Source organism: Lonchura striata, chromosome Z, assembly GCF_050655825.1.
Source record: "Lonchura striata isolate lonStrDom1 chromosome Z, ASM5065582v1, whole genome shotgun sequence".
NCBI classification, from domain to species: Eukaryota; Metazoa; Chordata; class Aves; order Passeriformes; family Estrildidae; genus Lonchura; species Lonchura striata.
Genome location: NC_140740.1, coordinates 32,703,644 through 33,280,359, shown reverse-complemented (window position 1 = coordinate 33,280,359; position 576,716 = coordinate 32,703,644). Strand labels below are relative to the sequence as shown.

Here is a 576,716-nt window from a genome sequence, read left to right as displayed (position 1 = left end):
TACAAAAGATGGAAAATGACCATTTTAAATGACAGCGGCATAGTATATTAATATTTGTGAGGAAGTGTTGGGACCACCCAGTGCCATACATGTAGCAACCATATGATTAGAGATGAAAATTAAGCTTTCTGAATGAACATTTTGAAGTATACCTTTTTAATTTAAGAAATACAAATTATATGTAATACCATCATCACAAAACATCCATTTTTTAACCAAATTATTTTATGCCAAGTTTCATAAGGTATTTGTAGATAAATGGATTTTAAATTAGATTTTTTTCAGATATAAAAATATTAGTTGGTCTGCTTTATAAGAAGGGATACAGACTACTCACTATCAAATACACATGTTGCTGTTTTACACACAGTCGTATCAGCTGTGGATAACCATGAGGATATCAGCTGTGTGGATGAACAAACTGAAGATAATGAGATCAGTTTGGCACAGAATAATGTTGCAATGCATATATTTGAACATCCACTGAATCTAGTCTGACTAGCCTTTCCCTACTATTTGGAAGACTCCTGAATAAATTCAATGTTCTTTAAAAATTTACAATTCATTATTTTTATAGACAGAATCACAGAATCACAAGGTTGAAGGGACCTTCAAGATCAAGTCCAACCACTGAGTGCCCCATCCAGTCTTTTTTTAAACACATCCAGGGATGGTGACTCCACCACCTTCCTGGGCAGGCTATTCCAGTACTTGATCACTCTTTCCATAAAGAACTTTTTTCTTATATCCAACCTATATTTCCCTTGACGCAGCTTAAGACTGTGTCTTCTGGTTCTGTCAGTTGCTGCCTGGAGAAAGACACCAGCCCCCACCTGACTACAACCACCTTTCAGAAGTTGTAGAGAGTGATAAGGTCACCCCTGAATCTCCTTTTCTGCAGGCTAAACACCCCCAGATCCCTCAGCCAGCTGCTCCTCATAGGGTTTGTGTTCCAAGCCCCTCACCAGCCTTGTAGCTCTCCTCTGGACATGCTTCAGCTTCTCAACATCCTTCCTAAACTGAGGGGTCCAGAAATGGACACCGCACTCAAGGTGAAGCCTTACCAGTGCCGAGTACAGGGGAAGAATGACCTCCCTGCTCCTGCTGACAACACCATTCCTGTTATAGGCCAGGATGCCATTGGCCTTCTTGGCCACCAGAGCACACTGCTGGCTCATGTTCAGCCGGCTGTCAACCAGTACCCCCAGGTCCCTTTCTGCCTGGGCAGAAAGGGACCTGTTCAGCCACACTGTCCACAGCCTATAACACTGCAGGGGGTTATTGTGGCCAGAAGGCAGGACTCTACACTTGGGAGTTATTAAATACCATCTTATTGTACTCTACCCATCCATGCAACTATTCCAGGTCTCTCTGCAGAGCCCTCCTACCTCCCAACAGATTGACACACACTCCCAGCTTAGTGTTATCCACAAATTTATTAATGAAAGACTCAATACCCTCATCCATGTCGTCAACAAAAATATTGAACAGAACTGGCCCTGGCACAGACCCCTGAGGGACACCACTGACGACCAGCTCCCATCTCAATGCAGCATCATTCACCACCACTCTGGGCCTGGCCATCCAGCCAGCTCCTAACCCGGCAAAGACGGCTCCTGTCCAAGCCATGAGCTGCCAGCTTCTCCAGGAGTGTGCTGTGGGACACAGTATCAAAGGCCTTGCTGAAGTCTAAATAGACAGCATCTTTCCTGCATCCACCAGACAAGCCACCTGGTCATAGAAGGAGACCAGGTTGGTCAAACACGACCTACCCCTCCTAAACCCACGCTAGCTGGGTCTGATGCTCTGGTCACCCTATAAGTGCTGCATGATGACACTCAGTATAAATTGCTCCATTATCTTGCCAGGTACTGAGGTCAGGCTGACTGGTCTGTAAGACATTAGTCAGACATTAAGCTGGGTAAAAATATTAGACATTCTGAGCCACTGCTAGTTTCCAAGACATTTCTCCAAGATGGACTCAAAATTTTCCTTTTTTCTTCTTCATTTTTCCCACTACTATATGTCTCAGATTAATCTCTTTTTCAGGTAAGCCAAATACAAGAAACTACATCAGTTTGTAGAGCTGTAAAAATAAGTATGTCAAGCTGCCTGAAATGTGAAAATATTGAGCTCCATGTCTGGATACTATAGTATAAAGGAGATAATCAGAAATGAGAACTTCCATATGAATACATCTTGAGTAGAGCGAGAACCAGAATTTGTTACTGCAAAAGATGAATGACTACAAAATGTGACAGAAACCTCTGAAATGCTAAATGACACAGAGGCTGTAGGTATGAAGTGAAGATTCACATTTAACAGAAGAATTAACAACAACACAAACAAAACTACTAGGCTTAAAGCTAATAAGGTGTGAAGAACAATGGAACCTACCAGTGCTAGTTATCTTAAATGACAAAAATATTAATGTACGCCATATGCAAATGGAACAATTAGACACATTCCCCCAGAAGAGGGATTTACCAGGATGCCCATGCAGAATTGAGTGTTATGTATAGTGGTCTATGATCCTCCATTAGCAAGCTGACAACAAATAAAAGGAGGAGGAGCTATGGTAGCTTTGATTCTCATACTTCTTCCCATAGCAGATGTAACAGACCATGATAACTAGCGGAGCACAGAACCTAAGAGTGCCTGATGGCACTATTGTATTCTTATAATTGAAGGACTCTGATATATTAATTTCTCAGACAACATATGAAAATACTTTTGACAATGAAGCTAGGAATTATGGTTCTACAAACAGGTTAAGGTCTGTAGAAGCATCCATGAGTATGAATGTTTTAATAAAACCAGAAAGTGTTATACATTTCTGGCTGAATATAGAAGTAAGAGTCATTGAGATTTTTCAGTTTATTTTTGCATCTCCTTCTGAACACCAGGTTTTACACTTTCCACATTCTTCTGAGATCCTATCAGTTCTTACATGTGAGTATTTTGTTCCAGAGCAGCTACTGAAAACAAACAAAAAAAACACGTCCACATCTCTCTTTTGCTACAGAATGTTTTTGTATTAGTTGTGCAGGCATGTGAGTCCAGAAGGACTGAGCTGAACAGGAGTGATTCCTGGCTCGTATGAACTGAAAATACAAAGAAACCTTTCAACTTAATTTAGGGAAGATAGATATTTGACCTTGAATGCAGTTTCCTAAAGTAATTCGTAGCGTGTGGTGTGGCTTATCTTTTGTTGTGTCTGCACAGTTTCTCATAAAATGATAGCCCAACCTGTTGTCTTTAGTAAAAAATGATCAAACACAGTACAAAAATTATATTGGTCATTCATTGTGTCATGAAACAGATCATAGCTTCAGAAAAGATAGATGTTAATCCTTGCTAACCTATACCACCTAAATACACAGCTTGTTAAAAAGCATGGATATCACTGCAGAGCTTTTAAAATTATATTTCCTAATCCCAGCTACACCTGCAAGAGAAATTTTACTTTTCTGAACTCAAACACATCTGCAAGATTGTATCTGAAGTCTATTACTTCCTACTTGAAGGTCCTGTAAATTTTACAGTCCTTCATAAAAATAAGTCCTGTTGACTTGAAATGGCTGTGGTCCTGCCTTGTAGACAGATTGTACAAGCCAGTTAAGAGTAACATGAGAGTGGGATGAAAAATAAACAGAAAAAAAAACAACAACAAAAGGAGGAAAATTATCTAAAATGTTCCAAGGCCCTGCTTATATAGGCTGATCTGTGGAAAAAGGAAATTACTCTATAGAAATAAAAGTTAGAAATCAAAAGATGTTGATTAATTTAAAAAACGTAGAATCTACTTAATGAAAAAGATAGATGGTAATGTGTGATGGTAAGTGTGAAGATTTTTCAGAAATTAAAAACCATTCTCTCTAAGAGTCACCAAAGAAAGAAGAGGAAAGTATTTCACATAAGAATGAAGCCACCGTGTCTGTCAGACATGCCACTAGGCAGGTAAAAGAACCTGTAAAGATGACTTGTTGAAATAATGTCTCATTTCTTAAGCAGCTTGCAGAAAGAATTTAAGAAACATTTCAGAAACAGGGACATGTGAGGACTGGTGCAGTACTGACAATAGAGGTAGATCATCATGTGAAAGATTCACCTTTGGATGTTTTAAGATTGTTTACCCTGAAATATGAACTGCTGTGTGATAGTATCCACAAGTTAGTTCAGGTGCTATGAAACTAATAGGCAGGGATGCAATTCTGCTAGCAATTGAACAAACTATTGAACAAATTTTCAATTGTTTATATTTGTTACACAGTAGCACAAGTGAAAGCTTTTTCCTTTTATCTCTAGTATGTAGTGTGTGCACAGTGTATATGGCATGCAAGTTGAGGCAAATTCTAGATAAAAGAGTCTGAGCCAAATGATTTGGTGTAATGATATGATTGTACATTTGGATTAAAACCAATTTTGTATTTGGAAGAAGTTGCCAAAAAAAGTTATTACAGACATTTGCAGATGTGCCAATCCAGCCTTTGAATATTCCAGCCTAAAATTAACCCTATCTAAAGGGATCCATACTCATGTAAAGTGCTTTTGGTGCACTCAAAAGCTAACGTTGTTACAGTTGTTATTATGATTTTTAATTTCTACTTTGCAAGAATTTTGTAAGCTTGCAGTGTGACAGGTATTGGTAGGAAGACAGTTAATGGAAATTAAATAAAAATGAGAAGGGCTTGGGGGGTGTTGGTTGATGAGAAGCTTAACATGTTTCAGTAATGAACAAAAAGTCCAGCACTTGCAAAACTCAATGTGTCATAGTCCAGAAAGCCAAACGTGTCATGGGCTGCACCAAAAGCAGCGTGGCCAGCAGGGGATTTTGCCCCTCTGCTCTGCTCTGCTCTGGTGAGACCCCACCTGAAGTGCTGGGTCCAGCTCTGGAGTCCCAGCACATGAAGGACCTGGACCTCCTGAAACAAATCCAACGGAGGCCATGAGGACAATAAGGGAGCTGGACCACATGTCTTATGAAGACAGGATAAGAGAGTTGGCACTGCTCAGCCTGGAGAAGACAAGGCTCCAGGCAGAAGTCATGGCACCTTCCAGTACTTAAATGGGGTCTACAAGAAGGCTGGACAGGAACTTGTTACAAGGATATGTAGTGACAGGAGAAAGAGGAATGGGTTTAAGATGAAGGAGGTAGATTTAGATTAGATATTAGGAAGAAATTTTTTACTGTGGGGATGCTGAAACACTCTGATAAGTTATCCAGAAAAGTTGTGGGTGCCCCTGCACTGCAAGAATGCAGGGCCAGACTGGACAGGTCTTTGAGCACCCTGATCTAGGAAAAGATCAGGGGATTTGAACCATAAATAGTGCTTTTCAACCCAAATCATTCCACGATTCTATGACTCTGAAATCCTATTTGGATCAGTAAAACACAAAAGTAAGCTCTCTCTCCATCATGGCATGAGCCATTGTTTAGAGCCACACGCTTACGAAGTTTCCCCATGTAAATAACTTACAAAGTTTCTCCATGCTTATGAAATTTCCCCATGCAATAATAGAATAAAATGATGCCATGGGTTAATGTAAGAAAAAAAAAAAAGGCAATTGCTTGGCAATGGATACCTAATGTATAATTGCCTGATAGCTGATTTATTAATTTACATCACTGCAGAAAATTGACATGTTTTAATAAAATTTTGCTCTTCATGAGTTACATCGAAAGTGCATACTTTTAAAGCTGGCTCATTTAAATTGGATGATTTCTATACTCTCTATGCCCTTTTTAACTTTCTGATCAAAAATTTATACTGTAATATTGTTAGGACAAGATACAAGGTAAGTTTGTATAGTCCAATACAGCCCCGTCTAACATAGTGGTGTGTTTCTCTGTCCTTTTTGTATGTCAGGTATTGAGGTTTTTGTGCATATGTATATAAAGGTGTGTATAGCGCTTCCTTAATTTTTTGATGATAAAGTTGTTGCAGCAAGTACTGTCGTATAAGGGAGAGCATCTGAAGTCTTATGCAGTCCTGGTTTATCTCTTATGCTTAGCAGAGAGGTGCCTGGAGTGTGGAAGAAGAGTTAGTGGTAACGAAAAGCCAAAGCAAAACAAAAGAAAATAAAAAGCCTTAGTGAAAACAGCAAAAAAAGACTTCTTGAGATTTCTGTTTACGTATGTATGTCTGCATATATGGCTTTCCTGTTTTGACCATCAGCATAAATGTAGGTGAGCCCAAAATGACAACAAAGTTATGATTAAACTAAAACAGCTCCTTTTTAATTTCAACATCCCTTTGATAGAGAGGAATTTGTTTCATCTAGCTTACATCTGAATGATTTGCTGAACTGTAGAATAAACCAACATTCTCAAGCACATGGACATATAATGGAGCTTAAGACTTAGTCCACCTAATATCAGCTAGCACACGCCCCACAGCTACATTCTTTTCTAGTCACACAGTCCTCTAGCTGCCATCTGTTCAATATAGCGTGGAATAAATCCCTTTTGATGTGCGTTAACACTACCCCTGGATAAGCATTAAAAAAAAAAAAAAAAAAAAAACAAAACAGCTCAGCAAAACAAAAAAGCAAAACACAGCAAAAAGGTGGAAAATTGAAGTGAAACTTTAACACAGTGTGAACAGCAGTTTATTGATCTTAGTGGTTAGGATTATGAAATCTTTTTGACATCATTGGTTGAGCTCTGATGAATGGAATGCATGTATTTGCCCCTGAAAACAAATATAACTTATGATTTTTTTTCTTCTACTGTATTTTAACAGAATAAATTTGATTTAAAAAAAACCCTTATTAAGACCTTATGCAGCTGCTGAAGAATCCAGTACTATTATTTACATTGATTTGTCTATTTTCTCAGTTGAAAACTGAATAGAATATATTTTTTTCTCATGCCTTTTTCTCAAATGTTAAATGACTGCACCCTCTTTTACATCAGTGGCAGCAACATATCTATAGGCATAAACATTTAGAGCAAATGTATTTTCAATAAGTAGGGATGAAGATAGCTGCAAAATTATATTTCATGTCCTTAGTGTGCAGCTAGGACACTTAGGACTTGGAGTAGACTACTGTGATGGTTGATACTGTGTAGGAGATCAACACTGTCACCATGTTTATTACAAACTCAGTTGAATTGTAATTCAAATTCTCTTGAGGCATTAAGAATGATCCATTTCTATAGCAAAGGGGTCTCAGAATTTTAAAAAATTTTATTTATTTATTTATTTATGTTAACTTTTTAAAAAATATTATTATTATTTTGGACAAGAGGAGGAAGTTGCCCATAGAGAAATCAACAAAAGAGTCACAGTGCCTACTGTGTTCTGGGATGTGCCTTTTTGGAGATGCTTAACAGCATTCTCGACTGAGCCATTAAAAATCTTAGTTAATGGCTCATTATTAAGTTTCATTGTTGGCATTTTGCCATCAACTAGGACACAGAGTAACAGAAAGCTTGTCTAAATAAGTGTTGCATTTCCTACCCACTTTGGCAAGGAAAATTGTGTGGGAGTGGGGGATAAGGAGATTGATGAACTTGCTTCTGTAAATTGTAAAGGGAACAAATTATACCATTGTACAGTCAGTTTGAGATGGGTGCAGCCCATGAGTCTCACTCCTTTTTGGTGGAATGGAATGTGATATCTCAAACACTTCAAAATATTGTTTCACAAAGTATGAGAATATCCAGTTCCCCAAATAAACACCCTTGCTATTCTTTGATGAGCTTTCTTTGGGATATATATATATATGTACCCTTTGACCTATAACATTTAAGAATTTCTACAAACCTCCATAAAGTCTGAAATCTGCAAAAGCCCAGCATAGTTTGTCTTGAAATCATTTTGATGGGCTGTTAACAACTGGGGATGAAACCCATAGTTTGAGCTGTTTGTATGTGAAGGAACTGGCTGTTTCATGGGCATAAAAGCAAAGAGATCAGCTGCCTGTATATGACAAGGTCAAAAGTTTCCCAGTTTTTAGGAAATTCTGAATTTGGGAGGTGACTGGAAGAGGGGAGGGAATTGCTCCGCCCTGAAACACAAATGATGCATTTGAGACTTTCCCATAGAAGAGGAAACATAATATTTAAAAATAACCTCTAGATTTTCCATCTAACCCAACCCTGGAAACTCCAGCCAAAGGCTCTCAACTCTCTATTTTGGCAGATTTGTGAAACATTTGTCCATGGACAGCGTAAGTGCTTCTAGGATCCTAAACTCATTTCAGGATTCCTAATGCATTCAGGACACAGCTTCATCTGTGGATGAGGACAAAACATTTCATCGGGAATATTTGGAAAATACCAAGATCTTCCTGTGTGTTAGGTCACAACTATGTAAAAATCAGCATCCATCTAGCATGGAATGAGTATTGTTTCATAGAAATTGTTGACTGGGAAAAATAATATACTGTGTTATTTGTAATTTTAAGTATGTTTTAAATCAGTTCAGGATAGTTTGGCTTGGCAGACATGGTTGGCAGATTGTAGGATCAATTTTAGGAAAATTATCAATTTAGGATCTTGTTTAGTATCAATTTTAGGAAATTGATTAATTTTAGGAAACTGTATTCTGTGTCTTAGAACAAGGCTGAAGATTTTGCTTCAGCTGTGGCCAGTGCTCTGTGTTCAGCAGTGCTAAGTCTACAGCTCTACCCTTGTATAATTCTGGATAAGTCAGTGAATTCTCTGTTTGGATCTTCACAGTTGGATCATCACAGTAGGAAGCAGTTTAGAAATATTTATGTGCCCTAAGAAAGGTTTTGGATCTTCGCTTTGCATTTATCCATTAAGAGCTTTGAGCTTTGTAACAAACCTCTAGAAAATGCCAGCATCTGAAAATGTAATTCAGTTCATATTTTCTTTACCTTTTTTTTTTTTTTTCTTTTTTTAAATTGTTCTAGTTAGATTCAGGGAAGTTTTGGAGCATATTTTAGGGATAGTTTCAAACCATATGATTGCAATGGCTTTCAATTATACTCTTTGTGATTTTGTGACCAGTTATAGATACAGTCAACTGATTGCATCAGAGATGTTTCATTTTATTTTAGTTTTGTTTGTGAATAAATTTATTTTTTCTTTGTGGTTTAGAATACTTCTTACATAGTCCATCAGTGCTTATATCAGTTCAGTCTATAGTTATTCTACACCTCTGCCTCAGGACTCTAAAGAAAATGTACAGAAATGTACAGTGTGTGCTATGAGATCTTACTTCATTAGAAGACAGAAAGAAAATTGGTCAAAACCATGATACAAATATAACTTGTGCATCACACAATGAGGTTGAAAATATCATGAAAAGAAGAGTCTTCAGATTTTGCAGAATATTCTGCATTTCCAATCGTTGGTAAGGCATACACATAAGCGGCATCGAAAGCCAAAAATCCCTTCAGTTTATTGAGAGTTGATAAGACAGACTTTTTCTTTTGTAGATTTTTAACAGAAAATTATTTTCTAAGAAGTAAGCAAATTAAATATAAATTATTATATATATTTTTTGATAGTTTTTATTCAAGTGTTTACCCAGTCAAGCAACTATGTCAATATCACATGATTTGTTTGATCAGTCACAGCCAGGCAACACACATAGAAGAAATACTGAGTGCCAAGTATACAGAAGCTTTCATGGGATACATTTTCAGAATAAATTAGAATAATGAATATGTTAATGGGGATGATGACCAGCAATATTCAATAGTCAGGAAAAAAGGCAAATACATCTGCTGAATTATTCATTGAAAATTATTAGTTTAACTCTAATAGTCTTGATTAGTGCTTCTGTGATCTAGAAGGATAACAGCAAAAAAGCCATGGCAATAGAAAAGAAGATGGAAAAACAAATATTACTGCTATTTATTTGATTCACAAATGTCTGTCACTAGAAATCACTCACACACACACACACACACTCACACACACACACACACACACACACACACACACTGGAAGTACCTCTTGCACTCTCTTTGCAAGAGAGCACCAACTGGCTTTAATCAGTAAGGGATTTTGCTGTGGCTATCAATGGTAAAAATCTCTAACTATAGAGGGTCATATCTGACATTTATTTTCCGAGGCTTGCTTTAGATTGGAAGCCCTATTTTCCCCAATCCCTGTCTTAAATGAATATTAAGTTGGTTACCAGTATTTTGAACCTTTCCTCCCTCTCCTCCCAGGCTTCAAACTTGGGATAAAACATTCTCTGTGCTACCACTACCACAACCATTCTTGGTCAGGAACCAGTAAAATAAAATCATAGAATTGTTATGGCTTAAAAAGATCTTGAAGTTCATTGAATTCAGCTGTTCAACCAGCACTGCTGTGTTCACTGCTAAGCCACATCCCCAAATGCCAGATCCACCCCTTCCCTGGGCAACCCAATGCCTGACCACCCTTTCAGTGAAGAAATTTTTTCCTAAACCAAACTAAACCTCATCTGGAACTGTCTTGTTTCATGTTTAAAAATAAAAGAAAGAGCAAAATGTTTTGCAACATGTAAAATAACTATAGATCAGACATGTTTTTAACAAAATTTGACAATTTTGACAGACATAAGCATGATCTCAGAGTTAATTAATACAGAAAATGCTTGAGAGAGACTTGTACTTGAACTGATTAACAGAAAGACAGGTACTCACATGGTCTGCTATCTACAATTCCTTTTCCTCCTGCCAGTAAAGCAACAACTCAATACACTCCAACAGACCCAACACATTAAATCTATTCTGGCTTTCTTTTCTTAGAAAATTTATTTTACATTTTCCTTTCTGCTGTCCACAATGCAAGGCAATAACTCTGTTTTCCTCCTTCCCAGTGCCTGCTAGGGATTTGACTACAGTATGCCACTTCCACCTCCACAACTGCTGACTTTCTGTTGTATATGGCTTTCAAAGCACAGTTGTGTCATTCTGCCCAGTGACTCAAACATAAACAATTTCAGGCCCCTAAGAAATTTAACTTGATTGTGTTCACAATTTTCAGCACAAGGACTTTGCTGAATAATCTAGACAAATGCTCTGAAAACTCAATTAATTTTCTTGGATTCACAAGCTGACAGAGAGGGACTTCCAGGAACTGATCTCCAAGAAAGAAGGTGCTGGCTCTGTACTGAGGTGTGCTTTTCTCCAGAATAATGAGTGTCTTTCAGCATATGGGCTGAACAATATTTCAAGGCTTTATCATTATGATTCTGCTGTCAAATGAGTCAGTGGTATGCCAGGAAGCTCACAGTGCATTAAAGCTGTAGTGCTCTCTTTAGCCATGATAATATATTGCATGTCAGGCAGGCAAAACAACTCAGAACAGGATAAGCTGGAAATATTAAAAAGGTATTAGTGGACAAGAAGCTTATTTCTATGTTCTAGCACAGTATAGGGCTTTGTGGTCTTTAGTGACTTAAGTGGCCTTGAGAAATGTCTAAACTACAATTTCTTCCAAGATCATACTTCCCTGGAGTACATAGGTCTAAAACTGCTGTTCTCCAGTTTAATTATGCATATTCAGTCCCAGTTCATTTCCTGTTTTCTGCACAAATGACACCCCAAAGCATTATTTGATTATACAGTAGTCTGTTTAATGATTCTTTTTCTCCACTTCCAAAGTCAAATAACAAATATTTGCCTTTAGCTAAAAATTGAAGCTCTGTTTATGGTGCTGACACAAATGCATAAAAAGTACTATATGTTTGCAAATATATATATCCAACATAGAAATATACATGCATATATATATAAAGAAATTTAATTTGTTTAATTTCCCTTTATAGAAATCATGTATGCATTCTACTGTGGTAGATATTCTGTTCAGATATTTTCAATTCAGTTGTGTTTTCATTGGCATTCCAAAAGCATTTTTTATTGTAAAGCCCTCCACTGACACTGTTCATGCTTGCCTATTATCCTTCCAGCTTTGCTTTCAGCTGAACATACTCCTTTTTTCCTTCTTCACATGATTGCTTGCATGAGGATTTGCATTTAAATGGATGGGGAAAGTGCATTAACAACACCTACAGTAACAAAGCAAAAGCTGCTCAATACTTGTTACTGTCAGATATGAATTCAAAACAAATCAATTAATGTTTAGTATAGCTGTTTTCAGTGTTTGCATTTAGCTGGAAACTCTTCTTTGTATTATGCTTCACACAGACTGTGCATATTTAACACAGATTATGCACAGAGAATTATTTATGTGTCAGTAGTCTGAACAGAAAAAAGAATGATGTTCAAAATCTAGAAGTCATGGAGGAGATCTATTTTCTGTATAGGTGATTTGGATTCTTAGAATATCAAGATTAGGTTATTTATTTCCAGTTTATATCTTCATTTATTTGGTAATAAAACCATCTTAAATTATTTAGGGATTTGGAAATCTAAGTCATTAAAGTATTAGTAATGTCTGTTTTTTGTTGTGCAGATCATGGAAATTTTGCAAATATCTGGTATATTTAAAAGAGACACAGCATGGTTATGAACAGAACTGTTGTGACTTGCATATAAAGTATGAATGTAAGATGTTCTTTTAGTGCTGTGAGAAAAATTAATTAAACTAGGCCAAGCCATTATATTGCAGAATAGTGCTGGGTTTTAAAAAATTTTCTCGTGCTTACACTAGCCTGCTTAAGTGTATATTTTTTGTGCAGTAAGACAAATAATTTACCAAAAAATATAAAACTAATTTCTAGTTAACCTTTAGCTCTGGTGGCTTGTAAATTTGCTCTGTTTTACTGCCAGGACTTTGAAGGGTACAAGTCACCGTAAATGCAAACATTAATTTTTTAATGTATAATTAAACTAAAAATGTGGCACAAAATGGAAAACAGAACAAAAGGCTGGGAGTCAAGAAATAATTTATATTTTTATTTCTCCAGAAAAAGGTAGAAGAGAGAAATTTGTCATGATTCTGAACATATTATGGTACTGACACCTGCAAGTCCTAAAATTCAATTATTGTTTATTACCTAAAATAGCTTGCTATACACTGTGTGTGCTAAAGAGAAATCTATAAGGTAAATGGATTTCAGAGGTAAATCAGTAACGTCTTTCTTGTTTGTACAAAAAAAACCCAAACAAATCTCTATTTCTTTACCTATTGGTGTGGAATAGGTCTAAATAAAGCAAATTCATTGCTTTCAATGAAAGCTGCATTGCAGCAGTGAAAGAACATGATTTCAGATATCATAGTAAATGCCTTCTATGTCTGTACTTTAAGAAATGTAATAGGTATGGCAGGTTCTAAAATTAGCCCTACAAAACCAGTAATTGACTTGTGGTTGGCAAGAGAAAAAATAATTAATAGTGAAAATGTATAAGTGGAATCAGAGTATTAATGAATATTCTCTTCAGATTCTGTGACACTAAATCTTCCCCTGTAATCTTCCTTCCAGCTCTTCATAATTTCAAGGCAGCAGCTAAGAGGAAAGGTAAAGCAGCAATGGTAGGAGTGGTTGCATGCGCTACCTTCACCCACACAGTGGGATGACGCAGGGCCAGTCTGTGCAGGCAAGACAAAGTATTGATGGCAAACACTCATCTCACTTACACTGATACCCACGCTGCCTGCAGAGGACACATGCAGCAGGCAGGGCCAGCCCTGCCACAAAGGCCCTGTGTGCTCAGAGCGACTTCTGAAAGGTTGCTGTACAAGGCACATGTGTTGCACTACTGCAAGTAGAAATTAGGCTGGCAGGCTTCCTTTCGTTGAATAAATAAAGCAAACACCTCCTTTCTCTCTCCCTTTATACCAGTCTCCACCTCTCTCAAGCAATAAAGAACAGTTGATTTAAACTAACCTAGATTTACTGAAATCATCAGTATTTTAGATCAGAGGGAACTCTGCCTCCAATGTCTTCACTGATGTTTTTATGTCCATTTAGTTTTCCTGATGTGAATTTAATGGCCAGAGTCCGTGAATATCCTGTGCTCTTCCATCTTCAGAGCTGCCATCATGTCAATGGACTGAGAGGAGTTCTGTGTATTATTTTTCATATACTTTCACAGTGTGCAGTGTAATTGCTCCTTTGGAGCTGATAATGCATTCTTATTGCCTAAAAAACAATTTGCTGTACAGCATGGTAATATAATCATTGGTTTATGTTGTGAATACATGTCATATATAGTGGGCCAAATTACCAGTTAGAGTTTGTATCCATGTGCAAGAAAAGTAAAGCCACAGAAGTAAAAGGAGTCTACCTCATAGCCCAAAGACAATCTACCTCATAGCCCAAAGACCAAATTTAGAGGCACCCTGGGTTGTTTAGCCTGGAGAAAAGGAGGCTAATGGGAGTTATATCACTCTCTACAACCGCCTGAGAGAAGCTGTAGCCAGGTGAGGGTCAGTCTCTCTTCGCAGATAACAAGTGACAGACAGGTCAAGAGGAAATGGCCTCAAGGTACACCAGTGGAGGTTTAGATTAGATTTGAGGGAAAATTTCTTCATGAAAAGGGTTATAAAGCATTGGAGCAGAAGGCTCAGGAAGCAGTAAAGTCACCATGCCTGGAAATGTTTAAAAAACATGTGGATATGGCACTTGATGACATGGTTTAGTGATGAATATGTTAGGTGGCAGTGGACAGTTGGACTTGATGATAAATGCCTTTTCCAACTTTAATGATTCTATTGTTCTATTACTTTGGCCCTTATATCTTATTGGCTTCTGGGCTGCACAAAGAAATGTCAGTCACTGTGTGCCTCATTCCCAGCTGAGAGCACTGGTGCCTGGACAGGGGTGCACCAGGAGATGAACCACCTCCTTCTGCCTCTTTTGTGGTGCTCGTTAGAGATTTTTAGGTCATGTCTCACTAGGTCAAGGCCTGAGATTAGTAAAGGATGGGTCTGAGCATGCAAACAAAGTGCAGAAGACAGCCTGGAACAGCCTGGAAGACTAACTAAAACTTAAGTGCTGGGAAGCTTCAGAGTCGTCTCCAGGACTATGTGTGCCAGTGTCACCTGGAAGATGAATGTGATGTCTGAGGCTGCATGCCTTCCTCCAGATTCATTTATTGGATAAATAAGGAATGAGATATGAATGCTTCAGAGGAAAATAAAGACCAAAGAAAATAATGAAGAATGTGTTAGCTCATCTGAAGGCCTGAAGAGAGGCACATTATTGGTAAATGATTTCCAGCTTGAATTCAGCAGACCGGGGGATGGATTCATCCTCTGATCCATTATACTTCGAAATAAAGTGAGAAATCATGCATTCAAAGCAAGAAACTCTGCCCCATTCAGGGCTGGCAGTGGGTGCCAGGGAAAGAAATCTTCATGCCTTCTCAGCCTCATCAACAAAGTGAGTACTCTGAAAAATCCATTGTCTTTTTCTTTTATCCTGATACCAGAGAAAATAAGAGGGCATGAGAAGAAACTTCTGTATCTGATTTTTAAAAATATTAAATTTATCAAGGAATAAGTGTATGTTTTATTTGCTCTACAAATGAAATGTGTTTGATTATCATTAATTGTCCCATCAGAAAATAGCATTTTGTCATAACAAGACTGCTATATTACAATATCAAACAAAGAAATCTAAGGAATAAGCAGCCTTAGGAAACATAAAATAAATAAACAGCAGTAGATTGCCCTAGGCAGATGCTTTTAATAATTTTGGTTTGTTGTTGTTCATGTCAAGTAGGTTCAATAAACCAGCTTTCTGGTAATGATTTTGTTTCTTGTGTGACACTTTAAGAACCAGCTGACAGTTTTCTGTGTTGTCTTTAGATTTTCCAGCTCCATATGGGTGTGTAAGGTCCAACTTGCCTAATTCTGTTAGATTCCTTACAGTTAGTTTCGAAAGATGCTTGGAACAAAGCCAACAGCCGAAGCCTCTACATGTAAGTGCTACTTCTGTGTTTTGCCTCACAGAACGTTCAAAGGGAAATTGAAAATGTTGCCTGCTTCACCAGTTTGCAAAAATATGCTAATTATTGCTAGCTAAAGTGTGACAAAAATATCAGACAGTCAAAAATATATATAAAAGGAAAAAGAGAGAGAGACGGGGGAAAAAATCTGCTTTCCAAATGTTTCTTTCTCTGGGAATCAAGAACTATCTTTAGAGTATTAGGTATTAAGAAGTAAAGGCTGTTCCTGGTTCTTTAAAAATATTCTTTCTTGGAAGAAACTGTAGAAAGTTGATTTCATTCTTATATGAATTCCTGTTCCAGCCAGTTTTTTCTCCCTGCATCAAGCATATAAGGGAAGTGTAAGGCCAGCAGTTTTCCAGACCTCTCAGTGCAGCCATTAAAATCTAGTTGACTGTAAGAGTTAGTAACTGGACAGCCAGGACCTGTACAGGTGTTATGAATATGTCTCTCACCCAAAAACATGTTCTTATCCGTACTTTGCCTGGACACAATTTTCACCAGAATAGATTTACATTATTTTCCTCAAATCTGGAATAGTGTTTGCATTTGCCTGCAAAAGGAAAAGGAAAAAAAGGACAAGGAAAGAAAGGAAAGGGGCAAAGGTCTGTGAAGCCATCACAGAATTAAGGAAATAAGCAGGGAATGCTTATTCATTCTCTAGCAATACAGGGAGTAGTGTGCACAATTACTTTATTGAGCAACATGTTTAACATGAACTTTTCATACAATGAATGCATGGTTGGAGGGGGAAATTTTCTGGCACAGAATATTGTAGGGTTGGAAAAAAAGGGAATCTACTCAGCCAAGGACATAGTGGGTAAGTTTATTAATGACAGCTGTGTACAACACTTCTGCTGAGGTAATCATTCACCCACTGTTGGGTAGATGCTTTTTCAAAGTGAGTTAGAATAAGCTATTTTAGGTGAGAGTAGGGCCATAGTAAATTTTAAAGGTCTTCTCAGGATCAATAGTGTAGTGCAAGTGAATGAAAGATAATGTCATATATTGTAACAGAAAGAAACTGTCCATCATATCCCAACCCAGGAACTATTAATTAAGAAAAATATGCATGCCCCTATTAATGACATTAAAGAAAACCTGAAGAAATTAGGAGAAAAAACAGCAGAAAGCAAGATGCAGTCTCATGCAATTTCAGTGCATGGAATATTTCAGGTACAGAACTGCTCTGTCCAGCTGTCTCAGACAATACCTTACTAGCTATCAACAGGAACATGAAAAGGTCTAGAACATGGCAATTAAAACGGTTATGACATAAAAAATTCTCATTGAACAGTTATTTGTAAAGACTCTTTAGCTCAGGAAGAAAAGGCATAAAAGAGGACTTAGTAGATTTATGTGTAATGGAATTAATGCAAAAGGCTGTTTTGCAACTCCAGTTCTCCAGCAAATCAATCAGAATACACAGAAGATGATTAGTTCTAAGTTCAGAAAAGCTATTTTTCTGCCAGTGTTGCTTAGCCCATCTGATTGGAAACAACCATATGCTCAGTCAGGGGAAGAAAAAAGGATACAAATTATGTACTGAGTAAATCAGGATAAAGAGAGTATTATCAAATCCACATATGTTTTATTTTTTCTCATGTGTCCTCTTTCTATTACTGTAATGATATCAGTAGAAGCAACCAGTTTAAAGATTGGAACCTACAGCACTCAAAGGAACAACCTTTTTAGGATGTTTGCCCCTAGCTGACTGTTTTATAGGAAAATAGATAGTCAAGAACAGCTGAAGCCAAATTCATTGGTCTGAACCTTTTTTTTTTTCTCAAAAAAAGGGACCACAGAAAGACTGAAGAGGGTGATAAAGAGAGACATTTCTTAAATTTGGGTGGTATGGCTAGTAAAGTTAATATTAATAAAATATTAGAGGCTTCAGTTTTATCAGATTCTCTTTTCAAGGCTTGCAGAAACAACCAAGTAAAATTTTTAGCATATAGTTCCCCCATCCACTATGACAAAGTTGTTTCATTATTCAACCTTAACTGATTTTTATAGAAAATTTTCTACTTCTGCCTTTTCCAAATTTTTATTGTAAAGAAACTGTTTGAAAGGATCAAAATAATTTATCTTAGAAATAGATAACTGAATCTCCTCCCTCAAAAATGCAACTGACAACCTGCTTTGACTTGGAACAGTTCAATTTGTCTCCTTTCTTTATTATATCTTATTTTACATAATCTAATGTTAAAAAAATTAGCTTCTGAAATTGTTAAGGATTAATTTCAGCATTTCCTCATTAGTACCACTGTTTATTTCTGATTCTTGTTAGCCTGTGAAGTAACAGTCTTTGAATCACCAATTGTAAGAATCTAGTAAGTTGGAAGTTCTAGTAAGACCTAATTAAGGTGAATGGAGTGTCAACATTATCTCTCAGTTTGTATATTAGTGGATTGATAACTTCCTGCTCAAATTCAGTTGCAGATACATAAGTTTTTTCACTTGATCATATCATACCTCTGTTCACAGAAAGGGCAGGAGTATTAGCCATAGAGAAACAAATTTGTTATGAAATAAAGTGTCGTGTACACCGTTTAGCAGAGAGGCCATTGCTAAGGAGAGATACAAGTATTTAGAACAGTCCTTTTGTAGAAGTACACACTTCACACTTGTATCTGTCAGCAGTTTGGTGGGTTCAGACTACTGAAGGCTTTGGATTTAAATTAACATTTTGCATAAGGAAGCACAAAGAGCTAAACTTTATATACAGCAAAATGACAGAGTCACATTTAAAGCTTCTAATCACATCTGGTTCTGATCAGCTTCACAGCATTGAAACATTCTTAAGGCTCTGTCACAGAGATCACTGATTTCCTTGGGAGAAACCTAACCGAGTCCACCAAAGTGGGTAGTTTAGTGTTCCTGTGCTATCTACAGGAAAAAACCCTGCTTCTATTGTGTAGTCATGAAGCTCAAGTAACATTTTTATTCACATGGGTGACCAGTACACTGTGGAGATCTCTTCAGAAATACCTTATGTTTGACTAAAGAGAAAAAGGATGAGGATGACTTGTGGCCATTGAGATGTCATGGTTTCATCCCAGCCAGCATCCAAGCTCCAGGAATCCACTCCCTCATAGCCTACCAGCAGGACTGGGGAGAGAATTGGAAGGGTAAAATCTGGAAAACTCATGGCTTGAGATAAAGATAGGCTAATAGGGAAAGCCAAACACACACACACAAACAGAGTAAGACAAGTAATTAATTCAGAGCTTCCCATGGGCAGGCAGGTATTCAGCCATCTCCAAGAGAGCAGGGCCCCATTAGACATGACAGTGACCTGGGAAGACAAGCACCATCACTCCAAACATCCTCACTTTCCTCTTTCTTCCCTCCACTTTATGCACTGAGCATGGTGGTCTGGAATACACCTTTGGTCACTTGTCACAGTTATGTCTCCTCCCAGCTTCCTCACCAGTGTGGTAGTACTGCGGGGATACTGAGCTCCTGGATGGTTTGGATGAATGGAGAGAAGAGATCTCTGAAGGCTGCTCTTAGAATATCAGGTTTATTATAGAGGCTGAAAGGTCTTGCTTGGAGCTGCCAGACGCAGCACATGGCAAGGCCTGAGGAATAGAGGAAGACAAGAGGATGCTCCAGGAGAGGGTGGAAGTTCCAAGAAGGGGGGAGTTCCAAGAAGGCATCTGGCTCATCAGAGACTCCTTATCAGGGGGCTTCAAGGGTCACAGACTTGAGCCAATGGGGCCACAGACACCTGATGTTTCAGGGGAAGCTTACAGGTGTGGAATGAACCATACATTTTGGGGGGTGAGGTAGAACAGTCCCATTTGACTTTCGGACCTATCTGTAGGTAAGGGCATTGTCCAGCCAGTAGGGAGGATTGTTTTCATTCTGGCTGTATTATTGTGAATCTTTTGCCAGGCAATCATATTTATTCATCCTCCCCAACACGTACAAACAGCATGGATTCTGTGTAAGCCTTGCTGAGCAATAACAAAAACATCTCTGTATTATCAACCCTTTGTCCAGCACAAATCCAACACACAGCCTCATACCAGCCACTGTGAATAAAATTAACTCTACCCTAGCCAAAACCAGCACATAGGATGATTCAGTTCATTGCCAAGGATTCACCTGGTTTAGTTCACTTGAGAGAGTTATAAGAGAAATGGAATAGCAAATAAAGTTGCATGCTAAATTAATGGCATATAGTGGACAAATTAATTACAGATAAGCATTTCTGAAAATGTGTCATTCATGGCATAACATACTTATGGCCATTAATCACATTTTTTAGGACATTCTATCAATTGGATTTGGTGCCCACCTCTCTTCTGTATTCTCTTCTCCCCTTCCTTAGCTGTCCTCACAAACAGCTGAACAGATGAGACAAGGTACACATTAGAAAACTTTGTTGGCATTAGGCCCATGCAGGCAACTCTAGTGCTTCTACTTCAGTGAAATCAAAATTTTGCTTTAATGACACTAAACACCTATGACTGCATCTTTCAAGCCATGAAATTATTAAAGAGCTTATTGCTTCACAGGTATCAACAGATAGCTCCAGAAACAACAAATACTAGCCAATGGGAGGAGGGATGAAAGACGATTACTAATTTGGAAAAGAGGCAAAGACAAATTGGTAACTATGTTAGATGGGAAATAAAGAAAGAGAGAGAGACCAGAATGCCAATGAGGTGGAAGAGACATTAGGAAAGAGAGATGAAGGTAGGACAAAGATTGAAAATTTTTGCTCTTGGAAGTACCTGCTTTAAGATGCTCATGTTCCAAATTCTCACCTTTCTGCCGCATGATTATACATAACTGGTTTCTGTTCAAAGGTAAATTTCCCCCGCTTCTACAGTGTGGGTAAAACGCTTTCATTTGTTTATGATTTTTGCCTTTGTGAAAATATTACATGTTTTAATAAAGGAAGAAGAAAGTTGTTTCAACTTGATTTTTTCTCTTTAGAATAACTTAGAAATTACTAAAGTTTGGTACATGAAACTCAGGTACATGTAACTAGCCCCCAGTGAATAGTACATATTTTTGCTAAGTTGTATTAGAGTTGATTGTAAAATAATGAACTTATGAACAATTTAAAGCATGCCTCAGAGCAAATGCAGTAAAAAATTCCACCAGTGTTAAAATTGAGTTGTTAACCAGAGATGCATATGTGCATAAACCTGATTCTCTGTGTAACGTAATACTAAAGCTACAACAAAGGTAACTTTTCTACAAATATTCAAGTGTTATTTTGAATTACCTCAATAGGCTTTTTTCCTGTTTTGCTATGCACCTGCACCTCAATGGGTTTTTGATCAAAACCAAAGAGATCTTTTGACACTGTCCACCATACATGACACAACAAGCTGCTCTGGAATGAATAATGAGTAACCATAGGTGAGGCCAGACACATGAGCCTGGCCCTCTGGGAACTTGGAGCTATGGTCCTCTCTATGTGGTTTAGTGGAGTTAAAACTAAATGTACATGACTATGAAAATAAAAATACTGCTTTTGTATAAATAAAGCAAAAAAATATAATTTTTGGCTAACATTTTTAACAGAACTACATTGCTGAGAGCTTAGTTTTATGTTCTATAGGTTTGATCTCATTTCCTTTTAAATCAAGGACTGAATTGAGGCTCAAATCGGTATGTTGAAAATAGCTACAAGAATGTAAATATTTCATGAGGTGAATAAACTGTGATTTTCTTCTAATAATTTATCTTGATATAAATAAAAAACCATTGGGAAAAAAAAGCTCATTTTGAAAAATTAGTGAGTCCATTTCCTGACACAAAACTCCTCTTGCCTAAGTAAGTATAGCTGAACTATGTTGTACTGCAAGCTATTTAAGATTTTATAAGCTAATCAAGTTTGAGTCTGTTTTTTAACAAGATGGACAATTTCCAAAGAAAACCTAGGTGCTGCAGGACATGATGTTGATGAAATGATAGGTGGAAAGTTTCTCTGCACTACACTATGTACACTGTGGTGTACATAGGCCTTCACCAGTTTTAACCCAAACACATGCTTAAGTTTAAGCAGCAAATGAAATTAAATCCCCACTGAAATGAATGAGTTTATTCACGTGCTTAAATTTAAATAGGTGCATAGGTGATTTTCTGGATTGGGGTCTGAAGCCCTGGAAAGGTGTCTGCTGCAGGAGATGTGCACTAGAAGATGCTGGGTAAGAGGGCCCTAACCATACACAGTAATCTCTTGTGTTTATGTGATGTTTTGTAAAGATAGGGTAAGTAGTACCACTCAGTAACCACCTTGTTATCTAGAAATTATTGTGCTAGTAACCTATTATAACACTGGTGCATGTTCCTCATTAAAAAAGAGTGTTAAGCCTATGAGATTGTCATGGAAAAGAGTGTTTCCATTAATATATTTAAAGTTAAGTTCAAGTGGACATTTCCTCTCTGTGTTTTTTTTTAGTTTCTTTTTTTTTTTTTTGTTTGTTTGTTTGTTTTTTTTTTTTTGTTTTTGTTTTTGTTTTTTTTTTTTACTTATTTTGGACCATTGCACTAGGACTTGCCCAGGCTTTTAAAATTCCTATTTTATTTTTGCAGAGAAGAACAGGTATGCGATCTATTTTTTAAAAGTTTCTGGTAAAGTTCTAGGTATGGATAAAAAAATGAATACAGCATTCTTTTTGATGGTACTACAAAACTTGCTGAGGCCAACCATGTCTGTGGAGTGAACAGTAAATCAGTATTAAAATTTATACAATTAATTATAAAATTTATATTATAACATGTATAGAAAACCACTACAAGCTACTGTTATGACAGTAGGGGCTCTGTATTTGTTACAACTGATGTTAATGTAAGCAAGCAATGTAAACTTCTACTGCCTTACTAAGAGAATAAATTGTAGCAAGTATTTTTACTTATTTTTCCAAATAACTATTCTTCCACTATCCTGCAAGAGCATTAGCTAAGAATTTTTAAAAAAATATTTTCTGCCCTTGTTCTGTGTGGTTTTGATTATAAAGCATTTTTATTCGGCAACAACCACAGCTTAAAATTGTATTTTATGCATGTAATTTTATATTAGTTAGAAGGAGAAAACCCGGGAGTGCACTTTTCTGGGCATCTATTTTTATTGTTAATTGAGATGTATGAAATTGAAATGCATCTAGCATATGAAAAGATTTATTTGGAAAGATTAAGCTTTAATTACAAATGATGCAAGAAAACTCACCATGTGGAGTATTTGCAAAAGAAAGCAAACTACTATTTATCATGGTGGCAAAACAGCCTTTGACAATCAGTAATGTTAATTGACTGGCCATGTTGGATACACTAGAGCACACAGACCAGGGTTTATATGCTAGAGTCGTAGCACACAGAGAACAGAGAAAACACAAAAACACCCATCATTTTGACTTTAGCTTTAATAAAGTTTCTTGATAATGTAGCACAAGCAAGAATAAGCCTGATTAAGTGACTTTATTTCATTGGGATCTTTAAATAGCTGACTAGGCAATTTGTAGTTTAACCTGCTCACTTGTCACCTTTGTGTTACCATGGAAGTAAATGATACACTAGAATGACATTTGACATTCTTTTAATTCTTTCAGATTTGCAATCAAGACAGTTCTACGAGTATACGTTATTTTAAGGTCCCTTGAAAATAACAGAAATGTAAATCCTATCTTCCCAGCACCACTAAATGATAGTATACTGTATGTGATGGTTATGTTTGCTTTTGAAAACATGTGTATGGCTTAGAGTCACTTGAATAGTTCCCTGTGGACATCAGTTTAACGAGAATAGAATATTGGCACTTAATTGAAAAGGAGCTGGCAGGTAGATAGCAATCACTATGTTGGTCATTGTCTAACTCAAATTTCTTGAACAATGCACATGAGATCTGATTGCTTTTCTTGTGTAAAACACAGAAACACAACCAAGAAAGGCCACATGCATGATCAGATGTGTGAGGCATTTTCATGTGCAAGTAAAGTAGAGACCTATAAAATCATGAAGAGAGGTAAGATTATTCATGGATTCTCAAAAGAAAGAGGGCACTGCAAGTTTAAAACAAATAAAAGAGTACTCTTTCATAGGATACATAAAAATCAGGACAATAGAAATAGTCCCACACAACACTGAATGCGTAAAAGAGTTTAAAAACGAAGTAGAATATAGATTTGCTGCTGTCTATTAAATGTAGCTGTCTATATGCAATTCTGACAGAGAAAGTCAGTAAATCGTTGTGGAGAAAAAAGCTGGAAGAAGATGAGGAGGGCCAGTCATTTCCTATATGAACTACTCCTTTTTCTAAAGTGTCTGTCTGCTACAGGTATTTTTCAGACATCAACTACATTGACGTATTTGATGGACCTTTCATCAAACACTGGTTAGTGATTTTCAGGTATCTTATTTGCTAACAAAAAAATATACACTTGAAAGGTTAGTCACATCAAAATCTACTCTAGATAATAACTCAGCTTTTAAGGACGCCTAGTTTTAGACCAGAATAGCTCCTGCATCAGTATACCACATTAAGTGTGATGACTGGAAAACAGGTCCTGAAAATTTGCATCCAAAATCTCACTCACTCAGTTCAAACAAGTTTTGCAAGGTCAGTTTTCTAATTTCAAGTTACTATTGTCTGCCAGGGTAATGCCTAAATATCCTTTGAGGCCCTTCAGATACTTTTATGGGGAACATGATTGGAAAATATCAGCTAGAGTTTTTGACTCTGGCTAGTTATTTTGAGATTCCAGTCAGAAGTGGCAGTCTAATCAATTTACTCCTTTTTACAGACAGAAGAATGGTCCCCTATGTGAAAAGTTGTTGACACAGTCAACAACAGTCTGGTAAACAGATCTTCAAGTAAACCAGCACTTTCAAGGTACTTAATCTGAATTCAAGGTCTGGGAAATTTATAGCATCACATAAATGCTTTGAAATCCACTTGTCCTATTCAAATACAAATGTCATGATCATAGACCTAATGAACTGAAACAGAATGGGGTTCCTCACCTCAAATTTTATGGTTCCAACTGGCTTTTAAGTATGACTTCTATCTTCCCTTGGATCAGCCAGGTAAGAACAATGCTAAAAAATCTAATTAGCTTCATTTCGTTACATTAATAAACATGTTACTGAATATCAATACCTTAATTCTCACAAGATACTTATTAGGCAGGTAAACAAACATTGGTTTCCCTCTGCTGCAGATGAAAGAAATTAATGCTTAAGTAATATGTGCAAGGCCATGCTTTGAGAAAAATGGTAAAATATTATTTAAATGTGAAGACATGTAAGATAATTGAAAACTTTGTCTGGAAAAGCATAATAAAGCTGAACAATATAATCACATGGCAATCTTTGAAAACATACAGCCCAGAAAAATCAATGTTATGCTTTTAAATACAATTTGAAGTATGTTCATAAAGATGAGGCAATTTTTGTTACTATGAGGTGCTTCTGTTTAGCAAAGTATAGTACAAAATGATAGCTTCCAACAGCACTATCCTGCAGTACTTTGGCTGCATCAGCATTGTCATGGTTTGACACTGGCACAATGACAGTGCCCCCATGAAAATGCAGCCCCTCAATTGAATGCTGTGAAATGTGATCAGGAAACAGAGCAGAGCAGGCCCAAGCTTAATAACAAGGGGAAAAACTTTATTAAGCTACTACTACTATACTACTATAAAAAAAAAAAAAAAGAAAGAAAATCACACACAAAATTCAAAATTAAAACCTTTCAAAACATTCCTCCTCCCACCACCCAACTCCAAGAAAGCACAGCCAGACACAACCTGGACCCCAATCAGGTTCCCACCCTCCAGATAATCAATACTCAGTCCATCAAGGGAGAGAGGAGTCTCTCCTGTGCCACAGACCCCCCAGGAAACACAGCTGCTACATCCTGTGTTTCCATGTCACACATGGCATTGCCTGGAGAAAATCCACCAGTGTGACACTCTCCTTTCCATGCACAGTGATCTCACCACCAATGCATGGATGGACAGACTGCTCTTAGGATTTTTCTTTCAAGGATGCTCTGCCAAGAGGGAAAAAACAATAGTTCAGTTTTTTCATTTTTGGGACCGCAGTTCCCCCCAACTGCGGTCAAGGGTCCAAGGGTCCAAGAACAGAGATCTTCTTCTCTTCTTCTTCTCTGAAGACAGGGGGCACCACCACCAACCTCCCCAACTTTTTCTCTGTTCCCTCCACTCCTGTCTTTTCCCAGCTGAAGCAGGTCTTTTGGCTCACCAGCATCCTCCTAAAATACAGTTTCTCTTGGAGGAGAAGATCGGTTCAGTCTATGGCCAACAAGAAAAAGTCCAGCCAAAAGCCACTCCATCATCTCCCACCTGGAATTTCTCCTTCTAACATCCCAGGGTCCAGGCTGTCTCTCTTGCTCTCTTTCAGACCAAGGAGGAGTAAAATTTCACAAAGCTTTCATTTCTCAAGGAAGGGTAAAAGTCCCGACTCCCTGGCTGGCTCTCTGCCTGGATCTCCGGCTCCCATGGGCTGGGCACCTTGTGGCTCTCGGGCCCCCCACTCTCCTCCTTCCCCGCGGCGTCCTGCGGACAGAACTCCGGCTGTCTCTTTCTCTTTCTCTAAAGAGAGAGACTCTGGGGGGGACAGAGACATCCCAGATTTCTCCACCCTTCCATCTGCAGGGGCCAGCCCGGTTCCAGCCCCTCCACCCCTGGGCCCCCCTCAGTCAGGCCATGGGCCTTCCCCTCCCCACCAGCCACAGCCGGGCAGGGAAGAGGCTGCACTGCACCCTGACCGGAACCCTCTGTGTTCTCAGAGGCATGTCCATCCTCAATTGATCACTCCAAGTGTCAATATCCAAACCTGACCCCTGACTGGATTGACCTCTTCCTTCCGAGAAGATTCTTTTTCCCATGTCAAACCATGACAAGCATTTTCTCTAATTCTGCAGTCCATCCCAAAGTCAAGTTTTACATATTATAATGTCAGTGAAAAAAATGTTAGCATTTTGTAATGTTGTCAATTGATATCTGACAGAATTAGAATAAGGAGTCCAGGGACCACAGCTGCTGTCACTCTGACATTGTCATATTGTGGAGCCAAGGAGAAAGGAGGCAACAGTCATCTTCTTTACACAGAACAGGTAAACTACATAATTCATTGACACCAAAGGCCTGGCAGTCATTTTCAAGCATTTAAAAAGTAAATTTGACAATTAATTACTTAGGCAGATTTTCAATTACAAATAGCCTTTAAGTAATTTCTGAACTCCCTGGCTGCACTGATGGGCATAGCCCTACTTAGTTTTCACAAGTGCTTTGGTAAGGCAGATACACTGAAATTCTGAGAACTTGAGTATAGAGCTGACTGCCAATATCTGCCTTGTGATTACCCAAAAATAAGTTTTGCTATCATAAAAGGCTGTAGATTCTGCATTTTTTCCCCAAATAATCGTGAGACAGAAAGACTGCATAGAGGGTGGGAGGAAGGTGTAGGAGGCATGAAAATGGGGGAGGTTCCTGCGTCTTCCAAACAAGGGAGGGATGGCAGGTTGGAATAACCAAGAAATGCTGCAAAGATTATCTGAATTTCCTTTTTGGTTTATATTCCTTCTTTTTCTTTGCCTGGCAATCTTCATAGTTCTGCTACTTTGTCATATTGTTCTTACTAATTAAGCATGAACTAATAAGGACAGTGAAAAATTAACTCAAGTGACCAAGCCAATATGCCAGAAAAAATGGATTTGATGAGCTCTACTTCCATTCAATATCAGGATATAGGAAACAACATGAAACATTTTGCCACTCCCTTTCTGAGACTGTTCCCAAGTTTTTTAATATACCCAATGATAACAATCCAACAAACTTCCACATTGCCATCAAACAATAAAGATTAATGCTGACACATACTGCAGTCATATATGAGCAATTTCATATAGGATGCTATTTAACACACAGAAGGAGAGATGAAATGTCTTCCTCACCAGGACTCTGATGTGGAAGGTGTTACAGACATCATGAGCACTGCTTAATCACATACACACTCATTCTTCACCCTCAGCAATAGCAGCAGAATTATTGGCATTTGTTCATAAAGGCACACAACATTTCATCCAGTGTTAGTTTGGGTGATATCCATGGATTCTAGCAAACCGCACATGGTTAAAATGCTTTAATGTGATAGATATTCAGTGTATTGTTGACCTCTGATTTATAATGGTGCTCAGTATTAGTGAGAGACAGTGCTCCCAGAACCAATAACCAGCAGGCTGATGGAGTTTATGGGGTGAAGAAGATAAACATAAGCATGACCTTCACAGCAGGAATAGGCCAAAACCCTAGCCAGAGCCTTGATACAGAGTTAATTAAAAAAAAACCAGACAAACTGACTGTTGGAAACACAATTTATTTGTGTTAATATGAAGAAGGAAAATTAGTTGGAAGTCTGACCCTGACCTGCAATGTCATAATAAAACATGTTTTCAAGCTTTGACTTTTCTGTTAAAGGTTACATCAAATGGCAGATTCAGAACTTCATAGTGACTGCTTAATCCTGATTTTCCAGGCTCTGCAGTTCCATATTCTTCCCACAGATAATCAAAGACCCAAAGAGCTGATCCTGTCATCTTTACTAACTGCAAATATATTAATCTAATCAAGGGAAAGTAAAACACATCATTGCAGAGTAAATTTTAAAGTTCTCCTGACAGAATGAATATAAAATAGATTGAAAGGTCTAGATTCAGCCCAGCTGAGATGACAGTATCCACTGGCAGTTCCACTCTTTTCAATCAATAATGAAAGGATGGAAGAGACACAGACTTCCAAGTTAATAGCATTTTTTTAAATGCATGTAGTACCAAATACTAGAAATTGATACGTAACTTTACATATCCTTTCATTTGGTATTTTGAAATAATTATGAACAAGGGCTACTGAAGATGGTAAAGAACATCTTTAGGGAAAACAATAAACAGATTTTTTTTAGTGACAAGAGCTTTCTTTATATTTCTTTGTGAACTGTCCCCAAACAATATTCTCACTGATGTGAAAAAAACACAAGAATATTTTGTGGCAAAATGACTTTGTGAAAAGGTTTTATTGCTCACCTCTCAGGTGATTGGAGCTCCTTTTCCTTATTTTTTCCCATATATCTATTTTGGTTAGAATGTCCTGAAAAAATCTTTGCAAGCCAATATGAAAAATAAAAACTCTATGAGAGGGAGTTATCTGATCAGAAATGACAAAAAGAACATCAATAAGCCAATGGATGCATGACATCACTAAAAGTGTCAAAGTCATTGGTGAAAGAGAAATGGCCAGACTTGTTGAATCAGAATTATATGGAATCATCCTTTTGTGTGAGCTGGAAGGCAGTGGAATACAGGAAAACAGAATAATGGGACGGCTCGTTTGAAAAGGGTCTTTAAAAAACATCTTGTTCAACCCCTCTTGGGCAGGATGGCTTTCACTAGACCAGGTTGTTGAAAGCACCATTTGACTTGTCTGTGAACACTTCCACTGAAGGAGCAACAGCTTTTCTGGGCAACTTCCAGTGTCTCACCACCTCCATTGTAAACACATTTTGTAGGATGTCCTAAGATCTGGAGTCAGATGGTTTGCATGCTGCCTCTTCTTGCAGCTGTAATATCCTTCTAAGGCACATATCCTTAAATTCAAGGAATATAGTATGATATATAGTTGGATTTGGGATGGAAAACATAAGAGCACTAATATCTCATTTCCTATATATAAAAGTTTGTTTCCTATATATAAAAGTACTTAAGGAAAAACTCTGTACTACAAAAAATGTTCTGCCAGATGATCTTGAAGTTTGAGATTAGACAAGGAGATTAGATCTTCACTGTTAAGTTCAGTTAACAATTATCAGTCTCAGTTATTGCTTATGATATGTGGGGATATGTGGGGAATCAAGAACTTGAACCTATGCTCTTGTATATAAATATAGAGGAGAGTGTTACAAAGTCTAGGTTGTTTTTGTTGATCTCAAGGTCAATGCCAGATTTGCCAATAGCTTCAAAGTTCTAACATCAGATTTACAAGACACACTCCTTCAAACAATAATGATGCCTAAAATTGTGTTTCTAATATTAGACTGGAAATGTTGGGAGTTTTCTCAATGGAAATTTTAGCATTAGAAGAATACTATCTTTAAAAATGTTATTAATTATAGTTGCATTGTATGAAACCACTTTTCAGAGAACAAAAAAAAATATAATTTTATGGATTTGAGTATATTAAGAAATTCATAGCAACAGTTCCAGTTCTCTAAGGTTTGTTCTTAGGGACACTGAGTATGTAACATGAATACCAATATATAGCCATCCCTCTGCAGATAGAAATTTGTTAATCTAGGCTTTGTACAATTTTCCTTCATCTCTTGTGTCAAGTAATATTCAGATTGATTAATTTTATAATTACTAAATTGTATTCTGGTGAACTATAAACTACAGAAAAAAAAATTGTCAATCTTTGGATAAAGAATTTATTAGAGGTAGAAAAAAAAATAGATCCATGAGCAAAGGAAATAAAGCAAATAAGCCCTGGAAACAGCAAAGGAAACATTATTTCAGTCAGCACCCTTTCAGTTTGCCTTAGGAATCATAAGTAGCAATTTGAAATTCTGTTTTTCTCCTGGGAAGAAGTGATGCTCTAAACTATACTGATCAAAAAAAAAGGGAAGCCTCAGGCTAAAACACAGGGAAAGAAGTTAGAACAAAGAAAAACAGCTAGTTGTACGAAATGACACATTTATACACCAGCAAAGAAAAATTAGAATCCTCTCCGTTTACTTTATATCAACTGCAGAAGAGGCGTATTACAGATATCAGACAGCAGAATAACATAAAATAAAGGATTATTTTGAATCATCACAGAGGATATTTTCCAAAATATGCACTTAGGATATGCAGTTAAAATGATATCATTATGCAGTTTTTGGATATCAAAAAAATGCAATAATCTCAAACATATTAAAGAGATTTAAAAGACAGTCTAAGTAAAAGTCAAAAGTAAAAACCACGTAGGAAAAAAAGCTATGAAAGAAGAGAAAATGTTCTTTATTTGTAAGAGAAAAATTACAACGTGAAGGTTTCTTAATCTCTGATAGCCTGAAATGTCTCCTTTACTCTAGTTTGACTGATGTGCAGTCTTTAGACCTACAGTATCTAAAGACAGAAGAAAGGTATTCTTAAGAAGTGACAGTGCCATAGGAAGCCACTGAAAACTCCAGAACCTGGGACACAACTGTAGAGGTGAGAGAAAACAGCTAATTTACACAATGTCTTTGAAATCCATTGTGTGCTGAAACATTCCTCTTCTATATTCAGTCTGGCACCATGTTTCCAGTACAGAGGAAACAATGCCTCAGTAATGCTCTGGGTATTTGTATTTGCTATAATGAAATAATGGCTTATTCTATCGCATGTGGTAGTTGGAAAAAACCATCCTGTAGCACATCTTGGAAGTGACACAGCACAGCTGGGCCTTCATTTCAAAATTTTTTGACAAACACATCAGTCCCAAATTTTAGATCTGAAACAGATATCTCTGCTAATTGAGGAGCAGCATACAATGGATTAGTTCGGCTTCATAACAAAGAAGGTTTCAATGGGATCAAACACTCAGAATGATAGGAGAACCCCAGGTCAAGATCTTACATCTACATGAAAATTTATGAAGAATATAAATTTAGATGCTTTAAGCAAATCATCCAAGAGTTTAATAGAGGTCACCTTAACAACTGTTCTGATCCTTCAGAGCTGTGAGAATAAGTATCGAGGCAGATGGAAAAAGGAATAATCCACATCTGTGTTATGCTTTAATCAGGGTATAGCAAAACTGAATTTTGCTCAAGCCAAAAAGAATGTACAGGACTTACACAGCATTAGGTGCTTTTCTAGGTTTCATAGATCCAATATAAGCAAAATACAGTATTTATTTTTGATTTTCATTTACTTCCCTTATAAGAATCCACAGAGATGTCTGTAATTTAGTAAGAAGTATAAAGAAAAATAATTATTTTCATTAGTTTCTGAGGTTATCTGGACTTTGTCTGGCACATGATTGTTTAAGAAAATATATGTAAAGCAATTTAAATTATAATTAGGATAATTCAGTTTCACAGTGGATGAATAAATGTAATCTATGGACAAGTAAGTGATATTGGTCTTTCAATTCTTTTCTAATCTATTTGGAAAGATATGTTGGCCACAGTGTGAAATTAGATGCTATTTTCCTTCTACTTATTATTACAAATGAGAGTTGTACATTGGAAAAAAAACCCTCTCTCTGTTAATTTGCTGCTTTTGCTAATGTTGTTTTTCCCTTTATTCAAGTTATGGTCATACTTATTGCACACTACCTAAGGTTTCCTGTCTCTGTAGAACCTCAGACTTTTGCATCAGGGGTGGCTGTAAAACCTCTCTAGTTCACCTGTTCTAAAGATAGAGCCTTCTATCTCAGAGATATTAAGGCTGAATCCTGAAGTATGTGGAGTGCCTAGTTTGGAAAATATACAGTCTGATTCCTCACCATATTAAAGGTTTTTACACCACTTGGTAAATGCAAAAGTCTCCTTGATATCAGAGAGAGCAATGAGCTCTGAAACATTCAACTCATCAACAACTTCTTGAGCTGAGTGTTTAGTAAATGAGAAACTTTAATGACCTTCAGATAAAAAATTGATTTAAACAACTAGCTGGTACCTCGGGGGAGACTCAATAACTGGCTTGACTTTCAGCTAAATTAAGTAATACTGTTTCTTGTCCCAGTCACTGTATAGATTCCAAAACCTTTAAAAGGTGGGGACAAGTTATATAGGCAATTGTTTATTAGAATATTCTGCAATATACCTCATTGCAGAGGTACCACAACCATACTTTGAAGCTAAGGAAATGTGTCACAAAAGTTAACTGTAGTAGGAGATTCATAGAAAATGTGAATATTAGTTGATCACACTTGTATGAAAGTTTACATTCTCACAGAATAAAGAGTCCAATGTCCACTTCTTTCTGTAAACGTACATATGTGACTGAATGCATTTATAGGTGTGTTTGCATGCTTTCACCTATCAAATTTATGTCTAAATTAATGTCTGCACATATTTTTCTAGAATAAATCAATAATATATTTTGAACAATGTTGCAGTACTGCATATTTGACTTTTAAAAATAGATATGCCAAAATATCTAAAATTAAGTCACAACACGTATTTACTGATTTATTTCATATACACAGTAGAAACAGCAGACCAGTTTTCTATTGCCTGAAAACTAATCCATGGGAAGACATCCAACTTCCAAATGAAGACTGATATCCCTGTGATATTAAGGTCAAAACTTCAAGTAACACCACATCTTTTTGGTAACCATATTGAAACTCATACTGTTTTTTCGAATATTAAAGAGTCCTGCAACATTACAAAGACAGCAACTTGACAAAAGCCTTAGAGTGTGCAAAGGAACTGATTTATCTCCATTGCTATGTTGTATGTCTCCAGCAGAATAAGGTCTATAACTTCAAAGTATGTTATGGGGCAGCAACATATAGATTAATCTACATAGAAAATAGGATCTTCTGATCCAGCTGGCAAAGTATGACTCAGAGGATGATTAACAGTTGTTTCATATGTCTGCCAAACGATATGAAAAAAGCATCAAGACAGTTCTCCAAAGATTAGGTTTAGAGAGAAGCTCTTCTTCACAGTACCTGTGAATGAAAATTTCTAAATTGTCAAAACTTACAACTGGAACACGGAAGAGGAACTGACTGCTTCATGTTGAGTTCAACATTTAAAACTGAAGGATCTTTAGGGCTGCACTGTTAACCATCTTCTATGGAGAACTGAAAGTAAGGGGCTACAAATTAAATAAAAGGATCCCTTGCTTGCTTAACCTTCTCACTGCAGTAAAAACCATAACAAAAATAGATCTAAAAACACCCCCAAAGATACCACATTCAGATGTTTGAAAGTAGCTATAATGAGGGCTTGTAACATCTCATTAGGAAACTGTCAAACCCCAAGTTGCTTTATAAATTGGACAATCATGAGCTGCAATTACAAAAAAGTGGAAAATACAGTGACAGAACCAAATATTGTGGCAGGAGAGGATAAGGTGCATAGCATGTACTGGGAATTGAATTTGAGTTTCTTCCTCTAAGTTCTTTAGAAAAATCTTTTAAAGGTGTCCTGGGTTGTAAAATAAGCTTGTATTCTATTTGCCATCTGTTGAAGGCAAACCTGTCGGACAGGTTTTGTTATCTCTCTCAGAGACAATGGTTTGCCCCGTAGAGGCAATGGTTTGTTTATACACTATTGACTGACTCACTGCCGGGCTGGTAAATGTAACACCGTGAGGGGTCCCACCCAGAGGGGGAAGCCAAGCACTCTATTATGGTATAAAGGGGTAGCTTTTAGGGAGAGCAGCAGCTCGCTCTCTCTCTCTTCGCGGGATTCCCAGAGAAGCAGCTCTCTTCGGGGCACTCGCAGCGAAGCAGCCGGCGCGCGCTGAGGCGACGGCAGCGGAGCTCAGAGGCAACCCCGGCGCAGAGGAAGACCGGCCCCACTGCCACCAGATCTTCAGAAGAAAACTATACCCTTCTAAAGATCACCACTGCAGCTGCAATTCATCAACCACTGCAAGGGGAGCAATCGTCCCAGCAGGACTGTTACTGGCACCCCGAATCCTCAGGTTGTGGACTTTTTCACTGGTTTTGTTTGTACCGATTGCATTTGCCTTTTTAAATTGTTGTCTAGTTTTCTCCTAGTAAAGAATTGTTACTCCCATTCCCATATCTTTGCCTGAGAGCCTTTTAATTTAAAGATCCTGGTAATTCAGAGGGAGGGGGGTTTGCCGTTCTCCATTGCACAGGAGGCTTTGCCCTCTTTCACAGACTCCTGTCTTGTCGAACTAAGACAAAAGGAAATACTAGAGCATAAGGCAAAGGAAGAAGATCATTTTAGCCACTTTTCCATTGAGAATGGAATCTCTGAATGACACCACCAGTATAGCAAAAGTCTCAGGAGAAGACCAACAGGTACCTGACACCAGGAAAGAGAGAATTTTATGGTTTTACCATAACAATACATTTAGCATCAAGATAAAAGTGCAACATATGGATAGTTTTTACTAAGTTTATATAAAAGAAGGTATAAAGGATTTTACTTAAGTGCAAAGAAACCACAATCAAAGATTTATAACTAACTAAAAGCCAGCAAAACCAATGAATCTTTAAGAAGGAAATACTTAGGTGATATCTAAAATCAGTTCTTCTCCCTATTTTATCCAACTGAATTGTAATTTTTAAGCTGAACTGTATTTTTCCAGCAAATGACTAGTAAGGGGGAAAAAAAGAACTACTACTTCTTGCACAAGAGAAATTACAGTTAGTCATTCAAGGACAAATTTATGTATACACCCACATGGAATCCACAGTCTCTACACATGGCATGACAGAAAATACATTCTGGGTAAATCAAACATGTATTTGGGCTCCCAGTTCAGAGAAAATAGCTGCTTCTGAAACTCAGCTAATAGGCATCTTTATTAAAGAATTGTTTGTGAGATATCCAGCTACCCATCGGGGACTGTCTGGCAACAAGCAATTCCTAGAGCTCACTGAAATATGGAGGGAGATGTTAATACATCCTGTAGTAAAGAGTCCGCAGCGGAAAGCATGACCTCAGGGAATTCTAACAGTGGTGTCAGATCTACCTGCTTTGGAAAAACAGGCCTTCTTCCAATTTTCAAGGTCTATTTATGTTATGCTGGGGACTTAACTGTGGATGTGGCCTCATCTGCCAGAGGAGTGGTATCTTGTTTTCCTTGGATCAGTGAGATAACAAGCCAGGCAGCCCAAGTCTTGTGCACATTCAAGGCAGGAGGATGAAGGAAGCAAAGACAGTCAGTGCAAGAAACCAGTGCACACCTGAAATGACAGCCAGACAGATTTGCTCCCTTGGAAATACACACCAATAGACTGTACTAAATTTCACATTAAACACATAGAAATTCCAGAAGTGGAAGAGAATTGCAAAGAGATAACAAAAGGAACTTAATTTACTGCTGTTCTTTTGAGGTTGTAATTTCAACCATTTCCTTTATTTACTAATGCTGAGTACTTTACTGTTGAAGAACTAAGTTACTATGGGAAATAACTCTTTAAAAACAAGTAAAAATTTAAAAAGTCTTCCACATCACTTAGTTTGACTATCACATATGATATGGTTGTGTGCACTCCTTAACTTCAGCTAATTTTCCATTTATCTGAAAGATAATTCCTTGAATTATGTGCAGAATAGATTTCTTAATTAGAACAAGTTATTAGAATTTTCTCCCTACATACACCAAAATGAATCAGTCAAAAACCCAAAGTACTAATTGTCACCATTTTAGTAGTGTTTGTGACAGTTTCTCACACACCTTTATTCTTAATAGTTATAACTAAGCTTTGTACAGACTTGTAGGATTTTGACACCACACAGACAGTTTTCAAGCATTTTGAGGCAGGGAAACTGTAAGTGGGAAACTGGGACCCTAATGATGTTGTTCTGTAGAGTAAATTTACAGCTCAGACCTTGACCAAGCTATACGTGCTTCAGTGCTTGAGATCAGCCACCATGTCAAATGTCCAGAGCCCAGGTTTATGTTCTGAGTTAGATGAATGCTTTTTCTTTGTGCAAACCATTTTCTCTGGAGCATGCTTTCTCCAACATAATAATTAACTCCCTAAGTGACACATGCAGTACGTAGCCTAGCATGTCAAGATACTAGGGTACTAAGGTCTGTTTCTGGAAATATCCAGTGTATTACATCATTCACTATGAGTTTAAGTGTTCTAAATTTCTCTTAAAAAATATATCTGTTCTTTGTAGTGTCTTTGCTTCTAGTCCTAGCTCAGTAGTAAATAGAATCTTTCAGTTTTGAGCATAGCAGCCCATAAAGAAAAAGATACAAAATGTTATTCAGAAAATAATCTACTAAATGTGCAGAGCACAGCTCTTTGAAAATATTCTTTCATACTTTATTGTCTCTGCATATTTTCCAGCTTTCACTTTCTCTCATCCACATCCTCTTTCTAGATATTTTATCATATATGTAGTTACGGGTACACCCACATGGAATCCACAGTCTCTACACACAGTATGACAGAAAATACATCCTGGATAAATCAAACATCTACTTGTACCCTTATTCCAGAGAAATAAAATTAGCTTTTGGGGACCAACCAGCAAAATTTCTGTGTAAATCTGAAGCAACTTAGTTTTCTAAAAGATGAAAGAAGTACATGTGTTTACTGATCATTTTCATATTGTAAGAGCTAAACTAAACTTGACAAAAAATTCCAAGTTTTATCCTAAAAAAATACTCAAAGACATATTTTTATTCTAAAACACATGATACTGATAATTTTAAATTAAAGACCAGTCTGAAGACCAAATGACACACCCCAACAGGCTTTGTTTTATCACTGTTACTCACAGATAACAGTTCAGCAGAACTTTTATTTCTTTTTTCTGAGAAGATAAGATCAGTCTTTGCTGATTATTCTGTTTGTCTACCAGCAAAAACTTTGAAATGTTTTTGCAAACTTAAATTTCTGGAAAGTGCTTCTATACTAGCTGAAGCTGGATTTCACCCAATTCTTTTGGTGTACATGTGTTTCAACAACCAGCTCTCAGAGTGATGTTCTTATGGAAACTGGAATGAAAGACCATATACATGTCTGAATTCTGTGAGTGAACCATTACAGTTCTAATACTACTTCAAGGCCTTCTGATCAAGTAGGAAAAACTCAAATCACTTGGAACAGGCCATAGGACCCCTTCCACATAGGAAACAACAGGACATCTGGAGTGGATCCAGCAAACAGTGCTTCCAAGACAAAACTAGGAAAAAAAGAACAGCAGGGGAATTATTTGTGATTGTTCCATGTTGCATTATCCCCTTGTGGATCTCCCTATTTTGTTAAAACTTGAGGCCATTCATGGTAGTATGTTTCCACATTATTATATAAATAGGTACCATAACATGGTGAACAGCTGAAATAAAAGAAGAAAGCAATAAAATATTATAACAATGTAGAGGAATCATAGCAATGTAACACTACTGCAATTCCTGATTTAAAAAAAAAAACAACTGTGTCATGTTATTTTTGTTTGAGGTGATTATGAAATTGCGGAGTATTAATTTTGTTTGGAGTGGGCAGGACATAATGTTTTACTGCAAATTAAATCCTGTCTACAATTTAGCTCAGCCCAGAATACTTATTATCAGAGATTGTCAATCATATTGAGGGAAATTTGTCACAGCAATGCATTTCTATCATTTGTATGAATGGCAGACTAATAGAGGTTACAACCTAGGCTGAGACACTGTTCAAATCTCCTGAGGTTAAGAACAATCATCATTCCTAAAAGGCTGAAAAAACCTGAAACTCTAAGAAGGCCTAATCTGAACCACTTATATTTCAACTTGGATCTACTATGAAAACTGAATTACAATTTTGTGCTATTTCCATTTATTGCAAAACCATAATTTTACTAGAGTAAAAGGATGTACAGTTTGCAACAGCATTCTTCTGTTGTGCATTGTGAATAAGAAAGGGATCATCGTGTTCTTGCATTCTAGACAAATATTAATGATTATTGTATTTCTTTTCCTATTGTGCTATTTATTGCCCTGCTTATGCTAGCAGATTCTGTCCAAGGAAATACTATACACTAAAGGTGGTCAGAGTAGTGTTTCTATTTAGTGTGGAGTTGTGTGATTTATATGTTTTAATACCTCTGTATTATCTGTTGGTTTGTCCCTGTACACCCCTATTACAACTTGGTTTGTTCCCTGTTTTCCCGCCTGGTCCTCCCTTCCCGCCTTCCCAGCACTTGTCCATCACCCTGGAAAGTGCAGAGTCATTCCCCTGTCCCCTCCCAGGTGCCCTGTCCGTCACCCGGTGTTCCTTCCCCTCCATCTAGAAGCTTCTGCTCAGGGCACCGAGTGATTGGACGAGGGCCTGGGGCCCCTCCCATTCCCCTACCCCATTGGACCAGGCCGAATCACCCCATCCCGGAGCCACTCCCTTCCCCTTTCCTCATTGGTTCCCCAGCATCCCTCCCTCAAGGTTTACCCCTCCCATAAAAGTTATAACCCGGTGTCAGACCCAGTTCGGTGTTCCAGTTGGCTAGCACCGCTTCTGTGTACTTGGCCCTGTTGGCCCGGAATAAAGAAGATTTAGCCCCCAGCTGGATCCGCCTTTCATTTACACCAACGAGGCTTGCCAGCGCTATCCCAGGGACCCACAAAGGCACCTCCCTAACCCTACCAAGGAGCAGCGGGGGGTGCCTCCACTGCCCACTCTCGCCCCAGGAAGAGCTAGCCGGGGCTAGAGAGAGAAGGGATCTGGGGCGGGAGTGCGGCAATTTAGACTATTCCTGACGTGTGGCCTACCTATTAGTAACAATATATATTAATTGTCAATGTGGAACACTGGTACTTCAAAACTTAGATATGGTCAATTTCAGATTTTTTGTTTAGGCTACTTCTGGACTGAGATGAAAAACATGAAAGATTGAAAAATTATACTCTAGATAAGAAAATAGGTTCCTTATGTTTCAGTGTGGTATTCTGTATGCAATTACATGTGTCCAACTTCATAAATAAAGGCATTTTAACATTAACATTTTCTAAAAAATCATAGCTAGAATTTCAGTTGGCTTCATTTGAATGACAGATTTCCACAAGTTCATTTTCTTGATGGTCTGGACATAATGTTCTGGTTCTTCCCACTCTAGGAAGAATTTGACCAGGCATTTAGAGATAAGTTAAGTCTCCAGTGTCCACTATGGTATATCTAATGATTTGTTTGGTTCTGTTTTTTTCAGCAATATAGTCTACATTCACCATTTCACTGTCAGGTTAGGTGGTATCATATCTAGGGAAGTCAGGCCTAACTCTGCTTTCCCACATTTTCTCTTATATACAAGTAATCAGACTAGGGCAAAAAAAAAAAAACCCAAAAAGAGACTCCTCACACTTTCTACTCAACAATTCACCTATAATGTTTTACATAATGAACACCTGGCACAAATTTTAATGGAAGCAGCAATATTTAAAATGTGTTAGCAACATTTGTTAAACTCAAATTTCATAATATCCTGATAATTCAATATAATGATATTACCATCATCTGAACAAGCATAGGAAACAAATCCTTTGAGAAGCTTGTAACATTCTGGTATTGGGAAATACTGTAATAGTATGAAAACTGAGGTTTGAAAAGGAACAAGCAATGAAAAACCTATGTTTTAATACTCTTTAGGAGTTTGCGTGGCAAATGAATATATTAAAGACAAGAAAATTAATTTATTCTATAGAGTTGTCACATCAACAAGAAAAGCAATGAGAGAGTCAAACACTTGCTATGATTGAAAAGAAAAGGAAAAAAAAAAAGACCTAAGGTAGGTGCTGTAAGAAATTGATGGCTTTTGGCTTCATGTGGTGGAGGTTATTCAAGCAGATATACCACAGAAGAGGTCCAGGAATAAGAAAGAATGAATCATCAACAGGGTCTGCAACCTGATATATTAACCAACCAGATGGGAAGGAAAATGCCACTATATCTTTTTCCTGTAAACATCATTACCCTTCAGCCAAACATAAGCCAAATTTCTTATCCATATTTGTCTTAGCAGCTCCCCTGACATCAGCAAAGCTTTCTGATTTCCTGTTGATGTGAGAGCACTGATCCCTTTTTCTTAGATGCAGTCTCCTGACTTTAGAATATGTACAATAAAGTAGGTTAATAAAACAATATCAGATACTGAATAGTATTAATAACACTCCAGTTTAGGCCCATCTGCAAATCTTCAGGCTATTAACTGTTTGACATAAAACACAAAATGGATGAAAAATTATTTATGCAATTCCCAGAAACTGTAACAAACCAGCTACACTAGTCTACAGATCTTTAGCTTTCACCCAACTGCCACAAAAGATCTGAACAGTTTTTACTGACTATATTAACTAGAAAAAAAGCATGCTATTAATAGCACATTAGCACAACAGGACTGTAATCATTATCTGATCCTTGGCAGATGAGAAGTTCATGTTGTTATCCTTCTCACGTTCTTATATGAAAGATTTTCCATGAAAAAAGTATGATATAGGAGACTCCAGATAATTTTGTCATAATTAAAGTTTAAAGGATAAAAACTATGTAGAATATAGTGAAATAAAATGTGAGAAGACACAGGCATGGTGCTGTTGATAGTTGTATCCTCAACTGGAATAGAAGAAAACAACAACAACAACAACAACAAAAGGGTAAAGGCTGTTCTTTTGTTTCTTTTTGTCTGTTTCTGTGAAAACTTGTCATCAAAGCTTAGAAATAAATAACACTTTTTTTTCCCTTAAAATACTCTTATTATAGCAACTTATTGGGAAGACTGAATTTCTAGTATCTAACAATCTGAAGCACTGGCATTTAACCACAGCTCTTTAGTGTCTCATCAAAAATAGGCTCCAACTGACATCTTGAACGTTGTCTCACGACACAGATAACAGAGAAAGTTTATTCTTATTATTTGTGTTTTTTCTTTTTATTAATTTTAAAAAAGTCAATGAAATGTTAAATTTTATTAGAGAGAATTTTACTTTTCAGTAGTAATGCACTCATTTGAAGAGATTTACCTTGTCCAGTTCAATTGCTCAAAACAGTTCTGAGATGTTTACATAAATTCCACTATTCAAAAGTATTTGTGAAAGATATTTCAGGTCTATGAAATTAAAAATTTTGTTGAATTTATAGGTAACATCATTTTCTGCCTCTCAGCACCATGAATATTGCCCTTGATGACTTCAGGATTTAAAGGATTTAGCAGAAGATTTACACTTCAGCAGACAACTCTGCAATAAATAAAAGGTAGAGAGTCAGAATTTTTGCCCAGACTTTACATCTCCAAAGTATAAGTGGTACATTTAAAAAAGTGCTTGAGTGCATAAGTTTGTCAAAAATATTTACCATTATTAAAACTGCATATTGGGATATATATATATATATATATATATATGAATGTGAAATAAACCAGATTTAAAAATTTGTTAGTATGGAACTGCCCTTTTTTACAGTTTTTGATAAATCTCCTTTCTTGTTCCAGTCATGTTTTCCCCAAATTTCAAAGCAGACTAAGGAAGTTGCAACCACCCCTCTGGGACAGCACTATTCAATTTTTGCCCTAGTTACTCCAATTCAAACCAAGCAAATTTTACAGAAGGTTCATTCTACTAAGTTTGGAAATACATACTAGTATAATTAAATTTTGATGGAAAATTTCTTATAAAACAGTTCTGTGTTGTATTAGTTGAGGAAAGAAATGTCTGACAATACTGGCTGTTTCTCAGTATCACTTCTGAACACAACAGAATCTGTTAATCAGTGTGCATGTTTTCCAACCTGCAACACTGACCTTGTGATTTATGCAAATACTGGTTATGTTTGCTATTTCCTATATACATCTAACTTCCCATTACAAGTATCTTCACTTCCTAGACCTATACAGACTGCACTCTGTCAAAGGCTTCTAGGTGTTGAGGCCATACAAAGTTCTAAATATTGTGCCCTATTGTGAATTTTTTTACCAAACAGTTACTATTCAGAGACAGACAAATGGTATTTCAGCCTGACTTCCAGTCTTCATTTTTTAACACACATGAGCAGAGACTGTTGAAATAAAAACTTCTGCATATGATACCTGTGTACTGTATTTGTTGCCACTAGTCAAGGACTGGATCAATTTTAGCACCTTTTCTTGTCTGTGAAATAGCTATATTTTTCAGCCCGATTGCTATCTGAAAGTCTATATACAATCTCATGTGACATTTTAATGCTTCCGTAAAAAAGAAGTTATAATGTAAAATGCTATTTTCATTTTATTTCTGTATATTCATGTAATGCTGTTTGAGTGTCTTAAGTGTTTGCGGGATACACGTTGAGCATATCTTTCACTTTTGCAACATGGTATTTATGCCATTTCTTGCAGCTGGCAGAGTCTTTGCTCTTGATTAACTACTGTTCTTCCAGCAAACCAAGTAAAAGCTTGCTTGGGTGAACAGTGAGTGGTATAGTTTCATAACCTCTTCTTATATTATTGTTTTAAAACACATTGCTTTGGGAAGCCAGGGCATTTTTTTCATAGACCAGCACAAATTTCATAAGCTCATGATGAGGAAAATGCAACTCATCTTTATTTCTGCTTTTTTGGTTCCATTTGTTCACGTAATTGCTATAACCAGTGATGAAACCTAAATGACTAATTTCCTTAGTAAGCATAATGTTGCTGCATTTTCAGTAGTTTAATTTAAAGAACAGACTGTAAATAGAGTGAAAGCTTTTCTCCACTACACACTTCACTCTTTCATGTTCCAAAATGAGAGAAGGTCTTGACAAACAACTTCCCTCATGCTATCCCGAAGACAAGACATTACAAAAAAGCACTATGGATCAAACTCACAGAATTTCCTCTGTTCACTGTGGATTAACTCATACACAAGGTTTTTGTCAGAAGAACGACCAAAATATTTGTTATGACCAGTAACTATAACACTGAACTTAAACAGAAGGAAAACAATTGCCCTGGAACTCAGCATGTTTTCTTGCTGCAAACCACAGTGGAAAAATCAGTAAAAAAAAGGAGAAGAAGATTCGATAACAGTGAAAATCAACACCTTTGCTCTCTGGTAACTTCCTCTTGACTCCAAAGGCAAAGCCTTCTTTCTCTTATGGAAGTAATTCAGTAACCTGCTTCTCATCAACCTCAGAAAGGTTGCATCTGAAAACTAGAGTTGACATGCACAATTATTTTGGCAAGAAAACAGCAATATGTATTTTTTTTGCAGTTTTTAGAATTGCTAAGAATAAACCTGCACAAAAGATTTATCACTTTTATAAAGAAAGTCAATTGAGTATGACTATAATATATTGTTACAAGTAAACTTAAACAGCTAAAGTGAGACGGTAGGAAATTTAAAGGGAAACAATTCTTGTTACCAGTTTTAATGAATGATATTTTGTGATAACCAAAAACAAAGGGAAAAACAAGATAAGGGATTGCTCAGAAAACATCCTTCCTACTACTCTAAATTATCATGATACCACAATCATTGGCTGTGAAGTTAATTTCCTCAGTAATTACATGCTCCTCAGAAGTAAAAGCACTCAGAAATGCCTGCTTGGTATGTCTTCCCAAGGTATAACAAAAATCATGTTTTCAATGCCACAGCAGAATTGCAGGGAAAGGAGGAAAACCTCTTGCTACTCCATTTTCAGGACCTATAGTATATCCCTATGATGTCCGGACTCCATACACAAAGTCTGTGTTTTGACTGCAATATTCATTACAAAACTGTTCTGAGAAGCTATCAGTAGCATCCAGTCAGCTAAAAGAGTCACCTTGGAAGGACTCATATGACCTTCTAAATTACCTTCAATAGATCCTTTTGTCCCTTAGAAAAACAGAAAAAAAATATAATTATTAATAATTTAATTTCTGTTTGGATGTGTGCACAGAATATAGACTATAAAACCAAATGATTCTTAAATGCTACTTGTCACCAGAAGTACAAACCCTAAATCTATGTGAACACTGTCTTTGGGAAAAGAAAAAACAACTCACTAGTTATTAGTCATAGCCATTGTAACTGGCTCAGAGACAGCGCTGCTTCATCAAAATCACACTTGCAGGGTTATTTCTTTAGTCTTGGATCTCTGCCATGGAGATTTAGACACGCTAAAGACCAGTATATGTGGGCAAAGAAATATTTATTTTGAAAAACCACACGACAACATCATTCTGCAGCCACAGTTACCCCCGTTCCTTGTGGCAAGTCCTACCATGAGAATAAAGCTCAGACATGTTGCTAATAAAGAGAAGTGGCATTACTAAAAACTATGAAGTGTCTTCTCATTTATGGAAACTCAGAGAAAATTACAACCCCAGGTCAATAAGTTACGGACTTAGGGGCCAATGAAAACAAAAATAGAGGAAGGATAATATGTATGTGAACAAAAGATAGCAGCCTTACAGATTTCTGGAAAGGTAAAATTTACGGCAGTAAATGACAGAAGTATCACTTGAGGATATTCATATCTTGTCCCTAATAAGCAGGTTATACTGAAAGTTCTGTAAGACATCCTGTCTTTTGTGGTATCAGATCCAAAAGTCACGTAGCTTGACAATTATCTGCAGTGCTCTCCACATAGATTACTGTACCAGGTCAAAAGGAGCAGCTTGAACTGTAGATGACAGGAATGTAACAAATGTAGATGTCCTTAAAAAATCCAAACCACAGCAAGCCAGAAGGCTAGTATGGAATAATACCTCTTACATTTGGTAATACAATTCAATTTTGAACAAGATCAGGTTCTCAACATTACCCACTATTTTCGTGTGAGTATTATATAATTAAGCACGCAATGAGATGAAGATTTTTAGTATAAATCCTATTATTTCCTTATGGTGGAGCTCTGCAAATGAACAAACAAAACTTTCTTCATTTATAAAGGGCCCCCTTTTGTGCAAGGAAAGCCATGTAATTCTCTAGACAAATAATTTTTATCTGTTTTCCTGAGGCTTAAGGTAAAAACAACAGAAGATTCATAAAAAATATTGAAATCCTTTCAGAGCTGTTTGAAAATGCCAGCCTGTCTTCTTGTATGCTCTGGCAGAAGGGTAATGTCCTGTTACCCAGCATTAATGTCAAAAGACAAATTGTATTTTAAACTGTCTGTTCAAAGACTCCCCAGAGGCTCCAGCAATACAGCAGTCCTAACACTAAATTCCAGCTCTAGAGTCTATACTATAAGTCTTAATAACTAATTTATTAATTAGTTTTCTAGTTACTTAGAAATCAAGAAGCAATTCTAAACTTGTCTACACATTGAGTGGTAAGGAGCAGCCACGTCTCATGGCAAGGAAAAAAAAATTGTTTATCCCAGGTATGGTTTTTGCTGACTCTGTGTAGAAGCAAACAATTTAGCAAAATTTTGGAAGACAAGGACTAAAAAAATAATCAGGGGCCTTTGATATATGGAACTTCAGTACACTTCCATTGCATTTTATACCTAATTCTATAACTAGTGCTCAGTATGATCTGACTTGAAGTGCTCCACCTCTCTGAAAGTCTGTTTTCTTTACCAGCCATTTTATCACTTTGATATTTTCATCTTAATATCTTAAAATGCTTTCCCCATTCTAAGCCATTTACATAATAGTCAGCTAATGTCTTCTCATTAACTGTTTCTGAGTGTCATTCAGTTGCACTAATCGTTCATGCTATTACAAATGTTTCAAAAGAGTCAAAGTACATAAAAACAAATATACACTTTTCTAAAAAAAACCCCAAAACAACATTTTAAATCAGTGTTGATTTTTTAAAAGACCTCTTTTTCCAAACTGATTTTTTTTTTAACAGGAATTATTCTAACTTGACAAGCAGCCTGTGTACTTTGGAAGAAAGTGAAGAACAAGGCAGGGGGCAGGACATCAGAGAAGCTTCAAGAATATTCTCTCTCAAAGGAGAACATAGCCTTTGCATATGCCCTATACATAGACACTACTATGGACTATATGTGAACAAAATTCCAGGGATGTCACAAAACAAACAGAGACATCTCCTTTCCTCCCTGCCAGCTGTGAAAAGGAAGGTCCCTGTGTTATGAATCATAAAAGAACAGATACATGACACAAAAGACATATTCTTTTTTGATTTCCAAAGATCAGTAACACAAGAAGAATCTGTCCTACACTGGGAACAGGCAGCATCCATTAATATCTAGTTCTTGGCAGCCTGATAGTTCAAACATCTTTTAAAAAAAGACAAAAACCAAAAAACTCTGTGTGTGTGTGTTTTGTTTTTATTTTTCCAGTAATTTTTATTAATGACTGAAAAGTTACTCCACTGCTCGGAACCAACTCTGAATCTAGCCAAAACTTTCCTTTGTTTAAGCCCACTGCAGAAAGGATAATGGTCAGCTGAAGCACTGTTTTCCAGTGGTATTAAACTATTAAGACTCTCTTGATGCATGCAACATCTCTAATCCAAATTGCGTGTGGTTTTGCAAGTCTACTAATGTAATGTCTCACCACGGCTGAGGATAGACTGTGTGCAGAAGGCCAGATAGCACCTCTTGGTATAAACAGTGCTTTTGTTTTTAATTTGCACTCCTGTCAAAGGCTATCTACTCCAAACTTGTTAATTTATTGACAAAAACCATCAGCTCTATCCTTTCTGTGCTTGTTCCTACCACAGACAGCTCTTGCTTTACCAAAGAATTTGAGAGATGTACTGCCTCTTTCAATGAATAAAGGAGAACACAGAAAACAAAACATCTTGTTTATGATGGTCTGAGTGCTGGCACATATTTCATTGAATCTCTAATTCCATTACTTCCTTACACAGCCTGTTTATATTTGCTCATTAATGAAACAGTATCATGACTGAACATGTGGCAGTCATAGTAATTAGCAAAGCATCTCCTTCTATTCTTCAAAATGTCGTCAAAACACTTGTCAGGAAACAAACTCATTTTCAGTCTCTGCTGCCATTTACAGGATTTCAGGCACTGATGATAGCTTGTCTGCTTAGTTTAAAAGAGCTCTTGATATAACAGAACCTGACACTGTTTACTTCAGCCTATTATGCCTGCTGCATTCACCAAATGCTTCAGTGGAAAAGAAAAATCGAAAGAAAGCTACTCATTATAATGCCATCTGCTTTTTAAAAAAAGGAAATCAATTTTTGTTTGAGTTCAGAATGTACTCAGCAGGCCCAGAGTGACCGCCACTTCTGATGTCAACAATAAAATAATCAATCTGCACTTTCCACAACAATCACAAAACATCTAAAGAACATCGTATTTTCATCTTATTTTGTTTTCAAAGTGATACCTACTACTACAGACAGTATCTCAAATTTGAAAAAACTGCTATTTCACAGGTTGCATGTAGAAACATGATCGGGCCATTTTTGAGCATTTTCTCTCATTAAAAATTACCTGACAGTACTATTTTAAGGCTGAATTTAAGTTATATTTAGTATTTATAGCTGGTATCACAGTGACTTTTTGCACTGACAATTCATTATTTTATGGCAGCTTGTTTCAGGTAAAGTTATCAAATTATGAGAATGATTACAATGTTTTGAATTTTCATGACAGCCTTACATAGATATGTAATTCAAAACATCTTGCTTTACTGAATGTAAAACCAATCTCTTTCTCTTAATAATTTTTTATATAAACTTGATTGCATAGTATGAATGAGTCTACATAAGACATAAGACTAGTAATTATTACTATTATCATTACATTATTATTACTCTTATAGTGTAGTCAAGTACAGATAAAAATCAGGGCTGTGCTACAGGTAAAAGTCAGGGCTAGGCTATGTAGAACTTCAGATGTGAAAAAGTAGTCTTTGCACTAGACGCTTTGTAACTTAGACATCCAGAAGTCAGCAAAGCTAACAAAGCTCCTGGATCAGCCTACTAGGAACCTCTGTTCTGTGGCGTTCACTAAACTCGTAAGGATAAAAATATCAAAGTGAACCCCCTCATCACCAAATATCTTGACTTCTATACTTCTTGTCTTGTGTTTCTGGCTAGGTTAGAGATATAACAAAACACTTTCAACTCTAGAGAATTTTCCACAGAAATAAGCAAAAGAAAAAATAAAGACAACCCATTTTTTTCTCCCATATCCAGAAAATAATGATTTTATCACTTAATGCCTTTAAAAACCCATGCAGCCTTTGCAGCAGTTCAGTGTGGTTTATTACTGTGCTAACCTCTGTGGTGTCTACCAGTGCTTACACTTTAGTTTTGTAATAGGATTTGCATGACTCTAGGTATAACCCTTACCTTTAGAAACCTACCTTACACATTTGTCTGAGTCACATAGCTCCCCTACTGCCAGTTGAGAGTAACAGATTAGATATATTGCACCCTAAGAGCAGTTATTTTAGGTGTCTAAGTCAAGATGAATAGTGCCCTAGAAGGACCTATTTTATTACGTTAATTAGCTGAAATGGAGGCCTGTGTGCTTTGACAGAATTTATATTTGTTTTCTCTTGTTCAGTTATTTATTTAATTTAAAATATAGATTTTTTTTTTTTGCTAGATGTTTGTAATTGTTGGGTTTTCCCTGTATATTTTCTTAATATAGTGCTTTGCCCACATTTTCTTAATAGAATGAAAAATAGATTTTTAAATTCAGAAAGGTAAACATTTGACCTTTGGGTTAAAAAGTTTAATAGGTTTTCAACATAATATTTAGAGTTGATGGAGAAATACCCCAAAGAGTTGTATATTAAGTTTTTGTCATTTTTGCGTCTTACTTCCTTTTTTATTTCATTGAAATAGAGAGATAAAAAACCTCAAAGGCCAATGTCTGAGGACTGAAGCATAATGTTTTGATTTTCTTGTTGTGAAAGAAAAAATAAAAAAAAATGCACAGGAAAACATACTTGGACCAATTATTCCCTCTTTCTCTACCAGAAGTAAACAATTTTCCCAGTGAGTGGAACATATGTTACTAAGTATAACCAAAGAGTCCTGTGAGGTTTAGAGGTCTATTCCACTGTGCAAGACAGAGTCTCACTACTCTTTTGCAGTGGAATTAGAAGAATGGGATTAAAAGCCTTTGGCACCTCTGAAATACAGAAAAAAAAATATTTCAATGGTAAGCAGAAGGGAATAAAAAATGAAGGAAAAAAAAAAACGAGAAAAGGAATTATATAAGCACAATGAATGGGAAAGAATCTCAGTTATTAAAAACAAAAACAAAACAAAAACACACACACAGACACAAAAAAACAAAACCCAAAAAAATCCAGAAAAAACCAAAATCCTATCTAGATTAAATTCACAATTCAATTCCCTGATATTTTTCTACTAATTTGATATTCTTTCCTATACAGTGTTTGGACTGGCAAGAAGTAATTTGGAAGAGAGGCCATTTGATAACATTTAATGAAGAAGACTCAATTCTAAATTACAGAGAATAAATTCCTAGGAAACTAGTAACAACACACAGAGTCTCAGAAATGCTTTTTCACTTAGTTTGTAGTCAAGAAAAAGAACAGCTGTACTCAGCTGTCCTCAAAAGTTTCTTCCTGTTTCTTCCTAATTTAAGTTACAGCAGTTTGGTCATCTTCCCCAGGACCTCCCATAAAATTAGTAAGAAAAATGCTTGAGGAGCTGGAAAGGGTGTTTTGATGAGAAGGTCAAACATCTGTTAGGGTGTTCTGGTAGTGCATGGACATTTTTAATGGTATTATTGCTCTCATTTTCACAAAACAAGGGTTCACAGTGCTTAAAAATCTGTTAATCTGCTGCAAAACCACTCACCTAAAGAACAAATTACCCTAAAAACCAGGACGACTGAGGAAGGGAAAGAAAGATATTAGGATCATTCTGACAGGTACTGTGTGAGTTAAATCTCAGGATGCTTCCTACCTTGTTCATCCATAAATCCACAAATGACTGTTGGTGCTGTACCTTCCCAAGTCTCAGCTAGCACAAAGTGCCTTTTTGCTGGGATTCAAACCCAGGCTGCTGACATTGCAGGCAGGAATTCTACCACAGAACCACCAGGCTCTTGCTGTCACCACGTCTCGGCCAGCCCAGTACCTGTAGCACTGCGGCAGCAAAGGCCACTCTCATGTGCCGCTGTGGGCACAAGGTACGGCCAGTGGGAAGATGAAGCCACCAGACTGAAAGACACGCAGAGCGACCCAGACAAAAGCAAGGAGCCGTCCTTCTGGGGGTACCTGTGTTCCAAGTTTATGGGCTCAAAGACCATAAGCTCCAAAAGGCGATGGGCACCGTGTGCCCTGCTTGTTAAAGGCGGGTGGTACCAAGGGGAGGAAACAGCAGCCAACCAATGGGATAACACCTGGGGTGGTAACAGGGGTGACACGCAGGGGAAACTTCCAATGAGGAAGGAGGGAGGGAGGGGACCCCGGAGACCAGCCTATCACTCGAAGCCCTGGATGGAACTTTCTAGGTGGAAGGGAGAGGTCTCCGAGAGACAGACAGGCTCCGGGGTGGGGTTGGGGGGATAACTCAGCAGGAATACAATGAACTGGGTGGAGGGAGGAATGACAGGCAGACAGAGAGGGGAGGAGAAGGGAGGCTGGACCATTTTACAAAAAGAGAGGGAGAGGGAGCAGCCATAACTGGGGGGAAACTTAAAACACACCCCAACACACTGTCATCACTTTTGATCAAACAGATGTAAGCAGAAAAACCCAAGAAATTACTGTCTCTAAAACTATCAGGTACTAAGAGATAAAGTCTAATTACTTTCTTATCTTTGAGAGAATGGCAAGAATGCTGTTTAAGAACTGTCCCATTAGTCTATACAGGGTGCACCCATGCCTTAAGAGGCACATGCCACTGGATAGGCTTGACCTTTACAGGCTGCATCGATTTTCAGTCAGCTAATATTTTACAAATATTACTTTAAATTTTCTCATTAGATTAGTTTCTGTCTCTGAGTTTGCCTGTTAATTAGGATTAAGATAGAAATACTTTAATTTTTGTATGAGGTAACAAAATCTAGTTAAAGTAGTAAGCCAGACTTCCTGAATTTCCCTTTCCCTTCTTCTTCAGTAGATACAAAATTATTGACAATCAAATCAACTCAGTGCAGTTTCACTAAGAGTCTCTTACCACATAAGACTTTGAGGACAAAAGGAAAAGTTACTTTTCAACTTCAGTACTTTTTTGTCCAGCAACACATTTATAGAAATATTTGACTTACTTTCTGCCCAGAGATGATAACAGCCCTAAAAAAATCCAATTGAATCCACATGATCATCTAAGAGAAAAATTCTTTTTTTTAACTATTGATTTGATCAATTTCTTTTTGAGACACAGCAGATTTATCACTTGAGAGTAGTTTTAGAGCATAATTATATATCATGTGAAAAATACTTCCTGGAGTTGGATTTGAATCTGGTGGATTTTTCAATTTCTATTTTATTATAAGGCCAAATTCTCTATTACAAAAAACAGAAATTGCTAATTTCCTACTCGGTTTCTTTATGCCACACAGCTTTAATGAATCTCTACAATTTCTCCCTTTTTTCAGTGTTCCGACCCTGTTCATACCTCTGGTCATTCTTTTCTCAGTCTAGTCACATTAAATAGGTGTCTTTCAGACTCTAGATGATGATGCACTGCATTGTCATAGTTGACCATTCTCCGTGTGCTTTGCAAATGAGTGTCTCTGCAAGAGGAAGAAGAAGAAGACACTATTATTGAGAAATTTTCAGGGGAAAAAGTAAAAGGAAGAGTATTTCTGAACCAGGTGTACCAGTTATTTTAACTTTAGCCTAAGAAAGGAAGGAAACAGACAATCAAGAGAAGAGGATGGATTAGATAGAAATATGAAACTATTATATGACATAAATTATTAAGTGGTTAACAATTATGCTTCTGCTGCAAGTTAGAGATACTAATTTAAGCCTCAGATCACAGTGGATGGTAGTAATACACATATCCATAGCTTTTTCCTTCTGGTGTGCCTTAAGTGTTTTCAAATAGCAGTAAAATAAGTAATCATGATGAGTACCTAATTTTTGCAAATACGAAACAGAGGATGTCACATAGGTTCTTCTAATCTTTGTTTGATGTATTTGAGACTAGTTGTTTCTCTACAGCACAGCTGAGAGAAACAACAACCTCTTGTTGCTATGATGTAGCTACTGATGCTTACAGTAAAGCACTTAGAGTATACTATATTCAGATATGCAGTATCTAGACCCTCTGTTCACTGGGGTTTTGTGGATGTAAGGTAGTAACAAACAGTTTCTGCATAATTATACAATTACAAGTGTCTTTGGAGAAAAAAGAAAAAAGACAGTATTTCCTCATATGTACTCACAGTGTAAATGCAACCTACCTTTTGTTCAATTTTAGTCCACTTATTGCCTGGATACTCAGAGAAATGGCAGTTGTCTTACACAAAATTTTACTTCTGCTCACCTATATGCAAATGCTTGTCCCTGAGCTGCAAAGAACAGAGTTAGAGTTCCTAAAGCCTTCACTAAATTCTAGGTGCTATAACAACTGCTTGTTTACCTGTCACCAAAGTAAAAATTTATTTGAATAGGCATATTTCCATGCAGTAAAATATCTTTTCTATTTTTTTCTTCATGATTGCTATGTTGTATGAAAAATATTGTCAAAATTTTTGAAATGTATTCAAATTTATGTTCTTATTTACAAAACATAACCATTATGAGTTATTATCATAAAAAAAGGATAAGTTTCCTTTTTTATTCTCTTTGGCTAGAACTGCTGGGAATAGACATGGTGTAGCCTGGAAAATAATGCACACCATGTGTGAGAAGTTCCTGTTTTCTTCAGGCAAAAGCACAGCTAAATTTATTTTTAGTTTAAGGGTATCCATAAGTCAAGCTATACTTGCATGGTGTGCGTGCATATGTGTACTATGTGGTAATTTTATTGTCATCTGATTTCTCATCACTTTATAGATATAGGAAATATATTGATTTTTGAAAACATTTTGCAAAGACTTTGGCATTTTTAGGTGGAAGCCAGTGCCTTGGAAGAAAACAAGTAATATAGTTCATATCATGTGGTTATGTTCATTTGGATGCTAACCATCACAACTGCCCTGATAATTCAGAATAATGATTCTGAACACAGAATCATCCCAGCAAGGAGACCTAAGGACTAACAGGACAAAGAACTAGTATATATATATATATATATACGAACTAGTATATATAGTATATATACCAACACAGTCCTTCATTTAGCTTTGAACTAGCTATATATTTGTTTTAATACTTGTTTTCCCAAAACTGGAGGAGGTTCTGGAAGCGCCCTTCCAAGCCTCACATCAACTCCACAGATTGTATTATATCTTTACACATGAAAGAGCTCTTTCTATCATTAGCTAGTAAGTCTCTAGCTAAAAAAATCCAAGCAAATTTAGTTCTTACCCTGACTACAAGAACTCATCTTAAGGTGCTAACATTTAAATTAACGACTTCAAAATCCTTTCAAAGTCTTTCTGTTTTATCATTAACAAGATGCAGCTGGATGAAGGAGTGATAAGGAGATAAACATCAATGGAATAGAGAAACATAGGTCTGTTTGGAGTTGTATTTAATCTTATATCTAGAGGTTTGTATGACAGTTTTAGTATTTTCAAATCCTGGCTGCACATGGAATTCATTAGGAGGCAGAAACTTAGCAGTACTTTCATTATGGAAAGAGAAAATATTTTAGGGTTTTTTTTCAAGTTGTTTTCCAATTCGTTTCTCCATGTGGATTCTCATTTATGAATTAGTGTGAGGCAGACAGATATTGTAGAACTAATGTAGTACAAACTACAGAAATTATTCACTTTTTTATATGGCTTATTTTCTCAAGGTAGGATGAGGACTCTGGAGGTGGCAGTGGTAAGAGGTTAATCTTAAGGATGGGAGAAGAACAGGGAGGTACAGAGTGTCCTCTGTTAACTACTCGGGGGTCTCAGACCATCTAAGGCATCTGAGTTTCTCCTGAAGTGCTGTTTGAAGGTGATGACAATAGGACAGGATGATGTGATATGGAGGAACAATCTTCTCTACAAGTGGAACCAGCTCATGCTCACTGTGATTTATGGAGCAGTGCCAGACCACACTCCAAGACACTTCTGAGGTCAGTGTGAAGAAGCTGTATGACTAATGTCTTTGTGTGCAAAGGTGGTTGAATTCAGTCTCTAGCTCCTCCAAAATGTCATTTTTACATTTATAAAATACAAAGTCCAAGAAACATCTTCACCACTTTTGCCACACACAATGCCTCAGTAGAACAAACACAGAATTCTCAATGGAATAGTGCCTAGAAATAATAGAGGAAAATAATTTAAATATTTATAAATAAATGTAAGGGGGTGAGTATAAAAGACAATAAGGAAAATTACAAACTTAAAGAGACAAAATCAGACTTACAATTTAAAAGATGTTCTCACTCAATGAATTAAACTTCCTCACTTTAAATATTTTAACTAAATGAAAGGATACAGAAAGCCTGTTCATGATTAATGTCTTCTCTTTTAGCACCTCAGAGTAATGATTGTTTTGTGGAATTATAAAAAGTAATATTTGTTTTAACCAAAGAACTTTCACCAGAGTAGAAGTTTGAATCTTAAGATTTGCTATGTATTGATGTGAATGTAATTTGACTAGAAAATTCATCATAATGCAACATTAACCATTAAAATATGTGTTAACACTTGAAATAAGTAGAAAGAATTTTACATCTTCTGGCACATACTTATTTTTCTTTCAGCCAAAGTTGTAATATTTTCCTTGCAATGTTATTTTTGTTTCCTTCTGAAATGATCAGCAAAACACAGGAGCCATTGAAGGAAACAGACTGGCTGCATTTCTTAAGACTTACTGTTTTGTTCTCCCAAATCGATTTAAAAGAATACTTCTGAGCACCATTCACATTTTTAATAAATATAATACCAGACATATTACTTGCTTTACTTAATAATATCCCAGTAGATCAAATGTGTACACTTCTACAGCATGTGAGAAAAATCCCAGGAGTGATCAGTTTATCATTACATTTGTACAGCATACTGCTGTAAAAGATTAAAAAAAATCATCAAAAATTAAAGGCCTAAGAAGATCTTCCAGCTTTTCCTGGATACAGAGGAAAATATCACTGTGGCTGACTTAATAATGCTTTCTTTGTCTCAGTCCTTGACAGGAACATGAGTCATCCTCTGGGCACCCAGGCTCTGGAGCTGGAAGAGAGTTAAGAGAATAAGAATGAAGCCCCTATAATTCAAGTGGAAATCCAGGTGGACGCACAAGTCTGAGGAGTTGGAAGGGGTCTACACACGGCTACTGAGGGGGCTGGCAGGAGAAACACTTACAGTCTTTTGCCAGTATGGGCAACCAGGAATGTCACAGCTGATTGGAGGCCACCCAGTGTGGTGTCCACCTACAAGAAAATTTTGAAGGAGGACTTGGAGCACTGCAGGCCTGACAGCCTGCTCTTGGTGTTGGGGAAGTTCATGGAGCAGATAATTTTGAGTGCTGTCATGTGGCATGTACAAAAAAACAGGGAATCAGTCCAGCCAGCATGGGTTTAAGACAGACTTCTTGACCAGCCTGATCTCCTTTTATGACAAAGTGATGCACTTAGCAGAGGAGGAAAGGCAGTGGATGTGCATACCTGGGCTTTTGTGAATCCTCTGACATTCTCCTGAAGAAACTGGGTACTCATGGCTTGAAAGGCTCTACTGTTCACTGAGTGAAAATCTCACATGGCACAGAATGGAATTACATTCAGCTGATGTCTGGTCACAAATTTTCCAAAGTGTTCACCAGGGCTCAGTACTGGGGATAAGCAGCCATGTTCCAATATTTTTATCCATGATCTGGATGAGGACATGGAGTGCCCTTTCAGCGAATTTGCAACTGCCCCCAAGTTCAGCAGGAGTGTTGATCTGCAGAGGGATCTGGACATTGTATCAGTGGGTTGAGGCCATGTGGAAGAAGAAGGTAAATAATAAGGTAAATTTTCATGTCCTGCCCTTTGTAACAGTAATGCCAGGCAGTGCTATTGGATGGGGCAGAGTTGCTGAAAAGCTACCTGGTAGAAAAGGACCTGGGGTTATTGGTCAACAGCAGCTGAACAGGAGCCAAGAAGGCCAAGGACACCCTGGCCTGTATCGGCAATAGTGGGGCCATCAGGGCCAGGGCAGGGATTGCCCCCCTCTACTGGGCATTGGTGAGGCCACACCTCAAGTGCTGTGTCCAGTTTTAGGGCCCACCCCATAAGAAAGACACTGAGGCACTGGAGAGAGTCCAGAGAGGAGCAGTGGCACTGGGGAAGGGTCTGTCCTATGAAGAGGGGTTGAAGGAGCTTGGCTTGTTCAGCCTGGGGAAAGGAAGCTCAGGGGTGGTCTCATCACTCTCTACAACAACCCAAAAGGAAGATGTGGCAAGATGGGGATTAGTCTCTTCTCCCAGGCAACCAACAATAAGACAAGAGACCACAGGTTCAAGTTGTGGTAGGGAAGGTTTAGGTTGGATATTAGGAAAAAATTCTCCACTGAAAGGCTGGTAGGGCATTGGAACAGCCTGCCTAGGGATGTGATGGAAAAACCATGAATGGAAATGTTCAAAAAAAGCATGTGGGTGTGGTACTTGGAACATAATTTAGTGGTAAACATGGCAGTTATACATCAGTTGTTAGACTAGGTTGTCTTAGAGATTTTTTTCCAACCTTGAAGGTTCTATGATCCTTCCTTTAAACTGAGACAAGTGATGGGCATAAAAAAAAATCCTGACTGAAAACATGTATGAATAAAATTGCAATAACAGCATTTTTTAATATTATAATTAAAGTTTTTAGCCTATCTCACAACTTTGTGTTAGGCTTTCTCTTCCTCCTGTTCTGCTTTTGGCCCTTAGAACAATATTCTGAAATGGAAAGGATCTCATGTCTTACTGCAGTCAAGATTTCTCCTTGCATGATTTTATTTTCAAGTCCAACACCACATCCAATTAGACTCTAGAATAGGATGTCTCAATGACTAATATCTTTCAATGTTTCTAATAATTTGCTTTCTAAAAGACAAGAATCCATACTACATTGTTAGATCTCATAAAATTACTTTTTGATATAAAATACTATTTATTTTGCCTTAAAAAAAGCTGGTAGAATTTGGTAGACTTGCAAATATATGTAGTATAAGCTGTTAGTTTTGTAGTATAGCAGGGATAGCACTGCCTTCCTGACAAGGGTCGGCCCTGAGTTCTGTGGCCAAGCCTCATCGGTCTTAATAACAGGCTCGCACCAAGGCAGGATGTCTCTCTAAAGCTGCTTTATTCGTCGAGGGCTGGGTGTCAGCAGGGATCTGTGACACGTCCACTCAGCGAGGGAGCAGGCTCAGAGAGCCCCGAGCAAGGGGCGGGGTAGGGTTTATAACCACGTGCAAGGTAGGAGGAGCAGGATACAAAAGATCCAATAGGAACAGGGTTCGGAGGAGGAGTTAGGATGGGGTGATAGGGATACAACAAATGAGGATGAGGGAAGGGGGCGGTAACCGGGGAAGAACCAATTACAACCAGTGAACTTAAGAACATTCCAGAACAAAGGGTAAGTACAAAAATGACTGACATAGGACTAAAGGCGGGTACAACAGATGATTATATAACCCGGGGGGAGTGGTAGGTTTGATGGACATCCAGGGATGCGGGAATTTACACCACAGCCTCTTCCCATGACATATTAGGGGGAACTTCTCTTAAGTCCCCTACCACACCTTCCCTAGTAGCCATGATCTTATCAGTGTTAACTCAGATGAAAAATTATATAGGAAATAAATTTGTATCAAGCAGTTTTATTAGAAAATTCTTTTCAAATATATGTATGCAGTCAAACATTCATGTTTACTAACATTTTGCTTTTGATAGCATGTACTAATTCTCCTTTGTTTCTCAGCTCCATTCTCTGCTTTATTTCAGCATCTATATTCCTTATAGCATTAGTCTGTGAGCACCAATGCTTCAACTATGGTCAGCTGTGACACAGGAGCTGTAGGCTATACAAGTAACTCAGCATCATGTGGAGAAAAATGGGAGAAGATAAAGTCTCCTTGGTAAATTTGTATGGACTCATAATAAATTTCTCTTATTTCTGAATTCCTGCAGTCAGAGAAGGATGCTCTAGCGTCCTAGTATGAGAACAGTTACCTTGTCTGATCCTAGGCAAGCCAGTTGCTGTCATTCAAAATATTACAAAAAAACCCCAGCATCACCATCACAAAAAACCAAAACTAAAACCAAAAACCCCAAAGCCCAAACCCAACAGTTTTTAAACTTCTACACTGATTACTGGGGAATTGGGGATTTACTGCCAAATTTACGGGAATAGCAAAATAGTGCACTATATTCTTTGGACTGTAGCTTTTTGTCTAAATAGATACTGAAGTATTTTGAAAGCTTACAGTGTCTAGCTTTCCACTCTTCAGCCACTTAACAGGAAAAAAAATAGTAAAATACAAGCTTTTCTGTCTTCATATGGGAACCAGGAAGATAAATGTATTTCCAATACATTTGTAAATATAAAAAGCATTCAAATGTTATGTGGAACCAATAGACATTCAAGTTTTTATAGCACTAACAGGGCAATAAACTGCTGTATTTCAGGCAGATTTCATTGTTCTTTTTCAGTCAAAATTTTACATTGACATCCTGTCACACTGCCTTTCTCCAATGGTTTATCCTAAATTCCTGAGACATCACACTTCATACTTCTTTTATGAGACTGCATTCCTAACCCACAGAGATGATTTCCCTCCATAGTTCTTAGAACAGCCAGCATAAGCATCTCACCATGCATAAAAAGATGTTCAGTTCTTCTGCAGGACTGAGTAGATTCAGCTCACACTGAAATCACTGGGGTATGAAAGGTTCAGTCCCAGCAAGGTCTGGAAATACAATGTACATTTGTTAGAATACCAATAATAGCTCTAATAACATTTTGGTTTTTGTTCAGAAGTCTATTAGTCAAATTTTCTTGTTTTATATAGTCCTATTCTTTTCCAGATACCTTTCTTTGCTTTAAAATTTCAGTTCTGCAGAAAAATTGTGTGACTCACAGACCCTTTGAAAAAGGTCTGGTGCTCATCTTCATGGAAAACAAGTGATAAAAAAGAAAGAGGTTTTAAGAAATTGCTTTCCCTGCCCATAAATAGCTAAGATTAAAATCTGAAGTTCTATTTCGTGGCTGACAATTGAGTTAGGAAGGTTTTGGTTGGTAATATTAAAGCTATAATCTTCTATCCTGCAGGAAAATTCACAGGCATTCCTGCCTTCTCCTCTGCAGTATTTCAGCAAAATAAATGCCTGCAGAGATACAGGCCTTGGCACTAAAGGTTTTGAAGACAGGACAAGGATCAAGGATATCAAATATAAATATTTTCAGCTGGACTGGGAGATGGGAGGGATGAGAACAGGAGATGAAAGGAGAGCTAAACATGTGTATTGTGTCATTGCAGAAAAATCACCTTGTAGTTTTGCATCTTGTATTCTTCCTTCCAGACTCATGTTGTCTCCCCTTGAATGTCTGCATGTGCTATGTAAGCACTTAATTTAATTAGTTTTTAATAAAAACCTTGGGCTAAATTTGACTCTGTCACATCTGTTAAATCTGAAGTGAACACCACTGAAATGATCAGCGTTGCTCTGGAAATTGCACCACAGTCAGATCAGAAATTGTCCCCCTGAACCTCATCTTGTAAAAGTTTTCTTCCTTGACTATTTGATGGAAAATTAGTCATCTTAGAATAACTGACATAGTGCTATCATCACAATGTGCCTGAATCTTGTTATTAGAAGTGTGAAGTTTAGAAGAGACTTTTTAAAATTTGAAATATTTCTAGGCCTCCTTAGGAGCTATTGTATCAGGGAAACAGCTTTACACTCTTGAACAAATAAAAGCCTGGCCCTTAGGATCCTTTTCATGTCCAAATATGTAATATAGGAAAAGTTGTGTGGTTTTATTCTAGGATGCAGGATCTAACAACTTGCATCAGAAGTACTAGAAAGTTTCACTTCCTGAAAGTGTTTCTCTGTGCAACATTTCAACATTAATATAAATAAATAATAATAATATATATTAATAATAAATAATTTTTCACCACTCCTTATTCTTCAGGGCTAGCAAAAATGGTCCACTTATGTGGACCATTGATTTCAACAGTCATTCCAACAACAATTTCACACTGGTATTCCAAATTTGAAGCAATGATATAAGACCATTATAGCATAGAATTTAAGAACAATGAATAATCTATCTGAAATAGCTTTTCAATCTTTACTGCAATGATCATGATCTGTCTATATTGCTAGGCTTAGGACAAAAACTCAAAAAGCTCATCAAAGTTTCCATTTTTTGTTAACTGGACATTATCAAAGGCAAATTAACAGTGAATTTGCTTTGAGTGAATTATATATAAAAAAAAAGCCTTTCTTGATTTTGTCGACAAGGTTTTAAGCAATAGAAGCTTAATACTTATTGTTCTGTATAAACACATTCTAATGTCTAGAAAATACTTCCTTACATTTAATTATCCAGGTTTTTTGAAAAAAAAATTAGGCAGATATCACATAAACATTTTCTACCAAGACGAGATGTGTGTTATTGAAAACTCAATATTTTTACAAAAAAAATAATGAAAATATTTTAAAAAATTTTTAGATAGTTACAGAAAAAAAAACCCTAAACAAACACTTTAAGGAATAAATTCTTCATTTTGAAAGTGTAGGTTAAAACAAGGTATCACTCTTTGACTTATGTTATAATCTCATAAAGCAAAGCAGAAGGTACATGGACTGGTCATAAGTCCAAGTGTCCTACTGCAATATAGCTAATCATGACCTTCTTGCCCAGGTGCCTACTACATGGACTGCAGCTGAAAGAGCAGAAAATTAAAACTTAATACATGTTATCAGGAGAATGCCTGTTGTCAGTGAAAATGCTTCAGTTTTTATGTGATGAATGCAGAATAGCTCATGAACTGTTCACATTTTTAAAATTAAGAACCGTGAACATACACATGTTTTGATATGGCAGAACATAATACAAACTGCTCCTGTGTTTGAGAGTATCTTACTTTGCTAATGAAATGATTGGAAATATCTATAACAATACTATATGAAAACTGAATGGTTTTAAATTTGAAGGAAAATTAAAATTTTGTAAATTTTATATAATTAGCATGTATTAATTTTTCAGTCTCTAAATATTTCAAAGATAAAATGATAAAGATAAATTTTTCAAAGAGCTTTTAAATTTTACAGACACAACTAACACAGAGAAGAACATAATATTGGTATTTCTAGTGTTTTCAAACCAAAAATTTCAGAATATTTCACAAGTACATAGCAAATAACTTCCTTATTTCCATAATTAATGGGCAGGGAGGCTACTACATTGTTTCTTTGTAAGAAACTCTGTGACGCTCCCCAACAGTTTAAAATTGAATAGAAAACAAAATTAATTTTTTCAATAAAAAATATGAAATAATCTATTCGGAGTTTGATGGTTTCAAATAAAAAGGAGATATGCAAAAATGTCTGTTAATTGCAAACATTAGATGTAAAACAAGATTTAATCAAACACATTAAATATTTCAAAGTAGTGCAATAATTCATCTTTTTTGTTCTTGTTGTTTTTGAAATATACTTCAGGAAATTGTCAACAAAAGCATTTCTTTCACCAGGCAGTCTCAAAATTACAAGTTCTGATTATCTGTAATTACAATAATAACTCGTCATTTACTGGACAGCAAAAAGAAGAAAACGAGACCAATCCTTACTTCCCACCTCTGTTTTTGTTTGGGTATTAGCTTTCACCTGTTAATATCACCAATATCAATCATACTTTGTCAAGAATGAGGTTACTAGAATAAATAAACCTTAATCTCATTTCCAACAAACATAATCCAGAAGAAAGTAAATGCAGTGAGCAAAATCTCTTACAGTTTGTTCTGTTACTCCATGAAGCAAATCCTCATTGAAACCAAGAAATCTGATTTTAAAAATCATTACATTGTCTGTTCATACTTTAAACAAAATTCAATTTAGCTGCTGTCTGTGTGTCTGTCTTATGTGTGCACACACAGTATATTGGTGTTGCCTTTTATTAATCAAAGAGATTCCTTTCTCTTCTAAACAACTTTTCCTTTTGTTTGCTCATACAGAGAGGTCATAATCCCTAGTGGGTTTAGGTATAATGTGTTGCTATGGGAATGACTGTGGTGCTATAAAAGGAGGATTATGATCCTTCACTATATAAAAATTAGGTTTCTATTACCTTCTTGAATAGCACTGAAGAATTTTCATCTCAGTGTTGGGAGTTATTTTTCCTAAATGGATGCAGGGCTAACTATCCATGTAGGTGATAAGTGTTATCCCTAGTTATTACTGATTGTGCCAATGCTTTGATTTCCAAGAGATAATGAATAACTTAACAAAGAACTGTCAGTGGATGAACTGAAGCTTTTAACCAGGCAGTGAGAGGCCTTGACTGCTTAAAAAGGATTTATCAAGTACATGATAGAGGCTGAAAAATTTCTACAAATTCCTGGCAAAAATAACAAAAAAACATAGCAGGGGAAAAACAGAAATTAGTTTTACATGTTTTTTAATTCATGCAAATTTTCATGTTGCTTCATTTTCTTTCATTATATGGTTCAGGATTAAAGAAAGAAACAAGCCATCACTTGACTCCTTATTGCAAGACATCTCTGGGCTTGACTGATAATAAAAAGAACTGAATGGTATGAAGCCTAAGGAACAAGGCTCAATCACTCCCAGCAATTACTGTGTCTTATTGATAACTTGCAGCTCTATCCTGCAAATGCCATCTCTGGAACAAAGCCTGTCACAGATCAGACTGAATCCATTAAAAAGCTTTGATTAACATGTCCCTAGGGTGTGCTGGGGAAACTTTTTACACCAAATGACAGCCTATTGCTACTGCTTCTGAATTGACCTCGTGCAATACTCTTGTGTTTTAATCTAGTGCACAATTTAAATTAAAAAACAGCAATGACTTTGTGTGACCTAAATATGAGCTGCTTTTATTCATTGTGGGATTTATCAACTGCTTGCAGATTAAGTATTCAGAGAAGCAAAAATTAACCTTACTGTGTGTTAGCTAATATTAATTATATATCTCCTGTGCTTTCTTGTTCTAGTGTACATGTGCCCAGAGAAAGGGTTATATTTAATGTGCTCTGTTTGGTGGACAAGAAGCTTTGTACTTGTCTTCCCTTGAAAACAATTTGACAAGCATAACATCAACAATGTTGGCTTTCTTTAGCAGGAGCTGACATTGATGTGTAAATGGATTTCAATCCTTTTAAAACCGACACACAAAAGCTCCATCTTTCTGGGCTTCAGATTTCAAGAGTGCAAGGAATTGCCCTCCACACACCAATCATTTTCCCATCATCCACTGGGGAAAACACCCCTTATCTATTGTGAGTATTATTTTTTTTTATCCTGCAGTCCCTTGTAAGACATATGTTGAATGGTATGTATCAAGACTGGCAGGAAATAATACATTACAAACAAAAAAAAAAATTGTTTCCTTTATAGTCCATAAAAATACATCTTTAAAAACACCTGCAGGTATGAGAAGCACTTGGACTTGCCAGAAATCTGACGTGATGTTCTAGAATCTAGGAAAGAGGCATAAAAGAAAAACCCAGCCCTGTTCACATTCAGGTCAGTGTTAAAATCACATTAAACCAACATTAAGAAAGAGTTAAATCCACAGAGAATCAAGTGTCAAAATGCTGAGCCATTTGACACAGTGGTCATTTGTTTAGTGCCAATTCAAACTTCCCATGTTCTGAATCTGTAATGAGGGCTGGTTCTCTTGAGCTGTACTTGGGCTCAGGCTCACAAAGACCAGACAGAAGCAACTGGGCAAGACAGAGATAGTCACTGAGGCATGCCCCAGCCCTTGCCATTCTTCTGGGCACAGTTTGTGTCTGATGTAGATGAGGGGAAGCAGAGAGGCAGGCAAGAGCTTAGTGAGCACTGTGGCAGATCTCTGCCAAGCAAAATTCTCCCTGCAAAAGGGGGAAGAAGGAAGACAGATATTCATCACTTCAATTCTTTTGAACATTCTACCCTATCTTGAGAACTGCATTACAAAATGAAATGGTGTATAAGGTATCTCTGCTTACTAGTAAAGTGCTTGATGGCTCTACTGGGATCATGGAGGAGGGAAGCCGGCTAGCTTCTGTACCTTAAGAAAAGCTAAAGAGCAATAATCCTCTATGCATCAGCATTTAAATCTGAAGGCAACGATGGAGAAATAAATCCCCTCCTTGTTGTCTACCCTTCAAGTAGTCGTGGTTGCAATATTTCATGGAAGCAGCACCTTATCCTAGCTTTTCATTGCTTATAACATCACTTTTCCACATTCTAAATGGGATTAATTTTCCAAGAATTAAGACAGTCAGCACAAAGACATAGACACCTGTCCCTAGAGCTCCTTTGAATGTTTCTGTGTTTATGGTTATGTATTTTTGAAGGATGTGCATGCAGATGGTGACTTAAAGTGTGTTTTACACTGTTCAGGAGTTGCAACCATAAATCTAACAAAAGACAGAGCAGCAACAGAAATACTTAGCTGCTGAGAACAAGTATGAATAAATATTCAGGGTTCTCAGAAAATAGGTGCTATTGCTGTCACCAATTTGTGCCATTCATATAAAATTATAGAGCCATATATTTTACCACTCCTGACAATATTATTTATTGACTTTGTAGATTGACCATTTATGTTTTCTTGACAACAATTGTCTAAAGCCTTTCTATACATGATAATTGTGACTACAAATGTGCTTTCAGTGCCTCTATTACCTTCCTTTTAGCAGGTTTGTTGCTTGATACTGCCCTCCCTTTTAGAAGTCTGGCTCCAAGCCTCCTTTGTTTCAACCCAGATGCCAGGTTCTATTTAGCTGTTCATTAAAAAAATAAAGAACACCCCACCTCCAACCATCTGGAGTAGAACTGATAGGGGAGGAGACTCATTTCTGTACTTTTTTAGCTCTTAAGGTGAAAGGATTTGTCAAATCCATTAATGACCTATCTCAGATCTAACAGACAGTTCACATTCAAAAAGTTTTGTTCAGAATCAGGTTCAAACAAAGGCAACAGAAGCAAGGAAGAACATGCACAAGGGGCAGAATGGTTTGGGAAATATAAATGTACCCAATTATAATTCAAACAAAAACAAGTGTGAGACCATATTCTGCTGAGGCGCTATTGGCCAAGCATCTCAGCTTTGCATTCATGCATAATTAAGCTTTAGACAGCTGCAGGCTCTTCCAGTGTGACAGGGAACAGGCTATCACAATACAAAGTAAGTTACATATTAGAGCCTAAAAAAAATAGGTTTATATTTAGACACAGCACAAAAACAAAACAAAGAAAACCCTTCCACAAAAAAACCCCAAACAACAAAACAAAACAAAAAAAAACCACAAAAGAAACCCAACAAAAAACCAAAACTAACCCAAACAAACAAACAAACAAACAAACAAACAAAAAACCCAAAACCAAACCGTAAAAGACATCAGGAAAATGAAAATCACAGAATTCTCCTCTTGCCATCAGTGTGTTGTGTATAATTTTCCACAATGTACTAGATCAAAACAAGCAAGAACACCGAACAAGTTTTTGGCACAATGTTTTTGCAATTGCAGTGATATTTTAAGAATCCAAACCCATATTTTAGGATCCCATTACATGCATGGGAAGAAATGAAGAAGATGAAATATGCAAGAAAGATAAAGTCCCTCAGTGGGATTTTTAATTGAGCACTGCTTTGCTTATAGGAGCCGGTCTCTTTCTCTATTACAAATCACATTGGGCATAAAGGCTGAGAAGGCAGTGTATTGTAATGCCAACCACTGATAGACCACTGTTAGTAGTAGCCCCAGCTGTGGTGATCTCTGTGATGATCTCAGAAAATATTGTCAGCTGTAGAGAATTTGGCTATCTTTTTACTCTAATCTTCCTTAGAGACTGTTTTTCTTGAGAAAAACTACAGGTTTGTGTCCTGCTAATTTTGTTAAGCCTCTGGAAAAAAAATGTCTGCTTTTTAAGATGAATGTAAACCTTGGTTATAATGTGACTGAGAATAGGTTGCTACTAAAAACAAAGAGATACTTTCCGTTATACAGGCTCAGTATTTTGTAAAGATATCATTTGTCTATTAGACACGGGATCAAAGCTTCTTCTTGGAAAATTTTAATGTGATTAATCACACATGGATGGGAAATGTAAAATCATAATAGCTGGGGACAGGACAAGCACAAGCCACCAGTCATTTCACGCTTCTGAATGAAACCATGTAAATGCAAAACAACAATGTAAAGATCTTTATTTCTGTAGAAATCAACATAAACAATCTAATTAGCTTCTCAAGGAAGCCTAAATAAAGATTCAGATACTGAGCAAAAACAAAGTCGATATTAACACAGCAGGCTGTAAGAAGTATATTGCCCTTACCTAAAAGATGACAAATGATTAAGGCAGATACTGAATTTACCAAATTTGATACCTAGAGAAATCTGGGTTGCTGTCAATTACAATAAGTTTGAATGGCTTCTTTCTAACCTTATTTAAAGGAAACTGACAAGATTTACCCTTGTGTCTGAGATACGTATTTCTTTTCTTTTACAGTATAATCTTTAGCAGCAGAATGAAGATGTGACTTTACTACTTTTTTCCTGATTTACGCCTGACAAAATATTATATAGAGATGTGGTTGTTGTTTTCTTTTTCAGTCTTCTTTTTTAACTTGTAGTCAGAATTATGATTTAAAATAGCCAAGACAAAAACAGCAGCACAAGGTGAAGTTAAGGTTAATTGCATTTGTACTTACAATAATTATTTTATAAGTTCTGCTCATGGTGTTCAGTCATAATTCCTCTTTGTTTCATCTTTGTCCTTTTAGTGCATGATTTTCAAAGATACCCACTTTCTATCTGAGTTTAACTAAAGCAGAGTGCTTTGGAATTGTCATTTTTAGATTCTTGAGTATTTGAGAATGTTGAATCCTCATTTTCTGTGAAGGAAAAAGGCCATAATTTCCAAACAGCCTTTTGCAGAACTATGGAATTAGAATGCTTTTTGTTACAGAAGTTGTAATACAACTAACTAGCTAACTATTGTGACTAAACTATTTAATCACGTAGAGTAATTTCTTGGGTGTTAGAATTATATTCACAGTGGTTTCTCTGCATGTTATGCATATGTCAATGAGAACTGACAAAATTACTACAGGTATATAATATAGAGTGAAGCTTAAAATGCAGCATGCAATCATATTTCTACCATAAGGGTAATGCTCTTAACTTTTTATCTCATACTAATGTAAATTTCTAGTAACTTTGCAGATGTAATCTAGAATAAATAAATAATTAAAATCAATGAAAACATTCCAGACACACATACTTACACATGAGATGACACCTCTATTCAGCTTGTTCAAGTTGTCTAGCAGGACTTGCAGGGCCTTTTTAAAAAGGCTGTTGGGTTGCCAGCCTGCCTGTAGTAATGCATGGAATTGTTCACTTCAGCTTTTAATTTGCCCCTGTAGTACTCTGTAAAGTTCCTGTTGGCCTTTTTTCCTGCCCACCTAGGTCACCTTAAGTGTCAGGCCTGCTCTCCAGACACTTATGCTGTCCCCACCATGGTGTCCTTCAAACTTGCTGAGGGTCCATTTCATCCATTGACTGGACTGTTAGTAAAGTTGCTGAACACTTTCTATGACAGTTCTAACCCCAAAGGGTGTCACTCGTGACTGACTGATAGGTTGACTTCAAACTGTTTGCATCTATCCTGGGAATCCAATTGTCCAAAGAGTTTTTTTCTCTCACTTTGTGTTCCAGTCACAGTCTTCTCTTTCATGTTCATTATTTGCCTGGAGATTGACATGAAGTTGAATAGTTCATACTTCCAGATCCTCCTCCTTGCATTTATTGAAGAAGTGCCAAACATTTGGCTTCTTCTAGTCTTTGAGGGTCTCTCCCAATTTCTATGACATTTCAAAAAGTGCAAACTAACAATGCCATTGTACAGCTCTTACAGAATCCTTACACATATGCTATTTGGACTGTGAAACTGCTCATATTAAAATTCCTGTGGAAGTCTCTAATGCACTTCTCCTCCATTGCTGCTAGCATCTTTCACCTCAAAGCTTGCTGCCATGCACTGAGGCTTGGGAAGCCTGGGAGCAGGCATTGTGAGTAATACTGGGATAAATAAAGAAATTCTTCAATACAAATAGCTGTTTCTTCACACTTTTAAAAATCTAAATATGTGTTTCTTCTAGTAAGATGTGGAAAGGCAAGTTTTCTCATAATTATACTTTCTGATTTTCTAAATCAGCTGAAGTGAAGAATTCAGGAAATATAATTAAGTCCAAAATACAGGCATATTTAAATTAAAATATTATTTCTATGGGAATTGCGTTCTGCTTTGGCAACATACTTAAGGCAGAGGCATAACTTCATAGGATTACTCAAGTGTTAGCTCTATTAATGTGTTAAAATATATGTGTGGCTGAGCTGAATAGACCTACACAGGTGAATTTGTTTCAAGTATTAGGTAATTAGCAAGATCAATTATACAGATCAATACTTCTCATCTAAACTGCAGGTATGCTTTTCATTTGATTTAATTTATTTCATTGCCTTCACAGAAAGCAAAGCACAAACATGCAAGACATTACATTTGAGCTGTTGCTACATCGTTGTATTTCCTCCAGGTATTTGTTCTCTCTTCTTCCGTTGGACAGAGCTAACTAAAAGCTTCATCTGAACGTATACCTTCTGAACTAGTGCAGTCTGCCAGACAGAAGTGATCATAATTGTCTTTCTTGTGTTACCATGTTAGATCTACAGGAAACTAGACCCTTAACAAGATTACCTGCAGATGCATAGCTCAGTCAGGAGCTTTCAGCTCAAGTTATGATTAAATCCCCTAGAGAACAAATTTATGAAGCAGTAAACCCTGTACTTCTGTTGACTGTCTTTTCTCATTGCTGCTTCAATATTTTTATGCAGCATTTATCTTGTTATAAAACAACAGCAAAAAAGATAGAAAACTCCTTTGCCTCTACACTTATTGCTTGTTGTGCTGTGGGTTCAAAAATGCTTAAAATTAAGGGCATAGATTAGAGAGTTCTTGTTCTGAACATGGCAGATCTTTCTATTTCTCCCATAAAGAAGGCATTTTCAGTCTCTCTATGTGATCAAGAAATGGTGCTGTTAGATGTCAAGCAACATATTGAAGATGATAAATAACAACAATCTTACATAAGATAGCTATATAAAATTTATTTTCTGTAGTCAGGTAGCAAAAACACAGTGCTATTTTGAACAAAATCAGAATCATATGGTTCAAAGGATTCCCCAGATACTGATGAAGCACATAAGCTCCCATAGCATGGAGCTGCATTTGTCTACTGGTTTTGGAGACAAGAATTAAGATAAGGAAATCTTGAATTGTGACATAGACACACCCATGAAAGAAAAAGTCCAGGAGATACTTTTGGGCAGGATGTCAGCCACATCCTGTTACTGGACTTCTATGTTAAAGGAAGCAAGACTAGATATAATAGTAAATAGAACAGATTACACAGAGAGATGTAACTTCCTCATGAAGTTTTGCTTTTACAGAAATACCCTTACAAGTTCAGACCTCACAAAGTGCTACACATATAATATGTGTAAAAAAACCCTTCCTGTGACTATCCTGTTTTCTTTCACTCATAAAGGAGAATAGAGTCTTCTTTTGCTGGCAACGAATGCATTTAAACATTGCAACATAGATCAGCCTTTATGGGTTTGTGTATATGTGTGAGAAAGGCTGTTTATATATATCATCTGGTGAATAATTCATAATTTACTGATATAATTATTACTATTATTTATATTTCTATTATTCAGGAAGTCCCTAGGAGGCAAAATATTGGAGGATTGGAAAGTAATCTAGGAACACAATATATGCTCTTTTGTTCACACACCCACTATTGAAGGCAGTATCCTGGTAAAGACAGATACATGTTAACGTGCATTCTGTTGTATACCTGCTCCTGTATGAGGACTTGACTTTCTCTTTTCCTTAGATTAAGTTCAGTGATCTAGAATCAACAAATATTACTTTTCTGGGGCTAAAATAAGCAGCACTGCTCATGACCACCCAAGCACACTGATTAAATTAAAGGCTTTTGGAACACTTTTACACAGTTTTTTTTTTTGTTGCATGCTTTCTTATGCATAATGATTAGACTTCTTGCAGTAGTGATTACTATCCAAATAATTTTTTTTTTTTTATCACTTTGATGAGTTCTTTTTTATATTTCCTGGAAATTTCCATGTGGACATTGCATTCAGAGAGTGCTTCTGACTCTTTCATTTATGGATGCTTCTGAGATGCTTCATGTCCTAAACACAAAATCCTTGTAGGATGGTAAAGGAAGCCTTCAAAGGCTATTTTCTGCAGATACAGGATGAGGAGATTGTTCCCTTCATTGGATGTGGGGCTTTTCACAGCCTTGATAGGCATCTCTAGCTCTTATAAAAGTGATAAAAAAGGGATTATCAAGAGACACTTTTATGTTGAATTCATTTTTCCTAAGCTTAGTGCACATATGCTCAGTAGAAAACAGCAGTTAACTGATAATTTTAGCTACTAGTGACTGACCAGTGCTGCACACACCACATCATAATCAGCATTTGAGAACAGTATTCTCTTGTGGAGAAGGACTTGAGACTGTTGAGGGTCAAAAAGCTCAACATGACCCAGCTATGGGCACTCACAGCCCAGAAAGCCAAACATTCCCTGGGCTGCAACAAAAGTAGTGTGGCCAGCAAGAGAGGGAGAGGATTCTGCCCCTCTGCTCTGCTCTGCTCTGCTCTGCTCTGATAAGACCCCACCTGGAACACTGCATCCAGCTCTGGGGTCCACACTGTGCGAAGGATATGGACCTGCTGGAATGAATCCAGAGGAGAGCCATGAAAATGATCACAGGTCTGGAGCATCTCTCCTATGAAAATGGACTGAAAGAGTTGGTGTTCTGCAGTCTGGAGAAGAAAAAAGGTATCTGAGGATACCTTTCAGCATCTTCAAGTACCTAAATTTGGCCTACAAGAGAGCTGAAGAGGGTATTTTTAAAAGGAGATATAGTGATAGAGCAAAGGACTTTAAAGTGATGTAGGGTGGATTTAGATTAGATATTAATAAGAAATTTGAAAGAAGTGCTCAGTGTAACTGGGACTGCTTCTATTTGTACATAAATTATGCTTATTTGAGCAGAATATGTAGATTTTTGTACCTCTTTTGTGTTTTTTATTCCTTGTACTATACATGTAATAAAATGATTTTGTCTGTTAAATGGATATGAAAGTTACATTGTGATCCTTGTCTTGTACTCTTCTGTCACATTATTTCATAAACTTTTCCAGTAAAGTACCAGAAAATAGTAAAGAATTTAATCCTTCCATAGTAAAATCATTCTGTATCAAAACAAAATAAATTCTTCTTGTAAGATATTTACATTTGTAAATCTTAAGGAAAAAATAACCCACAACATAGTGGAAAACTACAATTTTAGAAGTAGTTCAGATTAGTTTTTATGCAGTGTATAATTTCTATTTGTTGCCATTTTACAGATAATTAATGAAAATATTTTAAAGTCTTAATAACTGAAAAAAATTGGGAAAAGGACACAGCTTGATCTAATTCCATATCTCAGGAAGTTGAATTCTTACAATCACTGAGTTCATTAAGAGAGACTAAAGACTGAACAGAAAGACAAGGGTAAATATGTGCTCTTTATACATTTGATCATACCACAGCTTTTAATAACTTAATGAGTTTATCACAGAATGCTGTGTTTTCCACCCTGTTGTGTTGTTTTTGAGAAGATAATCTAAATCTTCTTGGAACCATTCCCATTTCCTGGATTGTAGCAACATTTTTTGTGGGTTAATTTAATGTGCTCTGCTGAAATATGGCAGTTCTGGGTGATACATGAAGATAGGGTAGAGATGATATGATTCTTCCTGAAGAAGTCCAGCTTCAGGAAATATATTCCTATCTTCTGCTGAGTTATATTTCTGTTATCAGGACTTGTAAACTTGGGGTTAGGCCAAAACTATCCACCATATGTTATAGATTAAAATAAATTTGTGGGACTTTCCTCTTGGAATATTCATTTCCACTTTAAAAAAACACTTCAAAACCTATAATGAGGGGCCTTTTGGAAAATGGATTTTGGCTGCAAAGACATGTCCTTTCTTCAAACTCTAAAGACCAAAAAACCCATAAAGGACAATTTTTTTCCTCAACGCCATGTCAGAGGAGGTATATCAGTGAAACAAAACTCCACAAGGATATAGCTTGTAGTAAACCAACATCCCTAATTAATACAATCTTCAAGTACTACTAAAAAAGAAGGTCAGATATTACTGAAAAAGAAGTAGAACTTCTACTGATATTTAGGGGACCTTTTGCATGCATATTTGAGTGTCACTTTTAGTCAACAGAGTCATGGCCCTGTTAATCTTACTGGTAAAGTTTACGAGGGCTCCCAATTAATTGTTTAATCATTACTGCAGTTAAACTTGTAAGACTGATTGGCACATCACTTAACAACAGTTATGAAAGAGCCTTTGCCTTCAAATAAACTGTAAATTGGTGACTTGTAAGGATTAAGTGCTATATCCCCCTTTTACTTCATGCCAGTATCTAAGGGTTTATTTTCTGAAATTAAACTATTACATGAAGTTATGGGCTGAGCTAGAGCACCATGTCTGTGGTCAAGGTTCCTGGTCTCAAAATGGTGAAGTGAAACCAGAATATAGCTCAAATATAACCAGAATATAACTTGTTCTTATAACTAAAAAGTACGATTCTTTACTTCCTGCATTCACAAAATAGGATTAGACTCTAGACTGAGTACAAGTTATCTGTGGCACACACATCTGATTGTTTACAGATTTCCCTTAGTGATTGTGCAAATGTTTGAAAATATGTATGCTGTTTAAGCATTTTCAGATCTTTGCTTAAGCTATTGCACAGCTCCTGGAGTATAACTCTCCGGGTATAGAAGGTAGCAGAGTTTTACATATCAGCAGCATTAATAAAGATTCTGCTTCAGAGCCCAATATCTTTCAATGAAAATTTCTGTAGTTACCCTACACTGGCCTGAGAACTGGGCTTAAATTTTCAAGCAGAGTGTACAGTATTATTTTCATTAGCCCCATCCATACAGCTAATGTTAGCAACAACTTTATACTTAGGTGGCAATTGTGCTTTATTGAGATTCACATTAAATTCTCTTTTTGCCAAGAGTGAGAAAATGATTGATTATATTCCATTAATTCTCCTAACTCCCTAAAAATTAATTCTGAATGTTTTTTGACTGCATTTACATCAGATGCATTTCCCATCACAGACCACACAATTTCTTCTCTCATGTTGTCAGAGGTGCCAGTGTGCAGTACTAGCACACTATGCCACCAAAAGACACATCAGGAATCTGGGGAGGGCAAAGTCTGTGCTTCTCTGCTTGCCCTTGCAGGTTTAATAGGATGAACAATAAGTTGAGGCTCACTGTGAAAGACCACCTAGACCTAGAGTGACACAATGCTGTTAGAAGCAGGTAATCTTTTATATTCTTCATTTTGAAAAGAAGGAGAAGAGGAATACAGCTGTCAATAGAGATAAAGTAAGAAGCAGGCAGTCTGAATCACAACAGCCCTCTGTAAACATAGGGTCTGTGATTGATTCCTGTGTATGGATGACATAAAAAACTTGGATTGGTAGAAAAGTTGGTTTACAAAATTTTAATTTTATGACAGTCTTCAATGCTGACATTAGGGGACTAAAGGCCTTGTTACCTTTTTTATCCACACAGGATGTTGTAGAAAGCTTGTGTGGCTGAGCTGCACCAATAATCTTAGAAAGCCCAAGTTCAAGATCTGAACAGAAGTTTTAAGTGAGATGTGGGGGGGAGCCACCTCATTTAACATTTTGTAGGGATTCCATCACTGTAGGAAATCAGTTAAGTGAAAGAGTAATTTCCAAGGCCTCCTTAATATAACCCTATTGAAAACTAAAATCCCCAAAATCAGTATTAACAAGGACCCGTTTCTCTCCTGTGCTTAGGACGAGAGACCAAGGAGACAAATTTTAATGTTTGTACTAGAGAAGTTGCAAGAAGCTGAATGCTATTTCCAGGTACTGTGACTAAAAGGCACCACTAATAAGGAATCAGGTTTTCTGAGATATCCACATGGGCTCCATTAGCACAGTCAATAAAAAATTTGTTTTATTAACTTGAAAGATGAGAGGCAACTTGAGATAAACCCTAAATGTCATGAGAGGTGATCCATAGCTGAAACACTATGCAGATTATTTTTCATTACCATGAAAATTGCTTATTGTTTTTATGCAATGTCAAGACCTACGAATATTCCAACAAAATTTCATAGGATTATGTATTGCACTCTTTCCTCTTATGATGTTTTATGAAGAAAAACCACTGTTTTTCCCATAGGACAGTAGTCACAGTCATTTCACATATACTAAAGATCCCTTTGGGTTTTTTTTTTTTTTCTTCAGAAGAAAGGGAGTATTTTCCTTTTGTTTATTGCTCCAACAGATGTGACAAAAAAAAATTAATATTAATGGGTAAATTCAGTACTGATGTAAGGCACTGAAGTTCATATTGCCAAGAGGATTAATATAACAATTACAACTGAGAGAATTTGCCACTGAGATTTATCTTTAGTATTCACAGAGGTACAGTAATAATTGTCATTGTTTCTAGAAAGCATTTGCTATTTTCAAAAAACAAAACAAGCTTACACAGGCAATCAGAAGTCATCATTCCTTGCCAAAGAAAGTAAAAAAAGCCTGAGATTTCACTGCGTATCAATGAAATGATTTGTAGGTTTCCCAGACCAAAATACACTGCAGATATAATTCTGAATAAACAGGAGAGGAGAAAATGTTAAAAAAAAAAAGCAAAAAAAAAAAAAAAGCTCATAAGCTCATTGTAATAACAAAAGACTAGAACATCTGTGTTAGGAAGATGAATTTGACTTGCACAAAAATCTCCCAACAAATTAAATAACATCAGAAACATTTTAGGAAGTTCTTGGTCTTTGTTCTCAATTTAAAAATATAAATTTTTATAAAATCAAGATTTTATTGAAAGTTAGTGAAAAAGCACCATCTTACTAAGTAAATATTTAAATCCTGACAGAAGGTTTAATGAAGGTGTCCTAGGGTGACATTATGATGCTTGTATCCCCAGTAATCTGTCCTGTTTATGCTGGATATTATGTTCTGTGCCTTCAGGACTGGCTCTGAAAATTGAAGTTTTGTTTTGTCATCAGCCTTCTCACTCCTCCATGGTCTGCTGGACACAGACAGCAGTACACAGTGCTGCTTTTGCTTTTTGAGTTTTGCTTTTTGCTTTTGCTTTTGCCTTTGCTCTTGCTCTTTCCTCTTGCTCCTGCTTCTGCTTGCTTTTGCTTTTTTCACTTGTTAGTTAGTTTAGCTGGGCAGGCTGAATTTCTCCCTGGACTGCTTTTCTTTCCCTTTTCATGGAACCATTCAAACGTGCTCTGAACTGGGATCTGGAAAACACCAAGAGTCTGCATTTTGTGGCCTGCAGCAGCCATTCTCAGCACCAGAGGGACTGATAACAGAATGACCATTCCCAGGAGAGACTTTCTGAATTTGTCATCTCTTCAGAGCAGTGAAAGAGTTTTGTCATCTGGTGTTAATTTTTTTTGCTGGGGAGTGCTTTGCCTGTTAAATAAACAGATTTTTTCCCCACTTTTCTCAGAGGAAAGTCTTCCTGAAGCAGGTGGGAGGAGAGGCCATGTGGGTTGGCTTTCTGGGGGCTCCTTCCAGAGGTTTTCTCCCAAATTTACCCTAAACTAGGAGAGAAGACTAGTTGGATTAACTTAAGAAAATAACCATTATTGGATTGATTATTACAATTAGACCCATTCATGTCAGAGTTCTATGGTTCTATTAGATAGTTTTACCAAAGCTAGTGGGATTAATACAAAAGCAATACCCAAATTTGAGGTCATTATTGCAATTAGAGTTGTACATGTCAACATTTCATGGTTTTATTAGAGAATGATTACTGTTTTGATGCTGGAGAAGGGAATTCATTGTCTTCTCTAAGCCACATGTCATCAAACAAAAATTTAGCAGTAATGCAATAATATTCCCCTAACTGTTGCAATCAGTTATGTTAAAGCAGCTCTTAACACACCGAAGTATGAAAAGGTTTGTTTTTAGTTGTACCAAGCTACAGGTTGTGATCTTGCCAGAAATATGTTAAATAGACAGCATGGCCAGCAAGGTTAGACTTAAGTGTGTCACACACAGATAAAATGGAATAGACACTCACAGTCATATTACCACCAAGACTTGTTGATGCTGGCAGGTCAGTGTCCCATAGCTGTAGTACAGACTGATTTCTAAAGCCTTTTTTTGGTGATAATGAATTACTCACTATTACCTTTGGGTGGGCTGTTTTGTTGATTTGTTTGTTTGTTTGTTTGGGTTTTTTTTTTTGGTGGAGGTGTTTTATTTTGTTTTTTGTGCATGTGTTTATTGGTTTTGGTTTATTTGGGTTTTTTTACTTTTTTAATGACTTTCCAAAGAATTGATTTGATCAGGCAGCACACTGAGTGATGATGTGCCAGATTAATCAAGATGCCTGAATTCATATGATGAGACATAACTTGGCACTGCTTCTTATCATGAAAGCCAAAAAGTGTAGAATATATTGCATAGTAATGGAAATGAGAAAGACTGGCTTTTCTGGCTTTCTGAAAGACAGAATCCATCACTGTTTTCTCTGTTTTTAATAAAGCAGGCTCCACTTTATGCTTCCCAAAACATCTTCATTCAAATTTGCAGTTGGAAGAATTGTGTCAACCATGAAAAGAAAAGTGTGAAAACTAAAGTCTGCTTTTTTAAGTGGTAGTTTTAATTCTTCTCCCCCCAAAGCTGTAGTGAAATTTTAAAAAAATATAAATCAGTGTAAATTTCCTATGTTCAAAACTCACAAATGAAACTCCTATGAAAATCATGACTGGATCTAAAAACTAATTTTTAGAAATATTAAAAATATGTTTATTTTTATTCTTTCCTGCTTTCCAATTTTGAAGCTCTTGTGTATTGCCATAACCTTTAAATGTAATGTATGACTAAGTATTCCCATTTCTTCTGCCATACTAATTGCACATGCCAAATTATGATCTGGGTCTTTGGCTGCACATTAACTCCCTGGTGAAAAACTGTTGGATTTCTGCATGTGCTATCCATCAGAACATGCTCTTTATCAGGTCTAATCCATTCAGGTTTCTCTGCAAAGACATAAAATTCTGCTTTAATCTCCTTTCTCCTGTCTTCGTTAAACTACTATACTCTTCTTCATACCTTATGCACCCTCATACTGTCTTAACTCTCTCCTTTAGAGAGTCACAGCCCACATGCTCCTAAGCCTGAGTCTTGCTCATGAAGCCATATTTCTTCAGACTCCTTTTGGCCCACACAATCCACTTCCCAGGATGTCCTTTTATGGCCTGTGTTCCCTGCTAGTGGCAACTACCCATGTCTTATCCCTTTAACACTCTGTTTTCTTTCATGTCCTGAGCTCTGACTCTCACTTTCCTTTAAGGTGCTAATGGGTTTTCATACCTCCCACACCAAGATACCTTTTCTATTTCCTAACATCACTGTGCTTCCTTGATGGCCTTCCCTCTATTTTAATTGCTCTCTTGCTGCTCTTTGGTTTTCCTGTTTGTCCTTTCACACTCTTCCCCCCGAGTGTCATAAGCCTCTCTTCTCTGCTTTACACTGTCTTTCTCCTCATGGGTGTCCATTCGTCAAACGAGCAGCTCCCTAAGCAGCAGGAGGCAGAGTTCTAAGATGTCACATTGGCAGAGCCAGCACTGCCAAGGTACAGGACTTTATCAAGACATGTAATGACAGCTAATGTGGTACCTTAAAATGTGGGTCTGGAAAATAACTGACTATGTGAAAAACCTCTCCTTGTTTTATTCTCTCTTTTTGAATTTTTTTTTTTTAAGTGATATCAGAACTTCAGCCAAATAACATGATATGCAAACCCATTGTACCTTGCAGGGTTAAGGTCTGGAAACAAACAAAAAGAATGTGCAACATTGATTTTGTTCTTGCATTAATCTATAACTCTGGTGAGCACTTTGAGGATGTCACAATCTGTGAAAAATCAGATTGGCAACAGAAGGTTCACAGCATATAACAAGTAGCCTGAAAATTCTTGAAACCAGCAACCTGCTTTGGACCAGTACTCTGCTGTAAATGGATCTACAGCTGCAATGTTTCCACAGCTTGCTGGAATTGTCTCATCATTCTCTGTGAGACCAGTTACCCTTGCTACTTTGAGATATAAATTTGTTAATTTCTGTCTCTTGCACTTCTCCTTGGGTAGGTAAAGACATTTCTTATGGAAAGGGAGAAAATATTTTGGCTCTGCTTTTTGCCGCTCTTCACATAAATGATCACATGCATACTGTATGAACATTTTCACTTGCCACATTTTTGTGATCTAGTTTGAAAATTCCTGAAGTGTGAAAGTGGAATGTTTCCACAGCAGTCCCATCCCATTCGTGATATGTACATAGCCCCCGGCTGGCAATAGAATGTCACATTTGAACATGGAGCATTTTCTATAAGGTCATTCCTCCTTCAGGTATGGTGAATTTTCTTCCAGAAGTCATCTCTAGTGCTTTAACTACACAGGAGTACTGTACTATCTTCTTCTTTATAATGTGATTAAATATAATTAATTCAGTTCTGACAGCATAAACCTCTGCCTGCATGTTTATATACTCATAAATTATCTGAAGAGACTGTTGTTTCAGTTTAAACTAATTCTGAATGGTATAAATTTAAGTGAAATGTATTGTGTGGACAGAAAGGACAGCTACATACAACATGGATACAGTTCATGGCTTATTGCATAGTGGGCACAATTATCTGAAACAGTAAAAGTAAGATAACATATATGTCATGGAAACCATAAGAAAATGTTTTCTTCATAGTCTTAACAGTGGGCACATCACTTAGTTTGGAATTTGGAATGTTCTAGAAAGAGGCAAAAGAAAAACAATCAGTAAGCACCACATTGCTGCAATTCATCCTCTGGACCAAGTTCAGCTGTTCTTGCCCACAAGTTAGCTCTATGCCAGTCATCTAATAAGTAAAAGCCTAATTTGGAAGAAGACAAATTTAGAAAAATAGGTTGGAAAATAGGTTGGTCCCAAAACAGGTTGGAAAATGGCTGAGAGATCAGCTGCAGATTATGGGCCTGGTTAAAGCAACCCAGTAGTTTTCTACTTGTGCAGAAGGTGTTACCATCACAGCCATTACACAGGTACGCCTCAAATCTTCAGTGCAAAAAACAGGTGGAAAACTGCAAGGCTCCAGTGACTATGAGCTTAAACAGGTACTGCAGAATGTGTATGGGTCTGCTGAGGTCTTACCATGTTTTCTGGGCTTCTGGGTCTGCTGAAAGAGTAGTGGTGTGATGCAGGACAGTTGTAATGTATGTTGGTAGGTAATGCCAGTAATTTCTTAAACTACTCCATTTGCCTGCTCCACAGGTCTCTGTCAGGTGTGTTCAGTTCTTATAGATCTCATATATAAAACCAGAATAATTGCATTTCTATTGGATTAATTTCTTTATGCATAGAAGCCATTTTATTGAGATAAATTCTATAAATAAATATAACTATAAATAAATATTTTCAATAGTAGTGGTAAATGGCAGTGAGTTGCTTTGCTATAATTCTGCACATGCCTGTGTTCAGTTGCTACATCTATCTGCTGTCATATATGGCTAAATTAATTGTGGGTCAAAATTAGGGCTGGTTCTCAAACTCAAGCACCTAATGTTGTTGTCTTCATTGTGCTAATGTGTCTAACCAAAGCAGTTAATACATCTCTGTAAATGAAGGGGGGAAAAATCAAAGAGAAACAACTCTTGCTGACAAACTGATATCTGTCAAATGTAAGTCCTTGTAATGAATCATCTTTTGGGAATATTTTAGTCTTACTACTTTTAACTCAGAACTTCTCAGTTCTTTTTTCTTCCTTAGGAGTTTACACATGGCATGTTGTTAATATAAGTTTAAGTTTAAAATATTATATTTTATAATAGAACTATGAAAATTTGAATATGTTAAATAGATAATTTATGGACTACAGCATACTTTTCAGGGCCTTGCAAGACATTTTCTAGGCAAAAAGAGTTACATATTTTCAGAATTACCAGTGAATCCTCATCTCTGCTGGACCAGCCTGTTGATACTTTCCAAGTGCAAAAAAATGAGGATAACTTCCTATAAGTTTACATATCATCATTGTAACTAGGCAGAGAGTTTGACAAAATCTCATAGTATGGACACCTTCAGATTTTTAGTTTGAATCTCAGTGCAAGTAAAAGTGACAGTCTTTAGGCCATCTGGTTATAGATCATGTATTTCACCTAAAAGGAAACAGAAACAAACAAACAAAAAAATTTACATTTATTTTAAATCACAATGCCCAATTTTGCAGTCATAGTGGTATGCTATGAAACATTATGACAGGTGGATGGATCTCATTAAATGTTTGATTGGTCTCTTTGTTCTTCTTGTACATGTCTAAAGTAAACAATAGAAAGACTTTTCTCTGTCATGTTGGGTCTCAGTAGATTAAGATGGAAAGTAGAATAAGTGCAAAATATAAATATTATGGCAGGCTTAAAATAACTTTGCCTTGATGTTTGACTTCATTAATTTTGTGTTTTATTTTCTGAAGCAAAAATATTGTACTACATTTAGCATTTGGATAAAAATATATGAAAAATATCAAAACATAGGGAAAATAATACACCTCAAGTTGGCCAAACCCCAAACACACACATCACAAATTAGGGCTTTTTCTGTAAATTTCATTGAATTCACATAACTTCTTGCTTTTAGGTAAAACTTAGCAATAAAAAAAAATCCACAGGATGTTAAATCATGCATAAGGATAGTGATCGTAAATGGAAAATGTTACTCCACATCCATTATCAATTTCTAGTAAATTTCAAAACCTGGATATATTTGTGGTTTTCTTCCTTTATTCAATTTTTAGCCTTCAGTTTGCTAAGCAATTAAAACCAACTAACCTAATACCAAAGTTGTCTCATTTTAATATAAATACATTTTATAGTTTTCATTATTAACTTGCAGATTTTAAATTGTTTTAAGGCTATTCCAACATGACAAAGATAATAGTGCAGAATGATGCAGGTCCTATAATCAGTGCCCGTTAAGACTTCATGTTTGACCAAACAGCCTCTGGTGCAATGGTGCAGATGCTTGACTGCTGAAGTGTGTCTGAAGGCCATCACAGTCCTGCTAAATTACAGGCAGACCATAGAAGTAGGATGATTGGAGCATGGGCTGAAGGCAGATAAAAACAATTTCATTTCTATTCAGTCATGTAACACGTACTCAGATTTTACCTGGGTAAATTATGCTTCAAAGCTGAAAGTTTTGGCTTAGTTCTATATAAGCAGGAAAATCATGAGCTTTACTAGACAACAGTGAGGGATGTAAGGGGCCTTTAATGGTCACTGAACAAAGCCCTCTTGATCTACACAATGGAAACTATACACTTTCTTTAGATGTACCACCAGTGGATGAAAAGACAGAATTTGGTATTGCAGTAATCTCAATGCAAACAAGACAAAAACCAACCAACCAACCAAACAGACAAAAATTGTTTACCTCTTTGCATACTAGATATACTTTGATTTGCAGTTTTAAGATATATTTCTTGGACTCTCCACTGAATCACAGAATCAGGCTGTTTCTGTGAAGAACCCTCATAGGAATTCAGCTGTGATAACACGAAGTCTTGCTGACAAATACCATGTTTACATTATAAATGTAATGAGAAAAATTGTGATGGAAAAATAATTAAACCAGAGGAAATAATTAACATTATGGAAAACTTCTTTGACTATTAGTTCCTCTTTCTGGCTAGTAAGAAGAGTAGCTCTTAGGAGCTAATTCTTGTCCTTTGACATGGTAAGAGAAAATCATACCTATCCTGGTGCAGCTATTTAAAGATAGAAATATAAAAGAAAAAAGCTAACCTGATATATTACTTGATGATATCTTAATGAAAAAAAAAGGAGCTTCATAATCACAATGGTTTTCATGTAAGAAGCAGGAATTAACATTATTGTGACCACTAGTAAAATATTTAATTTTTATGTCCTTTCCTCCCACTCCTTCTGATCATATTTTGTTGCTGTCATATGTGAGTAGGTAACACTTTCCCAAATTAATGTGAGAAACTGAATTCTTTCACAGGTGCTTTTTAAATGTGTTTCAACAAACATACTGTACTCATGTACTCATGCTACTGGCTTTAATCTTGGCAAGAACACGAAGTATACAAATGCAGTGCCTAGAAGCCACAGCCATGCTGAGCTCTTCTTAGAGCAAGACTCTGGAGGGTATTGCAGACACATTGCAGGCACTTTACCGCACTTCACACCACCAGATTTTTGTCTCTTACAGCACTCTGCAGTTAAAGGAAAAAGACATCAATTCAAAATCAAACATGAGATGCTGTCCAGTTGAAAAGGTTACTGCAGCAAATGAGCAATTAGTGCACCCTGCTGCAGTGACTGCTTTGGGTTGAGAAAGGACTTAGACAAAACACAATAGCTGAACACACCAGCTTTGTAATCTGTTTGTCACAAGTCAACAGTCAGTGCTGCACAATGAGTTGGCAGGGTATAACCCTCAGGGATAGTGTAAAGCCTGTTCTGCACAAGAACACCAGGCTTATGACACATTTATGCCTACACTTGAAAAGACTGTTTCTTGTCAACATATACCAAACCCAACTCTCAAACAAAATTTGCTGGGAAATAAATTTTCTGGTGACAAAATTCTATGTACTATAAGTGCTTTGAAGAAATGCCAGAAAAATAACTTCACTAATCTGCACAAGAGCAGCCTCATCAAAGGGATACATTTATAAACTTAATCAGATGTTTATTACCTGGTCTATGGTTCATCACAAACAAAGTATGTAGGAATAGTTTTCTGTACCAAAGTCCGATAGTATGTTGTTTAAACATTTTGTTTTCAAGTGTTGGTTTGGCAGTCTCATATCAGCATGATTCTATCAAAAGAAATGAAATCTAAAAGATCAAAACTGCTATTTAACATTTAATACTTATATAGTAGTTTCCAAACCTCAAAACACTCTCTGGGAGAAGGTACACAAAGCAACAAAAGTTAGGAGGCAGAGGAAAATAACTAATACAATGGAAGAGTGACATAATGTCAGAAAAAAAGGATAGACTAGCCACTTAGGTGACATCTACAATGACAGAAAATCTACATGCTGGAATTTGTAGTCAGTTGTTACAAGCCATTAATCTATAATTAATGTGTGTTTTTCTCATTGCAAAAGGGAACGGGAGGGGAGGGGAGGGGTTTTTTGTTTGTTTGCTTTTGTGGGTTTGTTTTGTTTTGTTTTGTTTTGTTTTAAAGGAAACAATACTACTAATCTTATTTTTGGAAACATTTATGAATGTAAACAGATGTATGCTGGTGAAAACACTTGGGAAAATTTTTCTGGAAAATCCTGCTTGGCTTTTTTCCCTCTTCAGTGAGTGCAGTTCTTACAGGGTGGATTGAATCCAGAATTGAAAAAAAAACAGTCTAAATTAATGCTTTGCTTTCAAGAGGATTTGGTTCTTTTTCTGAGTATACCAAGGTCTCAGTAATGCCCAAAGAGAGAAAGCTTGCTTTCTTACTCTTTCACAGCACTCAACACAATTAGAATGTGACTAATAATGCTTTAAATTTCGGATTTGTCTATTTGTCAGCAGTTACTACTATCCAGTACTTGCAATACTGTTTACATTGCTTGCTGAGGTAGCTCTGACAGCAGAGATGACTAAACTAATGCTAAGAGGTATTAGAGAAGGATGATGCTCTTAGGCAATTCCTTTACATATTGTTAAAGAAAATTGAATCAAAGGAAATCCCCAAGGAGCTTTTAGGAAGAGGTTTTGCATTTGTCTCTTGATATCTCCAACTCAAAGACAAAAACAGTCCTGTGTAATCAAAGGACAGCAGATAGCTTAGAAATAATTTATTGAAATGTCATGGGTTAGTTTTAATAAACTACCTTGTAACATGAGGATCTCAGAGAACGGTCATTCTAATTTAGGAATCATGGGCAGAACAGCAAATAAAAATATTATCTGGGGGTTGGGGATAGTAATCAATAATTCAGTTATAAGTTTAGGTACAATTGTCTATCTAGAAATAGAGGAAACCCAATGACAATACAAAGTAGAAAAGCACAGCTAGAGAAGTCATTGCAATAATTAGATGTAAACTAGATGGCTGATGTATACTTCAGATTGTTCTAATAAAAACAGTATTTTACAGGATGCAGAACAATAACTAATATTGTCCAGAAGAACAACCTTTTAATTTTTAAATCTCTGAGGTTTTTGCATATTTACTTACCTAATTTCTGGCTAATGGGGATACACTCTTTTTAACACAATGTACTATGTAAATAAGATCATTATTTCAATAATTTTTTTTAAAGTTAATATAATCTCTAATTTTTTTCTCTTTGCTGAACTGAACTTCTTTATTCCAAAATCCCAATTACTCTTTTTACAAGTGGAATAAAAATCCACAAAACATCAAAACTTACAAGACCCAACATATCCTGTGCTACACACAAGGACTCTGAAATTCAAAGGATCAAAACCAAAAAAGGTACCATCAATCCAGTGGAAAGTTAGAAATCATGCCTAAGAAAAAGTACAGTTTGCAACTGTTTTTACAACGTATCATTTTTAGTTGTTGTTGCTTTTGTTTCATTCAAAGAATAACAGTCTGTAGTAAGATCAAGATTTCCATGCTTCTTTGCTCCTTTTCTCTTGTTCCTAGAAGTTTCTTATGGTCCTGAATTTGCACTTTTTAAGATGTTATATCAAATATGCAAATGGATTGTTAAATACATGTCACAGAGGGTTTTTAAAGCTTTCAGTGTAATTATAAGGTTTTAATACGAACATACAGAAAGAAGAATAAAATTAGAATATTCACAGAAAGTATAAAATTATTTTTAGACAAGAAAGGTTTATTCAGAATTCAGAGACTATTCAAAGGAATGTATTAAGCAAAAGAAGATATTAAATATAAGCCATGGACACCCAACTGCAAAGGAATTTAAAGTAACAAAGCATTTTCACTCTGAAATACCAGGAAAAGGTTTTTCACTTAGTTCTTTTCTATATTGAGATCTCTTACACTTATTTTTTTTTTAACACAAAAACTCCTGTTTGAATGAAAAAGTCTGAAAAATTAATATCCTAATGTGTTATAGAAACTTCCTCCCTTCTCTCTTGCTTGCTCTTTCATCCCCACATCCCTAGAATAAAAAGTGGCTGAAAGGCAGGAAGGTAGACTCTGCACATTCCCTTTCAAAGGCTTTTGTGGAAGGGTTTAGGTACAAGTGGCTTTAAATTCCCTTTTCACTACAAAATCTCAAAGTCAAATTTATACATACAAAATATCCTTTCTTCATAAAATGTTAGTGGATGGTAATCAGGCTTTCATTGCACTACACAAATTAAGACCCTTTGACAATATTGGCAGTAAAAGTATTATGGGAAATGAGAAAGATTTCTCAGTTCTGTCAGTTTGTATCAGCATGTCTTTCCTGCTACTAGTTCTCTATTTGCCATGTCAACCTGATCCATTCAAATGGATCCTCATCCTTGGTGCATCATAAGTTCCTCTGCAGTACTCCTTCCTCCTTTGTGGATTACCTGTTTGCTCCAAATCCCTGTTACATTTCCAGTCTCAGTGTGGATACTCCACTTGGTTGTCCAGTGCCAGAAACCTTATATGAAAAAACTGGTAGGCAAAGAGCTTTCCAGAGATTTGGGTTAATTAGTGAGAAATATTAATGCAACAATGATTTTTATTAAAAAAAAAAAAAAAAAAAAGAAGAGAAGAATGCAGCATGAGTTTTCTGTTTGTTTACTTGTTTTTCTTAAAAAACTTAAGAGTCTTTGGGTAATTTTTTTCTGTAACTTTAGAAATAGTAGATTCCATTCTGGCTGAGGGCTGACCACTGGTGGAGACAGCTCCGGCACTGAGTGAAAAGTCCAGCTGTTCTGCAGAGAACATCTTGCTTAGCAAATGCATATATACACAGTGAAGTTACTGACTGTCAGGTTTACAGTGCTAGAGGAATTCCCCAAAGAGAGGCAAGATCTTAACCGACCTTTCCAGCTGTGACCTGTGGCTCTGACCTGAAGCACCTGTAAGGTACAATCTGTTGAAACACATTCTCTCCACCCAGACTATCACATAGAAAACAGTCTTTTCCATTTGATCCAAATAAAAATTTGCCCACAAACTTGCTAAATAAGCTGTGGAATGGTATGGATATTCTCAGTTCAGTCAGAGAGAAAGGAGAGTTTCTGCCAGGCTAGAGCCTGGGAAAGAGTTGGAAAGGAATGTAAATAATTCTCTATCTCTTTTGTTGTTCACATTGTTTATAGATATGTTCTGCCACTGTGTGTCATTCACTGCACACCAATGGGTGAGATGTTTTTACTTTAAGACCAATTAAATTTGTCTGCATGATGCTTTCTATAAAAGAGCAATGTGTTTGAAATAAATCAGTTGAGTTCAATTCATCTAGCCTTCTGAATTGGAGTTCTGTTCCTGTCCTGCCTCAAGAGTGACAAAATGGCACTCCATATAAGCAAAAATCAGATCTTGCAGTAGCTGTGTGAACACTGAAAGAGTTATTGAAATCAATCAAAGATAGACTCAAACTAGCTTTATTTCCTCTTATCCTCTTTCCTAATCACTTAAAAATAATTTTTTAAAAAATAGCTTATTTTTTGCTCCCAAAGGTCTAATCTATTTCTCACATAGACTGGTACCACATTGGTGAACCTCTACTGAGTGCCTTCAAATCCTTATTAGTGTAAACAAGAAAGTTTTTTTGCCTTATTAGTTCAGTTACAGCACTCTTCCCTCACACTGGACTTTCTGCAGAAGAAGATGTCATCTATATACTGGATGACGTGCAGTCTGCAAGTATAGAAAACTGGGAAAGAGAAACAGAACTAGATCTGATCTGTAGGTGTTGGAGTCCAGAACATCCCTCTGGCTGCCCTGGATGACTCGAGCCCCTGGCAAAGAGCCCAGGAACCTTGGAAAGAAATGAAAAACACCTGTGGATTAGATTTTAGCCCATGGGAGAGGCTGCTGACCTTATATGAGGAATTCCAAGCAAAAAGGATTTGAATGATGTAGTAAAGAAATTGACACAGAGTGGAAAAGTAGAATTTTGGGATTTTTTAGAATGAAATTCAGGGGTACAAGATGGAGGAATCTGGGTGTGCCCTAGCTTCTTCTTCCTTCCTCTTGTCCTCATGTCTTGGTGTGATAGTGACACTTTTCTATTGGTTTAGGATAGGAACACCTTGTCCAATGTAGATTTTAGGTATTGGTATGGTAATTGTAAACATGGTACGTGTAATTTTGGGTATATAATGTGGGAGCCGCCTGGGGAGGGAGGGAGACTGCCATGGTTTCTGTACTAGCTGGACCTTGGCAGGTTCAGAAAGAAACTATTATAGATAAGAAAAAATAAACAACCTTGAAAACTCAGCTTCACGCACTCCAGACCTCTTCTTCAGCAGACAGGCTAGGGACAAATGGACTTTCACACTGTTGGAGTCTTGCCAAGTGACAGAAGGAACAATGGAGCAATTTTTAGACAGGTGCTTTTCTTTTGAAAATGCCATCTTTTCTCCTTGATAATGAAATGCCCTGGGAGGGCTTTTTAAATGTATGATAAGGAGTTTTCATTGGAACACATTTTGGAAAAAAAAAAAACCAACCAAACAAACAAACAAAAAAATCAACATAAAAGAAGATTAAAAAAGCTTATTACCCATTACACACCCGTCCAGCATATAAGCCATTCAAATTAGTTCAATCAAGCCAATTTACATACAGAGCACAAAAAACGGGAATGCAGTTTGCACATTTCATTGTAAAGTAAAGCAATTCTCTTGTCAGTATTCAAAGTCTTTAAAAGGAAAATTCTCTATGCAGTTGAGTATTTCACAGAGAAGACTATGGATAGATAGTATTCATAAAATAAATTTTATCTAAATTGCTAACTGTCTTTAGCAATAAAACCATCTGAAATAGATGTTAACAAGTGGAAATTATATTAAAAACTCTGCAAGAATTCAACATATTCAGAGCTATATTACTGTAATTTCAATAATCTGCTATATCTTTGCTACTTACAGAAAGTATATTTACCCCCAGCTGCACTTTAAAATAGCAAGACTTACATTTTTTGCATCCCTTTTGACCTCTATGGAACTTCAACACTGTAAAGACTAAGAAATCAGCCTGTATATGTAGGTAAAAGCCAGAAAATCACAAAATTATGCAATATGGCTAATGCTAAATATTACACCACAAAAATAGGAAACTTTGCTTTTTTGGGATTTGGGGAGATCTTAACTCTTAGTTCCTCCCTTCTTTCTCCCTTGTGACAATTTATTTAGTTTTACTTCTTCATTATCCTGTTTCAGATATCCTGACATTATCAGTTCTTGTCTACCAAACCCAGGTTCAATTTCTATGTTTTATTTCTCTCTCCCTTAACTTGTCTCCCTTAACTTGTTTTCTACTCAGGCTTTTTTCTCCTTCATTTGGCCTGGGACCAGCCTTTGTTAAAGAGTACAGAGGAGCGCTAAACTAGTGGTATGATACTGGGAAGGACACATTGCTCATCTTTGGGTACTGAAGTTCCATTTTGGTGGCTCATGTCTAAAAATAACCTATGTTCCAAACTCAATTTTTTAACAGCTTTATAATTTGCCTAACTTTAGGGATATTCTTACAGTGACGGAAGAAAAACAAACCTATAAAATCAGGTCTGGTCCTCAGCCTTGTTACAATCTACTGCTACAAATGGCACCATTCTAAAGAAAAAGCTATGAACATAGGCTTAAAGTCTCCCTAACCCATTACTGGAAATGAAAAAACCATGCAACAATAATCATTTTGAAAACAGTCTGAACAGGAAAAGGCAAAAGTTGTATAAATAATAAAAAATAAATCTTTAGAGCAGAAGCACATTATGATACAGGACCACATGACCTCATTATTAACATCCCCTCCTCCAAATGAAGCCTGAATAGAAAATCACATTGGTTAACAGTGAATATATATTTATAAACCAACAGCAGATTAAGGTCTCTTGCATCTGAGGGAAAGCAGAGGAAGACTCAGGTCAGGAGGTAGCTCAGCAGGTTTCTGGTCTAATATATTCCTCAGCAGCATCAGCCAAGGAGACAAACCAAGCACTTCAGGGAAAGAGTTCACTATTCATTTGTATTTCTGGGGAGAGGTTTCTTTATGGCCAGTTCCAGACTGTAATGTCCCTCACCCTCCCTCTGTGGCCTGCTTAGAAAAGCCTAGCTCCAGCTACACAAACCCCTTATAGGCAGTGGGGTCTGCTTTAAAAGTCCTGCAGCTGCCCCCTCTCTAAGTTGAGCCAGGCCTGGTCCTCTAGCCTCTCTTCACGGAGCAAGTGCCCTAAGCCCAGCCACATCACTGGCCTTCTATGTTCAATCTGATTTATTTCTCACATTGGGCAATCCAAAACTGAATACAGTATATGGATGTAGTCAAAAAATGCTGAACAGAAGGGGAATTCCATCCAGTGATTCACTGGCCATATTCCTGACAGCCCTGGGTGTGTTTGCTGGCTCATGCTCAGCTTGCTGCAGTCAGCAACCCCAGGACACTGTTCAACCAGGCATTCCCTACCATCTGTCTCTGCAAAAGGCTATTCCTTCCCATGGCAGATGTTCCTCTCTGTCCTTGTTCATTTTCATAAGTTTTCTGTTGACCTATTTCTCCATTTTGTTTAGTTTCTGAAAATTCTTCAAGGGAATTCTCAAATATTTTGTCCCATAACTATTACAAGTTTCAAAGAAGGACCTTATGCTTGTACCTCATGAAAAAAAATCAGAGGCAAATCTAATTGGAAAGGCAATTTTAAAGGGATATTGCAACACACAGATACATATGGTGACAGTAGGCACCATGATCAAAGTGGGGAATAGAAGACAATATATGTTTCCATTAGCACTATAATGGTTTCAGTCACATCAGCATGGCATGCTGCTTTTCCAGGTAAAATGGTGTGCTTAGGAAATTACTGCAGTTTGGGTGCCTGAATATGATGAGACCTCTTGAGTGGCAGAACTAAAAGGGAGCAAGGAGACAACGTCTTGCTGCTAGTGATTTATGGCAGTTGTTAGGTGAAAGGGCCAAGGTATCAGCACCTGCTGGGTGTGTTGTGGGCCAGACAGCTCCTCATTGTGTCAGAGACTTAAGACTCTTACACACAGCTGATCATCCCACCCTGTCCTCTTCAACAGGGCCTCCAGACTTCTCTTGGACATTACCCTGCCTTAAATGCTAGGCATAAAGTCATACACAGTGGTGTTAGTAAGCAATGTCATGAAAAATTAAGGTCCAGAATTTCTGAAAACTCAGACCAAATGGTTTGCCACAGAATTCCTACAACAGAGTTTGTTTTGAAAATCGGATACATGACAGTAATTAGGGTTGCTGACAGGATGCTGCTTAGAAATCTTTCCTTACATTTTCAAAATTTAGCCAAGGATGTGTCTGGGAACTCTAAATACAGCAGAATGTCAGCCTTTTTGTATATTTCCCCAGGCTATTTTCAACAGCTCATTCAGATGTGCTGACCAGGAAAAGTTATGCAAGTTTAAACTCTCTCAACTATTTTTCATGTAATATCAAAAGAGCCATCAAACTGAGATTTCAGTAGTGTGGTTTATTTTGCAATTAGTTGGATAATTAGCAGCAGAGTAGGTAAGTGAGATCCAGGAGCAATCATTTGTATTTATGATTCTGCCATCACCTACAGCTGCAAGTACAGTGTTCAGCTGCTCTGAGTCTTTCCACACTCCAACCCAGTATAAAAAAGTATGTACTAGTGTAGTACTGAAAAATAAGAATTTCGTCTATCTCCTGTGGAAGCTAACAGATGTGCCTCTAGTAATTTTTACTAGAGAGGCTCAAATTTAAAGACCTTGAATCTGACTGTGAACTATACTGTGCCAGCGTACCTATACTGTCTGTTTAACCAGAAAGTGGATAATATACTCTCTTGAACATGGGACCCATGAGACTGCAAAATAGGCTTCTCTAGGGTTTGTACATTATAGATATATCCTCCTATAGAATCAGATGCAAATATCACATGAAGAAGAGAGGATAATTAGTGAGATATAGACGTCTTTGTGCCTGATGGTCTGCAGAAATCGTGCCTAAAAATATTTATAGTTCTAAGCCTAAGAATGCATTCCTGAGCATCCAAGAGTCAGAGAGTAAATGGAAGCTCCCACCGTGGTCTTTAGAGCTGTCAAGCACAATTCAATGTGATTCTGATGAAAAGAAATTGAAACTAACTGTAAAAATTCACAGTTAGTAGCAAATGTACTATGTAAGACCAAGAGGAAAATAATTTCTACATTTAGTAGAAATTCTCTCTGCTTTAAAAAACAGTAAGAGAAGGTACTTCTATTTAATAGAGACTTTAGCTTGTAAAAAAAAGCATCTACAAGTTGCAAATTTCTGTGAAATGGTAACATATTTAATAGATATTTAACAGCCTTCTTTGTAGCAGCAGCCAAGCAGTATTTGATGTCAGTGAAATAAAAATTCTGGTATTGGGGCTGATATTGTTGTTGTTTCTTTTGGGTTTTTTTTAATCTTTTATTGCCTAGTACATTGTCAGGGCCACCTCCAAGGGTTCTGACACTCCTTCTGACTGGGAGATTATGGACTTCCCCACCTTATTGCGTGGTGATCCACAGCCGGGTTTTCAAACACAATTATTTCTCTGGGTAACAATGTGAAAGGCAGCTGCAGTGAGCGTGGAGGTCAGGCAAAGCAGGCCATGGATACAACAACACCTGCCTTTTGCATGTGGAGACAGAGCAAATTACATTTGTCACCAAGGAACTGAGCAGCAGCACCATGTATGATGGCCTCGTGAGCACCATTTCCATCATGTGTATGGGTATATATTTTCAAATATAGAGCAGGGAACACATGTTTCATCAGAAGACACATTTAAAATAAAGATAATTATGCAGTAAGAAGCTTAATTACATAGGATTATTCAGGTCCACTTAATTGCTTGACAGGCTAAGAGCCTCCTATGTATTTGTGACAGAAGCACCCTTCTCACTGGCTTACCAAACTCAGTCGTGGCTTCAGGACAAATGTAATTGTTTTAGGAATCCAACAGATTCTAGTTTCTGATTTTCAGCTACAAGCAGGAAAAGTAAGAAAACTTAGCAAGCATTAAAATACCATTTTACTCTCATAGACATTGCAATTTTTTCCATAAAATATTAAGAGCCTGAACTACAGAAACTTAGTGGTTTTAACACTGTGTAGTATGAAGGGCATTATTTTCATTTAGGCATGATTTAGATAAAGAGGAGACTCTCCTCTGGTCTTACTCCTCACACATGCCTACTCATCTCCAGTTTCCAGAAATTGGTTATGACTTTGTTATAAAAATAGCCTTTCACCACCTCAAAAAGGGATACCTTCTTTCTCCACAAGCCCTAATACTATAAAAAAAAGTGTTTCACTCTAACAAAGGAACTTTTTTTTAAAATTTTTGCTTAAACAATATAGTATACACTGTGGCGCAGTACAGCCATTCTGTGGGACTCTATTCTCATGGTAGCTACTGAACTGATCATACTAATACATCTCACAGAAAAATAATGATTTGTGTGAAATTATGCTGACAGGCTTCCAGTGTGATTCTGTGGGGTCCCCAGCTGCAGAGCTTGGATTCAGCACTACTCCAAAATACAAAATTAGTGATGCAGATACGGCATGTGAATCATGCTGAACAGGCAACCCCCCTCATTTACAGTCCATGCAGCTGGGGCTTTTAAAGAACACAGAGCATCAACCCAGGTGTGTTTTTACTCTTTACAGGTTCCAGACAATAGTTCAAATTATTATTTTTTAGAGAGCTTTGCAATTAAATGTCATTGTTCCAGCCCTAAGTGTGTTAGTTCCCCATAGTTGACATGTTTTTTGATAATGTACTGTAGGGCATTAGCAAAACCATACACATAAGGGGTGTAAATGTGATACTGAAAGCCTGAGCACTAAAATGATCTCTTAGTTCTCATCAAAGAATGTACTATAATATTTGCATCTGTCAAGCCATTGCAGACTTTTCTTACATAGACAAACTTGGAATGGTTTCATTGTGCATTACTGAAAAAAAACCCAAACAAACAAACAAACAAACAAACAAAAAAACCAACAAAAAAAAAAAAAACACAAAAAACAACAAACCAAACCTACAGAAGAATAACTTCATAAGAAGTTAAAGCATCTAATTTAGAAAAAAACCACCTTAGTTTAGTCTAAGCCAGTAAATGTAACTTTAAGCTTGGGAAAGACTATTACCCTGTAATGGCTCCATTCACATTCACAAACTTGGGGTCATTTTAAACTCCTGCTATGTTTTGGAATGCTGCCCAGAAAACGTTGGTGTGAAAAATCTGCTGAATGCCTTTGTGCTACATTAGCTAACAGTATTTAAGGTCAATAATGCAGGTGCGGGCTTTCCTTCATTCATATTAAAAACTTAAAGACTTCTTCCTAAACCTCTGTTTATAATTCGCTTTTGCTCAAATCTCTAAAAAGAAGAAAGAATTGGGGAAGAATAAGGAATCTCTCCTGATTTTGCTGTTATCAGGAGAGAAAACATGAGAGAGGTGCTAATAAATCAGAAACCAAGAATATGTTTCAGTGTGGCAACTTAACTTTTAAAAACATGTACCAGCTCTTAGTGCACTTGCCAAGCAAATCACAGGAACCTATGCTGCTTTCCACAGTCATAGTCAAGGTGCACTGAATGTTTCCCCCTGCTGCTTGGGAGCGATACTAAAGAGCTCTGGTGAAGCATATGCCCGAGCTCCTGCTTTGCAGCAGCTATCGTATGCTAGGGCGACATTATGACTGATCACACCCAGGCACTGCTGCTGTCGCTGCAAATGGTCTTTCTGTTATAATGGAAACATTTAGTTCAAAGCACCGTATACATTACACGTGTTATTACTGGCTGAAACAGATTCTTCTATCTACTGAAAGGGTTTCTTTTTATATAAAGCACATCCTCCTATAAATTTGGATCTTTTATTGGGTTGCACATCAGTTTGAGGGATAGTAATATGAAAAGCCCCTTCTACTTTGTCTTATATTACAGAAGAATTTAATTTTTTAATTTGTGTTTCATATCAACAAATTTATATGCATCTACACACATTTCATTACCCATTTTATATGGGTCTGTTTGTTTCTGCTGTAAATTGCATAGTTTCTTAATCACTGCTAAGCATAAAATTCCCCATCAGTAAATTATTCCTACAATAAAATACATGATGTGGTTTATAAATTATGCTTATTAATTTCAAGACAGAGATATTACATTTGTATAGTGGTTTATGTTCAATTAACACATTGCTGTGTTAATGCAAACTGTCAACACAGAATTGAACCAGAGACTAAATGAAATTGAAGCACTTTGAAAAGGAATTATTGCCTGGGCTAAACAGTAAAAGCCAATTTCTTTGTGAGTTTGCTTGAACAATACCACCTGAGGTATTCATGAGCAAGTCCAGAAGCACAGATCATGTTTTCAAAAGGAAATTGTCTGATTGCTCTACCTTTTTATGCACTTTTTGTGGAAAGTATTGTGCCTCTGCACACATGATTGATCAATGATTCTACAGCTGCAGCAGGTGCAGCTCATGAAAGCCACATTACAAGTGGAATATATCTTTAAAAATAAGTCACTCATTTCTTATTAATTATAAACAATAATGTTTCCTAGGGTGCATGCAGCTCATGAAAAAAAAGGGTGGCCACAGTGGAAACAATAATTGTGATCTTTTAGATGCAAAGCATAACATTAATATGATTTTGCTAGAACAATTCTGTAAAGTACTCTGAAAAACTCCAGGTAAAAAAAGCAGATGGTAATGGCTCAAAACCAAAATGCTGAATTAGACTTTTTTTAGAACAGGACAACTTTGTAGGACAAAATTGCTTATATGTTTTGAATTTGAATTGTGCAGAGGTTAAAACTAACCCGGACTGCAAACTAAGTGGACTAGGACTATGTTCTTCAAACATGTGGTATATCTCACTTTGTCTTCTGCTCTGTATGAATTGCAAAGCTATTTTTGCCCTTGAATAAAATCTGAATGGTTGTAAAATACTGGCATCAGAAAACAAGTTGGCAGCATTATAAACATTCTGGATTTCAGCATACTGAAATCTGTTTAATATCAGAAAAGTTAATTTGAATTAAGTGTCCCTTTTTTAGTAAGACATCGAGCTGTACATGTCTAAGAGTAACCCCACAGAGGTTCCTTGGAAAACTTCCCAAAAGCTTTGTGAGGTACAACATTTCATTGTGGGGATTTAGCAGTAGTACTTGTGTATTTGTAGAGAAACTTTAAAGTCCACCTGGCACAAAAGTACCACAAAACTGGCACCAAAATCCTGAATAAACTCCCTTTGAGATTTACATGTCATTCATGTGTATTACTTCTGCTTAATCATATTGCCCCAAAGCACCTGAGCTCCACCCCCCATCTCAAGTGACTGCTGGAGGAGAATATCACCCATAGGCTTTCTTCATGTTTAACTCCTTATCAGCAGCAAGGTGAGAGGCAGGATTTTCTTCCTCACAAAACAGCTTTTAGGACACAACTTCACAGCTGCAGGGCAAGCCATGTAGATGGCACATACCTAGGCACCATTGCTGGTCCTCTAGTTAAAATTTCTCTGCTGGACCGTGCTGCACACTCTCCATTTGGGGAACCCTGCATGAAGTCTGGCAATAGAAACAGGGAAGAAAATACCACTCTGCTATCCCCCAGAAACCAGGCAAACCTTGATCATATAGTATTACCATAGCATGGGCTAGGCTGGGCTGCAAAATATTTTTTGTATGGTTCATTATTAAAGTCTAATAAGCAGTGCTAGAGATAGAATAATTTTCTAATACAAATATTTAATAGAAACTCTGATTTGAAAGTTAATCTTATTGAAGAAGGCATACAGCATGTATTATTACACTTTTATAAGCCACTGAAGAATATATACTGTTATTATACAGTCAGCAAAAAACACAGCTACATTGACTTCTTAGTGAGAGAAAGGTGTTTTCTGAGGTATGGCACTTCCACCTATAAAAGTCAGTATGACCTGAACAACAGCTACAAGCTACACTACAAGAATTTGTGCATTTCCACTGCTTAGAACAGGATTTTTCCTTAGCCTGTGCTTCTGGTTAGGCCCTACCACCTGGGAATGAGGTTATTAACAAGCACATACTCAGTCTTAAAATTCACTGATATGCTGCTACATGCTTAAGCAAGATTTCCCCAAGAGTTGCATCTCAAAAAAAAATTATAAGACTATCCTTTTTTAAACTTTCTAGTTCTAAATTATTTATTCTTATATTCCTAGATCTACCACAGTGTAAATCAGCATTAAAAAAGTTGTTATTTTGTTTTTTATTTTAATAAGATAAATAATTTAGATCTATCCACAAATAAGAAAATGAGGGTACATGGGAAATTACTATTAAGTTATTAATTCAGTTTTGATATTTAATCTGTGGGCAACATATTCTACAATGAATTGTTAGGATGAGGCTGTATGTAGTAGTTCAATAATTATGCATGCATAGCAATCTGATAAGGAAAATCTTACTGGAAATTTGGAGTAATAGTAACTGATACTGTAAATACTATTATTCTGGTAAAAGTGAAAGAGTGACATTTATACCTTCTATAACTACATGAAAGAAACTTTTATTCCTCTGACCCCCAGTCTGCAGTGAATAATATGAACTTTTCTTGAAAATTTTGTTGAATTTGCCGTGCTAAATTTGTTTGCACTGAGGTCCTTTCTGAGGCCACATTGGTACTAAATCATTTGTGTATTATGACTGTATTGGAAGTAACTTCCTGGTGTAAAAATAATAGGTAAAACTGGTAAGAGGAACTGCCTTGATTGAGTTGAACATTCTTTAATGGGGCAAAGATATTTCTAGTACTGAAAATCAACTACTTTATATAACAATAACAATGTTCAGTGACCTGTAGTTCATATTTCACTACGAATTTGTTGCATGATATCCATTCATATGCATGGACTATCTAAGTTCAAATGATGCACATCAGCTCCAGGCAACTCTGCTGTTGTTTAGAACTAGTTCTGAATCAGGATTTACTCTATGTTTTCTTCTACTTGATAGTTTAGCTAAAGGAAATTCATCTAATGGATTGCACTTACCCTGAAGAACTTAAAGTTCCAGATGATAAAACTTTGAATAAAAAATGATCAAATGAGACAAGGAAGGATGAAGCATGCAAAAAGGAAAGATGTTTTTCAACAAGAGGCCAAGAAAAGCTTTTGGCTATATAATCCTTATACAGACAATTTTTTAATTTTTCTTTTCAAGATTGACTTATTGTATGAAGTATTCTAAGAATATGGTCATCTCTGACAGCCAGGATGCAGTAAACAAACTCACTGAAGTACCCAATCTGTTCATGGACATGTTCTTGAGGAGCAGGCTGCAAAATAATTTTGTCTTCCAAAGACTGCTAACATTTACCTGAGGGTTATACACTTGAAAAATATGACTTCGCATTTAATACTTGAATGTTGTATTTTTAAGTATTCAGGAATGGCTCAAAAATTGCTCAGCTGGAAGAAAAAGAAAGCTAAACAAAACATCTCAGACTTGTGTTTAATGCAGTGTGATTTAAGGAAAAGGTTTCTTTTGTTACTGTTGTGTCCTCAACATAATGCATAGACTCATTTTTGAAGCCTTAGAGGTCTCACTCTCACAATGCTTGCTAGTTTTTCCCTTTAATAATAAATGACTATAGATAACAGACTTTCAGTGTCACAGATTCCAAACAATCTCATGCTTATATACCAGAAAATGCCACTTTCCTTCAGATATGTATTTAGTTACAAACACCTTGCACATTTCAGTGGCTTTCTCATGCTGAGTGCTTCATTCAGGCTTGGATCTGATCCAACTCTCACCACAGGGAGTGGCAAGAATCTTCCTGGCTTCAGTACGGACTAAATGAAACTCTGTGGGTTTTACTCTCATTTCTATGTGCTCAGTACCAAATGCAGCACTTAAATAGATGCTTGCATTTGTGAGTAGTCCTGTACAAATCAAGGGATCACTCAAATGTCTGTAATTAAGTACAAGCAAAAGTGGGAGCATGTACACATGTACGTGTACGGTTATATATATGTGTTATTAAATTACTGAGGGCTGCATAGTTTATGGAATATGACTTATCATCTTAAGTGTTAGAATTACAGAATCAAGGAACCATACAGTATCTCAAATTAGCAGGGGACCACAAGAATAATCTAGTTCAACTCTCTGCTCCTCTCAAGATTACCTAAAATTAAACCATATGACTAAGGGCATCATCCAGTCACTCCTTGAACTTTGACAGGTTTGTTGACATGGCCACTTCCATAGAAATCTGTTCCAGTGGACAACCAACCTCTCAGCGAAGAACCATTTCCTAATATCTAATCTGGACTCCCCTTGAAAGAGTTTTATTCTAAGTCTTCCTGTCTTAGTTCTGATCAGCAGAAAGAGAACATCAGTGTCTCCACCTCTGCTCTTCCCCTTTGAGCAAGATGTAGCCTGTAATGGGGTCCTTCTCTTCCTCAGGCTGTACAAGCCAAGTGACCTCAGCTGCTCCTTCTAAGTCTTGCCCCTGAGGCCTTCTACAATCTTGGTTGCACTCCCTGGATACACTACAATAATTTGATGTCCTAAAATTGTGGCACCCAGAACTGCTCCCAGCACTGGAGGTGAGGCTGCCCCAGTGCAGAACAGAGTGGGACAGCCCTTGCCTGGCTGGTAATGCTGTCCTTGATGCCCCCCAGGACATGCTTGGCCCTCCTGGCTGCCACGGCATTGCTGGCTCATTGCCATCTACCCAAAACCCTAGATCTCTTCCTACAGGGCTGGTCTCCAGATAGTCTCTATTCCCAGTATTTTCCAGAAGTCAAACACTTGAATAAACGAATCCTATTTGAAGAGGCTTTTATTATATCTGACATTCTTCACAAGTAAATTTTTTGTTTTGTTTATTTGCCTTATCTCTAATGATCAGGTGAATAGTTTGGGTGCACTATTTTAAATCAATAGTTTATTTAGGCATTGTTTAACCTTAGTTTGTTTGCAATCTATGATTAATTACTTGAATGTTTAAGTATGGTTTTTGAATGTTTTCAGTATGGATGCCTGAAACTTCTGAGAACAGGAAAAGAAGGGGTCAAACAAATAAGTAGTACATAGTCAAAGTGAGCACACATATTAACATATGACTGACTTGGTATAATATGAAAATAGATGTTAATATGAACAAAATGTCTTGACAGTACAATTATAAAACTGTCTGTGTAAAATACTTAAATCAGGATTTTTGCTATATTCAACCGTCTGTACTTAGTTCTGTACATCCATTATCAAACTGATGCACAGTAGTAAAACTGCTACACTGCAAAAATGAGAAATCAATTTTTGCAGGGACAAAGGGTATGGTGTAGGTATAGCATGGAAGCAAAAGCACAGGCTCTTAAGCTGTTGTTAGTGCAACTGACAGAGGATTTCAGTGACACATTGCAGACGGTACTGTTATACTGACAACTTAATTAGTCACTAAGAAAAAGTAGTTTTAATTAAAATGGTCTAAACATTCTAACATTCTTTTCCTACCAATGTGACAAGACATATTAAAAAAAAAAAAGCAGTAAAAGTAATAACAATTACCTGCACTTAAAACCTAATACAATTTCAAAAGATTTTGAATAATGGCTAGGATGCAGAGGGTAGCTATAAGCAGCACCAGGACTGCAGCTGGCTTCTGTGCATGAGACAGTAGAACTGTAAGCCCTTCAAGTTTTTATTCAGACAATTACAGGAAAAAAAAAAAAGGAGCCTAAGAAAGTAAAATAAATCCTTCATGTGGAAAAGAATGACATAGAGAAAGGAGCCCTGAGATGAGAGGTCTGTGACCAAGGGGACACAGGTCTGGACCTGGTTTTCTCCAGAAGGCTGTTGCAGACTTGCAAATAAACTCCAAATCTGGAGTTTGATGGCATCTCACAGGTTCCTGGGGAAACAGCCTACCCTGTGCAGGATAGACATATTTGTCTTCTTCATTCAGAATTGTAGGACAGAGATTCCAGACTGAGGGAAAGCATACATAAAAAAGAGATGGGAAGACATAAAGTATTTGGTGTCTCAATGGTCACAGAATTAGTCTATCACTCAAAAAGAGAGCAGAAGGCAGTGGTAAATGTATTGCTTTTTTCTTTGTTGTTTTTTTTTTTTTTTTTTTTGTTGTTGTTGTTTTTTTTTTTTAATATTCTGATATTTTGGAATTGATTGAGTCAGGAAAGCAAAAATATGTTGGGGTTGGCTTAGCAGGTATGAACAAGTGCTCATGGGAAGAAAACTAGAATCTGGCAGTCTTAGGTCTCATGTAGTGTGCCTGGAAAAATGCAAAGCTTTCAAAATAGATTTTTCTCAAACTGATAAAAGCAAGAAGCAACTTTACTGGGAAGTGAGTTGTACTACTGCACAACTTTCGAAACAGAACTGGGACTGTGTCTCTTGTCAAATACACTAAGACTAACTCTGATTGTAACTGAGCACAGAATTTGAAGTTGTCAATTTACTGCTGAAGTTCTGCTTATTCCTTAAACATTTGCTTTGTCTAAATATGCTTATGCAAATTTAAGAACAGAATCAGGGTTTCAGCATATGCAAATATTCCTCTAGCTAGTAGAAAATTAAACATCTTTAAGCAGATGTTGGAGCATGTTATACTAAAAAATATAGCGCTCTCAGGAGAGAACACCTAACATATATAGAATGCTAATCACTCAGGAAGAAAATTGTTGCTCTTTATCTCAACATTTAGCTTAAAGTATTTGTAAAACCCCAAGATTTAACATGGGCTGCCATAATTTTGAAGCCAGCTTGTCACTATGCTACAGAAACCATTGGTGCCCTAGATGGTTTCGTGTTCTAGAATTTAGTTGATCAGAAGGCATTGATAGGCATTCCAGTGAAGTGGATAGTATTTTAATGAAAGTTTATCCAGCTAATGATCTTGACAGGAAGTTGCTTTTCTCCTTGAAACCAAAGCATTTGTAACTATTGAACAATTTTTTAACCACTACAACTATAAAATAAACCTTCTCTATTTAAGTATTTTCTGGTAAAAAATTAAAATTATTTATATATATATTGATTTGTTTTGTTTTTTTAGTAATTAATTTTTCTTTGTTTTCTAGGACTGTTCTTTTCAGAATTGAGGTAGATAGAACTCATTCCTAATCTGAAAACCTCTTTTGTGTTTTTGTCATGAACAATAAAGTTATTAGAAAGTGTCTTGAACTTTTTTTGATGCTCTAGCATATCCTGAAAAGGTTCTGCCATGAAAATATATATAATATCATATCTTGAAAATGTTCTCATCATAGCAGAATGTCAACTTCAAGTATATGGTAAACAATTAAGTTTCATTTGCATTTTGTCATTAGGTGTTACTTACATTTTGCTGTGACATTAACAGGCATATACTTTATTTCTCATCCTTACTAAATTCATAAATCATTAATTCAAACATCCCACATTTTTGACATGTTATTCCATATGGTGTCAGTTTTTTGAACAAAACCTAAGAATAACACAAGATTAAGATCAAATTGAAATGAAATTAGTCTGAAATCTAAAAGCTAAGCTAAGTCATTTACAGCAGCTTCATAAAAGGATGAGATATGAAATGCATATTCTCTCTGGCATTAAATAAAATAAGTTTAAATCATGTAATATATTATAAAGGTCTCTGTTGGTAGATTTTTGAAAGACTGTCATTTTATTAAAGCATAGATATTAATAGGAGATCAATTTGTAGTGCTGGATTCTAATTTTAAATTGTTGGATAAATGTATATGACAATTAAATAGAGAATTTTGTGAAATGGTGCAATTTTAACTAGGCAGCATTAAGTAATATTTTTTAATCTTTAATTATATTCTAAGATTTTAATAATAAGATAACAGACTATCCAAGAAAGAATTACTGTCAGTCCTTTTCTGCTCTGGAAAGCAGTGCTCTGTTGAACACATATGGAGCATTTATTTCTCTCAATTAAGACTTTCTCATTTTTAGCTTATTTTCTTTTTATAGTCATCTTACAAAACAGTACTAAAGGGTACTGATTTTGCTTTTCATCTTTTTATAAAAAAATTTTATCTGCTCTGAGCATTTCCATTTACCAACTCTCTGATTTTTTTTTTCTTCAACACAAAAGAAATGCTCATCTGCAACTGACTTTTGTTCAGCACAGAAATGTGAGGATTCATGTGGTGAAAATCACTTGTTAGGTACACTGTGACACATAGACTTGTGATGTTGTGACTAAGTTCTTGATATCACTGGGTTTGTGACATGAGTTCCTATTGTCGATATTTTAATAGGACCTAATAGGAATACTGGCAAGCCAATAGTGGGAGACAATACATTCTATTCTGATCTGTGCCATTGCCAAATTTCAGGCTAACGATTGCATTTTTTTTTCTGTTCTAGTCTGCTCTTCTTCAGAAAGGGACTATGTACTTGTGTAAGAATGACAAACTTTAGCTTCACCCCTTGTTTTCCAGGTGCCCATGGACTTCCAGTACCAGGTGCCATCAGCATTGTGGTACACCTGAGCTAACAACCCATGCCAAGAGTCTTTCTTTCTTGCTGCACATTTTTAATTTAAAATGGTGTCTTGATTCTGATGTCACTTGTCACTGTAAACCAGGAATATTTGCACTGAAGTCAGCAGAGACATACTACTGTGGCAAGGTCAGAAACCAGCTTTTCTTGGGAGTCATTCCCAGTCTAGTACAAAAAGCTGTTAGGTATGTTGTATTCAGAACTTGGCACAAAGTTGTAAATATAGGGTCAAAAATACATATTTTTGCCATTATCTGACATACATTTTACTCTTTCTAAAAGAAAAATGTTGATCTAATTGGCTCCAAAATACCTTCCAGCAACAGCTGCCAACTTCCTTTTAATGGAGAACATGGAAGAATTTTATTTTCTGTCATTGTCTTATTATAAGCATAGAAGGTTGATCAGAGAAAGCATAGCCAGCTTTTTAAACCTCTTTTTTGTCTGTTCTAGGGCACCTGATTTGACACTTACAATACATCCTACCAAAAAAAAAAAAAATCTTTATTCTAAGAAGTGAATGAGAAAACTTGTGGTTTATATGTTAATCCACTATTCATTTTTCCATTTTCCCAAAAATTTTCTTGTATGTCTAATGCAAATAAGTGATTATATAGAAAATCTGCCCAAATATTCAAAAGTAAACTTTCAGTTTCTGCTGGTCTGTATCATCATCTGGACAGAAAATGGAGCGATGTTCAACCTCTGGAAAAGCTCAGCATACTTGGAACCTCAGCAGCACTCACTATGGCACAACATCAACATCAGTACAGGAAAAGCATACCTAGTTTATTAAAGTACCGTTAAGGGATAAGTGGGGTGCATCATCCCATTCCCATTGCAGCCATTTCCTCCAGCCAGGAGATTTTTCTGTCCACGTGGAGCAGAATAACATGTTTAGAGACAATTTCTGCCTGCTTTGTGGAAATTAGGCCAAAACCTTCAAGACCTATGAGAGCAGGAAGAGAGAGCAAAGCATGTTTTCTAGCTAGCTAGTGAACATAGACACTCATATCAAAGGAATTCCAGCTTTATTGGGTCATCTAGTTGGTGTTTGGTCACTAGCAGTGTCCCACAGGGACGCTGTCCTGTTTATTTGGCGCAGTCCCATTTATTATTTTTATTTATGACGTGGATGAGAGGATCAAGTCTACCATCAGCAAATTTTCAGATGAAACCAAGCTGGGTGGGAGGATAGGAGGGGTTTGCAGAGGGACCTGGACAGGTTGCATCAATGGGCTGAGAACTGCCAAGTGAGGTTCAACAAGGCTAAATGCCAGGTCATGCACTTCATAACAACCCAATGCAGCACTACAGGCTCACATTAGGGTGTCTGGAAATAAGCCCAGTAGGAAAGGATCTGGGGATCCTGATCAGCAGCAGCTGAATGTGAGCCAGCTGTGCCCAGGTGGCCAAGAAGGCCAGCAGCATCCTGGCCTGTATCAGGAATAGTGTGTTCAGCAGGATCAGGGAAATTATTCTCCCCCTGTATGTGTGTGTTCAGTTTTGGGCCCTTCAATTCAGAAAGGACATTGAGGTGCTGGAACTTGTCCGAGAAGGGTAACAAAGTGTCTGGTGTACATTACCTTCAAGGAGCAGCCAAGTGAACTGGGGTTGCTTACCCTGAAGAAAAGGAGGCTCAGAGGAAACCTTACTGCTCTGTACAATTCCCTTAAAGGAGGGTTTAGGCAGATAGGAGTTAATCTCTTCTCCCACAGAACAGCAATAGGATGAGGGAACATAGCTTCAAGCTGCACCAGAGAAGGTTTAGCATGGAGGCTTAACATTAGGAGGAATCATTTCATGCAAAGGGTGGTTAAGTACTGGAATGGGCTACTTAGGGAGGTGGTGGAGTGTGAGAACCCCAGCCTTGTTTTGGGGCCACATGTGGTGGTGAAATTCCTCCTCCAACCCGTGCTTCCAAAGAAAAACTCCGCAGGCTCTTGCTGTTCGGTCTCAAGGCAGTTTATTGCTAGTTATCTAACAGATTATGTTCTTGGACTGCAGCTATTTGATCAGCGGCCTGGGTAGAGGCACACACACCCCCTGACATCCTCTCTATCTGCTGTCTTCTTCGTCTCTCTCTCCGCCCAGGGTTGCTGCTATCTTTTATAAGATATATTACGTATAACATGTTTACAATTATTCCCCAATACCTACTACCTACGTTGCCAAGTGTTTTTCTACTCTAAACCAATCTGTGAGTGCCAACATCACCAAGAACATGGAGGTAAGGAAGAAGAAGGAAGAAGGATGGGTTCAGCCCACTTTCCTCCATCTTAGAACTTCTGACCCCCATGTACAAAGTGAAAACCCCCCTGTACATGTGTTAAAACCCCCCTGTACAGTACTAAAAAAATTTCCCCTCTACTTTGTAACTACTTTTACTATACTCTCTAACCTTTTGTGATTGCTTGTTCCACCTCCAAAGTTGGTAATTCATTCCATGGCTCAAACTCAAAATCACAGTTGTTTTTCAGCTGTCTGCCAGGGTCTAGAATGCTTCTGACCAAGGCCTGGAACCTCTAAAAATGTCTGAGAGACATTTTGAGTTCCCACAGTGGAGTCACTGTCCCTAGAGGTGTTTAAGAAAAGGCTGGATGTGCCAACTTAGTGCTGTGGTCTAGTTGACAAGGTGGTGATTGTTCACAGGCTGTACTTGATGATCTGGGAGGTCTTTTCTAATGTAATTGTTTCTGTGATTCTGTGATTTTGTAATTTGCATGGAAGGATTTTGGTAGCAGGAAGGCTACAGGGGTGGATTTTGTTCACAGCTACTGGAAGTTCCACAGATGTCCAACAGAGCCAGTGCCAGCTGGCTCCAAGACACAGTCACCACTGGGCTAGGCTGAGCCCATCAGTGACAGTGGCAGCACCTATTGGATAGCAGGTTTCAGAATGAAATAAAGTTATTGCACAGAAGCAAGCTGTGGACAGAGAAGAGAATAATAAGATTATGTAAGAGAAAGATTTCTGTGGATATCAAGGTCAGTGGAGAAGGGAGGGCAGCAGCTGCTCCAGTTGTCAGACCAGAGATTCCCCTGCAGTCCATGGTGACAAACATGGTGAAACAGCTGTGCCCATAGTGGAACAGAGATCCACCTGCAGCATCCAAAGGACTCAGTGCTGGAGATGGTCAATACCCAAAGGAGGCTGTGATCCCATGGGAAGCACACACTGGAGCAGGTTTCTGGCAGGACCTGTGGACCGAGGGACAGTGGAGTCCATGCTAGACAGGTGTGTTGTTCTGTTTTTTTCAGAGTTTTGAAGTTCTTCTAAAAGTTTTCTTTACTTTTTGATGTTTACGTATTTCCACTGAATCTTTTCACACTGTTTATATAAATAATGATTGTTTTGTATTCTTTGTAGTCAAATAGAATTAATGGACTGTTAGTTTGACCAGTATGGTTGGAGAGGTGGCAATTTCACTGTCCAATTCACTGTCACTTTTGAGATTCTATATATTGCAGAGTCAGAAAAGCTCTCTTTTAGTTATTTTCTTCCCTCTTTTGCATCTAGCATCCGTGTGTGAGTTACTTCATGTCGTAGTGTGACACAGGTGTCCCATGGGGATTCCAAATTGTAGTAGCCTGTTCCTGAAGGACTGCACCCCACAGAAGGGACTCATGCTGGAGCAGTTTGTGAAGACCTGTAGCTAAAGGACCCGTGCTGCAGAAGTTTGGGAAGGACTGTCTGCCATGGGAGGGACTCTATACTGGAGCAGGGGGAGAGTGACTAGCCTTCTCCCTGCAGAGGAAGGAGCAGCAGAGGCAACATAGATGAAGTGCCCATAACTCAGGACTTGGATTACAGATGCACAAAGCCCTGAACTGCAGCAGCTTTATCAAGTGACCCAAACCTAGTTACCTTTTTAGCAACTATTTGCAGCTGTACTGTATGAAAATGCCACTTCCATCTTGTTCATGTTAGTGATGAGAGTAGCTCTCTCTACTCTCTACATCTACATCTCTACATCTCTACATCTACATGAGAGATCCCATGTAGCAGGGACTACAACGCACTGCTCACATCCCGTGGTAGTTGCAATTGAAGTGGCATATGGGTATGCTCACAATGTAAACAACATGCAAAGCATGGAGAATTCTTCTTTCATAGCTTCCTTCATCTGCTGTTTTTCATTTTTCAGCAACAAACACAAGTTTTACTGCAATGCTTTGACTTAGTTTATGCAAATATTTTGTAACAAACCTGGACTTTTATTATTAAAAAATTAATACTAATCCTGGTAATCAGGAACAAGAAAAATACAGTTTGGAGCTTTGTACACAAATAAACACTCTCGGATAAATTTGCATCAGCTCTTATATGTGTGCTCTGAGTTCCCTATATTGAAGCTGTTGCCACATTAGTTTTGGCAACATGCTGCTGAAGGAAACACAGCAGTTGTGGGGAAGTTCATTCTTTTCCATCAAAAATGTATACCTAATTAAACGGAACTGCTTGTGCTTTCATTTTACCTTAAGCCCTCATTTAACAGGAAAGAACAAAAAAATGGGATCATGTACCATGGCAGTCCTTTGTACAACAAGCTGAAAAAAACCCCAAAAATAGCTTTTTATTTCAGCCTAATCATTGATTCAGGTGTTCACAGGCATTATTTGTTAGGAAATCCAATTGAAAGTGTGTAGTTCTTCTTCATAAAAGGAGAGAATTTGATATTAATTATTGCAGACCTTTGAGTCAACCCAAGGTTCTATTCTAAATTTTGACTTTAAAGGCAGTATAACATGTCTTAGAATAAAATATGTGCTTGCATTTTGATGAGAGCTCAAGTCCTTACATATAATATTTATTTCCTGCCTTGGTTTCAATTTATTTTTTGTAGTGTTAGCAGAATTATTTTCTTAGTGTTAGTTCTTTCTAGTGTTAGCAGAATTGCTAACACTAGAAAGAACTAACACTAAGAAAATAACTGTTATTTTCTTTGTCTGTTCCAAATGTTCAACAATTTACAGGAGAAATTTCAGGTCATGGGTTTTTTCACACTTCAAAAATATAAAGATTAAAGAATGAATATGCAATCAGCATATAGAGAATCCAGCTTTTACAAGAATGAAATCAATGGTTCAGCTTCTTAAATCCCAGTGGAATTCATAACATCTCCATTCACTGTTACCACTTCTTTGTGTCTCCTTCAACTAAATAGGTTCTTTAGAGAGACAGTTTGGTAAACTGGAAAATACAGTGATAAAACTTTGTTTTTCTTTCATGACATGGAAAATGTCTAAGCACTTGTTTCTATTAAAAAAAAAAATAACACTTTCTATTATGGTTTAATTTTTCTCCTTACTGTTTCCAAAGGCATATGTAGTAGATAGGGACAGGCGAACGGAAGATTTCGGGATGTGACGGAAAGAAAGACCCCCTTCCCCCTCTCACCCTGCAACATGTTATCCATTACCCCAGAGAATGTAACCACACCTAAACCAGTAGTTTTCCACTCCTGACTAACCCTAGAGACCCTACCAACCCCTCCTGACATAGCAGAGTCCCCCAAGACTATTTAAACCCATGAGATAAGATAATAAACACTTTTGACCGTCCACCACACTGGTGCCTGTGTGTGTCGTTAGCCCAAGTGGCCCAGGGGAGACTGGGCTGCCGTGCTGTTCCTTGCAACCAGGTCGCCGTTGTCTTCCATGAAAGCAACATAACTGGTGCCGAAACCCGGGAAAGATTAGCTCGGGTAGCGGGTGTCGCCTGGACAAGAGCAGCGGCCAGACCGGTGAAACCGTGTTCTCGGTGAGGGAGACGTCCCAGGACCCGCAGTCATCATGGACGCCATCGCCAGAGTCGTAAGTGAGGTTCATAAGCAATGGGGAATTGAGTGTAAGCTCAAAGACTTTTATCTTGCTATAGCAAGGCTGCTTGAGCTTGGGGCAATTGAACGCCCTGTGGATGTTTTGCATCCGGAGATATGGGAAAAATGCACAGCCATGCTGGCCGAGGACACGAAATCCTCAGGCAGTGGCAGAAGCCTTAAGGCATGGGGCAAAGTCGAGAAAGCCCTGCGCAGAGCAATAGAAGAGCAGGAGACATGGAGCGCAGCGCGTACGTGTTTATTAGTTACACCCAAGCTAGGCGTAGGAGCGGCAACACAAACCGCCCCTGAGGACGATCCGCCCGGGAGCGGGGATCCGGGGGGGGCCCGGCGCGTCGCCCCCCTCCCCGGGCCGGGGCCCGGGGCCCCCCACGGAGCCTTCCCAAAGATCCACGGCTTCCCCATCTGCCCCGCCACCGCCGGTCAGTGACCCGCTACCAGAGGTGCAGCAGCTCGCAGAGCTCTTTTGGCAAGGACTGGCGAGGGAAGCCAGAGGCGCGGGAGCCGCAGCTCGGGGGGAGATCCTACCCATACCACCCCCATATCCCCTTGAAAATGGCGCCGGCAGCCAAGGGGAGGGGCGGGACGTGGGCAGTCTCGTCGCGAAGAGCCCAGAGGCGCGGAGTTTCGCTAATGCGCGTGTGCGGGAGAAAGAGGAGGAGAGCGGCAGAGGGCTCGGAGCCAATCAGCAGCCGCGCCTGACGCCGCTACCATGTAAGGGAGAAACCCCCCCTGCAGGAGGCAGGGCGAGCCCGGGGGGCGGCAGCGGCGCCACCCCCGGGGGGAGGAGCGGGCTCGGAGCCGCGCAAAACGGCACCGAGCCCCGGAAGTGCTCTGGCATTCGACTTCCGACTCTGAGTCCAGCAGCAGCTCCAGCAGCTCTTCCGAGCTGCCGGAAGCCAGCTGGGTCTCTGAGACAAAGGGAACAGAGCCAACACAATTTAAAACAAAACCGAGTAAAGCTTTAAGCCGCACCGAAAAGCAGCCACAATACGAACCAGCCCAGTTTACCGACTGGGGAGAAATAAAAATAGCCTGTGCTGAATGGTCCCCAGCGGCTGCCGTACAAGCCTTCCCGGTGAGGATCACCGGCCCGGAAGGGAACCAGCAGAGGGTATATGCCCCGGTAAACCCAAAAGATGTACAGTCAATTGTCAAAGCCACTGCAGAAAAAGGAATCAATTCGGCCTTGGTCTCCACATTAATCGATGGTCTTTGTAGTAATGACGACCTGCTTCCCTTTGATATCGAGCGAATAGGTTGCATGATACTTGATGGTGCCAGAATGATTGTGTTTAGACAGGAATGGGAGGATAATTGTACAAAGCTATTAGCCCAAGCATCTGGCGCGAGGCAGCCACTATGCGGATCGACTTTATCCAGGCTTATGGGAAAGCACGATGATATGATCACGCCTCAGCAACAAGCCATGCAGATGCGGGCTGAGGAGGTCAGGGCGACCACTCAGGCTGCCAGGGAGGCTATTCGTGCAGCCTCTCGGGTCGTGGCTAAGCCGTCGCCGTGGTCCACCGTGAGGCAGGCAGAGAGCAAAAGCTTCACGCAGTTCGTAGATCGCCTGCAGGCAGCAATAGACTCCTCTACCCTGCTGGCAGAGGCAAAGGGCTCCGTGGTAGCTGACTGCTTGCGCCAGCAGTGCAACTCTGTCACCAAGGATATCTTACGTTCCCTGCCAGCCGGAGCCAGCCTGGCTGACATGATCAGACATGTAGTGAGGGAAGAACACCTGACACCCATTCAGGCAGCCGTCCACACCCTGACCAGTGCCATGGCGTGTTTCAAGTGTGGTGAGGCAGGTCACATCGCAGTGAGCTGTCCCCAGCCGGCACGGCAGCCCGCCGCGATGCCTCCACCCCAAACACGCCCGAGAGGAGCCTGTTGGAGCTGCGGGAGGAAGGGGCACCTCGCTAAGGAATGCAGGTCCCAGCCCCAGGGAAACGGGAGAGGGAGGGGGCGTGCGGGCCGCACTCAGCCTCCTCCTGCCACAAATGCAAGGCGGCCCATCTATGCCAACCCCCAGTGGGGCGGGGTGCCCTTATACCCCATACCCCCACAGGAGACAGCCAGCTTCGTACCCTCACCAGCGAATTTCGCAACACAGACTGCGGTACCTTCGTACCCACTACCACCGCAAGCGGCGCCCGTGCCGCAGGGTCAGCAGGGGATGCCCCAGAACGGGACCCCTGGGTGGCCCTGGCCATGAAAATAGGGAAGGAGCCCCCGAAGGTGTGGGGGACATGCCACCTTTATGGCAGTCAGGACCTGCACGTCATAGGGCTTCAGTTTTGGGCAGACACAGGAGCAGACTGATCGATTTTTCCCCAAGCACTGTGGCCCCGACACTGGCAATGCAAAGAAGTCCCCCCAGTGAACGGAGTGGGAGGGCCGTCCCGAGCTTGGAAAAGCACCCAATTAGTAGCCATAACGCTTCATACAAAAAAGGGACCAGAACAAACAGTAGCAATCCACCCCTACATTTTGCAAAACTCTTCACCCCTGATAGGAAGGGACATCCTTGCTATGTTAGGAGTCAGGATTAAAAATTTATAATAAGGTCCACTGCCGTACACCCACTGCTGCCAATCAAACTGACTTGGAAATCACCAGACCCCGTATGGGTCGAGCAGTGGCCCCTGTCAAAGCCTCGAATGGCAGCCTTGCTAGAACTAGTCAACCGCGAGCTGCAAAAGGGTCACATAGAACCCTCCACCAGCCCGTGGAACACCCCCGTGTTTGTAATCCCCAAGAGATCTGGAGAAGGTTATCGTCTCATCCACGACCTGAGGGAGGTGAACAAGACAATCCAGCCCATGGGTCCAGTTCAAACACTGTTGCCCGCGAACTCAGCCATCCCCGAAGGGCAGCCATGCGCAGTGCTGGACATCAAAGACTGTTTCTTTTCAATACCCCTGCATGCTGAGGACAAAGAACGATTTGCCTTTTCCGTCGTGTTCCCAAATGGCGAGCGACCCAACCTCCGCTTCCAAAGGAAGGTGCTACCACAAGGTCTCGTAGACAGCCCAACCATATGCCAAATCACCGTAGACAGGGCACTGATGCCAGTCCGACACTCCCACCCTGCTGCAGCCATCATTCAGTACATGGACAACATCCTCGTCGCTGCACCATCAGCAAGCCAAGTGGACCACCTAGTGTCCACGATCATAGAAACTCTCCAGGCCAACGGCTTTGAGATCGCGAACACAAAGATCAAGAGAGGACCGTGCGTGACCTTCCTGGGAGTGGGGGTCACAAATTCCTATGTGACTCCACCCAGGGTGAAGGTCCACCGAGACATCAAGACCCTCCATGACATGCAGCGCCTTGTGGGATCTCTACAGTGGCTCTGCAACATCATCCTAGTTCCTCCAGAGGTCATGGACCCCTTATATGACCTCCTGAAAGGAAAGCACCCCTGGGACCCCAAGGAGCTGACACCGCAAGCAACGAAATCCCTCGACTTCATAGAACATCAGATGTCCACTGGTATGCTTGCCAGGTGGAACCCAAATGTACCACTAGATTTATACGTCCACTTCATGCAGAAGGGAGGAGTGGGAGCACTGGCCCAAGGACCTTCCAAAAATCCCAGCCGATCCAATGGGTGGTCCTCGGAAGACCAACTCGAGCGTTTTCCCCAGGAGTCGAATGCGTTGCTAACCTCATCATGAAAGGCAGGAAGCTCGCCCTGAGACACCTGGGGACCGAGCTGGCAAGGATCCAACTCCCCTTCCGCAAGCAACCGACCGTAGAGTCAACTGCGATATCGGAGCACCTGACCCTTGCTCTCACTGGCTTTGGAGGAGAAGTCTCCTATGCCACCAGACCACCTTGGACCCAGCTACTGACCATTGTCGACATAGACGTGCCACTAAAGGTCATGGACAGACCACAGCCGGGACCGACGGTTTTTACAGACGCCTCCTCCACTACTTCTACTGCAGCAGCGGTGTGGCAGGCAAAAGAAACATGGCATTGCGTCAAAACATGTGACCCCACACTGTCTGTCAGTGCAACAGCTGGAAGCAGCAGCAGTGGTCTTGGCATGCGGACTCTTCCAAGATGAACACCTCAACATCGTAACAGACTCTATATTCGTGGCAAAGCTTTGCCTAGCCATGTCGAGACCAGGTGTGTCAACATCTACAGCGGCCTCGATGCTTGAAGAGGCACTCTCCTCATGACAGGGCACTGTGTCTGTCATTCACATCAACAGCCATAACCCAGTCAAGGGCTCCTTCCAGACTGGAAATGACAAAGCAGATGCCGCGGTGAAGGGTGTGTGGATGTTGCAGGAAGCTTGTCAACTGCACGAGTCACTCCACATCAGAGCCAAAGCTCTGGCAAAGAGATGTGGGATCTCAACAGCAGACGCGAGACACGTAGTGGCCACTTGCCCTCACTGCCAGAAGTCACCCCTATGGACTGGTGGGGTCAACCCGAGAGGTCTCAAGGCCTCAGAAATCTGGCAGTCAGACTTCACTCTCTGCGAACTGCTGAAGCCCCGAGCATGGCTTGCAGTGACAGTGGACACTTACAGCAGAGTGATCATAGCAACACAGCACCTCAAATCCAACTCTAAGGCCACAATCCAGCACTGGCTGACAGTTATGGCATGGCTTGGTATCCCCAAGCAAATTAAAACTGACAATGCTTCCAATTTTATCTCCAAATCAGTGCAGGAATTCGCCTCGGTGTGGGGCATCACCTTAGTACAGGGAATCCCATATAACAGCACCAGACAGGCCATTTTTGAGCGAGCAAACCAGACCCTAAAAGCCAAGTTAGAAGTATTGGCAAAGGCAGAGGGCTTTGCCAATTCCATTCCCTCAAAGGACCAAACGCGTATGCTGGCAACCGCATTGCTAGCACTGAACCAATTCCCTAGGGGAGATGAGACAAACAGTCCCATCCGAAAGCACTGGGCCACCCAGACACTAGAGGAGGTCCCGCAGGTCATGATCAAAAACGAGCTAGGTGAATGGGAACGGGGCTGGAGACTGGTGCTTACGGGACGAGGGTACACGGCAGTTAAAAAAGAGGGCAAAACCAAGTGGTGTCCACTCAGGTCAATCAAACCTGACCTTCAGAATGAAGCTAATGAAAAACTGTGAGTTTCTACTTGCAGGACATGCTTGTGGACCGTCCCCGTGATGCGTACACCCCTGTTCCAGAGGGAGATGATGGGCCAACAAGCTGCCAGACAAAACCCAAGAGTCCCACACCGGTGAGACCCAGACATGCTCAGTGTCTTTGTGCGATTTTGCTGTTGGGGCTTGTGGCCGGGGGGCAAGCCAACCCAGGCCACTACCCTCATCAGCCATTCAGGTGGGTGATGCAACATCTCTCAAGTGACAAGGTGTTCAAAGAGGTCACCACAGCAAACACCCCATCCTTCGTGTTCCACATAGCCGATCTGTTTCCAGGACAACCAAAACTACGGCCCATAAACCCACGTATCGTACTCATGTACATAGCCTACTGGTGCCCAGCGTCCAACCCAGGGAAAAGGTACTGTGACTACCCGGGGTGGGGACATTGCGGATATTGGGGCTGCGAAACCATTGTTACAGATGCCAGACCATGGGGAGATGGGTGGCAACCACAGGAGCCCGACAAATTCTTACAGTTCACCTGGGCACCCTTTGGCTGCAGAGATCACAATGCACAGCCTAGATATCGGGGATGTGTAAGTTATAACATGACCGTTCTACAGCCAGACCACCCTAGTTGGACCACGGGTAGAACGTGGACAGTGGTCCTCAGAGGACCGAGAAGGTGGGTGAATGTACGAATTATCAGACTCCAACCACCAGCACCTCGACCAGTAGGACCCAATAAAGTTATCAGGAATGTGCTAAAAGGGAAAAACACAACCCACCCCAAAACCTTGCCCCCAAAAGTCACCGACACCCCGGCTGGCCATGCAGATGCATTCCAGATAAACCGCACAGCTGAGTCCGATCCAAACCCAATCTTTCGTATGCTAGAAGCTACCTTTCTAACCCTAAACGAAACCAAACCGAACCTGACTAACTCCTGTTGGCTTTGTTATGATGTTAAACCCCCTTTCTACGAAGGCATTGCTTTAGACACCCCCTTCAGTTACTCCACAGCCAGTGCCCCCCAGCAGTGCAGATGGGACACTCCCCGCAGAGGAATCACCCTGAGTCAAATCACAGGACAAGGCAAATGTTTTGGCAATGCAACTTTAGCAAAGCAGAAAGGCAACTTCTGCACTAAAGTTGTCAAGCCGAACAGAAAGACCAATAAGTGGGTGGTCCCATCCGCATCTGGGATGTGGGTTTGCCAGCGATCCGGAGTGAATCCTTGTGTGTTCCTTGCCAAATTGAATGACTCTATCGACTTCTGTGTCCAAGTTCTGATTGTTCCTAGGGTCCTGTACCACTCAGATGAAGAAGTGTACCACCTTTTCGAAGAACCTGACAGACTCCACAAAAGAGAAATAATCACAGGTATAACTATTGCAATGCTGCTCAGCCTGGGAGCAGCTGGCACAGCCACAGGTGTCTCAGCCATCGCAACTCAACAGCACGGATTCTCTCAGCTGCAAATGACCATCGATGAAGACCTGCAGAGGATCGAGAAATCCATCTCCTATCTAGAGAAATCAGTCTCTTCGCTTTCAGAAGTAGTTTTACAGAATAGGCGAGGACTGGACCTCTTGTTCATGCAACAAGGAGGACTGTGTGCAGCTTTGAAAGAGGAATGCTGCTTTTATGCAGATCATACGGGAGTCGTTAAAGACTCCATGGCAGAACTCCGAGATAGACTGGCTCAGAGAAAGAGAGACAAGGAAACCCAGCAGAGCTGGTTCGAATCCTGGTTCAATCAATCACCTTGGCTCACCACTTTAATTTCCGCCCTGGTAGGTCCTTGTGCAATACTGCTTTTAGCTGTTACCATAGGACCATGCCTGCTGAACAAGCTGGTCTCATTTGTTCAGGCCCATCTAGAACGGGCGAACATTCTGTTCGTGGGCCAGCAACAAATGCTGTAAACCAAAAGCTGCGAACACAGTCAGTTGCAAAAGCCTTCGAAACTCACCTTGCGAGAATTACTCAGGTTTACTAAACCCCTTTTTTCCTTACGAAGTTACAAGTTTGTACCTCACTCCAGTGACTATATCTACGACTAACTCATTTTATTTATGAAAAGGAGGGGGGAGATGTAGTAGATAGGGACAGGCGAACGGAAGATTTCGGGATGTGACGGAAAGAAAGACCCCCATCCCCCTCTCACCCTGCAACATGTTATCCATTACCCCAAAGAATGTAACCACACCTAATCCAGTAGTTTTCCACTCCTGACTAACCCTAGAGACCCTGCCAACCCCCCCTGACGTAGCAGAGTCCCCCAAGACTATTTAAACCCATGAGATAAGATAATAAAGGCTTTCGACCGTCCACCACATTGGTGTCCAGCGCGTGTTGTTAGCCCGAGTGGCCCAGGGGAGACTGGGCTGCCGTGCTGTTCCTTGCAACCAGGTCGCCGTTGTCTTCCATGAAGGCAACAGGCATAAACTCTTGTCTTTTTTATTTTGTGTGGGTTTTTTTTTTTTTTGTTTTGGGTTTTTTTGGTTGGTTTTTTTTGTTGTTGTTGTTCTTTTGTGGTTTCTTTTTTTGTTTGTTTGTTTGTTTTGTTTTTGGTTGTGGTTTTTTTGTTGTTTATTTTAAAGAGGAGGTAGGTCTACCCTTCACCACAGGAGTGGAGGTGCTAGAAGAGAATCTATTCTGAGTGGTGTCTTCATGGTTCTGTGCACAAGTTTGGGCTTGTGGGATCCTCAGCACAAGTCAAGACACAAAGTTTTGGAGACACAAAGACTTGTGTTTCCAAGTCTCTGCACTCCTCTGCACTTAAATTTCATTACATTGAAAATCTCCCTTGGCCAAACTGTATCCTATCTGACAGTAATTGAGAGAGGAATGTGCACAGAAGTTCAGATACAGGTTCTTGGCCTGCTGAAATCACCAAGTCCATGAAGGACCTACTCTAGGACTAAGGAAAAGGTTTTATTTTGTTTTTCCAAATGCAGTTTCAAGACTTGTCCATAATTACATTGGTATAGAGAATGTATTTGGCAATGGGAAAATTTTAAATCTCATAAGCAATTCTTCCATAATTTCTTTTAGAATCTGTGTTATTTGACCAGGACTTAGATCCTTATCCCAGCAGATCCCTCTAAATCAAATGATGGAAACTTTGCAAACCCAAGAACCACTTTCCTTCTTACACCCATATCATCCAACAAGTAGGAAGAATTGTCATTAAACATACCTGCTAACAATGTGCTGAATACTGCATTAAATATGCCATTAAACATACCTGCTAATATGTGCTGAATATCCAATACACATAGGTAGTAAAATAAAAGTCTAAAAAAATTACTTGGGTTTCTATGCATGTCCTGTAGTTATATACCAGCCCAGCTGTGGTACTCTATTGTTGTGCATAAATATACACAAATCATGCGAATAATCCATTTGTAGGTTTTGATGCAGGCATTCTAATATTATCACGTGGAGTAAGTGATAAACGTTTTTTTTTCAAATTATGAGTTATAAAATGCATCAGAACAATTACAAATCATGGATATTTATATTGTGCATTGCTTTCTTTATCAGTCTATTTCTTCCCATTCTTTTTAATCATAAGATACATAAATGTTTTGTAATACAATAAAGCATATTCATTGTATATTTAAAATTGAGATTTATTCAGATAATGAAAAATTTTAGTTATAAATATACATTAATTATACTTCTAAATATAAATGGTTGTTACCTCTGCTCTTTATGAATTTTAATTCTCATTGTATGGTCTCTAAAATAACTTAACAATAGCAAAAGTCCTAGAAAGCTATTTTTATGAAAAGAAGTATGTTGCAGTATCAGATATCATAATTGATCAATCCATTTAAAAGACACCACCCCATTAGATTATCTGAGATTTTAATATCCATATAGAAAGAAGATTAAATGAAGAATCTATTTCTTATAAATTAATGCTATAGACTTCATGTAATATAGATATTTAGAGAAAAATATATAGCTTATTAACTTCTGTCACTAATGGAGATATTGTAGGAGATAAGTAGGATGCAACCCACTGACTTCTACATATTTTACTGAGACAAGATATTTTTGAAATAGTTAATATTGTCATTTATATTTCATGATCCCACAGACCATTCGATTTGAAAAGTAAGGGAATCAGCAGATAAAAAAATAAGTTTGGAGCTGGTGACACTTTACAATGAAATCCCTGGAGTTCAAGTAGTAAATAGTAAGTTTTTCCACTATGTCCTTATGCTTGTGGCTATTAGAATTATAGCGCATGTTCAAGAATAAGAAGAAAAATAAGGAGAGTAGGATCACCAAATAATTACAATGCATGTCCTCCTATCTAGGACATACACACATGCACTAGTGTGCACACTGCTAGTTCATCAGAGAACCAATTGCATCCAGAAGCCTTTTGGAAGAAAGATGTAGGAACATCTTTGCTCCTATTTGAGGAATGATACAAGGGGCTATTTTTGAATGATTAATTAAAGGGAATCAATCTTCATTGCATTGCTACTGACATGAAAAGCACCGTAGCTATGCAATAATCACATGCAATTATTCAACTACCCCTTTGGCAAGGACAACATAATTAGTCCTGGTAGTGTCAAGAGATTTTCTTTATCCCCAACAAACTGGCAGTTTTAATCAAGTGTTGTGAAAATTTATCATAACACAGGGAAAATAATAGGTGAAAGCACAAGGCCCCAAGCTGTGTGAATCCTATCTATGACAGTACAAATTTACAATACTAACAACGTGATGAATGCTATCAATCCTTGGATAAACTGGTTAGAAATCGGCACCAGTATCACACACCATAGTTCCTGTGTGTTTAAAATCATGGGCATGACCCTTCTCATGCCTCATTACTTAGCTTGCTTCAAACCTTCATACCTGTTACTGTGGTCACATGTTATCACAGCTATGTGATAGTTGAGGTGATCCTGAGCTGTCAGGAGGTGTCATGTAGGTCCAAGTCCCAAGGCCTGGCCCGCTGAAAACAAACACAGCTAAACCCAGGATCATTCAGTCTCATTCAGTCTCATTCAGTCTCATTCAGTCTCATTCAGTCTCATTCAGTGCCTGAGCTCTGAACTCCCATCAGTTGAACCTCCCACATTCAGAGGCAACAGAGAAATAGAAACTCTTGTAGTATGTGGCAAAATGAAATCAGTCTGTAATTAAGTCAGTTAGCTGTATCTTGCATTCTGTAGCCAGACTCTTGTCAGACATTTAACAGGCACTGATGTTTAAGAACCCCTGAACCCCTAGACCATGCCACATTTTGTCAGATTGGCTTGCTCCTGCTATTGGAATATTTGTAGTCACATTCAGCTATGAGGTCAGTCATATTTCTGCTAACTATAATATCTTTATGCCAATACTGAATTTAGCTGGAACTTTTTCATTAGCACAGCTAGAGGAAATGCCTTTAAAATTTCCATATTACAGACAGTTCAGTGTGTTCATGTATTGAGAGAAATCAGAACTATAGAGGAAGACACTGGAAAAGACAACGTGTTAAAACTGTTTGCATATCTGAGATACCACCTGTCTCAGTACAGATAGATTCATCTGTATCTCACGTATTCTTATATGAGGCAAATATGCATTCTGGGTTTTTTTGCTAAATCTTAAAGGGATATTGCATGTTAATTTTTATATTACATATTAATTTTTACATTACATTCAACATAAATCCAGTAAGAAAGACAATATGGGCAGTTCTTGTCAGTAAATCTCTGACAAGGTTGTTTTTATTGTTACCTGCCATTCTTATTGTGGCTATTTGAATACTAGTAAGTGAAAGAAAAATATGCCCTACAAATAATTTACAATCCAGAAAAACAGTCCTGTACAGCAAGCCTAGAAAGGTAATGTTTAGCCAACAGTTTTCTGACTGTCTTGGAAATTAAAATTTATTTTAAGCTGAAAATTTTAACAAGGATCCATGATCTATTCTCTACAGAGTAGACTTGGTAAACTGTTAGTTGAGGTTATATAAACCTGTAATATTTAGGGCCAGGATAAGGGGAAGAAAAGTCCATTTTCCCCCATAAATGTGGTCTATTTTTTCACCTCTTTTCAGATTGAAAAGAGGAAGAAAAAAAGTCTTTTCATTCTTCTCTTATTTTTCCTTTTCCTTTTTTTTTTTTCCAAAACAGTTATAAGCACATCTCTTACAAATGCCTGTATCACAACACAAAGAAATCACTAAGATAACAGCACAAGCATTGTTCTTTCTGCCTTCAAGGGTTGTGTTCAGCTTTATAAACTATATATTTCTGCTAGATAGGTTGCCCAGTGACTTCATAACTTCTACTTTTCCTTGTCTCTTTCTAAAGGGAGGAGTAGTATGTTGTCTTTTTAATATTGCTGTCTCTGAGATTACTTTTGAGCTCAGAATGCAAAACTTTTCCTCAGGCTACATTTCCATTTTCAATGTGTTATAACCTCATGAGTGGAACTGTATTGCACACTGACAGAGGCATACATTATTTGTGGCAATGTGTTGGTTTGCTGCATTGTATTGCATTTAGTTAAAGGAACATCTACCTCCATGCCTCCACTCACCCCCCACTCCCACACTCTCTCAGGAAAAAGAAGGGGAAGGAAAAGAAAGGGAAGTAGAGAGAGAATAGAGAAGAAAAAAACATAGTACACATACACAGGAGGTTTTGTGTATAATCTGAGTAATTTCTAGCCTTGCAGAGGTCTTTTATCTTAATGACTTCCTTAAAAATTTGTCTTGTCAAACATAGTTAAAAACTTTTGTATCATATGAACAGGAACAATTTGGAAACAGCATAGCAGAAGATAAAGAAATGCATTGGTTTGGCAGAATCATGCAAACGATGAGCAAATACAGTTACCATCAGAGAATTTTTATTCTTCAGTATTACATTTCCGTGAGCATACTGTATTCTTGAGCTACATAAGTAACAGTGCATGAGTACGTGAGTGTGTGTTCTGTTCTACATTCCTATGAGACATTATTACAACAAGAGTAGTCCAAAAAATTCAATTTCTCTTCACAGACATATATAGAAAATATACAGACTCAATCCATCTTGCATTGTCTGATGTATATATATATATATATATATATGTAGATAGATATATATGTATTTTTTATTTTTAGTGTGTTACTCACACTTCCATCAAGGTTTGTCATTCTTTTCATCATCCTTTCAATGTCTTCTCAGTTAGTATTTCAATAACATGGGTAGCCACAAAAAGCACAAAGCAGAGATGAAAATTAAATAACCCATTATATTGAAAGAAAGAGAAATAGGAGAAAGCAAACTAATAGGAGGGAAGATGTGATGAAATGTGGAAGGAAGGAGACAGGAAGGGGGTAAGCATAAAATAAACTACTCTAAAGTAATTAGGAAGAAGAGAGGAGCTGATTGGAGTTTGGAGCTGTATTCTATCCTAATGGCAGTAAATGAGTGCTGAATGAATTTGTGAAAAACTGAACTGATAATAGTGTTAGCAAAACATATTACAAAGGACACGAAACATCAACAAACAAAGGAGAATTTATCAGTGGAGAGGTAGAAAAGAAACAAAAATGTATAAAGTGGATGGAAAACCTAAAAAGTCAAAATCTCAAAGTAAATATTATTTGCTCTTGTGTGTTGTCTGATTGTTTTATTTTTAATACATGAGTAGAAGGGTGGGTGGTGGTGATGGTGGTGGAACCAAAAGTCTGAACCAACAAAAAGACCCGACAGGAATTTGACTAATCGTAGGAAACTGAGAAAAGTGCTCATTGATAGAAGGAAAAAATTGTATAAAGTTCAAACGTGGATTTGGAATTTTTTGAGTTATATTTTTGTCACTCATCTATTAATTTTTTCTTGACCAATTATTATTATTATTATTATTATTATTATTATTATTATTATTATTATTATTACTACTATTCATAAGAATTTAGGTTGTAATTTTTAAGTACACATAAGTACTCAAGAAATAAGATTTAGACATTCTTTATCAGACAAACAAGTGTTCAGATGCTGAAACTGCCTACGTGGACATCATCTGTTTAGGGTGGTCAGCTTGGTCAGCTGCTCACTGGAAATATGACAAGAGAATATTGAAAGAAAAGTCTTCTAGACAGAAAATAAATCAGGCTTATGTCTTCCTCCCTCCCTTTGTTAGCGCTCAGAAACACACATAATCATGGGATACGATTATATGCAGGTGCTTTTATTAAGAGCTCTAGGAATTGGGTTACAGACCCAAATCTGACTCTGACATGGCTTTCGAGCTCAACATATTTTATATTCTATTGTTACATAACTCACATATTAATTATTAAACTTATATTGTTCTCTTGTATTCATTGACATGAGTTTCTCGTGATCTTTCTTAGGTCACTGACCACAGTTTCTCATGATTGTTCTTATGATTAAACAGTAATTATATTTAATTATTAAACAATCATCACATCTAACAATTATATAATTTATCATGTACTAGATACACAGTGCAGTTCTAGCAAGTACTAGGTCTCCATGTGCTTAAGGTATTTATTTTTCCAGGGCCTATTAAGCTTATTTTCCTGTTAACCCTAAATCCCCATGATTTTAAACCCCTTTTACTATCACCTTGGCATGTAATGACCTCAGGTATTTTAAATTTCAGGATTTCTAAATTCCAGAAAAACAGACAACAAAAATGAAAGTTTACAGGAAAAGGTTTTTTTATAATGATTTTTCACCTGTATTTTAAAAACACTTCTCTTCTTCTGACAAATTCTCAAAATCTTCTACCTGGAAAATGCAAACCTAGATGATTTCTCCTTCAATTTACTCCCACTTCAGAGGATTAAAAAAATTGTATCATAAAAGAGAGGTGATTAAATATAGATGTAGAAAAGCATAACATATATGAACAACTCATCCCTTCTAATATGATAGGTATTAAATGCATATATTGTCAATGAATTATGAAATGTGGAAAAATTAATAAAAACTAAGTTTGGTACTCAGATGCTATAATGAATTAAGAATTAAGATAGTGGAAAAATAAAGTCCTGTTTCTAAGTATGATGTGAGCTCTTAGAGATCAGACTCATGAGGTCCTGAATTAGATTTGAAAATGCTTGGGTCACTTTTAGAGATTGCTTCCTGGCTTTTAAGTCACTGAACACTCCTGAAAAGAAATCTTAGTAGATGTGACAAGCTGCTCATGATGAATAGTTCAGGCATCTCCAGATATGAGGGAGGAGGTACAACAAGAAAAATTAAAGAGCATAGACGCATTTCTGAATTGTCAGGAGAAATAGAAGACATGATTATACAGGGTTATCGTCTGAGATTACAACATCTTATATGTTATCTCTATCTCACCCTCCATGCCAATTTATGGATAGAAATTCTTGCTATTAATGAGGATGATATTTAATTCTGCCATTAAAATGTTAAACTTCACATCAGTAAAAACTGAGGGGCCATCTTCGGATTCTCCTTTTCTCACATTCCACACAAGACCATCCTGCACTGAATGAAAAGGTTCAGTTAATCACAAATGAAATTTTATTTTACCAATAGTTATATCATAGAATTGGTTTTGTTGCTGGAATTCAATTGTGTTTGCTATTCTGGAGCAACCCATTGGGCCCCAAGTACACAAAGTGACAAGAAGAACACTGGAATCTGATGATGTGCAATTTAGCTAAGCACATACAGTGAAATCCACTGGGGTCCTCTGAAGATTTTATAGTCAGGTTAACATTAAAAGGGAAACTTTCAGTTATGGCCCATTCCTGCTCACTTTCAAGGTAATCAAAGGATTTGCAATAACATCACATGGAATAGTTTTAGATCCTTTTTAAAGATTAATCCTAGATGTTTTATGGCAGGTGGTTCATCCATCATCTCAGTGCCAATTCTGAAAGAAAACATGCAGAAAATCAGTATGTGTTAATGTCATTTTATCATTCACAGTGGGGTTTAATATTATGTGTCAATGTTACAAACAAATGCCTCCAGGAAAAGTAAAATCTCATCTTCTCTTAGAATATTAACATTTACAGATATTTGCTTCAGGTCTTTGGAGATGATAATATACTTCAGCTGTTACCTTTTGACAAGTTATAGAAAAAAAAATAATGTGTTCAACTCTTCCTTCTTACATTGCTATGGATTAGGAATAATTCCAGTAAGTGAAAGCATTTACATCAAGCTAAAACTAATTAACAAGAGCAGAACAGAGCCTGGAGTTACACTGTAAGACTCACACATAAGGGCAATCTGCAACTAAGAATAAATGTGTTTAATGTGACCTTCGTAAGTCATCAGCACAGATTCCTTTTTTTTTTTTGTCTCTTTATTCATATAACAAAATGCCTTTGTTTAAATATTTCACTGACCTAGTTTAACAAAAAAGCACATCAATAATGTAAACTCTAACAAGTGAACTGATACATTGTATTTGTAAACAGTGGCATGTTTAATCAAATTGCACTGGATGATAAATTCAAGTGCTTGCTTTCTTCAGCAGGAAAAGAGCTCATGTTTGTGCTTGTTTTATTTATATTTAGTTAATTTAATCTACCATCTTCTTTCTTCTTTCTTTTTCTTTTGTTCAGCCTAGAGGATGTTGCATTTGCTGTTTGTATTTTCCTGTGGAGTTTAAAGAAAACAGGATTTTAACAATAAAACAGTTATTAAGGCAGATAATATTTGAATGATCTTCGCTATTTTTATTCTGAAAAATTATTAATCAGGGTTTGGCATGAAGGATGCTTTATCATCTATTTTATTAACTGTTTATTTGAGCTAAAACTTAAGGAGCATCAATGTAAATAACTATTCCTTACACTCTTCATGTTACAGGCTCAAAGTAAAGAACAGTGTGTGAACTGAAGAACTTCCTACCTAAACAGAGAAGACAGAGGAAGTTCATTCTCAGGAATGAATAGGTTTGCCTTTAAAGTTTCTTGTTGCTTTTAGATAGATATAGGGAGCAGTACTCCAAAGACAAGATATTTTTTCCTGTTTATTCAAAATGGGTGGGGCATAGTCAGGAGCTGCAGCTGCAGCCCTCTCCATGAGCACCAAGCACAGGTATGCCTCTTGGGGCAAGTAGCAGGTAAGCTCTATACCTAAATTCTTACTGTTTGTAATAAACAATATTTTTTTTACTTAAGTTTTAAACACTATCTTGAGAAGATACATGTTTTAATTTAAAAACCTGCTTCAAAAGAGTGAAACACTTCAAAAATTTACCGTAGGAAAGTACAAATATTTAAAAAAAATCTTTAATCTTTACACTTGAAATAATTTTTAGCTTCAGTTAAAAGTGAATTTTAAGACAGTTCCATTTTCTTGGCATCCCAAAATGGATTACTTGGAAGATAGTTGTAATTGGGTTACTCAGAAGGTTAATATATCTAAGTTTGTAGTTGAAACTTGGGTTCAGACATAAAGAAAAAGTACAATCAATGAACAATGTCTATCTTTATTGTTATTTTATTTAAGCAACACATTATTTCAAAAACCCTTTCTCAATGTTCTCTAAGTTATCAGCACTAACTTTTAGTAGTGACTTCCCACCCTCCACCTACTCTGAACATTTTATATAATGTTCATATAATTTTATAACATTATAAATATAATTCATATAATTCATATAATTATATAACATTTTATATAATGTTATATAATATATAAGGCCAAGAAGCAGTTCTTCCACACCTTTTATCACAACTGGTCATTGATCCAAAGTCTGGACTGATATTTAGTCTGCAGTTATTACATTATGCATCATTACTCATAAATTAAAATTACTAGAGCTATTTGTTTTAATTTGCTACAAATTAGCTTTAGAAACGGGATTATATTAGAGACATAGCTTCTCATGCTATTCCAGGCTCACTGTCTAAATAAGGCAGGGGATTTTCAGAGGATTCATAATTGCCTTAAATCAATGCCAAAGAAGATTAATAAAACATGCCTGCTCTCTTCAGTCCAGGTAACCACTACTGGCAGTTATGGTGAACAGTTTCTACAGTTGAACTTGATGATAACAGTAACATCTTTCACTAAAGGAAAAAAAGAAGTCATCTTCTCAAGCTCATATTGCAAGTTACTATTGAAGCTAAATGAAGGTCTTAAAGTTATCATGAGCCACCTGCAACCTTCCTCTTCCTCTAGAATCTCTGGTCTTTGCATGGTGCTCTGGCTGGAAGTTGGCATTGTTACTGAAGAGTATCAAGGCGTCTCTCATGGGCCATGGATTCCCGAATCCAGAACAGGTGCAGTCACACCCACTCTACAAACAGAACTACTTTGTTTGAATAAGCACAGCAGAGAAGAATGGGATATATTGATAGTTAAATAGTGTCTTTATTAACAGTGGAACAGCTGGCAGTTCTGTATGACAGCACTAATTCCAATCTATTTTATCCAATTGCAAAACCATAAGCATGCCGCATCAGGGAACTGAGGGGACCACACACAAGCAATCAGCCATTCAACAGCCCTATAATTACTTCACAGTTGGAAATTTGTTCTGTGCAGCTACTGTTACTCTTTTAGTTTGAATTGTTGATGCACTGCAGCTATCTGGAATCTAGTATTGTTAATGCAGATAAGCTTGCTCAGAAAAACTCCCTTTGTTTTACAAGCTAGCTGCTGCAGGAACTGCTGCTGTGCCTCTGAGGATCACAGAGGCCTCAAGTGCTAGGTACCAGGACTGAGACAGAGTCAGGAAGTCTGAACATCTTGGCTCTATCACCCATAAAATGGTTATCCTGACAAGAGGAAAGAAATCCCAATAAACTCTTAAAATTCTGCTAAGATTCTGTTGGGGAAATATGAAAGCCTTATAAATATAATTGTCTGGCAAAAGACTTAGAAAAAACAGAAATTAAAGGTTAAGTGGAATGTTCTGTCTCTCCCCCACAATGTATGGTTCATCCCACACCTGTAACCCTCCCCTGAAACATCAGGTGTCTGTGATCCCATTGGCCCAAGTCTTGCTCCAGCCCACCTTGAAGTCCCCTCATAAGGAGTACCTGAGGAGTCAGATGCTTTCTTGGAACTCCCCCCATCTTGGAACTTCCCCTCTCCTAGAACATCCTCTCCCTCTTGGGATCCCCTCTCCCTCTACCCCTTGCCTCTCCCTTTCCCCACACCCTAAGGCCTGCCACATGCTACTTCTGGTGACCCCAAGCAGGGCCTTTCACCCTCTCTAATAAACCTGATATTCTAAGAGCAGCCTTCAGAGATCTCTTGTCTCTATCCATCCAAACCATCCTGGAGTCCAAGCATCCTCACAAGACTCTGTTGGTGAACATTTGCTGAAGATTTCCTACTGAGCAGAAGAATAGACTCTGTCAGTCCCTTTGAGATGTGTAAATGGCTGAAACTCTACTAGTAACAGTGATGCAGCAAAGAAGTTGTCCTGCAAGGAATTGGTTTCAAGTACAATAGGGTTACAGATATAGATAACGAGTGTGTGTATGGACATGTCTCAGTGTCAATGTAGAGAAAATACAGCAAGGGGAGGAATAGGGAGGGATATTATATTTACCAGGTGATAAAATTCAGCTTAATACATTTGTGTTCCTAAGGAAGTAAGAATCTGTGGAATTCTATGTTGCAACTTGCAGGACTGCTGTTGATTACTGTCTGATCTCCTAGTTGTTTACAATATGCACACATCCTAATGCTAACGTTGTTCATTGTAGCTTGATTTCACAATTTCTTTCTTTATACCTATACATTAACACCTTTTCCCTTCCTGCCACAGCATAATGCTTATTTGGTAAGTTCTCAAAGTATCCTCCAGAGAGAAGATTAAAAAGCCCTTGGTTGCAGCTAGGCTAGCAGAATCCATACAGATGCAAAATTATAAAATCCTTCTACTTTGCAGGGTTTTTAGCTTTCTGTTTTCTATCATCTTCTGGGATTAAATACTTGGAGGACTAATTATTTTTCAAAGTTTACTATTCAGTAGATCTCTCTCAACCTTTACACAAAACAGCATTTCAGTACACTGTTGTGATTTCTTTGTTATGGCTTGACGCACAGCTCTAGGTAATAAAATAATGTGCTGTACCCACCTGTTATCTATTGCAGCTGTTTCAGGTTGTCCTTTTTTTGCTTCATCTCTACTGATGCACCTTGTGGATAAATGAGCAGCTCTTATAGGCATAACAATACATATGTATGAGCTAAGGATCACAGTTAAAACTAAAATTAGTCTCAGGACAGCTTGGAAAATTCTGAATAGTAAGGAGTATTTCCTTAAGGTTGGTGAAGAAACCACCAACCTTAAGAATGACACAATTTTTTAATTGAAATTGAGTTGTGAACTAGAATGTCCATATGAATGGTCAATAAATTAAAAAAAAAAAACCCTATACAAATGACAAAACAAGACTAATTAGGGAATCATCTAGGGTCATCTTTGAAAAAAATTATAATTGCCAAATGTAGGAATAATATGTAGGTGCCAGCTGTAATTGTGCACACAAAATCAACAGTGAACAAAGTAATTAATAAACAACACCATTTTCACACCAGTGTTAGAATTATTACATTAGTAACCAAGAATGCAATTAACAACTAAATGTTCATTTTGCTTGTGTTTCTAGACTTTTTGCTCTCTGCTCCAGGGGTTCACATTTATGCTAGATTTCCACATTAGGTTTGTACCCTTCTAGCTAACAATGCTTGAGGATTTCTTCCTTGACAAGGGGTGAAGCACCTTAGAAGCAGATCCATAGTAAAACTTGTGATTCTGAGAACGCAAAGAACATTTTACACCTAGTTCAATGAGACCAAATCCAGTTGCGTTCTAATTATTTAATGTCGATTAGCAATGAGAGTGCATTAAATGCACATGCCATAATCCACTACCTGCACTACAACACTGTTTCACCATGCTTCCCCTAGTAAATTCCTAGTAAATTCCTTGCCAGAAACCAGGAAATGTGCTTTCAAACTGTGATAAAAAGGTAGTAAAAATGATACCATTATGATGTAAAATAGTATTAAGAAGAATATTTGGAAAAATTCCTCAGCAAACCACGCTGAATATTTATTTATTTAGGTTTATTTAATACTAAAATTTAGGGAAATTAAAATGTCCTATTGGCCTCATTAGAGATTTTAAGAGTCTTGTCAGTTAAATATGGAAGGTTCTTGATAATTATAGATCAGTATTCCATTTCCTTCTAATCCTTCCAAACAAGCCACTGAAGAAATTACTATTTGGTTTAGATTGATTTACAGTAATGGTGCAAATACAAGGAATTAAGCTAAACTTATACTTTGAAAGGTAGAGTTGAAGAGGATTTTGAGTATTTGGTTCCTTCAGGTAACTGCTTCTAACAGTGAAATTTTACAAGGTCATGTAACCATGATGCACTATGCTGTATCTCACACAACTTTCTTCATCACTACTATATAACTGTCTTGGTTTGACAAGACAGGAGTCTGTGAAGGAGGGCAAAAGCCTCCTGTGCAATGGAGAAGATAAACCCCCTCCCTCCGAATTACCAGGATTTTTAAATTAAAAGGCTCTCAGGCAAAGATATGGGAATGGGAGTAACAATTCTTTACTAGGAGAAAACTAGATAACAATTTAAAAAAAGGCAAATGCAATCAGTACAAAAAAAACTAGTGATAAAGTCCACAACCTGAGGAGTCGGGGTGTTGGTAGCAGTCCAGTTGAAATGATAGCTGCTCCTCTTGCAGTGGCTGATGAATTGCAGCTGAAGTGGTGATCTTTAGAAGGGTATAGTTTTCTCTGAAGATCTGGTGGCAGTTGGGCCGGTCTTCCTCTGTGCCGGGGCCGCCTCCGAGCTCTGCCACCGCTGCCTCACTGCGCTCTGGCCGCTTCTCTTGGGAGTCTTGCTGAAGGAGCTGCTTCTCTGGGAAATCTCGCAAAGAGAGAGCTGCTCTGTCCCCCAAAAGATACCCCTTTATACAATAAAAGAGTGCTTGGCTTCCCCCTCTGGGTGGAGCATCTCACAATGGGATGGTGTTACGTTACCAGCCCTGCAGTGAGTTAGTCAATGGCCCATTAACAAACCATTACCTCTTCGGAGCAAACCATTGTTCTTGGAAGAGATAACAAACCTGCCCAACCTCCAACAGATGGCAAATAGAATACAAGCTTATCTTACAAACCAGGACAATCACAAAGGCAAAAATGTAGAGTTCTAGAGTTATCATAAGAAAAACAAAAACAAAACCAAAAAAACCCCTATAAACCAAAAACTGTTCCTTAATTTACTTGAGAAGAGAAAAATGAAAGACAGTCTTGGTGATAATCCTGGGAATATCCCTCTAGTAATCTATATAGTTGGAATATTGAAAAAATGTCTCCAGAGAAGCCTGAATATAATGGCTCTGTGTATCTGTACATCTTTCTTAAGGAACCCATAAAATATGCACAGAGACACCACCTTTGTGTCCAGGAACTGTTTAGAATTCTTTTTTAATAAAACCCCATGTATTTCATGTATTGTAAAATCCTGCTAGGCACTGATTCCTCTTATTTTTCTTATTAATCTCTGTTCTTGGTTTTCTAATAGTTCACAAAGCAAAAGAAAAGCTCATGGAGCTTTTGCCTGCTGGAAAGGAGCTACTGCCATAGGCAGGGAGCAGCATATTCATGTGGATGCCCTTTTCATGAAGGGTGCACAGTATAACTATGTATTTGTGAGACACACACTTCTTACAGCTTCTATTTAGGTTTCAAGATAGATTAAATATATATTATATCCTCACAAGAGATTAAAAAAAAGTAAAAGAAAGAAAAAGAAGAAGCAAGCCTTCCCATTTTCTAACTGAACTGGAAACTTTGCTTCCATTCCAAGAGAAAGAATAGGATTAATGGCATGAGTTCAATGCTGTCTACTAATTAACATGACTAATTTACATAAAAGCTAGGTTTAGAAATGGTGTGTGTAGTATAAGCTGTCAGAGCATATTGAAAAAACTAAAGCATACTTTGCAATTTATATCTCTTTTTTCAAAGAAGTCAGTCACCTAAGCGCATTTAGTGGGGTCTTGAATTCTCTCCTTCTTTCAGATTTTAGTGGAAAGGTTTATCATCTGTTTTTAATCACCTTCAGCTTTCTAAAACCTCCATCAAATCCTTCTGTCCCTTTTCCTTATATTGTTCAAGCTAAGAGGAAACTTGCAGGTGTACACCTGTATTTAGGCAGAACAGCTGAAGCTATCAATGCTTACTAGAGCCCCTTGTGCTGCTCTTGCTGTAAGTATTGTATTTGGTAATATATCCAGCTGTCTTGGGCTGGTTACAACCAAAGCTTGTGACATCTTATATTTTTCCTGCAGAAGGCTAATAAAGATTTCTTGATTGATAAATTAGAGGCATAAGTAGTGTAGTGACATACCTCTGTTACTGTGCCCAGTATTTTTTTCCAATTTTCTTTGATTTTTCCTGTTCACTTTATCTGAGATAGAATATTAGAGAACATTTTTAGAAAATGTTAGCCTCTGACAACAGGAAAATGGACTGCAGCTATTGTCAGGAATAGGGTACATACAACCCATGCTGCAAGATAAGAAGTTGAAAAGGCAAGAGGCTTTTGCCTTGTAGAGTTGTAGATTTTCTTCTGGTTAAACTACAGTATTTTCTATTCTCATCATTCTATTTCATGGACTGGACTGAATTCAAGAACCCATGCTGTGACCTCAGCTCTGACAAAAAAAACACTGCAAAAGTCAGATCAGATTTTGTTCTCTGGTTGGTATATTGATAGAAATATTCTCAGTCAGGAAATTTCTCATACAAGATAGGATGAATCAGCAATTAAAAAAAAATTGAAATTATTTATAGTGGGTAATGGGACTAATGGAACTAGTTTAGGATGGTGTGGGGGTTTTTTGGTTTGGTTTGGTTTGGTTTGGTTTGGTTTGGTTTGGTTTTGGTTTGGTTTTTTGGGTTTGGTTTCTTTTTTGTTTGTTTGTTTGTTTGTTTGTTTTTTGTTTGTTTTTTTTTTTTTTTCCCTGAACTATATCAGAAGACTGAGTGATATTTCTCTTACCTGAAGAAAAAATGAACCTGCTTTGGGATGCAGTTACTAGTCCACTCTTTTTCTGCTGGTATGAGAAAGGGAAAGAGAATTATTTTTGCTTCAGGGTTTCTCAGATGTTATATGGCAACCTAATTGAAAAACCCCCAAGATTTTCATGAGCTTCAAAGAATATGGGCAGGTATTCTATATGACTATTAGCCTGTACAAACTGTTAAGGAGAATGAGGTCCAAACAGGACTCGTGTCCATCCTGAAGAGGAGAGGCCAAACAGAACTATCCAAACATTTCTTGCTTCCTCAGAAACTCAATACACAGGGAACATAAAGTCCTGACATTTTTGAGCTTTCTCATCATTGATTACCTGTTTTTTTTTCAAACTCTTTTCCAGCAGATAGTGTAAAAAAAAACTCTTCTGAAATATCTTCAGTTTTTTCTTCTATCCTAGAGAACCTGACTTCAAGCCTGTTATAAGACAGGCTTTTAAGACAAACAACAACACTCTCAGTATTGTCTTGGCCTGAAGGAAGATCAAGTACCCACTGTGATTTTTTTAAAAAACATTTATCAGCTGTTTTCAGTTCTGTTGATAGTTTGGTTTTAGATCAATGGCATTAGACCAAGATGAACTTGGCCCACCTCCTTCAGCATAACAGCTTCCAGACTTAGAGTCACTTCTGCAGGAGTTGCAAGTCTTGAAATGTGTAGATTTTTTTCTACAAGCAATTTGAATTGTGGTAAATAAGTTTTTTCTCCTTTGACCCATGGCTTTTCAGTGCTGTATATTTTTTGTCATGAGTCTAGCAAGAAAGTTTCAGTCATGTTTGCAGAGATCCTAAACCAAGAAAGAAAGCTGCTGGCAAAGCTCTGCAGCACTAATCTAAAGATACATTTACTGCATTTATTCATTTATGGCTTTCACTGAGTGCAGTATTGTGTGTAACATCTCTCCCTGAAATCTGAGAATGCATTCATGCAAAGATAAAGCCAAATCCACATTACAAATATGTTACACTATAGGAAGAAACTAATTAAAACATGGTGCTCAAAACTTGCTTTGCTTGGAAGAGGGTTGACTGAAGTTGAAATGGACAAACTATGTTGCAGCTGTTTTGTAAGCTGAAAATCTCTCTCTCCCTTGTAAGAGACTTAGATTGTTTAAAAAGTAAGAAAATATACAATTCATAAAGGCAAATAATAATAAGAAAAAATCTGTAGCTATCCTGAACAATGGCAGCTGAAAAAGGAGAGTCAGGTTTGATGTGAATTTTAATATGCTGCCTAGATATTACCCATATGTATGCGCACAATACTAGAATTGCATAAAACTAAAGACAGAGACTCTATCAAGCTACTAATTATAGATCACATGTGCAGGAGAAACAACTATGAAAAAGTCATACTCCTTTCAAACAAGGCCAGAAACAGTGGGCTAAACCTGTGCTTTTAGGCACATGACCTTTGTCTCATTATGTGTATCTTTAACTGTGATAAACATCCATTTAAATTAATATAATTTTCTTACACTTACAGAAGCGTCATACATATATACTAGGTTCCCTTGGCAGCATATGTGCTAGTCATGCATATTTCAAGAGCAGTTTTATTCCTCTAGTCAGCTTCAAGCGATGCTCAAGCTCATAGCTTTGGTGTGTAGGAAATTAAGGTCTTGCCCATAAAAAGATTGTAACTGCACATTAGCAAGAAGTGCAGCAGAATGATCTCCTTGTAACATTTGATGGGTATTGGTATCAAATTTCTTTGTGACACACACTAAATCCACTTATTTGTCATTTGCTATAGAAAAAGCATTATTTCCACAAGTGTTTGAGTCTAAAAATTATGATGGTTCCTCAGCACTGAAGGCCAGTTAAGAATGTTGTAGTTGCATTAGAAACAAAAGAAGAAGAGATGTGGGGAAGACTTAGATAAGTCAATACCCTTTTATAGGGCAGGCTGCAAAAAATGTATTGTGATCCAGCACATTATTTGGGTAGGTAAAGTAGCATCTGTTTGTACACTGTGATAGCTTTTCCTGATGCAAAAGGGGAATGGTGTAAAAGGTTGGAGTGGAAACAGGAGTAAAAAAAGGCAGTATGAAACTTGAAATTCTCAACACCACCAGAAGCAATTTCCCCTTTTCTCTTTCCAAGAAAATCTATTTTATCAAGGCAGTTTTATCTAGCTGAATATTTTTCACCATGGTAAAACACTATTTGGAGCCACATAAGTCACAGATGTCAGCTTAGACAGTGAACACATTCTGCTGTTGTAGCAGGACAGTTTGGTCTCAAGTCAAAAGGAAAGGTTATTCTCTGCTAATGTTTAAAACAGTGCAGAGCCATGCAACATAAAATCCAGCAGACTCCCCCCTCCAAAGTATGGCTAATACTTAGAGAGTGAGATGTCATGCTTGATGCCCTATGTTTTTGGGAGATATTTTTTGTTTGAGTTATTGCAGTGAAGAAAGCTGTTCTCCTTGATATGCTGAATTAATATTTATGTAGTTAAAATATCAGAGACACCACAGAAAAAATATTAATATAAAAAGGTTATAATTATCTTTAAAATTGTGGCAGCAATTGAAATGTAAATCCTAGTGAGCTGGGAGAGAGACTTGTTTGCATTGTGCCTGGGGCACCCTGCCTGCCTGCCACAGCTGTCATTGATCATTTCAAATCAAAGGAAGCTGTAGATGTCTCTGGTGGCTCGACTGCAGAAAAAAAAAAACGACTGGAGAAAGATGCTCTGTTCTGCTGGACTGTTATCAAAAAAATGAGCTGGAATGTGTTTTAAATCTTGCACTGTTGAATATGGAGCCCTTCAAAGCTTTGCTACAATAAATAAAGTTTTCAAAACACATAGAATCTAAAAGATATGTTTTAAGTCTCCCTGAACTAAGCATCTTTCCCTTTCTTGTTGTCATTAGAAAACAATAGCATGAAGCTAATGCACATGTGATTATTAAATCAGAACACCATGCAAACAATCAAAAACCATAATTTTAGAGTGGAGTTTCTTGTTTTAGATTCCTGCAGGTAGAAAAAAAGAACATTTTCAGGGGAAAGGACACACAACACAGGAAGTAGAGATGCAAATTGATATCACTACTTTCTCAAACAGAATGTCTCCACAGTGTACTGGGTATCAACAAGCAATATGCCTTCAGCTCCCTTTGCTTCAATAATAGGAGATAAAATGCATCTTCACTAAACCCTGAATATTATTATGTAGACATTTCTTGAGGTCCATTAAATTCTATTTGACATACATTAAAAAGATTTAATCACAGATGCCAGTCAGCTAACCAACCCATTAATCTAGCTGTTTTTCCTATGAAAATTTTATTTAAAAAGGTCTTTCCCCCCACCCAGTTTAATGTAGTCATCCATTTAAATTTCATGTATTTATCATGTAAATGTGCCTTATTTGCAAAAGAAAAGCTCAGGACTCAGTGAAATAAATAGTTATTTCATTAAAATGGATAAAAAACCCCTGTGATTAGGGTAATTAATTTGCACACTAAAAGCTATCTTTCTAGTTCAGATCATTAATATTGATGGTGTTCAATTTTGTTCTTAGTAATGTTCCTTGAAATACACTAAGAACTGGAAAGCAAGGATGAAGAAGCAGCCGCTTAAACTAGAAATGAGGGTTCAATAAGCACTTGGCTACTTTTCCTCCTCCACCACTCAAAATTGATAACACAAAATCATCATGCTTATGTCCCAAAGTGAACTGGATTATTTGGATGGCATGGGATTATGTGGTTCATCACAACTGAATCTTAATTACATATACAGTTCTCACTGCATTTCTCTGACTTTATTTTCTTAATTGAAAAATAACATTAGTAAAGCTTATGTCTAGGTATTCATGCTGCTACACACATCAGTGCCAGATAACAAGGCAGAGTTTGCCAATACATTCTTTTGTCATTAGCTTTTCATCTGCATAATATGCAAATTGTGTTGAACAATATCCCAGTTTGAGTCCTTTCTACCACAAGATTTAGTCAAGCCTCATATTTTGTTTTCCCACTGTACAGCAGACGTATTTCACAAAAGACCTTGCAAGGTGTCATATCACTGTTGTGCACTATCAATTATAGCTGTAGGCAGAGTGCTACAAAAACCAAGTTCTAGAAAAATTTCAGAGACTTTATGCTGTGTATGTCTACAACCTCAGGCATACTTTGTGATGGAGAAGTCAGATGTGTACTGTGGTATGAGTGCTGTATGGTTTATGTTTACAAACAAATTATAGGCATGCGTGATACATTATCTATTTCAATATCTATGTGAAATATTTACTTTCTGTTTGTCTACACAGCCCAGTCTCTGTCCATTGTCCATCTCTGGCACCTATTTGAAACCTCCTAGAGTCATCAGAAAGTTTTGATGCTTTGAATACAAGTTAGCAAAACCACTTTTTCCCTCTTCACCAAATATGGAGTTTTTGTAGCCCCTTATCCATCTCCAAGGTCACATTTGGATAACTTTTGTCCTTGGTCAAAGACAGTTTTGGAAGTGATGTAAGCTTATCTATAAACACTTTTTACTAATGAAGGATTAGACAAATGCATCTTATCTTCTTAGGGAGCATGTTGGATTTACATCTGGTAAATTTAGTACACTGAAAAATTACTTCATAATTATTATATTTATTTTACATAGTCTGTACAGATATGTACATCTCTATTTTTTTTCCTAAAAAGTCACATGTTTAGAAGTAATTTCACATTTATTTTACAGCTTCATAATTCATGATTATATAATCTAATAATTTTCTCATTCTCAGTCCTTTCTCAGGCATCATATTTTCACCCTTGACTTTCCAGGCAGTCACATACCAAAACCCATGAAGCAGTTCTCCTCATGCAACAAGTGGGCAATTCTTCTGCAATGTACATATAATATATAAATAATATACTAAAATACTAAAGGATTTAGAACCATTTATTTCTTCACAGTTTGTAAATTCAGTCATGGCTTTACTACCAATGAGTAAGAATTAATCCTTAGCTAATACAATAACATCTTTCTTTTTTTATTTATGTTCGACCACAGTATCCAAAACCAACATGTGATTTAACAACCTATATGTTGCACTGCTAGCACCATACAGATTTTCAGACTTGTACCATCTGAAAATCCAGCCCCATCAAAAAACAGCATGCAGAATTACCAGCTGTCTTAAAAAAAAAAATCCATATGTTTACTATGCACAGATATGTGCAAATATTTAAATATAAACATATGTGTAAATTATATATATTTATATAAAAACCATTATATTTTTCCACTTTTACTGTATTGAACTGAGAAAATATGTCCAGTATTTTAATTCCTACACTGTATGGATTATTGCACATGTACATATGTGTGTTCCAAGAAAACACTGTGGTCTTCTAGAATTCAAAAAATTTTTATTTCCTGTGAGGAATCTGGCATTTGCCTAACTGCTCATCCTGCTCATCTAATGGTTTTAAAATGTGAATTTCCAATGTCTCTCATTTAAAAACACACACACACACACACACACACACACACACATATAGATATATATACACATATATACACACACATATATATATATATATATATATATATATATATATATATGTCCTCACTGTGAATAATGCAGCAAATACTTTCTGATTCTTCTGCCATGGAACTTGCTGAAGACCAATAATTAATTTTAAAAAAAAGAAACTCCTGTGTAAAGTACAGTGAATTTCTCTAATATATTTCTGTATTATTTCTTTCCACAGGTATTTATATTAACACTTACCTATCCATGATTTAGAAAGCACAGGTCCTAAGACAGGCTAATTTCTATTCACTCTGGACAGTATCCATCACACTCTAGGTATTTGAACAGTCATGATATTTTCTTAAGAATTTGTTTTTAACATGTGATTTCTCTCTTATATATCTTGATATAAATCATAACTCAGGAGATAACATTCCTTATGCAGTAATGCAGATGGGTTTTGCATTTTTCTGGTGAGGATCCACTACCAGAAATTCAAACCCAGTATTCATGATTTGTGTCTTTTTTCCTAGTTTTAGTGAACCTTACATGGAGACACATACAGAGGCAGATTCCTGGGCCAAAGAATCACAAAAGTAGCAGATGACCACTATGCCTACATGGAAAAATGTCAGGGGAAAAATCTTTAATAATCCCCAAATGTGAAGAATAAATAAATTTGTTTAAAGGTCTTCAAATTGAATGTTTTCATGAAATCTGTAGAAACAGAAGAAATTTATGTTTGACTTAGCCATTCTATTATATTCTTTTAATCTTTTAATGATTTGTCTATATAATATGTGTGATATGTATTATCTTGAAAAAGATATTTTCATGAATCTGTAGAAGTCTCCATTAAAAAGTGCAGCTGCAATCAAAATATATTCACTTTTGTCAACCCTTTCTTTTCTTTATTGTTTCATTGCCTGAAGCTTCTGACAAATTTTCTGGTCATTCTCCATTCTCCCTTACATTCAGCTATTGCTGTAATGTTTTTCTACTTCAATGTTACTGCTGCTTTGAAATGCTGCTCTGTCTAGAATAGCCGTAAGAGTTTTGAAAGCCATTTAAAATATTACATCAGATAAATTTAACAAAAATATGGTTTTAATAAAAATCTTTTTCATCCTATTCAACTATGAGACCCTGAAATATCACTACATTTAAGGCACAGTAATAAGTGAATGCCCTAAAAATGCTTTGTTTTTAAAAGTGCATATACACATTCCAGCTATAAAATAAACCTTTCCTAAGTATGTTTATGAAAATGTAATTTAAAAGCAGTTTTATACAATACCTATCACTGAGTTTATTCAAAGCATTAGCAGCTAGTTCTTTCTTTAAAAAAAGAAAGAAAGAAAAAAAAACAGTGAAATATTGAAGTGTTTTAAAATAATCCAAAGAATATTCCATGGTACATTTTCTTTCATAACTTTCCTGAATTCCTCCAAGTGATGTAATCTGATGCATGATAAAACAGTACTCATCCAAACAGCAACAACAGCAGTCAGGTTATAGCAATGTACTAATTAAAGAAAGGAATTCACCACAAATCTATTCGTTATTATTAATGGCAAGCATACAGCAAATCACTTAGCTGTTTGTTTTTAAAATAGAAGCTTTTGTCTGTCTTGTTTGATAAGACAGACATGGGCTAAAAAGACTTTTATTAAAGCATGACATTGAAAAGACATTGCCCCTAGGTTTGATTGAACAAAATGCTGAAACATTTATAGTTTAATGTTAGACCTTATTTTTTTCACAGCTATTCACCTTCCATACGTTTCCTTTAATTCACTCCAAATCAACAGCTAAGGGAGCAGCGCAAGGAGTCTTCTAGGATATATTTTGTTCCAAGGAAAATGATAGGAAAAGCACACTTGCTGATTAAAATAAAGAGATCTCTGATGCCTGACAGTTAAATACTGTTCATCCTTATTAGGCCATGAGGAGAACAGCATTGCAAATAGTCAAGAAAATCATTAGTCTCTTGGGCTGCCCTGTAAATAACTGACTCATTGAAAACAATACAGTGTGAAGAATGTGAAGAGCTTTATTCCTAGAAATGCACAACACAGAATACTTAATATTATTTAAAAAGTAAAGAAAGAGAAGATTTTCAGCAACCTATTATTATACAAGGGAAGTTAACTGAAACAAGGGAAGAGTAAGAAAAATCATGGCATATCAAAATGTTAATTAAATCAATATTTAATAGTAATAATAAAATAAAATTAATAAAAATAAAAGATGGCAACATACTTCCCTTCAAATTTTTTTAGAATTTATTTTCAAATAGAACAACAAACATATGTTAATATCCTCTTTGAACATGAAAAAATCAAACACCTAACTAGACTAAAGATAAGATTTCCACCATTTTCTGAATTAGACTAAATTCTTGGCAGTGTCTGAAGTTTTAATCCGAAGTGATCAGATTTAGGATAATCCTTACCATGTCTGAAACATTCCATTCCACACCATGGGATTTACCATGGATGGCATTTACCAGCAAATAGAGAGAGAAATCTTTTTGTGAGACAATTCTATCAGTTATGTATCTTTTCCTTAATAGAATTTACATATTTTTCTCTTGTCTCTATGTAGTCTGGCATAGATTTGTAGGAAAGTACATAATTGAAAAAACTTTTGGCTCTGCGTTTGTTCTTCACTCTTGCCCCCACAATGGCAGTGCCTGGTACAATTTACATTTAGCTGGAACCCTGATCATTCCAGTGCCATGGCATAGTCAAGGCTAGTGTCTGGTGCTGGCAAGTTGAACACAGGTCTCACTTCCACCATATATCCAATACACAGTGGCTGCAGGATACTGATCTCTATTTGAGTTTGCACCTGCTCATGCACATATCCTAACAGAATACCTATATCAGCTTTTAAATCTGTATTTATGCAACATAAGGTGTAAATAGTGACCTTTACTTAAGGACACACTGATTAAAAGCCACAAGAAAAGCAGAACAGCACAGATAAAATGTGGAAGTTGTTGAGGGATGGACATTTTTAGGCTATGGGACATGCTCTTAGTGAATATGTTACACTTAAAAGGATTGAGTGGACTAGTGTGTGGTGACTGAGGAGAGCAACAGCAAAGCATGAAAAATAGCCAACCGTATTAATAGGAATCATAACAATGGGTAGAAAAATTCACCAAAAATTAATTAAATTCTGAGGTTTTTCTCTTCTTGCTTCTTGAGATGAAAGTGTGTAACTGGTAGAAGCAGAGAGCAGGGTGACAGAAATATTATCAATTCTACAGGCTGTCAGTTAAACAGCATGTGGCCCTGTGTCTGGGAGGGGAATGGGCAGTAGTTGTATCATCAACAACACAAGGAAATGAGCCTTGGCATCAATGGCTGTATATGATTCTAAATATTTGTCTTATTATGATAAAAAAAATGAATAAAAGTTTTCTAAAAACAGACAAATCAGCACAGAGAGTGGATGGGGTGGGTGGAGCAGACCCTAGATTGCTGTTTGCAGAGGGAAAGTTTTTGGAATATAGCAAAAAGAAGTCAGTGTCTTATGCAATTTGCTGCAATGTTTCTGTTAAAAGAGCTTTGAATACAGGCAAGGTTAAGGGATAGGAGACAGGGAATTCAATCATCTTAACACTTACTGCTTTCCGCAGAAACTTTAAATAATAGAAGTCCTCAAAGAAGTGTCCTCCTAGAGTATTAATGCCTCTTGTGCTGTATCCTCTCTTGCTGTGTTACTTGAAATGAAAAGTGTTTGGAAATCAGTTGCACCACTACAGTATGCAGTAATAAATATAAACAGAAATAAACAGTAAGGCTGGGTGCATGATGCGTACATGTCACTTAAACCTATATCCTATAACCACCCATATCTCTGAAACTACATAAAGATTTTGCTATTCACAGCAATAAATAAATGTATTTTTGTAGCTGCTTGCCATGCAAAACACACTTCTGTTTTATGAGGAGAAGAACTATCATTCCTACTTGAAGCAGAAAGCTAATTTAGGCAGAATTTGTGAGAACACTTACATTATCATGTAATTTGATAAAACTTTCAAAAATATCTAACTGAACAAACTGAACAAACTTAATTTTAATTAAAGTTTCCTGCTATTAATCTTATCCCACAAGAGGAATCTGTCCCTTGTATTACTGGATTTAAAAATAAAACAACCACAAAGCAAGGTAGCAATTTGTGCATAACTGCAAGAAGTTTTCTTCACTCCTTTTTTGAAGAGTGAAGAAAAATTATATTTGTTTGTTTCTCAACAAACAAAAAGACAGACAAGTGTTTTTAGATCAGAATCAGTGACAAATAAAGAATTAAAGTAAAACTGGAGGTGGACATGATCAACATGATCAACACTATAAGAGTCTCACAGACTAAGGAAATATGTGTTAATAAAACAGCATTTTCCAGCAAATACAAGTTCTGAAATGATGTTTCAGAAATATGTTTTACTATTGCCCCTTAACACATCTAACACAAAGACACTACATTAATTTTCCTTTACATGTGAAACCTTTGACAGAAATTATGTATAGCATGAAGCCTACTTATAATATGCTACGTTTTTTCCAGCTTGATTGTATAATGATCTTAACCAGTGGACATTTAACAGAAGGACACATAAGCTGTATGTACATATGAAGAAGTGCAGGAGGAAAAAGAACTCAAAGAGCTGTTGGAAATTTTCCAATAAATCTAAGTCCCTGTATATTAACGGCAGTTATCTATGTAACTATATCTCTACAGCTGTCTATGTGAGACATAATTTTCAAAAATCTGTAATTTTTGTAATCCCCAAATGATTAGGCTTCTGCAAGGCTACAAATCATGAAAAATTGCCTAAGCAGAATGCTGAGATATGAAGAAAGAATTCTAAATGGAAGCACATCTTTGAAAGCTGAAGATGGTTTTGCTAGATGTGGAAAAAATTGAAGTGTATAACATCAAGTGTTCCTTTCTGTAAATTTTTATTCTGTAATTAGTTTTTACCCTTATCCCAAACTGATCTATTAGTTTATGAAAGATTGTTGACTGCAACATTTGCACAGCCCCTCTAAATGCCACATAAAAAAGAATTATACTGACTGCACAGCAAAACCAAAAACTCTAAGTTAATAAACAGAGTATGTAAAGGCTACAAGTCTTGTTATCACTCCCAACAGGACACTTTGCACCAGCACTTTACTCAAAGAGAGCACTTGTTCCATGCAGCAGTATCTCTTTCATTTCAGAATATTAAACTGTGAAAACTGAGTAAGGCTATAGAAATGGGATTAATTTTGTGTTGTCATGTCTATTCAGAACACATGCTCCCTTGCCACCCACAGGAATAGAAAAGTTAATCTACATGGTAACCAGGCAGACATTACACTACTGTGAACTCACTCCCCAAACTGCATTTACACCTCAATTGCAGCAAAATGGTAAGTTAGGTTGCAGTGTCTTATCCAGCAGTAAGAAATACTGAAGGAAAGGTACAACAGAAAGAAATGGCAAGGTCTCTTCCCTTTTATTCTGCCCCAGACCCTCTAGATGTTATGTTAAAAGAGGTGTTTGGATTCTTTGGATTTCCAAAGCATATCCATAAGCAATGCATAACCTCTTTCCAGTAGTAATTGTCTATTTAAAAAAAAAATATATATATAAAATTGCACACAAATATTGTGACATGATACCTATCAAATTTCAAAGTACTTGGGCACAAATGTGTGTTGAGACGCGGCAGGCACTCCCCTCGCCGCGGCACCCCGAGCGGTGCCGTGCTGGGCTGCGAGAGGGAAGAGAACGGGCGGCCGCTCCCCCGGTGAAGCTCTGCTGTCCCAGTTGGTGGTGCGGGAACAAACGAAGGCGACACGGGACTTGGGGGTGAACAGGATGGTTTTATTCAGTGAGCCCCAAGACCTCTTCGGGAGCGGGAGCAGAGGTTTTATACAAGAATTCAGGAAGAGGGGTACAGGAACAGCAACCAATAAAGGAATAGCAGGGGAGGAGTTTAGGGCAGGACTAACATATGACAAACCTATCAGGGGAAGCAAGGGAGTGGAATAGCACAAAGTAATCAATAGGGTGTTGAGCCTCATTAAATAGACAGGGAATGCTCTGGAAGCAGAGGAGGGGGCTAGGATGAGTGACAGGGAAGGTTCCAGGGAAAGGGGCAGGGAAAGGGAGGATTGACAACTTGGAGATGAGGGGGTTAGGGGAGAGCTAGGGAAGATTGACAACTGGGGAGAGGAGGAGATTAGGGATGGGGGGGGGGTGAACAGATATTGAACAAATAACAAATTAAAGAAAAAACACACCACCGCAAATGTGTCCTGAATTTCACCCTCTATACAGATATATTGAAATAACATCTTATATCTGAAATGGAAAAAAGAGCATTCCAGATTTTCAATATTTTTTTCTCTAAAAAAATATTTATGTTCCAGAAATTGTCATTCACATGTTAAGGGGAAGTAAACATAGTTTAAAATCAGTTTTAAATCTCTTCCAGACCTCTCCACTTGTCTGCAGCGGAAAGATCCTTAACATTAATAGATAGATTTACAATTTGTACTGAAGATGAGTAGAGATTCATTTAGTTTAAGAAGAAAAGGATAAAGAGGACAGCACCCACTAACTGGACAAAATTCTCTATAAATTTCATCATCTATCTATGAGCTTGAGTCATGTCCTTGTCTAGTAGGCTCTTCTTCAGAACACTTGACATGCATGCTGAACTGGATAGGTTTGACTGTCATGATCTGGAAAAGTATGAAATGGATATGAAGTGACAAAAGTGATAGCTTACAGCATCTGGGGAACTGGATATGCCGAAACAATTAAGTAGCAATGATTCAAAATCCTGTCAGAGAATACTGATGAAAAAATAATTGGGATTAAATTGCATAATAAACAATAATCAGAAAACTGCCAAGGTAAAATACTTTTTAGAAAGGTAGAAGAGAAGACTCAGCACAGACAATTTTAGACAATTTTTTTCAGTTTACTGGGTACAAGAAGGCACCAGTTCAGAGTATTTAAGAAACTTCTACACAACAGTATATTGTGTGGTATTTCCAGGTATATGTCTCCTTCAGTCATATATAGTTCACAAAAGCTAGTGTTTTTCAACCTCTTCCCATCCAACCTCCTGGACTGGGGAAAAGAATCAAAGTAAAACTTGTATGTTGAGACAAGAACAGTTTAATAATTGAAAAGTAAATTAAATGCAATATAGTAATAATAGTAATAGTAATAGTAATAGTAATAGTAATAGTAATAGTAATAGTAACAGTAATAATGATGCTGTGAAAGTGATGCGCAATGCAGCTTATTATATCCAGTGATTGATGCCAGACTTCCCTCACTGAACCCCGGTCAGCCACGCTTCTGGGTGACAATTCATGTACTGTAGTGTAGAATATTCCTTTGGCCAGTTTGGGTCATCTGTCCTGGATAAGCTCCCTCACGGGTTTTTTTTTTTTTTGTTTTTTGGGTTTTTTTTTTGTGTACTTCCTCACTGGCAGAGCATAAAATTTCTTTAAAAAAGTCCTTGACTAAATATGACTTATTGAAAACCTAAAACATCAATGTGTTGCCAACATAATTCTCATTCCAAATCCAAAACACAGCACTGTAACAGCTACAGAGAAGAAATTAAGTCTACCCTAGCTGAAACCTAGACACCTGTAGATGCATGGTATAAAGTGCTTCTGAAAACAAAAAGAGAAGTGTGAGGCATTGTCAAAGCTGAATGCACTGAAATACAGTTCGAGATGGACCAGGATTTCTGAAATTGCATGTGATGCAGATAGATTTCTCAAATGTCAAATGAAATCACATCTTTTGATGTCAGCAAGTGAAAATAGTCTTGAAATTACTAGTGTACATGCAAAAAGTCTAAGTTATTTGCTTTAACTAAGTCTCAAAAGGCAAGAAAGTATCTGTCTCAGACAATAACACTTTAAAAATGAACAAGTTATGAAAAAATGTTACTAAAATATTCAGGATTTTGAAAATTACGTGGTTTGAAAGACCACAGGAAGAGTAGGTAAACCGTACAACTAATCATATTGCACCATGGACTGTGAATAACTGTGGAGTCTTTAATTGGTTCCCAGTGAATTGGGAATTTACTTGAGATTTTCAAGTAAATTCTAGGTCAAAAGATATGTCGCAAAATTGGTCCTAATGAGAAGGGCCCAGTGTAAATAATTTTATAGGAATACCTCTCAGAAAAAAAAAATTAAGAAAAAAACCCAGTCATTCTGCATGTCCTGAAGGACTATATGAAGCTGCAAGCAGAGGTGCTGCAGACATGCAGCATCATGGCTGGTGAGGTATGAAAGCAGGGCACCGCTTCAGCTTCCACCCAGCACAAGGGACTGGTGTGCCTGGTGCTGCTTCACCCACAACCTCCTGGTCCTCTGAGTCACATGTCCTGAAAGAGGGCAGGCAAGGCAGCAGCTCAGCCTGCAGGTTTCACCTGTGTACCAGGCTCACTATGGCACTACTTTTGCCTGCTTTCCCCTTGCTAAGGTGACCTCACCCCAAACATTGCCCTGCATAATATTGCTAAAAAAAACTACTAATGCTGGCTTTCTGCAAGGCAATGTGACCTTCAGTGAACTGTAACACTGGAACTCAAAAATAAAAATCATCTTGCTGGGAGATGAAAATAACTGTGATGTCCGGTAAAGGCATTACTGGATCCACCTTTTTAAATTTACATTTACTGAAGACCTCAAACTGGAGGAAAAACAACAGTTTCAACTGGATAGGATGCTCATAGTCTTGACATTAAAAACTGTGTATCAGACTAGGCTGAGAAGAAATAAGAGATCCATCAGGATGGTGTTCAGAGCTTTAGTAATTAGAGTTAGTTAAAGATGTTGACATTCCTGCTAGGAAAATACTATCAAATAATTTAATAGGGGAAAGCAATAATTAATGAAAGTACAATTAGCCTGGGCATGGTTTCATGAAATGCCAGGCTTTAATAAGAGGACAGCAAATGTCACAAAGTGAAAATGAATGTCATGATGACATTTTCTCAGGCTAGAATTATTTGCATTTCCTCTCCTTAATTCTGCATAACACATACAGTATTCAATGAACAGTTGAAAGAGATAAAAAATGGGGAAAATCTGTTGAGATCCACAAGTACCATCCTGCATTTAATGTGCTCCATGGACAAAAAAATGAAAGTCACATTGTGACACATTGTGAAAGTAATGTGCCACATAAGAAGCTCACAAATTATTGACCATCAGTCTCTAAATTTCTAATTAGAAGTTACTTGTAAATTGTGGACAATTCCAGTGCATCGCTATGTGAATTTTATTATTATTGTTTAATTTCTTTTTTTTAACTCAAATATGAGTGAAAGCTTTCACACAAATATGTCACCAAATTTTCTCAGTGGTTAAAAACTGCAAGAAAACTCCTTATCCTTGAATTATGCTCAGGTTTTTGCCTCTTACAGTTACAGAGAAAAAAAGTAGGGAATTTCTCTATGTAAAACACCCAGCAATAATTTTTGAGCATAGTCAAGCAAGCCAAAAAGTCATGAAATGAAGTAGGTTTCTTGGCATTATCTTTGGTAATTAAATATTAAAAAAAAAAACCAAACTAAATACAAGGTAGAAAAAATTGTCCTTTTATTAGATCTTTCTAAACAAATTGAAAAGTATGAAACGGACAGCTCTTTTTTTTCAAAAAGGTGAAGATTTCAACTCTCTTATCAGGCAAGACTAAGCATATATAATTCCAAATAAAAGCCATTCGGCGCTCCAAAAAATCTTTTTGCTCAAAACTATTTTTTTACCTTGTGTATAGAAGTAGAACAGTTTGTCAAATTCTCTGCAGAAATCTTTTTAGTTACCACAAAAAGTATATTTGCTACAGAGTTACTTGACTACTCATATATGAGCAAAAATTAACTTTGTCAAATTTTGTTCTTCAAAAAGGTATTTTAGCTGAGTTAAATATTTTTTCTGTGCAAAAGAATGACTACACATCAGCTTGGAGTGACTGCACAGTAGTTACTTAGCCTGGCAAATGGCAGCAAAATGTCAGCTGAAATGAAAGACACACAGCCCTGGCTTATCACAGAAAGTGCAGATGATTCATGTAGCATTGTAAATAAATAACACAGGTTTTGTGTTAAGGTAGGTTTAATAATACAAGTTCTCTTTTCATCACCAGTTCATTTCAAGGGACCCATAATAGAAGCCTTACTTGGGGGCACTGACATACAGCAAGACACAGTATTGTCATGCCAGTGCCCCCATGAAAATGCAACCTCTCAATTGAATGCTGTGAAATGCGATTGAGAACAGAGCAAAGCAGGCCCAAGCTTTATAACAAGGGGAAAACTTTATTAAGCTATTACTACTATACTACTATAAAAGAAAAAAAGAAAGAAAAAACACACACAAAATTCAAAATGGAAACCTTTCAAAACATTCCTCCTCCCACCACCCAACTCCAAGAAAGCACAGCCAGACACAACCTGGACCCCAATCAGGTTCCCACCCTCCAGATAATCAATACACAGTCCATCAAGGGAGAGAGGAGTCTCTCCTGTGCCACAGACCCCCCAAGAAACACAGCTGCTACATCCTGTGTTTCGATGTCACACATGGCACTGCCTGGAGAAAATCTGCCAGTGTGACACTCTCCTTTCCATGCACAGTGATCTCACCACCAATGCATGGACAGACAGACTGTCCATGCAAGGATGCTCTGCCAAGGGAGCAAAAAGAAAAACAGTTCAGTTTTTCATTTTTGGGACCGCAGTCCCCCCCCATTCCCCCTTGGGGCCGAGGGTCCAAGAAGAGAGATCTTCTTTTCTTCTTTTTCTCTGAAGACAGGGGGCACCACCACAAACCTCCCTAACTTTTCTCTGTTCGCTCCATGTGTCTTTTCCCAGATGCTGAAGCAGGTCTCTTGGCTCACCAGTTCTGCTATGTGAGACCAGCTCCGGGCAGACGCCTGCAGGAGCACGGTGGGAGGAGGGGAGAGCTGTCGCCACTTTCCCCTTCGGCTCCGCGAGGCTCAGTTCTAGCACGGGAACAGACAAAATAGCGATATGAGGCTCGGGTGAAGACACAGGTTTATTGTGGGACCGTGTTCCCGAGACACCAGGACAGTGACCGGGTGTTGGTTATACCCCATGCCGTGGGCGGGAGGGGAACATGAGTTGCGGCCAATGGGGATAGGGCGGGGGGCAGGGGCAGGGAAACCCCGGAGACCCCAGGGAGGCAGGAGCGGCGATGGGAAAGGCGGGGAGGGGGGCAGGGTCAGACCACGTGGCGAGGGGAAAGGACAAAAGAATGCAGGATTGGGACAAAGGACCATGTGGGGAGGGGGGAGGGGGAATGGGGAGGAAGAAGAAAAAATTACAAATCCCACACACTGGCATCCTCCTAAAATACAGTTTCTCTTGGAGGAGAAAAATCAGCTCAGTATGTGGCTAACAAGAAAAAGTCCAACTGAAAGCCACTCCATCATCTCCTCCCACCTAGAATTTCTCCTTTTAACATCCCAGGGTCCAGGCTGTCTCTCTTCCTGTCTTTCAGACCAAGGAGGAGTAAAATTTCACAAAGCTTTCATTTCTCAAGGAAGGGTAAAAGTCCCGACTCCCTGGCTGGCTCTCTGCCTGGATCTCTGGCTCCCATGGGCTGGGCACCTTGCGGCCCTCGGGCCCCCCACTCTCCTCCTTCCCCGCGGCGTACTGCGGACAGAACTGCCGCTGTCTCTTTCTCTCTCTCTAAAGAGAGAGACTCTGGGGGGGACGGAGACATCCCAAATTTCTCCACCCTTCCATCTGCAGGGGCCAGCCCGGTTCCATTCCCTCCACCCCTGGGCCCACCTCAGTCAGGCCATGGGCCTTCCCCTCCCCACCAGCCACAGCCGGGCAGGGGAGAGGCTGCACTGCGCCCTGACCGGAACCAAAGAGAGCGAGTTCCCCTGGGAATTCTGCTTTTAACCCCTCTGTGTTCTCAGAGGTGTGTCCGCCCTCAATTGGTCACTCCAAGTGTCAGTATCCAAACCTGACCCCTGACTGGCTTGACCTCTTCCGTCCGAGAAAATTCGTTTCCTGTGCCAAACCATGACAAGTATCCAGTCTTTAATGCTCATATTTCAAGGTCACAGAGTGTTACATTCCTAGTGAACATGCAGAAACTCAATCAGATAGGACCTACATTAATGGATCATCAAAATATTCATAGTAGATTCTCTTCCCTGCCTGCAGGGAATGTTTACCCTGGCTGGTAATTATGCAGGGTAGGGAGGGGAGGGTGTTGGTTTGGAAAGACATGTCAATCAAGATTTGTCTACATTTGTCACAAAAATTAGGGGCAATTATTTGGCAATGGAACTTGAACTCAGGAGTTTTAGATAGTCAAAGATTCTACTGACTGATCTCAGTGATCAAGTGTGGGGACCCTGGGGGGCATCCCCTAGGTTGTGGAGACGCTTCCCTCAAAAAGCTGTTAAGACCCTATTGGCTCCTTCTTGTGTTTCTATGTCTGTTCCTATGTCCCTGAGCCACTCCCTCCCTATTCCCTGATTGACCCTCATCTTTGTACTGTCTCGAGACCAGGTTCAATCCCTGATCCCTCTGGACAGGGAGAGGGTAGACACATATGTGCTGGACTAACTCTGAACATCTCACCGCATGGCTGAATTAAACATCTGTGGATTGTATGCAAAGGCCCTTTCTGCTTCTTTACCCTGGACTTTACTTGTAGTAGTTCAGGCTTCTACAAATGGTGCCCAAACAGAGACCTCTTTGTCGGAATCTGTGATATTGATGATTCTGAGATTGTAGAAAGTCTCTGTCTTTCAGCCCCACTGCCAAAGAAGTCATAATTTTTCTGTGCTGGTTTTCAAGGTTCTTTATTCTTGCTTATCTATAACATGTTCTGCTGCCCTGCCACAGGCCTGTCCTCCATCTGACCCCCATGTACAAAACTGAAACCCCCCTGTACAGGACTCAAAACCCCCTGTACAGCAATAAAAAATTCTTCCCTCTACTTTGTGACTACTTCTACTATAATATCTAAATTTTTGTGTTTTCTTGTTCTTCCTGCAAGGTTGGTAAATCATTCCACGGTTCAAACCCAAAATCACAGCTGTTTCCAGCTGCCTGCCAGAGTCTCAAATGCTTCTGACCTGGGCCTGGAACCTCCAAAAATGTCTGAGGGACATTTTGAGTTCCGACACCTCTTCTCTTGGAAAACATCTGCATTAGAGAACCCTGAGAATTTGGGGGTTTTTACCACAATGTGGTGAGTTTGAAATTTTGGTTCCTTTCTCCTTTTACTCTTGGGAGTTTGGAAGAGACTGGGCTAAGATGGAAACTATTCACTACACACAAGAAGTTTATCCCCACCTTAAAAAGTCTTTTATTCAAGAAAACTTTTGTTTTCCAGAGGGGAAGTTGAAGTGTTTTGTACAGAGGTTATTTAAGAATTTTCCTTATATTTTGCCAAATTCAGAACAGTTAAAAGTAGCTTGGGAAAAATTAGGAACTGGGAAAGAACTCCATAAAGAATTCTATCCTTTATTTAATATGATGATGAAATGCATTCTGAATCTTGAGGAACATCTAAAAAATTATGAACCCCAGCTGAAAACCCCTCCTCCTCTTTGTGCCCCTGCACCCCTACCCTGTCGCAAGGAAAGACCCCTCCAGGTTCTCCCATCATTACTCCTGCCCAGGTCAGCTCTCCCCACATGGCTGCAGCTGCATAGTCACATTCACATGCTCAAGATGGCGAAGACCATGTGGCATTAGCCCTCTGGTCCTCACGCCTCCTCCCATGGACATGTCTACCTCGGTTTCTATAGCACTGCAAGGTGCGGCACAGGTGGCAAGAGCTGTCTCCCCTCTCACCGAACTGCTGCCTGCATAGAAAACCCGTGGCCGCCCTGCTGCCACTCCACATGGCCAGAGCGAGCAGCTGATATTGACAACTGAGCCCACGCGGCACCAGCCCGGTGCACTGGGGTCAAAGGTGGACAGAGGAGGCTGGCAGACCTGGGGTGCCGCTGTCACTGGGCAGGGGGCAGCCCCACCGAGAGACAGCTCAGAGCCACAGTCCTGGCAGTGAAACTGCCACCCCCCAACCACTTCCAGTGCACTGGGAGCCCCCTGCTGGCAGTGCCCATGGCCACCAGCCGAGACAGACCCCTGGAAAGTGGCTGGGCCTCAGGCTGGCCACCAGCACCAGTAGCAAAACTCACAGCAGTGCCTCAGGGCCAGCGCCAACAGTATGTCCAGCACCAGCAACACAAACACAAAACCACTGGCAAAAGAAAAAAGGTCCTGTCTATGAATATTTTGGGAACAGTGAAATGGTTCAATGTAAAAAACAGATACGGTTTCATCACCTGGCACAATAACAAAGAGGATGTGTTTGTTCATGAGACTGCTATAGAAAAGAATAACCCCATTAAATAGCCCCACAGATTAAGAGATGGAGAAATTGTGGAATTTAATATAATACAATGTTGCATCCCAGGTTGGCGAGGGAGATGTAGAAACTGGGATGCCTTGGGAGGACACCCACTTGGCAATAGGGTGACACAGTGAGATACTTTCCCACTGTTCTCTGCTGCTTTATGTTAATGGCCCCAGTTACATCACCTCTTTTCTCCTCCTCAAATCTAGAATGTTCACTGTTTTTGTTTTCCCCATTGGTTCCCATTCCCTGCAACTCCTCCTTTGTATCCCTGTTGACTGTTTTCCCCTGGCCCTGCCTTTGTACCACCCCTGGTCCCACTACCCACTGGCCCTCAGAGTTGATCTGCCTCCACCATCCCAGATATATGTCCTGGACCCTCCTTTGTTCTGTGTTCTTCTGTCCCTGAACCCCTTCAGTGTGCTGGTCATTAAACTGTTGCTGGAACTTCATACAAAGAACGTCTCCTGCCTCTTTTATTCTTCAACCTGCACTCTACACCAAGCAGCATGAGCATCTGGTGCTCATCCTGAGCTATCTGCCTTTCCCTAAAGGAGACACTCTTGGGAAGGCAGTGATCTTGGCAGCTTCTGCAATACAATGAAGCAAAGGCCCCCAAGCAGCCAATGTAACAGAACCTGGTGGAGTTCCAATGCAAGGTAGTAAACATGCACCAAACTACAAATTCAAAAATTACCCACATTGTAGAAGTCCTCCACACACCTACCAAGGAAATAAGACCAAAACCAAACAACCATCAAGCCTCAGCAACAGCCTAAAAGCAGGAAGAGCACAGAACAACAAGCTGTCCAACATCCAAAAGTCCACCTTGATTATAACTGAACCTTCCAATCAGATAAGTCCCAGTTCTTCTAATACCCTTCCTCAATTCCTGTGGCCTCCCTGCTTCCCTCCCACTTTCCCCTTTTCCTTTCCATTGTTCTTACGTCCCCGTTGTATGTACCCACAATTCCCACCATGGCCTCCCTCCACTAATCCCTTTTCCCAGAGTTCCTTCCCAATACCAGAAGGATGGTGACTGGGAGAGAAAGAAAGGAAAGTTTCCCTAAAGTAACCATCTTTTCCCTAAATGTTAATGATTTCTATTTGGAGTTTCCAACAGGCACACCACCCCATACACTTGCACAGAGTGTATCACAGCTGACCACTATACAGGAGACAAAGAACCAGTTCCTGCTGAAGAAACTTCCTCCTGACTCAGTTTCCTGATAAGCCATACTAAAATCTGTTTGGACATTGAGGACTCAAAATTGTTTACATTTTGAAAATTGTCTTATATGCGCTTTTGATTGTTTTTGTCATTTTGTGTTGATTCAGTTGTTCCTTCAGAGAAGCTTTCTTAATAATATCAAAACAGGGAGTTGTGGGGACCCTGGGAGTTATCCCCTAGGTTGGGGAGATAAAAGAAGCTTCCTTCAAAAAAGCTGTTAAGACCCCCATTGGCTCCTTCCCCTGTTCCTATGTCTATTCCTATGTCCCTGAGCCACTCCCTCCCTATTCCCTGATTGGCCCTTATCTTTGTACTGCCCAGAGACCAGGTTCGTGCCCAGTCCCTCTGGGGAATGAGAAACCTAGACTCACCACATGTGTGCATGCCTCGTACTCTGAACATATCACCGCATGGCTGAATTAAATACCTGTGGATACTGTGCAAAATCCCTTTCTGTTTCTTTACCTTGGACTTTACTAGCAGCAATTCAGGCTGCAACAATCAGGTCTATGAATTTACAGTGCATAGCCAATGACAAAAAAATTTTGTGTACCTACAAGGGATGTGAGATAAAACATTCACTTCCATTGCTAAAAATACCTGTGATTTTTGCCTAACAGTTATGAACTTCAGAGCCTCTTGTTTTCTTTTTTCTAAATTTGCTATTGGTCCAAAGAGAAAGCAGGGATGGAATATTGAGAAAAACAAAGTATATATTGATAAAAATGCTATGAGAAACACTAGAACAGAAAATTTTTCTTGTCACCTTATGGCTACTATTGCCCAAGTTGGTCATTTTTCTAAAAGCAGGTTAAGCCATGAAGTTTGGCTTAACTGAACTAGTTCTGAGTGATGATCAGACTGTTTGCTAAGCTGCTATTACTTATTATTTAGGCTATGATATGCCCAGGTGAGAGAATGCAGCAGATACAATGAGAATTTTCTTTTGTATTTCAGATATTTGTGCAACTTATACTTAAAAAAGCCAATGTTTTATATGAGAGTACTTAAATAACATATACTGTCCATTCAGATTTTGTATTCTCTGAAAATTCTTACAGTAAGTCAGTGCCTGGTAACAGGCACTTCTGTTCAGCAGTTACAAGCATTTTTACTTTATTGATGGTCACACTCCATTGGGGAAGAGATGGTAAGAAGAATGTGGGTTTAGTAAACATATATTACTCTTAAACGGAATTATTTCTGTTAATATCTGCACTTATCAAAATCTCTGCAGCTTCATTAGAAGCACTTGTTCACCAAATGTTGAATGTTTTTCCCCACTTTCAACAGTTTGGTGAGTACCATTGTGTAACCTTGTCATCCTTCAGATGCATGGTTTGAAATGTTAGTCTGTCAATTTTCAGGGCTTCTAAACAGAAAAAACAACAGGCTGTCTGCCAGCAGTAATTTCCTCTCGGGCTTCCAGAATATCTCAGATACAGAAGACTTCAGAAACTTTCTGCTGTGACACAGAAGGTTGTGGTAAGCCACCTTTTGTTCACTGACATAAAAGGCTTGAATACCTTTTAAATTTAAACCAGTAAAATAGATTTAACCATGTAAAATTTCTAAAATTTCATATGAAGTACTCAGATATTTTTCTGTGAGGCCATGTGTCTTAGCTGAAGTTTTCTTTCCTTTGTTCATAAAATCATAACTTCCATCAGCAATAAAACATCTCTCAAAAACCAGTTACTTTTTCACTCAGGATAATGTCACAAACTAACCCTTCTTTCTGTAGTGTTCGTCACAAAGTAATCTCTTTTCATTCTATCACATTAGTAGATAAGGGACTGGGATATTAAATTCCAAAATTTATCATTATATTCTATATTCTAGTAGTAAGACCTTATGCACACTTTATTATATATGTGACAAATTTACGAGTTGTCAACTGCCTTGCATCAGAAACTAAAATTTTCCCTAGAACTTTTTATCCCTAAAAATTGATACTGAACTGCTATCTTGAAACTATGTCTATTTTTAAATTCTCAGTATAGATTTATTGATGATTGTTTTGTAGATAAATTAAAAATTCAGTCTGATGTTAGGTTAGAAACCTGCAGATGATGATCAGGACCTTGTTATCTTACATTAGGTCTGCTTGCCTGATGTGGGAAACAAATTCCAACAGATGGAAGGCACTCAAGAAAATTGTGAATAGGAATACAATTACAGTGAAATAAGAAAGTTCTGTTTTGTTTTTTTTTTTAATCTCAGAATTAAACAAAGAATGAAACAGTCATGATTTTTGGGGCAGAATTATCTAAAGAAAAATTTTGAGGTCTGAAACAATATCCTTTTCTGGGGGGAAAAAAGCCTAAGTGAGTGAAAATGGGAGTAAATTTACAGCAGGGACATCTAGTGAAACAAAATATAAAAAGAGAAGTATAATCACAGCTGGACTGCAGGGGAAATTAGGCCTGAAAGAAAGATCTTACAACAAATGTTGTAGGAAGATAAGGGAAGTATATAAGGTGAAGATGGAAAAGCCATTCTTAAAGCAGTCACTCTCTACTCTTTTTGTCACAGATCAGAGTTAAGAGAGATACAATCCAGTCTGCTTATTTTGGTAGATAATTTACACATATCTTTCTGCTTTCCATATTCTTACAAGATGGATGCCATTGTTCTTGATGTTCTTAATTGCAACAGGCTTACATGGTTCTTTGTACACTTACTATTAAATTCTTTAAAAATATTAAATATTCTTAAGGATAAGATCTTCAAAGCTAACAAAAAGTCTGTCCAAATTCTGCAAACCACTGCAGTTCATTGTTCACAGTTTTAAGTCTAATAAATGTAAAAGTTAAATCCTAACCCCACCTCCAGACATTTTTCAGATGCACTGCCTTAAGTTTATGCTCCAATGCTTTGAACTTTCACTTCAATCCTTTCTTGAGAGATATGGTAATCAGCAAACATCATCACTGCAACAGAGATTAAAGTACATAACTAAGAAAAATTCATTATGCACAATTTTATATAAGCCATGATAAAATATTTCAGTCCTAATTCTACTCCTAATGCAGGAAATTGGCATTTAGTGGAAGTTGTGTTTATGTGTATCAGATGGGAAACAATAAAACTTAAAACAGTTTGAAGTGAATGTAAATGGCCTGAAGCTAGAATTTAATCTGAATGGCCAGTTTGCCAACAAGCTTAATGAATAAAATATTCTCAAGTACAAGGTCAAGCAAATAAGCAGAGAGAAAAAAAATTGTAGCAAAGTTTTTGTTACCTAAACTCATTCTCAATAGCAAACTTAGCAATTATAATCAACAGTTCTGAAAGCCTGGTACAAATTTGTCTGCTTTTTGCTGGAGAAATAAAAAATAATTGTAGGGGTTTGTAAATATCAGAGGATTTCAAAATTAGTGATCTGAAGGATTATATGGAAATATAAAATAAATGCTCCAAGGTAAAATGTGATTGTTTTTTGCCTAAAAATTCTTCTGGTTCACATTTCTGTTATAATTCTGCTACATTATGTTTTCTCTTATTGAAATATTACATATACAGAAGGAAGGAAGAGACCTTGGGACTTGAAAATTTGCCTACATTTAATTCTAACAGTATAATTAGACAGGAGAATCAGTGACACTGCAACTAAAAGCTAGAGATGAACTAACCGTCGCCTTATCTTCTGTTGCCATGGACTACATGATGAACTCTGCAGTGACCTAAATTTATTACAGAATAGTGCTCGTTGCTACTGTACTAAGCATTCCATTGCAATTACAGCACATTAGCCAGAAGAGTGAATCTCTAGGGAAAATGTCTAGTCTTTTAATCAAGCAGTAGAAAAGTCAAAGTGAACAAAAATTACATTGCTGTATATATCTGCAGTCAATCTGTAAATGTACATCTAACAGCCATCTTAATTTTGCCCAGAAAAAAATTTCTCTTATATACAGGGGTCATGATTCTAGAGTTCACACACTTAATCTTTTTTGTACTTCAGTGAATCTTTTCCTGTATTATATTCTCAACCCTTCTGAACTTTGTTTGGAACACCAGAAGATTAAAATAACCAGTCTTAGCGTTTTACCTTTAGACTGACCAATTTCAAATTAGAATAATCCTTTTTTATTATCATTTCACTGGTGTATGTTACAAATCTGAAGGTATAGGGAAAGAGCACAGTGAGCTGAGCACTTGAAGACAGGCACAATTTTCTTGAAAACAGCGTTTAACATTTAATGTGATCTGTAAATCTCACTTTACAAATATTCTGAAATTGGATAAGTCATTCATTTGTTCTAATGGATAAGACAAAAGCTTTTGTAAACAGAATGTTTCAAAACATTACTAATGAGTTTTCAAAAAAGCAACTGTCACTTAAGTAGCAATAGCTTAATGTGCTGAAGTTTAAAAAAAGACTAATTTGAATTGCAGAAAAAATAGGTCATGAAATTTAAGGTATATCTTAAAGTCTGTCTGTGGGCTGGGTGAAGGAGTAAGATCTCAAGCCCTTTTTCTTCTATTCAGGTGAACAAAAGAATTCTAATGCTTTTAGGGAAGGCTGGAGCAGGCAGAGAGGTGATTCACATGACCCAACCTTAAATACCTGTCTGAGACACCAAAAGCAGGAATTTTTCTCACTCTGGTCTGCCTGTAATGTAACTGCAGAGGGCTGATCACCTTCAAAGTTCTAGTCAGCACTGTGCAGCTCTGAATCACCATCTGAATGCACTCTTTTTCCTGCAGAAGATACTATTTAGGGGCAATTAGGATCCTGACTTGGGTACATAATATTAGATGTCTGAAGGTGACTAATACAAATTTTTTCTGTGCTCAGTGAAAAGAAGGGAAATCAAAATAAGGAGTACCTCTTATGGCAACATAGGAATATAATTTTGAACACCTAGCTGGAAGTCAGGTTTCTTGGTCACTCATCTGGGTAAGGATTTGCAGAGCTGCGGAATCAAAGGGCTTACTCTTGTTTTTCTCATTCTCCTCTTTTTGATGTAGATAAGAACATGCTATAATCACAGTAGTAAAATAATGTGTATGCAGAATGAAGTAATTTACCTCCCAACACTTTTCCTATTTTTTCATTGTGAATTCAAAACCATCACCCAGGGAAAGTCCAAGTTACATACCTTTGTGACCCCAGTAAATAACTGACTTATATTTTCTGAAAGAGCTCAGTTCCACAAGACTTGTAGAATTTTATTTGTGATCACAATTTCTTTTATGAACTGTCAGTTCTGTTGATAAAATAAAAATTAAGAATGACATACTGTACTTGTGCCATTCATTTATGCTTTTCTCCATTAATCTATTTCTACAATGGCTGCTAAATGCCTTATATTTCACAGTAAGCATTTTGTGGTATATTCTGTGAAATATATGGGTCTAAAACATCTTCTAAAAGGTGGGAAAATATATGCCACATGCATTATGGTGAATTGTAGACATTACAGGCTCATCTCTTTGCAATCTATTTCTTCCCATTACTGCTTTAAGTCCTAAACAGAGAGAACTTGAATAGCATGTCAGAAATATGTACAAAAATGCAGAGGGAATTATACCCATATTTGCAGACTGAATAATGTGAGAGAACTAAACTATTTAGCACAGAGAACAGATAACACTCTTTAAGACTTACTGTATCTAAACTGTCTGCATGTTCAGAGCACCTTAAAAAAATGCTGTCTATCTCAGATATTTTTAAGGTGTAGCTGGTATGTTGCATGAAATTTCCCTTCCCAGCACAATGGAGGACCCATTATAACGGAGGACCCATTGAGGAAAGATGTGCTGCTGAGCTTTAGCCTAACAAGAAGGGAAGATTTTGTTATAGATGTGAAGGCTGGGGATAGGCATGGCTGTAGTGAGCGTGAGATTGTGGAGTTCTTCCCATCTGTGTGGAATAAGAATTGTAGAAAGCTTGAGGAAATCAGCCAAAAGTAAGCCTGTAACAGTGTTGTCAGAAAGATTGGATAACTGGAAAAAAGTGAGATGCAAAATATTTCCTGGAGTGTAAGTAGAATTTTAGAAAAAGAAATCTAGATTGTTTGTAGACAGAGCTTAAAAAAAATAAACTTAGATAAAGATGCAAACAAGTGAAGAGAAATGGGGACAAAAAAGGAAGTTTACTGAAAGCAGAGAGTCATGTCAAATGACATTTTCTCACAGTAGAAATTAAGGGAATTAAATGAGTCTTCAGGAAGAGTGATAAGTGCAAATAGCTTTAGAAATCAGAGGTTCAAGTCAATACACTAATTTAACAACAGCACTTGCTTGGCACATTTATATAATTTTCCTTCTTTAAAGGGAGTCATATTTTTAATCTCAATGAAGGCTTGTGAGGTAGAATAACAAAATGCCATTGCACAAATGGTTCCAACACAGCCTAAAACAAGACAATAATTTTCAGCACTATTTCACTTAGCTCCCAAGTTCACCTGGAATTCTTAACAACCTCAAATAAATTTAATATTTCTCCATAGAACTGTATTTGTACGAGCAGCCAAAATTAAGCAGAAGGACTAAAACAGACGTCTCCTCCTTGGTACATTTTCACCTTTAAAATATAGAAAACCTTAAGGTAAAAAAGAAAACATGAAAACATTTAAGCCTATAAAAAAATACCTGCTTCATTGTTGTGGAACTAAACATATATGTACACTTATGTATAAGTGCATTCAACAACATAGATGATTTTTTTTTCTGGTACACTTTACTGATCATTAGATATAGATGAAAGCTAATTTATTCTTAGGAGAAAAGCTTCAGAGATTTCAGAGGAGCTGAGCTTGCTGTTTTAACTACATTCTACATCACAAAATGATTATAATGATGACTACACTCTAGTTGCTTGATAGGAACATTTGGCAGTATAGTAATTCCCCTGCTGTTATTATTTGATGTGCTTTCATGATTATTTGTATAAGGACAAAGCACTATAAAAGGGTTAGACATAAGTAGGCACCTACATTAACCCACACAGAAAAAGATTCTTAAGATGCCAGTAAAAGAAAGGGAATATAGCAAGGCTTATGCAGCTTCTCAGTCTAATTTTTTTTTTTTTTCTGGTTTTATTATGGCATATAAAAGAGTAATTTGGGGTGAGATGGAGGGCAGTGTATAGAAAATAGTTGTGTATTTGGCACTCATTTTCAAGTACTGCTAAATGTTTTGGAATTGCTTTGATGCTACAAATAATATTTCAGAGCTGTATTGCATGTATCAGTAATACTAAGAAGGATTTGTTCTATGGGTTCTTTTTCTCCATCTTCCCATTCAGAATTACTCTTATTATTCTGGCTCAAGGAAATTAGATCATCTCAGTCACAGAATCACAGAATAGGTCGGGTTGGAAGCTACTACAAGGTCACCTAGTCCAACCTTGCTCAAATAAGTTTCCTAGAGTACATTACTCATAAGTGTGTCCAGACAGCTTTTGAATAACTCCAGAGAAGGAAACTTCTGGACAACTTGTTCCAGTGCTCAGTCATCCAATAAAGTAGTTCTTCCTCATGTTTAGGTGGAACTTCCTGTGTTTCTGTTACTGTCTATTGTCTTTCATGTTGCTCAGAATCACCGCAAAGAACTTGGCTCCATCCTCCATATTGCCACTCTGTCTTCAGATACTTAGATAAGGTCATCTCTCAGTCATCTCTACTCCAGGTTAAACAAGCCAAATTCCCTCAGCCATTCCTCATAAGCAAAGAGCTCCAGTCTCCCATTGTAACCCTCCAATGGACACACTCCAGGAGCTCCACGTCTCTCTTGTGTTGAGCCCAGAACTGGACAGAGCACTCCAGGTGACGCCTCACCAGGGCCAAATAGAGGAGCAGGATCACATCCTCCAACCCACTGTTACTGCTCCTCTTAGTGCAGCCCAGGATACCATCAGCCTGCTTAGCTGCAGGGATATATTGCTGGCTCTGAGGAGCTTGTTGTCCACCAAGATTCCCAGGTCCTTCTCCGCAGAGCTGCGTCCTAGCAGGTTTGGCATCCAGCCGGTGCTGCTGCACTGGATTATTTTTCCCCAGGTGTAGGATCCTGCACTTGCCTTTGCTGAATTTCAGGAAGTTCCTCTCTTCCCTGCTCTCCAGCCTGTTCTAGGTCCTTCTGAAGGGCTGCACAGCCCACTGAGGTCACTCCTCCCAGCTTTGTGCCATCAGTGAAATTGCTGGAGGCATCTGCTTCTTCATATAAGTCACTGATGCATAAGTAAAACAAGAATGGGCCCCGTATCAATAATTGGGGCACAGCACTAATGTGTGGAGTTGCGTTATGTATATGTTTTATTATCCCTGTATTATGTATTGGTTTATTCCTTTGTACCCCCGTGTGCAACTTGGTTTATCCCCAGTTTTCCCGCCTTGTCCGCCCTTCCCGCCTTCCCAGTATCTATCCATCACCCTGAAAGAGGCATTTTACCCCCCCCCCCCGGGTGCCTTGTCTATCACTCGGTGCCCCTTCCCATCCATCCAGAAGCTTCTACTCAGGGCACCGGGTGATTGGGCGAGGACCTGGGGCTCCCCCCATATCTTTCCCCCATTGGACTCCACCATATCCCCCCATCCCGGAGCCACCCCCTATCCCTATCCCCATTGGTCGTTGGATACCCCTCCCTTACAGTTTATAAGCCAGTGCAAGCACCTTGTGCTTGTTCCTGTTGGCTGGCATCGTTCTAGGATATTTGGCCCCGTTGGGCTACAATAAACTCAGACTTAGCCCCCAGCAAGATCCGCTCTTCATTTACCACCGCGAGGCTTGCTAGCGCTGCCCAGAACCCACAAAGGCACTCTCCAAACCCCAGCTGGGAGCAGCGGAGGGTGCCTCCATCGCCCGCCCTCGCCCCACAAGAGCTAGCCGGGGCTGAGACAAAGGGAACCGGGGCAGGAGCGCGGCACTAATGAAAAGCCTTCAACTAGGCTTGTCATTAGTGCAACTGATGCAATTGATCACAGCCCTCTGAGACCCATCATTCAGCCACTTCAGTACATTTCACTGCCCATCAGCATGGTCAGTCCATGATTCCTGAGCTTGCTTATGACGACATCCTGGGACAGAGTGTCAAAAGCCATGTTGAAATCCACATAGACAATATCCATGGTGCTCCACTCAACTATGCAAGCAATTGTCCAGTCACAGAAGACAATCAAGTTGGTCAAGCACTATGTACCTTTGGTACATCCATGTTAACTTCCTTGCTCACCTTTTCATCTTTCACGTGTTTAGAAAGGGCCTCCAGAGTGCCATTTTACTGCCTTTTCAGGGACTGGGGGGAGGCTGACTGGCTGGTTCTTCCCTGTGTTCTCCTTCCTGCTATGTTTGATAGCTGAGGTGACATTTGCTTTGTTTCAGTCCTCAGGCATCCCTCCTGACTGTCACCATTCAGAGATGATTGTCAGTGGCATTCCTAAGATTTCTACCAATTCCCTCACCACTTATGGTTATATCCCATCAAGGGCCCTTGGACTTGTGGATGTCAATGAAACAGTCTCTAACCTAACCCACCTCAATCAAAGTAAAGCCTTCCTTCCTTCAGACTATCTCCCTGTCCTATGGGTCAAGGATTCCTGTGAGCTGGCCATGTCAGTGAAGATCAATGCAGACTAGGCATTCAGTATGCCTGCCTTCTTTGAAGCCTCTGGTTCAATGGTCCCTATTACATTTAGTAGTAGGCCAGTGTATTTTCTAGTATTCCTTTTGTTATTGATGATGGAAGAAGGTCTGCTTGTAATCCTTGCCATCCTTGGCCAGATTTAGTTTCAGACAGGCCTTTGTCTCCCTCACTGCTTTTCTGCAACAACATCCAATATCCATCCCTGCTTTCACCTTGTATATTTCTCACTTATGCCTGAGTTTTAATAGGAGTTCCTTGTTTATCCATGCAGGTAGGTCTCTTGTCCCTTTTGCTCAGTTTCTTATCCATAGGTATGCAGCATTCTTGGGCCTGGAGGAAGTGACCCTTGAATATTAGCCATCTCTCTTGAAATATTCTTCCCTCTAGGGCCTTTGACTATGGCATTTTTTCAAGAAGATCCCTGACGATACTAAAGTTAGCTCCTCCCATAGTCCTTGACTGCAATCTCATTTGCTGTGCTGTTTCCTCCATAAAATATTCTGAACTCCACAATCTTATAAAATATACTGAACTCCACAATCTCATGCTCACTACAGCCATGCCTATCCCCAGCCTTCACATCTATAACAAAATCTTGTTAGGCTAAAGCTCAGCAGCACATCTTTCCTCAATGGATCCTCCATTATTTGTGTCAGGAAGTCATAGTCAATGCTTCCCAGGAACCTCCTGGACCCTTCTTAGTTGTGTTGTTCCTTCTGCTGATGTCGGGCTAGTTAAATCCCCCATGAGAACTAGGACCAGTGACTGAGTCTGTTGTTACAGCTGTGTGTAACAGGCCTCTTCTACTTCCTCCCCCGATCAAGTGACGTGCAGCAAAGGCTCACATGACACTGTTGCTTAGTCTGCCCTTTAGTCATAACACAGAAAAACCTCAAATTGCTCATTCTCTGAGTACTGGTCTATAAATGTTCCCATTTTTATCCTATAGTTTGTGCAGTGTTATACAGGCATTTGAGCACTTTCCAGCAGCTAACAGAACTCACCCTTTGATGCTTCTGGCATGTAGGTAGGTACTAAAATAGACAGGCATAAAATTATTAATTTATTTATTTAAAGCTGCAGTCTAATAGGACTGGGAAATGGGCCAAACGTTCCTGCAAAGCTGAGTTCTTATCTTAAGTTCTATTTGCTAGACTATTCCTCATTGACTCATATGTGCCTCTCTGTGGGAGTGATCAAGAGCTAAACCCTGAAAGATGCCTGGCTTTTGCACTAGAATTACTGCCAGAGATAATCTTGAAAGACTACTTACCGTGTGAGAGGGCAATGGCCTTATTAATTCCACAATGGCTTTCTTCCCCTTTGTATTTTAAAATTTTGTAATTAATTCCCCAGGTAAGTTATCCCAGACCTTTCTGTGCCACACAGCTTTCCATATTAGCTGACCAATACATCGTTTTTTTGCCCTTCACCTATCAGAGTTTCCAAGCTGTAAGTAAAACAGATTTAATTTCTTTTTCAACTAGCCCCATATCTTCTGGGCACAGAGAGATTCCCTGCATTGTTTGATGGCACTTGCTAGAGTTCAAAAAGAGAGCAATAATGTCAACATTACAAAAATAATACCCACAATCTGCTTTGTTTTTCAGCACAACAATGTTTATTCTTGTAACTGAATTCAAGCACATTTGGAAATTTGGCAAAATTTTAGATTACTGTATTATATTTTACTTTTTATTGAAGGTCTGAGCATCAGTATATTCACAATTCAAGCTTTTTAAGGCCTCAGGATGTAATATGACAGTTAGTGCCCTGACCAACAGCTTTTTACAGAACACTTCTTCAGAAGACATGAAATTAATTCCTTAAACAGGAAGGCAAAAGGTACTAGCAAATCACCTCTTCTCATGCTTTTATGTTTCTAGAGTATAATCATTATGCCACTGTATAATACTAAGGGTTATAGATAGGAATAGACACCATTTTAGGTTAAAAATCAGACACACTAGTTTGATCTGGAATTAAGGTTTATGACAGCATAAACACATTTAGTATTTTATAGTGAGAAATATTCTTTAGATCTGAATAGTCATCTACTATTTGTTCAATATACCTTTTTATTTCGAGGTCAATACTGCAAAGAAAAAAAGTAAAAAAAAAACCCAACTAATTTCTCTCCTTAATGCTTTCTATGTCTTTCAGAGCCTAATGTATTTTCTAATCACATTACAATGAATTTGCTTTCTAAATGAATCTCCAACCGAGAATTCATTCAGACTTACCAGCCTGTCATCTTTCAGAAGCAGACTCAAGATGCTGAGATTCTGAAAAGATTCAGTGGTAATAGACCTGCTACTTTACTATTTTGCACCTCTGTGTTATGTATATTTTTAATTCTCTTCCATTACCTACATATTCAAACCTTTTCAAAGGCAGAACAGGTGTCTGCTCCCTTCCAGACAAGTAGATTCAGGGAGGTCACCTTCCAAGTAACCCTTTTCTGCAACTCATGATCTTAAGTTGTTTTCTTCTTTCTTTGATAACACTGTCTTAATAGTGATGAAATAACTGTCACTGTAGGTTTTTTTTCCCATATTTTATCCACAATATATATAGGTCACAGATAAAAGCAAGCATGATCCTTCATTCTATATGACATAAATTGATATGAATACTGAATTTTTAAATCTACTGGTCTTTTCTATAGTGTAGTCAACAACTTCCAAATATGATAGCAAGAACTGGACAATAGAACTGAATGCAAGGACACCAACTCCTTATCGCTTCCTTCCTTACTATGTCATTCCACCACATAGTGTAAGATATTAATTGCTGCAAGTAGAGATTAAAGACTCACAAACTTTTCCTAGGCTCACTGTAGGTAAAGGGCTTGCAGAGCTCCTGTGTTTGTTTGCTTGCCCTCAAAACAGAAGTTTTCAGACTAGTACTGAAAGGATCACCTATATAAGATAAATGGCTTTCTGAAAATTAAGTTTTATGTTTTTCTGATGAAGGACATCATACTCAGCCATAGATAGCATCACACCATGTCAGTGATAATACCACTGTTTTGAAACACGAATACTTGTCTGATGTAACTTATATCGATACTATCTACATTATAGTTTGAGCCTTATAGTTTTCACATGAAAATATTTGTTCTTTATATATATTGAATAAAGGCAGTTAGTAAGTATATGAAATATGGTTTGAATTTGAATTTATTTTAAAAATAGTCCAAAATTATGTTGGAAAAATAATTTTGTTAGCATTCTCTGTAGTTCTTCAAAAGCAGATACTACCAATAATATTGCTTGATAAAATTGTTATACATCTTCATGAAACAACATTCATTAAAACTGGATATGCTTTTAGCTGGAAATGATGCTTCACCATCTAGTCATTTTTCCAAAGTAATATGTACTTTATAATATGTATTTAGCAAGGCAAACAATAGCAAAACAATAATTTTCTATGGTCAAAATACAAAGAAAATATGTCAATTAAATGGATGCTGTCTGCAGTTAGTACTTATTGCCATCCAAATTCATAATATGTATTCTTATTATTCACATGCTAAAGTTTCTCTTCTTCAAGACATGTTCTCAAATGTTGATTTAGAAATAAAATTATTAACCTAGAAGTTTCCAGGAGAATACATGATATACATTCCTTAATCTATTTATATGAAGATATTTTGGTAGTTATTACTTACTTAGGAGCACAGTAGGGACTGACCAACAACCCAAACCACAGATTTAAATGTATGTACCAGATGCTCAGGTAATACAAAAAGATCATGTCTCCCTCACATACAGCCCAGCTACACAGCATTGTACCAGGAAACCTTCTGTCACAGTGTTTCTGGGACACTAGTCACACATGTCAGGACTAGCAAAGGCTGCTCAGTTTGTATGAAGAATTTTAATAAAAACAACTGGAGTAAAAGTTATACTGTGGTATATTTGAATGATCTGGGAGACTAATCATGATGGATCGGGCATGGTTTTACTGTAAACTGCCATGAAGCCCTAGTGTTGGCTGGGAGGGGCAATAGCATGTGTGCTCCTGAAACCACTGAGTGGTTCACAGGTGTGTGATTCTCCTCTCCTCCACATTTTGATTGCTGAGTCCAGCCCTCTCTATTCAGAAAGCAGAGAAAAGACAAAAGGAACTATGTCTTGCCTTTTAGTTTTTCTTGGGCATTTCTCTCAGAGGAGAGCTGTAACAGGATCAGGTACTCAGGTTTTGAAGGACACAGCATGACAACAGCAAATGGGGAAGAATTACAGTTGTCTAAGCAGCTTGTTTTATATTGTTAATCACCTGCTTAAGCAAAGCTGATGGTTTGTGTGATGTCCCCTGCTTTGCAAAGCAGAATTGGTTTTTATTCGTGAGTGATCAGTTGTCTCCTCAGACATCCATCTGTGTTTTTCCTGCTCCACCAACATGTACTGAACAGAAGGTTCACAAAGCAAAAACTGAATATTTGGACAACTACATTTTACTGCTATTTATATGTTAAAATACTGAATGAGTAATGACTGCTTACCTGGCAACCTGTTATTATGAATACTAGCAACATATTTTGTATTTATATAGGTCACAAGAATGAGAAGTGTCATCCTTGAAAGCTCCAACTTTTCTGTTTCTGGACACTTTGTGACTCATTGACTGTACCTTTTGTTATTCAAGAGGGTGTTCCGAAAGCTATTATCATCACTGCAAATACACCTAGTTGTTTAAGATGTGTTGAGAATACATGATTAAATTTTAAACAGATTTCATTTAACAACTGTTTCAGCAGACCTTTCTTCTGACTCTTAAATATTGTCTGTTTTTACTTGTTGACTGTGTTTTAGCACTGAAAGGAAACAATACAGTTGGTTAACCACAGTTTAAAAATAATTATGAAGTCCTTGAAAACCAACATATCCAGGGAACTAAGGGGGGCCTCAAGATATCATTTCGTTTTCTTCCTGCCCAAAGGTAGAATTATTTATGCTATTGTCAGCGGTGACAGATGTGAGTCTGCGTTGTTTTTATATTCTGTGGGGGAGGAGGGGAGGTCCCTGGCTCTCTTTTCCTGTGCTTTGCTGTCCTTATCCTTTGAAATGTGACTTTTTCTACTGGTGGTTTACTCTCTTGTTCTGCCTGTCACAGGCACAGAAATGAGGCACAAGCAGGGTCTGACTTGTGTCTCTAATCTATGTCTTTGTACCCTCTCTGTTCCTTAGCCAGAACACTTGTCCTCTTCTTAAGGGTTCCTGACATCTATCCCTGAAACTCTAGGAATGAAAAATGCAGTAAGTGTAAAGTATATGCCAACCAATTTGCCAGGAATTATTCGCTATTATGATTACTCAATAGATACTGCTATTAGATATCCCCATTAAACATTTCAGCATTGGAAGAGATTATACAACTCCTGAGACCACACTATAATATAACAAAAAGGAAAGAAAGGTATCAAGTGTTCCTACTTTTGTTTTACATAAAGATTTGTAAATATCCTATATAATGCTTTCCCGTTTGCAAACTATCATGTGCATGTAAGGTATCATTACATGCATTAAGTTGGGCCAATACCACCTACACTTTTTGCCAGCAACAGAGTATTTCAGGCTTCTCAAATATTTGCTCTCCCCCAGCCAAAAACCCCCAACAGCTGAAAACATAAATCTTGGAGTCAGCAAATTATAAAATAGACAATTTGTTATACCACAGCATTTCACTCTACTTTCTCTGTAGTATCATTTGAAGCCTGATTTCTAAAACCAAAGTTGAACAAATGGATCCTTCTGTCCTCACTTTCAGTTGTCAGCAGTGCTTCAGTGTCAGATGAAATAAATTTCCAGTCTCTTTCATCTTCTATAATCAGCTCTGCACAGCTGAGTACACCCACAGCCCTGCAAGTTACCTCTGCTATCACTAATTCTGTGTAGAAAGAAAGTCTTTGTTAGTGCCATGTTTCTAAAGTTCTACACGGGAGTGGGTTTTATTATTTTTATTTCTTCCTTTTTCTCCTGTGTACTCTTCTCTAACTGATAAGCTATTGTACTATTTATTTTCTGCAGGAGACAAGCTTTTAGGTGGGCATGTTATTTTCAAAATTTTCTTGATGTAGGGTGCTTTTGTTCCATTGGTCACACCATCAATGCTTTACAATATAATGCTTATACACTGGCATTTGTTTGAAGAAGGTCTCAAGCAGACTAATAGCAAGACTAAACATTTCATTTTTCACTTGTGTGAAAGCTCTAAATTCATTGCTGCTACATCAGTGTAGGGCATTATGGAGATTTACTTATCATATGGTTGTTTTTGTCTTTTTACCATATTTGCCCTGCTCAAGAACTTTTATATCAGAGAAGGGAACACCAATGTTTCTATATCTGTATGCACCCTTAAATTCCAGGCTGTTATCTTGTGTGAAATTAATCCTTTGGGGTAGTGAGAAGCAATCAACAGAAAATCTGGACACTAAACATACAGAGATGTGGAGATGGACTTTGTTAATGCATTCAATGGGCCAAGTGATGGGTAACACAGTTGTAGCATCCTAGCCATCTGGACATCAGCTCAAACTAAGGGCAGCTCAATAGAGTGAAACACGTTTTGGGCTTATATGCAAGTCCCAGAGGACAGACTGGGAGAATCATCCTACTCACCCTCTTGCTGTCAGCCTCTGTGAATGTGGGAAAGGCTTATTTGTCACAAAACCTGAATTATGTTGTTCTCCTTCTTTCTCAGTGTTAGCCCTTGAAGGCCAAACTCATACAACCTTTGATATTTGAATGCTACATTCTACAACCAGGCTAAGGACTGAAGTTTTCAGTCCCTTAACCTATCCTGGTAAGCATTAGATAAAGATAAAAAAAAGCACAGCATGCTACATTTTAGTTGAAACAATCCAGTAAAAGGAAAATAAGGCAGAGCAAAAGATCAACTTTTCCCAGCATTTTAACCTAAAACAAATAATTTTCTGCATGTTAAAAAATGCCAGTAGTAGAAGGCTAAAATTTGTCCACTGTCTGGTTTCTCATGGGCTGGCATGTTCGGTGCCAATGATCATTAAGCAGTGACCTAGAAGGCGGTCCTGCTTTATCATAAAATAGTAATAACAATGGCCAATCATGAGGCAGAAGAAGAACACCTCACTACCCCATGGAATTTACTTATCCTAATACATGCAAAACAAACATTTTTATTGAAATTATTTTTACATCTGTTTATTAATGATCTTATAATTTAGTAGCTAGTCTTAAGAAAATTTATATTTTAGCATTTGATTGAGAGAAAACTCATTGTTAAAAAAGTATATATTTTCGTGAAAGTCTGTTAAAGACACCCAGCCTGGATGAAGAGGCTGAAGTATCCAATAAGCAGTTGCAAATGTCTCACAATAGCTGCCCTTGGTCTCAGGGGGGACTTCAATTTACCAGATGTATGCTGGAAATACAATACAGCAGAGAGGAAACTGTAGTAGATAGGGACAGGCGAACGGAAGATTTCGGGATGTGACGGAAAGAAAGACCCCCATCCCCCTCTCACCCTGCAACATGTTATCCATTACCCCAAAGAATGTAACCACACCTAACCCAGTAGTTTTCCACTCCTGACTAACCCTAGAGACCCTACCAACCCCCCCTGACGTAGCAGAGTCCCCCAAGACTATTTAAACCCATGAGATAAGATAATAAACACTTTTCGACCGTCCACCACACTGGTGCCTGCGTGTGTCGTTAGCCCGAGTGGCCCAGGGGAGACTGGGCTGCCGTGCTGTTCCTTACAACCAGGTCTCCGTTGTCTTCCATGAAGGCAACAGGAAACAATCCAGGATATTCCTGGACTATGTAGAATGTACTCTCAACACAGCTGGTGAATGTATCCCATTAGACCTGTTCTTTGTGAAAAGATTTGGATCCATGAATTAGAGAATCATGGATTCATTTAGGTTGGAAAAGACCTCTAAAGGGATGATCATTCAACCACTTTCCTGGGCAGCCTGTTCCAGTGTGTAATAACACCTTCAGAGAAGAAATTTTTCCTAATAGCCAATCTAACTCTCCCCCAGTGCAACTTGCATCTTTTTCTTCCTATCCTATGGCTTGGTACTTGCAAGATGAGACCAACTACCACCTTTCTACACTCTCCTTTCAAGTAGATATAGAAAATGACACGGTTTCCCCTGAGCCTGTTTTTCTTTAGCTTACCACCTCCAGTTCCATCAGCTGCTCCTTATGAGACTTTCACTTTAGATGCTTCATCGACTTCCCAGCCCTTATTTGGACACAATCCAGCATTATCCGTGGGAATATTTAGAATGCAAGTAGGCATAGCACTTAAAGATATGGTTTAGTGCTGGACTTGGCAGTGCTGAGTCAATGCTTGGACTTCATAATCTTAGAGGTCTTTTCCAACTTATGTGGTTGTGTGATCAAGGTTGTTGTGTGGCAAGAATTGTATGATATTTATAGCAAGGCTTATATACTATTCTACCTTTTAAAAAAGTTTTAAGAGACAATAAAATTTCTCACTGTGACAAGTAGTTTTCAGTCTTGAAATCACAGTTGAAAATGCTGTTAATATTTTTTAAATTATTACATATTTACTGTCAACCTCTAAATTGCCTAGTTGATCTTTGGGCACAAAGGGAAAAAAGGTATTAATTTTTCCAGTATTGTGTATCATCAGTGTACTGGCTTCCACTCTTCTCAGAGATGAGAGGTGCAGCAGGCAATCACTGTGCTTTTAGAACTGTTAGGAGAGGGGAAAACATTCTGGGAGGTCTCATTCTCTGCTCACTGACAAATTCTGAGATGAGGACTTCTGAAGAATGCATTTCACCTCCTGGCTCTGATGATTTTGTGGTGTGCACAATCCCACTCAGCTATGTTGAACTACACTAAGGAAGACATGCCACTACAGTTTGACTTCCAGAGAATTTTCTTCTGCATGAATGATGCAAGCATGGTGTCATGGTTTGACACCAGCACAATGCCAGTGCCCCCATGAAAATTCTCAATTGAATGATGTGAAATGTGATTGAGAACAGAACAGAGAAGGCCCAAGCTTAATAACAAGGGAAAAAAACTTTATTAAGCTACTACTACTATAGTACTATAAAAGAAAAAAAAGAAAGAAAAAACACACACAAAATTCAAAATGGAAACCTTTCAAAACATTCCTCCTCCCACCATCCAACTCGAACACACCCTGTGAGACACAACCTGGACCCCAATCAGGTTCCCACCCTCCAGATAATCAATACGCAGTCCACCGAGGGAGAGAGGAGTCTCTCCTGTGCCACAGACCCCCGAAAAAACACAGCTGTCATATCCTGTGTTTCCATGTCACACATGGCACTGCCTGGAGAAAATCTGCCAGTGCAACACTCTCCTTTCCATGCACAGTGATCTCACCACCAATGCATGGGCAGACAGACTGCTCTTAGTATTTTTTCTTTCAAGGATGCTGTGCCAAGAGGGGAAAAAACAACACTTCATTTTTTCATTTTTGGGACTGCAGTCCCCCCCATTTCCCCTTGGGGCCGAGGGTCCAAGAACAGAGATCTTCCCTTCTCTTCTTCTTCTCTTCTTCTTCTCTGAAGACAGGGGGCATCACCACAAACTCCCCTAACTTTTCTCTGTTCCCTCCACTCCTGTCTTTTCCCAGCTGAAGCAGATCTCTTGGCTCACCAGCATCCTCCTAAAATACAGTCTCTCTTGGAGGAGAAGTGAAGATCGGTTCAGTCTATGGCCAGCAAGAAAAAGTCCAGCCAAAAGCCACTCCATCATCTCCTCCCACCTAGAATTTCTCCTTTTAATATCCCAGGGTCCAGGCTGCCTCTCTTGCTCTCTTTCAGACCAAGGAGGAGTAAAATTTCACAAAGCTTTCATTTCTCAAGGAAGGGTAAAAGTCCCGACTCCCTGGCTGGCTCTCTGCCCGGATCTCCGGCTCCCATGGGCTGGGCACCTTGCGGCCCTCGGGCCCCCCACTCTCCTCCTTCCCCGCGGCATCCTGCGGACAGAACTGCCGCTGTCTCTTTCTCTCTCTCTAAAGAGAGAGACTCTGGGGGGGACAGAGACATCCCAGATTTCTCCACCCTTCCATCTGCAGGGGCCAGCCCGGTTCCAGTCCCTCCACCCCTGGGCCCACCTCAGTCAGGCCATGGGCCTTCCCCTCCCCACCAGCCACAGCCGGGCAGGGGAGAGGCTGCACTGCACGCTGACCGGAACCAAAGAGAACGAGTTCCCCTGGGAATTCTGCTTTTAACCCCTCTGTGTTCTCAGAGGCGTGTCCACCCTCAATTGGTCACTGCAAGTGTCAATATCCAAACATGACCCCTTACTGGATTGACCTCTTCCTTCCAAGAAAATTCTTTTTTAATGTCAAACCACGACACATGGCATTTAAAAGCTGAATAGACACCCCAAGGAAAAACAGTTTTTGTTTAAGGATAACTGTGTTTTCACATAGGCTGCCAAATACTAGCAAATATGTCATTAAAAAATAGTAAATGTGAAATGTTCCCTCTATTGTAACATCACTTATAGATCAGAGTAATAATATCTTGTTAACATTTCATGGTTATAAGTATGCAAAGTGGTGGAAAGTTCTTAGCTATGTCATAAGAGAAAAGACTAAATGGATTACCTAACTACCAGGTATGTCAGAACCTAAAGCCAGATTTTAATTTCGTTCTTCTTAAGAGGCCAAAACAAAATTCCCAGATTTGAACTTCCTTGAACTTAGGGATATTTCAAATCTGAATTAAAAACAGGAATGCTGAGTCCATTTGCAATGTCATGAAAAGTTAAGTATAGGTAATACAGTGATACTAATAAAGTGTAAGGAAGTTCAAAATATTGTTGTGACTTCAGACCATTGCACAGAGAATTTTAAATTTTTCACCACAGGTTTATCTTGCCTGTTCTTCAATTAGCTATAATGTGCTTTACAGAAATCACTATCATGTGTGTAAATGTTATCATGAAAAAGAGTAGTGTAATTATATCAGAGTTTATTTGTCTCAGAAAATGAGTAATTGGCATTTATTTCTGAATCAATAAAACCTCCTGTGCTTCTAGAAAGTTGTTGCTTGTTCTCTATGACAAAATCAAACAAAGGTCAATGATTTCATCCACAGGCTCAAGATTATCCTGGAAAACAGGGCTGAAGAACTTGGACCTGAAAAAAGAAGCAGGCTTTTTCCAGCCATCTTTAAGAGGAACTGAGCATGCAGGTGTGAAGGCTCAGCTCCTGTCTGTGGCTGCTCACAGGATGTGATGGCCCTCTACCCAAGGGTCAGGGACATCCAGCCAAGATACAAGTACAGATCAAATATAATTTTTCTTTGTATTATTTTTATTTCTGTAATTGTGAACTTGGACCTCAAAAAAACCAAGACAAAGAAACAAAAACCACAAGAAAACCAAACCAACCAACCAAATTAAGCCCCCAACCCTGAAACCAAAAAAACCCCCACCCACAACAGAAAGACAAAACAACTAACCAAACAAACAGAAAAAAAAAAAAAAAAAGAGCAAGAAGATCCTATTTATAGCTATGACAGAGGGGATGCTCATGTCCATAACATATAACTTCTCCTTTTCCCCAGACTGATAAAGAACAACCACCTACCTGCTTTTGGTAAAGCTATTAAAGCCCGTCATGTTAGTCAGGCAGGAGCTAGATTGCAACTGTATTGTTTTTGTCCAAATTTAATTCAAACAGTCCTTCCAACCACTAGAGAAAAGAAAGTCAGGGTAACACTTACCTGGAAGTGAATGAAATCACTGCCTTTCTCCCAAAGCAGGAAGTTTAACAGCATCTGGGGTAAATGATAACCTTCTTTGCACAAAAATCTAATTGCTTCAGGCTATCTATTATAACAAACATTAAATCAACCCCATATGCATAACATGACAAACACACATGCAGTAGCTACATTATTGCTGCTGTTGAAATATTTCAGAAACCAGATGCAAAGGGGTTTCTTCAAGCTTCATCACAGATGTATTTGAAAAGTATAAAGCAAAATTAAGATGCAGTGTGACTATTGTTATGTATTGCAGTTATTGAAAATCAGAACATTAAATATTAGTAGGGGATATAGCCTAGTGCCATTATTTGTTCTTTGTATAACACTAATTTCATCATTAACTTCTAATGAATAATTTTATTTGTTAAAACAGGCAATTTAATACCCAGAAAATGGTTATGTTCCAGATAATTTTTTCCAAATACTGATCTGTCTCATTCCCACATGTCTGTTTACTACAAAAAAAAAAAAAACAAACAAAAAAACTCTTTCTAAACCATATGAATTGAATTTATCTTTTCTTAATGTGGTTTACTAAAGAGGAATACACTTGGTATAATAATATCCACCTAAATGAATATTTAATAGCTGGAGCAGGGATCTAAATAGATTAAATGAAAGGAACTCAATGAGCAGGTGCATAGTTAGATCTTGGCACATTAAATGTCAGTAAACACAGCATTTGCTTTTCTAGGTTGTGTTTAGAAAGAAGGTTTATTTTTGAAAAACATGTTTTAGAATCCTCACAGCAGTAGACTGATAGGCAGAATTTTCTTTCTTATCTTTCTTTTGTATAACTAGCTATTAGATCTTATTGCTGCTTCCTGTGTTTGACAGTGGTTTTGTTTTTGAAGTCAAAAGAAACTTTCTCATTAGCTACAGCTGGCACAAGGCTAAGACCATTGACAGAGAAATTTGCTTTCAATCATATATTCCCATTATCAGTAATATATAGCATATGGATGAAAGAGACACAAGAGGCAACCAACATTTTTGGACAATGAGGAGTATCACAATCTTGACATATTGTACATTAAATTTACATTATATCCAGCAGCCAAAGAGAACATTAAATAAGTTGATATTACAAGTTCATAATATCCTTTCTCCCGAGGTGCTAATATGATTTTATCCTAGGAGGATTTGTACAATTCTAGATGGAACCATGGATTTATTAATGGTCACAGTAAATTTCTGAGGTTCCAAGTGTTCTGCAAGGCAGAGTTCATAGACTGGCCAAATCCTGCAGACTCTGTAGGGAGTCTACAGAATGAAGTGCACAACATGTTATCACTGGAAAAATCTTTTACAAAGTACATTTTTTTTTTGCCTTATTGTTGTATTTTCATTACTACAGTGTTGACAGATGTTGTTATATTCACAAGGCTTCTACTGAGGGAAATATCTTAAGCACATTAACATTTCTGTGTACTGGAAAAACTGCTTCCATAGGTGTAGATATCATTCTCAGAGAATTAAAAGTTTACAGAGATACATTTGAATCCCAGTCTGAACTTCCTGATAGTTTAAGACTTTTTAGAATTAACCTTTTTGCAGTACTTATTACATAAGTGGCACCCAAGTGTAATTCGTGGTCCCAGACCTATTAATGCATCAAAGTTTTCTGTGCTTGGTTCTTGATGTAATTTCTTCTGAGGCCAATGGGAGACCTTCCACTGATTTCACAAAAAATACATCAGGCTGTTGGCTGAGAAGATATTTACATGGAGGAATTCACTCTACCAATAATTATAATATTTTAAATTTTTTCTTACAACATTTTCCATTAAGAAGAAAAGCTAACAAAATGAAATGCTCTTTTGAATATTAATTCTATCTTGACAATATATTGTAAAGACTTTTCTCAAGACACATTTAAAAGATCACATGAAATACATCTGCTCATTTATTATACACATTCTGTTAAGACTTGCAAAAGAAAAAATGTATCACTCAAAAAATCCACAAAAAACATTTGATCATTCTACCTGTGTTTAAATGGTGATGGAAAACCACTAATTTATATATAGTTTAGATCCAAAAAAATTTACACAAACTCAGATTGCATTCCATGTTAATTTTAGAGATTACAACTCTATACAAGTCTCCTGGGAAAGTGAGAGCTAGTCTTTTATCTTGTAAATTCTTTGTGAAAAGGTGCAGTTTGTATAGCTAAGATTTTCTGCATCTAACAATATTTTTTTTTACTAAGAAACAGAGGAAATTTCCTTAGAATATTAAAATATAAAGAATCTTTTAAGAAAAAACCCTACTATGAAAACAAACTATCCACAACTGCTGTCTTGCTAAAACTAACAAGTTCCAACAACTGTTAATTTTGTCTGGTTCCTTGGTGGAAGGTTTATATTGCAAACACATTTCCAGTTATGCTGTAATCCATCTAAAGGTGGCATAATATCAACACTCCCACAGGGGGCCAAGTCTGTGGGCATGAGGGTAAAAGAAGTGCATCAAAAAAGAAACAAATCTTGGTTCCTGCAGTTCAGACACTGGTCCCATTAGAGAAAAAGGAGCATATTTTGATTTTATGTTTTGTTAAGAAAAACTGACATAGGTTTGTTTGTGCCTATTCGATTTCTGCCAGATGGAAAGGTTTACTCATCAGAGGCAGCTGTTTTAGCAAATTACCTCACTGTGGTATAGTGACTGAGTTACAACATGCTATTGAAAAAAATCCTTTCATTTCTCAGTGAGATCATAATAACTAGAAACAATTTCAATAAGATTTTTATTTACTTTGGAAAGTAAATAAAATACCAGTTGGAAATACTGGTAAATTCAGTTGGAAGTACTGGAAATACTGGTAATGCATTTATTTTGTTCATATTTGGTTTTTATATGTATTAAGCATTTGGGTTTGTTTTGAATTAAGGTATTTATAATTTTCTCTGGTGCAATATATTTCATATTAAAAAATATAATTGCAATTACACCAGGAAGGAAGTTACTCTATATGCAATATGTTTTACTGAAAAAAATTATTCCAAAGCTCAAAGAATTTATTCTTTGCCATTTATACAACTACTTTGTGCTTACATGGTTAAAATAGTTACAAGAGAAAATGTAAAGCAACACAGATAGCACAAGCTACATACACTCTGAATCCAGAATGGTTATTTGAAGAGACAAACTTTTTGGGGAGAGTTAAGTGAAGTAGACTTAGGTGACTTGAAGAGCTGAAGTAAAACAACTCACATTTTCTCTGTGTCAATTACATTTCTGTAACTTTTTCTAGAAACAAGATTAGCATGTTGGAGAGTGAAGTACCACAGAACCCTGGCATTTGGCAGGATCTTGGTCCCCTGGTCACAGAGGTGCCTTAGGAGTTCTAGTAAAAATTGGCTGTGATGTGCTCTGGCAGAAGCTGTGCTTCCCGTGGTTGCTGCAGCTACAGTTGCCCAGCGCTTTCATTTGTTGCAGCAATGTCAGATTGGTCAGCTTTTTTTTCCCAGCTCCATTTTGTGATATTTGTTACAGGCTGTACTTTCAAAATGAGACCTGAACTGGATACACAAAAGGCTTTCCTTGCTCTTAAATTGGCCTAAGTGTCCTTCCAAGTAAAGGTGGTTTCACAAAGCCTTGCCCACGCATACAGTATCCCTGGCAGCAACACTCTTCATAGAACCCACACCTTCAACCAGTGAAGCTAAAAAGAAAGATCCTTGCATCTTCCTTTCTGATCAAGCTGTTTATTTCAATCATCTTTCCTTTGACTATTGGAATGGAATATAAATTTTCTCTGCTCTCCATTAATATTTTAGGACACAGCTACAGCGATTGACTAGATGCTATGAGCTCCCAGCCTCTTTTTAAAGAGCCACTTTCTTCTGCCAAACACTTGCAGGGTACTTGGTAAAAAAAAAAAGAAAATTACAATTAACATAAAAAATCTTTCCCTGCACTAGTTTACAGGATAAAATGAGCAGCAACAGCCTACATAACAGCACTAGAGACTTGATTACAAGGCAGTTTGACCCTGTTTATGACATCTGGCCACAGGCAGGGCACTCTGTACACACTACAGCATTATTTTAGGACCTTCTGGAGAGGATATAGTGCTTCAGCTTGGTTAGCCAGCTCTATGGTTGCACAGTTCATTGATCTTGGGCAGCCTCTGTTGGGCCAACAGCCACAGTAGAAAATTTAGTCTAGACAGAGCTCTTCTTTACTTTTATGGCTGCAAGTGTATATTTAAAATGGACAACTTCACTGAGCTGATTCACAGTGAAGACCACACTGTGTTTTTAGGAACACTGAACAACACAAAAGCCACCAGTAATTTAAAACTCCTTCCACCATATATGGTTGTCTTCAATTTTATTTCTCACCAACTATTTTTTTAACAGTATTGTGAAGCTCTTTGCAGTTTCCTTCACCACTGAATCACTTCAGCACTTGTGCCATCTGCTGTGCATATTTTCACCATATATTTGCCATTTCTATGATTATAATAACAATTTCTCATTATTATAATGTTTCTTATTATTAAGAAGAAATTGAACCTCCCCTGTCACTTTTTGCCGGTTCAAAATGAATCATTTATTAATATTCTACTTAATGTTTTTATACAGACTCTACAGCTGAATATGAACTATAGGGTACACTCAGCACTGTGTAGCAGCAAGATACATAATATTTGTGCCTCGTATTTTTATCTGGATCTTCAGCTGTAGAGTCTGTATTTTGCTTACATAATTCACATATTCTGAGACCTGAGAAACATTATAAAAATGCTGTGTATTTATCAATAGCAAAGAACATAATCAGATACAACAAGGGAGTCCTTTTTCAGGAATATCTTATTCAATTCCCAGATCAGAGAATACCTTCATCATTATCCTATCTCTAGTCCACCTGAGAAACCAGCTCAGTTTAATAACTTGTTTTTCCCTAAGCATACATTAGGGATTTATTAACCTGCAGTGTTTCCTTCTTTATATCATCAAGCATATAATTTGGGGAAGGATCTTTAGATAACAGCACTACCTGGGAAATCTGATGGAAACTTGCATACTGGATACTTAAACTTCTGATAAACCTTGCTTTTTGCTGATTGCTGGGATGGGAGGTGGTTATGTGAGCAGGCAGGACTGAAAAGTTACAGGCAAAAAATTGGGATGCTGTCAGGGAAGCTGCTGGGAGCCAGGGGACCATACTGGGAAGAACTCGTGGGAGTGAACCCTGGCGTGTGGGGCTGGCAGTGACTACCTGAGCTCCTGTTTCTGGCCCCTTGTAAAGGCAGACAGTCCTGCAAACAGCCAGTCACCAAAAGGGTCCACAAAGATTCCCCCACATGTTCCACCAGCCATAAAACCACTTTCCAACACCCCACAGCAAAATTAAAACCTTTAATACAAAACCAAAGCCACAGAACATATAAAGTGTCACAGGGAATGAAGCAGAAAAGGACACTTTTAATGTATTATATCCATGAAGTAGCAGGAAATATGGAAGTTAACAGGTGATTTTAGAAGACAGATTACACCACAGAGGTAGAAAAAACAAGTGCAATAGGCCTGCCAGTATGACCTCAGGAAAATTTTTAACTGAAGATATTATTTGACAAAATATGTGCGCAAATAATACCAAGATGGAAACCTTGCTCTTGAGCCACATTCAAATTTGGTAGCTCTCTTCTCCACAGTACCCAGGTTCAACAAATATTTTGTGTATCTGTGAAATGAATTCCTTGCATTTATTTAAATGTTCATTTGTGCATAGGGATTGCTTGAAAATTCCCATTTGGTCAAGGGATAAGATCTGCCAGTGATGAATGAATTTCCAAATAAACTAGAAAACACTGCTGACTGAGAAATAAACTATTTTTATAAGGTCTTATGGGCCTTGGTCACTGTTCACAGAGGTGGCAAAACATACTGCTCTCATTAAAAAACCCCCACATATTATTTCTTCCCTATGATATGTGGGGTGCTAACTTTTCAAAGGGAAGTTTAGTAGAATTTATTTTACACAGGCAAAGCAAGACAATTTTTCTTTTCCTTCTCTAAAGTGACTAAACTATATTCCACAGAAGTGAAGAACTTTCTATCCAAGACAAATTGAGTGTTTCAGACTGAGCTGTTACAATTTATTTCCAAATGTTTATTAATGTTTATTAGTGAGAAGGAATAAGTGTGTTTAGAAATAGGGAATGGTCTTATCACAGAGTTTATTTGTTACTGGATAGCAAATAAAGGAGTATTATTAAACTATGAAAACACAGTGTTTTTTGAAAAGACACTCACTGCCTTCCAAGGGATTTTAGACAGTATTTCACAACACTGAATGGCAGACAAACTGGAAATATCTGGATGAGACAAAGGACTTTCAAATGTGCAAGGTTTTCATTTTATTAACTAGAACACATGTAACTAATCTTGGAACCCAGATAACTATTTTTTTCAAAGCAATTAGTCCTGTTTCATTAATATGCTGTTTAACAATTGCCTGGGACTTTCTTTTGATTTTTTTTTTCCCCTTATGACTGAAGTATATACATTTTGAATTTTTAAAAAAAGATAATTAGAATAGATTGCATGCATTAAATCTACAGGCAGGTAGTCCAGAAAGCAAGAGATTGACATTTGACCTTGTGGCGTTACAGAAGTCATAGACATTTGGACTGAGACATAAGTGTCTCAATTTCCCTTGTATATTACAAAGAAGAGATGGATTCAGCAATGTGCAAGGAAGAAAAGCTAATCCTGGCTGCTCATTAAACTTCTACCTTCCTGTGGCTCTCTAATTTTGCAGGAAAAAATGTAAGGCAACAGTACCATAAATGAATCAGGAGTAATTTTGCAGAGTCATAATATATAATTTGGAGAATTCTTTATTATGTTATGGCATTACCAGAGGTTACATAATTCCATCCCTATTCGAAATTAATAAAACAGGCATTCTTATGAGTCCTGCTATGAGCTAAGAGTGTGACTGTTTTGTTTTTATTTTTCCTTAATGAAATTCAGTAGTTATAATTCTGTCTTGATCTTCTTGGAATCTCTTAATTGGTCTTGGTATGACAGAAGACATGAAGGTCATGGCATTTCCTATTAGCCAGCTGAAAACCTCAGAGTGAACATCAAGCAGTAATGCAGAAGCCTGGATGAATCTTTATTTCACAGCACCTAAAGCTGGACAGCTTTTTCAGATCTCATCTGCCATGATGGCAACTAACTCTTAAAAAGTCAAATAATATGATTTAAATAAAAAGGTTTTTAGTCCAGTGCAGAGAAAATGTGAGAAACTGAGGTATCACTCCCAGAAGTCCTTTGACAGTAAAGGAGCAGCATTGGAGAAGCAGCTACAGTAGGAAGATGCAATTTATCTCTTCATCCTATGAAAGACACGTGTCCACAGACTTTTCCAAATATACAATATTTTTCTCCTTACCTTATTTTTAAGTGACCTTTGATTTGATACTGCACAGGTGCCCTGAACACTCTAGTCTGGAGAGATCACTCCCTCTGCCATTGGAGATAGGTAGTAGCTCCATTTCATATTTAGCAAGGAGTAATTTCAGATGAAGGAGGAAGTTAAAAGAAAGCAACAAGACTATTGGAATGCCTCATAAAGAGGTTTTTCAACCCAAAACTCCCTGTTTCACATTATCAGGCAGTAGCTGAATCTATTCCCTCTCTTTTCTTTTCAGTGATAAATAGTTTTTATTGATAAATTCCAAAAGTCTGCAATTCTATTACCACTACCACTGAAAATACAGAGCAAATAGTTGCTTAATATCACACATGCTTTTGAAGAAAATAGACAAAACTGTGAGCTCTGATTGTCTCTCCTGGATTCAGTTGCATTTTCTGCTGCTGTGGCTTGTTCTGTTATGTGAGCTTTGAACAAGGGCAGCTGAGGAACCAGTACATATTCACATCTGCCATGCCCACTTCAGGGCAGTAACCTTTGGCAGCAGCACAAAGGGATAGCTGAGGGCAATAACCTTGTAAATATCCCCCTTACAACTTGCCAGAAACTGTGAGTCAGAGTCCCTGATATGAAAATGTTTTCTGGAAGATAATGGAAGATTTTTGATGCATTTTTTTCATGTCTCAAAATAACATCCCATCTTTCCCTGGTCTGTGTGCCTCCTTACTCCCACAAGCACATCATTTCTCATCATTTCTTTCCTTAAAACAGCCACTGCAACTAATTCACCTGGAGCAAAATCCTGCTCATTCTTGTTGCCAATCCAGCTGATCAGCACAATGCAGTCTGAGGGTTACTTTCCGTTTTTTTTTTTTCTTCTTGAAGTGTAGATAACTGCGCAACCCCCTATGCCCAGCAGCATTGCAATTGACAGCCATTTCTTAGAGGCAGTCTCCCTCCCTCAGCGTGCTGAACCACTACACAAGCTAAACTCATCATGTGTGAGGGCCAGGTCAAAAACAGAGACCCAGGCTTCTTGAAATGCAAGCCAATGTGTTAAGCAGCTAAGCATTCACCCTGACTGCCCTGTGCTGTAGCTGTGACCATATTGTGGGGCTCTCTGTAAGTGACCTGCTGCTTCCTAACTGATATGCCTTGGTACAGTATAATCATGAATCCCTAACAACAGCTCTGTACCGTATATTGCTAGTTCAATCAGTTCTTTTGTTGGTAGAGTATACTTCTTAAAGCTAGCATTTCTTTTGCCCCCTTTGCCTTGTAGAAATCCTGCTGCTGAAGCAATGGATAACTGTAAAGCTAATGGTCTTTCTCAAACTCCCCCTTCTGAGAGAGAAAGAAAGAGAAAGAAATCATAGTAATCTCCAGCCTTTTGTGTTAAAATAGAAAGAAAACAAGAATCATTCAAAAATGATGTGCCAGGCAGCCTGTATTAATATTTATGTTGAAATTAATATTTATAAGAATGCACGTTATGCTTTGTTGTCTATCCCCAGCATCCCTAAGTCTCCTATTATTCAAGCTAGTAGCCATTACCTTGCATCTCCCTCTGTACACAAAGCTTCAAACAGCCTTGGCAGGGCTCCAGCTCACTTACGCTTAAATGGACACTCAAGCTTTGACAGACACACAGCTAAATAGAGGCCAATAATTCAATACAGTATGACTGTACTGGGGCTTCTAGTAAATCCATCAGGCAGTAAATATCATCTGAAGCCAATGCAAGCTTTTATCTTTCCAATTTTGTGTATGTCTGTGTGAAGCCCAGGCATTCAGTGAATCATGTAATTTATTCTGCAGTGCAGAGCCTGGGCTGTCTCAGACATCATATTGACTTTTTTTCCATCTGTCAGGGGCAGTGAATGATACACTTTCATGCAAATGCATCACATTGCATTTATTTATTTATTTAATCCATTTTCTAGCATAATTGGGCAAGGACACATTTTTGCAGATCAACAAATACTAAGAAAAGCATCTGAATATCATTACAACAGCATGTTAAACATTTGTCCTAACCAGTTTGTTAAGTCAGCAAATCCACTTCCAGAAAATGCTTTTAATGGCTTAGAAAAGACTCCCTACTGCAATGTTTTATTAAGCCTCAAATGTGCCCTGTTATTTTCTTTTGCTCTTTAGGTCAGTGGAGATGCCAGTATAATGTAAATAATACCAAACAGCTGGGCTTATTGACTTGTGTTCTGTATTTGAGGCTATTCAGGTACAGTGGATGATAGCAAAATATTTAGCACAAATCAGGGCACTGTTCTCTCCCAGAATTGTAGGGGACAAAACTGCCCTTTCAGGGAGAAGAGATGTGGACACTCCATGAGAGCAGCTGGGCTGGCCAGAACCTTCATCCCAGGACTGAGAATGTGGCATCAGTGCTAACTTCATCCTTGGGGAGGATACATCACGTGTATACTGGGAGAGGTGACAGGAGAAAAGCACTAAGTCTAGCACTTAAAGCTAGCATTTGCTAGCACTGAAGGACTATTCTGCCTGGGAGATAGAAAGCCATAAGGCCTTGTCCAGGAGGTTCAAGGTCAAAATGACACACTGTGGAAAGCTTGTGACAGCATGGCATATTTTAGCAGCTGGACCATATATCGTTGCTCTATCAAAGGAATTAGTCAACTATCTCATTTCCCTGAAATAAAGCTAGCTTTTATTTTCAAGGGAGACAGGTGAGACTTACCTAGCTGTCTACTTTAAAAAATAGGTCATCTTTTGGAAAAACTCACACATTACTTATATATTTTTTTTCTCAAATTTCCCAAACAATATTGTTGCACAACAATATTGAGTACATATCATACTAGTATAAAAAGCTTCAGGGTTACAGACACAAGAAACATGCATCTGTGGGAGCTCAGCAAACACAGAGCCCAGACCTGTGTGTTTCTACTGCCCCTTTAGTGTTTGTGACTTATTTTAAGATCAGGCATACAGGTTTTAGTACAGATGTATCCAAACAATAGGCATAGTTTTTAACCAGCAGTAATCAAATGGCAAGGCCAAATTTGAGGTGCTAGCATCCATCTTTGCAACAAGAGATTGCAAGGACATATCAGGAGTGCTTGGTGGTTGCAATACGATGTGGCAAGATTTCTGGCACCTGGGCTGAGGATGGAAACATAGAGAAATATGATGACTACTGTGACCTTCATCATGGCAATGCAGAGAGATGATGACTACTGCAGCCTTCATGTGCACAATGCAACAGCAAAAATTGCAGTCACCCTAACACAGGAGTTACAATTTTTTTTCACTTTTTATTTAGCCCAGGAAAGCTATTATACCAGCCTGTGCCCCTCCTGAACCCTGTCATTCAGCAATTGATCAGAGATTCTATATTACACTGATTGAGTGGGCATGGGAGATGTGTCCTACCACAGGCATTTTCTTGACAACAATTCTTTAGTGATGCAGGAGTCTAAGATTCATACTCCAATCTGGTACTCACCAGAGGGCAATGTCCATAATCAGATATCCAGCAGCTGATGTTGGGCTATAAACTGGAACACTGAGGACCACTAAGACAAATTTATTACCACTGGCATGTAGCTGATGTCTGGATTTTCAGATGTTTTTTTTTTTTTTATTGGGCCAAACCAGCATCCTTTCCTCAGTCAAAGGCAAAGATACCATGGACTCAGGTTAATGAAAGCTCCAAACACTTCCGGGAAATACATAGGTAGACCAAAAAAAAAAAAAAAAAAGGCTGACATCTTAAAACCATGAAATATACTTATGCCTTCAGGAATTCTGAGAAAGGCCAGTCTAATCATGCTACAACTACATAAAAAGGTAACTGGAAGACAGAAAGTAGATTATTTGCCAGGACAGAAAAAGGAAAACAATAATATAATCCAATGTGATCTTCCAAAAATCATAAAATATTTGCAAAGGTCATGAGTCACCAAGCTGTCCCATAGAAAATTGAACCAAAATGTAAATTTCTGACTACATCTAGCCAAAAGAGACAGCTCTCCTTGTCCTTGATCAATTCCAATAAAAGTGAAAATCACAAATCCATACTGCCTTGTGGGAGAAGGCTTGAGTTCAAAGCAACCTATACCTTCATTTGATCTTTGCTGCCAGATAAACCTTTTGGCTTACATCACTCTAGACTCAGACAAAATACAAGGCTCTCTGCATCACCAGAAAGTGTAGGTGCAGTGGAAGAACATCATCAATATAGCAAAAGAACACAGACACAGTTGTTTAAATAAAATAAAGTTCTATATTTCCTCTCAGACAGTATACTGTTGCGGTTTGTGTTGACTTAGTCAGTTGGTTTAATCAATGTTAATTAGCCTTATGCTCCCCCATTTGTCCCGCTACTGTTGGTTTGATCCAAGTTTTTTACCCCGAAAGTTCCCGCCACTTGGCTCCCCAGTTATATGTCAATCTTCTCATCTCTCCCTGCTTTTTCCTTATTTGGTTCCATCAATCCGAGTTTGTTTATACCCTTTTGGCTGTCAATCCTGTAACCACCCCCAGTTTCTTCCAGAAAGCTCTGTATCAATCACTCCAGTTTAGTTTTTCTATTTGTCCCCTGACCTTGTACCAACCCCTGCTACATTATCATAGGTTGTTGTGTCCCTCTCTGGTTTATCCTTATTAGGCAAGACAGATTTACAGCCCTGTCCGCCCACCTCCTATTTAACTTATTGTAATCATTGATTTCTTCAGCATTTGTCACTGCACCCACTCAGAGGGCACCTTTCTTGCCCCACCTGGTGAAATAAAGGACTCTTTGGGCTGGCATACATCTCTTCATCTCCTCTCAGTGTGCAGAGTTACCCAAGCTGCACATCCACGAGCAGCACTCAGCACCATCAGGGGGCATACGATTCTCCCCTGAGGTGCCACTCACGCGAGTTGTGCCAGCCAAACCCATCCACCCGCCCGGGGCTGGGGCAGGTAACCACCACAATGTACCTCCAGCACAATTTGAACCCCACTGACAATCATAAACAGTAGAAACTCTGCATTTGAATAGGAAAGGGCACATTAAGGAAGAAAAAATTAAAGATAATACTACTACTATTCTGTACATATGATATCTGTAAACCAGTTTTGCTTGAATTTTCAGTATCTTTCATTGTTTTTGGGGTCTTTTCCTGTAACAAATCAGAAAAATCCCACAAGAGAAATGAAAAATCAAAATTATCTTATTCCTGGTCCAGGTCCTTGCAGATGTTGATTATTTGAATGATACTGGCTCTAATGAAAACAACAGCAGTTGAGTACTCTGGGCTTTCCTGAATTAGACCCTCAATATACAATGGAACATAAATTATACTTTTAACATTTGCACAGATTAATCTGAGTCTCTTCACTGCCTGCACTCCTTCTCTTCATCCTCCTCTCTTTCCACAAGCTCACACATGCACACATACAGGGAGGCAATAGCACCCAAACATGCAGTCAGTGCACCCTTATTAACTTCCAGTTTGAAAGTACTGTCTTGAACACATTACTCACAGTACACAGAAAAGCAGCATGATGCTTTTCTAAAGAAACAAATTAAAAGGCAACTTACTGAGCAATTCTCCAACACCCAAGAGCAATTAACATAAGCAGAAACAGGAAACATCATCAATTATTTAAAACAAAATGAATACATAACATCGACCTTCTCTAGCACTAACCAGTTTTATACCTCCACCTGAATAAATTCAGGGGAGACAAAGCCACAAGACAGTCACATACCACAGGCTAAAAACTGCAGCAATTGCTGAAAGAGAGGTCTCTGTCTCCATGACTGTTCTCAACATTTTTAGTTTTGCAACTGAGACTTAGGCTGTCAGTCCCTCAGTTTTGGTACGTGCATCCTTGCCTTCTATATTTTGAAATCCTGTATTATTTACTGTGCATTTCAGGCTTGTCTTGTCAAAAGAAGCAAACCATACTATTCAGACTGCATGAGAGTGATCAAAGAACAGTAGATATAATCTTCTGTGTGTTGTCAGTCCCTGAATTTAATGAACAAAAAGAAAACTAGGTATCCATAGGTCATGCTGATTTGGTCTATACAGAGAAGGTGTTCGTAAGGCTCCAGAGCAGCTTCTTTCCAGAGCTCTGTGTGTTTTTTAAATGTGGAATTAATGGTCCTGAGGAAAATATTATAGTGCACTGTAGGAAACAGTGCACATTATTATAGACTTGGATCTGGGCAGATGGGATTTCAAGGGAACATGGAGTTTATTAGCTGATGCAATTGCTGAACATAACATACAGCAGGAGGAGAAGGATATTTGGCATGCTAATGTCTGTCATTCCCCCAACTCCTATTAGTTTCAAGGAAATTCACAAGTGCTTCACACCAAGTAATACAGGCTTGCACAAGGTTATCTGTTTAAAATCCTCCTATGGACATCCAGAATCTTGACTAATTGTTTCTGATCAAGTGCACTGTGTTCTTACCATGAAGTCTAAGTACATTACTAGTCCTAAGATTAAAGTTTTTATTGCTTTTAGGGTGCTATTAAGGACATTTCAGGCTTTCCATCATTTTTTTACTCTGTTTTGGAAGGATAGAACTGCAAGAAGTGGCAGGGAACCAAGGAATGGTACATAGGGTGTTAGCATGCAAGCTACTAAAAGAAGTGCTGCTTAGTTTTAAAAGAGAAATAAGTAAATTATGCCAAATACTGCCAGGCATTTTACTTATATATTTATGTACTCTAGCTCTGTCACTTCCAATGATTTCATTAGAAATTTAAGAATACAATATTTCTTCAGTGTAATCTAAATGCCTCTTGGGGGAGGAGGAAATCTGAAAGAGCTGTCTCTGAAGAAGCCTAATACTGCATGCAGATACCACATTCAGCATCAGCACAGTGAAACACTTTTCTATGCAGATGCTCTTGTCAAGTTGCTGCAACCAGTGTCAAGCAGTGACAGGGCAGGGGTATCCCAGGAACCATAGGAGCTAGGGGACATGCAAGGATGGGAAGAAAATGTGGGCAACAGCTCTCCAGGATATACAGAGTGACATTGCAGGCAGGGCAGGCTTGGCCTTTCCTTGGTGAGCCATCCTCCTTCAGCAGCAGCAGCAGCATTGTGGCTTCCCAGAGCTGGCTCTGTGGTGCAGGATGCTCTGGGGACTTACCTGGGCCAGGTTGTCCAGGCACCTGCCAGGAGATACACTCCTTGCACTCCTCCCACCAGGACTCCTGTGCTGGCTATCCTGCGCTGGAGGATGAGCTACAGGAACTGTGAGGTGTAATCTGTTTAGTGGGTTATGCACAGCTGGAGCCTCAGAAAGGTAAAGAGAGCTTTATAAAGGAGATATTTAGGAATATAAAAATTGAGTCATGTCCAAAATATTAGATCACTCAGTCACAGCATCACTCAGGCATACCTAAAGAAATCCTTAATTGTGCTAAACATGTTTTAATAAATAACTTTTAAATAATTAATCCAATTCATACCGCCCTTGGCAAAGAAAGAGATCGACTTTTTTTGCAGCTGCTAGCATGGACCTCTAATCCCTGGACCTCTTTCCCCAGTGCAGTGTGAGCCCTTGGAACTCAGTGCAACAATATATCTGGAGCAAAGACTTCAGCAGGATCCAAGAGCAGATTGGATGTTTGCATAGATATTAAAACTTGTTGAGTTGAAAAAATATTAAAAATTATAGCTTTGGAAGGAATGTTAATTCTCATAGTTCAGGACTTAACTAATGGGAACATCCATTCAGAACTTAAAGAAGGCTTGTCCAAAAAGCCAGGAGTCCAAAGAACTACAGAAAACTAATACCAAGACCAGAGTTTTTCAGTTTTAAAAATATTTTCATTCACTTATTTCAGAAGCCAACTAAAATGTACCTAGAGGCCCTTGGAGGAGAACTAGGAGGCTGTGATTTACTGCTGACATCAAAATCAAAAATTCTCTGACTCTTATCTAGGTGAATGTTCTAAGTTAGAAAATCATTATAAACTGCTAAGAAATAGATGGGTTTAAATAATAAAAAAAGTAATTAGTATTTTTAGTTTTATGCTGTTGGAACTCAAAATGTCTCTCAGACATTTTTAGAGGTTCCAGGCCTTGGTCGGAAGCATTTTAGACCCTGGCAGACAGCTAGAAACAACTGTGATTTTGAGTTTGAGACATGGAATGAGTTACCAACTTTGGAGGTGGAACAAGCAGTCACAAAGGGTTAGATAGTATAGTAAAAGTAGTTACAAAGTAGAGGGGAAACATTTTTAGTATTGTACAGGGGGGTTTTAGCACCTCTACATGGGGGTTTTTACTTTGTACATGGGGGTCAGAAGTTCTAAGATGGAGGAAAGTGGCCTGATCCTGTTCTTCCTCCTTCTTCCTTGCCTCCATGTTCTTGGTGATGTTGGCACTCACAGATTGGTTTAGAGTAGAAAAGCACCTTGTAATATAGGTAGTAGGTATTGGGGGAAAACTGTAAACATGCAATACGTAATATATCATATAAAAGATAGCAGCAGCCCTGGGCAGGGGGAGAGAAGAAGAAGACAGCTGACAGAGAGGATGTCAGGGTGTGTGTGTGCCTCTGCCCAGGCCGCTGACCAAGCAGCCGCAACCCGAGAAGACAATCTTTTAGCTAGCTAGCAATAAACTGCCTTGAGACCGAACAACAAGAGACTGTGGAGTTTTTCTTTGGAAGCACAGGTTGGAGGAGAAATTTTACTACCACACGAGACCCCAGACCAAGCCTGGGGTTCTCACATTATGCAGTAAACTGATATTATGGTAAATATTCTTACCTATGATATATAATAGCATATCAGTATCTCAGTTTCTAATAACAATTCTCAATTTTTTCCCTCTCACTTAGTATAATAATATAATTTAACATAACAACACTTGAACTAAAGCCAGAGATGTGTTCTATGCTCACCCACTCCAAAATCATAACATTCAGACCAATCCATTCTGATATTCAGGCCATTGTATCATTATGTGATTTTCATCTGCCAAAATGTAATTTGAAACCACAAACTAGAACAGTCCAGAGGAAAGAATGGGACTGAGGCTCAAAACCTCATGCAAGTTCTAACCTGGCTGGAGATCACACCCAGTTGCTTTGTAGGGACAATACCATGCCCCAGACTGCAGCAGTTAATCTAAATAGTTATAAAGTCTTGATTTCTAGGGTAGCTGCACCTCAAGTCCCATGTTCAGTATTAGGCCACTCACATTAAAAGGGACATAGAGGTGCTGGAGTTCACCCAAATAAGGGCAACAAAGTTGGTGAAGAGTCTGGAAAACTAAGTGTCATGAGGAGCATCTAAAGGACTTGGAGTTGTTTAGTCTGGAGGAGGATCAGAACCTCATCACTTTCTACAGCTGCCTGAGAGAGGCTGTAGCAGGTGGTCACCATTCTCTTCTGCCAAGCCTCAAGTGAGAGAACAAGAGGACTTGGCCTCAAAGTTACATCAGGGGAGGTTCAGTTTAGAAAGGTGTTTTTTCACGGAAAGGGTAGTCAGGCACTTGAAATAAGTTACTCAGGGTGGCAGTAAAGTCACTGTGCCTGGAAGTATTCATGAGGCATCTCAGTGTGGCACTTTGGAAAGCAGTTCAGGAGTGATTATGGTGGTAATGGGTTGAACTAGATGATCTTGAAGATCTCTTCTAACCTTAAACATTCTGTGCCTCTGTGACTGTACTACACATCTTTGATGGGCATGTGTATATCCACCGTGTTCAAGCACTGAGCAGCTGTTTTGGGCCTTCCTTCTCAGTCTAGAATCATCTCCAACTGATCTGCAGAGGAACAAACTCAAGTCTGAGGCCACATATGCAAGCAGATAGGACTAGGTTGATCCCACAGCTGTGTGCCAGATGGCTGCCACAAAGAGTAGCTGCCGGTCTTCTGCTGAGTTCAGCATCAGTGAGGATTTTCTAACCTTTAGTTGAAGGTAACCTTCAATTTCAAGAGCAGGAAATAAAGATAATATTTTCAAAAAGTCTTCAGACAATGTTTTTTACAGTAAGATAAGGTTAGGTTTAGTCTGGACTTATCTTGAACTATCAAGATTGACTGAATGTGATCATTTTCCTGGAAGAAAATGCACAGCAATATCTTCAGTCAGGCTTTTTTTAATACAAGTTAATAATGGCGTGTTAAAATCTACAATTTTAATTTAGCTGCTGAACAACTGACAACAGCATTCCTAGTAGTGGACAATCATTCTGTACCAAATATTTCTTAGCAACACATAGAGTAGAAATTGAATATGTACAGGCCTTTCCTATGATACAGTTTCTATGTATGTGTGCTTGCTTGAGCAATTTTTAGTCTACATACATACTACATACATAGGATACATAACTCTAGGGATTAGTCTAAGCTATTTTTAGGGCTAACAAAATCTTTTTTCACTGTATATAGTGAAATAGACATTGTGTTTTCATGAACAAATGTAAGACAATGAGTCATGGCATTAGTCTTCAGACAACTGTTACCTATATTTTAATTTTAGGGACATAAGTGTTTGGTATGAATATCTGACTGTGGTTTAAAGAGCGACATGCTTTCTAGAAATGTAGCATTAAGCATTATAAACCTGATGTTTGGCCAAACTATCCATGCATGCAAAGTAAGCATGTGGTGCTTGTTGAAATAGACAGTTTAAGCCCTTTACCTTTTTTCACCTCTTACATCAGTGTTTAAGTTAAAATTAAGATGCCACTGTTTCTAAAATGGAAGCTGTGTTTTTGATATATCTGTATTTTGATATATCTGTATTTTGTACTTACATTTTGTTTAGCTATATTCACAGTACATTTCATTTTACTTCAATTAGACCACAGCCCAGTATTATTTCTAGTGAATAGCAGTATGTTCCTGGGAAATAATTTCAATATTGTAATGTGTATAGAAGTAGATACTGCCTAGCGAGTTAATGAACAAATCCTGTTTTGCAACTCACCAAATGACTGCAAAAATTTCCTCAGTGCCATGTAGTAACTTGATTGTTACATGCCGTTTTGATTGTTATATATTGTAATGTTATTACATTACTGTTGCATATAACTGCTTGAAAAATAGAGCTGCTTTGAAGCTAGAAATTCACTTTTCTTAAAAATTATAAACAAATGCTGGCATGTGAAAGAGTTTTAACTATTTTGGAATTAGCCTAAAAATAAAGGATATGTTTACACAATTTTATTTTTTAAAATTCAATTCATCTTAAACAAATTGAGTTTTGCCAACAATGCATTCTAAATTTGAGTCTCTTCTTATAGAAATTTCTAACTTAAAAAATCTTTGTCATACAGAATAGAGTATTTCACCAGACTTTGAAGCTTGTGCTCTGTTCTTATGGCAAAAAATGCCTTTTAGGCATAGCAGAAAATTAATCAATTCTCCCAGGTAAAAATTTAGAGAGCAATTTTGTCAGACTTGTTGTTAGGGGTGTCTTTTCTTAACCGTCATCATAGCTGTTCTCCAATCTGTTCCTATTAGGAGGAATTTACTGCATTCAGGATCTGTGCATACTATGCTGGAATTCAAAAACAATAGATTAAAAAGTTAGTACATGTCAAATTTTCAGAATATAGCTCTAAGGAATTAATATATTTTCCCCCAAACTGCTTTGTGGAGCTTAAATGCCTGCCTGTCTGACGTGTCAATTTTTTTCTGGTCTAATAATTTCCAGCATGCCATTTGCCCTAGATCCTTGAAATAAAACAAGGATGGCATTTGTCAGCAAGTTTCTTATCTCTGCTACCTCTCATTCCATGGAATGAGAGGTAGCAGAGATACCTGTCATTTGAAAAGGTACATTTAACTTGTGAAAAGATCATTTTTCAACTAAGAAGAGAGCTTGATGTTTTAGATTGTGTCTTCATCCAAATTCCATTTGACTCTACAGAAATAGCTTGCACATGTGTAAGTAACTATACATCTCTGTGTGCATGTGTGCACACACAAATGAGGAACACAACAGGCACCCTCTCATATTAAATAATATTTCCTCCTTGGGTTTCAAATATACACATAATCCTATGGCTTTCCACCAGGACCCTATATAATTGCTCTTGCCATATCCAGGTCAGCTTACCATGCCTCTGTGTGTCTACTGTACCTTCAGATTTGATGTCCTATTACAAAGCAGATGAAGAAATACTTTGCAAGAAATACATAACTGGATTTAAAAAAACAAGGAAGACATCCTCAATTAAGTTACTCAGTGTTTTTCTTTTCTGTAAGCACTCCAGAAGAGACTGTAAGAGCACTGCCTCTTGTGGCTAACTGGCCGGCAGACAAGCCATCTGGGCAGAAGATGGTAGTAATCCCACAGTTCACCTGGAAGCACTGCCTCAGTCACCACCAGCACACCACTGTCACAAACAATAGTTACAAGCAGGTTTTTGTAGCACACAGATACATCAGATATCTGTATCAATTCTATAAGCAATGAGAAAAGTCACACATAAGCACAAGAGAAACCTCACATCAAACAGGTCCACTTGCCTCATAGTTACTTGAAGAATAGGGATGAGATTGGTTAGTTTTCCCATCTGTTGTTCCTGATGCTTCTGGTGGTCATTTCATTATCTGAGTTAGAGCACATATTTTTCAAAATCATCCAGAATTCACCCAGGCCATCAGGTGTCTCTGGCAATGTGTTAAATCTCAAAAGAAAAATTGGTAAAATATTGTCCTACTGGCCAAGAGAGCTTTGGATCACCTCTGTCACCCAAATGACACCTGGAATTCTTCTCACCCAGCCAGAGAAGCCTCTTTGTCCCTCCATTTCACAGTGGTACCAACTGCACAGCATGTTGCTGGCTGTGTGTGGCCTCTCTGATGAGCAGAATATAACATAATCTATATGTTCTGCAAGATAAGTCTTTGCAGTAGGTAATTTTCCTGCCCCTCTGACTGATATATGAGAGTTTGAAAGACTGGGCCGATGGGTATTGGGCATCCACTGTCATTAGAACAAGCCTTGTGGAAAGGTCTTTACAGCACACAATTGTTTTCCTTTCTAACAGCTGCCAAACATTTTTTCTGGAGCAAGACAATGTAAGTAACAGCAGCTCAGATGTAGCTCTTTAAAACTGTTTGTGTTTCATGAGGTGAAGAAAACTCCTTTTGGTCCAGTGGAGACTCTTAACTGAGTGTATAATAAAGGATTTTTTTTTTCTCTCTCTCTCTTTTATATCATGTACAAATGTAAAAGTAATGGTAATGGGTTTTCCTCTTTGCTGAGGATGTTTCTGACAGGAACGAAATTCAAGACGACACATTCCTGGCTCAGGCTACCCTGACTGATGTGGTCTGGTTACTTTTTCCCCCCTATTTTCTTTTTAGAAATATATTATCACCTGCACCTCAGAATGAGCCATGTATTTCTGCTACAAAGGTAAGCCCATTAAATAATTTTACACATATGCCCAATACAAATCAATTCTCTTTGGCTCAAGTGCACCTAAAGAGGTCCAGATTACATTCAATCCAAATTGTACCACATTCTCCTCAATCAAATTCCCAAGAATTTGATTTTTTTTAGTCCACTGATGCTAAAGAGCATTAAAAGCCAACTAAGTGCGAGATAGAAACATATTTTAGCAGGTTGACTGGAATACTCAAAGATGAGACAGGCAAATAGGACCAAAATAAGCCATGGATTTTGATGACCTGCAAAACTGCACTTGGCACATGGTAAGACATGACATAATAATTGAAATTTCATCATTCTTATAACGTTTTCTGTAGAATTATCACTTTTTAAATCTAAAAATCAAAATATTTTGCTTTGTTCTATGTGGATAGCATTTATGAATCTCATTACTATAAGATGAATGTGTATAATTTAGAGTGAAGTGTTAAACATTTTATAACACAAAGTGAATCACAGAGTCATTAGGGTTGGAAAATACCTCTAAAATAATCAAGTCCAACCACTAGCCTAACTCCGGCAGGTCCAACACTGAACAATAAAATCATAGAATCATTAAGATTGAAAAAGACCCTTTAAGATCATCATGTCCAACCATCAATGTAGCACAACCATGTATTCACAAATAAACCATGTCTCTAGGTGCCACATCCACTCAGTTTTGGAACACTTCCAGGGATAAGGACTCATCCACTTTGACAGTCAGCCTTTCCCAGTGACTGACCAGCCTTATGGGAAAGAAAAGGGATTACTAACTTCTGTAATAAAGTGTCTGTTGATTTTGATTTTTCTCTTCAATAGGTATCCAAAGCAATCTACCAAATATTTTTGTCAGCTCAAGAAAATTCTGTCTTTTCCACTCCAAGTGGATATCTACTCCAAGTGGATATGCTACCTGAAAAAGCTCCTTGGCAGAAGAAAACAAGCTTGTCTGCTGGTACCAGGTGCAGGGCTTGTTCACAGGTATGCTGGGCAGAGCCTAACTATGAAATCCCAGATTTAGCAGTCAGGGCATAGCAGCCTGTGGGAAGGCAGCTGCTGGCCCAGGGTTGCAGCAGGACAACTCTGACTACCCAGCCTGTGCTTCTGCAACTCTGGAGCAGATGTTGTTCTACTGATTATGTGTGGGATTTGTTAATATAGCACTTTTGACTGAGCACACAGCCTAACTGTGCTTGCACAAACCGCATCTTTGTTACTGGTTACACTCGTTCTCAGAGGATCATGTCTTTCTGCCTCAGACCAATGCTGTGTGCATTGATAGCACCTTAGCAAAGAACAAAGACAATTGTGAAGAGGCAGACAATCACTAACAATCATAAATTATACAAGAACAAAATTTTCAAGTAATAATAACCTAAAGGTATCATCACCCATTTTTCTTCAATTAATGAAATCATCTAGTTAGTATTCAAGTGTTACTACCCAAATAATTTTTTTTTTAACTGAGCAGACTGGGGAAAATTTCATCAGGATGCCCTAATTCTGTTCCTTCATGCTTAATCAATCACACCTCTGCTAAGTTGTGCAGCATTTTGTTACAAAAGTCTTAGCAAAGAAATTGGTCTGTGGCAAAATGAATAAAACATTTGCCGTAGTGATAGAGTAATGATCCTTAAGTGCCTCTAGAAAAATGAGTTGGAAAGACTTCTTCCTTTAACAGAGAGACTTGAAGTAACTGCTAATAAGATAAAAAGGGCCATATTTAAGGGTGGAAATAAAAAAGGGAATACACCTCTTATTTGAAGTGCCAGCCCAGTCCCTTGCACACATCCATGGGATCCTGAAGTAAGAGTTTGTTTTTATCCAGTCACCTCTTTCCTACTGCAGTTTTTACACCAGCATTAATCATCTTAATCTTTTCTCATTCTGTTTTCATGGAGCTTATTGTGTCACCACAAAGACATTGATCAAGTGGTGGCTGACAGGATGCAACTATTTACTTTGAAGCAGTGGAAGCATACAGGGCAGTGAAGCACAGTGAAAATCTGTATTGGCTGGCACTTGCAATTCCTGAACAATTCATACATCTCCTTGAGCATGTCCCCAAAGGCAAAGAATAATGACTTATGTTTCCTTACAGAAATGTCATTTTAATCTGAGGCATAAAGTAGTAAAAAAAGAAAAAACTGTTACATATTAAGAGTGCTTTAAAAGATTTATTTAAAGATAATTACAGATGAATGTAAAACCAGTGACTGAATGGTGGGGGATTATTTACCGTTATTTCAAATTACTTACTTTAAATCCATCTAAAGCATACTTGAAGTTAAGATGACGCCTTTCTTCTTATTTCTATTTTAAAAATAGAAAGGGAGAAACAAGAGCGACCATTGGTTTAGGGTGTCTATTTCATTAAATAATATAATTGGTAGACAGCTGCTGACAACAAAATCCTCCTTTAAGAAAGCACTGATTTGAAAACTAGTGTGAGGTCATGTAACCTCATTATTCTCTCTACATCTTCCATTAGGTCAAAATACCAATACCTTTTGCAGTAACTTTCATCTCAGGCAGCATATGCCAGAATTTCACTTTCAACTCTGGCTTTTTTATTCTTCAGAAGGATTACAATCTGCAACAACACCGCTTCATTTTCATTACATCTTTTAGGGGAAATCAGTTTCACATTGTGTTATTTTTATACTCCTTAACAAGGTTTAGAATGAAAAAGAGAAAATGAATCCTTTTAAATTAAGAGGTCCCAGTTTGATAGCACTTTCCAAATAAAAAAAAAATTAAAAAAAAAAAAAAGAAATAAAAGAAAGCTCTATTTTATGAATAGTTTGCTTGAAAAGGATATGCAGCAGTGGAACATTGAAATCCCAGCTGTCTAAGCTGAAGTCATTGATGTGTATTATCTGCTATCTGCGGGCTGCTATCATTAACAAGGCAGATTTAAAAGGACAATTCTTAAAGCCTGAAAAATTTCTTTGGGCTAAAACTCTGAGGATGGCCTCTCTATCCTTTATCTAAAAAAATAAATCCTCTTGTGTGTGAACATATATAAAAAATTTGTCTCCTCTCGCTGGACTTTCATAGTATTTTTCATTTTCTTTGCTTGACTCCTAATACTTTTTCTGTGCAAGGCAAAGACCATTTCTGAATATTTACACATAATAATAATAAAGTCCTCTGGCTGATTTGTAGCATGCAAAACCCTCCTTACAAATCTTCCGTCGGTATCTGCTACTGCTTTCCTCAACCTCCTTAGAAGGAAAATTTTAGGGGAAAGCCTAATGTATTCTATCCAATGATTTTGTAGGAGTTGATGTGAGTGTACTGACTTTTCTTATTTTCATAGTTTTATTTTGAGTAAGTTTGTCTTTTCTGATTCCTTGATTAACTTTGATTTTTGGGAGGAGGTGGGGAGGGAAGGGAAAAGAGAAGGTAGGACCATTCTGGAGCCACAACAAAATCTGATCCTGTAAACTGGTTACAATAAAATAGCCATTATGTGTTATCAGGAAAGCAGATTTCCATCATAGTCTATTGCACATTCAATGCAATAAATTTCAAATGATAGAATATGAAGGGAAAGAGGTCTTAAAACAGTGATGATACTAAGACTGTTTAATTTATACTTTTTTTCAGGTAAAGGTTGGACAAAAGATGAAATTATTTTTATAGACTTATTAAGGTCTTTTAATTGTCATTGTCAGATGTTTATTTGATTGTAACTCTTCTTGTATCTGGCTACAAAATCAATATGGATTCCTGGAAACAGAGTTATATCTTTAAGGAGAAACTCTAGCAAAAACTTCTGATAAAACTCTTGTAATAAATGCTTAAGTTACACAAGTTAAAGAGTTGCTCACCTTAGTCAATATACAATATAACCTGAAATGCCCAAGGTTTTGCAAAAAAAAAAAAAAAAAGGCAATTTTATGCATTAAAAATTGAACCAATCAAGAAAACAAAGAATCAATACCTCTGCCCTGAAGAGGAATATGATAATTTAAAAAATTTACATCTCAAATTATTTGAAATTTAAAATAGTCATAATACTCTAATTTTTTTGGCATCTTTAAAAATTAATTATTCCAAGAACTGTGAATCCCTGTATTATTTTCAATGCCTTGTGAATCAGTGAAATAAAAAATTATGTTGATCGTATAATGGCAGCTATCATATGTAGTAAGACCATTAATTTGGATGACAAAATTCAAAGCAGGAAGCACTGTGCATAACAGAGTACTAAGAAACACACTAGAATATGAAGTTCATCTCCTGGGAGTGGTCTGAACGACCTCTCCCTGTCTTCAAAGTCTAACTCTGAAACTAGATTTGAGGAGATGTTGGTCCCAGACTGTAGCAGCACTTTGCTTCTCCCTAGAAACAAATTTGAGGAAAAATAATGCATGAAACAATTTGGACAAATTTAGCAACAGTCTCCAGACCCAGGTCTCAAAATTAATTAAAATTTCCTCAAGGTTATTTGCTTTTAGTTTTTTTGCATAATCTCAGCTCTTTATATGTAGAGATGGAATACAGAAGTTGTGCTCAAAAAGACGAGAGTTGGCAGTATTTCACTGAAAAAGGGTGTCCAGTCAGTCCAGGACTGCGATTTCAATGAAGATATTTTCACCCTGGTGAAACACTGCCATGAAATTTGATTATTACAGCTGTGTTTTGGATCAAGATGTGAGAGTTCCACACTTGGTAATAGGGACAGTATCTGTTTGGACTTCACAAAACCTACAAGCTATCCTACTATTTTAAAATACTGTGAATGAAGCCACATTCTGAATTTTGTTAGCTGCAAATGGACTGTGAGTAGTCAGCATGGTGGATTTACCTGCATAAATTAAAGGTAAATACATCTGACCTTGAGAAAATATACCTCAATATTATCCTATCAGGTTCATATTTGTGGTCTGCCTTACACATTCACACATTGAAAAACACATAACCTGCAAAAAAAAAAAAATAATCTGCCTTTCCTTGCTTAGACAGAGCTCCACTTTGCTCTTCAGGCCTCTAAAATGAAATGGATTTCATCACTACCTCAAAGATTAAGATTACTTAAACTATACTTTAGGGAAGGAATGTATAAGGAGTATGTTTTGGTAAGTTTTTGCAGACTTCAGTCAACAAAATAATGTCCTTTCTAGGCATGTCAAAAACATACATGGTAGGTCTTGACGTAACGGATGCACTCTTTAGATAAGTAAAAAAGCCATTCTGTTGTTGCCGTGTGAGACTGGCTCCAGGTAGACACCTGCAGGAGCATGGTGGGAGGAGGGGAGAGGTGGTGGCCGTTTTTCCCCTTCGGCTCTGTGAGGCTCAGTTCTAGTGAGGGAACAGATGGAATGGCGACACGGGGCTCGGGTGCAAACACCTGTTTATTGTGGGACCGTGTTCCCGAGACCACCGGGACACCGACCGAGGGTTGGTTATACCCCATGCCGGGGGCAGGGGGGGTAACATGAGCTGCGGCCAATGGGGATAGGCCGGGGGGCAGGGGCAGGGAAACCCCGGAGACCCCAGGGAGGCAGGAGCGGCGATGGGAAAGGCGGGGAGGGGGGCAGGGTCAGACCATGTGGTGAGGGGGGGAGAGATAAGGGAATGTAGGGTCGGGACAAAGGACCACAGGGGGAGGGGGGAGGGGAATGGTAGAGGAAGAAGAGAAAGTTACAAATCCCGCAACTCAGTCTTTTGAATTTACATAAAGGAAAGGGAGTTCTGAGGTAAAAACAAATTAGCAATGTTACAAATTCAAGAGACATCAGAAAGTGATACATCAATCATAGTTAAAATGAATGAGGCAAAAATCTTTTCCACATTACAATTTAAGATAAAGGGTACAAAATTATCATAAACACATTCCGTATCAAGGATGAAAGCAGGATTCATAACGAGATGCTTGTGGTTTTTAAAATTCTAGCAGAGCAGAAGCAGCGATGTGCTTTCTCCAATTTGATTATTTGATTGCAAAGTTGACATAGCATTGTGGGCAGTACTTAGAGAGGAAGATCTTTCCTTCTATAAGATATAACTCAATCCAAGAAGTTATTTCCAGAATATCACAAGCAATGGGGAAAACTTGTATTGAAATAATAAAGGAACTTTGGGCAAGGTACATTTAGGAGATGGGATAGAGGGTGAACCTGGGCACCACTGTTTCAGGGGAAAAAAACAGTGGAGCTCTGGTCCGGGTTTCCAGCTCTACTCCCTTAAAAGAAGGCCCCCCCGCCCCCCACAGGAAAGGGGAAAACTCTCTTACAAAGCAAGGTCCTCTAACAGAGGGGCCCCTCTGGCAATTCCTCCCATCAGAGGGGAGCCAGAAGAAGGACTGAGGGATTCATCCAACTTCACCTCCCCCCCAGTAGGGGCTGGCCTTGCTGCAGTATGGTGCAGGGTCATTGGGGGAGGTGTGGGGCTGGTGGGAAAACTTGGGCAGAAGAGAAGGGTTACGGTGGGAAAATGAGGTCCCTGTAGCGTGGCCAGCACCATCTTGGGAGGGGGTGCCAGGTACACCACCTCTCACCCAGGGAGACACAGCCAATGCCACCCCTAAGGGAGGATAACAGCATCCAGCAGGGAGCTTGGGGCAGCTTGGCCGCAGCCATCCCCAAGGGAGAAGGTTTGGGGAAGTCCATGAGGAAAAGGGAAGGGAGGATTTTGCAGAAGCCGAGGGGGAAAACTACAGGAGAGGGGGCCTAATGTAGCTGGAAGCCGACAAAATGCGTGGATGTGAAGGGCCTCTCTTAGGATGTTAACAATTCTCCCATAGCTGACATGTTGACATTTACAATTATGTCCCATTGGTGTCCTTTTGACCCCTCCTGCCCCCATAGCCCAGAGTAGGGAGGAGAGGGTAGAAAAGGCAGCTTTCCAAGAAAGAGAAGGAGCTTTCCAGTATGAGTTACCCCAAAAAAAGACCGAGCGAGCAAGGTTGCATCCTCCTTGGAAAAGAAAAAGCCTCCCAGCTGCCGGGGGCATGAAAGCCTACAATCCCTGTCTGGGCATGGACAGTGGTTAAAACTCAGAAAAGAAAAAAAAGGTAGCTCAGCCGCCCGCCAGGGTCCCACCCTGTTCTAACCCTACTTACCCTCTGGGCTCAGGCAGTGAAATCTCTATCTCTCTCCTTGGTGGTGGAAAATTGTGCTGAACTGAGGACGTATTCTTTCACAGTTTGGCTCTCCCAGAAGCCTGGGTGTTCCCGTTAACCAGGGGTCACCCCTGAAACCCTGGGTTCGGCCACTGTCAGCCTCTGGTCTCCATTCAGATGTTGTCCTCTGATGGGCCACTTTTCGAGCTCAGTCCATCAAGCCACTGCCAAACTGTCCTCTTTGTCCTTGGGTAAGTCTACCCAGCTCCCGGCCCCTGCAATCCGGCTGCATTCAGCAAAAAACAGGATCTTAATAGATGCTACATGCAACACCAACAACATCAACAAAAAGGGAGAGAGAAAAAGAGACAAGTCTTGACAATATATTCTATTCTAATTTGTTAGACTGCCTTTTATTAGCACTTTCCAAGGGTACAGGGAAGCATTTGACAGACCTGCATGTGCCAGGGCTGCCCCACAAACATTTTCTCTGTGATTAACTGTTAAAGACTTACAAACTTGCTACTTGTCTAGCCTGCACTCACTTTTATAAAGGTAAAATTGCTCAATACCTTTCTCCAAGAATTAAGACAATATGATTTAGATGTTTCCTAGATGATCAGTAGCATTCAGGAAAAAAAAATTACTTGAAAAGTCTGTAAGTGCAGGGGGAAAGAAAGGACATTAAGTTTTTATTAAAATAGATAACAGGATTGTTATCAGCACATCAGTTTCCTATTGCCTGCTGAATGAGAATTCAGGACTCTATAAATAATACACTGTCAAAAAAAGCCTCTGGGTGCACAGCAATAGCAAAATAACAGTTCCATTTTCCTGTAGCACTTAATTTTATGAAACATTTTTTTAAGAAATGCAAGGTTATTAAAAATGTGTGAATATACATTTATGTGTGTGGGCATATGAGTATGGATATGTTTTTTTTTAAAGGTTCATTTTTTTAAGCTTGAATATGCACTCTTGTGTATCACTCTTGTATGTATTAAGTAGCCCTAGAATTAAAAGAAAACATGCTAGAGCTTTTAGTCTATTCTCTAAAGAGGTAGTTTTTGCCCAAAATTATGAAAACCACAAGTTTTGAGGTTAACAACATGTGCCAAATGTACAAAACAGTGATAGTCACTTCTTGTCTCATGTAACATCTCAGTTTCTGCTCACAGAGGAAACATTGGCCAGAGTTTTCATAATGTGACTATAAACCTGAATATAAACCTATCAGGTTTAAACCTTACAGTGCAGATAGGGTGTAAACTGCAGAAGACATTTGTCCATCAGAACTCATCCCTTCTGAATATTTTCACTGACTTGCAGTTTTTTCTCACTCACTCTCACTTGAGATTAAAATGAGACCCAATGATTTTGTGATGCTCACATGAGTTTTAAACCCATTCAAACTCATTCATCTTTTAGCAAATATAGTCGCACCATGAATTTTTTGCCTGCAGCAGCTCCCACTGTCATCCTTCTGATAAGAATTAGGGAGGAAAAAAGTATGCCACACTTCTTTTCAACTTCTCTGGATTAGAATTAAGACTATGTATTTGGAAATATTGAAGACATTGACATTATTGATATTGCAGATGGGAGAGGAAAGTTTTTGTCACTGTCAGTCCAAGCCTATCCCTCACAACACATCCTTTCCAGTAGCTAGAAGTTTAAGTCACACATGAGTACTCGACCTACCTTCCTTAGAGCAGTTTGGCACAGCCCCAGATTAGGTGGGGATGTTATACTACTGCTAGTTATACATGTGACAGGTGAAAAACAGAGATACACAATCTGGGCTTCATCTAGCTGCAGTGAAAAGTGCTAAGCACAAGTGCTCATTCTTGACAAGGCCTTTGTCAAAGTCTTAACCTTCATGAAGAGGAAACCATGAAGGTAAAATCTAAATGAGTGTCCCAGGATGCTCATCCTAAATTGTAGAATAATTATGTTTTTCCATTCTAAATACAGACCCAGCCCATACTCCCTTTGTTCCCATTTCTATCTTCTTCCTAAAGACAAATTTTTAACTTTTATAATTTAAACCATTTTACTTGCATTTTCTCATTTCCTCTCATGGGACAGCTTATAAGTGCAATGTGGGTTGCACTTGATCAGAAGAAGGAAAATTATCCCTCTTTTGCGCATAAGAAAATCTTTCTTTTCATCCTATTCATTCCTCAATGACTTTTCCTCTCTAGTTAAGTCTAGTTCTCAGTTGTTCTCCTCACTTTTCCTTATGTACTTGTATATCTACATCCAAACACCAACAGAAATGCACATTAAACTGGGAGATCAAGAGTAAACCATTGAGAGGTGACTGTAGCACTCAGGATTCCCCTTTGCTGCTTCATCAGGTTTAGATGATTTGGTTTTGTGGAGTACTATAACAGACCACAAGCAAAGTTGATCAGCTTTTAAGGTTTCATTTAAAATTCAGAGCACTCAGTGACCATGCATTCACAATGAGACAAAGCAGCAAGCATGAAGAATGCCAAATCTATTAGTCTTCATTTAATACCAGCAAAGTCGCTATTCCTCTATCATGTACTTGATTGGCAATTCTGTATGCATTACTTTTACAAAGTAATGTTTTGTATGAGCAGACTTTTACCAATAAAATGTCACAATGACTAAAATGAGGAGAGTAAAATATCCCTAGTTCCTTTTTTTACATAAAATCACAATATATTCAGTATTACGTAACTACAGAATCTGGGAGAAATAGAGTGTAAAGAATGTGAGTATGCCTTGTGCCATTACAATAAAATTTATTCAATTATTTATTTATTTATTTAATTTTACTTCAAACACTCCTATGCAAAGCGTTAAATTCTAGAATAATGTAGAACTGTAGGAAAAATCACAAAAATCAGAGGGGATCACAAGACCTAACATAATTTCATTAAAGCTTTTATGAGTGAGGGCACTTAAAAGAAACAGTAAATATTCAAATAGTTTTTGGGTAGAGTTGGTTGATTTGCTAGTGTTAACATCAAGTTGTATGGATAAATGAGGAATGTTGCTGGCTGCTGGCTTTTAGACAGTGATCATTACCGTCCTGTCAGGGTGTCTCTTTCCAGTCTGTGATAAGTCCACCTTTGTGTATTGCCATTTAAAGTAAGGTGCTGCTGTCATCTATAAAATGTATTTTTTTTGGGAAATCATCCAGTCATTTAAAATTTTTAAAACTTTTAAAAGGAACAGTGATGAAAATTCATCATCCAGGCACAGAATGTGATAATGACACTTCTTCACTCCAGTTCATAACACCCAAGAGACAAAATAACATATTTTTTTGATGAAGATACATGTGACCTTGGTACCTCCCTGGGCTCAATGAAGAAATTCCGTAATTTGTGTCTGATGAGTACATTTTTCAGTAGTTGCTGGTAAGAAAATATATTTCTCCTGGTTTCTAACTGAGAAGAACTTTACTGAATGCTTCAGTCTGCAGAAGCAAACCAAAAGCCAAAGCCTGTTCACAGACATGTTCAAGACACATAATTAAACTGCATCTGTGCCTAACAGAGCACATGTTATGCATAGATGCAAAACTCTGGGGTCAAAGCTTATACAGTGCTTTGAAATTCTTAAGGTAAGGAGGCAATAAATACCATGATAATAAACCTTGGTCTGCAACAGTCCTGCAAGGATAATTGGCCATGATAGAAAATAATAAATAATAACTATATAGATAATATAACAATAACAATAACAATAACAATAACAATAACAATAACAATAATAAAAAATAAATAAATAATAGCGAAAATAATAAATTGGCTATGACAGGAAAAGCTGCTGTGTAAAATCTACCATGAATGTTTTGGAAGGAAGTAAAACGTCAATAAATTTACTTTATAAAACATGTTAAGTATATTATTTTACAGACTTACACAGTCAGAATCTTAAAAAAGAAGAATGAAACTTGTTTAAAATTAAGTCTGAAGCTGGAAGACTACAGAGGAAATAGTGATAGTTTGCATAGATAATTTCCTCTCTCGGACCATAGAAGCAGTGAACTGAAATACATTCACTGGAAGATGTTGGGAATTTCACATACCGAGCAGAAAATAGTATTTCCAAAGTGAAGATCCTTCTGTCTAGTTTTTAAGCTTTTCAGCACTTTGTGTTTGATTTTAGGCCACTGACTTTGGACAGCAGTTTCAATCACTGCGAGTGACTTGATGCCAAGAACAACTTTGTTTGGCAGCAGGATCTGATACATATGCTTTAGTTCTGCAATACCACATGTGTCTTCCAAAAGCTGTGGTTACAGACTGCAATAAAGATCTAACTGTTCAGCATATTAGTGAGGAAATATACAGTCTTTGATGAAAGGTCTGGAAAAAGATCCAAACTTGGAGCTCTGGTTTTTATTCAAACGCCTTTTTCTAGGTAGCATGTTTCACTCTGCTTTTGACAGACTTTGTTGTTATCATTGTTTATTACAGCTGGGTGAATGTTAAAACATAAGGTATTTTTAGCAACTTCTGGATAAAAACAAAGAAGGGAGAGGAGGGAGTCCCAGTTGCCGTATGGCAAACCACTGCCTGGTGATTATGGAACTCATGAAGGACATGGGATAACTATCTGCTGTAAACTATTCTGGGATAGTTAAAAATGTTTTCAATAATATTTTTAGGAATATTTTACTTTGCTTCCATTGCATGCTCAAGACAAGTATACCTAGACATACCCAAATGTTCTTTCAGAATTCTTCTTTTTATCAATCTAATGATTTCTTCCATCTAATATGAAAGCATAGTACTCTATTGTAGTTCATAGTACTCTATTGTAGGTATCATCCTTGAGTAGTATGTTAATTTAGAAATTAAAACAATTAACACAAAGAATAAACTCAACTTTATATCTGTTGTCAAGAACAGAATAAAAAATTACCCAAACCAATCATCTGTGTACCTGTTTAGCTATCGACCTCACAGCAGAGCCTCACTCTTTAATTCCTAGAATGGCGGCTTCTTTAACAACTTAAAAACAATTTCTTATTTATCTTAATTTATTTTATCTGTAGTTTCCAGAAGTAATTTTGTGGTGAATTTACACATTTTTTGTTGGAATTGAATGGTTACTATTGTCATTATTTAGGCAACAAGAGAAACTAACTACAGTCTTTCAGTATGTGTTACAATTTTCATAGATTATTGATTTTTTTGTTGTTTTATCAAATATGAGTGCAATTTGGGAGGTTTGTGGAATCCATTTGTCTTTCCTGTACAAACTTCTTTGAATGATAAAAGATATAGGTTTGTGGCAAGTGAAAGCAAAAGACAATCTAAACAAAGTGTCTAAATAGATTCCATCTAGCCTAATTTATGGCTATACCAATCAATATTTTAACTGAAAATCTGAGGCCTTAATCTTTGAGTAAAATATGTGCATGAATGGCACACAAGAAGAAAATTCAAAAATTCCTTTTTTTCTAATAAGTTCTAACACAAAGTATCTCAGGAACATTATAAATCAGTAGCTCAAAAACTTACACTTCATAGTGTCTTTGTCATAGTAATAGCTTTCTCTAAATAATGTTAGTTGTTAGACAAGCAGAGAAGAAATTTCATTTCACTGATAATGAAGCAATCTTCAGCAAGATATCAAAACATCCTAAGTGGTTAATGACATTTCTTGTGATCCATCTGTTGGCAGTCCTTCCCCCTGGGACAAAAAGAGAATCCTTTTTATTAAATGTAAATCGGTATTTAGATAAACACTAAACAGATGAAGAGAAAAATACTCTGACAGCCTTCAAGCTTAGAGACTGTAAGTGTGCTCAAGTACAGTATAATTTTTTCTTTTTTTTCCACACAGACACCTCTGTGAATACCTAGCAGCACAGGTGCCTTGATCTCCAACTAAGAAGGAAACACACACTGGTCTGTATATCCACACACACATATAGATAGTTACTATGATAATGTGCACTCATATCTTCTGTCTACTGTTTTATCTTTGTTTTAATCCCCTGGATGCCAACGGCAAGGAGAAATGCACTGTGGACTTACAAGAAAAAGAAGCAGGAAGGATGTAACACTATGAGCAGATACTTTAAGGAGAGAAAACAATGGCTCCTCTCCATGGAGACTGCCATGGGCAGGCTAGCATATGCCAGCTCCAGCCCAAAAAAAATGGACCTGGGGTTGTCAGATGTCTCTGTGGTGTACAAGGATTGCTCAGTGTCTAAGTCTACAGACAGATTTTATGGGTTGTGCCCTTCTATGGCTTGTGTCTCTACTCCACCCACAACAGCAGCTCGGATAGCCCTCACCTTGCTTTAATTCCCCCTTTCCAAATCATTGTCAGATCTTCCTTCTCCAAGACAAAGTTTAATAAGAAAAGTAGCTTCAAAATGACAGTTTAATAAAAAATCATAAAACTGTGGAATCATAGAATGATTTGGGTTGGGAGGGACCTTAAAGATCATCTAGTTCAAGCCTCCCTTCCATGGGCAAGAACACCTTCCATTAAACCTGGTTGTTCAGGTCCATCTAACCTGGTCCCCATCCAGCCTAGCCTTCAACACTTCCAGGGATGGGGCATCCACAGTTTTTACATGCAAATTATTCCAGTGCATCACCACACTCACAGTAAAGAATTTCTTCCTAATATTTTTTCTAAGCCTACCCTCATTCAGCTTAAGGCCATTCCTCTTGTCCTCTCAAATACGTCCTTATAAAAAGTCACTCTCCACATTTCGTGTAGCTGCCTTAAGGTACCAGAAGGTGCTACAAGATCTATTTGGACTTCTCTGCTCCAGGCTGAGCATCCCCAGCTCTCTCATTCTATCTTCACAGGAAAGATGCACCAGCTCCTTTATCATCTTTGTGGCCCTATTCTGGACTTACTTCATCAGCTTATGCTGGAGATCCCAGAGGTGGCTGCAGTGTTCCAGAAGGAGTTTTACACAAGCAGAGCAGAGGAGTAGAACCACCGACCTCAACCTGCTGGTCCTGCTGCTTTAATACAGCCCAGAGTGTGCTTGGTTTTCTGGACTGAAAGAGTGCCTTGACACACTGTGTAGAGCTTTTCATCCACAAACATCCCCAGTGTTTCTCTCAAGGGCTCCTCTAAATCCATTCCTCACCCAGCCTGTATTTATGCTTGGAATTGCCCCAACCCAGATGCAGGACCTTGCATTTGGCCATGATTTTCACACAGCTCTACCTCTCAAGCCTCCAGATAGCCACGTTCAAATACTCATAATCATTAAACTGCATTTCACTTTTCTAAATATCAGTTAGGGTCTAAATAATTGGGATTTTCTTTGGGCATTTAACCACCACTTTTTAACCATTATTTGGAGATTAAAAGGAGTACAAATTGTCTGTCTAAACTCCTACCTCAGATTAAATCACTTAAATTCACAAACATTACAATATGACTATCAGAGAACACTATGCTGTACTTGCCAAATTCCAAAATAGAAATTACTTGAGAGATCAGTAAAATTTGCTATAAGACTACTATTTCAGAATAGTGACAATCACATGAAAATGCTTTCTGCACTTGGGCCTGCTCTCACAGCCATCTTTCCTAGCAGGAGTGGGAGATTTTGAGAAATGGCAATAGATGTGTCACCACATCTCAGCACATCTCAGACTCCTTCCTTTACACAGGACCTATCCCAATAAATCTATTGTATATATACTGTCTATATAGCACAGTGTCTTGGTTCAACAAGACAGGAGTCTGTGAAGGAGGGCAAAAGCCTCCTGTGCAATGGAGAAGGTAAACCCCCTCCCTCCGAATTACTAGGATTTTTAAATTAAAAGGCTCTCAGGCAAAGATATGGGAATGGGAGTAACAATTATTTACTAGGAGAAAACTAGATAACAATTTAAAAAGGCAAATGCAATCGGTACAAACAAAACTAGTGAAAAAGTCCAGAACCTGAGGATTCGGGGTGCCAGTAGCAGTCCGATTGGGATGATTGGTCCTCTTGCAGTGAATGATGAATTGCAGCTGCAGTGGTGATCTTTTGAAGGGTATAGTTTTCCTCTGAAGATCTGGTGGCAGTGGGGCCGGTCTTCCTCTGTGCCGGGGTTGCCTCCGAGCTCCGCCGCCGTCGCCTCAGCGCACTCCGGCTGCTTCGCTGCGAGTGCCGCAGAAAAGAAAAGCTGCTTCTCTGGCAATCCCCCAAAGTAAAGAGCTGCTCTGTCCCCAAAAAGGTACCCCCTTATATCCAATACAAGAGTGCTTGGCTTCCCCCTCTGGGTGGAACATCTCACAATAGGATGGTGTTACATTACCAGCCCTGCATTGAATCAGTCAATGGCCCATTAACAAACCATTACCTCTTAGGAGCAAAACTGGTTCTTGGAAAAGATAACAAACCTGCCCAACCTTCAACAGATGGCAAATAGAATACAAGCTTATCTTACAACCCAGGACACACAGCAACCAGTAAGTCACTAACAGTGAAGTGTACCCTTTCCTTAAAATATTGAATTTACTAAACATAGACAGAAAGACAGTGCAGAACTGCACAGCAGGTCCAGTGTTTCTTGGCATGTACATCTTTGATTATGTATGTTAGTAAGCAAAGCCATTGACTCCAGAAATGCCAGCAGTAGAGCTGTGGCATGATACCTTCCCTCCATGATGTTAAAACATAAAACATGCAACCTCAGAAAAAAATATTTGGATGCTAGTGACTATAATGATGATAACTCTCCTTCTGAAAATAAGTTAATTCATGTTTGTTCATATATAATCTATATTTCCTGACCTAGCAGCAATAACATTTTTTTGCTTTGCCTGGTCTGGAGGCTTTTGGCAGTTGCTACAAGCCTTAAAGATCCCTCCATGCTCCTGTTCTGTGGCTAGTATCTAACGTCTCAAAATTTTCTCATAGACTTCTCAGTCCTTAAACAACTTTCTATATGGTCTCCAACATATTTGCATCAATACCTCAATGAACACCATCTTGTGGTCCTTAAACAAATCCTATAAAATATAGTGTTTACTGGTAAGAATGTAATATTGGCTTAAAACAGCCTGTCCAAAACTCCATGATTTAATACACATCATTGCCTTTGGGGGCTCTTATCCTTAGCACTAGCTCTGGCAGTACAGTAGTTCCATTTTGGTCAGAGGTAAGGTATCACTTTTCTTCAGGGCTAACAAATCTGGAATTGACATATTTCAAGCACTAAGAGTAATCCTGACGATTTGCATATAACCTCACAACCATCAAATCCCTCCTGAGTTTGTATTTGATTTTTAAACCCCAGGTTTGTACCTGAAACAATAATGTCTTCATTCACATGTGTTTCATAGCCCTCTTTTGGCCATCTTAATAATCCATTTATGGTTGGTTTCAGCTCTCAGTAAAATATCCATGCATTAATGGGTGAACAAAAATAAGAAATGAAAATTTTTACACAAGTGAACTAGAGACAAAATATTCTCCTTTCTCTTAATTTATTAGTATTGATTTTTTGTTAGCACTGAGAATAGGTACTCTTGTCTATTTCTGAAAAATAAGCAAAAGTACATGTATTAGAAGCAGCTCACTATCTTGGCTCTTCTCATTGCATTTCTAGTTACGTGAGCAGGGTTGTTTGTAAAAGCAAAACCTTTCCCTCTCTCTTTTTCTATTTTTGCTGTCTTGTCTTAATATTTCTAGTCTTCAGGCTTTCATTCTCTAATCTTATTTTGATTCACATTTCTCTCCAGCAAATTGCATCTGTTGGGTCTTTTAAATGTGAGATTGAGGATTTCTGGTAAGGTATGTCATCAGTGTTGACAATCTGTGCTAAAACCCATGTGAAGGTCAATGAGTGTGGAGGGCAGGTCTCATCATACTCCTTGTGTGAAGAGTGAGATCATGTTTGCATCAATTGCCTTGTCACTGTAACAGGCAAAATCTGTGAGGTTTGGATTCATAATGCCAGATTCCTTGGCATTTATAATTTTATTGGAGATTGTTTTTTTTAGCTTCACTACAGCTATACAGGTATTTCCAGAGATATGCAGGAAACACCGGAGCACATCTCTGTGGAACATCAGTTAAAAATTCAAAATTTATTAGGCAAAGCCTGATGCTGTTCAGCTTTTAGCTTAAAAAGCATTCTACCACTTGTCATTTTGGTTAGGAGGGATACAAAGCACTAACAAGCTTTTGAGCAGCATCTGTAAAACTCATTGTAATAAAGTATGCAAAAAAAATGGGTAAGAGGGAAAAATCATTGATTTTAATTCCTCAACATATTTTGGTAATGTTTATTAGATTTTTCAGTCATTAGCTAGAAAGATTCTACTTTACTGGTCCTTCTTCCATTTATTTTTATAATCCATTCTCTTCCAATTCCTGCACTTCACTGGTACACCTCATTAAAACCTCTCCCTGTTCTGTGAGCATGGTTGCCTGGGTCAGTGATGAGCTGACTGCTGGACTGCAGCTGATGTATTTTGAAAATGTACTGCAGAGTTTTACCACTCATTCTTCCTCCAGGACCAAAGACTACACCTCATCCTGCCCCTGTCTGAGGAGTCTGGGGCTTCCAGCAGCTTCAGACGTTCTGAGTTTAATAGGATGCTGTAAAACTTTCCTGTGATTTGATTAGAACCATAAAATACAGGCAACTACAAGGGAAAACATACATCTATCACAGCTGGAGAAAAAACCCTCCTGCTTCTGTTTGCTAAACACATGAATTTTAGAACTGCCTTTCTAATGCAATTAGTCAAAGAATATCAGCTTAAACTATCTACTTTTTTATCACCTTGTTTGCAAGATGTGCTGATAGGTGCTACATGATTATATTAAAGATGTCGACATAAATGCATGGCATAAATATTGACTATTTCAAAATAGTCTTAGTTGCTGAAACAGCAACATTGCATCTTCTCCCTTAGTATTCTATACCAACTCCCACAGAAAAATAAATTCTAACATTGTTTATCTCATAACAAACGTATTAGAAATATAGTATTTAATATGCTTACTATGCTACATACTACATGCTTACAAATCTACATGCTCACTATGCAATTTATACTTAAAACTGTGAAATAATATTTATGTACATGGACTAATCTTTCCAAGAATACATCCATTAAACTCTGCACTTATTGTCTGTATGAAGAGAAATTTTTCAGTTATATTTTGGGGAATCAATTCTGTATTAGTTACACATATGTACAGTATGATCTCCTCTTTCATATTAAGACACTAAATTTCCCAATAGAATGCCTACAGTTCAAAGGTTTATGGAATTTTTTGTCACATACATTTTCCTTGTGTACTTAAAGTAACTACAAGGGCATAAGGTTAAAGAGGATTTTTTTTTTAAATTAAGATTTCTTAGAAAAAAATAGAATACTTTGAGAAGAGTATAATAAAAGAGAAGTGACTACATTTACACAGAAGATTTATTTCATAAGGAACCTATCTTCTACAAGGAAACTATGAAAATGGAAAAACTTCAAGAACCCATAGGAAAATATGGAGGTCAAACACTCTGGAACAGTTTTTCATCATAAAGCTAACAATAGGAAATACCTATGCTCTTTCTACTAGTGCTGATGAAATCTGTGGAATTCTTTCAGCTCTGGGCAAAGTGCTGTTTAGCATAAGCAGAGAAGTGTTGAATCACACACAGATTTCTTTAATTGAATCAGTTCTATGCTTAGTGGACTTAGTAACAATTCTGTAAATCTTTCTGACAGTTATCTGCAGTTGGTGGGTGACTGAAGGCCTAACTCCTAGTAAAATAGGGTTAACTTTCTCATTCACTCCAAAGGATCTGTGACCAAAACCAAAAAGGCCATATTTTAAGATTGATTTGTTTGTTTGTTTGTTTGTTTGTTTTTATAGTAAGTAAAGAAAAGGGTAAGTGAAGTAAAGGTTTTAAAAAGAGTGGATAATATCCTGGATATTTCTAATGGTGCAAAAAAATAATACAAATGCTACAAAATAGTAAAAGCAATGGACACCTTCATGATTTTGTCCAACTACTATTCGTTATAGTTTTAGACACTTTTCTGATTGCAACATTTAGCTTTTGGCTGAAAAGAGGAGCTGGCAGTAGAGAAGGAGAAGGTCCCACTAGCTGAGTGTAAAAAAAAAATGGTTCTGTGTACACAATCTAACTACTGGTACATTAAGTTCTATCCCAACCTGGAAATGGGTTCCTCTAAGTATTGGCAGGCAGTACCATTGAGCACATAATTTGATTAATACTGCAGTCAAAGGCAAAGTCATTCATGCATGCAAAATGCAGTGGGGACACATCGCAGACCAGGTCACTTTAGACGAAGTTATTTAAAACTGACATCAGGTCTCCAATCCAAACCACCAAGTGACCCACACATACCAGGACAGGGATGTGGAGATCTCTTAGGAATAATGAAAGATGCCAAAAAATTGCTACCAAAGTACATTAAAATGCCTCTTATTTAAGATATGTCTGCAAAGAAAATCCCAAAATAGGACAGAGGACAGAGGACAGAGGACAGAGGACAGAGGACAGAGGACAGAGGAAGAGAAGGTAAGGTGGGCAAACTGGGACTTGTTGAGTATTCTTCTCTTAGAGATAGGGATTCCTGAGGCTTCTACAAAGTCTTTTATGGCACTTTACTCCCAAGAACTGCAAATGGCCAAACCACAGCTTCCGCCTTAACTTGAACACAACAGCAACAAGAGGCGTGTTTGTAAACAGATTTCATATACAGTTCACAGCTACAGACAGAACTGTAGGAAAATAAGTAAAATTCAGATTTATTCAAAAATCCCAAAATAATCCCAACAGCAGGAGAGGAGAGAACAAAAATTGAGCTAACTAGAAACAGTACTTCTTTGGCCTGGCACAACTATCCTAAAAGTGATATATGTCCTAAGCTGAGGGATAAGACACTGATCTCCTTAATCAGAATTATGGATCCTGTTGCTTCTGGCATGTATTTTAGCAGCCATTTTCTGAAAGTAAAATTCAAGTGTAACACTTGTTTTTTCCAACAAACACACAGAAAGACTAAATTATTATCGTACAATGAAAACAATAGTTTTTTATTTTAAAAAATGGTAGTATTCCTCTTGCTGCCCCACCAGGATGTGGTTCCCTGAAGCACAGACAGTTAAAAGGATTTTATTAAGAAAGAATGAAAAAATAAGACATGAAAAACTACTTCATGACAAAAAGAAATGTTAACGATAAATCCTATACCAAAGCATATCACCCTGCCCTGAGACAGGTGTGGGTGTCCCTCACCCATCCTGTGGCAAAGCCACACTGCAAAAGCCAGCAGATAGACGAGTATTAGTGTTGGCTTGGGATTACTGGAAGCACTGTGGTCACATATCTTGAGTCAGTTTTTTTCCATCCCAAAGATTACTTTTGCAGTGTCTTTTACACTACAGGGGGTATAGGAGAAGTTCTATGAACACACTGGATGGCCCCCAGAACTAAGCAGATTATAGCCTGGTCAGATTTTCTAGTAATAGCCAGTGACTATAATCCAAAAAAATGCTAAAAATTACTAGTTTAGTAAGAAGAATGTAAGGGATTTTTATATGTCAATAATAGGAAATGAATGCTATTTTGAGAAATGACGTCATTTGCACTGAGGCCCTAGAAGAGGGAGAAAACATTTACCAGAAATGTTATATCCAGTACCACTCTGGAGTTTCTCATCATTACACACGCCTTTTTTCTTGTTTTTAAATGCTTTTTTGGCTCATTTTAGGCTACCTCTCCCTCCTGCCCCCACACAAGACATATATAGTGTTGGAAACCTAAAACTCACCTGAAACTAAAAAAAAAACAAGACATTATACTACTGAGGAAAAAAGACAACTACATTTCTTTCCTATTTTTCTAATTTTCTTCAAAGCCAATGGTTGCAAAGTAGAATTTTGACTTATTCCTTTGTTAAACAGTAGAAAATGATGGAACATGAGACCATGTGTAAAATGAATTTAGAAGTGCCATTTATCAGACTTAATTCAGGTCAAGGTTGCCTTCTATAATGTCTAAGATGGACATAACCTCAATCTTCATAACTAAGGGGTAATAAAATATTTAGAATAGAGTTGTGAGTTTGTGCAAGTGTTACTTTTTTTTTTTTTTTTTACCAATAATCTGGATTCAAGAAAAATTCTGAATGGGAAGGGTTTGGAAGGGAGGCAGAGAGTTCTACAGCAATTCACACCTTGATTTCATGGCTCATTCACTTCAGTATCAATAGTGTCCACACAGAAAATACACTATTATTTCACATAATGGAGGGGGCAGCCTGACAACTGGCTTCATTGCACACTGCAGTTACATTGACATTTGTGGAAACATCCAAATCCAAAGGGATAAATAATTCACAGCTTTACTGAAAGATAGTACTAAAGGGGTTTGATAGCTTGATAAAGGATGCAGCTGTAAAAGTCTGGCACATCCAAGCTTCAGGGAATTTGGACTGGCCTACTACATCCTCATATTTCTAGAGAACTGTTAAACTAACACCCCCTAAATTTCCTTTTTTAACTTAAAATGATCCCTATGATAAAGTACAGGAAGATTAAAAAAATGTATCAAAAAATACCCAAGGAAAATGTCTCTGTAAAAGAAGTTACAGAAAGGCAATGAGAGAGGGGGTTGACTTGCAGTTTTCTAATTACTTCTTTAAACACATTCTTAAATTGGAATGGCATATCTTAGAATTCCTTTCTCTGTGGTTTGACAAATCAACAGTTTACCCATTGTAAAAATAATTACATGTTTCATTTATTTTCCCTGGTTCTTTTCATAGAATATTCTAGTCTTAAATTTGCAAGGACAGCTGAAAAGCTTCTTTGAGAATGCTGAAATCTGTGCATTACAGAAATATCTGTGATACCTAATTCTGTTAATTAATGTAATGGATTTATTTATTTCTCATGGTATCCTCTGCATTCCAAACGTTTGAGGATATTCACTCAAATAGACATTTATCTGATTTTAACTCTGGAGGGCCCTTGTCCTGTTCACATTCCATGCAGCCAGAGCTGGGACGCATTTCAAAACCAATCCTCATCAGATATGTGGATAACAGTTGCAGAATAAAAAAACAGGGTCAATTCTATGCAAAACACAAGTTTTCCCCTTTAAGCGCTTCTGACCTGTCTGAACTGACAGTAGGACTAAGCAGTAACTCATTTTCCCACATGTTGATATGTCACATAGGCTTAAGAATCATGAAGCTCAATCTCCCATATTACAGGCAGTTGTGATCAGTCCCCTTGCTAACAGGTCCTTCTCACTGCTGAAAATATTTCTAGATATTCTTTTAATTTTTATAGTTTTTCAGGACTTAAAAGCTTGTTTATATCTATGGTAAATACTGTGAAAACAATAAAACATCTAGTGGTGTGGCTTATATTAAAAAATGTGCCAAATTTGTTTATTTTACATTTTTTCTGCTTTTCCTTCTACAGGGAGAGGACTTAAACAGGTATGAACATGTTTTGCCTTCTCTTTTCTCTCCATTCTTTTGGTTTTGGACTTTTAAGGGTTGGTGTCTTCCTCTGTCCTAATTTCATCTTGGGGTTCCCCAGTGTTCCACTCTCCTCTCTCTCTAATGCATAGGCATATCCACCTTCTTCTTTGGACATTCATCTATATCTGAACCACACAGTCACAAATCTACCCTTTTATTTCAGACCTAACTAATTTCCAAACTAAATTCTCAGCATGTCTCTCTGAGGTCCCGTGGATACCTGTCAAATTAAGGTCAAAATTGTAACTTCTTCTTCCTCGGGTATTTGAGGCTAATTTCTTCCTCATTTACCATGGATAATGGTATATATATTCATATATCAAAGATGTCATCTTTAACTTGGCTTGTTCCTAGTTTTCAAATGTCAAGGATGTGGAATATGCTTAAGTTCTATTACACAGCACCTGCCCTTCCACACCTTCACAAGACAATTTTTTTTCCAGATGATCATCTATTGTCTTGCTATTTGCAACTTCCTTTTGCTTCAAATCGAATAAAGGAACATCAATGCTTCAATGTGCACAAAACAGTGATGCTTACTAAGATTATTTACCTGTCTCCCTGATACAAGCAATCCATGACCTGGCAGCATAGCCTCTCTCTCCTCTACCATGATGTGACTTATTGAAGTTGTTCACATCTTTTCCTCGCTGTATTTAAATATTATCTGACATTCAGCTTCAAGAGTTTGAAGCCCATCTCCAGCTTATGATTTATTTTCTTCATGTGGCAAATTTTCAGAGAAGCTATAGGGTCACACTCAGGATCCTCTTTATGTTTGGTTTTTTTTAGTAAATCTAACAGAACTGCCTTATTATCTTTCAAGCAATTTCTACCAATGTCCTTCCCCTAACAGAAGCTGGATAATGTGCAACCCATTGGTGCACCTGGACCTTTAATATCTTTTTTTTTGACTGTGTCATTTCCTTATTGCTTTTTGCTCCCAGCCTCCTATGTAGACCAGATGGTGAACTGGCCATGGACCTAATTCACACTTTGCATCTTAACAGAGAGCTCAGCAGAGGAAAACCCCATCTCATAGGGCACACACATCTGTGGTAACACAAACTTGTGAAAACCTAATTCTAATACACAGCATGACCATAAAAATAACCATAAACTCTTTGGAGTTCCAAAGAACATTGGTTTTAATACTTCTACAATCTTTTTTACAGCACTGAATGTTCTCATTGGAAACCTTACCACATTTAGCCTACACAAAACAGGATGACATTCAGATGACCTGACATTTAGACACCTCCAGTGTAGTAATTTCATTCTGTAGTAATTCTCTAGACTTCCCCTCATGAAGAAAATAGATGAACAAACATTTCTGGGCACAACTTATCTCATCCTGAATAGTCATATATGGTAGATGTGAGTCATGGCCTCATTTGGCTTATTTCCTCCTATTGTGTATGAAGATGGTAAGAACTGCAGTGCAGAAACACTTATAGGCAGTGTAGATATCTAAAGTTAGGGGATATAAACCCCAGTCCTGCTGGTGGCACAAGGCAGCACCATACTTTTCACTGGGTATTTAAATTCCATCCTTATTTAAGGTGCTCTTAGCACTAAACTTGTATCAAGGACACATATGCGGGGAAAGTTCATCTCATCAAACACAGCCAAAAGAACACAACAATTATTTTCTATTCCACAAAAGAAATAGCAGCTGTTCATTTCTGATATAGAAAATACACGGATCTAGTTTCAGCTGGCATGAGAACAATGAGAGCTTGAGTCTTGCATTTTCCTTAATATTTATTTAGTTTTAATTTGTTTTAAGGTGTATTCACCACTAACCTCCTTGCCAGGTTTCCTCTACATGACCGAAAACTAATCCTTGGACAAATGTGAAAGCAAAGAGAGCTCTTAAATAGTTTCTGTATGTTCTTTTGTCTCAGAAAATGTAAATTAGGGCACTGGGTGAATAACATGCTTGGCTTTGTGTCATGAAATGTGATTGTGGTGCTATGTCAGGGTCAAGATTTATGAAGCTATCAGGACTGGAGTGGACAGGGGCCAGCTTACACCTGCAGCACAATTTTTGCTGCTTTTCAGACAAGAAACTCTGGAGTAGGGGGCACTGGCTACTAAGGTGACACTATTTAACAGATTGGCAGGCACCCCTTTGAGATGGACAGGAACAGTGCAGATTGGGAAAGAAAATAAAAGACAAACAAATTGCTAAGCTGAATTTATATAAAGTAAATAGAAAGTATACTTCAATAGGAACAAAGACAGTAATAGAAATAGGAAATCACTTGAGCAACTCCACAAAATCCTTAACTACACATGAATAAGAGGGAAAGAGGAGTTATCTTAAGGAAGTATAGGATTTTTACACAGTGGTATATCTCAATAACAACTTATTTTTAATCCAAGGAGCTAGCCCAAAAAATGCCTCTTTGCTGGTACCCAATGTGGCCCATTAAAAAAAAAAACAAAACAAAAAATCCAAAAAAACCTTTACCAAAAACCAAAAGAAAACAAGCAGCAAATAAATAAAAGCACCAGTGTATGTGTCTCTGCTTCAATGACTAGGATACTAGGATTCTATTACTGTCCATCATATTATTCTCTTTCTTACTTATTCACAGCTCACTGACCAGATTACAAAATCACCAGTTTCAGAGGCTGCTGGGGAAGGCAAAATATTATTCACAAGAGTGAAATGCACAGAATTAAAGACTACAAAGCAAAGATTCAGCATTTTTTCTGTATGCTCTGTAGTACCTTTCTGGTTAATAAATGGAGCTTACAGTATTGTGGCAGAAATTTGACAAGCCATTTGCCACCAAAAAAACTTATGTATAGAAAGTGAGTTTTTTGTAGTGAAGCAATATCTGAGAAGCCCTAATTTACTTGAATGTATTCAGTTTACAAGTTTATATTTCTTCATATTACACTGTTGATTTCCATTATTCATAATTTTCATTGAGCAGAAATGTCAGATAAATAGAATTTTTCCAATTTTTCACTTTAGGAGCATAAATTCATATATCACATGTTAATAAAATTTTATTAAGTGCTAGAATCATTGCTTCTCCTGAGTATTTTTCCTCAATCACAACACAAAATGCAGATGTGCACATATTGAAAGAAACCATCAAAACATCCAGCAAAAATGTTGCCATTTTTCTCTAAATGTATAATTACTTAAAGAACTTTTTTCAATATTGTAATCTATATATTAGGAAGGTTAATAAAACCTTCCTAAAGAGAAATTATTATTATTTTCTGTGACATTTAAACCCAAAGGGGACAAAAAACTATAGTGAGTTCTCACAGTCACACAACTGTGCCTCTGCTTATGTGCTCAGACCAGGTGGATATGCTAGATATCATTGTTTCATATGCTAGGAATCTAAGCCTGTCCTACCCTACCAAACACACCCCTATTTCTAGAAGACAGCTGTCAAACACAAGAGTCAGCTACTAAGCTAGAACAAATTGATACAGGAAATTTTGAAGTCTGTATTTTTCAGGTGCCAACATATTATTAATGCCCCGTTGCTGTTTCCCACTTTGAACTCCCCATAAATCTTGGTGCAAAGCATTTTTTGTATTTACAAATTCCCAAAGTCCACCCATCCAACATCATAATGAAACTATATACCCTTGGTTCTTTTAATCAGGGCTTGTTTGTTTTGTGTTGTTGTTTTTTTGTTTTGTTTTGTTTTGGGTTTTTTTTGTTTGTTTTTTGGTTTTTTTTTGTTTCTTTGTTTTTGTTTTTTTTTTATTTGTTACATTTAACTTAGATTCCATATGTTAATGTTAGAATTCATTAGCAAGATTTTCTATGCTCTTGGCCATTAGAGTGCAAATCTTTATTAAAACTACATAGAAAGAGAGTGAACAAATTATCATTTAAATCTTTCTATGTGAAATAAAATTATCTATTTAATGCTTTAGTTCCATTCAGCTAGAATGTGATTTCCATTGGCATCCTGAAAATTCAATATGCCAATCTGGCATTGTGTTTCTTATCAGAAGTTTCTGCTGCAGTAAAATGCACTATAAGAGGTTAAAAATTGGATGAAAATAATCTCATTATTTATGTTTATAAAAAGTCAGAGAATTACCACGGCACAGGACTCAGAAAGTTGATTCTGGAAGGAAGATTATGTATTAAGCCTGGACTTCAAGTTAAATGAAAGTGAGCATACCTAAGGTCTCGGCACTGGATTACTCCAACACATTTTCATTGCTGTTGGCACTAACCAGACAACAGGTGTGAAAATAACAATTAAATTGAAAAGCCTGACTACTTAGCATGGTACTTATATGTACTTTTGTATTTCCCTGCTGTTTGTATCTAAATTTAAAAATAATATGAGAACATTTTACATCTAATGTTTGATGGATCCTATTACAACTCCTTTCTCCTCTTAGTGTACTCTTCAACAGTGTGTACAGCAGAAAAGGGCAAGGAATTAATCAGAATGCCAAAAGAGTTGGGTTACATAGTGTGTAGAAAGCACTTCAGCTCATTATTTGCTCGATTTCTTTAGGGAGTTGTGAAATAGAGGTCTTAAATTTAATATGTCTGGCTTACTTCCACCTGGATTCACTTCAAACCTATTGCCTGAAGCTTGCTGAATACAGAGTGGGAAATCAGTCATTACATTAAGAACTGATGGCAAATGATTCCAATTCACATTTTTCAGCTGGTATGTTTTTTAACCTGGAGCAACACCAAATTGAAAAATTTTGCAAGCTGGGTATAAAAGCTGTGTTGCAGACTAAATATATTTCCAGTTCTATGAAGTCCACAAGGGGATATTTCTCCAGCATTTCTCCAGTTGCTATGCTACCCACTGAAGGTGCACCATATCTTCAGTTCTTATCCTGTTTTTTTCTTTCTGTTACCAGTCAGTGTCAAAGCCGCTCAGCTGCTGTGATCTACAGTTTAGCACTGACCCAATTTCAATACTTTTATAAATGTCTGATGTAGGTTTATAGGTTATTTGCTGCTAAGATAAAAACACACCTTTGAAATTAACCTGCTGCACTTTCTGTTTTGAAGTATGCATTTTGGTTCAATGATATTGCAGGAGTTGTATATATTTTCTGTTCTCTATCAAAAATATAGATGTTAATGCATTTCAATAGCACTTGGGGACATTACACTGCTCTGTAAAGCACTGATACACATTCCTTAATTATTTTTATGAGAAAACTCTGACAATTTCTAGAACTTACATAAGTGAATGGAAATTTTACCTCTCAGAGTCTTATATAATTTAGAAGCCAAATCAAGTACAGAAAGGAAATCTGTCAGACCTGAACTCTGCTACTGATGTCATTTTAGCCAGGCGACCCTAGTGGCTGTGTAACACTATATGTGTTTAGATGTGTATTGATTTTGTGATGCTGACAAATATAAATTTACAAGTTACAGGAAGGTGTTTTTATAATGTCACAAGACAGCAGGGCCAAAATACATTTCCAGTGTATCATAACATGAACTGGATACAGAAAATTTTGGATACAAAATGCATTAAAACAAGTCCCCAGCCCCGACTGATTTTTTTATTATTTTCACTTAATACAATTTAACCAAGACACAAGTTTCATCCCTGTAACAACTTAGTACATACTCTCTATTATCCCCATAAAAGTATTTATAATTCAGTGACAGCATAAAGAGAAAAGTGTTTCATTTAAGCTAATCTTTCACAATAAATGCAACCATGACAAATACATATCTGGAATAGCGCCATTCAAATCAGTTTTGCAAGGACAATGTTATGAGTTGTTATATACTCTGACTAACTCATCAGGGATTTGTTTCAGTATATTTTCTTATTTGTGTTGCTGTAGAAATTTTGTATGTTCAGAGAGATTTGGTTATAAGTATGAAGACATTGGTCAGTGTAACATTTTCTATCAATAGATCTCAGTATGTGAAAGGACATCTTAGCATGTATGTGGGAAATTGGAAGAGAGAAAGAGGGAATTTAGTAATAGAAAGAAATTGATTGAAATGTAAAAAAAGAGGAGCTCTAGGTACAGTTTTATCATAGGTTTACAATGAGTGAAGAGTTTCTTTCCATCTCTTCCATTATGAAAGACCCCCCAAAAGTAACTTGATCATGGAGTGAAAAGGGTCAGCATTCTTGTCATACCTCATTCAATGGCCTGGGATAAACTTTCATCTGTCCCAGGAACAAAGTGTGTTTGTATATTGAGGTATCTCTTCAGTAGGTTTGAGGGATGCATTTTAATAGAAGGAAAGATAAGGAAAACATATAATTTATCACTTCATTGGAAATGCCTCAAAACCTACAAGGATTTCAGCATGAAAATTCATTGTTTAGAGTTCATGTTTATCTACATGATTTTCAAATTGAATCTGAAGAAAAAACCTGAAAGGCAAACGACCTTTTAAAAAATTTATTACCCAGAACAATGGCTGTGTCAGTGACACAGAAGAGTTCTAAATTTGTTTAAGAGCTGCTGGGGACTTGAATCCAACTGAAATGCACATGAAGGGTTTGTAAAGCTTTTGTTCAAGACCAAAATAAGAATGTTCTATTTCTAGATTTGATACCGACGTAGCCCAAAATTATGGAAGTCCTGTGATAAAGGCTGCAATTGTGAGAAAATCACATCTGAGATGCTTTGTTAATACAAATTTTACATTTGTGTTTGTGGATCCAGAAGAGAAATAGATGTGTCTCTCAAAAATCACATAAAGAAAGGGACCATGTGATGCTAGTTAAGCTAATAAACAGCACAGGAGCTTTCTGCAGTTCTAACACATTGTTCAGACACATTGGACCAGTGTGCTCCTAGTACATCCTAGCTTTAAATTATTTTCTTAAATTTTGTCTTAAAACTGTCGCTACAGTAGTCACAAAAGGAAGGAGCATCCATTACCACAGGTGTGCCAAAATATTCTTGCCTCCATAGACAGAAGATAAAACATGTCTATGATATAGTCACACATTTTGGTGGAGTTGCAGAAGTTGTGTGCATTATGTGTTCACTTTGCAAAGTGCTTTCTGCTTAGGCAGAACTCCAATCTTAGACTCAGCTATAATTTACTCTCCATTGACTATTGATTAAAATTATGTCAGATAAGACTTTCATTATTATAAAACATTAAAAGGAATAAATAGAACAAATGTTTCTCCGAATAAACGGCCATGATATCTCCAATTCTATATTTGTAGAATACATTTGTAGAAATAAAATAAATCATTTTTGTAATAGCAACTTCTTTTGTGTTGGGTGTGCTTAAAAAAAAAATAAAATCTATTGGAGAATCATTTAAAACTTGTTGAGCTGCAGAAAAAAACATAATCTTCCTCAAAATGTATTTTCACTGCAACCTTGTCAAGCTGATGCTACCTGTTCTTGGTTGTAAGCAACAATTGAATCAAATAGAATACATTTCTGAACATATTTGACAGAGAAAATTTGCTCTTTATGTTGCTGTTCTGAATTTTGCAGATATTTATTTTGACATCCACTCATTTGTTAATGAATTCAACTGGCAAGTGGAAGCTTTTCACATGGAAGTCCATGCATTTGTTGTCCTAGGACAGTGTTTAAAGGAAGGTAGGATGCTCTTGAGAATCTAAATTAAGCCAGTTTATTATTTTTTCTATGCTTACATGTTTCAAGTGTTTCAGATTCAGCATCTTTTTAGGATGTCTCTGAAAAGGCTAATTCCTGCATAAACTGAAGAATCTGCTATATCCTAGATAAGACTTTTTGATAATATAACAATAGGCCTGGAAATTAAACCAAGACATAGTGCTTTACTTCCAATTACAGGGGTATTTTTCTTGTCAATTATTATTAACATTATCAATTTCTATAGCTAATTCATCTGTCTCTGCATTCTAGGGTACAAACTAATTAATAAATCTGTGCCAGATATAAATTAAAATGAAGTAAAGTTTTTAATTTTCAGATATGTCTATTTCTTATTAATTTTTTTTTTTCAGAAAGGCACCATTCTTAATAATCTCCCTGGTAAGACTATATTTCTAACATTTAATTCATCTTGCTCCATCCAGTAGCCTAAAGACCAAAGTTTATTGGAAAATTTGGCCCATTCTTTTGTAGGACTTTTTCCCTACCAGCAAAATCAAGTTTTCAACACAGCTGATGAAATACTACAGTTTACAAAACCTTACCTCAATCTCTGTGCACAAGTTTAATGTTTGGGGTTTAGAAGCAATTCTGCATCTCTAGTTTCTACCTTATTTTATGCTTCAGTAACCAATCTGGAAGAACAAGAGGCCAAATTAATTTCTGAAGTAACTCCTTTTACTGAAGTTGATTTACGATATAGGAAGGCATCTCAGAAAGAACTCATAAACAAAGTTGGGGATTGACAACTTCAGCCTTAACCATATAACACCAAAAAAAATCTTAGAAGTGTATTCCTTTTTGTCTGTATTGAGGTATGAACAGAGGTTTTAATTCATTTTTCACATGTCAGTATATCAGCAGTACCCTGATGACTAAAAAATATGTCATCTCTATCTACTTACTTTGTTGTTCACTACAACTTATAAAAGATTTGGTCTATTGAAATGTCTGCTTGAGGTTTTTAGAGATTGCTCTCTGCCTGGTAAAAAAAATACTTATTTACTGCTCAACACAAATTTTTCATTTAGCTTTGGCTTTAGCATAATTTTAGCACCTTATAATTTTAGCACATACTTCATAAACAATTCATTTTCTAGAAACTACCAATAGTTTCTGTCTCTTGTGATCTGATATTGTAAGTACAGTCAGCAAACAGAATGCTACATTTTAAATTTTCAGATAACTATTTCATAGTTCACAGCAATAATTCAACTATGGAATTAATAGCAACTGGCCAACTTGGAACATGAAACTGCTTGATAAAATATCAAAAGCATATGCCTTGGCACAGCAGTTTTGAATGAAGTTTTGAGTGCCTGAAGCTGTGAAAAAGTTTGAAAAGCAACATGTTCTGACAGGTCATTCAATATTTTCTCTTACTTAGGTATAAAATAATACTTAATTTACTCTTTGCCTTTCATATAATGTGATTTACACCATAATGAAGTGTATTATTTCTTTTTCTATTACACATGGAGTTTACTCAGAATTTGCATTTTTTTTTCTTTTGTTCTGTTTAGTCAGGATGGTTTGAAACATCTTTTAAACATCTTTCTCCTTACTGATGAAAGCCACATAAGTGCTTAAACCAACCATTACAGTCAAAGGTCATGAAGGTTTAAGACTTTAATGCTGATCCTCACATAAAAAAACCAAAAACCCCACAAAATAACAGACTGATCTTCCAACAACACAGAAATCAAAATGTTCAATAACTTTATAACTTTGTTTATTCTCCTAAATAAAACGTTGTATTAAAGTGTGGCTATCTGTCATAAAACCTCAGCTATAAACTAACAATTTTAAAGCAATGACCATCATTATGTCTTCTCTTTCAAAATACTAGCTTCAGAATGAATGGCTGATAACTGAGGTTTGTACATGCTTCCACAAGGCAATAATCAAAAGATTGAAGAGAAAGTAAAACTCATATTTTTATTGCAAGATGATATATGAGTGATTATCCTATAATTATTATCTGTACATAGAAGCTGGTTGAGTTTTTATTTGGTTTTTAACTGGGTAGGCTTACACAGTCCTGATAACATAAAGCAAGTAGGTAATTAGGTAATGCACTGTAAGTTTGCCAGGGGGAATGATCAGTAATGTACTAGTGTGTTTGTACTTTCACCTGAATTTCTGTCAGTGGTTGTCACTGAGCTTACTTCAGTAGCATCTGTAGAAATCAGGCAGGTGCCTTTTCTGCCTGGAGGCATTTCACCTGGAATCAGTGGACCTCATTAGGTAATCCCAAACCTACATTGTGGTGGTGCTCTTTTACTCTCCCTTGTTTTCAACGTTTATATGTCCACAGCTATGGCAGATGTTTTTAAGACACATGGAGTATACTCTCACTACTCCTCAGAGAAAATAGTGCATCTCTAATCTGCACAGTAGAATTTCAGTTAAAAGTATATAGCTAGTTTATGGAAGAACTGAGATCAACTAGACATGAGTTGACCTGTCCCAAAGTTTCTGGTTTACAGAGAAGAATTTAGAGAGGAAGAAATAAAAAGAACTGAAAACAAGAAGGATTCATATAAAAGTATTTTCCTTGTAAAACTTCATCTGCAACTCATTCTGGTCAAGTCAAGCTATAGCAACCTGACTAACAAAATTCAGCAATTCACCTAATCCTCTCTATAACAGTTTTGGAGCTTAAATAAAATATTAAAAATTGAGTAAACAAATTAGAAAAAGTAATAATTTAATTTTCCAAAAGAAATGTTGAAGGATAAATGCATATAAATAAAATACTGAAAAAATTAAAATTAAATATTGAATTCATTAAATACTGGAACATCCATTTTTGCAGACATCTTTTCAGTTTAGAATAATGTTTCTGAATATAGAAAACATTTTTCTGCAATACAGAAAGCTTTCCTGCAAGTATATTTGTATAGAAAATAAATTGTTCATAAAATGTATATCTCAGACTAAAGAAATCATTTATATGGCTGGGCAAAAGGAAACAAAATTCTGAGGATTTAAAACTTGGATTCACATCTGGGACAAGAATGTGGCTTGCATTTATAACTTTCAGAGTCAATAAGGTAAAAAAAACTTATTTACAGGGTTTTGTATTTCACTCAATTTCACTAATCTTAAAATAAATCAGCTATTTTACCCATTTAAACCCACATGCTAAAAAAATATTGCTGATATAGCACACAGGAAGGTCGAGACAAACCTAACTGTTTCTTTTTCCTGCACACCCCCTCCACATCAGTTCACAAAACCACACCAGAGACCTCTGTCTTGCTTCAGCACAGAGCTGTGCTGGAAGTTAATTGTTTTAACACCATGCTCTGGGATGCCTATAGACCCTGCCCTGTTTAACAAATTTGTGTTCTTACTGTGGCCAACATAATTGATTTAAAAATAACTCAAGTATATTTTCACAGCCATAGTAACACCTTTTAATTACAGGAAGGCAAAGCCCTGGTGCTGCAAATGTTCCCTCTCAGTAAGAGCATTAGAGGTAGCAATGAGGCCAGCTACTCAAGTAACTTAGAAAAGTAAGGGTCAGAACTGTTGTTTTAACAACTATGATCAAAGCAGTGTTGAGTGAATGAGGGAACGTGAAGCTAATTTACAGATAACAAGGACAGAAGCACCACCCCAAGCTTTCAGTGCACCACTGTTTGCAGGAATTTGAGTCACAAAGAGCACAGAACACTTTAGTTCCAGGTACAGTCTGTCGTGCAGTTTTCAGAATTTGATATTGTTTCTTCATCAACAAAGTCAAAAAAGTTTCAATAAAATTGAAGTACAGACTTCAGCATCTCATAATATAATGTGTAGAAGTAAAATCAAAACAGAAAATACTGCAACTCACTGGAATGTTTTCCACAAAGACATTAAAGAAATCAGGCCAAAACAACATTTTGGATGGATTGTTTTTCTATTAGAAACCATTTCAGTAACTCCAGTTCTTACAGGTCTAGGTTTATGTTACTGTAAGAAGCAACAATATCTCTTTTAAAAAATGGTGTTGTTTTTAGCAAGGATAGAGGAGTACAAAGTGCTTGACCGTGCACAGTGTACTGAACAAGACACTCAGAGTTTTTCCTGTTCTCTGCAAAAGGACAAAATTACCTGTTACAGCTATTATTAGCTCCTATTCAGTTTTAGCAGCCTCTTACAAAACAGACCTTTTTTTATTGTGTTTTTGGTTCTAAAACAATATTCAGGCATTAAATAAGCATTTATTTAACATACACAAAGGCAGCTCCAGGGGCTTTAAAAAAAACAGGTCCTTGCTGACAAGGCAAAACACTTTACTCTTCACCTCTTTTATGAAGTGCTACCATCAGAGTTCAGGCCTTCAGCTTTCCTTTACCTGCATAATCTTAAACAATGGAGATCTTTAATGAAAAGGATGAATATTTCAGCTTCCTTTAGTCACCATTCAAAACAAAGATTTTGAAAACCATACTTTCAAAGGACCCATGTGAATTACAGGGAAGGAATTTCTCAGAATGATCAGCCATAATAAGAACTTTGTGACTTGGGCAAAATGACAGTGTTAGGGCTATTAATATCAGATAACATTAGTTATATTAATGCCTTCTGCCTAAGAGTGAAGCACACCTAGAATGTAACTTTGTGGACAATCAGTATTGTATCCTGAAGCTGCAAAATGCTGGGCACAAGGGGGTTCAAATCCCCCACCAGCATTTTTAAGTGCTAAAGTAACACAGTAATGGCAGATATGATAACCCTTCAATAGTTCATACACATTTATACAACAGAAATGCATTCATTTCTGAAATACAATATTCCATAAATAACTAGGATAGGGCCTAGAGTGTCAGTAGTAGCATTACTTATATTTTAGAGGATTCAACAAGAGTTAAGAAACTCACTGATCACCAGGTGGGCATTAGAACATGTACAAGAAATTAGGCACCCTGAAGTATGCCTTCTTGTAATGCATTTTAGAACAACTCAGAGTCCCTGAAATTGTGCAAGTAGGGCCGAATTTGTCACAGGCAGAAAAAATCAAATAAATAAATTCCATACAAAGATATTGAGACTGCACAAGCTCCCCTGTTCAGTTTTTGCTGCAGAAAAACCATTTTGGTTTTATCAGTATAGACAGAGCACCCAGGCACAAAAAGAAAACACACAAATGTATATATAGAAAATATTGCAATAACAATTAAATATTAAACTGGTGAAATTTTTAGCAATCCATACATTTATAGCAGATTGGTCACATTAGTGTGATCAAACTCTGAGGAGCCTTAGAAGAAAATCTTATTCAATTTTCTCTGTAAGTTTTCAAAGTAAATTTTTTGAAGCATTTACTAAAAATATCCTTCCATTAATGTGAAGAAGAAATGGCTGTGAATCACTCAGATTTGCTTTACTGTGAAATATTATTAAATATCACCAAATGTTAATTCTTTTCACAGAAATAATATTGGACTTCCAAGAAGAGTCTCCACAGGTTTTCTTTTTGCTTTCTGCACAACCACCACCACCACCCACTTACAAATTTGTGTATGCTGACTGACTCTGCTCCATGTGTCAGTTCAGGAAATTAATCTCTTTTCATGAAACCAGGCATGTTAGCATGTTTTTTTCCTGTATATACAATTTGTTCTTTTGTTCTGATCACCTTTGACCTTAAATAAGTAAATGAAGTTTCACTTATTACTTATAGTTGAAAGGCTCTACAAATTTTGTTCTACACTTTAAATGCCTGAGCTTTCCAGTTTTCATATAACAACCCAAAGCTGCACAATTTTAAAACTGAGAAAACAAGCTGGATCCCCACTGAACTTCTTTTCTATTTTATATCAAGGCTCTGGGACAAGGATAACTCTAAATTTATATAAGCATGCCACCACTACTTTGAGATCACAGTTCAGCTTTGCCAAGACTTCCCACAGAGGATTCCCACTGTTCATTGTTAACCCACATATTTTATTTCTGATTGATTCTTCAATATGTTGACTAATAGTTCCAGCACCCCAAAAGTTTTGCACAGAACTGCTGTACAAATAACCATTCATTTATGGAATGGCCCTACTATTTCTTATAGAAGACTGAGAGTGCATACCTCTTGTGGTGCCACCCGGCCATACAGAAGCTCTTGTCCAGCTGTCCATCACAAGAAGTGGTACAGAAAAGTGCTTTCATTTAATAAAAGGCCAAAAACATTATAAAAATAATATTTTGGTTTCTCAGAGAAGATTTTTGGCAAACATAATTTTATCCTTTGGCTTTGCCAAAGTTTCCAGAGGAAGAAACAAGTGTTTTGCCCAGCCTTCACCAACCATACCATCTTCTGTTGCATATACCATACCTGACACTGGAATAGAGTATGTGTCATTAATGCACAGGCATTATCAAGGATCTTTATCGTTGAAATATTTAACTCACAGAGATTGCAAAACTCTTGGCTGAAGATTGAAAACTCCAGGACTTGCTGAATCCCCCAGAGCACCTTAGTGCAATTGCTGCATTAAGTCATTACCATTGCACACAGAAAACATTGCTGTGGGGTTTGCTAATGTTAGAAGATGGTATTTTACCACACTGCTCAATTTAAAAACCTTTCTGTATACAGGCTTTACAGACCCTCTGCAATAAGGCTTTACAGATTTGGCAATGTAAGAGAGGAAGATTTTTTTTTTTTTTGTTGGAATAACAGATTAAGTTGCAGGATAGCATTTTACTTACAAATCAACCATTTATTTCTGCCTGCACGTAACAAACTCATACTAAAAGCTCATTCAGAACATGAGAAACAGAAAAAACAGAATGCCTAAACCAAAAGCAGATAGATAGAAGTAAATACAGAATATTTATTCCCTTAATGAAGAGAAAATAAAATCTTAAAACAACAACCTGAATGGCATTCCTTATTTTTCCCCATTGACATCGCTAAAGATTGCACTTTAAGGAAATATAAAACTGGTATTGTAAAGTGAGAATTCATCTTTTCATTTTGTTTGTTTGCATTTTTTCACATGGACACCTGGAGTGAGGAACATGTCATTTTGAGACTGGGGAAATGACCATGAGGAAATAAATACAATTTTCTATGATTCTCCTTACCAGAATCAGTTGAAGTATAAGCTACAAAAATATTTTTGAAAATAATTCCACATAGTGAAAAATACTGTTAAAAGTTTGGACCACAAAACAGTGCAAACAAGAAAAATCATAACCATCCTGTTAGCAAAATATTTCAAATTACCTTTTTGCCAAGGAATCACACTGTTCTTGTTAGACAAGGACATGCAGTATCATCTTACAAATAAAAAGGAATTAAATTTGGTTTATGACAAAAGAAATATCCTTTTATAATTATATTGTGAGGTACTGTAAGGTTTAAAATGTAGCTGTAAGTGTACAGTTAAAAAGAAAACATTATTGTTTCTTTCCATGTAAAAAGGCAGAACTAACAAAGGAATATTGCAGTATTGAGAGGAGGGCAGTGTTAGCTCTTTGTGCATGCTGTGTACAGAGGCCTCCACATCTTCCTGAATGACCTGGTCTGGTTCTTACACTGTCATGAAAACTGTGAAATTGCAGAAATGTAAAATCATTACCCTGTGGACAACCTGTCTGGTTCAGGGCAAGGATTTGATCTTGTCTTTTAATTTGAACTGTGTGACCTAACCAACAGGCCACCAAGAGGATGTCCTTTTTCTAAGGAAAATGCATACAGACATATGTATGTGTATTTTATATATATATATATAAATACACACAAAATATATGCATGCACATACGTATGTATGTTTATGCACATATATGAGATTCATCCTGATAAAGAGTTTTTCTTTTTTGTGTCCTTAGAAGACTCAACTGAAGGTAACATTTTCTCACATTACTCCAAGATGAGACAGGTTGGCAACCCACATGCAGATTGTGTGGGGAGCTGTAGAAAATATCGGGCTCCAGCATGGTGTGGATGAAAGGAGGCAGAGATCTCTGAAGTTTGCTCTTGGGGAAAGAGGTTTATTGGGGGTGCAGGAAGGTCCTGCCTCGTGCTCCCAGACGCAGCACGTGGCCGGGCCTGAGAGGGTGGGGCAGGGGAGAGACAAAAGGATGCTCTAGGAGAGGGGAAGCTCCAAGAATGGAGGAGGTTCTAAGAGGGGAGGAAGTTCCAAGAGACCGCGTGGCCCCACGAAGCCTCCTTATCAGGGGCTTCTGGGTGGGTTGGAATAAGGCATGGGCCAATGGGGTTACAGACATTTGATATTTGAAGGGAGGGATAGAGGTGTGGGGTGAACCATACATCTTTTGTGGGGTGGGATGGAACAGTCCATTTCACCCCAGGACTCATCTAAAGGCAGGGGTGTCATCTGGCTAGCTGGGAGAACTGTTCTCATCCTAGCTGTATTATTTATGAACAATCATATTTATCTATCATCTGCAACAGGGAGCCCCAGGCTACTTAAAACCCCAGGTCAGACCCATGCATTAGCATCTTTATTTCATGGAGTAGTTGTAGAACCTCTACCTCCTCACTGCAGTACCTACTCTAATTCTTGTCTTGGTAGAGTTGCTGTGATCCTTGTCATAAACGTCAGAACCAATGTGAATATGGAAAGTGATATGTATGGCGCCACATTTGCAACCTGTATCTGAAAAGTCTCCCTGAAAAACTAGCAAGCCTTAAATTACAGAGGAATTCCTTGGTAATTATTGGTATTGATTAATCTCTAATAATTTCAGATCCAGGGCACACTGGCATGCAGGCAATCAGAGGAAAATCACAGAGGCTGTGTCTATGCCCAAGAATAAGTCTGTCATGTACCCTACCTTGGCAGAACTGTAATGCTAAATGGGAATATTTCTTAGTCACAGTAACTCCCAAACCATGCTGGTGAACCCTTCTCTCACCCATCCACAGTCTGTAGGACAGGATCTCTGTCGACTTGACAAAGTGGATAAAGAGGTCGAGGTCAGCAGTGCAGGGAAGACCCAGGTATGGGTCAGCATGTGGAGTGACAGCCAGGAGGCACCCAAAACAGCGGATTACAGCACAAATACCTTTCCTCTTACTTCGAGCTAATTCAGCTCATCATTTTAAAGGCAAAGACTATCTCAAATGAGCTTTGATTATCCATAATGGATTCTTTCTGACTGGCTGTCAACCTGAAAATTAAAATGGCTGGTTGAGAAAGCACAACAATGTGCTGCAGCAAGGGGAGATTTATCATTTGTTCTGACAAATGAAGACATCACCACCAGTGTAAGTCAAAGAGGCTAGATATCATTAGCCACTGATATTTTCCTTAAAAATCAAAATGCCTTTCTCCACAAAAGCAAAAGCCAGCATACAAATTTCAGTGTATTTGTTTTACTAATGGCAAAACTAAAATTGTTTTCTTTCCTTTTCAGCAACACACTGGACATAGATGAAATCAACAGACTGCACACATTTTTTAATAAGATAAACAAAGACATAAAATGAGGAGATAAAAGAGAGATGTATTAATGAATGCTAAGTTATTCCAATATTTAAATTAATTATATGCTTAAAGAGTGATTGCCTCTTTTTATCTTCTTCTAACTTACAAGCCAAAAAAGACATCAAGAAACACAGCTGGGCATTTATTAATTCTACTCTTCCCTCTACAATTAAACTTTAATCTGTTTCAAAGGACATTTGGGTTCTGTCCAATGCAGTTGCCACTTAAAGCAGCAATTAAAGATAAAAGTTATGAACATTACCTGTAGCAGCAATTTAGAGGAAATTTTGTCTCTGTAAGAAATACACTTTGCACCAAAAAGGGTTTTGTCCAGTGGGTTATACACAACATTAGTTCTAATAGATGTTTCTACAAACTGATAGATAGCTTTCCTTTTTGAAAAGTAACATCTGTGAAGTTTTATTTAAATATTTTACCTAATCTGAATTGTCTTTAGAAAAATCAAGAACTAAAATCCTTTAATGTCATTAGCCTTCAGCTGAGATTCATCATTAATAACCCCTCTATAGCTTTAAAGCTGATGTAAAACTTGTACAATCAAAACCAAGACTTCAATCACAAGTAGCAGGTTTTTAAATCCAAATGTTTATCAAAAGATATCAACCCTTTCTTCTCACAATGAGGAAGAGTAGCATCAATGAAAAGCAGCATGGTTTCCCCCTCCCTGTAGACATAGTACCCGCTGTCAGTGGTTGCACACATCAGTCTTCACCTTGGGCTGGGCAACAGGATCTGTCTGCCTTCCTCTGGAGCTGAAATGCAATCCAGAAAGGAGGGATCTGTAATCGTGCTACTGTGAAATTTAATATCTGCCAGGCTACGAGAAGCTATGGCTGCCTCAGATACCAAATTAGATCAATTGGCTATCTGGGGTGAACACATGGAAGAACATACAGAGAGCAGTGAGCAGCAATTAGTCTTCTGAGGGTTTCAGGAAGGAGACTAATCAGTAACACAGAGATCACATCTATAACAGTACTATAATTTGAAGAACTTTTACCTTTAATAAGATTTAAAAGCCCTAAATAAATAAGAATACCCACCTAATGAGACAGCTATTGGTCTGAGCTAGCAGATACAAGAAATGGAGCCTCAAACCTTGATCAGCTGCCCTTGGCTGAAGGTACTAGGAGCCTTTGTTGCAGGCACTCCACAATAAGAGAGGGTCAAGCACACTTTTAGCTGGTACAGTGGAGACCCTTAATAAGGGTCAGACTCAGATCACAACACACAAAGTCAGCAGTTTGGACAGAAGAAGGGATCCTTCTCCAAGTTCAAACAAGCCTAAGTGTTCTTGGGCATAGTAGTGACGTTCCACAGGGCATACTGCCCAGCAGGAATTGGAGCAGCTGTCCCTGCCAGGACAGAGGATGTGTGGGTGCACTGCCCTCAAGGCTGAGGAAACTGGCTGTGCTTTCAAGTGAAGTCTGGGCCAGCTGACCCTGACCTCCTTAAAGCCACCATGAGGCAGCAGTGGCAGCAGCAGTGGCAGCAGCAGGTGACTCCCTGTTGCAGGGGACAGCAGCACTTCTGCCAACCTAACCAGATGGTTGCAGAAGTCTGCAACATGCTGGGGATCTGGATGTGGGTGTTGGGGTGACTTCCAGACCTTGCCTGACCCCCTGACTATTACTCCATGATGTTCTTAAATGTAGACACCAATGACAGTGCTAGAAAAGCTGGAGAGTATCCAAAGTGACTACAGAGATGTGGGGGTGGCAGTGGAGGACACGGTGATCCAGAGTTCTCTTCTCCCCTGCCAGCATGGAGAGAAGAGGTCTCTCTGATAGTGCATGTCAGCCATTGATTGTGGAGCTGGCAAAAGGATTCTTGCTTCTGTGGTCTTAGGATAAACGTGTGCTTGAGCAGGGGTTAGGCCAGATGACCTCCAGAATTCCCTTTGGGCCTTAGCCTACCTGTGATTCCATGAATATATCATAAAGTACAGCAGATACTATTCTTATTACAGGTGAAGGATGCTTGATTCTGTATTTTTTGCTAAAGCTATATCTGGTAAAAAATAAGACCTAAAGTATGCTCCTGAGAAAACATTGCCAGAGAAGATTTTTATTTAAATTATGATAGAAAAAAAAAAAACTATTTGAAACTCAGACTCAACAGCTAGTAGTTATGGCCAGGAATGGACAGTTGGTCCAATTCCATTTCTTGAAATGATATATAACTCTCTGGAAGGCTTACCCTGTGGGAGACAAAAGAGCAAAAGCTGCTTCTTCGCCTTCTCAAACCCAAGTTCCTTCTGCCCCAGTTCCTCTCTTTTCTGCTGAAAGAGTTTTCTACCATTCACAGGAGAGCAGCTGAGCAGAAACTGGCACAATTTTGCTGCCTGCCACCACTGTCCCTCTACAGATTAGTAGCAGAGTTATACCCTGCCTCCTACTGAGACATAGGGTTACAGACAGTAAAAGATGCCTGTGCACTTATAGTGAAAGCAAGGAAGTTTAGCTGAGATAAATGATCCCTGCTTCCACCTGGGGCGTTACTGAAAGCAAAAAACTATGTAAAATTACTTAGGCCTATTAATTGTCTCCCCTGACTCATGTTAGTCAGGAATAACTTCTCAGAGATTAGAAACTACACTGTAAACTGAGGTAACCAAGAGACGTCTCTCCACAGTAGGAATTTGGCAGCAAATATCTTTTTATAAAAGCAAAAGCAAAAAGAGACCTCACATCTCTGAATACAAGGCTATCTATTTTTTTTTGACCCTAGCAAAAACTTGGGACCACTTCTATATTATTTTAGAATATAAGAGGTAGCTTGATCTTCTTTCTGAATGACCTGGTAGAAAACAATGAAACACATAATGATACCAATTTATACTCAGATTCTAGCAAAATATAAATATTGAATTTTATGTCTAATTGCCACCTACTCATTGCCTCATAAATTAGAAAATGCTATTCAATAGCATACTATTTGCTACTTAACATGGTGTTGCGCATTTTATAACAAACAGTTGTGGGCTTTTTTTCTTCCCCTACTTTGGTTAAAATATATACCTCCCTTTGGAATTGTTAGATTGATTTGGTTTGTTTTATAGTTTGGAAGTGAATGGCTCACAATCCATAGGGTCTAACTTTCCTTTTATAAATAATTCCCTTTTTATGGTGCAATTAGGATGCACTGTGTTTTTGCAACACACCTCAAAGGGAAGCATGACAAATGGGAGGTACTAAAAGTTCTGTTGCTTTTCCTCCCTGACAAAGCAGAACCTCAGGAATCCAGAAAAAGGACTATAATGGTGTTTCTGCATATATTCAGTTCACAGTTTCTACTGTGTACCATAATTTTTATTCTGATGCTTTACCATGCTGCTGCATCTGTACTTGATATTTACCTCTGTCAAGGGGCTTCTCAGTATTACCTATTTATCTATGCAAGCATAGAACAATACATGCATTTTGTAAGGAATTCGAAATTATTTCTGTAAATGTTAACAGGTGTTTACAAAATATATACAGATATTTAGATTACATTCAACTCATGACCAAAACTGAATTTATGGCAAATGATAAGAATAGAGATGATACAAATGAAAACTGAAATTATAAGAATGAGATTCCTTGTAACTTAAAACAACTGCATAAAAGATGATGAGATGTTGCGAGGGGTTTTAAATGAGCAATTACAACAATACCCATTCCAATGATATTTTTATTCTTCTGCCTACATTGAAGATGTATAGCTGAGGTACCCTCAAGATACATGTAAGCCATTTCACCAAACAATTTATTTTTTACATCAAGCCACAAAAAAAGGCAACAAAACAAACAAGCCAAAACCAAACCAAAACAAAAACCATCCTCAACTCCTTTATGTAAAGGAACACACCTACACAAAAACAAGCTCCTTTATGGAACAGATGTTTGTGAAAAGGCTTTGCACCAAGATTTAAATAATGTATGTAGAAGAAAATAAAGAAAATAGATAAAATGTAGAGAAAAAAACATTATTTGTTACTGTGTCCAGCTATCACTTTTTCTATGATAAAATCAGCAAGTAATTTCCTTCATTGATATATCACAATGAATGTGGTAATGTGAAGTCTTTTATTGAAAATGTTCCCATGCCCATACTCCCATTCTCCCCTCCTGTCTGGAAAAGCTGCAATTACAAAACCATAAAAGAGAAACAGCATCTCATGACAAAGGTAAACAATCACATATTTTACATGTCAAAGACATACTATTCTTTTTCATTATTCCAAAATTGCTTCAAAAATTTTAAATAAAGAACAAAAAATGCATTCTAATCTATCTGCATGCTGTTAACAACATGCAAACAGAAAGATGAACTACAAATAATAAATACATCATTTGCACTGACGTGTTCAGTTTGTACTCTTTTATAAATGCATCAGCTTGTTGAAACCATGAAATCACAAGTCAGACATTAAGAAATAAAGTCACCATTAATATTCAATTTGCCAAGAAAGGTAAACCCAGTCAGCATCATTTGCTACATGAACTGAAGCTACATTCATGTCATGAAAAGTCAGAAAAGCACAAGTTCTGTCTGTTCCTTTACAACTGTATTACAGTTCACATTCCAGGTAAGCATAAGGAGTGAACATGTAAAAGAAATCAAAATGACTTGGGGTCAGATTTGTTTTGGCATATAAAGTGAGAAGCAAATAGTACTGATGTCACTTTCCCAGATCTTGCCCTAATAAGGGCCCCTTATATCTTCCAGGGGAGTACTCAAATTTCATAAGACATAAAATTTCATTAGACATCATTGTTCATATAGCCAACTCTGTGAATTAAGCTATCTAAACCTGTAGGCTCTTAAGATGAACTCTACTCCCCACCAGGCTCTCTCACAGACACACACAAAATCTGTTATTACTGCCTTGTAATTTTCTGGAGCTATCCAAACTCATCAAAACCACATGAAGGGAAGCTAGTTGTCCCATTAGATTTTCTGATTGGTCTTCAACCAACTTTATTCAACTACAATCAGTCTATTTAGTAGATGAGAACAATGTTGCCTATGGCACGATTGGTGATAGGGTATCAAATAGTTTTTTTACGAGCAGTTTCTTAAGCATGGGACTTCTGAGTTCCTACCTGCACTCTTCAACATCAGACAGAAAACAGGTTCAGCTGTGTTTGGAAATGCTGTCTTGAACTCTTCACTCAGAAGGGATGCTAAGCCTTGGGAGAGTTCACTGTTAACCTTGAAAGAGAATATTTCATTACCCAGGTTTTGCTGGCTCCTCATCATGGAAAGTTTGATTCTACCCTTTGAGCATCCCCTGAAGCTCAGTAAAAAATATCCTTATATATTTGCTGTCTTCATGTGCTTTGAGAATGCATATCGTCATATTGTCTTTCATTTCATAATTTTATTTTTCTCACTGTCTGTCCTAGTGTGTATATATATATATGATGTGTAGGCATGCTTCTTACTGGGTTACTAGGGACTTCCAATTTCTAATTTCTTTTTTTTTTTTTTTTTTTTTTTTTTTGCTTAAATGCAGAAAGAGCGCTCATGAAGAAAAGAATGCCTGAAGACTTAAACAGGGCTTTACAGTGAGGGGAGAACCTGGGAAAACAAAGCTGGCAAAGAGAGGATGCACACTCTATTAATATACTTTTTCAATACTATTGCTTAAGATACACTCCCTGGAACTAAGCACATTTTCTGGCTTTTTGTTTTGTTTTGTTTATACTATTTTTGTTGCAAGACAAAAGGAAAACTATCCATCAAATTGAAAAACAAAATGAAAATCATCACACTACTGAAGAACTGAGGTAAACAAAAATACTTCTGAAAACAAGTACTTTTTGGGAGTAGGAGTAATTTTTAAAAAATAATATGCTTGTTCTATTAATACAAAAAAAAAGCCCTTTTGTGCAAATGACAAATACATAGGGTTTTTACTATTTAAAATAAGAATCTGAGTTCCACATGCACATATGTGGACAGCTATGTGCCTTCATTCCTATGACTGCCACTGTGGATACTATGAAAAATAAAGAGGAAAGCATGCAGGGAGCAAGTAAAATCATGGTACATGTACATACAGCATGAAAGCTAATCTTATTATTCAGCTTCACAGCGCTGTGTCTTTCTCCTTTATGCGTTTTTATTAAGCCCTCCAGAGAAGCTATTGCCTTCCGTTGATCTTTATGTTAGTGAACACATTCTCAGAGCTTAATAAATAGTCAGGGATGCTGTGCAGATTTGTGGCTCACAGTGAGAGGGCAGCTCAGTAGGGGAGTGTGTAGAGATATGAAAAAACTGTTCAGACACTGAAAACTCTGTGGACTGGGCATGTGTGAAGAGGCTGCATTCTTAGTTTACATCTGGGTGGACACAATATTAAAAAAAAACATCAAAAAAGTCTTCATGTGCTGAAAAATGCTGAGATGTTGAAATGGAGAACCTCTAGAAACTAGAGGAAAATAAAGATTTTTACTGGAGTACTTATTAAACTGTTAATGTACAAAAGTCTTCTAAAAATTCATAATTCTTGGCAATTTTTTCCCATGTAAATGCAGCATGGACATCATCAGTAGAAATACAGGCTTTTTGTGTGTTTCCTAGTTGAATAAGAAAATAATAATCCTCTTTCCCTTGTGAACAAAAATATTATTCCTGTCCTTTTCCATGGTTTTAATACGGAAATAGCCTCATCTCACCTGTCTTTGGAGGACAATATACAAAAATCCTACTCCTGGGAAGCAACAGCAACAGCAAAGCAAAAATGTTCTACCATGCGACATGTTCATGTCCAAGAAACACAAAACCACAGGAGACTCAAACTGCAGCTGTATTGATCCTGATGGCATCAGTGAGCCTCTACACACACTGGGCTTCCTAATGGAAAACTACTGAGAAACATCAATGAAGTGAAACAAATTTTGTTTCACTGTCATTTTTCAGAAAGGAAGATGGACTGCAACAGGGTAGAAAAAAAAGAATTGGAGAAGAAAATCGAAACAGACTCAAAGATGTAATTTTTTTCACATTTTAGACTCAAACTCTATCATTTATTTTGATAGTTGTACTCAAATAAAATGAAAATATTTCTCTTTAACACTCATACTCTCACTGATCTAAGATCATCCTTGTTGACAAAAAAAAGTGTCAGAAAATCTTCAGAGGCAAAATGCATCAAGAGGTCATACTGTTATTTAATGTGTTGTATTACCTTATCATGACATCATAATAAATCCAGGAAATATAGTCATATTCAGGACTCAGTAGTGTGAAATCAAAGATCACATCACAATCTCTCAGCTATGCTCTCCTCTGCACCTGTACCAGTAAGCTGATGCACTTTGCAAGGTAGGCTTTTATGATTACAGGGTGGAGAGAAAGCTCAACAACAGTAACAAATTATGGAGTGGCTTTTGTAGTATTTAAAGAGGCAGGAATCTCTGAAATTCAGTCCTGATATCATTGTCTGACACTGCCTCAAATCCTCTTAGTCTCCCCTCCTCAGATTTGAAGATATAAATAAGCGGTCGATGTAGAAATTGCACAAATGGTTATGTGGACAGCTAAACAGATGAATAAGGAGGGAGTTCTTCTAGGTAGTAATTTTTCTGGCTTGTTACTGGACCAAGAAGTAGGCACTGTGAGAGGAGCAATTTAGGAAGTTAAAGTTGCACAATTAATTTGAACAAGCATGATAAATTTCACAAGATTTTTATAGCTGGTATGATATGCAAACCTCAGCTAAGATTAAATCTGTCCAGCTCCTCAGTGTTTTTTGCAGATAGCATGCCTGTTCCTTGGTTCACTCAACAATGGCATCAGTGCTTATAAACTCTTTAAAATAATGGAGATTATTTTTTTAGATTACCTTCAAGCTCAATACAGAATTCTAGCCATGCCTGCACCTTAGATTTGCTATGTTCAGAAATAACTAAAATGGGAATTTCTGTGGAATATCATGCTTATGACAGTATTTGAGAAGGTGTTTTTAGGCAAGTGTTAGATAGGTACTTCTCATGACAATTAAAATCTTATTTCATATTTGAAAATCAAAATTCCTTTTGCTTTTACCTTTGAAGCATACCATATAGATAAAAAGTCTTGTTTCATTCTAAACATTCATTTTGGATGCAACATTACATAATAAGAAACCTGTAAAATATCTCTCCATTCCTTCAGAAAAAGAAAAAACAAAAACAAACAGATCCTTACGGGACATGAAAAACCCTGATATGCTGTGTGAAAGTCCTGGCACAATGCCTTTTTTTCTAGACCTCCTTTTTTTTAATCCAAGATAGGAGCACAAGCCCGAGGTTGTTGTTCAGTTAAACTGGATTTTGTTTTGAGCTCTCAGTGTTTTTCTATTAGTCTCTCTTAGTGCATGACTGCAGGTGCTGTGTACGTTCATTTTATCTCTCCATGTGGTTAGCTCTAAGCTTGAAAATCTTGATCTAGACACATCTCTGTCCCTGCAGCATATAACAAAGAGCGATTGCCAGTGGTCTAGTTTTTACCTTTTTCTTTTATAAGGGAGAGTAACAAGGGAGATGACACAGTGAAGAGTGAGAAAGTGCAAAAAAAGCAGGAAAGAAAGCCTACCAATCTCACTCATAATCTGAGACTGATGTCAAAACAAATGTCTGGTGAGTGAAAGGGATGAGGTTTGCCATTTCACTCCAACTCTAGTTGTTCTGTAGCCTGCCTCAGTGCTGTGATGTGTGGGTCCACATTGTCCACAGCCGTACATTTGCAGAATATCTGTCTGTAAGCATCAGTTTCCCTGTCAACAACACACATTTGCTCTGTGCTGCAGTGAGAGTGGGCACAGGCATCTCAAAGAGTAAAATCTGTCTCTTTGGCACATAACATCTTGTAGTTTTTCCCATTAGATAATATTTAAAGTGTTTTCCCTCCACCCATCCATCTAATTCTGCTTTCTTTTTTTGCACTATTATTTTCTCCATTGTGATGACCAGAACTATGAAACCTGGCAACAAGCTTGTTTTTACCAGTGATGGCGCAATTTTTCTGAAAAAATTTTGCAAAAGATGTTTCTTTTTTTTTGTGAGACATAAGTTACAGCTAACTTGGTTGCCAGCAGAGGTGCTTCAGAGAAATAACAGTGAAAAGCACTGTTTATGTCCCTAAGCCTGAAGTTAAATAATCAGAAAGTTTCAGGAAAAATGAAGAGACTTTAACTCCAGAGGACTGGAGATTAAATTGTAAAATCTCTGACACATCATACCTGTTTTGCTTTGCATATAACCTTCATTTTTTTAGCATTTAATACCATTGATTGGTTATTTTCACTAAAACTTAGGAGCCCATTGAGAGAATTGGTATCTGTAGGTGAAATCCATGTCCCAGTTTTGACACATTACAAAGAGCATGATAGCAATCTTGAAGTTATTGTTTTTTCACCTATTTGCCATTAATCATGTCCTCCTTCCAGATTATTTGCAATTTCATGTGTCAGAAGTTGAACTCTCAGGAAAAACATTTTCCATAACAGGAGTAAAACAAGAATTATAGAATCACCACCTAGTACTTGAATTCCTCTCTCCTAATTATCCTGATTTTAACTGTTTCTACTCTGACAGTTATTAAGTATACATCTGGTTTCTGAATTTCTAAGTTAAGTGTCTACATAATGTTTTTAATTGTTGCATCTAGTCGTTTTATCAGGAAACACTGGGTATTTGAAACCATACTGCAGACTGTGGTTCTATTTGTTTTGGTAAAATGTGTATTTCTTTTGTAAACTAATTCGTTCTACTTTGGTTTTAATGAAAGATTTTTTAAAAATCCTTTAAGAAATAGGATTGTATTAAGGATACATATATAAGGAGTTATCTTGTGTGTTTTCCTTTGATGGAAATCATTCTGATACTTAAAAGACATTTGGTGCCCCTACCTGACCTGGATACTGGAAACTCTGTGCTTTGCCTCTAGATTTTACTTTTTCCAGTTTGCCATTCCCTTCAGACTCTTACTATCAGTGATATGAAATGCTGTGCACTGATATGTATTGACAGGTCCTGATTAAAATTCATTTCACATCGCCTGCTATTACTTCAAAGGATCAAAGATCTTTTTTGAAAGAAAACCTAAGTTTTCTTTGAGGTGCTGAGCATGAAAACTGTCTTTGTTTGATAAGCAGCATCTGATGATTCCTCTCTTTTTAACTCAGTGACTGGTCACTACTGAAAATCTGTAAAAGCTGTATTTTGCTTTTGTCACATCCAGGTGCTGCTGACAGCTAACAAGCTGCTATTTCGAAAGCAGTGCTTATCCTTACCAATTTCCTTAGGCAGAAGAAATAGAAAAAAAGGTACTACACCTTGAAGCACAGAATTTATTTTTAGGCTAGTTCTGTATATTTTGACCCAAGGGAAGCAGCTGTTTAATTTCAGTGCAATTTTCTTCTCTTCATGGACATTTAGAACCTGGTAGTTAAATTTTATTCCCCTTTCACTCTGCTTGCAAGTTGCATGTAAACTTCCAGTAACTTTTGCATCCTTTTCCTGATTCTGAACAAGCCCAAGTCAATTTTGCATTACAGGCATGTGGGACCTAAATGGAAGACAGTACAAAAACTTGCCGTCTGAAACTGAACTGAAACAAATTAAATCCAAACAGAACACTTCTCTTGAATTCACTTCCTTACCTCAAATACTCTTGATCAATTTCCAATAATCAAATTGCAACCACAAAGTTTAACTGTCAATCCTGACTCAGTCACCAGGGTCATGTGGAAAATAAAAACATAGATCCTTGAGTCTTATCTCTTCCTTGGACTATCTCTCTTCTGATTTCTCTGTACTCTGTTACTGCCGACATGTACGAAATGCAACTGACAGCTGAGAAAATATCCCTTTTTAAAAGTGATACTGTGTTCAGGAAAGATGTGAGTCCTATATTTTCCAGGTTTGCCAGAGAAAAGTAGTATATTACTAAAGCATTATATAACTCATGGGTTAATTAAATAAATATATTACTTTGGCCAGTCTCCAAACACTTTGAAAATCTTAGCAATAAATGATAGCATTATAGTTAATCTGCACCCTGCATTGAATCACAGGTGTCCAGATTACAGCTTATTAGTTGTTCCTCAGTGTTACAATTATGGGTGATGGTGTCAGTTCATATGGATAGCAAAGCTAGCAACTATTCCTGTCATACCCATTTATTGCACCTTGTTTTATATTGCCACCATTCTGTACAAGGCCTTTAGGGTGCCTTCTAGACAAAAGACTCATTCACCTCTTGCAAGGTGAAACACCTTTCCTGTAACCTCTGCTTCCTTCTGACTCTATTAGCTCTATTTGTCAGAATCAGATTCCTTACCAGAAACATCAAAGTGGTATTAAAGAGGTAGAATGAGAGAACAGTAACAGGAATGGCAAAGCATTTGAAAAAGGGACCGAAAAGGAAAAGACATGGTGGTAAGGATTTAAGATCTGGCAAATAAGTGGGCTCTGCTGCTGACTGAAAAATATTCTATTAATCAACTGCTGGAATAAGTCATCCAAGGTAGCTTTGTTTCCTGCATTTTATTTGCCAGAGTAACCACATTAACATGGGTCAATAGTTACAACACCTATAATGTCTAGCACATAAACCACCATCTAACTGCCTGACTTGCTTATTACCATCTGTCATTCAAAAAGCTCTTATTTGAACTCTGCTGCAGTCAGTTCCTCATCAAGGCTTATTTTTATAATTAGATTTTTAAATAGCATGAAAAAATAAGATTCCTGCAGGATTTTTAGCTCAGTGATGATTCATAAGAGGATGGCAATATTGCTAGCTATTTCAGTATATTAAATACAATCTCCTAAATGAGCAAAATTAAAGACCAGGAAACCATCTATGACAACAGATTTCCACAAAATGCTGATCACTGTTATTATATTTTCATCTCTGTGCATCACAATCTATGTAATACTTGAAACAAAACACCAAAAAAAAAAAATAACCGTATGTGCTTAAACACTCGTACAGAATTATGGGGCTCTGAAAAATTACATGCTCTGAAAAATACATACCACTACTAGGTATAAAAAAATCCCAGCTGTTTGATACCATGAGGGAAATATATTGGTTTTACATTTTATAATTTCAAACCCTGTTGTCAACAGGTAACTTATGTTACTTTATATTCTACTCATCACAGCACACTATAATTCCTTATGGCAGGAACAAGTAAAATATATCCCTCTGTGCTGACGTTACTTATTGTTTTTTGTCTTCTATAAATGATTTGTGGCTGTGTTTTGAATTTTTGCAAGAGTATTTTCAGAAGGTTTAAAAAGAAACAGTACATTCTGCAGAGCAGGCATACCAATATTTTAGGACACAGGAGAAAACCTTTGGTTCATTATCTGACCCTGCTTAATTTTCCTCTTGCTACTTCTTGCCAGAGTCCCCTTGGCCCCTCTTTTCTGATCAGGCTCATCAAGTAGTCATGGAATCCATTAAATTACTAGCTCTAGGCTATTTGAGCACATGAGTGCTGCTCACTACAGCCCATATGCTACACACAGAAATGAATTGAGAATCAGTTTTTCTGTTTCAGTAATGAAATGCTGGTTAGGCACACCTATGTCTCATCAGTGGAGGAAGGAAATACCACACATGGTGAAAACAGCACGAGCACAAAAAGGGGTCTCTTTCATCTTGGTACCTTAAGCTAATTAACAGACTCCATTTGCAGTTTCTAGCCCCAGCCGTTTTCAAACATTTCTTTGACTACTAAGATACTGAATTGTAGACCTCTGCTTGGGTTTGGCAAGGCTATCAGAGCAAGTCTTTTTAATTACCAAGAAGGCCCACTTGATTTGAAGCCCAGAAAACTGGTTTGTTGGTGATTTTTTCCTGTCACTTTTAACACTGGGGTACTTTTAAAAAGTAATTTTGGTCAAATACTGTAATTTCACAGAATTATAGAATCACAGAATGGTTGAAGTTGACACAGTTCTCTGAAAGTCATCTGGTCCAAATCCCCTGCTCAACATAGTGCTGGTTGCACAGAAACTTGTCCCAGTGACTTTTGAGTATCTCTAAGGATGAAGATTCCATAACCTCCCTGGACATCTGGTGCCAATGCTCAGTCACCCTCACCTCAACGCAATGCACCCTCACCCTCAGATTTGCAATATTTAGAGGGAATATCCCATGGATCAGTTTGTATCCATTGCCTTGTTCTGTTCACCGAGAACCACTGAAAAGACACTGGTTCCGTTGTCTTTGCACCCTTCTTTCACAACCCTGCGCAGATTGATGGGATCCCCATGTGCCTTCTTTTATTCAATTCCAACATTTATACATGAGGGATATTTCAGCCTCTTGTAAGCCTGTGGTCCTTCCCTTTGGTGAAGCCATGCTGACATCTCCTGATGACTTTCTTATGCTTTTCTGCCTGGAAATTGTTTCCAGGATTAGCTGCTCCAGCTCCTTCCCAGAAACCAAGGCAAGGCTGGCTTTGTCTGTAGCCCTCTGGGTCACATATAACCTTCTTGAAGAGAGAGGTGATGATATGACATTTTCTTTCCTCCAGTCTTTGCATACTTCTCCCAGTTACTGGGATCTAGCAAAGATTGTTGAGAGTGCCCCCTCAGTGATACCTGCCAGATGCCATAAGTGCATTCCATGAACCCACAGATTTATGTATTCCTGGTTCACTCATAGTTTCTGACCTGATAACTCTTTCACCAAGGGTATTTCTTCTTTCCCTTCCTGCAGGGAATATGGCCTTCATAAAGGCCAGTCTTTCTGTAAAGGCTGAGGCAAACGAGGCAGCTCAGCCTTTCCCATGTCCTGTATAATCTGTCTCATTGAGCACTGGGCCCACATATCCCCTAGTTTTGCTTCTACTTATATACTTACTAAAGCACTTCTTGTTGTCTTCAATTACTCTGGCTAGGTTCAATTCCTTTTACTTTTCCTAGGTCCATCCCAGGATGCACAGGCATGTTTTACTACTCCTCCCATATTACTTACTACCACTCCCATGTTAATTCTTCAACCCGTTTTATGCTTCCTTTAATGTCTTTGAGTTTGGCTAAGAGCTTTTTGTTCATACACACTGGCCTCCCATCTTTTGTGTTTCCTACAATGGAAATGAAGAATCCATTGTGCATTGCTTGCAATAATAAAGCATTTTCCAAGATAATATTCTAGGTCACAAAGAAATCTTCTTCACTTAAACCACTTCATTTCAACACATGACTTAATGAAGACCAGACAATTGGTTGACTTAAACACCATTACTACCTGTATAATTAGACTAATATTTATGGCACTAATTTATCAGGCTTCACAGCAGGTTTCACTACCTAATTGAAAGAAAAAAAAAAAAGAAAAAAGAAAAAGCATTACCCCTAGAAAGGAGAAAATCAAGCAACTATTTTGCCAACATTAGAGACATTACCTTTGACCTTTGATACTTTCAAGAGTTGTTCCTAAGGAAATCATCTGCTGTAATGCTGATCTGTTGCTTCTCTGACCTTCTACACATGTACCACATTATTATTACAACCATATGCTTCCCTTTTCATGCTGTCATTTTGATGATGGGGCCAATGGGCAATTCATCTCCAGACCAGATAGTTGAAAGAAAGTGGATACCAGTAAATGAAATTAAATTGAGAATGGATATTTCTAAAATCACAGTAAAACTGCTTTTCAGAAAGAGACCCAGCTTTCTAATTATACACTATGTGAGGTAAAAAGTGTTTGGCACACATATAACAATGATTTAGAGATAATGCATGGAATGATCACAGCTCTGGCATTTCTTTCAAGCTTTTCACAGCTTATTCTTTAAACACACTTTTCCCTTTGAACAGCATCTAGGAATTTATTACTTGATTTTTCCTAGTTCCTATCATAGCTCATTCTTTCACCTGACATTTGTTTCATCTCCCAAACTTAGAATGACTGGCACTACCTAAGTGTGTCTCTAAAACAAAAATAATAACAACAATAAGCTTTAGCATGGGCATTGTTAGAAAATAATGACTTGCTGACAATCAGATGTTGTGTCGTTTATTTCCACTTAGACGTGAACAATATTCTCATCTCACAAGCCTCCTCATATGAGGGGCATATAGAAGCATCTGTCTGCCCTTTCAGAGGCAGCAGCTGCAAAGAGAAAGGCACAGTTCTGTGCTAGTTAGTCCACTTCTTGAATTTCCTGTGTGCTCGTGAACTGCATCAACCAGCAAGCATGCTGTAGTAAAACTTAATTGTTGAAAAAGATTTCAATATTTTAATCTGGTTTGATTTTTTATTAACTTCACCTTATTTGAGACACCAAATGTTTTGATATTTCATTATCCAATAGTTTCATTTTTAGAAGTCTTCCAAATACTTGGTAGTCTAGGACAACAATCTGAAAATATACCTAAAAGCAAAATTAAATTGTATAGTTTCTTTAACTGTATGCACTGCAATTTTGAGTTCTAAGCCCTTAAGCCTAAGGGAGGTTTGGTCCCCAAAGCTGTTCAAACATTTCTGGCCAGTAATATAGCAATCATATTTAACACATATCCCCAGTTTAAACTACATTGAAACAGCTTGTTTTGAAACTGTAACTACAGAGGAAAATTATCAAAATGAAGTTCAAGTCTTGAGTTTCTAAAGTTATAGAAACATTAAAAGTAACTTTTATGCATTTTTCCTTCTAAAACAGGAGCTAAAATGTTTTCTAAGTCAAAATTAAAATAATCTTTCCGGGCCTTTTATTCTGAGATCACAGTGATGAAGAAAAGAACACTTCTTAAGAAAAAGAATGGAGGAATAAAGGTCAGTAGATGAGAGAGTTCAAATTACATATCCTGGGCAAGAAAAAGGTATGGCAGAAGAATATCAAGAATGTTGGGCTTTTGTCTTACTTTTAAAGAAGCATTTCAAATACTACACCTCTACTGTAGCTGCAATAAAGCTGAATGACATATTAAATTACTGAAAATGCAATCTCAAGTTTTGAGGCTTGAACATACTAACAGGCATTTCAGCATTTTGGAAAATTTCTCTACTCTTCCTGTTAGGCAAAGAGATAAGAAACCTTGGTAAAGAGTCAAAGATATGTCACAAAATGTGTGACAAATCTACAAGTCAACTTAATGTTTAGACAACAATTTGGGGATCAGAGAAGTCTTTCTTCTGAGTTGACCTGAAACTTTAAAATAAGTAAGATTAGTTTAAAAATAGCCATTAAAAAAAGATTGTTTAAATGTTGTTCTATGGACTTGACCCAAACTCCAGTATCAATTTATTGCCTTTTTTTCACTAGTGATAGCATTAGAATTAAAATGGTATGGAAAATTATGACAAAGTAATAGAATGGAAATTAAGTAGAAGGGGTTTCATAACAAAGTAAAATGCATTTGAAAAAGATAAGGCTTTTAAGGTGTTAAAAATGGCAGATAAAAACTTTCATTACAGCAGAAATTTAAATTTAAAATAATTTTTTTAGAGTATAACCAATTTTAGCCCATACCTAATTTTTCCATTGCAAAGATAAAGAAATCCCTAACCACAAAGCACAGTACAAAATAATAAATCTTTCATGAAAAAATATTTAAATTGTGGGGAGGGAAATTACTGAAAAATTTGATAATTTGGTCATTTGGCATAGCATTAAGCAGTGGCAGCACTGGCAAGAATATAGGATGTGTTGCATCCAGAGAAACAGCAAGTGAAAAATTATTAATCAGGGAGATCTTTCTGAAACTGGAGTGTCATAGAAACTATAAATTCATAAAGTCTAAACCTCTATGTTTTCAAGAAAATTGACTGAGACCCTATTTAAGGATAAAATAGTACAAGACCAGGATAAAACTAATTCTGAAAGGTCAAATGAACAGAGTTTAAAAAAGAAATCCTGTCAGTCCTTTTGAAATCAGTTGTTTGTGCTTTAAAGGAGTTGCTAGCAGCAGCTTAGCTTTCCTTGAGGCATCTAAAAAATGGCTCAAAACCAGATCATTAAGTGGCGTAGCAACAGAAAATGGGGCAATATAAGACTTTGAACCAAGAATTAATGAAGGAAGAAATATACAGCAAATGAGCCACATAGAACTTAAGTCGTTTGCCATAGTTCAGCTACATAAGACTTCTCAATGTCAGACAATGAATACAAATAAACAAGAACAGGGTTACATAAGAAGAGCAAAATTGCAAAATATTCAAAGAAACATAAATTGATACATTAGAAGTGTTATGTGATCTTATAAGCCTTTAAAATTTACAAAATTTGGTTATTTAATTTCTGACAGTATTCCCAGGCACTAAAGAAGGCCAGAAGTGTCCTGGCACAGTAATAATGTGATTATCAGGAGCAGAGCAGTGACTGTCCTCTGGTACTTAGCGCTAATGAGACGACACCTTGAGTGCTGTGTTCAGTTTTGAGCCTCTCACCGCAAAAAGAACATTAAGGTGTTGGAGCGAGTCCAGAGAAGGACAATGAAGCTGTTGAGGGGTCTGATGCACAAGTCTGATGAGGAGCAGTTGAGGGACATGGGGGTGTTCAGCCTGGAGAAAAGGAGGCTGTAGAGGACCGACCTTATCACTTTCTACAGCTACCCAAAAGGAGGCTGTAGTGACATAAAGGTTTGTCTCTTCCCTGAGGTAAGAAGTGACAGGACAAAAAATGGCCTCAAGTTTCTCCAGGGAAGATTTAAGTTAAATATTAGGGAAAAATTCTTTCTCAAGGATCTGGTCAAGAATTGGAACAGGCTAACCAGGGTTGAGGCACCATAACTAGAGGTATTTATGTGTAGAAGTGGTGTTTAGGGTTTAGTAGTGGACTTGGAAGTGTTAGGTTAATGGTGGGACTTGATGATCTTAGGAGTCTTTTCCAACCTAAATGATGCTACAGTTATGTGGTACTGAAGCCTTTAAAACTCATCTTCCCAGGCTCTTATCTGCAAGTCAGAAACACATTTCTAAAAGAACTGAAAGACAATTTTAAGACACAGATCACACAAATCCAAGATCTGAGGTTTTCAGAGGTGATGGTTGCAGGAACAGATTTTTCTGGTGGCTGAACTGTGGGGTGAATTGCACATACCAGGTTTTATTACAGTTACAGCTGGGTAGCCCTTCTTCCAGGGGAGGACTGCTACCCCCACTGAGCCCTTACTCTCTTCTCTGATGACCTTCCCACTTTCTCCCACAAATGCTTATGCTGGAAAATAGAAACATCTGACCTGGACATGGAAAGGAGGTATCATGCAGCATGACAAGTGTTAGCTTGGCAAAGAGGATAGAGTAGGAAAAGGAAATCTCAATAACAGCATCAGAAAGAAATGCTTCCTGAAGGCTGGCACAAGCCTCTCCCCAAAGACTGGTCCCTAGCAGAGCATAAGCTTGCACTCTGGTCAGTCTTTGCTCTCTTTGCTGGCACTACAGCAGAGCTGTTCCTGGCCACTGCAAGAATGATGTGGGGTGAAAAGCTTTGTTTTCTTCCCAGTTCTCTAGCAATACCATGAGGATGGGGGGAATGTGTTTATTCTTGCCTCACTAGAATCAAATCAGAGGGTAGGAAAGAAAGCTGTGTCCTCAATGCTTGTACTTCACTGCTGTGTTTTTAGGTGCTACCTTGGAGAAAATCATGCCTAGACTGCTTCAGGACGTGACCTACAGCCCCTGTGCAGGTTAGAGGCCTTCTCAGTACAGACAGTACCCTTCCAGTATTATTCCAGTATTAGAAACATGCAGCTAGAACAATCACCTAAACAAAACATTTATGAAGGGATTGAAAAGCATTTACCACACATAATGTCCCAATTCCTCTGCATAGAAGAAAATAACACACATTTCATTGCAGCAACCAAATGCATCCAGACACCCCTGCTTTGACCTGTAATGTGTCTGGGACAGCACTTCCACTGCCTGTGGCTGTCTCTCCTAAATAATAGGTAGTTATTTTTTTCCTCTGGTTTGCCTCTGTACTTTGTCCACTGTAAGGAAGATGCCCCCAAAAAAGTGTGCAAGCACTCTGGAAGGTAGCAGACAATCCCTAATGTATTGCCCCCCAAAACACATACATCTTTATTGTGGCTTTTAACTTTTCCTCTAATGTCCCAGGGGACTACTGTGCTGTTATTTTCACCTAAACTGTTAATGGTATTCCTACTTAATTACTGGGCTATTTATCCACTCCATATATAACCAAACCACTCCAGCTGTCAGATTGAATGCAAAATGTTTGCTTCCTGATGCTGCTGCTGATATACTCATTTCAGGATATTGGTTGCTTTAATACCTGTGTGGATTCTGTATTCCCACTGTGCACATTTTGTTCATGGAAGAACTGGCATTTATTTTCATCCCTGAGAAAGGTCATAACTCATGAACCACAAGAATAATTAAGAGAAATTAAAATATTTTTCCCATAGCACAGATGGTAAGGGTCCTAAAACTTATTAAAGTATATTATCTATAAAAAATGACATTTCATAAAGCAACTATTCATAAAGCTGATTTTTTGCAATAATTTTTATTTGCAATAGAAGTATTAGTTAATATCTATTAAAATGACATTAATCCCCTGAAATTATATTTATTAATTCAGGATTTGAGAAATTACTTTCCAAGTGGCTTTCTTGTAATGCCAGAAGACAAAAAGGAAACATCAGTTATTAATGGATTGAGATACAATTATGCTGGAATCAAAGTATGTTTATGTCACATTTCAAAGTACAACTTTCAGACAGACATTGACATCAGTTTAAACCAAATACCAACAACAATTGTGTGGCTCAATCTTAAAACATAGTTGTCAGAAGACAAACAGCAAAAAACTAAGAGGTGAATTTTAAAAAATGGAGGTGAATGAAAAAAAAGTATAGAAGCAATGTTTCAGAAGGAAAAAAAAAAATAGCAGTGTAAGGAAAACCTAATTCACCATTTTCATCATGTGCTATCTTGGCAATTATGCCATAATATCTGTTGTATGTATAAAGAATTCAATATTATTATTATTTTTGGCATTAACCCATAAAAGTAAGTACATTTATTCACTGATTTGAAGTTAGACAATTGTTTAACATCTTTGCTGGAACAAAATTTTAAGGCAGATCTCAATTTCAATGACATGAACAAAACATTTTACTTCAAAAGTAAGGAAATTTATTAGTCCTGCTGGTAACCACCTTTTGAAGCTATGCCACTTTTATTACTCTCCCATATTTGTGTTTTTACATTTTCCTTCATCTCCACCTGAGCCACCTGTGTCTTTGTCTGATGAATGTATATATGATTCAGGGTTCTTCTATACTTACCATAGGTTTCACTACATGGGATTTTTAAATGTATCTATTTAAACTTCTGGAAATCTCTGTTTAGGGATATTATATTATATACTTTGGTATAATTTAAGCTAATGCAAAATGCTATTTAAAAAAAATAACAATTCCTACAAAAAAATTGTCTTCCCATGGCATCTCCAAGGATGCTGTCTTTGTAATATATTTGTGCCAAAAGTGTATTTTCATATTTAAAACCTGCAGATCACATAACAATAAGTAACAGAAGACACATTCTTTGAATATAAATCCTAAAAAAATCCACACAAAATTAAAAGTCAGAACAAATAGTCATTTCAAAGAGCTTGGAGGCAAATTTGTATGTCCATACAGACCTTGCACTTCTAATTAGCAAGCTGAGGGCTTGAAATTCTTGTTTTGCTGGGTTTCTTGATGGGTTTGTTGGTTTGTTTGCGCTTCTGGTTTCAGGTGGGATGGTTGGTTGGTTGGTTGGTTGGTTTTACATAGCTTCAACTGCATACTATATAAATACAAAACACCACTGTCCTTTTACAAAGCATACTACTCCTTCAGGTGGACTGAAAGTGAATGTGAGCTTCACTGAGATCATTACTTAGGCCACAGCTTACAACAAATAGAAAGCATGTTCTCACTGAACTCTTGTTCAAGGAGAGTCAAAAGTAGCTCAGTAGTGAGGGGGACTTATTTTTCATTAAAATGGTGCAGGTTGGAAAAGACCTTTGCAGAATACCTTGTTCAAGTTCCCAACCAAAGCTAGTTTTGAATTAATCTAAAACAACTCTTTGACATACCCTGAAGCTCCCTTCACTGCTTTAATATTTTCGTGGCAATGTTTTCTTAGTATCTCACTGGAATTTTTCTTGCTGCATAATGGGGCTGTTGCCTGTTATCCTACCACATCTCAGAGAACAGCCTGTCTCTTTCTTATCTGCAGATTGCTGTGAGATTTTTAAGACAGCAATAAAAGTCTAACATTATATTTCCCCTTAAGTTTTATGCTGTGTGGAAGAAGTCTCTATCAAAATGGCACAATCAATTTTAAGAATAAATTGGGTAGGAGTAAAATGTAAGAAAAGTAAAACCTACAGCAAGGAAAGATGGAGCTAAAGGTAGACTGAACAAAGCACTTTATATCCAAAAACTAAGCAGCTAAGAAAGTGGCTGTAGAGAGGTGTATCTGCTGGGGGCAGTCATCAGAGGGCTGTCAAACAGGAGCAAATGAGAAAGCACAGACAGCATATGCCCTCTGAATAATAGATGACCCAGTTGCTAATGGCTTCACAGAAGCTGGAGGATTTGCGTCTTGTAAAGATGCATATGTATCAGTCATGCCCAGAGGAATTAGGTGTTCCACACATGGATTTCAAACCTTCTATCCTCAGAACACAGGAAAGTATGCCAGACATGTTGTAATAAGTTCATTTTCCCAAGTAAAACTCTTTCATTCAATGAGCATACTATGGCTACTGCAGGCATGATCTCTAATTCTGAGGAGTGAGACCTTTGTCATGTCCAAGAGTTTTACGCCCTTATAAATATAAAACAGATACCTATTTTAAAAATGTGTTCTTCTGGAAATGATGTTGTTTAAACTGTTAAATAATAATATCTTCTAAGCAGATCAGATTTTTCTGTCATCTGTACCACTACAAAAACTCTTCTTACAGCATTTCAAAAGCACATAATTCTTTCATTTGTAGGTTTTGATTTTCTTCAAAGGGAACCATCTTATTACCTTCCACAGAGTCAGAGCCTTCTAAAAGTGCCTCATAAAAGTATTTGATAAAGCGGAAAGCCTTAGATATATTTTGACTCATTCTTCCTCATGCAAGAGCAGACAATGTATCTTTTTAAAGACGCATAATCAACATAGCATCAATATAGAGGCTCTTTTTCCCATTTGCTGCTGAGCTAAAGTAATTGCAGTGGCATTAATTTGCAAAATAAATTACTGATTATTAAAATAAAATAAAAATACATAACAAGCTAAGCTTCACCATTTTGTTTAAAAACTCCCCCCAAAAAACTAAGGATGCAAGCATTGCATTTAAGCAAGGAATATTAATATGCCCAACACAGAAAAAAAATGCATCATCGAACAACAGGAAGGGGATATCAAGATGCCATTTTTGATCTCAGAAGGACTAAAAAAAATTAGTTTGCATGAAGTTTCTTGTCAAACGGACTTTTCTTATGCTAGTTTTCATGGACTAGCAGATGGCTGTCAGAAGACTTGAGGTAGACTTTTGAGGAACTGAGCTGCAGATCAGGGAGTAAGCATGTTTTCTCATAGAACACAGCCTGGTATAGAGATGGGTATGTCTGTATATTTAACGAAAGACCGCAGACTCTCCAACAGCCCTGAGTGAACATTCATGCACTCACATTCTTCAAGTCTTATAAAAGGTACCTGAAACATTGTTTTGTTGCATAAATTTAAGACTAATATTTATCATCAATATTTTCTACTTTCTATTTCTTCCTTTTTACATTATCTTTTTTGTGTTTCTGCTCACTTGCTCTCTTTTTCAATACAGTTCTCTATGATTATTCCAGTTACTGCATTACACTTTTTCTGGTACAATTTCATTTGATAAAACATATAGTTTTCAAGCTAATTTTATTATTTGAAACTTGTGATTATTTTCACTGTTAGGATAGTCTAAAATTGCATGTGGGTCACAAATCACACCAATACATAATACAGCACGAAATTTCAAGAGGTTTTCTCTGAGAGGCCATCTTTGCTAACTGCCCTCTGCATCATCAGATTTCTTCAAACTATACTTCCAGTGAATAGGGAAGCACGTGAAATTCAGGCAAGTGCTACTGCACCTCCTGATGCCAATAAACAAGAATGATGAAGTGCTCACCAAGATAGAAGGCATGAGGTTAAGTGCGCAATCTAACTACATTCCTCTTGAATTGCAACAAATACTTGAAGACTGCTTTGTCTTCTTTTTCAAGCTTGACTCTTTAATTTGTTCTCAACCTCTTCACTGCATCTCTTTTGCTCCCTTCCTCATTCTCTCCCTGCCTCTGTGTTGTGTGACTGGCCCCTGTGTTTTTTTCCACACATGATTCCAGCAGAAAAACACTGATTAGAAACATTGATTATGGTGGACATCAGAGAGAATCCCAATGCGGCATCAGTCCTGGTCCTGATCCCCACCAAACAGCGGAGAAAGACAGCGATGCTGGGTAATAAACAACCAAAATTCAGTGGCTGATGGTAACTTCATAACCTTGAATTATGCCCAAAAACTTGACTATTTTGAAATTAGGATATTACTTCATGCTAAAATCTGTGCTATGGTAAAGAATGGCAAAAAAAAAATCTTATAATTTTGAGAGTCCACATAAACTTGTTGTTTTTTTTATTTTAGGGAAGATTTAAGGATAGGTGTGTAGATCTGTAACCAGGGTTTAGCTGGTAGAAGAGCTCTCCTGACAGCAGATCGGGCTGGCTCAAGAATTTGCTAGTGAAGCTTCAGCAGAATTTGTCTCTGCTAATACAATCTACTGCATTCCCCTGTTAGAGGAGCTACTTTGCTTCTCTACCTGCAGAGAATAATTATCAGTGAAGTTGCCCTTTCTATCATGAACTTCCTTCAGGTTTTCAGTGTTTTTACCAGGATATACTGGATAATTCTCAAATAAAATCCCATTACAAGCTATCTTATCAGTGTAAGACATTATGGAAGGGGTCAGTTACATGACTGAGTTGCAATAGCATGATGAATTCCCTACCAGCCATACTACTGTAATAAGCTGTGTATTGGCTCTCAGCCCACTGCAAGTGTGAGGTAACTTAAATCTCTTCCAATTAAATTTTAAGGAAAGGACTTTCACCTCACTTTGCCAAAAGCTAGAAGCAAGCACACAGCCTGGAACTGCAGTTCAGCTGATATGCAGAAACTTAATATTATGTTTGTAATTGTGGAAGAAGCCAATGCACTGATATTTATCAGGCTCAGGAAGGATGAATTTACTATCATTCTCTAATCAAGAGTAGCATTTAATACTGGCTCAGAAGGGTGAGGTTCCTTCCCAGCCTCTTTCCTACATGGAGGAAGGACAAGTCCTACTGCCCACATCGCACTGCAGGGACACAGCACCAAGACCCTTAATTTTTACTGCAGGTGGCTTGTGGCAGCTTCCCTGGGCAGGTGCTGTTGGGGTGCCTGCAGCACCAGGAGCAACCCTGCTGTGGTCCATGCTGACAACTCCCCCACCCTACCAGACACCTGAGTCCCAATGGTGTAATTGTGCCTCACCAGGAAAAATGAGAGAGTCCTTTGCTCAGTAAAATCCAGCAGGATTTATTTAGGAAAAGTCCAAGGGTCCAGGCAGGGTAGGAACATAGCGCACAGGCAGGGAGAGCAGGTTAACAGCTACCACTGAAAGGAACCAGAAGCAAAAGGAGCTGGGAATGGGGGTGGAATTGGGGTATATAACTGAAGGGAGGTAGGCGGGGTTGGAGTACAACTTGTCCAATGGGGAGAGAAGCCAGGGGAGGGGTTGGAGTGGTGTCACTAGGACCTAACCAATGGGGAAGCGGGGAGGCAATGGTGCTGCAGAGAGGACCGATGGAGGAACAGATGGTATAGAGCTTTCTGGATCTGGGGAGTGTGCAGCCAGGGACTGGCAGCACAGCATTTATATTAACAACAGAGGATGATGGGGAATTTTGTCAATCTCTCACCCTAAGCTACACTAGAGTGTTTTCCAGGGCATCCTGACCCTGTCTTCCCCATAAGTGTCTCCCACATCTTCCCCTTTCTTATTAATTAAATAAATGTTCTCCAATGTCTTATTGATTGTCCTCTTGAAGCATATCAGTTCACCAGAAACTATAAAAATTATAATAAGAACCAACAGGGGGCTTCTGAAGATGCAAGCCACGCACCCGGGAATACCCCACTGTGTCAGAATCTTGTCCATTACATCCACAACATTATTCTCTGCATGTATGGTCTTTAATTGGTCTTAGATTTGTTTGATGTTGGCTTGGATAGATGAACTCCTTGACGTGATGACGCTGTTGTGGCAGGACAGGAATGAATTGACTTTGTTCAGAAGGCTGAGAGCATAACTCTGTTTATTTCAAAATACATTGCTCTTTTACACAGTTTCGTGCAGACCAATTCCATTGGTCCTGAAGTGAAAACATCCCACCTATTGGTGTGCAGTGAATGACGTACAGTAGCAAAACCTAACTATAAACAATGTGAACAACAAGAGAGAATAAAGAATATTCTTCTCAACAGTTTCTCAGGCTTCTGCCCGGTTAGAAACTTTCCATTTCTCTCTGAGAATACCCACAATGTGAGATTAAAACAACAGAGTCCTTTAAAGTCCTCGCAGCTGTGGCCATGGGCAAGCAGTAGGAAGTCTATGGCCACTTGGCTTTGGAGAATGGCATGCCTGGTGGTTTCTTCATCCACCAGGAGGTCTGATAGAGTGGTGGATGTAGCATTGACATGCTTCCTAAGCCAGCACCCCAGGTGAGAAAGCTCACTGAGGCCTTCACAGCAGCAACCTATGGTAGAAAAATAAACACTGCAACCCTCTTCATTTTGCCCCAGATATAAATTTGGTCATCACAATTGGGATCAAATTTGGTGTATGATCTCTTTTGGCATGCCAGTTTGGTTTCTCATCACCAATCCTTAATTTGGGTAGTGTTTGGGGTGAGGATAGTGGGCTGGCCAAGGCTGCAGGGGCCCCCTTCCATCTTTGAGGGGATCCCTGACCACACCCTGTCACCACAAATGAGAAACACTCCCCTGGGGAGCACCCTGGGTTAAGGAGAGGACTCAGATGGTGTTTCACTAGTGTAATTGCACCAATCGACCATGTATCTCTTATCATTTGGTAATACATTTTTCCAGGCAAATGCCTGGGGCTCTTTGGTGTCAATGCTCTGCCAATCTTGTTTGGTTGGTTTGTAGTGAAATTTTATACAATACATTGCTCTGGAGGAGCCCAGTAGATCCAATTCCTGGGGCTCCTATGGTGCATGGGGCAGGATCCTTGTCCACTCATCCCAAGAGTCGACCAGATTGGGTTTCTTACCTGTACAGGGCTAATCATTTGGTGACAGGGGATTCCCACCAGGCACATTGACAATAGGTCATTCACGCTTCCCATGGTCTGACAGAAGTTCTTCTGTTTGAGGGCTTTTGCAAGTGTCATCTATATGTTTTTCTTCAGCTGCGGTACAATCCACCTGGCTGCTGTTTGGATGTGTAACAGGATGATGGTGATGGCAGCAGCTCTCACAGCGGTCTGGGGTTTCCTGGGAGGTATTACCAGGGTGGCCATCACATCTCCAAATGGGTCATGCATGCTCTGATGCACTAGTAATGAATACACAGAATGGGAATTTAGATGTTCAGATGTTGTTATTAATAATTTCTCCCCTCTCAAAACTCCTTCAATCCCTCTTTCCTTCCAACTTGTTTAAAATTATAGATTAAAGTAGAAGGAGATCTCCTTAGGGGTAATGGGTAGGGGGGTTGAGGGAATAGGTATGAGGGAAATGGGAATGGGATAACAGGGGAAGGTATGATGGGGGTTGTAGTCACATCTGGCATACATAGGTATCTTCTTGTTATTAGGACTCTGGAGACGATGTTTGGGGTATGTGGTCTTTTTCTTCCTCCGTCTGCAGGCGACTGCGTTGTCTGAGGCATTCTGCAGTGGTGGTGTGGTGGGACAGTCTGCTGGTGAGTCATCTTTTGCTGTGGCATCTTGATACAGCTTAATAAACTTTCCAGGTATTCATTTGGGGTCCTTCTCAGTGGAAACACACCCATACTCTCTTCCCCAAGTGATTAGGGGGTATGGTCCTTTAATACATTTGTAATCAGGACCTTTGTTAAGTACAGGAGGCCTTTCTTTTAAATGTGCATAGTTTTTCATGTGAAAGTGTTGGAGAATTGGTGGGTTTGGCTCTTACCAGAGCAAATAATTAAATTCATTACATAAAGTACTTTAAAAAACCTCTCCACCAGGGTTACAGTCAAGACCACATTGTGCTGCTATTCTAGTATTTTTTTTTATCTCTTTGTGTGCCCTTTCCACCACTGGCTGGCTGGTAGGGTTGCAGTACAGTGGTTGATGGCCCATTGTTGTGTAAATTCTCTAAAATGTTTTGAGATGAATCTTGGGCTTTTATCTGTCTTTATTGATTTCAGGACACCTAATGTGGCAAATACCACATAAAAGTGTTTTATGATGTCCTTTGATTTTTTCTCCCGTGTGCAGGTGAGTGAACAATGTCCCAGTATTGACACATGTATGTATTTCAAGCATCCAAAGGGGGCATAATGCATTATGTCCAATTGCCAAGGCTCTAGAGCTCTTAAACTTCTCAGGTTTACACTTGTCATTACTGATGGAATGGCCAACGATTGGTAGTTTGGGCAGGTGGAGATGACTGCTCTGGCTTGATCTTATCTTAAATTGGTGCAACAAGGCTGGTGCGTTTTGGTGGTAAAATGTGTGGCTCAACTACGTTTGCTGAAATGTGTTGCAATGGCTGGTATTTGAGTTGTTGGTGCAACTTGAGCTGAAATTGTTGTCATGGCTAAAGCATCCACCATCTGGTTAGCCTCTGTTATTTGTCCAGGCAGCCCTGTGTGCAACTGGACGTGCAATATGTGATAAGGTTGCTCTCTGTGGGAGATGAGCCAGATTAATTCTGAGAGAAAGCTGTACAATTTTTATTTTGAACTTCTTTGAGCAGGGCATGTTCTGCCCACTCAGCTATCCCAGCAAATACACTGAATCTGTTACCAAATTAAGAGGCTGCTGAAATTTTTTGAGCACTCTCACAACTGCCCTATGTTCTGCAGTCTGGGGAGAACCTTCAACAACCTGGACATCAGACACCCACTTCTGAGTGTCCAGGTTTCTCCAGGTGAACACTGACTTGTGGGACTTGCCTGAGCCATCAGTGAACACTGTGACAGTATCTTTGATGGGGGTTTTGTTTTTATATGACTTTGGGACCAGATGGAAAGTGTCTTTAAAAAGTTTATGCTTGGGATAGTGTATTAAGATTTGACCAGGATAGCTGTCTAAATAGATTTGGAGATGTTCATTAGTTTGTAATAATGAGTCTATTTTTTCAAATTAAATGGGAGGTAAATGCACACTGGATTACAAGCTGTGAGGGTCTGGAGGCGGTGTTGGCGTTATGAGTTTTGCAATGAGTTCAGGGTAGTGACAGTTTTGCAGGGTTGATGGGGTAAGAAAATCCACTCAATAATGACAAGTGGGTCTTTTGAGGTGTCATCCCACTGGAAAATCAGTGTGTGAAAATTGGGGCACTTACCAAAATGCTGATGTTTAACAGAAGGCAACGAGAAACCCTGTGCACCTGGTGAGATGTGATGGCGGTGGTGACCCTCTCCAATGCCTCACGAGCTTCATGTGTTAGGGAATGCTGTGAGGCCAGGTCTCTGTCCCCCCACAGGAGGTCGAAGAGAGGCACCAGTGCTGAGGCCAAGGAGAGGCCAGATCCAGGTGATAGTGCCACATAATTGTTACATGTGTCGCAACATCTGGGGATCCTTGTTGATGTTCAAGTTTTGGGGAGTGATGGTTATCCCAGTAATTAAAAATCTGAGGTATTTCCAGGAGCTTCACAGTTGGATTTTCTCTTGTGATATTTGAAATCCCACACTTTCGACAGCTGCAATAGTGTCCTGGTTTGTAAGATAAGCTTGTATTCTATTTGCCATCTGTTGGAGGTTGGGCAGGTTTGTTATCTCTTCCAAGAACAATGATTTGCTCCGAAGAGGTAATGGTTTAATGGGCCATTGACTGACTCACTGCAGGGCTGGTAACGTAACACCATCCCATTGTGAGATGCTCCACCCAGAGGAGGAAGCCAAGCACTCTTTTATGGTATAAAGTAGTACCTTTTGGGGGACAGAACAGCTCTCTCTTTGCAGGATTTCCCAGAGAAGCAGCTCCTTCGGCAAGACTCCCAAGAGAAGTGGCCGGAGCGCGGTGAGGCGGCGGTGGAGGAGCTCGGAGGCAGCCCCGGCACAGAGGAAGACCGGCCCAACTGCCACCAGATCTTCAGAGAAAACTATACCCTTCTAAAGATCACCACTTCAGCTGCAATTCATCAGCCACTGCAAGAGGAGCAGCTATCATTTCCACCGGACCGCTACCAACACCCCGAATCCTCAGGTTGTGGACTTTTTCACTAGTTTTGTTTGTACTGATTGCATTTGCCTTTTTTTAAATTGTTATCTAGTTTTCTCCTAGTAAAGAATTGTTACTCCCATTCCCATATCTTTGCCTGAGAGCCTTTTAATTTAAAAATCCTAGTAATTCGGAGGGAGGGGGTTTACCTTCTCCATTGCACAGGAGGCTTTTGCCCTCCTTCACAGACTCCTGTCTTGTCAAACCAAGACAAATAGTCTTTGTCAGGGCAGCATCTAGGTAAGTCTTGGTGGCAGCACATTTTAAAATATCATCCACATAGTGCAAAATGATAGCATCCAGGAATAATTTGCGCACTGGTGACAAAACTTATGCAACAAAGGTCTGGCATAACACTGGGGAGCTTTTCATCCCCTGCAGCAAAGTGGTCCAGTGATATCTTTTCAAGTGTTCTCCATGGTTGACTGATGGAATGGAGAATGGGAACCTGAGAGCATCTCCAGGGTGCATAGGAATGTTTAAAAAGCAGTCCTTGATGTTGAGAACTGTGAGCTGCCAATCCCAGTGTAGCATGGAGGGAGAGGGGAGGCCAGGCTGCAGGGGACCAATGTCCTTGATAACCTCATTCAATTTTTGAAGGTCTTGGAGCAGGTGCCACTTGTCTTTGCCAGGTTTTTTGATTACAAAGACTGGGGTGTTCCAAGGGCTAGTAGATGGCACAAGGTGCCCCAGGCATACCTGCTCCTCGTTTGGAAGGGGCTACTGATCCACCCACACCAGTGTGTTCATTTTCCAATTCAAAGGCAGGGTGCTGTACTCTGCAGTGGCCCATACTAAAAATCCCACTTGCGGCCAGGGATATTGAGGCGAGCCCCTCACTGGGACAGTACATCCCTGCCGAGTAGTGAAATGTTGGATGAAACAATGAACAACCGAATGGTAGCAATCGGCCCCTCAGGTCCCTCTACACTTACCACATGTTTGGATCTCATCGAATAGACAGCTTCCTCGATACCAGAGATTGTGCCACAAGGGGGCCCAACTCCCAGTCGCGGGGCCACTTTGCCTTGGAGAGGATTGTCACATCCGCACCAGTGTCTGCCATCATTGGTAGGTTCCCTCTGTGGGAAATGGAAACAGAAATTATGGGCTTTTCCTTACATAAGTTCTGGGAGAAGAAGACTTTTTAGTTATCTTTGCCATTTAAATAGTCTGTTCCTGTTAAAATGTACATCTGAGCGAAGGGGGCTCCTTTGCATAAAGTGTAAGACGTGGTTTACAAGTCACTGACACCGTTACCTCATTCCCAGGGTCCACAGATACCACCTCAGAGATGATGTTGGTCTCCTCAGGAGTATGCTGGCTGTCCCCAAGAAGGAGCATGAAGGTGGTGTGCTGTTGATGAGGGGGGCCCAGGTATCCTGCAGGGACTCTTACCAGGTCCTCATCAGGGAGCAGCAGATGGATGGAGCTGTAGAAGACCCAGCGAATTCCCTGGACTTGTTCCCTTGTTCTGAAGAAGAATCTGAGACCCTCCTCATGACTTTGATCCTGGGAGATGTGCTATCCAGGAATTGGGTCTTCTGGATGGTCGGTAGACCCTGGCGATGCAGCCTGCCACTTGGAGTCTTGCACAGGGTCGCATCACAGTCCGCCACATATTTCCTGAACTGTGCAAGGGCTGTTGGTAATAATTCCTAAGTGGTCTTGGGGAAGGCTAATAAGATGAGTCCAAGCACCCAGGAGGCAAATGGGGACAGTTGGCTTGGAAGTGACCTAGTTGGCCACAGCTGAAACATCTTACGTTATTAACATTGACCATTGCCTCCCCCACCCCTTTGCTCATGGCCATTGCCAAGGTTGTTTCCAAAGAATAGGCTTTGGTGCAAGCATTGACCATCTGGGGGATGGTTGGCTCGGGGTCTTGGGGTAGAGCTCTGAGGAACTTTTTGTTTTCTAAATTGGCATTGCTCATCACCATTGTCCTCAAAAGCTCTTCCCTGGCCTCTGTATTGTATATTTGTTGATCAATGGCCTCTCGAAGGCAGTCCACAAACTTAATAAATGTCTCAGCAGCCCCCTGGTGTATGGAGGAGAGGTTTTGGAGGGGGGTGGTCCCATCTAATATTTTTAAAAGAGCAGTCTTTGCTGCAGCTTTGATGTCATCCAAAATATTGGTGGGCAGCATGACCTGATCATCTGTTCAGCTGAACTCCCCCTCTCCCATCAGTGCCTCAAGGCCCTCCTCGCCTTCACCCAGTACTTCACTTAAGTCAAATTTGGTTAAAATTGGTTTTTACAGTTTTTTCCATTAAATCTCCCACAGAAGAAACTCTGTGCAGAACAGCATCGCTTTGGTGATATAACAAAGGTCATGCAGGATCAGAGTATGTCCCATAAAGGTTAGGTCCAGAGTGTTTCTAAAATAGGGTGAATTGCAGCCATAGTTCTTTGCCACCTTCCTCAACTCCTTCACTTCTGCATATAAAATCTGTTCCCACCACAGCTCCTTTCCCTGTTTCATGATGACCAGTCAAGTTCCTGCACCTGTTCCAAATCCCCAGTCCCTAAAGGCCTCCTCACTCAATCTACGTCCAGCTCCCCCTGGCTTGTTGTTATTGCTGGGGGCGCTACTGTCCCCATCCTCTTCAGAGGATGAGGCAGGGCAAGCTAGAACGCAGGACCTCCAGCTGGTTGGTGGGACGCAATGGCTGGGGTCCTGGCAAGCCAAGATGGCCTGCCTCTGGCCAAGCCCACTTTGGTCCTGCCAGTGTGAGAACTGGAAGTGGCAGCAGAGGGAGGGACATGGGCTGGTGTTAGGCCTGACCTACCCACTGGGGTATGGCCTTCCTGGAGGCTGGTACCACCCACAGGAAGCCCACGTAGGGGCGTGGTCAGAGGGATGGAGGGCGCGGGTCCTGATGATGACACCATCAACACGATCGAAGGGGAGGGACCCGGCATGGGGGCAGAACTTGATGTGGGAATGGATGAAAGGGGAATGGCAGGAATACAAGGAGGTGAAGGAGGAGGGACACCATTTTGAGAAAGTCCAGGAGCAACCCTGCTGTGGTCTGCGCTGACAACTCCCCCAGCCCACCAGACACCCGAGTCCCGATGGTGTAATTGTGCCTCACCAGGAAAAAATGAGAGGGTCCTTCACTCTGTAAAATCTAGCAGGGTTTATTTAGGAACAGTCCGAGGGTCCAGGCAGGGTAGGAACATAGTGGGCAGGCAGGGTAGAGGCAGGAGCAGGGAGGGCAGGCTGACAACCACTGCTGAAAGGAAGCAGAAGCAAAAGGAGGCAGGAATGGGGGTGGAGTTGGGGTATATAACTGAAGGGAGGTAGTGAAGTGGTATGTGGAATAAATAAATAGACTCCACAGCTTGGGGTAGTTATGAAGTGGGTATGTATTGTCAGTGCCCAACACAAGTGAGATCACTCTCCAAAAACTTTTGCCCTGATCCTTAATTTGACCCACACTTTTATTTAAAAAGGTGTTCCATATGCAGTACATTTGTCATGGTTTGACACAGAAAAAGAATTTTCTCGGAAGGAAGAGGTCAATTTGGATATCGACCAATTGAAGGTGGACACGCCTCTGAGAACACAGAGGGGTTAAAAGCAGAATTCCCAGGGGAACTCGCTCTCTTTGGTTCCGCTCAGCCGCAGTGCAGCCTCTCCCCTGCCCGGCCGTGGCTGGTGGGGAGGGGAAGGCCCATGGCCTTACTGAGGTGGGCCCAAGGGTGGAGGGACTGGAATCGGGCTGGCCCCTGCAGATGGAAGGGTGGAGAAATCTGGGATGTCTCCGTTCCCCCCCAGAGTCCCTCTTGAGAGAGAGAGAGAGAGAAAAGAGGCAGCTGTGACTTGTCAGCAGTTCACTGCAGGGAAGGAGAAGAGCAGGGGAGCCACAAGGTGCCCAGCTGCCTGTGGGAGCCGGAGAATCCGGGCAGAGAGCCAGCCAGGGTGTCGGGACTTTTAACCCTTCCTTGAGAAATGAAAGCTTTGTGAAATTTTTCCCCTCTTTGATTTGAAAGAGAGGAAGAGAGACAGCGTGGGCCCTGAGATGTTAGAAGGAGAAATTCTAGATGGGAGGGAGTGAAGGAGTGGCTTTTGGCTGGACTTTTTCCTTGGTAGCCACTGACTGAATCAATCTTCTCCTTCAAGAGAGACTGTATTTTAGGAGGATGCCTGTGAGCCAAGAGACCTGCTTCAGCTGGGAAAAGACAGAAGTGGAGCGAACAGAGGAAAGGTAGGGGGTTTGTCACTGTCCTCAGTGAAGGAGAAGAGAAGAAGATCTCTGTTCTTGGACCCTTGGCTCCAGGGGGAAAATGGGGGGGACTATGGTCCCAAAAAAAAAATGAAAAACTGAACTGTTGTGGTTTTTTCCTCCTCTTGGCAGGGCATCCTTGAAAGGAAAAATCCTAAAAGCAGTCTGCCTGTCCATGCATTGGTGGTGAGAGCACTGTGCATAGAAAGGAGAATGGTCACCATGGCAAACTCTTTCTCTGGGCGGTACCATGTGTGACATGGAAACACAGGATGTGGCAGCTGGGTTTCCTGTGGATCTGTGGCACAGGAGAGACTCCTGTTCCCTCGATGGACTGATTATCAATTGTCTGGAGGGTGGAAACCTGATTGAGGTCCAGACTGTGTCTCACTGTGGTTTGCTGGAGTTGGGTGGTGGGAGGAGGAATGCTTTGCAAGGTTTCCATTTTGATCTTTGTGTGGTTTTTTCCCCTTTCTTTTTTTCTTTTATAGTTGTAGCTTAATAAAGGGGTTTTTTTTCTGTTATTAAGCTTGGGCCTGCTTTGCTCTGTTCTCAATTGCATTTTACAGCATTCAGTCAAGAGATTGCATTTTCATGGGGGCACTGGCATTGTGCCAGTATCAAACCATGACAACATTGCACAACTTTTTCATGCATATTCAACCCCTGGCCCCACTTGTCCTCACCTCTCATGCTAAATAGGTCCACGCCCTTCTGGGCACGCGTGGTTTGCTGTGGTGGTCTTGCAGGGGTCTTTGGTGGTCTCGAGGGTGAAGATTGTGGTCTTCTTTATGGTTGAACTTTTGAACTTTTCTCCTTTGCGCATGTGCTTTTGGTCCTTTGGTGCTTATCTGAGTACCATCTGTCAGTCTTGGTAGGCTTAGGAACACAGTAGCCTCTTTACCTGGGTTCTTTGCATCTTTGGTCATTTCTGGTATTGTTCTTTATGCAAGAAGCTTAGGAAATTTGCATTTTCTTATGCCCTTTTGTATTGTGGCAGAGGTTTCTTAAAAGGTTAAAAGTCAATACATAACTCTACAAGCTAGAATATGAATGCTTAATTCATTTTGCTAACTTAAGTGAACTCCAAAAATCTCTGTTTCAGTAGGAGGGGTTGGAGTACAACTTGTCCAATGGGGAGAGAAGACAGGGGAGGGTTGGAGTGGTGTCACTAGGACCTAACCAATGCGGAAGCGGGGAGGGAGTGGTGCTGCAGAGAGGACCGATGGAGGAACAGATGGTATAGAGCTTTCTGGATCTGGGGAGTGTGCAGCCAGGGACTGGCAGCACAGCATTTATATTAACAACAGAGGATGATGGGGAATTTTGTCAATCTCTCACCCTAAGCTACACTAGGGTGTTTTTCCAGGGCATCCTGACCCTGTCTTCCCCATAAGTGGCTCCCACATTTTACATTTCTTCAGCTCCAGGAGTAAAGAAAGGATGCATTCCACCAAGCAGTTGTGAGGGAAAGTGAATAAAAGCAAGACACAGTTTGGGATTTTTCTTGTCTGTTTTCTTTGAGGTATAATTAAAATAGTAAGTTCACTTTATTTAAAAAAAAAATGCTGATTTTAAAATGCAGTACCATAAATAGGGCTAACATACATATGTTATAAAATAAGAACTAGGTCAGTACTGACACCAGTGTTTCAATTTGAGAGACCTCCAATTCATCTTTTGTGTGTTTACTTCATCTGGCTTCCTCCTCTTTTATTATATTTTGCTTCACTCCTTTGAGAAAGAAAACTCAATTAGTTGGCAATTCAACAGGGGACCAATTTTCTAACAAGCAGAAGTTTTGAACTCAGTTATGATGGAATTTATTCTAGTTTAAGAAGTTAGTATGCATATCACTAGAGGCTGTCACTCAATCTTCCCAAAACATTTCTCCTCCTCCATTTTTAAGAATTACGAAACCAAGGAAAGAACCTAAAAAAACAACTGGAAAAACAAAACAAAACAAAACAAATAACAAATAAAACTAAAATAAAGAAAAAACAAAACCCAGTCTAATCAAAATCAGTAACAGGGAGACATAAAATTTGAACCAAGTTGTACATTTCAAGAAAGGTCTTGGCTGCTTCTTTCCCTCCATCTCCTTGACTCTCTCATTAACATAATCAATCATCAGGCTCCACAGACAATAGCAAAGATGTGATGCAGGAATGAAATGTGATCACAGAACAAAAAACAGCCTTTGGACAAAGGAGATTCAGAAACGGTCCTAGACCGCGTTGAACTTCAGCGTGAAGCGTCATTCAGCTATTTCCGATGTCCATTTCACAAAGAAATTCATGAATTGTAAATAATCTTGTATTTAGAAATTAAACCTTCTGTTCACCAGAAGTCAGAGTTCTGGCAAACAAAGAACTTCTAGAGAGCAAGGGGAAATCTAGATTCCTGCTGTTTATCACTTCATTATACTCTCTGTGGGATTGTGCAGTTAGTTTAAATGTCTGTAAAGCGTGGGTATGGGACTGTTCATGTTAGCAGACTTTTGCAATCCTTTCCCTTTTTTGTGAGGAAAACTTTGTGGTAGGGGACTTGGGAAAAGCCCCCCCGAATATGCCTTGGGAGGAGGCTGTTGTATAAATTCCCGCCTCCAAGCTGCCCATCGAATCTACCACCCCCCTTATGTTATGTAACTGTCAGTTATGTCCATCTTTATGTCAATCATTTTTGTACTTGCCTTTAGTTCCAGAATGTTCCTAAGTTCTCTGTCTGTAATTGGCTCTTCCCCGGTTATCGCCCCCTTCCCTCATCCCCATTTGCTGTACCCCAATTATTCCATCCCAACTCCTCCTCCGAACCCCATTCCTACTGGACCCTTTGTACCCTGTCCCTCCTATTTGCCACCTGTTATAAGCCCCACCCCGCCCCTTATTCGGGGCTCTCGGAGCCTGCTCCCTTGCCGAGCGGACGGGTCGCGGATCCTCCCTGACACCCAGCCCTCAGCGAATAAAGCAGCGTCCGAGAGACGACCTGCCATGGTGTACGCATTCTTATTACCACCGTATCGGCGGAGCCTCCATACCGGAGAGCCGCGCCCCGATACTAAACTTCATCTGAAAAAGGAGAAAAAATGGAGCAATAAGAGCTAAAGAATAACAGTGGGAAAGAAAAGAAGATAAGGAAAAATTAGGAAAGCAAAATAAAGCCAAAAAATCCTGCCACAAGAGAGTAAAAAATAATTGTCACAGTCTCCTGGAGAAAACTGGCAAAGTGATGAGCTTCAGGGTGTGCAGCACAAGAGTAGAAAGAGAAGACTGGAAAAAAATTACTGAGTGAATAGAGAAACGGGAGAGTGTGCAAAGGAAAGTAACAGCATATGCTCTTTCACTATACATCTCCAATTCCCTCACATAAAGAGATAACCATTATTACTAGTCAGAGATAGAAAGCAAAAGCTCAAAGGATAAGATACTTGGAGGAAAAAAAAAAAGAGTAGATTTAATAAGATGTTTGGATATGCAAGATAAAGGAAGGACATATGAAAGACTGCAGGGAAGAATGAAGCATAGGAAAGACAATGCAGCAATAGAAGAAAAATAAATTTAAAAGGGCAGGAAAAGGACTGAGCAGAAATGGATAGGCAAGTGAGCAGACAGAGACAGAGACAAGAGCAGCAGAATTAACATGAAGGAGCAAAATCAAATTTAAAGTGAGGTGAAAGGGACAGCCTCTCAGAAACTTTATAGTGGATCATTATTTCTGTCATTTTCTGATCAAGATAAAGGTCAACACACCACACTGCCTTGAAGACTGACATTAATAAATGGAGTGAAAAAAGAGGAACCAGAGTTTCTACAATGCCCAGGGAGCAAGAAGAGCAATGTCTTTTAGTTATAACAGCCATTTAGACTTTATGCCAGATTATATTGCCAAAAATCAATGCTTTGCTTTAAAACATGCAGACTTACAACAAGGTAAACCACACATTTACTTACTTCTGGGCATCACATCAGACACCTTGGAGTGTCACTTCAGGATGCAAAGAAAACTGAATATCAGTTGCCTTCTTATAAATAAAAACGTATCAAGTCCATTGCTTTTTCACACATTGATCAGATTTGGCTCCTAGCTAGCTGAAGAGACAGATTGGGCTTGCTCCAAATCCACAGGATCTTCTTCAAACAGAAAAAGTTGTATTTGTGTGGCATGCAAAATCCCTCATCTCAAGCTCTCTGATTTAATTGTGCTGCTCAGTTACAATCTCAGGCAGTAAAATGAGTGTAATCTTTAATTTGAGTTTACTGAGTTCTGAAGCCTTAAAGCCTTTCCTTTACATCAGTTTCAAAACTCTCCGTGCACTTTACTTTTTCTACTTTGTGTCCACAGATTTATCTAAAAGACCAATCAGTTTACTGCTTTGCCCTGTGTTTGTATTATCTCATCATCATTCCTTTTTAACCTTGTCTGACCATATATTTATTTTAGATTAGGATCTCAAAAACACTCCTCCCCCCACCTCCCTGTTTCCACAAATCCAATTTGAACTGTTTCAGTGACTTTCATTTGTTTTTCCTTTCCCAAGAAGAGAATTAGTGAAAAACAAGGAGGAAGTGAGTAGGCTATGTAGTATTCGAGAAAATGAGCAAGAGGTCAAGAGGTTACTCTCAGAGATGTTACAATCTCAGGAGTCTCAAGCCTCCACTGTAGCAGAACCCGCAAGTAGTCAAAGATGTGTTGAACATAAAAGCCAGAAGCTGGTTACTGCCCATACTGGGAGGAAGGCAGAAACTTGACAATGGCAAGTAGGACTGGCACCTCTTATGACAGGTATGAGGCCGTGGAACTAGAAGGACAGTCAGCTGATAAGGTGGAAGAAGATCCTTCTGGGATAAAGGGCCCACTTAGGGCAACACAATTTAACCTCTCCTTCACAAACTCTGTTAGGAGCAAAAGAAGGGTAGTTGTCAGAGGTGGCTCACTTCTAATGGAAGAGAAGGCCCAATATGCAAACCAGACACAACCAACAGGAAAACCTTCTCCCTTACTGGGGCTCTGGTAAGAGGTATTGCTAGAAAGCTCTCCCGCCCAGCAAGGCACTCTGGTTATTATCCCTTACTAGTTTTTGAAATCAGTGGTGATTAGATACCAAAGAGAAGTCCAAGGGCAACCAGACTGGATATCAGGACCTTAGGACAATTGGTTGAAGGATCAGACAAGCACAGGTAATGCTTTCCTTTATTCTTCCAGTAGTAGGAATTAATATTGAAAGGAACAGGTAGATTCATCAGGTCAGTACATATCTCTGAGGCTAGTGTCACTGCAAAAATTTTGATGTTTTTGACCATAAGGTAATCTATACAGCACTTAGTTTAATAATACCTGATGGGATGAATCTATCTCAGAAAGGAAGAAGGGTTCAAACACAGGAGTTATCTCAGCTCTTTGAGAAATCTTTAAACTAGATTTGAAGGAGGAAGGGGCAAACCCATGCTTGCCAGATCAATGGGAAGTCATACCAAAATTTGAAGGAGGAGGTGCCAGTGGGATCTCTCAAGCTTCTCCATGAGGCATCAGTTGCAACAGACCATAACTGAAATGTTTCTACACCAAGGCACACAGTGTGAGGAACAAAGAGGAGCTGGAGGCTTTGGCCTGGTCCCAGAGATTTTACATCATTGGAATAAGTGGAGGATGAGCCCCTTGATTGATGTGCCATGTTGGATGGTCATAAGCTCTCCAGGAGGGACAGGCAGGGCAGGTGAGCTGGAAAGGCTGAAATATTGCCTGAAGCCAGCAATGGCAAGCTGACAGTCTCTGAGTAAGGATTAAGGGGCAGAAAAATAATGTGGATGTCATCGAGTCTATGATAGGCCACCTACCCAGGACAATGATTCCAGAGAATTCTTCTTTGAGGAACTAAGGGACAACTTCAAAACAGCTGCCTTTGTCCTTATAGGAATATCAACTTTTCAGACATTAACTGGGAGCATGACACAGCTGGCACAAAAAAGTCCAGAACAGTCCTAAAATGTCTGAATAATAGCCTCAAGATATAGCTACTAAGGGAGCCAATTAGGAGAGGTACCTTCCTTGGCTTGTGGCTTGTTAAGACACAGCCCTCAGGTGTGAAGATTGGCGGCCACCTTGGCCACAGCAACCATGAAACAATCTAAGTTTAAAATCTGTTGTCATGTTGCAGTTCTTGGGACTGTCCTGTACCAGGCCAGGAGCTGGACACTGATGATCAATGTGGGTCCCTTCCAATGCAGGGTATCCATGATTTCATAATAAACAAACAAACAAATAAATAAATAAATAAATAAATACACACACATATAAAATGTACATCTATATCTATAATCTATATTACATATTACACATTACACAAAATATATCTATGTACAATACCTGTATATTTTATGTTTCAGAGCAGGACAATGGAAGCAATGAAGTGGCTGAAGCATAAGTCTTATGAGGAACAGGTGTGGGAACTGGGGTTATTTAACCTGGAGAAAAATGAGGGTCAGGGGAAACCTTTTTATTTTCTGTAACTGCCTGAAAGGTGGTTGTACTGAGGTGGCTGTGAGTCTCTTCTACCAGGTAATATGTGACAAGGCCAAGAGAAAAAGTTTTGTCATAGAGTTTTAGATTATATATTAGGAAAAATTCTTAATTGAAAGGGCTATCAAGTATTGTAATTCACCCAGGGAAGTGGTGAAGCTGGCATCCCTAAAGTATTCAAGAAACATGGATATGGCACCTGAGGACATGATGTAGTGGCAATGGGGCTAGGTTGTTGTTCAGACTTCTCCAACCTTAACTTTTCATTATTCTATAGAAGTGACCACATACCTTTATGGAGTACTCCTCAGATAGCTGCATTGCCACTCTTGCATACCTCCCTTGGTGACAGTTGCACTGGATAATCTGATTATCTGAGAAGCCACCACCACCAGGCCAATAGGCACAGGATTTTTGGGGACAGTTCATTAAAATGCCTCAGAGTTCCAAAACTATGCTTTGAAGTTGAACAGTAGGAACTTGCTTGAGTTAGAGGGAGATTGAAGTAGCTGTTCCCATATTCAAAGACTTTTTTTTCATTTTAGAGACTTTATGGGGTGAAACTTCTCTACAAAAGGCAGAAGTGTGGACAAAGTTTTTCCACATTTCACTTATAATTTCTGCATGTCAGATCTTTAAAAAACTTTAAATCAACTTACTTCTTATTTCCAGTCATCAGCTCAAGTGTAACAAATGTCCCCTGACATTTACCAGTTATTGATCTTCTTTCCACATCTGCTCCAACAGTAAGGGCATGACAGATTTGCTTTACACAGCGCAAAGTCAAACCTAATGTCACACATGTGTTGCTGCCATAATATTCAGACCATGTTATGTGGCTTCTTTGTAGATTGCAGCACTCTAGCCCTTAAGGACACCCTAAGAAAATAAAAATAAATAAGCTAACTAAAAGACAATTTTGTTACTTCATCCTATAAATAGATTATTTTCTTAAATAACCCCTCCTATTCTCCTTTGTTGTGTCAGTTTTGGCAGAGGTAGAAATCCAATTTATATTTATTGTGCTGCTATCTGTACAAGTTTCCATCTCTCTTACTGTCTCCAAAAGTCTGATGTTTGTACACAGGAAGAAAAGAGATAGAAACTCCTGGGAACTGAACACTTTTATCCTTACATCCATTTACTGCAGAAGGAAATTTGTGCCCATGCTATGACCATTCCTGTTCTTCGGCCAACACATTGGCAAAAACATTCTGTCCTTGAAGATGAGGCTAGAACCTGGGACCGAGCCCCTGAAGCTGGGAGCATGCGGTCCTGCCCTTCTCACTGTAGTTCCTGCAGTGGCAGGCCCTGTCACACAGCCAGGGCTGATGTTACAAAGGGACTTTGGACACAGGCTCTCTACCAGAGCCCTAGAGGAGAGTGATGGTGAACAGAAATTGCATGTACCTGGCTAGCTTAAGCTCTCTTCCAAGGGCTTTTTCATCTGGTCAAAGGCAGCTCCTTGACTTACATTCTTTAATAAGTTCAGCAGGATCATATCTTCAAATGAGGCACCACTTCCATCTAATCACAAAACATACAGTTTTTATTGCTTGATTTTACTGTCCAGGAGAAGCCCAGGATTGTTCACAGCTGGGGCCTGTGATGAAGGCAATAATATTAATTAACTTCACCCCAAAGAGCATGAGTAGACTCAATTAATTTGCACTTGAAATCCCTTTAAAACTCTCACATAAAAGTAAGTGTTCTCCATTGATTATTCCAAATCAGTTATTACTATTTATTTATATTATTCTTATTATTCTTAAGTTTATGTTTTGCAAAAAAAAAGAAAAATAAAAAGAAACTAATGAAATGGATCCCATAATTTTTAAATTCTCACGAAAATTTCTTAAGATCTGTAAATCACAGATGGTACAAAGCCTAAAAAGATTAAAATAAAATCAATTAAATATTGAAAAAAAAAGACAAAAATACCTAGTACTGTATAATTGAATCAATCCTCCAGAAAACCTAAAAAACAAAAGATGTGTAATATTTAAAAAACACGGATTTGTTTTTGTTGGGTTTTGTTTTAGTTTGGTTTGGTTGGTTGGTTGTGCATACTAATCTACTCAGTAAACCACAGTCTTACAAATATTCTGTTGCTAAGCAAGATAATAAAATAATAAGAGGGTAATTCTCATTTCTACAGTAGTGATCTTTAACAGGCTCTATTAAATGGTGACGTCATCTATGTCCACAGGCTGGAAAAATATCTGTCTCACCCAGCTGGACCAAAATTACAAAAGAAGGAATATGAACTGTTCATCTCCTTTAATTATCTGTAACAGTTGCCTACTTCATTATGTTAGTTAAATGACTACCTGGACTTAAATACTGCTTACATAATGTGAATGTTGGAGAAGACCCTGCTAACAATACACAGCACAAACACATTTTCAAGGCTATAGCAAAAATGAGACACTAATACCAAGTTTACAGGCTGGTTTTGAACACCTCTGTGGCAACACAAGGCTTTAGCTTGCTTCCCACTTAACACATGCAAATATAGCCACATGCAGAGATTAATGCATCTTTAAATACAGAGGTGGGGATTCACTTGTGTCTTATCACACATTCTGTATTCACAGGAGCAGTAGTGTATGGGAAATATCAAAGCAATAAACAAATCACAGTGTTCCCACTGTACAGCTTACTTTCACCTTCAGTAGTCTTTGTAAGGACAGAGTTGAAGAAAAGAATTAGCTGCAGACATCAAAAGGATGAGGTATATCTTTGAAATCCCTTCACAGTCCAGTATTTTGTTTATGACCAAAGCTCCTGAGCTGCATGTGAAAGTCAGTTTCCATGGATATTTAAATGACACTTTTATCAGGTGTATCAGATCAACATACTTTGATATTTCAAAGACTTGCAAGGTCACCTTTGAGCCATCCTCAAATTCATTTCTGTCAAGCAATCAACATTTCATGTAAGCAACAAACAGTGCTTGTGGCTTGTCAGTGTGACCAAACTGGAAAAGAATTGAAATTGTGGAGTACTAAAGCAAAGATTAACAACACCAGCAACCTGTGACAGAAAACCAAACATCTTTGCTATCTGTTCTTTCCTTACTTCCTGCTCCTCCACACTGCTTTGTTCTCCCTACACTGCAGAACAAGCCACAGGTATTTTATGTGCAGTGATTAGTCTCTGAACTGAGGCACAAGACCAAAGCATTAGCTCTGTGAACATGTCCATCTAGCTGTCCTACGCTGATGTGCCACTGAAATAAATAGGATTTCTCACTTTGTAAATCAGACATTTTTGATGAATTGAGACTTTTATTTGTGCATGACATATTTTATGGGAGAATCATTTCAAGGCCAGCAAATTATGAAATCTCAGGACTTTGGTTCAAGTTGTCTGTCATCACATAAAGAAAAAATCTGTTGTAATAAAAGCTGAAATAAAATTATTGAGAAGAAATTAGCAGCAATTGAAATACTTTTTAAATTAATGTTTCAATTTTGAAATAGCTATTAAAAACATTTGTGCTTGCCATGGCTTGCAGTTAAATTTTAAAAATAGCACTTAAATATGCATGTTAATACCATCCGGAAGGCATTTCTTTCAAGCCTGTTTGGGCTGTTGAAGGCTTTAATTTAACCACAGCATTCATTTATGTCTAGCAGTTAGAATTTTCTTTTAAGCTCAAAGGAGCCAGAAGTTGTAACTATGATCTAATTGGTAAGAAATGAAGAATGCTTTTCATGTTTTATAGACAGCATGAATCCTGATCATTTTACTGCAGTAAATTATAGAGTGCTCTGCTCACTATGGAAGTATGGGCCTATATCTCATTAAACTATAAAAATAACTTGCAGTGTTCGGCACTCCTCAAAAGCTATTCTGCCAAGATATGTTATTTTTATATCACTAATGCATGCCAGAGAGTCAGTCCAGAGAAAGTTAGGTTTTTTACAGCCTAGAACTAAATTAATTTATAGCTACATCCATATGTCTGAGGGGACACATAAGGAACATAAACTTCTATAGAAAACAATAATTTATTATTGATTTTCAACTCCTTTTAAAAAGCAGCTGAAATTTATTGGCTTCTCAGTTCTTTCCTCTCTGGTACAAATAATCTAAACAATGCTAGCAATGAAGCAAAGCAGCTCCTGTGGGTATGGCAAATGACATAAAAGTCAGATATGCTTTACCTGTTTTTGGCTTAAGAGAAATGGAGCATCACTGAAATGAGAAGAAAAAAAAAAAGATCAAAGGTGGAATGTAATGGATGTAATGCTTTTCTGCACTTTAAATTCTCCTTTTAAGGCGTGTATAATTATGCAAGATATCTCATTACATTAATTGTTCGACTTTAAAATACAAGCAAGCATTTCACACATTTTAAAGCTATGTATATTGTTATTTGGTTGTACATTCTAGCTGAATTTAGCTGCAGTAAAGTCAGTACACTACAAATGATTTAGTCCTATGGTAATACCTTCGGTTTGTGTTTAAAAAAATAAATCTAAAAGGCAGATGTTACAGAATTGCTACTGCAGCCACTGAAGTCTAAAATGCCATCCGTTAAAAGCAAGGGTAGAGTGGATTGGAAAAGAAAAAAACTAGCTCAAGAGCCAAGGTAGGAATGAGCACAGCACTAGGAACACTCTTCAAGTAGTGCAACAGTAAGATAAGAACAGTAATCTCTTTTCTCCCAGCAGCACAGCGATTAACCACTGATTTCTCCTTTCAAAGCAAAATAGTCTACAAAATTGTTCTCATTTTAGGAGCATACAGGAGTACACTAAAAATTACAGTAATAATTTTGAAAATACAGGCATATTTGATATTTCTTTCAATAAATTAAAAAAACCTACTCTGTTGCTAGGTAATTTAGCTCAAATTAGTTCTTCTGTACAAGGTTTTATTGCCAATGCCATAGTTCTTTCCCTGAACAGTCCAAGGGCCTGGCCCCAGTGCCATAGTTCTTTGCCTGAACAGTCTTAGTCTGAGGGCCTGGCCTGGCCTCTTGGCCACAGTCCTTCTTTGAGCAGGGTTTTCTTCTCAGAAAATTAATGGCCAGTATCCCAAAAGAGGAAAACAGGCAAATATCACAGACTTACATGTGAAACCTTTTGTGTTTTGCTCTTTGGTTATTACTGCACACCCTTCCTTGGCCCTGGAATTGGTCCCTTTGGAAAGAACTCCCAGAGCTAAAGGATATTCATAATTCACCCCAAGGTCTGACCATGACTGACGAAGAGCACAAGGGAAGGTCCTCCAGTTACACCAGAGAGGAAGTCAGTTTCAAAGCAAGTAATTCCATTCTCAGGTCAGGAGTTGTAACACACAGGGTCCTGGACCAGAACAAACAAAGAAGATGAGAAGGGTAAATAAAAAATGACAAAAACTCTGTCATGTCTGCCAACACCAGCCAGCTCTCACAAAGAAATGGAAAAGTTCTGAAATGAAAAGCAAAGAATGATAAAATTTACAGGAATATTTATACCCATAAAGAGTAATGGAAACATGGAAATAGAATCAGAGAGGATGCTGAATGACAAAGATCCTGGTTTATTAGATGTAACAGAATATGTCTGGAGTAGTTACATCCCAGTTAGGATAGTTAAATCTACATTTGGAAAAAACTAGAAAAAGAAGCAGTAAGGTCTAGCTGCCACCCTACCCATTTTAGAGAGCTGCTAGGATCACTGTGAGAAGTCTTCCTTCAAAAATAGAAGGACTAGGAATAAAGATAAAGTTACAGGCACTTGTTACTGACCAAAGGCTCATGAGAACAGCTCCTAGGGTGATGTGCAGGCTGCTCTCACCTACCAGCCACTATGCTACAGGCCAAATTTCACTACCTCCCCTACTAGATGGAATTACAAATTGGGAATCAAACCCCACTCTGCTGCTCTCTCTGATCTGGCCTGTAACAGAGCATACAAAGAACTCTGCATAATTTTCTTTAATCTACAAAAAAACCCCAGCCAACAAATTAACCAACAAAATAAAAACAAACAGACAAACAAAAACCAAACAAAGACCCAAGCAAACAAAAAACAACCATACAAACAGCAAAATTGGGCAACAGAGGAAAGCATAGTATGCCAATTTTGCGGTATGCAAATAGCTGGATTTTCACTAATCACTATATGATTCAACTGTAAGAGAAGCTGATCAGAAGTGTAACCTTTTGCTCACATGCAGCTAAAAATTTGTCCAGACTTCAGGGTAGAGAGGAAGAACATCATTAGGAAATGTATTCAAGCACAGTGCACAGGTTCAAACAGCCTGTACAGAATCTCATAGTTCAAAAAGAAGTTAAAAGTAGCATCCTCCACAGCGTCGAGTTCAGGCAGCAGCTGACACACATTCACCACAGAGTCACAGATGTAGATTTTCTCAAGATAGGTTTCAGACTGCTAACAGCTTCTCTCATCCCAGACACATGCAAAAAATACATCCTTAACAGAGTTTGAATCCACATATAAAGATTTACAGGAGTGCCACTGAGCCACATATGAAATTTACAGATTACTAATTACCTCAAGCACAAAAGTACCAATATGAGAAATGAGAAAGTATATATAAATCTTTAGAAACTTGATTAATATTGTCTCAACATTACCAAATATAACCATTTAGTATGATCCCATACAATTATAGATTACAAAACTGAAATTTACTCAAATTTGAAAGGGTAAAGATACAGTACTTCATAAAAAATATACAGATGTTGCCACTCAAATATTTTCAGTGCTCTTACTCCAAAATATTTTGTATTTAATTTTGTTTAAGTCTATGTGTTTGTAATCTATCTGAAAATTCAGTGTGAATGAGTCTGAAATAAGTCTTGTTCCAGCTGAGCTAAATGCCTGTTGAATTTTAATGAGACAAATTGTCTCTTTTAATGTGTTTTTGTAAAAACTGATTACATTAAAGTATGCTAAAATTGAATTATATGTTAGGCTATTATTTAGAATGATTTGTGTAATTAGCCTTAGATTCATGTATAAACACTACAAATTATAAATATTTTAAGTAACATCATTCAGAGTAGAAAAAGGTAAATTACATAAAATTGAGTTCTTTGTGTTATTTGAAAGTGAAAGTAGGGGATATGTCATTTCCCACACACACTTTTTATTTTACATTTTTCCTTTTGTTCTGTGTAAATGAATCTGATAGTCAACAAGCAAGGCCAAAGCCTTGGAAAGTTATCTCTGTAAAAGACAAATTGTTATTTTTCAATACATTATCATTGTTGAAGATCAGTTTTTCACAGCTCCAAAATTCTCCCCAGTGGGAAGTTAGTCCATATTACTGAACTACCTACCCATAATTCAACCCAATTTCATGCAATTGTCTTTTTTTTTTTTTTTTTGTTTTTGTTTTGTTTGTTTGGTTGGTTTTTTTTTTTTTTCCCTTCTGAAAGTCCATTGCTGAACTGCAATGGAGACTATTTTCCATAGCTTCCAGGGAGGCTATGGAAAATATGGAAAATAGATAATTTTGTTGGCTGCCTCCATTCCATTCATCTTCTACTAAATAAAGAAGGGATTGCCTTTTGCCTAATGCTGCCTGCTTTCTGAAATCCAAACATTCAGTGGAAAGTACCAAATTAGTACAAATACTTAAATGCCTGAGCAGAAAGCTTTTCATTCCCATGCAAGCTCAGAATCAGCCTTCACAACTTGAAGTACTTATAGCTTTTTCAGCCACAGGACTAGGTCTCCAGAAGCCAAATTCTAACATTAAAGTCTTGTGAGAAAAATCCATGGTCACAGTGAAACTGAACAAATGTTCTTCAAGAAACTCATCTTTTCTTATGGATACACCACAGTTTATATACAAATGAATAAGAAAATGAGGCCGTTCAAAATCTTCTTTTATTTTCTAATACTCAAAATATCATTTAATTCACTGCAGAACAGGGAATTATTCCAAATCAGGTCATTTTGAGTCTTTTAAGCAACGATTTTTAACCACTGCCACAGAATTAACAGTCTGAATAGATTTGTTCATATTTCCAAGTTATTCAATTCTGTTTTGACATACTGGTTTGCCATGGAAAAGTTTGATCAGTGGCAATAAAGGAAAATAAATTAGTTGAAGGAATTGATTTGAAATGCTAATATTCTTTCTAAACATTAGATAAGCTCTTTTTCTAGATCTAAGTCTACAATTCTCATAGAGAATCAACAGACATGATAACTGATTTTTTCTTGCACAAATAAATAAGCTGTAAAATATTTGAAGCTTTTGACCCTTATTCAGTCATGGGCAATAAAAGATCTAATTAAAAAGATATATGCTCTCTTATTTCCATTTACACTACTGGAATAGACAAAAATTCTTATAAAGGATAGCTACATTAAAAGATTTTAAAAGATTAAGTCCATGTTATTGTACAAACAATTAAAAAATTAAAGCAACAACTTATCAAGTGCAAAATAAAGTTTGCTTCTATGTGAATGTATCCATGGACAGAAGAAAAATAAAATGCTTTCTGAATAGAAGTTGTAAGCATTGGGTTAATTTCAACATTTTCTGCAAGAGGCTGTGATTTAGTGTTCCAGCAGTGCTGTTTTCCAACAAAAGCTAATGTACTACAGCTTCTAGTAGGTTCTGGAAACTTAGAACAGGATTTTACTACTTCCTCCAGACCACATTCAGTAGGGAATAAAAAGGTTTCATTCTGAAGTAAAAGAAATCACACTGTAAGTTTAGCCAAGCAAGAGGATTATAGATGCATAGTCAATACTTAGGCTTTTTCAGTGGAAGACAGTATTTCTGTAGAACTCCTAACATGTATTTGGCATCAGAACATCTGTACCTGGCTACTAGAAGAAACAAATAAATATTTTTTTTGTGTATACATAGATCTATCAACAATATCTATTTATTTTTCCATATAACATATCAATAAGTAACAGGTTCAATTACACTTTGTTAATTTCATCTCTTTTGTGTCAGGACAGTGACATTAATTTTAAGCCTCTACACCTAATTTTCCTGTCACTGAAGTAGCTATTCTGTCCCATGACATGAAATAAACAAGGGACCTACATCTTTACCACTGTCTCTAATGCAGCCACTTTCCAAAAATGTGGCTAAATGGATAGGCAATGCAGAAGATTAAATCAGCTGACTGAGGGCCTACTGGCTGACATTGCAAAATCAAGTGTCCCTCATTGAAATTCCCTGCCCGAAGTCCCTTTGCATTTATAACTGTGGGAAATCAGATTGCCACCTTAACTGGCCTCAACTGCCATGGCGTCACACGAAGATAGATGTGATCACTTACAGAGGTACAATAGGGTGCACTCTTCTGATCTGCTTTCATCTCGCTCCCTGATCTCAGATCAAAGCAGGGAGGCAAGCAGAGCGGGGGCATGTCTACATGGGGACATTACATCAATCTAGTTTGTTTGCTCTAAATGCACCAATTTAAATACATCTCATTGAAAGGCTTATGCCTCAGTTTGTCAGGCCAGCTTAAAATATTTTCCTTATTAATCATAACACCCGAACAGCTCTGTACTTGTCTGAAACAGCTGCCTCATTTTCCCAGCCAGTGTTTCATGTCTAGTGCTTGCAGCTGTGATTTTTTTTTTTTTTTTTTTTTTTTTTTTTTTTTGCTGTGCTGTAGGAGGCCTATTTGAAATTAAAGAAATTTGTGGGTGGGTGAGGAAAACAAGTCAAATGAATGCACTCCTTGAAAACTTTCCTGGTGTCCATTAACATCATCAAAAACATTACTCTTCTGCTGACATGCAATATAAATGACCCATTGCTAAATATGATAATTATTGTAATATGAGCTGAGCAGCACATACATATTTGCTATAGCTCCACTGTGCAGAATTTCTCTTCTTGCAGAAACAAATGACTGTCGGTACAATTTCAGTACTGACAGTCATTCTGCCTTCCTCATGTGAAAAAAAAAAAATGAGCAGAGATCATCTGTGCAGCAAGCACAAGGAGCTGCAGCTTCACATCACTGTAGAGCTTTTCTTAGGTCACAGGAGCACTGTTCTCCCAGGGGGTAGAAGTTCAGCACTTACAGCCACACATGAGTTAATTCCTTTGGTGCTGATAGATCAGCTATCAGGAGTTCTGTTCTGGAGCATTTCTACGTCACCTGGAGAGTGTTGTCTTGTCTGAGGTCACTGTTTAGATGCAGGCTTTCTCTTCTGCTACTTAGAGGTCTGTCAGACCACAAAAAATTAAGGCATTTAAGAACAGCATAATGAGCTGCCATTACAAGACAACTCTAGGAGAAACTTAAATTATGAGTTTAAAGTGAAGTGATTTTTTAATGTCTGCTCATGAGCAATCCAAAATAAATCCAAATAAGGAGCCATTAAAGTTTTTAATTAGATCAATATATTTCTTTAAAATACTGCATTTTCCTATAGGCTTAGAAAATGCATTATGTCAGCTAATGCATACAAGGTTTTTAAACAAAAATAACTCAATCTGCTAACTGACCAGGAAAGCAACAGGTTTCTGGTATCTGCTGCTGAAAACACACATTCAGTCTCTGAAACTTCCTAGCTGCATTTGGGAATCCATAGGGGCAGATATAATTTTACACCATGCAGGGTATAACTCCAGATATAGCAGCTATTCAGTTCAAGACACTTATTAGCATAGACTTATTTTCTCTTTCCCATTTAATAGCTTCAAACCTGTTCTCCATGGATAAAAAGTGACATTAAATGACACAACAATTGCAGCTACATGTCTCTTCAATGTCAACCTATATCCCACATCTGTCCACAGTTCTGAGTGTGAGCAACAGTAGATCTGGAGCTGGACTGGCACAAAATTATTTCCAGTCAATCAGTAATGAAAATATTCCTACTGGATACTTCTAACTGCTTGAGGCAGCAAGTGTCCCAAAAAGTGCACATTTTAATAAAAGTCATTGCAAGTTTTAATGTATGTATATATGTTTTCACAATGTGCCATAAAAATAATTCATGATATTTCAAAGAGACAAATCAAATGGGTAGAGGAAACATTTATTACATTGTATCTTTGATGAAAAACAAACCCAAGTAAAAAAAATCAGAAAAGCTATAATAAATTAAAACGGCCAGTTATCATCTTTTATATGCAATATAACTCATTTAAATTTAGAATTAAGTCAAGGAAAGCATTACCAGAGGGGAATGTTTTGACAATAAAAGGTGCCCTAACAACTTTATTTATACTTACTATATTCTTGATATAAATCTTTGTCTTTTTAATACTTATCTGTAGACATTCTGGTCCCAAAAGAACTTTAATTTCATCTCTTAACAAGCCAGATAATAATTAAATAAACAAAACTAGTCATTTTGATTTTAAAACCTGCATGCCAGGAGTCACTTTAACTTCTACAACAAGCTGGAACATGATCAGCTGTACATGCAAAAGTGCACTGACAGAGCACATCAAAATCTAAATATGTCATGCAGGTAGCAACAGGCATATGAGAATTGACTGAGTAAAAATATAAAAATCAAAGTTTTATCAAATGCTTGATTGGGTCAACCTGAATTATTATCTGACACACAATAAGCCTAGATGGAAGGCTTCACTAGCAAAAAGTGGTGGTGTGGAAAATGGACAGAATAGGAAAGTGAAAAGCCAGAAAGACAGCTTTTTGAAGAGCTGCAGTGAGTTTTTCTATGTGCAATAAATAATCTTCATATCACTTAGCTGTTTACTCCTTTCAGTTCTTCTGACAATTTATGGAGAAGCTACATAAAGGATTTTCCAGTCCTATTCAGGCCTCCCTAGGTAATCTTCAGTGCATATAAATAACATTATTACAGCTTCTAAACAGAGAACACAAATTTCTGGTCAATAGAATATTTTATTATGCAATATAGAGATCAGGGAAACCTTTCCCAGGGTAAACTATCAATAATTCTCTATTAACATGATCAAAAGGGTTGTGTGTAGTTCATCATCACAGCTCATGTAATTCATCTTGTCAAAACTTTTCCTTTCCCATAGACACAAAATCAAGGAAATCTGAGCTAGGAGTAGTTTAGAAGCTTACCTATGAGAAAAATTCTTGTGAAAGCCAGAAGTTGAGTTTTGTACTAAAAAATAAAATAACATAAATAATCCCAACCAAATAACCCATATAGAAAGATAGCTTCTCTCGAAACACAGAACCATCCCCTAGTGGGTTACTGCCTTAGAAAGAGCAATAGACTCATGGCCGTTATGAACTGAAGGCACAAAAGCGGAGATGATGTTCATATACACAAACATAGCTATTTTGTGCAATCACTATAAAAGTTCCTCAGTTGGCTTTTTATAAAGTTTCAATGGAAGAAAAAAGTAGAAACCACTAGAGAAACACAGATATGCTTTTATCCTTCTTTGAGACCATACTGTAATCAAATTGAGTTAACTCAGACTAATTTCATGGACAGAGATGCATAATCTATTTTCAGAACCCCTATGTAGAACATTCACTTTCTGCATGCGCTGAAGGTCGGATATGTTTCTATCTTGATATTTAGTAAGCATGTCTTAAAATCAACATGCATATCACTTCCTGAGGCCACTTGCTAGAATATATTTAGTAAAATTATTTGTGAAATTGTGACCTTCAGATTGAAATACTCAGTTATAGTAGCCCTGACACATAATATTGAAGTGATTTTATGTCCCTTACATTCCTCAGAAAGAGCCTAGTTTTGATTCCTTCGGGGACTGAAATTGCTCATGTAGCTGTTGCTTTGAAGTAGCAACTTACATGGAATTAGTAAACTGTTCATAGCTAAAAAATAAAAGTATGATAAAAAGATGCTAATTATAATGATTTGTTAGCCTTTCCTATTCCAAATGTGTGAGGTGACTTGGAAACAACCTTTAGTCTTTTTAAATTACCTCACAGCCACAGCTTTGTTCAAGTTTGACAGTGAATATTTTTCTGCATTATCACAATTACGCCAAACTCTCATCATTGCTAATTTTTGGGTCATTGCTGGTCTTTCACATTTCTAAAAACCAGACAGATTTCTGTTTCCTGTCAGGGCAAATTTTAGAATATGAACAAAATGACAAATTAACTAATTGGCTAAAAAAAAAAAAATGAAAGGCATTTTCTGGCCTCATGAATCTGGTTTGTTTATTTTTTTTTTTTTTGACTAAGTATAGAATATCTATTTGTTCAGTGTCAGTCACAATTGCCAAGGCAAAATGGGTACAATAACTGTCTTGGATGCAATGAATTATCACAATCTTACAAAACTATACCAACATTCTATACTCATAAAAAAAAAAAAAACAGATTTATTTTCTTATTTAGCATTTATTTTTTAAATATTTGCAGGGAGATAGAAGTTACCTAAGCCTGGCATTGAAAATGTTCATTTAGTGTATACTGCAGTAGCAACAAGTAGAATGCTAAAAGTAGAAGGCCTTGTAAAAATATTTTTGTGGTTTTGGTTTTTTTTAAAAATTTCCTCCATAGATTGAAAGAAAAATAAAAAACCCTTTCCTGAGAATTAAATTGGAAATGGAGGCCTGTCACTGTTGCATATGCTCCTTTAACTTAAGTAAGTCAAAAACATTATTCCTTCATGAAAAATCTCAAGCCAGGTTTCTCTGTGTTGAGAAAACCCACAGGGAGGCACTGAACAGGATGCTTCAAATTCCTTTAGCTATTATTCCTAAATTCTCATTTATTTCTTGCCATTTAATGTGTTTATATGTGGTTCCATAGTTTAGAACAAAATGATCATAAGAAAATTTTGCTAATTGTTTCAATAATAACCAATACATTTCTAAGAGCTTATATGTTTTCGTTCCAGGAATGGAAAAAGTCATTATCAACAGGATAAAAAGTACACTCTAATTTACATACGAAGTGAAAAAATGTGAGCTATAGGGGGGAAAGGCTGAGGAATTTTTATATCATTTCATGACGCATCTTGAAGTTGTTTGCCTCATTTGCTTGAGGTAGATTACTTCAATTAAGGCACATCTGTTTGAAACATTCCTACTGCAAGGGGATCCTGGTGGAACTGTCACAGATTGTGTTACAAATTCTTTTTGTAGAAAAAGTGAGCAGTTGTTGCTGTTCACGACCAGCTCTGGGCAAGCACCAGTAGGACACAACGGGAGGGGGAGAGAGGCGGCGCCGCTTTTTCCCCTTTGACTCTGCGAGGCTCAGTTCTAGCGCAGGAGCAGACAAAAGGACGACACGGGGCTCGGGTGCAAACACGTGTTTATTGTGGGAGCGTGTCCCCGAGACGCCAGGACAGTGACCTGCGGGTGAGTTATACCCTGTGCCGGGGGCGGGGGGAACCTGAGCTGCGGCCAATGGAATGGGAGGCAGGGTACAGGGGCAGGGAAACGGCAGGGACAGCTATGGGAAAGGCGGGGGGGTAGGGACAGACCGCGTGGTGAGGGGAAAGGAGGAGGGGACAGGGACCGGACCGCGTGGCGAGGGGGAAGGATAAGAGAACAAAGGGTTGGGACAAGGTACCGCGGGAGGGAGGGGGAACACGCGGGAAGGGGGGAGGGGGAATGGAGGAAGAAGGGAAAATTACAAACCCCACAGCTCACTCTTTTGTATTAACATAAAGGAAAGGGAGTTCCGAGGTAAAAACAAATTAGCAATGTTACAAAGAGACATCAGAAAGTGATACACCAATCATAGTTACAATGAATGGGGCAAAAATCTTTTCTACATTACAACTGCAGATAAAGGGTACAAAATTATCATAAACACATTCTGTATTGAGGATGAAAGTAGGATTCATGATGCAATGCTTGTGGTTTTCAAATTCTAGCAGAGCAGAAGCAGACAGCGAACAGCAATGTGGTTTCTCCAATTTGATTATTTGGTTGTGAAGTTGGCATAGAATTGTGAGCAGTAATTACAGAGGATGATCTTTCCTTCTATAAGATATAACTCAACAAACAGATTATTCCAAAAATAATCAAAAGCAATAAGAAGAATTTGTAGCAAAATAAAAGGGAACATCGGGTAGGGTATATTAAGGAATAGGATAGGAACATCAGACAATCACTTAATTAGTGATTGTCATGAATAATAAGGGAAATCGGTAAGGGGTGTACCAGGATGCCACCATCCTAGGGGGAAAACAAAATGACGGATTCCCAGTCCCGGGTTTTGACTCCATTTCCTCGGAAGAAGGTCCCTCCCGATCCTTCCCCCTGGAGGAAGAGCCAGAAGAAGGATTGGGGAATATCCAACCCTGCCTCCCCCAACAGGAACTAGCCTCGTGCAGGGATGGTGCAGGGCCCTTGGGGGAGGGATGGGGCTGGTGGGAAACCAGGGGCGGAAAAGAAGGATCAAGGCAGGAAAGCGGGTTCCAAATGGTGTGGCCATCGCCATCTTGGAAAGGGGTGCTGGGTACACTGCACTTGGCCTGAACAGTGTCCAGCAGGACACTTGGGGCGGCTTGGCCACAGCAATCCCCAAGGGAGGATAGGAAAACGTTTAGGAAAGTCTGAGGGGATGAGGGTATGGGGAGCTCACAGAAGCCAAGGGGGAAATCTACAGGAGAGGGGCCCAATGTGGCTGGAAGCCAACAAAATGTGTGGATGTGAAGGGCCTCTCTTAGGATGTTAACAATTCCCCCATAGCTGACGTGTCGCCGTTTAAAATTCTGTCCCATTGGTGTCCTTTCGACCCCTCCTGCCCCCATAGCCCAGAATAGGGAGGAGAGGGTAGAAAAGGCAGCTTTCCAAGAAAGAGAAGGAGCTTTCCAGTATGAGTTACCCCAAAAAGACCAAGCGAGGTTGTGTCCTCCTCGGAAAAGAAAAAGCCTCCCAGCCACCAGGGACATGCAAGCCTACAGCCCCCATCTGGACGCAGATGGTGGTTAAAACTCAGAAAAGAAAAAAAGGTAGCTCAGCCACCCACCAGGGTCCCACACCCTGCTCTGACCCAACTTACCCTCCAGGCTTGGGCAGTGAAATCTCTATCTCTCTCCTTGGTGGTGGAAAATCGCGCTAAACTGAGGATGTATTCTTTTGTAGTTTGGCTCTCCCAGAGGCTTAGGTGTTCCCGTTAACCCAGAGTTCGTCCCCTGAATCTCTGGGTTCGGCCACTGTCAGCCTCTGGTCTCCATTCAAATGCCGTCCCCTGACAGGCCACTCTTCGAGCTCAGTCCATCGAGCCTCTGCCAAACTCTCCTCTTTGTCCTCAGGTAAGTCTACCCAGCTCCCGGCCTCTGCAGTCCGGCTGCCCCTGCAGCGCGGCTGGTCCCGAGCAGGTAGAGAGCATGCTGGCGAGGACGAAGAGGATCCCGGAGCTTCGGGTTTGTTTTCCGCCCGGCGTGTCAACTCCTCTTGGCGCCTGCAGACCTCTTGTGGTGGCAGAGTTCCTTTCTCTCTCCCACTTTTCACAAATCGATGGGAAAAACCGTCCTCTGCTACCATTTGTTGCTGTTCGTGACTGGCTTCGGGTGAGCACCAGTGGGATACAGCGGGAGGGGGAGAGAGGCGGCGCCGCTTTTTTCCCTTTCGGCTCTGCGAGGCTCAGTTCTAGCGCAGGAACAGATGAAAGGACGACACGGGGCTCGGGTGCAAACACGTGTTTATTGTGGGGGCGTGTCCCCGAGACACCAGGACAGTGACCAGGGGTTGGTTATACCGCGTGCCGCGGGCGGGGGGAACCTGAGCTGCCGCCAATGGGATGGGGGGCAGGGGACAGGGGCAGGGAAACCCCAGGGACAGCGATGGGAAAGGTGGGGGGGGGGGGCAGGGACCGGACCATGTGGCGAGGGGGAAGGATAAGGGAACAAAGGACTGGGACAAGGTACCATGGGAGGGAGGGGGGAATGCGCGGGAAGTGGGGAGGGGGAATGGGGGAAGAAGGGAAAATTACAAACCCCACAAGCAGTCTTCAGTTTACACAAAAATATCAGATCGTTAGGGTTTTTTTAAGAATTCACATTACTTGGGAAAAACTGGTAGTTTTCTATGCATTTTAGTCCTCTGGCTGAGTCTATATCCCCATCACAAATGTTCTGTTGAAACACATCAGTCAGTTTTGTGATCACCTCTGCTAAAGGAAAAGCACACACACTACACTAGCTAATTCCAGTACAATAGCATCCTGTCTCAGCAGTACTAATTTTTTTTCAGCAAGAGCACAACCTGCCATACCCCAGTTTCTCCTATCATTTATGGAAACATGATCATAAAAATGCAAAAGCACATAACATATGTTAAAGTATTCATATGTAATTTCTATTCAAATATACTATTTCCCCCCTGTTAAATGTGAACATTGATCTGAGATTCTGTTCAAATACAGCAGCAGAATAATTTTTATTATTTTGCTGGGAGAAAAAATAGCTATTGTTTCCTACCCACAGGTAAAAAAATCTCAAATAAATTAGATCTGGTATGATTGTATCTCCCAGAGATACCTCCACACTAAATTCTTTAGTGACAAAACTGCTAGTATGAGTTACATGTCCAACATTAAAGAGTGAGAAAAAGGTGGTAAGTGGGAAAGTAACATCATTGTCACTGATAAAGTAGGACCACAAGGACAGCTGTAATATACTGAAAAGATAGATGAAGACAAAAAGTAGCAAATATGAATGCTGAAACTATTTGGAGGCTTTTTTTCCTTCCTGTTATACTCACACACCTCTTCTAACAGCCCCTAAACACCACATCTGTAATATGACAAAAAGAAATCCATGGTATTCTTCAAAAACACTCATCATTTACTTTAAAAACATTTGCTTTTTAGGTGAGTGCATTTGCACTTCTCTGCAAAGTTTTTGCAAGAAGGGAAGCTTTCCCCATGTCCAGCAGAGCCAATGTCCTTTCGCTCATGCTGGCCAAGGCTAAACTCAATAGCAATGGCAGGAACATCTCTGCCATTGTAGTTATAATGTAATTATGAAGGGCACAATGGCAATTGCAGCCAAAGAAATAAGTGACAAAATGTGAGAGCAGCAGCCCTGCAGATGCCAAGGTCAGAGGAGAAAGAGGGGCAGGAGGTGCTCCAGTTGATGTGAAGATCATCCAGGGGCAGCCATGAGCCTGCAGCCCTTGGGAGGTCCACAAGGGAGCAGATCAGTGCCTGAAGGAGACTATTCATACCAAGCCTTCATTGGAGCAGGCTCCAGGCAGGACCTGTGGACCGATGGAAAAAGGAGCCCATGTGAAAGCAGGTTTGTTGGCAGGACGTGTGACCCCATGGGCAACCCACTCTGGAGCAACACATTCCTGAAGGATTGAATCAGATAGGAGGGAAGCCTGTGGGGAGGATCCAGGTTGGAGAAGTTCATGTAGGTCTGTCTCCTGTAACAGGAGAAGAGTACAAGGAGTATTTCCCCTGAGGAGGAAGAAGAGACAACATCTCCCTATTCAACAGTCCCTATTCCCTGTGCCATTGCACTGATGAGGAAGGGAAGGTAGAGAAAATCAGAGTGAAATTAGGTGCAGGAAGAAGGGAAGGATGGGAAGATGGTGTTTTTAACATTTGTTTTGATTTCGCACTATCCAATTCTGATTTGATTGACAATAAATTACACTTTTTTTTTTTCCCCAAGTCGAGTCGTCTTTGCCCATCACAATAACTGCTGATTTCTCTCTGTCCTCTTCTTGACCCATGAGCATTTATTTCTATCCCATCAGCTGTGGGGGTGAAAGGTAGAGCAGCTTTTGTAGGCACCTGGAATCCAGCCAGAGTCTACCCTCCACTGTGGGTAATTATTAACACTATTTTTGAAGGAGTAAAACTATTTAAAATTTCAATGCTGTAGTGCAGCAATACTGCAATAGGAGTACATTGAGGAGAATTACATTTCCTTCCCACTTAGAAAAAAAATCAAGCCTTACTGTTAAATGCAAATTTTTAAAATTACAATATAAGATACACACACCATGAAAAGAGGGTCAGATCAGAGAAGGCTTTAGCAAACAGGTCATATATAAGTATGTGGGACAGGATTTCATGGGATGCAATAATGAGTGTGCAGGGACCTGCCAGATGACATTGTGAGGCCATTTAAAATAATTTTTAATTAATCCTAGCGACTGGGAGAAATATCTGAAGACTGGAAAAACGCTGATGTCAGTCCTGTATATTGCCCCTACAGACTTTATTGCCTCCTATAAGACCTTTGTAGATAAGCTGTTGAAGTACGGGATGGATGACTGATTGATGGAACACTGGCTAAAGATCAGTGCCGATCAGTGGTATGAGGTCTAGTTAGAATCTAGTGATTCAAAGTGTACAGGAAGCTTCAAATCTGAGTGTGATACTCTTTACCATTGTCCTTATGGCCTGGACGATAAAGAGCACCCCCTCAGCAAACCTGATATGCTTGATATGTCAGGGGATCATACTGACAACCAGAGAACACTCAACAAGGTGGATAACTGGGAGGACAGGAATGTCATGGAATTCAACAAAAAGTCCTGCACCTGGGGAGGAACCACCCTACATAGGTGTCTGGGGGCCACACAACTGGAAAGCAGTCCAACATTAAAGGACCTGGATGTCCTTTAATGTCCTTTAAAGGACACGAAGTTGAATGTGGATGAGCCCTGTGCCTTTACTGCAAAGAATAGGAATTGCACCCTGGGCTGCATTACAGCGTTGCCAGAGATTTGAGGGAGCTGAGACTGCCCTTCTATTTAATTTTTCTAAGGCATGGATGGAGTGTTGTTCCCAGTGCTGGGCTTGCCACTAGCAGACAGCCATCAACATGCTGGAAAATAAGATGCTGGACAGCAGTGTCTCTTTATGAAGAAAGACTAAGGTAACAGAGCCTGTTCTGCCTGAGTAAGAGCAGGGTCAGAGGGAAGTCATCAATATACATATAAATATCTGCAGTAACAGTGCAAGGACAGAGCCCGACCTTTTCCAGTGGTGCCCGGTGACAGGACAAGAAGCAACAGGCACACAGTGAAACACAGGAAGTTCCCTCTGAACATCCAGAAACACTCTTTCACTGTGAAGCTCACCAAAAACTGGTAAAGATTTCTCAGCAAGATGGTGAAGCCTCCTATCTTGAAGCTATTCAAAAGCCATCTGGATATGGTCCAGAAAAATGGTGTGGGGAAAACATTTTGATGGATCCACTTAAACTTGGGGTTTGGACCAGATGTCTCTTCCCCAAGTCCCTTCCAACCTCAATCATTGTGTGATTCCGTGATATCTTTTAGCTCACAAAGGAAGTACATTTTTATTTACACTGAGTCAAAGTGGAATGCCCTATCAAGTCCAATTTCAAAATCACCTTGTAGGTCAACAATGACAGATTTGGGGTTTGATTCTTTCCCTTGAAACCTTGTTCTTAACTTCACCTAAACAATCCTTTGTTAAAATATGTCCCATTTAAGCTGTATCCCTGACATTCATCTTTAATAAAGCCAGAGTGACAACTAAGGAGGGGTCTCCTTATGCCTGTTTTCCAGCCAACAGAAACCAGTGTGGCAGGTCTGGCACTTCAGTGGTAGAGAAGTAAGTCAGACTGAGGCTGCTGCTGTAGTTTGTATCAAGGAAAAGTTTTGCTCCCCAGAAAGTCCTGCTCCCCCTTGTAACGATTGCAGGCGTCGGGATGGTGGTGATGAATGGAGATGAGAGATCTCTGAAGGCTGCTCTTGGGGTACAAGGTTTATTAGGGATGGAGAAAGGTCCTGCCTCGAGCTGCCAGACGCAGCACGTGGCAAGGCTTGAGAGGATGGGGGAGGGGAGAGATGAAAGGATGCTCTAGGAGAGGGGGAGTTCCAAGAGGAAGGGAAGTTCCAAAAGGTTGTGTGGCCCCTCGCAGCCCCCTTATCAGGGAGCTTCAAGGTGGACTGGAACAAGGCTTGGACTAATGGGGTTAAAGGCACTTGATGTTTTAGGGGAGGGATACAGGTGCGTGGTGAACCATACATCTTTTGGGGGTGAGATGGAACAGTCCACTTGACCCCTGGACCCATCCGTAGGCAAGGGCATTGTCTGGCTAGCAGAGAGGACTGTTCTCATCCTGGCTGTATTATTTATGAATAATTATATTTATCTATCCTCTCCAACACCCCCTCACAAAGCCAGGCTTACAGGCATGGGGAGCAGTAGCCCTGAAGGGCACTCCTACTATCCTATGGTTGACCACTTACCCACAGCACTTTAGAAACATTTTCTATTAAAACATGATACAAGCCTATTCCTTGTAAGGCTCTTTACCCTAGTAATGACCTGAAACTTGGTCCGTGCTATTCAGTGCGTGCAAAACTACACAATTGCTAAGACCCTGAATTTACCTTACCTCAGAGCATCTGAGAAGACCCTTGCACTGATTAGTTTATTTTGTGCTGCTTTTATTTGGTAAGCCCGCATATAGCCATCTTTTGACCGAGGGAGCTCCTTAAGTTATATCCATAAATGTCAGTGACCCACATGCAGCATACAAAAAGGCTTGATTTTTTTAATTAGCAAAATTAACCAAGATCAGTGTAGTAGCAGCAATTTTTTTCTTTTATTTTTTTTCTCTTGGGTAGCATATGATGACTGGTAATGTTTTTCAGAAACTAATCTCTATCTCAGAGCACAGTTCTGATTAACAGGTTAATAAATGTACAATTTATTTTTAAGCTTAGGTACCTTTTTTCCTTTTTAAACACTGTTCTATCTATCTATCTATGCTATCTTAGAACTCATGTCAACAAGAAAGAGACCTTTCCCTGTTGTCCCTTGGCATTTAAGGCTGCCTTCAATGCAGATAAGGTTTGTTTGGGAACATACAGGGTTTGCTGAAGACAATCACTGGAGATAGAATCTTAATTTAACCTCAAGCCTGTAGTATTTCCCCTGGGACGTGGACGACTGATAACACAGCAGAGGGCAAGGAAAGCACAAAATTATTGAGAAGTAGAAGCAGCAAATCTGGAATGCTGAATGTCTTCCTCTAAATCATTGGTTGTGAGGACAGTCATGCATGTCTGTCTGAGTCAGGAGACACTATGAAGCAATCTTAAAATGTACTGACAGTGAACATTTTTGAAAATCATTTTCAAGGCATACAAAATCCAGTTGTCATATATTCATCTTAAAAGAAAATGCCATTACAGGATCAAGCTGCACTTGCTTAGAGTATCCTATGAACAAGGTAGGTCAACAGTTGTTAATTTAATTGAAATAAGTCCTTAACAGAGAGCTTGATAGCATTTCCCACAGGAACATTAGAAAATGGCGTTAATGAACATTATTATTGCCTGCTTCTGTAAGAAAATAGATCATTATTAACTGACGCTATATGTGATGTTTTCATGTGTGTTATAGTCCTAAATGGACAACATGAAAAATTAGAGAGCATTTTGTTTTAAATAAAAAGGCTTTCTGTTCTCTAAACTTACAATTAAGCTCTTCTATTAGGGTTAAAGGTTAAATAACCCTTTGCTTTCCTAATGATAAATTTAATTGTCTGAAGCCAAAATGAATACTAGCTGATTTATGTTTTCCTTTCTATAGGGATAAAAAATCCTTAGTAGGCAAGGCTAGAAAATGTTACCCTAGATTCAGAGTCCTTGCTTTCAGAATGGATTATTTTCTTCATTTAAAACAGAACATGTGTATACCCTTTATCAGACAAAAAGGTGTAAAGAAAAACACCCTATTTACTACGAAAAACCCCAAAAATCTGGCATTTATTGCAATGTAAAATCTGGGTTTTCTTTTAATCACATCTTCTGAGTCACTAAAAAAAGCTGTTTTTCTTCCTCCAATCAACATAAAGAATCCTAATCCCTGAACATACCTCTCCTACAAAAACAAACAAACAAAAAAAAAAAACCAAACAAACAAAAAAAACCAACCAGCCAACAAACCAACCAAAAACACAAAAGAAAATCATAAAAAAGGGGAAACAAATGAAACCAATTATTTGCAGTTAAAGAAGCATTTGCATTTCACTGCTAGAAGTCATAACTTTTATTTCCTGATAATAAAAAATTCCAAACCAATACCTCAGCTGATACTTTAAAATATTTGCATATTTTAAGGAAAAAGAGTAATAGCACTGTGAAAAGACTTCAAGCTCAACAGAATAGCAGGACAAAATGTAACCCCTTCAGATGGCATTCTGCACTTCATATTGAGCAATGGCTAATGAAATCCTAAGAGGGTTTGTTACATAAACCAGTGGACTGAAGAAACCTTTAACATGTAGGAGACTAGAGTTAATTAAAGTGTTATGGGTATCCTATCCATCATCACACCAGACCGCTCTATTCTAAACCTATTTACATTTTGCAACTGAAAAAGTGTATTTGGCATGGTTGATAAACCATGTATACTGTTCTTATTGATTTGACATTTGTGCATAACCCTTATGCTTTAATTATCTAACAGCAGTTCCTGTATCTTTCTTTGCCACAGAAAGTATTTGATTTCCAAGCAATTAGACATATCTGAAAATTAGCAGACAGTAAAATGTTCCCTTCAACAAATTAATCAGGAAAAGCCCTGGTTCACTACTGCATTGAATTTGGTGAAAAGGTTGCTTTATTGAATCTCATTTCATCCTGCTTTAGCACTTATAATCAAAGTGCATTTCAACTCTGCTCATACTTCGCTCAGAGGATAAACTGCTTCTAAGGAGTTTCCTTTCTCGTGATAATTTGGAAACCTAAATGCAATATGAGAATTTAAACTTAAGGTTAACAGCTATTTTCATTTGTAAGCACCAGCAGAGGAAATGAGATCAAATATTTTCTAATATAGATGGAGTCAAAGAAAAGAAGAAAGATGGTTTCTGCAATATAAGTTTGCCTTCTTTTCTGAATATTTAACAAGAAGATAATTTTTTATTTCCTGTTTGAGACAGTTTTTGAGATTTGCTTTTAATACATTTTTGTGCTAAATCAGTTCATGATATTTTAAAACTTTTATCCTTGACTATTCTAGCACTTATATCTGCCAAAAGTCTTCACACTGCAGCATTAAAAATGACTGGAGTCAGCTTATAAAAACATTCTTTGGTTTCGGAGATATTTTTCAGAGAGAAAAGGTAGCAATGAAAATTCAGTCATTAAAATTTTTACATGTTTCTCATTTATGAAAGAATATGTTGCAATTCTGTCTTATCAGTGAAATTAGATGGGTGACCCGAGATCAAACTCTGGAGCTCACATTTGTGAAAGGCAGTATTTTATCTTTTCCTGCATTAATGGCTCACCACATTGTGAAAGGGATTTAAGGCATCTGAATGTTTTTCCCACTGTAGGTGCGGTGTGAAACTGCTATACCATTACAATACCTCCTAACAGCCACCAAAATATGCTGAAAGCAGAAGTCACATTTTACTCTAAGACTGTGAATTCCTGGTCATCAATGATAACTTTCAGCCAACCTGGATATCTGTCACAATTTAAATAGCTTCTCCCTTTCTCAAGATTATCAAATGTCATTACAAAGAATGGGTGTAATTCCTGCTTCAGAGAGGGGCAGGAACACAATGACAGATATTTGGCTCAAAGCTTTTCCTGGGCTTCATATCTTACACTGTACCTCTAGACAGTGTGGAACAGATCTTCCAGTCAGAAGAGCTACAGGGTTACACCATGCACACACCTTGTGGCTCACAGGCACCCCCAAAATACAACACCATGATTTAAGCACTGTAACAGTATGTATTTTAGCTGGTGTCACTGGAGGAGTATTTACAGAAGAATTTTACTACAAATGAGTTATCGACTAGAGCAGAAGAGGGATTAACTTCTTTCAGGTGGAAGGGAAAGACTGTAATCTGTTTCTTTTCTTCATTTTTTTCACACTATGCAAGCGAGAAACAAAGGGAAGCATACAGTGATTCTATATGGCAAGTTAAATAAAAGTTGAACAAGAACCTAGAGTTAAGATGGAAGAAATCAGTCACTGCTTTTGGAGAGCAATCAGTAACTCTGGCTGGTTCATCTTGTTATTCCTTTATGCAATAGTACTTAGTCATCAGTTCTCATCCAAAGAGTTCTTTCTGATAAGAATACATTTATTTCATTCAATAAGATGATATTCTGCTTTCAAATCTAAACTTTTAGTAATTTTTATCACCTTTTACTCAACTTTAAACAATGTCTTTAATTTCAAAAGGAACTTCATATTGCTTCAGATTATCAGAGCCTAGATTCAGTCCCAAAGTTCATGTCTAGGCAAATTTCTCCATACCCACTAAATAGATTTTATAGATTTCAGTGAGATTTTGGCATAAATATGCTTTCACAAAGAATAGCCCTTGGTGGAAATCAATGAAAAACTTTTTTTGCCCTGGTAAAACAAGTTTCTTAATAGTTCAGAAATAACTAAATTTCATATCTTGCTATAATTTAAGAGTATACATACACACACACAAATAATTCCTTCACAGACTGTGGGTTTTTTCCCCAACATACTATACAATACTGTACACCACAACATAATTTAAAAATTTGTAAAAGTATTTTTTTCTCTTTGCTGATTTTTAAATGGAAATATCTGAATATCCCTCTCTGTTGAAGTGAATTAACTCAAGCAGCAGCCTGTCTTGCAGTGGGGCAGCTGCATTGCTTGATGTTTATGACATCTTGTATATGGAAAGTCCTGGTTTGGAAGCCTATTGTTTGTGTTGGCACCCAAAAACAAGCCTAAGTGCAGGCTTCCGTTTTCCTCCATATTAATGATTTGAAGATGCCTCCTTTCCACATACCATTATTTAGCTAAAGGCGCCATTCAGAATTGGTTTTTGATAAATTCAGCCTGTTGCCTCTGTGATTACTGCATAGGTACAGTAGTTTTAAATATTTATGTTGTGCTGGTGGTGATAATTATTATTCCAACTCAGTATAGCTTTAATACATTTAAACATCAGTGTTTCTCAGTTTAATTCACCATACATACATTCAGATGCTTGTATACATATATTCAGTAAGTAACTCCAAGGACCTAAAAAGACCTATTCATATTTTAGCAGCTATGAGAAAGTGAGGACATATTTCCTTTACATTCCTAACTGTAAACATTAGTTAGGTGCTTCACACACATTAATGATTAAAAATACTCTTTATAAAACAATCCATCATAATTCTTTTATCACAATGTCAATCCAAAGAACTATGTCATTGTACCACAGTATCTCTAATGGGAAAGCTTAAAACTATGTGATAAAATAAAATCCACTTATTTACTCAGTCTTTTTCCATGAGAAAAATGTCCATTTACTGTGATAGCTAGTATGCTTATGAATACAAGAATGTCATCCTTTATTATCTGTTTGTATGCATTTGTTAGAAAGCCCCTATGCAGTTGCTCATAAACTCAGTTGCCTTCTTATGCTTAACCATCACAGCAAAACAAAATGTTCAAACAAGGACTTGAATGTTGTGGCGCGGCATGCGCTCCTCTCACCACGGCACTCCGAGCCGTGCTGTGCTGGGCGGTGAGGGAAGAGAACGGGCGGCCGCTTCCCCCTGCAAGCTCTGCAGTTCAGTTTGTGGCGCGCGGGGACAGACGAAGGCGGCACGGGACTTGGGGGTGAACGGGATGGTTTTATTCAGTGAGCCCCAAGACCCCCTCGGGGGCGGGAGCAGAGGTTTTATACAGAACTCAGGAGGACGGGTGTAGGAACAGCAACCAATGAGGGAATAGCAGGGGAGGAGTTTAGGGCAGAACTAACATATCACAAACCTATCAGGGGAAACAGGGGAGTGGAATAGTACAAATGGATCAATAGAGTGTTGAGCCTCACTAAATAGACAGGGAATGGTCTGGAAGCTGAGGAGGGGGCTAGGATGAATGACAGGGAAGGTTCCAGGGAAAGGGGCAGGGGAAGGGAGGATTGGCAACTTGGAGATGAAGGGGTTAGGGGAGAGCTAGGGAAGACTGACACTGGGGAGAGGAGGAGATTAGGGATGGGGGGGGGAAACAGATATTAAACAAATATCAAATTAAAGACACACCACCGCACTTGAACATTTTCTACAAATTATTAGGAACATTTTATCAGAAAAAGAAAAGAAAAATAGAAAAGAAAAAAAAATAAAAGAAAATAATAATTAAAAAAAAGGCAGCTCCTGTTTGAAAACATGACTGGAATGAATTTAACCTTGGCTTTCTGAGTGGTACTATTTGCAATTGTTTCCTTAAGCAAGCCAGAGAAAAAAGAAAGAACTTTGAGTTCCCAGGAGGCCTAACAAATTATTTCTAAGGTCAGATATATGCACAAAAGAAACAACTTCTCACTCTGTGTTCTGTTACAATATCTCTCCTTATGCTACCTGTGACACCACCTTTGTTTGGTCCTCTTGAAGGGTTATGAACATAGAATGGGTCCAGTGTTGTCCAAAACACTAGACTGAAGCTGCCACTTGTCAGTACACAGCTAACAGTTCAGAGAATCCATGTATTGATTTTCTTGGTGTGACTCCACCCCAGCTGTTTTCTCAGATTAATGCTACATCTCCAGAATGTATAATAGTAATTGACGAGAAGAGAGTGTCAGGACTAATTAATGTACTCTCATTATTGGAGAGAGCACTGATTTTCAAAGAATGTCCTAGCTGTTATTTATGGCTTTTAATTAAGGTACAATCTTATCTAAATAATCAGTATGTTGTAAAATAGAAGAGTCAAACTACATAGCTGCAATAAGCCAAACATAACATGCACAACCACATTTTCACAGAACACTTAGACATTTTGCAAGTCATGAGAAATTTGGGAAATTACCAGGGTTTTATAGCTTTTACAAGGCATGTGAAAGCATTCTATGCCTTCTAAATGGATTTACTCTAACTGCCTAATTCATTATGCTAAAACCATGAAGCAATTTCCTATTCAAAGTCAACTCACAGGCTCTCTGTTGTCAAGTATTTGAATTTCAGATTAGAAATGTGTTCATTTGGATAGTGTGAAAGGAAAGCTTTGTTGTCAGCTTTGCTTTATGTTCTGCCAGCAGCCAAATCTCTCTTCTTCAGCAGTCACCAGCAAAATACCAGACCTTCACTCTGGTCTCCACTATCTTGAAACAAACACAAATGTTTTTGGCCTTTATGGCCTAAACTTTGGTTTGAGGTTTGCTGTTCTTCCCCTCTCTTAATATTTTTCTGGAGATTATTTGTGGCATACGATATCAGCAAATGTTTAGATTGCAGTGAGGTTTTCTCATCCCTGCAGAAGGGATGGGGGCGGGGGGGGGAGAGCACTTCTGCAGTGGGAATATTTGGTTCTCTGAGAAACTCTGTAGTTTGTTACGGAACAGCGAGCTGAAGCGGCTGCAGCCCTTTTACCCTCAGCGTGTTTGCAGCTATGATCCACACTGAATTTTAACTATGCCGCTGCTTGCTTGTTAGCAGCTATTTGCTGTCTTGAAAACTATACAGGCAGCTGTCAAAAGTCAGGGGCTGCATTTCACACAGAGTGTAACAAAGTTATCTAATACAGCCTGTAGGACAAAACCTCCCAAGCATCCGTATCTTTAGCTAGTAGTGTGGAAATCAAGGAATTCCAGCCACATTTCTCACATGAAAGAGCTTTTCAGAGCTCTTACGTTACTGTAAGCTGTTTCTGGCAGGTTTAGGGTCTACACTGTGGATGGATAAGCCCAGCACATCCTTCTATTAATTAAAAGCAAACATTCGCACGGGGAATGTTGTAACCTAAACATGAACTTTAATGGTTGTAACATAGCTGGAAGCAAAAATAATTACTAGCAGCTATAAAAGACATTGAGATATTTGTAAGCCCTTTGCTTCTGAATACAATAACCCCTATGTAGTCATAATAAGCTCTCCAGTATAGGAAATTGTAATAGAAGATCTCTCACCTGATACTGAGGCTGTACAAATATTTGATTTCTTAGTCTAACATAAGAAGGGGGGGAAAAAAAAGTGGGGGGAGGCAGGGGGAGAGAGAAGACTCAATCCAGCCATAATTTAAATGTTATTTCCTGTTTTGGGGGGGGGGGGGGGGTTAGCCTGTGTTAATGAAAGAGAGCAGAACCATAAATCATTTCATCCAGTTTAGACAGTCCTGCGGGACTCCGAGGGAAACATCTTGGGGAGCAAAAGGAGGGGTGACCCAAAGGACTGGTAGTGGCTCCTTCACCTCTCACCTTTGTGGGATGTCCTGGCATATGCCTGCACTGCACTCCCAGCAACAGGTCAGAGGATGATGCTACCTCCAGCCACATCACACTGTGCTGAAGCACATGGGTCCCTTGGGTACCAAACACACATCTTTTCTCCCTAACTTTTTAGGTAAAACTCAGCCTGGCAAACCAAGCTATGGGTGCCCCAGGTCCTCATCTTCTCCACCAGGAAGATGACTGGATCAAAACTTTCCTTCCTATATAAAGAACTAATCAAACAGCTGAAGATGAGGGCTCTAATTAGCCACTTAGAATCACCTGACTCTTTAGTTTTTATACAAGAGTGGCACAGTCCCAAAAAGCCCAAATGCACTGAGGCTGCTGGGGAGTTCATCTGAGTTCATTGAAAGTGGGAGGTTTCTGTTGAAATCCTTGTCCAAAACTGGGCATAAAGCTGGTTTCTGTTTCCACTTCTGGCTCCTGGGAGAGTGAGCATCAGCTGTTTCACCCAGCTCTAAATGACACATTGTTCCAACATGTGTTTCTGAGTGTTAAAAGTGAAGACAAATGAAGTCAGCTATGTTCATTGATAAGGATCCTGGCACCCTGTTTCATGGTTAGCAGAAATGAGCTTAGAAGCCTACAGAGTTTAAATTCTCTTGGTCTCCAATTGTGCATGCTTTACAATATTTAAATGCAAATAACATTCAGATCAGGTTTCTGACTGGTTGCTAAATACCCTCTAGTGCTCTAATGGAATTTGTTTCCTTAATGTTGGATTATAAGAGAATTACAAAGCATTAGTATACATTATATAAAAATTAAATGTGAATGGTAAGAATTTAGGCCCAAACCATTTTAAGTTAACAATGACAGAAAACTATTACACTGCAAACAACATGCTAAAGCTATTAACAATGCTCATATTTATTTTTTACCCCAAAGCACAACAATTTTACTTTATGAAAAAGCTGGTTTTCTACAGTGCTATAGGTAAAACCAAGCTCATAATTCCTAATGGTTTTATCAAACTCTATTATTAGGTACATTCTGCAGCTGTCAGAGTAGTGTGCTTGCCATTAGATATGACCCTTGTGGAAGAATACATGCTATAGTTTAGAGGACCAAATACTGAATTCTTTTTCAGGACTTACTCAGAGAGAGGCAGAATTCAAGTTATCATTACTTTGCTACACCAACAAGATTGCAAAATATTCCATTACCAGAGAAAAAGAGAAAGGGATTCCCACCATTAGAATATATGAAACCTTTTTCTCACTATTTTATCATCCATATTGAACAATGGAGTAACAGCAGGCACAGAGAACTCTTTCTTCTTAAAATACAGAGGCACAAAAATATTTAAAGGGCTTTATTTTCAAATGGTAGCCCAGAGAAACTTTAGTTTTATGCAGTCTAGTTAGATATCTAATTAAAAGACACAGAATACAGGATCCAAAGCAATCAAACTAAAAACATTCTTCTCCCTCTTCAGAAGGCAAACAGGAAAGAAGTGACTAGGCTGCAAGTACAATATCTCAGTCTAGGCAAAACACCATTCCTAGCCAATTGTTAGGAGATGCTTCTAATGGGAAGGTGATGTTGGAAGGCAGCTGTGGAGAAGTGAATCTCATGTACTTCCTCTCCTGGTGGAACCAGTGTATGCCAGCAAGGTGCCCACACCTTAAAAACAGAAAATTTTGTCTTGCACTGCATTACACATAGTATTGCCAGCAGGTCTAGGGAAGTGATGGTTCCCTCTGAGCATCAAGAACACCTGCTTGAACCACACATTGGCAGAAGTTGCCCAGAGAGGTGATATGACCAGATGTTTCCTTCCAAACTAAACTGTTCTCTAATGGTGTGTTGTCTGTGCTATTCTTTGATACATTCTCCAAACAGGATCACTATTTAGGACCTGATGGACTGAGGCTTTGGATTATCTGGCATGCTGCTAGAATGTGTTAAGTGACAAATAAGAGGTATGCATATAGATATACATACTTTCTTATTTGTATATGTATACATAGATACACAAAGACTTGTCTGCAACATAAATTAGTAAAGAAAAATGTTAAGCTTTCAATGCCAGTGTCTCAGCAGAGGAAAGTTCTATTTTCATCACCATTCTTTTCATACAAGCACTAGAGTCCCACTGCCCCAGATTTTTAATCTTTAAGAAGATTTAAGAAATCCCTGGCAAATCTTGGCCCATGGAGAGCTCTCTCAGCACCTCATGGAGTTAAGGAGTTAAATTCAGGTAGTACAGAGACAGAGCAGTGAGAAGTTATAAGAAAATCCTGAAGTAAGGGTGATGCTTATAAATTCAAAGAATGAACTTCAGTTTTCTTCAGCTTAATTGTCTGGTCAAGAACCCATTACACTCTCTAGTACTGTCTTTAAAGTGCATTTACAAATTGCATCAACAATTTAATTAAAGAATAAAAGACTCCATGAAAATGCTTTCTGATACAGAGTAATGATTTTAGCCTGACAGTGAACATAAACACTCATGTCTTCATAACTTAAAAGATGAGCAGGCTCTACTTTAAAAGGAAGGCAGCCTTTTCAATAATATGCAGGGAATTTGTTTTTGTACTCCAATATTGCTCTTTTCCAAATAAAATGAGACATAAACATCTCTTTGTGTGATCTGTGTTGATATCCTGTGCTATAAACTCCTTCCTTACAGAGTCCCTGATCCTTATCTTTCCCTGCTTCTATAAATCACATGAACTAATCTGATTAGTGCCTTCCCCATCTCAGCACAGTCTTCCTGGAAGATCAAAACCAGACTAGTACCATGCTCTCAGGATGAGAGGCACCATGTTTTTCAAAGAAGTCTGTTCCCACACAAAAGGACAATTTAATCACTCTACAGAAAATTGCCTCCAGATGCAAAAAAGCAGAGAATGGATTTGAGGGTCTCATTTTACCAAAACCAAAAACAAGGAATTACAGTATAGCCTGCACTAGCTTTAGAAACAAATTGTGGTACAATAGCACAATTTGGCTATTACACCAGGCATTGGATATTGTATTTCACTGAGATATAACAATGGAGAAGTTATTTCAGCACCAGCAAAATTCAAGTCCGGACATTTAGCTCACCTACCTTATGTGTCCACTGCCTTGTCTAGAAAAGCCTTCTCCCATATAGCTTACAGAAGAGCTCTGTGTGTCACAGTATTTTTGCTGTTAAAAATAAGCAAGCCACATTACAGTAGTTCCAGATGACACAGAGGCAAGTAAATAAATGTCACAGTGCCCTATCATTCTCTTTCCTAGTAAATGGAATGAAGAAAAAAAAGCGCTGCCTGGCTAGAGAACTCCTATTCAGAACAACCTGTCAACACAAGAGGAAAAGCTGAATGACTAAGGTACAGAACACATGAAAGAGTCATGGGAGGAAGATTTAAAAATATTTCTGTGAGTATACACACACAATAATACATTTAGAAATGTTAGGGTTTTTTTTAATCTTGCTCACATATCAAAGAATACAGGAAATACCACAGAAAGAGGATCAATGCAACATTGATCTTTTTAAAGCAGACTGGCAAAGTAACATATTGTGCCGTGGGCTTTTTAACAGAAACGCACAACTTGCATAAGCAGAAATTACTGTACATGCTGTAGTTGTGAGAAAGCATATTAACATGCCAAAGAACATATTTATGCAGCACTGAGTTGCTTCAAACCAGTGAAACAAAGTTTCATTGATTTCGGAATGAGATTTTCACCAGTGTTCAAAGAGAGCCAGCTGTGGCTTCAGGTGTGAACTCAGACACTTTCAAAACCCCACAGATTTACAAAGCCTTTGGAGAAACAGCTAAGTTCTGAAAACAAGTACAGCAGACTTTCTCTTCCAGTTCTCAAAAAACCCCACCAAAGCCAACAGGTAGCTTGTATTAAGTCAGGTAACCACAACTTTGTGCTCAACTGTTTCTCTGGCAATATAAATGTTTCCTGGGAAGCATAAGGTAAAACAAACCTTGAGCAGAGATACCAGCACAGTAACACAGACTGATGGGTAGAGACACAAATGTTTCCTGGTCGAGTGTAAACAAATTAGAGGGGGCTTGGTCAATTGTTTAGATAAAGTTGGATAAGGAGAAGCCTGCTGAAAAAAAAATGTAAAAAAAAAAAAAAAAAAATCAATGTAAGTAGTTTGGATTTAGGAAGAGACCTGAATGCAGGTCTGGAAAACAGAAAGAGAATGAGAAGTGACCCTTTTGGGTTACAAGGCAAAAGTGAGACTTCAAAAAGTTCAAATATGCATCTGAACTTTGGAAGCCTTACAATTAAGGAGTCAGACTTGGAAATCCTTTGATGTTTGCCCAGCAGAATTTCCAGCTGGGTGGAGAAAGATCCAGAGATTCAGCATAAGAGCAGCTCCTTTCCTGAACCCTCACAAGATAAGAGCCTGACTCACACAGCGCAGAACAAAACCTTCTCTTTTTGGCCCTGTCGTTGCCAGGCAACAGATCCATTGAGAAGCACAAGTTCAAGGATGCTGATTAACCCATTAGCTTCTCAATTAAAACACTAATTCGGGCACTGGCAGGTTTAAGAACCCCGCAGGGTGCTTCCCTGTGCCAGTGTGACATCCCACCCAGGCATTGCCCAGTGCCAGCAAGCTCTGCCATGGGGCCGGTGGCCATGGTTTTGCCTGAGAGCACTCCACCACAGCAGAGGCTGGTGTGCCTTTCAAAACTGGGAAACAAAAGAAGAAGGAAGGAATAATAACTGTGATGAAGGAATGTGAATTATTCATAAGAAATTAATGCAAGCCACCAGGGGTGAGCATGGAGAGAGTTTTGTTGTGCTCATAGGATGGGTAGCTGCTCAGCTGCACTTTCACGGAATTTCATCTGTACTGTTCACAAGATGACAATTTTACATCATAAGAGGTCCCCTGATGGCACGTATTAATTTATAATCAAGGCAAAAGGAAGGGAGTTTTGGTGTGTCACACTAGTAAAACACACAAACTGCTCCCTCAAGGCATATATGCGCATACATTAAAACTTTAGCAATGGCACTAGAATTAATAAGAGCAATGACATATACCCCAACTATTCACACACACTTCATGACAACCCAAAGCCAATGCCTGGTACTCACACTGTTCAGAAGTGGGGCCATGCAGCTCAGTGGCAAATAGGGGAAAAATAAATATTTTGAGGCCTGGCACATACTTTAAAAAAAAAAAAAAAACAAAAATAAAAAAAAAATAAAATAAAAAAAAAAAAAAAAAAAAAAAAAAAAAAAACATATCAAACCAAACCAAACCAAACCAAACCATAACAAAAAAGATGAACAGTAAGGCCACATAAACAAGTATTCTTTCAGAAGACAAACATTCTGTGTAACAAGGGCTGTGTATCTTTTAAGCGTATTTATCAATGTATTCATTGCATTAGTCAACATGTATGAAATTATGTAAGCATAGAGCACTGTAAATATATACTATTTAGATGATGCAAGAGTATGGATGAAAACTAGTTCTATTAATTCTTTTCCAAGAGTCTATTATTACATTCTTCTGTTCCTTCAAACTAAATTTATTTTTTATTATGTTTAGCCTAATGCAAATAAGTATCTGTTTGGGTTTGAGAGAGTTTGGGTTTCTTCCCTGTTCCTCCTCCTCCTGCTGTAAAGAATATTAACAGAAAACAAATGTTTTCAAAATTGAAGATAATAGAGAAATTAAAATTACACTCTGACACAGATAATCTCAGGAAAAAAGAAAAAAAAAAAAAGCCAGTATCTATAGTCTATCAATTGCTAAGTATTGCTGGATAGTGTTGTGTTTCAGAAAGCATCCCAGGGAATTACTGCATTGTACTATAACAAGGAAAAATGAAAAAAACTTTTTAATTAAAATAAAGAAAAACTAAACCACAAAAAACCTAAACAAATTAAATCTAACAAACTAAACACATTAAATCCCCTAGAACATTTAAATTTATTTTTACCACCTGTGTTGCAATTGGCAAATCCCATTTATTGCTGCCCTGACAAAATTTATATGGTTCATAGATAGGAAAAAAGAGAGGAATATTGCTGGTTCCAAAGTAAAATAAGGTATTTGCTGTCATGCCACTTTGCAGCACTGGAATACAGTTTTAGCTTGGGAAGGAGGTTGATCTTTTTAGAAGTGTTTTTAGACATTTTTCTTTCTGCATTTCATTTCAATCCTAACTGGCTTTTTTCCTTCCTAAAATTTTGTCACCCATTCTTTTCAGCTTAAAGCAGTGGCTGGTTGTTGTGAAGATAGTCAGGCCATGACACACAGCAGAAGATCCTCACAGACATGTAAATTGAAATTTTATGAGATACCACCCTTTCAGTCCCACTGGGATCTAAAGACACTTTGTTTTCAATTGACATACAGAAAAATGAGTACATTTTCCTGAGAAGAAAGTACTTTATCTAATCCTTTTTTTTTTTTTTCCCATGATATCATTATACAATGGCAAATAGCAAGTGATGCACTTATTAAATTCTAGTTTGGCACAGAGCAACCAAAAGAGAATTAAACATTTTCATGTCTTCCACTGGGGAATACCTTTCTATCTGTTCCCTTTAATGTTAGAACTTGAAATAGCTGGAAGAAAATAGATCCATTTTCTTCTATGAAGTTTTATTCAAGTTTTATTACCTCCATAGTCCACAGAGGCCAGTTCCATCATCTTAAGTACACCTGCAAGAATTAATTCTGTCTATTTACTGCATTTTATCTACATTATATACTTTTAGATTTATTTGAGATTGAGTGCCAAAAGTATGCAAGAATTACATGTTTTTAAATTAACTTTAGCTTATGATTTGCTGTAGCATCAAAGTGAAATAAAAAGCTAATTTATGGATATATAAAAGGACCATACCATGATTTTGTGATAACATTTTACATATTGAAAAATCAGAAAAGTCCTTGCAGTTCAAGACTTCCACGCTGCTGGCATAGAAATCTTACCCTCACTACTTAATGCTTATATCTTTATTGCCTGAATGGCAGACATTCCCACTATTGTTGAAGAAAGTTGCTGGAGAATATTTCTTTACTTAGAAAAGTTTAGAATTCATTGTCCAATCCAAAATGTATTTCTCCTTATTTATAAATGAGAAAACAACTAGAATCAAATAGTGATTTAAAAAAATGTAATAATAATAATAATTTAATAATAAGCATATTCAAAGGAACATTTGACAAATATCTTAGTATCTCTCCACAGTTTATATGGACAATCAAAAAGGAGAAAAAGGACAGTTTCTTACTTCTGACATAAATCAACGTAAGTACAAAATAAATTGAGGTTGTGTGATTTGAAATTATAAGGGGTCCTATATATGTGTAGTCTCTCCCACACAAGAAGAAAGTCAATTACAAAGTGATTCTTAAAATGGATATAATGGGAGGTATTAATGTAGGGACTGCAGAAGAAAAGAAAATGCATTTCTGAACTATGTCCCAGTGCTTTGTTCTATCAGCAATGGCCCTAAAATCAATATCAGCTCCAATACAAACTATTGGTTCATTGTTTTAAGCTTAAAAAAAAAAAAAAAAAAAAAAAAACCACCAAAATCCACAGCCATTTGCACTGTTGAATTGCCCTTCTCTCCTATCTCCTTTTCACTGAGGATTTTCCTTAACAACCATTTACTCATCCAGAATATCACTACTTTCTTGTCTGCTTTGCCTTTCAGACTTTCGATTTTTTCAAAACAAAATAAAATCTATGTGCCAACAAATATTTCTAATGAGGACATGCTTGACACACAAAGTTGTCTTCCTGTATAGTGCAATGGCTTTAAAAATGACAGCTCTTCATGTGCAAAGCAGATGGAACTCCTCAAATCTAGTAGAAGTGGACTCCAAACCTGTAGGCAGACTGGAGAGGACTTCTGTTCAATTTTAAAATGAGAAAGAGTTGGCAGGATAGAACACTATTAAATGTTTACACTTGAAGTAAAAAACTGCATAGCTTTACATCAGTAGCAAAATGACTTTTTACTGTTTGTCAAACATTCCTGTCTGCATGAAAAATACACTTCTGACACTGAATTACATCAGACCCTTCAACATTTAATTTTTAATAGTTATTGCATACAACATTACAGAAGTTGGAATAACGATTAAAAGGCAGGACACAAAATAATACTATAAAATCTTGTTCAGTTATCTGACTGGCTTGTGGTTTGGTATCTCATATTGACCAAAACTACACCTATTCAAGTGTAAAAAAAATGTCCTAGGAAACCTGTGATTAAAAGTCAAACTGGTAAACATTAGTGGCCTAATTTTTCATATATGGTGATAATTATTTATATCAGTATTTGTTTGAAATGAAGCTTTGACTACCAGTATTGGCATCACACATTATTGTGATGGTTGGGGTTTTTATTTCTCTTCTTTGGAAAAGCTGTGAAAACAGAGATCAGTCACAGCTAACAAACATCCTGGAACAGTACTGTGATTCTGCATTGAACTTGCCCAAGCCTAGCAATTTTTCAGTTTTATTCTTTTACTCTCATTCATATCACTAACTTGTTTTTTTAGTTAGTGACACCAAAGTCAAACAGCAATGCCCTAAATTATCTCTAAAAACCAACCAACCAAAGAAAAAAATCATCATGGGCAAATAATTCAAAGCACTTTTAGTAATCTATAAAAATAAGACTTCATATTTGTCAGAGAAATATAGTTCTTGGTATTAGGTTTTTCTTTTTGTAAAGTTCCTAAGATTTCATGTATTTAGAAAAAAAAAAAAAAAAACAACTAAAACAAAACATTTAATGCTACATTGTAACTTTCACTACTAAATCACAGAACTACAATATCATAGAAACATTTAGATTGGAAAAGACCTCCAAAATTATTAGATCCAACCTTTAACCCATACCCATCACCATTGTGACAACTAAACCATAGTACTGAGTGTCACATCCAGTCACTTAAACGCCTCAAGGGATGGTGACTCTACCACCTCCCTGGGTAGCCCATTCCAAGGTTTAACAACCCCTTCCATGAAGAAATTCTTCCTGATTTCCAACCTGAACCTCCTCTGGTACACCTTGAGGCCATATCCTCTTGTCTTTGTTCTTTGCCTCGGAGATGCCAACTCCCACCCAGCTACAACCTCATTTCAGGCAGTGGTAGAGAGTGATAAGGTTCCCTCCTGAGCTTCCTTTTCTCCAGGTTAAACACCCTGGAGGTCTCAACCACTCCTTATAGGACTTGCATTCCAGACCTTTCACCAGCTCTGTTGACCTTCTCTAGACATGCTCCAGCCTGTCAGTGAGCCCTCTTGTAGTGAGGGGCCCAGAATTGGACACAGCATTTGAGGTATGGCCTCAATGCCTAGTACAGGGGACAACTTTTTTCTGGTCCTACATGGTCACATTATTGGTGATAAAGGTTAGGATGCCATTGGCCTTCCTGGCCACCTCAGAACACACTGGCTCGTGTTTGCCAAAAGCCTCGAAGATGAGCACACACTGGGTCATGTTTGCCAAAAGCCTCTAAGGAGAAATTCAGGGACCAGATGCCAACTGTATTTAGCTTCATTCACCACAAGTCTCTGGGTCTGGTCATCCAACAATTCAGCCAGTTTTTTACCCATCAAACAGTCCACCCATCCAAACCATGCGAGTATAACTCTTATTCCTTCTAGGGAGCAGGTAATCTTCATGCTCTAGATATACGCAGGTCAAGTTTTACATGTACAAAGAGGACTGAGAAATGAAACATAATAAAGAGATGGGATGGACAGAAGAACATACCATTCTTTCACTTGCTCTTTCTAGGCTTCAAAGCTGAGTGCTGAATACCTTCCACCCACTTACTGGTGTCTGACATCCACATCACCTCTGAATCTGTTCCAAAGCATGAGATCAGGATACTGAATAACAAACCCTGGATCAGCACATCTTTGAAGTTTTGACTGATCATTGAACTCTATTTGACTCTGAATGGACCTACATCACTCAAATCTCCTTTGTCTCCATTTTGTGTGGGTTAAGTTTTCATTTTCAGCTCCCTCCTAAGTTCTTTGTTCCCAGGCCTATAATTTCTCACTTGAACCAAAGTGTCTTTTTTGTTCACTCATGCTCCTGTGACAGGCATGGACACTCTGCTTTTCTGGCTGACAGGCACAAAATTTGTAGCACATAAGTACTGCTCTTGTAATTTTTATTCTTGTCATTTTCTTCATCTCTCTAGCAATTTAATACGCTTGGGACAAACCTGAGACAATTTATTCTTGCTTCCCTCCTGTCTGCCAAAAACAATCTTTTCTGTTTCTCACATAAAAATATAATCTGTACTTGAGATAACTTCTGAAAATTCTTCTTCAGACACATAAAACTGATCAGCAACAACACCAACTAGGCAAGACAATAAAGAGACCCAGCAGCTCTGAGTGTTGTAGAGTACTGCTTGTACCCTGAATTGAGAAGGCACACTAACGAGCTAAGCAAAATCTAAGAATGACCAGGGTTTCACGTGATGTGCAGGGTCTGGAGCCTGTGTTTATTCTCCTTATTTCTGTATTTGCATCCATTATCCTCAGTTCAAAATTGTAGACAACTCTTTGTAAATGAATAATGTCTCAGAGTATCTGCAACACCCAAATATTCTTTGACCCTTTTAACAAAATTCAGGTTGGTTTGCTTGTTTGTTATTTTGGAAAAAAAGCAGCAGAGGAACATTAAGTTTCATCATATATTTCTTCTGCTCTCTACTGTAAGCACACACCAGAGACTGACAGTGAAATAGCAGTAAACTCTTTTTTCATTTTTAAAGGCTATCACTTTTTTTCCAGTCTTAGTCTTGGTCATGTTCTGTAATTCTTCCTCAGTTTTTTTTCTCAGAAACACAGTGTTTTCTCAGAAACAGGGCTTTCCTGTGTCTTGAGCTTTAAAAAAAAAAAACAAAAACAAACAAAAAAAAATCTAAGTTTGAAGCACACCTATTTGAAATATCAAAAGAAGCAAACTGACCAGAAGAGATTTTCTCAGTCTGTGATACATGGACAGGGGAAACCATTACAGTTGCTCTCTCCTCACATCCCATGACCACTCCCAAACTTCAAAAAATCTAGGCTTTCCCATACACACAAACAAAATACAGTGAGACCAAAGTTTAAATAAGTAGCACACGCTGTTTGGTCTTTTTTATATTGTTATCAAAGAAAACTATTATGCCAAAATTCAGCTGTATATACCCAGACTAGTATTCTTGGGATGAGGAAAGTGGGAAGATAACATGTTCAAAAAAGTAGTGAGGCTTTGGATGGAAAAATAAAAATTAATTGGCTACTGAAAACCTAAAGTCAGAGAAGGATGAAAAAGAGGGAAACTCTGTAAAAGCACATTCTTTCTCTAAAAATATGTTTTGACAGAGAAACTCTTTAATCATTTAAGAGTTATGTTCAGCCAGTTAAAATGCAGGTAAAAAAACGCTGAGAAGTCCTCTGGATCATTTTTCTGTGTAACCCAGGCTCAAATCTCTTCACAGAGAAGTAACATGCAATTTAAAAGTGTCAAGGAATGGAAAAGGAGGACACACAGAGACTTCACTTTTGGTATGAACAGGTGTATTCATAAATCTTTGCTGCTTTATAAATATGGTTCATACCTAGATCAAAACAGGTTGCCAGCTCTTGGTCCCAATTAACTTTATTTTGCACTTGCCCATTTTTTTCAGTTTGTAGTAATTACAGACAGTTCTTTAAGGAAAAAAAAAAAATCTGCTGTCTTGTTCTGGCCTTTGATTTTGACTGTTACAAGCATAAATTACACATTTACCAACCTAACCTGTACCTGTGCTTGTTATGCCCGTGTAATCTAATAATCTGTTTCCTTTTTCTCTAGTGACTTACAGACCAACACCCCAAAATCCCTTTATCTTTTGTGACATCTCCCTCCTGGCTGAAATTTCACTTTTTCTCCTGCTTTCTGAAAAGCATGAGTATAAGAGGGCTCTTCCTCCCCCCACCTACTTTTAGTGATTTCTTTGCTCACCTCCTAACACACAGTTCATTAGCCTGTGGTGTATGTCTAATTTCCACATTGGTTGGCTGTCACAGAAGAAAAGGATAGTTACTTCCAAAAATCAGATTTTTCTCATTCTCTGCCTTTAATAAAATTTTAACCTGAGTCATGGGTATTTTCAGAAGAGTCAGATTTACTCTCAGTTATGCTAACAATGAAGTTAAACCGATATTAACTTAATTAATGATGGACATTTTCTGTCTGTTGTGATATTTTTCAAACACTGCAGAAACCATTATCTTTCTCAAAGTTACACACATGCTTTGAATGACAACATATATGCTTGAGCATCTTGCCACCTCAGTGGCAAACCTGAATTATAATATTTCAAGGCTGAATTGCTGCAGAACACGCAGCACATATTAGTCATTGTTCCCCAAAGCTTGACCCAGAAGCATCTGCAGATAAGGCACCTATCAAAAAGGTGATCTGGTTCTGTACTCTTATCATTTGGGATGAGATAAAAAATCTTACAAAGTGTTTCTGTTTGGAATATCTTAGTTGTCTTATCTTTTGAGTTGCTATATTTAACCTGGTAAATATTTTAAACCAATATTTTCCCAAAGAGATTAGGTTTTCCCATTATTTTGCAGATGACTATGACAAGCACAAAAATACAATGATGGCAAAATTCAGGCAGTAGATACTGTTACATGCAGAATGAGAAAAATTAAACAAAATTTGCAAGAGAGAAGAGAAGCTAATTATGTCCAGGAGTAGAGTTAAATTTCCTAAACATAAATACACCATGGCCTTAAGACTATAGAGAATCTAAGATCTAGAAAACTACAAAGAGCAGATAAAGAAATCATAATGTCATGTATGTCAGATTTTTATCGTATTATTTTATTGAGATTGCTCCAATACTTCTCTGAAATTACCAATCAAAACTTTATTTAACACAATTTCCACTGAAAAGGTGGTAGAAAAAGTGGCATCAAAGTTCTGAGATCACCATTCCACCAGAACCATTAATCTATTTAAAGGGACCCACGTATATGGAATGGTCTACATTATAGGTTATGCTATGGATGCAGTTTTGTTGGTACATTGGAAAGCTATAAACGAACAACAAAAGCAAAACAAGTCAAAGATATGCCCCAGAAGAAAATTCTCAATAACTGTAGAGGTTGATTAGAAAATAAGGGGCAGGTAACAGAAGAAGAAAACCAAGGACAAAATAGACATCATGCCATCTTCTCCAAAAGGGAAACTGGTGATTCACAAGTGGACTTAACAGAAACACCTTCTTGCATCTGTACATCATTGCTTGTTCCTGATGATGGGCATAGACCATCAAAAGAAAGTGTCTCTGTCCCTTGAACTTGTGCTAACACTATTCTAGTCATCTGGGTAGAGGTGAAAGGCAGAAGTACAAGCCATCTTCAGGGGTGAATGGACAACTTAATAAAAAACAGATTAATCTAGGAAAAAAATTCAGAGGTAGACTTAATAAGCCCTACTTGTCAAAAATTAGTGAATATATTTTTAGCTGAGACAAAGTTTATTTTATATATTCCCAGAGACAGGAACAGTAGGGGATCTAATAAAAGAAGGGGAGAAGTTCCTACAAATTCAATATTGAGGTACTATCTTTAAAAGAAAGTTTCTTCAACCTGTATTTCTTTGTGCTTCTCTTCAAACAATATATTCACAGCTGGATCTTATCCCCTTATTAATGAGGTGCTGCTTATGTGGACTGAACTTAACTATAAAGTTTGTTTTATGTCAGAAAAAGGACAAATTCAACTATCATCAACAAATGCTCATCACTCTTGTGCAAAATTGCAATGTGAAACTGAATGCTAATATAAGGCAAGTGTTGAAATGCAATACAACTGTGTCCTAGATCATTGTGAAGAGTGGAACTGTTTATACATATTAATAGATGCAAGAATATGAATAGTTTGATGGAACTGTCATCCACTTCATTAAGGAAATGCTGGAAAAACATCAAAACAGTATGAAAAGTTGATGACCTACTTTTAAAATACTCAAGCTAGATTAATAAGTAGGAATGAAATGAGTTTGAGTTTCCAGCTCTCTTACTTTCTTCTGATGCATTGGTGTACTAAGCTATATAAGCCCTTTCCATAAGCTGGAAAGGTCTTTATACAGCTTTGGCATGGAATAGTTTTTAATTTGTCTCCCACAGTTTGATGACAAGATTCTCTTGACAAGGTATGATTGCAAGGTCCTCCTTTAACAGTTCAACACTCCTGGTATATTTCAGTATTACTGAAATATATTACTTAGATACTTCACATACATGGAGTATGAATGTTTTCATGTAATCATATATTTATAAACCAAAATTCTAGTTACTTTAATTGATGGCAGAAAAAAGCCAAAATTGCCTTCAATTGTTAAATAACTGACAATGGCCAATACCTCAGAGTGTGGCCTTTCAGAGGGACCTGATTTTGGAGAGGTGAACCTTCTGAAATCCAACAAAGACAAATGCAAGACTCTGTACCTGGGGAGGAACAAGCCCAGGCACTGGTACCAGCTGGGGGGTGACCTGCTGGAGACCAGCTCTGTGCAGGAGGACCCGAGGGTCTGTGAGCCAGTGGTGTGTCGTTGTAGCCAAGTAAGCCCATGGTATCCTGGACTGCATTTGTAAGGACGTTGTCAGCAGGTCAAGGGAATTGATCCTGGTCCTCAGCACTGTGAAGCTGGAAGCTGGAATGCTGTATCCAGTTCTGGACTCCTCAGCACACAACAGGCATGGAGCTCCTGGTGCAGGTCCTGCAGGGAGTTACAAAGTTGATCAAGAGGCTGGAACATCTATCTCTCTTATGAGGATAAGCTGAGGGAGCTAGGCCTGTTGAGCCACAAGAAGAGATAGCTAAGATGGGCCTCACCAATGTCTATGAGTGTCTGAATGGAGGGTGTCAAGAGTATGAATCCAGGCCCCTCTTGGTGGTGCCAAGCAAGGACAAGGGACAATGGGCAGACATTGATGTACAGAAAGTTCCACCTGAGCATGAGGAAAAACAAAAGGCACTTTTGTGAGAATAACTGAACACTGGAACAGATTGCCCAGAAAGGCTGTGGAGTCTCCCTCCCTGGAGATATTCAAGAACTATCTGGACACAATCCCACACAATGTGCTCTGGGAGGGTCTTGGTGGACCAGATGGTTGGGCCAGATGACCCTTCTAACCTGACCAATTCTGTGATTCTGTGAACCCAGATAAATCTCAAAAGAGCTGAGTAATTTACAAATCAAATTAGCACAGAATGACGACAATATTGATATTATTTGTTAGTGCTAGATTTCTTTGCTATGTGCTAAAGAATGCTCTACCTCTAACTGCTTATCTCAGCAGAATTATTTTTTAACACTGCAGGTTATTGAAGAAGGTGAGCTACAAATTTAGAGGTCTGTTAAGTCTGCAGTTTCTCTGGAAAACATGAGTGAAGATATTGAAAAGGTGGAGTTAACTTTTTTAAAATCCTTTAACAGAAAGGCTTTTTGACAAAGCACTTTGTTAGGAGCAAGTGTATGTGTTTTGTTTTCTGAAAGAAATCTAACACGTCCTGCTGAAAGGTGATTCATAAATACATGTTTTCCCTTAATATTTATTTAAGTTAAACACTAGTGTTTTGCAATTTTTTCTCTTTTTCCTCAGCATCAGTGAGCTCATTCACATTTTCTTGGTGATTAGTACTCTGCACACTATACATCTGCACAAAGAAAACTGCAATTACTCCAAGCACAGTCTGTATACAGGTCACAATAATTGTCTTTGGCTACTTGTAAAATAGCAATTTTTTACAAGTGTTCGTAACGTCAATAGCTTTTGCAGAGAACAAAAAACTTGAAACATGTCAGAATTCACAGGATTTTATCTGCAGGATCATAGTTCCTCTAGAAAATAGGAGCTATAAGCGAAAGATAAAGCATTCAAATAATAAAAAAGGTCCTGAAAGAGTCTCACAACACTAAAAATTGATTCTGCTAGATGTTGTATCATTGAATAGCACGGCACTGCATTAGCACTTACAGAAAACACAGTCTAATAAAAATATCACCATATAAAAAAACGTTGTCTTGGTTCGACAAGACAGGAGTCTGTGAAAGAGGGCAAAGCCTCCTGTGCAATGGAGAACGGCAAACCCCCCTGCCTCTGAATTACCAGGATCTTTAAATTAAAAGGCTCTCAGGCAAAGATATGGGAATGGGAGTAACAATTCTTTACTAGGAGAAAACTAGACAACAATTTAAAAAAGGCAAATGCAATCAGTACAAACAAAACCAGTGAAAAAGTCCAGAACCTGAGGAGTTGGGGTGCCCGTAGCAGTCCTGCTGGGATCATTGCTCCCCTTGCAGTGGTTGATGAATTGCAGCTGCAGTGGTGATCTTTAGAAAGGTATAGTTTTCCTCTGAAGATCTGGTGGCAGTGGGGCCGGTCTTCCTCTGCGCCGGGGTTGCCTCCGAGCTCCGCCACCGTCGCCTCAGCGCGCTCCGGCTGCTTCGCTGCGAGTGCCGCCGAAGAGAGCTGCTTCTCTGGCAATCCCGCGAAGAGAGAGCGTGAGCTGCCTCTCTCCCCAAAAGCTACCCCTTTATACCCAATAAAAGAGTGCTTGGCTTCCCCCTCTGGGTGGAACATCTCACAATAGGATGGTGTTATGTTACCAGCCCTGCATTGAATCAGTCAATGGCCCACTAACAAACCATTACCTCTTAGGAGCAAAACCGATTCTTGGAAAAGATAACAAAACCTGTCCAACAGGTTTGCCTTCAACAGATGGCAAATAGAATACAAGCTTATCTTACAACCCAGGACATTATCCACCCCTTATTCTATTTCCATCTGCACACCATGAAATCTTACACCCAGTTCTCACTTAAGACCAAGTTTCCCTGTGGTACACAGCGGGTCTCCCCATCTTTCTGCATTACCCACCAAGTGTAACCAGGTCCTTGAGCAAAGACAATCCCACAAATGGGTTGGTCTTTGCCTGAGGTGGGATTAATCCAAACAGTTTTCCCTAAAATACCTTTCATATGTACTACAGGGACCTTATCTCCATCTACTGCGTGTAAGGGTTCTGACTGGGCAGGGCCAGCTCGATTGACAGACCCTGGGGTGTTGACCATCCAGGTTGCCTTTGCCAGGTTAATTTCCCAGTTTCTAAATGTTCCCCCACCAAGTGCCTTTAGGGTAGTCTTAAGGAGTCCGTTGCACCGTTCAACTTTGCCGGCAGCCGGAGCATGATAGGGAATATGATAGATCCATTCGATACCATGTTCTCTGGCCCAGGTGTTGATAAGGCTGTTCTTGAAATGGGTGCCGTTGTCAGACTCAATTCTCTCAGGGGTGTCGTGTCTCCACAGGACTTGCTTTTCCAAGCCTAAGATGGTGTTCCGGGCAGTGGCATGAGGTACAGGGAAAGTCTCCAGCCATCCAGTGGTGGCTTCCACCATGGTCAGCACGTAGCGCTTGCCTTGGCCTGTCTGGGGCAGTGTGATATAGTCAATCTGCCAGGCCTCCCCATACTTGTACTTGGACCACCGCCCACCATACCATAGGGGCTTCACTCTCTTGGCCTGTTTGATGGCAGCACACGTCTCACAGTCATGGATAACCTGGGAAACACTGTCCATGGTTAGATCCACCCCTCGGTCTCGTGCCCACTTGTAGGTGGCATCTCTGCCCTGATGACCTGAGGCATCATGAGCCCATCGAGCCAGGAACAACTCCCCCTTATGGTGCCAATCTAAGTCTATCTTTGACACCTCTATTTTTGCTTCCTGATCTACCTGCTCGTTGTTTCGGTGCTCCTCATTAGCCCGACTTTTGGGGACATGGGCATCTACATGACGGACTTTCACCGTCAGCTTTTCCACCCGAGAGGCAATGTCTTTCCATATATCAGCAGCCCAGATTGGCTTTCCTCTACGTTGCCAGTTGGCCTTCCTCCACCTTCCCAGCCAGCCCCACAGAGCATTGGCTACCATCCATGAATCAGTATAAAGGTAGAGCTTTGGCCACTTCTCCCTTTCAGCAATGTCCAGAGCCAGCTGAACGGCCTTGAGCTCAGCGAGTTGACTTGATCCACCTTCTCCTTCGGTAGCTTGTGCAACTTGGCGTGTGGGGCTCCATACGGCTGCTTTCCACTTCCGGTTCATCCCTACAATGCGACAGGAACCGTCAGTGAAAAGAGCATAGCAGGTCTCCTCTGCTGGTAGTTGGTTGTATGGTGGAGCTTCTTCAGCTCTTGCCACTTGTACCTGCTCCTCATCATCAGTGAGACCAAAGTTTTCACCTTCTGGCCAGTTCGTAATTATCTCCAAAATCCCAGGGAGATTCAGGTTTCCAATACGGGCACGTTGAGTGATGAGGGCAATCCATTTGCTCCATGTGGCGTCAGTGGCATGGTGGGTAGTAGGAACCTTTCCTTTAAACATCCACCCCAGCACCGGTAGTCGGGGTGCCAGGAGCAGTTGTGTTTCTGTGCCAATTACCTCCGAGGCGGCTTGAACTCCTTCAAAGGCAGCCAAGATTTCCTTCTCTGTTGGCTTCAGACCCTCTGTAACTTCGGTTCCAGAATCCCAGTGGTTGGCCTCGAGTCTCCCCAGGCACTTTCTGCCAAAGGCTCCAGGACAACCCATGGTTCCCCGCTGCAGAGTAGAGCACATTCTTGACCTCTGGTCCCGTTCTGACTGGGCCAAGGGCTACAGCATGAGCGATCTCCTGCTTGATCTGGGTGAAGGCTTGTTGCTGCTCAGGGCCCCAGTGGAAATCATTCTTCTTTCGGGTAACCAGATAAAGAGGGCTCACAATCTGGCTATACTCAGGAATGTTCATTCTCCAGAAACCTATGGCACCCAGGAAACCTGGTGTTTCCTTTTTGCTGGTTGGTGGGGACATAGCTGTGATCTTGTTGATGACCTCAGTGGGAATCTGGCGCCGTCCATCTTGCCATTTCACTCCCAGGAACTGGATTTCTCGGGCAGGTCCCTTGACTTTGCTCTTCTTGATGGCGAAGCCAGCTTCTAGTAGTATCTGGATGATCCTCTCACCTTTCTCAAACACTTCTGCCGCTGTACTCCCCCACACAATGATGTCATCAATGTATTGCAGGTGTTCTGGAGCCTCACCCTTTTCTAGTGCAGTCTGGATCAGTCCATGGCAGATGGTGGGGCTGTGTTTCCACCCCTGGGGCAGTCGGCTCCAGGTGTACTGCACGCCCCTCCAGGTGAAAGCAAACTGAGGCCTGCATTCTACTGCCAGAGGAATGGAGAAAAACACATTAGCAATATCAATAGTGGCATACCACTTTGCTGCCTTGGACTCCAGCTCGTACTGGAGTTCCAGCATATCTGGTACAGCAGCGCTCAGTGGCGGAGTCACTTCATTTAAGCCACGGTAGTCCACAGTCAATCTCCATTCTTTGTCAGATTTGCGCACAGGCCAGATGGGGCTGTTGAAGGGTGAGTGGGTTTTGCTGACCACCCCTTGGCTCTCCAGCTCCCGAATTATTTTGTGGATGGGGATCACGGCATCTCGATCCGTCTGATACTGCCGGCGGTGCACTGTCGAGGTTGCAATTGGCACTCGTTGCTCTTCCACCCTTAGGAGTCCTACTGCAGAGGGGTTTTCTGACAGTCCAGGCAAGGCGTTCAATTGCTTAATGTCTTCTGCCTCTACAGCGGCTATTCCAAAAGCCCACCTGAGTCCCTTTGGGTCTTTGTAATAGCTGTTCCGGAGGAAGTCTATGCCTAGGATACACGGAGCATCTGGGCCAGTCACTATAGGATGTTTCTTCCACTCCTTCCCAGTCAGGCTCACCTCAGCTTCCACCAGAGTCAATTGTTGTGATCCCCCTGTCACACCAGCAATGGAAACAGGCTCTGCCCCCACATGTCCCGATGGTATCAGAGTACACTGTGCACCAGTATCAACTAAAGCATCATATCTTTGTGGCTCTGATGTGCCAGGCCATTGGATCCACACTGTCCAGAAGATCCGGTTTTCCCGTGCCTCTCTCTGGCTAGAGACAGGGCCCCTCTAACACTGGTTATCATTCCTTTCCTGGGCACACATACTAGAGGTCCCTTCAAGGGGGTCTGACAGATCGTACCCACAAGCTTGGTCACGGGAGGTTGAGGCTACCTTCACTTTGGTGGAACTCCCCCGGTTAGAGTTTCCCTCCTTAAGTTGACGGACCCGTGCTGCCAGGACAGAAGTGGGTTTCCCATCCCACCTCCCCATGTCTTCCCCATGGTCACGCAGGAAGAACCACAGATTAGCCCTTGGGGTGTACCCTCTCTCTCTAGCTGGGGATTGTTGGGCGCTGATTCTGGGGCCTGTGACTCTCACGGGTGCTGTATTAACCTTCCTTATCTCCTCCCTCATCTCCTCTTTAAACTGCTTAATCACGGCTGAGATATGAGCCTGCATTGGGCCATTAATCATACTCTCATAATTCCTAAGTTTGTTGGCAACAGAACCTATTGTCTCCCGGTGGGCGTCAGCATTGATTGTTGCAATGAAGGTGGTGTATTGAGATGGCCCAAGATTTGCCAGACTCCACAGCATTTGTCCCGTACACCTGACCTTGTCAGGGTCATTATTGTGTCGTCCATCCCTCCCAAAGAGTACCTCCAATACTGCCACTTCCCTCAGCTGTTGGATCCCTTCCTCGAGGGTCTTCCAGCACATTCTATGATGGTGCTCTTGCATTCTCTCTCTGTGGACAAACCTCTCCCTGACACTCATTAAGAGCCGCTCCCAGAGAGAAAGGGACCCTGGTTCCCTTACAAAAACCTGATTTATACCCGAGTCCTGGGTCAAGGGTCCCAAGTTCCTTGCCTCACCACCGTCCAGCTGCACGCCTGTACCCATAAGATCCCAAACCCGGAGTAGCCAGGTAGCATAAGCCTCACACCCTCGTCGCACAATGTCTTTATGCAGATTACGAAGACTTTCGTACGTCAGGGACTCGGTGATGATAGCAATCTCTGGCTCCCCTGTGGGTTGTGAGGTTCCTCCATTCCTGTCCCTATCTGCAGGGTGCTCTGCTTTCACCTTAGACATCCTTGTTTCTACCGGGGCTACTGCTGCTGACCGTGACTGCCTTTGTGGTTCAGCTGGAACCTGGACAGTTGTAACATCTGTGGGTTCCACAGCTGTACTATTAGACTGTCCCTCCTCAAGGCAAAGGGCCGGTTTCTCACCAGCTGGGGAAATGCACTCCTTCAGCATCTCTCGTATCTCCTTAACCAGAACCCTCACCCAATCTGGGCGGTTCATTTCTGAGGTGGGCTGTGGGGCAGGGTCAGGCTCTGGAGCAGCAGCATCTCGAGTCTGTGGTGTAGGTGTGAGGGTAGTTATCCAGGTTAATCTTCCCTTATCTCTGAATGCTAAATATAACAGGACTATCAGCAACACCACCCATTGTATGGTATCATTAGCACTTATAAAGGATCTTAACCCTTTGAGAACTGGTGGAGCAGACCCAAAAAGATGGTTAAAAGGTTGGGAGAAAGTTTGCCCAGGTGCTATTTCCTCGCAGTAGGTACCATTATTAAAGTAACCCCAAAAACATACAGTTGACATGTGATAGCTATGAATCCATGTACCTGCCTTCCAGAGGAAATTAAAGATCCATGAATTCCTCACCCAATTAACCCAGAAGCCAAACTTGATAACAGACACCATAGCCTTCGTTATAGGACCCATTTTTAGATAAGGGTCTGCAAATGGGAAAAGTACAGCTACGATCACATGCCACCCAAACCAAGGTAAACTAGACCACATGGTGATGCTGAAGATGTTTTTACACACAACAAAAAAACCAAATTACTTAAGAACTGTTAATCCTTTTTCCCTCTCAATGCCCTCGAGCCCCACGTTGATGCGCCAAAATCTGTCTTGGTTCGACAAGACAGGAGTCTGTGAAAGAGGGCAAAGCCTCCTGTGCAATGGAGAACGGCAAACCCCCCTGCCTCTGAATTACCAGGATCTTTAAATTAAAAGGCTCTCAGGCAAAGATATGGGAATGGGAGTAACAATTCTTTACTAGGAGAAAACTAGACAACAATTTAAAAAAGGCAAATGCAATCGGTACAAACAAAACCAGTGAAAAAGTCCAGAACCTGAGGAGTTGGGGTGCCCGTAGCAGTCCTGCTGGGATCATTGCTCCCCTTGCAGTGGTTGATGAATTGCAGCTGCAGTGGTGATCTTTAGAAAGGTATAGTTTTCCTCTGAAGATCTGGTGGCAGTGGGGCCGGTCTTCCTCTGCGCCGGGGTTGCCTCCGAGCTCCGCCACCGTCGCCTCAGCGCGCTCCGGCTGCTTCGCTGCGAGTGCCGCCGAAGAGAGCTGCTTCTCTGGCAATCCCGCGAAGAGAGAGCGTGAGCTGCCTCTCTCCCCAAAAGCTACCCCTTTATACCCAATAAAAGAGTGCTTGGCTTCCCCCTCTGGGTGGAACATCTCACAATAGGATGGTGTTATGTTACCAGCCCTGCATTGAATCAGTCAATGGCCCACTAACAAACCATTACCTCTTAGGAGCAAAACCGATTCTTGGAAAAGATAACAAAACCTGTCCAACAGGTTTGCCTTCAACAGATGGCAAATAGAATACAAGCTTATCTTACAACCCAGGACAAACGTATATAACCCAAAACTAAGTTATCACCCATTTATCTCTGCTTTATCAGCTGTATTTCACATATACTGTGTAAAACTTACAACTAATACATATCAAAAATTATATTAAAATTATTTTTTAAATTCTAGTAATTTAGGATTTTTACATTTCATTCCTCTCAAACAGAATTGTATAATGGTCTTGTATAATACTAGTCCTCCTAAGCAGCTACAAAGCCCCTAAAGTCAGCAAAATGTCCTTCAAGTAATAGTGCAAAACTAGTACTGATCTTTGAAATTACTCATAGAGTACAGTTCTAAAGGACTGTTATTTCTGGCTATTCCACCTACTGGAAAAACATCTTATGTAATTTCTGCTGCATTACACTAGATACACTGAATGCCTAGCCATTGCTCCCATCTGCATGCCTCTACCTATGATTCATAGAAAAAGTAAATGTTTCAATTTTCCTAAATATTAATTACAAGTGTGCATGTGCTGTGATGTAACATACAAATGAGAAAAAAAAAAATAAAGACAATTAAAACAAATACAGTCCTGTCCAGTTCATTTGAAACAATGTTTAAATGAACATTGAACACTGCCAGTGTGATGAATCTTAAAATCACCCACTGTGTTCTGGTTTTGTAAACACAGAAGAGGGCATTTAATATAACCAAAGACCTAAAAAATCAACATATTATGCAAATTCAATAACAAATGTAAAATGATAAATCAGCAAGCAACTCTTCAATTATTGCTGTGACTAATTCCTGTAGACAATGCCACGGTAAATGAACTTGAACTTGTTCTGGTTGACTGCAGTGTTCTGTCGAAAAATTTCCATTTGGTTTGTTTGCCATTTTTGTAGATCAGTGAAGTAGATAGCATCTGTTTAATGAGCTCCCACTTCATTACAGAGCTGCACTACTTACAGAGTCATTCTTCTTAAGCATGCAGTCTGCATAAACTGGTGTTGTTTTAAAGCAAATGCTATTTTATGATTACTTGTTACATTAGGCCACTGAAAATTGTACTTACACTGGCTTGCATGAGCAGAATACTAATTGCCTTATTATGGATTTTAGTGATGTTTCATGCTTACAGTCTGTGAACAAAAATTCCCATCTCAAGCATATTGAGTGAACCATGCAGACAGTATACAAAGGAAAAGGGATAAAATACATTCACTTGCAAAACACACGAATTACATTTTCATGGCCATCAAAAATAGAAATGTAGGAGATAATAAGAAACATTTCAGCCAATATAGATAGTTGAATCATAACAGAATTATTCATCAAAATGTTGTGATTATGTAATTGATATCACAATGATGGGTAACAAGACCCTTTACTGAATAAAAAGATGACAAAGTCTTCAAAAATATTACAGTTATTAGAGGTATAACTGGTAATGTCCAGATCATGTAAAACCTACAGATTACAGCTGTAAATATGAACAAAGAGGTGATAAATAAAACTTATATTATTGTTCCAACCAGGCCAAATTGCACCTTCAGATCAGATCCATAAAACTAGAATAGGCACCACTATGCAACAGGCAATTTACTTCATAAAAATCCACTGGATCTTTTGCAACATTTATGCCACAAAAGTTTTCACATACCTTAAAAAAACTTGTGTTCCATAATACACAGTAAGGCAGTAAATAATTGTATGGTCCTCTACTCTGATCACACATTCCCTACCACTCTGACTTGAGAGATAATTCTGTCCTAAATCATTAAACTTTTTTAGAGTCTATGTCAGTGCTTTTCTGCTCAGAATAACTAGCTCAGGAGTGTACAAGAACCATTGCTATTATTAGAGAGAAGGAAGAAGTCTAAGTGATCTGCAGATCACCCATTAAGTAATACTGGCTACATCCTGCCTAATCTTTCTTTTACAAGGAAATATTGAAAACAAGAGGTTTTGTCCAACCTTCAGACAAGAAACCTAACCAATACTATCCTGGACCAAAAGTGGAGAAATTTTGACTCTCTGAAGTAGAATTAAACTGCTTAACTATACAGGCATGAAATCCCAGCGGGGAAAGGTCTTTCTGGACAAAATAGCTACTAAAAACCAAAACAGAAGCAATGTAAAAGCACTCAGCTGAAAGTATGTCTTGTGTCTTGTGTCTTTTACACAAGACATACTTGAAAGCTTATGAAAACAAAACCAGTTCAAATTAGTCACACAGAAAATGAATCAGGCTAGACAAATCTTAACAAAGAGCACAAAAAAATCCTTCCAGAAAAAAATTGCATTAGAAATTATATATTAGAAATAAGAGTCCATAGGACAATGACAGATTTCAGAAGCTTAGAAAGAGGAAAGGCAGCTATAAACAGTGAAAGTGAAATATTTCAGAAAAGCAAGATTCTTCAATAACAATATTCACAAATGATGTTAAGCAGATATTTACCCTCTACAGTTCTTCCAGCCAATAAAGATGAGACATTATCAAAAGCTGAGTTTACATTTATGTTCCAAGGTCAGTCCTTAATTATTAAACTGGCATGCTATTGAATTCACAATATAATGCACAGAAATCTGTAATTCTCTTCTTAAATGTGTGTAATTTCTACTTTGTTCCTTCAGAGCAAAGCAAAGGGTGAAAAACACATGACAGCAGCCCTCTAAGTTGCAGCAATATGCAAATATTTTCAAATCACCCATGTGGAGTCAGAGGATATTGAAGTACATTAAACTTTTGACCAATAAAAGTGATAGGATAAGAAGTGAGATGGAAGTTCCCCATATATACAGCACAAAGCAGCAGCAAGGACAGTGGATGCACATCCAGTAAACTACTGTTCCTCTATGAGAACACTAACACCAGACTGCACCACTGCAACTGTTCTGTCTCCCTTTACAACACTAGCTCAATGCACACCACCGAGATGTCCCTGCACCACAGTGCACTGCCTGCTTAAATCTTTCATGAGGTCCAGAGGTTCATGTATCTCATAGTTTATCAGGGTTCAGTGGCCCTCTTTACTTCCAAGCTGGTAGCCATGGGCCTCCACCAGGACATGAGCAATCAAGTGCCGCACCACAGGCAAAACTTAAAACCATAGCAATTAAAGATTTTGTGGAACAAAAAGCGTCAGCATAAAATCAAGGTCTTGAGTTTTCAGCAATACCTTTGCCATTTCAATTCAAACTGTAGCAGTTCCTTTACATTTTTTCCAAAGTGTGAGTAGTTCACTTTGATATAACCAAGACCCCAGCAGATCCTCTGTGCATTTGAGAAATGAAAAGAAGCACCGAGAACCAGGTCATCCCTCTACAAAGCTGTACTAAGGCACAAAGGCCTTGACTAGGATGCATTTTTTGTGTCATTGGCTCATGGTTTCTGTTCTCAAACCATAATAAGATGCGAAGCTTTTCACAAAATTATACAGCTGGATCTTTTTTTTTTTTCTTCACCGAATCCAAGATTTTGATTTGGACCAAAAACTTTATTTTGTCATAGTTTTGAAATGACTTATATATTTCTAGCTGTCTTCCATTCTTGGTGCTGAGAGGATTTGACAACATGCAGCCGGTTATTGTCTGTACAGAAGCTTATATCTGACAATAAAGCAAACAGTAAATGAACTCTGAAAATTATTATTAGAAGCAGGAATCAGTTAAAACACTCATCAGAGCTGAAATTCATAGATACCTGTAGTAATGCCATGTTGCATAGATAAAGTTTGTTAGAGCACAACTCTACACTTGTATGCAATGGACCTCTCAAAGAGAGTAAGATGGACCAGAAGCACTGGTCCAGTTCTCACTACCAGTTCTGGAAAACATACTTTTCTGTTATTAACACAGATGAAAGGTAATTAGGAAACTGTTCAATAGAGAGCAGCTCCATACAGAAAGAAGACTAGTTAGAAATACCTGTTATGAAGAAGCAGATAATATTTTATGTGGTTCTGACCTTGCCAAGAAGATGTTTACAGTTAAAATGCTCAGTTAGGGCAGACATCTGAAGAATGACTCACTGCTAAGAAAGTTCCTCAGTCACAGTTTTAAACATTGATGAGAAAAAAGGATTGGGTCCAACGACCCTTGTGGGCAGCTGGTAGGCTAATGGAAATTACAGATCTTCTGAATAGCTACCTATTACTCTACTCAGTAGGTGATAAAATTCTTCTTGACCTAAAATGTTGAGCACATGCCACAGGCATCCCAACATCCAACTTAACAGTAAAAACAAAGAAATGCAAAGAATTTCTGTACATGTGGAGGTTTTGGAAAATAAACATTTTCAAATTTCAAGCATCAAATATTGACTGTTGCTGAAAAAAATCATCAGGTATCTCATCAGACAGTTAAAATGAGAAGACAAGGAAATTATTTTGAATTGTTACTGTCCTTTACAAAATATACACATCTACAGAACAAGAGATATTGGTAACATACTTTTAATCTTTTCTAAGTTTTCCTATTTTTCTAGGGAAGCATCAAAGTAGCATTAAAAGATACTTTGGTGTGGACATGGGGTGATCACAGATGAATTACCATACTGAGAGCAAAATTTTTGTCCATACGGCACAGACCTGCTCCAAGAAAAGGAGAAAGCTGACTTGACTTTTCCACCATTCAGGGAAAAACTGACTGGAGGGGAAGCTGGGTACATCTTTCTACCTAAGAGAAAGCTCGCTTGTAGATAGGGAGGACACCTACATTTTATGGCTTACTCTTTCATTTTCTATAGCCACAACAGTCCTCATAAACCATGCATAAGGTCCTTGTTTTGGTGACAATAACCCTGTAATTTTTATAGACAATGATAAGCAAATTTATTGTAAGACTCTTGTTATAAAAGATCCATTTTCCTCTTCTCTTGTCACATCATTCTACTGCAAAACATTACATTAATGATATCTCCAAGTTTAGGATTTCTTTTCCTGGTAGAGAGTTTTAAGTATCCACAAAAGACTACAGATTAATCAGGTAGACTGTCTTCAACCAGATCTGCAAATAGCTTTAATACAGAATGAAAGTTTCAAACACTGAGACAGACAAATCTATCTCTGCTTCTGGCAAAACACTGTTATTTGATAATTAATATTTTGTTAATGTAAGGCTACAGTTGTCCTCAATTCCCTCAGCAGGAATCTTTGCAGGTCTCTCATGCTCAGTGACACTCTTGTGTGTATTACCCATGTTCCCAATATAACAAATCATCAGATGTCCCTTATTAAGCAAAGCAAACAAATTAATGTAAGAGACAGATATTTCTAATAATTTATTGTAAACTGTGATAAATTGTTGGTTAAAATAAATTATATAAAAACAAACCTTTAAAAAGCCTTCAAGGAAGGTGCAGCCTCAGCTTACAAACTTACAAATAAGTAAGTAAACTTACAAATAATAAGTAAACTTACAAATATATGGAGTTAATACTCCCAGACTGACAGAGTGCAAAAGCCTGGAATACTGCTCATTTTGCTTAAAATAAACAAATTAAATAAATATATAATGGAATAACTAGTTAAATAGATAAAGAAATAAATATGTTTACCTAAAAAAGTGCTCCATTTCAGCTGATCCAACAGAATTAGAATTCAGCCTGTAGCAAGATTTGAGACAGAACAGAAAATAAGCACCAGAAAACCTGAAAACACAGATTTTTTTCAAGAAAACAGTCCAGTATGTATCCAACTATGATGAAACCTCCTGGTAAAATAGGCAAGTCCTAAGAGCTGCAATGCATTTGGCCACTACCTGACAGAGTCCAGTGCACCAGGTCTAACTTTTTCAGTAGGAGGTTCAAGAGCAATTTCATTAATTTTCTGAGTATGTAGAACATTTATTTTTGTATTTTATTTTCATGAAAAAGAGATACTGAATCTATATGCAAAAACATGGTTTAAAAAGTGGTGGCTTTTACTTTTCCTTTTTAAATGATGTCTGGTTATTTGCTGCTGTCCTTTAACTACTACTTATGTTGCCAGCTTTGGCAATGGAAGGAGACAAAGGAAAAAGAGTCCTGGTATGCCTTCTGCTTTCAGGAAAGGCCACTTAGTAAGCAATCAGAGAGTAACTGACCTAGCCAGAGAATTCAGCAAATAAAGAAAGTGACAAGCAAAATTAATTTGAGATGAAAGCTGCTGAATAACTTCCTATGGAAAATTGACAACCAAATTCTTCATTTCAAAAGGACTTCCTAAGACAAGTCAACAGTCATGTCACTGCATCTATTTAAAAATACAGTTCTCTTGATTATGCTGCATGAGATATCTCAAGTGATTGTCTAAGTAGAAGAAATGTTAAAAAATTCACCCAAGCATACTGTTTGACAAAATCAATCAGAATCAACATTTTCCACAAAAAATTCAAACCAATTTGAAATATGTCAGCATTGCTAGAACAAGATATGGGGACAAAGTAGAGGCAAAAAAAGAGAGCAGATTCAGAGACTGAAGAGTTCAGCTACGTTGAATACATGGTTCACATCACTAGCTATTACACATGAAAAAAGGAAACTGGAAATCCAGTCGATGGCACAATGTAAATCTGACTTTTATCCCAAAACAGTATTAAAAACTACTTACAATTATAAAATGAAAGAAAAAAAATCAGGAAATAAATCATTCATACTAGACATTTTGTTGCTTTGAAAACATACATTTTTAATGTCAATTAATTTATCTGTATAATGTCAAATAATGTATGGATCATGAGACATAAAATTAGATTACATCTCTCAAGTTCCTAACATAAAAGTAGATGTTTCAAATAGCAAAAAGCAGAGTGCTTTTAGGTAGCCTACCCTTCTGATACTTTTGAATTTGCAAAAAATTATCAATATCTTCTCTATACATTGAATTTTGACAAAAGTAATATATTTTTAATTTAGACCTTCTAGTCAACATTTGTCAATAATGTAAGGCCAAAAGAGAGCAATAACACACATGACACAGTAACATTTCTAATTACACGGTGTGCTTTATCTCCTTGTAAAGAAACAATAAATAAGTAAGTAAAATTTAAACCTGCCTGGTTGTTTGTCTTTTTTTTCTGTTCTGTCACCTATGCTTGCAGAAGTAAACTCCTGATTTAGACATCCAAGAGAAGAGATTTTATGTGCATTAGCTGCCTGTATTATGAAAAGGACACTGCATTTTGTCATCATATCTTAAGAGTTATCAGTGACAAGTATACAGAAATAAACTGGTTAACACTCATGCCTAGCAAGATATGAACTGTGGTAAAAATATTCATTTGCATATGACTGCTAGCAAGATTTCCTTTTGGATGTTATTTATTTATTGGTAGCACATATTCTCACACCAAAGTGCTCATTGAAATCTTCCAATAATAATCTTGGTTTTACTCCAAAAAATGTTAAGCGTTCCAAAGGTTTTCAGTATCTCATGTGTGGAAGATATTCAGTAATATAATAAGTTGACTCCTTGCAGCTCAATTCAAACTCATAGTAACATTTGGTCCTAATGTTAGGTCCTCATTTTCTATATACAAAGAACAATTCCAGACTTTAAGCCTTATCTGCTTCTTAGTACAGAAACAGAACAAAACCAATATTAGCAAACTAAAGTGCCTCTGACTTTGAATTACAATTCTGTCATAGCAGGGTGAAAATGGCAGCTTCTTTCAGCTCCACCAAAACATATTTGTGATGCTACACAGCTCCACAGCCAACATTATCCATGAGTGCAGTATCTTTTAATTCTCCATGTGCGTGCTGAACACAGTAGATTTTTGGCCCCAAATGCCCTAAAGTAAGGTCAACTACAAGCTTTAAAATATAAGACAAAACACCACACACAGCTTCTAGAACTGTGGCCAGAATTAGGCATTTCTGCCCCTTGCCATCCCCATCCGTCAATGCAGCTTTATGCAATAATGATGGCACTTTAATTAGCAAGCCTCTGAACACAGAGCAGGAGCATAGTAATCAGCAAGCACCATTTGCTACTTTCCTTTTAGCTGTGCAGACATGCTGAAATAATGGTCCTGGCAACATGTTAGCAAAACATTAGAAAGACTTTAGTAAACAAATAATTTAATCACATCCTTTCTCAGGGAGTTTATATTGCACGACCCTTGACCTTTTATATTGCTGTACCTAAACTCAGCATGGGATTCACACTTCCCATTCCTGTCACAGAATCTCTCCATCTTGTACCATTTAATATAGTGTGCTCCAGGTGTTCTGTGGTGAATGAATAGTTATATTACTACCTGTCAGACACAATCACACTCTATTCATCATCCGCGGCTGGCTGCGTGAAGCCTTGCTACCAGCAGGCTCCCTCTCTATTTCCTTGTTCAAATGTCTGCAGTGCTTTTGGCCCATCTGTCAAGCCTGTCATTTAGAGGGAAAACAGTATCTGTGCTTTAAATATATGGAGTTCTGTATTGAAACAGTGCTGTGATTGAACTGTCAGCATTCCCAGTATCACAGACAGTAATTCATGACTGGTCAGAGCTCCATTTAGGTTCCTATTACCATGCTGACCTTGCTGGGTCATACTGAGAGATTTTTCCCTCTGCAGTTAGGTCTATAAATAGTGCAATTAACCTTTCAAGAACTACAAAATGTTCTCAGTTCCCCTCCTCCACAAATTTACTTGCTGTTTGCAGCATTTATAATAATCAAGGGGGAAAACATAATTCAACAGGAAAGAGCATTTTTTTCTCCTGACGTATACTCCAACTGTCAGTGAAAAACAAAAAAATACTGTAACACCCCCACAGGCAAGACTTGCGTGGTTATCATCAGGAGCCTTGCTTCTAGTTCCACTTTCCTGGTGTGAAGCCTGATGCCTCAGAGTACTCTCACTCTGAACTACACCCCTCTGCTACAGAAGAATCATGAGACTTACGTAAGTTTTATATGTGTCATACATTTATTATATTTTCATTTCATTTTCATGTAACAAAACAAATATTTTTTATCACAAATTTGAATGCAAAACAAGACTCTGGACTAAGACAATTCTGAAAGTCAAAAAAAGTACTTCTTAAGCACATGTGCTCCTGGTGTTTTTCCAAAAGTACCATTCAATTTAAGAATAATATGGAGCTGAAAAAATCTGGGTTTCAGAGTTTTCATTCTAAAAATTTCCTTTGGGAACAATCGACAAAAAGACTTCTATAATAATCACTGATTATAAAATCATAGAAACACAGAATGTCTTGAGTTGGAAAAGACATTAAAGACCATTTTGTTCCAAGCCCCCTGTCACGGGTGGGGGCACCCACCCCTAGAAAATGTAGCTCAAGCCCATCCAACCTGGCCTTTAATACCTCCAGGAATAGGGCATTCACAGCTTCCCTGAGAAACCTGTTCACAACAGTCACAGTAACAACTTCTTAATATCTAACCTAAAGCTATTAATTTTCAGTTTGAAGCCATTTCCCCTTGCCCTGCCACTACATGATCATGAGATGACTGCATCCGATAGAATAATCTCTGTGTAACTTATGAGTCACCTATTACCTAGTATCTCTTTAGAGCTTAAAACACTTGAAATAGGTTGGCTTTCAAGCTTAGGGCTCTGACCTTGGTTACATTTTTAGATGTGGACATGGTCACTGTTCTCTGGGAAAATGTCTGAAATTCTGTAATTGCAGCCAAAGCTGCATAGCCAAGCTAGCTAACCCTATAGGTTAGCTATGAGATTTCCCATATTATTAATATAGGAATAAACATTCAAAAAATCATTCACAATATCTTTTTTGTGGGTTTTGTTTGTTTGTTTTTAAATACACAATCTATTTTTGCTTACCAGTATTAACCTAGGCAATTTTAGGTAATACATTTAATCCAATATCAGCTAAATTGGATGATTCATCGGAAAGCTCCCTCCCTGAGTATGTATTATACATGGCTTCAAAAAACATCATGCTGCAAACACACAAGAACCACCAATGACAACTAGAAGGCTTACACAAAGGTAAATTATTTACTATATGAACGTGGAAATACAGCAGAGAAAAAGACAAAAAGGTCTTTCCAACGTAAATGTCTCCTTATTAGAGACAGGGAATTAAGTTAATTATGTAGCTTCAGCCAGCCTGAATACTTGGGCTGTGAAGAAAGATACAGTAATATAGATCAGTCCCTATATTGTTAGCAGTTTTTGGAATGTTTCCTTCTTTCGATTTCTCCACCATGAATACAAATGTTCACAGTGTTATAGATATTTAATAATTATAATTAAGAAATAATTTATTTTAGTTTCTTCTTTCTTGGAGAGAGTCATAAAACAAAGACACCTAGAACAGTGCCCTTGCTGGTTTTAGGTTTTTAAATTAATATTTCAGGATATGTCTGCCCTCAATCTGAGGGCAAAAGCTTTCATTTATTATTATAAAGGCTGAATAAGTTTAAGTCTCATCTCATTAACTGTCATATTACCAGACTTTATGCCATACAATTCAAGTTTCACTGAGCATTCAGAATTGTTTAATTATGCACTGTAAAAACAGTCTGCTGAGACTTTCCCTTTCAGATTAATATAGAAGCAAAAGGACAGAGGTCATCTTCATGACTCACTCTTTCTTGCCACTGTATTAACTTATAATGACAGAGGCCTTTAGTTAGTGGCAAAAATGTAACTAGTGACAAAAATGAAAATAAAATGTTTACATCAAAAGGAGAGACACTTTGATTTTGCAGATGAGCAATTATGTCACTCCTTCCCTTCTTCCTGTGTTGGTGTTGTGGGTTAAGCTTCATAGAACATTCCTTATAAATTATACCACTCCATGTTACTTACACCATGCTGACATTGCTTGTCATTACTGAACCAACCATATGCTTTGCATGCCCAGATTTCAATAGCTATTCTGTTGCTCAAAATATGGGAAAGCCATACTCATGTTACAGACACTGGTCATTGCTCACATTTTCTCTAGGCCATCCTATTTTGTTCTATATTTAAACAAATACATGTACAAATCTCAGTTGTGTGGTCTGCGTTCTGGAGATGCTGTCATCCGCAGTCAAAATGACAGTCCTTTCTGTGAGTTTATGACACATTCCTATCAGGAGCTCCTCATTCTGTCACATCCATCTCTCCTGACACACAGTTCCTAAAGATTTTAGATATCAAGCATATGCACATAGATATGCTGCTCACATTCACACATAAGCACCCCTGCAAATGGATTGTACTGCTTATCTCCACTTTCCAATGTAAAAATCAGAATGAGCATTTCCTCAAAAAATTAAAGCTTTGTCTGTCTCTTAATCCCTTTGAAAAGCAATACCCTGTGAGTGGAAGGAAGAATGCAAATAAGGTTAGTCAGCAAGTATGCTACATTCTCAGAAAATAAATTAAACAGATTATCATTCTTTGTCCAGCAATTTCATATGCTTTCTTCAGAAAAAGCAATATCCATTTTTGTAACTGTACATTCTGCAACACAATGAGAAAAATCCTGGTACTCTCAATTAAATAATCTCTCCTTATTCACAAAGTAAGATATGCTTCTATGTTTAGAGAAAAATGTGTCCTTGTACGTGAAAGAATGTGTCCCTATTCCCTAGGACAATATCCAGTGTTTCTTTTAAGTTAGAAGAATGCAATATTCTTTAAATATGGGATGGATTTTCTGTTTTTCCAATTGCATTACTCGGTTTAACAAATTTCCATATTTTTCCTCACTTTAGTTTTAGACAAACACAACTACGACACAAGCACTATACTTCAGTATGCATTTATCTCGTTTTGTCAGAGAGCAATTTTGAAAGACTTGTCACCTTGTCAGGGAAGAATCAACATAATGCTTTTTTTTTCGTAATTACTATTAGCTTTAAGAGTCTGACTAAAATACAATAGTTCAATAGCTTTTCTTTTCCAGATGTATCTTCCTGCCATTATTTTTACAACACAATCCAGCTCTTCATGTATTTACCCACAACTGGAAACACTGAAAAATATTCTGAAATTATTCTGAAATTATCTAACATTGCTGTATCATCATGACACTATGCCACAAATTTCATCATCCCTGCATCACAATTTTGGAAGGCTATCCACAACTTGCCACTGGATAAAGGTTATCTGAAAACTTCTAACCTAGGAAAATTTCTAACCATTACTGTCAAAATAAATTGGGTGTCAGTATATTCTCGGTGATTATTTACAGCCTTTTAGAAATACAACCACCTATTACAGAAGCACTGATGCTTTGGTTTGTTGTCTAGGTGTTCATTACATTTGTAGCTGTTACCTTTCCCCCATTGAATCATCACTATCAAAATGACACAAACTTTTAAGGCTCACAGGAGTGAGTAAGGAGTAGAAGCAGGTATAAAAGACCAAAGGAGACAATTTCAGCATAGTCCAATACGAGCAAGTGACTAATTGAGGCAATTGACAGAAAAGAATTAGCAGTTTTAACTTCCTAGAAGATTTCATTCAATTATTGAGGGACCAAGAAAACTTACTCTAAACAAATGTTTAATTCATATATAAAGTGAAAAGAAGGAAAGAATTGATTCATGAGGTATAACAACAAAATTGCTAATATATCTTCCTTTTTAAAAGCTGAAAGAACATCTTCCAAAAAGGTCCCAACTGGAGAGGTAGGATTTTGAAAAAAAAGACCAAATACTATATCACGTAGAAAATCCTGGCAGTTTAAATATTTGTCTCCTGTGCTTCACAAGGGACAAGTTAGCACTGCAAAGATTATTCTTTTCATTCCCTTCATGCAGCTACAGTTTGTGAGGTTAAGGGCAGTGACAGCCACCAAGTTGATTAGACAAATGGAGTACATATTCATTGTTGAAAGGCTAAGAGAATTGGGATCGTTCAGAAGAGTCTGGAATTATTTCATTGCATCCTTCTAGTAGCTGAAGGCAGCATACAAGAAAAATGGAGATTTTTACAAGGGCATGTAGTAACAGGACAAGGAGGAATGGTTTTAAATTGAAAGAAAGTAGGCTTAGATTAGATATTAAGAATTAATTCCTTACTGTAGTGGTAGTGAGGCATTGGAACAGGTTGCCCAGAGAAGTTGTGGAGGCCTCATCCCCAGAGGCTGTTCATGGCCAAGTTGGATGGAGCTTTGTGCAGCCTGATCTAGTGAAATGTGTCCACCCGCAGGACAGGTGGAACAGGATGATCTTTAATGTCTATCCCAACCAAAGTCATTCCATGATTCTATGATGATAGAACAGTTTGTGGTTATATTCCCTACCTTTTAAAATATTTTGCAACAGGACGCAACAGGGCCTCTGGTCATATTTGACCTGAACAGTCTCACAGCTGCAGATACCCCAAAGCCCTTTTTGAGAACAACTTCCCAAGCAAAATCAGAGACTGCATGCAGAAAGAATATATATACAAAGGCAAAGAGACCTAAGTGTCTGTAGGCTTAAGAAAGCTTGTTGGAGGAGAAAATTGCCCTGAATCAACAGATCCACATTAAAGCATAATAAAATCAAGATCAGAATAATTAGAGCAAACAAACACACATGTTAACTGAACTTCTTACACCTCTGATGCAATTAGGAGTCTTTTTTGTTAAAGGACTGGAGTTAATAACCTTCAAGATTTATGAAGGGAAACAGATCTGTTGCTCTTTGGTACTTTCCTTCACAAAAAACTCCAACCTCTTTGGTCAGGCCCTGGGGAAGAGCAAAACAACTGGAGTCTCATCCTCCATAGAAAAGTACCTAACAACTGGAGAAAGTAAACTGTGAGGTTTCAACTGCAGGTCTGGAAGCAAGAGCTACATTACAACAACTGCAGTCTCATTTCTGGAAAGAGAATTTGCATCCATGAACACATATGGATGTATCTGTTGTACCACTGGAAACACCATTAGAGAATTTAATAACCTTGTGAGTAATTAACAGTCATTATCGCTTAGTAACATGTAGTGTGGATTTTTTACTATTTTGATGAACTAATTTTTCCTCTTTCTTTAATCAATTGTAATTAGTATCTATTCCCTCTCAGATGCTGATTATTTTCTCTCTTTTATAGAAATTTGGCAGTTTTTGTTTCTTCTCCTTTGTTACTTCTCTAGACTATTTGCCACTGTAGACCTTTGTCTGTAGTGACTGCACAAGTTTGCTTTTTACCTCATTTTACCTACCCCAAATAACTCAGAGCACAGAGAAGATCCAGCTCATGTATCCCATGCCTGTAACCAGAATTAAATAAAAGCATTAAATATGTTTGAAATTATAAGAGGAAAAAGAAACCATATCAAGCCAAATTACACTGGGTAAAAGAGAAACAATACTATTCATATTACAAGAGTTGGAATTAGTATCATCAAACAAAATAAGTAACCTGTTATTTATAGCCATTTGTAGCCATTAATGACAAGATTTCCAATGGTTTAGAAAATATACATAATGAAGTATAAGGAGAAGAGAACATTTCTAAAGTATGGAAGATGTCTTTATGGAAATGTTTTCAAATAAATGAGGAGACTGATTGAGATCAGACAAGCTTCCAGTCATCAAAATAGTGGACCACTCTTTCAATAAGCTAATATATAGGAGACTTCAAGAAAAGAAGCTACTCACCTCTTATGCCATGATGGTCTAGGATCTCTGCAACAAAAAAAATAAAAAATAAAAAAAAAATAAAATTACAGATTAGGAGATTTTCTATTTTAAAGAGATATTTGATGCATTGTTGGTGTCTCCTTAACATTTCCATAGCCAGTGCAAACAGAAAGTCTATATGATCTTCAATAAAGCTCTTTTAAAGGAAATCCAAAGTGAAATATGTCCTCTGTAGAAGTAAAATATAGGCAATTTATTTCAATTAACCTGTTCTGCTAAATGATTTTTCTTCATAGGCAGGATAGGATCTATCAACTAAAAAATTCTCACTTCAATCAGCATTATTAAAATTTACTAAATTATGGTGGGTGAGAATGCTTAATAAAAATAAATACATTGAACATAAAGTGAGTTAAAAGTCATTTTGTTGTCTTTACTAAAAAATATTGTAAAATTTTTTTCTGTAGGGTTGACATAATATTTGAATAAATTCCCAAGATGGAATCACAGAATTTTCTGAATTGGAAGGCACCCACAAAAATCAAGTCCATCTCTTGAGTGTATGGCCCACACAGGAACTGAGCCCACAGTCTTGGTGTTAACAGCCCCATGCTCCAATTAATTGAACTAATCCTAATGGCTGACTCCTGTGACTGTACTTCATGGAGAACTTTGTATGGATGCCAGTTCTACCTCTACCATGAAATTGATGACGTCTCTTCTATTTTTTAGGTGTGAGATCAACTCATCAGTTGATCAGTGGGTCAGAATAAGCTTTAGTATGGAACTTCCTTTGCCTGCACACCCAGAGTGTTGGAGAATATCAAATTGTATATCTTAATTCATTATTGTCTTTTAAGCCTGATCATGTTTTTAATCAAATGAGTATTTAGTAGAGGCATGTATTTCAAAAAGAGAAGCCACTTAAATCTCTGAATTGTCTATTATATTTCCTACTCCTCTGAGCTTCTTGAGACCTTCCCTTCTGAATCCTCACCAAAAGATACATTTCAAGAGGTGGAATCACACTGATGGTGAAAAGTAGGTAAGAGGACAGAAACAGAAACCACAAACTCTCAGTGTCTCCCACTGCCCTATCAGCATGTTATATGAGTGGTATCCATTTAGCCAGAAGAATTACTTCACAAATATGTGGCCTACAGATCATGTGTTCTCTTTGAACAAGAACAAATATGACTGCAGGGTCTCCATTCTGCAACTTATTTACAACAAAAAGGAAAACTAGCAATGGTGAAGAAATTATCATTTCTCTTGGTTCAGTAATAATGACTGAAATACCAAAAGAATGCAGAACAGAGCAACAAAGATGACTAGGAAGTGGGATAGAGGGGGTCATAATTTTTAGCTTTCAAGTTCTTGGTGAAATGTTATGCTCCTGAAATTATCATGCTACACTCATAGCCAAATGAATTTACATGTTCTCCCAGTATTGTTTCCTATTATTAATTGGCAAAATGCTTACATAAACAGATGTCTCTTGAAGCATGTTTAAGGATTCAATCTCATCTGCAAAAGATGATCAATAACTTAATTATAAGCCATTGCAGTTTAATGAAGTCAAACTCAAAGCTCAGCTTCTGCAAATAGCTATTTAATACAGATGTTTCACATGTACTGACTGCATTACTTATAGAACTCTGGTTTTCAAACACTCTAAGTCAGGTATACCAGGTGTGGGTATGCTTCTGTCTCTACAGGTGCAGGAATTAAGTGGGCCCCTGAGAAAAATACCCAACCATATTACACCCAAGAACGTGTTGATGAGTCCAAGACTGTAGAAGCAAGTATGCAGACGTGAGCTGCACAGAGAGATTGCGGGTCACGCCTGGCATTCCTTGTTCATCAGTGGAACCTACAATCTTCTGATTTTATGCTATTTATAGATGTGTTAATTGTTGGTTTCGTAGAGTTGTTTCTGGCAAAAATGGGGTTTTTGTTTTGTTATGTTATAGATCCCCTCTATTGGATTTTCAAAAGTATTTTATTTTAAGGTCAAAAGCAACATTTCTAAATTGGTATATATGGGTGGATTTTTTATTAAAAATTAACTCATAAAAAAGAAAGGAGCTTTGCAACTTGGCTAAGGAATCTTTGTAAAATAGGTTAATATGTGTTAGGTGTTTTAGTAGCTATACCTGTAGTAGTACCTTGCATACTTCAGTGTGTGCAACAAATGATGGACAAAGCTATCAAAGAAGTTTTTATCATATGAGAGAGAGGTAGGAAATGGATTCACAGAGAGTTCTCAAATCTTAGATAGTGGATGAAGGTATAGAGATGGAGGAAGGTTTTGAATTAAGACCTTGGAACCAGCGAGATTTTTTGAACAATGACTTGTAATTGACTGGACCTTCAAAGCATTAAAATTGCTGTGTTGTAATATAGCTATGCTTAATGCGAGCAAAAATTATGCTTTAAGCAAGTAATAAGCAGATGTATTATAGGAAAGCTATGAAATGCAAGGTAGTTAATAAACTACAAGGTCATGAAAGTTTCTTTTTATTTGAACTGAGAGCGGGAATTGTGGGATTCCTTAAAATCAGAGGGTTTTGGGCACATTGCAAAAGGCACGCCTCAGAGACAGCAAGATGGTGATTAGAGCTTTGTCAGCAGAAAAGTTATACAAGAAGTAGAAAGAAAGGACAAATAGAACAACGGTCTGTGTATTAATGCTTGGGTAGAATAACTCCCTAAGTTGCAGAAAAGTATATCTGGTGAGATATTAGGAAGTTTTAAGCTTAATAATGGAGCTCTGTGCATTGTATCTTAAGGCTTACAAGCATGTATTGTATTCCAAACAAGAAAGCATTGTTTTAAGAAAAGGTGCATGTGCTTATGGTGGTTGAGTAAAACTACTGTCATTATGCTCTTGCTTTGTGTGATTGGTCAAAAAGCTTTTAAAGTAAATTACAACATTAAGTTCTTGGTCTGCTGCCTGGGATGTGAGCTGCTGGCATCTTCCCATTGTCATAAGCATATAATGAGACTGATGCTAAAAAATAAACAGCTCAAGACATGTTCCTCAGCAGTCCCATCCCGTTCATGATTTGTACATAGACCCCCAGCCAGTGATACCATGCTTCATATTATGCAGTTTGAACCCACAGGAAGACGTCATAAACAACGGTAGAAGATGATTTAAGAAAGAGTGCTCAAAGTTGATCTATTCATTGAAATAATTTGAGTGCACATTCTATACTTCTTCTTACTAAGGAAAAGGAAAAAACACTAGCCATGACAACTGAAAACAATAAACACAATCTTGAAAATCTCCCACATGCAAACACTTAATCCTAGAAAAAAAAACGTTGGTTGTTTTAGTTGAAGTAGAACTGACTTAATATATATTATTGTCGAGTTTCTCTAAAAGGATGCTTTCATAAATACAGCTAGGTGCTAGTTCATAATTTTTTTAGGCATGCGTAACTCAGATGAAATCTGCATACTCAGAACTACATGAATATAGCACCTTTGTGAACAGCAAAAATCAGACCCAAATTCTACTACACCATATCTTAATAAGTTTCTGATGCTAACTTTAGTCAGCTTTCTCAGAAAATGTGTTAAATGGAATTTTAAGTGTATTTTGTAAGGTTTTTGCTCACTTTCAGCTACCAAGCAGAAATGACAGCTTAGAGGTTCACACACTCCTATGATGTTCACTACTGTCTTTTTGCTAGAGGGTCTTGCTCTGTTTCCATTCTTTCTATGCTAAATATGCCCCATTTCAGTCACCACAGCACATCAGAACAAATCTTTCCCAACATGAATTTAAGAGTGAGTCCCTTTTTCCAGGTGTCATGGATCTTGTCTAACAAAAGAATTTTTTTACAGTTAAACTACTGCTACTAGATTCAGAATATTGCAGGTTCTTCAGAATGAACTGCTACAGCACTGAAAAGCTCTATAACTGGCCAGGAGGGCTGTACATAGCTTTGCTGCCATGTAGAGTTCCATGCTTCCAGTTCCACTCATTACACTCACATACAAAATAGTCATGCTTCAATTTATTTGGATTCCCATATAGTTTATATTTGGGACAACAGTCACTTCTTTTCTGTCCCTCTTTCATATGATAGAAATAGTCTTTACAGACGTCACCTCCTTCTTAGTACTTCACTGTTTACATCAAGTTGTCACAGTTTCCAAATATCTGCAGGAGTTATTACAACAAATTCAGTTGTTCTGGCTGTCATTACACAAGTATCAGATCTTATTTAGTTTAGATAATTTTATTACTATGGAGTCATACTCATACTTCAATGTTCAATTATATTCGAGTCAAAATTTAAAGTTTTCTGCAGATATTAGGGGGTTTAGGGTTGAAGATTAAAAATTTCAAAATGTTTCTCAAACTTTTTCTACTGATTAAGTAGGAACCGAATTTTATAGTAGTTTAGAAAAATGTCACCCAACACATTTCAGTGAAGTCAGATTTTTTTCTCCTCAGCACTTCAACAGTAGTTATATTCTTTTCCAGTCTTTCTGTATACAAAGTTCCATTCTCTATCTTACTATAAAACAGTTGATTTTTGTAAAATGACCAGGCAATTTTTAAAACTTCAAAAACCTTCTTTCCTAAAAAAGCCTTCCTGCACTCTAAATTGATCATAGCTGAAATTACCTTTTTTGTTTCATTACACTTCCAAAATCACACACTTTTATAGGATCTTCATCTCTATTATTAGCTGTTGCATATTTTGCTCAAAAAATGTATTGATGTATCACATAGGTATGATTAATATAGTTAAAATGCTGATGTTTATACTTCATATGTGGCAGAAGTGATCACAATACATCCACACATCCATGTTCCTATTTACTTTATCAGGTCAATCCCAATGCTAGAAAAATCACAAAGTAGGTAAGAGGGCACTACTAAGCCTGAAAAAAATTTAAAAAAAAAACTGTCCACAAAAATGAATAAGTTATTTTGCTCTAAAAACACTTTCACAGAAAGCAAGCCTTTCTGTGAAAACCGAAGTTAGACATGATATTTATTGTATTTTTTAAAGGAATTTTAGCACTTGAAAGCAGATGGTTACTATGAGTACTTAGCACCATTTGCTGTAATCATAGTAATTTTTATGAGAGGAAAGTAGTAAAATAATAACAACTCATTTTGGTAAAGGAAATTTCAGCAAGCAATAGATTACAGCCTGTGGGAGGAAATTATATCACAAATTGTATGTTCCTTAAAAAAAAGTACATTTCAGGTAGAAAGCAAGCTACAGTAGGAGATAGGAAATATAGAAGAAAAAAAATAGGGGCAAACAAAATCTATGAGCTTTTCAATCATGACTAACATGAAAAATAATCTTTTCCCCTGAACAGAGCTCTAGAAAGTCATTCTGACCTGTAAGATGTGCTCCGAAGAAAGGAAAGCACAGAAATTACAAAAAATACAGAAAATGTCAATGCCAAGTTGGGTGGAAATATTGATTTGCTGGAGGACAGGAAAGCTCTGCAGAGGAATCTGGACAGGATGGAATGAAGAAATTTGGATGAGGATCAATCTTTGGGCCACAGGTTCTGCCTTTGTGCCTTAACAAGCCCAGGCAGCACTACAAACTGAGACAGAGTGCTTGAAAATTTGCACAGCATGCTGGTTGACAGCAGCTGAACATGAGCCAGCTGCGCCCAGTGGCCAGGAAGACCAATGGCATTCTAGCCTCTATCAGCAGTAGTGTGGCCAGCAGGACCAGCGCAGTGACCATACCCCTGTACTGGGCACTGGTGAGGCCATGCCTTGAGTCCTGTGTTCAATTCGGGCCCTCTTTCAAAAAAAGACACTGAGATGCTGGAATGTGTCCAAAAAGGGCAGTGAAGGGTTTGGAGCACAAGTTCTGTGAGGAGTAGCTGAGGGAGTGGGGCATATTTATCTTGGAAAAAAGAAGGCTCAGGGGGAACCTTATCACTCTCCACCACTGTCAGAAAGGAGCATTTAGCCAGGTGGGTCTTGGTCTCTTCTCCCCAGAAACAAGAGACAGGACAAGAGGAAATGGCCTCAGACTGTGCCAGGGGAGGTTTAGGTTGGGTATTACACAAAAAAATCTTCTTCAAAGGGGTTGTCAAGCATATGAACAGGCTGTCCAGGGAAGTAGTAGCACTACCATCCATGAAGGTATTTTAGAAACTTAAATATGGTGCACAGGGGCATCAATTAATGTTGGACTTGGTAGTGTTAGACCAATGGTTGGGCTCCGTGATCTTGAGGGACTTTTCCAACTTGAACAATTCACTGATTCTAAAAAAGCATGATAAAGAAAAAAGAACAATGGGGATGACTGTTGTGAAAGAAAAGAGTAGAAGAGATTTGATGTAATTCTCTTTCACAAAAAGCAATTGCAAGGGAAGAACTTTGCCAAGTTTGAGATAAGGTGTAGGGCTGAATAGTACTAGAGGAGATGAGGTGAGTTATGAAGAAAGCATGCCCAGTTGAAAGCACAGGGAAGAGCTGGAATAAATCAACAAGGCTGCTATATTTCTGCACTTGGAAATATGTAAGAACAGGAGAAGGAACACCCTTAGGTTTGATGCACTTTTTGTATAGCTTTTTTTGTGGTGGGTTTTTTTTTTTGTTTTTTTTTTTTTTTAGTGCAGAGCTTCTCTAACCCCATTCAAGCAGTAGATTCCTATTTCTCTCTGATTCACAAAAGCTAGTTTCAGTCAGACCACTGAACACTGGAACTGAAGCTTTGGGATCTTAAATACTGCTATGTTAAATGATTAGGTAGCAATTCTTAATATGGCTTTGTGCTTGCTGCTTTTATACATCAAATAGAGCAAATTTGGTTTTATTATCAACGTCTGACAAAATAATAGTGAAAACATTTATTACCATTTACTGCTTAACCAGAATACAGGCTATGTAAAAGTAGCTTAAAATTTTCTATGAATTTTCTTTGCTCAAAATTTCAATCTGAAAAAAGTTCACACCAAATTTTGAAGATCCATGAAAGAATCCCTCAAAAGCCCTTACAAGAACAAATAAACCACACTTTGATAAAAGTGCTGAAAGCAGTACAGTAGAACCAACCAATTCAATTTTGCCCCAATTTTTGCTTTGTTCCTTACCAAGGAACCGGCTTGCTAACATAACAATAATTTCTAGACTTGGAGTTAAAACTGCCAGATTTCTTTCACTCTTTCTTAAAAACAATTGTTTAAATTAAAAGACTAAGAAACCTAGGAAGGACAATTAAGCTCATCTGCAGTCAGAAGTGCCATTTAGATGATCAGCATTCACATGTTTTACACTATACCTCAGCACACAATTACACAATTACAGAAACATCAAAATACATTTTTAGAGACATGTTGTCATGGAACAGTGTGGGGGGGTTTTCTATATCACTATTATGAAATATTTTACCATATAACTTGCTTGAATATGTTTATTCATAGTTCCTTATTAAACAGTCTTATTTTCCTGCTCAATAAACTGATTTAAGATGCAGTGTGTATGCAAAATACAAGAGGAAGTGCTTAAAATGAAAGGAGATATAGGATATAAACAGATTAGGAGCATTAGTAAAGGTAAGTAAACCAATCTCTCCTATCAATAAGTCTTTTTAAAATAAAGGTAGCTATTCATGTAACAAAAATGCTGTGGGTGTATTAGGCTGAGAAAGCAATCCAAGTCATTGAGTCCACTGGAAGAAAGTGGGAATCCTCCTTCTGCCTGCAGCTGTTCATCATATTTAGCCATCTCTGGTTATTCATATTAGTATTAAATATACTTCTGTCCAATTGGGCTTACTCATGTTATCAGTTTTTGAATCTATTCTTTTCCCCTACGTTAAACAAATCTAATGATTCCTATCCATAGCAAATGTGGAGCTGATGAGCAAATGGATGATAAAAATTCCTGTTATTCCTTTCTGCTCATCTCTTCCACTTAAGATTCTTGTCATGCCCTGGGCACTCTAGCTGTCTGATACTGTTCCTTTATTTCCAATTCCAGTGCATTCTCTGCGGAATATTTGTCTGTCCAGAACATTTGGTTCACTGCCTAGTACCAAGCAAAATCTGCTTGCAATGTAAGAACATGTAGAAAAATTATGTGTTTTTGTCACACCGTATTAAACAGTATTCAAAACACAATGCCTCAGAAAGTAAATTGATTGTAGGTTTTATAACCCTTTTCAGGCTAATGGAAACAATTTAGTACCATGAACGAGAACATTGCTAGTGCAGCTGTGGGAATCTTAAATTGCTCAGCTCAGCAGCTCTGTTCTGGCTTAAGTAGGATAAAGTAGTTAAAGTTCAGTTAGATTCCATTCCCCTGGATCTTTGACAGATAATTTCAGATTAATGCCTTCAAAGTTTTCAACATGTCTTGTAAAAGACTTTCTGAGGAATTCCTGGTTTGCATCTTTAACTGGGTGGGGGCAGTGTGAAGGAGCTCTAAGAACTGGGAAGAGAAGGGAAGACAGGGCAGGAATGTCTTAGGGAAGTCTTCAATCATTTTTTAAAGTGTCTTGAACCATCTTTTTCTTCAGTTTGGTTTTATTGGTAATACGGGTGGGCAGGGGGGAGGGAACCACAAATAAAACAAACAAAAACCCAAACAAACAATAAAAAGACTACCAGTTTTCTCTATAACTTTCATAATGTAGCCAAGATAACAAAAGTTAGCAATGAAGAGCCAAGACTGAAAGCCCATGATGAACTCCACTTCAGGAATCAGTTGCAGCTCCTTAAGCTCCTGTACCTAAAGATCTTTTCTGAGGGACAGAAATTTTATCCAATGTTCATTCATATATACTATACAAAACAAATCCACTACCTAACCACTTATAAAAAGAAATAATTCACATGGGTATTACCTGCACTGTACTACAAGAAAAACATCTGTGAATATTATTTGACAAACTGGCCACTAAATGAGCCATTAGCTTGTAGGGGTTTTGGATTGCCTCAGGAAAGGAGGGTGCTATATAACACAAAGGCTTACAGATGCAAAACAGATTGGAAAAAAAAAATGTTCCAGAAGAAAAGCTGTAATAAAACAAGGCTAGCATGAAAACCTACGCTTTCTAAAAAGTAAGCCATTAACGAGATGCAGTAATAAAACTGCTTAACTCTTCTGTGCCTCTGGGGAGAAATCTAAGCCTTTTGAGAAATGATGGAGAGAAAAATGAAGCCAATGGAGTGTTTGTCAGTGAGAGAATGCTGTGGAAACAAAGTTAGTAATTTTACCATTGCTGCTTGACAAGAGCTGACAGGTGTGTAGTTTCTTATTGTTCTGAAAGGCAGCCAGAAACCACAGTTTAATATGCATCTGTGTCTTTATAGTAGGGGAGAAAACAGCTGTCTCTCTTGCCCATGATACAAGATGATAGAAATATTGAGATATTCTCTTCTTTACAGTATCTTACCATCATTTTCATGGCTTCGTTTGATCTTTCAACAAAGCACATAGCTGGAAGGAAAAAAATGCCATAGCCCAGATCAGATCAGACATGATGTGGCAACCTCTGCTCCCACAAACTTATTATTTCACAGAGCCTCATCACCTCAACAATATTTTTTTACATGAACCAGGGTTGACAGATTAGAATAATATTTTTAGCACAGCAGATTCAGACCTTTTTAAAAAAAGCCCATTAAACTTAAGTAAACAAAACCAGGGAAATACCAGGTTATTTCAGATAAACATGAGTTAATAATTTCCAACCATTTTTAAAGAATGACTCCCATAAATCCTTCTCTTTTAAAATTGCTGAGTGATCTCTGTGATTGATAAAGCTTTTGAACAGAAAAGGTTTTCTTACACAAGAATTATGTGTGTTTTTCTGTAATATGTGGCAAAACAACCTTTTAAATACAAATTTCCTCAGGAAAGTAAAAAATATAAATATGTTAAACACACACATACTGTACCAGATACAATTACTCACAAGAAATTCTAGGCTATATGGATCAAATTTTCTTTCTGTGTAGAAGTGCACTACAGTGTTAAAAGCTCATGAAAATTGGCTGCCATATTGCCAACTGAATACGCATAAAATGTCTGAGTTGTGTCCAGACTTGTAGGATTTGATAATCTGACAGTTGTAATTTAAGCAATAAGACTTGGAAGTTCTGTATTCACCATAATGTGAGAAAACTGATTAGCAAACTCCTTCAAATATTTGGAAATTTTGAAACACTCTGAAAAATTTTACTACTTTAGAAAAATTCTTGGCTGTGGAGTTGTGTTATTACAGGTTTTATTATGTAATGGTTTGTTCCTATGCACCCCTATGTTCCACTTGGTTTGTCCCTAGTTTTCCTGCCTTACCCCATCTGTCAATCCTTCCCTAAAGTGCCTAGTCATTCCCTTGCCCCCTCCCAGGCTCCCTGTCAGTCACTCGGTATCCCTTCCCATACACCTAGAAGCTTCCATCCTGGGTGCCGGGTGATTGGACAGGGGCCTGGGGTCCCTCCCACATCCATCCCTCATTGGTTCCCATATGTGTCACCCCATACAAGAGCCACTCCCTAGCCCACTCCCATTGGTTGACTGGTTCCCCTCCCTCTCAGTTTATAACATGCTGCAAGCACCTTGCAGGTGCTCTTGTTAGCAGGACTGTTCAAGTGTTGGTAGCCCCGGTCGGGCTGCAATAAACTTCGGACTTAGCCCTAGCAAGAGTCTCTCTTCCTTATCACGCCGCGGGATTCAGCAGCGCTTTCCAAACCCACGAAGCACCCTCCAAAGCCCTGCTGGGTCCAGCGGAGGGTGTTTCACCTGCCCCTCTCGCCCCATCGGGAGCTAGCCGGGGCAAAAAGGGATCTGGGACGGGAGCGCGGCAGCCTGGCACCCAATGTGGGGCCTCTCCACAGCGTCTGACCCTGCGACAGAGGACCCTCAGAGTCTGGGAGATTCGAGGGCTCAGACCTCTTTGGCCGTCAAGCTACCCCGGTGGGAGCAGACCCTCGTTTTAGCGGGTGGCGCTCCCGGGGATAGGACCGGCAGCTCCGGACAGCACCTCTGGAGTCGGCTTCCTCCTGCGGCGTTATCTGCCTCCAGGATTTTTCGTTTCTGCCCCGACAGCCCAGGACCCTCTCTTTGGTAAGTAAGGGGGCCCTTGGGGTTTAGCCTCCTGTCCTTTTTGGGACTTTTCCTTCTCCACAGGGTTTGGGGGAAGGATTCCTTTGCTGGGTGGGCTTCTCTTTCTCCCTTGGTCTTGGGGAAAGATCTCACATTCTCTTTTTCGCTTCCTTTCCCGGGGTGTGGGAAGCTTTAAGGGCAATCAGACTAAGCCGTCAGGGCAGTCTTGTGTTTTTCGTTGTTATTTTCCCGGTTGTGGATTTTGTGGCGCGTTTCTCCATCTCTCAGCATGGCTGCTAAACTGACTGCGCTTGAGAAGAGATTGTATTCCCAAGTTGCGGGCATCCTTTGTGTTGGGGAAAAAACGTTTAAAAAATCAGATATTAAGAAGTTTGTCCGATGGCTGTCTCAGACCTTCCCTGAAATTTCGGCTAGCAAATTATATCAAGTCCCCTTTTGGGACCAAATGGGAAGGGAGATCCTCCGAGAGTCAGATCTTTCTCTTTCCAAATTTACACATTTGGCCCTCCAAATTAGAGACATTATTAAAAATAACTATGAAGGTCTGCCACAACCATCTGTAGACAAACCCACCCCCAGTTCTAACCCCAGTTCCAAAAATCCTGCTCCTCTTTCCTCTCCCTCTCTCCCGAGACCGGGTATTCTTAGACGGGCATCCCGGCGAAGTCCGCAGGGAGATTCTGGCCCCTCTGAGAATTCCCCGGACCCCCGACAGGACAGTTCTGGCACTGTCCCAAATCCTCCTTCTACCCCTTCTTCCCCACAATATACCACCCTGTCTCGTAAAAATTCTGTTAGTTTTAAGTTACCCCAGCCACCTAAAAACCCCTCATCCCCTACTCCCTTAGCCCGGGATCCTCAAAATGTCTTCCCTTCTCCCTCCTTCCCAAGAACACAAAACGGCGGCGACCGCATGGCTTTTCCCGCCATTTGTGCTTCTTCTTCCCATGATCCCCATCCCCCCTCTTCCCAAAACCCCTTCTGGACGTCAGCCAACCCCTTCCGTCCCCAAGACTTCTCTGCCCATCCCTCTTCTCCACCCCCAATCTCCTCCTCTAATTAATTATGCAACACCCCACCCCTCGGCTCCACCCCCGGGGAGAGGAGTCTCCAACACGCCACTCCCACTGCCACAGACTCCGCCTCTTCCGACTCCTCCCTCGGTTCCCACGACCCAACTTCCGGTTCCCACGCTTTGAGTTCGGGGCCGGGGGGAGCGTGGGAACCGCGGCCTGCCCATTCCCTGCCTACCTTCTCAGCTGCACCGGTCACCTTTACCCCGCGACGGGGCGGCAGGCCCCTCGCACAGTGGTCCCCCATCCCACAGCAAATAATAAAAGATCTCTGCAAAGCCCAAAAGGAATTTGGTCGAGAGAGTGAGTTTTTTAGAGGCACGTTAAAAGCAACCCTTTCCTCAGCTGAATATGTTCCCGCTGATATACGGACACTGTTCTCATGCATGATAACCCAAGCAGAGTTTTTAATTTGGGAATCCGCATGGAAGCGGGAAATTAGGGAAGTGTTGCCGGACCTTTGGGCGGATGCAGATATCTCCAGGGATGCAGATGGAGCAATTTTATCTGTAGATCATCTGTGCGGGGAGGGGGATTGGCAATTGGGGACAAAGCAGGCGGACAAAATCCCTAGAGAAGCCCTTCAGGTTAGCTCTAAAACAGCAGAAAAGGCTTTCTTTAAGCTAAGACCAAGTGGCCCAGCCATTAATTATCTTTCTATTAAGCAGGAACCTTTTGAATCATTTGTTACTTTCGTGGACCGTCTATGCAATGCTATAGAGGCTCAAGTTCCAGATGAAAGACTCAGGAAAGGAATACTCAGAGGTTGCCAGACAAAATGCAAATGATGCATGCCGGCAAGCGATCCTGAGCCTTCCACTAGACCCAGAGCCAACTCTTCAGAACATGCTGGACATGTGTTCCCGAAAAGTGACAATTCCAGCCAAGGACACACAGGGAACTCATCAACTGCCATACAAGAGAGTTTCTTTTGCAGAGGCCGTAACACCTACAGCCACCCCTGTGCCGGAACGCCGTTCTGCCAGAGCACCCCCAAGGGGATCCCAACAAGACAGGCTGTGCAATCTCTGTAAACAGAGGGGACATTGGGCTTCGCACTGCCCACTGCAGGAGGTCTTTTTAAAATTTTGCCAACAGCAACAGGGGAGGAATGCATCGAACACTGGGGGGAAACAAAAAAACTAATAAGTCAGCGCAGTCCCTCCCTGCGCGAGGAAACAAATATGGTGGGACTTATAACATCAAAGGAGGGGAGGGACAAGTGTTCTGAAAGCCCACCTGAGGACAAAACCCTCAATACCAAAAAAGACACTTTACCAGACTTGACTATGGCTGACGAACCAGCCTATATGGGAGAGGATGTGGATTTTATTCCCAAAGCGTGGCTTGGTCGGGACACCAACCATCCCAGGCCCATACTTAACACTCATTCTCATTTTTCCCCATATAGGTTGGCCCTGACCGAACCTCTCCATCTGAAGGACAGTCATTGGCACTTCATCACCATAGACACCACGGACCCAGGAACCTGGAGGAACATCCACAGTAGGTACATCGTTCTTGGGGACACAAAGTTCACGCCACTTGACATCACAATCGCACCATGTTTAACATCAAAAGACCCTGAGAAATTAGTATTGTGGCTGCACTGCTCCCATCCACCAGTTTTCCTTCCAAAGGGCCAAATCATTGCCCAGGCCATCCCAGTATCTAAACCTCCTGCACACCCAGAAGACCTATGGAAAAAATCAGCCAAAAAGAGTTATCAGGTGTGCCAGGCACAAATTATAGGGAAGGAAAGGCCAAAGCTCTCATGCTATATGTGGAAGGATGGGGAGCACAAACATCTTAATGGACTCCTAGACACAGGGGCAGACGTGACAGTCATTCCTGCACGGGACTGGCCGTCATGATGGGAATTGCAAAACGTGGCTGGGAGAATTCAAGGTGTAGGGGGTTCACAATTGGCTAAACAATCTAAAAACATCGTAAAATTTGAGGGGCCAAACGGGCAATTGGCTTATTTACGCCCATTTGTTTTGGACTATACGGAACCCTTGTGGGGGATGGACCTAATGGCCCAGTGGGGGGTCACAATTGACATACCGACTCCCCAGGTTTTTCGGGCAGCGGTCACTGAGGAGCGTCCTACCCAGAAACTTAATTGGCTTACTGATACACCAATCTGGGTAGAGCAGTGGCCGCTCAATAAACAAAAATTAAAAGCGCTCCAGAAGCTCGTGGATGAGCAACTCACCAAAGGGAATATCCAGGAAACAACATCTCCCTGGAATTCCCCAGTCTTTGTCCTCAAAAAACCAGGCAAGGAGGACGAGTGAAGGCTCTTCATGACCTTCGTACCATAAACACTGTCATCGAAGACATGGGCCCTCTCCAACCAGGGATGCCGTCCCCCACAATGTTGCCAGAAAATTGGGAATTGGCCGTGATCGATATAAAGAACTGTTTCTTTCAAATTCCCTTACGCCCTGGGGACGCACCACAGTTTGCCTTCTCGGTTCCTTCCATCAACCGAGAAGCCCCAATGGAGAGATATCACTCGAGAGTTTTGCCACAAGGCCTGAGAAACAGTCCTACTATCTGCCAGTGGTACGTCTCTTCATTGCTGTCCCCTGTGCGTGCAGCCACCAAGGGCGTGATCATCCAGCACTATATGGATGATATACTTATTTGTATCCCCAACAGCGATCTACTTACACACGCACTTGAACTGACAACCGATGCGTTGGTTGCTGCAGGGTTTGAGCTGTGAAAAGACAAAATTCAATGGATGACACCTTGGAAATACCTGGGTTTGGAAATAAACAAGCGGACCATTGTTCCGCAGAAATTGGCATAAAAAAATACAATTCGAACCCTACCTGACGTACAGCAGCTGTGTGGGTCTTTAAACTGGGTGAGACCCTGGTTAGGTATTACCAACGAAGACCTAGCCCCGCTTTTTGATTTATTGAAAAAGAGCCCAGTTCTCCCAGGGAACTCACTCCAGAGGCCAAAGCTGCACAAGAGAGGGTTCAGGAGACAATGTCTGCCAGGCAGGCCCACAGATACGATCCGGGCCTGCCCTTCAAATTCATCATATTAGGCAGACTGCCACACCTTCACGGTGTGATTTTTCAATGGATAGACACCCTAGGGAAGGGCAAGGATCACGACAAAAGGGATCCACTCTCAATCATAGAGTGGGTTTTCCTGAGTCACAGCAGATCCAAAAGAATGACACGGCCACAAGAGCTGGTGGCAGATTTAATCCGCAAGGCAAGAGCGTGGATTCGGGAGCTGGCGGGGTGTGACTTTGAGTGCATCCACATTCCTCTGAAATTGGAATCGGGCCAGTTCACAAAAGCAATGTTGGAGCACCTACTGCAAGAAAATGAATCATTGCAGTTTGCGCTGGACAGCTACATGGGCAAAATTTCAGTTTTGAGACCGGCCCACAAAATTTTCAATTCGGAAATCCAATTCACTTTGTCAACAAAACAAATTCAGAGTAAAAAACCCTTGAAGGCTCTGACAGTTTTTACAGACGCGTCCGGAGGGTCCCACAAGTCAGTTGTGACTTGGAAAGATCCTCAAACTCAGCGGTGGGAGGCAGATGTTGTTAAGGTGGAGGGTTCCCCTCAAATAGGTGAGTTGCCCGCAGTCGTTAGGGCCTTCGAGCGGTTCTCTGAACCCTTCAGTCTGGTCACTGATTCGGCTTACGTAGCAGGTGTAGTGTCCAGAGCACAGGATGCAATCCTGCAAGGTGTTTCCAATTATGCTCTTTATAAGTTGCTCTCAAAATTAATCAAACTAGTCTCCTCCAAGAGCAACCGTTTTATGTGATGCACATCAGGTCACACACCGATCTGTCGGGGTTCTTGGCCGAGGGCAATAGGCATGCCGATTCCCTCACTGCCACCCCCGTCCAGATGGCACCGCTCCCCGACAAATTCCAGCAAGCCAGCTCTACCACCAGAATGCGCCCGGCCTGGTGAGACAATTCCACCTTACCCGTGACCAGGCCCGGGCCACTGTGGCCATTTGCCCGTCCTGTAAGTCGCTCCCATTGCCATCGGTGAGCGCAGGGGCTAACCCTAGGGGTCTGAAGTCCTGCGAGGTGTGGCAAATGGACGTTACTCACATCCATTCCTTCGGGAGGATAAAGTGCGTCCATGTCTCTGTGGACACCTTCTCTGGGGCAGTTTTCGCCTCTGCCCACACAGGGGAGAAGGCCAAGGACATAAAAAAACATCTAATACAGGCCTTCTCTATGCTGGGCATCCCCAAATTAATTAAAACCGACAGTGCCCCCGGGTACACCTCCAAGGAATTCGCAGGCTTCCTACAGCAATGGGGAATAGAACACAAAACTGGCATCGCCTATTCCCCATCAGGTCAAGCCGTGGTGGAGCGGACTCACCAAAGTCTCAAAAGAATGTTAAAACAACAACAGCCCTCAGCAAAGACTGAGTCCCCCCAGGTTCGGTTGGCGCGGGCCCTCTTTACAAGCAATTTTTTAAACTGCTCCTTCGAATGCCTGAATCCACCCATCACTAGGCACTTTAATAATCATGATTTGAGTAAGGTCAGGGAAAAGCCGCCAGTTCTCATTAAAGATCCTGAGACCTGGCGGCAGGAGGGACCTTATGATTTAGTCACCTGGGGGCGGGGGTACACCTGCGTATCTACACCCTCAGGCCTAAGATGGGTCCCCTCCAAATTCGTCAGACCATACATCCCGAAAGCTCAGAAAAAAGAACCGGAAAGTCCTCAGGTTGGGCATGCCGCCCTTAGACAGCGGAGAAAGTCACCCTTACCTGACTCTCCCTCTTCTCTCTCCAACTCCTGTGGCTCTTTGTTCCCTTTTGAGTTAGACCTCCCCTATCCTGAGTATTAATTTACGTTTCAGTTGTTTTTCAGAACACACTTCACCCCGAATCCACCCAAGATGCAAACAACATTGAGCCTCATCCTTCTCGGCATCACCATCGCCATAAGACCACAGCTGGCATGGATTGTCCCTCAGCCCCCAGCCAAAGTATGGACCACATTGGCCAAATCCTTAAACCAAGACCATTTATGTTTATCAACCACCTCTGCTTCCAACCCCTTCCTATCCTGCCTCGTGAGGATCCCGTATCCTCTACAGAATTTTCCTTTTACCCTCCCTACAAATGCCTCTGCCCCACGCATAAAGAAAAAGACCCGTACTTTTGTCATGCACGCAGTGAGACAACCAGACGAATGGAAGGCGTGGGTCAAATCACTTCCCCGTATGGAAAAAGAACCTGAAGAACTTGAATTACTTGGCTCCTCCCTCGCTTATATATGAATTCATTTTGTTGTCTCCTCCAATCCCTTTGCCCAACCTAGGAGGGAAATCAAACAAACCATCCCAGAGTATCAGGCAAGGAATTGGTGTAAAAGAGTCATGCAAATTCCAGGTTTCTCTACCCCTGATAATAAACCCCACTCTCTCCCCAAAGGATCCTTTTTAATTTGTGGTAATTGGGCTTGGGCAGGCATCCCCCCTCACCTGGTCAGAGGTCCATGCACATTTGGGCAGTTGAGCTTGTTTACTCCCAACAAAACACTAAATCAGACAGGGCAATTGGCAAGGAAAAAAAGAGACACTGGACTTACTGATTGGGATGCAAATTGTGTAGATGAAGTAATTCATTGGTCCAAGCCAAAAGGCGTTGCTACCATTGTCTTTTTACCCTGGGTGGCAATTGCCCATGCATTCAGGGAATTGTCCAGCCTTGAATGCTGGGTAGTTAAACAAGCTAATTATACATCAGCTGCTTTAAGTGACCTTCTAGCAGATAAGGAAGTAACGAGGCAGGGCACCCTCCAGAACCAAGCAGCTATAGACTTTCTCTTGCTCCTTCACAATCATAAATGTGAAGAATTTGCAGGCCTATGCTGCATGAACTTCAGTTCTAGGGCTGAGGACGTCCGTACCACCCTTGATAAGATGCAGACCATGATTCACCATCTCAAGAAAGAATCAGCAGGATGGCTGGGATCACTATTTGATGGATGGGGACTCTCTGGGTGGGTTCAATCTATTATCCGGACAGGACTGGTGGTGTTGTTGGGACTCATCATTTTTATCATCGGTCTTAGTGTTGTGAAAAGTTTAATAATGAAGGCAATCAATTCCACCATCAGCATCAACCATGCCGCACTAGCCGCACCTTATGAATTGGAGCCCCTCAACAAAGAAGGGCCACAAGAAGAAGAGCCACAAGAAAAGGAAAACATTTGGTTCCAAGATGAGCCTATGGACTATGAAACCCCCATTTAAAAAACTTATTTTACCCTCTCTCCTTTCTTCCTTTTTTAAACAAAAAAGGGGGAGATGTGGAGTTGTGTTATTACAGGTTTTATTATGTAATGGTTTGTTCCTATGCACCCCTATGTTCCACTTGGTTTGTCCCTAGTTTTCCCGGCTTACCTCATCTGTCAATCCTTCCCTAAAGTGCCTAGTCATTCCCTTGCCCCCTCCCAGGCTCCCTGTCAGTCACTCGGTATCCCTTCCCATACACCTAGAAGCTTCCATCCTGGGTGCCGGGTGATTGGACAGGGGCCTGGGGCCCCTCCCACGTCCATCCCTCATTGGTTCCCATATGTGTCACCCCATACAAGAGCCACTCCCTAGCCCACTCCCATTGGTTGACTGGTTCCCCTCCCTCTCAGTTTATAACATGCTGCAAGCACCTTGCAGGTGCTCTTGTTAGCAGGACTGTTCAAGTGTTGGTAGCCCTGGTTGGGCTGCAATAAACTTAGGACTTAGCCCTAGCAAGAGTCTCTCTTCCTTATCACGCCGCAGGATTCAGCAGCGCTTTCCGAACCCACGAAGCACCCTCCAAAGCCCTGCTGGGTCCAGCGGAGGGTGTTTCACCTGCCCCTCTCGTGCCATCGGGAAGCTAGCCAGGGCAAAAAGGGATCTGGGACGGGAGCATGGCACTTGGCTTGACCAGCAATCTTCAAAAAGAGGGGAGGGGAGGGGAGGGGAGGGGAGGGGAGAGGGAGAGGGAGAGGGAGAGGGAGAGGGAGAGGGAGAGGGAGAGGGAGAGGATTTCTTTTTCACCTAAATATTCAGAATCAGTATCCAGAGTTCAGTGTTCAGTTGTCTGTTTAACCTACCCAGCCTTCTGCTGCACATCCTTGATTTCTAAAACATGGGAATTCCCTTCTCCTGGGCTCTTTTAAAAGGTGGCTCTTAAAAAGTCCTCAGTATTTATGGTCTCAGAAACCCTTGAAAGCAGAAACCCTACTAACTAGTTCCTTGATCAGCCAAAAGCTTGCTTTAGTAGCATCTCTGCTACTAAACAGATTTTTTCACAGCACTATCTTAAATTTAAAAGCTTCATAATCACTGTGGCAAAGACAGCCACCAATCTTCCCTCAACCCATCAGGTCACCTCCTCTTAGAAACAACAGACCTAGGAGTGCACTTCCCCTATTCAGTTCCCTTACCACCTTTATTAAAAGTCAGTTTATATATGGACTTCTTCTGGACATGAACAGGAGGTCTGGGCCCATGCAAACTTTCTGAAGGACAGCAAAGACAAGTTTAACATCCTGTGCCTGGCCCAGAGCAACTCCTGGTCTAAGTACAGACAGGTGGATTAAGGGTTTGAGATCAGAGAAGGTAAAAAGATTCGGGATACCAATGAATGAAAAATTAGATGTGACTGGCAATGTGTGCTCATAGCCCAGAAACCTAAACATGTCCTGGGCTGCATCCAAAGCAGCGTGGGCAGGAGGGTGAGGGAGTGGATTCTGCTCCTCTGTTTGCTCTGGTAGGACCCCACCTGGAGTGTTGTGTCCAATTCTGGATCCTTAGCACAGGAAAACATGGACCTGTTGGAGTGAGTCCAGAGCATAGCCAGGACTATGATTATGAGGAGGAAATGTTGAGAATTGGAGTTGTTCAGGCTAGAGATGAGAAGGTTCCTGAAAGACCTTATTGTGACCTTTAAATACTTAAAAGGTGCTCATAAGAAGAAGGGAGAGGGAATTTAACTAAAGTCTGTAGTGGCAGAACATGGACAACTGAGTTAGAGTGAGGGTTTAAGTCCTTATAGACTAGTAAATCAGTGCCAACATCTGGGCTGGCTGATCTATAGTAAATTTCCACAGCAATATCTGCTTTATTTGCCTTTTCTTTAATGCAAACAGTGTACAGTCCAACCCCTCTGCCCCACCTGCCCTGCCTGTCTCTCCTGAAGGGTCCATAACTGTCCACCCCAGCACTGCAGCCAGAGGACTCTTCCCATCAAGTCTCACTTAAGCCAGTGTTGTAGGTCTGGGACTGAGCCAAAACAAGTTCCTCTTGTTTATTCCTCATGCTGTGGGCAAGCATTTTAAATACCCTCCATTGGATTTGGTGCGTCTTGGAGCAGACATAAAGCTCTCACCTGCACACTGTCACTAATTGTACTGTCCCAGAGCTTGTTACTGGTAACTCTGTCTAGACACATGCTTCTGCAGGGTCACCTTCCCAAGCAATGTCTGTGGCTTCTGCAAGGAGGGCTGCTACACTTGAGTGCAGCACTTCAAGCAACAGACCACAGCATGGGTCAGATGACACCCTGGTCCTTAGAAAGAAAAGCCATAAAGAGGAGACAGGTCAATCCCTTTGCCAGCTGCCACCTTGCACAAAGCTGCAATGATGATGCCAAATAAATGTCTGAACTCATTTTCTTCGGGGCTTCTGCTTGTCCCTATTGCACAAACATCATCTTGAGAGCTCCAAGATGGAGAAGTCATGGGGAGGTTTCTTTCTTGTTTCCCTCTACTCCCCTGGGAGCTGCAATGGCATAGGAGGAAAGAGTCTCGGGGCCCAGCAGGGTGTGCAGAGCAGAAAAAGAGGCAAGTACCTGATGTGGAGCAGGGCTTTGTCCACCTCCCTGATATGCCATCTGAGTAAGGATGAAAAGAAATTTGGGCATTTTAGTACATTATGTCCCTGAGGTTTTTTTGTCTTCCTCCCCAGCATATACAATGCCCCTTACCAGAGCTCATCTGGGCCATTTTTTGAGTACTTCACTTGGCAAGTAAAACAGCACTCTGGAACCACAATTAGAAGCATTTATTGAATAAGAGAGGAAAGTATATAGATGACATATACTGACTTTGCACTTTTTGCATGTATATCATGTTCATGCATCTGTATCAACTTCCCAGCAAGTCATGCATGCTTTATCCATTTCATATTATCTTGTGCATGTCTTATCCTTAACAGTGAAAACTTAAATTTTGTTCCTATCTTTACTGCCTTTATTTGTATTTTTTATTAAATAAATTACAGTTTTCTTTTTAAAAAAACAAATCTATTTCGGTAAAAACAGCTGGAAAACCCTTTAAAAGGGCCTATATAAAGCGGGAGTCTCCCATGGGCACATTTGTTTTTATCGAGTATTTGCACTCAGAAAGTCAGATGATGTAATGACTATTCTATGTTCTTGGTGTGTTATGTAAGGAAACATAAGTAATTTCCTCTGTTATTTACAAAATTATAGAATGACCTGTGAATACATATGCATACAATGAAGTAAATTCAGAATTCAGTATTCAGCAATTTCTGCCATCTGGTACATTTTCATTTGCACCTTTCCTGAGCTGCTGCTGAGCACATCACCATTCCAAAGAGGGTTTTTGTTTAAAGTGCTGACTTGAAGCATTTCCAATTTTATGCCAGATAGGAAAAATATACCTACAGTCCAAGCCCTCATCTTTCTATAGCCTCCTTACACTTCCATTTGTGACTGTTCTTAGTGTTTTTAATACAGGGCATAATTGTTAGATGACAAATAAATATCTGAAGTCAGATGATTTTATACGACAGAAAAGGAGGAACCTGCCCAGAGTAGTCAGACACTTCACTCAGATGGATATTGAAGGCATTTTTTACACTCCAATCTCAGGGAAATAGCTTATGAAAAAATGGATCAGTTTTGCATGTCAGTGAAGGTAGTTCAGTGTACTTGAGCTAGATAATAATTGACTTGCTCCATTTCGAAGTGTAAACACTCATCTTACAATTAAGGGTCAGATAAAAACAGCTGACAGGAAGTTAGAAGGGTAGGCATCAAATATATAATAGTTGCCTTTCCTGAATACTGGAAGGAAAATCTCACTGGGTAAGAAGGAGAACAACTATAATGTCATATAACAACAGACTGCTGAATTAGCATTTTTTACTTATTTTTCCCTCCTCCTAAATGAGAAAGAGCTATGCAGAAAGTGTATGTAAGGGCAATCACTGTCAGCACTAAAGACCTCTTTACATTTAGTGTAATGGGAAATGGATAACTTTCTGTCTGGGCCACTGCTGTGATGATAGTGGCAATATCACAGTTATAAAAACTAAGCAGCTGATATCTATTTAGTTATAAATTCATGCTTTTCCAAAGCTTGTAAATCCCAGTTTTAAGTATGTTTGCTAGTGGCAACCAGTTAAATCTTTGCTAGGATAATTCACCAGTTATCTGTTACATGTTTCCATTACTTTTGCACAGGCATATTCTGTGATTCTGGGATTAATCAGAAAATGGTAGCAAAGGTGATCAATGCATCAGAAGCCCCAGATCAGAAAACATATTCCAAAACTACAGCTGCATTGGTCATAAACCCGTGAAATTCTAAGGTCACTCTCCCACAAATCTATGGCTAGCCTTGTACCCAACAACAGTACTAGTTTCAGTCTAACCCTGGATATTAACCTAGCAGCACTTAAATGTTTATTGTCTTATTTGATTGAGGTCATTCATACATTGGCTGTCATGATCTGGATTAAAATATGATTTACAGCAAGAGGGTTTTTTTTAAATAAATAAAATTTGTATTTCACTTGCTTGGCAAGTGAGGCACATAGCTCTGTTTCTGGGTATGATAAAGGCCCTGTAGCAGTGCAGGTAAATATGGAAATACCAGTGTGTTTTCAATGTCTTTTACTTTGATCTGCTTCCCACTGGCTCACTTTATGTATACCCTTCACAGGCAAACAGTGAGTTCACAGTGATATGGGACTAAACAGCTTTCTGGAGGTCATTTAGAGCACCTCCCTAATCAAGAAGCAATTACGCATTTCATGTTCAAGCTCAGCCTAAGTGTGCAGTACAGAAACACCAAAGGTTGTGTGAGGCAGAAACACTGAATGCCTGTCTGTAAATGGACAGGACTCTGGGACATAGTGGGCAAGTACAGAACTGGCATCATTCTTCTATAGCCTTGATAATCTCTGTAACCAATACACAGTACAACAATATGACAGTTAGATACAACAGGTGAATGAGAAAACATGAGTTGATCTCAGTTGGACTGCCAAAAAATAAGACCAGTACAGAAAAACACAAGCAATCACTAAACTGCAAGGAATGATTTCTGTTTTCAGCCTCTTTGGGTGCTGACTACAAAGTTAAACCTGGATGAATGGTCAGAGTCATCTGCAAAAATAGCACAGCAAGAAAGGAGCTAAGATATTTAAAAACTTGCATTAAAGAAGATATAGTTATACTATGCATAATTTAGCACCATACTACCTAGAAATATATGTAAATATGTACACATGCATCTACCCACACATCTGAATCATTTTGTGCTGGTACTTTATCTTCTGATGCTGGACAAAGGAGAAAATGAAACATCTTCTCAATCCAGCTGATCTGCAGATTGCCTATGTTCCCATTTACCAGAAGCTTCCTACAAATGTTGATATTAAACATAATGTGAACCAAAGCCTCTCCCTAATCTTTGATTTTCTAAGATGTGGATGTGTTCTATGGAAGCCAAAACTAGGCAAAATGTTACTGATTCAATTACATCTCTGCAGCTAGTTAACTGAATTCAATTACAAATTCAGATCAACTTAGGTCACCACTTCCCCTTCACATTCTTTTTGTCCTCATTAGGGAATGCAAAATCCTTGTAGTATCCTTTAAGTAATTCACTTTTATGAATAAAGATCAAACATCTGCTTTGAGTTGCAATTACCTGGATTTTAAGTTTAAACAGCAAATTAAAAGAGAGAGTGAATACTAAACATCTTCTAAATCAACTTTAATCAAACTCAAAAAAGATGGCTTCCCACTCATGCACAATCAGGGTCATTTGTCAACATATCATATTAAAGAATATAAAGTCATAAGTAACAGTATAACTAAATATCTTATTAAAAAGAAAAATTTTCTTTACAATTCAGGTGAAGAATCCCCATATCATGACTTTTTGTACTACCCTTCAGCAGATTTTCAGATAATTTTGACACTGAAAATGGCATACAGTGTATGGCCTATTCACATAACAGTGTTCTCTGCTGAAGGTATATTTGCTTACATCTTGGACTAACAACTACTTTCACTAAGTCTACTGGTGACTTTCAAGTGATGTTTTATATCTGAAGTTTAGAATGTTTACCAGCACCTCAGAACAAGCTGTTTCTTCCACTATACTATTTTGCATGCCTTCTCAAAAAGGTATGTATAACCTTCATATAAATTCTATAAAATAGCAGTTAGATTTGTTTTTGTTTGGTTTGATTTCATAAAATTCTGTTAACAAAATTCTTCAAAAAGTTACTTCTGATGTGTTATCTTCAAAAAAGTCAGCCTCTGTATTTCAAATGTCACCCTTCAATCTCCTGTCAAGAAATAAGAAATAGTAGTGAACAAAGTACAACACCTAGGTACTTGGCAGCCAATAAAGAAGTTGATTGATAGGTTTTTCTAAACAGTGGTGTTTATAAATAAAATCATTATAAGCCCTAACTTAGAAGTTCAATCTAGTGTTCTATTACACAAAGCAACTAATACCATTTGCTGAAAACAAAAGCAAGAAATAAGGTCTCCTAAATTTGCTTTGAAAAGAAGTTTCATATTCATTGAGGATGCACATATAAAATATGATACCTGTGAGCTCATATGACTTGATAAGATCTTTCAAATTATATAATCAGAAAGACATTTTGGATGGAAATAAAATATCTATATTTAAAGATTATTTTCTGTAAGAAAAATAGTATTCTGTAAGAAAAATACTATTCTGTAAGAAAAATTATGTATACCTACAATCTTTGCTCACTCCTCCTCCCACAAGTAAAAAGACCACCTGAAATAATGTGTCCAATGCTAAAAAAAACCAATAAGTCATATAACAGGTTTTGGTCAAATGCATTTTTTAATGTCAGAATTATAGACCCCTTGAAATCAAGCTTTATCATGAAATGCTGATAGACCCTCAACTCTAATGGCTCCTCCAAGTGTTTCTAGACCAGGCATTTCTTACAGTGTCATAAAGTGACATTTAAAATACTACAGAATTTTCTCAAGGCAAATAAGCAGGTGTTCAAGAGGGCAGTGCTATTTAAATCTCACTGATTTACGGATGTGCTGCATGAAAGACCAATTAGCTTTATGGAAGCTCACAGCAGAAACTCCAGACTTTTGTAGACACAGTACCACCACTGTCTGAAGATCACCAATACATATTAATTTCCACGTTGTAATATTTGAACTCCTGCATTTTTCTTGTGTTACCAGTAGTGAAATACATACCTTAACTGACAGACTAGGGCTATCTTTTACTGGCGCACTTTTCATAGAATATTACATGCAATAAAATCCAATGCTCAGCTACCTCATCATACATAATGATGTGAGTCACCTGATGCATAGGCCTTTTACTGTTATTTCAGCAATACTTCTTAACTCTTCCAAAACTTAGTCACTGAGTCACTTCCCTCAAAATTTTTAAGCAGATTTAAAGGAAGAAGATGTCTGAAAATATACCTGCCATATTATGGTCAAAATCATCCTTCTGAAAGTCATTTATTAGAAAAGAACCAGGAGGTCATCAGACTAATTTCTGTAATTGATTAGCATTTTCTGTTTGTTAACACAAACACGCACAAATCAGTAAATTTATGGCTACGGGATCCAGCCTTAATGATTGAGTAAGACAGTAATTTAATCTGGCAAAAACTAAAACAAAACAAAACAGCAATAAGAAAAAACCAAACCAAACTAACAACCAAAAAACTGACAAAAAACTTCCACACAAACAAAAAAACAAAATTAGATATCAATAGCAAACTCCATTAAAGAAAATTGGTAGGAAAAAAACAGATCATTACTCCTTAGGCTGTAGTTAGCACTAAAATACCTGATATATGAGGAAAATTATTCCCGCTTTCTCTTCAGGAATAAAAGCAACCCTATATTTTTAGTTCTACAAGATTACACACCATCAGCTTCATACTGGTGCATGTGAGAAATATCAACTGAAAAGTTAAAAGATAATAAAAAGGTAAATTATTACACCCGTTCAATTACCTGCAAAGCAAATATGGTCTCCTTTTAAAATGTTTTCTAAAACTCAACCAGAATATTGCTTTAATTCTAATAAGCTTATAAAAGGCCACATGAGAATTGCAAATTATATGCACCAACAAACATCATTTTCCTAGTACACAGGACTGACTGACAGGGAAAGATCACAACACATATTTTACTCCCATTTGTCCCATTACTGATTGATTCGACTAGAAAACATGTTGTTTACATACCAGTAGCAGAAATAAAATGTAGACATTAGTTACAGATGCAGTAACTAAATTCCATTCAATCAAATCATGATTTGCAGATAGAGTTTGCAAGTTAAAATTCAGATTTCTGTTACGTATCTAACATTTCTCACTGAGAAATAGTTGTGCAAGCACAAAAATAAGAACTACAAGAACTTATCCAGCTAAAGTTTACCCAGAACTAACCCAGCTAAGTGTTTTGATGAAATGCTATGCAAAGAAAAGATACATTATGACTATCACAAAACTCAAAATATTTCTCAATATGGCCACCATTGACTTATGCTTTGGCAAAAGCAAAGTTCAGCACTAGCAGAGGTACAATGAGTCTAAGGCTCCTTGACTATTGTTTTCATTCATAAGTACATACAGTAGACCCAAAACCAGTCTTCAGACTAATTACAATTTTACAGTATTGAACCTTTTTTCTATACACTTGACTTTGTCATACTGACTTGGTAACCAAAAGGAAACATTCAAAATTTGGGAATTAAATTCCCATGCCCTGAACTATCTAGTGCATCTGAAGATTATACAGAGAAATGTTTATGCTTTCTGTGCAAGTCTGAGACCCAAAATTACACCACATGTGAGACAACAGGAAACTGCCAAGAATTGAGAAGTGAGATAGTGATTCTGTGCTGCTTTTCTTCATGCCTCTTTGTTTAGGTTATTGCAACAGTCAAATTAAAGCAATGAAAAGGCCATATTAGGGATCTAAAGGACGGTCTATTAATAAGTACAAATTTTGATGCACTTTACTGTAAATAATAATTTCATATTAAATTATTGTAACACTGTAAAAAAAGCCTGTGTTTTTCATTTTGCCTAGGCCCATGTGGTTGGAAAGGCTACAAGCCTGCTCAGATCTTTCATCACAAGTAATACAATTTTTGACTGTAATATAATGGCAAGGAAGAAACCTCTAAGTAGTCTAATCTTTCACTGTGGAGTTTTTCTAATTTCTTCTCTTTCCAACTTCTCACTACTTTTTTTCCCTGTTAGAGCTTTGCTTTCAATAGCTTCACTATTAAAGAAAAATGCATTGCCTTTGGGTAACAGTGAAATATAAGAAGGGCAGGATCAAGGACAGAAGTCCTCTTCCACTGACCTACAGAAGGGGTCACAATAATGTTAAAATTACAGATTCTTTAAAAGGTGATCAAACAAACCATCCAGAGCACAGAGGTTTGGCACCATCATGAAATATTGTACAGCTACTCTGCTCTTCTCTTCCTATTCTTCATGTCAGCAGGAAACAGAATTCACAAGACTGTAGCCCTCTGAACACATCAGTAAGTTATAGTCTTGTCTTTTTCAGTCTCCTGCTGGTTCAAATAGCAGGACCAATAGAAAGAATTGTTCAAAGATCTTATAAATGACTGCAACAGATACAGAATCCTTGGGGCAATTCTTAGGTACTCTACACCAACAAACTTTACAAACTTAACCTAGTTGCAGTCTCCTTCAAGTTTTTCACATTCTCAACAGAATTTAAGAAAAACTGAGTGAACAAGTGATCACTGAGGGGGGACGAGTCTAGAATGTGGTTACAGAAACTGAGGTAGTATGAACTCATCCTTATCCTTGTTATCTGCTCCTATTTCCTTCTCCCTCCAACTTAATACTTTGGGGTTTAAACAAATGTCAAACAGAAACTTATCTCCAAACTCAGTGAAAATATTTTCATCTACTTTTCTTCTGTAAAGTTTTATCACAAATAAACATTTCCATCAACAAAGTGTACATGCTCTTGGTAACCATATGTACCTTTTCTAATCCTTAACTATTCCTTCATTTATATTGGACATATAATAAACTTTCATAAGGAATCTGTACCATTAATTGTATTTCTTTTGTGGACAACCAGTCCCCTAACTAAAGTTCCCTTTTCATCCTAGTTCACTCACTTTATCAGTAACTCAGTTACAGTCTCTTTTCTATTTCCATTTAGTAAATGCTATGAGGGTAGAACTACTGGATTATACCTCAAAGAAATTGCCTAAATAATTAATTGGAAGGGTTTTCATCCCAGTTTTATTTAGCAAATGTTGGAGTGTTCTGCCAATTCTCACAGGAGATCAGCACAAAGCACAGGTGTTTCCGGGACTGGGATCTGTTAGGAAAAGTATCTATCTACTTAACAGCTTATAACCCTTTATAAAGCCAAAATTGTCTCTAACATCTTTCAAGATCATCTTGAAAATACCTGCACACTTCTTGCAGGGGCCTTTGACACAAATCTGATGATCTGGAAGTACATGCAAATAATTTTATATGTTTCTAATTCTAATGAGGACTTTATCTTGTCCATTTTCATGTTTTGCTTTCGTACACACTTAGCAGTCAGTTAGTATAATCTTTAATCACAGATTAAAGGTTGCCTAAACAAATGATGTATAGAAGTAGAGCTGGGCTTCTGTGATGGGGAGTTATTCTGTTAAAAGCATAAGTCTATTAGTCTTATTTTCATTCCTTTTAACACACTATTTCCACCTGCTTCAGTTATTGCCAGTCCTAAGAGTCACTGCAGCACTGCTTAAAGCCATTGTGCGGTTTCTGACACTTATTTATAGTATACTAAAATTAAAGTCAGACTGGGTGGTAAGAGTTTTAGACCACCTGGAATGTCTTTAAATCTTCAGTACATGTTTGACTGCAGCAAGACCAGAAATAATCCCAAATATGCAGTCATCACACTATTGGCTGATTCATCTTTTAAAATTATATATTCATTTCAAGGAACTATTTTTCCTAAATTTCCTTTTAAAAATTTAGAAGTGGTTTATTATATCTTTATCAGTTAAGTGATGGAGAAATACTTGGGAAAACAAAAGTGCCTGGTAAAACCTTATTTTAAAGCAAGGCATGTGTGGATAGCAAATTGATGGATTTTCCATATTTAATTTTCTTTCTTTCACTCTCTTTGCCTTGCATGAAACAAGAACTATACATTTCATGTGAGACAACATAAGTTGTTTATTTTTACAAGTGCCTAGTTGTAAGCTTAAAATACACATCATGCAGTAACTGTTTTAGGAAAAAAACCCCAAACTATAATTTCTTTCAAGATATTCATTTAGTAAGTGAATTTCCTAAGTATCTGAATGCTGTTTGAAATTGGTAATTAGGTGATAGAGTATGCAACACCATGTTTAGTAACCATGTTACAAATATCTCCCTGTTCTTTCACCTGTATTGTCATTTTAAGTGAGGGACACAGTTTTCCCCTGTCCATCAGAGTACTTAAACATTTGCAATCTCCTTGACTTCAATAGTGCTATTCTACATGGACCCAAAGTGAAACATATTCTCAAGTGTTTCTGGTGGATCAGAGCACTTCCGAGCAAGGACAGCAAAGCAGAACCTAACAGAGCCTCTAGTGCTGAAAATGTTGCCTAATAGTAATATAGGTTTTTCAGGTGCAATGTTTTTTAACTTTTTAATAACAAATTTGAATGCAAAGGGAATTGTGAAATACTTCATGCTGCCATTTTTAAGAATATAATTAAAATAAGAGGAAATTTATAGAAACTGATGTTAAAAAGCAGAGAAACCAAAATCAGTTTGATGCACAAAGTTATCAGAGAAAGACTGATAATTAATCTATTAATTAATTATCTAATAATTAATTATTAATCTAATTTTAATTTCCTGTATATTAACCCTCAATTACAAGGGCCTTTCTACTCTGCCAGTAAAAAAAGTTACTATGGAAAATTAGTGAAATTTTCACAAACCAAATGTATCTATAAATAGTAGTTGATGGTTACTGTAAACAAACTTTCTTACCTATAGCTTTTAAACTATGGACTAAATAGTTTAAGTGTTTAGAAATTTTTTGTCTGTGAACAACTGCCAAACAAGCACTCATCCCACAGTCATATTATAGCTGAGATTCTCAACTTAGAAGAATTTCTTCTAGTGCACAGTAAGGTAAAAAAGTGCTTGCTTGTCTTTATGAGAGGACAATAAAAGAAAGACAAACATATTCCTTAAGAACAGCAGTACAGTAAATCTCTGGGATTTACTATTGGTTATTTTCTTAATTTGGTTTCATTTAAGAAATGTAATCACAGGAGACAATAGCAAAGGCAAAAGTAGAATAACCTCAGATGTAATGTACTGTTTAAATTCCTACTTTTTATGCAAGGTAGTTATAGTCACTACTAGTATCAAGGAAATACAATGACATAAATGCATTCTTTGAGAATTGCTCCTTTAAAAAGAGAAAAAACAACCAAAAAACCCTAGTTTTCCCACAAGAAACTTACTTTTAATCAAACACATTTTACTCTTCAAGCAGGAAGCCAATTTGATATAACAAATTTTTTTGCCAAGTGAAGGAATGTGCAGTCATGCACCAGCAATTGAATCTTGAAATTCAGTTTGCCCATATTTGACAAGAAATAGCTTTAGGGTTCAAGGATACACTATATTACAAGAGAAGGCACTTAAATAAATATAGAACAGACCATGCATTTTATTACAGAAGACTTAAATACATCTTGCAGTGTGGGGCTTTGATGCTATTCATATGCTAACAATATACCATTTCCTCCAAGTGCTTGATACATCAGAATAAAAAGACATAATTTGCTGACATTGCACTATACACTTCCTGTCCAGAATACTGATTAATTGTCATTCAGCTTTCAAGGCAAATACACCCAAATTAGCCCTCAAAATAACCTTTACATTATGCTCTTAACACTTAAAAATTCCAGTTAAAATAAATTTCCATTTTACAGACTCAAACAATGAAACAAAGACCATAACTGTATTTTCACTCTGCTTCTAACATACAGTTCTTGTGCCCCAGGGACTTCTTTCATCTAGTGCAAATGCTGGCATATGATGCGATTGTTAACATAGCTGGCCACCAGATGAAGTAAATTATCTAAACTGCCAAGATTCCTACTTTCATTCCAATTTAAACATCAATTTAACACACAAACTGAAGGGTATTATGAAAGCTTTAGTATGAACCATTTCAGATATGAAAAAGGATAGATTTCTCAAGCCACCAAAACAAACAAATATGTTATTCATTGAATTTGAAGATGAGTTAAAAAATTATCAGTGCACAAAGGTATTTCTATCTAATTTACTTCATTCCAGTAAATTAGAACAGTATACCCTACACACCTTGCCAGAAAGGAGTCATCTGCATAAATGCATGGCATTATCCAGAATCATATATTTTATCAAGTAGTTAAAAGGGGAGCATATTGCCAACAAGTATCTTGTGGGTCTCAGATTCAGTCAAAGAAACTGAGAATTTCTAGCCAGGCAGAAGCCTGGGTAAGAGCTGGAGAAGAATGTAAATAATTCTTTATCTCTCTTGTTTTTCACATTGTTTATAGTTAAGTTCAATCACTGTGCATCAAGCACTTTGCACCAATGGTGTGGTTGTTTTCACTTCAGGACAAAGGAACTGGTCCTCATGAAGCTCTGTATAAAAGAGCAGTGTATTTTGAATAAATCGGAGTTTTACTCTCAGCAGCCTTCTGAGTCAGTTTCTCATTCCTGTCCTGCCTCAACAGCGACAATATCTGGTTTCTTTTTCTAAGGGAAAACACTTTGAAAAATATTTGGGCTGTGAGATAGCCTTATTCATGAAATTTTTTTCTCCAGTTTAAACAATTTTATAACAGATTGCTTTCTGAGAGTCATTTAATCTCTTTTTTTCTCAGCTCCTTCCTTCTCCATATAACACTAATACTCTAATCCCATTCAATGGCATTCCCACAAGGCTGTGTGCTCTTCAATACAGCAGCTCCCTTTGCACAGCACAATGCAGTTAGTTTTACATGAGATACTGACACATTACCATGGCAAGGTCTAGGCAATCCAGGAGACTCCTGGAAGGCATGGAGAATACACAGCCATAGCAGAAGGGATGCATTTCTATATCTATTGGTCAGTAGTGAGTGAGCTAACTGGGGATATCAAGACTGGAGACAGCCCGGCCTGCACTGATCACAGGTGGAATGTGCTGTCCTCAAGCTTACAGGTTAAGTAAAGATATGAACTTTAGCACAGCAAACTTCCATCTCATCAAAGAGACAGTCAGTGGGATACCCTGGATAGTCACCTCCAGAGAGTAGTGGTCAATGGTTCAGAGTGAACATCAGTGGCAATGGTGCCCTCAGGGGTCTGTACTGGTACCACTGTTACATAACATCTTCATCAATGACATAGATGAAGGGATCAATTGCACTCTCAGCAAATTTGCAGATGACAACAAGCTGAGTGGTTCCTTCAGCACTCCTGAAAGAAAAGATGTCACCCAGAAAGACCTGGAAAGGAGTGGTTCCATGGGAAATTACATGTTTAGCAAAGCCAAGTGCAAGACATTGTCCTGTTGAGAAGGACTTGGGGATGATAGTAAATAAGAGGCTGGACATGACCCAGGCATGGGCACTCACAGCCCTGAAAGACAAACATCTGGGCTGCAACCAAAGCAGTGTGGCCAGCAAGGGAGGGAAGGGATTCTGCCCCTCTGCTCTGCTCTGGTGACACCCGATGTGGAGTGCTGTGTACAGTTCTGTAGTTCCCAGAAGAGGAAGGACATTGACCTCTTTGAGTGACTACAGAGGATGGCCAGGAAGATTAGAGGGCTGGAGCACTTTTGCTATGAGGAAATGACATTGTTGAGCCAGGGACAGGTAAAATTACTCACAGGATTTCAGAAGGCGAAATAAGCATTTATTCAAAAGCATTTTCCTCTTTTATAATTCCATTGGTCTTAAAGTAAAAACATTTCACCTGATTGGTACATTGGACTTAGGTCAGTGTGGTAGAACATATCTATAAAAAATATGAACAGAAAGCAAGATAATAGATTGTTTACATTGTTCTCAGACTTTTTCCCAGGCTTAGCCTGGCAGAAATCTTTCTCTTCTTCTCTGTGACTGAACTGAGAATATTCACAAGGAAAGACTGAGTGAATAGAGATTGTTCAGCCTAGAGAAGAGTCGGCTTCAGGGTGACCAAATTGTGGCCTTTCAGAAGGGAACTTACACGAAAGATGGGGAGAGATCTGTTGCAAGGGCATATAGCGACAAAAAAGAATTGTTTTAAAACATTTTGGGTTTAAGCCTACTCTCAGAAGAGGTTCAGATTAGATATCACTTATAAATTCTTGACCATAAGGTTCGTAGGAATCATGTTCCCAGAGAAATTTTGGCTGTCCATTCCTGGTGTGTTCAAGGTCAGGTTGGGTGGGACTTTGAGCAATATGGTCTAGTGGAAGGCGTCTCTTTCCATGGTAGAGAGTTTGTTACAAGATGATCTGTACATTCCTTTGAACCCCAACCATTCTATGATTCTATTCTATTAGATGAAAAAAATAAGCATTGGCAGTATTAAACCATGCACCAAGAAGATGTTCAAACTTTGAAGTATGTGAAAGAACTCTGAAATATTCTGGGGCAAACAAAGTTTTTATAGAGAGAAGGGTCCAACTCTTCAAGGACTTATGTGACCAGATAGTGCTTTAAAATGGAGTGACAAGTGTTAAGATGTGATTCCTTGTAGATGGTCTACAAAGGAGAAGAAAAATAAATTTAATCAGCAAATGTACCCCATAATTCTAGTAGGTCTTCCTTCAGTACTGTGGAGTCCTACAAGCCATGTAAAACTGAGAAAAAGATGTTTCTAATGAGGTTAATCACAGCACACCCAGTGGGCATGCGTACAGTTTTTTGTAACACCCAGGTTTATTACTCAGGAGCATATATCATCTTTGTCCTTTAGTGGGAAGAAATTGTCTTTCTGCATTATTCCTGAACAGAGGATTTTATCAGTAAACAAGCCTAAGAAATGACCAAAAGGAAGGACATCCTTTGAAGAAAATCCTATTATAATGATTAATATGTTCTGGCATTAACAATTGCAATGGATAAAATTTACCTGGTTTGGTCAATATCTTGCAAAAAGGATAACAATAAGATTGCAAATAGCTCCCAAAATTATTTAAAAATGTAGGGTTTTTTCCTACAATTAAGGGGAATGAGACAAGTGAAAAACATAATGAGAACATGAAATGAGGCCAACCTATAAAATTGACTAGATCAAATTAAGACAAAGTAGTCCTTTTGGAGTTAAATGGCAGAGGTAAAAAAAAAGGCGTAATCTGACACCATTTATGTGAACAGTGGCTTTATATGGAACAGAGTGCCAAATAAAGAGGTGGTGACAATCACTTTGAGGAGATTTGACAATTTTGACAAGATAAAATTAGTCAATCCATCAGTAAATGATGTTTGTTTCACTATTCCATAATGCTCTGAGCCAAGTAGGTTACAAAACATCAACTCTACAATGTAAGCAAGAAAAAAAGAAGCCATATCAGAAGGACAAACACACTACTTATTATTCAGACGACATGACTGTATGTACCTAGTGCAGGCACCACTTTGCAAATACTTCAGTGCAAGTCCAAATGTGTACATCCAAAAGACTGGATTTAGACGCTTTATCTGACAGATCATTTCCATACAAACATCCACATTTTTCAAAGTGCCTAACATGAGACAAAGGAACTCAAAAAGCTAGCAGCATTTACACCCAAGAACCAAAATTTTAGAACTAGATCTTAAGGCCATCCTCTCAGTTTATTACTTAAATATAAACACAAGTATTATCAGTGGAGCTTATATTAGTATTTATAAAGGCAAGACAGTCTTCAAGAGAAGTTCCATTTTTGGCATTCATACACAAATGTTATACAGCCTATAAATACAGTCAATATTTTTACGACCCTGTTTAACTGACTCTCCTACTTAAGGGGTATTGATGTGGCTGGAGGAAGTGCTTACCAAGATACTTTGAGAGGGGAGGGTCCAGTCAACTGGAGGTTAGCAAACATGACCTCCATGTAAAAAAGAGTCAGAATGGAAGGTCTGGCCTATCAGCCTGACCTCAGCTGGGGAAGATCCTGGAGCAGAGACCTTGAGTGCCACTATGCAGCACATACAGGACAACCAGAGGATCAGGATCAGCCAGCAGGGGTTTATGGAATGTGGGTCATGATTGAGAAAATTCATCTCCCTGTCTGACAAGGTGACTCATTTAGTGGGTGACAGAAAGGCTGTGAATGACAGGTTGTGGCTGGGCATACTTGAGCTTTGCTGACCTTTGACTTCACTTCCCACAACACTCCCCTGCAGAAACTGGCTGCTCAAGGCTTGGACAGGTGCACTGGGTGAAATCTGGCTGTGTGGCTGTGCCCAGAGAGCAGAGGTAAGTGGTGCCACTTCCTGTTGGTGACTAGTCAATAGCTGTGCTGGTCAGTGTTGGGGCTAGTCTTGTTTAATATCTTTATCCATGATGTGAATGAGAGGATGGAGTGCCACTGGAATGTTGATCTGCTGGAAGGTTTTTCAGAAGCATCTGGACACAGGCTGGATCAATGTCTGAGGGCAAGTAGATGAGGTTCAATAAGGCAAAATACCAGATCCTGCACTTGGCTCACAAAAATCCCAGGCAGTGCTCAGAGTGGCTGAAAAGCTGTCTGGTGGAGAATGATCTGTGGCCAAACATGAGCCAGCTGTGCCCAGGTGGCTAGGAATGTTGATGGCACCCTGGCCTGGATCAGCAACAGTGTGGCCAGCAGGACCAGGGCAGTGACCATATCCCTGCACTGGTGAGGCCACCCTCAAGTCCTGTGTTCAGTTCTGGGCCCCTTGTGACAAGAAAGACATTCAGGTATTCAAGTGAATCCAGAGGGCAACAGCTGATGAAGCTTCTGCTCTCTACAACTGCCTGAAAGGAGGTTGTGGTGAGGTGAAGGTCTGCCACATTTCCCAAATAACAGGTGACAGGACAAGAGGATACAGCCTTGAGTTTGTCCAGGGTAGGTTTAGATTGCACAATAGGAAAAATTTCTTCACTTGAAAGGTTTCTCAAGCCCTTTAACAATCCAGATTGTTGTTGTCCAGAGAGTGATCATCTTTGGAACAATTTAGATAATATGGCACTTAGAGACATAGTTTAGTGTTGGACTTGGCAGTGGTGGGTTAACCGTTTGGCTTGGTGATCTTGGAGGTTTTTTCCAAAATAAATAATCCATTATTCTATAAAAGTGCTGACAGAACAGATCTGAACCCCGTGGTCACTTCTTAGTTAAAAAAGAGAAGACTCAAGAGTAATATATACCAGCTGAGGAGAACAAACCACCTGCAAGCAGCAGCAAACTGTCAAATTTGTTGGCATAACTATTTGTCTCTGACAAATCTAGAGGGTAAGCCATCATTTTCAACTCGCAGAGTTACGGCCTGGTACTTACATGGCATGGGGTTTTTTTTAAGAGTAGCTACAAAAGTTTATAAAACATATATTTTAAGCAAAATTATGGTGCATAAGTAGGTTTTGTTCTTATAAAATAACAACAAAAACCAAGCAAGATACTTCAGTAATAACCTGAGAAAGGAAAGGCAGGGGAAAGTACAGAGAACGAATAGAGAGAAAAACTTTGTCCCTCTCAGAAAAAGAGATGGGATGAAGCTGGGACAAGGTACAGAATTAAATACATCATACTAGACTGTGAATTTCATCAGAAAAGAACTTTGTTTTTCCCCTATCTCTCCTTTCAGAAATTTTATCAACATTTTGAGGTTTTTTTAATTCTTAATTGATGTATCCACAGGACACTTAGCCTCAGGAATAAGGCATACATTGTACTGTGTTATCATATATTGTGTTATTTATTTTTACTAGTTAAATCAGATATTGATCATTGGATACTAATGCCATCCTACATGCAAATATTGCAAAGTTCTGACTTTCTTATCAATGTTTTTACTCTTGCTATCACAATTTAAATGAATTAGTATTTTACCCTTACGTTATAAACAGATACATTTCCAGAGAGATGGAATAAAACAGTACTCTTTTAAACACAATCCACATTCTTTCATTCTTCTTTTTCTGAATCACAAGCTTACATGTATGTGTGTGCATTTATATGTACTTGTGGTTTATCATTACTTTGCTAGTTCTTTCTTATGCGAAATAGCTTGTTGAAAGAGAAGTCACACAACAAGCACATGTCCTGGGCATACAACTACAACACAATCAATGTTTGTAAAGTGTGGAAAGGTAGGCACAAAAAAATATGCAATATATACAGGATGCTTCCTCTCTAGCACTCCTTTTCAACTTCCTGATATTGGACATTCTGATAAAATATCAAGCTATTTACAATAGTTCCAAAATGCTGACTGTTAATGCACAGACCTCAGCAGGACAACGACTGTTGAGGAGGATTGATTGAAATTCATAACATGTTGCAAAATGATTTCTTTGAGACAGCCAGTAGGCAGCTCTTGTTTGTTGAACTTATTATTCATTCATGTATTCATGAAACAAATACGATAAAAGCATAATCCCTCCATAGTGCCTGAATGATCACATTGAAATGAACCCAGAGCTTTGCAGTACTAAGCAAGGTCTTTACTTTGCAACAGAACAGTTTTATATTGCAGTATAATTATCAATATAATAATATAATATTATATTTATTATAATATTATTAGAAATAATATAACATTATACTTACAAATCCGCAAGGGAAATTTAACCTGCATTGTAATCTAAGGTTATGCTGAAAATCAGATATTAAAAATATACATGCATAATAATAACTACTTATGTGACTTTTTTATTTCCTTCTTCCTAAATGAGTTAGCAATTACCATGTTGAAATGTAACTAAGACTGTGAATCTGCTTGCATTTTGGCAACTAAATATGGGTCAAAACAAACACTGGAAACATAAATATACTTTGGTGATTTGAAAATTCTTAAAGTAAATCAGTAAAAGCAAAATTGAGTTGTCAAACCTGTTATTTGAAAAAAATTACTGACAAGGTTTGAATCAGACTTTCCTGTGTTTTAAATACTGATAAAATAAAGGACTAAAATTTAAAAAGAAAATCACAGTAAAATTGTCCAGCACTGAAAGTGTTTACATTCACAAATATAAATGGGATATTTATAAATTTACTGTACAGAATGCTACAAAGCAACGCTTGATTTTCCATTCCTTGCTAAACTTTACTGTTGCTTATCTTTCTAAACTAAGTATTTACATGTTTATATTCAGCTTGAGCTAGTTTTGCATTCTATAGTCACATCTATCTTATCCTGAGAAGAAATATATTTACATACTATAGGCATCAGGTTTTGCATTACTAATTTCCATAATTTGTCATTAATTTTCAACCATAGTAGATGGAGAGCCACTTGGCAAGGCACTGTTACTGACCTTGCTGTTGTCAAACTGTTTTGCTAAACTAAAAGGACTTCTGGAAATCATCTTGACAAATTGTTTCCTCCTGCTCTCTTCTCTCCACAAAATGCTTATGACTTGTGATAGAATGATAAGGAGTCCTTGACTTTGAAATGTCTAGGTCAGCTTTTCATTGAATTCTTCCTATTACTTTTGATCAACTAGACCAAAAAAGTAAAAAAACCCTTGAGTTAACAAAGTATATCTGGCTGCACAAATTCAATTTTATTTTGGAGGAAATAGAGAAAATAATTAGACGGAAACATAATTTTCCAAAGTTAACCAGATGGGTAGATATTGAACTCAATTCAACATGAAAGATGAAGGATTCCTATTTATGGGATACCTAGCTGATTGTCTTTCAAAAAAACTTCTTTCTCTTGCATTAATCTGTGTTCTTACCCTTTGTACTGGGAAAAGGACTTCAGGCCATGTGAGTTCTGTTGAGCTAGCAAAGAAAGGGAATGGATACCAAACCCCATGAGAAACTTTTAGGTGCAGAAGACTACCTCTTCACTTTCCTGTGATCTCAGCATAAAGATTTGCATTATGACATGCCAGCAAAGGGAAAAGCATAGCTTGATCTCTGATTGATGCACTTGCACAGCATAAGCCTGTAATCAAGAAAGATTTCAGCCTTTTTGAATAAACAGCAGCCTAAGATTTGAACAGAGAAAATCACTTAAGTTTGACTCCAAAATATTATGTCAATGAGATTTAACACCATGCACAATCTCACTTAATCTTGTAAAGAGTGTTGGGGGTTTTTACTTGCAAAGATTTAAATATTCCTTTTTATTTACAGTTAATGTCTTGACTTGCTGTTACTCCTGGCAAGCATTTTGTTGTGTTAATGGATAGATAGATTAATTTTTATGCCTCATAAACAATAGTATTTTCCAGATAATGGTGAAAAAACAACATTTTAAAGTAACTTTTCTTCAGCTGGGAACAGTGACAATTGTTATCAGTTTGTCATCATTTCACCAACTACTTCTGAAATAACTTCAATTTTTTTGCATTCTTTTCTTCTACATAATATTAATGGTATAAGCTAAAAGTCCTCAGGAAATCTAAAAGTATTACAAGCAACTCTACACCAGCTAACAAGGCATTCTGCTAATAAGTCACTTAACAATAAAGCTTCTGAGACAGTGGGGACATCTAAAAATGTTATTTCACATGCAATACCATTACTTCAAATGATGACTCTGACTTAAGTCAAATTGAAAATTTTCAGAAAAGTAAACCTGGTTAACAAGCTCATAAATTGAAGAGATTAAAATAAAATGATATTATTTCAGTCAAATAAAACTTGTAAGACTCTTGCATTAGAATTAAATGGTGAGGAAACAGGAATGAAATTTTCTGAAACATATTTATAACCTCTTAAGAGTTTCTCTTAACAGAAAACAAGGTCTTTGCATGATGGGATGGAGAATCTTTCTTCAGCTCAAGAGTTTATGTTAACCATTATTCTCATGACAAGATCTTTTTCTCACTATCAAGGACGTGCAATCTTTCATGCTAGTGTATACTATGCAGAAGTATACTCATACACCTGCCTAGTGTAACTACAAGGCAGAGAATACTGCTAGGCAGAGAAGTAGCTCAGTTTGCAGTAATTGTATTCACCCTGAGAGGATTAACTGGCTCAACAGTACTGATGAAACACTATTGATGCAGGACTTTGATTAGCTCACTTATTTTTGCTTAACACCACAATGCATTGTGCATTATAACATCACAACCACAAATGTGGAATACACACACACACCAGAGCCCTTCTACCAGTCCTTCTCCTGCAAAGCTCTTACCAGCAGGAGATTTCCTTTTGAATGAATTAAATCCCTTCATTCACAGGCTGCCCAGACTTCTTGAAGTACGACTCTCTAAAATGCTGGATCCCTTCCTCCTGTCTTAAAAGATGTCCAATACCTTCATAAGACAGTCAGATGCAAGCCCGTCATGTTCTAAATCAAGTAAGACCCTAAAAAATTAATCTTTTTGTTAACTTCACAGCTGTTTCATCCAATCCTTGCCTATGTAAAGCTCCATCTTAACCCTTGTACCTCACACCCCACAGTCTTTGTGCTTGCATTAATCTAGGCAAAGATAACGACCTAATTAATTAGCAATTACTAATAATATATATTATATATATTGATATTATATTTTTATATATAGTGTATATATATATATATATATATATATATATACTAAATGGTTGCTTAAATTTTTAAATTTTTATCCTGTTCCATCTTCAGGGGTTACCATCCACCATTTCCCATATCAAATACTGACACCAGCAAATACGAGATCTCCTATGATGGTTAGGAAGAAGTGATAAGTCAACATTTCAGACAATAACTGTCTCCTTTAGGAACTCTCCCAAGTGCCACTTTGAAAGATTCCTGTTAGATTCTAATTATCTAATTTTGTATATCATACATCTTTAACTGATCTCTCACATTCCTAGTCAGTTAAAATTGGGCTGAATGTCAGAAAATAAGATTTCTGGGAAGGACTATACACCCTGTGAAGGCAACTTAGGAACGCACGTGAAATGCACCTTTTGCTCTGGTGGAGGCCTGGTTAATGGTCACCTACAGCCTGTTGGAGTCTATGGATTTCAGAAATCTTGCTCATTCATATTAGGAAAAAAGGTTCAACAAGTTTAGTACTCAGTTGTTACTTATTACAAGCACAAACACTAGCTCAATGCTCAATTCAGCCATTACTAAATTTCTTAACTTTTTACAAAACAATTCCAACAACAACTTAATCTGACCCAAGAGCAGAGATAGTAAGATTTAAGTGTTTCAGAGCAGCATTCTTTCTTGCTCATGCCCAAGTGTTTTGCACGCTGATTCCAACAGGATGTGAAAATGACAGTGATTAGACAAGTGTAAATCCCCATTTTCATGTGAAGTTCATTTTAAGATCAAGGCTTCAGTCAGTGTAGCCATGGCAATTTTATTGTAGCACTCTAATATCCAAACTGTTACCATGGAACTGAGTTACAAAGACTTGGACAATCAATTCCAGTTATAATAGTTAAATGGTTATGACTTAAATCGTACAAATGGCAATTTTCATACACATATTTGAATTAAATAATGCTATTTATTGAGAACAGAGAGTTGTGCTTAGCAGTGTAATACCAAGGCATGTCATTCAGGACATAATGATATAATTTGCCCTGATATTCACACATGCTATTTTTCTTTTCCTTTTTTATCCTATATTCAAGTGCCATTCAAAAAGGTAGATTCCTGCTGTCTTTTAAGATCAAAGAAGCCAAGGAAATTACATCCAATCTGATCTTGAGCAATCAAACATTCATATATTCGATATTTCAAAAAGCAAACACATCAGCACCAACTGGAATTGGATTTTACAAGGTAATTTTTTATCTGGAAATCAAATAATAGTACAATTAAATTTCATTGATTTTGGAAGAAAGCAGAAGACAAAGAATGGGTCAGGATAATCCAAAGACATTTTAAAATATAGATTTGGTTATTATTACAGAAAGAAAAAGAATAAAAGAATAAAAGGTAATTTTAACTTTTTTCTTGATTGGCAGCAAGAAGAAGGAGCAAAGAGTGAAACAGCAGACTAGGCAAAATAAATCTCCTTGACTTAATCCTTCCTTCTAGCCTTGACAGGAGACACTGAATACTTTATTAGCACATACCTAATATAATGTCAGAGAACCAAATATCGCAGCAATTTCAAGGGTATCATTGTTTTGTGAACTCTGACAGGAAAACAAGAATAGAGAATATCTGCTTCAACACAGCAAGTGAAGCATTCTCCACTCACAGTCAAAGATATTTTGGAGCCTAAACATTAGCTACAATTATTGCTCATTTGGACAAACAATCAAAGCATGCATAAATCAAACAGCGGGTTGTTTATTGCATGCCATCTGCCACCAACATGACATAAACTTGGACAGCATGATCCATTACCGTTTGTGCAACAATAGCATGGAAGTGTTTACTAGCGGCAAGCTTTTATTGAGAAAGTGAGTCTATTTTGCAATTGTTTGAAAAATATTCCAACTAGTTTATATCACTTCTTGCATAAATGTTGTGTCCATCAAGTGCCTCAAGTCCTACTCATCTGGAAAATCAAATGTATGACAAGAACAGAAAAACTTGTACAACAGCATGACCACTATGCTCTGCAAAGTAAAAATATTCCTGCAGTGAAAAAAACCTCACACTGATTTAAGCACTGCTGTCAATATTTGCTTATTTTAGGCCCTAAGGACCAATAGACTCTTACAAGGAAGCAAATCTCGGTCTTATAGACCAGAGCTCCTGCTACTGATTATTCACAGTAGGATCACCAGAAACTTTTACTACATTTCATATTTTTCAATTTGAAAGAATCCACAGCTTATATTGAAACCCCCTTTCTCCCAGAAATTCAACCTATCAATAGAAATAGAACATCAGCACAAAAAAACCCACAACCATTAAAACCCCACCAACAGCAGAAAACCAACTCTTCAGAACTGACTTTTACTTCTGCCTTTCCCTTAAGTGTTCAGTAAATTAATATATGACTATCCACCTGAAAAATCATTAGCCACCAATACTGTCCATAACCACAAAATAATACTATTCACTGATGTGAAACGAAGCTGGAAACCTCTATAACTAACCATCTCAGCCTCCTTTCTCTTAATGGCATATGTATTTTGTTTTTAGGGTAAGCAAATGACACAAAGGAACAAAGTTTGACATATGATTTATTGTTATCAATTATTCATTTATTCTAGCCACTTTTTTCATCTACCTGAACAGTAAAATGAAAACTACTGAAAAAACATTGAAATAAAAACTAAAAATTTAATCCTATATTAATTGGAGGGGGAAAAAAGAAAGGAACAGAGAAGAAATAACACTGAATCAGAGCCCTGAAAACTCAGAGATCTGGCTCAGAGACCTACAGATGTTGACATAAAATCTACATACAGTTATTATGGTGAATTATATTAATTCTCCTACTCTAAGTGCAAAGAGGACAACACATAACACATTTACAGTAAGTGTTCCTTAAGTCGAAAGAATTTGAACAGAACTTGAAAGAACATCATTGATGTTTCTGATTAGTAACAAAAACCCCTCAACCAATTAAAGACTTATTACATTTCATTCCAAATTACATCATATCAAATTTCACTTCCATACCAAATATCTTCCTATTGTCCTATTATTCTTTAAGGCAAGAGGACGAGAGGATAGTCTTAAGCTGCACCAGGGAAAGTTTAGGCTAGAGATCAGAAAAATAATTCTTTACAGAAAGAGGGGTTGGGTACTGGAATGGGCTGCCCAGGGAGGTGGTGGAGAAGCTGTCCCTGGAGGTGTTAAAAAAAAGACTGGACATGACACTCCCTGCTATGGTTTAGTTAATGAGGAAGTGTTAGGTCTGAGTTGATGGAGCTCCAAGGTCTTTTCCAACCTAGTTGATTCTATGATTCCAGAAGAAGCAGCCAGAAGCTGTATCCAGATCTGATGGAGCCAATGTCAGCCTTCTCTAAGCCAAGCCCCGTACTGAGAGTGGCAGCACCTCTGGGATAACAGACTTAAGAAGGGGAAGAGTTTATTGTGCAGAAGCAATTGCAGCCAGAGAAGAGTGAGAGAGGAACAAGGCCTGTGGATACCAGGGTCAGTGAACCATAGAATTATATAGACCCATTAAGGTTGAGAATAACTCCAAGATCATCAAGTCCAACTTTTGACACCATATTCCCATGCCCACTAAAACATGTTCATTCCTTCATTCCTTCATTTCTGAGTGACTCACTCATTATAAAAGTGCTGAGCAGGTGAGGGGCTGGCACTGTGATCCATTCAGGAGCAGGAGGTGGAGCTTCCTTCGTTCCTGGGTGACTCATTGTAAGAGGTCTCTAGGGAGCACCACAACCTGGAGCGTGGTGTGCGTAGGGGACTTGGGAAAAGCCCCCCCGAATATGCCTTGGGAGGAGGCTGTTGTATAAATTCCCGCCTCCAAGCTGCCCATCGAATCTACCACCCCCCTTATGTTATGTAACTGTCAGTTATGTCCATCTTTATGTCAATCATTTTTGTACTTGCCTTTAGTTCCAGAATGTTCCTAAGTTCTCTGTCTGTAATTGGCTCTTCCCCGGTTATCGCCCCCTTCCCTCATCCCCATTTGCTGTACCCCAATTATTCCATCCCAACTCCTCCTCCGAACCCCATTCCTACTGGACCCTTTGTACCCTGTCCCTCCTATTTGCCACCTGTTATAAGCCCCACCCCGCCCCTTATTCGGGGCTCTCGGAGCCTGCTCCCTTGCCGAGCGGACGGGTCGCGGATCCTCCCTGACACCCAGCCCTCAGCGAATAAAGCAGCGTCTGAGAGACGACCTGCCGTGGTGTACGCATTCTTATTACCACCGTATCGGCGGAGCCTCCATACCGGAGAGCCGCGCCCCGATACAACTGGCGCCCGAACACGTTGACACCACCCGGGTGTCACACGGGAGCGTCTCCGCGAAGAGACAGGATCCGTGACCCGCTCTTCGCCGGATTTCAAGCGCCGTTCGGGAGCTGGTCCACCAGCGTGCGAGCTTCGTTTTAGGAGACCGCTCGCTCCGTGGGCTGCGGACACCTCCTCTGCTTGGAAACCGCCGCTCCAGTGGAGCGCCCAAGCCGCGGAGAATCGCAGCGCCTGCACCACCCCAGCGAGGCACCTTTTCTTTCGGCTGCGGTCCATCTGGATTTGTGAGTATTTTGCCCCCTTCTGCGGGCACCGACCCAGCCTCTTTTCTTTTCTTTTCTCCTTTGCTTCCTGGGGCTTTTGTTAGTCGGGGAAATGGGCAACCGCCTCTCCCCGATCCGGCAGGACTTTTACTCCCAAGTTAAAACGTCCCTTGTCTTGGGGAATGTTTCTTTTAAAAAAGGGCAGTTGAAATCCTTTGTTAATTTTATTTTCGATCACCTCCCTGATACACACAGGGAGGATTTTAATTCTGTTCCGTTTTGGGGTAAAGTCGGGAGACTGTTATACGATTTACAAGTTAAGGGGAATTTTAGGGTGGGACATTTCTTTCCTCTCTTTCATTCTATTTTTACATTATTTAATAAAAAGCGGGAATGCTTGGGACCCAGTTCTCCTACCCCTCATGCCGATTCCCCCGTTCCTACCCCCGCTTCCCCTAAGGGTGGATCGGGCGACAGACCCTGCCGCACTGAGGCACAGGGCTGCTGCCGACTCCCTGCTGTTCCCCAATCCACCCTGTCCCTCTCTCATGCTGGGACTGGCCATCCCAGTATGGGCCATTCCGAGTCCCGTGTCCCACTCCCCAATTCTCCCTGTTCAAACCCCTTTTGTTCTATAGAGAAACCTTGTCCCCATAAGGGACAAGAGGGACAAAATGGCGCCGGCCACATGGCCGAGTCGCCTTCAGACAAGACAGAAAATGGCCTCCCAAGACACCTTGTTCCCGCCATCACTCAGCCACCCCCACCTTCACCACCTCGTTCGTCGGGTGCCGCCCCTGCGTCGGGTCCCCCCCCCCTCCTCCAGCGTCGATCGCCCCGGCGTCGGGATCCACCCCTCTGGCCCCTGAGACCGCACCCCCGGTGGGAGGGACCTGCCCACCCAATGACCCCGCCCCAGTGGGTGGGACCCCCGGGGGGGAGGGCCACGCCTCGGTGGGTGGGCCCGGACGCCCCTCCCCCTCTCCAGCCACTCCCGGTTCCCACGCCACCGGAACCGGAAGTCGGCCTGACCGGAAGCAGGCCATCTTGGCCTGCCGGGCCTCTCGTCACCGGGGCCCCTCGGTCAGGGAGAGGCTCAGGGCCGTAGCCCGTCCTGCCTCATCCTCCTCGGAGGATGAGGACAGCGACAGCCCCCGGCCCGCACATCGGCCGGGGAAAGGGTGGGCCCGGATAAGGGAGAAGGCGATCGAAGAGGGGGATGTGGAGTTCGCTAAGGACTTGGAACTCTTTGCGGCACCCGTGACTCGGGGTAGAGGGGGAAGGCCACAGTGGGAACAGCTGCCTTACGTTGAGATTAAAGAGCTCTGTAAGGCAGCAAAAGATTACGGGAGAGACTCGCCATTTTTTAAGAATGTTTTGGACCTTACCTTTTCTGGACATACACTTGTTCCCCACGACCTCCGGTACATTGCGAAATCGCTGTTTACACCGACTGAACTGTTACTGTGGGAGGTCCAGTGGAAAAAGTTACTAAAACCTCTCCTCAAAAAGTACAGCCTGGCAGCCACACTAGGAGAGGGAGAGGAAGGACTTGAAGCTTTGGCGGGGGAGGGCGATCTGAGCAGGCCAGAGGACCAGATTTTGCTGCCACTGGACTTTCTCAATGACATCAGAGAGGCTGCTCGGATTGCTCTCCTAAAAATACCAGATGGGGGGAAACCCCTCCAAAGCTTTTCTAACATAATACAAGCACCTAACGAGTCTTTTATCAAGTTCGTTGACCGCCTGCGGGAGGCGATCGACAGACAGATCAACAATCCGGCTGCAAGAGAGGAGCTCCTGCGTAAGATGGCCTTTACCAACGCGGCCGAGGAGACAAAGAAAATCTTACGCACGTTGCCTCAGGACCCCGAGCCGACCATCGCTAAAATGGTGGAAGCCTGCGCCAAAGCGACGTCAATTGAAACCACCGTCGCCTTGGCCGTGAGTAAGGGAGTGGGGGAGGCGATGCTCAATATGAACACTATACGGTGTTTTGGGTGCGGTCAGATGGGGCACATTCAAGCCAATTGTCCCCACTGGCCCCCCGACCGTTACTACCATCAATATGCTCCCTCCCCAAGACCAGCTCCCAGGAACCCCCCGCCACAGCCCTATCCACCGGCGGGAAACGGGCCGCGGAGCGCGAGGAGGGGCCGCGCGAGGACACCAAGTGGCCCCTCACGGCGCCCTGGCCTCCCTACCATCCGGGAGGACCAGTGGCCCAGCGGCCAGTTTCAGCGGATTGGCGGAGCCCAGAGGATGGACTCCGCCTCTTCCGAAGGACAGACAATCTAGATGCTGGCCGCCGCCGGGTCCTCTCCAGCTCAGTCAACGTCACCTTTAGGGACGAGGACCTGGTACGCGTCTCTGCAGGGTTCCTGGAGCCCCCTTACTCCAGCCATAATACCACCGTCCTTATACTTGGCGATAGCAGGCACACACCCCTGGAACTTGACATCTTTCCAGAAGTGGTGTGCTTTCCACCGGGGTTCGAGGTAACGGTCTCCGTTACGTGTCACAGCCCGCCATTCACGCTGGAGAAGGGAGTTCCTCTCGCCCTAATGTATATTTTGGACAGCACAGCCGACGAACTCGATCAGGACCGGGGTGGGGGGGACAAATATGTCTTCCTCACCCAAAATGTATGCCGAGAAAGACCATTAATCGATACCATCATCTCTCAGCAGGGGAAGTCCATCTCACTCAAACTGATGGCAGACACCGGAGCAGATGTCACCATCATTCCCAGGGCAAAGTGGCCCCGCGACTGGGAGTTGGTGTCCCCTTGTGGCACTATCTCTGGAGTGGGTGGAGCGGTCAATTCCCTTCGTAGCCGACATCTGGTAAGCGTGGAGGGCCCGGAGGGACAAATAGCCACGGTGAGACCCTTTGTCGTCTCATCGAATATTATGCTGTTGGGAAGGGATGTTTTGTCCCAGTGGGGTGCCCGTCTGGACATTCCTTGCCCTGCGTGGGATTTTTAGTATGGGCCACTGCGGAGCGCACCTCCCCACCGCTGAATTGGAAAACTGATAATCCGGTGTGGGTAGACCAGTGGCCCCTTCCAGAAGAAAAATTAATAGCGCTCAACAACTTGGTAGAGGAGCAGGTACGCCAGGGGCATTTAATACCTTCCACCAGTCCCTGGAACACACCTGTCTTTGTAATAAAGAAACCTGGCAAAGACAGGTGGCGCCTGCTCCAAGACCTGCGCAGGGTTAACGAAGTCATCGAGGACATGGGCCCACTCCAACCTGGCCTTCCCTCCCCTTCCATGCTCCCCCGGGATTGGCAGATCGCAGTCATCGATATCAAGGACTGCTTTTTTAACATCCCACTTTATCCTGGAGATGCTCCCAGGTTCGCCTTCTCCGTCCCCTCCATCAATCGGGCGGAGCCTTACAAGCGCTATCAGTGGACCACTTTGCCTCAGGGAATGAAAAATTCTCCAGTGTTGTGCCAGACGTTTGTAGCGCAAGTTTTATCCCCGATTCGGAGACTGTTTCTAGAGGCCGTCATCCTACATTACATGGATGACGTGCTTATCTGTGCAGAAACATCCTCATACTTAAAGACTGTGTTAACAAAGACTGTAAAAGCCATTAGATCTGCAGGATTTGAAATCGCAGAGGAGAAAATTCAGCTGACGGCCCCATGGAAATACCTTGGATTCACCATCACGGGAAGGACCATCGTACCCCAGTCCGTCACCATCAAGGACCAGCCGAAGACACTGCGGGACCTGCAACAGATCTGTGGCACCATCACCTGGATCCGACCTCTCCTGGGACTCACGACGGAGGAGCTGGCACCCCTCTTCAACCTCCTGCGGGGAGACGGTGACCTGGCTTCTCCGCGAGAGCTGACACCTGCCGCTAAAGGAGCCCTGGAGAGAGTCGCAGATGCCATCAGGTCCCGCCAGGCTCATCGGGTCGATCGGTCGCTTCCCCTGGACCTTGCCATCCTGGGTAAGTGCCCCAACTTCCATGGGTTGCTATTCCAGTGGGACGCTGGGCGGAAGGACCCACTCCTTATCATCGAGTGGTTGTTCCTTCCGCACCAGCCCTCCAAAACAATCTCTACTCCCGCAGAATTGATGGCAAAACTTATTATCAAGGCACGGCACCGTCTCCGGACCCTTGCAGGGTGTGACCCGACATGCATTTACTTACCCTTAAATCTGGAACAATTGGAATCATTGCTCCAAACAAATGAAGATCTGCAAATTTCAATTGATAGTTATCCTGGCCAAATTTCGATCCATTATCCTAAACACAAATTGTTTAAAGATACTCTATATCTGGCTCCAAAATCATTCAAAAGTAAAATACCAATTAAAGGTGCTCTCACGCTGTTCACCGACGGGTCAGGAAGATCCCACAAGTCGGTGATCACTTGGAAGGACCCAGATAGTCAGAAGTGGGAGTCTGACATCCAGATAGTTGAGGGTTCCCCCCAGATCGCAGAACTTGCTGCAGTTGTGAGAGCATTTAAAAAATTTCAACAACCATTTAATTTGGTGACAGATTCGGCTTATGTCGCCGGGATAGCCGAGCGGGCTGAACATGCCTTGCTCAAAGAAGTCAAAAACGAGAAATTATTTCAGCTGCTCTCAGATCTTATTTGGCTTATCTCCCACCGGGAGCAACTGTTTCACATAATGCATGTCAGAGCTCACACAGACCTGCCTGGCCCAATTGCCGAGGGCAACCGGAGAGCGGACCATCTCGCCATGCCTGCCACATTCACTGCACCTGCACTTTCTACAAACTTGCCAGACACCTTTGCACAGGCGAAGCTGAGCCACGCGTTCTTTCACCAAAATGCGCCTGCGCTCACTCGCCAATTCAAACTATCTCTATCACAAGCCAAATCCATCGTTGCCACATGCCCAAGCTGCCAGACTTTTGCTCTACCACCGTTACCCACTGGGGTCAACCCCCGAGGTCTGGGAGCATTGGAGCTGTGGCAGACAGATGTTACTCACTATAACCCATTCGGACGACTTAAATACATGCACGTGTCCGTCGACACCTTCTCAGGCGCCGTTTTTGCTTCTCTCCACACTGGAGAGAAGACCCGGGATGTCATTAAGCACCTCTTCATGGCCTTTTCCACCCTCGGGGTGCCTAAGGCCATCAAGACGGACAATGGGCCAGGGTTTACATCAGCCCGGTTCAACCACTTCCTCCAACAATGGGGGATTGCCCACACCACTGGCATCCCCCATAATCCAACAGGACAGGCTATTGTGGAGAGGACCCACAAAGAACTTAAAAAACTCATTGAACAACAGCATGATGCCGCTCTAGTGATGACCCCTGTAGAAAGAGTCTGTAAAGCACTTTATGTATTAAACTTCCTCAACTGCTCAGAAAAAGAGCCTGACCCTCCTGTACTTAGGCACTTTTTTAACAATACACGGGCACACTTAAAAGAGCGGCCTCCGGTGCTCATCCGGGACCCTGAGACTAAGCAGATCAGCGGCCCGTACCCTCTCATCACTTGGGGGAGAGGGTACGCTTGTGTTTCAACAGGCCAAGGTCCAAAATGGGTCCCGGGGAAAAACATCAAGCCGTTTTTAGAAGACAGCACCATCGCCGATCCTCCCACCAGAACTACAACAACGCCTACCTCATTGCCACCAGACTCCGCAGTCGCCTGGTGCCGACGAAAAAAGAAGATGTCACAACGGACACCCAACATCGTGCTAAGAACTCTGCTTACCAGACGCTACCTTCCCCCACCAATCAATGACTCCCCTCAAACTCCATCCCCTCCTGTTCCCTTCCCCTTACCCACTTACCTTACCCGCCGTCCCTTTGCCCCTGATTGCCTACCCCACAATTCATTTTAGTCCTTTTCTTAATAAGAAAAGGGGGAGCTGGGGGAAAATCACAGTATAAGTTTTATATTAAATGTTTTTGTTACAGCGAGCCTCAAGAGATGGCCGCCCAAAGAACATCCACCAACAACCCACAAGAGTGGACGCCCCAACGTATCCGGCTGGCCGCAAGCCTCACACTTCTGATCATCATGTGGCTGCAGGCGGCGGACGGCTGGATTGTGCCACAGCCGAAGGAAAACGTCTGGGTAACGCTGGCAAAGTCCTTGCAGCAAGAGAACTTCTGTTTGGCCATGGGCAATGTGGACAACCCGTTGTCCACATGCCTGGTGGGGGTCCCTCTGGTAGCCGACGATTGGCCGGTCTCCAACTCAGACCAGCTCCGAACCACGGGCAGGAGACCTAACCCGGTCGACACTTGGGACGCGTGGACGAAAATATTGCCAAATTCAAAAGAGGAGCCCCAAGAATTAGATCTGTTGGGGTCCTCTCCTGCCACTTACTGTGTAAAGTTTTATTTTAAGAGGCCAAGTCAGAATTGGCATGGGATTGACTTGGCCAAAAACACCTACAGAAAAGATGTTACGCCATTGAACAAAAAATACAATTCGGCTAGCTGGTGTAACTATACAAGTCCAATTATCTCTGTTTCCTCCATTCATCCCAAGTCGTTGCCCCAGGGGATGTTTCTTGTCTGTGGGGACAGAGTATGGTCAGGCATCCCATCTCGGCTCCAGGGAGGACCGTGTAGCCTTGGCAAGCTTACTACCCTCACTCCAAATAAAACCCAAATTATGGATTGGAAGAAAGAGAGACAATTGGCCAGACGAAAAAGATCATACGACCAATTTGATCAAAATTGCGATGACAAAATTTACAATTGGGGAAAAACAAAGAGGGTTGCCGCTTCCATTTTTCTACCGTGGTATGCGGTTGCTAAAGCCCTCGGTGAGCTTTCTCACCTGGAGTGCTGGATAGCGAAGCATGCCAACGCATCGTCTGCCGCCCTTTCCGATCTCTTGGCGGATGAACAGACCACCAGGCAGGCCACCCTCCAAAATCGGGCGGCAATAGACTTTCTGCTGTTAGCCCATGGCCACAGCTGTGAGGACTTTGAAGGACTGTGCTGTTTCAACTTAACATCGAGAAGCAAATCTATTCAAGCCAGCATCCAGCAGATCCAGACACAAGTACAGCACCTACAAACTGAGACTTCGGCTGTGGACCCTGTAACCAAGTTGCTATCTAAATGGGGCGTCCCGGGATGGGCAGCCTCGATTATTAGAGGACTTTTATGGATTTTAGTTATCGTTCTTATTATTTTTATTGCTTTAGCGATCTTTAAGAAGATGTTAGTTAAAACTCTAGGGAATGTTTATTTAATTAATAAAGAAGGGGGAGATGCGGTAGGGGACTTGGGAAAAGCCCCCCCGAATATGCCTTGGGAGGAGGCTGTTGTATAAATTCCCGCCTCCAAGCTGCCCATCGAATCTACCACCCCCCTTATGTTATGTAACTGTCAGTTATGTCCATCTTTATGTCAATCATTTTTGTACTTGCCTTTAGTTCCAGAATGTTCCTAAGTTCTCTATCTGTAATTGGCTCTTCCCCGGTTATCGCCCCCTTCCCTCATCCCCATTTGCTGTACCCCAATTATTCCATCCCAACTCCTCCTCCGAACCCCATTCCTACTGGACCCTTTGTACCCTGTCCCTCCTATTTGCCACCTGTTATAAGCCCCACCCCGCCCCTTATTCGGGGCTCTCGGAGCCTGCTCCCTTGCCGAGCGGACGGGTCGCGGATCCTCCCTGACACCCAGCCCTCAGCGAATAAAGCAGCGTCTGAGAGACAACCTGCCGTGGTGTACGCATTCTTATTACCACCGTATCGGCGGAGCCTCCGTACCGGAGAGCCGCGCCCCGATACAGTGGTGAACAGGAGCAGGCAAACAGGATCACAGCAGTTTGCATAGCAGTTCATGCAGGCAGGGCAAACAGGCAGGGTTGCAGGTTCTTTCTAATTAGGTAAGGTGATTTTAGTGGTTGCTTGATTTTGGGCTTTCTCCTAGCAATGGTTTTAACCCAGTCAAAATCTGTGGTTGGTACAAGCATATGCGACCAAGTAGAGCCCTCCAAAAAGGATGTGTCTGTACAGACCCATTCATGCCTGGAGTGTTTGAGCTTATCCACGGTTTCAGGGGGTGTTGTGAAAGAGGCCTGCCTATGGTGTGAGCAAGTGAACAACCTCCTTTCGCTGGTGGCCGAGCTTGGGGAGGAAGTTGAAAGATTAAGGAGTATCAGGGATAATAAAAGTGAAATAGACTGATGGAGTTCAGCCCTTACATCTTTAAGGGAGGCCCACCAAGAGTTAAAGGACTCATATGCCTCTCACTCTCAGGCAATAGAGGGGCACCTAGTAGATGAAGGGGAGTGGAAATGTGTCCCTGCTCGGGTAGGTAATAACAAAAATCCCTCCTGTCCCACATCCCCTAGGCAGATGCCACTTCAGAATAGGTATGAGGCCCTAGATCTAGAGAGCCAGCCAGATGATTTAGAAGAATATTATCTGCCCTGTGAGCCTCCCAATTATGACTCGTCTAAAAAACTGATTACCACTTCTAACATCAAGAAGAAAAGAAGGGTTATTGTAGTGGGTGATTTCCTTCTGAGTGGGATGGAGGATCCCGTATGTAGACCAGACCCATCCCACAGGGAAGTCTGCTGCCTTCCTGGGGCCCAGGTAGGAAATATCACTGAGAGACTTCCTAGCTGATTCAGTCCTCTGATTATTACCCACTGCTGATACACCAGGCTGGCAATAATGAGACTGAAAAAAGGAGTGTCAAGGGAATTAAAAGGGAGTTTAGGAGGTAAAGTAACACAAATTAAGCTCTCCTGAGGAACAAGTGAGGGGTGGGAGGAAGCTGCTTTGAGTTTCAGTTTTATTTCTCATTATTCCACTCTGAGTTAATAAATTAATTTCTTGAGGTCCAATCTCTTTTGGCCATAATAGCAATGAGTGACTGACCTCTCCCTGCTCTTATCTCAACCCATAAATGTTCAGTTCTATTTTCTCTCACCTGTTCAGCTGCAGAGCAGAGTGATAGAGCAGTGTTGGTGGGCATCCGTCATCCAGCCAAGATCAACCCACCAAAACACACAATTAGGCATATTTAATCCTACCTAAGTAGTTGTCCTAATCTTGTATGTTTCAGTAGCAAGTGGACTGATTTGGTATCCATTCTGTAGATTCAAATGCATATTCACAACCACAAAAACCTGGGGAAGCAAAGATATTCTATGGAGAGGAGCCAAACAAATTTAGAAGTAAAATTGCATGACTCATTAACTACAGGCAATGACAAATCCACCTTGGCAGAATGATTTCTCTTCCAAAATCTTAATATGTTATGGTTCCTTACTTTTCACAAGGCCTTCATTTTTATGAATTAATGTTTTCCATACCACAAACAGATGCATTTAAATACAAGCTTTTTCTTATGAAAGCTAAAGAAAACCATTAAAAATTAGCCTAACTAATGAAAAGTAAGCTTCATAAAAATAATTATTTCTTCTACTACAACAATTCAGATTCTGTGTTTGGGTCTGATCAAGTTGTTTGGTCAGAGAAAATCTCTTACATTAAGAATAATGAAAATAACCAATAGTCCACTACTGAAAATAACAATAGTCCAATATGTCATGGGTTCCTTAACTTTTTGAAGCCCAAAATCCCTGTCATCTCAAAATTGCTCATCTATTTTTTTAATATTAAAACACTAGAGATGTAAAGTGTTCCCTGAATGAAGATGAACTGAAGCCTGCTTTGAGGACCAGCTGTACATTAATACATACATGATCCTGATGACCACTAGGTGGGTTTTGTATTAAAAATGCCTACATGAGAAGACAGCAACCATACTCACAATATAAAAAACATAGTTAAGGCTGAATCAAAAACAGGTTCACATATGTATTCAAGATTGCTAAAATCACTGTATACTTGCAGCCCCAATTTCAGATTTCAAGAGGTTCCTTTAGACTACTTTAACTTCGAGGGGGAATGGTATAGAAATATTTGGGAGTTGGTAATTTCAACAATTGAATTAGTAATAAGAAATAAACACATTATATACAGAACTAATAACAATAAATACAAGGTATTTAATTAAGCCTCAAGTTACAATATTTATTCATAAAAAGTTCATTGTTTCTATAATAAAGGGTGTTTTTTTCTGAAATAGCAGCATGAAAGTAACATTTCAGTACACAAATGCAATAATTGCTTAAAGCTCTCTTCATGAAAAAAAACAAAGACTATCAAAAAAACCCACCAAATCTAGTCTGTCAAATTTTCATTGGAATTATTTCTACCTCAGAATAACAAAGACATTAGCAATTCAGTCAGGCCTTTCAAATCCTACTGTTCTAAATTGTTCCAACTAAAACACATTTAAATCACATCAAAACCCAGCAAGTACAATCTAAGTCATACACCTACCAGTCTTCTTCCCACAAGCCTTGCAAGTCTGAAAGTTACCATGGAAACAAATTCTACATTTCCACAAATTGGAAGAGCCAGTTAAAAACAAAACTAAACTAAACTAAAAAAAAAATAAACTCATTGCTAACTATGCCTTAATCAATATATTAGGAAGGCCATGGCTATCTAGTCTTTGAACAGGAATAGTGAGAGTGACACTCTCATTAATTAATTAATTGGCCAGGGATTCAAAACAGAATGGCTTTCAAGAAAGAAAGGAAAAAAGAAAGATAAACAAGCTACAATGTTTCGTTCAAATAAGTATTTTTACAGTGCACTTACAACATGTCATTGTGTCTGTTAATATTGCCACTAAAATCCTGTGACCTAGGTGGAGGCAGAGACAGAACTGCTGGCTGACACTTTAGATTCAAGCAGTGTATATTCAAGGTGTGGCCTGCATCAGAGAATTACAGAGATATAATCTCTCTATTTTATATATCTATAAAATAGGGATGGCATATCTTGTAAGAGCAGATAATACTTGGGAAAGGGACTGCTTAATGTTTATCTGCATGTCATACAATGTCATTCAATTGCCATATTGTGCTGTGCTTCTATTCTATGATGTTTATCTGTGACCTTGGGCAATACAAAGCAGCTGGAACGCCCAAGATAATCTCTTATATCCACAGAGGTGAACAGATGCATCTCCTGATATCTATTTTATAACAAGGTCCAGTACACTTCAGACTATACGTGACCTAAAAGTGTATGAAAAATTCAAACATAAGGCCTGAGAACCAAAATATGCACAAATGGGGATCAGCTATCCCTGCTTGACCTAAGTCCATGAAATTTCTACAACTGGATAAATTACTCCTGGAATACTTGTTAGTGCAGCAGTCCTTTTCTTATCCATAAGACACAAAAATAATCAGAAATGGTTCTGATATAACAATTGCTTGCAGTCTCCTGCCTTTGGGAGACATTATTCCTAAAATATCCAACACTGAGGTGCATCATCATCTTCCTGTTTAGTTTAATATCTAATTTCATAAAATCACAGACTGGTCTGGGTTAGAAGGGACCTTAAAGATCACCATAAAGATTTGAAACCCCTTGCTACAGGCAGGGACACCTCCTACTAGCCCAGGTTCCTCTAAGCCTGATGTAGTGGAATTTATCCTCTGAACTCCCATAATTTATTTTAACCTTTTTAATCACTATACTGATCTTACACATTGTGTCTTCTGAGAATGCCCACAGTATGACAGTCCTGGCTCACACCATGTGAATTCCTGTCAAACCAGTTTCTAAACACTCTCAACAATGAAGTGCATCAGATAGTTATTGCTCTTAACATAACCCAAAAATAAACACACAGAGTTTTTTTTCCCCTTTATTTCAGCTGCTATTTTTAAGAGATCTTTGAAACATGGCAAGCCATTTACCAGGAATTTTGAACTTGTGCAGTAAAGAGTCACATCAGCTGAAAAGGTTTAAGATCAGGAGCTGACCAGGAGTCGACATATCTTTGGAATGCATTACAGTGTTACCCTGGCTGCACTAGGGGAGAAAATAATTTTAAAAAAGCAATCTCATTTCAACTTCACTTTTTTTCTTATTCTTTATTTTTCACAGTTAAAAAATTCTTATAAAACAAATGTTTTCTTCAGTCTCAAGGCTAAAACAGTAAACCTACAAAAGCAAATATCTAAAGAATCTATACTTTCTTTACTTAAAATACATAAATATTATGCAAGGAATTAAATTTGTTTACTTTATTTGTATATCAGATACAGACTTTTTCCAGTTCTCAAAAATAGGTATGGCTAAAATGGGAGGTCTTAAATCCTCAGTGTTATTCTTCCATGCTGTTTAAGTACATACAATAAAACTATTACTAGAAATTCAAACTCTTTTAACCCTATTGTAAAATTGAGTTCTTTTTTTTTTCTTTGCTCTAAAAAACATTCTTCAGAGGAAAACCAAGAAGACAAAAGATAAATACTATTTTTGCTATAAAAATTCAAATAGAAAAATATATTTTTCTATATTAGCTTTATGAATATAAACTATAATAGCATCAAAATTCCTAGGACTGTTGGCACAGCATAAACATTAACTTTTCTTATTTAGAGCTATGTTTCAATATTTGCAGATGATAAAAATTAGATGTTTGAGTTGCTTTAAGACATCCTTCTAGTTTCAGACGAGCTACTGCCTCTAGTCATTAAAGAAAATTCACAACAAAGCTGATAAATAAGAGCATTTATCATAATAAAAGAAAAAAGTACCAGATACTAAAGGAAAGGGGGGAGAAAGGGCATCCGAGAATTGCGTGTCTCAAGAGATACAGCACAGAAAATGCTGATTAAGTACTACCATCTAAACCAAAAAATAACTTCTTTCCCAGCTAAAAAAACATACAGTAACCATTAAAAAAAAAAAAAAAAAAAAAAATAAAACCAGCCAGTCTCTCCAATTCAGTCATCTTAGGTTTTTAAGTCTTTAAAGCACCTCTGCATTTCTGCATTGCTCTCCTCAACACTTCTAAGATTTGATTACCTGTAAAATTGTTTTCTCCTTCAGGCTGGAGATTCAACAAGTTTTTTCCTCCATATTCTGTCATGCAGAAAAGAAAGAAGAACATCTTCCATTATATTTGCTTTTGTAAAGTCTACCCTACAATTTTGTAAAGATTACTCTACAATTTGCAGTGTGTTAGTGCATTTTGAAACTTCTTTTTCACCCAGCAATAGGATGTGCATACATTTGACACAACCTTTAATGTGACACGCTCCAGCAATTCAAGTAATTCATACAATATTCATATGCCTATTATCTGCATTGGCAATTCATTTGCTTTTCAGAAATCAGTATACACAGAAGTTTAAAATTCTGGTTTTGTAATTTTAGAATAATAACCTGAAGTTGACATAGCTTTAACAAAAAAATCTTTGCCAGTGTTGGACTACAGTCCTAATATTACCTCAAACTGATCTTCACGTGTAGCATCATCACCAGTTTGCAAATTTCATGGTGTTTCTTGAAAGTTTACTTCACATTTGTTTTAAATTCAGTAACTGCTATCCTAGAATATTCTTTCCTGTATAGGAAATATAAAAACAATTTATTCCCTAAATAATGCACATTTTATCTTTAACCAGAAGTTGAAAAACAGTTTGATTTCTCATTAATATAATAACTTGTACTAAAAGCATATTAATTTTTGACCTGTGTTCTCTTAATGTCACAATCACTCTTCACACAGCCTCTTGAACTCTAAACTTGTTTGTAAAGTGTAGATGATTTCTTACAGAATCTACTAATACGTTCCTTATGCATACCCCTAGAAATATGTAGCACTCTAAATTAGATAATATTGTGTTGCCTTGCTCTTCAGTTCAAGGCATGTTTTCTTATGTTCCTTAACATGGAAAATTCCTATGCATTTTTAAGTTTGAACCAAAGTGTTCTTACATCTTGCATACATAAAACATTGCACATCTGTCATAACATTCTCACCTGTTACAAATAAAAAAAACAAGGAAATCTGAGGGTTTCATTTTCTGTGACATTTCTGCCTCTCTCAAAAGTTTGGACATGCAATATAATTTTTATAGTCATTTGCTCAGTCTGAAAATTTCATTCAAGTAAACCTCTCTAGATTTCCATCTTCTGAAAACTGGCTTTTTATTTAGGCTAATTTTAAACTAACTAACTTTCAGTCCCTGTTTTTCACTTGACATAAGGAACTTTAGGTAACACATGGGAAATACCACAGACTGTAACATCTCCCAGTCTCTCAGACAGGACACAATAATCAAAGAGAGCATTAGCATCAAGCAACATTTTCACAGACCATGAGTGGCTAAACCATCACATCTCTAAACATAGCTGACAGCTTGCCCTTAAAGAAGGATTAGAAATGCCTCCCAACAATAGGCCCAAGTCTATTACACTTCTTTTCTGCAGCTATATAAAGGGTGAGAGATTCCATATTCTGCTAGCTGTGCAGATCTTCTTAGCACATCTGAGATCGTCAAATCAGGGTATGAGACAAAGATCAGTCAGGGTAGGATCCTCAGTGTCATACTCCTGGTGTCATGTCATTAAGTGCTAGAGAAACCATTCTATAAATGTTCAAATTGTATCTGTGGAGAAAATTGAAGCAGCATCTCTTCTTCAAATCTACTTTTTGCTATCATAATACCTGCTTTAAAATTATATCCTTGCAGAAAGACCTTCCACATTTTAATAATTTCTTCCTTGGAAAAGCATCCACTAAACTTTCAACTCACATACACACATATTTAAACCACTAAAAATATAGTACAGTTGGAGAAGAAATTTAGCTAAAAAAATTTCTGTTGGGAAAAATCAGACCAAGAAAGTCTAACAAATACAAATACTATTCTGCAGTTATACCAAACTGACATTTTTACTGCTGTCCACTGAAATGTTTAACCAGCCCCAGATTATTACATTTGCCTTTTTATTAATCTTATCTACAATGTCATGTTCCCAGACTACTACAAACATTGCATGAAGTCTTGTCTTTATGGTAAATACGCACTGTCTGGTTACCTAGGTGCAGCATAAACTATTTTCTATGAACCAAAGACAAAATTAAATATCTGAAAATGAAAACCTTAGGGAAAAAAGAAAACTGACATTTGCTGCCAGAATATATTCTTTATAGTTAAGCATTCATACTTTCCTGTCAAATTTTCAAGCAATTATAGTAAACAATATTTAGTAATTTAATTTTAAATCTTATGCTAATTGTCAGTGACCTTTGAACCTTGGAAACAGTGCTATGGCAAATAAAATTATGGAATCTGATTTCCTATATGTTGTAAGCAATGAAACTGCTTTAATTGACACTGATGTATATTTGCAATAACTTTTGTGTAATCTAAAAATCAATGCCAATATTAGCTCCCTGCATACTGTTTTTATCAGACTGCTTATTTCTTTAGAATTGGAGATACGCAAAAGCAAATATTTTGCATAAATATACCTTTTAAATCCCAGTGTAGTTTTCATGCATGCCATTTATGTGAAAAGCTTGCATATCTTTCACTCATGTACACACAAATAAGGATAAATCCTGTCAGATCTAGGCTGCCTTCAGGAGATTTTGCTTCCAGCTGATTTTTGATTGATTGTCAAGCATGCTTCACCATGACTAAGTGGGATATCATTGTATTATCTGGTGTCAATGCTGCAGTGTATTGTAGATAGCTGAAACAGGGTTACAAAAGAAACTAAAAGTAAAATTATTCACTTTGATTGTGGCTTTTTTCCAATTTTTATAGGGCATTCTAGATTTTAAACCCTTCAGTCCTGTTGTGTATTCAAAGATATTCTTGGCAAATATTGCTAATATTTCTCTCCTATTTTATTTTTCTTTGTCTCTGTACTCTTTGTTTAAATGTCGCAAAGCAAAATACAAATACAAACATATAAAATGTATTTAAAACTTTATACCAAGAAAGGTATCTTTGTTCAGCATCAATAAAAACATTCTGCTATCTGGATATAAGTATTCATTAAGAATTCAGGTAAATTTCAGACTAGGCTTTGAAACAATCACAATAGCTGCTGTAGGGAGTGGAAGGAAGGTTGGCTTTGTGGTTTCAGCCCTCTAAACCAGCATGCTGGACTGAGTATTTTCCTATTGTCATAAAAACCACAACAACTTACAATTGTTCCCAAAAAGTAAAAATGCTAACAGTATATTTTGAAAGTATGGTGCTAATTATATAAGCTATATACTAAATAAAAATGAATTGAGGAACAATGAAGAGAATAACAACACTCAAAGGTCTTGCTCAGACACAGCACGGGGTCTGAGCCCTGATCTCACAGTGGTTAACCCTGCTGTGAATGCATAGACTTCATTAAGCTTCATCCTTTATATATTAAAAAAAATGAATATATAAATAGAAAGCAAATATTGCACAGATTTTACAGTGGAGGGAGGGGGGAGGGAGGAGGTGCAGAATCTGAATTGGGAAGCATCCAGCTACAGCTCCAGTCCTGTTTTCAAAGGCTGTTTATTCATATTGTACTCCTTAGCAAAGAATCTAATTTTCATCATAGTTGCAAAGCAGAAAAAATAGTGAAGCATTATCAAATATCTGGAAAATTTTGCTTCTCAAAGAAATAACATTTTCAACATGTAATTGAAACTCAGTGTGATGTAAATTAAGTCTTTATATTAGAAGCCTTAAACCATACAAGCCCCTTGTAATAATTTCAGCTGTAGCAGAGGACTCTCTTCTTTCCTGTGTCGTTTTCTAGCAGCATTAGTCAGATGTCAGGATGTACCTCATGTACCACGAGGATTCATACTCCAGAGAAGGAATCATTGCCACTCTTCTCACTCCAGGTTCCTTGCAGCAAACTGCATTTGGGAAGAAAGAAAAATAGGGGGAAAAAAAACCCAGACAGCTTCAAAACATTAATTTTTTTAGCTTGCAGAAAGATGCACATTTTTGTGAACAGTGAAATAATCCATTTTAAAAATAAATCAATTAAAAGAAAATTTCCATAAGCCAGATTTTGTAAACATCACAGAGTCCCAGCACACGCACTGTATCTGTAGTTATATTTTACTTAGAAAACAAACCATCGACCTGTAATTTGCTTCTGATGTAGCCCAAAAGCACGTTATTATATTAAACCTTATTTATGTCTGTAAGACCCTCTTACCTACAGCTATTTCAAGTGTAGTGAAATAATGTAACACTAATCACTAAGACTTTTATTCCATAATAGATGTTTTTCTCACTAAATCAATTCAAAGGCTAATTGGGGTGGAAGGTGACTATCTCTAGTGGTTATAAACACATTTGCATTGCTATCAATCTTTTACCCGGCTGATGTTTAACGAGGCTGAACCGAGCTCAGCGCGGTGCCGCCTGTGCCAAGGCGTAGTCAATGCTGCCATCCAGTGGCACCGCCAGCGCGGGAGGACAGCCACCAAGGGCTCCTCCAGGTGGATGACCGCCGTAAAGGATTCCTGCGCTCGGCTCCACCTTTGTCCCGAGGGGCCGAGCGTCCCAGCAGCTCAGCAAGCCTGAAGGCAGCTCTGCCCGAGCTCCCTCAGCTCTGCTGGGCTCCCGGAGCTCGACACAGCTACTGCAGCCGGAGAGGCGTAACAGAGCAGCAGACACCCCACAATGTAAAACAGACAAGCCTACCCCCAGAAAAGATTATTGATTCCTCCAGTGTGTTGTGGACCAAAGCCTATGTCTACCATATATTCTGAGTCAGTCAAAACACCTATAAATACCTTCCTGCCCAGCAAGAAGTCTCTTGTCACTTTTTAAATTATGCTTCCTCTCACACACAATTTTAAAAAATTAAAAAAAAAAAAAAAAGAAAAAGTGTACTTTAATTTTATCAGGCATATAATTTAAGGTATTACTTAAATTCTTCAAGTTTCAGGTGTCAGAGAATTATAGAAGCCAGTTTGCTTTATAAAAAGATCAACCCTGAACATGTCTGAAACAGGTGATATGATTTTTCTTAGAGAAACTTAAACAAACATTTTTGGGATGAAGAATGTTTAAAAAAACAACATTCTTTCAGCATTTGCCTAATGAGAAATACGGAGAAGTGTGACAGAAAGCATCTGGTTTTCTACCAGCGAAGTTATTGGAGCTGTTTTATTTACTTTGTTTGTCTGAAATAGTGAGATCATCCAAGTCAGCTCAGCAGTTCTTTTCTCTGTGCATCATTTCTGTGTGGATACCTTGCAATGAAGTGTATATCCCCCTTCAAGACAGGAGGCTCTAAATCAAGTATTTTGCATTTTACCCATCATTAGCCAGATTGCTACAAGCATTATCTACAGAAGCATCATACATAGTCAACAGCAAACATACAATAATAAGCAAGCAGCCAATACAATATTTATGAAGCTACATTATTACTAGATGCTCTCTAGAGTTTTACAGCCAGAAACTTGAAGTAGCCAGTTGCTCTCTGATAGCAGACTGCATTAAGTGAAGCCAGATTTTATGATTGCAGAATTTTGCTTTCATGTGCACAATGTTGTAGTAAACATTTTATAAAATGCAAGTTATGATATTAAGGCAGTGGGCAAAAACATGTATTCTGTCTGTTATTACTGAGATTTTGTACGTATAGTGTCAGAAGACAGTATTTCCTCTGAAATATTAATGCTGCAGCATGCTACTTTACACTGCAAGTAAAGATAAGACAAGCCTTTGTGTCAATGAGCACAGAGGCTAAAATGAGTACAAAAATAGAAGTGGAAGCCCAAGGGAAAACAGCATCAGAAAATGAACAAAATAAAATCAGAATTAACTACAAACACATATGCATAAGGGTAGTTAATTGCACTTTCTCTAGCTACAATGAGAATTTACATTGCTGTTTAAAAGGAATTAGAGGGCACATTTGTTAGATGATAAAAAATATTTTCAAAGTTTTCTCAAGACTTAAATCAAGAATACACATTGTAAAAATAAAAAGGTCCAGAATAAAAGTTCACTTTTGAAAGCCTGTGGCTAAACAGTGAGTGCACATTACAAAGAAGATCAAACTCTCTACAAATGTGGTGTATATTTTTTTAATGCGTTCAGAGATCACAACTGATGTCACACTGATATTTTTAATTTCTGCCTTGAGGACTTTTAAACAGAGATGCATATAATTAGAAAGCAACTGAACAGACTACATTTTCTCATTTATTAGCTGCTCAGAAATCAAGACCTTCACTGATTACTGAAAGTTCCAAAATATAACAGTTTGAGACAAATCTATACATGGTGTAAGCAGAAATGAAAAATTAGAAACTATGTGCAGACAAAATATGCCAGGTATCAAAACAAGAATTCTAATTCGGAATGGATAGCAATTTTCCATTTCAGATTATTTTCCTTGACATTGTGAAATATTGAAACACATTCTGAACAGCAATTACAACTACCAACAACCACTACCAAAAGACACACATAAACCAAAAAACCACACAAACAATGACAAAAAAGCCACAAAGCCTAGAACATAAAATAATCATTAAAAACTCTTCAGAACTATATATCATGAAAAGTTAATGTGTCAGGGCAATCAAGACTGCAGTCAAAAACCTGCCAGTTGGAATAATATTGTACCTGTTTCTGAATTTCCTTACCATTGCTATGCCACAACAATAGAGGGGACATATGTGAAATTAGACCCTTTGACTATGACCAGATAAAGCTATTCAGTAACAGTCTAAGCTAAGCTTCAAAAAATTCTAGTAACATCAGCACAATGACAAGCAGAGAGAGGCTTTACAGCCAACAAAAATATCAAATTAAAGGGCAGCATTTTATGAACTTGCATTTCTGATTATCAGTTTCTCAAGTTCTGCAATTATTGCACAGAATTATCACTTATTTCCTACATTTATTTCTGTATCACTCATTTCCTACACGTTCTAATGCACATTTTCAAAAATGTGAAAAAAATGTAAAAAACCCAGACAAACAGATCAAAAAATCACAATAAAACAAACAAACAAACAAAAATGCCAAAACCCCATCCCCTAACATAAAAAAAATCCCAAACAAAATTAAAAACTCCAACAAACTAAAACTAAGTTTTGGATAAGCTCTTTTGGATAAGCTCTGTATGAGAGTTTACATGTTGAACTCATGCAGAAAGATTAACAGCAAGACTTTCCATTCATCTAGTGTCTAAAAGAGGCACTTGCCAATTCACAAAGCAATCAGGCAACTTAATTAAAGAAAAAATAAAATTCAGTAAGGTCATTAAACTGATAAGTACTGCTTATGACTGAGAACATTCCTGAACTATTTAATATTGAGAGAGTTGATTACCTGGAGATATGCTAGTATAATATTCCCTTTTTTCACTCACTTTCTTAGGTATCTGATGATAAACACAGACAGCAATAGACTACTCTGCTCAATACACATTCAGTCTGCTGTTTCATGGCTGTTCTTCCAATGTGACTTTCAAAACTTTATCTGTTTTCACTCTTAGTATGAATTAAGCATATTTGGAAACACAAAATTAAAAAAAAAAAATCACAAAATTTCATTAGAAATGTTCTTGCAATCTCTTGCTATGCTAAGACTACTTGTGGTTTCTGTATTTCATTAAAAGCTTCACAGCTGTTGATCCAAACAACCTGGCATCTTCACATGACACATGGACAAGAAGTGATCTGCTGAGTTTCCATGCAAACTGATTTTGCACTTCAGCTCTGCAGTTTTATTCACAGGCTGTGACATCCCACTGCCACACTGCAATGACATTACTGTGCTTGCTGAAAAAAAAGGTGCAAACAAGCATGGTGTTACTGATGTCCACAAAAGAACATTTTACCTCTGCTAAAAGGATTTCCTTTCTGAATAGCGTGTGAGTATTCTAAAGTTTAAAACTGTGACAAATTACTATTTTTTTATTTTGTTTTGTTTTGATCTAACAGCAGCATTCATATTTTTTAAAAAGGTAGTTGCTTCTTGTATGGTAAGATCATCCACATGGAAGCAGATGTAGTTTTTCTGCTAAATCAAATCCTAATTTATATCACATTTATCCAGCAGAAGTGCACTCGTTTTGTCACACTGAAAAGTAAATTTTAAGGAATTTAAAGATTTTAGTTAGTTAGATTTTTGATTTTAGTTTAGTTAGTTAATGTTTAGTTAGCTGGGTTTATAATGAAGAATATAGAAATTGAAAAATAGCTTTTAGGAACATAAGACAATTGTGGGCCTCCTCTGTTCTAAAACCAATTGAAGACAAGGAATGTGAGCTCTACCAAAGTTCATTTGTCATATTTGCATTGAACAGGTAGAAACAGAATAAGGAAGACTTAATTTACTTCTGCATTTTGGGACCCCTCCCCATGAAAGGGACCACTGACCCATTTCAAGGAACAAACTATGCATGCTTAATAGCTTTTGAAATGATTAGCATATGAAGTGAGGAATGGGATGTACCAAAATGATGAATATGTATTTGTATTTTGGGTAGTCAATACTTTTATGGATAAAAGGACTCTAATCATCTGAAAGGTGCAGTGTGTATTTGGGAGCTATCCCGCACACTGCCCAATGTCAAATAAACATATACTTTCTAACCTTAAACTGTTAGAGATTTTTTGTCCATCACAGTTGGATATCGGTACTAGATCAATATCCATATTTTTTTAATAAATCAATACTACGTTATTATCTATTGAAACATAATTGTAAACTTTTCAGTACAACAGATTTCCTTAAAAGGGTCTCATAGGCAGGTTTGATCTTTCTATTATAAATTTCATTTAATTGTAAGCTCTTACATTTATATTACTGCTTAACATGCACTCTCACTGAAATGTGAGCTGACAATTCATATCTGTATTTATTCATGGTAAGCTTTCTGCTTCACAACTACTGAAAGTGTAGTATATTCATTGTAGAAATAATACTTCCTGTTATTTCCAACAACGAAGGTCACACCAAGCTTCACATGAAAGGAAATGTAATGTGTCATGTTTTCCAGTTGAGGCACACCTTTTAAATTCATTGTTATAATCATCTCTAATAGAGCATTTCTGTAAATTTATTTTTTCCCCTAACTCCATTTTCTCTCTTTTTAGTCAGAAAAATTGTTTATGTATATCACCCAAATAGGGGAAAAATTAACAAACACAGATGCAAAACTTACAAATAAAGCAGCGCAAACCACTGAGGCTTAGGCCTGTCTATGGCTGAGTTTCATTCATGTATTCTTATCTCATTAGCAAAATCTTACATTTTCAGGGTATGCAAAGAAAGGATTCCAAAGAGATTCATAAGCTGTTGAGCTTTGTGTTCATATTAAACCAGATCAATAACTGCATAGCTCTAGTTCCATGATGAAAGATGTGGTCAATTTTTAATTCAGTTTTCTCTGCACACTAGTACCTCAGTTTGTAGCTTGTCATCAGCACACACCAACCATAGCTACTCTGCTAATTTCTGAATTACACACTCGTACATTACACTTCCAAAGATATTGAAGGCTCAGAACAATAGATATTGCTGTCATGGAAAGACGGCTTCTGAGAATTTGAGTGCGTTTTTCTGGTTAAAAACATTGGTTTTTCTTTCTGGATTTTGAATTATGGAGATATCATTTGTGCTCTGTCAGTATTTTCAAATGCTCTATCATATAAAAAATGATCTAATGTATAGTTTAAAACAATAATATCAACAATTTGTAAATAAAAATATTTATAGGCTAGTCCTTAAATAAAAAATGTACAATTTTTGTAGACTAGTTATATGAGAAATCTATTGAACATTATTAGAGTGTCTACATTTACAATACTTTAACACATTTAACACAAGATAAGTAGTTGGGCTGGGGTTTGTGTGCATATTGCTTGCTTGAGGTTCTTTTTTTAAGTTAAAAATTTTTGATACTAAATGGAGCATTTTCTGAAATGCTTATTCAATCCCTCATGATATCTCTCAATAAAGCATATTTTATTTGAAAATAATTATTTCCATTCCAAAGTACATATAAGAAGAAATTTCAAATGTTCACTTTAAGTGGCGACATCACAGCACAACTGAAATTACAGTATTTTAGCATCCATAGCAGGAAAACTTAAAAAAGACAAGAAATGCCAATCAAAAACTAATTCAGCTGCAATGTGAGTTTTGTGCCTGTACAAATGGTAAAAAATGTACTTTAAACCCCCATCCTTTCAATCTTCCCAGGCTCAGCTTCACTGCCACATTCTCTATCTCCTTCACTCTGCAGTGCAGGGGGACTGGGGACAGGGCGTGTGGTCAGTTCATCACATGTCTTTGCCATTTTTCCTCCAAAGGGGGAGGACTGATCACAATCCTCCTGTGACCCATTGCAGGAATCCCTTCCAAGGGAGACAGTCTTCCATGAACTTCTCCAACATGAACCCTCCCATAGGCTGCAGTTCTTCATGAACTCTCCACTGTGGGTCCTTCACAGGGTCACAAATTCTGCCAGAAAACCTTCTACAGCATGAGCTCCTCTCTTCATTAGGCCACAGGTCCTGCTCCAGTGCAAGCTTCCACAGGGTCAAAGCCTCCTTTGGACACCCACGACCTCCAGTGTGATTCTCCCCATACTGCAGGTGGATCTCAGCTCCACCATGGATTTCCATGGACGGCAGGGGAACATCCTGTCTCACCATGGTCTGCCCCAGGGGCTGCAGGGGATGGAATCTCTGCTCCAGCACTCAGAACAGCCCCTCCCCCTCCTTCTCCTCCGACCTTGGCATCTGCAGAGCTGTTTCTACCACATATTCTCACTTGTTCTTCCCTATTTACTCCCACACAAAAGCTTCTCCCCTGATCAATTTGTCATCTCAGACGCACTACCACCTTCACTGACTGGCCCAGCCTCAGCCATCAGTGGGTCTGTCCTGAAGCCAGCTGGCATTGACTCTGTGGACATGGAGGAAGCTTCTGGCAGCTTCTCACAGAAACCACCCCACAGCCCCCTGCTACTGAAACTTCACAATACAACCCAAATACAGCTGTAGTGTAATTTGGTTTTCAGCCTCCACCTTGAACTTTCAACAGGGAGAGATAACTTCCATCAGCAGGATACAGTCTCCTCATAATTTTCAGGGAAAAAAAATGTTCCATTTTCTTTTAAAAAGTTAATTCTTATGAAACTTCTAGGACTAATTCCCTGGATACTTCCAACTTCTGGGTAGATTTGCACAGCCACCAGTTACTTTGAGCAACAGCAGGGCTGCAGCCTGCTTGGTGGCAAGGAGAACAGGATAATCATCTGTTGCTGCCCCAGATACATCAGCAGATTTAACAACTTCTGTCCTTAAGGATGAGACAACAAAGCAAACAGAACACCTTTTGATGTTTAGCATCTACAAAGGGTTAAAATAATTTCCAGGCAGGAAAGAAAGAGCAGAAATATTTTCCCAAAACCTTCTTCCTCAGTATTTCGTATAGCAAGTCATGGTTGCCAAAATAACCTTATTAAAACAATTATATCAAGCAATCTTATGCAGTATTTCTCAGTGTCAGCCATAATTTTTGCACAGTTCTTGTACTACTTCCTGTTTCAATACAAAAAGGTAAAATCCTGTCCTAATTGCATCCTGTTGGCTTGGCCACCAACACTTTCTCAGCAGACAGACACTGCCCTTCCTTCCTAGGCTATTGAGCTGAACAGTACTGCAGGATACTGTTAGCAAAGTCCAGTTAACTGGCAATCTACATCACAAACTGACTTAAAATTATTCTGGCACAACAAATTCACCTTAATAAGCCTTGCTTGGCATCGAAGAAGCGGATGAAGAGGGGAGGAAATTTTCAGAGATTAAATTCTTCCTCTTTTCCCTTTCTTCTTAAGGGTGTTCACTACTTAACAGAAACCCAGCACAATCTTTTGGTCAGCCTCAGCTTTAGGTTTCAAATGCCCATTAAACCTCTTCAAGACCCACATTGGTCTTTCACCAGCATAAGGCTCACTTCTCCTGTCCTGGTGTCTCCAAAGGCTGGTACCTTGTACTGCTTTTGCGGATTTTAGTTACTCTTCTCCTGTGACCCTGCTTTCAAGAGAGATGATCCACACCTGAGAGGTGCAAGCGAATCTGTCAGAAGAGACCAACAGCTGCATTTTTTTGCAGGCTTGGCTTTGAAGAAAAACTGCCTCCAGAGAAGCCCAGAAGCTGGGTGGGGCAGCTGCTGCCAACATGCCCCCTCCGTTTTACCCGCACAGTGCAGCCAGGCCCAACTGGACCTCCAGCAGGCTGCTTCTGCTATCTTTGTTCCTTCACCAAGTCATAGCACACCTTCCCAAAAACAGCTGGACACCTTGCACACAATAACTTTATGCCATTATGATCCAAATAGTGAGGGACAATTCTGTCCTAATTAAGGTGCTAATGAGACCATATGCCAAAGTCAGTAATAAGGATTTTTTTTTTACTGTATATTTTTTAAGAGAGATCAAGCAGAAAATAGTCACAAGCCATGGTTCCAGCAGTGTCCCACTGGTGCTTATTCACCCTGGGCCTCTCAGTGGAGGGCATCTTGGAGTCATTCTTCTGGGGAACCATCTTTATACACTCCAAGTTCCAGGTGTCCACAGGTTGGTCGCTGGTATTCCTGTACCTTGGGGTGGCATGTGTATGAGCAGTTGCCTTCTTTCCCACAGTTTGCCAAAGTGTGATTTGTCTGGATGCATTAACTAGGTTTTTAACTAGGTTGAGTTAACCAAATCTAACCTCCATCAGGCTTGAAATTAGCATCTTCCTATTGTAAATTTCTCTTGCCTGTGCTTTTCTCAAGTTCCTGCTTGGGTGATCCATCTTATAGGAAATTCCTTCTGCAGCTTTGACTGTTTTGAGAAGGGCAACTGTGGCCTTTAGGTCCTCAAATCCAGCTGTTATCACACACAGGAGCTCTGCAGGCATCTGGGGCTACATCCCTTTGGGCACCCACAGTTTTACATGGTTGTCCACTCTGGTAAGATGTTCCTCTCTGACAGTTCAAGCAAAAGGGTGGGATTCCAGCACTCATTTAGTGTCCCAGTAGGTGCCTAGCCAGCATGTGGAAATAAATGACCCAAATAACAAACTCTTTCCAGTTATCATTTTATGGCTGAATCACAGAGCTTGGATTTAATCTGAGAGTTTTCCAAGTCTGTGTAAAGTTCTATTGAATCAAACAAAACTGCGAGCATGAGTTCAACTAAGGTTGAAAGGTGGAAACAAACTTCCTTACCAAAACCCAGCGAAAAATACCTTTAGTGTTAGAAACACTGATCAAGAGCTGTGGACACCATTTGTACTGAGCCAGGTGCTGAAAATTAGCCAGGTGCTGAAAAAATGTGGTTTTCTGCAGAGGACTGATTGTGCCATCCTACAGTTTTCTCAGCCCTGGGCTCAAACGTGGGGTGCACAAACCCCAGGAATGAGCAAGAATATCCACTGTGCTGTGGGGAGGAATCAGCAGAACTTGCATTTACATTTATTTTATAGCAAAAACAAATAGACAAGCAAACAAAAATCCCACTTAAGAAACAAATACAGCTTTACCAACATTTAACACACAAATTGACACGTGTTTCCACTCACCTCATGTATCAGAACATCCCAGGCCACACACAGTACCAAGATCTCCTCAGTGAAGAGAAGGTATCAACAGCACAGAGAGTTTCAAAGAGTGCCCTCCCTCATTTGCTCACTTTCACTGTATTGCCATAGAGTGCAGTTCATATGGACCCACCCAAGGACATTTACAGCATCTGTGCTCACCTTTGAAGTAAACTACCCTTCCAAAACCAACAGAGAGCTCACAGCTTCCTGCAAAGAAACTGCAGGTGTAAGACAATCCTGATGCCCCAAACAAGCAAAAACATGGCAGAGGAGACAAGTTTCCTGTTCATCATAGCAGAAACCTTTTTAATAAATAATGCACTAAGTGCATTATTGCACAAATGCAATATTAGTCCACAAAATTATTGCACAAATGATGTTTAACGGGTGTCAGAATTGACAGATACTTAGAATCTCTGTACTGGTCATTGACAGAGAGGGCTCATTTCACCTGCAACATGTGAGTATTCCTAAGACTAGAAAAGTTTACCTTGTCTTTTCCAGAAAGGGTAGTTTTCTGTAACTATTTAATAAAATGGTATAGCACAATTTGATTATAGAATACAATTTATTCATTTAAGAAACTAAATCTAGAAATATATTCATTTATCCTCCATGTAAGAAACTCTTCACATTTAGTTTTATCTCAGCAAATTTAGATTGTTACATCCAGCTGTGATTTTAGTCCATGCAGGAAGGTTTACCAATCAAATTGGCATAATTTATATATACTTACTACCTGCCAAATTCTTGGGAGATCTAAAGAACTTTGTCTTCAGTCCCGCTTGTTCATGGAAAGAGGGCATTAATATGGAAAAAAACCCCTAGCAGGGATCCTCAGGACAACCTTATATGGCAGAATGCAGACCACATACATTCTCAGTGGATGAAAACAGATTTCCTCTCAAAAATTAATTCAAATTGAAGCAGACACCAAAGTTCAGAACCTATGTATCCACAAAACCAAAAAAAGAGGGATTACTATTGAATTTCAAGATTTATATCTCTGAAGCAGTAAAGAACTCCTGCTATTTTGTTTAGGTGTATCACAACAAACTCGTTAGCCAATGCAAGAAATGAAAAATAGAGAAAATACTAAACTAATGTGTGATGAATTTAAGACTCATTTAGAAACCCATGCCCCAGCTGTCAAAATAAGTGGGGGTTTACATAGTCACCCACAGACAACTGCCTCAAAAACCAAATAAATATTTTGCAGCTATGCTGTCTCAAACTGAACCACAGAAAGGTAACTGGTCAGCTATGGCTCTTCATGTCCAAGCAATGGCCAGTCAATGCCAGCACACTGTGCACTTCAAATACAGTATAATAGTGCATTCCTACCATTCATACAGAATGCTGTTTCAAAAGCCCTTAAGGATCATCGAACCCAAGTGCTTTCAGCACTGCCAAGCCCACCACTAAACCAGGTACTGAAAAACCACATCTACATGTTTTATTAACCTCCGGGGATGGCGACTCTACCATTCCCTGGGCAGCCTGTTACAATGCTTGAGAACCCCTTTAAAGAAGAAATCTTTCCCCAATATCCAATCTAAATTTCTCCTGCAGCCGTATTAGGCCATTTCTTCTTGTCCTGTCATTTGTTTCTTTGGAGAAGACATTGATCCCCACATGGCTACACCCTCAAAGTCCCCCCTGAGCCTTGTTTTCCAGGTTAAACTCCACCAGCTGCCTCAGCCACTCTGCACAAGACTTGTACTCCAGACCCTTCCCCAGCTCTGCTGCCCTTCTCTGGACTGCCTCCAGCACTTCGATGTCTTTTCTATTCTGGGAACACAGGACTTGAGGTATGGTCTCACCAGCACCCTGTATAGTGGGACTATCCTGCTGGGATTATCCCTGCTCCTACTGGCCACACCGTTTTTGATACAGTCCAGGATGCCTTCTTCAGGGTACAGCTGGCTTCTGTTTAGCTGCTGTCAACCAGCACCCTTAGGTTCTTTTCTGCTGAGCACCTTTCCAGCCACTCTTTCCCCAGCATGTAGTTCTGCCTGGGATTATTGTAATGACAGGACTCAGCACTCAGCCTTGAGGTTTCATTCAACTAATTTCAGCCCACTGATCCAGCCTGTCTAGTCTCTGCAGGACCTTCCTGCTCTCCAGCAGATCTACATTCCTGCGCAATGTAGTGTCATCTGTAAACTTACTGAGGCTACACACAATGCCCTGGTCCAGATCACAGGTAAGACCAGCTGCCAACTGAATGTAACTCCATGCTCCACACTCTGGGCTCAACCACACAGCCAGTTTTTTTACCCAGTGAGGAGTGCACAATTCCAAACCATGAGTGGCAAATTTCTCCAGCAGAATGCTAGGGGAAATCATATCAAAGGCACTACAGCCCAGGCAGATAACATCCAGTCTTTCCCTCATCCACTAAGATCACCTTGCCAAAAAAGGAGACCATGTGGGTTTAGCAGGACTTGCCTTTTGTAAACTTCTGTTGGCTGGGCCCAATCCCCTACTCATCCTGTATGTGATTGCCATGTGATGGCAATCAAAATTATTTGCTCCATGATCTTCCCCAACACTGAGGTCAAGCTGACAGACCTGTTGGTTCCCTGGATCTTCTTCTTCTTGCAGATGACTATCATGTTTACTTGTATTGTGACTGGCTGGGATGGGTTCTTTTCCTCACAGCAGCCCTCACTTTCTGTGCTGTGTGTCAGTAGCTGCTGTGTTGCTGGTAACAGCATAGTGTTTTGGCTACCTCTGAGCAGCTCTGGCCCAGCATCAGCACTGTCCCCCCAAGATTCTGCACCTCTACCACCTGCAGGCTGGGGCTGGGCAAACCAGGGGAGGGGACATGAACAAGACAACTGACCCAAACTGACCAAATGAATATTCCATACTATACAAAGTCTGCTCTGATATAAAGCTGAAAGGCCACGGTTTATCTTCCAAAAGTCCAAGATGGCAGTCATGATGATCTGCCTCACTTCTCTGAAAACAAAAAACTCTATCATTTTGTGATCTCTGTGCCCAAGACAGCCTTCAACCACCACATCACTCAGCGGCCTTTCTCTGTACACAAGTCCACTGGATGCCTGGACCCAAACACCCAGACAAACAAAAAAATAAACAAACCAGACCAAACAAAGCAAGAAGCCTGCTCTTCCATAATCCTGGGTAGTAGCTCTGCTCATATTTTTTTTCATAGTGCAAGTTATCTTGAACTTAATATCTGCATAATCAATTGTGACCAAAACAGCTACAAATCTTCACTTCACCCATCAGACTATCTTTAGATGCAAACAACAAACCTAGGAGTGGACCTTTATCAAAAGCAACCTTCTATGTACTTTAGGATTTTGACAAACTTTTGGAGTGCACCCATGCAAACTTTCTGAAGGACAGCAAGGACAATTTAAACATCCTACAATTGGCCCAGGGCAACCACCACTCTAAGTACAGCCTGGTGGATGAAGAGTTTTAGACCAGAGAAGGACTTGGGGATACTGATAAATGAAAAATTAGACATAACACAGCAATGTGCACTCAGCCAGAAAGTCAGCTGTGTCCTAGACTACATCCAAAGCAGCATGGGCAGGAAGGGTGAGTGAGGGGATTCTGCCCCTCTGCTCTGCTCTAGTGAGATCCTACTGCAGTGCTATGTCCAGCTCTGGGGTCCCCAGCATGAGAAACACTTGCAATCTGTTAGAGAAGGCCCAGAGAAGGCAACAAAAATCATGAGAGGATGAGAACATCCCTCCTATAAGGAAAGGCTGAATATTAGGTTTTTCCAGCCTGGAGAAAATATTATTCTGGCAATACCTAACCGTGGGCTTTCAATACTTGCAACATGGAGACTTTTTACCAAGGCCTGTGACAGAACAAGAACTTAAACTCAGAGAGGGTAGACTTAGACTGGATGGAAGACCTTTTTTTCCATGGAGGTGGTCAGACAGGCAACTGGAGCAAGTAGCCTGAAGAAGCTGTGGATACTCAATCCTTGGAAATACTCAAAGTCAGGTTGGATGGGATTCTGAGCAACCTGATCCAGTGAAACATTTCCACACTTACATTAGGAGGGTGTAGCAGTGTTTTGTGTTTGGACTAGATGTTTTTAAGGGCCTCTTTTAACCCAAAACATGTCCTTTTCATGCATTTCCTAGACCTCTTTAGGTATTTTTTAAGGTGGCATAGACAGCATAAACTTCAATCCATTAATAGATTTCAAATGTGTGCATTGAGGTCTCCTCACTCCATTGCTGTTATCAGGTCTATTAAAGCATGTAACAGTAACATCTGTTAAGTAAGCATACATAATGGTAAGTCAAGATAGCATTAGGAGAATCATGCTTCAAAATTCATTGAATTCAAATTTCATCCAAAGAGATTAAATTTGTTCAGCACATCCTAAAACATTACTTTGTCTAAAACTGTAGGAAAGGGGGGGAAAGGCAAATTTTAAAAAACTATATTTTTTTAAACATTTAAAGAGGGGTGTATTTCAGTTTTAGACATCCAGTCATTGTTTACTTCATTACTGTAGACAGAAAATAAAAGTATATAAATGCAAATAATATTGGCATATCTACATTAGTGCAAATTGCTTTACTAGAAGAAAACCTTCTTCCACATTAAAATCAAGCACTTCAATTTCTGAAAAGCAAGTGCCTTGCAAATAATTTCACCAAATAAATAGCTTTTATATATTCAATCATTATAAGTCAATAATATTCACACTGTCTTGTTATGGAGTTCAGATCATACAAACACAGTAGAGACTAAAAACCTCCAAGAATAAAACTCATCAGGTGTGTGAGAAATACACATACCACATGTATAAGCAAAATATTTGGACAAGTACTAAAAAGAAGGATGTGTTTTCATAAGAGAATGGTCAAGTGACCTACTTCTCAGCTCAAACAAAAACAAAGAAATAACTTTATGAGTCTGAAATAACCAGTAACACACTCTGGTGAAGTGAAAACTTATGATCTGTCACACAGTGTGTTTTTGTAGGCCAAATTCAGGTTTTCTAAAACAAAAACGTAAGAGCAGTAATAATGACAAAGATCAAAGTATACATATGAGCACATAATCCAAACCATAAAATACACTTTTGATTCTTAATGAAAAATAAATTACAAAATAAAATTTAAATCCTTGTAAATGCAATGACTAATTCAGAGGTGTACCTTTGCTTTTATACATATTTTAAATGCTACCACAAAACAGAAGAAAAATAAATAAGCATGCCAAAAGACATTTATGGACAGAAAAAAATACGCTACTTAGCTCCACAAGAATTCTAAAGAAACAGAGATAATCTGTGTTTTGGTCAATAAATCTGTCTAGTCACTTCACCTTCTACAGCCCTTCTTTAATAAATGGCAGTTAAACATGAAAAAAACCAAAACAGTCACTATGGCTTTAAAAGAAGCATATATCTTCTGAAGAAGAAAATACAAAATGAGCTGTCTTGCCTACAGAACTGTTGGTCTGTTCATATTGCAAGCACTTCATCGGACTGTAGAGAAGCATCTGACACATCTTTGCTACCCTATGATACTAGTGACCTTACACTGCAAGACAAGAAAATTACAGGAAAAAAAAAAAAGGCAAGATATTTGGGATGCTCTGGGCTAGTATGCAGTGAAGGCAGAAGTTTAACTTACTTACATTGCATTTATTACCTAAATTAAAGAGCAAAATAGTACACTGCTAACTTTAAATGGCATGTCCATATTTTCATGTTAAAGATGCTGTCAACCATCAACTACCTTAGTGAACACATAGGTTTTCATACTTATTCTGCTTTAACCAGATTCAATGTTTGCTCTGTAAAGCTCTTTTGAAGGTAATTCGATCTTGGTAACATTACTAGATGTAAAATTTAAATTATATAAACATTTGTATTCTTGCACAAACACTCTTCTAATTTCTACTGTACTGCAATATTCATTGTAGGCAAAATAAAAGCAGGTCTGCAAATTGAAAAGATACTGGAAATACTTTCTGTTAGTAGCACCAGCATTTTAACAACTGCCAACAGTTAAACCAACATCCCCAGTATCTTTAGACAGTGGTAATTTGACTGGAGTAACAATTTGACTAACCAGTAATAGTGAGGAAAAAGAAGAAAAACAATGCAAGTGTCATAAAATAAATCTTAAGGTTTTATTATTTCACATTATGGTTGTGTACCTGTATTTTTCTTCTTAATTTTTGAAGAAAACTGCTTTAGATACACTGCTACAAACTCAAATAACTTATTAATAACATCCATCTTCATCTAAGACACTGCTATTACTTTCTAGGAAAGAAGAAATAGTTCTCAAGTTCAGTTTAGCTCAAGATACTGTTATTTTGTATCATTTCATTGGTCCATATGTTGATAAAAGAAGCACTCCTATTTGACAATATCTTAAAGCTTTCAGAACAGATATATTAAAAAACAGAAGATGGATGCAGAAGAACCAAATCAAAGCATAGAGACAAAATATTGTTTCTCAGGGAGTCCTCAGAAAATGTATTTATTATGGAGGTTTTTACTTTGGGTTTTGTTGTTGGGTTTTTTTTAAGATCACAAGACAACAGGTGAACAAATAAGCATTTTCTCATGTTCTGTTTGGTTCTAGTCATTTGTTGCGCTGGATGGTTTTCCTTTTCCTCCGCTTGAATAAGCAGCAGCACCTGCAAGTGTGACATGAATTACATATGATATAAAAGAAATCACAAAACTAAACTATTTACTGTATGTCTCATTTGAAGTACGTAGCTCAAGTATAGCCAGTGCCACAAGGAACTCATTAAGCTCTATTGCAGGCAACTGATTTATTAGAAATTGAAGTAGACATATTTTTGACACATTTCACCTTTTCTGAAATAATTATCAAACTAAAAAAACTATAATGCAAGTAGCTATTAACCTTGGAGCACTGATGAAAGTATCAAAAGAACAGGTAGTACAGGCTGACTTAAAAATGCATTTGTAAGAAGAAAGACTATTCCATTACCTGAGTACTCTTTCATATTAACATGCAATATACCAAATGGAAGCTTGTGCTTATGACTGTGACACTTAAATGTGCACTTAAGACACTTTTCGCTGAAACAAGAAAATAATTCAAGCTTCTTTTGTCAATCAGAACTTAGAAAAACTTTTCCCAAGGCTATTCTATGAGGCATTTTAGAATAAAACCCTAATGAACAACATAATTAATGTTCTGACCCAGTATTGTAATAATAACTACTACAGTGAAAAATCACAGCTTAAGTATAAAGAACACTGATATTCTCTCTCTTTTTTTTATCACATACTACATGAATGAAACTAACTTGACAAACACTGTGAATTTCACTTGGCAAATAGAGATAATCTGAAAGTACCTGAAAGAACACTACAAAATGAAAAAGAGTAGGAGGGAGTTAGATATAGATAATATACAGAAGGACTGCAAAAGTCCAGAAAGTACTTTTGAAAATAAGGAAGAAAACAACAAACAACACACACAAAATTCATTTAAATTGTACTGTTAGGCTTATTTTAAGCAACTCCTAGGTCCTGAACAACACCTTTAAAAATAAAGCTTCACACTAAAGTGTTAACAATGTGTGTGACCAGAACTGAACATGCAAGCTGTATACTCTAATAGAGCTTGTACCATGTCATTCTGTGGTTTGCTTATGGAATTCTCACTTGCAGCACTATACACTGGTAAGTCTTAAACTATGAAGTACAGCAGTAGTGAAAATATAAACGTACTCCATCAATAGCCTTGATCAGTAAATCCTTAAGTCCACCAAGCATTTTGTATCACTAAAATTCAAAACGAATCCCAATGATTTAGTTTGGAATACGGGAAATGGGGAGAGCATTTAAAAATCAGGGAGAATAAGGGTCTACAACTAGGGTTCTACAGGGGGTGAGAACAACATCCAAAGTAAGGGGAGACAGAAGTTACCTTCTCAAAATATCCAAGGCACCCTGCCGCTCAGTCACTGAAAAAGTAGCAGTGGGCAGAGGCAGACCAGAACTGCTCTGAGAGTTACATAACTTTCAGTAGAAAAAAACATTGGTTATTGATGAAGTCCAAAATTAAAATTCAGTAGGGGAAACTACATAGATAAGTATTTTTACAGCTAGCAGAAGTATCATACTGTATTTATTAAATTTAAAGTACTTCTTAAAGAAGAGATATAATTGGTTTTGAAGAGCATTAGCCACTGACTGTAACTGAAATTCCCCCATAACTACTAGACTTTTTTTTTAGTATCTGCCTATAAGCACTAACATTCATTACCACTTAAGCTTTGAATTTACTTGTAGATGTGTGAACTCCAATTTAGTTTAATTCCTTTTTCACTCCAAGTATTTTATATATGTATATGCATGTACCAAAGCAAAGCAGTGCTCCTCCCTTTCAACATGAATTATCCTATGATCCTGTAGATGAGGAACTCCTACCCTCAACTGTGATGGTAAATATAAGTATACCTGTTCAAGAGTAGCATGCTTTAGGGAAAGCCCACAGAAAAATTCTGTCTTTATTTATAAACTTAGCATATACAGAACCCAGGTTACATAAGTAACTGTAGGAAGATGGAAGTACAGTGGATAGTTAATTTATATTCTAGAAAAGCTATCTAGAATTTTAATTCTTCACTCACTTATATGGATCACAACCCAAGTAGATCAGACTTCTTAAACATTTAGAACTACTTGGATCCTCTTTGGAATTCAAGGATACTTTATGTTTTCTTGCTTTTCTTATTAGAAAATTTAAAATCATCTTTGCTGCAAATCTCATACTGTTTTTTATTTCTTCTGCATATGCTATTTAGTTTGCTACTTCTCTGTCAACCAGAGAAAAAGGGCACCATGCAATGGTAAATTCAAGAGTTCGATTTTTAAGCAACATAAAAGCACTGTTTTTTTAATTCTCTGGTGTTCTGGAGTTTGCATAATACTACTATGATAATACACTATGAGTATAATTTCTGGTAACTGTTCTTTGGGGTTTTTTTAATTATATAAACTATTCAACTGTATTTCAATTCAAGGAGAAATCACTAAATGCTGAAAACTTTTGTTTTGGACTGTTTTGGAAATTGGAACTCAAGTACACTGAAACACTGTGTTTTGAAATCTGGAAGTGCTAGACTTCAAATTGGCTTCCAAGGCCACGTTAATTTAAAAATATAAGCACCTTTACACGGGATTATGACAGAACAGAAAGTATTGCCTGAAAATAAATTTTATGAAAGAAACATAACCCTGAGTCAGAGACTCATAGTGCACAATCTCTCAATGAGTATAATTCATAACAGAAATGTAGACTTGTTAAAGCATACTGTCGCTAGAGGGCGATATTGTCACTTAGACATAATATAGCTATTACATTGCTTAGAACTGTATTTAAGGCTATAGATAGGTACATTATTAAGGACTAGTAAACCACAAAATTATTATACTATTCAATATGCATGTAAAATACAGTAGGTACGTTTTAAAAATTTCTACTTCTAGGAAAGGAAATTTTTTAACTAAAGTATTTAATGACTGCTAACCTTCATCATAGTTTATGTAACATTTCTAGAGTTGGCAGTATAACAGCAACTTATAAATTGCAAAAACCACTGCACTTTTCCTGTACTATCTAAAGTGACCTTTGAGATATTATCTGAGGTAGCAATCCTTCTTCAGACATTATCACGTCTTTTTTCCTGTTAAATACCATTCCTTCCAGTTGAACAGTGCCTTGGTCCAAAATTCTAAAGCAACTTAATTTGTTTAGACAGCTGTGTTTTTATATTTGCCATCAAGCATGTGGCAGACACTTTACTGCAGCATTAGTAATAAGTGTTGAAAGTGGCAAAAAATATGCAAGATGCAAAAAGAACAGATCATATAATCACTTTCGGTTTGCCCTTCTCTTCCTTCACACAGAAGAGCCTTTTGATTATCCAAATTACACATACTTCATAGAATCAACTGTTCTGATGGCTAGAAAACCAGAAAGACAGGTTAATCACATCTGTAGAAGATCACAGATAGATCTGTAGATCCCCAAGTGTCAGGCCAGCAGAGTGATAAGGTTAGTTGTCTCCTTGCTTTACAACTTCAGTAAGAGTGAACTGAAATAGGACAGAAAGCAACTTTTCCGAAAATCCAAACCAACAAAAATAACCAAATCAACAACCCCCTCTACCCTCAATACTCACAAACAAAAAACCAAACCCACCAAAATTCCCAAAACACCACACCCACTGCTAAGTCATGCTAGAAATGTGAAAATGACACGGCATAAGATTTAGACCATATATATGGCATGTGAGTAGATAAATAACTATCAAACAATGAAATGTTTGGCTAAATGTTGGTCAAATGTCCCAAAACAATAAAATCCTTACTGAAGAAAAAACTCCAAACTTCTACTTTCTGATTTAGAGGATTTCACTGAAATGGTAGCAGAAGCGCTAATATTCAGCTAAATTACACTTGTGTTCACAGTTAAAATTATACATAATGAGGACAATCCCACATGAGGGGCACCCTTTTAAAAATAGTTTAAATGAAGATATAGTCATTTCTAGCTTCTAAAACAAAGAAAACATCTAGAACAAAGAATGAAGCACTTCTAAATAAGATTCAAGTTTGTCTTCTCAGAGTATGAGGAAATGTTACAAACAAAAGATATGAGCAAGAGAGATTTGCTTTGTTCATACTTTCAGGTGGATGAAAGATTATGAAAGAGGCACAAAGAGTCTTTTGAGAAAACAATGTCTCCTTAGGAAAAAAAAAAAACATGTCACAGACATGAAGGGTACTAGTAATCCCATTCCCTTAACCTAGTCCTCAGTGTAAAATCTATAAACAAATGTTTAAATGTCTCACAACCCCTTTTTGTATTAGGTTTGTAATTATGATATTAAAATGTAAAAATTTAAATCTTTTAAAGTGCTCTTTCTGAAAAAATATGTGTACCTATGCATTGATGTTTGATAGCAAAGCTGGAGAGAGGGTGAGGGTGAGTGGGCATGCATGTATGTTAATGACCGTTAAAATATAAAACAACTTCAAAATATAAAAAACTACCCCAGAAAAACCTATAGTCACTGAGGAAACAGTGACAGTGCTGAAACACTAATTTGAGTGTTACATACTCAAAACAAGAAAATCAGTCTGAAGAGTAGGAGACTGACTAGTTATTTTGTCTGTAACAAAACCAGTTAAGAGTAAGCCAAAAAGGTCAAGGACAGCATATTTTGTCCATTATGTATTCATATTAGAAAAAGTGAACTCCTACACTGCTCAAGCAACTGAGCATCTTGGCTCCTGAGAATTCTCTTTCTGCAGATAGCCAAGTAAAATAGGGTACTAAAAATGGGTTTTATTGTGCTAAAAACTACTCAAAGTGCAAGAAATTTAATATTTTTCTGTGTGTACATGAGCTGAGCATAAGAAAGATTATCACCGTGCTCATCTGAAGAGAGGGGACAGGGAATTTATCTATGGGCAGCCTATCAATATGCTTCCCCATTTGGATTTTTTTTTTTTTTTGTTTCAAATATATATATATCAGAGAACTGTATTTTTGACAGTAAAATCCACTGTACTCCACAAAGATAGCAGCAAAGAATTTAGTTCTTCTCAGTGCTCACAAAAAGCTAGTGCAAAAATATGGCCCTACCAGCACCTCCACCCAAAATTATTAATTACACATGCAAATAAAGCTTACCTACCTACCAGAACCAGAACTTACAGAACAATTGCTTCCCAAAAAATTGCATTTGGAGAAATTTCCCCTTTCTATAAAGTCAGGAAAATGGTCCTAGAAAAATTTCTGCTACTGAATTGCTCTACTGCTAATGTAGCCTTCATACCTGTGTGCCTCTATTTTATGGTAAACTAGATCCATACCCTTGTAAAATCCTATTTCAAGCACAATTATAAAATGAAACATGTTGGAATTCATACCACATTTAGCTATCAAGAATATTCTTCTCTACTATGCTGCAAGTCTAAGTTTACTACTCAAATATATAAATATTAGTTGTCCATCCTATGGCAACAGATCTTAATATTTTTTCCTTTCATTACACTGTACCATTAACGAACTCTGAAGTTATGTTTTAGTGATTAGTTAGAAAGTTGTTGCAGACTAATACTTCGGAAAATAGCTTGTTTACAAAGAGAACTGGAGAATTTCAAACATTTACTAGCAATCATTACTTATTCATGCAGGTTATTTTCCAGATGTTAATACACTAGCTGAATGCTACAATATTTGAAAAGAATGCTTTCCCCTTTTAAACAGAATAGAAAGTAATAAAAAATATTCTAGTACCCATTAAAAAAGTCAATTTAAACTATATCACAAACTACACAACTTAAAAGCAAGCAGGCTTTGAAGCAGGCAGAACAGCTCCTGAAGATGGCTTTTTGTAAAAACAGTTAACTGTTTCACAGAATTAAAATGTATTTTGCCATTTCTAAATAGACATTTTATTTTTAAGTTTTCTGAAAACCCAATAAAAAGAATAAAGCTCCTGGAGCTATTTCTGCCTGCTTGCACTGTATAACTCACCACATGTTCAACACTTTCTGGCAGCTATACAGAAAGAGAGTAAAGGAAAAAAGAGAATCAGAATACAATATAGAGGAAGAATTTTATATCTTCTACACATGGCTTTTGGTAGTCAGAACACTATCTTAAAATAATATTTCAAAATTAGTTGAAACATCAAAAATGCATGCACTTCTCTAGCCAGCATAGGAAGACATGTCATTGAAGCTTAGGCTAAAAAACCACAAGCTATAGGAACTCTACTATTTAGAAACTTACAGACAAAACTACAAGTATAGAACTATAGTTTTGCTCCTCACCAATGGCTATTCAGTTCAGACAACAATTTCTGAAACACTCTGTGAAAAAAATATTAAAGCAGCTGAGCACAGAAGATCCAAAGAATATAAAAAGAAGCACATACTTTGTTTCATCCATTACTTCTACTTCTGCAGGAGTTGTGATGGGTGCATTTGAACGGCCTGCAGCTGGGTCATCTGTGTTCAGTTCTCCATTTGTTGAGCTTACTACCTGAAATTACAAGAAAGACCTGAAATTATTCTAGTGCCAGACATATATTTTTAATTCCTATAGTTTCAATACATCTTAAAAAAACAGCATTTTTTGTTATTTCCATATTTATTTTTATTCCAGTAACAGTATCTTCTCCAGATTTTATTCTAGCACCCTTGTGTTCTTGTAATTTTCCTTTCATATCTACTAGTGGAACTAACCTCTACAATGGACTCAAAGTGAGTGGGCTAATCTCCCCCACATTTCTTCAGAGCCTTAAGGAAAGGCACTAGGCACTTTTCCAACCAATACAGTCGGTCTAGCCCTATCTCTGCTCCTTAGTTTAGCTCTTTATATTCAGAGGGAATATGAAGGTCTGATTCAGTTGTATCTCCTAGGACACTCACCAGAAAAGGGAAAAATTAAGGCTGTCTTCTAAACCTAAAAGTATAGATAGTGTCTGATTTTTAGGACATGAAAACATCTACTGCCAAAAAAATTAATAAAAATTAGATTAATCTTCATTTCTATTAGTTTACCATCAAATTTCTATGTAAATTGTTCAAGTCACCATGAAAGCTGTGGCTCTCTGGGAATATTTGTTCAGACTTTAAACCAAGTGTAACTCAACATTATCTCTCTCACTTCCTGTCAGTCTTCCTACATGACAAATGGAGCCATTCCAGAGGCCTCTCCATTATTCACCCCACGGAATACAAAAAGGTTAACTAACTGGCTGTAGACAAGTGCCTACCTGATCAGAGCTGCTGACCGTGCTAACTGAACCACTAAAGAAGTGACAACACCATGACAACGTCTACTAGCTACTAAATAGCAGCAACTGCTTGGCAAGGTAGCAAGTATAAAAATATAATTCTGGAGAAATAGTATAAAAGTTTGCAGAAAACATCTGCAATTAATCAGCTATAGAGACTAAAAGTAGTCTGTAATTAAAAATTATTACCAGCTGTTGCCTGATGGTCAGAGATTAAGGTAGATGAAAGGTGAGGGGCCAAGCTCTCCTCTTATTATAGCAGTTATGTCTCATCTATTTATAACCAGAGCTAAGACCTAGCCAATTGAGGTTTGTTTTGTCATTCCTATTGTAACTAAGTACAGCACCTCAGAAGTTTTCTGCACTTGAAGGCATTTTCCATGCCCTTCAGGCCAAGTTTCGTTTTTCAAATTTCACTAAAATAGGAACCACTACCAAAAAACCCCTGCAGGCTTGTTACAAAATAAAAGATATGTGAGATCACAGGAAACTGATTATTTAAATTTTAGTCAATATAACTGAAGGAATCATGGGAGACTGGACTTTATTCCTACAATGATAAGTTAATGGAGTTTCAATTAAGTGTCTTAAGCTTAGTTTCTTATCACTGGGTGTGATAGAATCACTTTATATTCACTGGCAGAAATAGGTAGGAATTGTACTTTAACAAACTTTAAGATGGTGATGCAGGCATCCTGATCCAAACATCCTGGGTTACTAGTTATTGGGTTTACAAAGTCACAGAATATTCTGAGCTGTCATCATTAAATATTTGTATTATCTCAACCACCTCACCAGGTATCTTATTGTAAAGGTCATTTCATTGTTTCTTGTAAAATACCCAGAGTGGAAAAGTGCATCAGAAGTATTTGCTATCTAAGACAGGAGCAGTCATAAAAATGTAAAGTTAAAAAAACCTTTGCTCAACTTGATTACCAAATGAGTTTGGTTCCAAAGGAAGCACAGAATGCTTATGGTTGGAAGGGATCACTGGTGGGGCCATGCTCACATGGAGCTCCCTGTGCCTACCTATATAACTAAGCACAACTATAGCCTGCACTAATCCATATACAACAACACCACCCAATTAACATTGTGGTCCACCTTGCCTGCAGCCCTAATAATGCAGGATTTCTGCTCCATAATCTAGGCTTAAAAATAACTTTTCTAAAAAGAACATCAGATTCTTGCTCAAGACTGAGTGACTGATGAGAAACAGAAGCCTTCAGTTTACTCAGACAGAAGTAGGGTACATCAAGAAATAGTACGACATGTATATGGCCCGTTCTGGATGGGAAGCAAACACAATGCAGCTTAGAATTCCTGACTGTTGTAAAGAATAGGTCACAGTCTGCAGAGGCATTTGCAAGAACTCCTGTTCTCTTTTTCTAAAAACAAATGAAAAAATGTATGACTTTTACATAGATACCAAACATACTGGCCAACTCTAGCATCTGTGGGGTGTTCATACGACACTCTCATTCACACTTCTTTCCCAGGAGCACCTGTTCAATGATATCTATCTTCTTGGACAGCACATTATAAAAAAAGAGGTCAAACAGATGTACAGATCTTCATTTGAATTGGAAAATACGCTACTAGGAATCTTAATGTCCTTTCTACATTTGTAATATTGTAACTATTATGCATGTCATGTACTAATCTAAGCTGATTTCCTCTTTAAAGGAGCCAAAATCATCCTCTGTTGAGGTCAATGCACTACTATCTGGTAACAAAGAACAAAGCTTACTGCAGCTTATACTTCCAACTGACTTCAAACTCAGCCATACACATTCACCAAATACACAAACAGATACTATGAAGTGTCTGTTGCATGACTTAGTTTAGATGGGAGGAACATGAAGCTCTTCTTTCTGGAAAGAGTTACAACCACTGAAAGCAAAAGTGAACCAAAGCATATACAGCATAAATCCAAAAATCAGTCGTCCTTCTCCAGAACCATAAATACCTTGTGTTATGGTTTGATACTGGCACAATGCTAGCGCTCCTATGAAAATGTAACTTATTAATTGAATGCTGTGAAATGGAATTGAGAATAGAGCAAAGCAGGCTTAAGCTTAATAACACGGAAAAAAACCTTTATTAAGCTACTATTATAAAAGAAAGAAAGGAAGGAAAAAGGGAAAAAAAAAACACACAAAGATCAAAATTAAAACTTTGTAAAGCATTCTTCTTTCCACCATCCAACTTTAACAAACTACAGCGAGATACAATCTGGACTCTAATTAGGTTTGTGCCCTCCAGACAATCAATACTTAGTCTATTCAGGGAGACAGAGTCTCTCTTGTGCCACAGACCCCCTAAGAAAACACAGCTGCCACATCTTGCGCTGCTATGTCACACATGGCACTGCCTGGAGAAAAAGTTTGCCATGGTGACCCTTCTTTCCATGCACAGTGCTCTCACCACCAATGCATGGATGGACAGACTGCTTTTAGGATTTTTCTTTTTAAGGATGTCTTGCTAGGAGGGGAGAAAACAACAGTTTAGTTTTTCATTTTTGGAGACCACAGTTCCCCCCCATTTCCCCCTGGGCTGAGGGTCTAAGAACAGAGATCTCTTTTCCTTCTCTGAGGACAGGGGGTACTACTACAAACTCCTTAATTTTCTTCTGTTTACTCTACTTCTGTCTTTTCCCAGCTGAAGCAGGTCTCTTGACTCACTGGCATCCTCCCAAAATACAGTTTCTCTTGAAGGAGAAGATTGGTTCAGTTTGTGGATAACACAGAAAAGTCCAGCCAAAAGCCACTCCATGTCCGCCTCCCATCTAGAATTTCTCCTTCTAACATCCCAGGGTTCAAGGTGTCCCTCTTCCTCTCTTTCAAACCGAGGAGGGGGAGAAAAAAAATTCAAAAAGCTTTCATCTTTTTAGGAAGGGTTAAAAGTCCGGACTCCCAGGATGGCTCGATGCCCAGCCTCCGGCTCCCACGCACTGGGCACCTTGCGTCCCCCCCGGCTCCTCCTTCCCCTCAGTGAAATTGTTGACAAGACTGCTGCTGTCTCTTTTTCTCTCCCTCTCGGGAGAGAAACTCTGGTGGGGGGGGAACGGAGACATCCCAGATTTCTCCACCCTTCCATCTGCAGGGGCCAGCCCGGTTCCAGTCCCTCCACCCTTGGGCCCACCTCAATCAGTCCATGGGCCTTTCCCCTCCCCACCAGCCACGGCCGGGCAGGGGAGAGGCTGCACTGCGGCTGAGTGGAACCAAAGAGAGCGAGTTCCCCTGGGAATTCTGCTTTTAACCCTCTGTGTTCTCAGAGGCGTGTCCACCTTCAATTGGTCAATATCCAAATTGACCTCTTCCTTCCGGAAAAATTCTTTTTCCGTGTCAAACCACGACACCCTGAGTTTCACACAAATTACTACTGCCAAAACCAGCTCTAGGAGCTCCTCACTAAGATGAAGAAAATTAAACTAACAAAGATTCTTACAAAGGAGTGCAAGAGATAGGCAGGACTGCTTCAGTTCCACTCACAGTAAGGCTACAGTTATATGAATTTAATTTCATGTTATATCAGTAAAGTACAATGCAATATGACCAGAAAGAGCCTTTAATAAGGCAAATTATTACACTTTCCTCTCCAGCTAGGAGCCAATCATCTCAAAAATCAGTACAACACAGGCAGGAAGATATGAGAACATAACAGAATTAACAAGAATAAGTCACCCAGAGGACACTATATGCACTGAAGGAGTGGTACACCAAATTCTGTACCCAGAATGTACCACAAGTAAGGCACAATGAAAATTTATCACACTAGAACCACATAAAAAGCTGTAATTTTAGGACAGAGAAGCTTCCTGAAACCAAGTTTGCTTTAAGAGAAACTTCTATTTCTCTACTTGTGACACAAGTTGGAATGGATTTCCCTTGATGAAATAAATAGCCTGATGAAAAAATGGGAGGCGCAATTAATCTCTTAGAAGACTTGAATATAACTATAGTGAAAAAATTAGGATATTTAAGTTATGGTTTTGCATCTAAAAATTCTGTTACAAAATGTATATGAACATTCTTCCCTGAATACTAACATAATTACATTTAAAAAAAATAAACATTTTTAAAGTTTCAAATTAGAAATATTGCAATATTGAAGATTAACTTAAGCTACTCACCTATTTTCCAGTGGAAGAATAACCACTAAACTGAAAACCTAAAACTACTTTAAGCATTTTTATAACTTCATCCTGGTTTAAATTTACTTCTTTCAAATGTAATCAGTTCTTTAGAAGTTTAATATGAAAAGCATCTATATAAAGAAGCATATTTATCACTGGTTATTTCTTAATACTCTCTATGACATGAGGTAGAGAACCAAATTCCACCCACCACCCATTAATGACACATTCACTGTGCAATAGACTGATTTCTTACATAAATGGTCCTCTGGAACCTTGACAAAGGCCATTTATAACATGACACAGTTAAGCCTAAATACCAAACCCCTAAATGGCAAAATTAAATCTTCAGTGTACTTTGTTCTGGATTAGTACACAAACTGATCTTTTACTTGCTATATTCAAAACTCAGTTAGAAAGTCTGCCATAAAAAACAAATTTTCCTGATTTTCATTACTCTAATCACAACAAAGAATTGCAAAAATTTAGAACAGACATAGAAAAAAAGCCCTTAATTCTATTAAGAATCTCAGTAACTGAATTCTCTACCCAAAAAATATACCCAGTCTACACCTCTAAGGAATTCATAAGTGATATTGCACAATTCTTTATTTTACTTTCAAAAAGTTTTCAGTAAAGACAAAATAATAAAAGTCATTACAATACCTTTTTCATTCACAAAAGTTTAGCAAAATTGATTTGTTTCATCTAACACTTTACTATCTTGACTTCTTGAAGGAGACGAATCTGGCAACTGAAAACTACTTACATCAAATATAAAAATCTTTCAAGCAGTTCCCAAGTACTTTCCTGGGAACTCTTTAACCCAGTCTTTCCATCTAACTTCCTTTTAAAGAATTTCCCAATGGGAAAAAAGAAAAAAAAAAAAAGATAAGAGGAAGAAGATCAGTTAGTAAGTGACGAAAAAAATTAATGGAACATATTAATGCAATCTTTATGAGTGCATAAGCAGATTACAGCTCATGCAGAGAAAGAAGTAATTCTGTCTTGTACAACTGACATTCTGAGAAGTGAGACAAACTTAGGAAAACAAAGACACAGAAGTTGTTGAACAAATTGCTGGGAGGTATGAGTTGATCATTAATAAGTCTGCATGAACTACAAAAATGGACTGAGGTAAGTGGAAGAATGGATGCCTTCCCTTTTCAACTCAATTTCCTAGTACTATTTGAATTTCAACTGATTCTACAAAGTAAAATTAGACATGTCTAAGCACAATAGGATCTTCTGAACACAAGCCTAGGGTCTGGGAAAAATTAAATTAGTACAAAAAATAGAACAGTATCTGTAAATGAACAAACCAGTTTGAACCTCAATGGTTCCCACTTGAACTTATCACTAAGAGCATACAATTATATGCTAACAAAAATATACACAAATAGTCAGTTCCCTCAATGTTAATATATCACAGAAAATAATCACTAGTGCAGTTTAATAATCACCTAAAAAATAACATCAGCACTAGTCTTAGCATCTAATTAGTATTAGATGACTAATAGCACTGACCTAAAAACATTCCACTGTCACTTTGAAATAATCCGACAGATTTTCATATCTTGCAGAAAAATTGGTAAAACTGATGTCAAAGAAGAGCAATGGATCACTAACATCACAGAAAAAAATAAATACACTTTAATTGCACACCTCAGATTCAGCTTCACCTGTGAACAATTTTCTGTGGGATTTTTAGTATTTGTCTTCTCAAAAACAGTTAGGAATCCTACTAAAGTAGCTAGCTAATGTACCAACTTAACAAACAGCATGATTCAGTTAGTATCCCTGCAACAAAGAGGTATTTGATAACAACCAGGGGCTATGTCACAGCAAAACTGAAGATACTACGTGATTTTACAAGTGCCCTTAATAAGGAAGCATGACCACGCCACAACAAAAAGCAATCCAATATGAAAACATCCTGCTGCACAACTTGATCTTCAAAGACACAGACCATGGCTGCAGTTTTGCACAGTGCTTTTATTCATGTGGCAATTGCTTAGCCTCAACAGATCTAAATGACCTGAACTCAGACAGACTGCCTATATCCTGTGAGGAAAAAGGATAGAAACAACACTATATTAACAGTAAAGAATACTAGTGTTATTTGTGTTATTTCCTAGAAAATGTTCTCCCATTCCCCAAAGGGTATATTTAGCATATTTTACAAGGGAAGAAAATTTCTTGTAATTGTTATGTTTTACCTGACAAAGAATGAAAAGTTTCTGAAGTGCCACAATAGCCAACAGTTATATGATGGCACTTTGAAAGTTCAACTAACTAATTTAATGAATTCAATGTGTATTTTTCTAACCTAAAATATGGGAAAAGAAAGCTTTTTAAATATTTGTTAATGGGAAGAACAAAACAACTTTTAAATTTTTCTTTATACACTGCAATAATTATCATCTACTACATTTTGTTACATTACACATGACAGCTGTTTCTAAAGTAACAAAATTTAGAGAACGTTACCACACTGACAGGACTGCAGCCTTGTTTTCTGTACCCTGAACTTTTCATTCTTTCTTTAGGCCATGACAATTTTTTTCCAAACCAAAAACTTCAGAAGAAACACAGATTAACATAATCAACATAACTCAGGTTGTCATAATCAAAACTCCAGCAGACAATTTCTACACATATCCACCACCCAAATAAGACTTCACAAAACAAAATCATTTTCATTTTGGACTCAGAGCTCAAAATCTTACGTAGACTTCACAGTTGGAATTTTGAATCTCTCAGTATTAACTCCTCACACATTACTCCTACTATTTTGCATCTAAATATATTTGAAGAGTGAGATCAAAAATTTCAAAAGTTATTTTCAAAAATTGAAAACAAACCAGGAAAAGAGCTCTTTGAAGATTAAATAAACTAATAATATAGGAAAAACTTTTGGTTTCTACACATTTTTTCACTGAGATGTGTGAGGTGCTTCCCTGGGAACATTTTTCTAGCCAATTATGATTTGAATAATAAAGTGAAGTTTAAGCAAACTTCACTAAGTAGCATTTTAATCTGTTTACTTAAGGAACAAAAAATATGGCTTGAACAACACTGAATTCAATGAACAGTGGGTTTCAGTTGCTAATACAATTAACACATTTAAAATCTAACCTTCAGTTGCTCTCACTGAGATACATATATATTCTGTAAAAAAGACAGCTCAACTGTTTTATGTTCGAGTTTTACTAAGAAAGATGCAAGAAAAATTCCGTCAACAAAAAGTTCCATAGCTTCAGCACCTGTTTTCGGTTTGACAACCAAACTGTGAAGTAAGAAATAATAGAAGCATTCTGAATATTACTGATAAGCAATCTTAATATGAAACATGAATCATGAGATACATTACAGGAAAGTAGTTATGAAATGCAAAATAACTGATTTAGGTCATGCAAAGAAGCAGAAAATACCTGTACAGAGCCACCATGTCTGCCAGATGCCAGGTGAGCCCTCAAATTATGTGGATAGGTTTGCTGTGAGTCCCAAGCTGCCCTATGGTCTGTTGACTATTATTTTTGAATGTATTAGGATTTATGCAAAAGAAGAAAAAAAAAATTTAAAACAAACAATTTGTGCATTGTCATATTTTTAAAAAGTACAGAACACTACACACTCAATCCCTATACAGACTGCACATCAACGTTATCAACATACATGCCTTCCTAAAAATTTTCATACAGAGCTGAAGTAACTAAACCTCAAAATTCCTAGTAAGAAAAAGTATACTAAACCAACCCTCCAATTTTGCTTAAGTAAACTGACACAGCTCGGATTTCCTAACATTGCTACCACCTAAGTCATAAGCCTGGTTTAAAAAAAAAGTGAAGGTGTTATACATACATGTCAGAACAGAAGGAAAGAAAAGACTATATGGAGAAGAGACAGCGAATAAAGAAATGTGAGTAGAGAGAAAATTCCCTACACTATATCATAGCTTCAATCACCCAAACTTTTAGGAGATATTTATCTATCTCTAAATATACAGACTTTACTAAAGATCTACTTAAAGTGAAAACAAAGCCTAGAGTCAATTTTATTTTCAAGTTCTAATAAAAACATAGCACAAATCATTAGACAAAAGACATAGTAATGCTGATAATCTTACATGAGTAATTTACCTGATTTTTGGATTGTTGCATTCTGTCTCTGTGCTGATATGCTTCTCTGTTTGAAGACATTGCAGGGTCTGAATGTATTGAACCCACTGGAGTAGGCTACAAATATAAATAATATGTAGCAACTGGTAAAAAAAATAAATTTAAGTCTCACCAAAAGTTACTGGTTTGTAATAGAAAATAATATTTAAATCTGACAGTTTCAAATAACACAAAATTATCAGATTAAAGCAGAAGCTTCACTAGATATTTACTAATACCAACAAGAAAAAATGTAAACCATGACTTACAGAGTAAACCATGACTTACAGAATACATTGAAGTAGCAATTCTAAGTATTACCATACACTAATTTTCTAAAATACTTTAGTCATACTTCCTGCAGTTAGCAGTTATGACGTTCTGATGAAACCTCATGAAAAGCTTAAAGCAATTTTTAATGCTTTAATTTTTGCAAAAAATATGTTTGCAAAAAAATAAATGCTACAATTCTTTCAGAATCACACAGAGAAGAGTGAAGTGCATAATCTGAAACTGGTCAAACATATACATATTAGTCCTCCCTTCCCTATATAATAAAAAGAAGTGAAAAAATTTGAGAAGCTAAAGAAAACCCCATCCTCTACAATTTCTTAAATTATACAGAGTGTTTCCTGAAACCTTAGAAGCACTGCAATGGAATATTTCATGAACTATGCAAACTTTTACCACAGTGAACTGATAAATATCTAGAGTACATCTCCTATGCAGAGAAGCTGTAGCTCTGCCTTTTAAAAATACTGGGAACAAAAAAAAATACATGCAGTAATGACAATTACTTGCAAAATTTTAAGTTCCTTTAAAGAAACAATCTGAATTTCTACCACCTCATTTTGGAGTGTGCAGTGATGTACTTTGATAATAAGAGCACATTTGGAAAGAGAATGAATATGAAGCACTCAAGCCAAAGAAAATGTTAGACCATGCACCTGCAGATGGGCTTGTAATAGCAGCTGTTCACAGCTCTATTAGCAGCCTTGAAAAGACCGTGTCTTATGAAACTCAAAACCAATCATAGAAAAACTCATTATATTACTGACAGCTGAACTGTACTCACCAACTGTTTGCCAATCCAGTCATATTCATAATCAAATATATAGCCTTGGCGATCAAGTAAGTTTGTGAAGAGTTTTCTTAAGTAGTCGTAGTCTGGTTTTTCAAAAAAGTCTAACCTTCTTACATAACGTAGGTAAGTGGCCATTTCCTCTAGATATATAAGAAATATGTACATATGCTATTATCTGTTTTAATGGAACTCAAAAAAATCCCCACCACCTTATTTCATTTTAAAGCAATTTGTACCTCTCACCATAAAACCTGAACAGTTGTTCACCATGGATCTGTGAATTACCAGAAAGAAAAGTTACTTAATAATGTTCTTTAAAATGCTCCCATATTCTGAAATATACAACCATATTCCAAACATATACTAGCAAGTAACACCCCACTAATTTTTCCTTCATGCTATCTGTTGATATCTTCTGTTCAATGTTCTAATTATAATGCACAGTGTGCAAAAATGTGTGGAGAGAAATGCCTCTACTTCTATCTTTCCAACCAATTTTACAGAGACAAGACTAAGGAAAGGTAAAGAACGGGGTATACAATATAAAGCATCATCTTGTGTCCACAAGGCCTACTGCAAACAGGATTTCCTTTCCTTTACCATGAGCTACTCTCAGCAAATCCACTTTGCCTATCAGTGATATTTTGATTACCTTTCAAGGCGTTCACTTATATTTTGGCAAAATCATGCCCATGTCAGACATGTCCCTTGTTTCAAGCACTTTATTACAACTTTTAAAAAACATCATATTCCTTCTGTGCAATTTTCCAACACCTCATTGATTCAACTTGTACTTACAGAGACCTAGAAGTAACACGTGAAACTTCCAAGTTATTTTAAATATTAGTTCAAGCTGTTTCTAATGCAGCTTGTTTTTAATAGGGGTATGATACCAGATTTCAGCTGAAAAGGCTTGTAAAATTTTCAGTGTGAAGATACAAGGGCAGACTAGCTGATCGCTGTAAGCACACATACAGTATTGTTTAAATGTTTCTTTAGAATAATCTATATTTTAAGAACAACAGCATTAGCTTGCTGCTGCTTCAAAGGATAATTCTTCTGTCTGGGCCCAGTACTATTTAACTTATTAACTAATGATTCAGACAAAGAGGCAGAGGCCTCCTCAGCAATTTCACTGACAACACAAAGCTGGGAGGAGAGGCAGATACCCCAGAGGGCTGTGCAGCCCTTCAGAAGGACTTCGACAGCTGGAGAGATGGGTAGAGAGAAACATTCTGAAATTCAGCAAAGGAAAATGCAAGGTCCTGCACCTGGAGAAGAATACTTCTGTGCAGCAGCACAGGCCGAAGGACAAACCTGCTAGGAAGCAGCTCTACAGAGAAGGACCTGGGGGTCATGGTAGACAACAAGTTCATCAGAGCCAGCGATGTGCCCTGGGGGACAAGAAGGCCAATGGAATCCTGGGGTGCATTTTGAAAAGCAGGTCAAGGGAGGTGATCCGTCCCTCTACTCAGAGGCTAAGTCCATCTCTGAGTTCCTCAATACAAGGGAGACAAGGAGTTCCTGGACCATGTCCAGCAAAGGGCTACTAAGTTGATCAAGGGACAGTAGCATCTTTCATATGAGGAAAGTTTGAGGGAGCTGGGCCTGTTCAGCCTTGAAAATAGGCAACTGAGACGGGACCTGATTAACACATATAAATATCTAAGGAGTAGTTGACAGTATGATAGATCCAGGCTCAGCTCAGTGGTGCTCAGCAATAGCAGGAGAGGCAATGGACCCACACTAATGCACAGAAGTTCCACCCAAACACAGGAAAGAACTCCTTTACTGTGCAGGTGACTGAGTACTGGAACAGGCTAACCAGAGAGGTTTTGGAATCTCCTTCACTGTAGACATTCAAGAACAGTCTGGACACAATCCTATGGCACATGCTCTGGGATGGCCCTGCTTGAGCAGGGAGACTGGACCACAGAACCTCCTGTAGTCCCATCCAACCTGACCCATCCTAAGATACTGTGATCAATTACACATACTGTAATTTTAAGCCCCAGCAATTACCTATGCCAGTTTCATTTTATAAATCAATACACAACATTTTTATTAACAGCAGACATTACCTGGAAAGTTTTCACACAATACTTCTATAGGAGTTGCTCGTTTAGTGTCTCCAATTTTCTGGTAACGTTCCTTTAATGTATCTGCCTATGACAGAAGAACAAACAAGCTTCTCAAGTTATACAGCTTGCAGACACACATTCAAAAAGCCCAAACATGTCAATAAATGCTGATGATCTGAAAACAGGACAGAAGCAGATATCAAAACCCACTACCTTTAAACCTTGCCATGGAAGACTTCCTCTGAGAAAATACATAAACATATGACCCAATGCTTCCAAATCATCTCTTCTACTTTGCTCTGAAACAAAATGCAAATATTATTAGAAACTTTAATCAGTGTAAATTTACATTATATTTAGAAGACTAGCTTCCAAATTATATAAAAATAAATGTTAGGTATAAAGTACTTGAAAGCAAACTGAGCATGTGGGGGCATTCTTGTGTACTACGGACTGCCTTAAGAACACAGCTAAGCCCAGAAAAAAAGAAGATGCAGACTGAAGGTATATTCATCTCAACAGCACTTTAAAAGAAAGAAATAAATAATTCTCAAAAATTATTGCTGAAAGTAATAATTCTCAAAAATGCAGAAGGAATTTTCTTTGAGCTACTGGACTAACCTCAGGATTTAGTAAACTTTAGGATTCAATAAAACTGTAGGACCAAATGTTCATTGTTCTTGCAGTAAAAAGTCGACTAAAACTAAAATGTAGAATTATTTGTGGATCATTTAGATTACAAAGGAGTCTGGTCCCGGCAGAACTGATTCTTAATCTAGAACTTACGACAGCTCTGACAAGAGAGCACATGTACTAAAGGTAAGAATGAAGTTCTCCTAGTTTTGAGGGTAAGTACTTGTTTAAAGAAATCAGCTTCATTTGGCCTTTCTGTTCATATTAAAAGCAGACTTCATTCCCAGAAGAGTTTCAATTATTCATCAAGAATATGGGCAGCTCCCCAGAGACCACTACAGATGGCTAGATTAGAGTAAGTTGTAACTTCATGTGACTATACTTTCTTTAGCCAAATAACTTAGACAACACTTTAACATACAGTTCTTTTGAATTTGGGGAAATGGCAAAATAATTCCCGATTAATTTATATATCCAACAAACACAGACAATTGCAGAACTTTTACAGACACAGATCTTTGTCTTCATTAACCTCATAGTCAGAATCTACACTGTCTGGAATCTCACTTTCCCTTCCTGAAAATGAAGTGAACTGGAGAAGAAGCAGAGTAATTTTATCCCTAAATTATATTATTGAGAGGTGGGGCACCAGCGACATGCTAGTAAGGGCTGCAGTGTTTGTATTTCCTTCAAATAGCTCTCTGAAGCCACATTATTCTCCATATCAACAAAATACCTTCTATTCCATATACAAACCCCGAACTTGGCAAAAAACTACCAGAAATCCTTGATCAAGAAACAAAATATTATTGACTACAAGACATTCGGTAACTACGTATTTCCTATATACACCTTAAAAGAGTGGGCTTTGGTGATTTTGAACAAGTTTTGATTACACATTTAAAGTCTTTCTAGCAGCTATGCATTTGTTATGATAGCTTTAAATACCATGGATTCTAAAACATACTTTTTATTCAAGGACAACATCTTTTCTTACTCATATGCACAAACTGATAGTTACAGGTCAATAGACACTTGTAAAAAAATAGAGAGAATGTGAACCTGACAGCCTCCCTCCTTATTGAAAACACTTGTTTTACAAGGGTCAACTGTTAGACCACTCAGTAGTTCAGGAAATTATCTACAGACTAAAAACACCACCCTAAAAAATTGTCCTATTCCCACTATTTTCAGAGCAAACTGTATCTTATATGCCACTGTCTCTGTAAACACAGAGCTTGGGGACCTTCAGTACTTCACTGCATGAATTAAAAAATATACCATATTTCTAGACGAATATCACAGAACATTAAAAAATTGTTGGAATGGAACAATACAGGCTCTTTAGGAAGGAGAAGCAAGGGAGATCAGGAGGCAATGTCACCCTCCATGGCAATAGCCAGCTGACTGTATGGAGTTTTGCCTGGGAATGGATGAGGAGCTGACCGAGACCTATTGGGGAACGAATAATGGGAGGGTGTGGGAACTCAAAATGTCTCTCAGACATTTTTAGAGGTTCCAGGCCTTAGTCAGAAGCATTTTAGACCCTGGCAGACAGCTAGAAACAACTGTGATTTTGAGTTTGAGCCATGGAATGAGTTACCAACTTTAGAGGTAGAACAAACAGTCACAAAGAGTTAGATAGTATAATAAAAGTAGTTACAAGGTAGAGGGGAAATTTTTTTAGTATTGTACTAGGAGATTTTAGCACATGTACAGGGGAGTTTTTACTTTGTACATAGGGGTCAGAAGTTCTAAGATGGAGGAAAGTAGGCTAACCCTGTTCTTCCTCCTTCCTTGCCTCCATGTTCTTGGTGATGTTGGCACTCACAGATTGGTTTAGAGTAGAAAAACACTTGGCAACGTAGGTAGTAGGTATTGGGGAATAATTGTAAACATGTTATACATAATATATCATATAAAAGATAGCAGCAGCCCTGGGCAGGGGGAGAGACGAAGAAGACAGCAGACAGAGAGGATGTCAGGGTGTGTGTGTGCCTCTACCCAGGCCGCTGATCAAATAGCCGCAGCCCGCGAACATAATCTGTTAGATAACTAGCAATAAATCGTCTTGAGACCGAACAACAAAAGACTGCAGAGTTTTTCTTTAGAAGCACAGGTTAGAAGAGAAATTTCACCACCAAATGAGAACCCAAAATAAGGCCGGGGTTCCCACACATGCCGTCTCTGGTCGGGCATCAAGAAAAAGAACAAAAAGAAACATCAAACAACCTCCAACCTTCATCGGCTGAAAAAGAAAGAAGACAAAAAAGAAGAGCAGTACACACACTCTTCGCAATTTCAAGAAGAGAGGGAGCGGAAAGCTCAAGATAAGAGCCTGACCTTCACCAAGGCATTTCGTCTGGAGGACAGCCAGGAGGAGAGAAACCAGAAGCGCGCCTGGGATTCCTCGCCTGTGGCCTGCTGGACGATGGACAGTGCCATCTCTGGACTGTCTTCATGCTGACTCAGCTTTTGGTGAGAATGGTCGAAATTAAGAACATGGGGAGGAGATGCTCCCAAGGACACACCAAAGATTTTTTTTTTAGCCCTATAGGGCGAGACTTCTACCCATCAGGGAGAGATATCTCCGAATGAGATGAAAGCTTTGTTATTGTAGGTGCAGTGTAGTCACTCGCACACAGATGTATATTTTTTCTTGGGATTGAATTTTTGGCAAGGGATCAATAAGCAACTTTATTACCAAGCCACAAAAGAACAAAAAGATAAGACTGCCGCAAAACTTTTGCTTTTAACAAGGACAATATTACAGCCAGCTCTATGGCACGGCACATCCGGCCGGACAGCTGGGGCTATTAGAGCACAAAGGGGGAAGATCGCCCAGCCAGCAGCTTGGGGCAGTTTTCCTCACCACAGATCCAGGAAAAGCAGGATTGCCTCCCGTGGAGGATCAGGGGATGGTCTGTCATCATGCCCTGTGTCTCCAGGTTCCCACTGTTCCTCAGTTTCCCTGAGCTCCTCCAATGCACAAATCCCCCAGACAGAGAGATAAGCCAAGCACAGCCACAGCCCCCGGTGGGGGAATGGACCAAGCGCTGCTCGAGTCTGAACCTGCGGCGGCGGCATCTCCAGTGGGGGAGGGTGCAGAGTGAGTGCAGAGCAGAAAGGGAAGAGGAGAGATCTTTCGTAGCTGCGTGGGTGGGGAATTCAAAACAGCCCGTGGTGCAGGTGAGAGGGGGGGCAGTGGGAACAGCGCAGACACGGGGCGGCGGGGGTGCGGGTGCAGTGGCCAGGCGTCCCGAGTGTCCCATGGCGCGTTCGGTGTCGAGAATCCGTGAAGCCGCAGAAGCGGCTGCCCAAGAGGCTCAGGAAAACAGCTTCCTTACTGCGACAGCCAGATCCACTGAGGAAATAGCAGAGGGACAGCGGAAGGCTTCCCTCACTGCAACTCAGGCGGTGGGCACGCGCGTGAAGGTCGAGCAGAACCCGAAAAGCCACGGGTGGAGGGGATTTTTCGCATCTAGAACGCGTGGCAAGGGGCGCAGGCAGGGCAGGGCCAGCGCATGCGGGCTGTGGGTGCTGGAACAGAGTCAGGAGAGGGGCAAAGTGAGATGGGAGACATCGGGGCCGAAATGGGAACAGGAGGGTGATTGCGTCAGCCCAGGGGGGATGGCAGTGGCTCTGAACCAGGCGGTGCGAGCCGGAGCTAGGCGAAAGCACAGCCGAGGTCAGAGCAGAAGCGTCCGCACCCCGTGGTGATGCAGGCAGGGATGGGGCGTGGCCAGTATGACTCAGGGCACGGGTTAGTCACAGTTCCCATGGCAACAGCCAGCACAAACCCACAGCCACCCCTGTCAGTTTCAGACACGGCCAGAACAGAATAGTTATTGCAACAAGAATCAGTTACACATGGATCAGTTGTTAGAAGAAATGTTCAAAAGTTTATCAGGAATTAGTACGGGGTTTGCAAATGTAAATCAATTGTCAGAAGAAATGCACAAATATTATCGGAAGTGCAAATTGGAGAGCAAAGTGCACAGAGCAGTAACTGGAGTCTCTCGCATCTCGAGCGCGGCATGGGCACTGACAGCGTCAGCGGCGGCGGCGGCCGCCAGCCAGCCAAGTGCCCACAGACTGCGTGGCGACCGCGCGGGGGTGGGAAACCCGAGTGCGGGGCGCGGCCCAGGGCGCGGCGGTGGCGGGGAGCGGCGGTCGCGCGCTGATGGCGTCAGCAGAGCGCCGAACCACGCTGAGATGGGGACAGCCACCGGGGCCGGGCGGGATGACCCAGACCGGGACTGGAACGGTGCCAGGTCCGATTGGGAGAGGGGAGAGGGCATTCCAGAGCTCACGGCCATGGCCGCGGTCGGTGCGGTGGGGCGCACTCAGGGTCAGTGCTCCTTCCCTCGTTCCCATGGCGACACAGAAAGAGATGGGTGAATCCAGGCTGTGCATGTGTTTGCGGGAGTTAAAGCGAACGCAGAAGTGTCTGAGAGGGACAGGTTTCAGGCACGGGTCCAGCACAGCCGACACTGGGTGTGAGCGGGGGCTGAGAGCAGGAGAGAGACACAGTCACCCCAATGCAGGCAGAAGCGGGGTGTGACTGTGCCAGAACTGCTCCCCTCCACACCACTCAAGCTTGTGCAAGCGGGGACTGGGCAGAGCCAAGGCAGGGATCTCCTTGGTTGCTGCCTCTCCACAGCAGGGTGCATTGTGGCAGCAACCAAGGAGATGCCGAAGTTTTTTCCACTACAGTGCACATCCAAATATTAACAACAAATGCACGGCACAGCCCAGAAACCACAGCAGCCAAAGTAAACATCTTTTTGCAAGCACATCTATTGCATCAAATGTCCCACAGCAATGCTGAGGGATGGGACTTCAACATTCACCGAAAAAATAAGATACAGTTAAGCCGCCACTTGAAATTATAAGGGTCTTCTCCAAACTTCTCCAATGTTTCTAAACGCTAACCCCAGATTTTTTTAGTTAGGTGACGGAATTGATCAGCAGATACACCCAGCCAGTGTGATGAAGAATATTAATTGTGGAACACAATGTAAAAAAGAGATATCATAATGAGAATTGAGATAGAAAATTGAATAGCATAAAACTTTTGTAGTTTATTATGTTTAGGTTTAAGTTAAGTTGTATTTTAACATTCTATTAATAATAGAATTGATTTTTATATAGTTTGGTTAGAGATTAAGTTTTGTTCAATTAGAGTATATCACTTTAAGTTTATCTTAGTTTGAGCCCTGAAAAACTTAAGTTTATAAGAGTTTAAATGATAATGGATTAAAAAATTGTTAATTTGATACATATAGATTTCATGTAGTTAATATAATTTAGGAATTTTTTACCAAGATTTTTATATATTAAGTTTAAGCAATGTTTGATTCAAAAATTATTTTAAGTTTTTCAAAGGTCAAGTTTATTTAATTAACAAAATTTAGTTGTTTTTCTTTAAGGATAAGAAGGTTTTGACTAAAAGAGTTAATGACATGATAATGAATATTGAGTTAAAGGGAAGACACAATCTATTGGATCCTTAGCTTTATTTTAGTCTTTTCTGTTTTATTGTGAGTTTATCAGTGTATAAGAGTCTTAAAAGAATTTATTCTGAGTTTTTCTGAGATTCACTTCATTATTTAACAATTAGTTATATAGTCTGTTATTTCTTCGTGTTTATTTCCAAATCCTTTCTTTTACGTTTAACTATTTAACCGTTTTATAAATGTTATTGCTAAGAAATTTTATCATGTTATCAAATGAAGCTCTGTGCTTTGTTTTTTCATAGTGAATTTTTGTATGTTTTATTGTTGTCTCATCTGTGGAGTTGTGTTATTACAGGTTTGTTCCTATGCACCCCTATGTTACACTTGGTTTGTCCCTAGTTTTCCCGCCTTACCCCATCTGTCAATCCTCCCCTAAAGTGCCGAGTCATTCCCTTGCCCCTCCCAGGCTCCCTGTCAGTCACTCGGTATCCCTTCCCATACACCTAGAAGCTTCCATCCTGGGTGCCGGGTGATTGGAGAGGGGCCTGGGGTCCCTCCCACATCCATCCCTCATTGGTTCCCATATGTGTCACCCCATACAAGAGCCACTCCCTATTCCACCCCCATTGGTCGACTGGTTCCCCTCCCTCTCAGTTTATAACATGCTGCAAGCACCTTGCAGGTGCTCTTGTTAGCAGGACTGTTCAAGTGTTGTTAGCCCCTGTCAGGCTGCAATAAACTTCAGACTTAGCCCTAGCAAGAGTCTCTCTTCCTTATCACGCCGCGGGATTCAGCAGCGCTTTCCGAACCCACGAAGCACCCTCCAAAGCCCTGCTGGGTCCAGTGGAGGGTGTTTCACCTGCCCCTCTCGCCCCATCGGGAGCTAGCCGGGGCAAAAAGGGATCTGGGACGGGAGCACGGCACTCATCCAAGTTACATATCATTCTAAGGTCTCATTTTAGATTTTAACTATATCATGCATTTTTCTAGGTGAACTTTCTAGTTTGTTTTTATATCTCTTGTGAGTGGAATGATTGCATTTCTATTTCTTATTGTTCTTAAATGTTTTTCAAAAAATCTCAGAGAGAGGTGCCTGAAGCATTCTGACAGCTTTTTATTACTGTTAATCTTATTATTTCTTCCAACTGAAAAACATCTGTTTCCTTCAAAGAAGTTTCAAGAAGAATCAATCCTTTTGTCATTTGATCAATTTATCAGTTTGAACTTCGAGTGTTTATTTTATATGAAAATGTTATAATAAGTTGTTATGTTTTAGGTATCATATATGTAATATTAGTATAAGCTTTGTTTAAGATAATATTTAAAAGACATCACTACAATTTAAAGTTTGGGTTTTGGCCAAGCCCTGATTTTAACTTAGACGGATGAGTTTGCCAGCAAAATTCAGAGGTTTTTGCACAAAAATTAATATTATGTAGATTATTTTGATCCACTGATTCGATCCTACACATGTGACAGCTAACACAGATTTGAGGTGAAACTTGTCAGCCCTGCCCGGGAAGGGATGCCAATTTTCACTGGAAACAAATGTTTCAGCTGTTTGCAGACTCTGAACTGCTAACACAATGTTTCTGATAATCATGCTTTGTTCAATTTTATATATGTTATTTAGAATCTTTCTTTTGAGCTCTCTTAAATTGTTTTTTCTGAATTTTATTACTGAGGTATTTTGTCTTATTCTGTATTATATTTCAACCTTCTTGTTTCAAAAGAAAAGAAGAGAAAGAGAGAAAAAAAAAGTGTAAAGAGAAAAAAGAAAAGAAATGAAGAAGTACCTGAAATAAGGCTAAAATAAGCAATGAAAATTTTGTATATTTTAATCTTTTGAGATAATTCTTTTGTAGTGTCCAAGATTAAAAAAAAAGTTTTCCTATTTACCATCTGAGTAGGAGTTGCCTTGGGGCAGTTTTCCTTATCTGCTGTTAATAACCCCATCAATGCCTTGCCGCATGACTCAGAGATAACACTGTCCAGGAGCAGTGATTAAGGACACACCGCATGACTCATAATAACCCGTTGTGAGATGCTCCACCCAGGGGGGAGGAGCTAGGCATTCCCACCTGGGTAAAACTGGGGATTTCTAGACAGAGGGGCAGCCTTTTCACAGGTTCTCTGAGAAGACACAGCAACTACATCTGCCATCCCAAGAGGACTGCAGCTACTCCAATTTGGACTGCTACCAGCATGCTGGCCAGGTGGTATTCTGACTTTCTCAGTAGTCTTTCCCTTTGTATTATTGCATGTATTTTTTGTCCTTTTCCCCTTTTCCCAATAAATTGTATTTCTGACTTGGAGTCTCTCACTGGTTTTGCTTTCAAACCAGAACATGTAGACTTAATTTCGCTAATTGTCAAGGCAAATATAAGGAGAGTGCCAGACACAAGACAAATCAAATTGAAAAAATCAGTCAAGTTAATAACTTTGAGCAAGAATTGTAGTAATGTTTTCACAGAAGTTTAAAGTGGATCTTTGTTTTTAGCTTACAAGCCCTCAAAAAGAGTTCTTATAGATTTAGAGATAGTGGCTCAGATTATTGTTAAGGCAAACACCAGATTGCTGACAATGTCAGGCAAAGATTTCTTAATCATTCATTTACATTTAAATAAAAAATATTTTAAGTGGACAATCCGAAGTCACAAGATTTTTCAATCACGTTGTTAAAGTACCCAGAAGTTTACACAGTTCATTTTTTAGCTCACAAAATGTTAAATGCAAAAATAAGTTTTAGAGAAAAATCAAAAATAAGTTAAGAATCAATAGAAAAGATGACCGTGTTTACTAATAGTTCAAAGAAAACTCACAAATGACATGGAAAATTCCAAAAACAAAGAAATGAGAATCAGATGTAAAAAACAGTACAAGGTTCACCACAGAGTTTTTCAGTTATTTCAGAAGCCATCAATCTGATCACAGATTCAGTGTATATTGCAAATGTGGTCAAACAATTAGAGGAATCACTTTTAAAACATACAGACAATGAAGTTTTATATTCATATCTATTATGCATAAAAATAATCCTAGAAAACAAAGAACATGGATATTTTGTTATACACATCAGAATGCATTCTTCACTTCTGAGATTTTTAGTAGAAGTGAATGTTCATGTAGACAGATTCACAGTGCCCATCTCACAGACACTGCCAGACATTTTTGAACAAACAAAATTGAGCCATGCATTTTTTCACAAAAATATACAAACATTGATGGAATCCTTTCACCTTTCTGAAAGTCAGGCAAAGGAAATCATCAGTGCTTGTCAGAGTGTCAGTTTGTACAGCGTCCTGTATCCACAGGAGTGACCAATTAGAGAGGTTTGAAAAAGTCTTCAGCTGTGGCAAACTGATGTCACAAAATATGCATCTTTTGAGAGGCTTAAACACATTTGTGTTTCAGTTGATATATTTTCACATTTATGTTTCTGTTCACACATTTCCAAGAGCAATTTTTAGATCATGAAATACAGGGAAAACCACAAAACACATCATACCTTAAAATCCATTTAGATAAACAGATAAGGAGGAGGCAAGAGCAACATCTCACATGCAGTTGAACAAAGCTTTATATGTGAATTGTCCGACATTTTACAAACAGTGCACGAGCAGAACTAAGAAAAAATTCTTTAGTTTTAATCAAAAACCCAGAGTCACGACAAATTGAAAGTCTATTTACATTAATAACTTAGAGCAAGGGTTTCGTTTGTGTTTCTATAGAACAAGGACTGAAACAGGTATCAGCAAAGCACATGAAACCTTATTGAGTGCAAATGCCAGTGAACACAAACCAAAGAAGCAGAGAAGCAAGCATGCAGACGAAGATGGACAGCAACACTGCAGACAACGTCAGACAACGATTGGCAACTCAGAGACTTGGGGTTTTTCTGGGGAATCAAGTGTTGTTTGGGTGTTGCTGCATTGCGGGGTTTCTCACAGAGGTTGGGGACATGGACATGGGGTTCAGACAAATAGTGTTCATGTGCTTCATTCCCTTGCTTGTTGCCTTAGGCAATGGGACAAGCTTTCCCATGAGACAACCAAGGGAAAATGTGTAGGAAACTTTGGCAAAAGCAGCGGGTCTAGACAGCATTTACCTAACCCATTCAGAACTGGAGAAACAATTTTCAACATGCTTAGTAGGTGTGCCAGTGAAGGAATGACCAATTCCAAAGGACATCCTTTCAAAAAGTTCTAAAGTCTTTTTCGGATCCTGTGGAAGGATGGCATATTTCGACACAGCTCCTTCCTATAGCTCACTTTAAACCTCCAGAGTTAGACATTTTTTGGGTCAACAAAAATGAAGTTTAGTATCAAATTCAATCCATTAAGAGTAGCAAAGACAAATAATTATATAGTGGATATCATTCCAAATCAGTTCTTTTATAGAAATGCGTCATCCTAGTGCAGTTACACCAAAGTGACGAGCAAACTATCTCTTCAACACCCAGCCAATTTACCGAAGGGAGTGTTTTTTGATTTACGGGGGCAAAATTTGGCCTGCTATCCCTGCAAAAGTCAAGGGCAGTCCATGCAGCATTGAAGAACTTTCATTGATAACACCTGATTTAAGAACTTAAAAAGAGCAAACACACAGGAGAGGAAAAAGATCCTTTAAACAATATAGCCAAATTGTGATAATAATGTTTGTATCTAAGACAAGGCTTAGAGAATTGCAGTAGCAATTTTCTCACCCCAAACAGCGTTAGGGGTGGCCTTGACACAATTGGACCGCATACCATGCTAGATTGAGCAAACACAGTTGTACCGTTTCGTCTGCACTGAGTGACATGTTAACAGATATCAGCAGTGCAAGACAAGCAGTGCTTCAGAACAGAGGGGCAGTTGATTATTTGCTACTGTCACATGGGCACAGATGTGAAAAATTTGAGGAGATATGCTGCATGAACTTGTTTGATCATTCAAAATCTATTTGTAAAAATATAAAACAGATGCAAAGTAGTATCAGCAAATTGAAAAAAAAAAAACTTACAGGATTCTGGTGAGATTATTTCATTGGCTATTTTAATCTTTCACCATTGTAGAGAAAACTTTTTAAAATAGTGTTTTATATTCTTATAGGGCTTGTAATTCTACTTGTTCTGCCATGCATTTTCATGTGCATTCGAAGAGCCTTAAACAACATGGCAAAACAAATATTTCTAGTTAAAACAGAGAGGGGAGATGTGGGAATTCAAAATGTCTCTCAGACATTTTTAGAGGTTCCAGGCCTTAGTCAGAAGCATTTTAGACCCTGGCAGACAGCTAGAAACAACTGTGATTTTGAGTTTGAGCCATGGAATGAGTTACCAACTTTAGAGGTAGAACAAACAGTCACAAAGAGTTAGATAGTATAATAAAAGTAGTTACAAGGTAGAGGGGAAATTTTTTTAGTATTGTACTAGGAGATTTTAGCACATGTACAGGGGAGTTTTTACTTTGTACATAGGGGTCAGAAGTTCTAAGATGGAGGAAAGTAGTCTAACCCTGTTCTTCCTCCTTCTTTTTCCTTGCCTCCATGTTCTTGGTGATGTTGGCATTCACAGATTAGTTTAAAGTAGAAAAGCACTTTCTAATATAAGTAATAGGTATTGGGGAAATACTACAAACATGTAATACATAATATATCTTATAAAAGATAGCAGCAGCCCTGGGCGGGGGGAGAGACGAAGAAGACAGCAGACAGAGAGGATGTCAGGGTGTGTGTGTGCCTCTACCCAGGCCACTGATCAAACAGCCGCAGCCCGAGAACATAATCTGTTAGATAACTAGCAATAAATCATCTTGAGACCGAACAACAAAAGACTGCAGAGTTTTTCTTTAGAAGCACAGGTTAGAAGAGAAATTTCACCACCACATGAGAACCCAAAATAAGGCCGGGGTTCCCACAGGAGGGGCAAGGTTAGGTGACCACAGGCCCTCCAGCCACGAAGACTGAACAGTTGAGTCCTCATGGTGGTGCATCTCTCCCTCACCCCTTCTAGCCACACTTAGCTGAAAAAAGCTCATAAGGTTTCACTTTGACAAACAGCACCTGGGCTCAGCTTTTCTGGAGTTTATCAGAAACCCTTTGCTCCTCAGAGTCCCAGTTGTCTAACAAGTTCATGTTTTCTTTATGAACAGCCTTGGAAACTATTTTTCTTGTTTGCCTAGCATAACATCCCTGTTCTCATGCTTTCAACTGTGTGCCAACCCACACTGTGGCCAGGATGAAACATTATTATGACTAAAGCCCACTTTCTTGTGACGCCATAAAACGCTGGTCTAAAATGAGAACCTTTGAGCTCTTCTAGACTGAAGCAGCTGTGACCAGCAACCTCTCTCTGAACTGGGCTTCTCAGAGCCCACTAACTCGCAAGTTTGCAGTACTCAGACGGCAGCTGAACAAAAATTAATTATAAGCTAATACCCCCACTCCTCAAGGCTCAACTCTTTGCACAATGAAAAGATGCAAAAGCACCCAGAGTGAGTATTTCACTGCCTTTGAGGGGAATTTTTTCACAGGTACTTTTCACTGACTCTGCCTGTGTGCATAAACATATACATATACTACAGCAAATTTTGTGAGAAATGCTGCTCTCTTAGATGCTCAAGTATCTTGGATATCAAAGTCAGGTTTGTAAGTAAGGTTAAGTTGTAAGTTAGATTAAATGCTGTTAAGTGTTAATTCCTATGTTGAATTGTTAAGTTTAAGGTTTAAGTAAAGGTGTAATTTAAGGTTAAATACTTCTGAGTGCTGTTAAGCTTTTAGGCTGTATTCTTTTTTATACTTGCCCTCTCTGTCCTTTTGTCACTTGTCACACACTCCTAAAATACACACACAGCCCTAGACAGCTCTCAGTTAGTTTCTGTTTTGATTGCCTGGATTTTAGCTGGGGTTTGGGTTTTTTCCTCTTTTTCTTTGGTGTAACTGACTAATAGGTAGCAGAGTAAACCTTGCAAAGAACTTTGTCATTGCTTAATATTAAATCAGGTTTTTACTGATACCCTTGCTGATGATTTTTTAAGTGTTCTCAAGCACTCATTCATAACAGCTGTCTACCAATATACAGGAAGCACCTCATGCTCACAAGCTTTGGTCCTCACAGGGGAAGCTCAACCACTCTGGTATCTCCAGAGTGACAAGACAGCAAGGCATCAGCAATCCAGTAAGTTATCTTTGATGATAGCTTCCTTCTCTAAGTGACAGAGAAGGTAAAAAGGAGATGTGCAATACTGGCACTTGTTCTCACCAACAAGGAGAGGCTGGTGAGGAACATGAAGCTCAAAGGCAGCCTTGGCTGCAGTGATCATGAAATGCTAGAGTTTGAGAGAAACGTGAGTAGTGAGAACAGAGCAAAGCAAACCCAGTACCCTGAATTTCAGCAGATGCAGCTTGGCCTCTTCAGGGATCTGCTTGGCAGAGTACCAGGAGATAAAGCTCTACAGAAGCTATATAGCATATAGGACAAGCAAGGACAGGTAGTCTGGGAGGTATACAGAGAAACTGTCCAAGAAGCCAGAGATGAGTTTAAGAAAGCTAAAGCCCTGAGAGAATTAAATGTGATTAGGGATGTCAAGGGCAACAAGAAGAGCTTCTATAATGGTAACAAAAGGAAAACTGGGAAAAATGCTTGACCTCTCCATAAGGAAACAGGAGACCAGGGATATGAAGAAAGCTGAGGCAAAAAATCACTCGTGCTGCACCACAGGAAAGTTTAGATTGGATATTGGGTTCATTAAATTACTTTTTGCCTCCATTTTCCCTGGTATTTCAGTCACATCATTCATGTCACAGGAAGAAAGAGCAGGGACTGGCAGAATGAAGAACACTGTAGATCAGGTTGGAGCCCATTTAAGGAACCTGAAGGTGCACAACTCTATGGGACCTGCTGAGATGCATCAATGAGTCTTTAGGGAGTCTCAGCAAAGACACTACCCATTGCATCCACTGCATCTCAGAAGTCATTACAGCCCAGTAAAGATTCCACAGACTAAAAGAGAAAAAAGATAACCCCTATTATTACAAATGTAAGAAAAGAAAGGCATAAGGAACTATAGGCTTGTCAGTCTCACCTCAGGGCCCAGCAAGCTCACACTGTAGATCCCCATGGTAACTATACTGAGGGACATGCAAAATAAAAAGGTGACTGATGATGGTCAACATGGCTTCAGTAGGGGCAAATCACGCCTGACAAATTTGGGGGCCTTCAACACAACTATAGTGTTGGTGCATGATGGAAGAGCAACCAACATAATCTACTTGGATAGGTGCTAAGCATTTGACACTGTAACACAGGATATCCTTGTCTTGGAACTGGAGAGACACTGATTTGACAGCTGAAACAAGTGGATAAGGAATTGGCTGAGTGGTCAAACTGTAAAACGTGGTCAAGACGTCCCTGTCCAAGTAGTCACTCATTCCTTAGGGGTTGTACTGAGATCACTGCTGGGTAACACCTTCGATGGTGTCATGACAGTGAGATCAAGAGCACCCTCAGCAAGTCTGCCAATTACATCTGGCTGCGTTGTGCGGTCAACATGCTGGAGGGAAGCAATGCCACAGGGGAACATGGACAGGCTTGGGAGGTGGGCCTGTGTGAACATGACAGCAAAAAGTGCAATGACTCCACCTAGGTTAGGGCAATCCCAAGCACAAATACAGGCTGAGCAGAGAATGGAGAGCAGGCCTGAGAAGGACTTCCATGTGCTAGTGGATGAGAGGTGGGACTGACCCCACAATGTGCACTCACAGCCCAGAAAGCCAAACATGACCTAGGCTGCACCCAGAACAGTGTGGCCAGCAGAGGAAGGGAGGGGATTCTACACCTCTGCTCTGCTCTGGTGAGATCCCACCTGTAGTGCAGCAACCAGCTCTGAGGTCCCCAAGATACAAAGGACACAGATCTAATCAAGCAAGTCCATGAAGATATTCAAGCAGCATCCCTCCCATGAAAGTAGTCTCAGAGCTACTGCTGTTCAGCTTAGAGAAAAAAAGGCTTCAGGGAGACATTACAGCACTTTCCAGTACCCAAAGGGAGCCTACAAGAAATCTAAGGAGGGACTTTTTATAAGGACATGTAGTGACAGGACAAGGACAAGTGGTTTTATATCAAAAGACAGTAAGTTTAGATAAAATATTCAGGAGAAATCTTCAGTGTGAGAGTGGCAAGACACCGAAACGCCCAGAGAAACTGTAGATGACTCATCCCTGGAACTGTCCAAGGCAAATCTGCAGGAGGCTTAGAGCAACCTGGTGTTCCAACCTATGGCAACAGGGTCAGAACTGATGACCCTTAAAGATCCTAAGATCTTTAAGATCCTTTCCAACACAAACCATTCTATGATTAAACAAGTTACCATGAGACAAAAATAAACAATTCATGTGTAAGTATCAGATATGTAATCAAAATTCAGTTTGCTTTTCAAGCAATTACCAGTTTTACACTTTGGTTTATTTTTCATAAAAGGTTCAGGGGAAATCTTCTTATTTAAGGAGTGAAAAATTTGATTTTAAAAGCGATTGTGCCACTGTTGAAAATGTTATAATAATCAGAAGTCTAAACTGCCTAGTGGAGATGAGAGCCCAGTGTCAAAAATGTAACAGTCACCTTAAGCTGACATCACCATTTATGCCTGAAAAATATATGGATGCTTTTTTTTATCTGAAGAACCTGAGTTCCAAAAGTTAGATTCAGAAAGGTCAAACCCTACACTTGAGGTGCTGGAGTATGCCCACTAAAGAGCAACAAAGCTGGTGAAGGGTCTGGAGCATAGATCCTATAAGGAGCAGCTGACAGAGCTAAGGGTGTTCAGAAAAGGAGGTTCAGGGGAGAGCTTATCACTCTCTAAAACTCCCTGAAAAGAGGGTATAGCTATGTGACGGTTGGCCTCTTCTCCTAAGGAACAAGGAATCAGACAAGAGGAAAAAGCCTCATGTTTGCTATAGGAAAGTTCAGAAGGGATACTGGGAACATTCGCTTCACCAAAAGGATTCTTAAACATTGGAACAGGCTGTGCAGGGAAGTGATTGAAGTCACCATTTCCAGAGGTATCTTAAAAGCCTTACAGATGTGGCACACAGGGACATGGTTTAGTGGTGGATTTGGCAGCGCTGGGTTAACGGTTGGACTTGATGACTTTAAAGGTATTTTCTAACCTAAGTGATTCCATGGCTCTGCTTTATTGATAAAGTACCTTCCTTATTCCTGTCTGAGAAGTGTGAATGGTTTCTCATTTCCTGTATTAACAATTATGCTTAAACTGTAAGTATTGTGCAGTGCTTTTATGATCAGTTCAAAGAATAACCTAATTAGTGATTACCATGCAGTGATAAGCAACTGGCTTACACAAATACAAAGGAGTCTAACTAACTGTTTTCACTAGAAAATCTCTCTAGCTGGAATAAACAAAGATCTGAGCGCTCATACCTTTCTCAAGGTGAGCTTATTCATTCAATAATAACAACCTTCATATTTACATACATCCTGTAATTTCTTTAGCTTGCTGACATAACCTTTAATAACTCTGACAAAGCCTTATTAAGTGTAAGCACTAAAAAAAAAAAATCAAGAAATCAGCATCATCTCTAAGCTATTTTTTTATTTTATGCTGCATTTCAAAGAGATCAGAAAAGCAAGGAAGCATTGAAAACCCATATGCTATTGTAACCTATTGGCTTTTCTGTATTTAATCCACACATCTATTTCCTTCACCCAGCAGGGTGAAAGACACTTCACCCTGCTGTGGTATACTTAAAATGTGAAGATATTATGCTACAAGAAGATACACCTCATCTTTCTTTTAAGGAAAGCTAACAAGGAGGACAATTCCCAAGATATGATCATGATGATTAGAGATTCAAAAAAGATTATTCCTATAAACAGTATTTACATAAGGACAAACTATATTTTGAACAATACATAAAATTTGCAGTTCTTAATGACTTTACACTGAGAAAAATCTGTAACTTGAAAGCAAGATGGTTTATGACATATCGCAGCTGTTTCTGTACCTAAAAAGCACACGTACCTTTTCCTAAATGTGTATTTATACTCATGTATCTAGCTGTTCCTGTAAGGCTCTTGTGTTCTCGATATGGTATGTGCTTCTTTGTTTCTGGATCTACGTACTCCTTTGCCAAACCAAAGTCTATAATGTGAATAAGTTGCTGGGTTTTGTTTCCAGGTCGTCCTATTAAGAAGTTCTCAGGTTTTACATCTCTGTAAATCAAGTTCTTTGAATGGACATATTCCATACGAGAAATCTTCAATAAAAGAAAAAGAAAAATAGACAAGGAAGCTTGTCTTAGTTTAAGCATCAGGTTGCCACATTCAAATGTGTTAGAAGCTAAATATCTTATATTGACTTTACACATAGAAGAAATCACCCCTCCTAATATCTTAAGACCAAAGCAGTATTGTTCTTAACAAAGTATCTCCCAGTTAAAGTTAATGAAAATTGTACACTTTTCCACAGCAGATACACCAACTGGTGTATTGCAAACTTTCACACTGGAAATTAGTCATGAATCCTGCACACAAAAGAAGTTTTTGTCTCTCAAAAGAGCTCGCACAAGTATGTTTTCTGTACATTAAAAGTAAAACCAGAAATTATGTCACCAAGCAGTAGGCAGCAAAGTTTAATGTGGATCTATTACATGTTAAAGAGATAAATGACAGAAGCACTTGAAGTTCATTACTACGCATATAAAGTTCATTCTAGCTGGACTGCGTTCTAGCAAAATAGCCACATTCAGAAAAGTACAGAAATAGTAAATAAAGCTGATCTTTGGACTTGTGAGAACTTGAGCATTTAAAAAAAAAAAACTTGATCATTTTGACTGTAAATAAATTCAATGTGTCTGTATGTCTGTATATAGGAATAAGAAAATCTTCAAAAAAGAGAATAATTCTTCATTCAGTAGTTTTGTGCTATAATTTCTGGAAGGATTTGGGGAATTTTTTCATTTTTTTGTTTGCTTTCTTGTAAGAATGCCCAGGAAATAAATACTTACTCTATTTAGGAGTCTCACAATACAACTGCTTGCATAGACTAAAATTACTTTCATTTCTTTAATGTCTTCTTTTTTAAAAGAGTATGTCGAACTAAAAATCATCATTTTAGATTGTGATTAGAACTCAGAAGACACAACTAACTACATTCATGAACTGACTTGAAAAACTGGAACAAAGTAAATTAAAGTAATGTAACAGCATTCCTGCTTAAACTGTTATCACAAGCATTTTAAATAAAACCAACATCAATTTAAAACATGGGGAAGTGCAAATCTCCTCAGTGAAGTAAACATTTAATCAATTGAAGACTGATTTAGTTATTCTAGTGAACACTCAAATTAACATCTATTCTACTTACCAACTGGATGGCTATCATAAGAACGGTTTTAAGAGAAAATGTCCTACCACACAAGTCAAATAAATCTTCCAGACTAGGTCCAAGTAGTTCTAGCACCATAGCATTATATTTGCCACATGGGCCAAAATAATAAACCTGAGGTATTCCATCTGTAAAATGAAAATACAAAGTAATGATAAGAGGTTAAATAAGATTAAGATACACAGCAATACAATTCCTACCCAATATCAAGTTGATCGTAAGTTAAAAATACATTTTTCACATAAAAACAAAAATAAACCTCACAAAAACTACAGGTAAAAGACACAACAGGAATACTGAAGATAGTCACAAAAATATTAATGAAAATGGTACTATTACATATTTGACTTGTGAAAGACATCAAGATTTTTATAAAAAATTAAAATTAGAACCTCTCTATTAAGTTTTGTAACCGTAAATTGAAACAGGGTTTTGAAATGCTGTGAAAAAAGGCTTAAATAAGATCTTGTAAAAAAAATACTCTTAAGATAAAACTTTTTAAATTAAGGCTATTCCTACCTTTATGAATTGGAAAGCACCTTATTATCTAGAGAATAATTTAAAAAAATAAAAAAAAATATTAATGAACTCAAGAGTGTAATGACACATTAAGTCTGGACTTTATAGTTTTAAATGAACGTCTGCCTTAGGAAGACAGGCAAATCAGAAGTTTGAAAATATAAATAGTTAAAGCCTTATGATCCAATTTTACTTCTACCTTTTTGCAAAATATGCATTGTGTGTCAATTTCATTAAAAATAACTTGATATCATTGCTTCTACTCATCTTGTACTTTTTCACATGCATAGGACATCTTCCTCATTCAGGAGAATAAATTTTGTTTACCTAGGGAATCTAATTATTCCAGATCTTTAGTTTTTTGTTCTTTACACATCCTCTGTTTCATTTATTCCAAATATTTAATACTCTGAAAATGTACTCTTTTCATGTGAGCTTTTTGTGCAGGGTCCAATGTTTCAATTCTGCACTACACAGAAGTACCAAACCTGTTTTCAGAACAACTTAATGAAACACTGGATTTCACCTTCATTCTCTGTAGGTCAAATTTGACCGTAATTCTGAATGTTTTCTGAAGTACATAAAACCTTCGATTTTTCATACCTTACTATAGAGACACTTACACTGAGGGCACAAATTTGTAATTGTATTTTCTACAGCTTTGGGTAAAAAAAAATATAAAAAATACTGTTTTAGCAAAATTAACAACAATTCAAAGCACTTTAAGAGGTTTTTCCACTAATCGTTTTTCCTACAATTCAGAATATTTAAAGAAGCCCTAAAAATACAGCTTACCTGTTCAGTTTTCCAAAGATTCGAGCTACAATTTGGTTTACGTATGTATCATCACACCCATCTCTATACTAATATACTTAAAATGCATAATTGTAGCCATTTAAGAAAGGCTTCACAGAAGTGGCTTATTGCTAGTAATGAAGAAGCACTGATCTTATTACATCCTGTATCAGAAAGGTATGAGATATTGTTCTTCAATTTAAAAATATCATCCAGAACTATCAGATAGATACCTAAAACACTCGATATTTTCATTAGGTGAGAATTCTAAAATGTCACAAAACTGTGTTTAACATGTAATAACTCCTGCAGGGCATCTGGAGCATCCTGTCTAAAATTACCCATGTTGATAAAATAATTTGGTATTAACAGTTCAAAGTCCTAGAAGTTAGGGACTTTGGTTCTTAATCAAAGCACTCATAGTATTTTTGCTTAAAAGCAAGAAGCAGCTGTTGTCCTGCTGCTTCCATTCTTTTTCCGTATCTCTAAATATCCAGCAGTCAGAAAGTAACATGCTACTAATAAAAACACATATAAAGGCTTTTTCTCTCACTACAGAGAGATAATGTAAGCTTTCTTAATATAAACCTTTAAGAGATATTAGTTAAGATAAAAACAAAGAAACTCTGATTTTTAAAAATGTAAGAAACCCCAGCTTTGCTGACAAGATATTCCAATACTTATTACCAATTAAGAGGAGGTATTTTATTTCCATTTTGAATTACTGTAGCTCAAATCACTGAAGAACAAAAGAAGAAAATACGCTGAGCTTTTGAGATGAGTCCCAGTTGTCTTGCTGTGAATTTAAAGAAGCCACTGGTCTTTGGTTTCTTGATTAACAATTAAATTGATTACTATTCAATCTTTTCTAGTACCTTGACAGATCTCCCCATTCTTAAAAATCCTTTTTAAGAAGTAGCACCCCTCCCCAGTTATAAGCAGAATTCAATGTTTGTCACACAAATTACGTATGTCACTAAAAGTTACGTATAACTTCTTCTTCCATCAAAAAGGAAACTTACTTGTGACCAAAAAAGTAGATTCACATGCTCCCACTAAGTTACTTTAACATTTAAACATCTTTGCTTTCTAGGTTTAAAACTCTGAAAATAGAATCCTTTCTTTAGGTATGAGTGATACTCCCCTATCCCTAGATATTTATAATTGTTGACAAGTAAAACATTTTCATTTGAATGGGCTCAACTGACTAAAGCAATCTACAATACTTAGGTGACTTTCTTGTCATAAAACTGTAAATCCATGTTAAGCCAGTATGATTTTAATCCTATTTTACTCTTGACAAAAATCAAAGAAGTCTTGACTTGGCAATTAACTATTTGAACAACGCTTGGATTCGAGTTTCTTCTATAAAAGTTAACTTTCATTAGCCACCTAAAACATTACTGCTGTACACCTCCGGTCTCCAAAATCATGTCCAAATTCTCCAAAAGTACCTCACTATCCACTGATAAGGGGGGTGGGTAGGGCAGGGGGACAACGAGACCCCCCTGAAACAGTTATATGAATTTATGGATTATACTCTTTAATTTTCACTCAAATACTTTAGTCTACCATGTTTACGTACATGATGTCCAGAAAGTTTTTCAAGCTGACAGACCTGACTTCCTCTACAATGATGAAAGGATAAAAAAATATTAGAATAAAGGAAATATGACTAGTAGATTAAACTGTATCTGCCAAAGCTCCTTAAAACAAAGAAAATAATAAGCTATTTCCGCTTTGAGACCATTATCCATCTTGGCTGTCTTTTCCAAGAACTTCATCACTAAACCTGATTTAAGCTTGAGACTGCATGTTTTTCAGTTATCTACAGCAATATGCATGACTAGCAGAAACACATTTGTTTCTTAAGGACAAAGTTCCATTTATTTGCCTTGACACAGATATTACATCATAGCTTCAATTATTTTATGTGTGTGTCCTCATTCAGGAAAAAAAAATACCTTGATAAGTAGGCAGCAGAAACAGAATATGTAACCCACAGATCAATGGCAATACCACTTGCATTTAACCTCCTCTATCACTGACTTAATTTTGAGATGTATCTTGGCAAAACATCTCTATACAATACAATCTAAATTTATAAAGCTATTAAGTTAGTAAGTAGCTTTACAGTGCCTTTCAGTTCCTTGTAACACCAATTTCCTTTTAGAGCCTTCTCTAAACCAGTCAAGAAATCAACTAATGGTATCTGCATCATATCCTACTGCTGTTAAATCAGACACATAAATGCCAATAAAATACACATGACTGCTCTTGCAGATCATGGTGTTGTGTATTCTGGGTTCTTATACTACACTGCCTTTATTTGCAGTCTTAATTTTCCTATGTGGGAAAAAAATTACTTTAAATTCAGAAAATCCTGCATGTGTCCTTCAGCTAAATCCTAGAAAAAGACTGGCATAAAACAAGAAAAACTGCAAGCAACATGCTTATAATTTTGTTGGACTACACCGAAAAAATAAATTAGGTATTTCCATTTGTGTTTATTCACATAAACATAAATATTAGCATATTCACATTAATAACTGAGCAGCTCAACGTTTCTATTAAAGGAAGCATATCAGCAGCAAAAACTCAAAACTGAGTCAGCATTTTCCCAAACAACTCACAATACCACCGCAACAGTCATCAGTACACAGATTAACAGTGCCTATGAACAGATTCCTCTTCATTCAAGAGATTCAATATTTGATTCAGTTTAAGTGCTCTAATACTACGTTCTTAAATTAAGCTTAGAGCTTTATTTTCTAAGACCACCTGCATGTTTAGTTTTTTTTTATTTTATAGTGATTACCAACCACTTCAACTAACTGCATATTGTTCATTTCCCAGCATAAAAATGCTATTAGAACAGAAGATTAGAACAGAAGTAATAAAGCAGGACCGTATGACTAAAAAAAATTAAAGAAACAGTCATCAGTTTAAGACCACATTCTCAGCTACCTACCTAGAAGTATAGTTCAAAGCAACAGTCACATGAAGTTACTCATAAAACTCACTTTGCATTCATACTGAATGTTGGCTAACAAGATGCATAGAAATCATATGAAGTGTGACAAGTCAGACATATCTGTAAGAACTGATAAAATGTTATTTAGCTATGTAAACCAGGACTACCCTGAACTGACTTATTTGCTAACTCTAGTTTACAGCTAGATGTTTTATCTTCAATATACATTGTCCTTGATTATTAGAAATATTTTTAGAAATTTAGAAATCCCTTGTTTTAGAAATTAAACAATATTCTAAAATGGGAAGTTCCAGTAAATTATTGCTGCTTTAACTAAGTAGTAGGAACATCAAATTAATATAGCTGCACGTCAAGTTCATGTTTTCCCACAAAATCTTTTCAAACTCGCTTCAAACCTTTGTAACTTTCATAATATTTATCCTTAATAGCAGCAAGACATGAGTTCCAAAATAATTTGAGAAATACAGAATAAGTTATTTTAAATTGTTTCTAGAAGATTCATGTACAAAAATGATCACTTGGCACAATAATCTAGCTGCAGTGCTTTGTTTCTAGCAATATACTTGACTTTGAGACACTTCCTAATGGTATGACAGAATATTGATCTAGTAAAAAATGTTACAGTCTACCAACCAAGAAAGAAATTAAGCAATTATTATATTGAAATTTTTGTCTTGGGAAGAGTTTTAGCAGAACACAGATGCTGATACAACACGATGAAATCATGCTGGGCTGCCTTTTCTCCCAGAGGCTAAACTGGAAGGCAAAGTGGCTGTAGCCCAGGCAATGAACTAGAGATGGTATCACCAGCAATCTGAGATCCCACTGCCTTCTCCAGTGGTTCACAGTGACAGTGAAAGTCACCTGTAACTATATTAAATACAAAAGATAGCTTGTCTTTCACAGGAAAAATCTGCTTCACAGATTCCACACCCTGAATTCAGTTGTACGAAAATAATAAATAGCTGTCACTGAACACTCAGATCTCACACACCAGCTAAAGCTGGCCTGAATTGAAATTAAATGAAGAAGCACATTTTCTCACCTTAAATATTTTTGTCTTTACACAGAGGAAAAAACACCAAACACTGAAGTACTGATGGCCTTCAGCCCACGAAACACATTTCCAACACAAAAAAGAAAACCATAAACAGCAATTCCACCTACTAGTCTACATTAAACTGTATATAAGGTACCACATAACAAAGAAGTGTTCTTGCCTCAGGGTACTCTGCCCCACCTCAAAATCAGAAATTCAAAGTATTTAAAAGTCACTTTGCTACATTCCCAAACCAAAAAGTAATTATTAATCTGGCAAATTCGGACATGCTCTAAATGCTACAATAATTATTCTACTGAGTTTGACTAGAAAATGGTGAGCAGACTCCACTTACTGTACAGGAATATTTCTGTATCTCCCAAAACCACATTATGCCCACACTGAAATCTTCCTGAATCACTAATCCAACAGTACCTGCATAATTAAAGCCGTCCAAGTACCAAGGTTTCATTGTGTTAAAGGCAGGATCTCACAATCTCAAAACCAAAACTGTATTTTTAGATATCAATACAGAACACATCACATGAATGTTGGTATCAAATCACAACGGTTCAGGTACAGAATGCAATACTTAGCCATCAATTCACAATGGCCATGACCTTCTTAAATACAACATTTTTTCCCACTGTAGACAAATATACCCTATACACTGACTAGTCAAGATCAGTGACCCTGTAAGAAAGTGTCTGGCTTCCAGTTTTTCAAGTGGAAGAGTCAACTAGATTTCAGCTAAAAGAACAGATGTACAAAAGTCAAGAAAAATAAAACCTGATTTACAACACTGAGCATCTGCCTTGTCTGAAATATTAGTACAGCAGTTTCACCAGTAGGTTAATGCACTGCTGAAACGATCTGTGACCTGTTTGGAGATCTGTGACCTCAAAAATTACCTTGAATGAAAAAACAAAAATCGAATAATACATACCTCTCGCTGCTATAAACAAGAACTGTTCTAAATCTGTTCTAAGAGCACATTACAAACAGGAGTTCTACTAATTCACTTCAAGCAGCAGAAGTTGCTTGGATTCTTCTGCTTCACTTGTCAGGTAAGTAAGTACAAAAGAGTTCTCATTCACTTGCAAAAGCTCCCAGTCATTATGATAATGACGCATTTATTAAGAGAGGTCAGAAAAATCAGACAATGAAAGCTAAATCATTTTTATGCTCTTCAACACATAACTTCGTTCATTTACAGACTACTTTCTGCAAAAGGGAACTGAACCATACTGTAAATACCATTCTGTCAGTTAAACCATAGCATAATGCACCAAAGACATCTACACCTTATCTTCTAATCATGCAAAGAAAGGCTGATAGCATCAGAGATTAACTCAAAAATCAACAAAAAATACAAAACTGTTTTCAATTAATTCCAAAAGTCTTAGTGCAATTTCACGTAAGAATTCAGCAATCATTTTATTTGGAGTACTGAACTTACGATAGTATAGTTTTCTTATATCTCATACTTGCATATTGAGACAATACACATTAAACAAAATTTATTAGAAGCAAAGATATTCTAAATGCCATCCATATGTTCCTCATTCAATTGACTAGAAACTTCTGTATACCGACAAATTATCTCAAATTCCATGAGGAAAACACCCTTGTAGTTACTGAATGACAAAATTACCACAGACAAAAGAAAGAAATTTTCATAAAAAATCTCTATTTGTATATAAAACCTAAATGAAAGCTAAATAATGATGAGACTAAAATAAGCCGCACCTTTGAACTAATTTTAAAAGTTGTTTTGAATAAGTTTGAGGTCCATTTCCCTAAAAAATTAAAAACACTTCAAAAAGCCCAAAAGCACTGAAAGTATTGCCTCTTTAAGAAAGATTCTTCACATATTTTTCCTGACAAACACCTACATGTTACTGCACATTCATAGGCATTTCAAAGAGCATATTTAAGAGTAAAGTTAGAGTTACAGTTAGGCTTTCTTTATGAGCAGATCCTCTCCAAACTCCAAACAGTTTTAAAATGTTAATTCTTATCCATGCAAAACAAAACCACTTTTTTATTAAATACAAAGAATTAATAATCTTAGTTCCAAAGTCCTGTGTATAAAAACTGCACATCTATCATATTTCATGCCTATTTTCTCCTTGTTCTCTCAGCGAGCAGAACTATAAAAGAACCCTCTGATCTTTTTTCAGTCAAAAATGTCTTCCATCTTCACAGCAAGACACAAAACAGCATGACTTACCACAGACGTCAATAATACAAATATTTTAAAAAACTCCAAAGCTACAAGGTCATTATAAAAGCAAGAAAAAGGGGTATTATAAAAAATAAATAAATTAATTTAGTAGACATACACTGGCTGCAGATAAGGAAATTGCAAGATAACATACAATTTCAAAAAGCTACTCTTTTCATCGAGGATGCCTACAAGATCAGTGGAAGTATAAAGATGCTCTATTAAAAAGGTTTTGAAGGTAAAATAATCGTAATCACAATAACATTTTCTTTCCTTGCTTTCAGGACGACATTGCCAGAAAATAACCTAATTTTCTCCTAAAAGTATTCATTCACATTAAAGTCTCTCCCTCCTGTTCCTGCCATCTCCAAGTCAAGGAGGATTTCACAGGGCCTAATGGAATTTTATCCCTTAAGCTTCAGGTTATTTCACACTAAGCCTAAGTCAATTTGTAGCATAAACTGTGGAATCTGTAGCTCTTATTTGTGAAAATCATAGCGTTTAACTTCTAGTACGGTGCATAACTGTGTACCAGAGAAACCTTCTATCTTCGCAATTACTATACTTCAAATTTCTTCTAGCAATGGCAGTTATTTTTATATCCCATACAACAGACTCTTCTGTAACTTGCTTACTGAAGACTACTCACTTCAGTCTATTCTCTCTCTGATCAAAGAGCAACCACTACCCATAAAGCAATACTGTCTATATCGATAGACCTGACAAAAGCTTTTTTTTCACTATCTCCTGTTTTACATAGAAGGTTTACATACTTACTTCCTGAATTTATCACTTGCTAGATCAACTTTCCAACACTATTATTTTCAACTGTTCATGACATACCTAAATCTATGTTTGACAGTAAACATGCATGTCACAAAAAAAATCAGTAAACTAAAACTAATTGTCACAGATGACATGAGAACAAAAGCTACATAATGCAACATTTTTTCTGAAAATCATAGCCTGCATAACTTCTGCTTGAGGGCCCAACTACTAAAAACAAAGAAAAGATGACTGCTTGTTGGGAAAGATGAATAAATAAAATGGCCTGGCAAGATTCACAATAGCACAGCCAGGATGAAAACAACCCCCCCTACTGGCTGGACAATGCCCTTACCTACAGATAGGTCCAAAAGTCAAATGGACTGTTCTACCTCACCCCCCAAAATGTATGGTTCATCCAACACCTGTAACCCTCCCCTGAAGCATCAGGTGTCTGTGACCCCATTGGCCCAAGTCTTGTTCCAGCCCACCTTGAAGCTCCCTGATAAGGGGTCTCCAAGGGGCCAGACACTCTCTTGGAATCCCTGCTCTCTTGGAACTTCCACTCTCTCCTAGAGCGTCCTCTCTACCCCTTGTCTCTCCCCTCCCCCATCCCCTCAGACCTTGCCACATGCTGCATCTGGCAGCTCCAAGCAAGACCTTTCACCATCCCTAATATACCTGATAATCTAAGAGCAGCCTTCAGAGATCTCTCGTCTCCATTCATCAAAGCCATCCTGGAGCCCAGCATTCCCTACAACTGCTGCCAGAAGATAAGGAATCAACAATCTTTTTTTAACTTCTATGTACATAGAAAAAAGAAAATTACTTTCTTCATAATGACCCTTTTCCACAAAAGCCATTAAAAATAGGCCTCAAGTAGAGTGCCTGAGAAAGGCTCACAATGGAGCTTTAAAGGTTCTGTGCTGGGAGAGGCTTTTACTTTTGAATAAAAACAGGTTATTGCAAAAACAGAGGTCTATAACAAAGATTTTCTTAAATACTGATGATGCTTAAGTCACCAGCTCTATCTTTGCATTTTCACCCTAAAGGTAACCTCATCTTCATGCAAAGAATCAGAGAGGTAACTCTCAGTATGTCAACAAGCATCAGAGAAAAAGTTGTTTCAACCAGCAAGTAGGTTTAAGAAGATTGAATGATACCTGAAGTATACAGCAGAGTTTGAGTTGACTATGCTCTTACACTAAGCACAGTTCCCAGTCTTATTCACTAAATAAAAAGGTAAAAGTAGTTACTCTCACTCAGACATTTTCCCAGTAAATACTCCTACAAGGGTTCCTACCTCAGAGAAGCACTGCCTAATTTTCTGCAGTCTGAACTAGAAATTACACCATACTCTTACCTCTATTACACAGCTCCTTTGAAATTTTAGATAGTTACACCTCTACATTCACAGAGAGGTAATGTACCTGACTTGTAGGTTGTCATGCCCCATTAGTTAAACTAAGATCTCAGCTTTCTACTCATCAGCTATTTCACAATGCTAGTGTATGGTACGCTGACAATTTATAACTACTTACAAAAAACACCCATACACCATACTCTGATGACTTTCTCCAAACAGCAACTATATAGACTCAAGATTCTGACTACCTATCTACAACTTTATTTTCCATCTAGGAAGAGAAATTGACAATGTTGTGTTTTGCCAAAAGTAATCTCTAAAAATTCCTGGCTGCAAAGCATTCATAGTACAGCAAAAAAAAAAAAGTCTATATTAATTGAACATATTAGAAACTTTATTTCACCAAATGCAGTCTTTAAACGAGCAGCATGAAATTTTGAAAGCTACCTGAGAAATACTATCCAGTCAATGCAGCAATGAGCATATGATCCCAAATTTTAAGGAAAAAGGTGAAAATAGTAATTAAAAAGTAAAAATTTATCATAACACACATACATTTAAGGTAACAAAATCCAAGTGGTATGGGCATGTTCATTGTGTATTTCTTTTCAGAGACAACTTTTCATACTACGTATGATTTTATTCTAGTTTAAGCACAATCAAAATCACTGTTCTAAATTCCAGGCTGCCTTTGCTAAAAAGCCCCTGAAGACATATATAGAAAACCACTGTCCACTCATAAAATAAACTTCTACATTAGTAAAAAAAAAAAAAAAGAGAAAAATAGTTAAGTACATGACCTAATCTAGGAATAATTTCAAAAAAAAAATGTCAAAAGATTTCTTTTTTCTATATTATAGCTGATTGAGAGAATATCTGTACTCACTTTATTAGGGTAAGAAACTTCACATCTTCCTAACTGATTATAAGCAGTTTTGTGAAAGGCACAAAAATATTTGAGAAGATTTAGGTATTGCTCACCTATGAAAACAAAAGGTGACAATTGGATCATTCAAGCCACAACCATAAGAGTACTTCTGGGTATAAAAGCACCAAGGGGAGTAAAAGGAGAAATTCAAACATTAAACTGCATTTAAATTTCTCCTAAAGGTATTAGTATTAGGTATTTCTCCTAAAGGTATTAGTTCAAAGCATACCTGTATGCAAAAAAAAGCTGTGATAGGTAGGATTTATTAAATAGTGAGGACTTCATAGATACACTTTATTGAGTAGAAAAAAAAGTTAGAATAATGGAATTTATACATTAAACCACTAACTCCTCAGGCTTTTTTTCTGCTTTAAGTTGTAAGGAACACTTTATTAAACAGATTTATACCTCTAAATCAGAAAACTTCAGCCAAAAACTGACCCTTGATTACATTACAGTAAAATGCATTATACTGCTTTTTACCTCCAGATCCTAGCTGCTTGTAGAATCTGTATTCCAAATGTAGCTGTGGTGCTCTTGACTTCATAGGCTCCTGATTTAAAAACAAAAACAACATTTAAAACAAATCCTAAAAACTAATATACTAACGTACGACCAGCCAAACTAGCCCTACTACTTCCAAGCCACACAGAAAGTTTGAATGTTTCTTCTGAAATGACTGGCAACTAAAAAAGAGAAAACTAAATGTCCTTCATTTAGAGTAGTACTTATATGGATATTTACATCTTGTATTGCTCTACTGGGCCAGAGTCCAACATGCAAATCAAATAACAGACACATGATGGAACAGCTAAAAAATAGTATGTTTCTCCAAAGCATGTGGATGGTATGTCCTACATTTTTCAGAATGTGGCATTAATATGCAGTTAAACAGGTTGAAAAAAAACTCCAAATACCTAATACTTGAGAGATGTATCTTTGCAAGTCTTATCCTAGGATCTTAATAAAAATACCAAATCCTTCCACCAAATAGTAACAGCTTAGCAGAAGTCAAGTATCACCATTCCAAATTATAAATCCAAATAAGCAAAAACAAAAGCTCCAGAATAAGTCTGTGGTTTACACACATTAATGAAATCTCATTTCAGTGTTCAACATGCCCATGTGTCAGGGTCTCACAGAACTAAATGAAGCGACATGAGATTAAACAGAAGAATACACATGCAGGCTAAATGGAAATCCAAACTTTTTTACTATCTCCTGATGCAAAGAAAAGGTTCTTTACCACAAGATTCTTGAAGTAATTTCCTAGGGCATCTTCTAGAAGACATGCCTTGTTTCTTATGACATGTAACATGATCTTAAGATTAAGCTCCACCAGGGAGGCTTAGGTTGGACATTAGGGGGGATTTCTTCACAAAAAGGGTGCTTAGACATTGGCCAGAGATGTGGTGGGGTCATCATCCCTGGAGGTGTTTACAGAAAGACTGACCACGGCACTGAGTGACATTCTGACATGGTGGTCTTCAGTCAGAGGTTGTACGTAATGCTCTTTCAGGTCTATTCCAGCCTAATTGATTCTGTGATCTTCCAACACATCAGTGATAATTTGGAAACTAATTCTGTAACTAGAACTGCAGAACATAGTTAAGTAACTCTTAATACAGTTATCACCAATAACTGATACTTGCTGAACATCAATTTTCAGAAAAAGCTTGGGCAAAGTGCTCATCTTTCTTCTCATACCATCATCTTAAAGATACAAGTTTATAAACCTGTGCTGTTTCTCAGTATTGTATTCAGGGCATAAAAACTATGAGCCAACATGCAAGAATGAGAAATTTAGTCTTCTTCCTCAACACATCTCCCTCCAAGACTCCACGACTTAGATGTTTCCTATCACTGCTGAAGTCCCTGACAGCGTCTATTTATGCATTTGATCTTGCCAGAATGCCAAAGGTGGATGCCTAAAAGAAAAGAAGGACTAATGTAACAGTTTCTGCAAGAAGCAAATAGAATTTACTGTATCTTTTTCATGCTCCAAAACAACCAGCATAACTTAACATTGTATTCTTTGCAAAAAAAGTGAGAAGCGAGCAAGAATTTCCTAAAATAAGCAAGTGTTTATTATTAAAAAAATTAATTACTAAGCAAAACTAACTGGGCTACCAAAGGCCTAGTTACAGGTCATGAGAAGGACACATAAAATTTAAGGTGAAGTACTGAAGAGAGATATTCCCTGAAAAAACTTTAATGTAAACATGAGTGTCCTAGCTTGTAAGATAATCATGTGTTTTATTTGCTTATTGTAATAGTACAGATGTGGAACCCACAGCACAGGTGCGTCAACTCAAGGAGGGAAACTCTAACTGGGGGAGTTCCATTAAAGTGAAGGTAGCCTCAACCTCCCGTGACCAAGCTTTTGGGTACCATCTATCAGATCCCCCTTGAAGGAACCTCTAATATGTATGCCCAGGAAAGGAATAATAACCAGTGTTAGAGGGACCCTGTATCTAGCCAGGGAGAGGCATGGGAAAACCAGATCTTCTGGACAGTGTGGATCCGATGGCCTGGCACATCACAGACACAAAAATACGATGCTTTAGTTGATACTGGTGCACAGTGTACTCTGATACTATCAGGACATGTGGGGGCAGAGCCTGTTTCCATTGCTGGTGTGACAGGGGGATCACAACAATTGACTCTGGTGGAAGCCTAGATGAGCCTGACTCGGAAGGAATGGAAGAAACATCCTATAGTGACTGGCCCAGACGCTCCATGTATACTAGGCATAGACGTCCTCCGGAACGGCTATTACAAAGACCCAAAGGGACTCAGGCGGGCTTTTAGAATAGCTGTTGTAGAGGCAGAAGACATTAAGCAATTGAACACCTTGCCTGGACTGTCAGAAAACCTGTCTGCAGTAGGATCCTAAGGGTGGAAGAACAACGCGTGCCAATTGCGACCTCGACAGTGCACCGCCGGCAGTATCGGACGGATCGAGATGCCGTGATCCCCATCCACAAAATGATTTGTGAGCTGGAGAGCCAAGGGGTGGTCAGCAAAACCCACTCACCTTTCAACAGCTCCATCTGACCTGGGTGCAAATCTGACAGAGAATGGAGATTGACTGTGGACTATCGTGGCTTAAATGAAGTGACTCCACCACTGAGCGCTGCTGTACCGGATATGCTGGAACTCCAGTACGAGCTGGAGTCCAAGGCAGCAAAGTGGTATGCCACCAGTGATATTGCTAATGCGTTTTTCTCCATTCCTCTGGCAGTAGAATGCAGGCCTCAGTTCGCTTTCACCTGGAGGGGCGTGCAGTACACCTGGAACCGACTGCCCCAGGGGTGGGAACACAGCCCCACCATCTGCCATGGACTGATCCAGACTGCACTAGAAAAGGGTGAGGCCCCAGAACACCTGCAATACATTGATGACATCATTGTGTGGGGGAGCACAGCGGCAGAAGTGTTTGAGAAAGGTGAGAGGATCATCCAGATACTACTAGAAGCTGGCTTCACCATCAAGAAGAGCAAAGACCTGCCCAAGAGATCCAGTTCCTGGGAGTGAAATGGCAAGACAGACAACACCAGATTCCCACTGAATTCATCAACAAAATCACAGCTATGTCCCCACCAACCAGCAAAAAGGAAACACAAGCTTTCCTAGCTGCCATAGGTTTTTGGAGAATGCACATTCCCGAGTATAGCTGTCTTTACCTGGTTACCCACAAGAACAACGATTTCCACAGGGGCCCTGAGCAGCAACAAGCCTTCACCAAGATCAAGCAGGAGATTGCTCATGCTGTAGCCCTTGGCCCAGTCAGGACAGGACCAGAGGTCAAGAACGTGCTCTACTCTGCAGCCGAGCTTGTCCTGGAGCCTTTGGCAGGTGCCTGGTGAGACTCAAGGCCGACAACTGGGATTCTGAAGCCAAAGTTACAAAAGGTCCGAAGCCAACTACACCCCAACAGAGAAGGAAATCTTGGCTGCCTATGAAGGAGTTCAAGCCGCCTTGGAAGTGAATAGCATGGAAGCACAACTCCTCCTGGCACCCCGACTACCGGTGCTGGGGTGGATGTTTAAAGGAAAGGTTCCTACTACCCACCATGCCACTGACGCCACATGGAGCAAATGGATTGCCCACATCACTCAGCGCGCCCGTATTGGAAACCTGAATCTCCCTGGGATTTTGGAGATAATTATGAACTGGCCAGAAGGTGAAAACTTTGGTCTCACTGACAACGAGGACCAGGTACAAGCGACAAGGGCTGAAGAAGCTCCACCATACAACCAACTACCAGCAGGAAACACACTACATTCTCTTCACTGACGGTTCCTGTCACATCATAGGGATGAACCAGAAGTAGAAAGCAGCTGTACAGAGCCCCACAGGGCAACTTGCACAAGCTACCGAGGAAGAAGGTGGATCAAGCCAACTCGCTGAACTCAAGGCTGTTCAGCTGGCTCTGGACATTGCTGAAAGGGAGAAGTGGCCAAAGCTCTACCTTTATACTGATTCGTGGATGGTAGCCAATGCTCTGTGAGACTGGCTGGGAAGGTGGAGAAAGGCCAACTGGCAACATAGAGGAAAACCAATTTGAGCTACTGATATATGGAAAGACATTGCCTCTCGGGTGGAGAAACTAACATTGAAGGTCTGTCATGTGGATACCCATGTCCCCAAAAGTCAGGCTAATGAGGAGCACCGAAACAACGAGCAGATAGATCAGGCAGCAAGAATAGAGGTGTCAAAGATAGACTTAGATTGGCACCATAAGGGGGAGTTGTTCCTGGCTCGATGGGCTCATGATGACTCAGGTCATCAGAGCAGAGATGCCACCTACAAGTGGGCACGAGACCGAGGGGTGGATCTAACCATGGACAGTATTTCTCAGGATATCCATGACTGTGAGATGTGTGCTGCCATCAAACAGGCCAAGCAGGTGAAGCTCCTATGGTATGGAGGGCGGTGGTCCAAGTACAAGTATGGGGAGGCCTGGCAGATTGACTATATCACACTGCCCCAGATACGCCAAGGCAAGCGTTACGTGCTTACCATGGTGGAAGCCACCACTGGATGGCTGGAGACTTTCCCTGTACCTCATGCCACTGCCCGGAACACCATCTTAGGCTTGGAAAAGCAAGTCCTGTGGAGACATGGCACACCTGAGAAAATTGAGTCTGCAACGGCACCCATTTCAAGAACGGCCTTATCAACACCTGGGCCAGAGAACATGGTATCGAATGGATATATCATATTCCCTACCACGGTCCAGCTGCCAGCAAAGTTGCACGGTGCAACAGACTCCTTAAGACTACCCTAAAGGCACTTGGTGGGGGAACATTTAGAAACTGGGAAATTAACCTGGCAAAAGCAACCTGGATGGTCAACACCTGAGGGTATGTCAATCGAGCTGGCCCTGCCCAGTCAGAACCTTTGCACACAGCAGATGGAGATAAAGTCCCTGTGGTACATATGAAAGGTATTTTAGGAAAAACTGTTTGGATTAATTCCACCTCAGGCAAAAACAAACCCATCCATGGGATTGTTTTTGCTCAAAGACCTGGTTACACTTGGTGGGTAATGCAGAAAGATGGGAAAACCCGTTGTGTACCACAGGAAAACCTAATCTTAAGTGAGAACTGAGTGTAAGATTTCATTGTGATGCAGATGGAAATAGAATAAGGGGTGGATAATGTCCTGGCTTGTAAGATAAGCATGTACTCTATTTGCCCTCTGTTGGAGGAGGCAGGTATCGCCTCTTAAATTAGGCAGTTTTCTTATCTCTTCCAAGAACAATGTCTCCCTCCGGGGAGGTATCTTCTGTTAATGAGCCATTGAATGACTTACTGCATGACTAGTAAAGTTATATCATCCCACTGTGAGATGCTCCACCCACAGGGAGAAGCCAAGCATCCCTACCTGCATTTTTGGGACATTAGGGCAGCGTCTTCGCTGGATTCCCAGAGAAGCAGCTTCTTCCCCGCTGGATCCCCAGAGGAAGACCAGGACTATCTACTCTATCACCAGACTTTCAGAGAAAACTACACCCTTCTACAGATCATCACTTCAGCAGCATTTCATCTGCCACTCCAGGAGGAGCAGCCACCATTTAACTGGACTATTACCAACACCCTGACTCCTCAGGGTGTCAGGTAGTTTTGTTTGTACTAATTACATTTTTTTTGTTTTTTTTTTCCTAGTAAAAAACTGTTATTCCCATTCCCATATCTATGCCTGAGAGCCTTTTAATTTTGAAATTGTGGTAATTCGGAGGGAGGGGATTTACCTTTTCCAGTTCACAGGAGGCTCTTGCCTTCCTTCACAGACTCCCAACTTTTCAAACCAAGACAATGAGTCAAAGCAAATCAGCACAACTATCAACCGTTAGGACTCAGCTTTTAGAGACATGATGAAACCCACTATAACGTATTTGAAATATTTTACACTTTTAGGAAACAACACAAATTTAGCAATTAATTTGCTTGTAGCATACAAGTCTGTTAGTTGCAAAATAAACTATACTCTACACAGTGCCTAATTAAAACTTAGGATTCTGGCAGCTAAGAAAAAATATTTTAGTCCACACAACTCTGCATGTCTGCTTCTTAGAATAACTCAAAACCCTTGCTTACAGGAAGTTTTATTTTGTTCAGTTATACAGTTTTGTCTCTATTAGTGGTACATTAACCACTTAACCCCTCATGATTTTAACAGGGTCCCATTAAAAGGATGAAAAACAGCTTGTATGTATTAAATTTACAGGAATAGATTAAAAAAATTCTAGGTTAAAAAAAATAGCTTCCAATTTCTAACACACACACCCTCTTATGAATGTTGCTTGACCCAGCAGAAAACAGTCCTGACAAATCTCCAGAAGGCAATGTCCTTGAACAGTCAAAACACATAACCAAAGACTAAAGCTAAACCTTTGTTCAGCAGAGAGACAATTAAACACTTTTATCCCCTCCAGAAAAAGCAAAATGAAATATGGCAATATGTATTTGTAGTTAGTTTACTGAATGACAGCCTTTAGGAACTGCCTTATTTTTGTAAAATGGCTTAGATAGCTTCTTGTCGTTCCAAACATGCAAAGGGAACACATCACCTTGTTCAACAAAACTTGTAAAAGGGCAAGTACAATAACCTCTTTGGTTAGAATTATTTCTGCACATCCCACTCTATTGCACACAATAACTATACATAAACGAGAAAAGACAGAAACAGATAAATCAAGACAAAAGAACGTTAAATGTAATCTTTCACCATAACGTAAGCATGAAGAATACAATACTGTACCTACAAGTCTAAAAAGAAAAGTCAGTAATAAAGAAATAGCAAATCATAGCTCTTTGGTTTCACTAGTCTTTTAGTACAATTCACCATATAAAAATATGCCTGAGTGTTACATAACTGTTCAAACATCACATTAATCCCAGAGTGGCTTGAAGCCAACTTCTCCTCTTACTAAAAGAAACTAGTGTATTTTGTTTACTTAAATAAGCCCATGTTTTCACTGAAGTATCCCGGAAAAACTGTTCTGGGATCTGCAAAGTTCTGTATGCCACCCTCCCTACATTGCTTTTATATTCACATCTAATTATTTCACAGCTTCATTATTAAAACAGACAAATTCTTTTCCCTGCAAAAGACCATTTCTCTCTAAATGAAGAACATGGTCTCTTGCTGCCATGAAAGAACTAATGTGCAGCTTATTGAGCCCCAGTTACCTGAGCGACAGGAACAACTACTCCTTAGTTTATCAGAGAGGTTTTTACCTCACTTTTTTCTTCTGTGGCATGCTTATACATTCAAACACAATAATAAAGACACCTGAAATGTGAAATCTGTTTTACATTCATTATAAATTCTTTCTACAATTACTTTGTCTCAAATACATGGAATAAAATAGTATTCAATTTTCAAGTTACTTCCTGTTAAAGGGACTTTGAAAAAGCAGTTTACTTGAACTGTAAGGTAGTAATATTCAAAAAGTTTAATAAGCCAAAGCACAATATAAACATTCAGCTATTACCTACGTTTCATGGTTTTAGTAATTCTGTGAGAACTCATCTCAGTTTACATTCTGTGTCTGCTTTACACATTTGTATGCAATGTCAAACAAAAGCCATTTTCAGGAAAAAAATTCCTTAAGAGTTAGGCTCTTGTTACAGGAAAAGAACAGTCTATTAAACAGACTTGCACTACATTTGGATTTACTACATATCCTAGAGGGATTCTGAAAAGGTGTGACTCCAGACCACAGTTATTCCTTAAAAACAAAAAACAGAGATAAAACATTACAACCCTGAAGCAAAGTGCAACTTTATTTCTATACACAGCCTTCACTTACAATTTCAGCAATTATAATCTTAAGAGTGGACTAGTGAATCGGTGAATTAAAGATTACAGCTTAAAAGGCAGTGATTACTACTTTGTAACTTCCTATCTTTTACCCAAAGAAAGAAAAATTGATGTATTTCCAGAAGCACATGGGTCTTCCATGGAAGACTAAGCATAAGCATAATTTGTCTCAATTATTCTGACTGTTATGACAGGTAAAACGTGAGCAAAACAAAGGGTCCCATGGAGATAGAGTAGCAGTGTTCTGAGCCAGCTTCCTGCTCAGTCCCTCCCAACTGACTTCCCAGAGAAAAGCTCAAAAGGTTGCCTGTGCATGTGCAAACAAAACAGCATGAAAAGTCTCTTTTACATAAGAGTTTGCATCAGGTTAAAGATAAAAGGAAGTGAACTGGACCCCCTTCATGACTCTTTCCGTATCTTTCCGTTTCTTTGTTTTGCTATCTCACCTCTGGATCACCCTTGCAGCAGGACTAACTGCAGGAATCTACAGATGGTGAACTTCTTCATTCTCCCTCTCTCTTTTTCACCTTAATTTCTCTCATTCCTTGCTTTGCCTGGGCAAAGCACATACTTTTCCCCGCTCTGTACAAAATGAAGGAGTTGTTAGCCAACACATTTTGAGTCTAATAGTGCGGGTTCCAGAGTTGTAACAGCTGTACAATAAAGTGCAAGAGTTCCCCAGCACGTGGTCTGGTGACTTCACTTAGACTGGTAAGAATTTACAACAAACATCACACTACCAATGGCTTGTAACAGTAAATTGGCATTGAGGTTGAGAGGGACTGAACAGCTCTTGAGCTATTTTTAGCTGGATGGACTCAGATATCCCCATCTCCGACTGGGGTACAGGATGAACCAGGAACAGGGAGAAGCAGGACATGACGGCTCAGGAAATTCCAAGCATGGACCCCTTCCCCTTTATGGGAAAGTATGACCTACGCTCATCTTCATATGTAGAGTACTATGTGTCATGCTAATGGAAATACAAAAAGATTAATGACTCCTTACTAAAATGTCTAGATAGCAAAGAGAGAGAGACATTTCTATAAAATTTGGTTGACTCTTTTACAAAAATGTTCATACAGAAAGCAAGATGAGACAGACTTTTTTTTACAAAAATATTTGACAGCAAAAGAGAGAGACAAATTGCTACAAAATTCAGCTGCAAAACATTTGCAAAAATATTTGAAAGTCTTGGTTGAGCTCTTAAAAAACATCCAAGAGATTTGGCTGATCACTTCCAGAGATGTTTGGATAGAGAGAAAAATGAAAGAGCAAAATTGGAATATTTGCTGAATATAGAAAAGGGACCTTACCCAATCTAAGGGTGTATATATATAAAGATGTGCTGGGTACCACAGTAGGGATGTGAAGGTGGCCTTTGGAGTACAAGGACTTACGCAAGTGCTCAGATAAGGAACTAGTATGTGAAATGAAAAGGCAAGATTAAGCTACTGGATTTTTAGAAACAAAGAGAGCGACACACCCAAGGTGAAGGAATCAAAAGCAGTAATGTGTAGGTCTCAGATTCCGTCAAAAAGAAAACGGAAAATTTCTAACCAGGCAGAAGCCTGTGAAACTATCAAGAAAGAATGTAAATAAGTTCTTTATCTCTCTTGTTGTTCACACTGTTTATAGTTAGGTTTTGCTACTGTATGTCATTCACTGCACACCAATAGTATGAGATGTTTTTACTTCAGGACCAATAGAGTTGGTCTGCATGAAGCTCTGTATAAAAGAGAAATGTATTTTCAAATAAATCAGAGTTATACTCTCAGCCTTCTGAACCAAGTCTATTCATTCCCATCCTGCCTCAACAGCGTCTCAGTGACAGATGAGGATGAGAAGGAGAGAACCACAGGAGTGCTGGGCAAGGAGACAGACAGCTGTGGAAGAGGCTAAAGCCAGAAAAGTGGCCATAGTAAAGACAGAAGTGTAGGCAGCAGTTGCTGTAGAGCAGAATTAAGCTGCAGAAGAAGAGGCCAAGTGATACTGAGAATCTGAGGTTTTCATACAGGTAAATGGTCCTTAAGAGTCCTAGTCCCTCACGCAGTGGGCTGCCTTTTGGTCAAGGGGGTTTAGGTTTCCTGGAAAGGGAGTGCAGGCCTCAGGAGATGGAGCTGCTTGCTGCTGAGAGCAATCAGGAAAAGATGCTGAAGGCAGAAGGGCTGTTTGCTGTCAAACATGTCATATTAGCAAGGCTTCCATACAGCTTCAGGATGCATATGAGAGAATCCTCCATGAGGAAAATTGCAGGATGTAGCACCTGGATTCTGGACCACTAGCTAAAACTGAAATCAGAGACGACAGACAGGGTCAGCAAACTGTTACCAAATCGTGCGATATACCAGAACCAAAACATCAAAGTTATTGCAGGTTAAGTTAAATGAGGAGAAGCAAGAAGCTGTATATATTCCCACCTCAAATATGGAGGCTCAGACTAATCCTACTGGAAGTTTTTAGTTTAGGCACAGGCAAAAGTACAGAGTTTTAAAGCAGTGGTTCAGATACTTACTCAAGCCCAATTCCACCCAGAGACAACAGCAACCACTTTACTGCTCCAGGTACAGGAATGGGCCAGAGGAAATTGAATAAATTGTATCTTTCACAAAAGGAAAACCAGAGATCAAATTAAACATCAGCAATTAAAGTTAAGCCCAGGACAATCAGTTTTAGCAGATTTTTTCACTATTGGAGCAGTGACTTCAAAGCCTTTCAGCAGTTACTTGTGGATAGCTACCGATGCCTATGATAAAGAGCATTGTGTTCACATCAGTGGATAGTACCTTCTTTTCAACTACTGGTTTAGAACAAGGCATTTTCCCTTTTTTCTTTTCCTACAAGAACTATGACAAAGCAATGACTGACATTAACTGATCAAGCATTTTGACTACTAACAGCAACTACATGTTGCTGTTGTTTTACAATCTGTATGTAGCACTACCGACCCAAGATGTTTCAGCAACGCGTCCTTTAATCTTCATCCTGTTAAACAAGAACTACCATAATAAGACTCTAACTCAGTTTGGGAGCTAATACAAGAATAAGTATATGGAGGCCTCACAGCCAAGGGCTTTGCCTTGCCCTGCTTCATCCAAGAAGGAATTAAGATTCTTTCTGTTGCCTGTAAGTTTGTCTACTGTGATGTATAGTACTTGTAACACCTGACCTGAAGACCTCCTCTGAAATATGGTTCACACTTGGTATTAGAACTTTGAATAAAACGTTTTAGCAAGATATGCTTGCTAAAATTGTAATAGAACCAACACTCTGTACATTTTTCAGTTTAGTACCTGAAATCTTACTGAAAATTATAATTGAAGAATGATGAAATATACAACCCCTCTGGGGTTGGCTTGGAGGAGTTCAGATGAAAAATCTTATGCCTATCACTAGAATACTATGCTGAATGGAAATGTGGTGCCTGAATTCCTTCCCTGTGTCCTATCAATGTTCAATTTGACAATCCTTCAGAGATGGATGCATCAGTGTACCCATTATTGAACAAGCATTACATGGGATGCTCAGCCTCATCAAAGGGGTCACCATTTCTGTCACCATCCACAATACTACAACTTCCACTGAAGAGGCCTGAGTAAAGATGAAGGAAGCTGCTGACCACATTGCCGAACAATTCCAAGCACTGCAACCAAATAACTTGTTCAATGAATCAAGCCTTGGATGCCAGATTTCTTTTGGTTTTAAACCATGGGGTGGGGAAAGTGTTTGACACAAATGGGGACTGTAAAATTGGTGGGATTTCCGTTTTTAATGATGAGCATAACCCTTTTTTGCAACTTTGATTAGCTGCATACTGTCTTGCTTCCTCCCTCTCCTAGCCCTGCATATAATATATAGAGATCACCACAGCCAAAGATGAGCCGTATGTCCAACCAATAGTAAGGAATATTTGAGCCACTGGGTGATATAGATGTTTTGTCTCAAACATTCTGATTGTTCTGGCAGAAAAGCTGCAATTGGAAGACGGCCTCACTGAGGTGGGGCAGCACAGTGCTGAGCCAACTCCCTGCTCCATCTGGAGACTTGTACTCACTTCCCCACCCTATGCTCATTCCCTGGAGGAGGGCTCCAAGGGCTGGCTATGCATCCAAGAAAAAAAGAGCACAAAAACTCTCACATGTAAGAGGCTGCACCAGGTTAAATATGAAAGGAAGCAGACTGGACTCCACTGCTTTCTTTTTCCTCTCTTTCTCTTTCACAATTCCCAGCTCTGGACCAGCCACACAAGTGAGACCAAGGCAGGATCTAAGGACTGATGGTATTCTTTTGTTCTCTTCCTTTTCTGCTTTTGTTTCTCTTCTCCCTTGACTCTGTCTGGGCAAAGCACAGCTATCATTTTCTACTCCATACTGAAGTTTATTGTGGGAGTGGGGAGTTGTAGAAATGTTGGGGTTTGTGAGCCAACACCTTTAAGTAGTGTGTTGAGCGTTTATTAAAGTGTACTGTAAAAATTACAGGCTTGCAACCTAGCACTTGTGGAAGCCTTCAAATATCAGGGCCTGTTAGCCAACACCTTTTAAGTACAAATAGTGGACTGGTTGCCAGACACAAGATGATCACACAAAAAAGCACAAGAGCTCCCTAAAGCATGTCCAGTGTTTTTGTTGAATCCTGATGAGAATTTATAATGAACATCATGGCCCCTACAGATAGGTCATGACATGCTCAAGCAGAAATTCCTTTAGCTAGTCTTTTGGTAGTAGCTAAGCATCTGCTAGAGGAGATAAATTTGAGCAATGGAGAAATATGTCAAAAGGAAAGGGAAAAATAATAAAGGAAAAAGAAAAGCTGAATAGTGAATAGGACATGTAAGGGTTATGTAACAAAGTAGTAAATCTAACAATAAGAAGAGGTGAGCAGGAAAGGTACAACTTTTACACACCAAACAGCTATTCCTAAAGAATCACTTGATCACAAGAAATCAGTTTGTATACTAAAAGACCAGCAGAAACATACAAACACCACTACACAGCACTGAACTGGTACAAGCCCAGCTCTTAAAAAGTTTCATTATAGCTCTTAAAAAAGTCTATTCTGACCTCTCAAGCTGGAGTATGTGTCCAACCAGAACAGGCAATAATGAATTAAGACAGATGAAGAGGAAGATTCTGGAACTGTAGTTGTTCTACCAAATTAAATTTATGCATTTATGTTTAAACATTATACGTTAAAATGCATATATTGTATAACGCTTAGACCTCACATAAAAAAACTGTTTAAGCTATTTTTTACACAAGTCCTGAAGTTGCCCTAAGTACCATAACAAGACAATGTTTGTATAATTTTATGCACAAGGGAACTATTAATTCAAAACAATTAAAAAGTTTGAGTCAATAGAGCACTTGTAAAATACACTTATTTTAAAAATGCAAGCATTCCTGAAAGCTGCTGTATAAACACAGCCATTCACTGCACTTGAGAGAAACCCACAGAGTCCTTCTGCACTAGAGTATATGGTTACCATTGATATACAATAGAAGATATCTTGCTGCTCGTAAGACAACAGTAGGTCAAAACTGGAATGCTACCATGAGGAATGCAAATACAATTTTAGGATACTGCAAGAGAGATTACAACAACCACACCTGCCAAGGGTAACTGCTTAGACTGCAACATAAACTTAATTCAAATAACCCCATTCAGGAAGGCTAAACTTGAACTACAAAGGTGCAATACAGAGAGGAAGTTAAGCGTCTCATTTACAATAACAAAACAAGAGCTAAACATAAGCCTAATGACTGCTCTGAAAGCACAAAAGTAAAAGTGCCAGAGAAAACAAAAACTTACATTTTAAAAGGAAAAGGATCATATGCCACTGTATCTATAACTGTTAGAAAAAAGTCCCAGCACTGTCTCAAAAAGGAGAAGAACAGGAAAAAATACAAAATCCAAATAAATCCCACTGTTTGATGTAGCTGCTTTTAGCAGACTGAACCTTGAGACTCAAATCCCTTCCAATATGGAAATAAGTATGTATCTGAAATACATACGGAAATAAAAGAAAGGGAGAACCATATTAAAAGAATCCACTAGTTCTACCTGCTAATAAATGTATTTTTATCTTACTATGATGATGTAAGCTGCAGTGTTGATTATCATTATAATTCCTTCATCTGTTTTTCATTGCAAAGACATTACAGCTTTTCCTGCCACTAGTGTAAGAGGAAAAGTGGAAGTCACTACATAGTCAGAGTTCTTTCAGCAATAGTAGTAAATTACATATATACTTAATTGCTCTTTAGTGACTTCAAACTAAATTACTTAATAAAGTTGCTTCAAGCTTTTAACTCAGCTGGGAACAAGCAGCTCTAAGATTGAGATATCTGGAAATCAAAAAAGTAAATGTTGACAATGACAAGCATCACCTGTGACAGCTGAAATGGGCTGAAATGGTAGCCACGCTTACTAAGTTGTACGTGTCATAAAAAAGTTTTTATCGAAAAAATCGATCAGATAAAGTTGCCTTGCTCTACATGATCAAGTAATTAGTGCTTAAAAATCCTCACTACCTTGCAATGTATTTCTACAAGTGCTTCGTAGTAGACAGCCTTTAAGTAGAAGAATTCCCCGACTATTTTCAACTTTCACCAGACATACAGAGTAAGTTCAAGATATATTGAAACAAAATTAGTGTAAATCTGATTTAACACACAATAACCTCAAAACTGTATCCAACATTGCTCTCTCAATTTGCATGTTTTGCATAATTTGCATGTTTTAAACACTTCTACTACTCCAAAAATTAGGACAGTAGTAGAGAGCAGGAGAGTGATACCAGTATTTTTCAGGAGTTTATTACGTTTGTAATGTTTATCAGGTTTCTTATCAAAATGCATGGCATTTCTGTTCCCAGAGTTTACCTTTCACTTTATGAAACCATACTATTCTATGCAAAAAGTTTTGTGCTACTGCAGCAACAAGAAGTCCTAAAAATCCTTCAATTATGAGAAGTAACCAAGTGAATGTCATCATGAAAGACTTCAGTTATGACAACAGTCATTTACCAGAAAGTTAAAAAAATCCAGAAGCAAAATAGAGTGTAACCAAAGTAGTTCCGATGATCTGAGAAAAAGCCAAACAATTATGTATTAACACAATATCCAAAAGTATCATGTTTGAAAAAGAAGTAAACATACTACACCGCATTGCAAATAAAACATGTCTACCAAAGTGATATGTAAATACCAGCAGTTAGAGATGAAAACTACTTGGGGGCAGGAGTGTGGATATTAAAACACATGCAGTCTCAAGAATTTCTGGAGTTTCCCTATAGTCATTTGATATTAAGATTCACAGTAAACTTCTTGTTCCTCTACTTGTTGGACAACAAAGGAATCTACTAAGATGACTGCTGTAGAGTGTGCATCCTTGAAGCAGCACTAAACCATCACTGACTTTGCAAACACCAATTTAGCCTTGAAAACAGTGACAATAATTAAAAACTACTTTTACCCAATATGGCCAAACAACACAATTACATATATCACTAATTGCTTTTTATCTAATTCAATGAAATCATACAAAACTATTAAATGTTTCAATTAAAGAAATCAACTCATTAACATCTGAAAGGAAAAATCCAATTAGTTTTTCATCCCAAATCCTTTAAAAAATATTAACTTACCAGCTTAATTGCCACATAGTCATTTGTGTATAAGTTTTTCCCTTGAAAAAAGAATAAAAACAAGAATGTGAGACACTGGCTTTTCTGTTCAACTAAATGCCATTTAAATACCAAGAAAGTCTTCAAAATATTTTTCATCTAAGGTGCTAGTGTTCTGGCAGTGACTTACAATATGTAGGTTTATTAAACCAATACTTTAATTTAAAAATAATTTTTCCTTGAATAATTTAAGAGGTGAAAATTTCACAGAGAGTTTCAGATATGTCATCAAGTTTGTGATTTTTTTTGAACTAAAAAAGCTTGAAAATTGGTAAATCACAATAACCAGAATGGGATTTTTTCATAATTATTGCTGAAAACTATTTGAAATTTATTTTTAAATTACCATGCAATTTTGAAAAATCAGCACTAATTAAAACTAGAATTAACTGGTTAATTAATTGAGGACTTTTTCTCCTCAATTATGTAATTTACTAAGCTAAAACTTAGGACAGGACAATAACATTCCTGATAGGCTTACACCACTTGCAAAATGCATCTGCAGCTTTAACAGGGATTCTGTAACTGGGTAAGAACTTTTCGATAACCATCACTTCAAACTGTATGCAATTACTAAAATGTTAAACAAGTTTTATAGGTGTAAGATTAAAAATAGAAGATAAAGGATAAATTGTCACTTCCAACACTTTTTCTTTCTTGACAATCTTCAAATGCATTTAGTCTATGTTATTCTTAATGATAATCCTCATTTTTTTCTCTGTAGTATTACTCAGGTATGAATTTCCTATGTTTAGCTCAGTTTTGTTAAAGAAATCAAATGGGGAAAAGACATGGACCAAGTCTAAAAAGTTCCCTGTGAAGACAGTTACACAGGATCATAGAATATTCTGATTTGGAAGGGACCCACAAGGACCACTGAGTCCAACTCTTAAGAGAATGCCCCACAGAGGGTTGGACCCACGAACATACTTCAATCAAGTGAGTTACACCAACAGTCAAAGACTAAGAACTGCTAATGATTCTTTTAAAAAAGAGAGTACTCCTATAAAGCTGAAATAAAATGCATTAAAAGCTTACATCTCTTAGTGGATCAAACTTCACAAAAAAAATCCAAAAAAATCAAAAACAAATAACCTGAGGGCTTCACGACAACAAACACGTAATTAATATGAGCAGTATGCTATAATCTGACCCACAAAAGGGGTCATAGTCCCCTATGTAGGGACTAGAGTGGATATCCAGGCATCCTAAGTATTTCTTATTGGCTGATCATATCAGTTACATTTTTGATAAGTGTATTTTGCAGTTGTTTCTGCGTCTTTGCATGGTATTAGAATCTATAAGACACCAACAGAAACTCTTGTGGGAGCCCTGCTCATTCCATCTCTTAGCTATATACATCACCTACTCTGAGGAAGTATCAAACCCAGTTACAATTAAGTAACAGGACATTGAGTTCCAAGAGCTGTAATGACATCCTTATTCTGAAGTAGCATCAGAAGGGCCACTAACTTTCCAGGTGGTCAGTCAGGACAAACATCTCTTTAAAATACAGCAGATACATATATAAAACACCACTGTTGATCTGTCCATAACCACATAACAGGTATTGAGTAATGCATCACTGGCAACAGACACAAATTCTCTTTTACTACCTTATCAGTTTATCTTAACTATATCAGTTTAATTTAAGTATAACAAAGAGTCTTAAAATTAACAGCTCAATAGCCAAACCAATTTAGTCCTTCGCAAGCTAATGGCTGAAGATCACAGACAGTAATTTGCTACACAGATCCAATTTCCCATTTGACCCCCAAGCCACTAGTGAAGTGGCTTCTTTCTTCTTAGATGGAAGAAAAACAGCTCCTGATATATAACTGAATTTTTATCTTCTGACCGTAACTTCATCCTTCTACAACTTTATTCCTCCTTTAAGTCCCTCAGGTTTAACCTTAGGACATGTGCTCAAAATATATTTCCATATGCAGAAGTGCATATAAAAAAATAAGCACCTTGTGTACATCTTTGTAGAAAGAGTGCACACTAAGTACTTGATACTGTAGCAAACCAAATGAAAAAATAAAAAAATAAAAATTAAATCAGAATCTATAACAACAATACTAACTTTTGCTTTCAGTAACTTACATTTAAAACATCTTCCTCATAAAGAACAATAAATAGGGATTTGAAATATCTAGAATATAAGCAAAACCCACAGTTATCAAAATCAGAAAGGCTATACATGTCCTGGTGACTGCTGCAGGACAATATACTGTCCCATAATTTCCCTCTTATTTCTTTTACTTACATGTTTTACTTTATTTCAGTACTATCAAACTGTAAGTCTTAACTAATTGAATATTGTATTTAAAATAAAATACATTGTTTCACTGTAACAGCTGCAAGTAAGTAAGTTAGTCAGATATTAATTCTTAATCAGCTCTGTACTTTGAGACCAAAATAATAGGCAGACAAAAAAATTACTAGTTTGCAGTCACCTTTATGTAGAATTAATCTTGCTGGTTTGATTTAGTTCATTGAGAGGTTTGAAACAAAAATTAAGACTTGAAGGCAAGTATGCAAAAGTTTGGGAAGTGAGGAAGAACAATTTTTCAGCTTTATTTGCAGACTGCAAAGGCATGTATGCAACACTGTAAATGTCAAAATGTATCAATTTTGTGTAACTATTAATAGTAGTAAAAAGAGAACCTAAAAGTGAGACTGCAAAATTTAGTGTCCTAAGTCAGAGCTGCAGCAATATTTTCTTAAATACCTCTACAGTATTAATTTGCTACATTTGTTTACATGATGACAGGCCCCAGAATGTACTACATTAAAAACATATTATATTTTATGCAAACACTATCATAAATATTGTCTGAAGGGCAATGAGTTCTACCACAGGCAATGATCAAATAGAAACAACACCTATATACTATAGCCCACCATCCTCTCAAATATCTAACTGTGAAATCCACCTCTATTTACTGCATGAAGCACTTTAACTCAAACCTTCTAACAATACTAGAATAAATTCTTGCCATTAAGTGTCAAGATGTATTTATTAACACACAGTTGAACTTAGACATCTTGAAAACCTTAGCTAATCATGCTGTCCATCCTGGAAATGCAAGTTCTCAAAACTATAGTCTTCTAAAAGCTCACACACATCAGTGTCTATTTTAATAAATGCTAGAATGTCCAGCTTTGCTACCCAAATTCTTCAAAACTCTATAGGTCCTTCTCAGTCTGCCTTCTCCACCACCTGATTTTCAGCCATCTGTTCAGCAGACAACTCGAGTGACTGAATTATCCCAATTTTTCTCTATAGATTCTCACTGCCCTGTTCTAATAGCAACTCAAGTGTTTAGCCTCACTACATTAAAAAAGAAACCAAGGAATTTCCTTGCTAAGGGGTATGAAAACTTCTGTAGTACCTGGTTACAGTATCTGCAAGAGATCTGCCAAACCTACAGGACAGGGATGTCTCTCATATATTTAGCCCTAAATATAACTCAATAAAGTGCTTTAGGAAGTCAGAAAAGACTGCTACAATAACCATGATGTAGGTTCCAACATCTTGGAAGAGAAAACTGACTTAATTAGGAGAGCACTGCAGATAGCTGGAAAACATTTCAGTAACAGAAGTATCCTGATGTACAGATTCTTCATGTCATCAAGCTTGCACTGGCTGGGGTAAAACCACAAAATATGGGCTGAATGTGCCTTGCACAACTGAAGCTCTGAGACAGTTTGAAGAGCTGCATGGTATTCAAAGAGAAATTTTCTTACCTAGACTGCATAAAAATGGCCTTGAATAATGTAAACTGAAATAAATTAACAAGAATCTTACCTAACCGTAGTTCTCCAAAATTACCGCATCCAATTTTTTTACCAACTCTGAAGTTAGGGCCAACCATTAACACTCCACAATTTGAAGAACCAGTTCCACATGGATTATGGCCTGATCTCCCACTAGGCCGTGCCATTCTTTCATCTGGTTTGTCTTTGTCTTTCTTTTTATTTTCCATGTCAAGTTTATGGTTCTCCACTTTGATTTATTCCTCTTTTTAAAAATCAGTATAAGCAAATTCCAACTGGACAAGGTGAGAATGAAAACATCATGACTGAAATGCCCAGCTGGTTAATGTCAGGAAGCAGTCAACTGCATCATGCTCATCCGGTTTGCAAAGCCTTGGTGGTACCTGTAGTAAAATGTATTTCCAGAATGCACGACACCAGCAATATTTCCTAGTCTTTAGAGGAATTCTGTTAAAAGAAAAACAAAGTTATTCAAGACATTAAGATTCTTGAACAAAATTAGCTTTCCCTTCAACTAGCCTCACAATTAAGCTGTAACTAATTATATTTGCTTTACAGATCTATGAAAAGCACTACTTTAAGGTAAATTCTATTTCTAGTATAAGTGATATTGTTATGACTGAAGTGTACTAAAATTTCAACACTTCAAACAATAGGCTGTTTTTTTTTAAAGCAACAAAAAAGACCTATAAAACTTCTTCCTGAATAAACACACTTAATATTGATGCTTGGACACACTCACTTCACCTTATGCCAGCTCTTCAAAAGATATTTATTTTCCCTCAAATATAATCTGCTGTTTTAAGCAAATGCTCAAGCTGCAGTTATTGAAGTTATAGAAATATACTGTATTTTCTGAACTGTAATTTCTGAGATGTACAAATTATAAACTCATGGCAAGGATACTCGAGTTCTTTCAGTAACTCTAAAAGTCTGAAGTCTAAAACTAAACTGTATTTACTTATTCTCCCATACTATACTTCTGTCATAAACCTGTTTCCCTGCTCCCCTTCTCCCTTGTTTAGCATCACTGCCTAGACACAAACTTCTACAAAATTCATGCAAAGGAAAAACAATGTTATCTTACTACTGTAATAAGAATCATAAGAAAGCTTTTGTTTTTAAATTGAGTTATAAGAACACTGGATATTGTTTTCTATTTGATGACAGTGGTGTAAGCCCCTGTAATTCAGAAGTTTCTACCCCATAATTGAGAAGCGGGAAAATTCCACAATGAGTTAAACATCTGTCCAAAATTATTTTCCTACATTTGCTTCAATGTTGGGAATACACAGCAGTAATGGAGAACATCTTCTGGAAAAATGTATTTCATGTGCTACACCCTATTTTAAAGGTAGTCACCAGGAGCTTATTTTTAACACTTTGATATGAAGACACTTTTACTTTATAAACCAATTTCTCACAGAGTAAAATTATTACTCACATCACAGCTGACCACAAAATTTCAAAAATCAAAGTGGTAGTAGTGAAAAATATACAAAATAATATGAACAGTCACATGAATAGTTGCATCTGCTAAATCCGACATAGTTACAGAATGGTTATAACTAGATGACATTTAAAAATCATTCATCAACAGCTGACTAACCTATTACCTGAACAAAGAAGTGCATGGAAATTTGTTTGGCAAAGAAATATAACCGCAATATGACCATAAAAGGGGGAATGAAAGGCTTGTTCTGAGATCAAAAAACACAAATGCAGGTTACAATTAAAGATTACTTGCTTACAATGACTTGCTTAATACCAGGGAAAAGACTCCACCAGCAAGTAATTAAAGCTGTGGTGTTTTATGGTACAGACAGAAGTGTTTAAGAGAAAACAATAGGCACATACTACATAACCTTGCAGGTTTTCAGATACCCTAAAGTCACCTTCTAAACCACAGATCTCAAAGGATATGACTCAATGGGAAGCAATAGGTAATCTCCCCTCACCCACTATGCTACAAAAGCTAAAGAAGAAATAAGAAAGCTAGACATCAAGTGTGTTGAAGTAGAACTTCAAGGTCAGCATGTTTGATGCAATGGAATGCAACTAGATGTTTTACATATCAAAGAAAAGAAGACTTCTATATTTTACTGGTTTTTTCAGAAAGAACTAACAATAAACAATCCTAGAATTTTTAGTGTACCGAATACATGACAAAAACCAGCAATTTTCATTTCCAGAAATGTGTCTATCATATGGACAAATCTATTACACAGTAACTTATGTCCTCCCCTTTCCTCCTGTTGAACCAACAGATACTCCATTTACATTATAGGTAAGCTTTCTTATATAAACTGAATTTAGTACTTTTTATAAGATATGTGCGAAATAACCAACACAAGTCACTCACATTTTTCCCACACTACATATGAAAAGGAAGACATCCAAGTATTCCTTGTCACAGTTTCTCCAGGACACAGGTGTTCTCTTACATTTTCCTAATAAAATAATCTGCAACTAACTCAAAATAAGGACAGTGCTTATGACTTTATTCATTTTGAAGTTTCTGTGCAATATTTTATGTGTTTATCTTAAAAATACAAAACGTTCTCATTGTTATATTTAATTGTATTGTACTTACCTATGACAGTATTATAATATTGATGGCAGTATCTTCTCTTCACCATAATGCTTACATTCTAGAGGAAAAGCACCAAAAGGCAAAGGGATATATTTATGTAGTATTTCCTATTATTTATCATGTAAAAAATTTTCATACACAATAAAAGTACAGTTTTTGGAACTGTTCATTTTTTTAGACTATTGAGGAAGATGCAGCAGATTTGTCTCAAAGACTCAACATAATTTTTAAGGCTCAGAAATCAGACATCATTCAAAGGTGTGCATTATCTGAAGCACAAAAAGAACACATATAGTGTAAGCATTATAAATTATTTGCAAAATCATTTTCTTGCTACATGACATTTTTGGGCAATCTGTGTGAAAAACACACCATCTTCATTTCACAGCTTGATTTTCTGTTTAGTTTTCCTTTTTTCATGTCTGCCTACATAAATGAGCACACTTAAACCACAAACTTCAGCCCAACATCAGGGAATGTTGTTAGGATTGAAATAACTGTTCTTAGTTCAAAAATATGTAGGACTAAATATCAGGACAATGGCAAACACCATCAAAGCCAAGTTGACAAAGCAATATCATAGGAATGAAATTACTATGTTCAAGTGTGAAGAGAATGAGAAGGGAAAATAAGCTATCAAAAGAAAGTCAAAATGGTATTACATAGAAGAAAAAGTAATTACATCTCAATTATAAACTAAATCTGTAATCTATATAGACTGAAGATAAAAAATAAAACAAGACTGAAAGAAAGCAAGTAACTTCAAAGTAAATGACATGCACAACTAATAATAGCTATCCGAGATTTCAGTTTTTCTTGTTTTTTTGATAGACTTTTCCAAGCAGTGCAGAGAGACCGTGTGAAAAGTAAGAGGCACAGTGAAGAAAAGTAAGAAAAATTACATTAGGGTTTCAATTGGCTGACAGCTCACATACCTAATACCTGCAAAACTATCCCTAGATTAGAGCTATAAATCTACACATCTCTCTAAATCTCTGCTTGAAAATGTCCCAATTAACACTACTGAAGACTATATGCCACATAAGAACCCTATTCTGTAGCAACAACTCTCTAGGACACTACATAAGGCAGAATAAAAGAACAACTCAATTAAGCATGTTCTTTATTCATACATTTCTCAAATGCCTGATCCTACAGCAACAGCAGGAACACCACTGTAATTAAATGCAAGCTTATATGTTCCAAAGTGCCATCATGACAATGTTCATACTCAAGTCACCTTTAAAAAAAAACAAACTTCTATCTACCTCATTCCTTTTTCGTATTCCAGATTTACTCCTAAATAAACTAATTAAGACAACATTAAATTAGCTAAATAGAACACTCCACTGCCCAGGAATGACAAACTTAAATGACACATACAACCATAACCACTCCCTTAGGTAATATAGGCATTACCTCCACATTGTAATTACAAGATTATACTGATATTAGCAGTGATGTATGCTAACATTTTTCTCTACTTTTAAGAAAAGCATACAGCAGCAAAAGAGCCACAAAGGAAAATGTGATGGAGCTTTAAACTACTTTGGAAGAAGGAAAAGACACAAACAGATTTGACAGTGATAAGCAATGGGATGGTATGCCAAAACTCAAGGAACTAAGTGCTAGTGAGATCCTTAAACTGGTCCAGGAGGTGTCACCTACAAGGGATCACACCCAAAATGTTTTCACACCAACACACATAGCATGAGGATCATTAATGGAATAAGTGAAACCTAGTGGATGAACCCCTTGATTGATGTGCCATGCTGGATGGTCACAAGCTCTCCAGGAGGGACAGGCAGGGCAGGTGAGCTGAAAAGGCTGGAATATTCCCTGAAGCCAGCAATGTCAAGCTGACAGTCTCTGAGTAAGGATTAAGGGACAAAAAAATAATGTGGACGTCATTGTACAAATCTACTATAGGCTACCTACCCAGGACAATGATTCCAGAGAATTACTCTTCGACGAACTAAGGGACACCTTCAAAACAGCTGCCCTTGTTCTTACAGGAACATCAACTTGTCAGATGTTAACTGGGAGCATGACACAGCTGGTAAAAATAGGTCCAGAACAGTCCTAAATCTGGATAGTCTTATGATACAGCAACTGATAAAACCAGCTACGAAAGGTGCCCTCCTTGATGTGCTGCTTATTAACACGGAGGACCTCATTAATATAGTGGTGACTGGTGGCCACCTTGGCCACAGTGACCACAAAGCAATTGAGTTTAAAATCTCCCTTATCAGGAGGAAAAGTGACAGCAAGATTTCAGTCCTGGGCATGACAAGAGCTGAATTCATGCTGTTTAGGGAACCAGTAAGCTGCCCTGAGAAAATGGTTTTGTGGGTGCTGGGGTCCATCAAGTCTGATTATTTTCTAAGCCTCACCTCTTAGGGGCACAGGAGCAGGAAGTTCCAAAATGTCAGAAGTCAAGCAGAGGAGGCAGAAGGCCAGCTTGGCTGAGCAGGAATCTTCTCTCAGAAATAAGGCGAAGAGCTGTATGCCCAGTGGAAGCAAGGTCTGATGAAGGGAAGAGCTACAGAGATGCTGTAACATCTGACAGGACCCAAGGGAATGGCCTGAAGTTGTGTCAGGGGATATTCAGATTGTATATTAGGTAAAGTTCTTCACTCAGAGGGTGGCTTGGCACTGAACAGTTTCCCGAGGGAAATGGGCACAGCATGAGCCTGACAGAGATCAAGAAGTGTTTGGGCAACATTCTCAGGCACATGGTGTGACCCTGAGGGGTGTCCTGTGCAGGGCCAGGAGTTGAACTTCAATGATACTTCAGGGCCCCTTCTAACATGAGATATTTTATTATTTTATGAAAGACAATAAAGAAATAGTCCTGGTTTCAGTACAAGGCATTTAAAATTCACTCAGCCTTCTGGCATTTTCAAACTTATGCGGTTTCTCACCGCTCAGCTATCTGTTCACGTATTTCTAAGCCCAAGGACTCATGATTTTTGGCAGTTACAGTAATTTAGCAACACAACTTCTCACATATAGAAAAGTGCAGAGAAAGTTTCTAGTGCCTCTACCAAAGAGACTTTCTCTAACACTACATGTAATTTTTGTTGAATACTTCACCTACTACAGTCTTCAACTGAGATGAAGAATAGTTACGTTCACTTTCCAATGATTATTTCCATGTTACAAATACATTTGTACTGTAGAAAAAATAACACAAGATTCCATCCAAAAAAACTCCTTTAGAAATACTTAAGAGTAGAAAATCTGAAATTCATACTACAAATCTGAAACCAGAGTTTTGCTGTGAGGCCATAATACAAAACTTAAATATCTAATCAACTCTTGCTGCTATTTTTGTATACTTCATGGAACAATTAAGCTATTCGTTCTAGATTAGTTATTACTGAATTATTTTCATTCATTTTTATACACATGTCTCCATGCAACAGAGGAAAGCTATGAAATTCCAAATCCGCAGCACACAAGCTCATAACTGAAGATCCCCCTGAAAGTTTAGGATAGCAGTTTCTAACTGCAAGAAAGTTTTCAGACAGCATTTGAATTGGAAAATATCCCTAAAATTATAGATTATTTAGTTAGACCCACTGTTTATTTAAAATGAAAAATAAACATTTCATGACAGAAGAGTGGATTTCATTATTTTCACTTTAGTCCAAGAAGAGCAACACAAGCTTTCACATAACTTTTACGTGACCCAAAGTTGAGTTGCTATTCCAATGATTTATACTATAAATAAATGTCTATAACTTTATTTTTTTGTATAATACTTTCCTAAGCAAAAACTAAAATAAAAAGTTGCTTAACGATTCACTGCATAACTCAACTAAATGTAGCCAAATTATTACTTCATCATTTTTCAGCTTTCCAAAGCAGAAACAATATGCAAAATCATGAGCACTTCAGTCAAAACTAAAAACAAAGTTCGTGTGCTGAAATATTCAGTACATAAAACTTCCACAGATGGTACATACTCATGATACCAGCTTTGAAAAACAAAGAACATTTCCAAACAAATTTCTTCTGACACAATTTCTCTCTCCAGCTCTCAGTAACCTGTATCAAAATTGCTCATTACTGAATCATTTTACAGGTCTTAGATGGTGATCTTCATATATGACCTGAACACAATGAAAACTTACTTATCAACAACTCATTTTGCTCTAAACAATATAATCTACTTCATACACCTGGGGAATTCCAAGACTAATGGCATCTGATTTTACAGGTTTTTTTAATTTTTTCACATATAAACGAAATACAGCTTAGCATTATCTGCTCTTCATATTTTCAGAATTTGGTTACTTCATCAAAGACTATTTTATTCTTCCATTCCTTAGGTACTTATTCTGACTTCAATTTGGTAAACAATTACCTTGGAAGCACTGTAAAAAGACTACGTACATTCCCTGAAACATCATCTTCCCAAAAAAAAAAAAAAATCAGTAGTTTGTAGCAGATGTGAACTAATCCAAGAATTAAGGATAGTCTTTTTCAATTTTACATAGGAAGACTGCTGTCTCCACAATAATAAAATAAGAAACATACAAGAAGTGACAATGCACCTAAATAATATCTCCAGCAGGATTAACATTCAAGCCATCAAAAACCACTGCCACATCATTTCTCTGCCAGTTTGCTTTTCAAAATACTGAACTACAGAACCCACATTTGCTACATTTTCCTTACAGAGGAAAACGTACATAATACACTAATAAGTTTGAAATCCTTCCTACAGTTTTATCAGCAAAGAGGGAAAACACACAAAGCAACTGCTACTTCTTGAACACACAGAATTTTCCACACTTCAGAAGATACAGGTGTTTATTTAAGAATGCAAATATAATAACCTAATTTCAAAGGCAAATGAAACTTCTTTATAACACATTATGCAGGAGCTCAACTGTGCAGTTTATTTCTCAGTGTGCATGGCCTACAACACTTCTGATTCATGCTCTTCAGCACTCCAAAGCAACTAACAGATCACAACTGCATGTAAATTTTGTTTTCATTACCAGAACTTCCAACAATACAATGTTTGTATCTCAAGTACCTTCTACGCTACCATTTCTTTCTTACTTAAAAGTCTCAGTTTTCCACTGATTCTCATTTTCACTTTCTGAAACTCAGACAACAGTATTGTTCTCGCAGCATTCGGTCGTCTTCCACATCTGCCTTTTGTAATACCAACCTATTCTAGACTCAGCTAAGTTTTGCAAAACCAAGAACAGAATTTATTAATTTTGGTGTACAAATTAGACTCTCAGCATTCCTAAAAAATATGATGGTCGTAAAATATGTATTTGCTTACTCTTACAGATACGTATGATTTTCCTCATAAAACAAGGGTTTAGATAACTGAATGTAAGTCTACGTAGATACAGTCTCAGTCTTCAAATTAATGTGAAATGAGATACACTCAAAGAAGCAGCCTAAATGAAACTGTCAAGGTAAATCCAAGTATCTTCCTTATGAATGAATTTACATAACCAAGCCTTCTAAAAAGTCTTGTTTTCATCTCCAGTGGTAAATATATTAAATAAAAAATAACATTTTTCTCTTACCATATCAACTGCCACACACTATTTTCAACAAAAAATAATTAATTCAAGATTCTACAATAAGGATTTCAATTTTCATGTATACAGGAATTTCCCTAGGAAAAGTACATCAACAAACCACATACGGCCACATATAATACTCCTTTAATGCACAAAATCCAACTGAGCTTTATTAACTCATTTCATCAACCACTCACCTGTACAAGAACTACCCAAAAACCTATCTCATCCTTACTGAAGCTTGTTTAAGACTATACTAGACTGAAGCTTGTTTAAGTCTATTTAAACTAGTGTAATTTTTCCTGTACCAAGGTTTAAAGTCACATGAACACATCATAGGGCTGCCAATATCCAAATTCAGTGTCTGTTCTCTACACTTAATTTTGTCAGTTGAAAATCTACTGCCTAATGAACAATAACGCATCCTTCTGCACCACCAACTGCCAGCTCTGGTCAAAATGCTGTCCCATCAGAAGACATCTAGAATATTGGGAGTCACCCTAACTCAACACAATTTTTCCACAAATGACAGCCTGGACTAATTATGTAGCAATTAAGATCTCCACGCAATCTCTTAATCTCTGTTAACACTAAACAAACATCAGCTGAGATGGCTCTGGTCACTGCATAAACATTTCTATTTTCTCATTGATCTAGAAGGCAAGCTTGGCCCTGATCTAAGAATCTTCATCGTAGACTTTCACTACAAAATCCTATCAACTTCACTTAAGGATTCCATGCAAGTTCATGCAGTTACTTGGCTAAAACTTCTCTCATGCATCCTTCTTGCACTTTCATATAATTACCATTTCAGAGTAAAAACTGAACGTCAGTTTTCAGGAAGGAGAGCCATAACACAAGGAATAATTTTTAACATTGAATGACACTATTAAAGCTGATTTACTGAAAAGAGCACAGAAAGGACAAAACTGATGGTTAAGCAATATTTCAATAATTTGTTTCTTCACATTTCCACCACCACAACCATACAGGCTTAAACAGTACTTAAATGGGCTACAGTGTCCACAGCTGGCAGAAAGCTGGTGCTGAGCTAGCTAATACTACATAATGGAGGCATTAATTTTCCACATGGATAATTGCACCACAGCACACAAGTATTATAGCAGAACAACAGAAAGGTTCAGATTAGCCTAAGGCTATGTGAAAGAAACTGTGAAGTTAACATATCTAGAAGTTAGGAAAAAAAGAGTATTGCATTTCATCTAACACCATAACTATATCTGAAGATAAAATTAAGTAGCATTGTGAAACACCCCAGTGCTACATGGCAAAAAACCCCAAAACACTTCTAAGAGTCCAAAAGACACTCATTTGATCTTCAAGTTAGATTTTGGATAGGCTAAAATACATAATGTGCTCTAGCACTCCACAGTGATTGTGAAGATCAGTTTTCAAAATTAAAAGTAGTTTTAGTTCTCTGACACAATTCCCTGTCACTTAATTTGAATTACATGGTCAGATTCTATTTCAAGAACTTAAGAAGGAGTGAAGTTCAAGTTTAGTAACTCCACATGTGAGGAAAGGGATAACTCACAGCACAGGAAAATGTCTCTAGACTAAGCTTTGCAGCTATGAACCTGTCAAGGATTTCTAATAATAACAAATTACATGGCAATCAAATTATTCTGCTTAATTGTCTCCATAAACTAGATAGGTACCTACTACAGCAGTTCCAAGTATTTCACTACTACACACACTTGCAAACTCTTCTATTAAAAATGCAGGTGAACTCAGTGGGAAGAAATTACAATGTCTGACTCCAGGTCAGAAGGCTGAATGATTTCTTTATTATAACTATAATACATTAATATACAATTTAAAGGAGATACTAAAACTACATACCTACTTTTTCTAACTACCATATCTAACTCACAACTCATGACCCTCTCTTGAGAGTCCAGACGCAGGTGGAATGGATTGGCCATCAGGCTCAAACAATCCTCACCAGAATCCACTCAAGCAATTACCCCAGGTAAACAATTCTCCAAACACATTCCACATAGGAAAAACAAGAAGCAGAAATAGGAAGTGTTTTCTCTTTCTCTCCTCTGTGCTGAGACACAAAAGAATGTGCCTGCCACTCTCCTCTCACTTGCATAACTTTCACTGCAATGTATAACTAAAATGTCTCTATTAAATTGAAAGTTCTATAGTCTTCAAAAAGCTATAAAGCTTTTTTCTTCTGTTATAAGTTTAATATGGAATAAAATTGTATTGATAAAGTCTCATACACCACACCAAATGGAATCATGCTTGAAACCTTCATATTGAATGCGTAAGATGCACAGAGACACAAATTTAAGGAGAAACACTAGCTATTAAGTTAGCTATTAACTTAAGTTCCTGGATTCATCATCAGTGATGTAATACAAAACACATTTAAACCAATGCCTTTGTATGGAACTTAGAGGAAAAAACAAGTCTCACAGTGTTTTACACAAATTCAAATGACACAATATGAAATCATCTGATGCAAATTTAAAGTTCTGAGAATGATACAAGCTGATACTGTTGACATCAGTTTTGTCAATGTCTGATGGCAGTTACTTAACTACATTGATTTTAAATCAAAACAAAATAAAACAAAATTCTCAAGCACTAAGATGAGAAAATGTCAGTATGTTGATGTGGGCACTTGTGTGTAGGAAACTCTTGCTGTATTACTTCGGAAGATTAAAACAGAATCACTCCTCAAAAGCAACAATGTTAACTAAACTGAGTGGTCTACAGATTAGTGTTCAACACCCACACAGCCCCATTGTAGTAATTTCAACCTTTCTGGTTATCTTTCACATATCCACAGCATTCTCAGGCCACCCTCTGATACATCTTCAGCTCAATTTCTTCACAAAACCTCTTCTTTCTTCCCACATTAAAATGTCCCCTTCTTGCTAAGTGAAGAGAGATGTTCTGTTGTTTGCGTAGTACTGTAAGTTGCAAGCTGAACAGCTCTCAAGCTACTACCACACAAAACATACAACATTCTTCCTTCACCATGGTAACGGTTAATAAATATCTACTATCTAAATTAGGTTTTGTAAAGCTTATAGGAACTTATCTTCACAGGCATAACAATCTAAGCTTGGTTAAAACGGCCCTAAAAATTCCACATTTCTACAGGCAGCAAATGAGAGAGCTGCAGATCAGAAATACCTAATTTCCTTATAATACCTTAAAAAACAGACTCTTTTTTTCACAAGTAAATTCAAAGTACAATCAACAGAATTTACTTAAAGGTCTCCCAATGTTTTACATAAAAACAAACAATAGTGAAAATACTGTTGGCAAAATGAAAAGCAAAGACAAAGAGCATTTCTGTAAAGACATTTACCTCTCTGTCTGACAAGAGCTTCAGAGCAAATTTAGTTATTCTGTCTTCCTTTTGTCTGTTGGAAAAATTCTGCCTTCCCTTTTTACTCTTAACCATAAATTTAAGTTTGATAATTTTTTATTTCTCCAGATTTAAAGATGCCTCAGCCTACCATCAGCAAATGTTACACAGAAACTTTAACAACCTGATTCACAGCACAACCTACTCTCGGAACATTGTAAGATACGAATAAATGCTAACTGAAGCGATCTTCTACAGAAAGTAAAACATATTCTATACTGAACTTCTCTGTTTCAAGAAGAAAACATTTGTAAGGTTCAACTAAGAAAATACTCGTGGTTGAGGTTAGAAGTGTCTTCCACGACCCTTAAAACAATCATGTCCCTGACTTTAGCCTCTACAGTATTACTTCATCTTCCCAAAATTACTGCACAATTATGATTTTAAAAAGCAGTATTTTTATTGACATTATCTACATTTAAACTGACATCAAATATCAATACTACATGAAATTAAATATGTTCTTCATTATAAGCCAGTACTCCTCTAAAGAAACATTTAATGCCTTTAAAGATTGCTTTATATCATTACATTAAAAAGTTGTTGAACCAGGAAACAGGCTAACAGTCATGTTAACTACTTCATTCAAATATAAAAATATACAATAGAAAATGCTTGGTGCCTAAAAACCAGAAAGATACAGGATTCTTCTACACATAATAACACAGTTTTTAAATAGTACTTTATACTAAGCTGCAGACACATGTCCTATCTGGACTAAATCACACCTTCCAACATCATGAAGGGAACCTGTCAAGAAGCCCATGCTTTTAAATTATTTTCTACAAAAGTAGAAAATGCAGCTAATGAAGCTTTAAAAATTTAACAGTTTCAACATTCACCAGGTGACTAGAATCTCAAGGTCGAAGACAAACCAAAAAGAACAATTTTATGGGTTCAGTAGAACTTAAGTCTGAAATTTGCAAAATGTAAACGACAAAATGCAATTAGACATTTGATGGGTTAGTACAATGACTCTTCTCCTACTGCATGTGGCACACCACCTGCTGCTCCCATCACCCACCATCATCAGTGAAGCCACTACTCACACTCAGACTACCAGAAAGCTCACAAACCTCAGTAACTGAACAGAAGGTGAATAAACTCACTGAGGGATACAAGAGACAGGATGGAGAGCAAGAGAGGAGCTATAAAACTGCCCAGCCAGAAATGGTGCAGGGAATGTCCTATATTAGAGAGAAGGGCCTTTCCAACACCAAAGCACAGTCACAATGACTGGTGTTTCACAGCCCGTCAAGTATGTCTCTTCAAGGACATCACACCCCAGTGACCTCCATACACAAACTGCCACCCCAACACTACTTTCAACTCTGCTTCTGATGGAGACTGCTCCATCTACATTCTATTATTGCACAGAGTTTATTGAACAAAGGGTATGGCAACTGAAGTGAACAGGGTCTATGCCTTTATTAGTGTTCAGCTCTTTATTAAAAAGTCAGCTCGGCAGGGGGGTGTTGTAGCTTCCTCTGGCAGCCGAAGGGTGAGAAGGCTGCAGAGTCTGTCCCTGGAGTCTCCGTGGCACACTGGTAGCCAGAGGTGAAGAGGTGTCCAGTCTGTATCTGCAGTCCAGATCAGCAGACCGTCCTCTCTCCTTTCCTCCTGGCACACTGGTAGCCAAAGGGTGGGGGGATGTGCAGAGCCTGCTGCCGAGGTCCAGCAGCAGCTATCCCTCTCCTTCCCTCCTGGTAACACCAAGAAAAGTGTCTGATTCCTTGTGCCTGCTTCCCACAGCCCACTCCAGTCTGGTCCTCTGCAGGTTATGGTGACAGGTCAAACACAGACTAAGGATGGGGTTCCCTTTTCCCCAACCAGCACACCCATCCAGCCCCCTCCACTGTGCCCCTCTTGTTCATTTTGGAGTGCTTTTCATCCCCAAAACCCCCTCCCATAATTCCACTGGATTATTTTGCATCCCAGTCCTAGTTTGGGTGGGGGTGTAGGTGATTCCCAGGAGCAATTGGCTAATTAACATTTCAATGTAAGTACTTAGTTCTAGCCAAGTGGCCCAGCCAGGCTGTTTTGTTCATAACAGCAACTCACAAATTACTCAATGAATAACAGCAAAGAATACAATAAGTTGTGACAAACCACAAACTTCAAACTGAAATCTAGGCTCTGCTTGTCATAAAACATCTGTATTTTTGGCCTGCTGAAAAGGACATCATCCTCCACTATTGCAGTTCACATCCTGTCTTTAATCAAAAATAACATAATCAAAACACATTGATGAAGAGTATAAATCACCATGCAAGGAAACTGGAGGAAAAAGAATTATTTCTAGAAAAATAACATTAAATTTGTTTAACTTAGTAATTTAATGACCTTAAATTACTAAATTAAGTGAAACTGTTACTACAAAGTCTTAGTATGTTAAAAGCTAAGCCAGCTAGTAAGCTTACAGAGAAGATCCTAAAGCACAGGAAAAAAACAGCTGCAGTTATATTAATGATGCTACACACAAAGTCAAATTAAGTAATAAACTTACCTGAATATGCAAATCTTACCTGTGTGTGTCATGGGCTTCTGTGACCTACAGCTACCTGAGTAAACATTTGGGCAAAGACATTTCTAATTTATCAGTATGTCTTCCCATTCCAAACTCCACAGCACTAAACAAGATACCAGACACAAATGGCAAGATAACTGTTTTAGCTTTTCATAGCTACAAAATATATTTATTTTGTACTAAATACTCTTCTTTTAACAGCCAAATGGGGATTTTTAAAAAGGTTTCCTACACAAAGTCAAAAACATCAGATTAAGGAGGTGGTAAAGAGAGGGAAGTGTAGATGCTTAAAATATCTTCTGTAAGAGATAAGGAACATGCAGTTCAATAAACATGCTAGAAGAATGCACTGGTAAATGCATTTGTAATATTGTGAAATTTTTGTATACTTGATATTAAGTATTTACCACAAATATTTATATATGTGTATATTTAATATATAAATATTGTCTCCCTCTTTTGTTAGAAAGAAACCTTTTCATAAATTTAAGGTAATGAATACATCCACAATAAAACAGTAGAAGTAAATATAACAAGTGAGCTAAATCTCACCAAAATAAATTATTCCATACTATACATCTAAGAGTTTCATAACTCCCTCTGAAAGTTAAAGTTTCAGAAAGCTCCCCAAGTAACTACAATCCAAACCAATTCCACAGCATTGATCTGTGTGTGATGTTTCTTCTTCTACATCCTCTCTGTGCCAAAGAGGGGACATTAAATTCTAAGTGGCTTACCTAAGATGACAGGGAGGGACAGATGTTCCAGGCACTATATCTGTTGTCACCACCCTAGCTTTTAACCACCTTCTCACTAGACTGTTTTTATTTAAGCAACTATTTGGTCTAAACACAGATTTTTTTTACATCCAGCTGTTTCAGCTGTAGGTCACAAACCTCTAGAAGTCCAGTGACAATGTTTGGTAGGCTGCTCAGAATTACACTTAGAAAAATAAGCACAGCAGCATCAGGCTTGATCTCATTGCACTGGTTCTGCAGCAGCACTGAAGAACCATTAAAACGTATGCATAGTATTAAAAAAATTAAGGATTGTCAGAAAATATACAACTACTTCAAAGCCACTTCTTTACCTTTTAATAGATCAGGGAAATTAATTATACAGAAGTCTCAAAACATTTTTGAAAGAGTGTTAAAGGCCCATTCAATTTACATTAAGAAATTACTCCCAAGTATCAGTGAGTTTTAGATCACTTAAACCCAGACCACGGCTGAAAAGGATTGTTCCACTCTTCCCTTAAGCACTATCAAGTAGTTTGTTCACACAACCTCAGGTGAGGTATTAAGCGTTGACTGAAAACTTCCTAATGTTTTTTAAACAAATTTTCAAGGCAAGAGTAAAAATGTTAGAAAAATCTATGTAACTTTGATACTTCTAATTACAGAACCATTTAGCACAGTAATTAAAAAGAAAATTACTAAAAGATACTGAGATCGAGAGAAGACATCTCCTAAAATACACTTAGCACAGAAACTACTATCTCATCTTTTCCCTTTAAAACAAAATTGCTTTACGCCTCCCTTGGATTTTAACTTCCCAATGCAGTTCGGGATAAAATGCGCTCATTAGGCAGGTGGGTTAAGAAGAAGCATGAATCTAAAGAGTAGGTAAATTGTTTATTCTTACAAGCAGTCATAACCCAGGCAGCAGGGCTTAACAGGCTTAACAGTGCGCTTCACTTATAATCATGCTTAAGGATATGCACAGTATCCAACTACGTATGCACTTAAAAATTATCTTAACAATAAAATTCAGCAAGAAAAAAAGTCTTCGATTATATTCCAAATTCTTTTTATACACTGCACGTCACTTCAACACTCATTAAAGGTGTACCAGTAAAACGAACAAGAATGCCTGAAAATAAGGTCTGTCCAAGTTCCATGGTGAATCACTGAAACATCACTTTTAGAGATTTTAATTAATCAAACTTAATACTACATTCGGAGCCTAAAAATAGCTTTCTGAAAAGCAAAACAAAAGAATAAAAGAGCACCAGCAGCTCCGTTTAGCGGTGACAGATCAGCTCTAACCTGCTGATCTGCTAAACCAGCAGGTTAGCAGACCAATTCCATTCCAGCAACCTACTTCTACAGACCAAGAAAACAAATTTATTTGTTCCTACAAACCCAGCTTGGTATTCGGTCGGACCACAACCACCGCCAGCAGCACCGACACTGGCCGCCACATAGGGAACCCCACCGCCGCAAGCAACTCCTGCAGGAGAGGGCACTCGGAGGTCTCACAGCGACAGCTCTTGCCCCCCGGAGGCGACGGGCCCTCCCAGCTCTGGCCGAGCCCCTCCGCTACGGCCGGCACGCCGACCCGCACAGCCCCGCACAGGCGCCAGCTCTCTGAACCCCGCCCCGGCCGCTGCCGCCCCGGCCGCTGCCGCCCCGGCCGCTGCCGCCCCGGCCGCTGCCGCCCCGGCCGCTGCCGCCCCGGCCGCTGCCGCCCCGGCCGCTGCCGCCCCGGCCGCTGCCGCCCCGGCCGCTGCCGCGCCTGCAGGGGGCTTCCCGCCCCCCGCAAGTCCCGCGGCCGCCAGCGAAAGGAGGAGAGGGCCAGCCCAAGGCCTCGGCCCGCGGGGGGGCTGCAACCGCCGCCGCCCCGAGAGGCGGCGGGGGACAGCAACCTACCGGGCATCCCAGGGGAGCGTGACACAGGCTCGGCGTTCGGCCCTTCACGTCCGAGCACTGCCTGCCGATCCGCCCCGCCAGTGGCGCGGGGCTCCGAAGCGGCGCCGGCCAGGGATACTCGCCGAGGCGGAGGGGAAGCGAGGGAGGCCCCGAGCGCCCACCCCTTCCCACGGCGGCACAGCGCCCGGGAGGGCGGGACACGCCGCGAGACCCGAGCGTGGGTGATTGACAGGGCGCACCGGCCACTCGGGGGGCGGGAAGCGAACGTCAGGTTGGGGAGAGGGCGGGGCTTGCTGTGGGCAGAGCCGGCATCCAATGAGGGCCGGGTGGGGCGGGGCAGCGAGCGGCCGGGGGCGCGCCGGCAGCGGCCGGGGGGCGCCGCTTCGCTGCTCTCCTCTGAGCTCAGAAATCGCGCTCGGAGGAGGTCGCAGAGCGCCCGCTGCGGCTCAGCTGCACGCCTCCCTCATCTCGATCTTCTCCTTACAGGCACAAATGTACCTGTTTAATATGTGAAGGGCTGGCCTCCAGGGCTTGCTCTGTGCTCAGGGGCGGCTGAGTCAATGTCAGACCGCACCCGCGGGGCGCCTGGAGCAGCAGCTCTTCCATCCTCTCCTGGGTAACAGTCCCTTAATGCCAGCACCCTTAGTGGCCGGGCGGATCGTGCCTGGCAGTTTCACAGAAATGCTGTGCCCGCCCTGTGCCCCCTGTGCCTGGCAGCTGCCACACCGCTTGTTCGGCCCTGTCACCACTCGGGAATCCTGCATTCCCTTTCCTGTCTGTCCTTGCGGGAAACGGGGAAATCAGGACCCCACTCTCGATGTCTGCAAGACCTGCCACGAAATTATTAAAAAAAAAAAAGAACAAACCAGCTTATAAATGCTATATAATAGACTTTGTGCCAACACTCGTGCAAAAGAAAATACCTTTAGGCTCTTTATCCTAGCACTCCAGCATTTTAAAAACCTTGAGATTTGAGTATCGTTCAGGCCACTGAGGGTCTACGGCTTTAAGTATTGCCTCTTTTATATTTGAGTACATAAAAAAACTTTTTAAAGTTTATTAACAACTTGTTTTACAGTCATTATAAATATAGAGGAGAGAGGATGCAAAGAATAAGTGTTGGAAGTTCTGACAGGTTTTGAAGTATTGCTTGTTCAAATAATTTTTTAGGTAAAGTTGGCACATTTCAGAACATTCTAGAAGTACTTGTAGAAAAAAGAATTAGCAGCAATATAGCTTCAAGAAACTTTCAGAAGTCATTTGCGGAAGCTTCATTTCCTTGTCTCAGTAGACATTGAATTACTTTTGCCAAAAGTCCACCAATGGGAATCTGTAAAAGATACCTTAATCAAAGAGTTTTGCAGGATCCTCATGGACACAATCATTCCACTCCCACAAGCACCTAAGCAGAGACAAAAACAAGTTTCGCATTACAGTAATGCTAAGTTCATCTTGTAGAATTGTTTTGAATTTTTCCATCAACTTTAATCAGAAATGGACACATATTCACAAGTACTGGTATTGTTTTTCCCAATGTTTTCTAAATATACTCTCATAAACCTAACAAGAAGTGCAGATTTTTTTAAATGTAAAAGCTGTAGGATATTTTTCCAGTTCTGATTTGCTATTTAAAAAAAAAAAAGTTAGGTGTTGGTTCAACTCAACAAATTACTTAGTAACCTGTAATTCTAAGATTTAGGTGATGAACATAAGACAAAAGAGAAAGATGTCTTATACATGTCAGAATTTACAGAAAGGTGCATCAGTTTTGGGTTAGAATTACAGTCAGGCTGCAGTGGCGGATGATTACTAGAGTAATCTTAATCTCCAAGGGCAACAGAGACATACCATGCCATATATCAAGTACATAAAATAATATAGGTATAAAATAAAATAGAAAAATCATGCTGTGGCTTAAACTCTGTAGTGTTCTCATGGTTTAATCAGCCAGCCACCAAGCTCCACACAGCCAGTCACTCCCTACCCTACCAGTAAGATCAGGGAGAGAACTGGAAGATTGAAAGCCAGAAAAATTGTCCGTTGAGATAAAGACAGTTTAATAGGGAAAGCAAAAGCCACACACAAGGAAAGCAAGTCAAGGAATTAATTCACTGTTTTCCATGTGCAGGCAGGTGTTGAGCATCTCCACAAGAGCAGGGCCCCATCACATGTAACAGTGACTGGAGAAGACAAACATCATCACTCCAAGCATCCCCCCTTCTTACTTCTTCCACCAGATTTAATTGCTGAGCATGACACCACAGGATAGGGAATATCTCTGTGGTCAGTTGGGATCATTTGAGCTATATCCCATCCCAGCTCCTTGTGGACCCAGCCTACTAATGGTGAGAGACAGGAAACCAAGTAACCATGAGCAACAGACAGAAAAGGCTTTGACTCCTTGTAAGCACTGCTCAGCATTAATTACACACATATGAAATACACGTGTTATCACATAATTTGTTTCTAGCACAAACGTGAAATACAGCCTCTTACTAGCTACTGTGAAAAAAATTTACTCTCTCCCAGCCAAAACCACCATGTGAACATCCCAAAAGATGATATAACTTGCTGTGTATACATATGGTTGCTGTTCTAAGTGAAAGAAAAAGTGCTTCCAGTGTTTAGTCCTAGACAGCATTATTGCCCGCATGGAATCCTTTGACAATTTCTGCACACACAGCATAGCAAGAGAAATTGCCAGGTACCATACTTCTTAAGTTTCTAAAACTTTCTATCTTTTCAAAAAATATTTTATTATAAAGGTGACATGATATTTCATTCCCTGTAATATTTCAACTTTCATTTAATATTCACCATTCAACAGCTGCTTCCATTAGCCTACACCACTTTATTTATGCTGTATTTCTCTAATTTCTCCTTACCATGCTGACCTATTTAATTATTAGATATTAATAAATTAAATTCTTCCACTAGAAACCCATGTCTGACTTGTAGGTATTGTAGTTCCACTTTCCCTTCCCATCTTAAAAGCCTTTCCAGCTTCTTAGAATCTTTGTTTATTTCACACATGGAAGAAATAAATAGGATTCCTCCTTCCATCTTGTGTTTTATACTCAATTTCTAAATATTGGTGCACTATAGATTGCTAAATATTGGTCTTTTTTCTACTGACATAGGATTTGAGCCAATCAAACTCATTTAGAATGATTGTTCTCAATGTGGTATCCCAAACACAGTTCCTTAAAATTTCTTCCATTCAGGGTCCTATAATTTAATCCATGTGCCTAGGAAGATCTCAGCACCTAAAAACAGATAGTAACAAACTGCTGCAGTAAATTAATTCTTTTTTTATGGACCATCCAAATTCTGTTTAATTACCCTTTAGTTTAAATTCTTTGTTCTGGACTAAGTTACCAGTCCATGATAAAAAAAAACCCATTGCAACATAGTAAAGTACATAGTCAAAAGCCAGCACTGTGCCAGGTCTGTGTGGAGAGGCAGTTTTTTCCTGGAGGGAATTTTTTCCTGGCTGCTGCAAATATGTGCCTACAAACAGAAAACAAACAAATGTGGGTACTTTTCATTTGTTCTAAAGTTCATGCAAGTTGGCAGTAATGCTGATGTGAAGGAGAAAGACTTATCTGGCTGGATTTAGCAGTATGCATTTCAGACTATAGTCCACTTTTAGGTTCCAGAATTTTAGGACTACAAGGAGCACTTTATAGTCCTTTTATGAATGTAGAGAGCACAGCAGAGAACCTGGATTTTAATACCATATGAGAGAAATGTGAGGCTCACACAATTCATGGCATAGTGCTGTCATTGCCAAGGATGGTTACATGACCAGTTAGAGAATTCCTGTAATACATCAATCTGGTACATCATATAACAATAAAAAATTGATAGAATGTCATTCCCTTAAATAAAAAACAGTAACTCACTTCAGCTGTTAATGTCATCTGACACATGTACAAATGTTATACTACTTTCTCTTCACAATCCTGAAGTTGTTGGTTAAGCTAAGTGCTCAGCAGTTCGCTGGTCACCATTTTTCCTTGGAAGAACTCCCTATAACCAGGGAAGAGTACTCCTATATGAGAGAGAGATGTGGAAATGTGGAAAAATTGCATTATCAGGTTGATCCCCTCCATACTAATGAGCTTGTAAAAGGTGGTGTAGATCAGAGTTGCATCAAAAACAAAACAAAACAAAAAAAGGGACATGAGGACATGTTGAACTTCATTCATTATATGCCTCAAATACATCTACATCTGTTTCCATACAACTGGTGAATTATACCATACAATTGTATTAAAAAAAAAATGAGTTAAGTCACATATATAAGGCCACATATATAAGAACTACATGATAAGGTACAGAAAATCCAGTACTTTGGCAAAATGCTATTGTGGGGAGCACTGTCTGCTCCTAGACGGTTTAGGTGAATGGAGATGAGAGATCTCTGAAGGCTGCTCTTGGGATACAAGGTTTATTAGGGATGGAGAAAGGTCCTGCTTCGAGCTGCCAGACACAGCACGTGGCACAGTTTAAGAGGATGGGGGAGGGGAGAGACGAAAGGATGCTCTAGGAAAGGGGGAGTTCCAAGAGGAGGGGAAGTTCCAAGAGGCTGTGTGGCCCCTCGGAGACCCGTTATCAGGGGGCTTCAAGGTGGGCTGGAACAAGGCTTGGACCAATGGGGTCACAGGCACTTGATGTTTTCGGGGAGGGATACAGGTGTGGGGTGAACCATACATTTTTGGGGGGGTGAGATGGAACAGTCCACTTCACCCCTGGACCCATACGTAGGCAGGGGCATTGTCCAGCTAGCAGGGAGGACTGTTATCTTGGCTGCATTATTTATGAATAATTATATTTATCCATCCTCTCCAACATGCTATAATTCTGGAATTTGAGACAGTGATCAGTGATCTGATTGTTAATCTAACACCGCTTCATGTACAGAGAGGATTTTGTTTGTTTTAAGCATTCAACCATAGACCTGCTTAACCTATTGTAATCAGTTTGTCATTTATCCAAGAGGTTGAACAGAATTTCATGTATTTTTTCATGTAATTAAGAATGATCGCCAAAGTTCAAAATCTAGAAAACAGAAACCATGGAGATTAAAATTTTTGGCAAAAAATCAAAGAGGCATTTGAAAAGATTTCCCATCTCATAAGCACTTTCAGAGCTGAGCTTCTCAGTAAATGTTGAAAATAGAACTAGACCCTTGTGTCAGAATATTTAGAAAGGAATGTATTGCTTTCATTATAAAGGTACTTCTTTGTTTTCATTCTATGATTACACCTGTAACTATTTTAATTTAAAGCTGATACAGACTTTTTTAAAAGATTGAGCTTTATTTTAGTAATACAGAGTATTTTTAAGAGTAGTTTCTCTTTTTCAGCAATATAGGCTTTCTTGTATTCTCTTTATCCCATTTTCTGTTTTCAATATGTTTTAGAAGGGCCTCCATAATTCTGGAAAATTATTTTTAAAAACCCAAACCAAAACCCAGAAGAATACTGCTATAATGGAATTTTTTCAATCCTTTTCAGGCACTGAAATCACATCTTAGTGATTTTTTCTTCTTTTACTCTAACAGTAAGGAGCTACAAATAAACTATGTGTTTCAAGCTATTCTGCAATATTTCCTTTCATAAGATTAGTTAGTAAGGTTCAAGATTTTTAAAATGCTGCATTTGTTAATATATCACAAACTGCACTAGAAATTGTGCTTGATTTTTTTGCCACTGCTAAAAGGTTTGTGATTTGGCTTTGCCAATATTTGTAGTTCTTCCCAATCCTTTTCCTTGAAGAGCAGCAACAAATAGTCCTTTGATTCTAGATTTTTAGCCTTGTTACACCCAAGACTGTGCTCCAATCTGTTCTCTAGGTTACTAATTGTTTGAATGCTACTTTAGAAAATCCCTAGTACATTAGTTACATTAGGGTTTGGCTTTCTAATTTTCTCCACAATCAATAGCATTCTGCTCATTGACACTCAAATTTTTCCCTGGAATAGAGTAATTCATCAGATACAGAGCTAAAAGGCAAAATTATGACTGTCCTGCCTAGATCAAGTGGTTTATGTATAGTAGAAGCTAGAGAATTCCCTGAAGATTTGTATTCTTTTATAAACTGTACTGGCTCTTATGAAAATGAATGAGAATGTGTGTTTCTTATTAAAGTGTTAAAGAGAAGCAACTCAAATCCATCATTACTCAAATCATGCTTTCCAATTGGAAGTAATTAGTAGTGGTGAAATGCATGTTCAGATTTGTGTTGCCTTTGCTTTGTTTTTCAGATATAAATATTTCATTGGATTGATCACAGTATTTTACATTTTCTTTGAAAATTGAGATCAATGGACTTTATTTTGCAGATAAAAAAATCAAGGAAGAACTGAACCTAAAAAATAACTTTGCTGTTAAATCACATTCAAAAGGAAGTTTTACTGGCTTTATGTTATTATCTGTGCTAGTGATTTCTTAAGAGTTTATTCCACTAATTTTGACCCTAAAAAGCCCCATGAATCTTTTTAAGATTCATGAAAATTGCGTTCACATGGATTTGGAGGAAGAAATCAGATTTCCTGCTCAATCCTGAAACAGAAACCAGTTACACCATCAGATGTTATACAAGGGATTAAAAAGCTTGGCTTCCTTAGAATCACTGCCTTTTCATTAATTCAATAAAAATCAGTTTTTAAGGGCTGCTTATGTACTCCATGTTGCTGATATTATATAATTTCTCTGGAAACTTGCCAATGATGTGCTGAAAACATGGGTCTTCCCATAGAACGTCTTTTATTTATTCATGAGTATATTAGTTCATTCAACAAAACGCTACGTTCAGATGATGATGATTACTATTACAAGATCAAGGACATTTCTGTGAAAATCCTTGAATTTGTAATCTACAAATTCTGCAGCTGTTGCTGTACTGGAAAAAAATGTTGTGTGGGGGAAGGCAGAGAGATAAATACAAATGTGAGCTTTTTAGTTTTTACAAATAGTTGCTATACATAAGTTATTAGACATGTTTGGGGCTTGTTTTATTTTGTTTTCTTTGAGCTTTGGGGGGTTTGTTTGTCTGGGGAAGGGAGGTTGAATTAGTTGTGTTTGTTTTTTTGTTTGGGGGATGGGGGGTGCTGGTGTCCCAATAATGTAGTTATTACTTTAGTCAGTTAAACTGAAGAGAGGAATTTTTTGTGAATCCGAAATCATGTAAGCAAATTTCTAGTTCTAAGAATCATATTTTATCCCGTGTAAAGTCTGTCTCTAAAGGTTTCAAAGGTAAAATATATCCTGATTTATACTCTTGTATGAGTAACTGAGAGAATGGAGTATGTTGTCTTGAAGTAGCTAGTGGATCCCTGAATAGACTGGCTTATGTATTTCTTAGTCTTCCCTCCATTTTCCTTTCTTCTGAAGACAGGGATATATTACTGTCCAGAGGTATCATAATATGCTTCCTATTTCCATCTGGAAAAAAAAAAAAAGTTGACTTTTATAAAACTTCCCAATGTTTTCTGCTATGAAAATTGCTTTGATAAGGTACCTTGTAACCACTTTGTATTCACAGAAACTCCCTCTGAAGAAACTCTAAAAGTAAGATAACACCAGTCTGATCAAAAGGTATACTGACAGATTTCCACCCAAACCAGCAAGACTGGAAGCCTGCAGCATTTTTTGAAATTAGCCCTTGGCCTTTATATGAGAACAAATGCAAACAGCATTCCACAGGATCTTTGTTGTTTATCCAAAGGACTCAAACCATCACTGCCCAAGAATTAGAAGAACATAGCAGTCACTTTATGAGGCTGCCCTCATTTATTTTCCAAGTCATTAATTGCTTTCACATCAGGGAGTTCCTTTGCTTTTTCTGTTTAGTAGCCCTCAACAGATCTCTTTTGCAATGTAGCAATGCAACAGTCCAGGTTCTGTTTGAGTTCATGTCAAATCTATGCACTGACAACATCCTGTAGTGGAGAAATTCACAGAAAATGCAGCTCCTGTCTGAAGAATTTTGCTTGTTTTGAGCCTGACTCCACTCTGCCTTGACTCTTGTTAGAAGTCCCACTTAATTTACACCACCAGTGATTTTGCAACCCATGACATAACCCTTACAAAGTTGTCCTTTTGGGCAGGAGAGGGTTCTTTGGTTTGTTTAGTGTGTTTTTCCCAGACTGAAAAATCACACTTCATTCTTTTCTTCCTTGTAAAGAAATTTAAAGAAACTGTTACATGCCTTTGTCATGCTTGTTACCCTACTCTGAATCTTCTGTAATTCCAATACCTATTTTCCAAGATCAAGGGGGATGAGGATTGGGATGTTCTTCCTTGGTTATTTCCATATTATTTTTAAACTATTTTTAATTTCCAATTTTCTTTTGTTTTGTCCTCTATAGAGTATTAAGTTTAAGTTTTGCACACAAACAAGGGTCTATCTTCTGTATAGTTATGATCAGCCCAACTTTTTATGTGGGAAGCTAGCGCTGTTTTGCCCCAGGTCCATCATTTCACATTTGTCTGTCTTGAAGTTCATCTGGCATTTCAGCTGCTAGGTGATTTGGTCTTATAAGATGCAGGAATTTTTATCATTAGATTATAAAAAAAAAAATCAGATTGGTGCACATTCCTAAGATACATTTAAAGTACAGATCAAGCTTGGGTTTGTAGTTCTCTTTTGTTTTGAAAAAATAGAGTGACCTTGAAGGATGAAAAGGCAAAGGACAATGCATTTATCTTAAGAAAAATAGATATTCTATCACACTAAGTATAGTGTAGAAAGTCATTGTACCACTAAAGATTTATCTCTGTGCATCTGACTCAAAAAAAGCCCAACAACTCTTTCCAAAGAGTAAGTAATTTACTCTTTTTCAAATCATTGCAGTTAGGTTATATTTTTTCCCATTAAAATGGCAGTAAGTTAATATCTTTGTTTTATCATGTGGGAAAAAAAAAAAATCCCTGCCATGTAGTTTCAGATAAAACCCACACTTCATAAAGGCATTTAATCCCATTTTCACTGCATACCTAAAGGTTTAAAAGAATGTGAATGTCGACTTTGTGACAATAGAACCTGTCTAGCAGGATGTTGCTCTTTAAAGATTTTGACATTGTTGAATTTGAGGAATAATGAAGATAAGTGTTAAGACGAAGAAAATATACTAAGTTATTTTCTGCTGGGAGGACAGTAGGACAGTGGAGGAAGGAAATCCTTTAAGGTGTCTGGATCAACATACTTCTGTTGGATGAGAAGTGTGTCTCATTTGTTTTTAGTGTAGTTAATAAAAGCTCAGGCAGTGTGCAATGTATGCATTTTACTTCCCATCACATTCTGAAATGCAAGAAGGAAAAAAGAAAAATTTAAGGGTCTGAGTTACCAAGACATTGCTCAGGTTAACAAAATCTAAACAAGAAGCTGTGGTATAGACTACATTGTATATTGATAAATATGATTTGACACTTATCCTGATAGCTGTAAATCTGCTATAATTGGTCTTAAAATTCTGTAAATCCATATATTCCACACTAATTATATTTGTGTAGAGTAAAGTTTCATTTATTTCACTAGCTGTGATGTGTTTTATTTTTTTTTTCCTCTGGCAAAGCTAATGAAAGTAGAACCTTGAGAATTTGAAGAAACTATGAAATCTCTTATTCCTGTTATGCAATTAATAATATTGCTTTAATTGGGCATGATGTAACAAAATAGGATTAAGACAGTTTATTTAAAGCTAGTTATCCCTAAAATATATTCTTTTTTCACCTTGCGGTGTGCTATTAGTCATCCAGAAAACATGTAAGATCAAGTGAAGACTGGGCACTGGATTCTGCTACTGTTGATGGTATTGCAACGCCTGTAAATATGTATTTAGAGAGGAAAATTATCATTCTGATAGTGGAGGAAAGGACTCGCCAACAAAACCATTTTAACAATACCAAGCTAAGTATTAAACTACTAGTAACTACAAGTACTTCAAACTAATTTCAAGCCACAGTTATGAAAGTTGCCATTTTGGTTTGGGAGTTTTCTTGATATTACTTAAGGGGTAAAATTCTTGATATTCCTGTATTAAAACTATGCTGAAATATCCATTTACATTCCTTCTGTCACATTCCAGTCTGAATGTAAAAATAGATCCCTTATGAAACCCTAAAGTATCAATATGATGTAGACAACTGCACATCCATATACATCTCTTGTGGGTATAACAAATTAAAATGTGGTTGGCGGGTGCATTGTTAGCGTTCAGAAACACATAATCATGGGATATGATTAAATGCAGGTGCTTTTACTAAGAGCTCTGGGAATCAGGGGTACAGACCCAAATCTGACTCCGACATGGCTTTCAATCTGAACGTATTTTATATTCTATCGTTACATAACTCACACATTAATTATTAAACTTATATTGTTCTATTTGTATACATTGACATGAGTTTCTCGTGATCTTTCTTAGGTCACTGACCACAGTTTCTCATGATTATTCTTATGATTAAACTTTAATTATATTTAATTACTAAACAATCATCACATCTAACAATTATATCAATTATCATGTACTAGCTACACAGTGCAGTTCTGGCAAGTACGAGTTCTCCGTGTGCTTAGGGTGTTTATTTTTATAGGGCCTACTAAGCTTATTTTTCCTTTTAACCCTTAATCCCCATGATTTTAAAACCCTTTTACTATCACATAAGTTTATAACATCTTACTTGTAACAACTTATCTTTCACTAAAAGTCTGTTTTAGCTGGATTTTGACTATGTGGGAAATAACACGTGACAGATCTTGAGAGACAAGATGTTTCGTGAAGATCACTGAAAAGAAAGTTACATGTTTATATTATTTCATTTCAGCTTCTTATTTCTTAAAGACTAATTGAGTGATGAACTTCTAATAACTAGTATCGGAAAAATATTAACTACTATATTAAAAAGTAACACTCCTTTGTTTACCGCTAAGACTTGTAATAGAAATCCTAACACAGCTGGAAAGCTTTTCACAGGAACACTTCTGAGCATAACTCCCTTATGAATCAAAGTAGAAAACTATACATCACATATTTACTTAAGAATTTATATCTTCTAGTCCCTTTTTCCGTCATGAAAATTCAAAGGAGATTTTTTTAAACTAAACTAGGAAAAATAAATTGTGTCTACACTGTGTCCTGTCTGTATTTCCTTTTGATAACTACTTAAAATGTAGGTAGCACCTCTGTCACTGTCTGGTCGACTTTCCAGTGCCATGAAAGGAACATGTGCTTGTATTCAGTGTACAAACTAATTTGCAGTGAGCTTTGTATACTTGATCAAAAGCTGATTGTACAATGCAAGACATCATTTGTCCTTTTCTGCATTTCATTTTTACATACTGAACAAAATTTCTGAAGTGATTTAGCTTGTGAAAAAGAGCACGGATGTTTCACCACGCCATATTCTGTTGCACTTTCACTCTTGTTTTAATCTGCACCAATAAAGTAAAGAGTCTGAGAGATTACAAAAATGGGTAACTGGGTCAAGCGTCTGGTTTCTGTGTCCTTATAGTCTGACTTCAATGGAACTCAAAATTTTTGAGCTCCAAATGCAAGATCAGGAGAAAAATCAACATTTCTCCTTGGATATCCCCTAGAGAATTTCACTCCAGGTCCCTCAATAGAGTGAAAGCCTTTGATTTTGCCTTCTTGTTCAGGGAGGATGTAAAAATTTTCTGGAGATGCTGGCAAAATTAATGTACACACAAAGGATTTACATCTCTGGAGCACTCAAGCAGAAATATAAGAGTTCAATGGATAATCTGGATGGACAATTATAGACCTTTCAGAAGAGACAGGCAGGGCAAGCAGGGCAGAGGGGTTGAACTGTACAGTGTTTGCGTTAAAGGAAAAGCAAATAAAGCAGATGTTTTTGAGGGAGTTTGCTATAGATCAGCAAGCCAGGATGATGCCACCAATGTATTATTATAAATTGAATTAATGCAAATCTCCAGAGCAGTTACTCTGGTCCTTACAGGTAACATAAAATTTCCAGAGGTTAACTGAGTCTGTTATACAGTAGACATAAAGAGGTCCAGGAAATTCCTAAGGCACATTGAGGAAAACACTTAGGTACAGATACTAAAGGAGAAGAGTGAAGTGATGTCTTATCTCTGATGTCTAGTAATAAGACACAAGGGAATGGTAAGTGGGATATAAGAAATATTAGGGGAAGGTAAGACTGGATAATAGAAAAAAGTTCTTCTATGAGAGGGTGGTCAAGCACTAGAACAACCAACCCAGGGAAATGGCCCCAGGCCTGTTAGTGTTCAAGTAGGAGATGACTTGTCGCTAGGTTGCCCTGTAGAAGTTGGTCTCAATAATCTTCATGGGTCCCTTTCATCTCAGGGATTTCAGTTCTGTGATTCTGTATTCTATATTTGACTGTCTTGTAAGTATTATTCACTGAAAAAGTAAAGTACATTAACTTTGTGAGGGAGAGAATATGTCCATTCATTTATATGACAGTTGTAATTTTGTGCACCATTTTAAGAATTTAGAAATTTTTAAAAAGCTCACTTGTGGTCTGCGCATCAATTAGAAGAGGAAAAAGAACCCCTATATATATATAGCACAGCAAACACTGTCTAGAAGCAAATGAACTTCACAGCACATGATAATTAGCTCCAAAAGTACCTTTGCACATAATGTGTTCTAGATAGGACATTGTAATGGAATGTGGAGGCATAAACTAATGTCTTTATTATTCCAAAGCATCCATGGGCAAGTCATACAATCCTTCTATTAAAGTTGTCCATCCCCATAATGGGATTAAAAAACCTGTCTCTTATCTCTCTGTCCATCTGGTCCATATAAGACCAGATGCTAACTCATACTGGCAGAGTTACCAGTTACAGAGATAGTTTGTGTGAGCAAATCTATACAAATTCAAGTATAGATTACTGCCTGCTAGATTTAGATGGCCTTTTGCATATATCACTTTCTATCATCTATACATGCCTTAAGGATCAGCTTTAGCACACTTTCAGTATTCTGGTCCTTGGAAATACAGAATTTTTACCTGTTATTTTTTATTATGTAGTTGCTATATACATATTCTTTATGTTCTGTTATTCAAAGAAAACAGCAAAGACTAGTTTCTAATTTTATTCTCTGTGAGAAGGTATACAGGGTAACACAGATATTTGAATGCAACTTGTATCACTAGTTTTTAATGTCACAATCACAGAAAATTATTTGACATTGATTTTCATTTTTTCTATATACCTGAGTGTCCCAGAATAATAGCGAATTTTTCAATAATTAGGTTGTGCATCTGTACAGATATAATCTAATAAATCACATATCTGTGGGAAGAAATGTGTTAGAAAACTGACTGAGTGCCAGCAGTTCTTGATTAATATCATTCCCTCAGGTCAGAGCAGCATTTGTGCTTTTTATCATAATTAGTTCATTAACACTATACAACTACTTTGTTGATGCCTGCTCTGAGACTTACACTTGCCTTCTTACAACTACATTTACATTTTTATTTGTGGTAGAGGAATTGGGAAAGAGTTATTGCACTGAACACACTTGTTTTACTTTTTCTTTTCTTCAGTTAACATCCAAAGCATGCTTACTATGTACCCTTAGCAGATTAGCTGATACAAATACCTGTGCAGCCTTCAAGTTATCAAGTCCATTTTCCTTTTTGTTTTTCATTGGATGAGCTCCTGCCTACTCTTAATTTATGAAGTGTAAATAAATTATTTAGATGAATATATCCCATTATTAACAGTTGATCTGGTAGCAGCCCAAACTGGAACACCACACCCAAATGATAAAATACTCCAAAAAATATCTCATTTTAGCATCTTTGCTGCCAGTTACCACAGACTACAGATGTATTTTGATGTTTTTGTCCTTGATTTCTCCACTTTTATATTATTCAGCGCATTCAGTTTCATAAATGTTCTCTTCAAAAAAGAAGGACTCTGTCTTGATTTATATTAAGACCAGCAAGGCTTAATGCACAGATGAAAGAACTAAGATTTGGGAGATCAAGGTTCTCAGTTTTTCACTGATCTGCCAGGTTTCACAAGCCAAGATGATACTATTCTCTTTAGTTAAATGACAAAAATCCACTATGTTTGCTGTTCAAATACAATCTGAACTGCATGGATAAATTTTCTGCTTGCAGAGATGCAGGAGTATGTTTGTAGTCACTTGGGACAAGATCTGAAATCCACTGAAGTTATCCCTTCAAAGAAAAGAATAGCATCCCTTCTCATTAACCCATGTGGGTTCTGAATCAATCCTTAATTTAACTTGTTTAATTTACTAGCTCTTTCAAGATGCAATGAGTTTCCTGGGAATTAAAGAGTGATAAAGGGAAACTGATGACGTAAGAGATTGCCTTCAATGTTATAATAAGTAAATGCCATTTGCTAAAATTATTTAAGTATCAGTCAGAGATCTTTAAGACATTTTACCTCTAAGTACAATAAACGTTGAAAAATTTAAAGGTCAGTCTAAGAATATTAGAAGTGACAAATAGAGCCCATGAAACATTATCACCTTTACAGAATCTTTGTTTTCCTCCTGAAATGCTAACTGAAAGCTTTCCTTCTTACAAATAATTAGGGTTTGGAAATTCTTTATTCTTCAGTATTAGCAATATTTACTAGGTGAGCAGTGAGCAGTCAAACAGTAAGAGACCATGAGACCAAAGTCATTATGTACCCATTAAGGGCATTTATAGATTTCAAAGCCATTAGCCATTTTCAGTCTTAGAAATTCCTATTACCAATAATTTCACACAGGATCTTACCTGCTACTTTTACTGAAAAGATCTGAAAATTTAACAGGAATACTGGTAAGCTACATGAACAATCTGAGAAGTGTCACAGCTGAGAGTGCGTAAGTGAGATGTAGAATATATTCCAAATTCCTTCAGGATGCTCTTATTTTTCATCATAAAGTTCTAGATAGTCCTAGGCTTGAGAAAAGAACTGTCAGTCTCCAATTCAGTCAAAGAGATAAACGGAAAATTTATAACCAGGCAGAAGCCTGAGAAACTTCTGAGAAGAATGTAAGTTTTTTGTCTCTCTTGTTGTTCACACTGTTTATAGTTAGGTTTTGCTACTGTATGTCATTCACTGCACACCAATAGGTGAAATGTTTTCACTTCAGGACCAATGGAGTTTGTCTGCACAAAGCTCTGTATAAAAGAGCAATGTATTTTGAAATAAATCGGAGTTGTATTCTCTCGCCTTCTGAACAGAGTCTCTTCATTCCCGTCCTGCCTCAACAGTGTCAAAAGAACAAAGGCAGTTCTGAAATCCACTGAATCCACTTGTTTTGTCCCTAGTTTGGAAATACACACAGGATACTTCCTGTTATTTTTTCTTCAATATAATTGTATATTTCCTTTACAGATAAAATTTTTCTGACAGTTGTGGTGGGTTGACTGTGACATCCACTGCCAAGTGCCCACAGCTCTATCACTCCCCTCCTCAGCTGGGAAGCAATGATATAATATAACAAAAGGCTCATGGGTAGATGAAATTTTAAGGAATTTAGAGATTTAAGGAATCTCTAAATTTTAAGGAATTTGGAGATTTTAGAGGAGCTAAGATTTTAGTTAGAGATAAGCCTTACTAGAGTTAATTAAAATAAATTAGTAGGGATTGATGAAGTAAAGAGTTAGTAGTTAACTAAACTTAACTAATAATTGATTGCTTGTCAACACAATGTTTAGTTAGCTGGGTTTAGAATGAAGAATATAGAAACTGAAAAATAGCTTTTAGGAACATAAGACAATTGTGGGCCTCCTCTGTTCTGAAACCAATTGAAAACAAGGAATGGGACTGCTACCAAGAGTTCATTTGTCATATTTGCATTGAAAAGGTAGAAAGGTCAGAACAAGGAAGACTTCATTTACTTCCACATTTTGAGACCCCTCCCCATGAAAGGGACCACCGACCCATTTCAAGGAACAAACTACACATGCTTAATAGCTTTTGAAATGATTAGCATATGAAATGAAGAATGGGATGTACCAAAATGATGAATATGTATTTGTATTTTGGGTATTCAATACTTGTATGGATAAAAGGACTCTATAATCACTTGGAAGGTGCAGTGTGTATTTGGGAGCTATCCCGCATGCTGCCCGGGGTCGAATAAACATACACTTTCTAACTTTATACTGTTAGAGAGTTTTTGTCCGTCACAGTTGGATATCGGTACCATATCAATAGCCATATTTTTTAAATAAATCATAGAGATAAGGACAGGGAGAGATCACTTAGCAGTTATTGACAGAGACAAACCAGATTCAACTTGAAGAAAAAATTAATCTGTTTTATTTCCAGTTAAATCGGAGTGAGAAAGAGAAAAAAAAGCAAGATAATATTAAAACACTTTTCCCCCATCCCTCCCCTTTTCTCAGGCACTTGGTCTTTTCTGCCTCCTGCCCACAGCAGCACAGGGGGACAGGGAATGGGGGCATAGCCCATGGGGGTTCTGGTCAGTGCATCACACATGGGGGCTTCCCACAGGGTCACAGACTCCTTCAGGCACTTCCACCTGCTCTAGCATGACGTGTTCCATAGGCTGTAGGTGGATCCCTGCTCCCTTGTGGTCCTCCATGAGGTACACCACAGGCTGCAGGGGAATCTGAGCTCCAGCACCTGCAGCAATGCCTCTTCCACCTCCCTCTCCACTGACCATGGTATCTGCAGGGCAGTTGCCCTCACACATTTTCTCCTGGATGCTGCTTCACAGCCATTTATTTTACCTTCCTAACTCTGTTATCCCAGAGGCGCTGTCATCATTCCTCATGGGCTCAGCCTTGTCTAGCAGTGGGTTCTGTGGGAACTCAAAATGTCTTTTAGACATTTTTAGAGGTTCCAGGCCTTGGTCAGAAGCATTCTAGACCCTGGCAGACAGCTGAAAAACAGCTGTGATTTTGAGTTTGAGCCATGGAATGAATTACCAACTTTGGAGGTGGAACAAGCAATCACAAAAGGTTAGATAGTATAGTAAAAGTAGTTACAAGGTAGAGGGGAAATTTTTTTAGTATTGTACAGGGGGGTTTTAACACATGTACAGGGGGGTTTTCACTTTGTACATGGGGGTCAGGAGTTCTAAGATGGAGGAAAGTGGGCTGATCCTGTTCTTCCTCTTTCTTTTTCCTTACCTCCATGTTCTTGGTGATGTTGGCACTCACAGATTGGTTTAGAGTGGAAAAACACTTGGCAACGTAGGTAGTAGGTATTGGGGAATAATTGTAAACATGTTATACGTAATATATCATATAAAAGATAGCAGCAGCCCTGGGCGGGGAGAGAAACGAAGAAGACAGCAGATAGAGAGGATGTCAGTGTGTGTGTGTGCCTCTACCCAGGCCACTGATCAAACAGCTGCAGTCCAAGAACATAATCTGTTAGATAACTAGCAATAAACTGCCTTGAGACCGAACAGCTAAAGCCTGCGGAGTTTTTCTTTGGAAGCACGGGTTGGAGGAGGAATTTCGCCACCACATGAGATCCCAGAGCAAGGCTGGGGTTCTCACAGGTTCAGCTTGGAGATGCCTGGCATTGGCTTTATTGGACATGGGGACAGCTTCTCACTGAAACCACCCAGTAGCCCCCTCTGTGAAAATCTTGCCACACAAAACAATTACAACAGTTTTTCTAATTTTCATTGATATTCATTGAGATAAGTGGAAGATCATTTGTTCACTGTGATATGCTCGCTTACCTTGGTTTGCATAAGAATGTACTGGTGTGTCTTTGAAATGCTTATTTGCTTACAAGGTGATAAGGAGGTTGAGATTAGAGTCCTGGGTGTGTGTATCTGGTCTGCTTGCTGTATCTCAAAAGAAGAGACTTAGAAGCTATCACAACGACCAGACTCAGACTACATCTGGAGAGTCACACCTGCAAGGAGAAGGGGGGGGGATAAAAGGAAGGTTGGGACAGAACATTTTTGCGCGCCATTGGTGGAGCAGGAGACTCCCCGGCCGCCCAGCGCTGTGCTTTGCCTGCCTTACTCGCTTGCTATTTTAAATAAAATTGCTTTATTGAATTAAGACACGTCAAATTGTCGTGTCACAATTTATAACAATTTGGTGCTGTGACTCAGATGGAGAAGTAGATCAGTCGCTACGGGACGATCGGGAGGCACCCCGCCCTTATGGCGGCCCAGCTGCCCCAGGCTTTCTGATCACTCTCCACCGACGAACCTAAATTGAGTAACGGGCAAAGGAGAACCGGTTACCCCTGTAAACTTTGTGCACTAAGAACCAGCGAAGACACAGGACGCGTGAGTATAGGCCGGTTTCCCGCTCGGTTTGGGGTGGTTTTCCCGGAGTGCTGTGTGTGAGAGGTCTCGTGGAGACCAAGTGAGTGCGGACTCTGTATTAGTGCGTTTTCCATTCCCCGCGAGGGGCTGAGCCACGAACCAGGGGAGCACGTGTGTGAGAAACTGAGTGCACTCCGGAAGATGGGACAGAGGAAAAGCAAGCCCTCTGGTCCCATGGGAGAGGGGACCCATGCTAAGCTTCCCCAGATTCCCAGGGATAGCCCCTTGGGTTTGATGATAATTAATTGGGATGCTTTCCCATCTAGAAAAGGGAAAGACAAAGTTAAAATGATACATTATTGTATGGAAGTGTGCGGGAAGGGCCTAACCCTAATTCCCGTGCAAGAAATGTAGAACAAAGGGAGAATCGGGAGCAGAGTTATATTTCTAGGGAAGGAAAAGGAAGAAGTCGTGAAATTGTCTGCTTCTACTGTGGAAAGAAGGGACATATGAAGACGGGATGCAGATAACGGATAGCGGATGAGAAGGCCTTTAAGGAAGATTAGGGGTGTCAAGGGCTCTATTTGTTGGGGAAGAAACATCATAAGGAGCCCTTGGTAAAGCTTAAAGTGGGACCCCAACAACAAGAGATGGAATTTTTAGTGGATACCGGGGCTGAAAGATCCACGGTGCAAGCCTTGCCGCTTGGATGTAAAAAGTCATCTGACACTGTACATGTAATTGGGGCAAAAGGAGAGCCCTTTGAGGTATCTGTTATCAAGGATGTGATGGGAGAAACTGATTCCAAATGTGGTATAGGTTCTTTACTACTGGTACCTGAAGCAGATTACAATTTATTAGGGAGAGATCTGATAATAGAATTGGGTATTAATTTAGAAGTTGTAAATAAAGAATTACAGATAAAGCTCTGCCCTTTAAGGGTGGAGGATGAAAAGAAAATTAATCCTGAGGTGTGGTATACCCCAGAAACGGTGGGGAAATTGCAGATTAAGCCTTTCTCAGTGGAAATAAGTGATCCTGGCAAACCCGTAAGAATAAAACAATACCCTATTCCTAGGGAGGGAAAATTAGGACTAAAACCTGAAATAGATAGGTTATTGGAAAAAGGGCTTTTAGAGCCCTGTGTGTCTCCCTTCAATACTCCCATCCTGCCTGCAAAGAAGTCAGATGGGTCCTACAGATTGGTGCACGATTTAAGAGAAATAAATAAGAGGACTTTGGCCCGGTTTCCAGTAGTTGCAAATCCATAAAAAGATTTAAAGGTAATTGAATCCGGACCACTAAGTAACTCCTGGTCTGCACAAGCTTGTGAATTATATGCAGTACTCAGGGCTTTAAGGTTATTAAAAGGAAAAATTGGAACAATATACACAGACTCTAAATATGCATATGGGATAGTGCACACATTTGGAAAAATTTGGGAAGAGAGGGGACTTATAAACTCACAGGGAAAAGATCTAATTCATCAAGAGCTAATTGTCCAAGTTTTAAATGCCTTAAGGGGCCCGGCTCAAATTGCTGTGGTCTACTTAAGGGGACACCAGAGAGGATTGGACTTTAGAAACAGGAGAAATAATTTAGCTGACCAAGGAGCTAAGAAAGCTCGGGGGGACATGGGGCAGAGCGACACTGTGTCTGTGGACTCCCCCAAAGAAAAATGGCAAATATATAGTTTTACCACTCAAGAAAAGGAAAAATTACAAAAGATGGGAATTGAGGAGGGGTCTGAAGGGCAATGGAAGCTCCCAGATGGGAGAACTGTTTTACCTAAAAGCAAGGCCTCAGAAATTTTGCAAAGATTGCATGACCAGACTCATTGGGGAACTCAGGCATTAGTAGATCAATTTGCCACTAAATATATGAGTATTGGAATCTATGATTTGGCTAAAAGAGTAGTGGGAGATTGTCTGATCTGTCAAAAAGTAAACAGAAAACATCTTAGGGAAAGGCCCATGGGAGGAAGGGAATTAGCTCACAGGCCTTTTGCCAAAATACAAATAGACTTCACTGAATTGCCTAAAGTGGGTAGATATAAATATTTGTTAGTAATAGTAGATCATCTCACCCATTTTGTAGAAGCTTACCCCACTACTCGGACTACTGTTCAGACAGTGGTCAGAATATTATTAGAAGAAATAATCCCTAGATATGGGATAGTAGAAACAATAGATTCTGATAGGGGACCCCACATGCCATATGATTTGGAGGAACCCCGAGACCACCCCCAGTTGAAGGACTATAAAATAACCTCATATATTATTGCCTTAATGAAACGCCGCAATGAACTTTGGGAAAAAGAAATCATTACGCAAAGACCCCCTTTAGATTTAAAAATACATAAAATGCACCCAGGAGACTATGTGTTAATAAAATCCTGGAAAGAATCTACACTAACCCCACAATGGGAAGGTCCTTATCTTGTGTTACTCACTACAGAAACTGCAATTCGGACTGCAGAAAGAGGATGGACACATGCCAGTCGAGTAAAAGGACCAGTTAACAACACTGTGTGGCAAATAACCAGTCCTCCCAGGAACCTGAAATTGAAGTTACAGAGAAACTAATGGACTCTTATCAGATTGAATACACATCAGACTTATATTACTTAGATAGTGGACTAATTAGTAATTCAAGTGTTAAAGTGTAAAAATCAAAATTGTAATTGCTATCCTTTTGTATGCTATATCTGTAAGGTGTGTGGGGAACGGTGGTGGTCACATTGCAACAGAGGGTATCCTCCACGAGGAACTTGCAATTCCTGTTGGAATGTACAAAGAGAGATTACAGCTTGGGTACTGACCTGTAAAGTGACTAGAGGGGAAATCCGATTGGAATCTAAAGAGTGGTGGGAAATTTTCTCAAAGGGCATTCACCCAGACTATTACTGCTACCATACAAACGAGCCGAGCCCATTTGTGGCAGAGATCATAGAAGGCCTTTGTAAGAAAGACCTAAAAGGGGTCAGTTGTACCGCACCGGAGGTAAAAGATCAGAATTGGCGTTCTTATTGCATGCGGCAAGGCACTAGAGGGCATAAATCCCCTCCTGAAGAATACTCTTGCTGCCGAGAAGATGGTACACCCTGTGGCTCGAAGCACCCGAGTCGACGGGCGAGGCAGAGGAGTAAACAGCTGTGGAGGAAGGAGCCCTCAGGATGGAATACGCAAGCAATATTTGCGGAACTACCCCGGGACTGGGAGTAACAAAGGCAGAAATAGTTTTTGGGCTCAAGGGTATTTTGGTGATAACCAGCTAATAGAGGGAAAGAAGTCACAAGGGTATAATTGTTGCAGTGTGAGAAACCAGACCCCACATGCCATTTGCTTACTGCTTGTGATTTTCCTTTGTATATCTTGTAATACTGCGGAAATAACAACTCATGAACCTTTCAAGTGGACTTTAGGAAGATGGGAGGATTCACGAGTTATAAGGAGCAATACTACAGCTGGAGCTCCCACTTTCCAGTTACCTGTGGCATCCTTAGGTACTCGTTGGGGTTCCCATTGGGTTTCATTGTTTTATATGTGTCCTGCTTCGAATCCTGGTAAAGGGTATTGCAATAGTCCTGGACAATATTACTGTGCATATTGGGGTTGTGAAACAATAGCTGGTACATGGGACCCCCCCACTCCTGATCCATACATTAAGGTGGTCTGGAAGCCAGATGGTTGTATTCCTCCCGGCTACTGGACAGGTCATAAACCCCCAAAAAATATTTGCAGGAATATACAAATTACTGCATTAAGGCCAGAGGATAGTATATGGTTAATTGAAAAAACTTGGGGCGTTCGTTTATATTCGGCTGATTTTGGCAATTTTGGTAGCTTAATATTTATAAAGAAGGAAATTGTGCCCCCTGATCCTGAACCTGTAGGGCCAAACCCAGTGTTATTAGAAAAGGAGGTTGTTTTAGCCAACCAAACAAAAGAAAGGGATCAGACCCAGAATAAAATTCAGAATGAAAACACTTCAGGAGACAAACAGGAAAAAACCCAGGAGGGTAATATACTCTGGAAGGTTATGAAAGCGAGTTATGGTGTCCTAAATAGAACCAACCCAAAACTGACGGAAGACTGTTGGCTGTGCTATAATTTAAGACCCCCATTTTATGAAGCCATAGGGGTCACTGCAAAGCCCAGAAGAGTGAATGGAACTAATCCGAATCAGTGTTTGTGGAAAAAGGGTAAAGAGACAACACCGGGGCTTACCTTGGCTCAGGTAACAGGGAAAGGGAGATGCATAGGAAAAATCCCAACACAAAGAGAATACCTTTGTGGAGTAATAGAAACAGGTGGAAAGAAACCGTCTGACTGGCTATTGCCAGCAGCTAACACTAAGTGGGTATGTAACACTCTGGGTGTCACACCGTGCATCTCACTGAAACTGTTTAATCCAAGCCAAGACTACTGCATCCAGGTAACGATTATGCCCAGAATTACCTACCATACAAGTGACTACATATATGAACAACAAACTGTGCCAGAACACCATCTAATGAAAAGGGAACCCCTCACTGCCTTAACTATTGCAACTCTCCTTACCATCGGAGGAATAGGAGCTGGAACTGGGGTGGCATCCCTAGTAAATCAACAAAAGGAATTTAAAGCATTAAAAATTTCAGTAGATGAAGATCTGAGTAAAATTGAGCAGGCCATCGATGGATTGGTAAAATCATTAAGGTCCCTATCTGAGGTGGTGTTGCAGAACAGAAACAGAACAGACTTGCTATTATTACAACAAGGGGGATTGTGTGTAGCCCTGAAGGAGGAATGCTGTGCATACGCTGATCATACTGGAGTTGTTACAGACACCATGGCAGAATTAAGGAGAAGATTAGAGCAGAGAAAGAGGGAAAGAGAGGCACAGCAAAGTTGGTATGAATCATAGTTCAATCAATCTCCTTGGTTAACTACCTTGTTATCCACCCTTGCAGGACCTCTGATACTGATAATATTGGGACTGACCTTTGGGCCATGCATCTTCAATAAGGCAATAAAAATAGTAAAGGGACGATTAGAGGCAGCACATTTAATGCTCATTAGGGCAAAATATGAACCCATACACAATGTAGATGAGACCCTAATACTAAGTCACCAAGAGTTACAAAGATTCAGTGAACAAAATAAAGATGAACAAGAAAAAGGGGGGAATTGAGATAAGTGGAAGATCATTTGTTCACTGTGATATGCTCGATTACCTTGGTTTGCATAAGAATGTACTGGTGTGTCTTTGAAATGCTTATTTGCTTACAAGGTGATAAGGAGGTTGAGATTAGAGTCCTGGGTGTGTGTATCTGGTCTGCTTGCTGTATCTCAAAAGAAGAGACTTAGAAGCTATCACAACGACCAGACTCAGACTACATCTGGAGAGTCACGCCTGCAAGGAGAAGGGGGGGGATAAAAGGAAGGTTGGGACAGAACATTTTTGCGCGCCATTGGTGGAGCAGGAGACTCCCCGGCCGCCCAGCGCTGTGCTTTGCCTGCCTTACTCGCTTGCTATTTTAAATAAAATTGCTTTATTGAATTAAGACACTTCAAATTGTCGTGTCACAATTTATAACATTCATGATACATGATATCCATGCGTACAGCTCATGTAAATAGAATTAGGTATAACAATAAACTGTCCAGTGACATTACACCATTTACACATATCACAGCTGTCAGTGGAGAAGAAATACTATTTCTGAAGAAATATATTTCATTGTTTTTTCTTCCATTTTCAGAACTATAAAACTTATTATTTTATTAATCTAATCTTGAAAAGAGCCTTCAGCTTCCCTTCTTCTTAAATTCAAATATCCTTTGTGTAAATGATGGCTTTTTTCTTCTCCAGGTCATACTCTGTGGATCAGTGATTCCAGTTCTAAATTTTGCCTTAAAGACAGTATTTAAAATTTGTCTCTCATATTCAAACTTCATATAAAGTGTACTCTTACTGAGGCTATTTTATGATAAGAAACAACGGAAGACTTAAAGATAAATCCAAAGTATTCCAAAGTGTAACCAAACAACCATAAGGAGACTATTTTTAGAACACATATTCCACTTACATGCAATTTAAATTCCCTCTACAAAGGGGTACACCTATTTATGATTTTTTCTGCCTGAACAATCCTCAAGTCTAAAAGGAGTTCCAAGACAGGTTAAATAAGAACTAAATTAATGATCCTAAGCCAATTAGAAAAGCAGCAAGAAAAAATCTTTCAATGTCAATAGAAACATATTTTAAAAGTTTTATTTAAGATAATGAAGTAAAGAAGGCAGAATGAATTACTTTGTAAAATTAGGTATAAGAAAAGCTATGGAGAAAAAAATGACATGTCATATCCACAGGAAGTGGAAAATAATAGTGAAAAAATCAAAACTAAAAAAAAATAATGCAAAAAATATTTAATAATTAAGAACTGTTAAAACTTAATGGGCTCTAAACAAGGAGGTAAATATAAAAAGCGTTGATTAAAGCATTTAATAATTGCACTCATAAATTATTAACTCAATAGTTAACCATTGTCTATATGACAAAAAATTTGTAACCAATGCTAGCTTAAGCATTGTACCTAGAATTCACTTCTTGATTTGATTTTATGAGCTAACTTATAATATGTATTCACTTGAATTTAATTATGTTGTTTGCTTAGAGATGTGGGATAGGTAAAGATAATAATGAAGCAAAAGATACTGGACAGTCTCTATCTTCTTCACAGAAATTTGAGTGTAAATTGACAAATGAATGCCTTAAGTGTTACAGTTCTAATTCTGTTTCTAAATGAGAAGCATAATAACATTAATTTGTTGAAGATGAATTAAAAGATCCAACTAATAAAATGGAAAAACACATTAATAAAATGTAATAGAAACTGACTGTAGTTGAAACAGGCTGCTTTATGACTTGTTCTCAGTGGACTGGGTTTTTTTACAGTTGTATCTTGGAGGTTTTTAAGTCTATGTAATTGCAGATAGATTAAAACAGTATCATGAATTATTAGAAAGAAGTGTGCTGAATAGAAATAATGTATAAAATCTTTTTAATGTTAGCATTGTCTTTATATTGTATCATTTAGATGTTTTTCCAAATCTGGTACAATTATTGAAGTGTGAGAGTCATTAGTTTGTCCCTATTGTCTGGAGTTTTCCTTAGTTCAGAGTTTTCCTTAGTTTGAAGTCAATAAATGCATTTAGAAAAGAGCAAAACAAATTTCTATAAAGCATGTTTTACTCTTTCATCACTAACCTCTACATATTCAAAACACTCCCTAACTCCTCCACTTCCTGAAGAGGGTTCTCTTTCTCTGCTGATTCTGAATAGTTTATAGCCACTTGTTGCAGCATTCCAGGAGTGCAAGTTATTCCACCATTTTTCTATGACTGCTTGCACTGTAGTATTTCAGCTTCACAATGTTTTCCATTGGTGTAGATGCATTTTAGTTGGGCTACCAATCTTGTCACCTTTTTAGGGGATGAAAACCTAATTCCTGTGTGACTGTTCTCAGGTGCTTCCATGGTTTCTAACTCTTCAAAACCCACCCCTGCTGCACAAATTATCACAGGGCTAACTGAGATCTGCTAGTGTCTACTTGCATACCATGCTTAAATATTTTTGATCATCAGGCCTGCTGCTGACAAATGGGGTATACCTGTCTTAAAGTGAGAAAAGAATCTTTACTCAGGAGTTAACAGGCCTCATTAAAGGTGTTTTAAACTAGATTTGATGAGGAAAGGGGATAAGAACAGGCTCACTAGAAATAAGCCTGGGAGCACCATGATGATCAAAACCCACAAAATTCTGCCAGGACCAGTCTGATCAGTCTCACATTCAGATCCTGATCTGTTATTCCCTTGATCTGCTTCCTGATTCTTCCTTCATCATTCCTTGCAACTGGAACAATAGAGGAGAATTTCATATCTGCTCCTGATCTCTTAACCAGTTAGTCTCAAGATGCTGAATTCCCTTTTTGATTGCCCTTGGACTTCTTATTGCATTTTCATCACTGCCTGCTTGAAAAAGTATTAATAGTTAATAATCTGACGCCTGTACCAGAGTAGAAAATTTCCTACTAACGTCTTTAACACAGGCTTAAGGGGCAGCAGACTTCCTTTAAGACATGGATCCAGAGTGCATATTGGATTTTTTGTTCCTCTCAGAAGAAAGTCTCCTATGACAATAAAACATCTTTTTTTTCTTTTTCTGTATGGAAGCAGTCTTGACACAGGAGGTGACTTAAGCTGACTTAACCTCAGTGACATCTCTGACCTAGATGAACAATCCTTTTTGTTGCTGTTCAGCTGCATTTGCAGAGCCTTGTACCTGTAGTATACCATGGTACTTGGGAGCATGGAGTAGTAATGGAGGGGATGCTCCACTGTGCAAAGCAGGAAATTGTCACCATTTCCCCATATCTCTTAAATCATTATGTTCTGCAGATTAAACAGGATAGGGAATTCCCTGTGTCATGCACCCTGTCTGCCTGACAGATTTGTCCCTGGGAAGGTAGAGAGTTCTTCAAGTAGTCTGTCTCTCACACAGACTCTCTGATGCAGCTTCATTAGAGTCCCACAGACCTGTCACTAAGTGGAGGTGTTCCTCTACCTGGGCACACCTCCCACAGGTATGCTCACTGCAAATGTTCCTGCATAGGGCACATTCTGCATCTGACACCTAGGCAGGCAAATACACAAGGTGAGATACAAGTTAGCAAGACTATGATAGCACAATAAGAAAACAACCTTTGGTGGTTCTTGTATGAGTAGAGAAAAACTCGGTGTACTGCAAAGTAAATGCAGATGATAATACCAAGAAAGTCCCATTGTCTTTTTTGTCTTCTATCTCCTCCTTTTATTTTATTAAAAAATAATTTACTGAAAAGTTTATAGTAATGAGGCTCTTGGCACAGTTTACACCTGTAACATGAAGATAAAAGTCAGGTTAGAGCCAGAAGAGATGTCAAAGGGTAAAGTTTGATGAGTTCCTGATTTAAAGGCCTGTTGTTACCAAAAGGAGGGATGATTTGCCATGTGCAGACATAAAAACCCATAAACCAGCATTAGTCACATGCTCTAAGTCTTTTGTGCTGGCTCTTGTATTTTTCTGACCCTGTGATGAACCAGTCCAGCTTGCTAAACAGGCAAAATGCAAATCCATTAACAGTTACAAGAAGTGATTGTTTATTCAACAGTGGTTCATAAGAATATTATTTTTATGAATCACACCAAGAAATACCAATTTTCAAATAAAAAAGCTGCACGGATAAACTATTTTTGTTATCGTCTGGGATCACGTTCCCTCACTAGCCCATATCACTCACTTTTCAGAGGTCTACCTCCAGGTTTTGTGTAAAAAGTCTCTGTAGAAAGGACCTACAACCCGTCTTGCAGAAGGTGACAGTGATAGAAATTCAAGAACTCAGACTGTAGAGTTGCTGTGCCATGTGCAATGTTATACACCTGAAGATGACACAACAAAAAAGACCAGCCAGAAACTTGGGCAGGTTCAATTCAGATACAAGAAAGTTTCTTTTTGAGAAGTGTTTCAGAACCAGAACAAGATTCTTGCAGAAGGAAAACAGGTTTTTCCTCTCCTGGTGTTTACAAATACTGACTCAGCAACTTTATGAGTACTTATGATACTAAAACTCAAGGATTTTATGTCTACACAAAGATTTTGCTAGGCCATCTACTAAAAAAATACTGCAAACTTAAAAATGGGGTGTTTTACTTCACAGTCAAGATATGTGTGTTTAACTTGGGATGCCAGGTGCAAGGACACACTATTTTGTGATATTCTGCTTAACTGATTATTACTTCGTATGGAAGACAATACTTTAAAAAATTAGCTAAGGAGGACAAAGCTGCATTTTACTACGACTGGATTCAAATTCTCGCGCTCTGACCCTCGTCACAATGCCGGGGGGAAAAAGAACTAAAGAAACTTCCCCGCCTTAATAGAAGGCACGTCTCTGAAGCAGCTGGCGTTCCTCCACTGGCAATGCAGACTGCTTGTGAAAAACCTTTTTATACTTTTATTTGTGAGGTTTTCGAGTACGGTTCCACAGCCCCGTCCGATATTCCGCAGCACAGCAGTGCCGCTCAGCCTGAAGCCACGGGGCGGTGCGGGAGCCGCGCCGCGCAGTCCGGAGGCGGTGCCAGGCTGGAGGCGGCGGCGCCGGGGCGGAGCCGGTGGCGGAAGCGGCGGGGCCGGCGTTGCCGGGCGGAAGCGGCGGCGGTTGGTGTTTAAAGGCTCCGCGGCGGCAAAAGGGCGGCGAGTGGCGGCAAGGCGGGCGGAGTGGCCCGGGAGCTTCCTGGTCTCTCCGCTCCGCCTCGGGAGAAGCCGGGCGGAGCGCCGAGATGGTCTCCAGAGCCGCCGATCGGCTGCTGATCGTCGTCTCCGTGCTGGAAGGTAAGAGAGACGGGCGGGAGGGCCGCGGCCTCCCGGCTGCTGCGCGTCCCGTGTGACCCGGGAGGAAGATGAGGGCTGGTTATGCCTCCGAGTTTTCTCTGGAGACGTGAGCGGGGGGAGCCGAACAGCATTGAGTAAACCGATGTTTTTAATAAAGCTTTGCACGTACATATCTTAGGCCAGGGTTGCCTACCCTCTGTTAGGTTTTGGACGTATTTATCCAATGTATTAAGTGAATGAGAAAAGTAACAATCGTTCTCTGAGGATTTGGGTTTTGTTCTTTTTTTTTGTTGTTGTTGTTTGGTTTTTGGTTTTTTTTTTTGTTTTGGGTTTTTTTTGGGTTGTTTTGTTTTTTAGGGAGTATTACAGTATTTCTATTCCTTTGTAACATCAGCCTTACGCTTTTTTTGGTAGTGTTGACTCAAACGTGTATCTAGTTGGTTGTCTTGCATTTCTATAGGTTTTCGTTTTTCGTTTCTGTAGTCTAATTACAGTGTGTGTGAGTGAGTTATTTGTTAGGATGTCTTTCTCTCTTTTGGACTATTTTAGAGATTAGTGGTGGTTTGGGTTGTTTTGGCTGAATGCTTTCTCTTTGTCAAGTAAATCCTATATCTCTCTGTCCATTTATGTAGTTTGCCAAAGGAGCTTACAAATGAGAGATCCTGTCATATTATATGCTTGTAGTATTGTCTCCTCACACTGTGATATCTGTGATATAAGTAAAGTTTTACTTCTTTTTTGTCATTTCAAATCAGAGTATTGGATAATCCTGAGTCCAGGACCAATTCTATATGGTTTCAGGCACTCTCCTAATCTGGTAATGATTTTTTTTCAGCAAGTGGCTGGAGAAACACCATTCACTACTTTTATAAGATCATGTTTTTCTATTTTGATGTTGGACAGTCATAACATTTTCAATTGAAATAAAGCATTCACTCTATTTCTCATGCCTTTTCCCTTACCAATTACCAATCATAGATTTCTCAAATAATTATAATTGTCTGCTACTTTGCTTCGGTACATAATTTCCTGATTCTTCACAAATAGTCTGTTTCATTTCTGCATAATGCAAACACTTTTTCTTTAAAGATCAGAGCCAGGAAGGTGACATGGGAAATTAATTTCATGTAACTGATTTATGGCATCAGTCTGAGCTCTTGCATCTCTTTTAGTGATGGCACATGCAATGCCACTTTCTTACAGGGCGCTGTTTCCCAAAACGACCCAAGCACGAGCTTGTAGTTGAAGCCAAGTTAGATGGTGAACAGTTGGCTACTGACCCCGTGGAGCATACTGATCAGCCAGAATTTGCTACAGAATTGGCCTGGGAACTTGATAGGAAAGCACTTCATCAGCACAGGTAATGTTAAAAAGTGAAGTCTAATTTGCAAATAAAATTTAACTTTCTTGCCTTTCGAGTTAGTGAAATACAATTTTTGGTTTACTGTCATCTGAATTGTTTCTTGGAAACTTTCTTTTATTTTTATCTACAATAATGTTATGGGAAAATGTACTAATGTACAAAAAAAGGTAGTATGTGGCAAGATAAGTGATGTTTAAGAATTCTAAAGAGTATATTTTCACACTACTAAAAAACACCCCGCAGACTCTTAGAGCAAATTATAATTCTGTAATTCAAACATTGTAGTCAAGCTTCCTTATGCACACTGTGGCACAAAATTAACTTAATTTTAAGTCTGAAAAGTCTGTGTAAATAGTTTTTGAAAATTTCAAAGAGATAAGCTGAGAAATTGAATGTTTCCATAACTGTTATTTAATTTCACAGGTCTTACAACTTACAGGTTGTAATTTTATGACCATATTATAAAAGAAGTTTAAAAAGCTGTGTCATTTTTATTTGACAGAGAAAGATGTCTGTATTTGCCACGTGCTAGGTGTCTTATGTGTGCATTGAAGTAGTCAGGTGGTTTACCCAAAAATCTTGTGCTCCTGTTTTTAAGATGCCACTCCAAGTGAAATTCAAATTTTGTGTGAGGTGCTGTGTTATTTCTTTTATGTGTGTGAGGTGTTTATGTTTTGCTAATGTCTTTTTAACAGCGCTTGAGACTGAGGCTCCAACACCCTCTTAAAAAATTAAACCACTTGTTAATTCTCTCACTTAGTCATGACTTTTGTATGTTCAATATAAATTCAGTTTCCAACCTAATGAAACTAGTTATATAATGTGTTTTGTATCATTGGCTTGCTGGAAATTTACGAACTGTCTTTCAGAACTAATTGCAGGGATACATTTTATATTTGCTATTTCAACTGAGTTACTTTTTCAGACTGCAGCGTACACCTATCAAACTCCAATGTTTTGCACTGGATCCTGTATCTTCAGCTAAAGAGAATATAGGCTATATTGTACTGGATCTAAGGGCTGCACCAGAAAAGAAACAGGTATGTTATGGGGTATAAAGATTTAAAAATCTGTTTTGACAGCAATGCTGTTACAGATAATACAATTTGAATTAAAGCATAGGTTAAACTTTTGAGTCTCGTTTTGGAGTACAACTGATCATACATGGGGGATTTTTTTGATTTTTTTAAGGGGAGAGACGTCTTGACTCTGAGAACATGCACAAATGAAAAACACAGTTGGTACTAATCTTCTTGCTTCTGAATTGAATAATAGGATCACTAGCAACCAATTAATCTACACAATCTCATTATTTAATCAACTGGAAAATTTTGACTAAGCAATAGAAATGGAGCAATTGAATTTACTCTCCATCATGAAATCAAGTCTTGTTTTTTTTCATTGGGCCTCCATAGAAGGAGATGTTAGGTAATGTTTCTGCTGCTGTTTAATACAGCATAGTGTCAGCACAGTATAATTGCTTTTATAAATTTAATTAGCCAATACCCTTGTATCAAGCTTGATCAAAACATTACTTTGATATGGGTCATACAAGGAGTCTGGTGTCTTATTTTGGTATCGTTCTTCTAGAGAAGGACTAATTGTGCAGTTGAAGACTTGAAGGTTTTCTAAGTAAAGATTTATGGTATATTTCTCTAACCTCTGCACTGTATAAGTCAGTGAAAAAAGCCTACTCTGTTCAGGTAGTCATTCAGTAACCATTCTATAGAATATTTTAGTAAAATAGTGTACTAAATAGACCAAATTTTGAAATAAATAAAAATAAAAACCAAAGTGTATTTCTATAGGTGATGAAGTAGAAGTGCTACAGTAAGACTGAGTTTTCTGTAATAGTATTATACTATTTTTTTTTTCTGTTGTATGTAAACACTTTCGGGTCTTATTTTTGTTTCTTACTCTATAGGCACCTAAATGGTATCCTTTGCTTAGTAACAAGTACCCTAAGTTTAAACCTGAAATACAAATTGGTGTTGCATTGGAGGCAGATTCAAAAGCACTGGTTGATGATTTTAAAGCAAAGGAGGCACCCCCTAGAGAAGAGAAGGGTAAGTAACATGACATCACTCAGTTTGAATTAAAAGTCTTCCTGTGCCAGATGACATATCACTTGTTGCAAATGTGCAGTTTTAAGTATCAAGAGAATTTTAATTTCACAGCAGTTCCAGCTGATTAATGTACCTTGTGGTAGTAAATTTTTCAAAGATTCTTTACTGCGATAATTGTGTGACTTTTAGATGGACAAGTTGCAAACCAACTGGTATTTGAAATGAGATTTAGGGGCTCCTAGTTAACTCTGTTGGGTATTTAACTTGTATTTATGGGCTTTAGAAGGTTACGAAAGAAATAGGAGAGGAGCTTCTTTATAGAAGGAAAAGTTTCAGTAGTTTGGGCTTGGAACTGTAAAGAAGTAAAGTGTCTCATTTGTTGGATAGACTTGCTTCTTTTTTGGTGTGTTCTTCTAATCGTTAGGTACTTAAATTATGTGATAGTTAATTTTTTTTTTTTTGTAATAACATACGCTTAATGTTGGGACTCATTCCAATACTGAATTCTCTTGTTTATTTTTCTCAAAGGAAATCAGTGAAATAAGTCAAAAATCTATTGGAACTCAAATGTTAACACTAGTAGGTACCTTTCTGTGCTGTGCCTTTAAGTCACTTTTCTTCTGTTTGTTTTGTTTTTATTTTTAATGCAAGTTAGTAGTTGTTAAAAAAAATAAAAACAAGGCCTGAGAAACTTGATTTAAAGAGTCCCAAAGCAAAAACGTATTTCCATCTTGCCCTGATCTTTCACCCAAATGCCTATCTACTTAACTTTTGGAAAATTAGCGTTTTGGTACATTTTCTCCTGCATACCTTACAGTGTTCTTGCCCTGAAGGTACCTTTTCCCTAATTCTAAATCTGTCATCTATCTGCTGATGATCTGTGGCTGTGATTTTTGTAGAAGTAGAGTGGTCAGTGGCAGTAAGTGTTTTATAAGCCAGAAGCTTCTGGCCCAGAATTTACTGACTTGGCTGTATGTACTTCAGGATTGGTTAAGACAGGATTTAAGTTTTAGTGTAAGATAGCATACTTCATTCTTTCAGATTTACAGCAAAACACAGGGAACCTTCCAATTGTAACATCTGTAAAGGAGGCAAAGAACTGATCCAAGGAATCATTTAGATTCTTTAGTCTGCACTTCCCATGTGGTCTTTGTGCCTGCAAGTTCTCCTGTCCGTCATGAGACTGGCAAACAAAAGAAGACCTTTCTGCCTTTACTCAGCACTGTTTCCCATTTCATGTTTTCTGTGGAATAACTGCTACAAACAAGTGTGCCGGCTTTTTCCTTTCTTTCATCATATCAAAATTAGTCAATATCATATTTACGTGATAGGGAAAAACAAACTTCTGGGCTTAAACAGTTGTAAAACTAATGTTCTGGGCTTTAGGTATGACAAAGCTGTATTACCCAATTCTAGTCTGGTCAGATACTTTTCCATTTAGTATTCATACATTCTTTTTTTCTTTACTGACTTAAGTTGTCTAAGGCTTCCAGTATTTGAAATGGAGCTTTTTTGTTCACAAAATGCTATGTCACTATTTCTATTTGGTGTAACCTGAGGGCTGAATGTGTTGAATTTCTGGTACTATAGAACAAAAACTAGCAAACCAAAATAGAGTTTTATGCATTGAAGACTTCAGATGAAAAATCTTTAAATAAAGCATTCTAAAGATGTGTGGGATGCCATACCATATTTGTTCCAATACATTGCAATATATGCGGTTACTGTCCTGCATTTTCGTTAATGAGCAAAGTAAAGAAATGGCATGGTATACTCTAGCCTGGTGAAATAAACTTGCAGTCACTGTACTGTTTCTCATTGTAACACAAAATAAAAATAGGATCTAGAATTCTGTTGAGCATGGTGTTCAATGTAATAGTTGTGAATAAAAGTTAATTTCAGATTTTTTTGTAGCTGTTTCAAAGTATAGCTCGGGACTACTTTGTTTTTTGCAAACCTTTGGTAACAGGCATCAAGATCTTCATTTGTAATTTCCATGTGTAATGCTTAAAAATAAAATTGCAATTACATATCAGATTGCTGCAGCAATTACAAAAACCACTAGTTACTTACATTTATTTCTTTTCTCTTAGTACTAACCCTTTTTTGTGGACTGGACCCTAAAAGTATTGTGCCAGTCTTGAATGAAGAAGAGGGCTATCATCAAATTGGACCAGCAGAGTATTGCCGAGATCATTTTGTCTTATCTGTAACTATTGTATTTGCCACACAGTTGGAACAGGTTTGTTTCCTTACTATGTGTAGTTTTTAAGAAGTGTTATCCCACATTATTATTTTCATCCTCCCATTCTTCATTTCTAATTAGTTTTTTATGGCTTTTTTGAGTTTATTTAAAGAAATAACCTTGTCCCAAAGTGAATTTATATTCATTTTAAAACTTTAGAAGTCCTTAACATTTCAGACTGCAAATGAAATATAATTATTTTGAAGTACTAAAACTGTGTTTACTTCAAATGATTCATTCTTAACTCTCTACTGCAATATAGTGTAAGAAGTTTGTGTACTGATAATATTAGTCTTCAGTGTGGTGCCCATGCACTGGAGTTCAAACAAGGTGAAATGCTTATGTAAGACTGAGTACATATATTGCCCAAGGGAAGGACTTCCTAGCTTGGATGAAGTCACATCACCTTTAGACCTCAGCTACCATGTTCATGCTGTACTGAGAGCGTTGTTTTAATTGGTCTAGAACTCTTGTATAATAAGAGTTAATAAACTCTTTTCAGTCTTGTCATGTTTTTTTCTTTTTCAGGGAAAATAATTTTCCATGTCAGAATGGTAGGACCTTGAGGAGCAAAATTTACTGTGTTTGTTTGTGGCTTGTGCCTCTTCAGGCATTGAAGTCACAGTTGCAGTTGCCTACAGGATGAAGTAGCTGTTTGTCTGTTTCAATCTTTTATTTAATCACAAAGTATATAACAGTATCTAATCTGCAATATTTATATTGGAAATATTTTATGAAGGCATAGCTGAATACTCAGCTTATGTCTGATATTTGTGTAGTACTTGATGTTATTAAATACATGCCACTTACAGCCCTTGGTGTTGACAAGTCTTGCTCTTTTTTGCTTAAAAAAAATTAAAACATTTTTAATTTGAGCATTAATGTAATAAGATGTGTGGAGGGCAAGCTATGATTTAGGTCAGCTGGTCACTTTAAGCTCTAATTTCCAAACAATTCTTTCAGAATTACTGTAACTCTGCATCAAGGAAAGAGATACATAATTCTCTTCTGCATCTCTTTCAGTTAGTTCCTAGTACTATGAAGCTCCCTGATCGACAACCTGAGTTTTTTTTCTACTACTCATTACTGGGAAATGATGTCACAAATGAACCTTTCACTGATTTAATTAATCCAAACTTCGAGCCAGAAAGAGCTTCAGTTCGAATACGTAGTACAGTAGATGTTCTTCAAGTTTATCTTTGTGCACAGTCAAAATTGCAGGTAAGCTGTTTAATTTCAAATGTGAATGAAAATAAATAATTAAAAAAATAGAGTAGGTCTCAGGTTGTATCTGTGAAGCATTTCTGTTTCCAAAACTAAGATGGTCTTATAGTATTTTGGGTCAAATATAAGTTGATTCTCTTGCTGATATGAGGGAAACCGTAGCAGCAAATTTCGTAGCTCAGGTGGAGTGCTGTCTTTTTAATTAGTTGCTATTACAGCAGACTGGTTTACATATCATGATAAAAGCTGTTGCTGAAATATGATCTTCCAAAGAGCTAATGTGGCTCTCTGAAGAGCTCTGAGCTTTGGGGTCTGCACTGCAGTCAGACCATCTGCAACCCAGAGTCCTGCTTTGTGCTACCTATGGTAGTCCCATACCAGCTGTTCAGGTCACTCTTGCCTAAGCTCTAAAATCACTGTCCTAGGCACTCTTTGTGAATGATAAGTGAGGTCTGTCTTTCTTCCCCCAGTCTGTAGCCAAATGCTGTTTCTAAATACACTTACAGACATTTTTGGGCTGTTATGGGATATTGCTTATCTTTATTTAGCCTTGCCTTTAAATGGAGGACATGGTTTAGTGGTGAGTTGGCAGTGTTAGGTTAACGGCTGGACTCAGCAGACTTAACAGTCTTTTCTGAACTAAATGAATCTATGATTTTAATAAGGTAGTATATTTATGGGAATCTGTGCATGGCTTAAACTAATTAGAAAACAAGAGTCTACTTCATTGAGTGAGAGTGGTGTAGGTTTCTGATAATGTAGCTGGTAAATAAAGTAGAATTAGTTATAGAAAGTAATTTGTGGATCTGGACCCTTTTAAAGTTATTTTTCTTAAAGTTTATACAGACCATTCTAGGGTTTTTATGCAGAGTGGTTCAGGACTGCTTTTGTTTAAGTCTTTTATTGTTTCAAATTTTTAATTTTTTTGTCTCAAGTTTAAATATTATTGTGTAAGTGTTCAGAAACACACATAATCACAGGATATGATTATATGCTGGTCTTTTATTAAGAACTCTGGGAATCAGGGGTGCCAACCCAAATCTGACTCCAACATGGCTTTTGAGCTGAACGTATTTTATATTCTATCGTTATATAACTCACACATTAATTATTAAACTTATATTGTTCTATTATATACATTGACATGAGTTTCTTGTGATCTTTCTTAGGTCCCTGACCACAGTTTCTCATGATTATTCTTATGATTAAACAGTAATTATATTTAATTACTAAACAATCATCACATCTAACAATTATATCAATTATCATGTACTAGCTACACGGTGCGGTTCTAGCAAGTACTAGTTCTTCATGTGCTTAAGGTATTTATTTTTCCAGGGCCTACTTAGCTTATTTTCCTGTTAACCCTAAATTCCTGTGATTTTAAAACCCTTTTACTATAAATTGAAGCAACATGTGTGTTTGGAATTTATTCTTACTCTAAAGCAGTCTTAAAGTGTTTAATATAACATATATGATATCTCTGTAGGAAATTATACATGTTTGCATCATGTGTAAAGAACAATTTTTTGAACAAATGTTCTTGTGTGGTCAGATCCGCATTTTGATTTACAGCTTTCTTCCTTTGAGTTCTCACTCAGCATCTTAAATCTTAGGATATAGGATCAGAGCACTGTGTTCTGATTCTTAATTTTAACATATATTTCCAAAAATGAAGACTTTTGTTGTAAAAGGTGCTAGTTGCCAGACTAGAGTCTGTGTATATGTGTATTGTATGATTGTATTTGTATGTTTGTATACATATGTATGTGCACCTAGATACGTATCCTGGCAGCTCACACCTTTCAGCACGACAGTTTTTGATAAGTGCAATAAATATTAAGAGTGGGAATGCAGTGTTCTGATCTGCTAAATCAAAACTGAAGTGACTCTTATTTGGGAAAAACCAAGTTAGTGTTTGAGTTTCAAAGAGTAACTTTGAGGAAAATAGATTACGTTAGTGTGTGTTGGGTTTTTTTTTAAGATCCATCTTTCACTTGTATGTATAAATATTAAGCTGTATAAGGAATAAACAGTTGAATCAAGTTTTCAAATGATTATATGTACCAGGAATTAAAACCACAGTTACTTAATCCCAAAAATCCTTTCCAGTTAAGTGGTGTCTAAATATATTCCAAAGCCTTTGACTAATCTTTTTCATTACTTTGGAGTCATGCATTTCATGTGCCTATGCATGAAAAGCAAGGATCTGTGCAGTGTTTAGAAGCCACAGAGTACTGAATTTATCCTACAGAAGTAATATGACAGATCCTCAGAAGGGCAGTGCAGTGATTTGCTGCTGCCCTGTCAGTGAGCATATCCCACCTGCTCAAAACTGACATTTCATAGCTGTTCTTACTCTCAGCATGCACAGACAAGGTTAGAGATGATAACCTGTATTTATGCTACCTTTAGTGGAGGGTGCACAGACGGTTCCAGTGCAAATTGCACATATCACTTCCTTTCTAGCACCTTTGTGTGTGTGCAGGTCCATCTTTGCTGTGGGGACCACTCTCTTGGAAGCACTGAAGTTCCCCTGTCTGGACTCCTGAAGAGTGGAAGTGTGGAGATTGACCAACACCCTGTGGCAATAGAAGGACCATTTGTTCTTGTTCCACCAAATAGAGCTAAACAGAAGCTGCCACAGCTGCCTTTGGATCTGGCCCCTACTGTTGGGGTATCTGTAATTCTTCAAAGGGAGAGCTTGACTACCCAGGTATGTCTTACCCATTCATTGTTGATTTAGACACAATTTCACATTAAAAAATTATTGGTATTTCTTAACCATATTTGACTGGGTTTGTGTAACCCTGAAAAATTTAATTGCTTTACATGAATAATCCTTTCGTTGGCATTTTTATATAAATATAATAATAACAAATAATCTCATACTATTAAAAATAATTTCATACTACGAAATGTCATAGACAAAATTTTTCAATACAAGCTATGGTCAATAAGAAAACTATCATTTCATCTAGCCTTTGATTCCCTTAAATGCTGCAACTGAACCCAAACAGCCACGGGAGAAAGTTCTTTCACATGTTACTGGAAAAACAGAGAAGCAGCAGCAGAGATCCCAGAATGTACCATCTCAAGCCAACCAGTGTTCATCAAAAGAAGATGTAGCAACAGAGAGTGAAGTGGAAAGTCTTAAGTTTGAAAAAGGCACAAAACCAAGGAAGAGGGGTATGTGGTATATATTTTTTGCCCAGTTGCTAAGTGTAAGGCTGGCATCATATACTACTCCTTTTAGTATATTCATGAGGTAGTACTCAGTTCTGGTGATAAATTTCAGGCAAGTCAGAATCATTTGCATAAAACAAATAACAGAATGGGGATAAATGTTGTGATTTGAACATGCTCATTATTAAGTACACTTGCAAGAGCCAGATTAGGGATTTGAGGTTGCATAGATTACGAGTGATGTGGATGGTCATCAGCTTGAAAAATCATAACAAAAGTTTTTGGAATTTTCTGGAGCTGTGAATGAGAAAGTTTAGTGCAATGCCTATGAAGAAACTGACTTGCTCAGTGAGATGAAGTGGTCTAATGTTAATTTATTCAATAGAAAAGTAGGGGTAATGTGGGATTTTTTGACATTTCTAAGGAATTATAAAGGTTTTTTTTATTCTAAGTTTTCTAAGGAATGTGGTAATAATTTGTGAAGACAGGTGTTCATATAGTATAGATTCCTGGACAAAACCAAGCAACTGGGTTGTTTTGTTTGTTTTTACATGATCCTTTTGTTTGGACTTGATAGCCCAAGCCCTAGGAAGACTTGTTACTGATTTAAGAGCTGGTAAGTGGAAGAGGAACAGTGATGAGGAATACCATAATTACAAAATAAATCTCAAAAAATGTTGTTTTGATAAATGTTACTGAACATTAATCTTCTTAAAGGATCATTTATTAATAAAGCAGAGTTATTATTTTTCTAATTATATTTGTATTGCTGACCTTTTGAGCTTTGTCCTAAAGATGCCCAGTTCTGTAGAGGAAATTCCATGTCCTAGAATGAGCTCTCAGGATTTGTCTGCTAATTCAGCCAAATTTTCTTTTAATCATAATTGATTTTATTTAAGCAAGGATTAAGTACTTTATATGGAATGCAAAGAGAAAGTATTGTGAACCCAACAGCTGGATTGAATCTCTGGTTAGGAAATTGAGGACTGTGCTTTTTTTATTAATATTAATAATAATTTTATAATTCTATTTTGCTAAGATGTAACACATGTCATTTCACATTTGTCTTTCAGGAGTGCTCACTGGCTACCCTCAAGAGGTTAACAAACAGTGTTTTGAAGAGCTTCCAGCTTTGAAATCGCAGAGCAGAGCAAAATCACCTCTGACAGATATGCAAAATCCTAGTAAGGCAAAATTATTGAATTTAGTACCTTAAATTTAATTTGACTATAGTACCAACTTAATGAAATTTAACAGTAAGCTATATGTACTTAAAAGCTGTATGATCCTAAAATTCCACTCAGCCACCTCTTTGCACCAAGCAATCTACTGGTATTTTACCTGAGTCACTTAAAATTGTTTCATTAATACATTGTGTTAACTAACTGATGTAGTATTACAGCATTTTTCTTTTTTGTAATGGTGATATTAATGCAAGCAAAACACTTAGAAAAAAAAAGGAGGAAAAAATAAAGTCAATATTAGCAATGATGTATTTCTTTAAAAATTAAAAAAGTGGAAGTATTTTAAATAATTATATAGAAAGTGTCAGAACAAGTAGCACTTACAAAAAGTAGTTGAATTCTTATCTCATACTTTCATTCCCTCTTTTTGTATGGGCTTAAAATAGCCTAAATAGCCCTTAAAGACCTAAATAAAATGTCTTGAACACTTTTCAAGGACACCTTTTGGAGACCTGTCTGTGGGACTTGTAGTTTGATGTTTTACTCTCTGAAGGTAGTATTGGGTCTCACTGTATGACATGAGAAGCCTGGATGCAATTGGGCAGTTACTCAAAGTTGCTTCTGCTTTCTAAATTGTAAAATGGATGTCACAGTATGTGGGTTCTGTGACAGAAACAGATGTGCTTTGCACATTTAAGTTTGCTTCAATGGCTAAACCTCACACTGGGGCCAAGGGTGATGCTGCCTTTCATGAGCACAATTGACCTTTTAAGCTGATTGTCTTTGTAATTTCCCTAACGAGGTTAGTTAATTTAAAAAAACCCCTAAATTTCTAAAAATATTTCCCTATGCATGCCCTCAAATTGACTATGAAAAATTAGTATAAACTGAAGTCTTACAGCATCTTTCTGAAGAACTTAATTTCTTTGATCTTAGTGTAAGACTTGTGCAGTGAGTTAAACCTTATATCACTTCAAATATTAATAAAGGAAAAATACTACAATTCTGTAAAAAGATTTAAAGTATATTGGTGTTTTGGTGTTTTTTCTTTGGAAGCAGTAACTTAAGGAGTGGTTATTTTTCACAATACTAATTCATTTTACAAGTAGGTTGCTTCCTTGAGAGATTCCTATCTCATTGCATTAAAATGTGCATATAATAATAATTTATATATTTTGTTATTTTGGGCAGAACAATGCCCAAAAAAATGCACATCAATTCTCTTTTGTGTTTTCAGCTGATAGTGGTCCAGTAGCGATATCTCAGCTTAACCCTGTGGGTCTGTCCAGTCCTTCTGAGCCTGCATCAGCACAGAAAATTGTCATTCCAGCAGCCTCTCACCATTTTTGCTTTTCAATAGACTTAAGAAGTATACGTAGTCTGGAAGTTGGTTTTCCAATAAATTGCATTCTAAGGTACAATTTGTTTTTGTTATTCTTGGTAAATACGAAGTCTTCATAATCTGAATAATTTCTCATGGTAGGTGCCTCTCTGCTTCTTCATGCCTTTTAAAATGTAGCTGATTGTTAGTAGCAAAATACTTTAGAATGTTCATCTGGCTTATCACTAAACTGAGCATTAAAGCTGGTGGGTTAAACTTTACCTTTTAGTGTAATTTGTATTAAATTTAATTTGAATGTATGAGGTTTGACAAGGAACATCCATCTTTAAAGGAATAGGAGAATTGCTTTTCATGTTACTTTCTGGCTACATTTCCCACTCATCAATGACTTGATGAGTTGTTTATTTTTTTTTGTGTTGTTTTTGTTGTGTCTTTTTTTTTTCTTTTTGGTAGTTTCCCACATTGCCCCAAGAACTCTTTATGGTGTTTTAGTAAGAGACAGATCACTGGTTTGTGTATGAATCTGAAGGAAGAAAATTCTCATTTTAATGAAGAATCAGTGTACTTAAATGCATTTCTGAGAGACTTTTAAATAAAGGGATGATTTTGATGGTTTAAAAAATAAATTTTTCTTTTGTTATATTAATTATTGATGGTGTATGTGAAGTGAGTAATTAATAATAGTTTTTGCAATTTGTCTTCTCATTTCCATCAGGGTGTTTTAGATGTTTGTGATGAAATATATCTTCAAATGGTGATTCAGTCTGAAAGCACTGAGGATTTCTAACTAGAGAGCTGCCTCTGCATTTGCTCTACTTCTTTTCTGGCAGAGCTTGTTTCATGCAGTTTTAACTAGACACTGGAAAATCTAGTTGTGGTGGTGGTTCTTGGGGTTTAGATTTTGTCTGAACCAGGTTGAAAAGTTGTGGATGATATGTAGGGCTGGAATATTTTAAAATACAGCTAATATAGAGTTCACCATTAATATCTTTCCATATAGGCTACATTACTAAATAGTATGCAGAAGGCAACATACAATGGATGTAATTTTGTCACATAAATATTTTCTGTAACATTTCAATAATTAATTTGTTTTGTAACAGTAACGACACATAGTTTTTTTTGTTTTATGCACTTGAATTTTTATAGTTAGCGATGAACATGGCAAGAAAAGAGAAACATTGAGATACATAAATGTTAAGAACAGTTGCAGGGTAAAAAATTGCATATTCACTGTAGATTGGAAGCATTATTTTATTACAGTCTAAACAAGTTCTTTAAACAGCTCTTCACAAAAGGTGAAGAATGCAATTTTTATGTATTGAGGCATCATTTGCTGCAGCTTTTATTTTATTAGGAACTTGGCTGACAGCTGGCATCATCAGGTTGAACAAAATGAAGTTTAAGAGGTTCATGACCTTTGCTACAGTTTATCATACACTGAAATATGCCAATAGAGTAGTTTCAGGCCACATTTTAAGTCATGTTGGTAAAATTATTTGACTTGCTTTTTAGTCAATTAAACTGTGGAAATGAAATAGCTAATGAAGTTTTCTAATGGTGCTGACACTGTATATGTATACCTAGTTATCAATTATTGCATGTCAGTCTAGTCTGAACTGTAAATACAGTTAAAGATGTTCTCAAGTAACAATCTATATGTGAGTATAAATTTTTCTTCTGTTTGTCTGCTCAGTTTATATAGTAATTGCAGAGTTCTAGTAAAATATGTATATGTGAATATACAGGTTATTAAAACATTTTTGTCAAAACAACAGCCAATATAAAGAAGCTGGATTGTTCCTGAAGTAAATGACAACATGAGTAATTGAGAGCTAAATTCTATTGCTGAATGTACTAGTAAAAATTCCTTGAACTTTGATGCAAGTCATGGTTTACTAAATTATGTCTAAACTGGTTTTCCTGTTGCAGAAGGTACAAAAAAATTACCTATTTATAGAACTGTTATTTTTGTTATTTTTTTAAATTAGGTATTCGTACCCATTTTTTGGCAGTGCAGCACCTATTATGACAAGTCCACCTGTAGAAGTTAGAAAGAATATGGAAGTCTTTCTTCCAAAGTCATATTGTGCATTTGATTTTGCAACTATACCTCGTCAGCTTCAAGATACTTTCTTCAGGTAGCATTTTGCAATTTTTTTAATCTTAATTACATTTTTCTATATTTTGTTGTAAAGGCAGTCACTTTAAGATTATCAGTTCTAGAATTTAGTGAATAATTCAAGGGCTAATGCCAGTAAATACTTAATAGCTTACTCTTCCAATTTGTCTAATAATTACATTTAAAGTCAGGAGTTCTACAGTTCTTGATTTTCTCTCTGGCATACCTGGGTATTGTTGCTTACAGAAACAACTATATTTGCCATAAATTTTAAAAGTAAAGCTTAATAGCATCAATTTGACAAAGTATTTCTAAAAATATGCATTTTTTTTAATATGCAATAACTATACGATATCTTTAAAAATACAGCAGGTACCTGGAAAGCATCTTGCAGTGTTGAAGGCTGTAAAACAGTTCTCGTAGCACTTCCACCAGCTTTCAATAAATGATCAATACGTAAAATTAAAAAAATCATAAAAATAATATTTTGAAAGTAGCAGTGGAGGGAGATGTATTTTAACTGACAATGGCTAAAATTCATTTGTATGTATTTATAAATGAAGATGATCAAGTTGTATTAGACACCATAACTTCTGTCAGTCACTCACTATAGCATTGTTAGTCCCTAATAATTGAAAGGAATGATTATCTGAACCAAGTGATTGAAAAAATACAAAGTCAGTCAGTCTCATTCCTCTAAATGAAAGACAGTAAAACCAATTCATTTCTGACTTTTGTAACCATCATTGATTTAAGAAGTTACTTTTAGAACATGAGATGCTTCTGAATAATAATGTTTCCTCTTTCATTTTGATGCCTGACATTAAGATCACTTCTTTGTTTCAGATTACCTCTGCTGGTCGAATTGTGGCACAAAGATAAAACAGCCAAAGACTTGCTTCTAGGAGTGGCAAGACTTCAGCTTTCAAGTGTTTTGGCTTCAGAAAAAACCCGTTTCTTGGGTGGGAATGGTGAACAATGCTGGCGTCAGACTTGTAATGAAACAGTCAGTTTCACAGCAGCACAAGGGTAAAACTATTTAAAAAGTACTTAGCTCTGTAGCAAGTTTCCTAGAGTTGTTTGTTTAGTATTTCTCTGAAAAGCAGCAAGCTTTTCCTGGATAGCTTTTTGAATAGGTAAACAGGCTGCAGTGCGCTCAGAGAGAGGTGAATAGGCATCCAAGAGATGAAAAGCTAAACTGACACTTCATATTGAGTAATGTATACACTACTGTCAAAGTAATTATAATAAACCTTCATATAATCATGAGCGTTAGTGATGGGTATCCCCCCTTCTCCCAACTTAATAGAAAATTGACCTCTATCTTTTCTTTAACTTCTGTGGGAAAGCTGGCATGACCTGATTCTGTGAAGAGTTACCTTGTCTCACTATATATTAAGGTTCATACTTTTACTGCTTGTTAAATGAAATCTGGTATTGCGCAAAGCATAACCACCAGATGGCATTCTCAAAATGTAATCAGGTCTGTGTTTTGCTATGCTGACCCCTTCTTATCCTTGCTCTTGTTGAATCATTTACTCAGATTTCTGATGTCAACTAATACAACTCTTGATTTCTTTTTTAGTCAGTAACCAGTGGAAAGTTGTAAGAATTTAATGCAGCAATTTTTTTCAACTTGAGTGAAATATAAGCATTTATTGGGATTTTTTTCCTTAGCAAATAACTGTAAAAAGCATTTTAGTGTCATCTATCTGTATTTGCTGAATGTGAATTTCTGAGAAAACTACAGCTGTGGTTAATTCCTTCAGCATCATGTTCTGCAGCTTCCAGGTGACAAGTGATTGTGTAATTTGCCTTACTAAGTGATTATCACTGAAATGAGAGGTTTTGTTTTGACCAAGGTCTACACTTCAGTGTACTTTCATGTGAGACTTTTGATCATTTCAGTTACATGACTTGTGTTCCTTCTCTTAATACCTTTCTGTGCAAAAGACTGGCTTTGTTTGTCACCTAGCTGTGATTAGAGACAAGGCAGTAGAAAACAAACTGTTCTTAAGCTGAAGCTTCCATAAATGTGTTTTTTAAGTAATCCAAGGATGTTTCACCACAAATTATATGCTAAGTTACTTATATTGTGGATAACTAGGAGGTTACTGTTAAAGGCTTAACAAGGAAAGCTAAGGGAATTCAATGAGTATCATAAGTTGAGGTCAGCAGTAGTGTCTGTATATGAGCAGTTACATAATTAGAAAGACTTAAGACTGTAGGTATAATTTTGGTTTATTCCCTCATTGCAGGAATTGATTATAGTAATCTTTTAGTTAAATATGTTTCCAATGACGAGTTATCTGTTTAAGTCAGAAGGCTTGTTGTAGATTGATAAACTAGGCCCTATATTTAGGAAAGTGTGTTTAGGCTCTCACGTAGGCAACTGTTTAGAGATTCTGAACTTGGACAGAGCAACTTCAGCTTTGCTGTTTTGTGTGTTGTCTTAAAATTCTTTTTCTGTATCTTTAGACAGTTTGCATTAAACTAACATTTTAATGCTATTTATAGGTCAGGCAGCAGAATAGCAGAGCTTTCATACACCATCACCTTGGAAGACTACGGACTTGTCAAAGTGCAAGAAGTTATGGTGTCAGATTCTTCTCAAGTAAGTTTTATATAAATCTTTGCGTTTTCCTTTGAACATGTCTTTGATAAGTTGAGGTTTCAATGAAAAATCCACTTTTATTATATCAGGAAGTAGGTGCTGGTCAACAACGGCATGTTGCTCACACTCAGCTTCTCTGTGCCCCAGAAGACCATCCAGAACCTCGAGAAACTCTGGAATACAAAGCAGCACTGGAGTTAGAAATGTGGAAGGAAATGCAAGAAGACATTTTTGAAAATCAGGTTTTTACTCTCTTTTTTATTACCTAAACTATGTAATTGCCAGAGAAGTTTTAGCAGAATTGGTACAGAGAGTAACTTTAATTGTATTTTATTTTACCGGTTTCAGTAAGAACTAAATTTTACTCATACAGAATAATAAAACTTCAGATGTAAACTACTCCATTCACAGATTCCATGCTTTTAAGGAAGAAGGCTAATTCTTAAGTAAGTGAAGAAGGGACTGGGTTTGAAATGCAGAATACCATCTTCACAATTTCCCATTACTCTTTATGAAGTACAATAGATTCAAGGTTCAAACTATTGATGTTAAATATTAATTCTGTATTCTGTTAGTTGCATCTCAAAAATCATTGCTGTCTACTCTTGAGGTCATTCTAGGTGTTTTTGCTTGCTTCTGTGATAAACAAATATGATTCGTGCTAATAATTGTAACTATATTGATATTTTAGAAAATATTTGTTAAAAAGTAATAAAGTGATAAGTAATTAGTGTCACAAAACAGATGTTCCTAGATGTTCATAAGGTACAGGATGGAGTATTGAGATATTTTAGCACAAATGGCCTTGGGAAGGACAAAGCTGGGAAAAACTACAAGAGCATAATCGGCATTGAAACAATGAAAGTCCAGGCAATTCCTTAGGCCGGAACGACCTTGAAGATGAATAAGTTGGTATAATCCCAGATAGGGAACCTAAATTTGGAATTTAATGCTTACTTATATAATACCAAGTTCAAATGTGCATGTGCAACCTGCCAGATTATTCAGAGAACAGCGAGGAAGACCATGAGCCTTCATCCAAGAAGACCCCTAAAGAGTACAGAAGACCTCCAGCAACAATGGGAACATGCACTGTGTAATATAGTGACGTAGATTTCAAGAATTAAAATTGGCAGGAGATACACAGGAACTATTGATGAATATGTATTAGCATACAGTATAAAAGTTTGCTTGGATTTGTCTGCCTTTTGTACGTGTGGCAGGGTGAGAGGCCCTCCCTGTACGCCAACTGGTTTTGCTTATGCTTTATCTTAACTACTGCCAAATTTTTATTTGTAACTACTTAATTATATTTGATTTTATTATTATTTTATATACCTCAGTTAAAATTGCTGCTAAATTTTAACTCTTGTGGTTTATTAAATAGGACATATCAAACCTCATTCTTGACACCTCTTTTTAAAAGGGAGTGAAAATCTGGTATTTCTTTGGATGTTTTTCTCAGATATGCATGTACTTTGCACTATGTACTTAAGTTTAACATATTTTTCACTATCAGAATCATATCTTGAGAGCTATGCAAGTCAGCATACTAAACTTTTTTGCTTCAAGACTTAGGTCTGCTAGTGTTCTAAAGGTGCACTTCCAAAAATTTTGATCTGGTTTGGGGATTTTGTTTCTCTTTTTTCCTCTAAAAGCTTAAAAAGAAGGAAATGGTCCATATGCAAGCACTTGCAGAGGAATGGAAGAAAAGAGACAAAGAGAGAGAGTCATTAGTGAAGAAAAAGGTAAGGAAATTCCTCCTTATATTTGCAGAAAGTCTGAATTGTTATAAAACTAACAAGGTATTTGGTAACTTGTAACAAAGGGTCTGTAATGAACCTTTGCACCTACTGATATGCATGCATTTAGTCTACAACAGTGCAAAAGAATTAAAAGTAGCCTTTAATCATAGAATATTTGTTAGAAATTTCCTAAGGTTAGTTTGCTGTATATAGGAGCTCTTTGATTGTATTTTACTTGCCTGGTCAAAAAGGCTTTCTATGGCTTATGAATTAGAAGTAAGTCCTCCATTGCAAGTTCTTAATTAAGAGCTGGAGATTCGTTTTTTATGGAAATTTCTAAATAAAAATACAATATTTTTTTTTTCCTCTCCTTTGTTTAGGTAGCAGAATATAATGTTTTGGAAGAAAAGCTTCAGAAAACCCTGAGAGATCTGGATAAGCGAGAGCGACAACTTTTTAGTGCTGAATCAGAGGTAAAAATTGGTTGTATTAAACAATGTAATTGCATTAGCTACTTCTATAAGGTTTGAGTTTTGTGACAACTGTATTTTGTGTATAAGATACTAACTAGCCACATTCCTCGTGATATGTAGAGGAACACTAACAGTTAAGCCGAGTTTTGTTACAGCTACACTTCTTCACTGAAATAAAAATTCAGTGAACTTTTAAATGGGTTGCAGAATTACGGAACTGTAAGCCTTCTATTATTAATAGAATTAATGTCAGTGCAGACATTTATATAACATTAGCATAACTCAATTTTAAGTTTAGCACTGTCAGATGAGTATTGTACACATACATAAGAGTGCCTTACTTCAAAAAATAATTGCTAGATTGATTATTGAAATAGGAGAAGGTGACAGGAAGATCTGAGAGCAACTTCAAGTTTTGTTACACAACATTTTCAGAGTTCCTACTTCTGTTTATTTTTTTTCAGTAGTGACAGGTTGAAACAGGGTACAGGAGAAGCAAATAACTTCCACTGTACTAAACACCCCCAATCTGGCAAAGTGGGTTGTGCTGGTCATGTGGAAAAACAAAATAAGCTGCCTATTCTTGTATTTCAGAACAAACTCAAAATGATGTAGGTAAAGTACTGCAGTGTTTTAGCTGTCAGAAAAACTTTTTCCTCTTTGTAACTCAGATTCTAATTTTTCTAGCCTACTATTCCCTTCTATGCTTGAAACAAAATTGAGGGTTCCCAACGCAGGAATTTGCTGGCTGAGCCAGTGTCCTATTCAGTATCCAGGCTAATCTCAAGATGCAGTTTGTACTGTAAATAATGTTTTGACTTTAGCATCTGTGCAAAAAAATCTGTGCTCAGATTTGACCAAGTGCATTTCAGTCTGAGTAGAAGTAGTAATTTTGAATCTCATGTATATTTCTCTAATAACTTTGTCAAAGTTATTTAAGATTCTGACCTGAGAGCTAGAGATGATAAAAATCAGTGGATTCAAAAAAACTAGTGATAATGATGTAGTGTTCAGTTAGTAAATTACAGTTTGAGAAATGAGCTATTGGGGAAGTTTCTATTCAGCTAGTAGTTATTTGGGACAGTAGCATCTTTCTAAGAAAGTTCAAATATGTAAAGGATTGTTCTTCTGTTCCGCTTGATGAGAAAATATCTCAATATGCTCAGTTTGAACAGTGCAGTCTCACTGATCTGAAGACATTTTGGCTTGTAGCTGTGACTTTCACAGTCTCTGCAATGGTGTATTTTGCTTTTCACTTTGTACTAGGAAGGTGGATGTGAAACCTGCCTTGAACGAATCATGTAGAATCATTTAGATTGTACAGAAGAGCTCCAAGAGACCTCTGTTTTTACAGTAGTTAAGCAAGGGTATATTTCTAGCCCAAATAAAATAATCAGCAGCTTGTCAGTTAAACTGAAATTCAATAAGAACGTATATAGTGAACATTTGGACAATGGGAATTTTATTGTTTAATTTCAGAAATTAATAACAATTTTTCAGTCATGAATAGCGGTAACAGTTTTAAGACTTTTTAAGTGAAGCTCTCACTGCTATGGATTAATGTAAATGTGTCTGTTTTTAAGGTTCAAAGAGTAAAGAAGGAGCTGCAAGCAGATCATGAACGAAATCTGCAGGTGCTTCAGGATTCTTTGCGTCGAGCCAGGGAAGAATGTGCACACCAGCTAGAGCTAGAAAGGTCAAAAATCAAACAACTGGAAGAAGACAAGCATCACTTACATCAGCAGGTATGTACACAATACAAGTGCGCATTTTTCTAAGACTAGCAAATTCAGTAGTGGTTTGGAGGTGATTGTATTCTGGCAACTTTGTAACAAACATTTTATTTAAATTGGGGATCTCTGTGCTGAGATCCATCTGTGTCGGTCTTGCTCAGTTGTATGGTCAGTTGGCAGCGCAGTGCTTGTGATTATTTTTACAACATTAAAAATCAAGTTTCATTTGAAAACATACATTACATGAAGAACATGAACATCAGTGTACATTTCAGTAGCTTAAAAAATTATTGGCAATTAACATCTAAGTAGTTTGACCGTGCAGTTAGTTTTATTCTTTTATTGCAAAAGATTATTTTAGTTATCCTTATTGAGACAGGGGGAAATTCTTGTTATTGCAGTCTTCTATTCTGAGAGTAGTACTTTCTAAACAGAAAATTTAGACCATGTTCTGTTGTCCTGTGAGCTAACTTTGGCACTAACAACAAGTATAGTCTAGACATTTTTCCTGACTGTTAAAGTAAATTGTAAAAGTTAGTACTTACTTTTTTTAGCTGTTATAGCATTAGACACTTAATTTGTTATTAAGTAGATTAAGTCTTACAAATGCCTAAGTGTTCTGAAAGTACTTTGTTTACGTAGATTAATTACTTGCTTTGGTGTTTTTCATGTCTGATATGTGATAGTGATAATCCAAGATTAGCTTTCACTGTTTGAAAAACTGTGTAGCCACAGCCCTATTTTTGTACTTAGTAAGAGTTGTGATAGATTTTTGTGAGTTTTTTCAGTTCTGTAATAAATAGTGGTATTAAAGTTCTTCTTTACTTGTTAGCATATGTTAAGCACAGCACAGTGAACTTTTTTTAAATGCAGCTCATACAAAAATGTTGCAAACCTTGAAGATTGTTCATCTTGATTCAGTGAGTGCTCAAGTAGAATAGTCAAACTAACTGTGCAGTGCAGTCCTTTTCAAAGTCATAAGTGGATCACTTTTGCATTTCATGTGCTGGCTGCCAGTAGTTCTTGTTCAAGTGGCCTAATGCCACCAGCTACTATTCTTAATTCATATTCATTCTTTCAGCACCCACTGACCATTTTTAGCTTCAACAGGCCTTTTCTAAATAAAACATCACAATCACTTTATTTTTCCTATTCAGAACAGACATACAGTTGTCAGAACAAGGAAGTGAGACTCAGAAAAAAATGCAGTTTTTTAGTAATACCATCAAGGGTTATATGTATTCTTCTCCAGAATCAGTTTCATACTTAGTGGCCATCAGTAAAAGTTTTGTTCATGATCTCATATGATTCCTTATAAAAAGTATTTAGTATTGCAACATTCTGTGGCAGAGAGTTCTAAAATTTAACTGTCTTTCATATTTAAAAACTTTTTTGTTAATTTTAAGTACATTTTTTACTAATTTTGAAGAATCCCTTAGTGCCTGTGCAGCATACTCTACCTGATTGCATGGGTGCCTTTCATACTGTTACTTTTCCAAACACAAGCTCCACAATGCTTTCCTCCTGTTTTGTATGGAGGCCATTTTTTTCTAGAGCTTCCTGGCTGTCTTCCTCTTAGTGTTCCTGGTGTGCTTTAATATGTGGTGGCTGTTGCCACATATTGTGCATGAGACAGGCTTTTTTAGTTTGCTTTGTTGGGGGTGAGGTTTTGTTTGCTTACTTGGAGTTCCACTCTAGGACCCTGCTCTTTGTAACGTGCACAGCAGCAAGTTTCTGTTGTGAACAGATGAGTCTCTTTTTTTAAGACCTTTTTGAGTGTGGAGTTTTGTTTGTGTGGCTGTTTTTGTTTTTTAACACAGAATATTCTGGAATAAGTAATCTTATTTTATACCTTTTAAAGGGATTTGTCAGTACACAATTTCCACACTTAGACACTTAGAGATCTCTAGAATTCAACCTGTTTTGAGGTAAGCCCCACTATGTACCAAAGAAGATCCTTAAAGAATCCACCTTGAAGATCACCCTTAATTTCTGAATAAGGAAGTTGTGCTTTATTTATGGGATTTTTATAATTTCCTCATATCCATAATTCTGAGGTGTCATAAGAAATTCAATTTTTGTAAGTGTTTCCAGAACCAAACAGGAAATCAAACATTGTTATAGAAGTTCTAGGGACAGCTGATATTTCTATTAACAAAATAATTTAGTTATTGTTTGGCATTATGTCTGTCTCCTTTAAAACTAAATAGGTAAAAATTAAAGGTGTTAAACAGCAGTATCTTTTGTTCAAATTTAATAGTTTATTGTAGTTCTGTGAGAAAAACAATGACAGCAAACTGGTTTTGTATCACTCCCTAGGAAAGATCTTTACTTTCTTACATCCATTCTGTAATGATGTAAGAACTGTAAGTGCAAAAAAAGAGAAATTTGAGAGAAAAAATAGAGCTGACTCAATTAGAAGATCCAAAGAATTAAACTATTATTGTACTAGCAGAAATTGTTGGCTTTGTAACAGAAATTAGTTCTCTAAACAATTTTCACCCAGTATTTTAAACTGTGAGGTAGAATTCATAGAAATACTTGCATTATCTACTTGGAAAAAAATAAAAGATCAGCACATGGGATCATATTCTAGTCTGGAATACTTCAGTTCCATCAGGTGTATTAAGGTATTTATAGTTGAAAAACATTTAACAGAAGACTAAAACATTACAAAAAGTTCTTAGTATTTTTACCCTATTATAAAAAACACTGTTTAACATGTGTCATCTTTACTTTCTCTGTAGCAAGTAATTGTGTATTGGCATAATTTTTCAAATTACCCATTGTGTGTATCAAGCAAAGCACTCTCTTTATAAAAATCTTCTTGAAACTGTGTAAATACACTGTGAGGGCAGAGGGACTCAGAATTAAGTCATTAGTCACTTAAGCCTTTCTGCTTCAACCATTCTTCTAAATCATTTGGCTGTACAAAGTATTAGTCGTTTCCTTTCACAGACATTCCTAAAAAAGTTATGCTGTGAAATTGAGTAAGTAATAAAACTTCATATAGTAGATAACACTGGCTTTCTGTATAAGATGTGTAAATCTTAGTATTATGCTTTCTGTATTTCTTCTGCAAGTTGTTTTAGAAATGTGAATAAAAATGTGAATAAATCTTGATCTTATGTTTATGAGGACAGACTTGTTTTTTTCTTTCCAGTACTGAGCAAAGATCCTCTTTAAAACTCTTCCTATTAAAACATTGCTGTGTGCCATTATCAAGAAATCATTAATTATGAATGTGTAACTTTCAATGTCTGTTTTATATCAGATAATTGACAGTCAAATGTTTGTTCCAAAGACTAAGAAGTTATGTAAATTCTGTCATCTAATTATTTGTCTGTGAATGGGCTTTTCTGCTAACTTGCATTTTGGTTTCTTTAATGTAGCTTTATGAAGCAGAAAATAAGCATAAGACTTTGCAGAAGGAGTTTCAGCAATACAAAGAACAGCAAAGTAGCAAACCAGAAATCCAGCTACAATCAGAAATAAATCTTCTCACTTTAGAAAAGGTATATTGGATTTTTCTGGTACTTAAAAATTGTCACAATGGTGTGTTCACAGATAAAGGGGATGTAGAAAATTAACCACTGTGTTGGTTAATTCACCACACCACTGTGTGATGAAGTGCTTAATTTGTCCATTTTGGTTTACTTTTTCCAGTAATTTCTTCAGAGTTTAAATATTCAGACACAAATAAGGTCAACAGTGTTGAGTGTTGACCTTATTTCTGTAGAGGAAGCAGTAATATTAGAGGCTAAAACAGGAAAGAACCATAACCTATATATTTAAATCATGATTTATGATGGGGTCCCTGAACATTCTTTTTAAAAAAAATAAAGAAATATGATGATTTTCTTGAGGATTAATTTAAACTGGTTTTCCATTATTTGCATTTTTGTAATTAAGTATTTCTGCAAAGAGATTGTGTCACTTATCAATAACATGTCATAAATTGATTTGCTTAAAAGCCATATATTCCCACAGGAGAGAATTTAATTAAAGCCATAGATGTGGGCACTGACTGCTCAGAATTATTATGAGATTTGAGTTAAATTATTGGTAAAATAAGCTGAAAAAAAAATTAGGTTCAGCTTTCTGGCGCTAGATATACTCAATATGGCCAGTCTATATATTACTGTATGCTTTAATAATATCTAATAATGCAAGCAATTGATGCAAAATATTTTTGTTTCTACAGCCTATTTAAGCTCTTACATTAAATATTTTTAGATTTCCTGTTTTTCTTAGATGAATTAAACAGACCAATGCTTTAAAATCTTCACAAATTTAATGAAAATAATTTTTGTCAGATTCAAAAAAAGCACTTCCTCAAATATGTGAAAAATACTTTATTTCATATTGGTTTTTTGTGTGCTTCATAAATATTTTGTCTTTTATCTATGCAAAAAAATTGTCTTAAAATTAATTTTTTACAGTAAAAACTTTTAAAAGTTTATTTAGTCAGTAAGATCATAGGTTCACACTAGATACAGAGATTTTAAAGAGTGGTTTGAGCAGATGAGTATTTCAGGGAAAAGAATTTCAGTAGGACATATCTTCCATCAGCAAACTAAAAAATAATCTATGTACCTTTTTAAGAGAGATTTATCCACCACCTTTTTCATTAAATTAGTGTTTATAACCTTACTTCAAATAAAAAAGTGGTGAGGGGATGGCTGATCTGAGAATCTTAAATGTAAAGGTTAATCAGCAGATTTAGTGCTAAAAACTAATCTTTTTGTATAGGCAGCCATCCAATAAAAATAAGGTTATATTTTAAACAAGAAAATGTTCTTGTGCCATAATATTTATGTTATATTGTATAACAGCTTTAGATGATGTTGTATATTACGCTACATAAACACTTTTCTTAAACCAGACCATTTGTATATATACATCTTTCAGTGATTGTTACTGCTGTTATTGCTTCAGCTGATATGATTTTAATTGCTTTTAGGTTGAACTTGAAAGAAAGTTAGAGTCAGCTACCAAGTCAAAGCTTCACTACAAACAACAATGGACGAGGGCTTTGAAAGAACTTGCAAGATTAAAACAGGTAGGCAGGTTTTTTTTTTTGGTTATATGAGACAACCAAATTATTGTCATGTTTGAAGCCGCTAGGGTTCCTGTTACCTACTGTTTTCATATTATTAGTGTTTGTTTTTTTAAAGTAAAACTCAGCTAGGCTTTTAACAAAAATGAGAACAGCAAGACTGGCTTGTTTGACTTTGAACTCAAGAAGGGCTAAGACTCAGACCTGTAAAGAAGGTTGAACTATTTAAAAGCAGATTTGATTAGAAAAATAAAATGTTTAATTTAATTCCAAATAATTCTGCGTCAGCACTTCCAGGAAAATATTTAGCTACAATCCCAAACTTCTCAGTCAGTTACATAATAATGGTTTTGTATTTTAATAGTATAATGAAGGGTAAAGGTGAGAAATAAATCTTCACTTTTAGAAATAAGGGTTTAAGTTGTGATAAGCTATCTTCATTTTATACATTCATCTTAAACTGGATATGAAATGTTTCTGTGATTTGGAAATCCTAACCTTGTATACTGCTGTGACATGCTATTTTACTGATAGGTTTTAACAGAGCTCTTGTATCTCTGTGGGCATCTATATAAATACAATTATATACTTTTGACTTGAAATTACTCTGTTTAAACTTGCAGTAGTAACAGTTTCATCTTTGTTGAATCTGTATTACATGCTGTGTTTTGTCGTCATCTGTCTTTCATTAATTCCAGTAAACACTAGCTAAACAATGTGCTTAAAAATGGCTAGCACTTCTATTGGCCCTGACAAACAAATTAGTACATTCTTAATCCAAATTGATTCATGAAGAAACCTTGACATGACCACAAAGCTTCAGTATTCAAGTTTAATAAAAGGTTTTCATTGCCTGTATTCACACCTGCTTCCAGCTTGAGAAACAATTTTGGGTGTTGTTACAGATCATGGTACTTGCTTCATTTCTACTGATAGAATATTCAGGTTTTGGAGAATAAGGAGTTAAGCCCTTGTTCTTCTAATTTATAATGCTTCTTTAATCTGTATTTCTGTTTGAAGAGAGTCGATGCACACTGCAATGACTTTTTAGTTAGTAAGTTAAAACTAACCTTCATTTGTAGTCTTCAATTTTTCATTTGTCCCTTTTTTGCTGAGTGATAAAGGTAGTCATCTCCACTTTGTGAAACATCTATGCTTGAGAAGGTGATAGGAGAAAGAATATAAATCTTATGCTTCTGATTAAGATTTCTTCAGCAGTCATGAAATACCCAGCCTATTTTTTCTTGCCGTGTTTTAAAACTCCCGTAGAATAAAAGCAAAGATTGTCACTTGCTACACTAACACTAATGTATATCATTATCAGGTTCTTGTTACAAATTTCATCACCATAGACCTAATGAGCTGAATTCATTAAATATATGTTGGTTTCAGCTGAACCTCTTGATGAATGTCTGAACCATGGAATAAGTTGGCATGTACAGAGAATTATGCTACCTAAAACTTCTACAACAGAACAAACCCTTTCAAAGCAGTTTCTTGTGGTTTTTATACTCCTATCTATACTTAGTCTATTGATAAAGGTATTAAGTGACTTTAAAGAGCCAAATAAAAGTTGAAGCAAATCTGACAAAAAAAAAATACTGTGTTTTAAATATAAATTTGGAAACTGTATCTTAAAGAATTCTAGATTTGCTGTAGTTCAGATGATTTGTGCAATTGTGCATAATCTGCCCAGTTTCTTGTTTGAATTGGATTAGTACCATGTTAATTTTTGTGTTGCCTCTGGTGAATAGCCACAGGGCTGCAATCTCTGCCAGTAATTTGTCACACCAAAGCTCTCTAGAGAACTATACAAAACATTTGTGTAGTGAGGATTAGACGCTGAAAGCCGTATCTTAGATTGTTAATAAATGTTAATGACAAAACCCAGCTGGTAAGTCTTGGAAATGAGATCTAATGCTTTGTGCCCATTGCCAAAAATATGTTTAAATGGCAATTTCCATTACTTAAAGGTGACCTGGTGCAGTCAATTTGTGAATTAAAGAAGCATAATCTACAGACTAAGCATTTAGTAAAATGCTCTTCTGATTTGCAACCATAAAAGTCAATGTTTCCTTAATTAAAAAGCTTTCTTTTACTTTGGAACTAGTTCTTGGCACACATCTGGGATAGTTTTATATTTTGCAGAATATGAGACACAGCACATAACTTTAAGTATGGGACTGTTAATAGAATATGATCTAAGCTTCTCCACGGGAAGGACTTTGAATGCTAAACACAGTGCCAGTTTTACTGAAGTACAGGAAGGCACACAAACATCATATTTACCTGTACTTAGAAAACACAGAAGTTAGTTAAATTTAAACAGTTTGTACAATTGAGTGACAATATACTTCACCTAGCTTACTTTTCTCTGTTACTCAGTAAAAGTCTATTAATACTTCAGTTGTTATAGCTGTTCAACTATAACAGTTGTTCAATTGTTCAATGTTTAGGGAGACAAAAATGTCATCAAATTAGCTACATAATCTGTGCACCCAGGTAAATGTTTCTGGAGATATAATTTCTGGAGAGTCCAAAAACTATTTCAGTGTTTGCTGATTAGATGATCTAAATACTACAGATGAGATTTACTTTTTTTTTTTTCATTTGTGTGACCACTATTTCTCAGAGGAATCCTCACTATTTATGTCATTTTCAGCAGTTGATTATCTCAGTTAATCTATATAGCCAAAATCTCAAAAAACATCCAATGTTCTCAAAGAAGTATTTTTATAAGTTTTCTTATGTGTTTTGTCCTACAGATCTGTTAGAACCAGCACTGAGATATTTGTTTAAAAGAGCATAGACCATATTGGCTGGCTGACAATTCATTCTGTCATGTCCAGTATCTTGTTTATCCACTCAGTTCTATACACAAGTATATTACTTAAGTGATTAATTTATAGCTAATTTAGCCAAAGATAGGATGTAAATCTTTGTTAAAAAAAAAAATAAAAGGCACACACACGCACACAAAAAAAACCCCACAGTTGAAAGTGTAAATCTTGGTTAAAAACTGTGTCTTGAAATCATCCAGGCTCTCCTACTGACTTGTCAGCTCTGGGTTATTTTCAGAAAACTTTACTTGAGTTCCTTAACTTCAATTGTAAGTTTTTCCCACAGGCTTGCATGGTATGTATGAGTGGGAGAGTGAATAGTGGCTGCTATTTAGCCATTGTTTAGTCTAGTGTATGTATGTTTACATCTCCCTTTTGGATTTATAGGCAGCTATGGCAAAATAAAGATTGTGCTTCCTTGATTTAAGAGCCTCTTAACTAAAGCACCTGGTGGTTCCTTAATGATCTGATTATAATTCAAATTTTGATGGTTTTTTATTATCAGTTAATTTTTGTTAAATGCTGATATTTCTGTAGTATCATAACTTTCAAAATGTGATTGAGATTTCCACCATAGAAGCTTCTGGAACAGGACTGCATTTCTCAATCACTACATTAGAGATGAAGTCTGATGAAGAGAATTAGTAAAACCTTGAAGTAAATTATCTGATAACTAGAATGCAGACTTGATTGGTATGGATTTGTTTGTGGAGGAGAAAGGAAAAATATTAAATCAATAAGTGAAAGGAATATTGTCAATGAGTTTTATTTAAGGAGGTGGGGGGGGGGGGGGGGGCTGAAGGAAAAGGAGTAAGAGGAATAGCAGGACTAGCAATGCTGAGAAAGTAGTGCAGGAGAAGGTACCTGGACCAACTAATACTTATTGCAGAGATAATTCTTGATGTTCTTGCATATGATATTCTTGATTTATCTGTTGCTGCTTACTGTGGGATAGTGGCTGATGATTGGGTGATGGTGCAAGTATAATATATTTCCATGTGTTTTGAGTTTCTGGTAGGTTTTATTCTGTTCACAAAGTTGCCTTTAGTCCAGCAACTGATGATTCTGGAGTGTTCCCTTAGATAAAATTTAAGAATGCAAAATGTTTAGAAACAAAAATTGTGGTAATACTTACGGAGATTTGAAATAGCCTGATGGTCTGAAATAAACAGTTGGGAATACATCTGAAATGTTCCTTATTTTAGGATATATTACAGGAGTAAAGTTTAGAAAGTTAGCCAGAAAGTCTTGACTGAAAATTTTCAGCATGTAGCATGTATGTTTAAACTTGTGTGCACTGAGATGCACTTGAAGAATACCAAGTATTCAATTATAACTCAATTTTTCGGTATACACATAATAAAATTAAGAAGTTACAAGGGCATTTAGCAATGTTGGACTTAATTTTATGCATGAAGTAAATGTGCAGAAGTGTTTTATTAATACTGGATTTTTAATTTGAAACATCTCAAAAGAAATTCTGCTGCATTTCAAGTCCTATTATACAGTAGAGGTTCATTAATTCTCTGTTTAAAAAAGAGTGCTTGTTGCTCAGTTGATTTTTACATTGTCATGGATTTAATACATGAGTGTCTGATAAAATTACACCAGTTTCATCACTGAGATTAATAAAAAAATCCTTCCTTCTCTCTTACCATAACAAAATAGTCTTTTTGTGGTCTCTCAACATATTATAACAAACTTGTATAAAAATTAATTTAAAGTGAGCATACCTCCCTTCTTATCAAACTGTTGTAAATCCATTGCTGTCTTCTTGTATTGATGGATTATTAGGAAATGGGCTTCTCATGCTCTTCTATGAATCGTATACACAGAACAAGTTTTCTATTATGCACCCTACAAATTTTTATGACAGACTTTTTAAAGGAGTCAAAGACTAATGTTGGGAAAGACATTTGAAAATCACATATTATGAAGTGTGTAATGTAAATTGCACACTCTTTAAATTATTAAAGAATTCCTTCTCACTTGTTTTAGTGTGTGTTTTCCAAACTAGACTGTCATGAGCTGAATGGGAGGAAAATCTTGCTTCAACAAATGTTGATATTTATTTTTTTAATATTATTGAGCTTAAGTGTTGCTATTCAGGGCCATAGTGTGGCACACATCTAAAATTCTTGACTTGCAGTGATTTAAATTAATCTGGACGTTGCCCTCTATACCCGAAATAAGTAAGTACCAAATATTTGCCATGTTTTATCACAATTCTATTAGTAGTCAAATTAGAGATCAAATCACATTTACTGAAGGGAATTCCTAGCCAAATATTAGCTTGGAGACAAAATGTACTGATAAACATCTCTACTGAGTAAACAAGAATTTAGCACACTATATTTAATCTTGCTTCCTTATGAATCTAGGACTATTATCCCTAGCAAAGAGCATGCTCACTAGTGACATGGGTTAGTTTTTCGTTTGTTGGGTTTCTTTGATAGAATTTTTCTCCAGAGAAGAATATCAAAAGGAACAGGAACTGAACAAAGGATTCTGCAGCAAAGCCTTGCTTTTCCTTCATCTCTTCTTGGTTTTTCATCATTCTGTTGTCTTTTTCTACGTTTAATTAAACATTATTAAAGATATTTCTTAAAAAGTTATTGTTCTGAAATTAATTCATTCAGTGAGGGCATAAAGGACCAATCTGATTAATATGAAAGCACTGAGAGTAGTGTGTCCTCTTTCTGGTCTGATATATCGAGCTTCAGACATTGTTCTATTAGCCTTAAGAATACTTCTAAACTATACTAGTATAGATGGTATACTTCTAGCTATTCTAGCACTCTTCTAACATATACCTCTTCTTTGAGCTAGTCTAAAATGCCAAAATGCCTTTTTTTGCTCTCATTTTGCTATTGTGATTGTGTTGCTGAGCAGCAGAATTGTATTGATCATTGAACTTCCCTGCCTCAAACAGAAACACATCAGCATGACATGAAACCTGTGGTCCCACATGCTGCTTCTGGCCAGCATGCAGTTATGCCTTTCTTCTGCTGTGCAGATGGAAGAGCACTTTCAAAATTTTCCCTCATAGATCTGAGTAAGATACTTCAAAAACTGAAGGACTGGATTATAAGGCTACTACTCAGTGTAGTCCATCAGCTATGTGATGATTTTTGTTTATGTGAAAGCATTGCTGTCCTAGTAACAAGTGTTACTGTGTTTTGCTTTAGTTTTGCAGTATTTAGTTTTCAGTCAATTTTTGCACAGTGTACCTCCAAAATTAATTGTCTCATGGAATTACTGAGATACACCAGTTGTACAGACTTAGAGTATTACCCCAGCTTCCCATGACATTTTAAACCCCTAGTTTAAAATGGGACAATGAAAGCATGAATAAACTGAATTGCAGAATAAGGAGTTTCCTAAAATTAATCCTTATCTCATGATCTGCAAAAATATTTCTTGAACTGAAACTAATACTATTACAAATCAGAGTAAGCTGAAAGGCTTATAAAAGAGACAATGGCAATTAGAAATGCTCTCTTGTGTAAAAGAGTTAAATTTTTGACATTACCTAAGAGGAAAGTGTCAGTCTCATCCTCCACAGTAATAAGATGGTTTTCCTACAGATGAGTAAGTTTCTTGTAAATTACATTCTTATATAATTTATTGTGAGTCCTTCAAGGCTATTACCACTGTTAGATAATGTCAACAAGAAAGCCAGGATGTACTAGACAAATTAATTTCAAAACCACAATTTGGATATGCAGGGGTTACTGTATCTCTTCAGTGATATCTGTGTTAAGTTTCTTATACATGTTGTCTAATCAGGAGAAGTAGCTAATCACCAGGCTGAATTACTGGATTCTTTACCTGTAAAGAGAGAGAACTAGAAATTTCTAGGTCAAAAGCTCCTCCCCTGAGACTAAATAGGACTTCACAAAGGAGGTTGAACATAATCAAAATTTTAGATCTCGTGTTTGAGTTAAGGTGTAAGTCACAACTTTTTTTTTTTTTTCCTGAAACAGTGGTATTTTAATTTGCTTAACTCTGTAAAGCATTTAGGTTAGGAATTGAATGGGGACACTGAGAATAGGGATTGATGGTCTCAAAAAGAAGTAAATATTAGCTTGTCCTCATGCTTCTAGATTCTATGTAATTGAGGTAATCAGATTGACTGTCAATGAATGTACTTGTTCTGTTAACTGAAGTTGAGCTGGGTTTGTGGCAACCTGCTTAAGACAAGACCATGCTCAGTGTTTTTTCTTACTACCTACATTTAGCAAAATAAACAACTCTATATTATTCCAATTACCAAAATATTTAGGATAATTCCATTCTTCCTCATAATTTGTTTATTCCATTCTTCTTTTTAGCCTGTTTTATACTTGAAATGTGGCTTTACTCTCTGGGTACTGTTGCCTATCTGCATATCTGGGAACCAGAGAATACCACTGGGATATTTGCTGGGACTTAAGAGAAGAAAAACCCAACAAAACCCACTCTCTGCCTCTTGTTTCAAATACTTCAACAGTACTACTTTATATGGAGTATTTTTTTCAAGCATAAATGTCTATCTTCATTCAAAACTTTCTGTGGTCAAGAAGCTCCTTGCATGCTCAAGTATATTACTTAAGTGATTAATTTCCATTATTTTAATAACTTGAACCATGTCTCTAGTTGAAATATACCTAGTTTTGAGTTTCAGCCATACTTTTCATTGGGTGAGAAAGACCCAGCTAGTGAAATGATGTGAAATATCAGTCTGGTCCATACAGAGTTGGGCAGTAGATGCACAAGATCTAGAAACACAGCTTGAATAGCTGAATAACCTCCAGCAGCCCTCAGTCAGTCAGTTAAATACATTGTGAGCCAGCAATTGCATTCAGGCTTTAATGTCCTTAATAGACATTAATATTCCTTAATAGTGAATATATTCTTTATTTATTTGTTTCCTTTTCAAACTGTTTCCTTTTCATTTTTGTCCCCATAATATCCCACTCTTTACACATCCACCTTTTCCCTTCTGACTTACATTGTATCATCAGCAAACGTCCATAGTGATTTCTTCATTCATGAATATGTTGAAGGGTAGATTCTTGTGGAATTCCACTTTCACTTTCTTGCTCTTGTGGAGATGATCAATTGCTATCCTTTCTCTGGTGTTCGAAACTCTGAGTCAGCTGGGAGTGCTTTTTGCTGTGACTGTTTAAGTGTGTGTTTGGTAGGAGGTTTCTTTAGTGTGGTGTTCAGTTGGGTTATTTAAGACTGCTGGGAAGAGTGAATTTCATAGAAAAGCTAGATTAGTTCTTCCTGTATACCCCTACAACCTGTTAGGTTCAGGTTTAGTTATGGTTTCAACCAATTTGGCCACTATGGAAGTTAAGTTCTGCTGGTACTTTCTGGGTATTTCTAAGGCCTCTATTTAAAGAAAGAATAAAATAAAAACTGGAAAAATTATTTTGTTGTGTAAACACAAGTATTGGTGATGGATTAAGACTAACTTCCAGTCAGTGTCACAACTTTTTGTTTGGATTACCTTATAATTCTTGAAAATTCTAAATATCAGCAGTCTGTAGTACCTTGTTTTAAGCAACTTGTTTCATCTACAAATACATGCATATCCTGTATGTATTTGTAGATATTCTCAGACTAATGCAGAATAGGTTTTATTACAGTATTTTCCAACCCTTTTCCACATAAAAAAAGGGCTTCCCTCACATGGGAATGTCCTTCTTCAATGAATTCTTGATGGGGAAGGAGGCACTATGGCCTTATCTTCACCAAGTGCTTTTTTAATGCTTCAGTCATCTATCAGCTGTAGACTCTTTGGCAGGATTCTTGCTTCTGGTTTTTTTTTTTATTAGTATGTATCTCTTTAGCAATATGTTCTTCAAGATTTATAACCTGTCTCACTGAAGTTTTAACATTTAATTTAGCAGGCTGGTGTATTAAATTTAGTATAAAATCAAAGTTTTTAGAGTCTTTAGGGTTGATTTCTTTTTAGGTGCTTTTCAATTGTGTTGCCTGTTCACATTAACAGTTGAAGTCTTTTTTCTAATATCAATTCCTTTTGAAATTCAGATTTTTCTTGCCCATTATTTATCATCAACAGGGAGTGTACACTGGCATCTGGAAACTGCCTTATTAAAATCTTTCAAATATTATGAAGTTGACTGTGTAAATAATATGCTTACACATATCAAACAAAGCAATTACCTCTTTTTAACCCACATAATAAATATATATGGGTTGTATTAATAATCAAACACTTCAGATGAAAGCGATGTCAGAATTGCAAATATAAACTTGCACTTCACGATATGCCTAGATCCAGGATGTTTGTGTAACCCCGTCTTATTTTTTAACTACTAGTCGTTTGTCTAATTCTGGGTGTGAGACTGACTCTACTCAGTCAGTGCACAAGGTCATATGGAAAATGATAGGAAGGAAAATAAGTGGAGAGAGGACCAGGTTTACTAAACCACTTTAATGTCATTAAGTGGTAATGGATTCAAACCTTAGTTTTTTTAGTATCTGTATAGAGCTTTAAAATTAGGGCCAAGCAAACCACAAAGTTATCGAAAATTTTACGTAGTACTATACAAATGCAAAAGGACACCTTGCCAGAAATTTGTTTCCAAGGCTTATTTTTTAACCACAAGTTGTAATTTTGAAGAGAAGTTCTTGAAGCTTTGGTACTAGTCACTATGGGGCTGATGATAGAAGTTTCCTGCAGCTATTTAGCTTTTATTTTCTTAAAAAATTATTTCATATGCCATAGGGTCAAGAAATAAATCTGATTAGCTTGAGCAGTTCCAGAACTGTAAGTTTTATGTCTACCAGTTTAAGCCAGAGTTAGTAAGAGGGTTTGTTAAGAATTTTACTATTTTGTTAATGGGAAGATATCTGTTATTGGGCTGCAGTTGATCCAGCCTGGACAGGTTTTCTGTGATGGTGATAGTCAGTGGTCTTACTGCATTATAGATACCACTAGCTAAGACATTCTGTTAGCTCCTACATTTCTAATATTCCTGGAGATGTAATTGTCATGACTTCACTCCTAAAGTGCTGCTCTGTCACTGTAATTAGCACTTTTACATGTAATCACACAGTCGGCTGAGTTTTGTCTTCACCCTTTCCCACACAGCGGGAACAAGAAAATGCAATGGCTCATCTTAAAAGGCAGCAACAAGAGCTCGAACACATGAGATTGCGCTATTTGGCAGCAGAAGAAAAAGAGCTGGGAAAAACAGACCGACAAGAGCTGGAGGATATCAGAAATGAACTTAACAGGTATAAAAAATATTTGTAAGATGCCTCCCCAGTTGTCCCCTTTCCTTCTATTTTCTTGCTTCGAGTCTCAAAACAGGAGAAGATTCAATTAAATCAAAATTGACTGTCAGTTCAGTGGAAGAACACAGTTTAGTGTCCCTTAGGTAAAGATTGCATATTTGTAAAATGGAGCGGTACAGCAGTATAGAAAAATCCATGTTTAACACCACATAGTTTATTTTTTGTTAAGGTCACAGATGTACAGCACCAAACTTTTTGTCTATTTTGAACGTTCAGTTCTAAGCATAGCTGCTGTGTTAAGAAAAAACAAGGCATATTTTATCCTTATTTTGAATACATTAAAATTTTAAATCTATCTAAGGTTGTCCTCCAAAATCTGCACTAATTTTGTATGTTGCACCCTTTTGAGTACAGTTTACATTATGAAGCAGAAGCCTTAGTAGCAAGTATAGTTACATATGCACATACAAAAGATTTTGTTAATATTTAAGTACTATATTTCTTTTTAGTCATAGGTGTTTTCCCGAGAGACAGAATAATTTTTTACCTTTTACAGATTTCTTTATTTTACTTAGTAGTTCAGTTGATAAACTAAAGACTTAATACAAAGATAATCAAAGTGGGGATTAATATTCTCTAATTATTTTTATTTTACCTATATCAGGCTAAAACAACAAGAAGAGGAGAGAAAGAAATTACAGGATGCTAGAGATAATTCTGCTGGTAGAATGGATAGTCTTCATTGTAGAAAACTAAATGAGAATACAGATGATTACCTTTCTCGTCTGATAGAAGAGAGGGACACCCTGCTAAGAACTGGAGTCTATAATAATGAAGACCATATTGTAAGTGAACTAGATCGTCAAATCAGAGAGGCTATTGCAAAAAGGAACATCACTATTTAAAAGCATGCAAAAAGTTTTAGAGCCAAAATCTGAATAGAGTGACTTGTATAAGCCTATAGTACTTTGTGAAATATATAACATCATGCTTTGTTTTGCACATTATGGTCAGCTCTCTTTGAAGTCACGTAAGTGCTTGCAACATGTCAAGTTAAGCACAGTTTTAAGTTTTATGGGGCAAATGACTGGTTTTTAGTGTTTTTATACTCATATGTATATATATATATAATTGTGTGCATGTGTAAATATATTTATCTTGTGTACGCTCTTCTGAAATGTTTCCTGCCTCTTCTTGTATCACCCTGACTAGGCTTATTTTTAATATTGATTCTAAGAGGTTTTTAGTCATTCAGTTTTTAAAAATATCTCTTCAGCTATACTAGGGAGAACATCGGCTGTTTTCTCTGACAAATCTCCTAATTCTGAACAGAACTAAGGCACTGACTCAATGTTAGTTTTTTTACTAAATGACAAATAATAAATTTTTGCTTCTCTGACTGCAGCTACCATAACTAATTTATGTAGTAATTAAGATACAAGGTTTTAAATTTGAGGGGGAAAATCAAACCTTATGAAACTGAAGCTGAATGAGTTATTAACTAGCCTGATTGTCCAGGGTTGCCCTAGCAATTTTGCACATGTTCTGTTAAGGCTATACCCAGGAAGATGAAGACCTTATTCAGAAGTATACATGCATTCTTACATCAATCCCTAATGAGGAAAGATACCTGAAGCCATAATTCTGAACACAAACATGAAACAAGATCTTTTCCAAGTCAAGTTACTTAAGACGTGTTTCAGAACACGTTAACTCATTACCACTTAAATTGTTTGATTGTGGAAGTACAAACAGCGTGCAAGGGAGAAATTCATAATTAATGTTAGTTTGTCCATAAGCACAATTGAAAAATTTTTGTTTTCCAGCTTTCCTTCAATTTCTGTTAGGATTTACCTAGTAACAGTAACATACAACACTGTCAATTCATTAGGCATCTCCTGTAGTCACTACTGTTTCCATTTGAATGTCAAGTACAAAAATCATCTTATGATTTATTAGTTTTAGAATGAACGAAGATACTGGTGGAAAAAAAAAATAGTGATTTGGGATTTTTAATAAAATCAGTGAACTATCATAGAGAAGCTTGTATACGTGCGACCTTCCTGTTTTGTGTAGTATTAATTATAAAATGGGAGAAGGGGCATTTAGGTCTCCATGCATTGTTTGTTCTCCTCCTTACCATGAGTGTAGGTCCTGCTAAATAAACTATTCATTTAGACTCCTTAGAAAAGTTATAAACAAGCTGTATAAACATTGAGACCATATTCCCTGAGGAATACTTGAATACTTACCAATACCAGGCTTCATAAAAAATGCTTTTGTAAATATATTTTTCTAAGTAGTATGCTTAGAGATCCCTCTCCACTAACAAAGAAAATACCACCCTCTTAAGTCCCATAGAAATCCATGAAATGCAGTTTTCAAATACTGTTTACATCATGCTGTATGATATCCTGATATAACTGATGCAGGGTTATATGCAATTATTTTAAATTATGTGGAAAGCTTCTATCTTGACAAGAAAACTTGTTCATAACTTTTTTTCTTCAAATGCTTGCTTACTTGTGTAGTTTCTTCTCTAGACACTGGAGGGTGCCTGAGACTTAAATATTGCAAAAACAATGTTGACTAAATTTTCATAACTGGTTGGTTTTTGAACTGGCATTTTATGACTTTTTGGGTGTATTATTTTATGAAATAAAATTCAATTTTCAAGTAAATATTAAAGACTTCACATCTATTTTTCAACTTTACATTTATTTTTTTAACTATGGATTTGAGCAAATAATTTTATTTACTATTTCCAGTCATATGACAGTCTTTAGTGCTTGAATCTATAAAATAATAAACTTGTGTATGAAAGTTAATTTCACTTTTTGGTTTATTTTAATAATTAATGTTTTAATTGAGTCTCTTCTGTGGCATATGTAAAAAATTACAATCATGTTGCTGTATGTTTTAAAAAGAAACTTAAGTTTTTTTTCTCGCAAACCAAATACTGAGTAAAATGAAACACAGAATGCTTGTTTTTTAAAAACATTTATAAACTTCATCATTTAACCTACTTGGGTCCATTTAGCCACTTGAAAGATCACAGCTTACAAGGTGCAAAGCATAAATGTTGTGATTATTAAAACAACTTGCATAGAATATGTTTTGGTTTATAATCATTACTCTTAGTGTTCGTTGTTTGTATTATAATGAGGAAATTATCGATAATCTAAGCTGTATGTTTCTATTTCATTTTTTCCAGATCAATCTTCTCTGCTTCAGTCTGAAGTAGTCCAAAAGCAAAATACATGTTTGTAGTAGATATTCATAGCAGACATCAGCTCAATATTACTGTCTTTCAAAGAAAATTTTTATGTTGCTTTCCATTTGCCTTTTTATTACCTCAAAGCCATTTTGGAGCTTAGAGTTATTCAGTGGAAAGACCAAGTACCATTTTTTTAATCAGAAACGTCTCAAAATTTGCATCTTAATCTTTCTTCATTGCATGATGAGATATGTCATTTCAAACAGATGCTCAATAAAATAAAGGCTGCTGGAAGTGAGACCTGTGTTTAGACGTTCAGTCCTGGTTCCAAAGGCCAGAGAAAACAGGAAGAGGAGCGACTGCTAGACCCTTGAGGAATTCCAGCAAAGTGCTATTGATTTTATTGCACCCAGGTTTCACTAAGGAAGCTGATGGAATTATTTCAAACCACGTACCCTTGCTGATATGTTTCTGTGAACCCAGGTGGCAAGGGTGTCAGTTCCATGTCAAATCAGTTCCAGCATCATCTATCTTAGGATTTGGGCCCAAAACTTGCAGTTCACTTTGCATGAGGAAACTTTGATTATAGCCTGTGCTTGTACAGTATAGTCTAGCAAAAAGGCATTTGAAAACAATGTTATTTTTTCATTATAATCTTCAGGCAGATGATCCCTCCCTGTGTCTTTATGTGGTAATTTTTCTTCCAGTGGTGAGGACTTGCTATTGCCTCAAATTACTTACTACAGGTTTAAATGTAGGCTGGAAACCTGGATGTAGTTATTTGATTGATATGGAGCATTTGCTAAGATTTGGGAAATCTTACAAAGAAATAGACCTTTTTCATCTGAGAATTGTTAGACCACTTCACAGAAAAATTGTGTCTAAATTCTTATTTACATATTAAAGCAGTGGAGTGCTTATATCTATGAAAAAAATGTCAAATTATTTCAGAAAGAGTGCAATTTTGCTTTGAATCTGAATTATTTAAGTATATAGTTACATTACTGATTTTTATAGTATTTTTTTTATTTTGGAGTGAATCTCTAACCACTATTTCTATAATATTTCAGCAGTGATCCAACACTTTTGACACTAATACGCTTACTAAAGTACTGTTGTGGAAAAGAAGCATTGTTATACCTGGCACAGAGCTTTCAAGTATTCAATCTGCAGTTTAAATGCTTCTCCCTTCCATCCACCACCTTAGTGCACTGCTAAAAACATAAGTCCTTTATCATATCTTCTAAGTGCTACTGGAGTATTTATACCAGTTATTACATATTTACACAATTATTTATTTTGCTACTACTGTACCTAAATGATCATGACCTGTGTCAGGGCTTAGATGGGAAACACTAGCCTTGCTATTGTTAAAGATAGAGCTGTAGAAAGGCGGCTGCATACTTAGATCTCATTTCATTTGTTTCTCCAGGGGGTTGTATTAGTATTTTCATTAGAAATGTTTTTACAGATGTCAGCTATCCAGATATGAAGTCCCTGTAATGGAGAAGCAGTCAGGAATTTGGCATTCAGAACAGAGAGGGGAAAAAATCATCTTTGAGAGACTAATTTATAGAAAAATAATTTACTGACTTTCTGATGTGTAAATGTACAGTAACCTTATGGCAGCTTTAATGCAGAGTAATTGAATTCTTGCAAGTATTGTTATTTTCTATTCTGAACTTGAAAAAATAGTACAACCTGTCTATCCCCATCACTGAAGACCAAAATAGTCCACATTAACAATGCTCCTGGAAAAGTGATGTCCCTTGCTTTGTAATCCAGTACTCTTTTATCCACGTGCAAAACTTGTGGTAGTTTGACAGCATTTTAAACTATTTATGTATTATTACAAACGTTTTGTTTAACAACATACAAAGTGAGTAGTTATGGAAATGTAATGTCATTAATTGTTTGAGCAAAATGTTTTAATGCAAAAGATTTTACTGACACATAACTGCATTGACAAAATAATACAGCATCAAACATTACAGTGGGTTTACTGGGGCAGATGGAGGCTAGAAGAACAGTCCACAGCCTAATATTCTTTCAGCAGTACATTGCTCACAGCTTTAAATGTATTATGAAAAAAACTTCAAATTTGAAAATTGTTATGTACTGTGAATATCATATATTTTGTTTTACAAAGGCAAATGTAAATAGAGCAGCAAAATTAAATCACCATTTTGAGGAGCAGGCAATCAAGCTAATACATTTTTTTGTAAAATTCAAGTTTAAGAGGTAATGGTAAATCTCCAACATTTGTGAATTTGCTTGATAGTATAAATGAGAGTATTTTTTCCTTTGGTTTTGTGATCTGGAGGTACAGAAAATAATTTTATTGATCTCATGTTAAGTGATGTTCAGACATCAGACTATCAGTATGTTTGCCTGAAAAGGCTATTTTTAATAACAGGATTAATACTCTAATAAAATAGATCATCCCAACCAGGAGTGGAAAGCACCATGAGCTGCTTTTTGCTTTATAATTTAAGTGTGAACACAGCCAACTGGACATGATGCTTCTCATCCAAATAATTAACACAATTTAGTATTCTGTTAGAGACTGGACTGTGGGTATGGTGCCATGAATACCCATATGGTTTTGTGGTAGACCACAGAGTCTACCTACTGCTCCAGGAGCCCTTCAGGCCAGGTATAGGGCATGCTCAGTCTACATAACATTTTTAATATTTCCATAGCATGTTTAATGCATGTTTTCCTGTATGTGGATGCAATTATTTAAATACTCTAACTTATCTTGGTTAGAGTTTTTAAATTAACTTGGTTTATCCTGACTGTCTGATAATAAAAAATTGGACTGAATAAATGAGGCTAATAACCCAATGTAAAAAAAACAACAAACAGACAAAACAAACAAACAAACAAACACACAAAAAAAACCAACAAAAAAAACCCCCATAGAATAGCAGAAGCAAGAACACACCACTACCCCAGGGAATTTGTAGCTACATTTCTATAAGAAGGCACTGCTATTTGTGGAAAAAGTTGCACATGTCAGCAACATGATTATGTATCTCTTAAGCAAGTTTTACCTCCTGTCCTATCCTAACACATCTTGCAGAATGCATGGCTTTTTGTTTTTTTGGCTCTCTGTCTATTATCTTGCTGCATATATACAGCAAATCAGCAAATCATTAAAAATGGTCCTAAAGTTTTA

The 576,716-nt window shown here is 38.1% G+C and overlaps 4 protein-coding genes and 1 long non-coding RNA gene across 23 annotated transcripts; 3 read left to right on the top strand and 2 right to left on the bottom strand.

Moving 5' to 3' along the window:
* Positions 1–260,929: 260,929 nt before the first annotated feature.
* On the bottom strand, positions 260,930–277,174 carry LOC110479161 (uncharacterized). Its single transcript, XR_002466879.2, has 3 exons — positions 266,008–277,174; positions 261,926–262,209; positions 260,930–261,389 (listed from the first exon to the last, which is right to left on the bottom strand). It is a non-coding gene; the product is annotated as an uncharacterized LOC110479161 (long non-coding RNA).
* A 176-nt stretch (positions 277,175–277,350) lies between these two features.
* On the bottom strand, positions 277,351–505,369 carry CSNK1G3 (casein kinase 1 gamma 3). Of its 16 annotated transcripts, XR_014951366.1 has the most exons (24): positions 505,191–505,369; positions 491,043–491,100; positions 488,481–488,896; positions 484,628–484,668; positions 469,132–469,201; positions 457,994–458,142; positions 456,650–456,884; positions 439,750–439,835; positions 439,537–439,621; positions 437,447–437,595; positions 436,354–436,449; positions 435,646–435,741; positions 427,210–427,316; positions 426,807–426,830; positions 404,445–404,520; positions 401,098–401,214; positions 400,674–400,730; positions 342,042–342,068; positions 341,603–341,650; positions 333,042–333,089; positions 281,030–281,138; positions 279,993–280,023; positions 277,762–277,797; positions 277,351–277,423 (listed from the first exon to the last, which is right to left on the bottom strand). XR_014951366.1 is itself a non-coding variant. In XM_085566822.1 (16 exons), the coding sequence occupies exons 3-15, from the start codon at positions 488,656–488,658 to the stop codon at positions 404,463–404,465; spliced, it is 1,374 nt and encodes a 457-aa protein (XP_085422948.1). In that variant the 5' UTR covers positions 488,659–488,896; positions 491,043–491,100; positions 505,191–505,369; the 3' UTR covers positions 399,714–401,214; positions 404,445–404,462. The 16 variants fall into 16 exon arrangements, 10 of the variants coding, with proteins under 10 accessions (XP_085422945.1, XP_085422946.1, XP_085422948.1 ...); XR_014951367.1 differs by lacking the exon at positions 333,042–333,089; XR_014951368.1 differs by lacking the exons at positions 277,351–277,423; positions 277,762–277,797; positions 279,993–280,023; positions 281,030–281,138 and adding an exon at positions 312,563–319,655.
* Positions 289,878–292,531, top strand: LOC146763766 (uncharacterized). The gene is made up of 2 exons (XM_085566831.1): positions 289,878–290,076; positions 291,984–292,531. Exon 2 carries the CDS (start codon positions 292,059–292,061, stop codon positions 292,410–292,412), a length of 354 nt encoding a protein of 117 aa, XP_085422957.1. The 5' UTR covers positions 289,878–290,076; positions 291,984–292,058; the 3' UTR covers positions 292,413–292,531.
* Positions 352,383–360,944, top strand: LOC146763765 (uncharacterized). 2 transcript variants are annotated; one of them, XM_085566830.1, is made up of 3 exons: positions 352,383–353,103; positions 355,588–355,682; positions 359,050–360,944. In XM_085566830.1, the coding sequence occupies exons 1-3, from the start codon at positions 352,856–352,858 to the stop codon at positions 359,430–359,432; spliced, it is 726 nt and encodes a 241-aa protein (XP_085422956.1). In that variant the 5' UTR covers positions 352,383–352,855; the 3' UTR covers positions 359,433–360,944. The 2 variants fall into 2 exon arrangements, 1 of the variants encoding a protein (XP_085422956.1); XR_014951372.1 differs by lacking the exon at positions 352,383–353,103 and having other exon boundaries at positions 355,432–355,686.
* A 28,277-nt stretch (positions 505,370–533,646) lies between the features above and the next one.
* On the top strand, positions 533,647–573,749 carry CEP120 (centrosomal protein 120). 3 transcript variants are annotated; one of them, XM_021546196.3, is made up of 22 exons: positions 533,648–533,868; positions 535,072–535,228; positions 536,157–536,271; positions 537,156–537,297; positions 539,391–539,539; positions 540,566–540,763; positions 543,255–543,482; positions 543,748–543,955; positions 545,026–545,136; positions 546,374–546,551; positions 548,470–548,619; positions 549,447–549,629; positions 551,118–551,214; positions 551,304–551,456; positions 552,873–552,962; positions 553,340–553,432; positions 555,016–555,177; positions 558,558–558,680; positions 560,129–560,227; positions 570,173–570,318; positions 570,983–571,163; positions 573,533–573,749. In XM_021546196.3, the coding sequence occupies exons 1-22, from the start codon at positions 533,817–533,819 to the stop codon at positions 573,560–573,562; spliced, it is 3,045 nt and encodes a 1,014-aa protein (XP_021401871.1). In that variant the 5' UTR covers positions 533,648–533,816; the 3' UTR covers positions 573,563–573,749. The 3 variants fall into 3 exon arrangements, with proteins under 3 accessions (XP_021401870.1, XP_021401871.1, XP_021401872.1); XM_021546195.3 differs by lacking the exon at positions 573,533–573,749 and having other exon boundaries at positions 533,647–533,868; positions 570,983–572,999; XM_021546197.3 differs by lacking the exon at positions 573,533–573,749 and having other exon boundaries at positions 533,675–533,868; positions 543,787–543,955; positions 570,983–572,999.
* The last annotated feature ends 2,967 nt before the right edge of the window (positions 573,750–576,716 follow it).

What these genes read in the sequence shown, in the direction of transcription:
- CSNK1G3 (XM_085566820.1), bottom strand. Translation starts at nt 326,679, where the DNA reads ATGTGGTCTAGTTTACCTTGGTTTGGGTGGCATGTGATCGTAGCTGTA.
- CEP120 (XM_021546195.3), top strand. Translation starts at nt 533,817, where the DNA reads ATGGTCTCCAGAGCCGCCGATCGGCTGCTGATCGTCGTCTCCGTGCTG. An exon ending in AAAGCACTTCATCAGCACAG is followed by an intron (nt 535,229 to 536,156) that starts GTAATGTTAAAA and finishes TTACTTTTTCAG; the next exon opens with ACTGCAGCGTACACCTATCA. An exon ending in CCAATAAATTGCATTCTAAG is followed by an intron (nt 546,552 to 548,469) that starts GTACAATTTGTT and finishes TTTTTAAATTAG; the next exon opens with GTATTCGTACCCATTTTTTG.
- LOC146763765 (XM_085566830.1), top strand. Translation starts at nt 352,856, where the DNA reads ATGTGGGGCCTCTCCACAGCGTCTGACCCTGCGACAGAGGACCCTCAG. An exon ending in AGCCCAGGACCCTCTCTTTG is followed by an intron (nt 353,104 to 355,587) that starts GTAAGTAAGGGG and finishes TTCCCCATATAG; the next exon opens with GTTGGCCCTGACCGAACCTC. An exon ending in AACCTGGAGGAACATCCACA is followed by an intron (nt 355,683 to 359,049) that starts GTAGGTACATCG and finishes TTTACGTTTCAG; the next exon opens with TTGTTTTTCAGAACACACTT.
- LOC146763766 (XM_085566831.1), top strand. Translation starts at nt 292,059, where the DNA reads ATGCTGGCGAGGACGAAGAGGATCCCGGAGCTTCGGGTTTGTTTTCCG.